The sequence below is a fragment of the Felis catus genome, chromosome E3, assembly GCF_018350175.1.
Source record: "Felis catus isolate Fca126 chromosome E3, F.catus_Fca126_mat1.0, whole genome shotgun sequence".
NCBI classification, from domain to species: Eukaryota; Metazoa; Chordata; class Mammalia; order Carnivora; family Felidae; genus Felis; species Felis catus.
Genome location: NC_058383.1, coordinates 4996282 through 5555007, shown reverse-complemented (window position 1 = coordinate 5555007; position 558726 = coordinate 4996282). Strand labels below are relative to the sequence as shown.

General features: G+C 46.4%; 11 protein-coding genes and 4 long non-coding RNA genes across 37 annotated transcripts; 8 read left to right on the top strand and 7 right to left on the bottom strand.

The window, feature by feature from the left end:
• The first annotated feature begins 9807 nt into the window (after positions 1-9807).
• Positions 9808-18365, top strand: LOC109495109. The gene is made up of 2 exons (XR_002150315.2): positions 9808-10353; positions 18068-18365. It is a non-coding gene; the product is annotated as an uncharacterized LOC109495109 (long non-coding RNA).
• A 78416-nt stretch (positions 18366-96781) lies between these two features.
• On the top strand, positions 96782-101746 carry OCM (oncomodulin). Of its 2 annotated transcripts, none has more exons than XM_045047969.1 (5): positions 96782-97241; positions 98126-98193; positions 98886-99018; positions 99461-99570; positions 101466-101746. In XM_045047969.1, the coding sequence occupies exons 2-5, from the start codon at positions 98133-98135 to the stop codon at positions 101489-101491; spliced, it is 330 nt and encodes a 109-aa protein (XP_044903904.1). In that variant the 5' UTR covers positions 96782-97241; positions 98126-98132; the 3' UTR covers positions 101492-101746. The 2 variants fall into 2 exon arrangements, with proteins under 2 accessions (XP_044903904.1, XP_044903903.1); XM_045047968.1 differs by lacking the exon at positions 96782-97241 and adding an exon at positions 97286-97502.
• A 10947-nt stretch (positions 101747-112693) lies between these two features.
• CCZ1 (CCZ1 homolog, vacuolar protein trafficking and biogenesis associated) lies at positions 112694-146789 on the top strand. Its single transcript, XM_023246327.2, has 15 exons — positions 112694-112886; positions 113853-113950; positions 114053-114146; positions 114685-114762; positions 115140-115187; positions 115759-115842; positions 117561-117736; positions 126471-126552; positions 128500-128561; positions 128820-128931; positions 135159-135192; positions 135828-135945; positions 144376-144534; positions 145251-145378; positions 146439-146789. Exons 1-15 carry the CDS (start codon positions 112767-112769, stop codon positions 146492-146494), a joined length of 1449 nt encoding a protein of 482 aa, XP_023102095.1. The 5' UTR covers positions 112694-112766; the 3' UTR covers positions 146495-146789.
• Positions 146790-149613: 2824 nt separating this feature from the next.
• RSPH10B (radial spoke head 10 homolog B) lies at positions 149614-212312 on the bottom strand. Of its 5 annotated transcripts, none has more exons than XM_023246600.2 (20): positions 212137-212311; positions 210201-210547; positions 204371-204446; positions 199403-199471; positions 197493-197666; positions 195628-195713; positions 194129-194249; positions 185747-185923; positions 184273-184432; positions 183201-183322; positions 181125-181314; positions 179331-179445; positions 178265-178344; positions 178013-178161; positions 175509-175616; positions 170922-171053; positions 169303-169428; positions 167323-167416; positions 150720-150918; positions 149614-149877 (listed from the first exon to the last, which is right to left on the bottom strand). In XM_023246600.2, exons 2-20 carry the CDS (start codon positions 210449-210451, stop codon positions 149712-149714), a joined length of 2595 nt encoding a protein of 864 aa, XP_023102368.2. In that variant the 5' UTR covers positions 210452-210547; positions 212137-212311; the 3' UTR covers positions 149614-149711. The 5 variants fall into 5 exon arrangements, with proteins under 5 accessions (XP_023102368.2, XP_023102367.2, XP_023102366.2 ...); XM_023246599.2 differs by having other exon boundaries at positions 149614-149886; positions 178265-178338; XM_023246598.2 differs by having other exon boundaries at positions 149614-149886; positions 212137-212310.
• Positions 212313-213437: 1125 nt separating this feature from the next.
• Positions 213438-239893, bottom strand: PMS2 (PMS1 homolog 2, mismatch repair system component). Of its 4 annotated transcripts, XM_006941910.5 has the most exons (15): positions 239754-239893; positions 237756-237895; positions 237049-237135; positions 236539-236641; positions 235618-235801; positions 232690-232857; positions 231806-231903; positions 229997-230096; positions 228564-228648; positions 227288-227443; positions 224398-225283; positions 219846-220013; positions 217252-217352; positions 216875-217044; positions 213438-214131 (listed from the first exon to the last, which is right to left on the bottom strand). In XM_006941910.5, exons 1-15 carry the CDS (start codon positions 239774-239776, stop codon positions 213988-213990), a joined length of 2613 nt encoding a protein of 870 aa, XP_006941972.2. In that variant the 5' UTR covers positions 239777-239893; the 3' UTR covers positions 213438-213987. The 4 variants fall into 4 exon arrangements, with proteins under 4 accessions (XP_006941972.2, XP_044904248.1, XP_006941974.2 ...); XM_045048313.1 differs by lacking the exon at positions 239754-239893 and having other exon boundaries at positions 237756-239093; XM_006941912.5 differs by lacking the exons at positions 237756-237895; positions 239754-239893 and adding an exon at positions 237241-237694.
• Positions 239894-239970: 77 nt separating this feature from the next.
• AIMP2 (aminoacyl tRNA synthetase complex interacting multifunctional protein 2) lies at positions 239971-248048 on the top strand. 3 transcript variants are annotated; one of them, XM_006941913.3, is made up of 4 exons: positions 239971-240136; positions 243997-244203; positions 246477-246708; positions 247530-248048. In XM_006941913.3, the coding sequence occupies exons 1-4, from the start codon at positions 240122-240124 to the stop codon at positions 247916-247918; spliced, it is 843 nt and encodes a 280-aa protein (XP_006941975.1). In that variant the 5' UTR covers positions 239971-240121; the 3' UTR covers positions 247919-248048. The 3 variants fall into 3 exon arrangements, with proteins under 3 accessions (XP_006941975.1, XP_003998477.1, XP_019675975.1); XM_003998428.4 differs by having other exon boundaries at positions 239971-240256; XM_019820416.3 differs by lacking the exon at positions 239971-240136 and adding an exon at positions 240398-241169.
• Positions 248049-248711: 663 nt separating this feature from the next.
• Positions 248712-280657, bottom strand: EIF2AK1 (eukaryotic translation initiation factor 2 alpha kinase 1). 4 transcript variants are annotated; one of them, XM_023246864.2, is made up of 15 exons: positions 280448-280657; positions 274050-274208; positions 271101-271234; positions 269695-269732; positions 268872-268971; positions 268268-268348; positions 267041-267140; positions 266182-266239; positions 265582-265903; positions 264269-264380; positions 261000-261100; positions 254726-254840; positions 254182-254264; positions 252882-253115; positions 248712-249076 (listed from the first exon to the last, which is right to left on the bottom strand). In XM_023246864.2, exons 1-15 carry the CDS (start codon positions 280563-280565, stop codon positions 248906-248908), a joined length of 1926 nt encoding a protein of 641 aa, XP_023102632.2. In that variant the 5' UTR covers positions 280566-280657; the 3' UTR covers positions 248712-248905. The 4 variants fall into 4 exon arrangements, with proteins under 4 accessions (XP_023102632.2, XP_044904250.1, XP_023102633.2 ...); XM_045048315.1 differs by lacking the exon at positions 271101-271234 and having other exon boundaries at positions 280448-280605; XM_023246865.2 differs by lacking the exon at positions 280448-280657 and having other exon boundaries at positions 274060-274199.
• ANKRD61 (ankyrin repeat domain 61) lies at positions 256316-260469 on the top strand. Of its 2 annotated transcripts, none has more exons than XM_045048316.1 (3): positions 256316-256726; positions 257653-257747; positions 259360-260469. In XM_045048316.1, the coding sequence occupies exons 1-3, from the start codon at positions 256511-256513 to the stop codon at positions 260303-260305; spliced, it is 1257 nt and encodes a 418-aa protein (XP_044904251.1). In that variant the 5' UTR covers positions 256316-256510; the 3' UTR covers positions 260306-260469. The 2 variants fall into 2 exon arrangements, with proteins under 2 accessions (XP_044904251.1, XP_006941976.2); XM_006941914.5 differs by having other exon boundaries at positions 256319-256726; positions 257650-257747.
• A 4515-nt stretch (positions 280658-285172) lies between the features above and the next one.
• LOC123382648 lies at positions 285173-288360 on the bottom strand. The gene is made up of 2 exons (XR_006591320.1): positions 288217-288360; positions 285173-285739 (listed from the first exon to the last, which is right to left on the bottom strand). It is a non-coding gene; the product is annotated as an uncharacterized LOC123382648 (long non-coding RNA).
• A 116-nt stretch (positions 288361-288476) lies between these two features.
• On the top strand, positions 288477-361990 carry USP42 (ubiquitin specific peptidase 42). 4 transcript variants are annotated; one of them, XM_019820405.3, is made up of 20 exons: positions 288477-288597; positions 288805-289207; positions 292561-292716; positions 316557-316806; positions 319329-319529; positions 342129-342239; positions 343850-343952; positions 345095-345162; positions 346103-346173; positions 347016-347098; positions 348166-348277; positions 349060-349200; positions 349374-349474; positions 350825-350978; positions 352637-353350; positions 353490-353584; positions 355118-356605; positions 357654-357955; positions 359865-359908; positions 360981-361990. In XM_019820405.3, exons 4-19 carry the CDS (start codon positions 316566-316568, stop codon positions 359870-359872), a joined length of 3993 nt encoding a protein of 1330 aa, XP_019675964.2. In that variant the 5' UTR covers positions 288477-288597; positions 288805-289207; positions 292561-292716; positions 316557-316565; the 3' UTR covers positions 359873-359908; positions 360981-361990. The 4 variants fall into 4 exon arrangements, with proteins under 4 accessions (XP_019675964.2, XP_023102412.2, XP_044904080.1 ...); XM_023246644.2 differs by lacking the exons at positions 288477-288597; positions 288805-289207; positions 292561-292716 and adding an exon at positions 312052-312187; XM_019820404.3 differs by lacking the exons at positions 288477-288597; positions 288805-289207; positions 292561-292716 and adding an exon at positions 313617-315256.
• On the bottom strand, positions 308921-313689 carry LOC111558247 (collagen alpha-1(I) chain-like). Its single transcript, XM_045048274.1, has 4 exons — positions 313654-313689; positions 311431-312451; positions 309383-309498; positions 308921-308982 (listed from the first exon to the last, which is right to left on the bottom strand). Exons 1-3 carry the CDS (start codon positions 313687-313689, stop codon positions 309398-309400), a joined length of 1158 nt encoding a protein of 385 aa, XP_044904209.1. The 3' UTR covers positions 308921-308982; positions 309383-309397.
• Positions 361991-362164: 174 nt separating the features above from the next.
• On the bottom strand, positions 362165-461719 carry CYTH3 (cytohesin 3). 3 transcript variants are annotated; one of them, XM_045048148.1, is made up of 14 exons: positions 461200-461320; positions 454087-454240; positions 388954-389036; positions 386986-387050; positions 386325-386391; positions 377307-377425; positions 371400-371480; positions 370445-370557; positions 370196-370344; positions 369946-370057; positions 365634-365710; positions 365472-365543; positions 365235-365389; positions 362165-364954 (listed from the first exon to the last, which is right to left on the bottom strand). In XM_045048148.1, the coding sequence occupies exons 2-14, from the start codon at positions 454226-454228 to the stop codon at positions 364882-364884; spliced, it is 1308 nt and encodes a 435-aa protein (XP_044904083.1). In that variant the 5' UTR covers positions 454229-454240; positions 461200-461320; the 3' UTR covers positions 362165-364881. The 3 variants fall into 3 exon arrangements, with proteins under 3 accessions (XP_044904083.1, XP_044904082.1, XP_023102413.2); XM_045048147.1 differs by lacking the exons at positions 454087-454240; positions 461200-461320 and adding exons at positions 392696-392750; positions 393792-393893; XM_023246645.2 differs by lacking the exon at positions 454087-454240 and having other exon boundaries at positions 461200-461719.
• On the top strand, positions 461702-476506 carry LOC111558248. Its single transcript, XR_002738899.2, has 6 exons — positions 461702-461834; positions 462607-462717; positions 466759-466861; positions 473644-473827; positions 473944-475462; positions 476046-476506. It is a non-coding gene; the product is annotated as an uncharacterized LOC111558248 (long non-coding RNA).
• On the bottom strand, positions 471720-538058 carry LOC111558207 (small integral membrane protein 10-like protein 2A). Of its 4 annotated transcripts, none has more exons than XM_045048150.1 (3): positions 537741-538058; positions 480736-480779; positions 471720-471762 (listed from the first exon to the last, which is right to left on the bottom strand). In XM_045048150.1, coding segments are annotated over exons 1-3 (231 nt in total). In that variant the 5' UTR covers positions 537927-538058; the 3' UTR covers positions 471720-471761. The 4 variants fall into 4 exon arrangements, 3 of the variants coding, with proteins under 3 accessions (XP_044904085.1, XP_044904086.1, XP_023102839.2); XM_045048151.1 differs by lacking the exon at positions 471720-471762 and adding an exon at positions 480512-480527; XM_023247071.2 differs by lacking the exons at positions 471720-471762; positions 480736-480779 and adding an exon at positions 517774-519545 and having other exon boundaries at positions 537741-538029.
• A 59-nt stretch (positions 538059-538117) lies between these two features.
• LOC123382647 lies at positions 538118-551126 on the top strand. Its single transcript, XR_006591319.1, has 5 exons — positions 538118-538350; positions 540543-540558; positions 540736-541599; positions 547663-547736; positions 550505-551126. It is a non-coding gene; the product is annotated as an uncharacterized LOC123382647 (long non-coding RNA).
• The last annotated feature ends 7600 nt before the right edge of the window (positions 551127-558726 follow it).

Genomic DNA, 558726 nt, shown 5'->3' with positions numbered 1-558726 from the left:
GGAATGTGAAATACTGAGTTAAGCGTCCCTGCCTGTCTGCTGATCTCTGTTTGGGAAAGAGGAGGCAGACAGATCTCTGTCTGGGAAAGGGATGCAATCACTCTGTGGTCTTTCTACTTCCCTCGGGAAGCTCCAGACTTTGAGTTTGAGGAAGCCAGGGAATGCTCATGCTCTGTATGGAGGGGAGTCACCATGCTTATCTGCAGCAGGGCTGGCCCAAGCGAGGCCCTGCCTCATAAACCTTGTGGTTGTCAATCTTTAATTAAAGTGCACCCCAACAGCAACATGTCAGACCACAATCCCAAAGCAGGTTTCATTATTATTTGAGCAAGCCCCCCAAATCTTAAAAAAAAAAATTTTAATGTTTATTTATTCTTTGAAAGAGAGCGAGCGAGAGCACGAGCAGTGGAGGGGCAGAGAGAGAGGGAGACACAGAATCCAAAGCAGGCGCCCGGCTCTGTGCTGACAGCTCAGACGTGGGGCTCGAATTCACGAACTGCGCGATCGTGACCTGAGCCGAAGTCCGATGCTTAACCGACTGAGCCACCCAGGCGCCCCAAGCCCCGAAATTTTTTAAAAACCTCTTTTTCTCACTTCACAGAGCAGGAGTTAAGGTACACATTCCTCAGAGGGTGTCTAATGGAAACCTTTACCACCCACCTCACCACTCATACCTTTGCCCAGTGCTTCTCTTGAAGATTCGGTCGAGAATTTATAAAACAATTGAACACCAACAGGTTTGCTTTGTTTCGTTTCACCTGGCAATCAGAAAATAGCCTTAGGCGCAATTTGGGATTAGATCCCTAAAGCTTAGAAGCAATATCTTGGGATGTGTTCCTATAGGTGTTCTCACCTGTGCTCAGCCTTTTCCAGTTTTTCTTCCATGCCAAGACATCAATTGGACAACCCTACTGGCATTGTTGTCCTGCCAGCAGTGACTGAGGGGTAGGTGCTGAGAGATACGGAGTTAGTTTAGTACTAAATGAGCATGCATCCCTGAGGGTCTGGCATCCAGCAGATACCCTAAGTGTTTGCAGGGCTGAGCTGGATCACATGGGTGCATCCATGAGGGTTCTGCCAGTGGTATTGTGAACTCTTCAGGAATTTTGCATGCCAGTTGTGAGACACAGCCATCGTTACAAATTAAATTATAGTGGCGCCTGGATGGCTCGGTCGGTTAAGCATCCGACTCTCAATTTTGGCTCAGGTCATGATCTCACGGTTCAGGGGATCGAGCCCTGCATTGGGCTCCGTGCTGACAGCACAGAGCCCGCTTGGGATTCTCTCTCTCTCTCTCTCTCTCTCTCTCTCTCTGCCCCTCACTCAGGTGCATGCACGCACTTATCTCTCTCACAAAATAAATAAATAAAACAAAGGTGATGAGGAGAAGCATTCCAGAATGAAAAGCAATGAGAACACTGACAAAAATGGTCAAAATTGACTTCTGCAGAACTCTAGAAATCAGCCAAAGGCTTGCAACGACACAAGGAGTAGTTATTAAAGAAAAACAGCCGAATCTCAGTAAAAACTTTGAGCTTTGTGGCATTTCCACTTGCTGTATTCCCATTCTTCTCTACCCGCCCCCCAACCTCCATGGGAGCCTTAAAAACCAGTGGCCTCACGACCAGAGTAGCTGTGAAAATGAGCAGCCTAAAAGCTGCAGGAGGGAACAGGTGTGAAGGTCCCCCAAAAACTGCATCTCCGGAGAACTGACAATGTTGGACCCATCAGACAGCTCCCTAGAAAGGCACCATTCTCAAGAATGGTCTTTATTTGCTATGACTCAGGACTCCCTTAGTGCAAACCCCCCTTTCCCCAGTTTGTTGAAAATAATCAATAGTAACTGTTGAGCATCGAGCTTCCTGAGCCGATGATACCTGTTGGCTGATCAAAAACTTGAAAATTTAGAGAACGAGGTATCACTGGGGGCTTCTAAAAGCTCTGATATATTCCTGGAAATCTAGAAAGCTATGTGCATATGCAAAGGCTGTGCACACGCCCAGGAAAGACATGAGAAGGCCTGAATCTCTCCCTGGCTGATCTTGAGGCTCTGTGCAAGCAGGAAGTGGAGGCTGGGGTGGAATTTCAAGCTGGAGGGAGAGCATTGAAGTCATGGCTTAATACACACACAGAGACTCTTAGCATAATTGAGGAGACATATTCGTTCAAGGCATCTAAGGAAACCTTCGGGTAATCATTAGCTGACCATGAAGCTAGCTGAACAGAGACTTCAGTGGCCACACACAAAAAATACAGACGACAGAATTAGTCCAGGAAAGTCACGAAACAAACAGATGGTGGCAGCAGCAGTTGTTGAAACAAAAACAAACAGCGACAACAAAACAAATTCTGGGGAAGGGAGGTATTAGGAAAAACGGGTTTCCAGAGTCGCCATATTACGTGATTTTAAAGGTCCACTTAAAAAGAAAGAAAGAGAGAAAGGAACAATGGCAAGACACAGAAGGGGACAGGAAAGTATGCTCCATACCCAAGATGAAAAAGCAATAAGTAAAAACTTCCCATGAGGAAGCTGAAAAGGTGGACTTGACAGACAAAACATATAAAACAAGAAAAAGCTATTAAAATTAATTTTGAAATAAATCAGCTGTCACAAATATGTTCAAGGAACTAAAGGAAACTAAGTAATTAAAAGTTGATTGAAAGACGTTAAAGAAGACCTGACTAAATAGAAGATAGTCCATGTTCATGGATCAGAAAATTTAATTTTTTTTAATGTTTATTTATTTATTTTGAGAGAGACAGAGCGTGAACAGGGAAGGGGCAGAGAGAGAGGGAGACAGAATCCCAAGCAGGCTCCACACTCAGCATGGAGCCCAATGTGGGCTCAAACCCACCAACCGTGAGATCATGACCTGATTCGAAATCAAAAGTCACACACTTAGGGACGCCTGGGCAGGCTCAGCCGGTTAAATGGCCGACCTCAGCTCAGGTCATGATCTCACAGCTCGTGAGTTCGAGCCCCGCATCCGGCTCTGTGCTGACAGCTCAGAGCCTGGAGCCTGCTTTGGATTCTGTCTCCCTCTCTCTGCCCCTCCTCCGCTTGTGCTCTGTCTCTCTCTGTCTCTCAAAAAGTGAATAAAAATGTTAAAAAGCATTAAAAACAATTAAAGAGTTGCACGCTTAAATGACTGTACCACCCAGGTGCCCCAGATTTAATATTGTTAAGAAGGCAGGACACCTGGGTGGTACAGCCTGTTGGGTGTTCGACTCTTGATTTCAGCTCAGGCCATGATCCCAGGGTTGTGGGATCGAGCCCTGCATCAGGCTCCATGCTGAGTATGGAGCCTGCTTGGGATTCTTTCTCTCCCTCTGCCCCTCTCCTCCACTCATGCTCTCTTCCTCTCTCTCTCTCAAAATAAAAAATAAAATCTTTAAAAAAATATTTGTTAAGAAGGCAACACTCCCCAGTTGACCTACAGATTCAGTGCAATCCCCATCCAATTCCAGCTGGCTTCTTTGCAGAATTGAAAAGCTTATCCTAATATTCATATTGAAATTCAAGGGACCCAGAATAGTTAAAACAATCTTGAAAAAAACAGCAAAGTTGGAGGACTCATCCTTCCTGATTACAAAGGTCGAGTAATCAAAGTAATGTGATGTTGGCATAAGAACAGACATACAGAGCAAATAATAGAACTGAGAGTCCGTAAGTAAACCTAAATATTTGTAGTCGATTGCTACTCAGGAAGGGCGCCAATACAACTCAGTGGGGAATACTGGTTTCTCACCAGGCAGTGCTGAAACATTCCACGTGGAAAGCATAAGTATGAGCCCCTTCCTCGTGCCATATACAGAAATTAGCTCGAAGCAAATAGAAGACCTGCTTCTAAGAGGTAAAATTATAAAACTCTCAGAAGAAAATAGAGGCATATATCTTCATGATCTTGGCGATGGGTTTGTACCCACGGACACCAAAAGCACAAGGAACAGTAACACCAAAATGATAAGCTGGGCTTCATCAAAATTAAAAACTTTTGTGCTTCAAAGAACGCCACTGAGAAAGTGAAAAGACAACTCATAGAATAGGAGAAAATATTTGTGAAGCGTGTATCTGATAAAGTACTTGTCTTTGGAATATATAAAGAACCCTTACAATTCAATGATAAGAAGAGAAATAAATCCAGTTAGAAGTGGGTAAAGGCAGGGTGCCTGGGTGGCTCAGTCGGTTGAGCAACCGACTTCAGCTCAGGTCATGATCCCGCTGCTTGTGGGTTCAAACCCTGCGCTGGGCTCTGTACTGACAGCTCAGAGCCTGGAACCTGCTTCGCATTCTGTGTCTCCCTCTCTGTCTGCCCCTCGCCTGCTCACGCTCTGTCTCTCTCTCTCAAAAATAAATAAACATTAAAAAAAAAAAAAAAGCAGGCAAAGGATATGAATAGACATTGCTCCCAAGATATACAGGATGTACAATAAACAAATGGGAAGATGCTCAAAATCATTTGGCATCAGGGAAATGCAAATTAACACCACTTCATTCATTAGATGGCTCTAATCAAAAAGACGGATAATCCTAAGTGTTGGTGAGAATGTATAGAAATTGGAAAGCCCTGCATCGCTGATGGGAATATAAAATGGTGCAGCTGCTCTGGAAAATACTCTGACAGTTCCTCAAAATGTTAAACATGGAGTTACCATATGATCCAGTAATTACACTCCTGGATAGAGATCTAATATAATTGTGTCCACAAACATCCTCATTAATCAATGTTCACAGCAGCACTATTCACAACAGCTGAACGGTGGAAACAACCCAAATGCCCATCAACTGACGGGTGGATTAACAGAATAGGGTATATCCTTGTAATGGAATATTATTCAGCAATAAAGGAGTGAGGTACTGATATAGCTACGACGTGGATGAACCTTGAAAACCTAGTGCTAAGTGAAAGAAGCCAGTCATAAAAGATCATCTATTGTATATTCCCATTTTTATCAAATATCCAGAATAAGCAAATCCATAGAAACAGAAAGTAGGGGGGCGCCTGGGTGGCTCAGTCGGTTAAGCATCCGACTTCAGCTCAGGTCACGGTCTCGCGGTCCGTGGGTTCGAGCCCCGAGTCGGGCTCTGGGCTGATGGCTCAGAGCCTGGAGCCTGCTTCCGATTCTGTGTCTCCCTCTCTCTCTGCCCCTCCCCCGTTCATGCTCTGTCTCTCTCTGTCTCAAAAATAAAAACGTTAAAAAAAAAAATTAAAAAAAAAAAAAGAAACTAGGTTCGTGATTGCCTAGGGCCAGGGAGTGGCAGGAAGAAATGGGGAATGGCCACAGTCAATTCTCGTGATTTTACTACTTTTTACTGTTGTCTATGCTTTGAGCTTGGTTCCATATGTTGTAGCTGTAGAATGGAAACACTATATGGCAGTGCAGTGTTGAACCCTTCTTCCCAACTCCAATTTCAAGGGTATCACGTCTGTAGCTTGAAATAAACCATGGCGTAAGTATTTACACCACGGAAATGGGCAAATGATACTAATCAGGGCTGTTTTCCTCCTGGAGGGCCACTTGTCACGCATGCTAATGGTCTTGCCATAGGGTCCTCTCTACAGAGTCTTTATGATTACCCCCTTGCTGGCTTGAATCCTTTATGTGATTGACCTCCTTTCATCCAGCCTTAGGCAAATAAGGAGACCATGCAGATTATAGGTGGGGCTCTCCCTAGTTCTCTGCCTTCAACACAGCCCGCATACCTCATCCCTGACTGTGTGAAGTCCTCACCTTGCATTGCCTTCTAGATCCTCTGTCCAAAGTTGGATGAGTCAAAGACAGCTCACACCTGTGTTTGCCTTTCAGCGTCCCAAGCCACCTCCCATTTTAGGAGCTGCACCCAATATTGTAAAAATGAATGGATCAATCAATCGATCGATCGAAATAAGAAATGCTGAGGAAGAGCTCAAATATATGCTATAGTTTAAGTCTAACAAATTAACCCTTTTCATATACAAAATTTGTAATACGAGATAACAATGCCATCCACTAGATCGTGACGACATTTATAAAAAGCACACAACTGACAGGGAGATTCAGGAACATGATACCACTTTAAAATCCTATTACAAACATTTTTCCAAGCTTATCAGTATTTATGCCTTTGTTTGGAAGTGAGTTTTCTTTAACGGTGAGTTAAATTTAAAAAAAAAATCATTCTCTATGTGTCAGGCACTGCTCTAAACACTTTATAAGCAATAACTCTTTAAACTTTATCAAATTTTAGAATATTTTACCATCCCTGAACTCTGTACCCATTAGCAGTCACTTCCCATTTCTCCCCTCCTCCAGCCCCTGGTAACCACTAATCTCCTTTTTGTCTCTATGGATGACCTAATCTGGATCTTTCCTTTGAATGGAATCATCCAGGGGCGCCTGGGTGGCTCTGTCGGTTAAGCGTCCAACTCTTGGTTTCTGCTCGGGTCGTGATCGCACGGCTCATGGGATCAAGCTCCACATCAGGCTCTGCACTGGCAGCACGGAGCCTGCTTGGGATTTTCTCTCTTCTTCTGTCTCTCTCTGCCCCTCTGCCGTGTGTGCTCACTCTCTCTCAAAATAAATCAACTTTTTCAAATGGAATCATACAATATGTGGCTTTCTGTGACTGACATAAACTATTGTTCCCCTTTTACCAATGAGGAACCTGAAATACACAGAGGTCAGGTACTTCGGCCAAGGTCATGTGGCTGAGGTAGGATCCAAACCCAGGCAGCCTGGCTCCGGAGTCCTCGCTAAGTCTCAAAATCAAAATGAATAATGCCAAAAGCATACATTGAAGGCCTTCTGTGAACACCAGGTGTGGGTATTCTATACTCCCCGAAAGCAGGAAGTTGCTTAATAAAATAAATTTGTCCAAAGGAAAAGACAGAACCTCCTCCTGGGATGAACACGTTAGGCTGCCCAGCAGCGAATGCCTTACCATGTGGAGAAATGAGAAAGTCCCACGATGTGAATCTTGCTGGCAGGACGGCCTAGGGGCCAGACATGGCCCTGGCATCCTTCCGGGTCCTGGGTGGTGCCAGCAACGTCATCCCCCCCGGCCCACATTTCCCAAGGTGGGGCCTGGTGACTTAGCATTGCACGGCCCCCTTTGGTGGCTGCTTATGTCCTGAGCCCAAGTCCGGAGCCCAGACCCAGCTCTTCTGTGGCTGTTCACTGCCCTCCAGTCACTTCTCGGCCCCATGCAGGCTCCACGAGGATCAGAAGATCCTTGAAGCCACTTCCAGCTCCTGCAAAGGCCCTGGGCCTCTCCTCCTTATGGGTGCAGCCAGCTCTTTGAGCGCTGCTCCTGAGCCAGACCCTCAGGTACCCACGGAGCATCAACTGAGTATCAGTCACTGTTTGGGGCCCTGGAGATACCGTCGTGGACCAGACAAACGCAGTCCTTGTGCCCTTGGCGCTCGTACTCTGTCGGGGACAAAAATCACGTAGCTGATCAGACGATTAATTGTCAGCGCACTGTGGTCAGAGTGAGAGGTGGTGAAGACTAGGTATGCAAAGCAGCCCGATCCAGTCCTGGGACTCAAGGAGGGCTTCTGCGAGGAGGTGATACTTGGGCGGCAATCCCAAGGATGAACAGAAGGTAGTTTATTAAGGGAAGAGGGAGATAGAGCTCCAGATGGAGGGAGGAGCATGGGTTTTAATGTTTGATCTCCGGTGTGTCAGAGGGGAAGTTGTCACTATCTGGTGGATGGGGAGATAGATTTTGATGAGGGAAGGGAAGAGTCTGGTGTAGACCATGAGGGGTATGGGAATGCCGTGGGAAAATGGCAGGGTCAGGCCCTGATTCCTCCCATTTCTTCCTGATTCGTCCCATTTCTTCCCCCATTTCTGACCACAGGGCACACACACACACACACACGCACACACACACAGTCATGCTTTCTTGGGACACTCAGTTCACTCCTTCTGTGTGTGTGTCTTTTACCTGATTTAGGCTCTGGACATTCCTGAAACACAGGGCGGCTCCCTCCTCAGCGCCCCCTGCTTTGGGCTGTGGCTTCTGCCTGGAATGCACCCCCCATCCCTGCTTTCTGGCTCCCAAATATCCTCAGAGGTGCCTCCCTGGCCACCCAACCCTGTCACTGTGTGACCCCTACTCAAGGTCATTATTCCATGGAGCACTTTTCACTCTCTCTTTCACGTATATATGTTCATCAGTGTATCGCCCGTCACCCTCCACCAGAACGGAAGTCCCCGTATCCCTGCCGCTAGGAGGAACTGGTGGGATCTCCATAAGCCACTGTTGAGTGGCTGTGGGTCCGTGGCGTGCCAGAACCCAAGCGTGTCCCCCGAGGCCCCTCTCAGTCTGCCGGGTGGGCCAGCCAGAGGCAGGGCCCAGGTGGCAACATTCACTCCTGCTGGCGGCTTTTTCAAGAAAATCTGACGCAGGATTAGCTTTCCTCCCCTCCCCCAGCCAGACACAGAGCCTATGGTTGACTCCTTCTGTCTCTCCCATGTGCACTCTGTCCCCGTCTGACCACCACTGCCCAGCTGGGTCCCTGGGCTGCTCTCCAGAGACGTAACGCGGGGCTTCCCCAGCTTCCCTTGGGGTCACTGCCACTCTCCCTCCCCCCGGTCCCCGACCGCCGTCCACCTTGCACAGTGCCATCTTCCTGGATAAAGGTCTAAGGGTCACTCCTCTCCTTAAAGGCATCCCGCGGGCTTTTGTCCTTCAGGCCTCCCGATGGCCTGGGCCAGGAGCCATCCCTCAACCTCCCTAGGCCTCCCCTCCCTCACACCAAACCTGTCACCTCGGAGCCTTTACACCTGCTGTTCCCTTTATCCAGAAGGCCTTTCCTTCTTGCTGCTTTCTGCAACCCCCTCCATCCATCCTCTCCTGATTCCTCCCCGGCCCCCTCCCGTCGCCTCCAGTAGCCCCTCACTAAGGCAGAGCACCCCGCCCAGTGTAGTAATGGGTGGTGTGTGTGCACCCTGGGGCCTCTTCGGGGCAGGGCGCGTGTTCTGTTCACATCCGCTCCTCACTGATCGCTCCACGGGGATTTCCACAAATCCAAGCGGTGACTGTGATGTGTCCGGTCGTCTTCCAGGCACGGGAATAAACAAGGTGAGCTTCGGGCTCTTGGGGAGGCGATGCTCTAGGACAAGGAGAGCCAAGACTGCCGTGGAAAGCCCCGCCTGGCTCAGCTTCCCCGCCCGTCATGGGGCCCTTGCCCCAAGCCTACGAACCGCGGCTTCCTGCGCCAGCTCCCCCCAGGCCAGCCCGTGTGGTGGGGAGTTTCACCAAGGCAGTGCTGGCAGGGGGACCCAGGCGGGCTTGCCTGCACCCATCAGCCCGTGCAACGCCACCCTCTGACTGTACATAGGCGCTGGGCCACGAAGGGAGTTCAGGAAGCAGGGCCTGGGAACTTTGAGTCAGAGGGAATCCTAGGGGAGGCTCCTGAGGCCACGTCTCCCCCTCTTGCAATGCCACCCTATCCCATTTGAGGTTCCCCGGGGTGTGTCCCAGCAAGGGACAGCCAGAAGGAGGAATTTCCCTTTTTTTTTTTTCCTGTCTGCCTCCAAGTAAACACTTCATGTGACCCCAGAGATGACCAGTCAGGGAGTGACTCCTCCAGCAGCCGCCCAGAACCTGAGATCAAAGTCACCTGGGTAACCCTTAGGCTGCCGTTTGTGGTTGGTGTCTGATCCTTCCCGCGGCTCCTGCATGGGCTCGGTGCCCAGCAGGAAGCTGTACTCCCCCTCACCCTCCACCCCAGGTGCTGGGCCCAAGTCGGGGAGGCCCAGGTGACTTCCTGCCCCTCCCTTCACCTCACCTGTTTGTGCTCGAAGCCGGTCAGGGTGGGTCCTGCCAACAAGATCCGCCGGAACGCGTGGTTCTTTCTCTAATGCTCGATGGATTTATTATTTAATAGCAGAGGGACGTACGGCTGTTGTTTTAATCGCAGGGTTTTATTAGAAACAAGCCTTTCCATTGCTCCTTGTAGAGCCGGTTGCAATCATGAACCACGGCTCTTTTAGGATGGCATGCGTGTGTCCCTCTTTTGGATTTTCGGGGACAAGCCACACCCAATTCCAGGCTCTGCTCAGGATGCTGTGTCCCGAGTGATATGCAGGCTCTTCCGGTGTGTGGGGTTTTTGTTTCTCAGTATTCACTAGAGTAACCCTCTGGGACGGGCGCTGTGCCCACTTTACAGATGTGTTCTCCCCGAGGATGCTAACGTGTGGGACAGTATTTGATCAGCAGCAGGGCTCCCAGGGAAGTTAACCTCCCTGCCAGGGACTTGGGCCTACAGCCATAGTCTCCCTCCTCGTTCCTGTTTCCTGTTGGGGGACACTGGCCCTGTCCCATCTGCTCACCTCTCCGCCTGAAACGCTGCCTGAGCACAGGTAAGGTTCATCCCAGCTCAGGCGGGCTGGTGGAGACCCCAAGGAAGGAAGGAGAGCCAAGGGGGCCTAAGCGGTGGGGACCCACACCAGGTCTGTCCTCGGTCTTGAGCAGGTGAAAGACCACAACTAGCTCTTTAGCTGGAGAATGGGGGTTTGCTTGCCCCTGGGAGGTACGAGGCACAGGTGTGTGGGACATCCCTGGCCACCCCTAAAACCATCCTCTGTCCTCCTCTGCTTGTGCTGAGATTTCTTGGGTCTTACCCGGCCACACCCGATTCCTTTGAGAACGAACCATCTGGGACTTTCTTCTTTTTGAAATGGCTGAGGAATATAAACCATGTAAGCTCATGACTGCTATGGGGAAATCCCATGGTAAACTTCTTTATACTTCAAAGAAGCATTGCAGGGAAACGACATGGGGCCTCCTGAGCTGTTTACATGGAGGCTCGGTGAGAGAGTGGCGAGTGGCTGTGTCTGTAGAGGCTGTCCTGGCTGGCAAGAGGCCTGGCCAGGGACCCGGGGGTCCAGCGGGGCTGGCTGCTGGGCGGCCAGAAGGCCCTGATGGCGCTGGACAGGCCCGGAGCACAGACACTCCAATAGAGAGGGCTGACTATGGAAAATTACATCGCAGGAAGGCCGGATGAGAAAGGGAAGCATAGGGCAGGAGAGATCTCCAGCCAGAAGACAGAGACCAAAAGGCCTTAAAAGGCAGGAAAGGGGACGAGACAAACGTGACCAGACCTGGGAGTGACCATGTTGACAAGGGAAAATGCCATGTTGCCATGTTAAGGAAAAGGAGGCAGCATGATCTCATATTCATATGCATATTCAAATTTGTATTCATACATATTCATAAGAACTAGAAGGAAATCACCAAAACATTGGAATACTAAGGCGGTTATCTCTAAACGGTAGGACTGTGGATGTTTCTTTTCTTTTTCTTTCTTTTTTTTTTTTTTTTTTTTTTTGGTGGGGCGTGGAGAGGGTATTTTCTCACTATTCTATAATGAGCCTGAATTATCTTGTTGGGAAAGGGAAAAGGTTTTGTTTTTTTGTTCGTTTTGTTTTGTTTTACCTTTGTGTGTTTATTTGTGTTTTTAAGCTGGTGGATGGCACAGACTCAACTCAGAGCAATATCATGTCAAGGACAGACACTAAGTCACCAGCATAGCACCCGCATTGTCACCACAATTAGAGAATCATGAGGATTTTTTTTTTTAATATGCTTTACATCGTGGAAAATATTCCAGATGGCACGAAAACGGTAATATCCATTTCTAAACATTTATATTCACGGTGCTAGGGCGCCGCTGCTCCTGGCCAAGCCAGTCCGTGTTTTATTTTACACCTTGGACTCTGGGTGCTTGATTATGCACTGTTATCCCCACCAACTCCGAATCTGCTGCCTGCTGGGAGGTGTTAAAAAAAGCCCTTTTTTAGCAAGATAATTGAATCGGCTGAGGGAAGTGGAGTGTTTTATTTTTGGTGGGGATGTTTGGCTACATTCCACGTATTTCTTTAAATTTTACTTGAAAGATTGTTGCTGTTGGGATGGTGGATAGCTTTTCGATTTGCCACTCTGCATTGTTTCTGAGCAAGGTACAGACGCATGGAGAGGATATTCTATTCGTCGCGTCTTTATTCAAATCTGGGTGGATGTGTCTGTGTTCAGAAGGGAGCTGGAGCCAGCAGCTGGCTTGTTTGGGGACAAGACGATTTGGGAATGCGATTTGGGAATATCTAAGTGGAATCTGCACCTTTCCACAAGTCAGAGGGTCCACGTCTCCAGACGACAGCACATCTTATATAAATAGGTGCTGGCTCCTTTACATAAGAATGGGGAAGGGCCGGCTGGTCGCTGCTTTTCTCTGTATTAATTACAATTATCAGTGAACCGAGTGAGTTCATGGGATGTTTTGGCAATGGGTAACTTCGCTTTAGTCCTGCTAATAAGATCCAGCCAAGGGAATCTTTGAAGACCCTGGGCTCTGAGCAAGCAGGCGTTTTCAAATTATTATTATTATGGCCAAATATACATAACATAAAATGTATCACTTTAACTATTCGTAAGTTACAGCTCGGAGGCATTAAGTACCTTCACACTGCTGTGCAACCATCACCACCCAACGTCTCTGGAAACTTTTCGCCTCCCCAAACTGAATCTCCCCCCAGCCCCCCGCAGCCACCATTTCACTTTCTGTCTGAATTCGACTATTCTAGGTGCCATAACATAAGTGGAATCATATAATATTTGTCATTTCGTGAGTGGCTTCTTTCATCTAGCATGATGTCCTCGAGGCTGGTTCATATCAGAGCAGGTGTCGGAATTTCTTTCCTTTTTAAGGCTGGATAGTATTCCAAGGTACGATAGATTACATCTTGTTTCTCCATTCATTCGTTGATGGACCCCTGGGTTGTTTCTACCCTCTGGCTGTTGAGAATAACGCTGCTAGGAGCATAGGCTTACATTACTTGCCCACACCCCTGCTCTCAGTCCTCGTGGGTGTATATCCAGAGGTGGAATTGCTGAGCGAGCCTGCTTTTTAATAGAAATAGAAATAAGGCCAATTAAAAAAGTCCTCTGGCTCCTGATTCTAGGTGTCAGCAACACCTGCCTCCTGGAGGGGCCCCAGGAAGTTTGGAAAAGGCAGCAGCACTAAACCCGAGAATATAGGTTTGAGCTGGACGGGTCTTGAGAAGCATGGAGCCCAAAGCTTCTCTTTGTGGATGAAGAATCGGCACTGAGTCCAAACCAGTTTTTTTAGACTTTAAAAAAATTTTTCTTTAACGTTTATTTATTTTTGAGAGAGAGAGAGACAGAGAAAGAGACACAGTGTGCGTGGGGGAGGGGCAGAGAGAGAGGGAGACACAGAATCGGAAGCAGGCTCCAGGCTCTGAGCCGTCAGCACAGAGCCCGATGCGGGGCTCATACTCACGGACCGAGAGATCATGACCTGAGCTGAAGCCGGACGCTTAACTGGCTGAGCCACCCAGGCGCCCCTAGAATTTTTTTTATAAGTTTATTTATTTATTTTGAGAGAGAGAGAGAGAGAGAGAGAGGGAGCATGAGAGGAGAAGGAAAGAGAGAAACCCAAGCAGGCTCCTCACTCTCTGCATAGAGCCTGATGCGGGGCTCAAACTCATGAACTTCAAGAGCCTGACCTGAGCCAAAACCAAGAGTTGGACGCTTAACCGCCTGAGCCACCCAGGCGCCCCTGGATCGAATCCAGTCTTGCAGTGACACAGTCCCTCCGTCCTGGTCATGAAGCTTGGGCCCTTGTCCTCTCGGGGATAAAGAGAAAGGAGGAAACCCATGACTCTGGAGTAGGAGTTGCAGGCGGAATTTTCTGCTGGGTCAGGAACTGCCTGCTCCTCATGACAAGCTCACTGCGGATGCATATGCTTCTTTTCAGGACAAACAGGGAATCTCAAGAGGCGACACACAGACTCATCACACCCAAAGCAACAGGCAATATAAAGCATTAAAAGACGTGGTTGAGTGAGTCCTGGAGATAAGCCATTGCCCATCAGAGATCTCCTTCCCACGGACGTAAGCCCGAGGCTCTGTTCATTAAACAGCCACCTGAGATGCTGCTTTGGCAACAGCTGTGGGGGATGCCAGAGGTGGTTGTAGTGGCCATTTATCATTCCTTCTGGCCGGCCGGCCTGGCTGATCATCATTCTCCCAGCCTCCTTTGAAGCTAGGGCCCTGCCGTGTGACTGTGTTCCACCAATCAGTTGCAAGGGTGCCTAGCCAGAGGCTAGAAATGGAAGCGAATACCAGGCATATCCACCCTGAGGGAGGGTGGCCAAAACTGCATATAACGCCTAGACAGAGGGAATCAGAGGGATTGCGATTTGTTTCTAGCGGTGGTGTCTCCATTAAACCTGTCCTGCGGTGTGCTTGGGCCTTGTTCCTGCCCGGGTAGGCTCCAATCTGGGTTCTCCAGCCTTCCCGGGGAGGCTGTGAGTTAGCCATTATCTTTAATGCGTCCCTTTTCTGCCCAAACCAATTAGAGTTAGCTCCTGGGGTTGTGACTAAGAACCCAGATTGATTCATCAGATTACTGGTTATCAGAATTAGGTTCAGCTGTGAGTATTGGTGACCGCCCCCCCCCTCCCCAAATAAGAGAGCCCTTAAACAAGTCACAAGTTTATTCCTTTCTCATTTAAAAGTCTGGGTGAACAGTCTTGGCAACACAAAGGTCTCAGGTGTCCTGGCTCCTTCCAGCTTCCCACGCTGTCATCCCTAGCGTGTGGCCCCATCCTCATGGTCCAAGATAGCAGCTGGAACGCCAGCCAGCACATCCGCACTCCAGGTTGCAAAATGGAAGACAGGGCGAAGAAGAAGGGGCAAAGAGTTTACAAGAGCTATCTTTTAAGGAAAGTTCCTGGAAGCTTAAAACTCATGTGCCCTTCTGGAATTCTACGGTGGCGATGGTTGCACGACTTGGTGAATTATATTGAAAAATCGCTGAATTCCCTTTAAAAGGGTGAATTTTATGCTATGTGAATTATACCTCAATTAGGAAGAAAAACTCATTGCTCTGAATGTAGACACATTGCCATGCCTGGGCGCATGGGAGCCTGGGAAATGTAGGCTTTTTTTCTAGCTGGCCATGTAGCCAGCTAAGAATTGGAGGTTTCGTTTAGTGGGGAAGCCAGTCCCTGCCGTAGTGAGGGAACACAGAAGGGGGTGCTCAGTTTAGATTTTATCCCTCAACACTCCTATGCTACCCAGAGTCCTGGAATCAGTGCCTTTGTTTTCAAAAAGGGACATCTCCTGGGGGTGCCTGAGTGGCTCAGTTGGTTGAGCGACTGTCTGGATCTTGGCTCAGGTCTCGATCTCACTGTTTGGGGGATCAAGCCCCACATTGGGTTCTGCACTGATGATGCAGAGCCTGCTTTGGATTCTCTCTCTCCTCTGCCCCTCTCCCCGGCTCTCTGTCTCCCCCTCAAAATAGATAAACTTCAAAAAAAGGTGAGGGGGGGGTATATCTCCTGGATTCTTATAACTAAGAGTGGGGATTTTTAGCATCCAGAACCCTGGCTAGAGAACACGGCCCCAGATGGGATACAAAAGTGAAGGAGGAGATTCATCACTGACAGAGGGCTTACAGGATATGCTCATTTCAAGAGGGCTTCTGTGGACCACTCTTGGGGTTTAGGCATCACAAGTCAGTGGGATCCCCAGACCAGAAGAAGCAATAGTACCACCTGGGAATGTGTTAGAAATGCACATTTTTAGGGGTGCCTGGGCGGCTCAGTCGGTTAAGCATCCGACTTCGGCTCAGGTCATGATCTCGTGGTCAGCGGGTTCAAGCCCTGCGTTGGGCTCCGTGTTGACAGCTCAGAGCCTGGAGCCTGCTTCAATGGTGTGTGTCTCTCTCTCTGCCCCTCCCCCACTCGTGCTCTGACTCTGTCTCTGTCTCTCAAAACTAAATAAACATTAAAAAAAAAAAAAAAAGAAAAGACATGCACATGTTTAGGCCCCAGCCTGGACTTCCTGAAACAGAAACTGGGGGTGGAGCCCGGTATCTGTGTCTAAAGCAGCCTCCCCGGGGGGGATCAGATGCTGAAGTTTGAGAACCACCGTTCGAAAGTGCACATACTGGGACACGGCAGCTCAGCCTCTCAGGGAGCTGTCCTCCCCGGGTTACATTTTGTTCGCTAGCGTGATTCCCAGCACCTGGAACGGCCCTGGGCACATAGTAGGAGTTGAATAATCATTTGCTGCATGAATGAATGAGATGTTCTTGGCTCTCGTAGAGGAAGCAATTCGTTGACACTCTTTTCCGCGTTTGCCTTTGCTGTGGGAATGTTGTTCACCACCCCTTAGTCCCTATCCCTATAATGCACTCCACATGAGACATTCATTTTCAAATTTAGGGCGGCAAGAGCTTGCTTCTCATGAGAAATGGATATTGGTTTCAGTGGGGGTCCCATCAGGATCCAGATGGCACACTCAAAATATCACCATTTTAGGAGGGCTTATTTACAACGGAGCTATTTCCAAAGGTGTGGCTAACCACAGCCATGTTGTTATCACCCCCGGCTGGAAAGAGTGGGGAAGGAGTGGGTTACCAGAACCCAGAAGAGGAGAAAGCGAGGTACAGAAGGATGATCTTCAGTTGAGGGAATAGCCAGCCCAAGGCAATGTGACCTTGAAGGGATTAGGCCCTGGGGGCGGCGGGGGAGATGAATAACCCAACCTTACTCTCCAGGCTTCCTCTTACCTCGTGCCAGAGCTTTGCCTGGGTTAAACCCAGCAAGAAGCTGGAGGCCACCGGAACCTGTTAGTATAGTCCCTGCAGCTCTTCCTGGGACAAAGAACGGTGTGGAGAAGGGTTCAGGGTGGATCTGAAGTGACAAAGGGGAGATGTCTGCCACAGACGTGTTTCCTTCCCTGACAGTAAAAGGGACACAACTGATCTTATCTTCCTTTTCACTTTGCCCACTAGGAAGCTCTGAAGCAAATAGGAGGTTAAAGCAACTCTGTCAGCCTTTGACTTGCCTTTTGACTTCTTCTGTCCCTGGTTGTCCCTCCTTTTTTCATTTAACTGGCCCTGGTTCCTTCTTCCTATCTAGGCTGTGATTACTTTGTTGAATATTTTCCTTTTGTCAGCCATCTCAACTCTTGTGGGAGGAACCCTGGCACAGAGACAATTTTTTTTAAATTAAAAATAAAACTTATCAAACGGCTACCCCGTGCCAGGCATTGTAATAAGTGCTAACAGCATGTAGAAAAATAGATGAGATGCAGCCCTCTGTCCTCAAGGAACCCCAGTACACGTAATGAGAAAGACTCCAAAACGAGGGGGAATAGCGTTGGAGTCATACAGAGGGGGATGTACTTGCTTCAGCCTCTCTAAAGGTGGATGGAATCACAGGTCTCTTTTGTCTGTTAAGAGGTGAGCACAGACAGGGCTTTGGGCTCTGCATCTGTGATCGAGTCCAGCTCACTCTCAAATCATCCAGGAGGAGCATAGGAAAACCCAGAATGCACCACTCCCTCGGCACTAGGCCCCATGGGAAGGCTTCCCACTCACCCCTTTTGGCTTCATGCCTCGTCCCCGGTGATGATATCAGCGAGGAGGAACCACTGAGGTCCATGGCACCCAGCTCCTCCTCAACTACATCCTGGCGTCACACTGGCCAACAGGATGTTCTGAGATGATGGAAATGTTCTATATCTTCGTGATCCAATATGGTAGCCATTGGCAACATGTTGGGCCTTTGAAACGTGGCTAGTGTGGCTGAGGAAGTAATTTCTCTGCAATTGTGGTAAAATACACATAACATAAAGGCCGCCATTTTCTGGCACCTGAGTGGCTCAGTCAGTCAAGTGGCGACTCATGATTTCAGTTCAGGTCATGATCTCACGGTTCATGGGTTTGAGCCCTGTGTCGGGCTCTGCACTGGAGGAGTGGAGTCTACTCAGGATTCCGTGTCTCCTCTCTCTCTGCCCCTCCCCCACTTGCGCATGCTCTCTCTCTCAAAAGTACATATTTTTTTAAGTCGCCATTTTAATAATTTTGAAGTACATCAAGTACATTCATACTGTTGTGCAGCCATCACCACCATCTATCACCAGGTCTTTTTCATCTTCCCAAACTGAAAGTCTGTGCCCACGAGATACTACCTCCCAATTCCCCCCTCCCACAATGCCCAGCAACCACTATCCTATTCTCTATTTCTATAATTTTGATTACAGGTGTCTCTCATAAGTGGAATCATACAATTGTTGCCCTTCTGTGGCGGCCTTATTTCGCTCAGCACGGTGACCTCCAGTTTCGTCCATGCTGTAGCAGGTGTCGGAATTTCCTTCCTCTTTAAGCTTGAGTAATATTCCATCGTGCGGATACACTACATCTCATTATCCATTCATCGGCCAACGGGCACCTGGCGAAAGGGAACCCCTGCGCACTTTCAGGAGGACGTAAGCTGGTGTAGCCACGGTGGAAAACGATACGGAGGCTCCTCGGAAAATAAAAAACGGGATTTCCAGATGATCTAGCAATTCTGCTTCTGGGTATTTACCCGAAGGAAATGAAATCACTATCTGGGAAAGCTATCTGGATGGAGAGAGCGTTGTGGACACTCAGGCACAAAGTGATGGACTGAGGCCTCACCACCTCAGGTGGGGATGAGGAGAAATGATAGCATACATTTCAACCAAGTACAACCCACAGAACATGGTTGGATGTGGGACAGAGGACACACACAGGTGACCTCTGAGATTCTGGCTTGTGCTGTACAGATGCTTTAACCATGGCCCTGGCCTCTGGTCTACATATATTAACTCCTTTTTTTTTTTTTAAGTTTATTTACTTATTTTGAGAGAGAGAGAGAGAGAGAGAGAGAGAGAGAGAGAAGCAGAGAGAAAAGGGAGACAGAGAATTCCAAGCAGGCTCCACGCTGCCAGCACAGAGCCTGACATGGGGCTCGATCCCACAAACCGTGAGATCATGACCCGAGCCGAAATCAAGAGTTGGACGCTTAACTGACTGAGCCATCCAGGAGGCCCATGTATTAACTCATTCAATTTTTCACATCAACCCAACAAGGTAGGTACTATTCCAACCTTGATTTTTCAGACAAGGAAACAGAAACACAGAGAAAGTAAGTAATTCGCCCAGCAAGGACACATCCCAGCAGTCTGGTTCTGGAAGACTGTGGAGTCTTTAAGTTAATCCATGACATTGATTGCAATAAAAATCTGGCTAAGAAAAAGTAAAAACGAAAACAAAACAAAACAAAACAAAACAAAAAAACAACCCAACACCTGTACCTTCTGGGTCAAACAGGCACAATGCCAGCCACGTTCCTGGTGGCTGGATTAAATGCCTACTGTAAATGGCCAACAAATGTTGATTGACTGATTGGATGAATGAACGAATGAATAGGAGAGATAAGGAGGCAGGTGTTCGAAATACAATACAATTTAGGTTATTTACAAGGTACCAAGCTAGCCTAGGGGTAGCAGGCAAAAAAAGACGAGTTTAGGGGCTCCTGGGTGGCTCACCTGGCTAAGCGTCTGACTTTGGCTCTGGTCATGATCTCACGCGGTTCAGTAGTTCGAGCCCCGCACCAGGCTCTCTGCTGTCAGCGCAAAGCCCACTTCAATCCTGTCTCCCTCTCGCTCTCTGCCCCTCCCTCAGCCACACACTATCTCTCTGTCTCTCTCAAAAATAAATAAACATTTTAAAAAAGATGAGTTTAATTTGGGGTGTGTTTTGAGGACAGAGCAAGCACAGGAGGCAAGTGTTAGGGGCTGGTGTGGGGTGAGCTCAGGGCACTCGTTAGTACCTAGAGAGGGCAACTGGGGAGCAGAGAGGAGAGCTGGGGCCAGGTCGTGAGGTTAGGAAAGCCAGGTCGAGGGTTTGGACTCTGTCTAGTCCCTGTTGGGGACCCATGAAGAGACTTTTTCACTGAACTTTGCACTCGGGACATTTGTTTTGAAACATGGACGGCAGAGCATAAGGACAGTCCCCATACCCGTCACCAGCTTTAGCAAACCTTCAACTCAAGGCCAGGCTGGTCTCACCTCCACCTGTTCCTTTCTCCTCCTATATTATTACGGAGCAAATTCCAGACATCCTACTTTTTCATTTGCAAATATTTCATTCTGCACCTCCAGAAGATAAAGGAACCCTTTTAATTTTTTATTTATGTTTAAGTTTATTTATTTTAAGAGAGAGAGAGAAAGAGGGCATGCACGCGTGGGGTGGGAGGAGAGCAGAGGGGGAGAAAGGGAGAGGGAGAGGGAAAGATAGAATCCCAAGTAGGCTTCACACGGTCAGGGCAGAGCCCAATGTGGGGCTCAATCCCACAAACCATGAGATCATGACCTGAGCCAAAATCAAGAGTCAGATCCTCGGGGCGCCTGGGTGGCTGAGTCAGTTGAGTGTTTGACTTCAGCTCGGGTCGTGAGCTCACAGTCTGGGAGTTTGAGCCCCGTGTCGGGCTCTGTGCTGACAGCTCAGAGCCTGGAGCCTGCTTCGGATTCTGGGTCTCCCTCTCTCTCTGCCCCTCCCCTGCTTGCGCTCTCTTTCTTGCTCTCTCTCAAAAATAAATAAAAAATTAAAAAAAAAAAAAAGTCAGACCCTCAACCAACTGAGCCACCCAGGCGCCCCATTTTATTTTTTTTAATCAGCAATACCACCATTACCAAAAACAGTCAACAATTCCTTAACATCTTCAAATATTCAGTTCCAACAGAGGTTCTGAACGTAGAAATAATATGGTCCGATTGACGTCTCATGAAGATGGCAGGAAGGAGGATAAGAGGAGGGGCAGGGAGATGGGCTAGGAGGCTGTTGTCCACCCCCCCCCCACCACCACCAAGGAAGAGCTGACGTGGCCTGGGCTTGGCTGAGCAGGAGAGGTGATGGGAAGGCGCAGGTGTGAGAAGCACCGTGGGTATGGTACCCCCTCTGTGATGTGGAAACTGATAGGATGTAGAAGGGTTGGCATGAGAAAGAAGAGGTGGAGCCCGGGACCATGTGACCTTCCAGACCTTTCCAGAGCACCATGGCACACGCATCCACACCTTCCTGCCCCCTTACCTTTGCTCATGCCCGTTCCTCTGCTTAAAAGTCCTTTCCTGCTCTCCTCAGCCTCGTGAAATCCTGCTCATCTCTCTTGGTCCAGAGTTTCCTTGTGATCAAAGCTCTTGCACAGTGTATCATCCACGTCTTTTATTTTCTGTTCTGGTGCTTTCCTGTCTGGGTCCTGTTGACCCTAGAGAGACTGCCCCTCCCAGGATTAGCCAAATCCTAGAAGTAGTAAACCACTGGAATGTACCTTTCATATGCAGACCTACCCTCTAGAGCCCACACTCCACTCCCCTTCTCCCACTCTGGGCCATTACCCCCCTGCCCTGATCCCCCAGGGCCAGGGACCAGCCAGCTAGGGCCAGCCTGTCTGCCCCAGCGCCCACTGGGATTAGTCCCAACCCTACGTGGCCTGTTCACCCTGCTTCTCCTGCCTTGGCCATTCCTTCCCACCCAAAAACACAATAAAAGCTCTTACGGGTGTTTTCTCCCTGTTGCCTCCGCCTCCTGACCTACCCTGGTGCTTCCTCACGTGGCCCCGTATGGCACGCACGTGAGTGACACGCTAATTTTGCGATGGCGCTCGTCTCCGGATCTGCTGGCCTCACCACACCTCGTATTTTCTATCGGGACTTAAAACACACAGTTTTGAGCCAGAGCGTGTGGCGCATGGATGGCTCACAGGTTTTCGGGAAAATCCTTTGCCCGGCCTGCAGAACCCTCCTGTCGCCTGGGCGCCCGCGTTTCTACCTCCAAGTTTCGGTGAGGACATCACTGTGCATCTACAACTTCAAAGACATGTTGGTGATGAAAACCTGGGATCTGGGGAGTTTCGACTGCCCCTAACTTCGTTCAGTGCAAACCCAGTTCTGCCACTATCTGGCTTCGCGATGTTGGGTCTGTCACTTAACTTCTGAGAGCCTCAGCTTCCTCATCTATAAACAGATGGGCCCTCAGTCTTTGGATCATCGTAAGGATTAATGCGATATTGTGTGAGCTGTGTTCACACAGCTGGGTGCTCAAGAAATGCTGAGAGCCATACTTGCTGGGATTCCCGGTGCCCGTGTTTAAACACCCGGCGTGGTCAGAGCCTCGGATATGCCCACTGAGCCCCTGACACACGAGGAGACGGTGGCTGCCATCCAAGGAGAAGCTGGCAGGGACAAGGACTCGCGTCCCCGGGGCTGGCCGCTCAACCCTGCCTCTTGGTGTGAACACAGCAATTACTGACGTGATTGCAATAGAATTTTCACCTAATTACAGCAAAACATGAACATCCACCCCTTGGAGACAAAACCCACAATTAACCGGGGGGGGGGGGGGGGGGGGAGGGGGAGGGGCGCCAGTCAGTCCCGCACTCGCCGTTCTGTAAGGCGCTTGGACCTGGAGGGGAGAGCCCCCTTCCCCCCACAGTTCTTAATTGACCACTAAACATTCATCTCCGGGAAGGTCCCCTAATCAAGAGGCCCAGAAAGTCACTGATGGCCTAGCTCAAGGAAGGGTGATAAGAGGACCATGAATGTGGCCCCTGCCACTCCCCCAGACGTCCTGGGGGACTCAATTTGGGCTTTTGGGACCTGCCTTCTCTTGCCCCTTCTCGGCTGAAAGGCAGTAGTGATTTCAGAGCCTTCAAAGACAGCTCTTGGCTAAATTATCTGTGCTTAGCAAAGAACAGACGTGACCCAAAGGAAGATCTGGCCTTTGCCTTCAGCTCCTGGGAGGTTATCTCTAAGTCCCGGTATGTCCTGGCCGGTAAGAGCCTCTGTTTACCTGGGGACCTTGTGCAATGCCAGACAGCGAACTATGTGATTTATGGTGGAGGCCTGGAGCCACACGGTTTGACCTCTGGGGAGGCTGGTAGCTGAGGTCAGCCATATGGGGAGTCAACCATGTCTATGTGACGGAGCCCCAGTAAAAACTCTGGACGGCAAGACTGGGGCAAGGGCTTCCCTGGTCGGAGATACTCCACTCACATCATCACATGTTTCTTGCTGGGAGATGTTAGCATCTCCCGCACTTCCCCTTGGGGGGGGAGGGGAACAGCAGGAAGACCCACATGTGGAGCCCTCTGCCCCCAGAATCTCTTGCAATCTGTATGCTTCACTGTAATGAAATAAAGTGTAAAATAAAATAAGAATAATCTTGAGTTCGACAGGCTCTCAGTGAGTTCTGTGAGTCCTGGGAAACTACCAAGCCTGAGGGTGGTCTTGGGGACCTCCGAACTTTGCAGTTGGTGCCGGAAGTGAAAATGGTCTTGGGACACCCCCCCCATGCCCGGTTTTGCATCCCACATTCCCAGTGACTCTCCTTTCCAAAGGGAAGGCAGGCCAGTGAGGAAGTTGGGTGAGGCTGTCGCCTGTGATAAATGGGAAGAGACCAGGCCCGCGTGGGGAGCAGCCCAAGGAAGGCTGGGGTGCAGTACCTTCTTTTCATTGAGGATCTGAAATAAAATGCCCGGGGGGGATACTGCCCAGGTGTGACAGTCCTCAACGTCCTTCCCCACCCTCCTCCTCCTTCCTGGCAGATCCTACTTTTTTTTTTTTTTTTTTTTGGTTTATTTATTTTAGAAAGAGAGCAAGCAGGAGAGGGGCAGAGAGAGAGAGGGAGGGAGAGAGAGAGAGGGGGAGAGAGAGAATCCCAAACAGGTTCCCCACAGCCAGCATAGAGCCTGATGCAGGGCTCGAATTCATGAATCGTGAAATCGTGACCTGTGCTGAAATCAAGAGTTGGACGCTTAACCAACTGAGCTAACCAGGCGCCCCAGATCTCACTTTTTATTCAGATATTTATCTGATTCCGGAAGGCCAGGGGAAGGGGCGAGGGGAGCCTCACACCGGTCACAACTCCATGGGCGGATCCTGATCGGCACCTGCCAGTCATAATAATTTCGGTGTCTCAGCCTTCGTGGGGCTCAAGTGTGGCCGTGTGGTATAATCCTGTTCAACGAGGTGTCTGCTCCCAAGGGACCTTCAGAAGGAAAAATAGACTCTCTGTGGAAGTTCACGTGTCTGGATGTGACACGGAATAGCACAGATATCTTGAAACCACTCAGGGAGGCCTCCTGAGGCCCAGGCGACAACTCTGGACAGGCCGTCCCTCCAGAGGTCTGGCGACGCGAGATAACAAATATCCTCACGGTTGAACCCAGCCTGAGTCCTGGTTTTCATCTCCTTCTAGCAGAAATCATCTTAGGGGCGCCTGGGTGGTTCAGTCGGTTAAGCATCCGGCTCCGGATTTCAGCTCAGGGTCGCGATCTCATGGCTCGCGAGTGCGAGCCACGCATCTGGCTCTGTGCTGGGCCTGCTCAGGCTTCTCTCTCTCTGCCCCTCCCCCGCTCGTGCTCCTGCTCCCTCTCCCTCAAAAATAAAGAAATAAACTTAATAAATAAAAAAAGAAATCATCTGGTATGCCAGGCACCGGCAGGTGGAGTGGACATAATCATCCCTCCTTTGTCGCGGGGGAGGCTGAGGGGAGTGCCTTCGGTGAGGACGTTAAGTAACATAAAACACACTGGGGGCCGCTCCAGCAGCTAACGGGGCGCCTGCGACCACTCGAGGACCGCGTGAGTGACCATGAACGGAGGCTCTTCATTCCCAGCTTACCATCCCGAGGGAGTCAGGGGGCATCCTGTGCGATGGGTGGGGGAGCATTCCTGGCTTCTCCCATTGGTCCTGAGTTGGAAAGGGCGGGGAAGGGGCAGGCTGGGAAGGCTGCCCATGCCGTGGGTCGGGGTTCTATTTTAACGTATGGTCTGGCCATTGTTGGTCTGCATTTATATTCAGGGGTGATTCACACCTGCTTCAGTGTTGGTTTGATTCAGGGGCTTGGCATTTCTTTCTTCCCTCCCCCCCCTTTTCTTTAATGTTTATTTATTTAATTTTAATGCTTTTTGGTGTTTTTTCCTTAATTTTTTCAAGTTTATTTATTTTGAGAGAGAGGGTGAGCCGTGGAGGGGCAGAGAGAGAGAGAGAGAGAGGGAGACAGGATTTGAAGTGGGCTCTGTGACAGCAGAGAGCCGGATGTGGGGCTCGAGCCCACGAACCGCGATATCACGACCTGAGCCGAAGTCGGGCGCTTAACCTACGGAGCCACCCAGGTGCCCCTTGGCATTTCCTTCTATCTCTTTCGTCTCCCTTGCAGAGTGTAGGCTCCCCTTGATATACGTAAAGACCACCAACAAACACCCGGGCTGTGGCTTCCTCCCCATGTCCGGTGAGGGGCTGGGGAGGCTGCCTCCGGAGTCTTTCCCCCCAAAGCCCCCAGCCAGTGACACACCAAGGGCAGGGCAGGGGGAGCAGACCACCCCAAGCACAGGCAACAAGGAGGTGCGTTTTCCGCTGAGCATTTAAAATCGTAAACTCAGCCCGAAATTTGCATGCCTTTTATTATCATTTAGTGTCAGCAATTCTAAACACTAGTGGTAAAATACTCCTCTGGAAAAGAAATTACTGTGGTTTAAGTTTTAGACACTAGCTGCAGTCAGTGTTGGGTTTTAATAATATATATGTAAATTTAAATTCAAACGTGCACCTTTTTATTCCTCAAGCTTTAAGAAGCATCGCATTCAGCATGACAGTTAATTTAGAGACCTTGCAGTTAGGCGCCCAGGCCCCGTCATGCGTGGACCCACTTCGTTCCCGGGTCGGTGTTACTGGAACTGACTTTGGGTGCGATTTATGTCTCTCACTCCTGTGAGACAACCACATCTTCCAGAGATAGTGACTGCGAAGGCAAGGCTCTGAAAGTGAATTTCTTGGGCTCTGTCCTTTCGCACGACCCCTCGGGGAATTTTCATCTGGGTTTAAGATTTAAAAGCGAGAAACAAAGCAAAAACAAGTGTGATGTTTTGATTCAGTGTAACTTAAAAAAAATTTTTGTTAACGTTTATTTTTATTTTTGAGAGACACAGAGCACGAGACGGGGAGGGGCAGAGAGAAAGACACACAGAATCAGAAGTAGGCTCCAGGCTCTGAGCTATCAGCATAAAACCTGATGTGGGGCTTGAACTCACGACTGAGATCATGACCTGAACCGAAGTCAACCAACTCAACTGAGTGAGCTACCTAGGCACCTGGATTAAATGTAACTTCTAATTCCTATGTGAAATATTCTAGTGAATTTGAACAATATCTTTACCAATAAAAATGTATTCTTCTTTCCTAAAATTTTGATTGTTTTAAAACTGAAGAACAAATCTAGGCAATAATCATTTTTGCAGTTACTCCCGAAAACAATGTGGTCTTATGGAGGAGTATTAAAAGTAATCTAACCGGTGTCCTGTATGTTGGGCCCACCGTGGCCCAGGATTAATGGCCAGAGGGCTGAGATCTTCCTCTCTTCCTTTCTTTCTAAGTTTATTTATTTAGTGTGTGTGTGTGTGTGTGTGTGTGTGAGAGAGAGAGAGAGAGAGACAGAGAGACAGAGAGACAGAGAGACAGACAGAGAGAGAGCAAGTGACCATGAGCCAGGAAAGGGCAGAGAGAGGGAAAGAGAGAATCCCAAGCAGGCTCTGTACTGTCCTCACAGAGCCCAACTTGGGGCTTGAACTCACGAACCCTGAGATCATGACCTGAGCTGAAACCAAAAGTCAGACGCTCAACCTACTGAGCCACCCAGGCGCCCCATTTCTTTCTTTCTTTTTTCTTTCTTTCTTTCTTTCTTTCTTTCTTTCTTTCTTTCTTTCTTTCTTTCTTTCTTTCTTTCTTTCTTCTTTCTTTCCTTTTTAGAAAGCTCCACTCCCAACATGGGGCTCAAACCCATGACCCTGAGATCATGTCTCACTCTCCACGGACTGAGTCATCCAGGCACTCATGGGATTATTCTTTCTCACTTTTTTAGTTTTCATGTCGAGCCAGAGAGAGACGGAAGAGGAAGGCACATCCCTCAAAACACAGGGGCCGTCGGGTGCTTGCCAGGGGCTGGTGGAAGGCGACAGGGGTGAGGGCGGGGGTTGGGTGGCGCAATTGCTTAAAGGGTATGGGGTCTTCCTCAGGGTGATGGCAATGTTTTGAAAGTAAACGGAGGTGACACAACACCACTGAATGTGCTTTGATTTTCCCCAAACGCGTCCATTCCAGGGTGCCCTCCTCCTGTCCCTGCCCACGCCTTTCTCCACCCCTACCCTGACAGCTTGGGATCATTTCCACATCTTCACCCCTGCCTGCCCGCGTGGCCCCCACCCACCAAGAGCCCTAATTACCACCCTTGAGAGGGTGGGAGCTAGGCTTCCTGCTGGCGGAACCTTCCTGGAGCCTCAGGCCCCACTCCCGGGGTGTGGGGGAAGGGGCACACCCAGACCACGGTGGGGGGGGGCGGGGCTTAGGGGCCAGCGATGTCCCATATCCTCCAATAGGACCGGGAGAGAACAAAAATCTCCATTGACTGAAACCTGATAAACACGCCCAGCCCTGCGTGGACGATGAGGGCCGTGTGCCTAGGAAACCCAGGGACATTCTTCTGTTTTGCCCTTGGCCCAGAGATAAAGGCTCCTAATCTCTGTTCTTGAAGAAAAATGTTCACGTGAGAGCTTTAGGAGGAAGGCAGGAGCCCGGGGCTAAATTGTGCTTTCTCGGAAGCTTCTGAGCGCAGGAGGCCCCGGCGCCCTGGAGGAGTGGAGGGGAGCCCCAAACCCAGCGCCAGAGGCCAGAAAGGGGGGAAGGGTGGCAGTGGTTCCAGGGAAGCCTCGATGCTGGCTGTCAGGGCCGACTCCTCCCTGCAGTGAGGAGATGTGGGGAGGCGGGGGCAAGCCCTGGGACCCCTGTGCCAAACACGGGCCCAGCAGGTCAAGGTGGGGATGCCTGCTGTGTGAGCCACCCGACACTCCATCTCGTTGGAGCCCCATGGCCCAGGCCCCACCAGTCCTTGCCTGGAGCCACCCTGCCTCCTGCTTGCTTGCTGGGGTGGGCTCAATAGTGTCCCCCGAAATTCACATCCGCCCAGAACCTCAGACTGGGACCTTCTTTGGAAATAGGGTCTTTGCAAATGTCCTTGGTTAAGGATCTCCTGCTGAAATCATCCTGGGTCGAGGGGGGCCCTACTTCCAATAACTGGTGACCTCATAAGAAGAGGAGCGGGCACAGAGAGACACAGGGAAGAGGCATTCGAAGACAGAAAGGAACGCCAAGGAACGTCTGGGGCCGTCAGAAGCTGGAAGGTGCAAGGGAGGGTCTTCACCTAGAGCCTTCAAACCCACGGCCCTGCCGACACCTTGAGTTTGGACTCCTGGCCCCCAGAATAGGAGAATTTATTCCTGCTGTTTGTCAGAGCAGCCCCAGGAAACTACACGCTTACCATCTCGCCCCCATGTGTGCCCCCCACAGCTGGAGAGAAGTTTCAGGTCAGATTGAGTTCCTCCCCCTTCCCACAGCGTCAGGCCATCAGGCGCCCAGTCGCCTGGCCTCTACCTACCTCCCCACTCTCCTCCCTCACTGGGCTCCACCCACGAACCGTCACTTCCTTGAAAACTTTCATTTCTGGAAACTTCTGTTCCCAGAAAACCTGCCCGAGCTTGTTCTCACCTCAGCAGCCTCATGTTTACTGTGCCTTCTTCCCGGAACACCCTTCCCCGGGACCAGGGGTGACTTCGCCCTGGGGGGGAGCATTTGGGGCTGTCCGGAGCCATTTTTAGTTTTCACGCTGGGGGCGGGTGGCTGAGGAGACCTCACTGGCGTCCGGGGAGTAGAAGCCAAGGAGGCTGCTTGCCACCTCGCCCCCCCCTCGTGCCCCCCCCCCCCCGCCCAGGGCACAAGACGGCCCCCTGCAGCAGTGAATTATCCTGGCCAAAATGTCCACAGTCCTGAGGACCAGAAACCCGGTTCTAGATCTTTCCATGACCCTCGTCTTTCAGGCTGCAGCTCGAATGCCACTTCCTCAAAGAGGCCGTGCCCCCAACCATCCTCTTTGTACAAGGGGTCACCTCCTGCCCCCCTTGTCACATCACACGGCTTCACTTTCTTCACGGCCGCTGCCATCATGCGAAACCATCTTGCTTGTTAATTTGTACTTCTTGTCTGTCTCCTCTGCGAAGCCATCCCGGCAGATTTTCACAGCCACTACAGATGGAAATTTTTTACTGTCTAGCCGCCTCCCCACCTCCTCTCACCCCACAACCCCCAGGGAGTCGTTAATTGAAGGTTTGTTCCTCTCCACTTAGGCAACAGATATTTTGTTCCCCTCTCCCGGGTCTTTGTGAGGAGGTGAGCCCTGCCGGCCTGGACCTGTCTGAACAATCATCGCTCCATGCGGTTTTACTTTCTAGTCTTGCCAAGGCCTGGAGGGCAGCGGCGGAGTCTGACAGCCTGGCCTCACGTGGAACAGGCTGTTCTCCCTGAACGTACCTCACCGATTGGGTGTTTCCTTCTGGTCCGGACACGCAGCCCTAGACCCGGGACAGGCCGAGACCAAGGTCCCAGCACAGACCTTCACCTCCACATGTTTCAGGAACAACAGGAAGGGGGCCGCGATGGGCTGAACCAGGTGCCCCCCCCCCGAAATTCACATGCAGAAGTCCCAAACCTCACTCCCTGAGAATGGAGCTGTTTTGTAGTTAGGGTCTTTAAACAGGTGACTAAGTTAAAGAAGGTCGTACGTGTGGGTCCCAATCCATTATGATTCGCGTCCTTCTAGGAAGAGGGGATTAGGGAACAGACACGCACAGAGGGATGACCACGTGAGGACACAGGGACAAGACCGCATCTACAGGCTGAGGAGAAAGGCCTAGAAGGAACCCAACTTGCTGTCACCTTGGTCTCTGACTTCTAACCCCCGGAACTGTGAGAAAATTAATTTCTGTGGGGGTTGTGGCAGCCAGAGCAAGCCGATGCATGCCAGGCTCTACCCCCTGGCCACTCGTGTTAGCAGGTGGCCCACGCTTCCAAAGTTTCCTTCCCCATCAGTAAAACAGACATAAGTCTGCACTCGCATTGCAGAGCTGATATGAAGGGCAAATGAGATACAGCTAACATTTCTCGAGCACTGAATGTGCACCTCACGTTTGCTCGTGATCTATGTGCATTTACGCTGCTTAATCCTCACACATCTCTCCGAAAGTGGTTCTGCGAAACCCATGTTGCGGTTCAGGAAACGGAGGTCCCACATGATCAAGTAACTTGCCCCAGACCACACGGCTGGTAAGTATGGTGGTATGATTTGAACCCGGGTTTGCCCGACTCCAGAACCCGGGGACTTAACCGTAATGGAGATGATGTTCCTGGCGCAGGGGTGCCCAGTAATCGTTAGTTCAGACCTTCTTGACAGCAGGTTGAGTTTTGTAAGGTCTCTGATTGATGCTGTAACTTTAAGCACTGTGAAAGGATCGAAGATCGCATCTGTAACTTAGAACATTCAAGTCTACAAACGTTTTCTGAGCACCTACTGTGTCCTTAGCAGTGTTTTAGTTGCTGTGGGGAGAGACTTTGCCCTGAAAGCTTACCATTTATTCCTGAAAAGGCGCGTATTCTTTTTCTGCAAGGTAGGAGATCATGTCTGTATTAGTTAGCTATTGCTGCATAACAAAAATTACCTCAAAACTTAGTTTTGGGGTTGATTTCTGTGGCTCAGGAATTTCAAGAGGGAAACTGAGGATGACTCATCTTTGTTTTCTGGGTTTTTTTCCCCTTTAATATATATTTTTTTATTGTGGTAAAATACACAGAATGTAAAATTTATCATTTTAAGTGTACCATTCGAACACATGCATGATGTTGTATGGTCATCACCACTCTCAAAGTCCAGAACTTTTTCATCATCCCAAACAGAAACTTTGCCCTCATCAACAACAATTTCCTGTCCTCCCCGTACCCCGTTATCTTTGCTTCTTAATGTCTGCGTCCTCAGCTGGAATTCTGGAAGGCTAGAAGGCTGAGGCCAAAATCATGTCATTCATTCACATGTCTGACAGTTGATACTGGCCAGAGCACCTACACGTGGCCTCTCCTTGTGACTTAGGCTTTCTCAAAAGATGGTGGCTGGATTCCAAAGGTAAGGACTGAGAGAGAGAAAGAGAGAGAGAGAGTCAGGAAGAAGCCATATCCTTTTTATGACCTCATCCCAGGGATCACTTGGCATCACTCTGGTTGTGGTCCATTGGATGGGGCAACTAGAAGGTCCAGACTCACGGGAAGGCACACAGACTCCACTTCTCAGGGAGAGGCAAGTCAGTCGATTTTTTTTTAACAAGAGTACGTAGGATGGATAAATGTACTGGTGAGGCCATCATTGGAAAACACAACCTGCCGCCCATGAGGAGGCTGAGTACAAATACATAAGTGCTGAGAGATTTCCAAGTATAGATACGACCATGGAGGGAAATGGCGGGCCATACAGGAGGCAAGTTTTGGGCTTGACGCTAAACAGCAATAGAAGATTGTCCGTGGTGCAGGAAAGATAGCAAAGACAGTCAACACAGGCTGGGGAAGAGCTGGAGCCTTGGCTCCTCCTGTCTGAAAGTCGTGCCCTGTGCCAAAAGGTTGAGCTCCCCTGGGACTCAACAAAACGATGCCCGTGGCCAATAGCCACACCTGCAGTAGGAGGCAGAACAATGGGCCCAGCAGCCAGCCAGCATGGAGATGAGTTTAGACTCTAATAAGGGTGGTTCGACGAACCAGTGAAGAGTGATTGGATGGAGGAGTGGTCGATGATGCCGGGACAGTGCGTGAGGTTATTGTGAAGGAGAATAAAACGAGACTTCTTAGCTCTCACTTCACGGCATCGAAATACATTCCAGATGGATTAAAGAACTCAATTAAAAATCTGGAGCCGTAATGGAACTGAACACACTTAGGAAAATGTTTATTTGATCCTGGAGAGGGGAAGGCCTCAATGAATCATCAATGGGGGAAGCAGCTAATGAGGAATCTTCTCTAGAGCACTGCTTATAAAAAGAAAAAAAGAAAAAAAAAAGGAACGTTTTGAATCCAAAGGTGGAGAGTTGGTTAAATAATTTATTGGAAACAAAAACAAGTTATTGGATATATTTGCATGTTGAAACATCATGTGATCATTTAGGACCCCATTCTTAGATAATATTTAAGGAGATACACGCGCACACACACACACACACACACACACACAGTGAGAGAATAAAAAGTCTATACTGGTCTCAGCCCCCCAGTTTCTGGCACTGAACCTCTACTTTATTGAGAACCCCGGGAGCATCTCTGGTCTAATAATTGTCTTTGACCATGTCCCCGACCCAGGGCTCCTAACCCCCTTGTAAATTCCTAACTGATGAGAGCACTGGAGTACTTTTCTGCTCTAACGAGGTGACTCTGGGTGGGCTCCTGGATGGGGGCTGGTCACCAGAAAAACCAAGTCATGATGAGAAGCTTGGACTTTTCAGCCCTTCCCCCTCCGCTTCTCCGGAGAGAGGAGAGGAACCAGAAATGGAGTTAATAATCGATCACGCTTGCATGAGGAAGCCTCCACGAAATCCCAACGGTATGGGCTCGGGGAGCTTCGAGGCCCCGGGGAGAATGACATACCCAACTCCACAGGGACAGAAGCTCCCAGACCTCGCCTTTAATAATATAATAATATCCATATCCTTTAACAAACTGGTAAATGTAAGTAAGTGTTCCCCCGAGTTCTGTGAGCCACTCTCGCAAATTAATTGAACTCAAGGAGGGGGGCACTGGGATCTCCAATCTGGAGCCGTTGGTCAGAAGCACAGACCACAGGCAATCTGGATTTGACACAGGCATCTGAAGTGGGGACGGGGGCCGTCTTGCAGACTTAAGGGTGGAGCCCTTCACCTTGCAGGATCTGACACCATCTCCAGGTAGGTAGTGTTAGGATTGAGTTAAATTGCAGGACACCCACCTGGTGTCACGGGGAGTTGCTTGGCACGGGGATAAACTTCTACACATCTGGTGACCAGAAGTGTCAGCAGCGCAGTGTTTTCTGCGAGCAGCAGAGGAGACCCACCGGTAAAAGACATAACATAGTAGAGAAGCAAGGACGCTTCTCCACACAGCAAGGAAAAAACTAGGTTTTTCCTCCACGTGAGGAAAATGCGTATGCTGTGTGTAAGTGGGGAAAGTGGGCTGCAGAATATTGTAATTATATCACGCTGAGTGCTGCTATAATTTTAGCGATGGCCAAGGTGCGAATCCTTACTATGTATTCGGCACGGTGCTAGATGTTTCATTCGCATTACATCATCGAAAATTTCCAAGTGGCCCTATGAGATGCAGTTAATATTCCCATCTTGCAGGTCGGAAGACTGAGACATAGAGAAGTTCATCCGTTTGCCTGAGGGGACAGTTAAGCAGGGGAGCTGGGCTTATAACCCAGGTCTACCTTTCCTGGCAGAAAATCCCTCTGAGCCTGTGAATTTCCAATTTTGTAAGAAACCAACCCCTCAAAAATGAATGGAGCAGAGGGATACTAGAAGGATAAAGCCCGAATGTTAGTTCTGGTTATGTGTGGGTGGTGAGATGATTTTCCAAGCTCTCTACAAATGTATGTTACTTTTAGAGTAAAGCAAATTTAAAAAAATAGAGAAGAATGGGTTTATGCTCTCTGGAAGTCCACATGCCCAAGAGACTTTTTAACCGCGAGGTCTGGGGGGGTCCCCATGAAGACACACACCTGCAAATGGCGGGAGCGTTGAAGGACTCCTGGAGACACCCCCAAAACCCCGCGTGGCCAACGGCTGCAGCCGAACTTTAATGAAAGCATTTTCTGGGATGAATCGCCACTGCCCTAAGGGCAGCTACGAGGGACCCGGTGCGACAGGACAACGCTGGTCTTTATTTTTAAGGAGCGCCTCTCAAGGCGGTCCCCTGACCCACTCTTGGGTCACCAGAAAGACCACCAGGTGGCGCCCGGAGCCTGGCTTGACACCTGGTCCGAGCGAGCTTTGACCCTGGTTGCCGTGGATACCGCTGGGCGGAGGCGGAGCCAAAGTGGATCTGCGAAGGAGGCGGTGAGCCTCACCTCCCTGCCCCCCACCGGGCCAGTTTTCATTCCTCACCCCATAGCCCCCAGTCCTGTCACCCCACGCCACCCCAGGCCTCGGTTTAAAAGGTGGAGACGGCGGAAGGGTGAAAAACAAAAAGAGAAACTTTCAACACTGCTCTTTTTTTTTTTTTTTTAATTATGGAGTGGCTCAAATTTCCGGAAGACTGACTATAGGGACGAAACTAAAGGCTCGTGCGTGTCCCCCCCCCCCTCCCCCGCTACACACACCCAGAATTGATATATGTTAACATTGTTGCTCTGCAAGTTTCCAATTCTTATTTTAAGAAATCCCCTTCGCATCCTGGTGGATTTCATTCTCTCTCTTGAAGCAACCTCTCAGCCCTGAGGTTGGCCTGTGTCCTTCCCGGCCGTGCTTTCATACTTCTACTGTCTCGGTTAAGCAGCCGTGAACAATAAAGAGTATTGCATGTTGTGTCTTCAAATGTACACTTTCACACTGTCCACAGCTTACAAATTGCTTTTTTTTAACCTGACATCCTGTTGAGATTTATTCTGGATAGGTGTGCGTTTTAAAGTCCTTTATTTTAACACTCCGTTTTGGTTGTTAAAAAGTATAGTCATTTCACAATGAGATACCACCTCGAACCTGTCCGAATGGCTAACAGGAACTCAGGCAACACCACGTTGGTGAGGATGCGGAGAAGAGGGAACCCTTTTGCGCTGCTGGTGGGAATGCAGACTGGTGCAGCTGCTCTGGAAAACAGGATGGAGGTTCCTCAAAGGATTAAAAATGGAACTACCCTCCGACCGGTAATTGCACTACTAGGTATTTATCCAAAGGATACAAAAATGCTGATTCAAAGGGGCACATGCACCCCGATGCTTACGCATTATTATCTACGAGGGAGCAGTACTCCTTACAAAGTATTGAAAGAGCCCAAACGTCCACCGCTTGATGAATGGATAAAGATGTGGTATATACACACAATGGAGTATTACTCCAATCAAAAAGAATGAAATCTTGCCATTTGCAACAACGTGGATGGACCTAGAGGGTATTTTGCCAAGTGAAATAAGTCAGAGGAAGAGACATATTATATGATTTCACTCATATGCAGAATTTAAGAAACGAAACAGATGAACACAGGGAAAGGGAGGGGGAAATAAGATAAAAACAGAGAGGGAGGCAAACCATATGAGACCCTTAAACAAAGAGAAAAAACTGAGGGTCGATGGGGGGGGCGGTGCATGGGGGATGGGCTAAATGGGTGATGGGCGTTAAGGAGGGCACTTGTTGGGATGAGCACTGGGTGTTATATGTAAGTGACAGATCACTGGGTTCTGCTCCTGAAACCAAGACTACAATACATGTTAACTAGCTTAGATTTTAAAAAAAGAACTATGGTCATTTATACTGCTACTAATTTTTTGCTATTACGCTCAGTGCTGCAATGAACACCTTTGCACCTTGCTTCTGGTTCCCCACGTGAGAGATTCTCTCTGGAATGTGTCTAGAAACACCAAGTTCTGGGGTATGTGGTGTGGGCAACCTCCAGTCCCCAGGGATTGCCAATGTTTCAAGCAAATGAGGCAGTTTCTACAGCCCCCAGTAGGGGGCGAGTCCCTGTTTCCCCACATCTTCGCCAGCACTGAGCGATGTCATCCTTTCACTTTTTCAGCCCGATGTCTTCTTGCCTGCCCTTCTGGGCAGCGAGAGGTGGTTCTTTGCTGTAATGGTGGCTGATCTCTGAACCGATCCCCAATGGGCATTTTTTTTATGTTTTGCAATTTCTCCTTGTGTGCACACCAGTGGGGGAGCAGGATCGGATCCCACCCCAGGGGCTATCGGTTTTCTGTAAGTGTTCATAGTGCCATCAGAATAAATGCCCTTGACCACAGCCCTTGTCACCTGTGTGTCCTCTCCCTCCCAAACCGTCTCCTTCCTCGCTGCATTCTGAAGCTGCCTACTCCAGGCCAAGTCTACAGACCAGGGGTGGCTTTGTGGGTGAGTGACTGTCGAGGAATGTCATTGAAAAAACAATGTGCCTGCTGAGTGACCCATGGGCTGGACCAGGGTACTCAGAGGCCCCTCACCCCCTGCCCTGTCCTTGGAATGTGGGTTCCACTTGCCTTTCCTGTTCTCAGAAGCTGCTCTGAGGTCATAGTCTTGAGACAGTGATGCGGGGTTGAGAACACCTGCACGGTATACACGACTGAACACAGTTAAGGCTTCTTTATAAACCTCTAAGACTTGTCAGGCAGCCCGGGGACACGTGCTACCCAAGACAACCTCGTATGTGGGTTCCCTTTGGTTATTAAAACCGTCACCTAGGGGCGCCTGGGTGGCGCAGTCGGTTAAGCGTCCGACTTCAGCCAGGTCACGATCTCGCGGTCCGTGAGTTCAAGCCCCGCATCAGGCTCTGGGCTGATGGCTCGGAGCCTGGAGCCTGTTTCTGATTCTGTGTCTCCCTCTCTCTCTGCCCCTCCCCCGTTCATGCTCTGTCTCTCTCTGTCCCAAAATAAATAAAAAAACGTTGGGAAAAAAAAAAAACGTCACCTAGGGGCGCCTGGGTGGCTCAGTCGGTTAAGCCTCCGACTTTGGCTCAGGTCGTGATCTCACAGTTCGTGGGTTTGAGCCTCGCATCGGGTTCTATGCTGACAGCTCCGAGCCTGGAGCCTGCTTCAGATTCTGTGTCTCCCTCTCTCTGTTCCTCCCTTGCTTATGCTCTGTCTCTGTCTCTCAAAAATAAATAAAACTTAATAAAAGAAAGTAAAACAAAAAGCAACTGCCCCCTACCTCCTCGGAGTACCCTGCCTCTTCCTTTGGTCTCTCTCTGCTTCCAATATAGGGGCTGACTTCACATCACACCAGGGGAGCTCCCAGGAGGGTTGCGAACCAACAACAGCCTGTGCAGTTGGCCCCACACTCAGAGGAGTCCCATGTTTGGTTTAATACTCCGTTCTCACCATTTTGAAACTCGTGGTTTTTTTTTTTTAATGTTTTATTTATTTTTGAGAGAGAGCCCGTGTGCATGCGAGTGGGGGAGGGGCAGAGAGGCGGGAGAGGGGTGGAACAGAGGATCTGAATGGGCTCTGTGCTGACAGCTTTGAGCCTGATGTGGGGCTCAAACTCCCGAACCACAAGATCACGACCTGAGCCGAAGTTGGATGCTCAACCAACTGAGCCACCCAGGTACCCCCATTTTGAAACTCTTTATAATTTTATCTTTGAACTTGTGTTTGTTGAGTGAGGTTTCATGGGGCTTTGAAGCCTGCCCGTGAACAAAAGAGGTTCCAGAAACAAGTGCGCCTGTGGTTGTTTGACACCAGTTTGCTTAAGAGCTGGTGCTCCAACAGACCCACAGTGCAGGGCAGTTCCTTGGGATCCAAAGCTAGGGCATGATAAGCATGTGACACAAAATACTTAATAAGTGGGGATCCTGACAGTCCAGAGAGGCCACGCTTTCTATTCACATCGGAGCTTGCTTCACATGCAGAAGGTGGGCAATGGTGGCTTAAGAATCATGAACCACCAAGGAACCCTATCACCTGTTCCTTCCTGTGTGACTTCCCATGTTAGCCACCCACCTGTCTTGCAAATGATGGCATCAAAGGAAAGAGAAAGATCAGGCAACCTCAAATCCTTTTCCTTTCAATCCTTACTCATCCGTGAGCTGGAGGTAGATTTTTGAGTTTTATTTAGAAAGATGTTAAGTAGCAAATGAAAAACACCATGGTCTCTATGGTCAAGAGACAGACCATGGAAGGAAGAAAAAAGCTTTGTATTTTAGTATTTTTTTAATGTTTATTTTTGAGAGAGACAGAGACAGGGTGCGAGCAGGGGAAGGAGCAGAGAGAGACACACACAGAATCCGAAGCAGGTTCCAGGCTCTGAGCTGTCAGCACAGAGCCCGATGTGGGGCGCAAACTTGTGAACTGCAATATCATGACCTGAGCCAAAGCCGGATGCTCAACGGACGGAGCCACCCAGGCGCCCCTGTATTTTAGTATTTTTTAGCAACATTTCCCAAACGTCCACCCTGCCTTTCTTGTTCTCATTTCTGTTCGTTCTTATCACCTTCTCACATTCTGTGTATTTTACTTATGCTCGTCTGTCTATTGTCTGTCTCTCCTCTTTAGAATGTACATTCCGTGAGGGCAGGTTTTTGGTTTTGTTCACTGATCTGTATCTCCAGGGCTTAAAAGTACTATCGGGCACGTGGTCGTTGCTCACAGACCTCTATTGTGTAACCCAATCAACGCATTAAGTGAATACCTAACTATGTATATAAAAAACCAAACCCACTGGTCTTGGCGATTCCACTCTGGGTAGGTACCCAAAAGAATCGAAAGCAGGGACTGAAACAGATATTTGTATACCCATGTTCCCAGCAGCATTATTTACAAGAGCCAAAAGGTGGAAACACCTCAAATGTCCATCACAAATGATCGCATACCCAAAATGCAGCATACCCACACAGTGGAATGTTATTTTGCCTTAAAAAGGAGGAAAATTCTGACACGTTACAGCACGGATGTACCTTGAGGACGGTGTGCCGAGTGCCATAAGTCAGTTACAAAAGGGCAATTAGGGGCGCCTGGGTGGCTCAGACGGTTAAGCGTCCAACTTCGGCTCAGGCCATGATCTCACAGTTCACAGGTTCGAGCCCCGCGTCGGGCTCTGTGCTGACAGCTTGTTATGCCCAGAATTCGTGATCCCCAAAGACCACTAGGGAGCCAAGTCCGATGCAAAAGCAAAAGAGCCTTTATTCGAGCTAGCTCGAGCTCAATCCCCTACCTGCACCGACGCAGCGGTGAGATACCGGGGAGAGAGAGCGCGTTTCAAAAGGACAAAGGTTTTATTGGGGCCTGGGGGCAGTTGGTGAGGTAATGGCTGTGGCCTCAGCCGATTGGCTGGGGAAGGGTCCGAGTCCTGTTAGGCAGGTGAGGGAGGGGGGTTACTCAAGGGGAGGAGGCGTGGTCAAGGTGAAGGACACAGAACAAGATGGAGTTGGCCGGGCGTAGGCCCGCCCTTTCAAGCTCAGAGCCCTGAGCCTGCTTGGATTCTGGGTCTCCCGCTCTCTCTGCTCCTCCCCTCCCCCTCGAAAATAAACAGTAAAAAATTTTTCGAAAAGGGCAAATATTGTATGATTCCCCTTAGATGAGGTTCCCAGAGGAGTCAGATCCACAGAGACAGAAAGTAGGATGGCGAGTGCCAGGGCCTGGAGGAAAGGGGTTGGAGGGTTGTTTGGTGGGGACAGAGTTTGGGAAGATGGAAAGGTTCTGCTGGATGGACAGCGGTGATGGTTGCCTGACAATGTGAACATACTTAATGCCACTGAACTGTACTCTTCATAAATGGCGAAAATGGGAAATTTTATGCTGGGTGTATTTTACCATGGTAGAAAATCACCATCTCACACACACACACACACACACACACACACACACACCACTTGTATTGAAATAGGTGGGACATGTATCACGCTGAGGGAAACACAGGTCCAGATGGCAGCCGTGAACTTGGGTGGACCAGGAAGCACATCGGCATAACCTGCTCCCTGCAAGGTGCCCGGCCCTCCCCACCCGCCCCCCTGCCGAGTGCAGAGCTTTCCAGAAGCCACAAAGCCCCCTCCCTGGCAGCCCTTCAGGGCAGAGGCGTGAGGTCCACAGCCTCTCCCTCCTTGGGAGGCTCTGAACTCATTCTCTCTCTCCATCCGATCAATTGCACCACCACCACCAAAGGACAAAACAAGGGGGAAATCATCCCCACCGTCCTCTGCTCTGTTCTACGTTCCCTCCGGTTTCTGTTCACCTGCAGGTGCATGTTTATAGGTTCCGGTCGGCACAGATAGAGCTTTGGATTCTGCTTGTTTTACTTTCAGTGTTGTGGGCATTTTTTTAAAATATATTGCTGCGGTCCTCGTGGTTGTTATTTTTAAGAGCTGCGTAACATCCCATCTGGTAGATGTACCATAATTTATTTTGCCTTTCTCCTCCTTTCTCCTCCTTTTGGACGTGTGGCCCGTTTTCAGTCATCCACAGCTTTAAGGAGTGGCCTGGCCAGCTGAGCACTTCAGTGCATCGAGATTTTAAGTCTCAAACCAGCTTGGGAAGGTGCTCCCTGGCCACACCCCAGAGGGTCTCCAAGAACCCCATGAGACAGAGCAGGAGCTCAAATTGCTATGGTTGACACAGGCCTGGAACCAGTAGAAGGCCCCAAAAGGCAGGCAGAGGGGAACAGACACAGGTGCCTATATGGGCCACCAAACTTTTGCAAGGATAAGTTCAAGTTTGGGGCACCTTGAGACTAACCTCAAGTTCAATGATTTGCCAGAATGACTCAGAGAACTCAGCAAAGCCGTGACACTCATGATTATGGTTTATGACAGCAAAAGGATACATATTAAGGTCAGCCAAGGGCAGAGGCTCCTGGGGCAAGGTCCAAGAGAATTAATTCCAGTGGTCCCCTCCCAGTGGAGTCAAGGAGAGTGCTAACATCTCCCAGCAACGACATGTGACAACATACACGGAGTACTGCCCACCAAAGAAGCCCCTCCAGGCTTTGGTGTCCAGGGACTTTATTGGAACTCCAACACACGGACATGACAGACTCCCCAGGTGGTTGACCGGCAGTCTCCAGCCCCTCCAGAGGCTGAACTGACACCATGTGGCCAAGTCTAAATCACATTGTTACACTTTCTGGCGTGGTCTGAGGCCCCCAGGTAAAGAAACACACTCTTCTAAGACAGGACATTCCAAGGGCTTAGACATCAGTTCCTGGAAGCAAGAGCAAAGCGACTCAGAGTGATCAACCTCACTCAGAGTGAGAAATACAGGTTAAAACTAGAAGGAAAAAAAAATACTTCCCACCTCTCAGGTTAGCGAAGATAAAAGATGGCACATCATTGCTTAGGCCGTAGGAAAGTCTACAGTGGTTGGTGGTGATGGAGGGTGGCCAGTGGGGGTCCTGCGGGACCAGCCAAGAGGGTGTTGTTGGCTTCGTGCAGGATAGAACTCAAACATAAGCAGAGAGAGAGTGAGAGCAGAGTTTACGGAAGGCGTAGAGAGAGCGCAGAAATAGACAGAGCATCTGGAAGACTCAGAAAGGAAAAGAGACAGAGTCTTGCCTTTGCTTGGGGTCTGGGGTTTTTATTGAGGACTGTGGCCCAGTGTGTGTGTCTTCTCAGGCATCCAGGAACTGGTCAAAACAAAAATGAGTGTTGAGGTGTCCTCTATAAGCCACTTATGCCCTGGAGTCAGGAGTCTTGGTGAGTCAGTGCTCTGGGAAAAGGTACATGAGGACCTTGCCCAGTCACTCCTCAGACGTTATACGTTGTGCTGGAAAACTCCAAAGAAATCATTAACTCCTTGACCTTTACAAGGAAGACACATTGTCTGTACCACACATACACGTGTGGGTGCCCATCATGGCAAGAATCCGAAGCAGGGAAAGGAGGAAAAAAGGCAGTCCTCCGTGAAATCCCTCCAGTTTCTCTGTCTCAGCGGGGTGGTCAGCCATGGGATGGTTGATGCCCCCTTCGGAAGGCAATCTGGGAATATCTAGGAAGCCAAAACATGCACATGCCTTTGAGGCATCAGTTCCGCTGGTGAGAAATTTGTCCCACGGGAGAACTCTACCGAGTACCCAAGACCTGGCTACAAGGGTATTTGTCGCAACATTGTTGATAATAGCAAAAGACTAGCTAAAGCCATTATGTAGCACCCACAAGCTGAAATGCTTTGCAGCTCTTTATTGTCTCAACAAATCTTACTTAAGCACCTATGGCGACCAGGCATTCTTTGAGGGGCTGGGAGCTAAAACAAACTCCCTCCTCTCACAGCATTAAGCTCCCAGTTGGAGGAGACAGAGGATTTGGGTGGTTTTTTTTTTTTTTAAACGTTTTTAATATTCAGATGGTGAAATGTGCTGAGAAGAAAATAAAGCAAGATAAAAAGCAGATAGTGACGGGGTTGTGTGTCTGCTATTTTATCGGTTAAGGAAGGTGCCTTAAATGACATTTGGAGAGAGAGATGAAGGAAGTAGGAGTGGACAGTGCAGATACTTGAGGGAAGAGTTCCATGCAGGGGGTAGAGCACGTGCAAAGGCCCTGGGGTAGAGGTGTCCTTGGTACCCTAGAGGAACAGCTAAGTGGCCCAAGTGATTTGAGGAGCAAGTGAAGAATGGGGAGACATTGAGAAGGGCACTGGGGGCAGCAGATCACCAAGGGCCTGGTCAAGTCTAGGATTTCATCCCAGGAGGGCACTGATCCCAGATAAGGTAATCCATTTATGCAAAAAAAAAAAAAAAAACAAAACAGCTTTACTGAGATATAATTCATGACCATGCAATTCACTTATTTAAAATGTATAATTCAGGGGCGCCTGGGTGGCGCAGTCGGTTAAGCGTCTGACTTCAGCCAGGTCACGATCTCGCGGTCCATGAGTTCGAGCCCCGCGTCGGGCTCTGGGCTGATGACTTGGAGCCTGGAGCCTGTTTCCGATTCTGTGTCTCCCTCCCTCTCTGCCCCTCCCCCGTTCATGCTCTGTCTCTCTCTGTCCCAAAAATAAATAAAAAACATTGAAAAAAATTAAAAAAAAAAAGATAAAATGTATAATTCAAAAGGTGTTGGTATGCTATTTATTTGGTACATTATTAATTTAAAAAATTTTTTTTAACGTTTATTCATTTTTGAGAAACGGAGCGCGAGTTGGGGAGGGGCAGAGAGAGAGGGAGACACAGAATCCGAAGCAGGCTCTGGGCTCCGAGCTGTCAGCGCAGAGCCCGACGCGGGGCTCAAACTCAAGACGCGAGATCAGGACCTGAGCCGAAGTCAGACGCTTAACTGACTGAGCCACCCAGGCGCCCTTAGTACATTATTAATTTTCACAAGTGTGGCAAAACAGACACGACATAAAATCTGCCCCGTTAATCATATTCATGTGCACACAGATCAGGGACATTTGTTGCATTCTCGATATCGTACACCCGTCACCACTATCCGTGTCCCAAAGCTTGTCATCCCCCCGAACAGAAACCCTGCACCCATTCAGCAACAACTCCCCTATTGCTGTGCCCAACACGGCCCCTGGGAGCCCCTATTCTACCGCCGTCTGCCAATTCATCTATTCTCGAGATTGCACAGGGAAGGGGAATCATACACTGTTTCTCCTTCTGTGTCTGCCTTCTTTCACTTGGCAGAATGTTTCCGAGGCTCTCCCACAGTGTGGCATGAATCAGAACGTTATTCCAAGACTTCCATTTTTAAAAGGACATCTGGCTGCCATGTGAGCTGCTGTGTGACAGAGCCTGGGGAAGACAGAGGCAGGGGAGGGGTGGAAGCAGGGAGACCGGTAAGGACGTGACTGCTGCCTGTTGGCTCAGTCGGGTGAGCGGTTAAGCGTGCGCCTCTGGGTTTCCCCTCAGGTCATGATCTCACAGTTCACGAGTTCGAGCCCTGTGTCGGGCTCTGTGCTGTCAGTGCAGAGCCTGTGTGGGATTCTCTCTCTCTCTCTCTCTCTCTCTCTCTCTCTCTCTCCCTCTCTCAAAATAAATAAACTTTAAAAATGAAAAAAGTTGGGGCGCCTGGGTGGCGCAGTCGGTTAAGCGTCCTACTTCAGCCAGGTCACGATCTCGCGGTCCGTGAGTTCGAGCCCCGCGTCGGGCTCTGGGCTGATGGCTCGGAGCCTGGAGCCTGTTTCCGATTCTGTGTCTCCCTCTCTCTCTGCCCCTCCCCCGTTCATACTCTGTCTCTCTCTGTCCCAAAAATAAATAAAAACGTTGAAAAAAAAAATTTAAAAATGAAAAAAGTGATTGCTGTCCTCCAGGAGGGAGGGGACAGAGACCCACAATGGGGTGCAGGGATGGGGGAGAGTGAGAAGGGTCAGGTGCAGGATGAGTTGTGAAGGTGGGGCTTGTGCCCGGCTGGCTTAGTTGGTAGAGCACACGACTCTTGGTCTCTGGGTTGTGAGTTCGAGCCCCACCTTGGGCATGGAGCCTACTTTAAAAAAAAAAAAAAGAATTTTCCTTGAAGGCGGAGCCAGCAGGATGAGCAGGTCGATTAGACCTGGGCTGAGAGAGAAGGGGTAGAGAAGATGATGAAGCCTCAGTCACCTCATAAGGTGGGGACAAAGAGTGCCAACTGTGGAGCCCAACTGGCTGGGTTCCAATCCAGCTCCATCGCTCCCTCGCTGTGTGTCTATGGGCCAGTTCCTTGACTTCTCTGTGCCCCACTTTCCCCATCTGAAAAAGCTAGATAACAGCAGTTCCCACTTCATGAGGCTGAAGGATTCAATGAGCTGACATCTCTTTTTGAAATGTCATTTATTTTTTATCGAGATAAAAATAGACATGTAACGAATTAACATTTTTAAAACTCTCAGACTAGCATTTGAGTCACACAAAACACTATGCATGTGTATTTGTTAAGTAAAAAATAAATTAAATAAATCCCTTGTCAAAGGTGGCTTGGCACTTTGATTAGCTGAGCCTAATCAGTCCTCAGAATCAGAGAGGGCGTCTTGAGGGTGGCTGGAAACAGCCAGGGGGTCTCTGGGAAGAGCGAAAGAGTGGGGTCTTTCAGCCAGGTGATCCAGCTCCGAGTCCACTGGGGATGGTCAAACGGATGCAGAAGCCACACAGCACACCCCCAAACTAGGCTGCTGTCCTTGAACAGACTAAGGATGGACAGATACCACACTCTGCTTTATTCAGGGCGTGGCTCACAAACAGCGCCCAAGACAAGGGGCGCAGAGTAAAACGTGAACCTCTCTCTGAAAACTTTTTTTATAAGTTTATTTATTTATTTTGAGAGAGAGAGAGAGAGAGAGAGAAACCACAAGCACAGAGGAACCGACAGAGGGAGAGAGAGGGAATCCCAAGCAGGCTCCGCACTGTCAGCACAGAGCTCGATGTGGGGCTTGAACTCATGAACCGTGAGATCACGACCTGAGCAGAAATCAAGAGTCGGATGCTCAACCGACTGAGCCCCCCAGGCGCCCCAATGGGGAACCTCTTAATGGAGATGGATGCTTTTTATTGGGTTGGGGGTTGAACCGTATCCCCCCAAAAGATATGCTAATGTCCTAGCGCCCACCCTCCGTACCTGTTCGTGTGACATTTGGAAGTAGGGTCTTTGCAGATGTAATTAACATGTAAGTTTAAGATGAGATCATATTGGAGCAGGGTGGGCTCTAATCCAGTGCTGGTGTCCTTAGAAGAGAAGACAGCACACACACACACACACACACACACGCACACACACACACACACACACACATATATTATAGATACATGTAAAGTAAAAATAGGTGTGTTTGTGTGAAACTACAAACTTTCATGGGGCACCTGGGAGGCTCAGTTGATTGGGCGGCCAACTATAGCTCAGGTCATGATCTTGTGGGCTGTGAGTTTGAGCCCCGAGTTGGACTCTGTCCTGAGCACTCAGAGCCTGGAGCCTGCTTCAGATTCTGTGTCTCCCTCATTCTCTGCCCCTCCCCTGCTTGCTGGCTCACTCTCACTCTCTCTCTCTCAAAAAAAAATAAACAATAAAAAAAATTTAGAAAAAAGAAACTATAAACTTCCATATGAAAAAAATAAGAGGTTTTAAAAAATATTTTATTTATCTATTTTTAAGTTTATTTATTTATTTTGAGAGAGAGAAAGAGATCACACACACACAAGAGAGCAGGGGAGGGGCAGAGAGAGAGAGAGGGAGAGAGAGAGAATCCCAAGCAGGCTCCACACCGTCAGCACAGAGCCTGACGTGGGACTCAGTCTCATGAACTGTGAGATCATGACCTGAGCTGAAACCAAGAGTCAGACACTTAACCAGGTCGGTTAATCCACACTTGAACCAGGTCAGTTCACCTGGCTGGGCAGTGGTGGTGGAGAGGAGGGATATAAACTCACCAAGGCCTAGGATGGATGGACTCCGAGGTGTTGGGGGGGAGGGGGAGGCGTCGGCCATGACTCTTGGTGACAGGCTGGATGGTGGCTCCATTCCTAAGGAGGGGACAGAACTGGAACCAGACCCAGTTTAAGGGGGACAAGCTCAAGGGGACAATTTGGACAGTTAAATGTGTAATTCCATCGAGATGTGCCGCACCAGCCGTGCAGGGCACAGCCAGGTCCGAGAAGGAAGATGCTCAGCCCGTGACTATCAGCTTCTGGGTGTCTAGTCCGTCCTTGTGATTCAGGGATTCCCTACTTGTGAGTTTGCCTGCTTGCTACTTTGATCTGTCACCCCCCACCCCGCCCCCAACCCTCGCAGCATCTTGCAGTCATTCACAGACGTCCCAAGAGGGTGAAAAATTGAAGTCTCCCGATGTCCTCATTCAGACAGATGGAACAAGGGGGCTCTGTCTTTTCGCTGCAGCTGGCGCTGTTCATAAGGTCCCTCTCAAGGTCTGTGTCATGCCACCGTTTTTTGCATTTCTGTGCTTTTTTGTTGGTGACTAGGCTCTTTCAGATGGCCCCACGCATACAGTGCCAAGGTGTTCCCAAGTGCAAGAAACCTGTGGGGCACGGTATGGAGAAAATACGTGTGTTGGTTAGATAATCTTCATTCAGGCAGGAGATACAGTGCGGTCGGTCCCAAGTTCACTGTTAATGAGCCAACAACAGACACGAAACACGGTGTCTTTAAACAGAAACCCGCACACAATGAGGTTATGTATTGATCGGTTGGTGAAAATGTGATCCGAGGCTGGAAGGAAGCTAACCTTGTATTTTCCCTGAGAGCAGGGGTTCGGTATCTGCTAATTCAGTGTGCAGCTTCTGTATTGAACATAAGGACCACGGGTCATGGGAATTGACCGTAACCGGTGTCATGGGGCAGGGGTGGGGTGTGTGAGGATATCGAAGACGGTGCCCAGCCCGGTGCAGGAAGAGAGCCTCCAAAGGAGATGCAGAAGAGTAGCTCTAATGAGGCGGGGGCGACTTTGCCACCTGGGCAAAGAGAACCTTCTGGCATCTCTCTGGCCAAGAGGACAGGTGAGAAGGGACTGAGATGCCCCCGACTCTAGTGATGCTGAGAAAGTGGGACTCATCAGAGAGTGGGAGATAGGAGGGAGTAAGTTTAATGTTTGTTTATTTATTTTGAGAAAGAGAGAGAGAGACATGGCATGAGTGGAAGAGGGGCAGAGAGACCCAGAATCCAAAACAGGCTCCAGGCTCCTAGCTGGCAGCACAGAGCCCGACGCGGGGCTCGAACTCACGAACCGTGAGATCGTGACCTGAGCCGAAGTCGGAGGCTTAACCGACTGAGCCACCCAGGCGCCCCTGGGAGGAGGTAAGTTTAGATCTTTTGGGGAGTTTGGCTACAAAAGGAAGACAGAAAGCTGGCGTTAGCTAGAAGGGGTGAGGGGCCCAGGGAGGGCTTTATGGATTTTGTTTTGGGGAGGATCTTGTGGACACAGGGAAAGTGGTGGGGAGAAGGCTGGGTGGGGAGCAGTCCTGGGTGGGGTGCAGACTCAGCAGAGCAGATATAGCGGAGGGCGGGGCAGGTGAAGGCAGTCTGTGTGTTTGGGGGAGGGGCACTGGGAGTTTCTGGTTGAAGGTTCTACCACCTCTGTGAAGTGGGAGGCGAGGTCCCTGGCTGAGTGGGAGGGAACAGGAATCAGAGGCCGAGTTTAAAATAGTTATTGCAGAGTGTAGGGGAGTGACAAGACCCCAGGGTCCCCTGAAGTGCAGCGGGCCCTCGTGGATGGCCATACAGCAAATACCCTTGAGTCTGGATGACAGTCCAGCTTCCCAGATCCTGCCCCCTGCCCTCCCGCACAGCAGTTCAGGACCCGACCCAGAGAGACACACGGCTTTTGCTCCGGAAGCCCCTACTCCCACCCCCACCCCCAAATCAGCGGGCCACAGACCAGCATCACTAAGTGGTAGTGTATAAGAATCCGAATTTGAAGAGACGCCAGTCTACAAGCCACCAAAATCCCAGCCCAGGGAACAGAAAACAACTGTGGGATGTGTTTTCAAGGTCCAGGGCTGCAGGCAAGTGGCTTTGAAAGGAACTTTGTGGTCAGCTCTTTCTGATTTGGAAGGCGGGCTGGGAAGCTGGCCTTGGTCCCACGGTGCAGGTGGAAGGGAACCAGAGTGCTGTCGTCTCCACTGCGGGTGCCATCTGTGCCTGAGAGCAGTTCTCCCCACGTGGCTGGCTGTGTTTCTGAGAACGAGCCAGGGGATGAAGCATCTCTGCCATGGAGCCCACAGGAGACCCACATATATGAAGCAAGCAGACAAAAAAAGGCAGTTCAAAATAGATTCTGTCTATGGCAGTAAATGATTAAGTGTCAAAATGGAAAAGAATGGCCAGAAAGAGTGGTTTTCAAGGCCCCCTGAGGGAATGTGCATGTGGAGAACCGTGAGCCCAGAAGGCAGAAGCGAGAGCCAGCAGAGAAGGATCAAGAGGCCTTTTCTGGAGCTTTCTCTGCCTCTGGTTGGGGCGATATTGGGGGAGCTGAACGTCTGTCCGGGGTTGGTCTTAGTGCTGAGATCATGCCCAGCATTCATGGGAAGCCCACCTCCCAGGACTTCGTGCCTGACGGGGGTCCGAGAGCCGTGGTCCTAGGAACAGTCTGCCTTTCCCCAAGGGGGGGTCCTAACTCAGAACAGCGATTAACTGGGAGATTTCAGGATCCCTGTGGGCCACTGTGTGTGTGGGGGGTTGCAGGCGAACCGGCACCTTAGTGGGGAAGCTTGTGTATATGGACCGGTCCCTTTGGTGCAGGCCACCGACTCTGTCTCCCAGGATGGACAGAAGGCAGACCCGTGGGAATCACTCGGAAGAAAGACCTTCCTAGGAAAACACAGTGACACAGGTGGCAGAACTTCGCAAAGCACTGCGGGAGAATAACCACGGTGGTTTCCGAGAAAACAGTTTTTGTACAAATCAAGCACGACCACAGACAACGAAGGGAAAAACAGATACATCGGACCACCGCAAAACTAAAACAAACTTCTGTGCGTCAGAGTGAAAAGGCGACCCACGGAATGGAGGGAAATATTTGCAAACCGTTCATCTGATAAGGGGTTAGTATCCAGAATACATAAAGAACTCCTATACCTCAGTAACCACAAGGGCCAAACCCCCAAACGATCCGATTAAAAATGGACAAGGGACATGAACAGACACTACTCCAAAGAAGACACACAAATGACCGATGCTCAATGTCACTAATCATAGGGAAATGCAAATCAAAACCACAATGAGGGGGTGCCTGGGTGGCTCAGTCGGTTAAGCGTCCAACTTCGGCTCAGGTCATGATCTCATAGTTTGTGAGTTCGAGCCCCGCATCGGGCTCTGTGCTGACAGCTCAGAGCCTGGAGCCTGCTTTAGATTCTGTGTCTCCCTTTCTCTCTGCCCTCCCCCCTCACTTGTGCTCTGTCTCTCTCAAAAATAATAAACAAAAAACCCACAATGAGATGCTATGTCCAACCCACTAGGAAGGCTACTAAATCACACACACACACACACACATACACACACACACACACCAGAAAATGACAACTGTTGGCGAGGATGGGGAAAAATTAGAATTCTAGTACACTGTTCATGGGAATGTGGAATGGTGCAGCCGTTATGGAAAACAGTATGATGGTTCCTCAAAAAATTGAAAATAGAATGGCCACATACGATCCAGGAACTCTACTTGTAGGAATATACTGAAAAAAATTGAAAGCAGGGGCCCCGGGCGCATATTTGTGCACCTGTGTTCATAGCAACACTATTCACAAGGGCTATAGCCTGGAAGCAAGGCAAGCATCCATCCACCAATTAACCCGTAAGCAGAGTGTGGCCTATCCATACAACGGGCTATTATTCAGCCTGAAAGGGGAAGGGCATCCTGGCACCTGCTCCAGCAGGAGGGACCTTGGGGGCATTATGCTAAGTGAAAAGGGCAGTCACAAAAAAACAAATGTTGTATTATTTCACCTATATGAGGTACCTGGAGCAGTCAGAATCCTAAAGACGGACAGAAGAATGGATGGTGGTTGGTATGGGCTCAGGGGAGGGAAGACTGGGGAGTTATATATTTTAACAGGTGCTTTTCAGGTTTCCAAGAGTTATGGGGATGGACAGTGGTGATGGCCACACAGCCGTGTGAGTGTGGTTAATACCCCTGAACTGTGCTCTTTTATTTTTGTTTATTTATTCATTGGTGGCATGGGGGATGGGGTGGGGGAGCGGGGAGAGTGAGAGAGAGAATCCCAAGCAGGCTCCGCACTGTCAGCACAGAGCCCCATGTGGGGCTCGATCTCATAAACTGCAAGATCATGACCTGAGCTGAAATCAAGAGTCAGATGCTTAACTGACTGAGCCACCCAGGCGCCCCTTAATTTTATTTTACAGAGAGAGCACGTGCATGAGCTGGGGAGAGGGGCAGAGGGAAAGGGAAAGAGAGAGAGAGCCCCTGAACTGTGCTCTTAAAAATGATTAAGGGGCACCTGGGTGGCTCCTCGGTTAAGTGGTGACTTTTGAGTTTGGCTCAGGTCGTGATGTCAAGGTTTGTGAGAACAAGGCCTGAGTCGGGCTCTGTGCTAACAGCACGGAGTCTGCTTGAGATTCTCTCTCTCTCTCTCTCTCTCTCTCTCTCCCTCCCCCTCTCACACTTTCTCTCTCTCTCTCAAAATACATAAACAAATGTAAAAAAAAATGGTTAAGATGGTACATTTTATAGTCTGTGTGTTTTAAGGCAATATAAAAATAAAAAAAAATTTTTAATTGAAAACAAAGCCAAAGGGACGCCTGGGTGGCTCAGTCGGTTAAGCGGCCGACTTCGGCTCAGGTCATGATCTCGCGGTCCGTGAGTTCAAGCCCCGCGTCGGGCTCTGTGCTGACAGCTCAGAGCCTGGAGCCTGTTTCGGATTCTGTGTCTCCCTTTCTCTGACCCTCCCCCGCTCATGCTCTGTCTCTCTCTGTCTCAAAAATAAATAAACGTTAAAAAAAAATTAAAAAAAAAAAAGAAAACAAAGCCAAAAAGCTATCAAACTAAAAAAAAAAAAAAAAAAAAATTAAGCACAAGGTTCCCTTCATAAATGTGGAGGAAATCTGGAAATCTCCCAACCCAAAAGTCAGGGAGTGGCTCCAGGGGCAGACCGGGGCAGCGACCCCGATTTCTCAGGAGACAGGAACCCTTTCTCTGAGAAGGAGGGAAAAAACAGAGGAGTCCCATCCTCTTTTCCTGGGTCAAACATCAGAGTCAACAGTGTTCCGGTCCCTTTGCTCCAAACAAAACGAGCTCCGCGGGGCAGGATTGCTTTCTGCCCCAGACGCTGGCCAGGTGGGCCTTGTCAGCGGCACTGTCTGCACCCAGCAGGGACAGGTTAGCACATTTCACTAGCTCTTCCCTCCCTTCTGCCTCCCCGCTCGTCAGCTTGGCTCGCCCTGCGTCCTAGGGCACAGCCCAGCACTTGTCTTTGTCCTTGGCCCTGGGCTTGAGAAGCTGAAAGAAACGTTCTGCTTAAATCGCAGGAAATTCGATCCGGCCAAGCACCTTCCCCAGATTCAGCCATTTATCTTGTTTCGTGTGCAAATGTCACATGCATTGTCTCAAGACAAAAACAGCAAGAGGTGGCCATTGGGAGGGTCCATCTGACACTGGCCCACGTGGATGCCAGGGCTGGGGTCCGTGCTATATGGACTCAGTTTAGGGTGGATAAAAGTGGGAAATCCAGGGGCGCCTGGGTGGCTCAGGCGGTTAAGCGTCCACTTCGGCTCAGGTCATGATCTCGCTGCTCGTGAGCTCGAGCCCCACATCGGGCGGTGTGCTGTCGGCACAGATCTTCTGTCCCCCTCTTCTCTGCCTATCCCCTGCTTACATGCTCGCTCTCTCTCTCACAAATAAACAGACGTTAAAAAAGTCATTTAAAAAAGTGAGAAATCCACAGGAGGCAACACCCTGCTTCCTGCACCCCCCGGGGGCCAGGAGTACCCAGGAGCCCCTGGGAGCAGCCCTTTCCTGGAGGGCTCACGAACCTCTTTTGGACAGACCCTAGGGACAAGCAGATAGCAGAGCACCTGGACGCACCCCGCACACAGGTCAAACTGCCTCTCTTCTCTCCTCAGCACCACGTGCTCCCCGGGCCGTCATCAAGTCCACCCTGAAAGATCGCTAAGTTCCGAGATGTGTCTTTAAGCCCAGCAAGCCGGTTTCCATGACATCATGGCTGGTGGTGAAGAGCCAGACTCTAGAGTCTGTGACTGAGTTTAACCCCTGGCCCCGTGACATCGGGCAGATCATCTCACCTGTGTGGGGCAGAGTGTCCTCATCTGTAAGATGGGGATATATTTCTTTTAATATGTATTTATTTCCGAGAGAGAGAGAGAGAGAGAGAGAGAGAGAGAGAGAGAGAGAGAGAGAATCCAAAGCAGGCTCCAGGCTCTGAGCTGTCAGCACAAAGCCGGACGTGGGGCTCGAGCCCATGGACCACAAGATCATGACCTGAGCCAGAGTTGGAGGCTTAACTGACAGAGCCACCCACGCCCCCCTTTTAAGATGGGGGATGTTAATGGAATATTCCTTCCTGGCGGGGGGAGGGTCTGTTGTGATATTTACATGGTTTAATTTACATACAAAGCACTTAAAATGATGCCTGGTGCAGAGTAATGTCTACAGGATGCTATTATGGTTGCATTCTGATAAGTGGAGAGACAGACCTCCCCCAAAAGTAAACCAACACCTAAGAGAATTTCAAAGGCATAATGTTCATGGAGAAAACCAAACAGGGGAGGAAGACCTGAATTTGAGAACAGAATAACACAAAGATCAGGGTGTTTCCAAGCACTGCAGGAGAAAAACCGTGGTGGTTTCCAACAGAGTGGCTTTTTAAAAATTAAAATTTAATTACCCAAATAATACACATAATACTTTCTCCACAGGAAAATTTGAGACATTGCACGTAAGACTTGTCTGAAGTAGTTCCAGAGAGGGGGTGGGGCACCCCTGTCACCTATTTTAAATTTTTTTTAATGTTTTAGTATTTGTTTTTGAGAGAGAGACAGAGACAGAGACAGAGAGACAGAGTATGCATGGGGGAGGGGCAGAGAGAGAGGAAGACACAGAATCAAACTCACAAGTGGTGAGATCATGACCTGAGCCAAAGTCAGATGCTTAACCCACTGAGCCACCCAGGCACCCCCCACCCCCCGGACAAGTCACCTATTTTTATTGGTTTCTGCCGACATCACTCTGCCTCTCTGGAGTATGTGCTTGTTCACGGTAAAGAGAAAGCTTACCCCAGCCAAGTACAGAGGGATTGGTAAGTTCTCTGACGTGCTAATTAGATAGGTCCTTTTGAGTCCCTCAAAAAGACCACACTGAGACCTTCCTCCTGGGGGGGGGGACCCTGCCATTCCCGGACAGAACCCCTTCCCAGCATGGCTATTTCTGGCTTTCTTTGAAAAGAGTCCCAATGACAAGGCAAAAAGGCTTTTCTTTGCCATCCTCCGTGACTGCAAACCTAACACCTAAACCAAAGCATGAGCTCAGCGAGGAGGCAGTAAGGTCCAGGGATCCACTTTTCCTGATTAGACAGAGCGTGCAGTTGCCAGCCAGAAGTTACGGATTCCAGGCTTGGGGCCGGGCTGGCTTCAGAGTCTGCAGGGCCCCCAGTGCAATCAGCCCCTGGGATGGTGACCAAGAGTGCATTTCCGGTCCCCAGACCATGTGTGTGGATGAGCCAGCACAGAGACAGGCCCAGAACAGGGGACCTCCTTCTCCCCCGTTCCTGTGCCTGTTTCTGAGGACAGATCCCAACCTCTCAGGCTTGGTTTTGGTTTCAAGTGTTAGTAGAGGGAGAGTGGGCACTCCAGGAAAGAGACTTACTCTGGTGTGTTACTTCTTAGCCCAGCCATGGTGACGACCGACTCTGTCTCCCCAAAAGACATCAACCTTCTTCTTTCCAGCTGCAGAGGTGATGGGCTCTGATCTCTTCCCCAGATGGGGAGAGTCCTGGGACATCAGAGAGGACCACTCAGTCCCATCCTCTTGCTTTCACATAAGGAAACTGAGGCCAGCATGGATACCACGGCTCTCCCTGTAGCATCGGGATGTAAGGGAACAGAATGCCTCAAGAGACAGCACAGGGTCACGGGTTAAGTGCACAGTCCCTGGGCTCAGACTTCCCAGATTCAGCTTCTGCTTGGCCACTTACCAACTTCAGGATACCAAATGGCCATTTAATGCCCATTTAATAGCCATTTACCTTGAGGCAGTTCATTTATAAAAGGAAGATAAAAAATGGAAGCCGTTTCATACGATAGATGCCCAGTATCTGACGTGTGGTCAAGCGCTCAATAAATTCTAGACATTATTGTTATTAATGTTGACATCTTTAACTGAGGCCTCTTTGTGAATTAGAAATAATTTATAATCGGTGGGAGGAACATTCCTTTGCTATCTGTGGCCAGGTCTGTAAATCCGAAGTATTGCTTCCTTCAAGTTGCCACTAACATCCCATCGTGCCTGGAGGTGGCATATAAATTTAAAAAGTCTATTTGAGGGGCGCCTGGGCGGTGCAGTCAATTAAGCATCCAACTTAAGCTCGGGTCATGATCTTGCGGTTCATGGGTTTGAGCCCCGCGTCAGGCTCTGTGCCGACAGCTTGGAGCCTGGATCCTGCTTTGGATTCTGTGTCTCCCTCTCTCTCTGCCCCTCCCCCACTTGTGCCTGTCTCTCTCTCTCTCTCAAAAATAAACATTAAAAAAATAGTTCTAAGTCTCTTCGTGATAACCACCTCTAACCACAGATGCTTTGAATTCTCTAGAAGAGGCTAGTTGATTTCCTTAATTAAAATATGCCGTATATATCCCATAAAAACCTCAAACCCCGGGGTGTTTGGCTGGGTCAGTCAGTAGAGACTCCTGATCTCAGGGTTGTGAGTTCGAGCCCTACATTGGGCATAGAGTTTACTTAAAGCTAAAAAATAAATAAATAAATAAAACCCCAAATCCCTTCAGACACCACTAGGATGGCCATAACTTAACAAACAAACAAACAAACAAACAAACAAACAAACAAAGAAGCAGGTGTTGGCAAGGATATGGAAATAGGAACCCTCATGCGTTGCTGGTGGAAACGAAACATGGCCCTACCACTGTGGAAAACAGTATGGCAGCTCCTCAAAAAGTTAAACATAGAATTACCCTATGACTCAGCAACTCCACTTCTAGGTATACAACCAAAAGAATTGACAACAGATACTCAAACCCCTGTGTGTTTTTTAAATTTAAAAAAAAATTTTTTTTTAACGTTTATTTATTTTTGAGACAGGGAGAGACAGAGCATGAACAGGGGAGGGGCAGAGAGAGGGAGACACAGAATATGAAGCAGGCTCCAGGCTCTGAGCTGTCAGCACAGAGCCCGATGCGGGGCTAGAACTCACGGACCGCGAGATCATGACCTGAGCCGAAGTCGGACGCTTAACTGACTGAGCCACCCAGGCGCCCCATTTTTTTAAATTTTTTAATGTTTGTTTTTGAGAGAGAGAGAGAGAGAGGCAGAGCACAAACGGGGGGAGGCAGAGAGAGAGAGAGAGAGATGGAGACACAGAATCTGAAGCAGGCTCCAGGCTCTGAGCTGTGAGACCCGACGGTTGACAGGACAAACAGGGGGAGGTTATCGGGAGCAATGTCTTGGGGAGCAACGGTTTGGGGTTCATTCTGGGGTGACGAACACGTTTTGGAACTAGATAGAGGCAGTGGGTGGTGGTTGTACAACATTGCGAGCGCCTGATGCCGCAGAATTGTTCACTTTAAAATGGTTAATGTCGGGGCGCCTGGGTGGCTCGGTCGGTTAAGCGTCCGACTTCGGCTCAGGTCATGATCTCGTGGTCCGTGAGTTTGGGCCCCGCGTTGGGCTCTGGGCTGACAGCTCAGAGCCTGGAGCCTGTTTCAGATTCTGTGTCTCCCTCTCTCTCTCTGCCCCTCCCCTCTTCATGCTCTGTCTCACTCTGTCTCAAAAATAAATAAACGTTAAAAAAAATAAAAAAAAATAAAATGGTTAATGTCAAGTAAATTGCACCTGATAAACACAAGCCTCGGGCACACACACCTGTAACTCATCTATAAGGAACTTTCAGGCAGAAGGCGGATCAGGGCCTCAGGCACTGATTTAGGTGGGGCTACATCGCCAGTGAAAAACAAGAGAAAAAAAAAAAAAACCCTTTAGGGGGGTCTCTGTGTCTCTCAGAACCTGGCAGTTTCAACCACAAAGCTTTCTCCTCCCAGGTGGGTTTATCCAGAAAAATGTTACCAGGAAAGCGTTTGCAAGCCCAGACCAGGACAGGAATGGCCTCGTTGAAGAAGAGGGTAAGTAAGAATTCTCCAATATTTTAGTTGTGGGGGGAGGCGGGGAGGAGAAAGGATAAACCCAGGGTTAAAGGTCCCTGGAGCTGTGGCTCGTGCAGAGATTTGAGGACGGTGCCCAGGATCAGGTGACCTGGTTTTCCAAGCCTCCCTCAGCACCTCTGGGCCTCTCTCCTGGCTCCCAAAAGGCGCCTTGTGCCTATAGGCTGTTCCTGGAGGGCTTTTTTGCACTCTGCCTGGGGCCCGACTGACAAGGAGACAGAGGGCTTCCTCGAGGGTGGGAGCTTTCAGTGAGCAGGCTGGGACCCTCTCCTCCTGGGACCCTCTCCTCCGCCTGCCCCACCAAACCCAGCCTCCTCCTCCCTTATTATTATTATTGTTGTTGTTGTTATTTATCATTATGGAACCCTCAGTCTGATTACAAGATCTTTAGTTTCTCCAGAGCTAAGCCTGTCTAAGCAGGACCGTGCTTCTCAACCAGGGGTGATGTCCTGTCTAGAGACATTTGTTCTTGTCACAACTTGGGGGATGGGGTGCTATGGGCGTCTAGCGGGCGGAGGCAGAGTTAAACATCCTACAAGGCACAGGACGGCCTCCACAATAAAGAATGATCTTTCCCGAAATGTCAGCGGTGCCGAGGTGCAGAAACCCTGCGGTGGGCTAGTGGCTGTGTATGTTGGCAGAGAGGATCCAGGTCTCCCGGTTCTCCAACCGTGGTACACTTTGAACCATTTTAAAGGGAGAGTCTTCTCCTGCTTCTTGGTTTTTTTTAATGTTTCTTTTTGAGAGACAGAGCATGAGCAGGGGAAGTGCAGAGAAGGGGGGGGTGGGGTGGGGTGGACAGGGATCCGAAGCAGGCTCCGTGCTGACAGCAGCCAGCCGGATGCAGGGTTTGAACTCATGAACCCTGAGCTCATGCCCTGAGCCTAAGGAAGTCAGACGCTCCGCCGACTGAGCCACCCAGGCTCCCCTCAAAAGAAGAGTCTTGGTCGGGACCCCTGAGAATGTACTCACAGAATCTTATGGCTCCGCAAATACTCTGTTTGAAAAGCCATGACTTCAGAATCTAAACTTTTAGTCAATGAAAATCTATCAATTGTAAAGTACCATTAGAATAGAGGCTGGGTGTCGCAACTGCTAAAAATAATTGTGTAAAAGACCGAAAAGGGGCCCCAGGGGAGTTTCTGTGGCGAGGGAAGTGTTCCACATCTTGATCTGGGGAGTATATGCTGGAAAAAAAATAATTCATCAAATTTATGCCTCTCCATTAAAAACCAGCGAAGGAAATGATAGTTGCAGAATAGGATGGGAACTGAATAAGCGTGATCCAGTAGAAATGGTGAGAATTCTTGAGATCTCCAGGACGCTCTGAAATTCCAAGGATTGCCTCCCGTTGGAAGAAGTGGCTCTGGGTTCCACCCACTCCCTGCTCCTCCCCCAGCCCTGCAGGACTCAGTGGGCTCATCCATAGATGGGGTGAATGACATCTACCTCGCTGAATCGCTCGCTGTGAGGACTAGCCCATGAGAGGGGATGTGGGAGGCGGGAGATCGTGGTTTAGGGGAGGAACAGGGACTGGGATCTGGCTGCTGCGTCCCTGACCCCAGCTCCCCGACTTGACAGCTGTGTGACCAGTGCACCTAACACTCAGAGCTTTGGTTTCCTTGTGGGTAAAACGGAGTTAGCAGTACCCCCTCCCTCATGGGAATGAATAACTTGGCAATCAATATAACCAATTAACAATGTCAAGTGCTTTTCCAAGTGCTTTCTGAGAGTGAGGGCGGCTATCAAGGCCATGAGCCACCCCCCCTCCCGCTGGCATTCACGTGCTCCTCCTGACCCTGGAGAGACCTGCCCTTCCTTCCAGCAGCTTCTGCCTTTTGTGTGGGGCACAGAGGCAGACGGGCAGAGGACGGACAGAGACAACACGAACAGGATGGGGGCAGGGAATTGACAACAGAGAAATGCCATAGGCGCAGATATGTGGAGACATAGCAACGTGTCACCAACGTACGAGCCAAGCTGTCGAAGAACTGAGCTTGGAACTTGAGCTCTGAAACCCGGGGTTCCCGTCCTCATTCTGCCTTTTACAACCGGGTCTCCAAGCTGGACTCGAGGTACCCGTCTGTAGGATGGGCGTCATGGTCGTGCCTCTCTCAGAAGCCTGTCTTGAGGATTCCACCATGCAACCCACATCACGTTTTTATCAGAAAGATTCTGCGTGTGCAGCTCGGGCTGAGATACAGAGCTGTGAGCCTGACACTCTGAAAGATGAAATTTGTGATGCTTTTCTCCCTCCATCAACCAGAATATCCATTTATCACCCCAGATTGGAGCTGACCATGCACCTGTGGGGGGGGGGGGAGACACGGCTGCATCCCGGCTGGGAGGAACCTGGAGAATATTACACTTGTGTTACTGCTCTAGACAAACACTGTGTTCTCATGTAATAGAACTTGGGACTTTGGGCACAGGTGGAGAAATGACACACTGAGCGGGTAGGCATCGCGCGCAGGCTCCCGCACACCCCCCTTCCCTGCCTGCCCTTCGTGTCCTGGAGGCTGACAAATGTTTGTCTTAGTGGGATTTTCAGGGACAGACTTCCCGGGAGAGAACGCTCAAGTGGCAATTCTAAGCCTGTAATCCAGGGACTCAAATAGGACATCAAATTCTATAAATCACCAACAGCCCCTGCTCCCCCCCCCAGCCCCTGCCGCCTGGTCCCGGCACCCGGAGCTCTGGCCCCCCGTCACGCTGCAGGTGGCTCAGGGCCCAGAGACAAGCAGCCCGGATCTGCTCCCATGGCCTCACTCACAAGGGAGCGCCTTCTGAACTAAAGAACCCCATCCCACCCTGTTCTGAGCTCTGTGATTTTAACGCCACGCAAAGACACTCCAGCTGCTGGAGTCTTTGCCTGGGAATCCCCCAGAAGTGCTCTGCTGGGAGGAAACCCTCTCACGGAGGCGGGTCTAGGGAGCTGCCAGCTGGGGCTCTGGGTCCCCATCTGAGCTCAGGCGCGCAAGCCCGGTTGCTCCTTTCTCCTGGGCACATTAGTCACCAGATCTAATCTCGGGTCTTGCCTGGCTTCACACTGATGACTTCCTCCCTGAGGCATCTTTGATGTACCTGCTTCTCTTGCCAGAACTCTAAGATCCCTGAGAGGCTTAGCTGGCTTCCAACCCAAGGACAACCTCCGCATTATCCCTGCGTCTCCTCGTGCGCCTGGGCACAGCTGTCCACTCCGTTCTGTTGTTACTGTGCATGAATCAAACGACCGGATGCTGTGAGCTGAGCCATTGGGACCGGTTACTAAGTTGGCATTTGCGGTGACACTGCCACGGGTCCCGACAGGGACAGAGCTGGGGAGAGTGTGGCAGGTCACAAGTGACATCTCCACTAGGAGGTTAAAAAAATAAAGCAAAAAGCAGCCTACAAATGCATGGGGGTTTTTTTGTTTGTTTTTGTTTTTTTCTGCATGGACTCTCACAGCTGCCCGGCTGCCTGTGACTGGATGGGTGTCTTTGTCCGTGGGGTCCAGTGGAGGGTTTGATCTGCCTGGATTGCAATGCTGGGACAAGAAGGCAGAAAAAAAAAGAAAAAGAAAAAGAAAAAAGCATCAGGGAGTTGGCATTAATGCTAGGAAAGGAGAATTTCACTGCAAAACAAGACAGTTAAAAAGTGAGATTACCCTGGATGAACCTTGAAGACATTATGCTGAGGGAAATAAGCCAGACACGGAAGTATGTATACCGTGTGACTCTACTTGTGTGAGGTCCCTGGAGCAGTGCAATGCCTAGGGACAAAGTAGAAAAGAGGTTCCCGGGGGCCTGGGGGAGGGAGTGGGGGAGGGGGCCCGTGTTTAATGGGTTGCGGAGGAGAGATGAGAAAGTTCGGGAGATGGGCGGTGGGGACTAGCTGCCCAAGGTGAATGTATCGCTGTGAAGGCCACAGAACCGGAGCCTTAGAACCGGTTAAAATGGTAAACTTCATGTGATCTATATTTTACCTCAATAGAAAAATGATTAAGGCAAAAATAAAACTGGACATGAGCAGGGTATGCAGTAGAGCCAGGATCCTGACCCCGCTTAGCATCCAATAAAGGGAAATTTCGCGTCATGAGTTTGGGGGAGTGGGGGGCCACTTGATGGGTCCCGAGGCAAGAAGAGATGTCAGAGGGCACCTGCCACTCTGTTCCAGCCACCTCTGTTCCAGGAGGGCAGAGGCCGGCTCGGAGTCGTTGAGTGCCTAATTTTCAACAACTGGAAATCCTGATTTTTAGGTGAAGTGAGGTGGGAATGAGTTCAAAAGGTTTAAAAAATAGTTTGTAATCTAACACCATGTAGGCCATTAACTAAAACCCATTTGCTGGTTAAAAAAAGAATGTCCGGGGGCGCCTGGGTGGCTCAGTCAGTTAAGCGTCCGACTTTGGCTCAGGTCACGATCTCACGGTCTGTGAGTTCGAGCCCCGCGTCAGGCTCTGTGCTGACAGCTCAGAGCCTGGAGCCTGTTTCAGATTCTGTGTTTCCTTCTCTCTCTGACCCTCCCCCGTTCATGCTCTGTCTCTCTCTGTCTCAAAAATAAATAAATGTTAAAAAAAATTTTTTTAAAAAAAGAATGTCCGTTGAGGCTTGACCCCTAGATAGGAGCTTGAACTGAAGTTAGGAAGTTATGAATTCTTTTTACTTCTCACAGTGTATTTTGTCTACTCTGTTTGAAAATGACACCAAGTTGTCCGCTGTCACAGTTGTTCTTGCAGTGTGTCTGGGGAGGTCTGGTGCTTTCTGCCTGTGTTTTGGGACCTCACCTGCTGTCTCTCTGTCTCTGCAGGGACTCGCCTGTCCTGTGCATGCAGGTGTGAGAATGATCCATTTAGACCTGGTTCAGCCTGAGCTCTGGGCCCATCCCAGTGTACCAGGTGTGGCCTTTGCCCCATCACTGAAAGCAGGAATGCATGCATTCATGGATGCATGGATGGATGGATGCATGGATGGATGGATGCATGGATGCATGGATGCATGGGTGGACGCATGCATGGTTAGATGCATATATGGTTGCATGGAGATGCATGGTGCATGGCTGCATGCATGGGTGGATGCATGGATGGATGGATGCATGGATGGATGGATGCATGCATGGATGCATGGATGGATGCATGGGTGGATGCATGGATGGACAGATGGATGGATGGACGGATGGATGCGTGGATGCATGGGTGGACGCATGCATGGTTGGATGCATAGATGGGTGCATGGAGATGCACGATGCATGGTTGGGTGCATGGGTGGATGCATGCATGCATGCCTGCATGAATGAAGAGGATAAAAGCCCTTTCCCTGCCCATGTGGTGGCAGTCACCTGGGCTCCCAAATAGGCTCCAAATAGCCTCATTCTACTCCTGGACCTCTCTCCTCCCTCTGTCTGTACCCACAACCAGATCTTCCCTGCAATTCCCTTCCCCCTCTACTCCCTTGCCCCACGTTCTCTCCTCCCCCCTCTGGCTCCTTAGTCCCCCTGCACAGAATTCCTTCACCCTCCTTAGGCTTTACCCCAAATCAAATGGCTTCATGCATCTTGGGTTCTGCAAACTGAGGCTGGGAAATAGAGGTGTGCCCGATTTGTCCTGCAGAAGCATCAGACATACAGGACGGCCAGCTCATCTATGGAAGAGGAAAGATTTTGAGCTTGAAACCAATGGAATTAGCCATGATAGAAAATAGCAGTTGATAATGAAGCACTAGTAAAAAAAAAAAATGATAAAAAATGAAAAGGTAAACGAGTTGGGGAAGCACTTGCCACAAGCATGACCCACAAAAACTACATAACCTTTGCGGAGCTGGGGGGCTCAGTCAGTTAAGTGTCTGGCTCTTAATTTCAGCCCCACGTCAGGCTCCATGCTGAGTGTGGCGACTGCTTAAGATTCTCTCTTTGCTTCTGTCCCTCCCCACAACTTGTGCACACGTTCTCTCTCTAAAGAGAAAAAAAAGAAAAGAAAAAATTTAATTTTTAAAAATTTTTTGTTTTATTTTGAGAGAGACAGAGACAGCACAAGTGGGGGAGGGGCAACGAGAGAGGGAGAGAGAACCCCAAGCAGGCTCTGTGCTGCCAGTGCAGAGCCCAACGTGGGGCTTGAACTCATGAAACCGTGAGGTCGTGACCTGAGCCCAAACCAAGAGTCCTAAACTTAACCAACTGAGCCACCCAGATACCCCCCAAAATAGTTTTTCTTAAAAAAAAAACGATATAACCTTAATATAACAGGATATCACACAAATCAAGATGAAAAATACTAAGACATAAAGTTATAAAAATGTATACATAGATAATGAATACACACACACACAGAATGATGCATACAAACAATAAGATGCCATGCTTTGTCTATTCATTTAACAAAAGAAACAATGATAATATCTAATGAAGGTCTAAGGGAGGAAAACAGTCTCACACACTGCTGCTGGGGTATAAATTTGTATACACTTTCCAAAACCTACTTGGCAAAGGGGGTAAGACTCTTAAATTAAAAAAAAAAAGTGTGTGTGTGTGTGTGTGTGTGTGTGTGTGTGTGTTGTGTGTGTGTGTGTATACTGGGGCACTTGGGTGGCTCAGTTGGTCAAGCGTCGACTTCAGCTTGGGTCATGATTTTGCAGTTCATGAGTTTGAGCCCCCCCATCGATCTCTGTGCTGACAGACCAGGGCCTGGAGCCTGCTCCAGATTCTGTGTCTCCCTCTCTCTCTCTGCCCCTCCCCCGTGCATACTCTGTCTCTCTGTCTCTCTCTCTCTCAAAAATAAACATTAAAAAAATTAAAAATCTATATATACATATTCATATATTTTTTGGTCCGTCAGCATGCATGTGTATACAGAAAAACACAGAACGAATAGGTGAACATTTATGGTGGGTTTTCTTTGTTGTTAGTGTTGTTTGCAATGAGAACTTTTAAGACCTGCTCCCTTGGAAACTTCCCAATACGCCATACAGTATTGTTAACTGTAATTGCCACGCTATGCATTATACCCCCATGACTTACTTGTTTTATAACTAGAAGTTTGTTATAAGCTTTATAGACTACAAAAGTCATTTTATAACCGAAAGCTTGTTATAAAATTTTATAACTGGAAGGTTGTTGCTCCTGTCACTGTCCTTCCTGCCCCTGCCCTTTGGCAATCAGCAGTCTGTTCTCTGTACCTCTGAGCTAGGTTTTTGTCTTTCTTAGATTCCACGTATAACTGAGATCATACAGTATGTATCTCTGTCTGACCTATTTCCCTAGGGATGATGACCTCGGGCTCCATCCATGTTGCCACAAATGGCACGATTTCATTCTTTTTGAAAGGCTGAATGATACCCTATTGTGTATATACACCACCTCTTCTGTATCCATCCGTTGATGGACACTTAGCTTGTTTCCATGTCTTGGCTGTTGCGAATGATGCAACAGTGAACATGGGGGTACAGATCTCTTTTCGAGTTAGTGTTTTCAGTTGCTTTGGATAAATCCCTAGAGCTGGAATCGCAGGATCATAGGGTAGTCCTAATTTTTTTTATTTTTTTTGAGAAAACTTCACACAGTTTTCCAGAGTGGCTGCACCAATTGACGTTACCAGCAGTGCACGAGGGTTCACTTTTCTCCACATCCTCACCAACACTTGTTATTTCTTGTCTTTTTGATGACAGCCATCCTAACAGGTGTGAGGTGATATCTCACTGTGGTTTTGATTTGCATTTCCAGTGGTGAGTGATGTTGAGTGAGAGTGATCTTTTCATGTACCTGTTGGCTATCTGGATATCTTCTTTGGAAAAATGTCTATTCAGATCCTCTGCTCATTTTTAAAAATTAAAAAAAAAAACGTATCTCTTTATTTTGAAAGAGATAGAGCACAAACAGGGAAGGGGCAGAGAGAGAGAGGGAGAGGGAGAGAGAATTCCAAGCAGGCTCTGCATTGTCAGTGCAGAGCCCGACTCGGGGCTTGAACTCACGAACTGTGAGATCATGACCTGAGCCGAAATCAAGAGTCAGAAGCTCAGCTGACTGAGCCCCCCAGGCGCCCCCATTTTTGCTTTTGTTGCCATTGCTTTGGGTGTCATGGGTCCAAAAAATCATCGCCAAGACTGATGTCCAGGGGCTTGCATCTATGTTTTCTTCCAGGAGTTTATCACTTCAGGTGTTTGTTTGCATTCGAGTCTTTAATTATTCTGAGTTAATTTTTGTGTGTGGCATAAGATAGGGGTCCAGTTTTGTTCTTTTGCTCGTAACTGTTCAGCTTTCCCAACACCATTTATTGAAGAGACTGTCCTTTTCCCAGTGCATATTCTTGGGTTCTTTGTCATAAATTAATTGACCATATGTGTGTGTCTTTATTTCTGGGCTCTCTATTCTGTTCCGTTGATCCATGTATCTGTTTTTATGCCAGTGCCATACTGTTTTGATTATATAGCTTTGTGGTATAGTTTGAAATCAGGGAGTGTGATGCCTTCTTTCTCAAGATTGCTTTGGCTATTTAGGGTCTTTTGTGATTCCATAGCCATTTTAGGATTGTTTGTTGTATTTCTGGGAAAAACGCCGTGGGAATTTTGATCGGGATTGCGCCGAATCTATGTTTATGAGTATGTTTTTAAACATATATTAGCAAAATGAATTAAACATATATTAGCAGAATGAATTAAACATATTAGCAAAATTAATTAAACATATTAGCAAAATTAATGAAACATATATTAGCAATACTAATTAACCATATACCAGCAATATTAATTAAACATATATTAGCAAAATTAATGAAACATATATTAGAAATATTAATTAACCATATAGTAGCAATATTAATGAAACATATATTAGCAAAATGAATTAAACATATTTAGCAATATTAATTAAACATATTAGCAAAATTAATGAAACATATTAGCAATATTAATGAAACATACATTCACAAAATAATGAAACATTAGCAAAATGAATTAAACGTATATTAGCAATATTAATTAAACATATTAGCAAAATGAATTAAACATATATTAGCAAATTAATTAATTCTTCCACTCCACGAGCACCGTCTCACCGTCTCAGTCATTTGTGTCTTCGTTAATTTCTTCCATCAGCGTCTTACAGTTTTCACTCTGTAGGTCCTTCATCTCTTTGGCTGAATTTACTCCTAGGTGTTTTACTCTTTGTGATGCAATTGTCTATAGTGGTGTTATCTAGTTGAAGGAATTATAATTATTTTTCTTTTTATGTTTTCCCAGAATTCCCCCCACCAGTCTCCTCAGTAATTAGAAACATATTTTTTAAAGGAAGGGGAGAGAGGGGCACCTGGGTGGCTCAGTTAAGCACCCGACTTCGGCTCAGGTCATGATCTCACAGTGCGTGCGTTCGAGCCCCGCATCCGGGCTCTGTGCTGACAGCTCAGAGCCTGGAGCCTGCTTGGGATTCTGTGTCTCCCTGTCTCTCTGCCCCTCCCCTTCTCACACACACTCTCTCTCTCTCAAAAATAAACATTAAAAAATGTTTAAAGAAAGGAAGGGGAGAGAAAAGAAGAACTATACAAATGTAGGCATGCATAGACACACCTTCATTTGCACACCCAGACCAGGACCACGGGGGGGAAGGGGAGAGCTGAGGATAAAGCGTCCCAAATAATATTGCCCCAAACGCGAAGGTTTACAACTGTGGATACAGCTAGTTCTGTGATTCCGGACAAGTTACTTAATCCCTCAGAGACTTGGTTTCTTTATCTGTAAAATGGGTGAATAACACCAGCACTTCTAAGCTTGTGGCGAAGATCTGAAGCTGTGCCCTCCAGTAGGATAGCCACTAGCCCCATATTGCTATTTAAAGGTAGAGATACTAAAAGTAAATTTCAGTTGCACTGGACACATTTCAAGAGCTTAGTAGCCACGTGTGGCTGGTGGCTACTGTGCTGGGCCCCACGGATACAGAACGCGCCCATCAGGGCAGAGGGTCTATCGCATGGTGCCCACCTAAGGCACGTACTGGGTCCAGCCCATGTACGACCCAAGAAGTCCAGCTGTGATTGTGATTCTTTGGGAACTCTCACAGCTAGGGCCACTGCAGGGGGGAGGGAAGCGAGAAGAGAGCCTCTTGCTAACTTGGAAAAAAGAAGAGGAGAAACGAGACCGGAGTTTTGGCTGATGAGGAGAAGAGAGTGAAGGTCACGACTTCAGCTCCCCTCCGGAACTGCTCCGCTCAGATCCGAGCCTCGCTTCAGCAGAAAGAGACCTCAGTGAAAACTCGGCGTGTTTCTCCCTTCCCCGGAGACACAGGCCACTTCCCACGAGGAGGCTATGCCTCGAACTCTGTGCTTAGCTTCCCCTCTCAGCGGGGGCAAGGGGAAGAGCTTTCTCTTGATTGTGTATCAAATTTCTGAACATGGAAAATGTTGCTGTGATAAACCAAGCAACTGTGTGTGTGTGTGTGTGTGTGTGTGTGTGTGTGGCCAGTTCTTTGGGAAGCTACGGAGAGAGAGAACCAGAATTATTTTGGCTTCAGCTGTATCATCTTTGTTAAAATCGGACTTTGTTGCAATCCGTGAAGGGTAAGCCTGGGGCAAGGCATTTGGAAGTGCTACATTCAGCATCTCACCCTTTAATGCTTCTCAAATGAGCGGTCACCTCCTATGGAGCTCCATCCAGTTGCCTGATGAGGGTCAAAAACAAGAACAATCTGGAACCTCCACAAGAAGTCTGGTCCCCCGGATACACGAGGCGGGGATGGGGGGTGCAGGGAGCAGAGTTTCTGGTTTCTTGTTGCATACAGATATCAGCCCGGCATGTGAAATTCCGTTTCAGCACCTTAAGAGGCCCTCTGCCAAGCACATCTATTTCCATCTCTCAGCCGCGATCACACTGGCTGAGTGGGTGTGAAGAGCTGAGCATCAGGACTTTCCAAGCGAACCCCCAGGGCTACTCTCTCCTCCCAGCCCTTGCCTCTGGCTCCCATCATTGGGGCTGCAAAGACAATCCATCCCTCCACTCAGAAGGACCTCTCGCACTGTCCATGGGCATCATGGGGTTGACCTTTCCCGGAAGGGTTGGACCATTCATGTGCAATTAGCAGTAGATATTTCTTGGGGACCTTGGGGAGCTCCCTCTTTGTGTGTACCCAGAAATGCCATCGAGGTGACAGAGAGAGGAGTATAATGCTCTTTGTCTGTAAGAGCCCAGTGCAGATGCTCTAAGTGGGTTATCAAGGGTCTCTCAGGAGGAGTGAAGCTGGACAGCTCAGGGGAACGGGACCGAACGGGGCTTCTCACATCTCTAGGTCACTGGTTAGCCGTGGGTCCTGGGGCAGACAGCCAAAGGGCACCCCTTTCCACCTCTGCATAGGAGAAGCCAGGAGTCCTGGTTCATCCCTGACCAGTGAGCACCAAAGAGCACCTAGACAGCTTAAAATCCGGTCCCCCCGGGTGGACGTCACATGGCATTTACTGACCACGATCTTCAACAAGACTCCATCAGAGACTGCAAAATGGCTCCCACAGACCAAGATCGTCTTGCAGAGTGTTTTGATTGGCTGACGCTGACTTTGGGGGAAAAAAAAAAAAAAGATTGTTACTAACTGCCAATACTGAGAATTTTGGAGATTTCGTGTGAAAAAAAGATCTGCATTTTCCGATGCTCTTGAAAAATCAGAATATCTGCCTACACTGAGCCCATGTTAAGGACCAACAAGAGACCTTGAGCTGAGCTTCAGGAGCGGCTGTCCTCGTACGGTTAGCCACGGTGCCCACTGGCCTCTCCCCCAGGCCACATCTGCTGAGGCCCATGAACACGGAAATGTTCCGTTCCTGCTCAGAAACTGCAATTATTCCAGAAAGGTGTTCTGACAGGGAGGACTCCTCGGGGCCCCAGGCCCCGAAGCCCACTACAGCTGTCCCCAATGTTTATGCGGTGCTTTCCCACACAGGACTTAAGCTGACCCCTCCTCAAGCAGGACATGGTAATTACCTGTTGGAGGCCAGCATGGTCCAGCCAGGGACTCGGTACCGCGGGCAGTGGCGACCCCTGGTGGACGTGTCAAAGAATGCGCCCCCTGTCTCTGAAATCTACAAACATAGCAAAAATGATGGAAAGCTGGGTAGGTACCAGGTCCCAGCCAACGTGCAAAACGTGTGATTCTAGATATCTCTCACGACAACCCCACGATCACTGCCATTATTATCATTATCCCTTTTCTTTAAAACAATTTTTTAATGTTTATTTATTTTTGACAGAGAGAGAGAGAGAGAGAGAGAGTGCAAGTAGGGGAGGGGCAGAGAGGGAGTCACAGAATCTGAAGCAGGCTCCAGGCTCTGAGCTGTCAGCACAGAGCCCGACGTGGGGCTCGAACTCACAGACTGTGAGATCATGACCTGAGCTGAAGTTGGACACTTAGCCAACCGAGTAACCCATGCACCCCTATCATCATCCCTTTTCAAAGTTGAGGAAACCTTTGTACTAAGAGGTAAAGTAAAATTTTTTTTAAGTTTATTTATTTTGAGAGAGAGGGCAAGAGCACACAAATGGGGGAGGAGAGGCAGAGAGAGAATCCCGAGCAGGCTCCACGCTGTCAGCGCAGAGCCCAATGAGGGGTTCCATCCCACGAACCATGAGACCATGACCTGAGCTGAAATCAAGAGTCGGACGCTTAGACTGAGCCACCCAGGCGCCCCAAGTAAAGTAACTTCTCAGCCAGGATTAAAGCTGAGGCAGCCTGGTCCCGGGTGCACCACTGACCTACTTGAAAAACCAAAGCAGATCCAACCATTCCACCTCTGGCTACACACCCAAAAGAATTAAAAGCAAAACTCAAACATACTTGTACATCCGTGTTTATAGACCATTATTCACCGTAGCCGAAAGGTGGAAACAGTCATCAATGGATGAGTGGATAAACAAAACACGGTCCATCCATACGATGCAATATGATCCAGCCTTAAAAAAGAAGGAATCTGGGAGGGCCTGGGTGGCTCTGTCAGTTAAGCGCCCAACTAGGGCTCAGGTCATGATCTTACGATTCGTGAGTTTAAGCACCACATCGGGCGCTCTGCTGTTGGCCCAGAGCTTGCTTCGGATCCTCTGTCCTCCTCTCTCTCTGCTCTCTCTCCCTCTCCCTCTCTCTCTCTCAAAATAAATGAATAAACTTAAAAAAAATTCTGAATACCTGCTACCACGTGGGTGAGCCTTGAGGACATTCTGCTGGATGAAATAAGCCAGGTACAAAAAGAAATTCTGTATGATTGCGTTTATATGAGGTACCTAGAGTTGCTAAATTCATAGAGACAGAGAGTAGAAGGTGGTTGCAGGGCTGGTGGAGGGCAATGGGGGTCAGTGTTTAACGGGGACACGGTCTCAGTTTGGGAAGATGGAAAGTTCTGGAGCCGGACGGTGGTGATGGCTGCACCACTGTGAGATATGTGTTCCACGTCCCTGAGCCGTTCGCTTAAAAATCATGAAGGTGGTCAATTTCATATTATATGCATTTGTCACAAAATTTAAAAAGGAAAAAAAAATTAGGATCTCCTCTCTCTCCTGGGCCTCTGTCCCTGCCCTCGGCCCCACAGGGGAGGAAGAGGGCGTCTCCTTCAGGAGAGAACCGGCCCTCCCTCTACCCACTTACCTCTCTCAAACCTCCATCACCGTGCCTCAGTCTCACTTGCTGGGTCAGTGGACACACGCTGACCAGGACTTTCACAGTGTCACGCTTCCTTTCTTGACCCTGGCCTCTGGACCTTCTGTGTCACCCTACCTCCCTCTCTTCTGAGTGACTGGCTTTTCAGCCAAAATTGTTTGTTTTCTCTTACTTTACTGAGCAGGTATCACATGCCCAGCCTCTGTCTTCTTTCTCCCTCCCTCAACCTTCCTTGTCCCACGACCTACATAAAGGGCAAGGCTTTTGTTGCCAGGCTGTCTTTTAAAAGGTAAGTTTTAGGGGCCCCTGGGTGGCTCAGTCGGTTAAGCGTCCAACTTCGGCTTGGGTCACGATCTCAGGGTTTGTGGGTTCGAGCCCCACGTCGGGCTCTGTGCTGACGGCTTGCAGCCTGGAGCCTGCTTCGGGTTGTGTCTCCCTGTCTCTCTGCCCCTCCGCCACTTGTCTTCTCTCTCAGAAATAAACAAGCAAACATTTAAAAATAAAGAAAATGTAGGTTTTATCATTCGGGTGTGGGGAGGCCAACCGACTGGGAGAGGATTGCCGTTGTGGAGAGAGTTCATCCCTCACGGTTCCCAGGAGGAGGGGGTGTCCCCCACCAGGCCACAGCCTGCCAAGCCCAGTCACAGGGGGAGGCCCCGAGGTCGGGAGGCAGAAGGAGAGGGGAAGATATGGACAAGAGCCTTTCCTGTGGTTTTTGAGAAGGAACAGGTACGGCAGAGGGAGCCGGGATCAGCCGGTTTGAATAATTCCAGCGGGCTCTGGGCCATAGGGGCTGTCTCTAGTTGGTGGGCACCTGGCCCTGGGGGATTAGGGCAGGGGGCTCGTGGCCCAGAGCCCCATAGAGTAGGCGTGGGGGCGGGGGCTCTGGATCGCTGGTTTGCCCGTGAAAAATGTTACCGCAGACCCGTTGTTTCCCATCCCTGGGGATCATCGTCTCTGGAAAGGCAGCGCTTGCCGTATTAGCAAGGCCCGCAGGACGTCAAAGCATCAGGAAAAAACGTAAAATAAGAACGTAGTGAATACAGGTCCCAGTCAAAGGTCATGTTCTAGGCAAGCCCGGGTGGCCGGCCGCCGGCTTCGGGCAGCCCTCTCCCCGGAGCAGAGATCCTACTCTCCTGTGATCCCAGGCTCGGGCTCAGGGAAGCTCAGGCTCAGAAGCCTCCGCCCTGGCTTGGCCGTCAGCCCGTGACCAGAGTCCCACCAATGAAACAGCTTCTCCCTGCTACCACCTTCTCGTCCTCCCCCTCCCCTGAGAGCGGAGGGCCCTTCCGGCCACGTGCGCCTGGGGTTCCACGGCTCCTCTGAGCAGGGAGACGGGGGGACGATCACTGAGCAGTTCCCCAGGCAGCAGGGACCCGGCCCTGGTCCCCGATGCATTCATGACTGAAGAGAATCCACTCTTCACAACTCCTCTCAACTCCAGCCCCCGAACTTACAGCTTCATGCGAGAACTCTCTGCGGAGTCTATGAAAACACCTCCTCCGTCTTGCCTGCTTCCACTCCAGTCTTGCCTATCCTGGCCTTCACGTGCTCCTTCTCAAACTGATTTGCGAAGGCCCCCCACGCCGGTGGATTGAGAACCACGTGCAAAGGGCAGCTAGCTACCTTTATTTTGCAGAACAGTAAGGACTAATCGAAATGCCAATTTCTGTCTTGTCCCCGCTGCTGGAGCCAAAAACGGGAGTCAGTCACGTGTTTTCCCCATCCTTCACACCCACCCGGAGGCCCGCCGGCCTCTGGGTTCTGACCTTTGCTGGCCTTCCTCCCTCTGTCACTCCCTCGCTGGGATTCCTGGGGGCAGCTCCCGGCTAAACCACTTGCACCCCGTCCTTGTCTCAGGGTCCGCCTTGGGGGGTACCCAAATAAAGACGACAGGAGAAAGGTAGAGACCACAGAGGGACATTGAGTGAAAAGATCTCTGGCAGGTGGGACCGTGCGGTTCCCTCCGTCTGTTCCGTTGACGTTCGTTGCCCCCTACTCTGTGCTGTCGCTCGAAAGGCTTGAGTTGGCACGTTGAAGCCACACTGTTTAGACTCCAATCCCAGCTCTGCTCCCTCCTGCTGAGTGACCTACCTTGGTTTCCTCATTGCAAAGAGAGGGACAATACCAGCACCTCCTTTTTTAAAATTGCCTTTCTAATTTTTTTGTAAGTTTATTTATTTATTTTGAGGGCTAGAAAGAGAGAGCGCCTGCAGGGGAGGGGCAGGGAGAGAGGGAGAGAGAAAAAGAATCCCAAGCGGGCTCCACACTATCCGTGCACAGCCCGACGTGGGGCTCCAAGTCATGAACCGTGAGGTCGTGACCTGAGCTAAAGTCAGACACCCAACTGACCGAGCCACCCGGGCGCCCCAACGGCACCTCCTTTTCTGGAGGGTTGCAAAAGTTCATGCAGCTGAAGCGCTCAGAACAGTGCCGGTTAGCAAGAGAAGCAGCCGATTCAAGGTAGCGGTTATTACCGTAGCTGGAGGATAGTGACTGCTTCTCTGGGCCTCAGTGGGCTCATCTATAAAATGGGTATATTCAGTGGCCTGGGAATGGACAGAGAGTCGGTGTAGTACCAGCTCTGCCTCCGAGCAGTTGTTAAGGAGTCGCTTCATTGCTTACATGGTAATGGCTCAACCGTATTCAGCAATGGATCCGCGATGCCTTGCATAGTAGAGGAAGATAACATAAACCGGAAGTGGAAAAGGAAACCGGAAAACAGAGGCCTAAAACGGACCTAAGGAGGAGGATAACAGAGAACTGGATGTAACGTAATCTCTATTCCCCCCGAGTTCAGCTCCAGGTAGAATTTCCCTCGGATTTACTCGCTCTGCCCTTCAGAATCACTGCGCCCAGCGTGTGAACAAGAGGGCAGCGAACCTCTCATTTACATAGAGCATCTGTCTTTTCAAGCGAATCCTAGAGGGAAGACGCTCTCCTATTCCTGTTTTCCCAGCCATGTCCTTGTCACCTTTCCGGGCGTTCAAGACTCACCAATGTCCTAATACAATCTGCTTTTTCATGGAGCCCCAACCAGCCAGTGTGGGCGGCTTTTGGCAAGTCAACGCCCGCTACTCTGGGGTTCTGTTGCTTGGGGGCACTAACTTCCACGCTCTCCATGGGGGATTTTTCCAGCCACTACTGTGGTGACCAGATTCACCACTGCTCTGCTCTCAACAGGGTGGCCACAGGGCCCACCTACAGGGTGAGGGGAAAATATTCTCTGGGTTGAAGTTACAGACGTGAGAACAATAATTATTAATCAAAGGGGACTGTAGTGGCCCTTGGGCAGCGATGTCAACCCTCATCCTCCCCAGAAATAACATCTTATTGTACTTTTTTAAATTATTTTTTTATTTGATTTATTTTTTAAATTTACATCCAAGTTAGTTAGCATATGTTGCAACAAGGATCTCAGGAGTAGATTCCTTAGCACCCCTTCCCCATTTAGCCCATCCCCCCTCCCACAACCCCTCCAGAAACCCTCAGTTTGTTCTCCATGTTTATGAGTCTCTTCTGTTTTGTCCCCCTCCCTGTTTTTATATTATTTTTATTTCCCTTTCCTTATGTTCATCTGTTTTGTCTCTTAAAGTCCTCATATGAGTGAAGTTATATGATTTTTGTCTTTCTCTGACTCATTTCACTTAGCATAATACCCTCCAGTTCCATCCACGTAGTTGCAGATGGCAAGATTTCATTCTTTTTGATGGCCGAGTAATACTCCATTGTATATATAGACCACATCTTCTTTATCCGTTCATCCATCGATGGGCATTTGGGCTCTTTCCATCCTTTGGCTATTGTCGATAGTGCTGCTATAAACATTGGGGTGCATGTGCCCTTTTGAAACAGCACACCTGTATCCCTTAGATAGATACCTAGTAGTGCAATTGCTGGCTCGTAGGGTAGTTCTATATTTTTAATTTTTTGAGGAGCCTCCATACTGTTTCCTGGAGCAGCTGCACCAGTTTGCATTCCCACCAGCAGTGCCAAAGAAATCCTCTTTTTCCGCATCCTCACCAACATCTGTTGTTGCCTGAGTTGTTAATGTTAGCCATTCTGACAGGTATGAGGTGATATCTCACTATGGTTTTGAGTTGTATTTCCCTGATGATGAGTGATGTTCAACATTTTTTCATGTGTCAGTCGGCCACCGGGATGTCTTCTTTGGACAAGTGTCTATTCATGTCTTTTGCCCATTTCTTCACTGGATTATTTGTTTTTTGGGTGTTGAGTTTGATAAATTCTTTATAGATTTTGGATACTAACCCTTTATCTGATATGTTGTTTGCAAATGTTTTCTCCCATTCCATTGGTTGCCTTTTAGTTTTGCTGATTGTTTCCTTTGCTATTCAGAAGTTTGCATTTTGATGAGGTCCCAATAGTTCATTTTTTGGTTTTGTTTCCTTTGCCTGCAGAGACATATTGAGTAAGAAGTTGCTGCAGCCAAGGTCAAAGAGGTTTTTGCCTGCTGTCTCCTCGAGAATTTTGATGGCTTCCTGTCTTATGTTTAGGTCTTTCATCTATTTTGAGTTTATTTTTGTGTCTGGTGTAAGAAAGTGGTCCAGGTTCATTTTTCTGCATGTCACTGTCCAGTTTTCCCAGCACCATTTGCTGAAGAGACTGTCTTTATTCCATTGGATATTCTTTCCTGCTTTGTCAAAGATTAGTTGGCCATACGTTTGTGGGTCCATTTCTGGGTTCTCTATTCTGTGTCTGTTTTTGTGCCAGTACCATACTGTCTTGATGATTACGGCTTTGTAATACAGCGTGAAGTCCGAGATTGTGATGTTTCCTGCTTTGGTTTTCTTTTTCAAGATTGCTTTGTCTATTCAGAGTCTTTTCTGGTTCCATACAAATTTTAGGATTGTTTGTTCTAGTTCTGTGAAGAATGTTGGTGTTATTTTGATAGGTATTGCATTGAATATGTAGATTTCTTTGGGCAGTGTTGACATTTTAACAATATTTGTTCTTTCTATCCAGGATTATGGAATATTTTTCCATTTTTTTGTGTGTCTTCTTCAATTTTTTTCATAAGCTTTCTATAGTTTTCTGCATATAGCTTTTTCACCTGTTTGATTGGATTTATTCTTAGGTATTTTATGGTTTTTGGTGCAATTGTAAATGGGATTGATTCCTTGATTTCTCTTTCTGTTGCTTCATTGTTGGTGTATAGGAATGCAACCAATTTCTGTGCATTGATTTTATACCCTGCAACTTTGCTGAATTCACGGATCAGTTCTAGCAGTTTTTTGGTGGAATCTTTTGGGTTTTCCATATAGAGTATCATGTCATCTGCAAAGAGTAAAAGCTTGACTGCCTCCTGGCCAATTTGGATGCTTTTTATTTCTTTGTGTTGTCTGATTGCTGAGTCTAAGACTTCCAATAGTATGTTGAATAACAGTGGCAAGAGTGGACATCTCTGTCTTGTTCCTGACTTTAGGCGAAAGCTCTCAGTTTTTCCCCATTGAAGATGATATTAGTGGTGGGTCTTTCCCCAAAAGATATGGCTTTTATGATCTCGAGGTATGATCCTTCTATCCCTACTTTCTTGATGCTGTGTATCAAGAAAGGATGCTGTATTTTGTCAAATGTTTTCTCTGCATCTATTGAGAGGATCATGTGGTTCTTGTCTCTTCTTTTATTGATGTGATGAATCACACTGATAGTTTTGCAGATATTGAACCAGCCCTGCATCCCAGGTATAAATCCCACTTGGTTGTGGTGAATAATTTTTTTAAATGGATTTTTGGATCTGGTTGGGTAATATCTTGTTGAGGATTTTTGCATCCATGTTCATCAGGGAAATTGGTCTATAGTTCTCCTTTTTAGTGGGGTCTTTGTCTGGTTTGGGAATGAAGGTAATGCTGGCTTCATAGAAAAAAATTGGAAGTTTTCCTTCCATTTCTATTTTTTGGAACATCTTCAAGAGAATAGATGTTAACTCTTCCTTAAATGTTTGGTAGAATTCCCCTAGAAAGCCATCTGGCCCTGGAGTCTTGTTTTTTGGGAGATTTTTGATTACTAATTTGATTTCCTTACTGGTAATGGGTCTGTTCAAATTTTCTATTTCTTCCTGTTTCAGTTTTGGTAGTTTATATGTTTCTAGAAATTTGTCCATTTCTTCCAGATTGCCCATTTTATTGGCATATAATTGCTCATAATATTCTCTTATTATTGTTTTTATTTCTGCTGTGTTGGTTGTGATCTCTCCTCCTTCATTCTTGATTTTATTTATTTGGGTCCTTTCCTTTTTCTTTTTGATCAAACTGGCTAGTGGTTTATCAATTTTGTTTATCAATTTTGAAACCAGCTTCTGGTTTCATTGATCTGTTCTACTGGGTTTTTTTTTGTTTTTTTTTGGGGGGGGGGTTGGTTTTGTTTGTTTGTTTTTTGTTTTTGTTTTGATAGCATTGATTTCTGCTCTAATCTTTATTATTTCCTGTCTTCTGCTGGTTTGGGGTTTTATTTGCTGTTCTTTTTCCAGCTCTTTAAGGTGTAAGGTTAGGTGGTGTATCTGAGACCTTTCTTCCTTCCTTAGGAAGGCCTGGCTTGCTCTATACTTTCCTCTTATGACTGCCTTTGCTGCGTCCCAGAGGTTTTAGACTGTGATGTTATCATTTTCATTGGCTTCCATGTACTTTTTAATTTCCTCTTTAACTTCTTGTTTAACCAATTCATTCTTTAGTAGGATGTTCTTTGGTCTCCAGGCATTTTTTACCTTTCCTAATTTTTTTTTTTCTTGTGGTTGATTTCAAGTTTCATAGCGTTGTGGTCTGAGAATATGCACAGTGTGATCTTGATCTTTTTGTACTTGTCGAGGGCTGATTTGTGTCCCAGTATGTGATCTATTCTGGAGAAAATTCCATGTGCACCGGAGAAGAATGTATATTCTGCTGCTTTAGGATGAAATGTTCTGAATATACCTGTTAAGTCCATCCAGTCCAGTGTGTCATTCAAAGCCATTGTTTCCTTGTTGATTTTCTGTTTAGATGTCCATTGCTGTAAGTGAGGTGTTGAAGTCCCCTACTATTATGGTACTATTATCAGTGAGTTTCTTTATACTTGTGATGAATTGATTTATATATTTGGGTGCTTTCACATTTGGAGCATGAATGTTTACAATTTTTAGGTCTTCTTGGTGGATAGACCCCTTAATTATGATATAATGCTCTTCTTTATCTCTTGTTACAGCCTGTATTTTAAAGCCTAAATTGTCTGATGTAAGTATGGCAACTCTGGCTTTCTTTTGTCGACCATTAGCATGATGGATGGTTCTCCATCCCCTTACTCTCAATCTGAAGGTGTATTTAGGTTTAAAGTGGGTCTCTTGTAAACAGCATATAGATGGATCTTGTTTTCTTATCCATCTGTTACCCTACGTCTTTTGATTGGAGCATTTAGTCCATTGATGTTTAGAGTGAATACTGAAAGATATGAATTTATTGCCATTATGTTTCTTGTAGAGTTGGAGTTTCTGGTGGCGTTCTCTGGTCCTTTCTAGTCTTTGTTGCTTTTGGTCTTTTTTTTTTTTTTTTCCTCATCTTTTCTCTCCTCAGAGAGTCCCCCTTAAAATTTCTTGCAGGCTGGTTTAGTGGTCACGAACTCCTTTAATTTTGGTTTGTCTGGGAAACTTTTAATCTCTCCTTTTATTTTAAATGACAGCCTTGCTTGCTAAAGAATTCTTGGCTGCATATTTTTCTGATTCAGCACATCGAATATATCCTACCACTCCTTTCTGGCCTACCAAGTTTCTGTGGATAAGTCTGCTGCAAACCTGATCTGTCTTCCCTTGTAGGTTAAGGACCTTTTTTCCCTTGCTGCTTTCATGATTCTTTCCTTGCCTGAGTATTTTGTGAATTTGACTCTGATATGCCTTGTTGATGGTCGGTTTTTGTTGAATCTAATGGGAGTCCTCTGTGCTTCCTGGATTTTGATGTCTGTGACTTTCCCCAGGTTAGGAGTTTTCCACTATGATTTACTCATATAACCCTTCTACCCTTTTTTCTTTCTCTTCATCTTCTGGGACCCCATGATTCTGATGTTCCTTTTTAATGAGTCACTGATTTCTCTAATTCTTAAAACATCTTTTGCCTTAGTCTCCCTCTTTTTTCCTGCTTCATTATTTTCCATAAGTTTGTTCTCTGTATCACTGATTCACCGATCTGTCTCATCCATCCTTGCTGCCATGGCATGCATTTGAGATTGCAGCTCAGCTATAGCATTTTTTATTTCATCCTGACTAGCTTTTACTTCTTTTATCTCCGCAGAAAGGGATTCTAATCTATCTTTGACCCCAGCTAGTATTCTTATTATTGTGATTCTAAATTCTGGTTCAGACATCTTGCTTGTATCTGTGTTGATTAAGTCTCTGGCTGTCGTTTCTTCCTGCTCTTTCTTTTGGGGTCAGTTCCTTCGTTTTGTCATTTTGAAGGAAGAAAAGGAATTAATAAGGTCAAAAGAATTAAAATTAAAAAATTAAAAACACCACACACACACACACACACACACACACACACACACACACACACATATCAAATAAACGATGCTAGATCCTAGGTGTGTTTTGGTCTGGATGTTGAAAGGAGCTCGATAGATTAGAGAAAAAGGGGGGAGGGAAGGAAAACATTTGAAAATTTGAAAAAATTAATACAATGAAATAGAATAAAATGAGATGATGGAAGTAAAATATACTTTTAAAAATTCACAAAAATGTGGGGCACCTGGGTGGCTCAGTTGGTTAAGCGTCCGACTTCAGCTCAGGTCATGATCCCATGGTTCATGGGTTTGAGCCCCACATAGGGCTCTGTGCTGACAGCTCAGAGCATGGACCCTGCTTTGGATTCTGTGTCTTCCTTTCTCTCTGCTCCTTCCCCACTCACGCTCTGTCTCTCTCTCTCAAAAATAAATAAACATTAAACAATTTTTTTAATTTATAAAAACATAACAAGTATATTAGAAAAAAATTAAATAAAAATATTTTTAGTAAAAATTGAAAATAAATTTTTTTTCCCTTTCTGTATTCAAAAAAAAGAAAAGAAATGAAAAAGAAAAAAAAGAAAATTGAATAGATGGACCAATGAACAGACTGAAATACGATTGAAATTATATCGTTTTCTCCTAGAAGTCAAACTCTGAAGCACTTTATAGTCTGTAAACTAAGCAGGTGGAGAGACTTGTGTTCCTGAAGAGTGAGGTTGGCCCAGTTGGGCGGGGCTTAGTGTAACAGCTCCATTCTCCACTAGATGGAGCTGCTTGGCTTGCTGGGGTGGATTGTTGTGGTGCTTGTGGGTGCGTATGCGCATGCGTGGGAGTGGTGAAAATGGCGTCACCCAGCTACCCAGTCTCTCATATCAGAACTCTGTTCTCCCCCATCAGCAATCATGCAGCCGTCCTTTCTCTCTGGCTTCCATCCACTCCCCGCTTTTACACTGTCCGTGACCAAGCCATCAGGTTGCCAGGTGGCACCTCCTTCCTTAGTTTTATCTCAGATGTGGCTGTGTTTCCTGACCCCTCACTTCTGAGGGACTGCAGCTTTGACCCACTCCGCCCCTCTGAAAGAGGGTCTCACGAGCAATGGCCAGTGCTGGCCACACCCAGGAACATCTGTAGGACCGAAACCCAAAGACTGCGGCCAGGTGCCAGCCCGCCCCAGAGAAAGTTCACGTGATCGTGTAGCGGCAGTGTTTCAGGGACTATGGAAAATCACAACACGCATCTGGCACCAGGCTTCAACCCCGATGACCTTGTTCCAGCACCAGAGAATGTGGTTGATCTCCAGGGTCTGCTGTGAGGTTTGCCTGTGGGGTGGCTGCACAGCCTTTACCCAATTGCCTCCCAGCAGGGGAACCACCTCTCCACATGTGGCCTAAAGACCCCTGGTCCCCACTGTGCTCCTGAGGATTCACCCTTCTCACCAGAGCACCGCTGGGTATTGAGCTGTGGAGTTTCAGACTCTGCACTCCCCCTGTTTATAGAGTCTTAATGGAATTTAAACCCTCTCCTTTCTCCTTTCTCTCTTTTTTGTTCAGTCCCTGCAGTTGTTTCCACTTTTCCACCTTCTCTCCAGCTGCTTTTGTGTGTGTGTGTGTGGGGGGGTTGCTTTTCCCGTATTCTATCTAACCCCCGTCCCTGTCCTCTCTCCACAAGCAAAAACAGCTCCCTCCCCTCCGTGCCTTCTCTCTCCCCCAGTTCACCTCTCTGCACCGCATACTTGCTGAGTTCTGTGGTTCAAGTTGTGCAGATTGTTGTGTTAATCCTCAGATCAGTTTTCTAGTGTGCAGGATGGTTTAATGTTGATCTGTAATTATTTTTTTAATGTCTATTTATTTTTGAGAGAGAGAACGGCAGAGAGGCAGAGAGAGAGGGAGACACAGAAGCTGAAGCCGACTCCAGGCGGTCAGCACAGAGCCTGATGTGGGGCTCGAACTCACGAACCGCAAGATCATGACCCGAGCCGATGTCAGATGTTTAACTGACTGAGCCACCCAGGCCCCGCCCCCCACCATGAAGGAGGTTCTTAACAGCCTTGGTCCAAACCAAGTCCTTAAGGAACCCTTCACGGCACCCTCTCTCTTCCAGCCCTTTCTGCACTCCCGTGTGCATTATGGAGGCTTCTTTGAGACCCAGGGGGAGATTTGCAAAGCTTCAGTTTTTAGAAACACATGTGTGTATACTACCCACGTGGTTAATTGCCACCATCGGCCTCAAGGGGTTATTAATACTTAGAACCAGATGTAACATTTCATAAATAAATCTTTTACAACTCACAGGTGGCAGATACATGCATATAACCGATCACTGTTTGCACTGAGGCTCGGTGAGATACACAGCACACGTGTGCATCCTGTCTCCCCTCAGATCCGAAATGACTGCTTTCTGTGCACACGTGCTGAATCTCAGTTATTCACACTTGCGTGGGTTTTTTTTCCTTTTCTCAATGATTCTGAGACATTTGAACATTTGTTCGGCGGATATTACAATGAATAAGGAGAGAAAATACCTTACTCTTTTTGTGGAATTAAGTTTCAAACGAGGTGGGAGGGGGGTAGAAAGAACATGCAGAACGTCCATAGACCTGGAAATACGGATTTCCATATATTTTTTTTAACAGATTGATGTTCTTGATGACATTATGTTGACTTGTCTATGTTGTCAGAGGTTATGGACAAAAGGGCATCGTATGGAGGAAAGAGTAATGTGGTATTTTTTACAAAATCACGTGAATTTGGTATTTGCAATCCTATATCCTATCCTTAGGAGACTCTTTTTAGCATGGACTTGGCTCCCAAAACTATGACATTTAGCCCCAGATTGGGGTTTCAGTCCAGATCTATCCACTGGAAATAGAGTGTGGTGAGAGAAGTCAGTAAAAAGAAGAGACCACAGGGAGGGGAGTGGGGGGATGCTGAGCCAGCGGAACTGTCTGGAAGCTGAGCAGCCCCATGTGAAGAGCGAGGCTTCTTCCCCCACAGAGCGGCCCAGGCTTGGAACATCCGGAGTTTTCTCTATGGGCACCACTGAATCCGTGTCCTTGGAAGAGGCCAGTGTGGGTGAGATGGAGAACAGCAGGATGGGGACCCTCCGAATTCCATCCGCAAGACGCACGGACAGCAGCAGCAGGTACCAATCACTGCTTGTGGTCAGCAGAGCGTGTGTCCAGAGCGGCCAGGTGGTCACCAGGCCCCGGCCTAAGGACCTCGCGGCAGTGACAATGCTCCCAGCCCCACACCCTGCCGGGCGACACCCGCGACGCATGACCCAGCGTGGAGGGAACATAAGGCAAGCTGAGGACCAAGCACAAGCTAGCACGACCCCCTCCCCCCAGGTGGGACATATGTGATGCCCCTCAGGCACTTCTGGCTGCCCCAGAGCAAAGGAAAGAATGGAAAACAAATGGTTAAACTGACAGTCTCCATCAGTTTACAAAGCAGAAACTCCCTACTGTCTTAATGCTAATGTTTGCTGGAGGGAAAAACAACCTTAGCTGGACAGTACTAGCCCTCCGGTGATCTGTAAATCCTCCCTAGCATATGGAAACCCCTTTAAGAAACTTCCTCCTGGGGCGCCTGGGTGGCGCAGTCGGTTAAGCGTCCGACTTCAGCCAGGTCACGATCTCGCGGTCCGTGAGTTCGAGCCCCGCGTCGGGCTCTGGGCTGATGGCTCAGAGCCTGGAGCCTGTTTCCGATTCTGTGTCTCCCTCTCTCTCTTCCCCTCCCCCGTTCATGCTCTGTCTCTCTCTGTCCCAAAAATAAATAAACGTTGAAAAAAAAAATTTTTTTTTAAATTAAAAAAAAAAAAAAAAAAGAAACTTCCTCTTGACTGTATCTCCTCCACCCCCACAGGATATAACCAGTCACTCTGCGCAACCCAGACGCAGCTCTTTCTGCCCACGGGTCCTGTTCCCGTGCTTTTATAAAATCCCTTTTTTGCACCAAAGATGTCTTCAAGAATTCTTTCTTGGCTGTCGGCTCCAGACCCCACGAACCCCACCATCACCCCCAAACCCCATCAACAGCACCCACAAAGATGGGGCGCCAGGAGCTTGGCCCACTACAAAGTCACAGGGAAAGGTCCCCGGGGACCACCCTCACTTCGGACACCAATTACGAGTCTGAGTGGCTCCCCCAAACCACCCTCAGCTTCTAGATCATTCTCTAGAAGGGTTCACAGGACTCACCGAGAGCTGTCGTACTCACGGTTAGGGTTTATTCCGGCCAAGGAGACAGACTGAAGTCCCCCAAGGGAAATTTCCAAATCTGAGCTTCCACTGTCCCCACTAGGCAGGTTCTCTGAGCCCCGCTCTGGACCAGGCCTCAGCCTTGACCTGTGAGAGCTGCAAACTTCCCGCACCATCCGTACCGTCAGCCCCCTACCCTCCTCACCCATTCCCCCTCCCCCCTCCCCTGCCCTGAAAGACTTGGTTTCTAACACTCCCGGGCATGTCCCTAGGATACCAGTGCCCCCCACCCCTTCAAGCTCCCGCCTGGCAAAGCTCCAGACTGACAAGGAATTTGCTGCTTGGGGTACACCCTGGGCCAACACCCATCTTGCCCCACGGCCATAAAACAGCCCCCACCCACCTTTTGTCATCTTGCGCTTCCAACTTCAGTGACCAGGGTGTCTGACAGGTATGTGATGAGCTAGACAGGTAGGTGGTCCAGGAGACAGAGTCTGAAGAAGGGGCTGGTGAGGCTGCTGGCCCTGGAGAATCAGTGTGCCCTGTGTTGACACGTGTCAGCAAGATGAAACCATCCATCCAATATATCCCACTCACATGAAGTCCGAAAACTCAGCTATGATGTTAGACAGCAGGACAGCGATTATCTTTGGGAGGAGAAAAGAGAGAAGTGGCCAGGAGAGGGGCTGGCCGGTCACAGAGATGTGATCACTTTGCGATTCTTTCAGTAAGCTGTACACGGGACCTGCACACTTCACGTACGCATGGATGTTATAGTTGACTCTTTGTAAAATTTTGTGTAAAAATGAAATAAAGAGTACTGGGTGTAAAAATAGTGTTAAAGGTTAAAACATCTGTAAAGCCTTCTTTTTTGAAGGCTTTTGCTTCTATTTTTTTTTTAAACATTTATTCATTTTTGAGAGAGAGAGAGACAGAGTGCAAGCAGAGGAGAGTCAGAGAGAGAGGGAGACACAGAATCTGAAGCAAGCTCCGGGCTCTGAGCTGTCAGCACAGAGCCCATGTGGGGCTCGAACTCATGAACTGTGACCCGAGCCGAAGTCAGATGCCTAACCGACTGGTCCACCCAGGCGCCCCCCTCCCCGCCTTTTCTAATTTATTTAACTAATCTCTACACCCCACAGGGGGCTCGAACTCACAACCCTACGATCAAGTGTCGCATGCTGGAATCTGGAAACGACCACACCACAAAGAATACCAGTTCATCCTCTTTAAGAACGACAGGCCATTTTGGGCGAGAGGCCCCGTCATCGACCTGCCCCAGGAGTCCTGGCTGAGGCCCCAGAGGTGAGTACGCCCAGCTCACACCACACAGGATCGATGGGCCATCCCAGCTGAGGCCCGACCGGATTGCTGACCCACAGAACTGTTAGCAAGGAAAGTGGTTGGAGTTTGAAGCTACTAAGCTTTGGAGTGACTTTTAAAACACTTCCAGCCGGGGCGCCTGGGTGGCTCAGTGGGTTAGGCGTCTGACTATGGCTCAGGTTATGATCTCACAGTTTGTGAGTTCAAGCCCCGTGTCAGGCTCTGTGTTGCCAGCCCGGAGCCTGCCTTGGATTCTGTGTCTCCCTCCCCCCTCACCCTCTGTGTCTCTCTTTCTCTCTCGATAATAAATAAACGTTTACAACTTTTCTATAGAGCCACAGCAAACTCAGAACCCCCAGTGATTTTAGGATAAGGTGCATTTTGTGGTCTTCACACACATGTCCCTTCTGTGTGGACCACTCCTCCCCCCCGCCCCCCACAAAGTCTGCCACACTCCAACAACCTTGCCTGGCTAGCCCCCTACACGTTTTTCAGATCTCAGGTTCAATGCCATATGCTCCACGAACCCCCACCGTTCTTTCCATCAGAAGGCATCTCTCTAGTTTGCTGTCACTTGTCATGTTTATGCACCTATTTGGTGGTTGAAAGTCTGTCTCCCCAACCAGCCACTGAGCTCTGGGAAGGGAGGCTCCTCGTCTGTGTTGTCTGCCCCTGCATCCCCACCGCTGAGGAAAAAAAAAAAAGCGTGTTGTATGCAGTTGGCGCTCCGCAGATAAATTTAAAAGAATGAATGCCAAATAGTTTGAAGACTCATTCTGCCCATCGAGTAGGGGGGTTTGATTTGGTCTTCATCGTGGGTTTTTCTTCTTTTTGATTGTGTTAGAATACACAAAGCCACAAAATTTACCTTCGTAACCATTGCTGAGTGTGCAATAAGTACATTCCCACGGAGTGCAGCTGCCACGGCCATCCGGCCCCGTAAGTCATTCGTCTCATAAATCTGATACTCTGTCCCCGTTCAACACTAGCTCCCAGTCTGGCAACGACCGTTCTGTTCCACCGTCTGTCTTTCTGATTTTGACTATTCTAAGTACCTCTTATCGGTAGAATCGTACAACGTTGGTCTTCCGGTGCCTGGCTTATTTCACTTTGCATGATGTCCTCAAACTTCGTCAAAGCTGTAGCATACTGCAGATTTTATTTCTTTCTTTCTTTTTTTAACGTTTACTTATTTTTTTTGAAGGAGAGAGAGACAGAGCGTGAGCGGGGGAGGGGCCGAGAGAGAGGGAGACACAGAATCCGAAGCAGGCTCCAGGCTCCGAGCTGTCGGCACAGAGCCCGACGCGGGGCTCGGACTCACAAGCTGTGAGATCGTGACCTGAGCCGAAGTCGGATGCCCAGTCGACTGAGCCCCCCAGGCGCCCTGAATTTCCTTTCTTTTTAAGGCTGAATATATTCCATTGTATAAATAGACCACGTTTTGCTTATCCGTTCATTGGTTGATGGACGCTTGGGTTGCCTCCGTGTTTAACTTTTGTCCACATGGTGTGCAAACATCTGCTATGAACATAGGTGTATAAACATCTCTTCGAGACCTTCATCTTGGTTTTGGTCTGTCAGGAACTACCGGAACATGAAGTCACAGAAATGGGAAATGCATGGACGTTTAATTTCAGTTCGGAAAGTGTAACCTGCTTATTCCTAACGTCGGTTTAGAAGAGGGTCTTACGGCATGTTTTTAAACTTTATTCTGTAAATGGCCAAACATGCACGAAAGTAGAGAGAATAATCTAACTGCTGTGCACCCGTCACCCATAATTATTTTTCTAGTAGTGTCCTATTCCCACTGCCCCTCCCCCCTTTTTTTTGCTGGGCAGTAAAGCAAATCCAAGACAGAATATGTCATTTCACCCGTCAGCATGCATATAATGTCCTTCTAATAATACCCAGTATCTTTAGAAGTCCCTGAATACAAATCGCGAAACCTCAGTGTTATCTGTATGGAAAATTGCAGCCCTGAAATTTTGCACAAATCCATATAATATTCAGGAACAGCCCTTAAACCGCCCTGTAGTTATGGGATTGCTTTAAAATCTTTATCTAAATGGAGGGCAAAAAACCAGACAGCTCGACCATTATTAAAAGATTAGCGTACTTGCCTCGCATCTACATGTGTGTATTAATTTCATTTTCCCAAACTGAGTAAAAGAACTAAAGATTTCAGTATTGCCATTACCTATTTATTTCCACTTATAACTGAACTCACTTTCTCTAAATGCGTAGGGTATGTGTTGTCCAAGTGTTCAGTTGTTCTCGTTGGACTTCCACGGCACTGCTGAGTATGTTTGGTTCCCTGAATTTAATTTTCTTCTGTCGGCATCACCGTCTTTATTTGGGGAGCAACCGCGAATGGTTAGTAAAGTCTCAACTCCCTTAAGAAGCAAAACCAGCAAGAAAATTCACTGTGTCCCAGTTTTCTAGACAGCATACTGCAAGATCGCACCCGGGTGCTTAATAATTTAGCCTTTTGGACAAAGTTCTCGTTAGAATAGGTCAAAAACATGAATAATTCAGACGTTTGCCCATCATACTGCTCAGTTGTGCTGATGCTGGCCAAAAAACACCTTCAGCACTTACAAAGAGGCTCTAGGTGACTAGATCAGGTGACTGGGTCACGATGACACCACATTTGGTTAATGGGAATCCCGGGTCAGATCCAGTTGGTATTAAACTACAGACAGAGCCTGTCACATTCTGCAGGTCCTTGAAATCTTCAGTGTTTCCTGCAAGTGAGAGTTCCTGCTGGGACACGATGCTCTTTGTCTCTCGTTCTCCCTGTCTCTCCCTCTCTCCCTGTCTCTCTCTCCCGCCCTCTCTCTCCAACACATACCCAGGTCAGTCTTTCCTTCCTCAAACCTCAACACATCTTCATTCTCAGCAGATGGCTTGCTCTCTCCCTACCTGAGAAAATAGAAGCCATCAGAAGAGAGCTTTACTGCCCTCCCCCGGCCCCTGCCCCCCCCCCCCAGACACACCTGCCTTCCTGCCTCACCTTTAAGATGCACCAGGCGGCTCTCCAGGTGCATACCGGACCCCGTCCCCTCCCACCCAGTCATGGACATCTCTTCACTCACCGCCCCCTCCCTCTCCTCCATCACCGAATTTTCACCCAAACATGCTGTTAGTGATCTTATCTTGAATTTTTTTTTTTAATGTCTATTTCTTTTTGAGAGGGAGGGAGGGAGGGGCAGAGAGAGAGGGAGACACAGAATCCGAAGCAGGCGTCAGGCTCCGAGCTGTCAGCACAGAGCCCGACTCGGAGCTCGAACCCATGAACCGTGAGATCATGACCTGAGCCCAAGTTGGCCGCTTAACCACCCAGGCGCCCCTTGATCTTATCTTTAAAAGTAATTCTCCATATGGACAGCAGATAAGCTGTCTTATTCGGGTTGCTATAACAGAATGCCACAGACCGGGGGGCTTAAACAACAGAAACTCCTTTCTCCCGGTTGTGGAGGCCAGAAGTCCCAGATCAAGACGGCAGGCCTCGTGCCTGTGGAGAGCCCTCTTCCTGGACCGCAGCCAGTGCCTGCTCTCTGCGCCCCTGCAAGGCAGAAGGGGGCAGGGGAGCGCTCTGGGGGTCTCTTTTATAGGGTGTAACCCCAGTCATGGGGGCCCCACCCTCACGATCTCATCAATGGCCTCTTGAAGGCCCCACCTCCAAATACCGTCACATTTGGGGATTCAGTTTCAACATTTGAATTTGAGGAGAGAGACAAACATTCAGTCCACAGCGTAAGCACATGAAAAGATGGGTAAGGTCACTAGTTACTAGAGAGATGCAGATTCAAACCACAACAAGATGCCACTACGTGCCAAGGAGTGTGTCCCAAAGTGAAAAGACCAGCCATGGGGCGCCTGGGTGGCTCGGTCAGTTGAGCATCTGACTCTCGATCTTGGCTCAGGCCATGATCTCGGGGTTTGTGAGTTTGAGCCCTGCTCAAGCTGCCCATGAGAGCAGGTGGGACCAGCCCCATGGCTCCCACACCTGAGGACTTCTCACCAAGAACTTCCTGGGCGCATTTCACCAAAAACCTGTCCTCGATGTTTTTGCCATCTGGCCAACTCTGTGGTTTATTTGGTCAATTTTTATTTTATCTTATCGATTGTTGACCAAGGGCAAAACAATATTAGGAGAGCCCCAAACGTCTCGGGCACGTATGAAATGTTAGAGGAGAAAAGAAACAAAATGCTTTAGAAGGCTGATTTTTTCATGAACAAGAAATGTGAGCATCTCCGTGTCAACTTACTGTTGGGCTGGAGGTAATGTTTAATGGAGACCAAGTGAGTTAATTAAAAAGAAATCGCAACTAAACCCAACATAATGAGAGAGGGGCCGCGACTCTTCCTCCAGGGAACACACTCTTCTTATCAGTCTCTCTTTCCCTGGGATGCTCTGGGGAGCTTCCTTGGATTGGCCGGACATCGTCCCGGGGAATCAGGTCTCCAGGAAAACGAGCCAATAAGACACTTCAAGGAGGGGGCATTGTCATCCAAAGGTGGTAGAGACCTCGGAGGTCAGAGTCAGGTTCAAATTGAGGAGACCGTTCTAAGCCTCAAGAGTCCCTTACATGTTCTTATCTAGACGTGGCCTTGAATAGACAGACAATCAGAAGGCTCGGGAGCCCACCCTCCCCCTGACTTTCCCAGCTGTCTGACCTTGGGGTAGTCACCCAAGCTCTTAGACCGTCAGCTTGTTCCTTTACTTGATACATTTTTAGGGAGTTCCTATTATGTGCCTGCTACTAAGAACGTTATCAGTTAACTGATTGGCTAACTAACTAAATAGCTATTAGTGGGGGCGCCTAGGTGGCTCAGTCGGGTGAGTGGCTGACTTCGGCCCAGGTCTGATCTGACGATTTGTAGGTTCAAGCCCCGCCTTGGGTTCTGTGCTGACAGCTCAGAGCCTGGAGCCTGCTTCGGATTCTGTTTCCCTTTCTCTGCCCTTCCCCTGCTCGCACTCTGTCTCTGTCTCTGTTTCTGTCTCTCTCTCAAAAATAAATAAACATTAAAAAAAAAAAAAAAGAAGGACTCAAAAATGTTCACTTTCTGCCTATACCTCTCCTCTGAGCTCCAGGGGCACACATCGAACTAGATGCCTCCACATGGATGTTTCCCTTCAACCTGGCCAAACTCCCACAGACCAAGCTGCCTCCCTGGGCGCCCTGCCTCTGTGTAGGGTAACACCAGCACGCCTGGAGCCATCGCTGACGCCTGTGCCCCTCCCTGCCCTCGGCCACGACCAAACTCAGTCTGCTTAACCCCCTAATACCTCTCAAATCTACTCATTCCTTTTCAGTTCCACGACCGCCCCTGCTCCAAGCTTTCCTCTCTCCCCTGGACGACAACGGTCATCTTCTCACTGGTCCCCAGTATCGCTCTGGCCCCTGCCAATCCTTCTCCACGCAGCAGCCAGAGGCACTGTTTGAAAATACAAATCTAATTCAGTCGCTCCCTCCATAGGAGCTTTCAGTGGATCCTTTTTGCTCTGAATGCCAACTTCTTAACATGGCCAACTAAGTCTTGCAAATAATTCCTCATTTTGTAAGTATTCATTCATTAGTGATCAGCGTGATTATATTTTGCAGGTCCAGGCACTGGGGTATGGACTTTTGAGGGACGTCCGTAGAAATTCTGCCAACCGCACCAACCACTGCACGGATGTTAGGTGAAATTAACTGGGCAATTACTCAATTTCTCATTGTTTAAAAGCCAGCATGTGGCACAATGTCTGGCGTGTAGAAGGCATCCAACAGATACTGGCTAAACAAATGAGTATTACAAGATACTTCGGGGAATGCACCCTAAAGAAAAAAAAAAGGATGGACTCACAGATTTTGCTATGGGGATGTTCATCCGTGCACTTCTTTTTTTTTTAATGGTTACTTTGTTTTTTGAGAGAGAAAGAGAGAGAGTGCACAGGTAGAGACAGAGAGAGAGGGAGAGAGAGAATCCCAAGCAGGCTCTGCGCTGTGAGGGCAGAGCCCGATGTGGGACTCAAACTCGCAAACCGTGAGATCACAACTTGAGCTGAAGTCGGATGCTTCACCAACCGAGCCAACCAGGTGCCCCGTGCACTTCTTATAATAGTAAAAATATGAAAAAACCTAGAGGTCCAATAATTGGGGTTGATGACATCAGAGCCCCCCGTGCAGGAGAGTTATACACAGCCACTACAAATCACGGTATATAGATTTATACTCATTGACAGGGGGAAATGTTTACAGTGCATTAAGTGAAAAAGCAAGTTGTTGAGGTCATGGCTCCATTTTAATATTTAAAATATTTTTAAAAATCAATACATCTTAAAGGATCCCTGAAATATTTACATTGTCATCGTTAGTGATGAATTACATTCATTTTTCTTCTGCCTTTCTCCTTCTCTTTCCCCTCTGCTTCCTTCTCTTTCTTCCTTCTTCTTTCTTTCTTTCATTCTTTTCTTTTTTTTTTTTAATTTTTTTAACGTTTATTTATTTTTGAGACAGAGAGAGACAGAGCATGAACGGGGGAGGGTCAGAGAAAGGGAGACACAGAATCTGAAACAGGCTCCAGGCTCTGAGCCATCAGCCCAGAGCCCGACGCAGGGCTCGAACTCACGGACTGCGAGATCGTGACCTGAGCTGAAGTCGGACGCTCAACCGACTGAGCCACCCAGGCACCCCTCTTTCTTTCTTTTCTATGTTTTCTACCAAGAGCATGTTTTTATTTATTTTTTTTTAATTTTTTTTTTCAACGTTTATTTATTTTTGGGACAGAGAGAGACAGAGCATGAACGGGGAAGGGGCAGAGAGAGAGGGAGACACAGAATCGGAAACAGGCTCCAGGCTCTGAGCCATCAGCCAAGAGCCTGACGCGAGGCTCGAACTCACGGACCGCGAGATCGTAACCTGGCTGAAGTCGGACGCCCAACCGACTGCGCCACCCAGGCGCCCCGAGCATGTTTTTAATAATACTTTCAAAATTATTTAACCTTCACACACACACCCACACATGCACACACGCACACGGGGTGGGGTGGGGGCAAGTGGCAAAGAGACAGAGAGATATATAAGCCAGGCTAGGGGCTTGTTCACTCATTTGCTGAATGTGTCCTAGCCTAGCCACTTACTGTGTTAGTGTTCCCAATTTTAAGTGTATGTCTAGACACACATTACGCTTAAGTGAAGCTACCGTCTTGTTAAAGTGTGGTATCCTGTGCTGCCCTTACAAACTCTCCCTAAGGAAACACGCATGACTCCCTGGATCTGAAGTGAACCATCAAGGGCAATCAATAGGTGGGTATATATATATATATATATGCTCAACTTCCCAAACAGCTGCCAGCTCCCCAACTTGAAATGATGCTTCAGGACCACCTATCGTGACCCTCTCCCAGGGCAGGGGGAGGTAAGGGAATGGATGGGGGTGATGATTCACCTGCGCCAGAGAACCTGTCATTCTTTGTCTAGTGGGCTTGAAAGCAAACCTAAATAAACCCTTTTCTTTCTAGGGGGAAGAAGCGGTTGTGGAAACCCAGAAGCCTGGCTGTCTTGGGAATTTTTCAGCTGACACCAAGGAAAATTCTAAGGATGAGTTCAGGCCCTGCCACTTAAGTAGCTAATTGACCTGGAGTGTCTCTTAACCTCCCCTTCTCCTCGTGGGGATAGTAATATTTCACAGAGTTGTTGGGACGACTAATGACGTGACATGATATTGGCAAACCAGGCAATGTTGAACAAACGTAAGTCATGAGCAGGGTCAGCTCTGTGGGTGCGATCTGCACTTGGAAGGACCTTATGCTCGCTTTCTTTTTATTTTTTTTAAGTTTATTTATTTTGAGAGGTAGAGAGAAAGCGCAAGTGGGGGAGGGGCCGAGAGAGAGAAGAGAGCGAAAAGCAGGCTCCATACCAGCAGCCCCGACGCGGGGCTGGAACCCACGAACTGTGAGATCATGACCTGAGCGGAAGTCAGACGCTTAACCGATTGAGCCCCCCAGGCTCCCCAGGAAGGGCCCCACGCTTGATTTAATGCTCTGCTGCTGCCATATTGAAATTCTTAATTTGTGAACAAGGAGCCTTGCATTTAATTTTTCTACCGGGTCCCACAGATTATGGAGCTGGTGTTGGTTACAAACCTCGTTTCGTGGCCACACCCACAGGAGGTCACAGGGACGCATCCTACCCAAGGTTTCATAAAAACTCTAAACCCAGTGGAGGTCAATGCTTACAGGCCCAGACTGTGTCCTCTGAGAAACTACCATACCTTGTTACTCATTTTGTTGTGAAACCTGCAAGCTGTCCTTTCCATTCACCCCTAAGACGCTGTGCGGTTTTTTTGTGAGCAAATAGCAGTATCTTCTCACTAAGGAGCTTATTCTAAGCTCCTGGGTGAAAACCCATTTAATAAATGTTTTCCAAGCCTCTTTGGGTGGGTAAAGGAAAGCCTTCACCAGAGAAACATCTCACTTGTAAATAAACTCCAGCAACTAGATGTCTCCCCATATCACTGTACAGATGTATCAGCGAGGTATTGAAATTCAGATTTGGGGGGTTCTTATCTTGCCAGTCAGAAGTTGCTTTCCCGCGATCCTAGCTTTTTCATCCCTGACATTTAAGAATCTCAGCCCTTCGTGTTTTCAAATAATTTGCTGCAGTCTTATAAGACATTTGAGACTCTTTTGGAATAGGTGGGGAACAACAAAGCATGATGGATGGTTTTAACCGTACTGGCCATTATTTAAGTAAGACTTGAGACTCCCACCAGGTCCACCTCATGACTGTCATTGTCCCTCAGGGGAACCCAGGCCCTCTAGTCTCCACTGCTGGAGTCTTTGATGCTAGTCAATGACAAGCCCTGGGGATTGAGGGGAAACAGGACACACCCAGTCCCTACCTTCCAGGAGCTTCTGTTTTGGGGGAGGAGATGGACACTGAGCAAGCAAAAGAAACTAGATCACGGTAAGTGCTCTGGAGAAAAAACACAAGGTGATGAGACTGATGGGTAGACAGGGAGGCCTCTCTGTGATGGGGCTGTAGGGGAGGAAGAAACTTTCCCTCTAATCTCTTAGGTTCTGGTACTGGGACATGCTAATTAAACCAACGAAAGACAGATTAACAGGAAAAAAAAAAGGCACAGTATGATTTTACTTACATGGTGTTCGCAGCAAAGAAGCGAAATTCAAAAGGACAACTAGACCTAGGAGCTTATATATTTTGGGGCGATAAATTTTGGAGAAGTGGCTAAACCAAGGAAAGGGGATTCGGGCTCCTGGGAGTGATAAACCATGGGGAAGTGACTAGGAAATACATGGGGGACTAATGGAAGAGAAGGGGTATTTTAGAAAGGTCTGTTTATGCAGACTTCTCCCGGCATCAACTCTCCATCCCGGAGATGGGTTGCTCTCCATTCCTGGTACAGAGAAGGAACTTTCCTCTCGGGAAATTTATGCCCTACTTTTAGACAGATAAGCAGAGATCAGAGACCTCCTCTTGTGTTCATTGTTCCTCAGCTGCCTTCGGCTCAAAATAGTTCAAGCGGCATATTTTGGGGTGGCAGAGTCTGATCCCCTTGGGGCCAGAATGGCTTCTCTTTCTGAGTTGTGAGGTCATTTCCCTCAGTCACAGGGCACAGTCACCTAATGGTTCCTGTTAAGTTTCTCTTTCTCAGCCCTGCTATGGACACAGGAGTCACCACAGCTGAGTGTCTGGGCCTCACTCACTGATGTCCCGAAAGCCCTGTGATCGATCAGCCCAAAGGACAGAGAGAGGTCACAGCTGGCCAATGCCTGGTCCCACAGCCTTCACCCGCCACACTTAAGGGCCATGGTCACAGAGCAGAACCCTCCACTCTTCCATGCTCGACCATTTATTAAAAGTCAACTTTTGGGGCGCCTGGTGACTCAATCAATTAAGCGTCCAACTTTGGCTCAAGTCATGATCTCACGGTTCATGACTTTGAGCCCCACGTCGGAGTCCGTGCTGACAGCTCAGAGCCTGGAACCTGCTTCAGATCTGTGCCTGCCTCTCTCTCTCTGCCCCTCCCTCCCTCCCTCCCTCTGTCTCTCTGTCTCTCTCTCTCAAAAAATATAAACTAAACATTAAAAAAATTTGTTTTAAGTCAACTTTCTGTGGAAGCAAAACACCCACACAGAAAATACTAAATTTTCATAAAAATGTAACCAGCACCAGGGCACCTGGGGGGCTCGGTCGGATAAGCATCAGACTTTGGCTCAGGTCGTGATCTAATGGTTCGTGAGTTCGGTCCCTGCGTTGGGCTCTGCACTGGCAGCGTAGAGCCTGCTTGGGATTCTCTCTCTCTCTCTCTCTCTCTCTCTCTCTGCCCTCCCCCCCCACTCTCTCTCTCAAAATAAATCAAATCAATAAACTTAACAATAAATAAATAAAACAATATCAACACAGCAGAACCTCCTCACCCCCAGTCCCTGCCCTCCCCTCAAGGGTAACTACTGTCCCTCTGGCACCTTAGATGAGCTTTACCCAGAATATCTTTGTTTTGAAAAGGCTGCAAAGCAAATAACAGCAACAATGGCCACCATTTATTGTTTGCTAACTCTGTGCCTGGCCCAATGTCAAGTGCTTCACCTGTATTCCCTGTCATTAATCCTAGAGAGTAGGTTGTATTATTTTTATTTATTTTTTTAAAATTTATTTTGGGGGGGGGGAGAGGCAGAGACAGACAGGGAGCCAGACTCCCAAGCAGGCTCCACACTGTCAATGCAGAGCCCAACACAGGACTTGAACTCATGAACCAACTCATGAACCATGGGATTGTGACCTGGGCTGAAACCAAGAGTCAGACACTTAACCGACTGAGCTACCCGGGCGCCCCCAGCTTCCTTCGTTTTAATTTTTGCTTCCAACTGAGGACCGACCAGAGGAAGCCAAGTATGTCCCCTCACACCGTCACATAGGATGGTCAGCTTTCCCAGGCCAACAGCCTCCTCTCAGGACATATGTGAACCCTGTCTTTTTTCCGCCATAAAGCTTTCCCGCTCCTCTGCCTGCCTTGGAGTCTCTGCTGAATTCAAGGGCTCACTCCCTTGCTCGGGGAGGCTCTGGATTAATAGCCTTTGCCTGTTCTCATTTGATTGGTCTTCACTTGCATCCACACTGGGGATACAGAGTTGAGCAAACACAGACCTTCACCCTGACGAACCGCATGATCATGACCTGAGCTAAAACCAGGAGTCAGACGCTCAACCAACTGAGCCACCCAGGTGCCCCAAAACTCTGCCCCCATTAAACATCTACCCCCTCTCCCCTCTCCCTCACTCTCTGGTACCCACCATTCTTTCTGTCCCTGTGTATTTAATGACTCGAGGGCTTCATAAAAAGGGAGCCATACAATATTTGTTCTTTTGCATGAACCAACGTTTTGACCCCCAGATGGCACACACTGGAATTCACATATAATCATGGCTGCCTCGTTGATTCAGAGGATATGTTTACTGGGTCTTTCTTATCTTTACTCCCTATCAGAAAAGTAGCAAGAAAATCTAAAGTGTCTTGGTTTAACCTATATGCTATTTTCATTTAAGTGGGAAGATTTTTTAAAATGTTTTTTTATCTCTATGGACAATTGTAAGCCCTTCCACGGAAAGAAACGACTCAGCGAGTTTCTATGGCAACTTAGTGTCAGCAACCTACATTCTTGAGACTGATTTTCAGAAACTGCTTTCTTAGGGCTGGGCAAGTTGATGCTGGCTGGTAATCCTGGTTTCAAGCTCTTTTTTGCCGATTTCATTTATCCATTCATCAAATAATTACTGAGCACCTAACTAGGTCAGGGACTGTACCAGGCATTGGGGCATATCATGTGGGCAAGACAGAAATAGTGCCGACTTGATGTTTGGTAATTTAAGAAATGCTGTGGGTGTTCCTGAGAGAAAGTTCTCATTGACGACACCAGCAATGCTGGGAGTACGTAGGGGGGTATATTTTGGGACAAACTAAAGGTGACTATCCTGACGGTATTTCCCAGGGAAGAGTCTAACGATCCTGAATTGTCTTCTTCGAAGCCACTGACTATTTCTGATTGCAACATGGGATTGGTTTTTGACTTTAAAAAAACTTGAATTCAGGGGCGCCTGGGTGGCTCAGTCGGTTGAGTGCCCAACTTAGGCTCAGATCACGATCTCACAGTTTGTGGGTTCGAGCCCCACCTCGGGCTCTGTGCTGACAGCTCGGAGCCTGGAGCCTGCTTCGGATTCTGTGTCTCCCTCTCTCTCGGCCCCTCCCCCGCTCGCACTCTGTCTCTCTCTGTTCTCCAAAATGAATACATGTTAAAAAAAATTTTTTTTTAATTTGAATTCAGCCTTAAAACATAAGGAAATCCTGTCATATGTCACTACAGGGATGAACCCATGGATGAAACTTGAGGATATTATGCTAAGGAAATAAGCCAGTCACAAAAAGACAAATGAGGCAAGATCCCACTTACAAGAGGTGTCTAAAGTAGTCTAACTCCCAGAGACAGGAAGGAGAACGGTGGTTGCCAGGGTGTTGGGAGGGGGAAGGGGGACTTCTTGTTCAATGGGCATAGAGGTCAGTTTTACAGGAGGAAAAAGTTCTAGAGATCTCTTGTACAACCATGAGCATATAGTTAACACTACCGTACGTATCCTTAAAAACAGCTCAAAGGGCAAATATTATATTACGTATTTTTTACCACGATTAAAGAAAAGAGTCTAACACAGTGCTGGCTACGTAGGGATTCAACAAATATTTGCCAAATGCTAAAAACAAAAAAAACAAACAAAAAACAAAAAGCAGGGGCGCCTGGGTGGCTCAGTCGGCCGAGTGTCCGACTTTGGCTCAGGCCACGATCTCACGGTTCATGAGTTCGAGCCCCACGTCAGGCTCTGTGCTGACAGCTCGGAGCCTGGAGCCAGCTTAGGATTCTGTGTCTCCCTCTCTCTCTCTGCCCCTCCCCTGCTCATGCTCTGTCCCTCTCTCTCAAAAATAAAATAAACATTAAAAAAAAAACAAACCCAAAAGCAAAAAAACCTTGAGGGAGGTCTCAAATGCCCCGTTTTTCCTGCAATTTTAGGTCTGGGGTTTGGGAATGGTTGGGTGCTTTCCTCCATGTTGCCTTTTTCGTGTGTGTGATGTAGGAGAGAGCTGGGAAATATCAGAGTCAAGACTTCTTTGGAAAGTCGTCCATCCAGTGCCATTTGCTGTGATGGACGAGTCTACTGTGTCCGTCTGACCCTGACTTGGGGTCAACCCTGGACCGAAGTCAGCCTCGCACGTCCACAGCCTCAGAGGTTAAGAGCAGACCTGCCTCAAACGGCAGCCACTGTCACCTGGGGAGCCCTTTCCAGTTTACAGAGCGCCTCCGTTTGCGTTCACCTCGTTTCAGCCACTCTGTCTTCTTTGCCAGGCTTCTGGTGTCTTCTCCACACCGCCCGTGGGGTTCGTTTGCAGAACTGAAACCCTAGTTAAGGTTTGTTGAGGTTTGTTCTTCAGTATTGGCTGTTCCCACCCACATTCCCTTGTGATATAAATAGAAAAAAAAAAGAGGTTTAATTAGTAAGGCAAGACATTTGAGCTACGTCTACTTGATCCTTGAAAAGGAAATCTAAGAGGTTCTTACTATCACTTTTTCAATCCTATATAAGATAGGTCAGTAAGGCAGCAAAAGCACATCTGTTTTTTGCTCCTTCGACTCTTTTCCCTGATTCTTCTTGGGGGAAAGTCTAAAACGGTAAGTAGCTGGTGGACCCTCGAGACCCCACACTTTTCTTTCCTAATGCGTTCCTATCAGGCTGGTGCGGGCTGTGCTCAGACGTCTCTTTCCCCGTGGGCTTGACTCCTGGAAGGATTTTGACCTCTGGCAGTTGGCTTTTTCGTGACTCTGATTCGCATCCTTCGGGATAGATAGCATCTTTTCCACCAAAGGTCTCCAAGGAGGCCAAGCTGTGAGAGGAATTGGTAGCACTGTGTTTTCAGGCTGGTCTAGGAAACTGCCACTGCCTTTGTAACGTGATTTACTTCTGAACGTTTTGTAGACGGCTACATGAATGGTTGATTGTGCAAATACAGTTTTTACAAGAAAACGGGATCGAGTCACGCTTTAAGTTGTGTTTTTTAAAATTTTGTCTTTGAAGAACATTCAGGAGAAGGCACGGAGACACAGGGGGCTGGGATCCTTCCCGCTTATGGTTTTTATGGGGGTGTTCTGTCCCATCACTTAATACAACAGCACGCTTATCACATTTTAAACCTTCCCCACAAAGACAGTTTCAGGGGCCTGGGAAGGGGTCGTGCTCCTGGACGTGCGTGTTCCCGCTTGCCATTTACCACATCTCGTGTGTTCTGTGTGAACAGGTGGAAAATGAGCATCACAGACGTCCTTAGCGCTGACGACATTGCCGCAGCCCTGCAGGAGTGCCAAGGTAAAAGGAGAGTGAGGCAGGGGTGCGTATTTCCCACGTAGTCACGCCTCCAGCAAAACCACGGAAATTGAAAATGTGAACATTTGAAAATTCGTGGGATCAGAGAATAAAACGGTGCTCAACCAAAGAACTAAAATTATAGAGATACGAGAGCTGAGCATATGGTTCCATTTCCGTAAGGCCAAAGGAATGTACTAAAAGTGAAAAAAAAAAAAAAAGAAGAAGAAGAAGAAGAAGCCCGCGGATGCCTGTTGGAACCCAGTGACTGCGTTTCGCCCCACCAGTTAGACCAGTGCCTCTTGGCCACACAGCCTGTAGAAAGGGAGGGGGGGCGGCCCAGAGGAGAGGGACAAGAGATGGGTAAAAGCAAGTGGACAGGTAAGGTGGGGAGGGACACAGGAGATGCCATCACCAAGCTGCCCAGTCTTGGCTGCCTCGAAATCTTGCACCAGTCATAGCCCCCTCTTTGTCTTTGTTTTTTTTTATCTATTTGTTTGTTTGTTCCAAGTCTTTATTTAAATTCTAGTCAGTTAACATAGGCTTTGTCTTTTGGTAAAAGTGGAGAGCAGAGCGTCCTTGTAGCTCAGTGATGGCCCGAGGAGGGTTTTGGATGACCTATGTTTTCAGCACCTTGGCCCCGATACAGAAGGTGATCCGGTGAGCCTGAGAATAACCCTCTCTCTGTTCTTCAGACCCAGATACTTTTGAACCCCAAAAATTCTTCCAGACGTCGGGCCTCTCCAAGATGTCGGCCAGTCAGGTGAAGGATGTTTTTCGGTTCATAGACAATGACCAGAGTGGGTATCTGGATGAAGAAGAGCTTAAGTAAGTTTTGTCCTAAAGAGAGAGAGAGAGAGAGAGAGTGGTGTGTGTGTGTGTGTGTGTGTGTGTGTGTGCAGGGGAGGGGCAGAGAAAGAGGGAGGGAGAGAGAACCCCAAGCGAGCTCCATACAGTCAACACACAACCCAACGAGGGGCTCGAACTCATGAACCCATGAGACTGTGACCTGAGCCGAAATCAAGAGTCAGATGCTTAACCGACTGAGCCCCCCAGGCGCCCCTGGAAAGAAGAAGAAGAAGAAGAAAGAAAAACTTTTAAAAACAAAATGCCCACTGTTCGTTTCTACAAGGAAGGCGAGTTTGGTTTGCAAAGACCTTTGAATATCGCAGTTGCTGGGAACGGATGATTGGCTTCAAGAGGAAAAGAGAGGGTCAGCACAGACGTGTGTGGCCTTTCAGAAAGTTCCATAATCTTTATTGCCCTGCAGGTTTTTCCTCCAGAAGTTTGAGAGCAGTGCTAGAGAGCTGACAGAGTCAGAAACCAAGTCCTTGATGGCGGCTGCGGATAATGACGGTGACGGGAAAATCGGGGCTGACGGTACGTTCACACCTGTACACGGCACAAAAGAACTTAGCTCCTGAAGCAACCCGGGGGATTGGGCCATGAGATTGGGCAGATGTGGTTAGTTAAAATCTCTCTTTCTTAACCTTGCTGCGCTTCAGTCTTGCCATCTGTAAAATGGGCCTAATGCGAGGATACAAATGATATATGTAGAGACTAGCATGATGCCTGGGGATGCATCATAGAAGCTGGTCCTGTGAGTCACTCACTGTCTGTGACCCAAAAAATAGCCTTCACTTGACCAGGGGACTAGCTATTGCCTGGCTAATGATTTGCAAGATGCCCAATGCAAATTGGAAATAATATAAGGAATTGCCACTGGTGGGATTTGAGCCCCTCTGAATAAGGGAAGGATTGACATTCTCAAGTGTGTCTCATGTCAAAATGTCTATTTTTTTTTAATGTTTATTTAGTTTTAATGTTTAGTCATTACTAAGAGACAGAGAAAGAGCATGAGCATGGGAGGGGCAGAGGGGGAGACACAGAATCCGAAACAGGCTCCAGGCTCCGAGCCGTCAGCACAGAGCCTGACGCGGGGCTCGGACTCACAAACCGCGAGATCGTGACCTGAGCTGACGTCGGACGCTTAACCGACTGAGCCACCCAGGCGCCCCCAAAATGTCTATTGACTTGCACAGGAAAGCCTCTTAGCTTTCAAGGGGTTAAACAAACACATTTTCTTGGACAGTAGCCCAAGTGGACAATATTAGAGAATAGATCAAACGTCATGTACGGGGTCTTCTGTGTGCAGAGCCCTATATTCAGAGTTTAGTATAACTACATGGCTGGAGGATTATTTTAATCCGATTCAGTCATGTTGCTTACACGCTTCTTAGCTACACTGCGCATGCCAACTCGGGAGAATTTATGCCTGGTCTTTATGGCGGTACTAATTGGAAATTAAAAACTGCTACTTCGGATTCTCATTTTAAAAACCTGTCCAAGTGATACCACTATAACTTACTATGCGGGAGTTAAGGTAGCTTCTATAGATAGTTCACAACAAGAGTTTAGGTAAAAGAAGATGGGTTTATTTAAATCTAACCACGGAAAAATTGCAAATAGGCGAAGCGTACCAAGAACTATAAAGCAAATCTCCGGTTTTCGACTCCAACCGGTAGCAGCGACTCATCATTATTGTTACCATCATCATTGTCGTCTTTCTTTTAGTAACCTAAGCTCTTGAGGGTAAGGTTAGGGTTCAACAGAGAAAAGGGAGTTCAAAGGCCCACTCTATGAATTGTTTCCTACGTCTGCAGAAAGGAGGAAGAAAAGGAAGAAAACCCTCCTTCTCTATCTTAAAGTAGCCAGACAGAAAGTTGAGCGGCCCCAGATTGCGACAGGCCATTATACCAAATCCATGCATCGTCAGAGAGAAATGGCTGGGCTGACAAATTCTTTTTTTTTTTTTTTTCAAGTTCACTTATTTATTTTGAGAGAGACAAAGCCAGCACAAGCAGGGGAGGGGCAGAGAGAGAGGGAGAATCTCAAGCAGGCTCCACACTGTCAGCTCAGAGCAGGGTGTGGGACTCGAACCCGTGAAACCGTGAGATCATGACCTGAGCCAAAATCAAGAGTCGGATGTTTAATCGGCTGAGCCACCCAGGTGCCCCTGGGCTGACAAGTTCTCATACAAGGGGCTCTGCTGCAGAGCTAAAGATGTTTGTTAGATTACGCAGGAAGATGGGACGCTCTAGACCTCCCGCACCTGCAGTCAGTGACACGTTTTTCCCCCTCCTTTTGTGCCCTTGAGAGGGGTGCCAAGCCCACCATCTGACAACCTCCTCTTCTGAGCTCTCACTGGCCACACGGCCTGTCTGTAAAATACCAAGCCATCTCCACTGACGTTTTCTCACCCTCTTCTGTTCTAGAATTCCAGGAAATGGTGCATTCTTAAAAGCCGCAGGCTGTGGAGATAGAGACAATCAGCCAGAAGGCCTCCAAAGCCCCTGGAAATGGGAAACCCACTACCTGCCCCTAATTTATGTATTCATTCCCCCGGATGTGCTTCTCCAATTTGCCCCCTGTTTTAGCGAGGTAACAAGGCAGTCACTCGTGAATTTTCGGTGGTCAGTACGCCCTGATGACTCCTGTAAGGCCCTTGGCAGACGATGCCTTTAAAATTCACCCAATAAAGATACGTTTCTCATCATCTGCTGATGTGTGGGTGTGTGTGTGTGTGTGGTGGGTTTTTTTGTTTGTTTGTTTTTGTTTTGTTTTATTTTTTTGTTTTTTCTCAGCAAGGTAGGGGGATGAAAACAATCTGGGGACCGAGGCTTTTAGAAAGATTTCTGGTCCCATCAAGCCCTCAGCAAGTCACAATGGAGTGTACCAGCCATCAGAGAAAACAGGTTGGGTGGCGGGGTGGGGGGGGTGGGGGGTGGAGTCACAAATGGCACTGTCAGGGCAGGATTTGGGTCAGGGAGTTATCAGAGTCTGAAATTAATATGAAGAGATTTGTAAAGAGCGTAAAATCACTCTTGCTTATGTGTTTTCTGCTGCCGGGTGTTAGATCACCATAAGACAGCCTTAAAAGCAAATGGGACAGGACAGAAAACCGTTGTGCGACTGCAGTGGCCCCAAAGCCAAGGAGACTTGCTGAGCCGGTGGGCACAAGCAGACCCGTTTTCCAGCCTGCCTTCGTCTGGTTGTTTGTTCTTAGAAAAGCAAGGTATCTGAGACCCGCCCGCTCTGACCCAGCCCCCTGCCACCTGCTCCTTGTCTTTGGCAGTCACTACTTTCCTGGCTGACCCTGGGAGCTGAGGACTTCAAGACGGGGGGAGCTGAGGCGTTTTCCTGGGAGTCTGCTGAAAGGCTCCCACTTTTCACTGCACCCCCCAAGCTCATGAGGCCCTGGGCTCTCCTGGATTGCTTCCATCACACCTCGCAGCTTAGCGAGTTCTGAATCCGTTTTTTCAAGGGCCGCGTTAGGGCAGCTTTTCAAAGTGTGAGGTGTCTATGAGGGGGCCTCTAGGTGACTTGAGGGGGCCAGGGATCAACATTCGTATTTTCATAACTACGTATTTATTTTCATATGCATTCGGAAAAAAATTCAACCGGCACAAGCACGTGATTTCTATAGGGCTGCGTTAGACTGAGGCTAAAGGGAACATCAGAGATTTCAAAGTGCATCAATTGGAAAAACAATCAAGGAATATTAGAGGTGGTATCTTGAGGGCCAAAGCCCTTAAATGGCACTCCTGTTCCCTCTTCACGCCCCAGCCTTCCTGGCAGGAATCTGACGGGTGAGGCTCTCCCCACCTCAGCTTCCCCTCCGTGTGTGCAAATGTCTCCCAGGTGCATCGGGGAATCGCTCAAAAGAGAGACATCAAGAGGGCCTTTTCGACCAATACTGATAAACCTCGGAGCTTTGATTCTTCAAACGATCCACATGGTGCCTTCTTCTCCATGCGGCACCTTCTTTTATTTCACTTGGCTCCATTAACCGTTCCCAGCTAATGGTTCTCTATCCCAGCTACAACTCTAAATGCCTCAGAGTGAGCCTGCGACACTCTTCCAGGAGGCTCTGGCCACCATACGCCTCCGAGAAGCCAGGTACATGACGATGCTTTAAAATAAAGGTTATGAGCTATTAGCTGACTAAGCAATCCATCACCCACTGGAGCTGCGAAGGCAACATCGCCCTAATCTAGGTGAAGATCCTGGGTTTCTCTTATTTCTTTTCTCTCCCTCAGGAGGGCGTCTGTCTAGGGATAATGACTGGAGGGGTTATATGGAGCACCCAGGGGCCACTGTGCACTGGGTCATGATGATATCCTGCCTTGGGGAAGATCCTCAGAAGACGGATGTCTACGGAAGGAAAATTGCCACATTGCCACACATTTTCCACGGATAGAATTATGGTTGGTTATTCATGAATTTTATTCATTCAACTGTTTCAAAGTGACAAGTCCAATTATGCTTGCCCAATGCAGATACAGTGCTCTTCCCTTGTTCCAACTCAGTTTTAGGAGCTTAATTTCAGAGTCACCATCAAATAGATAGTAAGTAGCAATCATAAGGAGCCATCTCGCTGTATTTAACAACCAAAAAGTGTTGGGTGGTATGCTTAAATAAAACAATCTTGTCTTTACTCATATCAATTTTTAATTATGTTGTTTGGATTTTGATTAATTACATTGTTGGGAGGAGGAACTCCATCTCTGAATTCAGGTAACAAGTCTGGGCATTTGAATGTATTTGTTAATTAGTGATTTTTATTTTCTGAGTTAAAATTTTTTTTTAATTTTTATTTATTTTTGAGAGAGAGAGAGAGAGAGAGCGAGAGGCAGAGAGAGAGGGAAACAGAGAGACACAGAATCGGAAGCAGGCTCCAGGCTCTAAGCTGTCAGCACGGAGCCTGATGCGGGGCTCGAACCCACAAACTGTGAGATCATGACCCGAGCCGAAGTCAGATGCCCAACTGACTGAGCCACCAGGCACCCCCAAAGCAATTCATTTTAAAATGAGTCATATTTAATATGCACCTCACCAAAGAAGAGAGAAACGGTACATAGCAAAATGTTAACACTGGTTATCTCCAGCTGGAAGGATTATACAACAATGCGATAAGACTGAAGCCTTTTAAGAAACGGAGCATAGTAACTAGAGAAATGAAAAACAGATGTAGAATTCACCCAATTTTTGTCACTGAGCCAAAGTAACAAATTTTGATTTTAAAAAACTTTCACGCCAAAGATGTACCCCACACGCGAATGAATGAAAGCCCTGCATACTATTCTGTTCCTGAAATTTCTACTCATTCCTTTGGACTCGTTTGTATTTTTACATACTGAGGAAAGATTTTAAATATAGCATACCCGGAGTCAAATCAAAAGTGGAAAAAAAATCCTAAAATTGTAACAATCCAGAAAAGAAATTGACAAGTACGTAAAAAACTTTTTTTTTGTGCTTGCTTTCTCGATTTTTAACTCATTTGCAGAGGACCACCAACCTACCTCAAGAGAGTAGTAGGATGATGTATTTCGACTTTGAAATGAGTGCATGATAGGTTACAGAAGACTGTTTTTCCTAATTGCTTCTAAAACAGGGCTGCGAAAGTGGTTTTAATTTGGACTATTTTTTTTTTAATGTTTACTCATTTTTGAGAGACAGAGACAGAGCATGAGTGGGGGAGGGGCAGAGAGAGAGGGAGACAGAATCCGAAGCAGGCTCCAGGCTCCGAGCTGTCAGCACAGAGCCTGATGGCGGGGCTTGAACTCACGAACCTCCAGATGGCCAAAGGCAGTCACCCAACTGACTGAGCCGCCCAGGTGCCCCTAATTTGGACTACTTTTTTTTTTTTAATTTTTTTTTCAACGTTTATTTATTTTTGGGACAGAGAGAGACAGAGCATGAACGGGGAAGGGGCAGACAGAGAGGGAGACACAGAATCGGAAACAGGCTCCAGGCTCCAAGCCATCAGCCCAGAGCCTGACGTGGGGCTCGAACTCACGGACCGCGAGATCGTGACCTGGCTGAAGTCGGACGCTTAACCGACTGCGCCACCCAGGCGCCCCTGGACTACTTTTAACTGTAATTTTGACTTACAGTTTGGTGGCGTAGTTTATCATTTAATGGAACATGATCTGAAAGCCAGTCCCCTGAATGTGCTTAATTGTTGAGGCTAACAATAAGAATTGCCAAAACACTTCAAAGATGATTGGGTGTTTTGCTGCAGCGTCTGGACATTACAAAATATATTAATTTTTAAGTATACAGGTTTTCACCAAAGTTATCCCCAGCTCAGAAACAAAGCATAGGAAAACAGCAAGGATGTGAAGGCATCGTCTGTTCATTCAGGTTTGCAAAGCACAGAGTTCATTCTGTGTGATGATGCAGTTTGCTTTTGTGTAATGAGTACTCGGGAATCCATTTTCAAGCAAAAACCTATCTTATATCTCTCCTGCTAATGTGAAGGCATAGTATTACTTTGCAAACACTTAAGACAACCGATGAAATTGGAATCGCCAGGCTCGTGTCCACCTGGCCTGTTAACTTAGTCACCGGGAGGATTACTCTTCTTACATGAGGTTTAAACTGGCTTCAAAAAGAGCCCGCTTTTCCCGGTAAGGAGCAGATGCTTAATCCCTAGGAGTGCTACAATGAAGGTAAATAAATGGATTCACATCCTTAAATTATTTTTAAATTGTGAAATATTTCAAACATGAAGATGGGAATACGCGACAACATGATCCGCCTGTGCGCCTCCCCCCTCCCTCGCTTTTTCAAGCGAAGAGGCAGCCATGGTCTTTAGGCTCCAGAAGTCAGCACGGGTGGTCATTTATCCGCTGGCTCCTCTCCGTGGTGTGGGGTCTTCCTTTAGCTCCCAGCTCCGGGTGTGTCTTTCCTGCTGTGACAAACTTTACCAGCTTTTCCTGGAGGAGCCCCTGCGGGCATCAGAGCCGGAGGCAGGGAGAGACTGATGCAAGTTCCAGTCTGTTCTCTCGGGGGCCAGCTTGTCCTCGCTCTCCCCCATTCTCCCTACCCAGCTTCCTGGCTGCAGACTCCAAACTTCAGCATCCACGGAGGCAGTCGCCTTACAGAGACTGTTTAACCGGCTCTCGCTAGCACCTGGAGAAGAGACAGGCCTATACAGGTAGTTCCTGCTCCTCAAAAGTTCAAGTTACACCGCCTCCCTTTTACAATAAGACCTGCATTAGTACGTGGTTTCACTAAGTGAAAGAAAGCCAAAGTCGCTTTCGCTTTGACAAAGAAAGGGGAAACCCAAAAAGAGCGTTCTGCGTTGGTTTTGCCGAGAGAGCTATTACAGAGGCAGGACGGATCTTCTGTACACTTCAGCTCAAAGTCTGGACCCTTTTAGCAGCCTCTCCCCGTGTCCCTCGCTCCCTAATCCCCGGCTACCACCGTTCTACTCCCTTTCTATGAGGTTTTGTTTGTTTTCTAAGATTCCATATGTCAACGATGGCATGCAGTGTTTGGTTTATTTCACTTAGCATCATGCCCTCTGGTTCATCCATGTTGTCTTAAACCACAGGATTTCCTTTCTTTCTCACGGTGGAATAATGTTCTATCGTATACACCTGTGCCACATTTTGTCTATTCATTCTTCCGTTGGGTTGTCTCTCTACCTTGGCTATTGAGAATAATGTCACAATGAAGACGGAGTGTAGCGATCTCTAGATAAGGATTTCATTTCCCCTGGATACGTTCCCAGAAGTGGGATCGCTGGTTCATATGGTAGTTCTATTTTTAATTTTTCCCAGTACCCTCCAAACTGTTTTCCATAGTGGCTGCACCAATTTACATTCCCATCATCAGTGTACAAGGGTTCCCTTTTCTCCGTGTTCTGGACAGCTTTTTAAAAATTTTTTGTCCTTTAGAAAAACCGACCTTGGGGTGCCTGGGTGGCTCAGTCGGTTGAGCGTCTGACTTCAGCTCAGGTCATGATCTCACTGTCCGTGAGTCTGAGCCCCGTGTGGGGCTCTGTGCTGACAGCTCAGAGCCTGGAGCCTGTTTCAGATTCTGTGTCTCCCTCTCTCTCTGCCCCTCCCCTGCTCATGGTCTCTCTCTCTCTCTCTCTCTCTCTCTCTCTGTCAAAAATAAATAAACATTAAAAAAAATAATAAAAAAAGAAAAGAAAAGAAAAGAAAAACTGACCTAACAGGTGTGAGGTGACATCTCTTTGCGGTTTGGATTTGCATTTGCCTGATTGATTACTGATGTCGTGCATGTTTTCACGTACCTTTGACCTTTTTCTTTGGACAAATGTCTATTTGGACAAATGTCTATTTGGACACGTCTTGGCCCATTTTTCAATTGGGTTGTTTGAGTCTTTTTGTATTGAGTTGCATGAGTTCCTTGATATTTTTCAGATTCACCCTTATCAGATATGCGGTTTGCAGGTATTTTCTCCACTTGTTTGTTTTTGCTCTGGTTGCTTTTGCTTTCGGTGTCAAATCTAAAAAATCATTGCTGAGACCAATGTCAAGGCGCTTAACCTCTTTTTCTTCTAGTTTTACTGTTCCAGTCTTTACATCCAAGTTAAGTCTTTAATTTTGCATTCAAGTTTTATTTTTTTTTAATTTTTTTTAACGTTTATTTATTTTTGAGACAGAGAGAGACAGAGCATGAATGGGGGAGGGTCAGAGAGAGAGGGAGACACAGAATCTGAAACAGGCTCCGGGCTCTGAGCAGTCAGCACAGAGCCCAACGCGGGGCTCGAACTCACATACCGCGAGATCGTGACCTGAGCCGAAGTCGGACGCTCAACCGACTGAGCCACCTAGGCGCCCCTGCATTCAAGTTTTAACCCATTTTGAGTTGATTTTTGTGTCTGATATAAAACAGATCTAGTTTAATTCTTTTGTGTGGGGCTGTCCTGCTTCCCCATCACTGTTAACTGGAGAGACTGTACTATCCCCATGGTATATTCCTGGCTCCTTTGCTGCAAATTAATTGACCATATATGGGTTTATGTCTGGGCTCTCTGTTCTGTTCCATTTGATCCATGTGTCTGTTTTATGCCAATACTAGACTGTTTTGATTACTACAGCTTTTTAAAATCATTTGAAACAAATTTTGGAATACAGTTTAAATTCTCTAATTGGTCTGTTCAGATTTGCTATTTCTTCATCATTTAGTCTTAGGTTATACGTTTCTAGCAACTTTTCCATTTCTTTTTTTTTTTTTTTTTCATTTATTTATTTTTGAGAGACAGAGCATGAGTGGGGAGGGGCAGAGAGAGAAGGAGACAGAATCCAAAGCAGGCTCCGGGCTCTGAGCTGCCAGCACAGAGCCCGACACGGGGCTCAAACCCATGAACTGTGAGATCATGACCTGAGCCGAAGTTGGATGCTTAACTGACTGAGCCACCCAGGCGTCCCTTTATTTCCATTTTTATTTCTCCTTTGACCCAGTGGTTCCTCAGGAGCATGTTGTTTAATCACCTATTTGGGAATTTTCCAGTCTTCTTGTAGCTGATTTCTCCTTTCAATGTCCTTTGTGGTCAGAGAAGATGCTTGATAGGATTTCAACCTTTTTAATTTTGTTAAGATTTGTTTTGTGCTCTGGGGCGCCTGGGTGGCTCAGTTGGTTAAGCATCTGAGTCTTGATTTTGGGTCAGGTCATGATCCCGAGTTTTGTGAAGTTGAGCCCCAACTTGGGCTCTGTGCTGACAGCATGTGGCCTGCTTAGGACTCTCTCTCTCCCTCTCTCTTTGTCTCTCCTCTGTGTGTGCCTCTCTGTCTCTCTCTCTCGCTCAAAATAAACATTAAAAAGAAAACTTGTTTTGTGCTCTAACGTGATCTATCATGTTAGAAAATGTGTGGGCTTGCGAAGAATGAGAATTCTGCTCTTGGGTGACATGTTCTATAAATGTTTGTTGGAGACATTTGCTTTAACTTGTGCTTTATGTCCGATCTTTCCTTCTTGATCCTCTGGAGGGGGGATGAGTGAACTCAAAGACGGGCAGTGGAATTCATCCAGAGGAACCAGCTCTCTCTCTGAGCCGAGCCCAGGAGTATAGCCACTGGAGGGCGCCCTTGGCCTATGTTTGCTATGGTGCTGTGGGGCTCATGTGTCTGTTGGCTATCAGAACCAGGTAATTTGGGGGCCTATCTCTTGGGGAGTGCCTGTAAATGTTGGGGCACCATATGTGTGGATAAGCTCCTTCCAGAGAGATACCGGGAGACGTGGTTTTATTCTCGAAGTGAACCAGAGGGAGAAATCCGGTGTGTTACCAACCAGCTATTTTGGGCTCCAGGAAGGATTGCAGCCAGCCCCTAAATGTGTGCTAAATTAGAAGCCAGACCCTCAGGCAGCAGCTTGCAAAGTAACAGTCAAATCCCTTCCAGGGAAAGACTGATAGGCATTTTGCCTGCTCCCCCTGCACTGAGCTTTGGGGGGATAGTCTTGGTGAGTGCTCCGGGGCTCATTAAGATCTGCTTCTTTGTTTCTTATAGTCCTGTGGGTCTAGTAACAGCATGGGCTTTCAAAGTTAGATGTTTTGGGGGTAGGGCTGCAGATGGGAGTCTTAAAAGTTGGGGTGCTAAATGTGTAGTCCAAACCCAGGAAGAGGCTAGGAGTTGAGGGTTCCGTCCGAACTGTGCCGGGGTGGGGGTTGTAGCTGGCGAGAGTGTGTCTCAGCCTTTCCTACCCATTCTGACTTGGATATTTCCTCCTTCGACTGGTGTGTGGGAGTCACTCAGCTGGTTACTGGGTTTCTTCTCTCAGAAGGAATTGCTCTGTGTAGCTGTATATTCAGTGTTGTGGGAGGAGAGACGTTCAGGGGCCTCTGTGTGGGTTCCTCTCTGAGTTCCCCAATTATTTGTGCAAAAGGTCTAATCTTTTTAATGTTTATTTGAGAGAGAGAGAGAGAGAGAGAGAGAGAGAGAGAATATGAATGAGCTGGGGAGGGGCAGAGAGAGGGAGACACAGAATCCGGAGCAGGCTCCAGGCTCAAAGCTGTCAGCACAGAGCCCGATGTGGGGCTTGAACTCACGAACTGTGAGATCATGACCTGAGCCGATGTCGGATGCTTAACTGACTGAGCCACTGAGGTGCCCCCAAAAGATGTAATCTTCTATTTCTGTAACTGAACTTAGTTTGGACTCCCCATCGTGCAGGTGATAGAATAATCCAGAATTAAGTCAGGCAGTTTGGCCTCCTTCTCTCCCTTCGACCACTAAGTCCTCCTCGTTCCTCGCTAGTCTTGTGGCCTTGACCTACCCCTCTAGGTCCACTTGACCTACCCCTCAAGGCCACAGCTACTTCCACTTGGTCCTGACCTTAAGGCCTCTCGGGTCTGGCTTTCTCTGGATTCTGTATATTAGTATTTGGGTACGTCCTGCGCCAAGTACAGCCTACTGCCTGGACGCTCATGAGGATATGGTACAGCCTCAGCACCATGCTTGACGCAGAGGGAAACTACAAGGCTTGCTGCCTCCCAGCTTCACAAGGAAGCAAGGACACACCCTCTCCACTCCGCGGTCTCCAAACATACCTAGGTGTCCATCCTCCCCATTCCAGCCCCCTGGCACCCAGGTCTGCCCTCCGACAGTGAGAGAGGGGGCTGCCAAGGTCTACGCGGTTTTGCTCCCTTGCCTTTTGAAACTGAGAAAGCACTTTGATTTCTGGAGTTTTGTTGGTTTCCTTTTGGTTTTGATTCCTTTCTTTCCCGTGGCAATTATTTCAATTAGTTGAACGCGTGCAGAGGAGGCAAAGCATACAAGGAAGTAGAAGTGTGCTGGGAAGAAAGCTCGACGAACACTGTTAAGTGCCCTCGTGCCACGTTTATATAGTACTTTGTACTTTACAAGGTGTTCTCATGTGTATCATCCAGTGTAATTCTGCAGTAACCCTGTGAGGCAGGTACCGACCTTATTTTGCCAAGGAGGAAACGGAGATTAAAGAAGTTAAGTGATGAGTCAAAGGTCATTCAACTGGGAAATGGCGAAACCCAGAACTAAAATTCAGGGCTTCCAACTTAAGCCCTGGGCTCTTTCTACTACTTTTCCCAGAAGTACGTACTCAGAGACATAGGAGGGACTTCTTTCACCTGGAGTATTCAAAGTATTCCTCAAGTCGCAGGGACCTAGGCAGGTGCTTTAGGGTCTCTAAGGGAGATGGGAATGATGGGAAGCAAGTAGAAAAAAAGGTGCTTTTAGGCCTCAGTCATACCCCTGGGGCTCCCATTCAACCATGGAAGCCCTGCATCTATTTTATGTATTAGAAGTCCCCAGAGACTTGGGGGGACAAAAGGAGGGAGGAAGGGGGTTCTACTATCAAATACTCATAAATTATTGCTTTAGTACCAAAACACTATTATCTAATGGAGAATTTCATCCACTGGAGTAAGCTAGTTGGGAAAGTCTTTCAAGAGCAAGTAATGATAACCATTTTGTTGAATAATGATGAAGTGCTGAGTACTATCGGCAAATCCATAGTCGCACTGACTTCTCAAAGCAAAATTCCTATCAGTTAAGCATTTACTATCAGTCATTTTATTTTGTAATTATTTTTTAAAAAGCGTGAGCGAGCAAGGGAGGGGCAGAGAGAGTGAGAGAGGGAGCATCTTAAGCAGTCTGCACACTCAGCAGCGAGCCCCACACGGGGCTCCATCCCCGGACCCTGTGATCATGATCTGAGCGAAATCAGGAGTCCCGATGCTCAACGGACTGTGCCACCCAGGCGCCCCGTTAGGCATTTTACAAATACGAACTAGAGTCTGGAGAAAGGCTAGGTGATCGGTCCAAGGTTTCACACCCTGCCAGCGACGGGGCTAGGATTAAGTACCCAGATCTATCTCATGTCCAAATTCCGATACATCTCGCTCCTAAACATGAAGATCTATTCTTCCAGACTGAATAAGAGGTCCCGTTTCTAAACTTCATCTGTGACAAATGAAACGACCTTAAAGCAAGGTCGTCTTGAACTTGCAAAGCGGTCCGCTGCGCGGGTTTGAACTCCAAATGCCAGAAGCTAGAAGTAACGAGCTGTTCCAATCATGTCCCAGTGCAGAGCCCAAAAGCAGGGGAGTCCTCAAAGCTAAGGCAGGGCGATGCCCTGTTGGCCAAGGTCCGGGATCAGGCACTCCGCGGAGAAGGCCGCGTTCTGGTCCTGCTTGGACCGCACACACTACGCCTCGCGGAGCCCGGCGCCTTCACATCCGCGCGCAATCTTCCAAGCCTGAGCCTGGGGAATTGGGGTGAGGCGCGAACCCCGTCGGGTTGGTTTGATCCAGCGGTCACCTGCGGTCTCTCAAACGGGGATTAAGAAAACCCAGAAATGCCGGGACGGACCCTGTAGATGATGGAAGTGGGCCAGTCGCCCCAGCTGAATGCCCGTCCGCCCCTGCACGTGTTTCTTTCACCGCAGAAGCTTCCTTTGCGCCTTCACCTACTTCTAGAAAACTATGCCGGTTCTATTTTTTCTTCAACTACGCGGCCCTCGCCTTCCGCCAGGGCGGACATCTGGGCGCAGTTTCGCCTTCATCTTAACTCAAAAAAAGAGAAACACCTGCCCAGCAAACAAGAGGGAACCAACCCTCACGGGCGCTCGCCAGAAGGGGCCGTTGGGCGGCGGGTTCTTTTTCCGGGCCGGCGGCGACCACTTCCGGGGCGGCCGCGAGCGAGGCGGAAGTGCGGTCTCCTCGGGGCGGCTGTCGCTGGGCGGGCAGAGGGAGGCTCCCGAGGCTGGGGGGCCGGGCCGGGATGGCGGCAGCGGCGGCCGGGGCCGGGGCCGGGGCCGGGGCGGCCCAGGAGAAGCAGTTCCCGCCGGCGCTGCTGAGCTTCTTCATCTACAACCCGCGCTTCGGGCCGCGTGAGGGCGAGGTACGCGGAGCCGGACCGCGCGCCGGTGTCAGCCGGCGGCCGGAGGAGGGCCCGAGGGCGGGGGCGGCAGGCCGGCGGCGGCCCCGGGCGCCGAGGGGCGCGCCCGGGAGGCGACCCCGGCCGGCACCTGTCACCGCGCTCCTGGAGCGGCTTTTATTGAGGCTGCTTTTGTGCCAAGTGTACGCCCGAGCCGGGGAGTAAACGGGGGCCGGACCACGCCGGCAGGGTCTCCTCCGAGTCCTGGATCTAAGCCCGTGTGTCGAATGAAGCTTCAGCAAGCTCGTCACTCCACACGGGTTGAGGCTCTGTTTCTTGCATCATTCCTGGGTGACGAAAACTGAGCTAATGTTTTTGTTACCCCCTCCCCCCCGAAGCGTGGATCGAGAGTGGTGGACTTGTAAACCCGAAAATAACGCAGGCTTGGAGGGCCCTTGGAAAGTTCTTTCCCCTTGGAAAGTTCTTTTCCGAATTGATGTATAAATTCCAGGGGTGGGTTTTGTTTATTTTATAGGTGGGGACGGTGACTTCCTCCAAGGATGTCCGGTTCCGCTGGCAGCAAAATCACGGTAGCTTCAAAGGCTGTCGGTCTCAGTGCCCGTGAACCCGCTGAGTTTGACTCGCCTGGAGGCGTACGTCTGCGCACGTGCGCACACGCTCATTTCTTACAATCGTTGGCTTACAAATGAGCAGGAGGCAAGAAACCGTAAGATCGAGTTTTCAGAACGATTGCCTGAGTGCTCCTTAAGATGACGTGTGACTTACTGATTGTCACAATTGCCTTCCAGGCTCATGAGCGTTATTTACATCGTGAGGAAAAGATAATTCTGGATTCACTGAAAAGGGTTTTGGTTTTGGTTTTTTGTTAGCACGTGTGACGTCAGACGTTGACTTTGAACAGCTTTTTCAACAGCTGAGATGGGAAACATGCTGATACTAATGTGGCGATTCTGTCTCTTCATACTTTAGGAGGAAAATAAAATTTTGTTTTATTACCCAAACGAAGTAGAAAAGAATGAAAAAATTAGAAACGTCGGATTATGTGAAGCTATTGTACAGTTTACCAGGTAATACCTTTTAAAGTGCTCTTGCAGAGCTTAGCGGGTTCTTACAACTTCTACGACTTGGAGAACTGTCCCCAATTATCCTTTTTTTATTACTCTTTTTAGGACCTTTAGTCCATCAAAACCTGCAAAATCTTTACATACGCAGAAGAACAGACAGTTCTTCAATGAGCCAGAAGAAAATTTCTGGATGGTCATGGTATTTACATACACAGTATATCTCTTTGATCTCTTTGAATTTGTGCGTGAAGTTATGGGTGATCTTTGCTTTACTCTTAGGACTTGAGGAAAGTCCTCTAGCTGCTGCAAAGTAGGATTACGGTAGGGTGGGTTGCCGTTTTAAAGTCAGACTTCTAGGGGCGCCTGGGTGGCGCAGTCGGTTAAGCGTCCGACTTCAGCCAGGTCACGATCTCGCGGTCCGGGAGTTCGAGCCCCGTGTCAGGCTCTGGGCTGATGGCTCAGAGCCTGGAGCCTGTTTCCGATTCTGTATCTCCCTCTCTCTCTGCTCCTCCCCCCTTCATGCTCTGTCTCTGTCCCAAAAATAAATAAAAAACGTTGAAAAAAAAATTAAAAAAAAAAATAAAGTCAGACTTCTATTCAGCGTATTTGTTCTTGGGGCTGTTTTCGGAAGGCGTGTTTCTGGTATTGTGACCTGCTCAAATTTTTTAACTTAAGGGAAGATTAAAAATGTATATGATTGGTTCATTGTGTAACTTCGTTTTATCGAAATTGCATAGGTTGTTCGGAATCCTATAATTGAAAAGCAAAGTAAAGATGGGAAACCAATTGTTGAATATCAAGAGGAGGAGTTGCTGGTAACGTGTCCCTTTTTATTTCTTATTTTTTGAAAGTTTATTACTGAATATATTGAGTGACTTGGTCAGATTTAAGCCGGGTCGCTTTTACGGAAGCTTCTCAGGATACGCATAGTGAAGCTTTATGTTTATCGCTTACATTAGCACAATTTTATAAAAATGTACATCCCGTCTCACCAGTGCCTCCTAGTCATATGTTCAAGGCCCTCCTAAAATTACTGCTTCATAACTGAATTTAAATACCTTTTATTTTCAGCACACAACTGTTGTGGGACTGAGTCTGTAAGCATTATATTGCTTCGCCAAGAGTCTTTGTACATTTGTTATACGGCGGACTTTTTTTCCCCTAAAATTGACATCTATGTCTTTGTTTGCAGGACAAGGTTTATAGTTCAGTGCTACAACAGTGCTACAGCATGTACAAGGTAAGCATGATGCTCTTTCTGAATGGAGTCTAGCCAGTTACCTGTTTCCAGGGATTGTTTAAAAATCTTAATTCTTTAGATGACTGCCTGGTGACTATGTGTCTGTTTTAGGGGAGGAAACAATGGGGCCTTTGAAACAGGGTTGAGGTTTATGCATATACTTATTCATCGAGTAGTCAGTCTTTCTTTATTCCCAGCCTTGTACTAGGAATGTGTCCTCATTGGTAAACAAGAAACTCCATGTTCTTGAGGAAGAGACATTCTGGTGATAGTATTTATGTAAAGTGAAACTTAAGTATGAGTTGAGGTTAAAAAAAAAAAAAATGTCCTAAATGATTAGGTGATGACATGGAAATGATATCACTTAATAGTGTGTTTATTTTTTGTGATTTATTTTATAACTCAGGCTTTCTCCTGTACATGTTTTCCCCTTTTAAAAAGAACGGGATTGGGGGGGGGGGGGATTAAATAAGCCGAATTAGTCAATGTAAAAGGAAAAGAAGAATTTGTTACCTTGGGAAATTGAAGGGCATAAGAAATTGACTTTTTAAAAAATCTTTTACATTATTAGCTTTTTAATGGTACTTTTCTGAGAGCCATGGAAGATGGAGGTGTCAAGCTCCTAAAAGAAAGATTAGAGAAATTCTTCCATCGGGTGAGTACTTGGAATTTTATCTATAATCTTAGTAGTCTTCAAACAGACCCTTAGAAGTACACATACATAAGTTCATTACTCATCGACAAAAAAAACTTAGGACTTGAAGGTGGCAGAGAGCCTAAGATCGTTAGTGGCAAAACCAGACCAGTGAGGAAACTTTTTAGATGTGCACTCTTGAATCTCTCTGTCACCTCTGTGCGGGATCAGAGCATCCTGCCATTTGTGTGCACCCCCACAGCATCCTGGAGACACCCTGTGACTTCATCCTTGTTCTGCCTGGGTTGGCCAGTGTGGGCTTACTGCATGGTGATTGGTTAATTAGCAGAATTTAAACTCTTTGCCCGAGTTGTACATTCTTGTGGATTGATGCAACAATACTCTGTTTAGTGAGTAGTAATCTGTGTTGACTCAAGGTAAAATTTTTGGCTATGACACAGACTTTATCCCATTAGTGGTTATTATTTTTTTTTTAAGTTTATTTTCAGAGAGAGCGTGAGGCAGGGAGGGACAGAGAGGGAGAAAGCGAAACCCAAGCAGGCTCTGCACTGTCAGCACAGGGCGCCATGTGGGGCTTGAACGCATGAACCGTGAGATCGTGACCTGAGCCAAAAACAAGAGCCAGATGCTTAACCGACTGAGCCACCCAGGCGCCCCCCCCCCCATAGTGGTTTTTAATGTGATTTTTCCCTCCCAAATGATGAATGAGTGTCCCTAAATAGTTGCCACTTTGTTTTACAGTAAGTTACATTTTATATACTCTACCTCTGGTAAAAATCAGTTTTAGTGGAATAATTCTCAGTTTTTTTCCCTAAATTATCTTTGATCTGTTTTTTTTTGTTTGTTTTTTTACATTTGTTTATTTTATTTATTTATTTTATTTATTTTTGGGACAGAGAGAGAGAGAGAGAGCATGAACGGGGGAGGGGCAGAGAGAGAGGGAGACACAGAATCGGAAGCAGGCTCCAGGCTCTGAGCCATCAGCCCAGAGTCCGACGCAGAGCTCGAACTCACAGACTGTGAGATCGTGACCTGGCTGAAGTCGGACACTTAACCGACTGCGCCACCCAGGCGCCCCACATTTGTTTATTTTAGAGAGAGAGAGCGCACGCGTGTGAGCAGGGGAGGGGCAGAGAGAGGGAGACACAGAGTCTGAAGCAGGCTCCAGGCTCTGAGCTGCCAGGACAGAGCCCGACGCCGGGCTTGAACTCCCGGACCATGAGATCATGACCTAAGCCGGAAGTCAGCCGCTTAATCGACTGAGCCACCCAGGCGCCCCTGTTTCTTCACTTTACTGACCATAATTATTTACCCTCCTGCTGCCTCCTGATTCCTGTTCTTGCCTTCTTTACCCTCCTGTCCATCAACAACTGACTACCTGTCCTTTCAACGTTATTTTGGTAGGAGGTGGCAGTGTCTGTCCGTGACGTCACTGTTGACATCCCTAATAAGGTTGATATAACTTGAGGAGCGCTAGCATAAGGAGTTAGCGCTTCAAAGAGACAAGACACAATCCTGAACAAACATTAACTAGTTATGTTTGAGCTTAATGTCGTGAAATTGGTACTGACTGCACATCTAGTTAGCTGTGGCCCACCCCCTTACTGGTCTTCTTGGCACAGTAGTATGCAATCGTATCATAAATTGACTAATTACCCTGAACTGTCAGTGCTCTATTCCGTGTACTCTAAGTTTGACGCCTTTTTTTTTTCCTACAGTACTTGCAAACGTTGCATCTGCAGTCATGTGATCTGCTCGACATTTTTGGTGGAATCAGCTTCTTCCCCTTGGATAAAATGACTTATTTGAAAATCCAATCCTTTATTAATAGAATGGAGGAAAGCCTGAGTATAGTCAAATACACCGCCTTCCTCTATAACGATCAGCTGATCTGGTATGTATGCTCCCGAGGCTTGGCCTGTAAAAGAAGAAAATCTTTGAGGATCATAAAAACCGCAGTGACTGGGTTGATAGCAGGCTGTTGGACTGGAACAGATAGCAAGGGGGCAAGGGCAAGGTGGGAAGCGTCTTTATAGATCCTGTCAAAATGAAGCAGTGATGACTTAAACCAAAAGTAGGGTGGTTTGGGTTAAAACGACCAAGCAGGGGAGCTTAAAACTGGCGCCATGCAAGGTGGAGAAAACGTTTCTGCCGAGCTGAGTTTAAGAAGCCCGTTTTTATTTTGGCGTTCTTCCAAAAACGTCTTTAAAGAAACCGTATAGTAAATGTGGAAAGCATACTTTTCAGACTTTGTTTTAAAGAAGCTAGATGAAAAAAAAAAAAAAAATACCCGAGAAGTTAAATGTGTTATAAAACCAGGAAGTTACCCGCTCGCAACAAACTGTGCAACCTGTAGTGAGAACAAAAACATAATTTCTTTGGGAATGTTAATCCTGGAGAAGAAAAGATAAACTGTAACTAATGCTTTCAACTGCGGCAAGGCAGCTCCAGCAAAGCCCCGCGAACGTGCGTGCGACTGCATAGACCTGCAGGGGGTGTGGAGCCGGCTGTTCATCTGTGTCTGAGATGGGCTGCTGGGGTTCGGGAGCTCTTCGGGTGCCCGCACGCATTCAGTTTTCATGTTTGCTTGTACTAATACCCCGCTTTCTTCAGTTAGGGCTGCGGCCACGTTTGAGCGCTAAACCCGAGTTCAGCTAACAGGGCAGTAACCGTTCCCCGAAACTTTCCACGGTTCCCCGAAACCCGTCCTCTCCCTGCCAAGGTCTTGTAGCCTCATTTTAGGAAGAGAAATTGACTGGAAGAAGTTAAACACATTGTTTATTAAACACATTGATGAGTTTTGATGTAGAGTTTGTTTTCTCCTATGAGAACAACAAATTCCAGATGAAAAGGCCTCTTCTTTTTTGTTTAACAAATTATTTAGCAGGGAACCTGATGCTGTATTAGCCGGCCCTGTTCTAGGTGCTTTTTATGATATGCATGCTGTAGTAGTGAAATGAAATTCTTAATGCTGCCGCGAGAAGGTGAAGGGGAGTTACTTACACGGGGTTGGAGGGCGTCAGGTCTGGGGAGGGAGTAGCTTTCCAAAGGCAGAAATTAACAGGGAGATGCTGGGAAGGGTGCACGCGGCCACGGTGACGAGATTGAGGGACGAGCTGGAATTGAACAGCAGTCCGTAGCCTTGGTGCCCTTGGCAGAGGAAGGGCAGCTCAGATTCCAGTCGCCAGGTACAGCAGAAGGCCTGACGTGGGTATGAGCTGGGGAGGTGAGAAAGGGTTCGGGCCTAGAGCAAGAGGGTCCCCTCAAGGTCAGTAGCTCCTGCTGAGAGGCTGTGGGGCCAGCCTGACGAGCAAGCCTGGCTACGTTCCAGAAGCCTAAGCTCACAGGGCTAAATGTTACCCAGCTCCTGGGATCCTCTTGGTATCTTTGTCTTTGCGAAGGATGTCCCGACACCCCCTGGGGTTAAGCAGTGCCCAGCTCTGGTGGTCATACAGAGCTGCTTTGTGGTCCCACCCTAATATGCTGGCAGGGCAGACAGAGCTGGTCCCAGACAGTCACCACAAGAAGGAGCTTCAAGAAAAACAGCATTTTGAGAAGCGGCTGTTAATCACAAAGCTAGTGTATGAAAATACCTATGAAGTATTTCGTATTTCGTGGGCAGAATATGTATTTGCTCTTAATGCTTACCGTAGATATACATATGTTTTTTAGTTTTGAATGGTTTGTTTTGTCAAGTGGAGCCCAGTGGTGGTGTTGCTGTGTTTAATGTTTTGTTTTTTTCATCATAAGTATACTATTTAATCCCTACACCCCTATTCCTGCCTACCCCCACCTGCCTCCCCTTTGGGAACCATCAGTTTGTTCTCTATAGTTGAGAGTCTGTTTTTTGGTTTGTTTCTCTCTCTCTCTCTCTTTTTTATCTTTTGTTCATTAGTTTCTTAAACTCCACATATGAGTGAAGTCCTATGGTATTTGTCTTTCTCTGACTTATTTCGCTTAGCATTACACTCTTGATATTGTTGCAGACGGGAGTATCTCATTTTTTCATGGCTGAATAATGTTTCATTGTATATATACACCATATCTTTTTTTTAATGTAACTTATTGTCAAATTGGCTAACATACAGCATGTACGGTGTGCTCTCAGTTTTGAGGGTAGATTTCCATGATTCATCACTTACGTATAACACCCTGTGTTCATCTTAACAAGGGTACACCACATCTTCTTGATCCATTTATCTATTTATGGGCACTTGGGTTGCGTCTGTAGTTTGACTGTTGAAAATAATGCTGCCATAAACATAGGGGTGCATGTATCCCTTTGAATTAGTGTTTTTGTATATTTTGGGCAAATACCCAGTAGTGTAGTTGCTGGAACATAGGGCGGTTCTATTTTCAATATTTTGAGGAACCTCCATACTGGTTTCCACTCGGAGGAATCTTGATAATATTTTCCACAGTGGCTGTACCAGTTTGCATTCCAGCCAACAGTGGAAGAAAGTTCCCCTTTCTCCACATCCTCACCAATAGCTGTTGTGTCTTGGGTTGTCGAACGTCGAATTTAGCCATTCTGACAGGAATGAGGTGATCTCCCATTGTAGTTTTGGTGCACATTTCCCTCATGATGAGTGATGATGAGCATCTTTTCAGGTGTCTGTTGACCATCTGGGTGTCTTTGGTGAAATGTCTATCCGTGTCTTCTGCCCATTTTTTGATTGGGTTATTTGTTCTTTGGGTGTTGAGTTGTATCAGTTCTTTATTTATTTTGGATATTAACCCTTTATTGGATTTGCAAGTATCTTCTACCATTCCAGTTTGCCTTTCAGTTTTGTTGATTGTTTCCTTTGCTGTGCAGAAACTTTATTTTGATGAGTCCCAGATGGTTTATTTTTTTATTTCTCTTGCCTCGGGAGAGAAAATGTTGGTACAGCCGATGTCAGAGATGTTACTGCCTGTGCTCCCCTCAAGGGTTTTTATGGTTTCAGGTCTCACATTTAGGTCTTTAATCCATTTTGAGTTTATTTTTGTGTATGGTGTGAGAATGTGGTCCGGTTTCATTCTTCTGCATGTCGCCCTCCAGTTTTTCCAAAACCCATTTGTTGAAGAGACTTTTCTCCGTTGGATATTCATTCCTCCTTTGTCAAAGATTAATTGACTGTATAATTGTGGGTTTATTTTGGAGTTTTCTGTTCTATTCCATTGATCTGTATGTCTGTTTTTTTTAATATGAAATTTATTGTCAAATTGGTTTCCATACAACACCCAGTGCTCATCCCAACAGGTGCCCTCCTCAATGCCCATCACCCACCCTCCCCGCCCTCCCACCCCCGATCAACCCTCAGTTTGTTCTCAGTTTTTAAGAGTGTCATATGGTTTGGTTCTCTCCCTCTCTAACTTTTGTTTTCCTTCCCCTCCCCTATGGTCTTCTGCTAAGTTTCTCAGGATCCACATAAGAGTGAAACCATATGGTATCTGTCTTTCTCTGTATGGCTTATTTCACTTAGCATAACACTCTCCAGTTCCATCCACGTTGCTACAAAAGGCCACATTTCATTCTTTCTCACTGCCACGTAGTAGTCCATTGCATATATAAACCACAATTTCTTTATCCATTCCTTAGTTGATGGACATTTAGGCTCTTTCCATAATTTGGCTATTGTTGAAAGTGCTGCTATAAACATTGGAGTACCAGTGCCCCTGTGCATCAGCACTCCTGTATCCCTTGGGTAAATTCCTAGCAGTGCTATTGCTGGGTCATAGGGTAGATCTATTTTTAATTTTTTGAGGAACCTCCACACTGTCTTCCAGAGCAGCTGAACCAGTTTACATTCCCACCAGCAGTGCAAGAGGGTTCCCGTTTCTCCACTTCCTCGCCAGCATCTATAGTCTCCTGATTTGTTCATTTTGGCCACTCTGACTGCTGTGAGGTGGTATCTCAGTGTGGTTTTGATTTGTATTTCCCTGATGAGCGATGTTGAGCATCTTTTCATGTGCCTGTTGGCCATCCGGATGTCTTCTTTAGAGAAGTGTTTATTCATGTTTTCTGCCCATTTCTTCACTGGATTATTTGTTTTTCGGGTGAGAAGTTTGGTGAGTTCTTTACAGATTTTGGATACTAGTCCTTTGTCCGATATGTCATTTGCAAATATATTTTCCCATTCCATTGGTTCCCTTTTAGTTTTGTTGATTGTTTCCTTTGCTGTGCAGAAGCTTTTTATCTTGATGAGGTCCCAATATTTCGTTTTTGCTTTTAATTCCCTTGCCTTTGGAGATGTGTCAAGTAAGAAATTGCTGTGGCTGAGGTCAGAGAGGTTTTTTCCTGCTTTCTCCTCTAGGGTTTTGATGGTTTCCTGTCTCACATTCAGGTCCTTTATCTATTTTAAGTTCATTTTTGTGAATGGTGTAAGAAAGTGGTCTAGTTTCATTCTTCTGCATGTTGCTGTCCACTTCTCCCAGCACCATTTGTCTGTTTTTATGCCAGTACTATACTGTCTTAATTACTGCTTTATAATGTAATTGGAAATCTGGAATTACTTTTTTCAAGATTGCTTTGGCTATTCAAGGTTTTCTGTGATTCCATACAGATTTTAGGATTGTTACAGTTCTGTGAAAAATACTGTTGGTATTTTCACAGAGGTTGCATTCAGTGTGTAAATTGCTTTAAGGTAGTGTCGACCTTTTAACGATATTCTTCAAAATGTCTATTTGTGTTGTCTTGAATTTCTTTCATCAGTGTTTTATAGTTTTCATAGTACAGGTCTTTCACCTCTTTGGTTAAGTTTATTCCTAAATATTTTATTATTTTTAGTGCAGTGTAAATAGGATTGTTTTCTTAATTTCACCTTCTGCTTCGTTACTAGTGTATGGAAATGCGACAGATTTGTGTGCATTGATTTTGTATGCAACTGTATTGAATTTATTTGTCGGTTTTAGCAGTTTTTTGGTGGAGTCTTTAGAGGTTTTTATACAGAGTATCGTGTCATTTGCAAATTGTGACAGGTTTACTTCCTCCTTACCTGTTTGGATGCCTTTTTATTTTTTCTGTTGTCTGATTACTGTGGCTAGGACTTCTAGTTCGATGTTGAGTAAAAGTGGTGAGGATAGGCATCCTTGTCTTGGTCCTGATCTTCGGGGAAAAGCCCTCAATGTTTCCCCTTTTAACTGTGGTGTTTGCTGTGAGTTTTTCATACATGGCCTTTATTATGTTGAGGTATATTCCTTCTAGGCCTACTTTGCAGAGGGTTTTTGTCATGAATGGATATTGTACTTTGTCGAATTTTTTTTTTTCGCATCTATTGAAATGATTATATGGGTTTTATCCTTTCTCTTAATGATGTGCTGCATCACATTGATTGTTTCGTGAACATCGAACCACCCTTGCATTCTGAGAATAAATCCCATTTGATCATGGCATATGTTTTTTTAATGTATTGATGGTTTTGGTTTGCTACTTACTGTATTGTTTTGAAATTAACTGATTGAGGATAGAAATATCTGTCTGTTCCAGGACATGGCCAGAACCTGGTACACTGTATGTGCTCAGTAAATGTTGGTTGTGAGCTCAAAGCAAATGGTTAGTAGAAAATCTCTTCTGTTTGAACTGTGTTGCATTTCATGGATGGATTTGGTTTTACAGGGGCCATGATAGCATTCGACATTACTGCTCTTTGGTAGGAGGTCATTCGGCTTTCTTGTCCAGAGTTCTTGGCCTGTTTTGTTTTATTTTGCTTTTTTTTGGCCTGTTTTTGTTTTTTATTAAAAAATATTTTTTTAACGTGTATTTATTATTGAGAGACAGAGAGACCCAGAGTGTGAGCAGGGGAGGGGTAGAGACAGGAGGAGACACAGAATCTGAATTAGGCTCCAGGCTCTGAGCTGTCAGCACAGAGCCTGACATGGGGCTCTAATTCAAAAACTGCAAGATCATGACCCTAGCTGAAGTCGGTCGTCTGACCAACTGAGCCACCCAGGCACCCCCCTTGCCCTATTTTTTGAGAGTATTTTCTTTTTAGTGAATGGATTTAGTTTCCAGAGGTTAATGCTTTTATGAATAACTGCTTTAGATACTTAAGTTAATCAAAGTTGAGCATAATCTGGACTAGATTATTTTACATTTAATACGCGACAGTAATGTAGTCCTTATCGTAGACTGAACTGATCCTGATGGAAAGGATTTTGCATTGCACACAAGTGGATCAGTTGACATTTAAGCTGAAGAAAAGTTTGTGTTTTTTTGTTTGTTTTTGTTTTTTTTTTTAAGAAAAAAATTATAATGGGATGCCTGAGTGGCTCAGTCGGTTAAGCGTCCACCTCTTGATTTTGGCTCAGGTCATGATCTCACGGCTCGTGAGATCAAGCCCTGTGTTGGGCTCATTGCTGACAGCATTGAGCCTGCTTGGGATTCTCTCTCTCCCTCTCTCTCTTTGATCCTCTCCCACTCATGTTCTCTTTGTCTCTCTCTCAAAATAAACAGACTTTAATTTTTTTTAATTATTCATATTAAATAACTATATTTGAGAGACTTTGAAGGAACACCTTTACGTCTGAACATGAGCGGTCTGTTTCCTGTTTGATGTGAGCCATTGATAGAATCCTGAATCATTTGGACCTGCCAGTGCAGGAATTTTTTGCTTTATGTATTATCTGTTTGCTTATTTGTGTTAAGGAAGGAACTTTTTGATTTTTTTTTAACTCTTATTTTTTTTCCTAAAAACTGTTCCCCAGTAGTAACATCCTCTATAATTATAATGCATTATTACTTCATTTATTTTTGTATCTGTATTTGTATGTTGCGTTTTATTTCTTAGGGGAGCAGAAGAAGGGCTGGGTGGCAAACACTGGAGAGAGGGTTGCTAACGGAGATCCTACCACTGGGGCAGGCCTTAGTGCAGGCAAAGCAGGAATTGTCTGCTTCGGGTTTTGTGCTTGGGACAGCTGGCTGCAGCTTAGTATTTTTCTTTTTAAGTTTTCAATCCAGAAAACCACCACCAAAGTATTTAGTGCCTAGCATTGAGTCTTAAGTGATAAAAACCAAGCCCTAACGTGGCACACATAGGAAGCAGTTAAGTAGTGTTTTCTTCCATTTCTTCTTACAGGGTTTTTTCTACTTTGCGCCCTGTGGTCTAGAATAGCACCATCCAGAATGAATAGGGGTCAAGCCACGTGTATTATTTTAAGTTTCCCAGTAGCTATGTTGAAAAAAAAAAAACACTGGTGAAATTAATATTTTAGCCCAGTATTTCTAAGGTTATTTATTTCAACTTGTAAAAACATAAATTATTAATGACTTTTTTTTTTTTTGGTGCTAAATCTTAAAACTCTAGCGTGTGTTTTAGCACTTAACGCAACCAGCCACATTTCAAGTGTTCAGTGGCCAGATGGGCCCAGTAGCTGCTGTTACTGGCAGTGCTAGAAATGGCCCAGAACGTAGTACTTCACGTGATGATCTCTTCTACTTGACCGTCGACGACCCTGCCCCACCAGCACTTCTGACTCCTGTCTTGAAAGGATAGTAACATCCAGAATCTGTTTTGTTTTCCTTTTTCTCTTTCTCTCTCCTTACCTGAGTTTTTTTTTTTTTTTCTGCAAAACGAAAGAGTAGGTGACTTCACACGTTTGATTTGGAAATTTGGTCTGCCTCGTTTGGCTGCGTGAGAGTTGGAGAGTTAGGGTTGTCCTAGGACAAACCTTAAAGGTTCTGCTTGGTGGAAAACAGAACAAACCTGCTTAAGGGGCCAGAGCCCCCTTACACTTTCAGCTGTGGACCAGACCTTGTGAAAATTGAACCTGGAAAGAAGAGGGTGGCATAGGAAGAGGAAAAGGTGAGACAGCCTCGGAACAGTCTCAGTAAGGGAACAGCATGTATTTGCCAGGACAAGCCAGATTTTTCTAACAGATGGTCTTTCTGGGAAAAGCAGAGCAAGCCTCTGGAATGTGCTGTAGAGGCTTGATTTATATAGAGTTGGATCTTAGCGCAGGATTTTTTTTTTTTTTTTTTTTTCTGTTCTCTTGAAGAGAAAAAACCCCAGACCGACTCCTCATCGTCTGTTTATACCCCTACCTAGACACATGATTTCAGACAGGGTCTGATGCCTGCTAGTGTCTCCGCACCCATTTCCCCATGCTTATTCTCGCCTCATGTCAGATGAGATCTGCCTGGAAGTTTCTCTCTTTCTCTTGCTCCTTTCTGCCTACACGGAAATCATAGAATTAAAATCCTCGTATGTTTCTGAGACCCGGCGGGAGCACATCCCCCGTCTACAGCATGCCAGTATTTGCCGGGAGGCCGGGCGATGGCATATGCGTTTCCGCATGGCCTAGAAAGCGGAGGGAAATCGGCGGCCCGAAGTGGAGCGTTGTGGTCGTTCATGCTCCCTGAGGAATCCTCCATGGGATTCAAGGAGCGAATCAAGTCCCATCAAATCAGACTGGTGGCTTTTTGTTAAAATGGCACGTAGAGTACAAGATGGCGCAATAGTAGCCTTCGCCAGGTCAGGATCACTGCCGGGGCCAGACTAGTTGAATCCAGTCCCTTCTGGAACTTGACAAAGAGACGGCATCTTGATAAAATGGAAACGAGGAAGAGAGGAGCTCTGTTACAATCAGAGCTGTGGGAAGACGGAAGACCAGTTCCAGGCTTTTAACACCGTGCTTTTCTGATGTTTCAGGAGTGGGTTAGAGCAAGATGACATGAGAATTTTATACAAATACCTCACCACATCTCTATTTCCAAGGCATATTGAACCTGAGGTATGGCCGGGTACTAGTCTCTCTCCCCCGCCCCCCCAACCCACCCCCGTCTCTATGTGTGTGTATCCCGTATGTATACACACGCACACACCCCGCACACCTGTGCGCCCGGGCTGGGGGGCTGGGGAGGAGGGCGGAGTAACGCGGTGGTGGGTGGGGCAGTTCTGATCTGTATTTTACGTTGCTGGTATGATAAGTATTTGGTTGTGTTTTCGTTACCCCAGAAAACCACATATGCCACCTCTTGGTTTTGTTAGGTTCAAATGCAGTAGAAAGGTCTGTTCGCAAGAAGAGCAATTCATCGAGCAGAGGAAAAGCTGGGATTTTAGGTAGGGTTCTGGGAACTTGAAAACGCCCAGGATCTTTGACAGAACAAAGGTTAATCCTGTAGTCTTGTCATTACAAACGTGAGGTGTCATTGAGTGGATGTTCTGTTGCCTGCCTGGCTTCTCCACTGTGGTGCCGTATTTCCCAGTTTTATGCAGAGACCAGTAAGTAATGCTGCAGCCTTCTCCCCACAGTGCCCTTCTGCAGCTCTCCTCGGGTTGAAGATGAAAAATACTTGAAGCCCAGAAACCATTTTGGCTCAGGTGCATATATGTGCTTGCCCTCTCCTTGCCCTCCCTCTGTGAGTTAAACAACAGGAAGAAAATGACTTTGGTAGGAAATTGATAGGCCCCCGGGGGGCTCAGTCGGTTCAGCGTCCCACTCAATATCCGCTCAGGTCTCGATCTCAGAGTCGTGAGTTCAAGCCCCGTGTTGTGAAGCTTACTTAAGAAAAAAAAGGAAAAGAAAAAGAAATTGAAAGGAAGGTTCCGAGAAGGACCTAGTCCTGTACTTAGTCCCTTTCCAGGCGGTTTGAGTGCAGTGACTCGTGTTTCTTGAGAACGTACCACATACCAGACACCGAACCGAACGACCAGCAAACGTGAACGATCTCCTGGCGTCCTGAGGCCCATCTTACACGTCGGATACTCCGGCTGAGGGGGCTTCGGTGATGTGCCCGGGGTCACTAGCTAGGAAGTGGCAGGGCCAGGACTTGATCTCAGGGTCTGCCTGATGCTAAATTACCTGCTTACATGCACACCGTCGGGAGGCTTTTCCACGTGTGACCGTGCCACTGCTGCAACAGGGAACTCTGTTTGGTGCTTGATGATAAGTCCAAGGAGCCAGGCTTACAAAATAGCAAGCCACAGTACACAACGTGGCAACGTGAGTGTGGATGCATGAGGTCTTGTCTCATGACCACCGCACGTGGGAGAGTTGGAGCTATGTTTTTACTGTTGCATTTAGAATGTTTTTCAGTCTTTGGGGAGGGGACTTCTATGCTAAAACTTTGTATAGACTGAAAGAATGTCAAAACTTTTTAGAGTAACAGGTTTTAGCTAACACGCTTGGATTTTTTTTCCTTTTCCTATGTGTGTTGAAAGCAGTACATCTTCAGAGAAAGAATGTCAGGAGTGTGCTCCATGCTCCACATCCAGATCCACGAGGGGGTGTGACGTCCTGGCTCAGGCAGGGGCTTTGATGTCACAGAGGCTTGCGGTCAATGCCTGGCTCTGCCATGTAGGACCTGTGTGCGTTGGTGAACTTGTACTAACTTGAGTGTCCACGACCAGGAGATAGGAAGAGTGTGTTCTCTCTAGGGGTCGTATGAGGTGGTCATCGCCTAGCATCTGTTAACCCCGTGGGAGATTCTGGTTATTGGCATAAAAGGAACTAAGTCAGTGTATGGAGTTGAGGTTATGATCAAGTTATGATGGTTCTGCTTCATATCAGTGCCTTCTTTTCCTCTGTAATCCTTCCTCTCTCTTTTTGGTGGGATAAGAGGAGAGAATGATACAGAAAAATGGTCTGGAGCCAACTAGTAGATATGAGTGCTGTTTTTAAAGCTTTAAAAGTAGGAATATCTAAGAAGTCATTTCTAAACATTGTATTTGTTTACAGTTGGCGGGAAGAGATTCTCCAATAAGGGCAGAGATGCCAGGAAATCTTCAACATTATGGAAGGTAAAACTTGTGTTCTCTGAAAAACAGTATTAGATTTTATGATCTCTTTTGGTAAAGATAAAATCATCAACACTGAATTACCTTTGTGCTGTTTATTGGCAATAATCAGCAAAGGAAATTGATGTCTCCAGTGAGTTAAAACTTTATCGTATTCTGATTTGGTGTCTTCCCCCCAAAATGAATATATATTAAGTAGGAATATATTCCTGTTTGTACTTTGCCTAATTGAATGGAGTCATTTCCGTGCTTACTTTGCAGATTTCTTACTGGACCCTTGAACCTAAATGATCCAGAAGCAAAATGCAGATTCCCCAAGATTTTTGTAAATACGGACGACACGTATGAAGCCCTGCATTTAATTGTTTATAAGGTAACAACTGTTTTTCCCTCCAGTGTCGCAGATTAACGCGAAAAGTAAACCCTTCTTGCGTGTGTACACAAGTGTGTGCACGTACATACCTCTTCGTTGTTTCTCGGAATGAAAGTTGAGAGTTCTAAGCACCGTATGACTCACAGTGAGTGCTCCTCTGGAACAGTGGGCTGATTCTCAGCTCCTTTTCAGTACTTTTGTTATTAGCGAAAGAATCAGAGTGACAGATAGTGTATCTGTATTCAAATACTGTTCTGACTCACCAGGGTTTGAAGTCCCGGGCGCTCACAAACCAGAGGCCACCGAAGGTTGTGTTACCTCGTAGTCCGGTGCCTTCTGGTGTGGGCCTGGCTACGCCTCAGTGAATTCTGCTTTTGCGGATTTGAAAGCCGAGGACTTGCTGATTCTATAACCTTAGTGTCCGTTTGTTTCAGGGTATCATCTTGTTAGGTTGTTGTTTTGTTTTTTTCAAGTTCATTTCTTTGTTATGAGAGAGAGCGAGAGAAAGAGAGTGAGCGCACGCGAGACAGCGGGGGAGGGCTAAGGAGAGAGGGGGAGAAAGAGAATTCCCCAGCAGGCTCGCTCTGTCCTGTCAGCGCAGAGCACGATGCAGGGCTCGAACCGACGAATCGCAAGATCATGACCTGAGCTGAAATCAAGTGTCGGAAGCTTAACCAGCTGAGCCACCCAGGTGCCCCATTGTTAGAAGCTGGATTTTTTTAAAGTTTATTTTATTTATTTTTGAGACAGAGAGAGACAGAGCGTGAACAGGGGAGGGTCGCAGAGAGAGGGAGACACAGAATCCGAAACAGGCTCCAGGCTCTGAGCTGTCAGCACAGAGCCCGACGCGGGGCTCGAACTCACGGACCGCGAGATTTTGACCTGAGCCGAAGTCGGATGCTTAACTGACTGAGCCACCCGGGTGCCCCAGAAGCTGGATTTTTTTAAAGGTGGTTTTGGTTCAAGAAAGAAAGCTAAGCATGTATGTTTATCTTCTTCTCCACCTGAGAGTACAATTATGTTTCAACTTGTAAAGGCCTAGAAATGATGTTGTAAGAGCGCAGGGAGGAGTGCACATCAGAGCACGAGGGGGCTGTCTCTCCTTGGAAGGCAGAAAGGGGGTATAAGTGTGATGCTGGTGGAGGAAGTCTGGCCGAGGACATGAGTGGAGGGAGTGTGCTCGGGCAAGAGCCCACCCGCCCCCCAGAAGCCCAGAGAAGCTCCCGGCTTGGGGGGACACCTGAGGAGTCGGGAGGGGGACGTGAGCTTGGAAAGAAGGGGAGTAGGTGAAATGTATATAAATCCGCCGGCCACCCCTTTTCCTGTGCTTGCACACAGGCAGCTGACACCTATCCCCGGGTGAAAGTCGAGGGTCCTTTTAAAGAAGAACGATCCAGGGAGCCCTAGAGTGGCCGGTGTGGGTGTGAGCACCTGGGCCACACACTCCCTCATCCTTCAGCATGTTTGGAAAAACAAAACTGTAGGTCCTGAGAGAAACAAAAATGACTCTGGGAACAGAGAGAACTTGAAAAAGTTTGCGTCCAGAGATTAGAGAAGTGTATCTATAAAATAGAACCAGGAAGACACAAAAGAGTCCGGGTGAGCGTGAACGAGCATGAACTAGGCTTAACTGAAAATACAGTTCCTAAGCGTATTGACTGGAGCAAGATGGACGTGGCATGAAATTTGCCATTTTAACCCTCTTCCTTTTAATGTCTATTTTGAGAGAGAAAGTGTGAGCCGGGGAGGGGCAGAGAGAGGGAGAGAGAGAATGCCAGGCAGTCTCCATGCTTAGCACGGAGCCTGATGTGGGGCTTGGTCTCAAACTTGTGAGATCATGACCTCAGCCGAAATCAGTAGTCGGACACTTAACTGACTCGGCTACCCAGGTACCCCACCGTTTTAACCATCTTTAAGTGTACAGCTCAGTGACATCACTACATTCACGCTGTTGTACAGCCATCATCACGGTTTCCGGAACTTTCCTTCAACACAAATTCTGTACCCATTAAACAACAACCTTTTCAGCCCCTGTCCCCCAAAATTATAATTTTTGACAGAACGTCATTGTAAGGGTTAAAGATGAATTGTCTTGCCTGGAGCATGAGATGAAAGGATATGAGATGAACATACGGAAGAACAATGGGAGAGGAGGATTTCAACATGTGATTCACAATGTGGAGGAGAGGAGAGCAGCAAAGTGATTATGGGGACACCTCTTGCTTAAGAGGTACACATTTGCTGGACCGAAAAGGCCCACTGAAAGTCTTGCACGGTGAACCAAAAAGACATATTTCTACCCATACAATGGGCAGTTTCAGAAGTATAAAGATCCTAGAAGCTTCCAGAAGGAAAATCAGGTCATTTGAGAAGTTCTGAGAGAAAATGGTTTTCAGTGTAGAATTCTTTGCTGAGCCAAACTATCCATCACAAGTAACATCGAAGAAGGATGTTCTTAAACATGCAAAGTTTCAGGAAGGTTACCCCATGTGTCCTTCCTTCAGTCAGAGGAAAGGGGGCTCTGTCCTGGGTACAGGGGCTCCAGAACAAAAGGTGTTGAGTTCATGACCTAGCAGGACTAAGAGATTTGATTAAGTGTTGGGTGTCATAAGGAGGGGCCCAGAAGGAGAGAATTCCAGGGAAGACAAACAGATGTGTCTGAAAATGAACCGAAGTGAAGTGTGGCATACGGGGGTAGGGAAGGGCCCGCCTCTCTGTCACACTTAAAATCGTTCTTCTCTGAGTGACTCGGGGTAATGACTTTGAACACTAATGGAAGAAATACCCTGGTACAGTCTCTTATTGGATTTCCATTTTTAGAGTCAAATCAATAGATAGAATTTTAAATGTGGTGAGAGGACATCACAGTTACTTCACGGTGTTCTCTTTTCCTCAAAACAGCTTTATCGAGTTGTTCACATACCATATAGTTTGCCTCTTTAATGTATTCAGTTCAGTTGTTTCTAACCGCACAGTGCAGGGGTCCCCAGGACCACCCTCACTTGGGACACACACTGCTGGCTCAGGAGCCCCCAGGACCACCGTCAGGCCAGGAATTCGCTAGAGGCACTCATAGTACCCGGAGTGGCCGGTGCACTCCCAGTTAAAGTTAATGACAGCAAAGGAGTATGGGTGAAGGACAGCCCGGGGAAGAGGCACACGGGGCAGGATCCAGGAGGCACTGGGCGCAAGCTTCCAGTTGTCCTCTCGCGGTGGAACTGTGCAGACAGCGCAGGGCCTATTACTGCCAGCGGTGACATGTGATGTGTGTGCGGAATTGTCATCCAGGGAAGCTTGATGGGCCTCGATGTCCAGAGTGTTTGATGGGCGTTGGCCACGCATATTCAGCTGACCGCCAGAGTCACTGGCCTCCAGAGGTCCACTGATGCCGGGTGGGCTCAGGGCCCGAAGGGATGTTGGCCTGTGGTTTTTCTTTCCTTTTGAATCATCGTCTGGCTTTGCTTGCTATCAGGGTAGAATTGGCCTCCGGGTAAGTTGTAAAGTGTTTCCTCCTCTCCTGTTTTTTGGAAGATGTTCTGAAAGACTACTGTTGGTTCCTTGAGTATTTGGTCACGGTAGACCATCTATATCTGGGCTTTTCTTTATTGGAAGTTTTAAAATTATTAGCCTCTGTACTTGTTACAGGTTTTATTGTCTTTCTTCTTGAGTCTGTTTCAGTTGCTTATGTCCCACTAGGAATCTGTTCATGTTGCTTGTTTTTCAGTTGGTTCACATAGAATGTTTCATAGTTTTAAAGCCTTAAAAATCTTATTTTCCCCTATAAGTCGGTAGTGATGTCCCCTCTTCAATTGCTCGTTCAGTGGTTTACACCTTTTCACTTGGTCTAGCTGATCTAGCTGAAGGTTTTTCAGTTTTGCTCATCTTTTCAGAGAACCAACTTTTGGTATTTTTCCTATTATTTTTCTATCTCTATTTCATTTGTTTCTGCTCTAATCTTCATTCTCTTCTTCTGCTTGCTTTAGGTTTACTTTGCTCTTCTTTTTTCCAAAATCTGAGGATGGAGGTTGAAGTTCTTGATTTGAGGTCTTTCTTCTTTTTAGTATATGTGTTGACGGTTCTGAAGTTAATACTCAGACTCAGATTTTCTTGAAGAAACAGACCTCCATTTGCCGTTTGCCCTTAGAACAGTTTCCCTCTGGAAATTTAAATTACTGTTTTTTATAATTTGCTCCAATTACGGTGTTTGAAGAGAGAGTGTGGACCTCCTCATGCTGCCATTTTGGATGTGCTCCCGAGTCCTGGTCCTCTGTAGATACCTACTGGTCTGTGTCTGGAGTAACTGAGGTGGTGTCTGAGATGAACATGTGGCAGGTGGGGAGGGTGGGCAGGACAGTCCGTCAGCTGACAGTTGTTGGGAAAGTGATGGTCTGTTGGGTTCATCGTGCCATTCTCTGTGCTTTTCTGTGTAGTCAAAGTTCAGGTTTTTAAACGGAGTCTTGAAAGGCACTTTTAAAAAGTCAGCCCATGAAGGGTCACACATGCTCATCCCCGCAGGGACCCTGCAGATGGGTCCCATTAGCCCTGAAGCGAACGGGGCTTCAGGGTGGAGGGCTCTGTGAAACAGAGTCGTACGTGTCGCAAGGAGGCCAGCGGCCACTCACATCCGCTAGGTAGCACCTTGGAAATGCACAGCTAGTGGTCCAGGTTGGCTGATATTTCAGGAGAGGCTGGATGGTGGAATTTTGGTAGAAAACTAGTTGGCATCGAAGTCAGAATTACCCAGAAAGAAACACCTGTTGGATGGAACTCGCCTGTGAGCCCCCAGTTTTGCAGCCTGTTTATAGGCAGGTGATAATTGTGATTCAGTTACAAAGTAGTGCAGACGTTCTCAAGTGTGAGTGTGTGAAAATAAAGTCACAGCTGCTGGAGGTGGGGAAGTGGATGTGGAGAGGGGTGCAGAGATGGGGGAAGGTTAAGTGTCCTCGTTTAAAAAGCAGCAACCCAGGCGCCTGGGTGGCTCAGTCGGTTAAGCATCAGACTTCAGCTCAGGTCATGATCTAATGGTTCATGAGATTGAGTCCCGTGTCAGGCTCTGTGCTGGCAACATGAATCCTGCTTGGGATTCTCCCTCTCTGTCTGCCCCTTCTCGGCTCATGCTCACCCTCTGTCCCAAATGAACTTTTAAAATGATAAATGGCAATCTAGGAGCTCATGCCTGGGTATGTGGTGTGAGAAATGGGCCATTTGGGACCATAAGGTGGCCAGTGGACAAACTGGAGTGCTCCGAACGACAGGGAAGAAGAGGAAGGCTGATGAAGGATCACTTGTGTCATGGTACGAGTAGGGAATCAGTGTGGCATCTGAAGGTCACAGTGGTAGAGCCTTGGTATTTTTTTTTTCAACGTTTATTTTTTATTTATTTTTTGGGACAGAGAGAGACAGAGCATGAACAGGGGAGGGGCAGAGAGAGAGGGAGACACAGAATCGGAAGCAGGCTCCAGGCTCCGAGCCATCAGCCCAGAGCCCGACGCGGGGCTCGAACTCCCGGACCGCGAGATCGTGACCTGGCTGAAGTCGGACGCTTAACCGACTGCGCCACCCAGGTGCCCCGAGCCTTGGTATTTAAAACGGTCAGAAGTGGCTGCCTAGAGGAGCGGGCCTCCGGAGGATCTCTGTGGCTTTTTCCCATGAAGCCGTAGGTTCTGTGTACCGTGTATACACCGTATACTGATAAATGGAAACATTTTGGGTTGATTCCTGGTCTGGCTCCTGTAGCCAACGTCGTAACTGTAACGTTTGCTGTGATCAGAAGGGAGACAAGGAGACATTCATTTGCTAGGGGTTTTTTAACTGCTCGTGAAAATTTTCAAACATACGCAAAAATAGACACTGGAATAATGAATCCCCAGGCGCCCATCACACAGCTTAATTGAATGAACAGCATGCTAATCTCTCATCTGTTTCCTCTGTGTGTTTTTTGCTAGAGCATGTTAGATCATGTCATTTCACTCATAAAGGCTTCAGTTGGCTCTAATAAAGGTGTCTGTTTTCACATAACGACACCTAACCACCAGCACAGCTGACAGAATCAACAACACTTCCTTAGCGTCCCCGATAGGCACTCCGTGTCCACATTTCTCCAGTTGACCAAAAAAAAAAAAGAAAAAAGGTGATTTAATTGCAAATTCAGGCAGGGCCACTGCGTTTGGTTATCAGAGTCCTTTTTGGTGCCATTTTGTAATCTTTGGCTTGTTTTCTCTTCCCAGGCCATGAGTGCAGCCGTGTGCTTTATGATTGATGGTAGGTACCCACCTGTATCTGACTTGAGCCTGTGTAGATAAGCCTTTTCTCTTTACAATTTGCCGTGTCCTCTTCCTAAACAATAACCATGCCGTCACAGAGGCCCTTGTGAGCATGGCTCACCTCTGTGATCTCTGCCGTGGTGATGAGCTCTCATTCATATATTTAACATCCTAGCCTCCCTGCTTCCTAACAGCTGGCCCTGGGCACCTTTCTGTGCCTCCCTGCCTGTGAAATGTCACAAGAGGACCTTTTGCAAAGGGGGCTTTGGGGATTCAATGAGGTAATGTTGGTAAAGCACCAGACGGCACCTGGCCTGTGAGAGCCACGTCGTGTTTATTTGACCTTCTTAGGCCTACTTGGGGTAGGCCACCTATTTACAGCCAGCCCCACAGGGTGTGCTTAAATCGATACTCACAGTGAGGCAAGTCTTTGACTCTTTCTCTCCTTAAATATAACTGATTTTGACTGTTCTTTTTCTCTTGTTTGGGGGGGGGGGGGAATCCAGTCATTTAATTGTTTGATTTTCCAGATCAGAAACGTATTCATTGGAATACTATAATTAAGACAGTTAGATGAATATTGACCTTTTCAACGCAAAGAATTATAACACTATTTTTTAAATTACTCGTTAGCCTCTGTACAGCCCACGTTGGATTTTTGCCGAAGACTGGACAGCATTGTTGGGCCCCAGCTCACAGTGCTGGCATCTGACATTTGTGAGCAGTTTAACATCAACAAAAGAATGTCTGGGTTTGTACTTTGCTTCTCGTGTTTACTTTCTAGCACTTAACTGGTTTGGGAAGAATAAGGGTAGTTTTTATATAAGAATATGGATGATACGTATTATCAACGGTGTTTTTTCTGAATCCAGAGAAAAAATGTGTGGTTCACTCCTGTCTGAAAAGCTCCCTGGAGAACTGTTACTGAGTTTTCCTCCTCCACGATGGGGGGTGGGGCTGAGTCTTCTGTGGACACGTTCCCTCAACTCTCCCCTGACTGTGGCGTAAACTACGGGGTTCGGTGTGTTGGCTGTGCCTGTGGGCTGGACCTCGTGAGGACCCCTCACATCCCCCTTGACCAGCCCAGTTGTGAAATTCACACTGGCAGTGGTAACCAGAAGGGTTCTGCCTCTTGGGGACAGAAAGCACTTTGCCTCTTGTGCAGAAATGTGTGGGGTGAAGGTAGGTGTGATGTGGGCCCTTAGGGCGCCGGGCCTGAGTCTCGTGCCTTGCAGGGCCCTCGCTCGAGTATCGGGAGACTCACGTTAAACTCCCGTTGGTTCTGAGAACACTGGAGAGTCCTTGAACCTCCTCCTCCTCTCTTAGTGTAAGGTCAGATTGCTGGAAAGATGAAGTGAGCACAGGGGAAGTACTTTGAGAAATAAAAGCCCTCTTCATATGGGCGCCCGTATTTTGAGAAGTTACTAACGTGAATTTACGTATAACCTGTGTTTAGGGTGATCTCCTGCTGGGTGTGGTCTTACGTAAGCACCAGCCTGTGGAGAGGTCCCAGGCAGGGTGCAGGTGGAGGTGTGCGTGGGCTGCGTGTCTGTGTGGGGATTGTTCCCGGCCGCAGCTTACTGGGCGTGAGAAAAGATAAAGCCGAGAAGTGAGCGCACCTGCCCGCTCCGTCTTTCAGTGCTGCTTCGTCGTCTAAGGTTTTCACCACGAAACTGCCAGATGGTCTTTTCTGAAGGAAGCAGGAGTCAGATCTGTTTGGTACCGTGCGAGCACGAACTGTTGAGTGGAGCGAGGGAGAGTGAAGCTCCCTGCTTCCCCAAGACCCGGGGACACTGCTGGGCACGTCTGCCTGTGCTTCCCACGTGCCGTATGTGCAGTAACTCGGCGACAGACGTGGGAGGTGGTCCTGCCGTCAGGCACCTTCTGCCCCACTGCCCTCGGGGTTGTACGGAAATCACACCCATTTTTCCCTTTTTTAACTTTGGTTTTGCCGGGTTTTATAATATACAATTGGAGATTTACATGTAGTCCATTTTACTAGTCATTTCCATTAGATTTCTGTCTTGAGTGTCATATCTGAGGCTTTCCACCCCAGTATCGTAAAAATATACCATTTATGGGGGGCACCTGGGTGGCTCAGTCGGTTAAGAGTCCAACTTTTGATTTCGGCTCAAGTCACGATCTCATGGTTGATGAATTTGAGCCCCACGTGGGGGCTGTGTGCTGACAGTGTGGAGCCTTGGGATTCATTCATTCATTCTCTGTCTCTCTCCCTCTCCCTCTCTCCCTCTCTCCCTCTCTCCCTCTCTCCCTCTCTCCCTCTCTCCCTCTCTCCCTCTCTCCCTCTCTCCCTCTCTCCCCCCTCCCTTCCTCCCTCCCTCCCTCCCTCCCCCTCTCCCTCTCTCTCTGCCCTCTGTTGCTCTCTCTTAAAACATAAACTAAAAAACCCCAAAAAACTGCCACTTTTATCTCCAAAACTTTCATGGTTTTATCTTCTGTGTTTCGATCTTTAATTCACCTGGAATTTTTAAGGGCTAAAGGAAGGAAGATTTTTTTCCCCAAATTGGTACAGTTTCAAGAAAGGACAGGGCCTTGGATATTATCTACTTATCTATTTTCATTAGAAACAGTTTTCTCTCTGATATTTTATTAGGAAAATTTCCAGATATAGGAAGGTGGAAAAATGACTCCGTGAACACACAGCCCCCACGTAGATTCCATGGTTAACACTTTGCCGTGTATGGTTTGGCACAGCTCCGTCTGTCACGGAGGACGGTTTCTGACAGTTACCAGAACCACTGTGTAGCCTCAGCAGTCCCTGAAAGGTGGGGCGCCTGGAAGACTTGATGGTAAAGCATACAATTTAAGGGTGTGCCGAAGCACAGGGACTCAGAGGCGTATTGTTCTTGACTTCGAAAGTTGATTTTGGGGCACCTGGGTGGCTCAGTCGGCTAAGCGTCCGACTTTAGCTCAGGTTGTGATCTCTCGACTCCCGGGTTCCTAAGTTTGAGCCCCGCATTGGGCTCTCTGCTGTCAGCGCAGAACCCGCTTCAGATCCTCTGTCTCCCTCTCTCTTCGCCTCCCCTGCTTGTGCTCTCCCTCTCTCTCTCTCTCAAAAATAAGCGTAAAAAAAAAAATTTTTTTTTTTAAGTTGACCTTAAGGATGCATCTGAGATTTTATATGTAAGCGGCTCTCACTTGCCAAACCATAAGTATCAGCTGACTAGAGGGAAATGCTTTTGAGTACAGAAGATACTGTGCTTTTCTCCTGGAAATCCTCCTGACCCAGATCAGACCGTTTTACATGCCAGTCCCAGGACCTGGGAGACACGTCGCAGAGAAATGGGAGGGCGGCCTGAGGGAGGCAAGAGACCCCCACGTCGGCCCCTCCAGACAGTTGCTGAGAGGTGGGGGGATGCTGCACGCAGCAGGACGGGTCAGCGCCAGGGCCTCCGTGCCCGCCTGTTGTCTCAGCCCCACCCCCACTGGACAGCACCCATAGGGCCAGCTCTGGGCGTAATATTTAATGTCGAATCCCTACACATAAGCTACAGCTTTTAATGTTCCTTGTGAAATTGAGGTCACCCCTTTACAGAATGGCATGAAGTGGGTTTGTTTGGTCTTTGGTTTCTGTTGTATGATGCCTCAACTTTTTTCTACTCAAGGACTTAGAGTTCAATTATTTTAAACCTTTACTTTTTTTGAGAGTAATTTATGTCCTTATTTTTATTTATTTTTTAACATTTATTTATTATTGAGAGACAGAGTGCGTGAGGAGGGGAGGGGCAGAGGGAGAGGGAGACGCAGAATCTGAAGCAGGCTCCAGGCTCCGAGCTGTCAGCACAGAGCCCGACGCGGGTCTCGAACTCACGGACTGTGAGATCATGACCTGAGCTGAAGTCGGACGCTCAACCGACTGAGCCACCCAGGCGCCCTGTGGTCTTATTTTTAAATTCAAAAGTGTAAATATTGTATCTTTTTAGACTTGTACATACACATACATAAACAGTGGTATATATAGTGTTCTTCACTGATAGGTTTTTTAAAAATGTTTATTTATTTTGAGAGAGAGAATCCTAAGCAGGCTCCATGCTGTCAGCACAGAGCCCAAAGTGGGGCTCGATCCCACAAACCATGAGATCATGACCTGAGCCGAAACCAAGAGTTGGATGCTCAACTGAGCCACCCAGATGCCCCTTTACTGATGGGTTTTTAAAAATAGATCATGCTGTAGATCTCTAGCTTGTAAAAACGATGTGGCATGAACATCATTTTCAACCAACAAATACGGATCTGCCTATTCTGCTCCGTGGCTTCACGGTACTTACTTGGATAGTTTGTTTGCGTTCTGTCTGTGTAGTCGCTGTTCCAGTCGACGGGCAGTCTGCCTCTGGCTGTTAGCATTAACATGGTTCTGCATTAAACAGTCTGGTGCAGACATCTACCCATCCTCTTAGGACCTGTCCCTGGAGTGGAGGTCTGGGGCACAGGGAATGCATAGTGACAGTGTGAGTCCTCTCCCACAGGGGCTACAGCCCTAGCTCTCCGTGTCATGCCTTGATGCCTGATAGGTGACGCCGAGGTTGGTGGTTCTGTCTCTTCCACAAATTGCCAGTCTGGGTCCATTGGCTCTTCCCACTGAAGTGCTTCGTATCCTTTCTTCTACGTCAGTGCTATTAACGTAATACCCTTCGGTCATATCATACGTGTTTTTCTAACTTTGGTTTTACTGTTATAATATGTTTGGGGCTTATACGTAGTCATTTTTATTAGTCGTTCCCTCTAGGTTTCTGTTTTCACGGTCATGCTTGTGATTTTCCACCCCAGTAGCCTAAGAATGTGTCATTTTTATCTCAGGGGCTTTTATGGTTTTATCTTCTGTGTCTCCATTTAATTCACCTGGAATTTTTTTTAAATATAGTTTATTATGAAATTGGCTAACATACAGCGTGTACAGTGTGCTCTTGGTTTTGGGAGTAGATTCCCGTGGTTCATCGCTTCCCATACAGCACGCAGTGCTCATCCCAGCAAGTGCCCTCCTCAGTGCCCATCACCCATTCCCCCCTCCCTGCTGTCTACCCTCAGTTTGTTTTCTGTATTTAAGAGTCTTTGATGGTTTGCCTTCTTCCCTCTCTGTTAATAACTATTTTTCCCCATTCCCATCCCCCATGGTCTTCTGTTAAGTTTCTCAGGATCCACGTGTGAGTGAAAACATACAGTATCTGTCTTTCTCTGATGGACTTAATTTCACTCAGCATAATACCTTCCAGTTCCATCCACATTGCTACAAATGGCAGGATTTCATGCTTTCCCATTGCCAAGTAGTATTCCACTGTATATATAAACATGCATAATATATATAAACCACATCTTATTCATCTATTCATCAGTCAAGGGACATTTACATTTAGGCTCTTTCCATAATTTGGCTATTGTTGAAAGTGCTGCTGTAAACATTGGGGTACATGTGCCCCTGTGCATCAGCACTCCTGTGTCCCTTGGATAAATTCCCAGTAGCACTATTGCTGGGTCATAGGGTAGATCTATTTTTATTTTTTTGAGGAACCTCCACACTATTCTCCAGAGTGGCTGCACCAGTTTGCATTCCCACCAGCAGTGCAAGAGGGTTCCCGTTTCTCCACTTCCTCGCCAGCATCTATAGTCTCCTGATTTGTTCATTTTAGCCACTCTGACTGGCGTGAGGTGGTATCTCAGTGTGGTTTTGATTTGTAGTTCCCTGATGAGGAGTGACGTTGAGCATCTTTTCATGTGCCTGTTGGCCATCTGGATGTCTTCTTTAGAGAAGTGTCTATTCATATTTTCTGCCCATTTCTTCACTGGATTATTTATTTTTCGGGTGTGGAGTTTGGTGGGCTCTTGATAGATTTGGATACTAGCCCTTTGTTCCATATGTCATTTGCAAATATCTTTTCCCATTCCATCGGTTGCCTTTTAGTTTTGTTGATTGTTCCCTTTGTATTGCAGAAGCTTTTTATCTTGATAAAGTCCCAGTAGTTCATTTTTGCTTTTAATTCCCTTGCCTTTGGAGACGTGTCAAGCAAAAAATTGCTGCGGCTGAGGTCAGAGAGGTTGTTGCCTGTTTTCTCCTCTAGGGTTTTGATGGTTTTGTCTCACATTTAGGTCTTTCATCCATTTCACCTGGAATTTTTAAGGACTAGAGGCAGCGCTCTAACTTAAGAAGTTTTCCCCCAAATTGAGACTTTGCTGAGTCTGAGACGTTCGTTTCTATTTTGCATATGTCTCTTCACTGGCTAGTTGTGATACTGAATTTGAAAAGGTGTGAGGAGGGCGAAGTACAGAGGTATTAGCAAAGGAGACCCTTGGGGCACCTGGATGGTGAAATCAGGTAAGCTTCCAACTCTTGATCTCAGGGTCGTGATTTCAAGCCTCACGATGGGCTCTGCACTGAGCGCAAAGCCTACTTTAAAAAGGCTGCCCCTCATAGCTGTGGGCAATTTTTATAATCCTTTTCATCAGTCTTTTTGAATGAATTGGGGGGGGGGGGAGCTCAACCCAGTTGCTCCAGAGGTTGAGGACGTTAGGCTTTCTACAAGAAGTGAGGAGTGCAACCGTGGACTGAGTGTTGGTAACGATGGGATCCAGGACGGGATGCCAGGCAGGAAGAAGGCGAGGGCGGTGGGTTGGCCTGGCGGGCGTGCAGAGGTGGTGCTGGGGGAGCGCGGGCAGGGAAGCCTTCCTTCCAGGGCGCGGTTCACGGGCATAGTCCAAGGCTCAGCTGTGCCTCCCTTCCTAATCCCCCTGGACACGCAGAGGAGCAATAGCTGTAACATGTAACTCCCACATGAAGACCAGTTTTCCTTCTTACAATATCCATATTGGTCAATTCGGAATCTTCCCTTTTTGTTTGGTTTGTTAAGTGTGGAATGACCATCCTCACTTAGAAACCGTGCGTCTGGCAAACCTTAGCCGCCTGGAACGAGGCCCAGAACAGGTCAAGCCACCAGATGGTCTCGGGGCCCCAGCCAGCCGTTGACGTCCCCAGGGAAATGCTGCAAGTGGTCAAACACCTGCTGGACATCTGCTGACCTCCTCCCTTGGTTCAGAGCCTGCAGTGACCTTCCCTGGCCCGCCTCTGAGGTTTGGCTAGGTGTTCACGTACCTGGTCCTTAAATGTCTCCTAAAACTGATGCCGTTTACTCATGGGAAACGTCCCTGTGACCCTGCCAATCACAGCTACTTGGGTTTTCTACCAGTAGTAAAAGAAAGGGGCAGAGGGCAGACAGAAAACAGAAAATCTTTTTAAAAAAATTAGCGGACACTCAGCGTAGAATGCAACCACTTAAGACAGGCCCCACCTTCCCGTGTTCTTCGAGGCTGTCATTACTGTGCTCCTGTCTTGTCAGCCTAACCTCCTAACAAACCGTCAGCAAGAATTCTGTACTATTTCCCCGGGTTCAGTGTGTTTTACATTGATGTCATTAACCATATGCAGCGTGTTCTTTTTTAAGGCGGCAAGAAATTTGCGTTTCTGTGTTTAGGGGGAAACATGCTTTGGGTGTTTAAGAGGCGTCCGTGTTAGCTCTTGGGAAAAGATACCAGGTGACCGTGGCTGCTCCTTCCAGACCAGCTCACCGTTGGTCACATGGTGCTTTGGATGTAGCTAAGAAGCCTGTAGGGTGGACATTGTCCTGTTTTCACTGTGAGTGGGCCTCTCCTTCTTCAGCGGTGCAAGTTAACAGTGAAAGGGCAAGTAGCAGTTTTTCTGTTTCTCTGTGTTCTCCTCGTGGAAGGCGGTGGAAAGAGGCCACATTGGCCCCTGTCTTAACCACTGAACAACATTTGCTAATGTACATCTCCATGAGGGGTACCAAAGAAATAATTTAGATCTTCTGAGAAGGCATTTTACACATTCTGAATGAGGGTAAGAGGGAGGCCACAGAGAGGGTTTTGGGGTTAGAAGACCGGAACTGCAGGCCCGATCGGGGTTGGGTGGAAGTTTGTCTACTCAGACGACTAAATTCACAGCTCTGGCCAAGCATCTTAAATGTTTCATCTTTCCAGTTTTTCTTGGGGTTATACTTGCTGTTCTTAGTTTTAGGAGCCTACTGAAAACATACTCTGGTTTTGTAAGAATTTTCTTTTCATTTTCCTGGAAACTAAGCCATCCACATTCTTTCTTTGCCTAGATGTAAAGTATTACAGTAGTAACCCACTTTTCCGGAGGTCGGATTTCCGGCACCCTCAGCCCACCAGAACATGGCTGCTAACCCTGAAGTAAGCAGAGAAGGCTTCTGAGCCCCCTCCAGTGGCAGGGCTGCTCAGGCTGTCCCCAGACCCCCGAGTGTCACTTAAGTAAGGGTGCAGTGAGAGGGAGGGTGGGAGGCCCCGGGAGCTGTGGCCCGGCCATCGGAGTGGTTCCCCGAGGGGTCCGGCCTCTGACCCGGGAGGCGGCAGAGTAGCATTGTCCAGCCATTCCAAATAATAAGATGTATTCCAATGAAAATATTCATCACGGTTCAGCAGAAGCGCCTCAAACGCCTCAGAATGGTCTCCATTTAGGGTGATGAGAGCTTTGTGACTCAGACTAGCCAACTTCAGTTCTGTGGCAGATTAAACACAGGGGGCATGGCACGTTCATCCCCCAGGACGGAGATAAATGAGCTGTCACTCTCCTAAAACAGGTCAGCAAACAACTTCTGCACAGGGCCTAATAATACATATTTCAGATTCTTTCGGCTGTATATGTTGCAGAAAGTGGCCATAGACAATACCCGAACATACGGGGATGGCCACGTTGCAATAAAACTTGATTTAAAAAAAAAAAGGCCACATTTGGTCCCAGGGCCACTAATCTGTTTGCTGACCCCTCTGCTGGAAGACAGATGGCCTGTATTGAGTTTGCATTTATTTCCAAAAATTCAAAATGCAGCAAATAATCAAGTGATTGCCATTTCCAAAGCACTGTTATTGCAAAGTGGTTATAGTACTGGTTTTTCAAAAGCTAAGCTTCAGCTTTCTGGAAAATTCCATCCTATTGAATACCTCATGGATCTCAAATAAGTTACTAGGGAACGAAGAGCCTGTTACGTCTTCACTGAGATTCTTGATTTGAAGGCCCAGACGTCGAAAATACAAGGCCTTACGTAGCTACATGGATTTAAGGTTTTAACAATGTGGTTGTATTGTTTGGAGAATTATTCTTTGAGAACGTTACCATTTTGATGACATGTTTTCACAGGTCTGAGAAAGAGCCCCAGTTTAAGTTTATCTACTTCAACCATATGAATTTAGCAGAGAAAAGTACAATTCACATGAGGAAAACCCCTAGTGTGTCACTCACATCCGTGCATCCAGATTTGATGAAGATTCTGGGTGACATCAACAGTGACTTTACCAGGTAATTTGAACAACTTCTTGAATTCGGACTTCTCAGATTAGGTGTCCCCCCCCCCCTTTTTTTTTTTAATTTTTTTTTTTTTAACGTTTATTTATTTTTGAGACAGAGACAGAGCATGAACGGGGGAGGGTCAGAGAGAGAGGGAGACACAGAATCTGAAGCAGGCTCCAGGCTCTGAGCTGTCAGCACAGAGCCCGGCGTGGAGCTCGAACTCACGGACCGTGAGATCATGACCTGAGCCGAAGTTGGCCGCTTAACCGACTGAGCCACCCAGGTGCCCCGAGGTGTCCTCTTTCTAATGGGAGAAGAGGCGCTGAAGGAATCCTCACCGAAGCCGAGCAGCCCAGAGCCGCTGCAGAGGGCCCCACTTGCGAACAGAGTAGAGGAGGCCCCCGGGTCACTGGCCACTTGCACGGGACTCCCCAGACTTTTCAGATGGCTAGTTTCTGGTTTCTTTTGTTTTTCTTCAAAGGTTTTTGCTTTAGTTTTTTAATGTTTGAGAGAGAGAATCAGCCGAGAGCACAGAGCCTGATGCGGGGCTCGGTCTCACAAACCATACCGTGAGATCATGACCTGATCCAAAATCAAGAGTCGACACTCCGTGAACTAAGCCACCCAGGCGCCCCTAGTTTCCGGTTTCTCTTGAGAGTGTGTGTCGCTCACGCTGCAGCTAAACAGTTAACACACTGTTGCCTGTTGGAACCCTTGTCTTGCAGAGTGGATGAAGACGAGGAGATCATCGTAAAAGCAATGAGCGACTACTGGGTGGTCGGGAAGAAGTCTGACCAGCGGGAGCTGTATGTTATCCTGAATCAAAAAAATGCAAACCTGATTGAAGTAAATGGTAAATAGAAGCTGGGCGTGGTGCAGAACTTGGCCGCTGTCTGTCCTTTCACTGTGGTCGGAAACCCGCTAGAGAGGAGACACGGCTGTTGATGTCAAAGGAAACCGTCCTTTGGTCCATCCTGTGTTCTCCAGAAGCACAGTTCCTTGAAAGAGTTCCTTGAAAAAGTTTTCACGTTTCCTGTGGAAAATGTCCCTGTGTTTCGGAAACTTGGCACCGGCCAAAGGAAATGATTTTCTGTAATGCTAAAAGAAAAAAAAAATCCTGTGGCTTCATACAGTGTGTATACAGATGTCCACTCTGATCCCCAGTGATGAAGACCCAGCCCGTGGCAGGGCGGGCCGGTTCACTGGCAGCTTCCAGGCCCCCGTGCGTGCATTGTTCCAGCACCGGCCTTGGCTGATCCTCACAGCTCTTTGCGCTGGCGGAGGGGGGAGCGTGTCCCCTTCACGGCCTCCGCTCCCTTGCTGCACCGTATACGGCCTGGAGCAAGGAGTGGGACGTTTGGGAGAGCGCCGCATGGACAACAGTGAGGTTTGAGGTTTCATTCTCCGCACGTGTCTGCTGGGACACGGTTCGTCTCTCCCATCGGTGCCTCTAGTGAGACTCGTGCGCGTTAGAAACCGCAGGAAACGCGGCCCCAGGTGCAGTGGGAATTGAGTGGCGTCACGATGGCGCCGCCTCCGCGGAGCACTTGAACTACGGCCCGGGTGGCAGCTAGGGTTTCTGGGGCGTGGCACCCAACATTTTAGACTTGGGCTGCAGCCCCCAGCCTGTGGGTGTCTCAGGCGCTTGCGGGGCTGGGCGTGCACTTCCCGGGCCCGGAGGAGTGGCCTGTGGCTGTGACACGGCACTGAGGTCCCAGGGACAGTAGGCTTTTTTTCCCCATTGTCTTGACTCATGAACGTTTCTTGCCCAGGCCTGAGACTGAAGGTCGGCAAATGGCGGCCATTTGCTGGCAGCTAGCTGTATTCCAGAAGAGTTTAAGGGACCAGTCTGTGTCATAGAACCTTTCCAGTGAAAACCTCTGTTTCTCACTCCCTGTTTCTGTCTTTTGCAGAAGAGGTGAAGAAACTTTGTGCGACGCAGTTCAATAACATATTCTTCCTGGATTGACGGATAACGGCTCCCCGGGACATCTTTTAAAAAAACAACTCAGCAGGCATTCTGTTTACCACTGCAGGTTCTCGGTCATATTATTGACTGAATTAATGACAATAGTAAAGCAATACTTGCTTTGAAGAATCAAATTTCTACTCAGTCTGATGATCCCCTGGGGTTTTTAGATTTTACATATTTATGTGGAAATAATTAAAGGTAGTCGGCTACATCTCCCATCATTCCATTCTTTTGACATTATGTGAATATTTTACTGGGAAATAAGACTAATAAATTGTTAAGGTTTTTAAAATTCTGGTTTTGCTTGGAGTCTCGCGCCTGTTTGTTTGTAGACCACTCCGCCCAGTGGGCGCTGGCTGTGGCTCATCCTTGGGGATTTTCTTTTTTTTTTTTTTTAATTTTTTTTTTCAACGTTTTTTTTTATTTATTTTTGGGACAGAGACAGAGCATGAACGGGGGAGGGGCAGAGAGAGAGGGAGACACAGAATCGGAAACAGGCTCCAGGCTCCGAGCCATCAGCCCAGAGCCTGACGCGGGGCTTGAACTCATGGGCCGCGAGATCGTGACCTGGCTGAAGTCAGACGCTTAACCGACTGCGCCACCCAGGCGCCCCAAATCCTTGGGGATTTTCTAGAGCTGCGAGAGCTCCCAGAATTCGCCCCTCTCCCCCCCACCCCCCCGCACGGTCACTAGACCTGCAGGGGCAAACTCTGAGGCATTTGCCCAAAGTAATTGCTAGACCTTGGTTTTTCTCTTGAGTACTGATGTGATTTTTAGACCACGTATAATAGAACTTTACGAAAGTGCCCCAGCCATGGTCTAAACATAAAGCGTTCTGCACGTGTCCTGTAGAACCCTGAGGGGTCACAACTGCCTGTGTCTTCACAGCTGAGATGTATTCTGGCTGGATTTAATTTAAAAAAAATTTTTTTTAATGTTTGTTTATCTTAGCGACAGAGCACCAGCCGGGGAGGGGCAGAGAGAGAGGAAAGACACAGAATCCGAAGCAGGCTCCAGGCTCCAAGCTGTCAGCACAGAGCCCGACGCGGGGCTAGAACTCATGAACTGTGAGATCATGACTGAGCTGAAGTCGGAAGCTTAACCAACTGAGCCAGCCAGGCGCCCCCAGAGATCCTATTTCTTGCCCTGCACTATGCCAAGCTCTGAGCCAAGGGTGTTTTAATTAATTTTTAAAATACTCGCTCCAGGCTCTGAGCTGTCAGGCAGAGAGCCTGATGCAGGGCTTGAACTCATGAACCGTGAGGTCATGACCTGAACCAAAGTCGGACACTTAACTGACTAAACCACCAGGCACCCCTGGATTTTACCTAAGTTAACTTACTGTTGGTAGTCTCGACATCCCAGTTTGGGCGGAAGCTAGCCAGGCACGGTCTGGGAAAACTGGTACCACCCCAGCTCCAGGTGGGGCTCCTCACTGTTGGCCCTCAGGCAGCCGGCATGAGCCTGCTGTCAGGGCGGAGGACGGATGACTTCTCGTCCACCTGGAGTACTCTTGTCGCTCTCGTGTCTTACGTAATGTATGGTTTCGGTCATGAAATCACAAGTCACTCTTATCCCATGAGCTACTTGAGGTTGTGTTTTATTAGTTTCCAGCGACAGGCTTCCTGTGTTGAGTGTTCGTTGCTGACTTAGTAATTGCACAATAATTACATCATCATCTGGAAATACATCCTTCGAAGTTGTACTTTTGACCATAAAACATAGTCCGTGTTTATCCTCTGTTGCATTCTTGTATGTTCAAACTTTTTAGTTTGCTTGCTAAAAATATCTACATCCCCCCTAAATAACTGTCTTTTTGATCTGTTTCTTCTCTGTAATCCTTTAGCTTTTGCAAGGCTAGTATGTAAGATGCTGAGGAATCATGCATCTTTTTGTTGTTGGTCCTTTTATCGTTATTTCTAGTTTTATCCCTATTCAGATGTTTCCTTTAAATTCTGTTCTTAATATTGCTCACGATTCCAGTCATTTTGATTAGATTTTCCTGGTCCATCTTTTTCCATCTGTATTTTTATCCTTTGTTGTTTATTTGTTCATTTTGAGAGAGAACAGGGGAGGGGCAGAGAGGGAGAGACAGAATCCCAAGCAGGCTCCGCACCGTCAACATGGAGCCCGATGCACAGCTCGAACCCATGAACCGTGAGCCAAGATGGAGTTGGGATGCTTAACCAAGGACCCAGGTGCTCCAAGAGGGTTTTCTTATAAAGAATAACATTGAAATGAGTTTCTATTTTGTTTTTTTTTTGTTTAAATGTTTATTTATAAGAGAGCGTGAGCAGGGGAGGGGCAGAGAGAGACAGAATCCGAAGCAGGCCTGATGTGGGGCTTGAACTCATGAGCTGTGGGATCATGACCTGAGCCGAAGTCGAATGCTTAATCAACTGAGCCACCCAAGTGCCCCGAAATGAGTTTCTATTTTGAACCCAGCTAATGATATGGGGGCTTGGGGATTGGGAAGGGAACCTGCTCACACTGGGGAGGTATATTGGCACTGTCCCACCATCTCTGGCGATTTCGGTTCCCAGCCTCTTTGTTGTTTTCCCATTTCCCCAGCTTCATGTTGAACGATTGTTTCCTTCCCTCTGCTAGTTTGGAAGCCGTAGAGTGTATTTTTATGCTTCGGGTGGTCACTCTTATATTTAACACAGATCATTAGTATAATAGTGTCTGAGACGTAAAGTTTCACTTAGTGCTGAGCACACCTGTTCGTCAGCTTTTCTGCCTTGGTGTTTCGTCCCTGCGGTGTCTGCAGTGCTGGGGAAGGCACGGGGCCGGAGAAGAGGCCGCACATGAGGACAGGTAGGACTTGCACGTGGGTCACTTACAGGGGCAAAGGGGGGGGGGTCTGGGCTTGGCAGGGGGCCTGAAGAAATGTTTAAATTTGTACACTACCACCTGTCTTCCGATAAGTTTTATCAGATTCTAAATTTCATCACCGATACCGTACTTGGCTTAAAAAAAAATACATTGAACGCATGCTCATTTAATACCCATGTGTGTATTTTCATTCAGCTCTGTTTTCAGGCATGTCCGTGATTTAACTGTGTAAGAAACCTGAATTGCAGTGGGCCCAGGCAGTTATTTCAAAAACACTAAAACAAGGTACAATACAATTTTATTAGGAAACGTGTTACAGAGCTTTGGTTCTAAGCTTTTACATCTCGTTCTTGGGGTTCGTTTACAAACCCAGTAACTGTTACTTTCTCTTCTTCTTGCTTGTGACGGGCTTGCTGGATTGGGACACCACGGTGTCCTCTTTAGGGGGGCTCGATGTGAAACTGGAGGACGGGGCGTCGACCGGCTCCTTGATCACAGTGATGTCCACCTCAGAGTCTTGTTTTTTGGTCTCTTCCTCTCTCAAGCTATTCAGCCTAGGGCAAGAAGCAAACCCAGGAAGGTAGCCTTATTTACTTTTTATTTTGCAATCTCAAAACCTGTTTTATGCTATATTTGGTGTATAGTAGGCCACACCTAGATTTCAACAGTTTTTGCAAGCAAAACTGTAAACGCTCATCACTTTGCCTGAAATACAAAGTGATGCCATACCCAGATAGTCCGGAATGACATTTTCACATAGCCGAACAGACTTCTGAACCCCTTTCCTCTGTAGCAACTTAGCCGCTAGTAAGTGGCCTTTAAAAATCTCGGGGTCTTTGCCCTGAAGTATAGTTTAATGCTTTCTTTACCAACAGGCTCAAGGCATGCTTTGCAAAGAGCAGGCTTCAGCACCCTGGACAGACATGACTGTACGGTTCTCGACCGTGGTTCTAGAAAGGTAGCCAAACAACAGGTAGGGGTTGCTCACCACGTGCCAGGCACTGTTCTTGACACCTTACAGCATCGGCTCACTAAATCCTCACCACAGCCCTATGGGGGTTCGTGTCCACTTACAGATGGGGAAACTGAGGCATGGTGACGGGCCCTGCCCGGGGCCACCTACGTGTCAAGGGGTAGGGTTGGGATCTGAACCCGGCAGCCTAGCCCCGTGGGCCTCTGGGCTCCGTGGGAGCCTTGGGGCCCAGGCATCCTCACCCCCCAAGTGAGCCAATGGCCGCAAGCAGGACCCTTCCCTGCCGTCCCATGTTCTCGGTGCCAGGGGAAGAGCTGCCTCCCTCAGGAAGCCACACACGTGTAAAGACGGGAAGGGAAGGCAAGGCAAGGGAGGCTCCTGCAGGAGGGGGGCTGAAGGGCTCTGGCAGGTCACCTGGCTTCCAGCTCTTCGTTTTCCAGCCTCCGCCGATGGGCCGTGGCCGCGTCCTGTAGCCGCTCTTTGCTGACTTTCTCCTTGAGGGCTTCTACACGTTTGTGTGCTTGGAAAAGCATGTTCACAAAAAAGATATACATACTCGTGATCCAGACGGTGAGTTTTTCCTTTTGTTCGTCCTTAGATTTCTCTCTTCTCTCTGGAAGAAAGTTTAACTGAAATCAGCACGAAGGGCACCTGGGTGGCTCAGGCGGTTAAGCGGCCCACTCTTGGTTTGCGCTCAGGTTATGGTCTCACGGTTGTGGGATCGAGCTCCGAGTCAGGCTCTGCACTGAGCGGAGTCCGCTTGGGACTCTCTCTCTCCCTCTGCCCTTCCCAACTCGTGCTCACTTTCTCAAAAAAACAAAAAACAAAAACAAAAAAACTCAAAAAACAAAAATAGAAAAAATCAGCACGAATACAATTCCAGGTCTTCCACTTCCTACAAGGGCTAAGTGTCCTCATGGCCCGGACGATGGGGTGATGCTGTGCTCCCCACAACCTTGGGAGGGAACCATAAAATTTTTACTGACAACCTGAAACAAGGCAAGGGGCAGTAGACCAGAGCTTTGATCATCGACATTTTGAGTCTCCTGGTATTTTTCTGTAAATGGTGTATTTTGGTTTTCTAAAATTAAAACTATGGAAAAAAAATTTTTTTTTAATTAAAACTATGGAAAATTTGCATTTTCCATGTTTCACAGGGGAAAAAAAAAAACCCTCTGTTTTTGCATCCATTGTCTTTAAAGGCACTTTTCACTGAGAAAATAAAGGATTTTTAACTCCGAATTGAATAAGAACGTGGGTAAAATGACTGACTTCATAGGAGTTGCTTCCCATCCAGTGGGGCCAACAGATGTCTACTTTGGAATGTGTTTCACAGTTGATTCTGGAAAGATCAGGCTTTGGGTAGTTTTCCAATATCAGGAAACTCCGGGATCTCTCAAGACAGCAAGTATTTTTAGACTGTGTCTATAGCTTGGGTTTCTGTGCTGTGTGAGGGCGGGCAGGGGTGAGGCAGGTGGGGACAGGTATGGCGGAAAGGTAGGGCCTGTCAGCAATTCACCCTCCCGTCCCAAGAGCCACGTGGAGGGTGCAGAGTGGGACGCTGACAGGAAGAGACTTTATACCACAGCCAGGTCTTACAAAGACCAAGGGAAGCCTTCATCTGTGCTTCCCAAGTGAGTTCCTAGGTTCTCGAACATCCGCGTAACCCGCGGCATGCCAAGGCGTGGGGGAGTGCTGGGCATGGAGGTAACTGATGAAGAGCAACTCACTGTGATTGTTGAGCCGGGTCCAGACTCTGGGCACCACGTCAAGGGGCTTGCACGGCCTCTGGCTTCAGCAGCAGAGCACAGCAGTTCAGAGCGCGGACGAGACCAGACCAGTCAGAGTCAGGCTCGGCTCTGCCCCTTACTAGTTGTGCCCAAGCTCCCTCATCTGCAATAACGGAACCGTGGGGTACCCTCCTCACAGATGCGTTGGGACAAGTAAGCGCTCAGTGATAGGCTGTGGCTTTTCCACAGGCAAATAATTACGGAATAAGAGGCCACCCACTGGGAGAAAATACCTGCAAAACCTACCAGATGATTGCTTCTCGGCCTTTTGGCTAAGATCAAGTGCAAAACCTACCAGATGAAACAGTGACTTGTATCCAGGTGACAAAAATAGCTCCTATCTTTGGCCTCAGTGACACAATTCAATGAAAAAATTTAAAGACACCACTAAGTGTTGGAGGGGACATAGAGAAAGGTCCTCCTAGATCACTGGTGGCATAGAGAATGGCACAGCCAATTTAGGAAAACAGCCTGGCTATTTATTTTAAATGTGTATTTATTTTAAGAGACAGCAAGCAGGGGAGGGATAGAGCAAGAGGGAGTCCCAAGCCGCCAGCACAGAGCCTGAGGCAGGGCTCTATCCCACAACAGTGACATTATGACCTGAGCAGAAATCAAGAGTTGGACGTGCAACCGACAGAGCCACCCAGGCGTCCCAATTTATTTTAAACGTTAAGTATATACTTAGCATATGACACAATTCCACTGCTAGCTAGCTATCCAAGAAAAGTGAAAATATGTCCTCCGAGCCTGTCCTTTTCACTCTTCACGTTAGCCCAACTGTCCGTCAACTGATGAACAGATAAAATGTGGTTTATTCAGACAATGAGACGCTACTCAGCTATACAAAGGAACAAAATAAACGTTACAACGTGAATGAATCCCAAAATAACTGTACGTGAAAGAAGCCAGATGCTGCCGTTCGTGTGGAACATCCAAGAACAAATGCGCGAAGAAAGCAAGGTCATTGGCGCCACCTCCCACACTCCACACACGCCACCCACATACCAGTAGTGACAGTGAGCTGGGGAGCACTCACAGAACGTGGGCCAGGGAAAGACCCCAAACCTGCGTGTTAGCACCGGCTTTGGAAAAGCAAAAGGGAGGCTGCCAGCACTCGGCCTGGTACATTGCAGGATCACGAGAACACAGGAGGCCTTACGAATTCTGCCACAAGAGCGACCTAGGAAGGTGGAGCAGGTGTGTCCTTAGGTGGTCTGACAAAGCCTCAACCCCCAGCAAGGCTGATGGAAAATACTCTTAGTAGACACTAGGGGATGACTGATTCCTGAGATGCAAAGACAGAAACACAAGGCTTCAAGGAACACGAACTATCTAGGAAACGTGACACCATCACGGGATCACGGTCTTCCAGTAACCAGCCCCAGACTGACCTGAACGTTTACAATAGCCATTGGAAGGACGCTCCGGGAGCTACAAGCTCACACGGAAAGACGGTGCAGTGAAATCGGGAAAACAGCATACGAACAAAAGCAGTTTATGAAAAGGACGTGGAAAATCACCACCAAACAAATCGTGGGGCTGCATGAAATGGAAGCACAGTAGAGCATCACCCACAGAGCGGATCACGCAGAAGAAAGAGCCTGTGGATTAAAAGGAACTTTTGAATTAGTAATGTCTAGGTTTCATCAACATGGCACCATTTAGGCTCTGGGAATTCAGAGATTATAACCAAGTCCCTGACCTTCCCGCTCCGCTGGTTTTCATGCGCACCTCCCCCAACTCTTTCCCAAGGGATAAACAGGAATCTCTTACTTTCATTTGTTTAACTAGATTTTCAGGTCTTGGGTTATACAGATTTTGTTAAATGAATTGAAAGGGTTTTTTATGCTTTGGAGTTTTAAAAATAAGAATATAAGAATAATTCTTATATTGGTACTTTCTTAAATTTTTTGATCATAAAATTCAATTTAGGAGAGTAATTTTTGGACAGTTTTTTTCCCCATGATCATTCAGGTTTTCTGTATTATCCTGAGTCTATTTTTGTTATTAATAACCTAGAAAATAATTCAAAATTTTCAAATTAAAAAAATTTTAATATTTTTATTTATTTTTGAAGGAAAGAGACAGAGCATGAGTGGGGGAGGAGCAGAGAGAGGAGACACAGAATCCAAAACAGGCTCCAGGCTCTGAGCCATCAGCACGCAGCCCAATATGGGGCTCGAACCCAAGAAATTCGAGATGGTGACCTGAGCGGAAGTTGGACACTCAATCAACTGAGCCACCCAGGCGCCCCCTGATGCTCTCCTGTATCTTATTACTCCTCCCTTCTACCCTTTTGGGCTGAATGTTTAGGTTTTCTTAATAGAGAAAACATATTAATACTATACATTTTCTTGGGTTATAGTTTGACCATGTCTCTTAGGGAATGTTTACATTATTTCAATTTTCTAATTATTTTCAGAAATGTAATTTCATTTTTCTCTGAGAATTATTTTGAATAGGGGACCTCACATTTAGTTGGGCTTTTTGTTGTCATTGTGGTTTTGCTTCTTTTTCATGTTAGAAAGAGAATCGTAAGCAGGCTCCATGCTCAGCACAGAACCCAACATTGGGCTCAATCCACAACCCTGGGTTCATGACCTGAGCCAAAATCCAGATGCTCAACCAACTGAGGCGCCCCACTTTGATTTTGCTTTTAATGTTGAAGGGGTTGTATGATACTTTACTTTTTTTTTTTTTTTAACTACACACACTTGGCCCTTCTTTAATAGGAAGAGTACAGTAGCATTGGACTACCCCAGCAAAAGGAGAGGGGTTAAGTTGGAAGCCACTGTGAACAGGGCCGAGTAATCACTTGGGAGTTGGAGAAGAGGAGGCAGCAGATAGAATGCTAGAAGTATTTTACCAGGAAAAGAGAGAACATTAGGAGGAATGGCCAACTAATCTTTGACAAAGCAGGGAAGAATATCCAGTGGAAAAAAGACCACTCTCTTCAAGCAAATGGTTGGGAAAATTGGACAGCACCATACCTAAAAATCAAAAGGACAAAAGACCTAAACATAAGACAGGAAGCCATCAAAATAAAAATGGGCAACAACCTCTTTAACCTCAAATGCAGCAACTTCTTACTTGATGGGTCTCCAGAGGCAAGGGAAACAAAAGCAAAAATGATCCGTTGGGACCTCATCAAGATAAAAACCTTCTGCACAGCAGAGGAAACACTCAGCAAAAGTAAAAGGCAACCAACAAAATGGAAGAAGATATTTGCAAATGACATATCAGATAAAGGGTTAGTATCCAAAATCTATAGAGTATATCAAACTCAACACCCCCACCCCCCAAAAAAAATCCAGTGAAGAAATGGGCAAAAGACATGAACAGACACTTTTCCAAAGAGGACATCCAGATGGCAAACAGACACATGAAAAGATGCTCAACATCACTCATCATCAGGGAAATACAAATCAAAACCACAATGAGAGGGATGCCTGGGTGTCTCAGTCGGTTAAGCATCCATCTTCAGCTCAGGTTATGATATCAGGGTCCGTGAGTTCAAGCCTGGCATCCAGCTCTGTGCTGACAGCTCAGAGCCTGGAGCCTGTTTCTGATTCTGTCTCTCTGCCTCTCCCCTGCTCACACTCTGTCTCTCTCTCTCTCTCAAAATAAATAAACATTAAAAAAAAAACAAAACAAAATACCACCCCACACCTGTCAGAATGACTAAAATTAACGATTCAGGCAACAACAGATGTTGGTGAGGATGTGGAGAAAGAGGATCTCTTTTGCACTGCTGGTGGGAATGCAAACTGGTGCAGCCACTCTGGAAAACAGTATGGATGTTCCTCAAAAAACTAAAAATAGAACTACCCTGTGACCCAGCAATTGCACTACCAGGTATTTGCCCAAAAGGATACGAAAATGCTGATTCAAAGAGGCACATATACCCCAATGTTTATAGCAGCGCTATTGACAATAGCCAAAGTATGGAAAGAACCCAAATGTCCATCGACTAATGAACGGATAAAGAAGATTTGGTATCTATGTACGATGGAATGTTACTCAGCGATCATAAAGAATGACATCTTGCCATCTACAACCACATGGATGGAACTAGAGGGTATTGTGCTAAGCAAAATTAGAGAAAGACAAGTATCATACGACTTCACTCGTGTGGAATTTAAGATAAAAAACAGATGAACATAAGGGAAGGGAAGCAAAATTAATATAAAAACAGGGAGACAAACCATAAAAGACTCTTATTAAATACAGAAAACAAACTGAGCGTTGCTGGTGAGGTGTTGGGTGGGGGAAAGGGCTAAAGGGGTGAGGGGCATTAAGGAGGACACTTGTTGGGCTGAGCACTGGGTGGTATATGTAATTGATGAATCACTAAATTCTATTCCTGAAATTATTATTACACTATGTTAACTTGGATTTAATTCTTTTAATGTAAAAAATATATAAGGAATATGAGGCACCAACTCAGAGTTTCATTGTTTTTAACTTGAGCATCTTTAAAAACCATCTCACACTATACCCAAAAATAAAATGGATTAAAGACTTAACCAGAAAACTCCTAGAAGAAAACATGTGCAGTATTTTCTCTGACATCAGCTCTAGCAGCATTTTTCTAGATGTGTCTCCTCAGGCAAGAGAAACAGAAGCAAAAATAGGCTATTGAGACTATGCCAAAATAAAAAGCCTTTGCACTGTGAAGGAAACCACCACCAAGACAAAAAAGCAATCTACAAAATGGGAGATGTTTGGAAATGATATATCTGATAAGGGACTAATATCCAAAATATATAAACAACACCAGAAACAAATAATCCTATTGAGAAACAGGCAGAGGACCTGCATACACATTTTTCCAAAGACATTATACAGATGGCCAACAGACAAATGAAAAGATGAGGGGAGCCTAGGTGGGTCAGTCGGTTAAGTGTCCGACTTCGGCCCAGGTCACGATCTCAGTTAGTGGGTTCGAGCCCCGCGTCGGGCTCTGTGCCGACAGCTCAGAGCCTGGACCCTGCTTTGGATTCTGTCTCTCTCTTGCTCTCCTCCCCAACTCATGCTCTGTCTCTCTCTCTCAAAAATAAACATTAAACAATTTTTAAATAAAAAAAAAGAAAGAAAAGGTGAACATCACTGATCATCCGAAATGGAAATCAAACCACAGGGAGATATCACCTACACTTGTCAGAATGGCTAAAGTCAAAAACACAAACAAGTGTTGGCAGGGATGTGGAGGAAAAGGAGCCCTTGTACCCTGGTGGTGGGAATGCCAACTGGTGCAGCCACTCTGGAGAATAGGATGGAGGTCTCTCAAAACATTGAAATTACCATATGATCCAGGAGTTCCGCTACTGGGTATGTATCCAAAGAAAATGAAAACACTACTTTGAAAAAACATACGCACTATGTTTATCGCAGCAGTATTTACAATAGCCAACGTAGAAAAGCAACCCAAATGTCCATCCGTAGGTGAATGCATAAAGCTGTGTTCGTATAAATGTTTATACACAAGTATGTATGTATATACACATATTTATACATATCTGTACATGCAGTGGAATATTACTTGGCTGTAAAAAAAATGAGATCTTGCCATTTACAACAACATGGGTGACTGAGGGTAGACTGTTAAGCAAAGTCAGACAAATACAATTTGATTTTACTCACATGTGGAATTTAAGAAACAAAACAAATGAGTAAGGAAAAAAGAGACAAACTCGAATACAAAGGATTGGTCGTTGCCGGAAAGGCAAGTGGGCAGATGGGTGAAAGTTTAAAAAGTGGGTTCAAGGGTACACTCATCCTCATGAGCACAGAGTAATGTATACAATTATTGAATCATATTGTACACCTGAAGCTAATACTGTGGTAATTATACTTCAGTTTAAGAAAAAGTGCATTAGACTCGCGCGAGAGAACTCAACCGTAGAAGGATGTAGTCAGCAGCATCAGGCTCGAGATGTGGACGTGCAGGGCCCACGTGGAGGAACCACCGTCCTGGCAGACTGATGCAACTTGGTAAGATCCTGCTTTTAAAAGGCCACTCCAGGGCTGCCTGGGCGGCTCAGGTCATGATCTCACTGTTCTCGAGTTCGAGCCCCCATCGGGCTCTGTGCTGACAGCTCAGAGCCTGGAACGCTTCGGATTCTGTGTCTCCCTCTCTCTCCACCCCTCCTCCGCTCACTCGCTCTCAAATAAATAAACATTTAAAAATAAATAAAAGTCAACTCCAAGAGAAGTGACGTCACCCAGATGGTGACATAGGTCATTCCCCGACTTCACTCCCCTTCCAAAAGAAGAACCACCAACTATTCATGGACAAGACTCTGCCGAGAGAACCCTCAAATACAGGGGTGAAGCTGAAGCACCCCTGCACCACAAAGAGCAAAACAGCCCTGGAAGGGTAAGAGGGATGGCTACATGCCGACCACACTCCACCCCCAGCCCCCGCCCTGGAGGCTGGCACAGCGTCAAACTGAGAGGCCTCCCCTGAGTCTGCGCTTCCTCCAGTGGGAAAAGAGAGTCCAGGGTAGGCATCCAACTCCCCCAACACTGTGGGTCATTTCTTGGGGACCCCTGCTCCAGTCTCACCCCATGGAATTGCTAGGGAATCAGGGCGGCAGGGGGGCACGGCGGGAGGATTTGATTGTGATAGAAGGATGAGGGGCTTGAAACAGCACTGAGATCTTGGCAGACAGTCCCTACCCACAACACCCGAGTGGTCGTCCCCAGACAGCGTCTTTGCCCCCCTACAGAACCAAGTCGACGGTGAGGTCTGACGGGGAAACTCCGTGGGGTACAGGTCAGCCTGATTCATGTTCTCAAATGAAGAGCTGCGCCAGCCCTGGAGCCTGGTCGGCCCCCGACCCAGGCAGGGGAGCGGAGTCAGAGCCTCCCTTACAGCAACCGCCCCCATCTGACCAGGAAGACAAGGACACCTGCCTTCCCGCTGGCACAGGCCAGCAACACTCAAGCAGAAAGTACGGCAGGCAGAGCCACGTACGGAGGGTTCCACCGCTCTGCCCGAGCAGAGGAGCTGATCACAGCCCCACCCAGGGCCTGAGTAAAGCTCCCAGCCCTGCGCAGCCAGAAAGCCTGGCCAGAACACCTGGAAAGCCACATAGCCCAGCCACACTTGAGCAGACTCTGAGCAGGGCAGGGAGTCTGCAGAGCTAATCCAGGGAACATGGGAGCACGGGTTGGCTTGAGTCAAGATCACGAGAGAATAGCCTTGCCTGCCTTGGGGCAGTTTACCCTCTCCACTCAACGGAGGAAACTAATTGATAACACTGTGTCCAGCAGTGAGGTGGAGTGGGGGTGGGAGGAAGCAGTCTTTAGCCCACCCAGCAGATCTGCAATTGAACAGAGAGCACAGCCTAGGACTTTCCGTGTCTACAGAGAAAAACGAGTAACCTGCCTGGCCAGGGAATTCACTGTACATGCTTGCCTGATTCAGGTACCCAAACAACAAGCCATGCAGACCCTGGGCCCCGTCCTGCTTCCCCGCCAGGGTACGGAAGCTAATTCATAGTTCCGCCTACAGCTGAGTATACTCCCCAATCCCAACCAGCTGGTAAGCCTGACCAGAACACCCAGACAACCGGAAAGCCTATCCTATAGCCTCACTTGGCCAGGGAACCATGCCACCAGTCCTGCCCAAAACTGTTCTCAGTCAGTTCTCACTCACCCTCCCCCCAGCCTACCTCAGAGCTCAGGCACTGGCCTCACCACAAAACAGACCTGATAACAAGCCCACCTGCCCGGAAAGTACCAGCAGACACATCCCGACGCCCAAACCGAGCTGATGGGGGAGCCACTGTCTGCTAACGCGAACCTGTAGGGTCTGAAAGAGGAAACCACTTGCTCAAATGCACAGGTACCAAAGTAAGGAATCAAGGATAGTGAAAAATCGGGTAAATAAGACACCACCAAAGGGCGGTAGAGCTAATTAGATCTAATAAAGCTCTGATAGCTGACCCTGAAGAAATGGAGATCCATGAACTGTTGAAGCATTCAGAACGATCCTCTTGAAGAAGTTCAGTGAACTACAAAGAATGCACAACTACACAAAATTGAGAAAACAGTGAAAGAACAAAACAAGTCCAACAAAGAAGCCATCAAAAAATGCAAAACCAGAAATCCTAGAGCTGAAAACTACAACTGAAGAATTCATTAGTGAGCTTTATTTTTTATTACTATTTCTTAATGTTTATTTTTGAGAGAGTGTGTGAGCAGAGGAGGGGCAGAGAGAGAGGGAGACAGAGGATCTGAAGCGGGCTCCACGCTGACAGCAGCAAGTCTCATGTGAGACTCGAACCCATGAACTGTGAAATCATGACCTGAGTCGAAGTTGGACACTCAACCGACCGAGCCACTAAAGTGTCCCTATTACTATTTTTTTAATAGTAGGCTTTGAAAGCAGACTTGATCATGCAGAAAAATCAGTGACCCAGAAGACAGGGCATTTGAAGTTAGAAGAACAAACAGAAAAAAAGGTGAAGAAAGATGTTGGAACTTATGGGTCACAAAAGAAACAGTATTCCCATTATGGGGATTCCAGGAAGAGAAGAGAAAGGGGTAGAAAGTGGATTTAAAGCAATAAATAATGGCTGGCAACTTCCCAAACCTAAGGAGAGAAAAGGACCAAAGACCCCAAATAGGTTTAGCCCCCATGGGGCTACACTGATGTACACTATAATCATCAAAAGTCAAAGAATTTTGAGAGCAAGTGTGAAGTTACAGATAAGGGATCCCCTGTATGACAAGTGGCTGATTTTTCAACAGAAACTTTTCAGGTCACGAGGAAATGGAATGAACTATTCAAATAGGGAAACAAAAAATGGTCAGCCAAGAATTCTACCCAGCAGAGTTGTCCTTCAGAAATAAAGGAGAGGGACAGACTTTTCTGGGCAAACAAAAGCTGAGGGAGTTCATCACCACTAAGCCTGCCTTATAGGAAACGCTAAGGATGGGAACGCAAGCTGATGCGGCCACTCTGGAAAACAGCATGGAGGTTCCTCAAAAAACTAAAAATAGAACTACCCTATGACCCAGCAAGTGCACTACCAGGTATTTGCCCAAAGGATATGAAAATGCTGATTCAAAGGGCACATAAACCCCAATGTTTATAGCAGCACTATTGACAATAACCAAAGTATGGAAAGAGCCCAAATGTCCATCGATGGTTGAATGGATAAAGAAGATTTGGTATACATGTACAATGGAGTATTATTCGGCAGTCAAAAAGGATGAATCTTGCCATTTGCCACTATGTGGATGAAAACTGGAGGGTATCATGCTAAGTGAAATTAGTCAGAGAAAGACAAAAATCATATGACTTCACTCATATGAGGACTCTAGGAGACAAAACAGATGAACCTAAGGGAAGGGCAACAAAAATAATATAAAAACAGGGAGGGGGACAAAACAGAAGAGACTCATAAATATGGAGAACAAGCTGAGGGTTACTGGAGGGGAGATGGGCTAAATGGGGAAGGGGCACTAAGGAATCTACTCCTGAAATCATTGTTGCACTAGATGCTAATTTGGATGTAAACTTTTTTAAAAAATGCTAAGGAGAGTGCTTTGAGTGGAAATTCAATGACACTAATTTACATCATAAAAACAAGAAGGTGGTGTTAAACCCACTGCTAATGGTGAACACTTCGATTCTGTAATATGGTAATGATGGTGCATAATGCACTGAAACTCTAGTTCAAAAGTTTAAAAACATAATAAAAATTGGGGCGCCTGGGTGGCACAGTTGGTTAAGCGTCCGACTTCAGCCAGGTCACGATCTCGCGGTCCGTGAGTTCGAGCCCCGCGTCAGGCTCTGGGCTGATGGCTCAGAGCCTGGAGCTTGTTTCTGATTCTGTGTCTCCCTCTCTCTCTGCCCCTCCCCCGTTCATGCTCTGTCTCTGTCCCAAAAATAAATAAAAAACGTTGAAAAAAAAAAAAAGACACAATCCAACGATAAATTGCCTGTAAGAACTCACTTTACCCTTAAAGACACACACACAGACTGAGAGTGAAGGTGTAGAAAAGATAGTTCAAGCAAATGGTAACACCACCACCAAAAAGACAGGTAACAGACTCAAATATAAAAATGGCAGGGCGCCTGGGTGGCGCAGTCGGTTAAGCGTCCAACTTCGGCCAGGTCACGATCTCGCGGTCCGTGGGTTCGAGCCCCGCGTCGGGCTCTGGGCTGATGGCTCGGAGCCTGGAGCCTGCTTCCGATTCTGTGTCTCCCTCTCTCTCTGCCCCTCCCCCGTTCATGCTCTGTCTCTCTCTGTCCCAAAAATAAATAAATGTTGAAAAAAAAAATTTAAAAATGGCAGGGCGCCTGGGTGGCTCAGTCAGTTAAGTGTCCGACTTCGGCTCAGGTCACGATCTCACGGTCCGTGAGTTCGAGCCCTGCGTCAGGCTCTGGGCTGATGGCTCAGAGCCTGGAGCCTGCTTCCAATTCTGTGTCTCCCTCTCTCTCTGCCCCTCCCCCGTTCATGCTCTGTCTCCCTCTGCCCCAAAATAAATAAAAACGTTAAAAAAAATTTTTTTAAATGGTAACAAGATGAGTGCCTGGATAGTTCAGTTGGTTAAGTGTCCAACTCCTGATTTCAGCTCAGGTCATGATCTCATGGTTGGTGAGTTTGAGCTCCAAGTCAGGCTCTGCACGGACAGTGTGGAGCCTGCTTGAGATTGACTGTCTCCCTTTCTTTGCCCTTCCCCTGCTTGCACTGTCTCCCTCTCTCTCTCAAAATAAAAAAATAAACTTTAAAAAATTAAAATAAAAATGGTAAAAAGGGTCAGGGAAGGTCATTATATAATGATAAAGCTGTCAATCCATCAAGAAGACATAATAATTGTATTTACACTCCCAACTTCAGAGCACCTAAATAAAACAAAAACAGAGCAAAAAGAAGAAATACGCAATACAAAAATAGTTGGAGACTTTAATACCCCACTCTCAACAGGATAGATGATCCAGACAGATAATAAGTAGACAGCAAATTTGATCAATACTGTAGACCATATTGGACCTAACAGATATTTATAGAACATTCTGACAGCAGCAGAATGAACATTCTTCTTAAGCACACATGGAACATTTTCTAGCATAGACCATATGTTAGGCCACAAAACAAGTCCTAGCAAATTCAAGAAGATTAAAATCATACCAAGTATCTTCTCTGATCACAGTGATATGAAACTAGGAATCAGTAACAGGAGGAATACTAGAAACTCACAAACACATGGAAATTAACACTCTCCTGAACAACAGATGGATCAAAAAATCAAAGGGGAAATTTTAAAGTATCTTGAGATAGATGAAAATAGAAACACAATATACCAAAACTTATAGGATGCGGCAAAAGGAGTTCTAAGAAAGAAGTTCATAGCAATAAACACCTACATTAAAAAACAAGAAAATTCAAATAAACTAACTGAACTAAGAGTTGGTTCTTTGAAAAAATAAAATTGACAAATCTTTAGCTAGACTAACCAAGGAAAAAAGAGGAACCAAATCAACAAAATTATAAATGAAAACAAACATTACAACTAATACCACAGAAATAAGGATCATAAGAGGCTATTATTAATAATTATACACCAACAAATTGGACAAACTAGAAGAAATTGAGAAATTCTTAGGCACATGCAACCTACCAACACCAAATTCAAGAAGAAATAGAAAATCTGAACAGACCAATTACCAGTAAGGTTGATTAGTAACCAAAAATCTCCCAGCAAGGAAAAGCCCAGGACCAGATAGCTTCACTGTTGAACTTTGCCAAATATTTGAAAAACAATTAATGCCAATCCTTCTCAAACTCTTCCCAAAAACTGAAGAGGAGGGAACATCCCCAAGCTCATTTTATAGTCAGCCTTAAACTGATGCTGAAGCCAGAAAACGACACTACCAGAAAATTACAGGTCCGTATCCCTGATGAATATAAGCACAAAAATATTCAATAAAATACTAGCACACTGAATTCAGCGCATTAAAAGCATCATTCACCATGGCCAGCTAGGATTTATCCCTGGGATGCAAGGATGGTTCAACATATGAAAAACATATGAAAAAAAACATGAAAATGTGATACATCACATTGATAGAATGAAAGAAAAAAAATTATCTGACCATCTCAGTAAACACAGAAAGAGCATTTGACAAAATTCTACATCCATTCATGATAAAAACTCTTAATGTTTATTTACTTTTGAGAGAGAGGCAGAGAGACAGAGTACAAGTGGGGAGGGACAGAGAGAGGGGGAGACACGGAATCCGAAGCAGGCTCCAGGCTCTGAGCTGTGAACACAGAGCCCAACGCAGGTTTTGAACTCATGAACCATGAGATCGTGACCTGGGCTGAAGTCAGACGCTTAACTGAGCCACCCATGCACCCCCATGATAAAAACTCTGAACAATTAGATACAGAAGGAATGAACCTCAACATATATTACAAGCCATCAGTTAACGTCATAATCAAGGGTCAAAGATTGAAAACTTTTCCTCTAAGATCAGGAACAAGAGAAGGATGCCCACTCTCACCATTTTTATTCAACATAATACTGAAAGGTACTAGCCAGAGCAATTAGGCAAGAAAAAGAATTTTGAAGTTTCATGATACAAAAGGAAGAGGTAAAATTGTCTCTATTTACAGATGATATGATTTTATACATAGAAAATCCTAAATACTCTACCAAAAAACTGATAGGTCTCATCAATGAATCCAGTAAAGTAGCAGGATATAAAATTAACATACAAAAATCAATAGGGTTGCTATACACTAACAATGAATTGTCAGGAAAAGAAAGAAAATGATCCCATTTACAATACCATCAAAAACAATAAAATACTTAGGAATAAATTTAGCCAAGAGGTCAAAGATCTCTGAGTACTTTGAGACTGGTGAAGGAAACTGAAGACAAAGATAAATGGAAATGTATCCCACATTCATGGATTGGAAAAATTAATACTGTTAAGATGTCAATACTACCAAAAGTCATCTATAGATTCAATGCAATCCCTATCAAGATTCCAATGGCATTTTTAACAGCAGTAGAAAAAAATAGCTCTAAAATTTAAATTTTTTAATGTTTATTATTTTGAGAGACAGAGCATGAGCAGGGGAGAGCAGAGAGAGACAGGGAGATGGAATCCGAAGCAGGCTTCAGGCTCCAAGCTGTCAGCAGAGAGCCCGACATGGGGCTCAAACCCACGGACCATGATTAGCTCTAAAATGTATTTGGAAACACAAGAGATGCCAAAGCAATCCCAAGAAAGGGAAACTAAGCAGGAGGCATCATACTTCCTGATCTGAAGCTATGCTATACAGTATAGTAATTGTAATAGTATGGTACTGGCATATAAACAGACACATAGACCAATGGAAGAGAATCAAGAGCCCAGAAATAAACCAGTATGTAGAGTCAGTACTTGACAAGGAAGCCAAGAATGTTCAATGAAGAGAAGATAGTCTCTTCAATAAGTGGTGCTGGGAAAATTGGACATTTACATACAAAGAATGAAACGAAATTTTTAATTTTTTTTTAACGTTTATTTATTTTTGAGACAGAGAGAGATAGAGCATGAGCAGGGGAGGGTCAGAGAGAGAGGGAGACACAGAATCCGAAACAGGCTCCAGGCTCTGAGCTATCAGCCCAGAGCCCGATGCGGGGCTCAAACTCACAGACCGCGAGATCATGACCTGAGCCGAAGTCGGACACCCAACCAACTGAGCCACCCAGGCGCCCCATAAACTAAATTTTTAAAAATTATTTAAAAATTTAAATATAAGATTAGAAACCATAAAACTGCCAGAAGAAAACACAGGGAAAAAAGTTCCTTGACATGGGTCTTGGCAAGGACTTCTTGGATATGATGCCTAAAGTACAGGCAACATAATGAGAAATAGACCACTAGGATGACATCAAACTCAGCTAATGCACAAAATGAATCCTATGCAACAGGAAAAAAAATACTTGCAAACCATATATCTGATAGGGGCTTTGAATCCAAAATATATAAAGAACTCCTACAACTCAACAGAAAAAAAAAAAAATAGATGAAGCATCTGAATAGACATTTTTCCAAAGAAGATGTAGGAGTGGCCAACAGGTACATGAAAAAATGCCCAACGTTACTCATCATCAGGGAAATGCAAGTCAAAACCACAGTGAGAAGTCACCTCACACCTGTTAGAATGGCTAGCATCGAAGAGACCAGAGGTAACACATGCTGGTGAGGACGGGGAGAGAGCGGAACCCTCGTACACTGTTGGAGGGAATGTAAATTGGTACAATCACGGGGGAAAACCGTACGGAGGTTCCTCATAAAATTCAAAACAGAAGTACCACATAACCCCACAATTCCGCTCCTGGGAATATAGCCAAAGGAAGACACTATGTGGAAGAGATGTCTGCGCCCCCACGCTCAATGTGGCCTCATTCGCAATAGCCAAGACATGGGAACAACCGAAGTGTCCAGTGGAAAAACGGATACAGAAGCTGTGGTAATAGACACAATGGAATTTTATTCATTCGTTAAAAAGGAGGAAACCCCGCCATTTGTAACAACCTGGATGGGCCTCGAGGGCATTATGCTCAGTGAAATAAGCCAGCCAGAGAGAAAGACAAATGCTGTATGCTCCTACTTACCCGTAGAATTAAAAACAAGAAACTCATCGAAAAAGAGACCAGACTTGTGGCTACCAGAGGCTGGGGATGGGGGTAAGGAGGATTGGATGAAGGTGGTCAAAAGGCAGTCAACTTCCGGTTGAAAGGTAAGTACTAAGACGTGATATACATCATGACAACTATAGTCAGCCCTGCCATATAATACAGAAGAAAACTGTTAAGAGAGTAGATCCCAAGAATTCTCATCACAAGGAAAAAAAATTTTTTTTCTTTTTATCAGTTATCCACACGAGGTGACGGATGTTAACAAAATGTACTTTGGCAATCATTTCCCAATATATGTGTGTCAAATCGTTACACCGTATACCTGAAATTTCGGCAGCATCGTAAATCACATCTCAGTCACACAGGAAAAAAAATATAAAGCCAAACAGAAAAAACTCAGCAAGATCAGGCCTTGAAAGTAAACTTTGTTAAGCGGGTGTCAGGATTGGAAGTGGCCCTGGCAGCCTAATTACATTCTAAAAAGACGCTTGTGTGTTTTTATCAACTTTATATCATTTACAAGTGACAGTTTGCAAACATTAGAGTTCAATAACGAAACTACTCACCATTTTGAGGTAAAAAAAAGGTTAGGCCTTTTCCTGGAGATTTAAAATTCAATTTGGAAATTCTTTCATCACTCAGAGACTTCCTGATCTTGGGCTTTTACATAAAAACAAAAAATCATAAAGCAAAATATGATTTCTGCATCATTGTGGGCCCAAACTAATTTTCTGCATTATAAGTAATTAGAAAGTTATTAACAAAGCCATTCTTTTTAAACTAACAAAACTATTTCTGGGGCACTCGGGTGGCTCAGTCGGTTAAGCGTCCAACTCTCAGTTGCGGCTCAGGTCACGATCTCACGGTTTCATGAGTTTGAGCCCCATATTGGGCTGTGCACTGATGGTGCGGAACCTGCTTGGGATTCTCTCTCTCCTCTCTCTGCCCCTCCCCTACTCACACTGTCTCTGTCTCTCTCAAAATAAACAAACTTAAAAAAAATAGGCTATTTCTAATTTTAACCTGCATAAAACATTGCTACTTATACAATTAAGGAAATGAATAATAGATTTATTGTATCCATTAAAAAGTTCTTCCTAAGAAACCAGACTTCAAAGTCTTCCCTGGGTCTGTTGGGAAGGGGTTTACTATGTACCGTTAACTGTACCTATGTTCAGATATTGACGATGTTAGTTACCATATATATATATATATATATATATATATATATATATGCTGTTCACACCCACATGTCTGCCTCCACATAGATCTGGCCCTTGAACTCCGGACTTGTGTCTCCATCTGTACCACTTGGACGTCTGCTCCGGTACCTTAAGCCAACGTGTCCAAAACCAGTGCCCTAATTTTGCCCCCAAACTCCTGTCCCCTGCCCCAGCCTTGTCCTTCATGGCAAATGGCAACCACATCTTCCAGTCCTTTGGGCCAAAAAGCTTTGAATCATTCCGTCTTTCGTCATCTCTCCCTCTCAGACTTCACAGCCTCCCACAGGCCTGCACATAATTCCAAGAGCTTCCTTACTGGTTCCTCAACAGTGAAGCCCCGGCAGGCCTACTGATCCTGTGCCCCGGGGCCCTCCCGTCCCGCTCAGAATGAAAGCCGGGTCCTCACGACAGCCAGTGCCCTCCTGGTCCAGCCTGCTGCCTCGCTGAGCTCACGTGCCCGGACCACTCCCGTGCAGCTGCACTGACTGCTACGCTTTCCTTTCAAAAACCCAAATATGCTTCCACCTTGGGGCCTCCACCCAGACCAGTCTTCCTCCTGATGATCACATGCTTTGCTTCCTCACTGCCTCGTTGCGTGCTCAAATGTCGCTTCATCAGAAGACCCGTCACCGCCTCTCCGTGTCACTCAATCTCCACCACATCGCTCACGCCTCATGTGAGGAAGTGTAGCACTGTGGTCCTGGGTGCACATTCTGGAGGCGGACTGCCTGCATAAAGACTCCCAGCTGCACTCCCTACTGGTTCCGTGGCTGTGGGCAGGTTACCTAACCTTCCAGCACTGGGGCTCCCTCCCAGAGATAGTAAGAGTACCCGATGGGGGTTGGGAGTATTAATTGAGCTCAGACTGGGAAGTGAGCACACCTGGTAAATACCCCAGGAGCCTTGGCCATAACTACCGCTCACTTGTCTCCCTCCACTTGCTGGAATGGCAAGTCTACGAGAGTTCAGGCTCTCGCTTCCCGGCAGATCACCAGTGCACAGAGAGTGCTCGTCACACAGGAGGCACACGAAGCTTACTGATACTGCAAGCAGGTAACCGTTGTTATGAGGTTGGTTGTAAATATGAACCTCTGGGGGCGCCTGGGTGGCTCAGTCGGTTAAGCATCCGACTTTGGCTCAGGTCATGATCCCACAGTTCATGGGTTCCAGCCCCACATTGGGCTCTGCGCTGACAGCTCAGAGTTTGGAGCCTGCTTCGGATTCTGTGTCACCCTGTCTCTCTGCTCCTCCCCTTTTCGCTCTCTCTCTCTCTCTCTGTCAAAAATAAACACTTAAAAGAAAACTAAGACAACAACAACAAACCTCTGATCTCCTCATTTTGCTGAGGTCAAGCATGGGTCCTAGCTTGCTTGAAGAGGACTTGGTGCTGCTGTCCTGCAGATCAGATTCCTGGCTTGTTCCTACACTTGAACTCCTGTGCTGGATGTTCTGAGCAAGGACAAACAAGTAAGAGGATTTTTGGTTGCCGTGGAGACATGCACGCGATTTTAACAAAGTATAGTTTACAGGTCAGTGACACCCACAGTGTACTACTTGATGATTTTTGACATGTCTACCACCTGTGAAACGCTCCCCTCAGCCAACACAGTGAACATATCCCATCACCCGCAAGTGTCCTGTGTCCCTTAGGAATCCAACCCCCCTTCCCTCATCGTCACTGATCTGCTGTCCCTACGGATTACTTTGCACTTTCTAGAATTTTATGTAATTGGAATCACAACAGGATGTACCTTTTTTTTGGTTTGGCTTCTTTCACCCAGCATAATTTTGATTCATCCTTGTTGTATCCTCTATCATGAGTTATTTCATCGCTGAGTTATACTCCATCGTGCGGACATAATAGGATTTAGCTTGTTGGACATTTGGAATGACTTATTGAAGACCAGAAGTGAACGTGATCAGATGGTTTCTGAGGACGATCCCTAGACCAGTGTTCGCACTCGTTTACTGGAGTGCGAGTGATGCCATCCATGAAATCATGGACGAAACTAAGGTGGATGTTTGTTTCCCTCAGAGCAGAGCCCCAGACTCAGACTGTGGCCCATGACAAGGCTCCCAGATGATCTGGAGATGCCATCAGTCATATCCTCAAGCCGGAGGAGGAATATCTACTTGGTGGGATGGACTGTGAGGTGGAGTGGAACATGAAGCAAGCTCTTAGCACACGAGGAGTCCGAGACACATCAGGGGATTTCTGAGAAGTCACCCTTTACACGACAAACAATGATCTTGTACGTGTGGCTCTGAAGAGTTACCCAGCCGTGAGGTTCCACTGGCCCCCAAGATTCTCCCTGGGGGTCCAAATGAACGGCTGGAAAATCAGAAACCCTCTAAGCCTACTTGGCCTGATACCCCCGCCCAAAACCAGTCTGTGTCAATCTGCCCCAGCCACTGGACCCTTCGGTAGGTTGCTGGAGCTGCCCTGATCCGCTGAGGTCTTGCGGTCGAGTCTCCTGTCCAGCAGGCCTGACGTGTGAGCTGGCCCCATCCTCAGGGACCCACCTGGTATCTCGTGCACGCTCAGGAGATATTTCTTAGCGACTTCACTCTGGGACAGGCTCTCCACTCTCGTAAATGCCAGGCTGCATAACAACACACTTCGTAACAAAACACCTCAGGCGTTCTAAGCCTCCTGGTCTGCCCAGTGTTTTATTGGCCACGCTGACCTTCTTGTAGGACATCTCCACTAATGTGGCTAGGAGCCTACGCCCCTGGATCACGACCAGGGAACACGTTTTTCCCTAACTTAAAGAAAAAGGCAATACACATTCTTTCAAAATGTGAAAGGGGGTCTTAAGTCTTCTCTTCAGTCTTAACATTATTTCCTGAAAGGTTACAAAAGCCCAAGATAGTTTTGATGGCACTTTAGCCATTCCAGAATGAAACCATTCCTCGCACTGTAGATTCTAAACTACTATTACCTGACGGGGGCTTTCATGTTTGTTTCCAGGCAAGTCGTCATTCAGAAAATTCAAGTAGGATTTAATCATTTGGTCAGTAACAGAGATGAGTGCAAAGCTTAAGAGAGCTTCAAAGAACTCCAGGAAGACCAGCTGAAATATAAGAACATACAAAGGGTCTCACTCATTCTGACCCACCCTGAGGTGGACCAGTGATCCATCTGGCTGTTGGCTTCTGTCTCCAGAGAAAGCCACTTCATTCAGCGCTCAAGTGTCATGGGTGCACACCGAATGGAAATAAAAACTATGATATTTAAAAGGCTATGCATGGGACGCCTGGGTGGCTCAGTCAGTTAAGCATCCAACTTTGGCTCAGGTCATGATCTCACGGTTCCTGAGTTTGAGCCCCACATCGGGCTCTGTGCTGACAGCTCAGAGCCTGGAGCCTGCTTCGGATTCTGTGTCTCCCTCTCACTCTGTCCCTCCCCTGCTGGTGCTCTGTCTCATTCAAAAATAAATTAAATTTAAATTTAAAAGTAAAAGACTGTGTGTTCTATCGGTAGATTTGTTAAGTCACTTTTCTATTAGAAACATTTTATTTTATATTCACTAATCGAGGACATTTTCTTTATTTTTTAACATTTATTCATTTTTGAGAGACAGAGCATGAGTGAGGGAGAGACAAGGAGAGAGAGAGACACTGAATACCAAGCAGGCTCCAGGCTCCGAGCTGTCAGCACAGAGCCTGACGTGGGGCTTGAACCCATCAACTGTGAGGTCATCACCTGAGCCACAGTTGGATGCTCAACTGACTAAGCCACCCTGGTGCCCCAAGGACAGTCATTTTCAAAAGGGTTCCTTTTTTCTTCTTTTAATTTTTTTTTTCAAGGGTTCCTTTTTTCTTGAACAAAAATTGACGGAAGTGGCATCTGGGAACCGAAGTGACAAGGGCAGGTGTAACCCACTTGGCAGCCACACCCACCCCTGCTGTGGTGTGCACCTGACACCCGGGCCTGCCCCCACCTGGGCAGCACCTGCCTGCGGGGACGGCTTGCTTGGACTCTGATCGTCCACCGGTCATGTCTGCTGGTCCTGAACCCAGGGCCCTTTGAGTCTGACCCGGAACAGGTCCGCTCATTTGAACAGAGGCGCCAGGCTCAGCAGCAGTGCCCCCTAGGCCAAGAGCGTGCTGACACCCCGCCCAAGGATGGGTCAAGCTGGTAAATGAGACATCTGCTTCGTTCAAGGGCTGGACACTTTTAGTCTCTTGTGCCCTAATTTGACTCTTCCTGTGACCCTCCCTACCTTGCCCCTGCTCACCACCTGCCAAATTCACCAAGTGTCCTACCAACATGTCAACCCCCTATTTGCAGAGGCTCTACCATTTTGCTGAGTTGCTGAACCTCACTCAGCTTCAGTCTCTTCACCTAGAAGACGGGGTCGATACCATATGCTTTATCGCAAGGATCGGAGGAGATAATCGGCGTGAAGGGCCTGTCTCAAGTGCTGAATCATTAGTGGCTGGGATTTGTAGCTGTGATCTTTTTTTTTTTAATGTTTACTTATTTTTCAGAGAGTGGTCACAAGTAGGGGAGGGGCAGAGAGAGACACACACACAGAATCCAAAGCAGGCTCCAGGCTCCGAGCTGTCAGCACAGAGCCTGACGTGGGGCTCGAACTCACGAACTGCAAGTTCACGACTTGAGCCGAAGTCGGACACTTAACTTACTGAGCCACCCAGGCGCCCCTGTAACTGTTAAACAAAAGCACAGGCCAGCAGGTCCTTGCCCTACCCAGGCACCTACTGTCACCGGTCTTGAGGTGACACCAAACATCCACCTTGGAAACAGGACCTACAAGAAGGGGTTTGCGTTCTTATTAGCTGTTCTGCTCATGCTACTCCCACATCTTTCCCAGCAGAGAGCAAACTCTGAAGACAACACCATGCCACCTGGCTGTTCCGTAAAACATCAGACGGATAAAATCTTGCCTTAGATTTGCAATCCTAGCCAACTCTGTAGGTCCCGGCTTATGTGTTTGCTTGTCAGTTTGTAGAAAACAGCCTAAAGATTTTGTTCAAGATGAAGTTATTCTCACAGGTTGGATAAGATCCGAAGGCAACTCACAAGCATCACAAGGTAGAAGTAACACAGAGGCAGGTGAGAGGTTCACACAGCATTGATGCTGGAATGACAAAGCCCTCTGGAGATGCTGGGATGTGGTGAGTGTATTTTATACATAAGAGGACATGAATTTCAAGGAATGGGGCAGGGGAGGCGAGAGGGAAGACTCTTTTGGGCTGAACTGTGTCTCCCAAAAAAAGAGTGGGGAGTCCTAACCCCCAAAACCTCAGAATGTGACCTTACTTCGTAATAATGCCTTTTTAAAATTTTCATTTTTATAAAAAAAAATTTATGTTTATTTTTGAGAGAGACAGAGTGCGAGCAGGGGAGGGGCAGAGAGAGAGGGAGACACAGAATCCGAAGCAGGCTCCAGGCTCAGAGCCGTCAGCACAGAGCCTGACATGGGGCTCAAACCCACAAGCCGTGAGATCAAGACCTGAGCCGAAGTTAGGACGCTCAACCGACTAAGCTACCTAGGCATCCCTGGTGATGATGTCTTTCCAGATCAAGTTAAAATGAGATCATGAGGGTGGGGGACCCAATCCAGCATGGCCACTGTCCTTATAAGAGGGAGATTTGGACACCGACACAGACCCATAGCGGGAAGACAACGTGAAGAGACACGGGGAGAAGATGGCCGTCTACGAGCCAAGGGGAGAGGCCTTTCCCACAGCCCCAGACGGAACCAGCTCTACCTTATTTCTGACGACTCGCTTTCAGAACTGCAGGCAGGTACTTTTCTGTGATTCAAGCCCCCCCGAAACGGTGGGGTTGGGGGTAGCAAGTTCAAACGTTCTGAGGTAGGAGCCTGACAGGTGTGTTCAGGGGACAGCACAGAGGCAGCTGGGACTCAGCGGTCAGACAAGGACTCGGAAAGATGGCGCCATCAGCGTCTTGAGGGCCTTTACTCCGCGTAAGGTGGGAAGCCTGGGGGTGCGAGCAGAGGAGGGACGTGACCTGATTGCTGCCCCGGGAGGTAGGAAGGTAAGAGACAAACGCAAAAGACGAGTTAGGAGCCACTGCAGCTTTCCAGGGGACCGTTGGTGGCTCAGCCAGCGCGGAAGGTGCCATATTCTGGATCCGTTCTTCAGGTGGATCTCCTGAAGATGTGAATGTGGGGTAGGAGAGGAAGGAGTTGTTGTGACAATGCCCTGACAACGGAAGGGCTGAGGCCATCAGCGCCCCACTCACGGGAGGCTGAGGTACGCTGGCGGAAGACGGAGGTCACACGTTTGGGGCGTGGGACATTCTGGGCTGTGGGGAGCGTGAGGGGCCACTCCAACTCAGGCCGTCTGGGGCTAGGTAGCGTGGTTTGGGTTGGAGACACCAGCGGTGGCCTTGTCTTCAGAAAGGTGGCACTTAAAATCATGAGATGAGAGGACCCTGGACTGAGTCCAGGGCGCTCGGTCTTGAGTGTGGCAGAAGAGGAGGAACCTGCGAAGAAGCTGGAAAGGAGCCGGCGGTGAGGGAAGGGGAAGACCTGGGACATGGAGGGAAGAACGTGCTGGAGGTGGGAGAGACCGCGTTTCGGGGGCCATGGCAGGGCCATGGCAGGGCCATGAACTGGTGTACTGGGCAGGACCCCTAGGTGGGCCACCGTGGGGACCCTGGTGACCTGAACACAAATGGTTACAGCCGAGTGGAGGGAGCCAGATGGACCCCACCTTTAGGACGTGTCCACGAGACACAAATGCACGGAGTAGACACTCCTGGCGAGAGATACGGCGTATACCGAAAACACATCAACTAGTTGCCCCACTTCCGTTTGCAGAAGCAAAGACCGAGCCTGGGGAGGGAGACTTGCCCCTCGGCAAGGAGCGCTGAAAACCAAAGATACACCTAATTCACTGGAGGAGACACATGGCCTGCCAGAGAAACATACACGTATATTAAATCGCTAAATTCTCCAAGAAATAGCATCGTACAGCTGACCCTTGAACAACACAGGTTTGAACCCCGTGGGACCGCTTACATATACATCTTTTCCGACATATACAGGACAGCGGTGTAAAATGTATTCTCTCTTCCTTGATGATTTTCTTAGCGTTTTCTTTTCTCTGGCTTACTTTATTGTAAGAATACAGTGTATAATACAAAATATGTATTAATCGCCTGTGTATGTGATCAGTAAGGCTTCCAGTCCACGGCAGGCAGGTTAAGTTCTGGGGAAGTCTGAAGTTATCCCTGAATTTCTGACTGCGTGGGGGTGTCAGCATCCCCAACTCTGGTGCTGTTCAAGGATCAACTATAGTTTTATATTCTTTTGATTTCACTTCCTGATATCTGAAATATTCTTTTTTATATTAACTCTAGTTTTCTAATATAATCAAGGAGATACATAGATACACATGGATATACATACATGTATATATATATACACATGTGTAGAGCCCTACACATATTTACATATTGGGGTCAGAATGCCTTTCAGTCTAATCTTGTTCTTGGATTGTATCTGTTCTATTTGTGACACCTCTTGACAAACCTCAAGTTCAAAGTTGCTGTCAATGCCATCATGCATGAAAGGATTATCCTCTGCGATGACCTCCACAAATTTGGCTGGTGTCAATTCTTTATTTATCATTTTAAAGTCCTGTAAAAGAAACAACCAATTCAACTATAATTGCCTATAATTACAGATAGTTACATATTTAAAAAAAAATTTTTTTAACGTTTATTTATTATTGAGAGACAGAGAGAGAGAGAGACAGAGCATGAACGGGGAAGGGACAGAGAGAGGGAGACACAGAATCTGAAGCAGGCTCCAGGCTCTGAGCTGTCGGCACAGAGCCTGATGCGGGGCTCGAACACATAGACCGTGAGATCATGACCTGAGCCGAAGTCAGACCCTTAACTGACTGAGCCACCCAGGCACCCTGATAGTTACATATTTTTAATGTCAATTTATATCCATATAACATTTTAAGGAGGTGTTCTAGAAATGAGTATCTTTGAAACTGACCCTTTTGAAAAGCATTCTAGATTAACACTGATATTTACCTCTCTAGACCTACCCTAATCCCTCTGCAAGGAAAGTGTTTTTAGAAGCATAAACACGGGGGTGCCCAGGTAGCACAGTTGGTTAAGTGTTCGACTCTTGATCTTGGCTGAGGTCATGACCTCACCGTTTGAGGGATCAAACCCAGCGCTGACAGTGCAGAGTCTGCTCGGGATTCTCTCTCTCCCTTTCTCTCTGCCCCTCCCCGACTTGCACTGTCTCTGTCTCTCTCAAAATAAATAAATAAACTTAAAAAAAAAAAGCATAAACACAAGATGGAGGGTATGATGATCCGGACATGAGATATCAACCCAGCTACACAGGTGGGGAAATGCTGGACGGGGGACCGAGGAACCCAGGATGCCGTGGGCACTCAGGACGGAGACCCCTCTGGAAGTAACACTCCAGGTAGGGCTGAACACACGAAGTCTCGCTGAAAGTCTAGGTGAAGACCCTATCCGCGTCAAAGCTGAAAACAGGTTTGCTTTCTGAGATACTGAACCAGAGAGCATTCGGCCCAGAAAACACCATTTTCACTAAGGTCAGTGCTGCTTTTCAGGATTAGGAGAACGTGCACCTCATAAGGCCTGGCTCCATGCTGGCCCTCCCTCCACTCCGTCCTAAGCACCATGCAAACCAGGTTCCACATTCTTTTTTTTTTTTTTTTTAATGTTTATTTATCTTTGAGAGAGAGAAACAGAGTGTGAGGGAGACACATACTCAAAAGCAGGCTCCAGGTTCTGAGCTGTCAGCACAGGGCCCCACGCGGGGCTTGAACTCATGAACCATGAGATCATGACCTAGGCTGAAGTCGGACGCTTAACAGACTGAGCCACCCAGGCGCCCCAAGGCTCCTAGGTTTTAATGGAAGGATCGTGCTGACACCACTGGTCCATCTGAACATCGCTAAAAGGGAACATTCCTGAGGCAAGGTGACAGGAAGTACACAGAACCACCTGTGGCTTTTGTCCGGGCAAGAAAAAACCTGAATCCATACAAGCCTCTAACTGTCCTGCTTTAGTGGAAATACGGGGAAAAGTAGAACAGGGTAATCAACTCTGATAGGAGGCAGCCAGCCCGAAGCAGATGTGTGACCAATCCAGAGGGACAGCTGACCTCGTGTCTTCAGTAAGGGGCCACGAAGAAAGGGGGGAGTGAACGAACAGCTGGTACGATACCCCCCAAAGCTCACCTATTCCCAAAAGCTGTTTTCCTGTATTAGACACCAGGCTGCTGTCAGTTTTTCGTATACATACGACACCGTTAAACTTTTCCCTATTCCCTGTTAGTATTCGACCCTTCCCGTTTTATCATTTAACTTCCCACAGGCGTGAATTCAAACAAAAACTACCAAAAGCTGGCATAGAATACTGTTAAACTAGGTATTCTCGCTAACTTTTAAACTAATAACTTCTTTAAGTTACTTTCTGATGAATAATAATTTTTGTCAATGACACTGGCGTCCCTCCCCACCCCGTCTTCTCTTACACGGCAAGGTCTGCGTTAGCAAAGACACTGTGGCCCCGTCGCCTGGGCCCTTCCCTCACTGGGAAGGAAGCACGTGGGGCCAGTGTTCCCAGACCCCGGAATTACTCGCTTCTGCCCAAAGAGGCCCAGTAAACATTCGTTGGCTATGGAAACCCATCCTGGATCTCACGATGTGTGTGTCGTTGTTAGAACACGTTGCCTTTCTTTAATGAAAACCCAAATGCCTGTTAATATGAAACCAGTCTTGGGGCGCCTGCGTGACTCAGTCAGTGGAGCGGCCAACTTCGGCTCAGGTCATGATCTCACGGTCCATGAGTTCGAGCCCTGCGTCGGGCTCTGTGCTGACAGCTCAGAGCCTGGAGCCTGTTTCAGATTCTGTGTCTCCCTCTCTCTCTGAGCCTCGCCCATTCATGCTCTCTCTCTGTCTCAAAAATAAATAAAAACGTTAAAAAAAAATTTAAAAAAATATATATGTGAAACCAGTCTCGGTCACGAGCGCTTACTTTCAACATCCAGAGGAAGTGTCGCACCTTCATGGACGGCTCGTGGGGAGGAGCCGCGTGCGGTCTGCAGTAAACCGTGTAAATCTCCCAGCTCTTGTTAATGTGGCTGATGGAATAGAGTGTCCGCTGTTGCCCACTGAATAAATTGCCTAAAAACATAAATGCAACGATAAACCGTCAAAAAAGGATTACAAAGCTACATTTTGGAAAAAGAAGCGACAGTCAATATAATGCTGCTGGTTTTGTATTTACCTTTTACGCGGCCGGCATTTGGGTGAATGTTCTCAGTCATCAGTTTGGTAAAACACAGAAAGAGTGATGGGCTTCTGTTTCTGACGAGAAAGATCTAGTCACCTCTCTGTCCAGCAGGTAGAACCTAATTCCTCTCTCCCTGAGTGTGGGGTGGATTTAGTCATTTGCTTCGAACCACGAAGGTACAGAAGGGGAGACACAGGTTTATGGTAGAGCGTCGTGCCTCCCGCCACCGTCACTGAGTGATCGGGACTAACATCACCAGTACCAAGACAGATCAACACCACGTCCCCCTGATGTGATGGGCTGCCAAGGGCATTTCACCTCCATGCTGTTCTTGCCCCAAACCCAAGCCTCGGTGCAATGATGAAAAATATATCAGCAGACCAAAATCAAGGGACATTTTACAAGATAACTGACCAAGAGTTTTCCAAAGTGTCAAGGCCATAAAAGACAAAGTCTGAGAAATTATCACAGGTTGTAGGGACTAAGGAGATAGGAGACAACTAAACGCAAAGAACGTGGATCAGAAAAGGGACATTATTGGGAAAACCCGGGAAACCCTAATAGTGTCCATGACTTAGTTAATGGTATTATACCAACGTTAATTTCTTAACTTCCACAGGTGCATCAAGGTCGTGTACAATGTCATTGTTAAGGGGAGCTGAGTGAAGGGTGTGTAGGAACTCAAGTACTAACATGGCAACACTCATGGAAAACTTATTTCCAAATAAAAAAAGACAGGGGATCAATCAATTTATTATTCCCCATCTGAGAAAGATGGGAAAATTCGGGCTTGAGGAAGGACTAGTGTTGACTATTTCCGATCAAAACCCTGAGAGCAAGTTTCAACATTGAAACACGACTCACCTCGGAAGGGGCTTCAGAAGTGTAATCTGGCATCCGATGGTTTTGTGGTTAATATTTGTGAAACGCTTTTGTTTCTGGCCCTTCCCTTCGGGAGATGTAAAAGTAGTCACGCACGTCAAAGAAAAGTGGGCACCACTGTAGCTCAGGACTGATTAGGTCTCCCCTGCCCTCTCCGAGCTTCAGAAGTGGTACTTACCGGAATTCTTTGTGATGGATGTGGTAAGCCAATTGCAGGAGGTAATTCAGAAATGTTCTCAAAAGTATTGTTGTAAATGGAGAATGAATTTCTTCAACTGGAATGTCATTATTGGCTACAATAAAGGAAATTGGAAAGGATGCCTAGTACTTTGTTTTTAATCGAGGTAGAACTGACGTATAACGTTGCATTAGTTTCCCGTGTACGACGCCATTCACTAGGTGCTGCAACATGACCACCACAGTAAGACTGGTTGACACCCTTCGCCTACGTAGTTACAAAAATTTCTCCTTTATTCTGGCGGTGAGGACTTTTAAGATTGACCTTCTTAGCAACTTTTAAATAACCGTTATTTTTAACTATAGTCACCATGCTGCACGTTACATCCCCATGACTTACTTATTTTGTAGCTGGAAGTTTATACCTTTTGACCCCCTTCACCCATCTCTTTGATACCTCCCCTCTGGCAACTACTACTCTGTTCTCTGTATCTGTGAGCTTGTTTCTTTGTTCTTTAATTTTTATTTAATTATTTTTAATATTTCATTATTTACTTTGAGAGAGCTTCAAGTGGAAGAGGAGCAGAGAGAGAGAGAGAGAGGGAGAGGGAGAATCCCAAGCCAGATCTGAGCTGTCCGCACAGAGCCCCACGAGGAACTCGGTCCCACGAACCATGAGGTCATGACCTGACCCGGAATCAAGACGTAGATGCTTAAACCACTGGGCCACCCAGGTGCCCCTTCTTTGTTGTTTTAGATTTGACATACAAGCGAGATCCTATGCTATTTGTCTCTGTCTTATTTCACTTAGCATAACACCCTCAAGGTCCATCCACATTGGTTGCAAATGTCAAGGTTGCATTCTTGACGCCTCGTATTTTCTAAAACCTTCTATTTTATTTGCTCCTGGTATACAAGTCAAAGAAGTTAGTGTGACAGAATACCTTTTCTCGTAGTGAATACTATGAACACCGTATACACACCCACCTAAAACTTAAGTACCGCACGAAAGACCTAGTCACTTATCAGGAAAGTTGCAAGAGACCTTGTCCCAGTGTCTTTCGGAGTTTGGCGTGGTCTGAGCCACGTTTGATTCTAATGGCGACTCTGATTCTAAATGGACTCAAAATCTGTGTCCAACACTTACATGTCAAGTAAATAAGTATCAGTCCTGATATTTTGTTTTCCCAGTAGATAATTTGAGGTTGTCAAGGCCTGCTTCCCAGTATCCGGCTGAAAGGAATAGAAACTTCAAAGTTGTTAAATCTATTGCCATGAACTTTCTAATTTAAAATCAAGCCCAAGCCCACCTCAAGTGTTTTCTCGGCTACTGGCCCTCTCTGATCCTCTCTGCTTCGGCCCTCACAATTTACTGGGTTGTTTTAAACTATAGATCAGAGGCAGGCAAACTTTTCTGCCAAGAGCCACACAGTAAATATCTTTAGGCTTTGTGGGCCACGACCCCTCAGTTCTGACATGACAGGGCAAAAACAGCCATAGACAATGCATGAGGAAATGGACATGGCTGTGTTCCAATAAAACTTTATTTTTAAGAACAGGCAGAGGGCTGGCCTTGGCTCACAGGCCCTGCTGTAGATGGTCTTTTACTGTTGCCATTATTTCACGAGAGTGTCTCAGGTACATTTTAAGCACCTTGAGAAGACAGTGTGTTGATTTCTGGAACGTCTCTCCCGGGATTTGCCTTCGTCACTCCCTCCACATTTCCTGACTGGTTTCATGGAGACATGTCACACCAATCTTTAACCAAAAAGACCTGAAGGACTGGGACACTCACCGCTTAATACCCTGTCCATATCAGCAAGAGTTATATTATGGTGATGAAATTTGCAATCTTTCAGAAACCTCCAGAAGTGAAGCTTTGTCATCAGAAAGGTGTTATCCAGAGAGCGATCACATCCTAGGCTGCTGTAGAAGCTATAGATTCTTCTTAATTCTGTAATATTTCTTAAGACAGCATATTCCACCTACAAAGAGAAAGCCATGCACGTCTTAATCTTACCTAATAAGAACAAAAGAGAGACAACACCTGCTTTATAAATTAAATGAGATAATACAAGTGAAGTAATAGCATTTACCGTTGACCACTAAAAGGGCTCAGCAAATGTTGTATTTTCCCTGCTCATCCCCAGGTCAATAAAATGCAATTTCTGAATAACATTAAAAAATGTGCTGTTATCAGGAGAGACCGGGTGGCTCAGTCAGTTAAGCATCCAAGTCTTGGTTTTGGCTCAGGTCATGATCTTGTGGCTTTGGGTTCAAGCCCCATTGGCAATCTATGCTGGGCGGGGAGCCTAAGATTCTCTCCCTCCCTCTCCCTCCAACCCCTCTCCCCCGCTCACACTCTCTAAAATTAAAAAAAAAAAACAAACAAAAAAAAAACTATAAGAAAACACTTTTGGAGGCATTTCTAAGAACTGAGTTACAGAATTTTTTCACTTTCTAGATCTGATACTTCTTTTGTAATTATGAGGTAAGATAGACTTTAAATCCATATTTTTTTCAATTAATGTTTACTTATTTTTGAGAGAGAGAGAGAGACAGAGACAGAGTATGAGCAAGGGAGGGGCAGAGAGAGAGAGAGGGAGATACAGAATCCAAAGCAGGCTCCAGGCTCTGAGCTGTCAGCACAGAGCCCGATGTGGGGCTTGAACTCACAGATTATGAGATCATGACCTGAGTCGAAGTCGGGAGCTTAAGTGACTAAGCCACCCAGGCAACCCCAAATCTGTACTTTTTAAAAGACCTACCTGTGTTGACATGGAAAGAACTCCAAAGTGGAAAGCGAATGATATGTACATAAAACAAACAAAAAATAATATAAGAAAATCTCTCCTTTTTGGGTGTATCAATGGATGTTTATTCATCTAAAAATGATATTGTAGGAGAACATTGAATGGCTATTATTAAATACACATGAGCAGACATTATAGGAGCAGAATTCTCCCAATTCTAGTTATGTTTGCTCAGAACAAAACTGGAAAGGTGGTCACCACATTTGTCTGGGTGAAGATTCTGTTTTACTTTTTCTTACCTGCATTTTCTAAATTTTCTACAGGTGTTGTGTACCATTTTTGTAACTCGAGAAAGTCACAGAAGTTCTTGTTTTTAATGACAGTCTGACAGCAGATGAAGCGAGTAATACCAGGAGACCAAATTACGACGCTGGCCGGGAGAAGAAAGGAGGATGGGAGTGGACAGTCACCACTTTGAGACCCACAGAACAGGGACCAGAGGAGGCCAGAACGAGGCAGGGCAAAGGGAAAAGGATGCCTTGCAATTTTGAGGCACCAGTGGTGCACGTGTTGCAAACATCTTCATCCATGGTTTCACGGAAGACTCATACCAAGCCCCAGCCAAAGCAGGAATCACGATGCTAACGTGTCATTTGGTGGATGTGATTTTCCAGATGTTAATCAAATGAGGTCTGGGCACACAGAATTTTCTCTGGCTCTGTGGATTTCTAGATTTGTAATGATTTCTAAGGGGTTCGAGTTCTTTTGAATCCCAGCAGCCCATAATGACGCACAGCAGAATTCATGTCCTGCGGAGTGCGGTGGCCACAGCCTTGGCCTTCAGACCAAGCTGGGGGTGAGGGTTAACTTTAGCCTTGTGGGCTCTGAGGCAGTAGTTAACTCGCTGAGTCCCTCTATCTGGCCTTCTGTTTTCTCACAAAGCCTGTTCACTAAGTTTGCCGTGCAAATTAAATGGGACGGTACACGAAGCATCTATCAGGCCTGTAAAAGACACTCGACACAGGAGATCCACCGTCAGCTGTATGTTTCCAAGACTCTGGAGACTATTAATATTTAAGCCTAAAACGTAAATGCATAACAATACAAAAGGCTTTTACCTGCTTCTTTTCCTCTGCTTGGTGTTCCTTGGGGTACATATTCAGCAAAAAACTTAGGTTCAGCTCAATGCTCGACCCTAACACAGAATTACTTTCACTGCCATCAAGCTTTCTGATAATTTCTAGCAAATAAAGGCAGACAGAGGGGATAACTGTGAAAAGCAAGGTTAAAAGTTTTCAATGTTATTTCAACTAGTAAATTAAAATGCTTTTGGAAAAAAATAAAATGATTTTGGAAGTTAAAAAAATTTTTTTTCAATGTTATGTCAAAATGATTTTCCACCGGGGCACCTGGGTGCGTCAGTCAATTAATTGAGCATCTGACTCTTGACTTTGGCTCGGGTCATGATCTCAGGGTCATGGGATCGAGGCCTGTGTCAGGGTTCACACTGAGCGTGGAGCCTGCTTAATATTCTGTCTCCTTCTGCCCCTCTCCCCTACTCACACATCTGCTCTCTCGAAAATTAAAAAAAATTAAAAAAAAAAAGATTTTCCATCAAAGTAGGATACAAGAGTATTCAAAAAACCTATTAAGAAAACAGTTTTGGGGTGTCTGGGTGGCTCAGTCGGTTGAGCATCTGACTTCAGTTCAGGTCATGATCTCATGGTTCATGGGCCTGAGCCCCGTGTTAGGCTCTGTGCTGACAACTCAGAGCCTGGTGCCTGCTTGGGATTCTGTGTCTCCTCTCTCTGTCTCTCCCCTGCTCACACTCTGTCTCTCTCTGTCTCTCAAAAATAAATAAATGTAAAAAAAATACTTAAAAATTTTTTTTTAACATTTATTTATTTTTGAGACAGGGAGAGACAGCATGAAAGGGGGAGGGTCAGAGAGAGAGGGAGACACAGAATCCGAAGCAGGCTCCAGGCTCTGAGCTGTTGGCACAGAGCCCGACACGGGGCTCAAACTCACAGACCGTGAGATCATGGCCTGAGCTGAAGTCAGACGCTCAACCGACTGAGCCACCCAGGCGCCCCGAAACTTGTTTTCTAAAGTAGTGGGTGTATTTCGATGAGTGGATTCCGTAGATAATACAGGTTAATTTGTGTGCAGCTGACAGGAGAACACCCCTACCAGCACCGATGGAGGATCCCTGGCACCAGCTCCTGAAGGAAGATTCTGAAGACCCATCCAGGTGACTTAAGAACTCAACTTCAAGATTTGGAAACTCCACTATGTGGTCGTTGGAAAATGGGCCATCATACACACGCCCATTCTTGAATGTTAATCGGCCCTGCAGACAGAGAGATTGACAGTTCAGGAAAACCACTGGTAATGTGCATCTGTATCTTTTTCAAAGGTTTGGAGTTTTTTTGTTTGTTTTTAAGATATGCCCTTAGCCCAGGGTGCCTGGGTGGCCCAGTCAGCTTCTGACTTCGGCTCAGGTCATGATCTCGTGGTTTGTGGGTTCGAGCCCCGCGTCAGGCTCTGTGTTGACAGCTCAGAGCCTGGAGCCTGCTTCGGATTCTGTGTCTCCCTTTCTCTCTGCCCCTCCCCCTCTCACACTCTCTCTCTTTCAAAAATAAATAAATATTAAAAAAACTTTTTTTTTATATGGACTTAGCCCACATAGAATCAGGCTCCTAGAGTCTCACATCACTGTAAGTCCTCTCTCTTCCTTCTCTTCCTTTCCCATCTGTCCCACGAACTCTCTCCAATTACCCCTAGGTCACAGAAGGTATCTTATCAAACCATGCTAGTGACCAGCAGAGTGCCTATCACCAAAGAGGGGCTCTCTTGGGATCTGTCCAACCCAGGCCAATAGTCAGCCTGATTGAGAGGTAAGCACATGACCCAAGTCAGCTCAGCCAAACTAAAGACACCTGTGGAAAGCTTCCTGGGAAAGGGTTTCTTCTCTCCTTCTACTTAGTGTGTATGTGGACATGGAGCCTGGAGCCACAGCAAATTATGGTCATGAGGGAGGGGCAGCATAAGAGTGAAGCTGACAGCATGGCAGGAGACGTCTCCTGGGGAGAGGAAGGACACCCTCAACATCGCTGAGTTGCTGGATCAAAGCAACCTTGCAACCCACTCCTTTTTTTAAAAAATATATTTATTTTGAAAGAGAGAGAGAGCGTGCATGAGCATGGGGGACGGGGAGAGGGAGAGAGAGAATCCCAAGCAGGCTCCACACCATCAGCGCAGAGCCCGAGGTAGGGCTCAATGCCATGAACCGTGAGATCATGACCTGAGCAGAAACCAAGAGTCGGACGCTTAACCGACTGAGCCCCCCAGGTGCCCCCAAATCCACTCATTCCTTAACACTTACAGATTATTAAGCTAGGTATTCCATTACTTGTGACCAAAACCACCCTCACACACACACATGTACATAACATAAACTAACTAAATAACTTCTAAATACACTTTTAGATATTGATGATATGTTGGGAATTATTCTAAAATTTGTATAGTTATCTTAATAAGACAGTAGGTTATCCTATGCAAAAATGGATGATGCACTTTACCAGAGAATGACACTCCTTGTACTGTATTTTAGTTGCTTTACAAACTCTTTAAAATGTACTCTTCACACATCTGCACTCACCATGCCGTGTTTTTTATTGGAGACCCATTGTCCCTCATACATGGCTCCGCTGGCATAGTAAAATTTTCCATGGCCATGGCGATATCCATTTACAAACTCTCCTATGTATTCATTTCTCAAAGGGTACTGGGAGTTGGGGATTCTCTTTAGAAACCATGAATGTGTTCCAAAGCCATTCTGAAAAGAAAGCAAATTTCCATAAGGAATGCTCAAAATATTTTCTCTTTTTACCTGAATCCATTTAAAATTCAGATAATAGATCATAACAATAACTCATTTGAAGGGACAAAGAACCCCCTGCCTCTGTCACCCACCATCTATTTTTGGTCCCTTTGAATCTGACTCCTTTAGGTACCTCATATAAGTGGAATTATATAGTATTTGTCCTTTTGCAACTGGCTTATTTCACTTAGCATAATGTCTTCAAGTTTCATCCGTCTTATAGTATGTGTCAGAGTGTCCTTCTTTTAAAAAAAATTTTTAATTTACATTTATTTCTTTTTGAGAGACAGAGTGCGAGCAGGGGAGGGGCAGAGAGAGAAGGAGACACATAATCCGAAGAAAGCTCCAGGCTCCGAGCTGTCAGCACAGAGCCCGATGTAGGGCTCGAACCCGCGAACAGCAAGATCATGACCTGAGCCGAAGTCGGACACTTAACCGACTGAGCCACCCAGGCACCTCATAGAATGTCCTGCCTTTTAAAGACTAAATTATATTCCATTGTATGTTTATATCATCATCCATTTGTTTATTCATTCATCCCATTGTGTCTGTTGAAGACATTATGCTAAGTGATATAAGCCAGTGGCGGGGGTGGGGGAAGGGGTTACGGGGAGTGAGTGTTTAATGGGGACAGTCTCAGTTTGGGAAGATGAAGAGTTCTGGAGATGGATGGAGGTGATTCACAACAGTGTGAATGTGCTTAATGCCCCTGAATTGGACACTTAAGAATGGTTAAGATGGTAAATTTTGTGTTATGTGTGTTTTACCACAATTAAAAACTAAAAAGAAACCTGGGGTAGCTTTATTCCTATCAGAAAAGACTTCAGAGGAATAGAAATTATCAGGGCTAAAGAGGGACATTACAACATGATAAAAAGGGTCAACTCACCAAGAAGACATAACAATCCTACACATAACAACAGAGACTTAAAATATGTAAAACAGAAATTGATAGATTTGGAAGAAATAGACAAATCTACAATTATTTTTGGACACTTCAACACTCTCCTCTGAGAAATGGGTAGAAAAAGTAGACAGAAGAGAGTAATGTGCTATAGAAGAAATGTGATAAAGAACAACACTACTAACCAACTTGATCTAATTGGTATCCACAGAATACTCCATTCAACAAAAGCAGAAATGCACATAACGTTCACTGAAAAAGACCATATTCTGGGCCATAAAATAAACCACAACATATTTAAAAGAAATGCAATAAGTGTGTAAAGAACACAAAGTATGTTCTCTGATCACAATAGAATTAAACAAAAAATCAACAACAGAAAGAAATCTGGAAAAAGTCTCCAAACATTTGGAAATTAAGCAATATACATCAAAATAATTTATATTCAAAAGAGGAAGTCATAGGGAAATTAGAAAATATTTGAACTGAACAAAAGTTAAAAGCATATCAGAATTAATGGAATACAGATAAAGCAGTGTTAGGAGAAAAAATTTTAGTATTAAATGTTTGTATCAGAAAAGAAGAAATGCCTCAAATCAATAAAACTTCCATAGTACAACTCAAGGAGAAGAGCATAGTAAACCTGAAGCACGTAGAAGGAAAATAATAACAAAGAGCAGGTATCAAATTAAAAACTCAAAACCATCAAGAGAAAATAAATAGCACGAAAACTGGCTCTTACAGAATTTTCATGACATGGCTACATCTCTAGCCAGGACTGAAGAAAAAAGAGAAAACACAACGTACTGATACCAGAAGAAACAGGGAACATCACTATAGATCTCCTATAATATGGATTAAAAGAAACACAAGAGAATATTATGCACAGCCATATGCTAATAAATTTCTATGAAATGGACAAATTCCTTCAATAACACAAACTTTCAAAATTTACTCAAGAAGAAACAGATAACCTGAATAGTGCATTATCTATTTCTAAGTGTTATTTTATAGTTAATATACAGTTAACTTATTGTTAATCTTGTCACAAAGATAGCTCCAGTCCCAGAAATCTTCACTGGCATCTTCAGGTAAATGGCTCCAGAAGAGAGAATACCAATTCTACAAACTCAGGAAATTAAAGAGAACACTTTCCAACTCATTTTATGTGGCAACATTACCCTGGTTACTAAAATCTGGCAAAGATATTAAATGGAAAGAATACTAAAGATCAAAATCTCTCATGATCATAGACACAAAAGTTTTCAACAAAGTATTAGGACATTGAATCTAGCAACATATAAAAAGGATAATATAATCATGGTCACGTCAGGTTGATATCACTGGAATACAAGGTTCATTCAACATCTGAAAATCAATCAATGTATTGAAAGTGAGGGGATGGAGAAACATCTATCACGCAAATTGATGGCAAAAGAAAGCCAGAGTAACAATATTTACATCAGATAAAATAGACTTTAAAAAAAAGGCTGTGGGAGCACCTGGGTGGCTTAGTCGGTTAAGCATCTGACTTCTGCTCAGGTCATGATCTCACAGCTTGTGAGTCTGAGCCCCACATCAGGCTCTGTGCTGACAGCTTAGGACCTGGAGCTTTCTTTGGATTCTGTGTCTCCCTCTCTCTCTGCCCCTTCCCTGCTCTCTCTCTCTCAAAAATACAAACACTTAAAAAAATAAAAATAAAACAAAGACTGTAGCAAAAGACAAAGGAGGATACTGTATCATCATAAAGAGGACAATCCAACAAGATCTAACAATTGTAAATATTTATGCACCCAACATGAAAGCACCCAAATACATAAAACAGTTAATAACAAACATAAAGGAACTAATTGATAATAATACAATAATAGCAGGGGACTTTAACACCCCACTGACATCAATGGACAGATCATCGAAACAGAATCAACAAGCAAATAATGGCTTTGAATGACATGCTGAACCAGATGGACTTAACAGATACATTCAGAACATTCCATTGTAAAACAGTAGAATACTCATTTGAGTGCACAAGGAACATTCTCCAGAATGGATCATGTATTAGCCCACAAAACAAACCTCAACAAATTCAAGAAGATTGAAATCATACCATGCATATGACCACAATGTTATGAAACTAGAAGTCAACCCCAAGAAAAAAATTTGGAAAGACCACAAATACATGGAAGTTAAAGAACATCCTACTGAAGCATGAATGGGTTAACCAGTAACTCAAAGAAGAAATTAAAAAGTACATGGAAATAAATGAAAATGAAAACACGATGGCTCAAAACCTTTGGGATGCAGCAAAAGCAGACCTAAGAAGAGAGTATACAGCAATATAGGCCTACCTCAAGAAGCCAGAAAAATCTCAAATAAACAACCTAAATTTGCACCTAAAGGAGCTAGAAAAAGAACAACAGACAAAACTTAAAATCAGCAGAAGGAAGGAAATAATAAAGGTTAGAGCAAAAATAAATGATATAGAAACTAAAAATACTAATAGAACAGATCAATGAAACCAGGAGCTAGTTCTTTGAAAAACAATCAACAAAATTGATAAACTTCCAGCCAGAATTATCAAGAAAAAAAGAGAAAAGCCTCAAACAAATAAAATCACAAATGAGAGAGGAGAAATAACAACCAACACCTCAAAAATATGAACAATCCTAAGAGAATGTTATGAAAAACTATAGGCTAACGAAGTGGAACAACCTGGAAGAAATGGATACATTCCTAGAAACATATAAACTATCAAAACCAAAATAGGAGGAAATAGAACATTTGAATAGACCAATAACCAGCAAAGAAATTGACTCAGTAATAATAATAAAAAAACAAAACAAAACAACCTCCCAACAAACAGAAGTCCGGGACCAGATTCTACCAAACATTTAAAGAAGAGTTAATGCATATTCTTCTTAAACTATTCCAAAACATAGAAAAGGAAAACTTCCAAATTAATTCTCTGAGGCCAGTATTACCCTAATACCAAAACCAGATAAAACATCCACTAACAAAGAGAACCAGAGGGGTGCCTGGGTGGCTCAGTCAGTTGCATCTGGCTCCTGATTTCGGCTCAGGTCACAATCCCAGGGTAGTGGGATTGAGCTCCGTACTGGGCTCCATTCTTAGCATGGAACCTGCTTAAGATTCATTCATTCATATTCATATTCTCTCTCTGTCTCTCTTTCTCTCTCTCTCCCCCTCTGCCCATCCCCTCCCCCTCTAAATTAAAAAATAAATGTTAAAAAAAAGAGAGAACCACAGGCCAGTATCCCTGAGGAACATGGATGCAAAAATTCTTAATAAAATACTAGCAAACCAAATCCAACAATACATTAAAAAAAATCATTCATCACAATCAAGCGGTATTTATTCCTGGGTTATGAGGGTGGTTCAATATTCACTAATCAATCAATGTGACACATCACATCGATAGGAGAAAGGACAAGAACCACATGATCATTTCAATAGAGGCAGAAAAGGCATTTGACAAAGTACAACATCCATTCAATGATAAACACCCTCAACAAAGGAGATTTAGAACATACCCCAATGTAATAAAGGCCACATATGAAAAACCCACAGCTAATACCATCCTCAATGGGGAAAAACTGAGAGCTTTTCCAATATGATCAGGAGCAAGACAAAAAATATCCATTCTCACCATTGTTATTCAACATAGTACTAGAAGTCCTACTCACAGCAATCAGACAACAAAAAGGAATAAAAGGCACCCGAATCAGCAAAGAAGCAGCCAAACTTTCACTATTTGCAGATGACATGATATTCAGTATAGAAAACCTGTAAGACTCCACCAAAATACTACTAGAACTGAACAACGAATCCGGTAAGGTTACAGGATTACAAAAGCAACATACAGAAATCTGTTGGATTTCTATAGATCAATAAGGAAACAGCAGAAACAGAAACTAAGAAAACCCATTTACAATTGCACCCAAAAATAATAAGATACCTAGGAATGAAACTAATCCAAAAGGTGAAAGACCTATACTCTGAAAACTATAAAACACTGATGAAAGAAACTGAAGAAGACACAAAGAAATGAAAAGACACTCCATACTCATGGATTAGAAGAACAAATACTGTTAAAATGTCTATACTACCCACAGCAATCCACAGATTTATCACAAACTCTATCAAAGTATCATCATCAGCTTTTCTCACAGAATTAGAAAAAAACAATCCTAAAATCTGTATGGAACCACAAAAGACCCCAAATAGCCAAAGCAATCTTGAAAAAGAAAAGCAAAACTGGAGGCATCATGACTCTGGACTTCAAGTTCTATTACAAAGCTGTAGTAATTAAAACAGTATGGTATCGGCACAAAAATAGACACATAAATCAATAGAACAGAATAGAAAATCCAGAAATAAAACCACAATTATATGGGCAATTAATCTTCGACAAAGCAGGAAAGAGTATCCAATGGGAAAAAGACAGTCTCGGGGCACCTGGGTGGCTCAGTCAGTTGAGTGTCCAACTCTTGATTTCGGCTCAGGTATGATCTCACAGTTTCGTGAGTTCGAGCTCTGCATCAGGCTCTGTGCCAACCGTGCACAGAGCCTGCTTGGATGTCTCCATTTTTCTGCCCCTCTCCTGCTCACATTCTGTCTCTCTCAAAAGAAATAAAAAAACTAAACAACAACAACAACAACAACAACACAGGGGCACCTGGGTGGCTCAGTTGGTTAAACACCCGACTCGGTTTCAGCTCAGGTCATGATCTCACAGTTTCCTGAGTCTGAGTCCCATATTGGGCTCTGCCCTGGCAGCATGGAGCCTGCTTGACATACTCTCATTCTCTCTCTCATTCTCTCTCTCTCTCTCTCTCTCTCTCTCTCTCTCTCTCTCTCTCTCTCTCCCCCTTCCCCACTTGTGCTGTCTCAAAAAATAAACTTAAAAAAATAACTATTTTTAAAGAAAAGACTGTCTTTTCAACATATGCTAATGGGAAAACTGGAGAGGCACATACGAAAGAATGAAACTGGACCGCTTTCTTACACTATATAGAGAAAAAATTCAAAATGGACTAAGGACCTACATGTGAGACCTGAAACCATAAAAATCCTAGAAAAGAGCATATGCAGCAATTTCTGTGACATCGGCTGTAGCAGTTTTTTTCTAGATCTGTCTCCTGAAGCAAGAGAAACAAAAGCAAAAATAAACTATTGGGACCTCATCAAGACAAAAAGCTTCTGCACAGTGAAGGAAACAATCAACAAAACCAAAACGCAACCAACGGAATGGGAGAAGATGTCTGCAAATAACATATCCAATAAAGGGCTAGAATCCAAAATATATACAGAACTCAGAAATCTCAACACCCAAAAAACAATCCAATTAAAAAATGGGCAAAAGACACGAACAGACATTTCTCCAAAGAAGATATACAGATGGCCAAGAGACACGTGAAAAGATACTCGTGACCACTCATCGTCAGGGAAATGCAAATCAAAACTATGATGAGGTATCACCTCACACCTGTCAGAATGGCTAAAATCGACACCACAAGAAACAACAGGTGTTGGTGAGGATGTGGAGAAAAGGGAACCCTCTTGCACTGTTGGTGGGAATGCAAACTGGTGCAGGCACTGTGGAGAACAGTATGGAGGTTCCTCAAAACACTGAAAATAGAACTATCTTAGAATCCAGCAATCACACTACTATTTACCCAAAGAATAGAAAAACACTAATTGAGAGATACATGCACCCCCATGTTTATAGCAGCATTATTTTCAACAGCCCAGATATGGAAGGAGCTGTGTCCACTGACTGATGAATGGGTAAAGAAGATGTGGTACATGCACACATGCGAGCGCGCACACACACACACACACACACACACACACACACACACACACTCACAATGGAATATTACTCAGCCATCGAAAAGATTATGTGGCCATTTGCAACGACATGGATGGAGCTAGAGACGCTAATGCTAAACAAAATGAGTCAGAGAAAAACAAATACAAGCAAAGTTAAGCAGCAAAACAAGAAAAGGGAAAAAAAAAAACGGAGAGAGAGCCAGAGAGAGTCGAGGCAGGAAACAGATTCTTAACTACAGAGAACAAAGTGATGGTTGCCAGAGGGGAGGTGGGCAGGAGGGTGGAAGAAACAGGTGCTGGGATGAAGGCACTTGTCATGATGAGCACAGGGTGATGTATACAAGTGTTGAATCACTAAATTGCACACCTGAAACTAATACAATACTGTACATTAACTGGAATTAAAATTAAAAACTTAATTTTAGTTTAATAGTAAAATAATTTTTTTAAGAAAATAAATCAATGTAATTCAACACGATCAACAGACTAGAGAAGAAAAACCACACAGATCCTCCCGATGGAGGCCGAAAAGCACTGGACAAACTTCACACCCATTCATGATAAAAACTGTAAGCAAATGAAGAATTAGAGCGCTTCCTCCTAACAAATGATGGCTCTTCCTGGTAAAGAGCATCCCTGAAAAACCCACAGCAAACATCGCCCATGATGAAAGACTGAATGCTTTCCCACTAGGCTCAGGCCCAATGCGAGGCTGTCTGCCCCTGCACCCATGCTCGGGATTGTCCGTATTAAAAAATCCCAAAGAACCTACAAAATACTGACCAGAACTATTATGTGAGTTCAGCAAGGCCCCTAATTACCAGATTAATATGCAGATATTATCAGAAAACCCAAGCTTGTATAAACCATATAAAACTAACCGTATGAAGCCTTTCTTTTCTGTGCGGGAAATACACAGCTCCTAAGGCATAGATAATAGTCTTGGTCTACACACGAGCCATGGGAATTGAGATCTGCTTGCTTGGGGGCTCCTAGGTGGATCAGTAGGTTCAGGGTCCGACTCTTGGTTTTGGCTCAGGTCACGATCTCATGGCTTGTGGGGCCGAGCCCACAAATTGCACTGACCATGTGGAGGCTGCTTGGGGTTCTCTCTCCCTCTCTTCCTCTGCTCCCCCCGCGACTCACACACTCTTTCTCTCTCAAAATAAATATTTAAAAAAAAACCATTTTGTTGCTCACCCGTGTGTAAGACCTTTAGAGAAACCTAAATAATAAAATGGCACTAAAAAAAGATGGTCTGGACCAGCAAATCATACTTTGGGTTTCTAAATTTAGCAGTGCTGAAGTTTCAGGTGACCGGTGATATACCAAGTGACGCGTGTGCAGGGCATCAGCAGCGTCCCCGTCTGGGTGCATTTGGGTCACACCCACGGGCGCCGTACCTGGACGCCCTTCTCCCACTGTCCCGTGTACTCTTCGTTGGTCGTCAGCCACCTCATCCTGCCTTCCCCGTGACGCACGTTGTCCTCCCACTGACCTTCGTATATGTTTCCAGACTTGTAACTGGGACCGAGAAAAATGAAAAACAATCGGTTATTTTATATACAACACTTATCTTTAGGAAGACTTTCTTTTACATTTTTTAAAATGTTTACCTATTTTTCTGAAACAGAAAGAGACAGAGCTCAAGCAGGGGAGGGGCAGAGAGAGAGGGAGACACAGAATCCGAGGCAGGCTCCAGGCTCCGAGCTGTCAGCACAGAGCCCGACATCGGGCTCAAATTCATGAACCTCGAGATCATGACCTGAGCCGAAGTCTGATGCTAAACCAACTGAGCCACCCAGGCGTCCCTAAGAAGACTGCCCTTTAAGCTTTTTCTCTAAACACCTTTGAAGAAATCCAACCCTTGTGCCCATACAGTCTCCTCAAATGGACAGGCGGTAAAAATCATCATCTTAGGGATAAGACAACCCACTTTATTAAATACTCTGATCATTTAATTAAGGTGATAAGGAGGATAAGAGCAGGGATTTTAAATCTTTTAAAAACAACTCCGTATAGTAGTATGGTTAGTTAACATTTTGCTCTCTTTTTTTAAAAAAAAAAATGTTTTTTAACATTATTTTTGAGAGACAGAGAAACAGAGTGCAAATAGGAGAGGGGCAGAGAGAGAGAGAGAGAGAGACAGAGAGAGAGAGAGAGAGAGAGAGAGAGAGAGAGAGAGAATCCGAAGCAGGCTCCTGGCTCTGAGCTGTCAGCACAGAGCCCAATGTGGGGCTTGAACCCATGAACCATGAGATCATGACCTGAGATGAAGTCAGATGCTTAACTGACTGAGCCACCCATGCACCCCTCACCCCCAAATATTTCAATCCTTAAAATATATGACTCCATCAGCTCGATCTAAAATCAAGCAAACATGTCAAGAGTCTTCTGAAAACATACGAGATATCCATGAACGAGAGAACAAAGTTTCTACATGTGATAAAGTACGGTTGTATCATTAGATCTCACTTAATATAATGTTCCTTTAAATTTTCTGTAGAATATTTTCATCACTATGGAGATTCCATTGGGGTGAATTGAAATATTCCGCCCTGCTTATATAGAAAATGTGTTCTCCGAAATTTCTGCACCTTATCTTTTTTTTTCAAAGTTTATTTATTTTGAGAAAGAGAAGAGAGAGAACAAGCAGGGAGGGGAAGAGAAAGGGAGAGAGAATCCCAAGCAGGCTCTGTGCTGTCAGCATGGAGTCCAATACGAGGCTCGAACCCACGAACCTTGAGATCATGACCTGAGCCCAAATCAAGAGTCGGACGCTTAATCAACTGAGCCACCCAGGTGCCCCTCTGCACCTTATCTTTAAGCACCTAAGTGAAAATCATTTGGGCCCCCACACCCTTTCCCCCCACCCCCCCAGAGCGGCCGTGGTAATACTTACCACCTTATCCCCCAGCCGTTTTTGATGTTGTATACCCAGTCCCCCTCGTACCAAGAGGTACCTTCTTGGTTGTAATAAATAGAGCCCTAAAACAAATAATATCATTTTAACAAAGCAAGTCATACAGCAAATGTTTATTAAAGGCAAAGATAAATTAAAGGAGTCCGAACTATGTGGAAGTCAATGTCCTATGAAGGCAAGACATTTAATCCATGATATGTTTCTGTCTTGTAATCAAGAAGATGGTGAAGTATCCACTAAGTAAGAAAGAGATGCCACCAATCAATGACTCCTTAATAGTGAGGCGTCACATTAGGGCTAATCATTATATTATATATATTATATTCGATAACCGTGAGTCAAGTAAGTACCTGAACAATCCCGTTGTGTTGTTACCTAAACTGAGTAGTAGCACCTTCTGTGTAACTGACGGCCAATCCCTTTTATGTACCTAAACCACTTTCGTTTTACCCATTTGTCACCTTATTTGACTTCCTCCGAGTTTAACATTTATTTATTTTTGAGAGACAGAGAGAGAGCAGGAGCAGGGGAGGGGCAGAGAGAGAGGGAGACACAGAATCCAAAACAGGCTCCAGGCTCTGAGCTGTCAGCAGAGAGCCCAACGCGGGGCTCAAACTCACGAACCATGAGATCGTGACCTGAGCCAAAGTCAGATGCTTAACCGGCTGAGCCACCCAGGCACCCCAAGACTGCCTCCAAGTTTAAGTGAACATGGTGTAACCTTTCTTCAGTGACTCCTCTGAGGAATAGTACTAGTCACCATGCACGTATGAGGACCTTCACTGAATGGCCTCAGGTTGCTTCTTTATTCAGTGGTTTATCTCATTGTGTGTGTGAGTGTGTGATTTTTCTATCTTCTTCTCCACTACCAAGCTGGCTTGTTCCTTCGTGCAGCCATCCAGGGGCCGTTGTCTAGAAGCTGCCACCACCCCCAGCCTGAATTGATCCACTATGAGCTGAACAAGGGAAGGGAAAAGAAGGGAAGCCAATGGACAGAATTGTCTATATTCGAGTCGAATGATGATTATAATGGTAGACTGTTTCTTTTCTTATAACATTTTATGAAAACACTGCTGCGGTATTTTATCATCCGATACAAAGGCAAATAGTGCCAGAAACAGCAACCTTGCTTAAAAGTATCACCTGTGGTAGTGGTGAGAATGTAAATTGGGCCAGATGCTGTGGAAAACAGTCGGGAAGTTCCTCAAAGCGTTAAACATTGAGTTACCATATTCCACTCCTAGGTTTGTACGCCAGAGAACTGAACACAAGGACCCAAATAATCCTTACACACGCGTTCATAGTGGTGCTATTCACAGAAGCCAAAAGATGGAGAGAGCCCAAGTGCCCATCACTGGATGAACAGATAAACAAAATGTGGTCCATCCATATGGTGGACTATTAGCCACAAAAAAGAATTAAGTACCTACAACATGGATGGATCTCAAAAACATGATGCTGAATAAAAAAAGCCAGATCCAAAAGGCCACATAACATAGGGTTCCATTCACATGCAACATCCAGAGTAGGTAAACCCTACCCAGGAAGCAGAATGGTGGCCACCGGGGGGGTCCGGGTGGGAAATAACTGCCTGGTGGGTGCAGGGCTGTACTTTGGAGGGTGGATGAAAATGTTCTGGGACTAGACAGAGGTGGTAGTCTCACAGCACTGAGCATGCACTGAATGCCGCTGAATTGCAGACTCTGAAATGGTGAGTTTCGTGTGATGTGGATTTCACGTCAATAAACAAGAAGGGACCATAGTTGGAGGACAGCCCCCTACCTCCCACACCTCTATTTGTTCATCCTATCTATGGACGGGAGTCAAGTGGCCGCCTCACCCACCTTCCCGTGTCTCTTGCCGTGACACCATTGGCCGATGTAGGACACGGGGTGCGTGCCACATACGAACATACCAAATCCGTGCCTCACGCCATGTAGCACTTCTCCTTCATAGGTGCTGCCATCCGGCCACGTGTACACGCCATGCTTCATGGGCATGTTCTTCACAAACTCCCCCTAGGGCAAAACGACCCTGAGAGTGAGAGAAAGAAGGCAGTAGAGAGACCCCTCTCCTATGGGCAGACTGAGATGCCTCCTTGACTACTGGATACTATTCCTGTCTCTCCTCCACGGAAACAGTGGAGTATCCGCCCCCCTCCCCCCAGCCTCCACCCTCCTCCCTCCTTCTCTACACACTCCATCCTCTCTCACCTCCCCTCTCCTGGGCAGAAGCACCAGCAGGATAAAATAGCTGAGTGCAGAGAAGGCTCCAAGAAGCAAACAGGTGACGTGGAACAGTGGTGGTTTGAGATCCCGGCCTCGGGAACTTTAGAGTCTTGGAACCCACCTCGAAGGAGGCCCAATGCCCTGGGATCCTGTGTTCTCTCCAGGGGACTCTGGTGATTAGCCCAGCTTAGTGATCAACTCACGGCAACCCTTCTTTCTGCCTGTGGTTCATCAAAATATTCTGTAGACACACCAGCCAACCGCCCGCCCTGTGGGTGACTTCCAGAGAATCCGCTTTGCTTGGGGCCAGGACATCAGCTGAGTGGGCAGCACGCAGTTCCATGCACCACAGCCTTGAGCCACTGGATTCTCTCTCAGGAAGGAGGCCTGGCTGGAGGCGGCCAGCCAATGGAGAAAAGAGGACAGGGTAGCCTGGCCGGATCGCCGGCCAGATCCCATGAGGCCAGGTGACCTCCCTGAAGATACTTCTGTGACAGCCCAAATCCCACCCATAAACCCTCCTGTCTAGGCTGGCGTGGGAGGGTCTGTGCCTCCTAGGAGTCCCGCCTTCGAACTTCCAGAGACCATAAACCAAGGGCCACAGGCTAGAAGCCAGGGTGTCGCAGGGGAAGAATGTCCCTGGAAAGGCCGGCCCCAAACCACCAGATCTTCAGGGGCCCCTCCACCTCTGTGGCTTGTCTCCCGCTCTCAGGCCCAGTGAACTGCCCACCTGGCCGGCACTTGTCTCTGCTTCCCTCACCTGGCTGCTATTTGAATATGAGCATATGTGCATAGGTTTTAAAGGTCATCACTACCACTTATAAACCCCATCACTAGCAACCCTGCAATTGCGAGTTTGAGAACAGCCTTCTAGCAATCTATTTAAAAAATACATATTCCCTTTAAACCGGCAAGATGGGTTAAGTGAAACCCACATCATAGAATAAAAGCAGCCAGTAAAACTAGGTGGATCTGGACGAACGGCTATGGTGTGATCTCCAAAAACTAAAGGGACAGACGAGAGTGTACAATAAACTCTACTTGTGTTTGTGAAGAGTAAGACAGGCCAAATAAATGCACGGGTGCTGTGCCCGCCCAGGAGACATCTAGAGTGTAAGGATGAACGCAGTACTGATTGCCGGAGGGTCCCGTGCAGTTAACAAGTTACTTTTCACCTGTATTCTTTGGTTCTGGGGTCTTTTTTTTTAAGTTTATTTTTTTATTTTGAGAGAGAGAGTAGGGGAGGGGCAGAGAGAGAGGGAGAGACAGAATCTCAAGGAGGCTCTGAGCTGTCAGCGCAGAGCCCAACTCAGGGCTCAATCTCACGAACCGCGAGATCGTGACCTGAGCTGAAATCAAGAGTCAGATGCTTAAGCTACTGAGTCGCCCAGGCGCCTGGGTTCTGTGGACTTTTTTAGACCCGTGAGCTGAATTACTCTTGTGACAGTAGTATGTTTGATTGTGGGAAGCTGACCGTTACATTGTGTTAATTACAGTGGAAAACTATAACACAGGACATACTTTACCTCATATTTCAGTCCATCGGCCCAAACATAAGTCCCTTGTCCGTGCATAAGTCCTTCTGAAAACATACCCTTTAAAACAGAACAACAACAAACCATTAGGACCACTGATTCTACGTAACAGCTGGTTTTAGTTCTCAGAATGGAGCCTTATCCCACTTTCTTTTTTTTTTTAATTTTTTAAACTGTTTATTCATTTTTGAGGGGGGAGGATCACAAAGAGAGGGAGACACAGAATCCGAATCAGGCTCCAGGCTCCGAGCTGTCAGCACAGAGCCTGATGTGGGGCTCAAACTCATAAACCATGAGATCACAGCCTGAGCCGAAGTCGGATGTTTAACCGACTGAGCCACCCAGGCGCCCCATCCCACTTCCATCTGCATGAATACGCTTATCCAAATTCCCCAAAACCTACACCAAGCAGTCCTGTGTGACACTTAAACGTGAGTTTTAAGTTCAGTCTGTGTCTTCCTCTCCTAATTAAGCTAGGTAAAAATTCCACAGTCTAAAATAATTCATATGCTTTTGGTTTTGCATTTCAAAGTTTAAGGATTTTTTTTTAAATTTTTTTTTTCAACGTTTATTTATTTTTGGGACAGAGAGAGACAGAGCATGAACAGGGGAGGGGCAGAGAGAGAGGGAGACACAGAATCGGAAACAGGCTCCAGGCTCCGAGCCATCAGCCCAGAGCCCGATGCGGGGCTCGAACTCCCAGACTGTGAGATCGTGACCTGGCTGAAGTCGGACGCCTAACCGACTGCGCCACCCAGGCGCCCCTAAGGATTTTTTTAAAATTATTTAAACGGGGCGCCTGGGTGGCTCAGTCGGTTGGGTGGCCGACTTCGGCTCAGGTCGTGGTCTTGCGGTTTGTGAGTTCGAGCCCCGCGTCGGGCTCTGTGCTGACAGCTCAGAGCCCGAGGCCTGTTTCAGATTCTGTGTCTCCCTCTCTCTCTCTGACCCTCCCCTGTTCATGCTCTGTCTCTCTCTGTCTCAAAAATAAATAAACGTTAAAAAATTAAAAAAAAATTATTTAAACTAGGTAGACCTGGTTAAAACCGTTATCTGGATGTTAGAAAGTACCCCATTTGTAAATTTCACGCTCGTCTGTTTTCCACTTACTGGGACTTATCCGTATGGGTGCGCCCGTGCCCCCTGAATATTCCTCTATGTAGACAATATACAGTTGTCAGGAGGGTCCACTTATATTTAGTGTCTGTTGTTAACACATAGGAACTAGTCACCGAAAACTTCGCACGCCTGAATGCCTAAATGTAATCAGGGAAAACGAGGCTGAAAAGTACTCTCAGTTTGGGCCGCCTGGGGGGCTCAGTCATTAAGCGTCTGACTCTAGATCTCAGCTCAGATCATGATCTCACGGATAGTGGGATCGAGTCCCACGTCTGGCTCTGTGCTGATAGCACGGAACCTGCTTGGGATTCTCTCTCTCTGCCCCTCCCCAGCTTGTGCATACTCTCTCTCTCTCTGTGTCTCTCAAAGTAAGTATATAATAAACTCAGAAAAAAAAGAGTACTCCTAGTTGTTCCTTAGAATCACCTTGTTAGAGTCAGTGGGCGAAGGGGGAATATGTAACAGTGCCCTAATTCAGTGGTTCTCAGACTCTTGCATGCTTCAGAAATCACCTGGGGATTGCTGGGCCCACCCTGGAGATTCTAATTCATCAGCAGGTCTGGGCTGTTGCCCAAGAATGAGCATTTTGAAAAAAAAAAAATACCCAGGTAATGCTGCTGGTCCCCAGGACCGCACTCGGGAACCACGGCCCTAACTCACTGGCAAGAAGACACATTTTGTTAGGCGTCCAGGTTAGCCTGGGCTCACAGGAGACAGGCTGGCATTGAGGAAAACCACGGGGCAACCAGGGGCTTTCCAGCCGCAGGCCGGCTGTTGTTTGTATTATGGAATCAATTACGGTCGCAACAACTGGCGCTTTAATTAACAAACTACACTAGAAAAGATCATGCTGTGTCTACGTGGTAAGGGCAAATGTTCCATGAAATGTTTGGCTTTATTGTCTATCTTTAGGGGATTGTGATCTAAACATGTGACATACCCACGGTCTGACTCGGGGCCTGGGGCCACAGTAGAGTCATTCTGCTGGGTCTGCCGCTCTCGCAATTTAAAGGAGAGCCGAATGATGATTATTTAAAACAAATTTTTTTTTAACATTTATTCACTTTTGAGAGAGAGAGACAGACAGAGACAGAGACAGAGCACAAGTGGGAGAGGGGCAGAGAGAGAGGGAGACACAGAATCCGAAGCAGCCTCCAGGCTCCAAGCTGTCAGCACAGAGCCTGACTCAGGGCTTGAACTCATGAACCGGGAGATCATGACCTGAGCCAAAGTCAGATGCTTAACTGACTGAGCCACCCAGGAGCCCCAACAGATGATTATTTTTAATCAAAATAATTTGAGTCTGAGGAAAATACGGAAAGTTTACCCAGAAAGCAGCAGACAGTGGTGGGGAGGAGATCTCAGAAATGGAGGGGTATTTGCCCCCACATCAACAGTTAAGGCAAGACCACTGGGCCAGGCTGGAGCTACCGGGTCACTGTGGACCGAAGGCCACCGGAGACAAGACCCTCTGGGGTAGTGGGAGCCGATACTGTGTCCTCAGCAGCCTGGGAGGGGTCGATCTTGTGTAATCGAGAACTGGGTGTCGCTGGTTGATTTTTTAATTTTTTTTTATTTTAGAGTGAGCACCGGGCAGGGGAGAGAGGCAGGCAGGGGGTGGGGGAAGAGAGAGGCTCTCAAGCAGCCTCCACACTCAGTCCTATTCACACAGCAGTGCACTTAGCGCCCCGATTGGTGAAAGGAGACTGATCAGCATGAACGCAACAGCCGATTCCAAAACTGGCCGAGGCCAGACGGGACGGCCACACTCATGACTATTATTCAGCCACGCTAATGGCATTTTTAAGAGTTTACATGATGCAGGAATAAGAACATGTTGTATGTTTAGTGGGGGGAAAAATCAGGGGACTGAAACCCATGCTTTCTGACCCCAACCACAAAAATTTGTTCTTATTGAAAACACACGTTTCTACCCCAATGTTTATAGCAGCGCTTTCAACAATAGCCAAATTACGGAAAGAGCCTAAAAGTCCATCGACTGATGAATGGATAAAGAAGATGTGGTTTATAGATACAATGGAATACTACTTGGCAACGAGAAAGAACGAAATCCTGCCATTTGCAGCAACCTGGATGGAACTGGAAGGTATCATGCTGAGCGAAATAGGTCAGAGAAGGACAGATACCTTATGTGTTCACTCATATGCGGAACTTGAGAAACTTAACGGAAGAACATGGGACGGGGGAGGGGAAAAATAGTTACAGAGAGGGAGAGAGGCAAACCCTAAGAGACTCTTAAATACAGAGAACTGAGGGCTGATGGGGGAGTGGGGGGGAGAGGGGAAAGTGAGTGATGGGCATGGAGGAGGGCACCTGTTGGGATGAGCACTGGGTGTTGTATGGAAGCCAATTTGACAATAAATTATATATTTTTTTAAATTTTTTTTTCAACGTTTATTTATTTTTGGGACAGAGAGAGACAGAGCATGAACGGGGGAGGGGCAGAGAGAGAGGGAGACACAGAATCGGAAACAGGCTCCAGGCTCTGAGCCATCAGCCCAGAGCCCGACGCGGGGCTCGAACTCACGGACCGCGAGATCGTGACCTGGCTGAAGTCGGACGCTTAACCAACTGCGCCACCCAGGCGCCCCAATAAATTATATTTTTTATTTTTATTTATTTTTTTAATTAAATTTTTATTTATTTTTGAGACAGAGAAAGAGCATGAACAGGGGAGGGTCAGAGAGAGGGAGACACAGAACCCGAAGCAGGCTCCAGGCTCCGAGCTGTCAGCACAGAACCCGATGCGGGGCTTGAACTCACGGACGGCGAGATCATGACCTGAGCTGAAGTCGGATGCTTAACTGACTGAGCCACCCAGGTGCCCTGGTAAATTATATTTTTTTAAAAAAGCACACGTTTCTTTGATAATCTGAATGATCTACTGTGCCATTGCTAATGATGGGGAAAAAAATGAAAACACTTCAAAAGTGATCTAATAATTATGGTGTAGTCATGAACAGTAAATCAGAGAGCTGTGCAGTATTTTAAATATTACGGAGGAAGACACGGGGGTGGCTGGTGTTTAACTGGGGCCAGAGTCTCGGTTTGGGAGGATGAAGGTTTCTGGAGGTGGAGGCTGGGGAGGGTCCTGTGCTTAATGCCCCCGACTGTTCACTCAAAAATGGTTACAATGGTAGGTTTTATGTATATTTTGCCACAAAATATTTAAGTTACGAAAAGCATGCAGCAAGGCAGCAAATTATTCATAAGTGAAAAAAGTTTCAAGATGTTATCTGCGAAATCAGTAGGCCCTATAAATGCTGACACATCCATTTGAGGAATTAAAGGGACGCGGCGTGTCCAAAACATTTAATGGCAAAGGGGTGACAACACTGGGATTTTACTCTTTGATATTTGCTCCAGTCGCCTTCAAGTTGTTTGGACAATAAATGAAAATCAGGAAAAGGGGGGCGCCGTCGGTTAAGCATCCGACTTCGGCTGAGGTCATGATCTCGTGGTTCACGAGTTCGAGCCCCACATTGGGCTCTGTGCTGACAGCTCAGAGCCTGGACCCTGCTTCGGATTCTGTGTCTCCCTCTCTCTCTGCCCCTCCCCTGCTCATGCTCTGTCTCTCTCTCTCTAACATAAACATTTATTAAAAATCAGGAAAAGAAAACAATCTAAAATGATGACTTCTGAGGTGTGGATCCATGGTTTTACCTTAAAATAGGTAACTGGGTTCAAAGTCAAATCAGCAGTAAGTACTTCCAATTTCTTTTGAAGACTCAACAGACTTTTCTGGAGATACAAATCTCAGACTCTCCCAGAATATTCTCACCGTCCTCCCCTCCCTGCCCATCCCCGAGACGTGTAACTCACGTGGTAGGTACAGCCTCCTTGAAAGACCGCAAAGCCTTCTCCCTCATACAGTCCATGGACTTTTTCCCCTTCATAGCTGCAAAGAAATAAAGCTCAAGGTAATGAGTGGTGTGAGCAACCACAAGCGATGGTGGGTTAAAGTCATAATTAACATCAATGAAGAAGTACAAACAATATTTCACATTCGTTCATTCAACATATGTTCCCCGAAGGCCACTGTGAACAAGACTGGAAAGTTCCTGCCCTCGGGTGACCCTACTTGACTGCGGAGAGACAGGCAGCAAAGAGGAAACAAACAAACAAGAGGATTCCAGATCATGTACAATTTTTATGACAGACATGATGGGGGAATGAGGCTGAGAATAAGGAGGCAGCTGCTGTGTACAGGCGGTCATGGCTTCTTGAAGGACACAGAAGTTGTAGTGAGATGTGCAGGTCATAAAACAAACAGCCTTAAGAAGAACTCTGGGGGGCGCCTGGGTGGCGCAGTCGGTTAAGCGTCCGACTTCAGCCAGGTCACGATCTCGCGGTCCGTGAGCTCGAGCCCCGCGTCAGGCTCTGGGCTGATGGCTCAGAGCCTGGAGCCTGCTTCCGATTCTGTATCTCCCTCTCTCTCTGCCCCTCCCCTGTTCATGCTCTGTCTCTCTCTGTCCCAAAAATAAATAAACGTTGAAAAAAAAATTAAAAAAAAAAAAAAGAAGAACTCTGGGAAGAGGATGTTGGGAAGAGGGTACAGCAAGTGCAAAGGCCCTGTGGCACGAAGGAGCCAACAGCTCAAGTTCAGCCAACAGAAAGGAGGGCAGCCCAGCTGGAGAACAGGAAGGAGAGAGAAAGAGAAGAGGAGAGGAGACAGACGCTGGGGTGGAGGGTGGGGTTCCTCTAGGAGGAATCAGGAGAAGGTTCTAAGAGGGGAGCTGGCCACGGTCAGATTTATGTCATAAAAAGAGCATCTGGATGGCCACTGTGTGGAGAAGAGCTTGTAGGGAGAGCCAACAGCCAGGAGGAAATAGTGAGAAGGGGCAGAGATGGAAGGTGAGGGTTTATTCTGGGCAGTTTCGGTCTGGGATGATGAAAAAGTTCTGGAAATTGATAGTGGTGATGGTTGTACAACAGGATGAGGGTACTTAGTGCCCCTGAATTGTACGCTTAAAATGGTTAAAATAGGAAGTTCTACGTTATGTGTCTTTTATGATGATAATTTTTAAAAATCTTTTTAAGTTTGTTTATTTTGAGAGAGAGAGAGAGACAGAGAGAGAGAGAGACAGAGAGAGAGAATGCGAGCAGGGGAGGGGCAGAGAGAGAGGGAGAGAGAATCCGAAGCAGGCTCCATGCTCAGTGCAGAGAGCTCAATCCTATGACCCTGGGATCACGACCTGAGCCAAAACCAAAAATCAGACACTTAACCAACTGAACCATCCAGGCGCCCCTCGGTTGCACTTCTATACATTAATAGAATACAGAAATACATGGAATACAGAATACATGGAATACAGAAATACACTAATAAAATAAGAGAGAAATTAAGAAAACAATTCCACTTACGATTGCATCAAAAACAATAAAATACCTAGGAACAAATTTAACCCAGGTGGTGAAAGACCTGACCTACACTCTGAACACTATAAAACACAGACGAAACTGAAGGCAACACGAATGAAACGCTATTCCATGCTCGTGGATTAAGAATTAATATTGTTAAGATGTCCATCCTACCCAAAGCAATCTACAGATTCAACGAAATCCCTATCAGAATGCCAACAGCATTTTTCACAGGACTAGAACAAATAACACTAAGATTTGTATGGAACCACAAAAGCCCCTGAATAGCCATCTTGAAGCACAGAAATAAAGCTGGAGGCATCACAATCCCGGATTTCAAGATCTACTACAAAGCTGTAGTTATCGAAAGAGTATGGTGCTGGGAGAAGAATAGACATATAGGTCTATGGAACAGAACAGACAGTCCATTAAAGCCACACTTCCATGGTCAGTTAATCTACAACAAAGGAGGCAAGAATACACAAAGGGGGAAAGACAGCCTCTCAGTAGATGGTGGTGGGAAAACTGGACAGATACATGCCAAAGAGTGAATTGAGACCACTTTCTCATACCATGTACAAAACAAGACTCAAAATGGATTACAAATCTGGGGCACCCGGGTGGCTCAGTCATTTAAGCATCCGACTTCAGCTCAGGTCATCATCTTGAGGATGGTGAGTTCAAGCCCCACGTCAGGCTCTGTGCTGACAGCTCAGAGCCTGGAGCCTGCTTGGGTTTCTGTGTCTCCCTTTCTCTCTACCCCTCCCCCGCTCACACTCTGTGTCTCTCTCTCTCAAAAGTAAACAAACATTAAAAAAAATTTTTTTAATGGATTAAAGATCTAACTGTGAGACCAGAAAGCATAAAACTCCTAGAGTAAAACACAGGCAGTAATTTCTCTGACATCAGCTGTAACAACATTTTTCTAGATATGATTCCTCAGCAAGGAAAACAGAAACAGAAATAAATTATTGGGACTACATCCACGTGAAAGGTTTTGCATAGCAAAGGAAACCACCAACAAAACAAGGCAACCTCTTGAATAGAAGATATTTGCAAAGGATATGTCCAATAAGGGGTTAATGCATAAAATATATAAAAGACTTATACAACTCAACACCAAGATACAAATGATCCAATTAAAAAATGGGCAGGGGACACGAATACACATTTTTTCCAAAGAAGATACACAGGAAGCCAAGAGACACATCAATAGATGCTCAACATCACTCGCCATGAGGGAAATGCGAATCAAAACCATAATGAGATATGACCTCACACCTGTTAGAAGGGCTAGACTTAAAAAGGCAAGAAGTAAGTGTTGGCGAGGACGTGGAGAGAAAGGAACGCTCACGCACTGTTGGTGGGAATGTAAATTGGTATAGCCACTCTGGAAAACCATATGAAGGTACCTCAAAAAATTGAAAATAAAAAAACCATATGATCCAGTAATCCCCCCCCCACCGGGTATTTGCCCAAAGAAAATGAAAACACGAATTCAAAAACATAAATGCACCCCTGTGTATGGCGGCATCGTGTATAAGAGCCAAGATTTGGAAGCAGCCCAAGTGTACGTCCATGGATGAATGGAGAAAGAAGATGTGGTGTATATATAGGCACTGGAATATTACTCGGCTACAAAAGAGAATGAGATCTTGCTTTTTGCAACAATATGGATGGAGCTAGAGAGGATTATACATGAAATAAGTCAGAGAAAGACAAATATACAATTGCACTTATATGTGGAATCTAAAAAACAAACAAAATGCAAAAACAGACCCATAAATACAGAGAGCTGATGGATGCCAGAGCAGAAGAGGGTGGGGGGATCGGCCAAATGGGCGAGGGGGAGAGGGAGAGGTAGGCTTCCAGTTGTGGAGTAAGTCCTGGGGAATAAAGGGTACGGCATAGGGAATACCGTCAGTGGTATTGCAATAGTGTTGTGTGATGACAGATGGTTTCAATTAAGAAATGAAAAGATGGGGTGCCTGGGTGGCTCAGTCGGTTAGGTGTCCGATTTTGGCTCAGGTCACGATCTCATGGTTCGTGAGTTCGAGCCCCACATCGGGCTCTCTGCTGTCTGCCTGTCGGCGCGGAGCCCGCTTTGGATCCTCTGTCCCCCTCTCTCTGCCCGTTCCCCGTTTGCGCTCTCCCCCAAAACAATCAATATTTAGAAAAAAATAAAAAGAAATGAAAAGAAAAATGGCCACTGATAATCATTCAAACCGTAAATCTTGACTGAGCATCCCCTATGCCTAAGGTCTGGTGTTTGATACTCTGGGCGTGTCTGTGTTAGGACAGAATTTTCCACCTGGTAGAGAAGTTGAAACTTGGAAACAAATTGTGGTAATTCATCCATACTACATATGTATGTGATAGAAAGTAGTACATACTATATATATAGTAAAACATGATAGAAAGTGATAAGCATGGTAAAAAAAAGTTTTGGGCAAAATGACTTCCTATTGGGAAGAATCAATTGGAAAGATTTGGACCAGAAGAGTAGGTTGGAATTTGACCATTCAGAAACGAAGCAAAGCCATCTTTGCAAGCAAAGATAAAAACGAGATTGTGGGGGAAAGTCTAACTGGGCTCTTGAGTTTGAGAGAGAGGCAGGCTGCGGTCAGAGTATCAGGCTCAGGGGTTTTATTCTGTAGACAATGTTAAGAAATCAAAAGTTTTTAAGAATGTGGCAGCCAGCCTCAAAATGGCCCCAGAGCAATTCTCACCTCCTAGGAGTCACAGCCTTGTGGAATCCTCTCTCACACTGAAGAGGGCTGACCTGTGAGACCACTAGGGTATTGCAGAAATGACAGAGGTATGGGCGCCTGGGTGGCTCAGTTGGTTAAACTTCAGCTCAGGTCATGGTCTCGAGGTCTGTGAGTTCGAGCCCCATGTCAGTCTCTATGCTGATGGCTCAGAACCTGGAGCCTGCTTCTGATTCTGTGTCTCCCTCTCTCTCTGCCCCTCCCTGGCTTGCGCTCTGTCTCTCTTCAAAAATAAACAAACATTAAAAAGTTTAAAGAAAGACAGAAAGAAAGGGCAGAGGGTGATGACAGAGCAGGTCCTAAAAGACACACGGCTTCTGCCCTAGCTCTCTCTTGGATTACTCTCTGAGGAAGCCAGCTGCTAGGTGGTGGGGACACCAAAGGACATACTGCTGTGTGATGAGGAACTGAGGCCTCCTGCCAGGGAGCCCCTTTGAAAGCCGACTGTGCAGCCGGCCAAGCCTTCAGATGATGGCAGTCTAGACTCACATCTTGGCTGGACCTCCAGAGATCCTAACCCAATACCAACCAGCTAAGCTGCTCCCAGATTTTTGACCCCCATAAACTATGTGAGATATTTGTTTTAATTACCATGCCCTGGGGTGACTTGTTACACAGACAAGTAACTAATCCCGGGAGTGATGTATGTAAACAATTAGGAGGGCAAATCCATACAGGAGGCCTGGAAGAGCCTAGAAGCAGGGAAATATTTAGGAAGTGAGTCCAATAGCCCAGTCAAGAGGGAATGAAGAAGCTAAGCAGAGAGAAAGGGGTTAATGAGAGAAGCACAGAGGAAAAAGAAATACAAAAGGGCAGGGCAGGAGGAGGGCAGCCCCAATAGGGAGGGAAATGGTGGTGCCCGTACAGAAATAGGGACCAACGGATGGGGCGCCTGGGTGGGTCAGTCGGTCGAGCGACCGACTTCAGCTCAGGTCATGATCTCACAGTTTGTGAGTTCGAGCCCCACGTCGGGCTCTGTGCTGACAACTCGGAGCCTGGAGCTTGCTTCGGATTCTGTGTCTCCCTCTCTCTGCCCTTCCCCCACTCATGCTCTGTCTCTGTCTCAGAAATAAACAAACATAAAAAATTTAAAAAAAAAGAAAAAGAAAAAGAAATAGGCACCAATGGAGAAGCCCAGGGCTGGGGGGGGGGGGGCATGGCAGCACACAGAGGAACCATCTATGGGGTGTGTTTTTCCCAGTGAAGAATCTGGGGCTCAGAAAGGTTCAAGGATGGGGTTGATGTCATAGAGCCAGGACTCCGGTCCAGATCTTATTTCAAGTCCTGCAGTCTTTGCTTTTGGACACAGGGGGCTTGAAGTTGGGTTGGATGATGTTCAGGAGGGAGTTATAAATTTGAATATAAAACTCCAGGAGAGAGACCAGGGCTGAAGACACAGACTTTTACAGTCACCTAGGGGAATGACAGGGAAAGCCACAATAAGAGATTGCAGAGAGAGAGAGAGCACAGAGCATGAAAGCACTAGAAAGGGGAACACAGAAGACGCAACCCATCAAATTCACCTTTCAACTATGAGTTTGGTGAGAATGGGCTCTTCGTACTGAGCGGCGTCTTCATTCAGCTGGGCATCGTCATTGGACTCTTTTCTGAGCCCTGATTCACTGAGATGCGTTTCCAATGGTGGGGCAGCCCTGGGGGACAGTTCCTGTCTAGCAGCATTGCTGTCTGGTGTGGAAAAGTCTGGATTATCAGTGGAGGGAGAGCGGGAAAACTTATCCGCCCGTTTGTCCGCTCTTTTCCTTTCTTTCACCATTGTCTTTAGAAGTCCTCAAGTTTACTTTATATATGTAAGTATCAAATGATTCCTTCGGTTGGGAGCTGTTTGTTTCAAAGTGCTGCTCGGTTTTATCTGAAAAAGAAAAATCGTAGCTCTACACACTTGCGGGTTTCATCCGTAGCTAAAATTTTAGCTTTACAACCCAATGTCATTATCATTCTCCTCTTTAAAGCTTGAAAAATTATGATTATCAAGTATCACCAGTTTATAAAAATATCGCATTGGTTGTTCCTAAAATTTTTTTTGTTTTATTTTTAATGTTTATGTATTTGAGAGAGGGAGAGAGAGAGAAACAGAGCCTGAGCAGGGGAGAGGCAGAGAGACAGGGAGACACAGAATCCGAAGCAGGCTCCAGGTTCTGAGCTGTCAGCACAGAGCCCGACTCAGGGCTGGAACCCATGAACTGCGAGATCATGATCAGAGCCGAAGTCGGTCGTTTGACTGAGCCACCCAGGCACCCCATTCCTAAAATTTTTAAAAAGTGGAAACACTGCCTACCATTTCTTTTCAAATAGTGTTCCGGCAAGAAGGGAACCCGATACATTAAAAAATGGCTACTTAACCCTTAATGTCTTACATGCTGGCAATTCCTACTTTGAAAGCCCATCTCTTAATACGTCTGCATGGAGGGGCGATTGGGTGGCTCAATCAGTGAAGCATCTGACTCTTGATTTCTGCTTGGGTCATGACCTTGTGGTTCATGGGTTCGAGCCCCACGTCTGGCTCTGTGCTGATAGTTGGGGAGCCTGCTTGGGATGCTCTCCCTCTCTCAAAAAATAGGTAAACTAATATCTATCTATCTATCTATCTATCTATCTGCATGGTAAAGTGCTCAAGAGCTGTGTTCAGGTTCCTGCACTGCCCCTCACCAGCTGTGTGTCCTTAAGCAGGTTAAACTCCATCTGCTTCAGATAACAGAAAAAACAGGGCCTTGTCTCATTTGTAAGAATTATACGAAATGATGCACAGAAAACCTCTGAAGTGTGGGCTACAGCACACTATCAATGATGTTGTGCTATTGTGTCACTTTCCTGTGTTTGAACTTGAAATCTTGGGCTGCCCACTCCATATGCCAAACTGAGTGCCTCCCGTGCCAGAAAAGGAGCCGTGTGACGTTTGCCCAAGGTCACGGAGCTGACGGGCAGGTCCCCAAAGCCACAGTTTTCATGGCCTCCCAAACTGGCCTCATTGAAAACATCCCAGTGCAACAAGCAATATACACAGATGAGTCGTGGGGTGCAGGGCAAGGTCTGGTCCCTCCTCACACCCTGAGGGGTCCAAGGGGACACCCCCACACCCTCTGCTTGGATGGCATCCTCTGGACACCCCACCTGCCAGTCAACGACCCCCTAGGCTTTGCTCTCACCAACATGATCCCGCTTTTCTTGTCCTTCAAACCCCATTACTCCCTCCAGCCCTTAGCCCAGGGAAGCCCAGGTGAGCCTTTGCTACAGATAGGTTTGCGGTCTCTGGGTGAAATCTTCACTGCAACTAAGGCCCATCTCCTTCCTCGAGGCCTGTTTCCCAGTAACTTTTGTTTATATTCTGGTCCCCCTGGCTTGAGGCCCTTTTACCCTGGCGATTTATTCCTTCCTTAGGCAGCACAAAAGGGGCGCGCGTTCTCTGAGCTTGGGGTTCCCGGCAACTCCTGCCCACCGCACCTGCTCAGGTCCTGGGGGCCGCGTCCGCCCGGCGGAGGAAGAGCCGGACCTGACCGGGAAGTCGGCCGCGGCGCACGCAGGACCACCGGCGGGGCGCCCACCCGGCTCCGGTCTCCGGAGGGGCGCAGCCAGGAGGAGGGAGATGGTGCGGCGACTGCGGAGCGTCCCGACCGAGGCTGGTCTCCAGGCAACCACAGGCCCCGCCCCGTCCTTAAAGGGACCGCCGGCCGAGAAGCCGCTGAGCCACAAGGCTCGGCCCCTCTGGTCCAGAAGTCCAGGTGGCAACCTGGAGCTGGACGCACCTGACGCAGGTTTTCCCAGCTCTGTTAATTGCCGCGTGGCCTCGCAGCGCTTATCTTCACCATAACACAGGAATCCAGGCGGCTTCCACTGCCGTAAACAAATTACTCCAAACTTAGTGGCTTAAAACAACACGAGTTTATCATCTTACGATTTTAAGTTAGGAGTCCAGCAGGACTGGTTCCTTCGGTGGCTCCAGAGGAGAATCTCTTTGTTTTTCCAGTTTCTCGAGGCGGCCTTCCTACATCCTCGGTATCAGCTGAGAAAGGTTCTCCAATTTTGTTTTTTTTAACTTTTTTTTTTTTTTTTTTTTAATTTTTGGGACAGAGAGAGACAGAGCATGAACAGGGGAGGGGCAGAGAGAGAGGGAGACACAGAATCGGAAACAGGCTCCAGGCTCTGAGCCATCAGCCCAGAGCCTGACACGGGGCTCGAACTCACGGACCGCGAGATCGTGACCTGGCTGAAGTCGAACGCTTAACCGACTGCGCCACCCAGGTGCCCCAGGTTCTCCAATTTTTAAGTCACGGGGTAGATTGGGCCCACCCGGCCAATCCAGGATCGTGCCCCGCTTCGTGACCCTCCCCTCAACCACATCTTCAGAGCTCCTCTGGCCACTTGGGTCACGTATTTGAGGGCTCTCGGATTAGGACACAGCGGTCGGGGAAGGGGGGTTGCCTAAGACCCCCATTTGTAGAGTTCCTGCAACTATTAAATGAGATCCTGTAGGAGGGCACCACAGCATAGGCACTTAGGACAATAATTACTCGATTATTTCAATACGTCTAAGGAATTCTAAGTTTGCAAATAGAAGCTGAGTAGGGGGGGAGGCCACACTGGTCACTGTACAGCCCACAGCCGTCTGGGTCCACAGGGGCTTGCTTTCGTCTCCGGCAGGACGAGATTCCACGAAAAACTGACAACAGGGCTTCTGCCCTCAGGACCAGTAACGGGAACATCTTGCGATTCCCACCCCAAAAAACCACATCACGGCATTAAAGTTACAGAAAAGTCAATCTTTTATTTCCCCTTGCCTACGAACGTTTGCCGGGGAACATTTAAAAATAGTGACCCCAGGCCCCGCTTGGCCATTTTCCTCCAGCTGGGCAGAGAATCTCTCTTGGTTTTTTTTTTTTTTTTTTTTAATTTAATGTGCATTCGGGTGGACAACCCCGAACCCAAAAGGACCGTAATTTTATGAAATTAAACCATTATGAATTTAATCATACTACGGGCTGAAAGTTGCTGACTAAGATACCTCAGGCCACAGCAGCAGAGGCCCAGGTGGCTTTCGAAGCGTTCTTCCTGTTTCTGTAAGACATGCTCTTCTTGCCTGTACGTGCGCACACACGTTCTGGTGCGGGACAAAAGCCGGTGCAAGCACTGCTCCGCGTGGTTTGACAAGGTTTTCAAGATCATTTCTAGTGGATCTGGTCATTTCCTTTTTTTTCAAACAGGTTTATTTGGCAACAAGCTGACTCGTTAAAACCCTGCTTTTGAAAAGGAAAAATCTGCAATAAAACGTACAATTCTAGAAAGCGAGAGATGTTGTCACTTTTGAGAAATGAAATCCAGGTTGGCAATGTGTCTCATGGTCGGCCTTCCGTGGGGACAGTTCCAGGGGTGGTCCATCTCACCCATGTGGGTGATCAGTTTCTTCATCTCACTTGTGTTTAGGGCGGTTCCAATCATCACCTGAGTAGGAGACACAACGGTTCCAAGTTTTACAAAGGCTTTGGGTACAAGAGCACCTCTCCAGCAACATTCTTCTCTGGAACGAGGATGGACACGATGACTATTCAAAACAGCGGTCCCTGAAAAATCTTCCTCCGAGGAACCCTACCCGCTGATATCTCACCGCCCCCCCTCCGCTTTGTGAAATCCAGCCCTTCCGTGGCTCCTTTACGGCAACACACCTCTGTTACAGATGCTGACCACACCTGTCCAGGATGCAACCAGTCTCAGCGGCCCTCCCGCCGCCCAGACCTGTCACCTTGGCAATCACAGGGCCTCTGAAGACCTCCCCGCTTTCCCCCGCCACCTGTTCTCCACTCAGCGGCCAGTGATTCCTTTCAAGAGCTGTCAGATCACATTGCCAGCGCTCACTGCTCACCTGGGTAAAAGCCCACGTGCATTGGCGGATTTGGCCCCTCATTGGCCTTGTGCCCGCATCTGCTAGAGCGCATCCCTCCCTGCCCCTCTCCAGCACACCGGCACCCCCTTTCCTTTTTTAATTTTTTTAATGTTTCTATTTTATTTTTGAGAGGAAAGAGAGAGAGAGAGAGAGAGAGAGAGAGAGACAGTGTGAGCAGGGGAGGGGCAGAGAGAGAGGGAGACACAGAATCTGAAGCAGGATCCAGGCTCTGAGCTGTCAGCACAGAGCCTGACGCGGGGCTCGAACCCACAAACTGTGAGATCATGACCTCAGCCGAAGGGGGACGCTTAACCGACTGACTGAGCCACAGGCAGCCAAGGCACCTGCCCCTTTCCTCTCGCACAGGTGCACTACACAAGCACCTACCTTGGGACCTTGGTGCTGGCCATGCCTTCTGCCCGGGTCCTCCCTCCCCAGATACTGCCCGTCTCACTCGCCCTCCCTTCCGGCTCCTGTCCCTGCCTCCTCTTGATGAAACAGCACTCAGCTCATCTCTAGCTGAACTCTCCGTGGAGGTGAGCGGGCCCCCCAGCAAGCACTGGAAATCAGCGCCCCTGAGAAACCAGGAGAGGTGGTGTGAGACGACAAACCTGAGACGTGTGTCACCTTCCTTCTTCCTTGTGCCACGCATAGCCCCAGAGGCGGCATGCGTGGGGTGCTCCACCTCACTGGGGCGGACAGACCCCAGACAAGTCAACAGAGAAACAGGTGTCACCCAGGGAGGGTGGGGGGATGGCGCCCGGGAAAGCCCACTTCCGTGGGGGACCTGGGAGAGCCCAGGGCTGGAGGGAGTTGGGCGGGTGTGTGAAGGCGGCATGCGAGGCGGGCAAGCGCAAAGGGCTTCGGGTGGGAGGAAGGCTGGTGTGGCTGGGGACGTGGCCGTGGCCGTGTGGCAGGAGCCAAGCGAGCAGACGGGGCTGAGGGGCTGGCAGGGCATAGGCCCGTGGGGTGCGGCAGAGGATCACCCACAACGGTCGGCAGCTGTGCTGACGGGAGGAGGAAGAGCCACAGTGTGGCGGCCCCGCCAGAGTGGGGAGGGCAGGGCGGCCTGTGGCTCCCCAGGTCTGTGTGGCACCTTAAGGCGGGACACTCTAAACCGCCTGGCCACCGGCCCAGGCCAGTCTGCCCTGCCTCTTGCTCACCGACCCCGGGGTGGGGGCACCAACACTGTCTTCATCAAAGAAATACCTGTGGCCGGAAGTCAGATCCTCCCCTCACCCCTCCCCGAACTTCATCCAGTCCCCAGGCTGCACGGTGCCCCTGAACTTTGCTCCCCGACTGACATTTCCCCGAGCTCGGATTCATTAACCTGACCGTTTTCCAGACGCCTGCACTTACAAGCCTCATGGGGCCTCAAATACCACACGTCCAAATCAGCTTTTATGCCTCCCACCCCCCCAACTGCGAGCAAGCTGCTGCTTCCCCGCCGCCTTGTTCTGGAAGTTCGGGCGCCCCCACGGCAGCCTGCGCCTCAGCCCTTCCAGCCCTCCGCACGAGCTCCCCGGTTCCCACCGGGATCGCAAGACCCCATGTGGGTCCCGACGCTGCTCGGCTCACATCCGGGACCCCCTCCAGGACGGGCCGTCTCTGGCTTGGCTCACACGCTCCCCCCCGCCCCATCTGTGCACCTGCTGTTTCTTCTACTAGGAGAGCTCTTCCCCGAGGGGCTCCATGCCCCTTCCAGGCGTCAGCCCAGATGCGTCCTCCTCACATGGCCCTTCCCTGCCTCCCAATCTCAGCTGCTCGACCGGGAGCCGAGGCCACTCCCTGTCCCCATACTGTTTTAACTTCTTTTCTGGGCCTACTGGTATCAGAAGTTACTACTTGGACTTAAGTCTCTTCCTCCCCACGAAACCTTAAACTCCACAAAGAGGGGGGGACCTCATCTGCCTTGTCCCCTCTGTGTCCTGGGCGGCACCTGGGTGGAGCCTCTGATGAAGGAAGGGCATCCCGGCTGCTCCCAGGGGTCAGGTGATCCAGACGCACCTGCTTCGCTCTGACATCAGGCTGATGACCCACCACCGCCACCACCTCCAGGACAGGCTGAGCGGCGGCGGTGAAACGTCACAGCGATTACGGGTTAGAGGCCAGAGATGAGGCAGACTCGCCCAGCTCGCACATCACACTGGCAGAGAAGGATGTGGCCGTATTACACACGATGACCCGTGGCAGTCTCGGCCACAGTCGACGGCGCTGCCTGGTCAGCAGCTGGCCTGAGAACTCGTGCCACCACCGGCCCGAACAGACCCTCCGGGCCCTGGAAGAAGAGCGTTGTTTACTTACAGATTTTCGACAGGCTCTGGAGGCAAACATCTGTCTGACACGGGAAGGCCGACACATGACCCCAGGGCTGTCACTGAGCATGAAGATCAGTTCATCGATGTCCTGAGGTCCGAAGGTCCAGTTTTTACTGGTTGGCAAGGAAATCAACTTCGCCCTTTCAGTGACTGGAGCTGGAAGAATAAAATTCGGAGAAGAGTCCACGATTCGAAAAGTACGTTTCATTTGACGCCTGTGTGTAACAAACACTGAAACGCAGGGCAGAGGCAAAATCCTTTCTGGGGGAACCGTTTCCATCTCTGATAAAATATACTTATCTAGGGCAACTCAAAGACTGTTCCCGGCTCTGACAGGACAATCCCGTCACCGTCGTCACTCACCCCCTTCGTCGATAACAAAATCGAAGCCATTTTTTCTGAATATTTCCAGATTTTCTATTAGGATAGCTTCATTGACAGCAGTTAAGTTGAGAGTCTGGGGTCTGAAAAAACAGGGAAGAGATTCAAACCCAGTCTCGAAGTCAAACATTTAGCCGTAAAGCAGAAATGAAACAAAGCCAATACGTGCTTCTTTGAATTCCTTTCAAAAAGCCAGGTAAGTGACAACGCTTTGTTCAGCCGTGTGCCTTTCCTGTCACGTAACTGCCTGAGAATTTCCCGTTGATTTTCTTCTTCTTTTTTTTTTTAAGTTCAAATGACCACCAAAGCAGCTGGCTTTTCCTCAGCCTGCCACCCCATCCCAGTGACCCCACGTTTCTCTCAATCCGCTCCTTAAAGATAACAATACAACATAAAAACGCTATTTTTCCTTCCTGCGACTCAGACCATGTGAAAAGCTCGGCTGGGTCATCACAGGCATCGGAAAGCAGAACACAGAGCGTCTGTTTTGCTATCCCGCCCCTTCCGAGCCTGCATCATTGACCGCGCCATCTGTCCACGTAGCAATCTGTCCACCGGTCCTCCTGGTTCAGCGAGTGCTTAATCAGTCGGAACTGATAAGGGCAGGAGAAAGGATGGGCACGGAGTAAGAGACCAGTGGGGAAGAGGGACACTGAACAGGCAGTCACACAAACTGTAATTACAAAGTACGTTGCCAATCAGGAGGCAGAGGCGCCCAGCGCCATAAGAGCCAGGGCAAGTGAGATGGGCCTGGAGATAGGAGTCAAGGACGGTGTCCCTGAGGAAGGGACCTCTGAGCTGAGAGCTGGGGTGAGCGCCCATTATCAGCCAACGGATGGATGGGTGAGCACAGGGACAAGCATTCTAGGCAGGGACAAGTCTGTGCAAAGGCCCGAGGATGGCCCACTGATGTTCCCAGAGCCACATACAAAAGATCTACTTCATTCTCCTTAATGACCAGGGAGGAATTCATCAGGTCTGTCAACGGCCTGAGAAGGAGATGGCCAGGTGGCTCAAGCATGGAGAACCAAGAGGAAGGACCTAGGGAGGGCCAGACCACGCAGGGCCTGGTAGGAAAGGAAGGACCTGTGGTCTTTATCCTTGGAGCATGGGCCACCTGGGACCCCAAGTGATCTGTGACTACCTGGGGCAACCTGAAATGTCACAAGCGAGGCCCTATTTATGCAAAGTGGCTAAAAAATAAAAGACCTCTGTGAAAGAGGCAGGAAGAATCCAGTATGAGAAAGTAGCTTATTAAATGTCTTTACACTGGGCACCTGCGTGGCTCAGTCGGTCAAGTGTCCGACTTCGGCTCAGGTCATGAATTCACAGTTCATGAGGTCGAGCCCCACCTCGGGCTCTGTGCCGGCAGCTCGGAGCCTGGAGCCTGCTTCGGATTCTGTGTCTCCCTCTCTCTCTGCCCTTCCCCACTCACGTTCTGTCTCTCTCTCTCTCTCTCTCTCTCAAAAATAAACAAACGTTAAAAAAAACTAAAAAATAAATATCTTTTCCATTACCATTAATACCTACTGAAAGTAAGTGAATTCAACCATTCCACAGGAAAGAGACTACTCCGTAAACTCGGTGCTTTCTCCCAGCTGAGTGTTTGTTCGTGCCAGGATTTACTCCTACTGGGATCTCAGTGTATTTCTCTATGTCGCTGAACTTCCCAAATGAAAATCCATGACCTCTTCCTATCACTTGGCTTAAGAAAAGACTTCTGGTCTACATGATACACCATCCCACCACCTTGTAAAGCGGTCAGCCTAAAACAGGCGTTGGCAAAGGAGAGACAAATACCAAGCTCTGTGGTGACCAATCACTGAACTTGATCTATGCTAGCTGAGGACAGACAGACAGGCAGCGCCACCCTTCTGCACACCTAAGTTCTTTTTTTTTTTTTTAATTTTTTTTTTTCAACGTTTATTTATTTTTGGGACAGAGAGAGACAGAGCATGAACGGGGGAGGGGCAGAGAGAGAGGGAGACACAGAATCAGAAGCAGGCTCCAGGCTCCGAGCCATCAGCCCAGAGCCCGACGCGGGGCTCGAACTCACGGACCGCGAGATCGTGACCTGGCTGAAGTCGGACGCTTAACCGACTGCGCCACCCAGGCGCCCCTGGCACACCTAAGTTCTATGTGCTATAAACAGACACGTTACGTACTATAAACTGGCCTTCGTCAGACAGATTTTTCTGGCCAACCGGAAGAGGTAAAGGGCTTGATAAATAAAGAACATTAGCTGTGTGAACTTGGGAAAGTCACCTAACCTCTGCGTCCGGGAGCCTCCATTTTATCACCTGTGAAGTGCTGATGGTAACAGCAGCCACTTTGTAGGTTGGGGAAGACTAAATGAATTAACGCGTGCCAATGGTTTCAACAGTGCCTGGCACAGAGTAAGGACTCAAGAGATGGCAGTGACGACTGCTGTGTGACAAGCATAAAAATCGGCCACAGGGACGCTTGTGGCTAAAAAAGAGACACACACACACACACACACGTACGTATACGCTCTCGGGTCTTAAGCCTTAGGGGTGCAAGAACACTGAAGATTCTGAACACCAGAAAGAACTTACGCGATAAGCCTTTGACCCTGGAGGGCCGTGTGCTGCTGGAGCATCTCAAAGTTGTACTTCTCATCCGTGGCATGCTGGTCCACTATGAAGATATCTGCATTGAGTTTGGTGATTATAAATCCCAAGTTAAACTGACCAATGATCTCCATGTCTGCAAACATCGTTTTACTGCATGTGGAAAATGTTCGTTATGAGACATCGTGATTTTTAAAAGATTACTTTTCTGATTATAAAAGAGACTGTAACAGGAAAATGAACAATACAGAAACATAAACTAGAGAAAGTCCCTAATAATCCCGCTTTTAAAGGTAACATTAGTTATTCATTCGTTCATCCAGCTCCCCAGAGATGGCATCAGTAACTACTACCAAATGAACTACTGTTCATTTGGTATCTATGTTCCCCGACCTTTGTTTACATATTAAAAACAAAACAAAAAAAACCGGGCGTGCCTGGGTGGCTGGGTCACTTAAGCGTCCAACTCTTGATTTCGGCTCAGGTCATGATCTCAGGGTTCGTGAGTTCAAGACCCGCATCGGGCTCTGCGCTGACATTGTGGGGCCCGCTTTGGCATTCTGGGTCTCCCTCCCTCTGCCCCTCTCCCGCTTGCTCTCTCTCTCTCATAATAAATATTTAAAAAACCCAAAAAAACCCAAAAATGGAATCATAATTCTTCAGGCCGTTCTACGCCCCTCCCTTAACAAGGCATCTTCAGTGCTTTTTCAGACCCATTCATGTAGATCTCCTTCATTCTTTCTAGTGGCCGTACGGGAGCTCACTGCGAGCACGTACCATAACCTGTCCGACAAATCCTCTACTGAACGACTTTCAGGTGTTTTCATTTTGAGTAACGCAAACGACGCTGCAGCAAACGTTCATGGACAGAAATCCACTCTATTCTGGGGGTATTTCTGTACGATAAATCCCTAGATTTGTTAAGTGTGTAAAAGTGCCTTTTCACTAATCCTGGGTATCAATCCTTCTAACATCTGCCAAGCTCACGGACGGGTCCTTTGGTGGGTGGCTTCAAAATCCAATTCCATTCATGACTACATGCGTCAGTGCAGACAAGACAGATACCGCCACAGATCTTCACGTGAGAAAACGACATTGCCATTCTGTACCCCACACAACCAAATTTTGTGAAAATGGGTTTTCATGAGGATCAGCCCTGTGGTGCTCAGACGGGACTCGAGCTGAGACCTGAGACGGTCCTTTCTTTCTGCGAGTGCTCCAGAGCAGCGAGGAAGATCCCTTCCACACCAAAGCACCCACCTAGGCTCCCGTGGGACTTGCTTTGCTTGGAGCTCTGCCACAGTCAACCGCGGGTGATGGTCTGACAGCGACACCTCCGTGTGCCATGGATTACTAAGCTCCCATTCCCTATTGGCAAGGAGCTCACGCTGAGCTCAAGTCCAAGGTCAGGACCAAACGAATCCCCAAACCCTGTCTGTGAGGATGCGTCTCCTGGGACCATTCCCTGGTAGTAATTTCGTGTCAAGAGTCCAATCAAGACACAAAAACCACACCAGCGATTTGAACAGAGGAAATTCATAACCAGGTATGGTAAACTAGTAGAAGGTAATTAACTAGTTAGCTAAGAAACACAGGGGTAGCAAACAGAGTGAGCAACGCTGGGCCTCCTGCTGGCAGCTGCCTTGTAGGAGGAAAAGACCAGGGCAGCCAGAAGGAAGGAGAGGCCGGGCTCCGGTGCTTTCTCGCGGCGTCCCTCTACCGCCCCCTACTGACAAAGTCTAGAAGTGCACCAGCAGAGATGCTCACATGGTCCAGCCTCAGAGATTGCAAAGTAAGGAGCCTACAGTGGATTCCAACTGAGACGCAACACACCTGTAAGCAGCACCAACACCAAGTCCCTGGCTCTGGTTCCCCAGATAGAGTCCCCGTGGGAAGAACTTGTACCGGCCTGAAGACACAGGCATTCTGTCTCTGCAGGTGTATCTCCCACCGTAAACTTAAAAAGTAGCATCAGGCTCAAACAATGAAGAAGAAACAAAAGTGTACGACTTGCTCTCTTTGGTTATAACTCAAAATAGAAACACAAAAGCTGGTATATGCTACCACAGTATTTCAATTACTGCCTCATCTTCCGCTCCGGACATGTCTTGGGAAAATCATCGGCAGGACAGCTCAGAGCAAAAGGCGTTTCAGCAGCCGTGCACCGAAGGCCAGATGCCAATGCCAGGCCCACTGTAGATCAGCGTTTCTCAAAGGGAGCATTTGGGGTACCAAAAATGCAGATTCCTGGGCTCCACACCCACGATCTACCGCATCTACTGAAATAGAATCTCCAGAGGCTGACCACGGGTTCCGCTTTCTGAACAAGCATCCTAAGCGGTTCTTTTGTGTTCCCCAAATTCAAGAACTACCATAACATGGGATCGATGAATATTTGTTGAATTAAAATCACAGCTTTTAAAAATTACAGTTGATTTCACTTACTGAGAAGGCTAAAAGCATCCAGGGTCAGATGCCTGGGGGGGCTCAGTAGGTTGAGCGTCCGACTACTGATATCAGCTCAGGTCATGATCTGACGGTCTGTGAGATCGAGCCCCGAGTCAGACTCTGTGCTGAGCCTGGAGCCTGCTTGGAATTCTATCTCTTTCTCTCTTTCTGCCCCCTCCCCACCCTCCGTTCATGTGTGTGCGCTCTCTCTCTCTCTCTCTCTCTCTCTCAAAAAAAAAAAAAAAAAAAAAAAAAAGAACCCAAAGAGAAAGCATAATTACTTTGCCTTTTGGGCACCTTACAGGTCTTTCTCCATCAAGCACGTGTTCCATGATCGTGCATGTAAGCCAGGAGCCCAGCTCTTCACTGTGGCCCTGAGCGTTCACAGGCCCCAGACCCCACCCAAAGATGTTCACCCCCCCTTAATCACACACAATTTAAAGGAACTATTTCCTATGGTGCCTTAGTGGCTCAGTCAGGTAAGCATCCAACTAGTGATTTTCGATTCAGGCCATGATCTTCAGGCCCCGCAACAGGCTCCACACTATCAGTGCTTGGGACTCTCTCTCTCTCTCTCTCTCTGCTCCTCCCCTACTTGTGCTCTCTTTCTCTGTCTCTCAAAATAAGTAAACTTTTGGAAAAAATAAATAAATGAACTATTTCCTAAAAACCTTTCCCAGTGTTAGGCACCATGAATATCAAGGGAATTATCTAACGTAACGCTTGCTGTTGAAGAACTGATTATCAAAATCAGGCAAAGCCTGTGCAGTCCAAACCAAAAGTGCCATAAAATTTCAACGTAATTACTGGTGCTCTGTATATAGGACACAGCACATTTCAGTATCTACTGAGACAAAACCTATACAATGCTTTAAAAAGATCAAAGTTAAGGGGCGCCTGGGTGGCTCAGTCGGTTGAGCCTCCGACTTCGGCTCAGGTCAGGATCTCACAAACTGTGAGTTCGAGCCCTGTGTCAGGCTCTGTGCTGACAGCTCAGAGCCTGGAGCCTGTTTCAGATTCTGTGTCTCCCTCTCTCTGCCCCTTCCCCGCTCATGCTCTGTCTCTGTCTCTCAAAAATGAATAAACATTAAAAAAATTTAAAAGAAAATCAAAGTTAAATATTTCAAGAGAAGTCATCGTTTTTAGAAGTTACAATGTTGTACGTGATTACTGTCAAGAAAGTGGTGGTGACCAGTGTTTTCTGTTATCAGTATTAACAGTGTTCTTGAAATTGACTCTCTTTTTTCCTTAACCTTACCCTACACAATCTTCTAGAAATCGCAAGTTTGATAATAAATTATAATTTTTCCTAATATGCATTAAAATGAATCATGGGACGGGTCCCTAGGTGGCTCAGTCAGTTAAGCGTCCAACTTCAGCTCAGGTCACGATCTCACGGTTCGTGGGTTTGAGCCCCATGTCGGGCTCTGTGCTGACAGCTCAGAGCCTGGAGCCTGCTTCAGATTCTGGGTCCCCCTCTCTGGCCCTCCCCTGCTCGTACTCTGTGTCTCTCTCTCTCAAAAATAAATAAACATTAAAAAAATTTTTTTTTAATGAATCATGGGAAATAGTAATGTCCACTAAAACCTTCATGGATTCAGGGCAGGGAGGAGTCACTGTGAAACCTTGGGGAAGAGGAATGAGATCGGGGTTGAGGAGGCCCTGATTAATTTGAACTAAATGGACAGGATGTGCTAAGAAAATCTAAGGAAACAATTCTTGAAAGGTTTCACGGAGAAAGAGCTCTTTAAAGAAAGTTAATTTGATGCATAGAAGGGGCAATGAAAACGTAGCGAGTGGAAACAGCATCACCAAGGATGCACCACCGGTAGGGCTAATGAGCAATCCGGTGAGTGGAAACAGACTCCCAAATTAGAATCTTCGAGGAGCACAGAGAAGGCAGAGAGAAAGGGGGACCGGGAGAGGGGGAGACAGAAGCTTGGGCAAGTGTGACATCAGGAGATGTCACGTCTGTGGTGCAGAGAAGGCCCCCAGGGAGGACCGTCCTGACAGCCAGAGGAGCAAAACCAGGGCCTGGAAGGACCAGCCTCGTCCCCTCCCGGCAGCTCACCCTATGAAAGAACGTTACCTTATCTCCTTTCTCAGTTCATCTTCGGCGGCTTGGTTTTCTCCGGGGCAGATCTTTGCCCTGAACTTCCTGTAATTCTGTTCGCCTTCTTGTGGCCTTTCTTGGTGACGTAACTGCTTTATTCGTGCCGCTAAAGACTGCATGGAAAAGGCCAGGGGCACTACTTTCTTACTGATTTTAACAGCCACGTCGACCTGAGACGCTGATGTGTTCTTCGCAATCACCAACCCTTGGGGAACGTCAGGATTCAAAGGAATGCCATCTTTTTTGAAACGCCGTGTGCTTGGGGAGGATGCATCTACGGGCGGAGGCGAGACCCTACGCTGACGTCCACCGTCCTCGTGACTGGAACCGCGCTCCGTGTCTGCAGGGCGACGGTCAAGTTCAGGCAACTTCTCAGAAGCTTCCACGTTTCCCTGTGAAAACCTGTCCTCAGGGGAGTTTGCTGCACAGACACCACCGGACCGACCGCCCGTTGCTGGGGCGCCGGGCCCTTCCCGCGGGCCGGCCGAAGTGCGGCTGTGCCCCGAGTCCTGCTCCGTCTCCGCTCCGTCCCTGCGGTCACAGGGGCCCCCGCGCGAACGCATTGCCTCCCCGCCAGGGCCGGACGAGCCTGTGCCCGAGGCGCACTTCTGGAAACACGGGGAGTCTGGAGCTCCAGAACACTGGACGTGTCTCTTCTGTCTCGGAGAAATCCGTCTCGGTTCGGTGGTGTTCGGGCCCTGAGACTTGGTCTCTGTCGTGTGCCGAAGAGAAAAGGTCTCTCTCAGTCTGGAAATGGTCACTGCCCTCTTCGCTTCTCCTCCAGTCCTTAACGAAGCGGGATCATCCTGTTTTTCTGGTACGGGCTTCTCCATTTCTGCCGAATGCTTTTTTATTAAGTTACCTGAGTAGATAGGAGCAGAGGAGAGTATCAGGGGCTGCACTGAAGTGGAGAAAGAGCTGGGGACACCTGGGGGACTCAGTCAGTGAAGCGTCCGACTTCGGCCCAGGTCATTATCTCGCAGTCCGTGAGTTCAAGCCCCGCGTCGGGCTCTGTGCTGACAGCTCAGAGCCTAGAGCCTGTTCCGGATTCTGTGTCTCCCTCTTTCTCTGACCCTCCCCTGTTCACGCTCGCTCGCTCTCTGTCTCAAAAATAAAAATTAAAAAATTAAAAAAAAAAAAGAACTACAACGGAATGCCACACAGCAACGAGAACAAATGAATGAGTTGCCATGTGACATGGACAGATCCCACAAGGTAATGAAAGAAAGAAGACGCAAAAAAGCAGAAATCAAAAGCAGATAAAATGAATCTGTGGTGTCAGAAGTGAGGAAGGTGGTTACCACGGGGGGGGGTCGGCGCAAGCAGAAGGGGTAGCAGGGTGGTTCTACGGCTGCCATCTCTTGACCTCAGGGCTGATACACTCGTGTTTGTTTGTTTTCAATACAATGGCCGAAAGGGGCATCGGTTCAACTGGGCTTCGAGAGGCACCGGTATTTTGAGCAGTTTCTCCTTAGAGGGTAGCGTCTGGCGAAGCGTGTCTGTGAGTGGCCCCCTCCACAGAGATGTATATACCGCGGAGCAGCCTCCACTCCATCCCCGTGCACATCCACATCCACGCCACCCCACGCCGAGGACGGCCAGGGCTCACGGGCGCCCACCGCGTCCAAAGCGAAGCTCTGCCACTCTACTGCCCGGATTTCTGCGCTCCTGTTCCACTCCACCCCTCGGGAGCTTCGCCTCCACCTTATGCCCTGATTATCAAAACCAGAGCCTGCTTGCCCTCTTCCAAATCAACCTCTCCCCACCCCTGGGGTGTAAGGAACGTTAGGACAGAGCGGCTCAGGATCCCTGCCAACACCGCCCCCCCCCCACTGCCAATCCCCTTCCAGCTCCTCCTCGCACCCTCAGCTCACAAAGTCATCCCACAACCTCTCCTCTCACTGGGAGCCACACCCGTCTGTCACCTTAGCCTTCTGCCACACTCTAGTTTCAGCTTCCTCAGCAGCTCTGGTCTTCCCCCCTCGGAAGACGCACTGATGGGCGCCCACCATCTCTGCACATACAGACATGGAGATCAGGGCAGGCTGGCCGACAGAAGACAGTGTAGACCCCGAGGAGATGTGGTCATGGGGGGCGGGGGTAATGGCCAACTCTTCCCTCTGCCAAAGAAGGCGGCTGGAGCTCAACGCTGGGCCCCCTCCCAGAAGTCCCAGCTGCTCTTGGTTTGGATAAAAAAGAAGAAAACCGCTTAAATATCTGATCACATAGGGCCAGGCGATAAAATAATGACTGTACCTATCACTACTACACATCCTGAATCAGCTTTGTGGTGACGCTCATTCCCATACGCCACTCAGCGAAGAAGGCACAGGGGTGACGGGTGGGAAAAGGGCAGCGCGAGGGCCCCCAGAAATTCCCCACTCTGTAAAGAAATGAGAAAAATGGGCAAAAATGGTCAGAATCGACTTTTTCAGAACTCTGGAAATTAACAAAAGGTTTGCAGCCATCAGGAGTGTTTATTAAAGGAAAACGGTTGAGTCCCGGTAAGAACACATCCCTGGATGTGCCAAATGTGCCTTCCATTTCTCTTGCTACCCGATTTCCTTACATCTGCAGCTCTACACTGCCTAGTGTGACACATCCTCTCAGAGATTTTGGGGGCGCCTGGGCGGCTCAGTCGTTTGAGTGTCCAAATCTTGAATTCAGCTCGGGTCATGATCTCACGGTTCATGAGATGGAGCCCCACACTGGGCTTCATGCTATCAGTGCAGACCCTGCCTGAGATTCTCTCTTCTAAATAAAAATTAAATAAAAAATTTTTAAAAATTTTTTAAAATTTAAAAAAATTAAAAAAAAAAGGATACTGAGTTTCAGAAGCTGTCCATATACCTGTGTATTTTCTTACCTTCAATACCCAACAACGGCTGCTGACTGACATTAAGTTTGTTGAGATCACCATCAAACATTCCTATCAAAGATGTTTTTAAAACTGCCAACAAAAGCTTCTCCTCTTGCAGTAAAATTTGCCTCTTGTCGGGAGTAACATTGACGTCAACACATTCTAAGGCCAAAAAAAAAAAAAAAAAAAGACACTTATGTTTAAAATCACCTTTAACAGAAATTTCCCCATCTATTTTATTCTCTTGCGCTTACCAAAAGTACTGTTAAAAACACAGCGGTGTCCGGACTAATATTCATAAACTGTAAAATCAGCACTTTCAGAGAAACAAGGAAAAGATGAACCGTTTATTAAACGGATAGAATATGCAAGTATCTGAACAGTTAATTTGCAAAAATAAAGAAAGAGCAAATAGAGAAAGAGAAACATAGAAGATCGCACACCAAAATAAGGTCCTTCTAGTATCGCCCACTGAGTTTGGTTAAAAATGACACTACCCAATACACGGCTCTAGATGTGTAAATGAGTACAGCCCGATCCTAGTCATGGACACACTAATTCTAGTACTAGGAATGTATCTTAAAGAAATTACCAATGATATAGGTAACAATTTAATATAAGGATAGTATTTAAATTTCTAAAAACTGAAGACAGCTAAATTAAGGCTAAGAATTTAAAAAGTTTAAGATACATCTGTACCTTGGAATATAATGAGTACAGATGTTAAAATCATGTTTCTGAATAATTTTTAGGACATGGAAAAAAAAAAAACCATTTATGTCAAAGGATAAAGAGCTTGATACAAACTTACCCAAACTTATTTTCTCCCTTTTATAAAGGATATGAGTAGGGATATATATATAGCATTACGTATTTTAAGGCGTGCACATATTTCTAAGCACCTAGGAAAAAATCCTAGATAACAATAAACCAGAATTTTCCCAATCAGAAGAAAAATAGCATTATTTTTAAAATCAGGGGGAACATTTGGTTTGCTTTCTCCCTTATGTGCCATGAAAAAGTCCTATTTTTCTAATAATACCGTTAACCTGGTCTCAAGCAGAAAGCAAGAAAGCCTGTATAAAAAATAAAAGTCTATACAATATAATTAAAAGTCTGTAAACAAAAAATACACTGCCATTAATCGTTGCCACAAAAATCCTTTCTGGTCATATCATGGCTTTCATTTTTTCTTATGATTTCATATGAAATCATATCATGATTTCATTTTTTTCTTTTAGGGGTAAGTCACCAACGTGACGGAAAGCTCAGTGGAACTTACCTGAATCAACAGAAATGTTAAGAACAACAAATGGGTACTGATGGCGATTATACATATGATAGACCTCGTTCACAAGTCTGGAAACCTACGTACAAAACAAAGGTTAAAAAAGAACAAACATTCCTGTGTGTCCCCCAACACGCTGCTCTAATCAGCCACTACGCGGCTATATCTTAACAGATTGACTGAGGTAGAGCGGGGCCTGCAATAAACTACATGTATTTAAAGTATACAGTTTGAGGGGTGCCTGGGTGGCTCAGTCGGTTAAGCATCCGACTTCCGCCCAGGTCACGATCTCAGGGTTGGTGAGTTCAAGCCCCGCATCAGGCTCACTGCTATCAGCATGAAGCTGGCTTCAGATCCTCTCTCTCCCTCTTTCTCTGCCCCTCCCTGACTTGCATGCACACGCTGTCTCCCTCTCTCTCTCAAAAATAAACACTTAAAAAAATGTTTAAAAAATAAACTATACAGTTTGACAAGTTTACAATCAAGATCAGTAAGATTATAATCAAGATAATCAATATATCTATCCATTGCCCAAAAAAGTTTCCTCATGCCCCTCAAAGGGATATTTTTAGTCATCAATCCCTAAACCTGAATCTTTTTCCAATCCAAAGCTGCTTTTGAAGACATGTCAAAAGATGTAGGTGCGGCCTATTTATTTATCTGTTTATTATGTTATTTTAACTTCAGTGCCAACATGCTGCAGGTGCAATTTTTTTTTTTTAATTTTTTTTTTCAACGTTTATTTTTTGGGGACAGAGAGAGACAGAGCATGAACGGGGGAGGGGCAGAGAGAGAGGGAGACACAGAATCGGAAACAGGCTCCAGGCTCTGAGCCATCAGCCCAGAGCCCGACGCGGGGCTCGAACTCACGGACCGCGAGATCGTGACCTGGCTGAAGTCGGACGCTTAACCGACTGCGCCACCCAGGCGCCCCTGCAGGTGCAATTTAAATGCTCACTAAACACACTCCAACGTACAGAGAAATGTATTTATGTGATTCTGTAATATCATTGTTAAAAGTGTTGGAGATAAACTATAAAACTGCACCATGCACAATACTGAACCATATCCAACAGACAGAAGTCACTTTCAAGTAACACAAGAAAACAGAATCCATGACCGAGGTACAATATTGCTGAAAATGCAAAATCAAAACCGAAACACTAAAACCCTATCAAGATGACCAGTCTAGGGGCGCCTGGGTGGCTTAGTCAGTTGGGCGTCTGTCTGACTCTTGATTTTGGCTCAGGTCATGATCCCAGAGACGTGGGATTGAGCCTCGTATCAGGCTCTGTGCTGACAAGGGCTGAGCCTGCTGGGATTCTCTCTCTCTCCACCCCCTCCGTCGCTCCCCTGTTTGTGTTCTCTCAGTTTCTCTCAAAAAAACCAAAAAACAAAAAACAACCATAAAAAAAAAAAAAAAATACCTTTGCCGGGTCACAAGGCCGCCGATTGATAAAGAAAAACTGTCTGTCTGTGGAGCTTCTTCCAACACCATGAGCACAGTGAGAAATGAAACCAGAGATGCTGTACAATGTTCACACGGTAAGGACAGGATTCCAGAATGGAAACAGTAACATGTCAGAGGGCACATTCATAAAGTAAAAACGAAATAAAATATAACCCCTGGTCACACACTGATAAGTATTAATATTTCAGTTGATGCGTGTCCGTGTTCCACTCTGATAAATCATAAAAAGGACACAGACCTTCTGGCATGTTCTACAGCTCCTACGGTCAATGAATCCACCACAGGAAATGCAGTGGGTTCAAAACAGATTTGCTTCAGCTCTTCTCTCACTTGCCCTATTAAATTCTTGGCCTCTATGCAAGGAAGGAGTCTCACCCAAAACTCACATTCTAGAATCTTCAAGCTGTCCCCACCAGCTGCCCAGGGAGCTCAACTACTTGTATTCAGGATTTCTGCGCGCACTCCCTGCCCTTTTAGAATGTGTTCTCCTTGGGGCGCCTGGGTGGCTCGGTGGGTTAAGCGTCTCTTGATTTCAGCTCAGGTCAAGAGCTCGTGGTTAGTGGGTTCAAGCCCTGCATCGGGCTCTGCACTGAGTGCGGAGCCTGCTTGGGATTCAATGTCTCCCTCTCTCTCTCTCTCTGCCCCTTCCCCATTCACTTTCTTGGTCTCTCTAAATAAACTTCAAAAAAATTTTTAAAGTAAAAAAAGAAAAGAAAAAAAAAGACAAGACAATCTGTTCTCCATCAGCAAACTCCTATCTCCTAAGGTATTGTTAAAGAGCTTCCTCAGGGCACCCGATGGCTCAGTCAGTTGAGCACCTAACTCTTGATTTAGGCTCCAGTCATGATCCCAGGGTTGCAGGATGGAGCCCCGACTCAGGCTCTGCGCTGGGGCGCTGTGCTCTCTCCCTCAGCCCCTCACCCCAACTCACTCACTCTCTCTCTCTAAAATAAAAAAAAATTACAGTGCTCCCTCTGCCTGTGATCTACCCGGGGTATGTGCACTCTGCACTCTGTAAGAATGGTGTGCACACAAAAGAAATGAATCTCTGCATGTGAGCCAGAGGCCAGTAGACAGTGAGCAGGCGTGGGCCATCACAAGGCCAATCCCAAGTAGGGGCAACGCCAATTTTTCTTACCCTGAGAGTAGTGACAGTGGACAAGATATTGGGTAAGGCATGAATGAAAGGAAACGCTATTCCGCTCTGTCAAATCCCCGTAAGGCAAAACATATATGTAAATTAAAAATTATTTTAATTTGTCACTAAGCAGTTTCCTTACTACAAAGGTTTCAATAGGAAATCAATAGGAAACCAAAGAATTCAATAGGAAATCCCCTCAAGTGCACCAGGGACCCAGGATATTGAACGAATTAAGTAACGGACCCCTTTATAAAAATTCTCTTTCTCGGCAATAATAATGCCTATAACTTTACAACGAATATAAAAACTATAAACCTTAAAATCACGATCTTTAAAAACAAAAGCCTCCAGGGGCACCTGGGTGCCTCAGTTGGTTGGTTGAGTGTCTGACTCTTGATTTCGGCTCAGGTCGTGATCCTCATGGGTTCATGAGTTCGAGCCCTGCTTCAGACTTCGCGCTGACAGCACAGAGCCTGCTGGGGATTCCCTCTCTCTCTCTCTCTCTCTTTCTGCCCCTCCCCTGCTTGTGCTATCTCTCTCTCAAAACAAATACATACATACATACATACAAAAAAACCCAGACAAAATGTCTGATTGTAATTTTCCCGGCAGCAATCTACTCACCGAAACAGAGTCTGCAAAGCATCACCGTGGCTCAGCCCGTACTCTTCACACACAGAGTCACTAGGGGGCAGTTGAACAAAAGGAATGAGGCTTTGCAGCTAAAAGAGACAAGACTCACAGTTAATTCCTAACAAAATTAGGAGGAACCTAATTTCAGAAAGGAAGGGTTTTGTGTGTTTGCTTTTCCTGGTCAGGCCACTCAGAGTAAGAGCACAAGGAATCTCGGTGGCTGAGTCTGGCAGCTATCATAACTGAAATTTTGATTTTTTTATCAGAAGGATGGACCACTTGAGCGCATACTTATCCATAATCAATACATTGCCCACAACACCCTTTTTCAGATGCAGAGTAAAAGGAGGGTTTTATTCTTTGGAAGAATAAAATAAAAAAATCTTTCAGCTCTCAGCATTAACTCGTGTGGTAAGTACCTAATTAAGAAATCAATTACTGGGGGCTCCTGGCTGGCTCAGTCGACAGAGCAGTCGACTCTTGATCTCAGGGTTTTAAGTTCGAGTCCCACGTTGGGGATAAAGCTTACTTAAAAATAAAAATCTTTAGGGGTGCCTGGGTGGTTCAGTCAGTTAAGCGCCCCTCTTGATTTCAGCTCAGGTCATGATCTCATGGTCGTGGGATCGAGCCCCATGTCAGGCTCAGTGCTGAGTGTAGAGCCTGCTTAAGAGTCTCTTTCTCTCTACCTCTGCTCTCCGCCCCCCATCTGTCTCTCTCTCTCTTTAAAAAAATAAAAAATAAAATAAAATAAAAATCCTAAAAATAAAAAAAAATCAATTATTGGATTTCCTTCTCCCGTCTTTGGAAAGGACAAGAGAAACCTGCCATAATTACTAGAGGAATAAAATGTTTTTTAAATAACTGGCCACCACTACCTGTTTCTGCCCAAACACAGATCCAATATTTTCCTTTATGCTGGAGCTTCCGCTTGTGCAAACCACAGGCTGGCGTTTTCCTTGTCCAACCTGATTGCTGCAACTTACACGGATGCCTGCTGCAATGATACAGTATGCTTGTAAGACCTGGACCATTCTGCCATACTCCTGTTTAAAAAACACAAATACGAGACTCGACGTTACTTTAATCCTACAAAAACTACATGGTTCAAGTTAAAACATCCAACTCAAGGTTCTCGTATCGGCGCACAAAGAAGAAAAACTGTTCCCGACAGAAGGAGCTGTGAATACCTTTATGCATGTAAACCTTTGTATTCAACGTATACCCTCACACGTAGTATAAGAGAGAGCTCAAGAGGCTTAGGTTCCTAACCACACTTCTCTTGTGTCCACGATGTCCACGCCCACTGCTATAAAAATCAAAAAGTGCATTCCACTGGACCTGGTAATCCTTCCTTTATAAATTTATCCTTGTAGAATGACTGGCACAAATAATCAAAGATATATTACAAAAATGTTCACTGAAACAATCTGTAATTGTGAAAAATAGTTTATTTAAAAGTTATTTCATCAGACAATTCATCAATTCGGTCAAACTTTTTTTTTTCTCATTAAAAAATGTTTTTAGGTTTATTTTTTGAGAGAGAGAGAGAGAAAGAGAGGGAGAGAAAGAAAGAGAGAGAGAGAGAGAGAGAGAGAGAGAAAATCCCAATCAGGCTCCACACCATCAGTGCAGAGCCCAATGCAGGGCTTGAACTCACAAACTGTGAGATCATGACCTGAGCTGAAACCAAGAGTCAGATGTTTAACTGACTAAGCCACCCAGGTGCCCCTGTAATCGTGAAAAATTAAAAAGAACCTAAGCTACCATCAACAAGGAGTTAATAAATTATGGTATATCCATATAATGGCAGAATTATAGAGAATAAAGTAACAAGTCAGCCAAAAAAGATACACGATCAAAGAAGATACCTACGACATACTATAGAAATGGTCAAGTTATAGAACCGTAACGTATAATGTGATCCTAATTGTTAAGAAAAAAAATAAAACGTATGCATTAAAAAAATAAATAAATAAAAACCTTTACAAAAGAAAATCAAAGATCGGATTTTATTCTCCATTCTATGGAATAAAGGTTCCACCTGTATATCAGTCTAAAGGATATACACCAAACTCTGGGAGGCAGACCGACACAATCTCAACTTTCTACTACATATAATCCTGTATTACTTACATCTTTATATTCTGTATTGTTTCCTTTCATTATATTAATTTATCTTGAATTTTTTTTCTCAAGATTTGTAAATACATGAAATTAAAAGGAGCCTGGAAACACATATATCACACTATTAACAAGGGTCTTTTCCAGCAAGTAGAAGTTCTTTATTCCTATAGTTTTTGAGGCACTGATTTTTTTTACCATGAGATATAAAAAATGAATAATAATTTTTTTCTATACAAAAAAATTTTAATTTTTTTTGTTTTTAAAATTTTCTTAATGTTTATTTATTTTTGAGAGAGAAAGAGAGGACGAGTGGGGTAGGGGCAGAGAGAGAGGGAGACACAGAATCCGAAGCAGGCTCCAGGCTCTGAGCTGTCAGCACAGAAACTGATGTGGGGCTCAAACTCATGAACTGAGAGATCATGACCCGAGCCAAAGTCAGATGCTTAAACAACTGAACCGCCCAGGCACCCCAAAATTTTTAATTTTTAAATAAAAATGAAAAAACGGTTTTATCCACAGTAAATATACATTCTTGTAAAATTTGCACTATAACTTGTGCAAATTGCTGTACAAGAAAGTGTTTAGCTGCATCCGTTTAAATAACTTTTTGATTATAAAAAGATAGATACACAAAAGAGAAAAGTGCAAGGAAGACAGCAAAAAGCACCTGTGATCGCACATGCATCAATAACCACTGGTAACAATCACATGTCTTCCCTTCCAGCCTTCTTCCTATGCATATTTCGGCTAACTGCTTTGCTTTTACAAAACTAGATGATCACATGTATATACGCAGACACACATAAATACACATATGCACAGTTTAGAACTGCTTTCTTTTTGATGTTTATTTATTTTTGAAAGAGAGAGCAGAGCGAGAGAGCAAGCAAGTGGGGGAGCGGCAAAGAGAGGCAGACACACAGAATCCGCAGTAGGCTCCAGGCTCTGAGCTGTCGGCACAGAGCCCGACGCGGGGCTCAAACTTATGGGCCTTGAATTTATGGGCTGTGAGATCATGACCTGAGCCGAAGTCGGACGCCTAACCCATTGAACCACCCAGGTGCCCCTAGAACGGCTTTTTAAGCACAACTGATATATTTATTTCATTTCCATTCAAATTCATAAAAGTTGTAACACTTCATTTTTCAGGAAACCAAGAAAAACATCCTTTTAAAAACTACAGACAGAATGAAAAAGGTTACTTCTTAAAGAATTCATTCCCATGTTAGAACACCTAATAAATATGATTTAATGACTTTTTTTTTTTTCCCAAGAAAAAAAGAGAGGATACCTCAACCTCAAGCTCAGTCTTCGTTCAGGAAAAGACAAACTAAGCACGCCCCAAAAAATTCAGGGAAGAGAATCATCTGAAGAGTTAATTTCAGTGCACATTAGTGCGGTAGATCTCTCACTACATGTGTATCAATGCTCTCAGAGGCTGGCGTTCTGAATTTACGGTACATTTTTCTTTTTTTAATGTTCATCTATCTTTGAGAGAAAGAGAAAGAGAGCGCGAACAAGGGAGGGGCAGAGAGACAGGGAGACACAAAGCAGGCTCCAGGCTCCAAGCTGTCAGCACAGAGCTTGACTTGGGGCTCGAACTCATGAACCGCGCGAGTGTGACCTGAGCCCAAGTCAGACACTTAACCGACTGAGCCACCCAGATGCCCCTAACGTACCTTTTTAATATTCCTTTGAAACTCTTTATGGCGCACAGGGAGTGTATAAAATAGCTGCTGCACACTGACCGTTGTCCCTCTGGGTCGTGGGTGGGGGGTTTTCTGGACGATTTTCCCATTGTGATCAAACACAAGCCGAGTCCCGACCTTCGCGGATGCGTGGCAGGTAGAAATAGTCACATCGCTGTGAGAGAGAGCAGGTGCGACACGGTCAGACACTGACAGGTGCTGGACATCACATGCTCATTCTCCCACTTCTGTTCTCTAAAACCTCTCCTGAAAAAATGCTGATCCCTCTGAGATAGTCGAGAAAGTTTATATGGGTGAGGGGTCATCATAGAATCTAAATCTTGGAGCCTACTAGTAAGACAGAGAGTTCTATAAATGCTTTGTTTTGATGAAAGCTTTGATACTTGTTTTTATGGTTAAACGGCAAAATAAAAGGTCTCACAGCTTACATATTAACAAATAAAGATTTATTTCTCAGTTTTATTCCTACTGGTTTAACAAAACTTTTAACAAGGATCCAAAAAATATTATAGTTCCAATGCGTAAGTAATTATTCATAAAAACCTAGACTCTGTTATATACGATAAGCATTTCGGTTAAAGTTTTTCCTAAACACTGAAATAAATCAAAACCAACACATCTGTAACTTATTATCTACGTGCCATTTTAAAATTGAGAAGTTACTGCTTTAACAAGGGTAATAATTCTTTTACAATACTATTTCATTACATTGCTTACATTTCGGAAGTATTACTACTTAGACTGGCAGTAAGATAAAACAGAATGTGGAAGTTTGAAGTTGAGACACTCAGCATGGAGAAGTATAAACAACAATGATTCTAACCCCACGTTTTCAGGTTCAGAGAGATTTTCGTAAGGGGTCAAGTTAGTGGATAAAAATATTGTTATCACCTCAGTGCACAAAGTGAACTCAGAGCTTCCCCCCGAAAGCCAAAAGTTTCCACCTGAGTTAGGTCACCAAAGTCTTGAATCTTAGAAGTGTGATGTTTCAGAGCTGAAAGAGAGGTACACAGTAAGATCAAAAATATTTCAAGGGGATATACCCCTGAATAAATACCACACCTACCAAAGCAACTGGTTTTAAAAAGCTGTTTTTGTGTTTCCTAAGACAGTGTTACTCAAAGTTTGGAAACATTTTGCTCAAATATTTAAAATAGGACTAGAGGCACCTGGGTGCTTGTCCGTTAAGCATCAAACTCCAGCTCAGGTCATGATCTCACATCTCGTGAGTTCGAGCCCTGCGTCGGGCTCTGTGTTGACAGCTCGGAGCCAGGAGCCTGCTTTGATTCTGTGTCTCCCTCTCTCTCTCTGCCCCTCCCCACTCGTACTCTGTCTCTCTCTCAAAACATAAGTAAAACACTAAAAAAAAAAAAAAAAAAAGATTAGAAAAACTCCACTTACTTAAGCCTTCAAAGTTTTCTTCTTCTACCCCACATCCATTGTCTGAAACTTCAATGAGATCCACCCCATAGTCTTTGAGCCTTAGATCTAAAAAGTTTAACAAATTAATTTATTTGATCCATGTAAAAAAGCCTTTATACTCACATTACTTATAACTTATGTAATACAAATTAGAATCATAATTACACTTACTTAAATGTACTACTGTCATTTTGTGTATTTCATTTTCTTTAAAAGGACTTCTTGGCAATTTACTAATCCAGATAAAATAGTTTTCTCTTTTCTCTCTTTCCTTCCTTTGTACCTTTCTTTCAAAAGGATAATTTCAAGAGTCATTACGGAAAAAAGGCTCTGCAGTCAGACTTCCTGGAATCACATTTTCCTAAGCTCTATGACCTCAAAGTAAATTCCCGTGCCTTCATTTTCTGTTCTATAAAATGAATATAGTAGTGATAATAATTCCTATCTCATACGGTTATTCGGCAGATTAGAAACAGCTGTGTGGCACTAGTAAGAGCACAATAAAAGTTAACTGCTTTTGTTATTACTACCTACCTAGGCACATAAAAGATGCTAAATTTAAGTTTAAAACATAGTAATTTCTCAGCATATCAACATCTGGTTGTCTTATTACAATCACAAATGTTTCTTGAATAATACAGTATAAACTGATTATTTCCTGTGGCTTAAAACTCTTCTAAACTTACCAATATTAGTGGCACCGGCATCCACACTATTTTCTACCAACTCCTTCACAGCAGTACTGAGACTCAGTACTACTTGTCCAGAACAAATCTGATGGACTGACCTCCGATCGATAGGCTTGATGGCCTTAGCAAGTTCTGTACTAAAGACACCAGTTACAAGAAACAAAGCAAGTATGCATTTATGTATTTTCATCCTGGCTTTAACTGCGGGAAATGATTCATCTCTGTTAATAGTCAATGTATCTAACATGTTCATTTATTATATTAACATATCCCTTGAGCATATTCTTAAATATAAATGTTGTTCTACGATCCTTACACATTTGTCAAAAAATCTGGATACTTCAAATGTAATGGGTATTTAGAAATTTATTACACTAGGATCTACACGGAGGAGACACATGTACCCTTAAACCTACAGGTCAATAATCTTTGGCAACAATGGGATCTTCTTCCAAAAAGTGAAAACAACATTTCTCACACGATTTGAAAAACCACAAGTATGGTGGGAAATACACAGCGTTTATGTTAAAATCAAAACCATCTTAGAAACTGGGTACTGGTTCTATTACTACTCCCAAAGAAGCCTTTGAATCTCCCAATCCAGGCTGCTGGCTGCTGCCTTAGCAAAGACTCTCCCAAAGCTCTTGCTATACCTGCTTTAAGAGTTTCCCAACCAATCTGTTTCCACTTTCTCCCATCTCCAATCCACCTTCCATGAAACCATCAGTTTAAAAATCATTAATCTGGCCAAATAATTTCTCTGCTGAAAAATCTACTACTGTTGGGGCACCTGGCTGGCTCAGTCGGAGGTGCATGGGACTTCTGATCTTGTGGTCCTGGGTTCAAGTCCCACCTTGGGCATACAGATTGCTAAAAAAAAATACATAAACTTTAGGAAAAAAATTTTTTGAAAAATCTACTAGCGTCCCACTGTCTCCTATATTAAGTTTAAAATCTCGTCCTAACTGGACCCCAGTCTACTTTTCTCTCATTCTCTCCAATCCTCTCCCTTCACCAACTCCCTTACATTCTAGTAATAGCAAACTGTTTCCTGAATATCACAAGCTGTTTTAGACACACATACAAATCTTTTGGTCTAGACTGCTCCCCTCTTCCTCCTCTGCCTGGCAAACTCCTGTCATCCCAAGAACGTATTCCTTATGTTCGTTGATTTAGCAATTTCTTGTAAGCAGTTTAATTGATAATGTGCATGTAACAGAACCCAGAAGCCTCCATGGGAGAGAAATCTTTGGGTCTTCTCCCACAGCATCTAACACACAGCAGACCTTCGATAAACTCTTATAAGATAAAGGGAACAAACATCTTTACTCTTCATTCTACCTTGAAAAAAATTTCGCTCAGGTTTCTCTTAAATGTGGAAACTGCAGATGACAATATAAAATGGAAAGAAGTATCTCTTAAACTTATTTATTTGGCAACACACCATAGGCTAACAAGTCCACTTCTGATATTTATTTTGAGGACTGGGGATGAAACATTTAAACACAGACCGCGAATCTGGGTTCAGGAAGCTGACCCTGAATTCAACAGTGCTAGCTGAAGATTCGCCGCTCTGAACTGCATGCAGTTTACTAACCAACAATGACATACTCGAAGAGATACAAAAGTTCTGCATTTTCAAAAACGGTGCGGCTATGCAAATTAGCATTTGCCTTGAAGCCTCCCCAAAATAACCTCAATTTTCAAAAAAAAGAGAAGAAAGAAACCAGGCAGAGAAAAAATGAATTCAGTCTCCAGGCACTTCGTGCTCCGGCTTCCAGTCCATGGACGTGTGGCGGCGTCCGAGCAGAGTCTGCAGGGAGCCGACCGGATGCTCCCGCCGAGCCCGAAAGGCAGCAGGTAGGGGGGCTCGCTCCGAGGCCTCCGCGCCGGCTCGCCCAACGCTGCGTCCTCCTTCCATTCCATTCCAGGAATCTGGAACGCCGTGGACCTCAGGGAGAGCGACCGCGAGGGGACACTGCAAGCACCTCTCACCTTGGCCCTTCGGCTAGCTCCATGGATCCAGAAAGTGACCCACCTCCGGGACTCGGGACAGTTCCCGCCGCCGCCGCTCCCACGGAGGCTCGGCCTCCCGGCTGCCCATTGGCCGCTTCCGACACTGTGTCCCGCCCCTTCCGGATGGGGCCGCCGACGATTCCCACACCTCCTTCTTGCTGATTGGTTGTGTAAAAGGTCGAGGCCGTGACGTAAGAGGGCGCGGGCCAATTAGACCATACGGACTGCGCTTTCCCGAAAGGCCGCAGCCGGATCGGAAAGGACGTGGCCGCAGTCTGTCGTCGTCTCGGACGGTTTCTCAGCGTTCGTGTCCCTCATCTGCCACTTTCCGTCCTTTGGTTCCCACGATGCCGATGTACCAGGTAAAGCCCTATCACGAGGGCAGCGCATCTCTCCATGTAGAGCTTCCCACCTGCATGTACCGGCTCCCCAACGTGCACGGCAGAACCGGCAGTCCAGCGCCGGACTCAGGCCACGTGCAGGTAGGAGCGCGCGTCCCTCCCCGCCCCCACCCGCCCTGTGCGTACGTTTTCCACCCTGTTGCAGTGCGCAAGCGCGAAGTCACATCCCCGGGTCTTCCGCCCAGTGCGCAGGCGCCTTGGCCGGGTCAGTCGGGGGTGAGGGGCTAAGGGTCGGGTCTCCTCCGGCTGGAGCCCTGGATTCGACAAGTTGGAGTGGTGGAGGCCCGGCTTCGCGCTCCCGCCAGTTCTCTGTACCTGCTTTTGTCTATTAAAAGCTCTAATCCTCTTGTATCTCTTTTTCCCGCTTATGGTTACTTAAGGTTTTTTGTTACCAAATTTTGGCCACAGCAAAGTGAGGAGCACGTAAATGTTAATTTTGAGGAATCCTTAGGCGAACCCTGGTGTCCCCGCCACCCTGGTTAACGTTGTCAGCTCCCCCAGGGCCCGACTTCCGCGGTCCCTGCGCCCTAAGCCTGCGTCCCCAAGCCGCCGCGTCGCTGGCGTGCCGCCTCCCGCGGGCTTGCCTCGGGATCGCGGGCAGCGGGTCCGCAGCGGCCGCTGTCGCTCGCGAGCAGGCCTGGGGTGTGTGTGCTCGCCCTGGGACTGGACTGCCTGCACCTGCACCGGGTGCACCGCCTCCCTAAGCGGCGTGTGCGCCCCGGCGGTGGGCCCGGAGCTCCTGGCGCTGGCACCCTCCCCAGCGCGGGCTGGTGGACCGCGGGAGCCTGGTGTCCTTTCAGTTCGGGTTTTCCAGATTTCTGGATCAGTGGAGCGCCTTTTCCTGAGGGCTGGCCATTCTAGTGGTCTCTTTTCCAAAGCCTCTGCCCAAGCCTTTCGTGTTTTTTGTTTTGTTTTTTTATGGGCCGCAGATACACTTCTTAGGTTTCCAACAGGAGACACCTTCCCTCCATTCTGGCTGAAGATGAGTGAACAGGTAACTTGTTCTCCCGGGGAGAGTTATCCTTCAATTTGTTTTAATAGCCTTCTGCCTAGATTGGAAGGCGGGTGGTTAGGTCAGCTGGAAAATGGTGACACAGTTGTCTCACTAGGGAGCTAGGACAGAAATAGCACCATGATCCAATGCCCGTCACTGGACACAGGACAGTTGCAGGGAATTAAAAACAAAACCCAGACCCAGAGTTGGGAGTGCCACTGTCTCATTTGAGACCAAGTCTTTTTTTTTTTTCTTCTTCTTCTTGGTGTGCTGCTTAACTTCCTTGGACTTTTAACTGTGAACCTCTAACTTAGAAGCCAGCCAGCCCCACTTCTTAAGCTCAGGACAACAGTGTAGACAGAGAATTAGAAATCAAGCATCTCCGGGGCGCCTGGGTGGCGCAGTCGGTTAAGCGTCCGACTTCAGCCAGGTCACGATCTCGCGGTCCATGAGTTCGAGCCCCGCGTCAGGCTCTGGGCTGATGGCTCAGAGCCTGGAGCCTGTTTCCGATTCTGTGTCTCCCTCTTTCTCTGCCCCTCCCTCGTTCATGCTCTGTCTCTCTCTGTCCCAAAAATAAAAACGTTGGAAAAAAAAAAAAAAGAAATTAAGCATCTCCAAGGTAAACGGGAGCAACACAAAGAATAAACCGCTTCTAAAATACATCTAAAATAAAATGGATAAACACGACATGCCGAGTCACAGGCTAATCCAAGCGGGAAAACAAGCCACAGGCCAGCAAAATGGCACAGGTAAAGCAGATTGTGAGCACTTCCTCATTCCTCACCCCAGGAGGCGTGAAATCAAGCTGAGTGGGGCTCCCAGTCACAGGCCGCAGTACGCGTGCAGTCTTCGGACCGTCTTCAGTGTGTTGACTGGCGCGGCGAACACAATAGGTGCTTCTCTGCCCTGGCTCGTCAGGGACACCCTGCTGCCATGTGTAGAAAGGAGCACGATTGTGCACACACAGTGCACCAATAAGGCTGGTTAAAAGAAACTGGGAGAGCACTCGAGGACTATCATTGAAGAACACAAGGACGTTACACAGGAGTTGCCGTGCCTGTCACACATCTTGAATTCAGACTTCTTTCCAGTCAGCCCCTAATTATTTAATTGGTACACCGAAGTCTTTGTTCTTCTTTGCTCCACCCGCAAGCCAATTATCTTACGTTTCTTTGCTGTTGGAGCTTAAACCAGAGTGGCAGGCTAGGGGAGGCGAGAAAGTGCAGATTAAGGTCTAGGAGAAGAGAGGGGAGTGTTGCAGATAGAGGGAACAGAATAAATAAGAGCCCTGTGGTAGGTGGGGACATGGTGTGTTTTAGGGACCCGAAGGGCAGCATAGGTAGAGCACAGCTCCAGGGGGAGTGATATGTGAGAAGTACCCAGAGGACAAGTCAGACAGGCTGGCTGGCTTGCTTGCTTTCTCGGTCTCTTTCTTTGTTAATGTTTATTTTTGAGAGAGAGGGACAGAGGTTCCAAAGTGGGCTCTTCACTGATGGCAGTAAGCCTGATGCAGGTCTCGAACTCATGAAGCCTGAGACCATGACCTGAGCTGGAGTCGGACGCTCAACCGACTGACCCACCCAGGTGCTCCAATGCAGACTATTTCTTAAGGGCTTTGTTTTTTAGGCAAAGAACCTAAGAGGTTAACATGGAGGTGGGGTGACCGGATCAACATTTGTTTTAATCTCTCTGCCATCTTAGGGACGGATTGGAAGGGTGACCCCAATGGGAGCAAGGTGACCAGTGGAAGCAGGCTAGGTAAAAAGTGGTGTCTTCAATTTGGGCAGTGACAGCTGAGGAAAGCTTAGAAGCCGATGAACTCCAGGAAATGGACCTCACCTGGTGATGAACTCGATCTGTGCGAGGGCAGTGTTATGAGTGGCTTTGCGAGGAAGAAAAGTTCCTGAGAACATCAGGCTTACCAGCACACAAAACACAGTACATTGTGAGTGCACGTTTACAGTCACATCAAGGTCACTGCCGTATTGACTATTCTTTCTAGTTACGAGCATTTTCTTCTTGCTTAACATACTCTTCTCTCAGCTCAAAATGGATTATCCGTTTTGAGAGATCGTGAATCTGGAAATAGGTTGTACGATGTGACTCTATTGAGAGGATTGTTAGTGCTTTTTAAAGTAAGCCTGTAGAGGTTTGAGATTTATTCCTCAGTGAATGTTACTGGTTACTCACTGTGTAGCAGTGACTATACCAGGCAAGAAGAATGCAAAGATTCAGTGAGTAAAGGATGTTAGTGTGAAAAAGTTCTGGATGACTCTAAGTGAGTGCCAGCATTGCCTTAAGAACGATGTGGGGAATAGATCATCTGACTCCATGGACATACCTTTCCAAGCCAGTGACACTTTGTGTTGAGCCTGCTTCTCCATTTTCTCTCCTATTTGTATAAATTTCTCAGTTACATTCTCATTGCCCCCCCCCATCTTTTTCTGTTTGTTGAAGCAAAGTATTTTGAACTAATTTGATACTGAGAATAAAGAAATAAGATTTATGTTCATCCATCATTCTCCTCTGTTCTTAAATTACCTGAAATAGTCCTACAATTTCAGAATGGCTTTCAGTCACATTCTTTATTTGTTTTGAAACATTTGTGGATTGATTTGCAGGACCTATTGGAAAATGAGATGATTCTGCTACTTCATTTTAATTCTTTTCAGAGGTGGGGGGGTATTGATGAATTCATGGAACTAATTCTTTTCAGAGGTGGGGGGGTATTGATGAATTCATGGAACTCAGCAGAAGACAAAGGATCAAATGTAAATGATCGTTGCTGTGACATTAGAGATGAACGTGTTGATGTTGGTTTGTTTAGGAAGAGTCCGACCCATCTCTTCAAGCCCTTGAGTCCCGCCAAGATGATATTTTAAAACGTCTCTATGAATTGAAAGCTGCGGTTGACGGCCTCTCGAAGATGATTCAGACACCAGACGCAGACGTGGACGTAACCAACATAATCCAAGCTGACGAGCCCGCTGCTTTCTCAACCAGCACGTTGGACTTAAACTCAGTGCTTGGAAAGGTAAGTTCACCTGGAGAGCTAAAGAACATCAGCATGCTCGGCTGCTGTGAGTGCCAGAAAGTCGTGCTCGTGTGATTCAAGCTTTGGTTTTCTAGTTCTCAGAGGTGGGTACAAGGAGCATGTTTTTTTTTTTTTTTTTCCTCCCCTCAATAATTGTGCCTGTGCACAAAACAAGATTCGTGAGCTATGAGCAAAGCCAGAGCAAGCACTAAAGCTGCTTGACTTCTCAGACCCGGTGGAGAAGAGCTGGGAACATCCTTAGGCAAGGAAAGGAGTCCGGTCACAGCTCCCGCCATTCCATGCCACGTGTGACGCAGGCCGGAGGTGGGTGTCATTCACAGCCTCCGAGCCTGGAGAAACAGACCTTAGGTCACCTGAGCATTTCTCCGGTTCACGTAAGTCCATCCTGACCCTGACAGCAGCCTGGACTTCAGAGTGTCGGCTGCCCAGCCACAGTCTCACAAGTCAAGTGTCTTTTGTTACATTCAGTTTGCGGTCTTAGAATTAAGTTGCGCACACCGCCTTTAGTGATCAGTCTGCAGGATTTAGCTAGCTTAGGTGACAGTCTGATATGCAGAGAAAGAATCTCATTCCAAAGTGGTGTTTATTGAGGGCACAGAAAGGGTGTCCCAAGAACCTCTGCTAATCCCGTCCTCTGTAATCGGTGATAGACGTGGAGCTCTCGGGGAAGCGTGAACACGTGGAGGTGTGGTCGCAGCGCGTCCCGGTAACTCAGGACCTCTGCGCTCGGGTTCTTTCCTCATCCGGTATGTCTGCCTGCACTGAGCACCCAGAGACCCAGCCAGGCTCCTCAGGGAGCCAGTCGGGTTGGTGAGTGGGCAATCACACACAGCTGTGCCAGTGCATCAGGGTGCTAGGAAGGCTTCCCAGGGCACATGGTGCATAAGATGAATTTTGTTACCTCAGAAGGCACAGCGTCAAGTGATGCTGTTCAGAGAATTGCAGCGCATTCATCGTAGGTTGACGTGACAGGCTTCGGTCAGGAGGGGCAAGACTCTTGGCCAGATTGTGGCAGGCTGTGTACAGAAAGCCGAGGAACTTGGCCTCCAGAGTGTTGTAAGAGTTCATTCATTATAACATGGGCCTCCTAGGTGGTTCAGTCTGTTGAGTGTGCAGCTTTTGAGTTTGGCTCAGGTTATGATCCCAGGGTCATGGGATCGAGCCCTGCATTTGGTTGGCTCTGTGCTGTGTGGAGCCTGCTTAAGAATCTCTCTCTCTCTCCCTCTGCCCTGCTTGTGCCCACTCTCTCTAAAATAAAAAAGGAGGGAGGGGCGTCTGGGTGGCTCAGTTGCTTAAACTTCTGACCCTTGATTTCAGCTCAGCTCATGATCTCACGATCATGAAATCGAGCCCCATTTAGGGCTCCAAAGCACTGGGTGTGGAGCCTGCTTGGGATTCCCTCTCCCTCTCTCTGCCCCTCCTGCACACATGTGCCCATTCTCTCTCAAAAAGAAAATTAAAATGAATGCATAAAGTCTGCATCTAAAAGAGCAGTACATTTTAGCACTTCATAGCACTTCAGTTAACACCTAGATTTTTAGACTTTGCCCACTTGCCATCACCAAGGACATTTGGAACCATGCCCTTTTTCAGGGGACTTGCTATTGACACGTAACACACACAAATTGACGTAGAAACTGTCCTGTCAGGTGGTCTGGTGTTGGAAAGATTCAGTAAATGGAGTAATTGTGTGTGTGGGGTTTTTTTTTTTCTTCAATAACTTAGGAACAAATAGTAGTGCCACTATTTTTTTTACCTGTATTTATTTTGAGAGCACGCCCACAGGCAGGGCAGGGGCAGAGAGAGGGAGAGAGGGAATCCCAAGCAGGCTCTGCACAGTCAGCGCAGAGCCTTATGTGGGACTCAGTCCCACCGACTGCAAGATCACAACCTGAGCCAAAATCATGAGCCACGTGCTCAACCAACGGAGCCACCCTGCTGCCCCAGTGGTGTCATTCTTCATGTGTTGTTTTCCTGATTTCACAGTGTCGAGGGCCAGCAGCACAGAGGTGAAGGGGCTGCAGTCGGCTCCCGTCCCTGCTCCACTTCTTACCAAGCTGTGGGCCTGGCGGGTCATCTACCCCCCCAGAACTAGCTTCCTCAGCTGTGAGATGGGGTGAGAGCAGGACCTTCTTCGTGGGCGTCGAGGACCCAGTTAAATAACCCTGGTCAGGCCCTAAGAACGGCACCTGGTACAATTACATACAATCAAGTTGCTGTTAACATTCCTCATGTTTGGGTTTCTCCCGCAGGATTACGGGGCGCTGAAAGACATCGTGATCAACGCGAACCCTGCCTCCCCTCCCCTGTCCCTGCTCGTGCTGCACAGGCTCCTGTGTGACCACTACAGGGTCCTGTCCACCGTTCACACGCACTCTGCAGTTAAGAGTGTGCCAGAAAACCTCCTCAAGTGCTTTGGCGACCAGACCAAAAAACAGCCCCGTCACGAGTATCAGCTGGGTTTTACTCTAATTTGGAAGAATGGTAAGCAGAGGGCCCTGGGCTGGGCTCACGCGCCCTGGACTGAGCCGTGCACCGTGCCTTTCCTAAGGGGCCAGGACCATGACTTGCTATCAGGTCAAATTCTCTCAAAGTCTAGGAAGCATGTCAGGTAGTTCTAGAAAAGGAGCACAGATGAACCTTGAGGCAAAGATGTCCTCCTTCCTCTAGGAAGGTTAGCGTCTCTGACAGCGGTTTTAGGGAGGATCCTGTCTGACCAGCTAGAGCAGGAGAGAAAGGGCAGTCTTGGCCACCTTGACCTCCCATTTCCAGATGTATCACAGGGACATCAGTGTTATCTTTTCAAATAGCCTGGAAAGGGTGGCAGGCTGTCCTTTCTTCGCCGTCCCTCTGATGTCTGCCTCTCCTGGTTACGTTTATATGGTAGTGGAGTGAGCACCGTTCATCCAGAACCCCCTCGCCGCCTCAGCCACCCGTAAGGAGCCCTCGTGAAGGTAGACGGAGCTCCCAGCATGGCGCGTGGGACTCCTGGTGACCAGTCCTCATCCTGCAAATTGTTAGGCACAGGGGCTGGAGTAGATGGTCTGAGGGCCTTTCTAGCTTGAAAACCATCATAATCAAATACCAGAAACGCTTACTCTTTCGAGAGAGTTTACGTTCTCTACCCATCCGGTTTAAACTCTCTTGAAAAGTGCACTTTTTGGAGACAGGCTAAAATCGTGATCTTGAAGCCCCTTTCCCTTGCCACCAGTTCGCAACTGGCAAATCCCCTTCCCCATCGTTCAGGCACTTCCTTCTGAGGGCTCCTCTCATGGCCATTACATGGTGTGCTTTTCTCCCTTCAGTGCCGAAGACGCAGATGAAGTTCAGCGTCCAAACGATGTGTCCCATCGAAGGAGAAGGGAACATCGCCCGGTTTCTGTTCTCTCTGTTTGGCCAGAAGCAGAATGCTGTGAATTTAACCCTCATAGATAGCTGGGTAGATATAGCGGTTTTTCAGCTAAAAGAGGGAAGCAGTAAAGAAAAAGCCGCTGTGTTCCGCTCCATGAACTCCGCTCTTGGCAAGAGCCCCTGGCTGGTTGGGAATGAACTCACTGTGGCAGATGTGGTGCTGTGGTCCGTGCTCCAGCAGACGGGAGGCGGCAGCATGACAGTGCCGGCCAACGTGCAGAAGTGGATGAGGGCGTGTGAGAACCTGGCCCCCTTCAACACTGCGCTCAAGCTCCTTCAGTGAATTTCGGTACCTGTCAAAGGCTGACTTCATGAATGGTGCTGTTTCCTGCCTGTTGGGGGTAAAGGACTTGTACTAAAATCAAAGTCTGCTTAGCTCAGTTGTCTAGAATGAATAAAGGTATCATAATTTATGGTTTTCCTTTTATTTAAAACTCAGCAACATTGTGTGCAATATACCAGGATGGCTGCAGGCTACGTGGCAGACATTTCTGAGATGCAGTGAACATATCCCATGGCTGCCTTTGGGGAACATAGGTTGGCTGGGAGCCGGCCCTGTGGGAGCAAAGGAGCGCCCCGTGGGAACAGGGCGGGGAGGAGAACAGGAACACACATCCCAGAGCTACCGTGAGATCACTCAGATCATTTGGGGAAAGAGGCACAAAGCTCAAGAAGGGCGTGGTTTTGGAAGGATGCCGAGCTGAAGGTGAAGGGAACAGAAAGGCTGGATGATGCACACTGTGCTGCTAAGAAGCTGAAGTTGTGTCTCAGATGCAGCAGACAGCCAGCAGGAGCTTCTGAGCCAGGGAGTGATCTGCGCAGACGTCTTCCTGGTAATTAACTGGTGGCAATGGCACGGAAGACCGGCAGCGATCAAGTCCAGCGAGCATGCAGGCCTGAGCATGGGCGGTGATGGGATAGGCACAAACCCAGATCTGTGCAGAATGTTCCAGAGGAGGGCTTGGTGGTCGACAGGCAGAGCTCAAAGGAGAACAAATTGAGCCCGGTGTCTAAATCTCTGCTTTCAGAGACTGGAGAGACCGTGATATTAAAAATCAGGAACTCATAGACAAGGACAAGGGTAAGAAAATAGGTTTAGTTTAGAGAAGGCTTCAGTCCACAATGCTGGCTTGTGGAAGGATGCCTTAAGGAAAAGCAGTTTGGGGGAACTTCTACAACTTTAATAAGTCTTGTACAGGTTCACTAAATACAAGTATACCATCCATACCCTAATAAAGACTAAAAATTTACATTCCAGTTGACTGAAGGATTAGAAGTCCAAGTTCACATTTACAGAGCCTGATGAAGGCGAGACGGGCACACTCCCACCCTTTGTGTCGTCCTTAGCCCTTCTGTCCTGAGAAAGGAGACTCAGCTGCTTCTTCAGTTCTTCAATTTCTTTTTCTTGCTCTACTATTTTCATCTGTAGAGTGAGGTTAACCTGTAAGAAGAACATTTTAAGCTCCATTAAAACGGCTTCCTCCATTTTAAACATCCAGGCATTCCTCCCTCTGCATGCTTCCGGTGGGCCTGAATTCCAGTTACGGCGGCTAGGGAAGCAGCGCCAGGCACCCAGCAACGTGTTCGAGGGGGAGGTTCCCTCTGTTGCGTAACCGCAACTGTCAGCACCTCAGTCCACGATGTACGACCAGGGGCCAAGCATCACTCTGACTGTCAGTGCTTGGTCACTGCGTCAGTGCTGCCAATGTGTGTGGTTGTGTTGCCTACTCGTCCCCAGTGACAAACCCATGAGACAGTTTTTAAAAATGAGTAACTGGGTCCCCTGGTGGCTCAGCTGGTTAAGCGTCCGACTTCAGCTTGTGTCATGATCTCACAGTTCATGGGTTCCGGTCCCGCATCAGGCTCTGTGCTGACAGCTCCGAGCCTGGAACCTGCTTTAGATTCTGTGTCTCCCCCACTCTCTGCCCTTCCCTCACTTGGAGTCTGTCTCTCTCTCTCAAAAATAGGTAAACATTAAAAAAAATTAAGATCTCTTTTTTAAATAAATTAAATAAATAAATAACTGAAATAAAATGAATAACTGAAAACGGAACCAGCCAACCAAGACAGAAGTGCCCCAAGCTAATGAGAAGCGATGATGCTGGAGGGGAAACCGTATCACACCTAAATGATGTTTGAGAAGAAACAGCTGACTGTGGGGCTGCTGCTCCTGCCGCCACCAGATGGGATGCGCAGCTCCAGGGCCCAGGAAGATGACTTAACATAAGTGAGGAAAAGGACAAAGATGTCCCAGAGAAAGTAACAGCAAAATTCATGTTGAAAAACCCTTGGGAGATATTTCACAACACTGGAAGTGCAAAGGATAAAATGTTGGGAGCCGATCCAAACTTAGAAAGGAGTGTACAGTTAGGGGTACCTGGGTGGCTCAGTCGGTTAAGCGTCGACTTCGGTCTGGGTAGGATTCTCACGGTTCATGAGTTCAAGCCCAGCATCAGGCTCTCTGCTGTCAGCACAGAGCCCACTTCAGAAACTCTGTCCCCAACTCCCCCTGCTCCTTCCCCACTTGTGTGTGTGCACTCTTTCAAAAATACATAAACACTGGCACACCTGGATGGCTCAGTCGGTTAAGCGTCCGACTTCAGCTCAGGTCATGATCTCACGGTCTGTGAGTTCAAGCCCTGCATCGGGCTCTATGCTCACAGCTCAGAGCCTGCTTCGGAATCTGTGTCTCCCTCTCTCTCTGCCCCTGCCCCCCCTCGTGCTCTGTCTCTCTCAAAAATAAATATTAAAAAAAATTTTTTTAAATACATACATGTTAAAGAAAAAAAAGAAAAGGAATATACAAGGCACCAAGGCATAGAAAAGACGTTCATTCTGTATCCTAAATTCTACTTAGAAGATGGAAGCAGGCGCTGTTCACGCCACTCCTGAACACTTTCTTAATCACAGTGCACTAAATACTAGTTTTACAACTGGCTTCGTTTCCATGTACATCTGAAACTGACAAGTTTTAATGTTTGGAGAAACATTTTTATTTAAAAACAATTTTTTACTATTTTTGAGAAAGAGTGAGTGAGAGAACATGAGCAGGGGAGGGACAGAGAGAGAGGGAGACACAGAATCTGAAGCAGGCTCCAGGCTCCGAGCTATCAGCACAGAGCCGGATGCAGGGCTCAAACTTACCACAAGATCATGACCTGAGCCAAAGTCCGATGCTTAACAGACTGGGCCATGTGGGCGCCTCTCTGAGAAACATTTTTTTTTTAAAGATTTTTTTTTTCAACGTTTATTTATTTTTGGGACAGAGAGAGACAGAGCATGAACGGGGGAGGGGCAGAGAGAGAGGGAGACACAGAATCGGAAACAGGCTCCAGGCTCTGAGCCATCAGCCCAGAGCCTGACGCGGGGCTCGAACTCATGGACCGCGAGATCGTGACCTGGCTGAAGTCAGAGGCTTAACCGACTGCGCCACCCAGGCGCCCCACTGAGAAACATTTTTAAAGGTCACGGGACAACTGTAACTTCCCATTGACTACTAACATCCATTTGCATGGTTTGAGCTCAGCATGGTCATTTTTAGTCTGTATGACCACGCAAAGCAATGACTGCCTGTATGTACAAATTTTATCTCTATAGGCATGTGTAGGCTATATTATAAAGAATTCCAGGCTCTGAGCTGTCAGCACAGAGCCCGATGCGGGGCTCAAACCCAAGAACTGTGAGATCATGACTCGAGCTGAAGGTAGACGCTTAACTGACTGCGCCACCCAGGCGCCCCATCTAATATCTGACTTAAATGGGAGGAGGAGATAAATTTAATAACCACATCTGCTATTTTCAAAGACTCGGCAAAGTACTACACCCATCTGTTTATCATTCAAGCCAGTGAAATTCACGGTTTTACTTGAAAATTAGTAAGCCTTAAATAGGAAACAGATCCACTAAAGGGATCGCACAGATAGTTCTCAGACTAGCGTGCATCAGAGCCACTTCAGGTGTGTGTTAAGCACAGACCGCTGCTCCCTCGCCCTCCCCGGGACTTCTCTCGGACTAGGTCAGGGCACCAGAGAGGGCCTGAGAATTCTAGCAGGTTCCTGAGGATTTTATGCTGCTTGCCTGGAGACTGCACCGTGAGGACCAGGGCAGTGAATGCAATACTGCTCCAGCACAGGGTGTGCAACTCACTCGGGGTGTCTTGTTAAATGCAGATTCTGACTCGGCACGTCTGGGGTAGAGCCCAAGACCCTGTGCATTCTCACCAGCCCTCCCCCACACTTGGAGGAGCAAAGTGCTAGAGGATCTGCGAATGTATCTTTGAATCAAGCTTTCGTTAAACCTCAGAAAGTTTCTAGAGAAACAGAACGGATGTTTCTCCGGTACATGCAGACCAGAGACAGTGCTTGGCTCTGTAACATGTCTGGAAGGAGGAAAGGAAAGCGGGTGTCCTGGGGTGATCACAGGACTGAGAACCAGACACACACCTGCACGCGGAAGGGTCATAGATGGGCTAAGGCGGTCTCTGCCACCGTCCCTCCACCTCCCCCCACGAATTCCTGCTTTCACCCTTTGCCAGGTGCTCCTTTTTACTAGTAGGTGTGTTATAATCATTTAGAAAAGGTTATACATCACGGTTGGAAAGAAAAAGAAAGCCTTCTGACTTAGCAAGATGGGGCTAAAAAGCACAGCCTACAATTACATGTTTACGGTAGATGGTCGGCAGTGGTCACCTCGCTTCTTGGACTATGAAAAGTGTGTTACTGGGAACTCTGGGAAGGAGTTTAAATGTCTGGCTCCCACAAACTTTATTCTAAGCTCAACTGTTCCTCGTGAAATCAGATTCACAATTCAAATTCTATTTTAAGCTTCATATTTTCCCCAGTATTAAAAATCCATATACAGGGGGCACCTGGCTGGCTCAGTCAGTGGAGCGCGTGACTCTTCATCTTGGGGTTGTGAGTTTGAGTCCCACGTTGGGCAGAGTTTACTTTAAAAAAAAAGAATGGGGGCGCCTGGGTGGCTCGGTCGGTTAAGCGTCCGACTTCGGCTCAGGTCATGATCTCACGGTCCGTGGGTTTGAGCCCCGCATCGGGCTCTGTGCTGACAGCTCAGAGCCTGGAGCCTGTTTCCGATTCTGTGTCTCCCTCTCTCTCTGCCCCTCCCCTGTTCATGCTCTGTCTCTCTCTGTCTCAAGAATAAATAAACGTTAAAAAAAAAATAATAATAAAAATTTAAAAAAATTAAAAAAAAATTAAAAAACAGAATGAAGAAAATACATATATACATACGTTTGCAGAATTTTGGAAAAGTTCGCTTTGCAGCAGCTCAACAGCAGACGGTCTCTGAGATGCGTTCTTTCTAGTTAAGAGTTGGATATACTTGGCTTGTACAGGACACCTCTTACTGAGGGATTCAGGTATCTGACCAGTTCTTAAACCTGTTAAAACTTGCACTCGCTCCATTTCTGTTCCAAACGGCTGAAAGAGCTCCAGCAGGATCACACCCAAGCTATACATATCTGACTGGAGAAAGCGGAGGAAAGGGAATTTAGTGGTGAAACACACAGGGAGAGAGTACCCTTTCCTTTGTAAGGAAGGATGGTTCACAGACCTCACGAGGAAGGAAACCTAGTGGGCGGACTCACCCCTCACAGCAGCATGTGTCTGCCACCTGCAGCAATGGCCCTGAGGGAGAGGTGACTGGTACTGTCACAATCCCTGTCTCTCAACAGCAAAAAGGGGCATCCACGGGCACAAAGGATGGACAGCCGGGCGAGGGGCAGGGTAACCCCCAGCACCCACAGTCACTACCACACTATCACTTCCCTGCAAATCCAGGCTTGGAGCAGCCAGAGCGAGAGGTGTGAGCCCACAAGGGCTGGTCCCAACTAAGGGGGTCACAGTGTCCCTGCGGCCTGCTCCGGTGGTGCCCCCTCTGCCTCCAGACACAGTTAAGCATTCTGAGGAAGTTCAACAAGCTGCAGAAAATGTGTTACTTTGCCTGAAAGAGTTTTTCTAGAGAAAAGTCTTTGCCAGATAGGATTTTAGGAACAGCCATGGTTTTTTCTGACAGTTTATTCCTAGTCACTAAAAAGCTGAATGATTCATCAAAAGAAAGAAAATCTATTAGGCTGTTATTCTGAGAAATGGATTTACTTTCAAGGAACAAAACGGACTAAAACTCTTCAGTATCTTCATTCTACTTCAAAGGGAATCAAGAACCACAGTTCCCTGTAGCGTTATTTAGCATTTTTTTGAGAAAACAGAAGAAAGGCAGGCTAAAACAGGCTTCTATGAATTCTAGCATCCTGAGGTTAACAGTGACCTTCTAAAGGGAAGGCTCATTTCAAAAATAATTTATGACACCCACGGATTTATAAGCGGTAAAGTAGCCTAAAAGTCAGTGCCGTCAGACTCTGCTGAAAAGCTAGGTTTCCTGTTCTGGCAGTTTGATGTAACAGACAAGGTACCCTGCTCAGTTATCTCCCCAGTTCCTCTGCACGAGAGCGGCCATCGAATTTATCTGCGCTTCTGCTACTCATGACCGCAGACTCCGTCTAACAAAAGGGAGAAAGGCAGCGAATACTACCTTGGCATCATACTCGGATCCTTCCAACTGCTCAGGGGAGGCGTACAGACAGGTACCCACTCTGGAAGTGTGCGTGGGCATTCCTACGATTGGAAAAGCCAGACATTTAAACACTGCGGAGTTCACACTGTCTACAATAAAGAACACGGACTCTGAGCAGGGCACTGTAGCCCCCGAAGCAACGATGGTTGCTTTTTGTTCTTATCTTACTTTTGCTATTATATTAAGTCTTTGTGATTCTCTTTAAGCGCAGGGGCACCTGGGTGGCTCAGGCGGTGAAGTGTCTGACTTCGGCTCAGGTCATGATCTCGTGGTTCGTGGGCTCGAGCCCTGCGTCGGGCTCTGTGCTGACAGCTCGGAGCCTTGGAGCCTGCTTTGGATTCTGTGTCTCCTCCTCTCTCTGCCCCTCCCCCACCTGCACTGTATGTCTCTAACATTTGTAAAAATATATCCACAAGTTCAATCATGCCTCTTTTTTCCTTAATGCCAAAAAAAAAAAAAAAAAAAAGATAGAAAGAAAAGATCACAACCAAAATAAACTTACTCTTCCCATCTCTATCGATCCAGTCTCTGTTCTTCTGTATGATGTCTGTGCAGGCCAGACCAAAGTCGCCTATTTTTACTTGCTGATCAGGGCCATGAAGAAAAATATTTCTAGGCTGTAAACAAACAGAACAATTCCTTGGTGTTCTTAAACAAATTGTAAAAATGCATAGACATTAAGAGTTTTCAACTCAGGAGCAGGGAGCCCCTCAAAAATGAAAAATTAGAGCAGTGGTTCTAAAACTCAAGTGCACATTAGAATCACCAAGGAGCTTTAAAAAAAAAATCCCAATATCCAAGCCATTCCACAGACCAATAAAATCAGAATTCTTGGGGGTGCACGCAGGCAGCAGTATTATTTAAAGTTCTCCATGTTGGGGTGCCTTGGTGGCTCAGCTGGTTAAGTGTCCAGCTCTTGATTTCAGCTCAGGTCATGATCTCACGGTTCATGAGTTCGAGCCCTGCATCAGGCTCCAGGCTGGCAGCACACAGCCTGCTTGGGATTCGCTCTCTCTGCCCCTCCCCCCACCCCCCACTCTCTCAAAATAAATAAACAAAAAAATAGTAATAGAAGTCCCCGTGTTACTCCAAGTTTGAGAACCACTAACACAGAGCACACTTTGTTCACAACTGGTCAGCCGAGCGTCAGAATTCCCTGAGAAGCTTTTAAAAACTATCATCTTCTCCAACAAGCCAAAGACTGATTTTCTTTTTAAGTTTATTTTTTTATTTTGAGAGATAGAGAGAGAGCAAGAGCAAGCAGGGGAGGGGCAGAGAGAGAAAGAGAGAGAACGAATCCCAAGCAGACTCCGTACTGTCAGCACAGAGCCCCATGCAGGGCTCGAACTCACAGACCGCAAGACCATGACCTGAGCCAAAGTCGGACGCTCAACCAATTGAGCCACCCAGGCGCCCCAGATTTCTTTTTTTAATGAGAACATTTTGATATTTGTGAAAAGCTCCTGGATGATTCTTTTCTGTTAGCCAGGGCTGCGACTGTGAAGGGACGCATTCAGCTCTATTTAAGCAACCGGTGCGGACCCAAAACTTCTCCCAATGGAACTAGTCCTGTGGCAGCACAGACCTGCGCCCACACTGAGGGGAAGAGGCCTTCTACTCAAAACAAAAAACGTATTTAGGTTAAAAGTTGGCTTTTCTCTTGAAAAAAAAATTAAAAAAAAAAAAAAGGGGCGCCTCGGTGGCGCAGTCGGTTAAGCGCCCGACTTTAACCAGGTCACGATCTCGCAGTCCGTGAGTTCGAGCCCCGCATCAGGCTCTGGGCTGATGGCTCGGAGCCTGGAGCCTGTTTCCGATTCTGTGTCTCCCTCTCTCTCTGCCCCTCCCCCGTTCGTGCTCTGTCTCTCTCTGTCCCAAAAATAAATAAACGTTGAAAAAAAATTAAAAAAAAAAAAAGTTGGCTTTTCTTACTTTAAATGTAATAATTTTAATTTTTTATTTGCACCTATAAATTCCTGTTTTAGCTTTTTTTTTTTTAACTATCGCCAAATGGAGAATAACACAGAAATGATCTCATGCACACGATGATAATTTGGCTATGTTTTTGTGACTGAAAAAAGTCCCCAAACCATGTTTCTATCTGCCACTGTATGACCTAACAACAAAGCTTTAAAAAGTTGAGCCTGATAGAAAAGTGAACCTTGTTCACAGATACAATCCTTCACAGTTCTAGAATGGAACTGAAGGGGTCATAATGAGACTAAAACTGACCAATTCTGTCACAAGTGTCCCCTGAACTTCCAAGTCCCTACTCTTTGAAGTTTTGCTCATGGGAAACATAACCAAGAGAGGCAGCAGGGAGCTGGTGGCCGACGGGGCCAAGCCCCTGGAAGAAGGCCCAGCCGCGGCCCTCCACATCAGACTCTACGAGGCCATCATGAGGGAGGACTGTGCGGCCATCCGGGTGCTCCTGAGAAGCCACCCCGTCAACCAGCCCATGACCATTCTGGCCAACTCCACCAGCTACCGACTCCTCCTGAACCAGGTACCCCCCCACACACTTTCTGCTCAGCCACCTGTAGGGAAAAGACACGCTGCTCCGAAGGCCCACCACCTAATTTGTGTGGGCTCCTCAAGGCCCCACCACACCCGCAGCCCCACGGGTCACCCCCAGCGCACCGCATGGCCAGAGCAGGCCCTCCTAAGTCGACGTGCCCCCCCCCCCCAGTTACCACACACACACGGACACGCGAAAGGACTAGAACGTGTTTAGTTGGCACAATGCTGATGCCATCCTCTCAGATATGGTGATGACAGCTGTGTGAGGGATTACTTTTCCCCTTTTTACATATGCTTTATCATTTTCTACATTTTTATACAATTACCTTTATAGTTATTTTTTCAAAAAGTCACCCTCTCCCTTACCCCACCTTCTTCCCTCATCCTTCTGTCACACTGTGAAGCCACTGATTACATACATATGCATTTTAAGAACCGGCATAAACAGCTTGGCGAGTCACAGGACACATTCTATGTTCTCTCTGAGACCCCGGAAATGTGGGTGTTACTCCTGAGACTGTAACTCCGGCAAAGTAGGAAAAAACACAAAACCGCACTTGTCAATCACCCTGCAGGTTAATTTAAGGACAAAGTGACTTAGTAGCAATTACCGTTATCTTTCCCCTGTGGGCTCCCCACAAGAATCAACTTCCAAAGCTTTCAGTAAGTGATTTCTGTTGCCTTGGTAAATCTGCATTTATGTAAAACACAGGTTTTATAATAAGAAACTCACTGGTTTGGGGTCCTTTAAAACAGTCAAAAGGAAGGAAAATTTCCATGCACATACCAGAAAAAACACCGAACTGAGATACTAAATACACGTATTTCCTCCAAAACAGCAGGCTGACACAATGGCCACTTCTCCCTGCACAGGGCTCCTTGTAACGTATTTCGGTTTCTCCCCCGAAGCAGACGCAGTCCGTCATCCCCATTCATCTGGCTGCCAAACACCGCAAGGCGCAAAGTTTGCTCTGTTTGCTAGAACATGGCGCTGACCCCGAAGTAAGGTAACTCGACGGGGATCACTTCTAAGTGAGGAGACGCATGACTTAGGTTACCCTTCCCGGTCACGTCCGGACTCACCCATCCTTCGGTGTCATGGACTACAAAATCCTAGGTCTCGAATGAGCCCGTTTCCTTACTGACTAGATGAGAGCCTCTGAAAAACTGGCCGAAACGCAGGAATACACACCAGGCAGCCCACTGAAAGCATCCTGAGAATTAAGCACTCAGCAATGATGCTGTGGAAAATGCGTTAAGTCCTGGTCGCAGCCCTCAAGGAGTTTAACACCCTAAGCTAGGGTGAAAAATAAGTAAACAGAAACAGACAACGGATTTTCTTTTTATCACCCACCCCTAGAAAGTATGCTTCACAAAAGAGAAGCTTGTGTGGCTCCTCAACCCGTCTTCACCACCTAGACCAATGCCAGGCACTAAGTGCCCGATAAATACTACCTAGTGAAGCAACACCTTCTTGGCCCCATAACAACAAAGTAAAGCCCCAAATCCTCACTATGCTCCAGAAGAGCCCCCCAACCTGTGTGGCTCCCCCCTCACCCCTGCGCACCCCTGCCCAGCTCTGCAGACCCTCGCGCTGTCCTTCCACGACTGGACGTCACCAACGCGCCCCTTCCTCCACAGCGGCCCCTCGGTGCACCCTTTCCGACCCTTCCACCACAGGCCGCCCCCGTGGGCCCTCATAACTCTTAGAACTCTCCCCACAGGTAATTCTGGCCTAGCTACTGAAACGCCTTTCATGCCAGACTGTCAGGCCTGCAAGGGCAGAGACTGTTTTACCCTATCCCTCCCTAGCCTGGGGCCTTACGCTACATAAATACACGCGAACTGAAAGTCATTTCCAAATCTCAGCAGATCCGGTCAGCTATTCATAATAAGCCTTCCCTTTTCTCTGCCAAATAAAGCAAGTTCGGAGGCCACCCAGAGAGACCTCAGCAGAGGGGCGCACGGGGGCCGCTGTAAAACCCTGGCTGCACCTGAGTTGGTGCAGGGAGTGAAGACCAACTGGTTTCACTAACTGGGGGCTGTGGGTCTCCAGATTCGACTCTGTCTTCTGTTCCACCTCCCCACACGCGGGGAGCAGATACAGGGCCACGAAGAGCCACGTCGGCGGGGGTTCTGGCCCGGTTCGGCTCAGCTCTGTGTTAAGACCAGGTCACACCCAGGCCCACGGAACTCTCCCGCGTGGCTGCTAAACCACAGCACCGTGTGAGGTGCTGGGGCACAGGATTAACTAACATACAGCCTCGGAGAGGCCAGTCCCAGCAGGGGTAACAAAACTGAAACTGCTGTAGGAAGCTAGGCCCCTCCAATGCTGTGACGCGCAGCACCCTGTCCCCCCAAAACGCCATGATACCCCGAGGACTAAACGGCCATGCGGATTTCCAAACGCTTCTTCCAAGTAGTTGAGGAGAATTACTTCAAATAGACATTCCCTTCTTGAGCGCTAATTCTTCGTGTAGATACAATGTAGGTATTCATGGATATAGCGTAGACATTCGTTGATACAGCATAGATATTCGTGGATACAGTGTAGATACTTGTGGATATAGCGCAGACATTCGTGGGTACAGTATAATCTGTGATGAATAACTATTTTAGGGACACAAGAGGCCTTACCACACTTCACCTGATGCTGCTGCACTGGCCGATCGTTTCTACCACGTGGACAAAACCGGGGAACAGAATACGAAGGATCCTGACAGACGTTCAGAACAATGCCGTAACATGTCTCCGCATTTTGTGCGAACACGGGGCCCAAGTCAACGCTCGGGTAGACAACAGCAACAAACACTCTCCCCTCCACCTGGCCATAACCTACGGGACCTATCCAGTGCTCTCCATTTTAGCCCAAAATGGTGCCCACATCAATGCTGTTAATGAATCCAGCATGACGCCCCTTCACACGGCTGCGGACATGCTCAACAAGGAGATGATGGAAACACTAATTGCCTGCGGAGCAGATGTTAACTGCGTCATCTCCTCCACTGGGAACACGGCCCTTAAGCTGGCGGTGTGCACGGCGTCGAGCAAAGCAGGCCGAATGCTGGCCGCGGGCGTGAACTGCATCCGTTTACTGCTAATTCACGGAGCCCAAGTGAATGCCCAGGACCACGAAGGTCAAACGGCTATCCATGAGGCGTGTTTTGGAGGCAGAGAGGCAATTATCAATCTCTTGCTCGAATTTGAAGCAAATGTCAACCTATTAACAAGAAACGGGGAGTCTCCCGTCTACATGTATCTTCAGCGCAGTTCCAACGTAAGGGACACGGAGCTTCTGGCCAGGCTACTTCATCGCTCTTATCCTTTGAGACTGACCAATAACCACGGAATTCTACCTGCGGGAATCATGCTGCCAGAATTCCACCTCTTAAGGGAAACCCTCATAAAGCTATCTCAAAGACCCTTATCCCTACAGGACATCTGCAAAAGGAACCTCAGGAATATTTATGGTGAGAAGTACAAAGGGCACCTGAAGCGACTTCTCCCCGCGAACATGTGGCATTCCGTATATGGCTTTCATGACTTAGCTTACCTCCTGAAATAGCACCCCCAAGTGGCACAGGCCACGGAACTTCAGTAACTCACCGCGCAGTTTCTGGCTAAGACACATACCCGGGCAACACTGAACCCATCAGCTTGCACATCCCGGACGTACAAACCATTTGGTTCCTAAACTTTTTTCAAAAAATAAAATGATCTGCACGTTAACTTTTTTGTTCCCAAATACTCTTTTAAATACATTTTCCACAATTCAACTTTTTGTTCAAAAATAAGCCACTTAAAAACTCTTCTGCCAAAGAAGTAAACGTGTTCTTTCTTGATAGCCTGTTCTGATTAAAAATCAGGATAAGCATAGATTTTTTAAACAGCAGAAAAAAATTGGCCATATTAAATTCCCTTGAAGATACAAAATTATAGAAACAGATTTTATCTCTAAGGCTGCAATAATCTATGAGGATTTTTGTCCGCATTAAATACATTTAACGTCCTCAATTATATTAGTACTCCGCACACTTACTACCTGGAAAACCAGTACTAATCCTCCAGGGAGAATTTTCGAATGCCCAAATATCACTGCCTAAAGTTCGGGACCTATAGGATGATGATTTACATAAAAATGATAATCCTCTAGATAAATGAAAGAGGATACATAATTCCATCTAATTCAAAGAACCAATGCCACGTCCTCCCTGATACGAAATTACTGCTGCTTTCAATGACTCAGCCTCTCCACTTACCTTCAGATCTCTGTGTACAATTCCCATGTTGTGTATGTAAAACACACCTTCCACCACTTCTTGAAAAATTTTTGTTGCAACACTGGCCATAACATAGGGACCTTCAAGTAAAAGAGGAAGTTTTATTTCTCTAATTGTCTTTTTACTCATTACGTTAACATCTCAATGTTACATAGTTCTAAATACATTAAACACATTAACATCGTTCAGATTTTCAACAAAATCAACATTCCAAAATGGTTAGAAATCAGACAAGAAGGGCTCCTCAGGTGGCTCAGAAACCACCACAAACCAGCACCCTAGTGAATAGAATTGGTGTCACTAATTTCACTCAAGAGCCCCTGTATTAATTACCTTGCAAACCATTCTTCAGGCATCAGGCGGCTAGATTAAATTAGGTTTAAATCTTCTTCGACCCCTGACATCCCTCACAGCTAATAAACTTGGTGTCCTAAACCCACTGCGGATTAGAGACACTGTTACAAATAATGGAATAAAAAAATAGATACATTAGGCTAGCTTGAGGAGTGAGCTTCCATTACGTGGACGTTTGGAATGCTGCAGTTTCCAAAATTGACTAACAAATGAAAAATGAAGTATAGGGAAAAGTAAAAAATTTAATTCATCTATTGCCATGATGATATAACACCTAACTTTAGAGGGCGGGAAAGTTCTGTAGGATTAAAACAGAAATTGATAAAGACAAAAATCCTGGAGTTTTCCAGCTAAGCTATTTCGGTGAATATCGTAACGAGAACTTAATAGCTATTCTCTTGTCAGCCACTGTAAACCTTGAACAGACTGCTTACTTTCAAGCACAACACGAGACAGTCTCCCTTCTCCTGGATGAGCCTACGTCGTTACGCAGCTCACCTACCCCATGCTCCCCTTTTGCACCAGCTGGCATGTACCTCAGGAAGCTCAAGTCCTTAGCCCAGTGCTTGAGAAGACAGAACACTGTGTGCGTGGGTGTGTGCGTGGGTGTGTACACAAGGGTACCACTCACAAGCACCTCTACTACCAGCGCCCCTCACACCGAGGCCATGACCCCCTGTTCGCAGGGATGAAGGAGGGCTTTGGGGCTTTCACAGCCTTGGAACAACTACCTTCCTTGGGTCTGTCGGTAAGAGGTGCGCATCTCGGGCCCCAGCTAGAGGCTTCGGTGCCGCACACGGGCCCGATCCAGGGAGAACACTTTCCGTTCCCTCAGCACCGCACCCTTCACACCGACTGCTTCACTCCTCAAACCCGATCACATGGGCCGATCCACATTTCACAGGGGAGGAAACAGGCAGAGAACAGCCCCCTGACTTGACCCAAGCCTTATGGCCAGTGAGTGCTAGAGGCAGGATACAAACCGGGGTCTATCGCTTCTGGACTGTTGGGAATGGCTCCTGTAAAACTACACGCGACAGGAAGGAACGCACACGGTGCCGGAGTACTACAAAGTAAAACCTTTGGATTTTAAAGTATTTTTAGAAAAAAAATATGTATCGTGCTAGCTAGCTACATCATACACGGTCTTGTCCTGTTTTCATTGTCCTGGATGGTGGCTTACTGTCCTAGATGGTGTAAATCGGAGACATCCCATACATCATGAGGGACTCGTTACTTATTTTCCAAACGGAAGTTGAAAGATCAACAACTCCATACAGACTTTAATAAGCCACTCTTCTTGTAGAAACATCTGCGTATAGCACTACGATGCCTGTGCAGCAACGGATACAACCCAACAGGGCACTGAAAACACCCTGCCTACTCCTTGCCACGACCGAACTGACGAAAGCGTGCCTGGTTCTGATTACATGGTAAACCAAAGAAGCGGCGAACGTCGAGTTCGCCGTCGAGTTCGAATGTTTGAGGGAGGCATTATGTTTCTGCCTTCACTGGAAGCTAATCTAAGATTCTGAGTGGGTTAAATGACCTGTATTTTAGACCAAATAAAGGGTGACAGTGTCATCAGGAGTGAACAGCAAATGATTAACACTCAGTATTTAGCTGAGGCTTTACTTAAAACCCAGTCTCTTGTGTCCCCAGTTTTGGTAACGGAATATACATTAGAATCGACAAGAGAATTTTCAAATAAATACCAAAGGCCAAACCCTATCCCAATACCAATTATGTAAAAATTACTGTGTGGTCTCAGACAACAGCCTTTTTAAAAAAACAGACTTTACTTGTTAAAACAACGTTAGATCTACAGAGAAATGGAGATGATAGTATGGCTCCCACTTACCCCACACCCAGTTTCCCTTTAATAACACCTACATTAGTATGGTACATTTGTCACAATAATGCACAAATACTGATACAAGCCCACAAACTATTCAGACTTCCTTAGTTCTTACTGAATGTCCCTTCTCTGTTCTAGGACTCCGTCCAGGACACCATATTACATTTAGTTGTCATGTCTCACGAGGCTCCTCGGGTCTGTGACAGTTCCTTAGACTTTTCCTATTTATGACGACCATGACAGTTTTGAGAAGTACTGGTCAGACGCTTCATAGAACATGCTCAGACGGAGATTTGTCTGATGTTTTCTTACAACTAGATGGCATTATGGGTTTTGGGGAGGAAGACTCCAGACACACAATGGCCCTCTCATCACCCCTTCTCAAGGGCACACACTATGAATAGGAGTTTTCACTGCAGATGCTGACCTTGAACACCAGCCAAAGTCATGTTGGTCGGCTTACTGCACCTTAACGTTATTCTTTCTCATCAACGACACCTTTTTGAAAGCTCCCTAGGTGATTCTAATGTGCGACACAAGTTGAGAACCAGTGTGATGGTAATTTTAGAAATTACTAACCTGACGGAGTATTTCTAGAGGATATCTAACTACAGAGGAAGGAAGGGGATCTGGATCTTCAGAGAGACAAACTTTTCACCCCCTACCCTTCTGTAACGATTTCTTTAAGGGTGTAATTTTGCAAGAGTATCACAGTGTCATGTTCCAAAAAATAACACAAATATTTAAATTTCCTTGCAAAAATTCTAAAAGACCTTTTTTGCCCAAAAGCATTAACCTGAATTCTAGCGTATTACTGCTTAGGTATCAACAAACCACGTCTCTCTTTTTATAGACCTCCATTCTTAAAAAATGTTGAAATAAGCACCATTGTTTCTTTATGTTAAAAAGGTGATGTTTTTCCCCTAAAGCACCTGGAGGTAGTTCCCCTAAAGCACAGGGAGGTAGTTCCTACAGTGGAAGACCGCCCATGTCTTGATTTCCCAGCCCAATGTTTCCAGATACATACGGTACTCACATGCAGATTCGTCCACGTACTCCTGGCCCCGCTGGTTTCTCTCGACTATCCAGTCCCACAGCGAGAGCTGGCACAGCTGCATCTGGATGTGCAGCATCAGGTGGTACTGCACCTGGGGGGCGACACAGCTGGCTCCCACCTGTGCACGATTTGCTCCTATCACTCAGTCAACAGATACTCACCTGCCTACTCTAGGCCAAGCACGGGGGCTAAGTGCTCAGGAAAGAGACAAGCACGTGTCTACCCAAGAAGCCCCAGGGTCTAGTGAAGGAGACAGAGAAATAAAGGAATACCGAAAACGGTGTGTCATAACCCAAGGGGGCAGGGGTAGGCCCGGTAGAGAATGGGAGCAGCTCCTGAATGGGACACGGAGGCACGGGGGCTGAGGCTATGTGGTCTGCTCACAACACAGTTTCCAAAGCTAAGACACCATGTCAAAGAATGGCTGTGTGGTATTCTACTCTCTGTATACCTCAAGGTATATGCACTGTGGTGGCTTCACCGGGTCCATAAATAACTTGTTCAAGGAAAAGGTAAGCAAAAATTAAGCTTGCTAGAGCCCATTTAGGTGCCGAGGAAAATCCCCCAAATGTAATACAGGGAAATGAAATGGTTTTGATGAACAGTCCTTCACACGCAACTCCTTTGGATTTGGAGGACTCTGCTCAAAGTTTTGTGTTTCGTGAAAAGCACATGCACAGAGCCACATGGTCCTGGACAACGAGAATTAATTCTGCATACATACAGATGGCATACAGCTCTGTAATCCCAGCAGGCGGACTGTATATAGATTCTGTTAATGTTTAAGATTTATTTTGTTTTTTTTAAACACGAATTCTCAACACCAGGGAGGGTATGCAGGAGTCTCACTGACATGTAAGTGTGACCCTAATGAGTGTCCTGAAAATGGACTTGGGGATCTCTCCTCTCCTCTCTCCTAAAGTCACGTTCCAAAATACAGAAAACCTTTATGCATAAACATATGTGTACAGCATGATGCTAACACACAACACAAAAAGTGTGAATGATGCTTCCAGCTCCAGGGGGCACAAATGAGAAGATCTAGAGAAGGCCAGAAAAGGAGTGGTAGGAGCTAACTAAGCAAAGGAGGGAAGACCCAACACAAGGGCCACAGGCGGGGGAACGTGGAGGGGAGAGGCTGACCAAAGCAGATGAAGGGCGAGAGGGGAGACGGGGGAGGGCAAGGTGAGCAGTCAGCGGGGGCAGGGAGAGGCCACAGCTCGTCACGGTCCTTGACACAATTGCTATGGGTGAGCATCAAATCATCGGTAGGTTCTGGGAAAGTTACCTACCTCCGTCTGCCCCAACACACTTAAGTTTTCCGAAGATTCCTCAGTGGATGCGAAATTCTCTTCTAAGTCGGAATGATGCCTAAGTGGCAGCTGATGTTCGACGATCGATCTGGAAGGCAAATCGGCCAAACCATTTCCCTGGAGTAAACTGGACGCTTCAAATTCACTGGCGTCTCTTGTAACTGCATTGGTGGTGTAATTCACCAATCTGTTATTCTGATTTTCAATGCCAGATTCTTCTAAGGACTTTTCTTTCTCCGAGGTGAGTTCGGCGAAGATAATGGATGAGCTGTTACTTTCATCAGTTTTAACATATTGATTTCTGGAAGGAAAAAAAAACAGTAAAGCTAAAAACCAACGTAAAAAAAAAGATAAAGACTAACTCAGCTGTCCCCTCGAGCCCTCAGAATCTTGACTGGTAAACTCCTGAAGCAAATGGCATCAAATCTCTCTAGGAGCAACATTTACTGAAAACACTGACAAGAAATGGCTGAGAGGAGGAAACAATTTAACATTTTGTAATGAAAATGAGGAAAAAGACAAAGACAACCCAGGGCAGGTTATACCTTAACCGGCCAAACTAAACACCAGTGCACACACCTGTCGTCGTCCTCGTCGGAGATCACTTCCAGAGATGGCAACTGAATAGAAATTCTATCTGTCAGACAAAAACAAAAACTTATCTTCAAGCAGCCTAGCTTTCTAAGTCATAGTCAAAGGCAGAGCTAAAATAACACCAAATGAGGGGCACCTGGGTGGCTCAGTCGGTTGAGTGTCCGACTTCGGCTCAGATCATGATCTCACAGCTCGTGGGTTCGAGCCCCATGTAGAGCTCCGTGTTGACAGCTCAGACCCTGGAGCCTGCTTGAGATACTGTGTCTCCCTCTCTCTCTCTCTGCCCCTCCCCTGCTTGCTCTCTCTCTCTCTCTCTCTCTCTCAAAAACAAACAAACATTAAAAAAAAAAGTTTTTTAATAAATAAAATAACAGCAAATGGGACCACAAGTCTAAAAATGTCAATACCTTCTGGCAAAATATAATAAGCATATTGAAATGCCTGGCTCATTTTAGGGATTGTAGAAACAGAGCTATTCAACTATGCCCAAAAAGGGTGGCGGGGAGCAAACTTCCTGCAGAAGACCCGAGAGTTACTGCTGTAGGTTCCGTGGGTCTTCCAGGACTCGGCCCCAACTACTGGGCTCTGCTGTTGTGGTGCAAAAGCAGCCACAGACAATACACAAATGAATGAGCCGGTGGCCTAGCAAACTTTGCTCATTGATGTGAAATCTGAATTTCAGGTAACTTTCACAAAATAGTCGTCTTTTGATCGCTTTTAAACTATTTAAAAATGTAAGAAAACACCCTCCGCTCAGGGGATGCACAAAAATGGGGGTGGGCCGGGTCTGGCCCACGGGCCGAAGTTTGCCAACCCTTCAGCTACATCGTGTGTACCTGCTTACCTTGTGTCTGGGCCACGTGAACATGTTCTATCCAAGCAGTGTGGTAGCCCACTATACTAGGATGCTGAAGGCCGGCCAGGACCTTCACTTCCCGCAGTACCTACAGAGGAAAGACACTTAGATCTGGCTTTCACGGACAGCTGACTAACTGTCCATCGTACCAAAATACCACTTGTTTCAGAGCAAAACCACCGAAATCCATCTGAACAGGAAATCTAAACTACGTTAAAATAATCGTAGTATTATTGAGACAAATGGAATTGTCACAGCGACAAAATAACGTACATGTACCGAGTGCTTCACACTTTACCGAGCCCATTTATATTCGTTCTCTCATTTTACTACTACCAGTAAGTCCAGTGCTTGCTTCGGCAGCACATATGCTATGAGTAAATCCAGTCCCTGAAGGTAAATAAAACCACTGCAGTCACTACATCAAGGACAGGAGACAGAAGTGGCTTAGAGGACTATGTCATTTGCCCAGGACCATACAACATGTCGGGGGGAAGACCAGAACCTGAACTGAACTCATATTTTCATAACAAGCTATACTGTATATGAATGATTTACTTTAAAAATTAATTTCCCCAGCAACGCTCCTGAAATGTGGTCAATCAGGAGCGTCTATAAAAAATTATGTCAGGGACGCCTGGGTGGCTCAGTCGGTTGAGAGTCTGACTCTTAGTTTGGGCTCAGGTCATGGTCTCACAGTTGGTAAGATCGAGCCCTGCACTGGGCTCTGCACTGACAGTGCAGAGCCTGCTTGGGATTCATTCATTCATATTCTCTCTCTCTCTCTCTCTCTCTCTCTCTCTCTCTCTCTCTCTCTCTCCCCACTCTCTCTGCCCTTCCCTCACTCGCACTCTCTCTCTCTCTCTCTCTCAAAATAAACTTAAAAGAAAATTAAGTCAAATAAAAATTTAGTTTTGATGTTTGTTTTACTGTAACCCACTCAGTAAATTCGGCAATCCACAACACCTAGTATTAATTAAAAAAAAAATTTTTTAATAAACAATAAATAACTATCAGAGCCTAATGAGCACCAGGTGATGTATGGGACTGTGGAACCACTATATGGTACTAATATAACACTGTATGTTAACCGGAATTTAAATAACTTAAACCCCCCCTCCAAAAGCCCCCATATCAATACACACACACACATAACTCTTTCAAAAGGACTTAAACACTCAACTATTCAAAACAAATACGCTTAAAAAACCATACCTTCATACAATCTGTTTTAGTTGCACCATTAATCAGGATTTTTTTAATTGCATAATACTGACCATCTAATTTATTCCTGACCTAAAAAGTAGAGGGAAAGAGAAAGTACATTGTGCCATTAAATTCCAACAGAGAAAGTTATTGTAACCTGAGCTCAGGATCCAAACTAGCTAAAGAGATAAAATTAAGCGAAAGACAAGCCTCCTCTTTAATAGTAAAGAGTTCAGGGAAGTCGGCCATAGCCAGCCAGATTAGAAGCTTCCAAACTGCAGTGAGACTCCAACTCCTAGAGACTCTAGGTCTGAAAAATGGGCATGTTAGCAAAAACAACTATGTAAGGCCCAAAATACAATACCACAACTTTCTTCAGTGATACGTTTTCAAGAAAATTAATATAGTTTCCGGAATCTGCCTAAACCACCAGTGTGGTTAGGAAAAGGTTAAAACCTGCTGGCTTCCCCGTAAATGACAGATCTCAACGAAGAGTAAGCCTACATGATTTCTAGGAATTTCCTTTGAGCGCTTTAAATAATAATCACGAGAACAACTTCTCAAAATGCACTTATTCAGAGTAGGAGGTCAAAACAAGGATGTGGGAAGCAACCTTGTACACTCTTCCGTATCCACCTTTTCCTAAGACAGCAAGCTCTTCAAATTCATTTAGGTAACGTGAAGTCTGTGCTTCGAAGGCTACTTCCCTTGATCTAAAAGCAAAATACAAACAACCAATCAATATCAAAACACGAGAGATTCAAGCATCTCGGATAGTTCATGTTCATTGTATTATTAACCTACCAAACCTTACTTATCACTAAATTATGATGATTTGAAAAGATGAGCCAAAATGACACTTTTCATTCTCTAGGAAGAAAATATTTGCTAAGCAAATCAACAGGCAATACAGACAGCGAGTGGGGAAAAAATAAAGACAGGAAAGGGATCATTAATCAAGTAATCAAGTATGTTACCAGTAATTAGCATTCCAATTAGAAATTATCAATGTTTTAAAGCAGGAATTCTAAGGGTAACTAACAAGCAGCAGTTGATTAGCTGAGCTCAGTAACAAACCTATTTAAATTTCTTAATGAGACCAATTACAGATTTTAAACTAGCATTTCCTACATACAACCAAAATTCAATGTTGTTCTGCTGACAGAGACGGGGTGTCAGTGCCCTCAATAAAGGGTGGGGCTTATGGAATCCACACAGAAAAAGGAGTGGAGGGGGGACAAAAGAGGGAGTGGGAATGAGAATACAAATCTTGGAGCAGTAACTATTTTCTCAGAACAAAGATTTTAATTTTCATAAATTACCCGAACTACATTATTTTTAATCCCCAAACTAATTTCTGATTAATTCAGGGTAAGTTCTTAATTTCTTTTGGAGAGCTTACTCTTTGCACAATCACAGAAGTATTTAACACATACCTGATCTTCTGGATATGAGAATTATCCTCACGAGGATCCTAAAATTAGAAAATTGCTTTTAAAAGCATTTTGAAAAGTTCATGGAATGAGGAATCTCACAAAATTCATGTGAGATTCATGTCACATTAACAGTCTCAAATGCGGGGCGCCTGGGTGGCGCAGTCGGTTAAGCGTCCGACTTCAGCCAGGTCACGATCTCGCGGTCCGTGAGTTTGAGCCCCGCGTCGGGCTCTGGGCTGATGGCTCGGAGCCTGGAGCCTGTTTCCGATTCTGTGTCTCCCTCTCTCTGTGCCCCTCCCCCGTTCATGCTCTGTCTCTCTCTGTCCCAAAAATAAATAAAAACGTTGAAGAAAAAAAAAAAATTAAAAAAAAACAGTCTCAAATGCTCAAACGACATTCCAAGAAAGAAAAACACTCTGGTGTTTTCAATATCACCTAGGGGTTTACGGTTGAAAACACTTCTCTCTTAACCAAAAGATCACTACTTAAAAAGCTATAGTCTTGCCATCCACTGCCAAAGTTGAGAACTGACCAAGGAGTTCTATCAGCAAATAACTCTAGCTTTGCCTTCAAAATACATGCAGAAACAGACCACTTCTCACATCTCCACTGCTACCACCCATTCCAAGCCACCATCACTTCCTGTCCCTGTATGACCACCTGTCTCCCTGCTTCTACCCTTGCCTCCCTCCATTTATTCTCAACATGGCAGCTGGGGGCAGCGGGGCGTCCATTAAAACGAAAGTCAGATCATGTCACTCCTTGGCTCAAAATCCTGTAATGCTTCCCATTTTACTCGGAGTAAAAACCAAAGATGTTAAAACGGTCTCCAGATCCTACCCCATCTGTCCATCTTGCTGCCGTCCTTCCCTACCTCTTCCATACTCTCCCCTTGCCTATACTCCAGCCACATGGCTGCCAGTGAGCCAAGCACACTGCCACCTCGGGAATCACTGTTTCTCTGCCTGGACACTCTTCCCCCAGACAGGTGCACGGCTCATGCTCAACTTGGGCTCCTCACCTAAATAACTGGCCACTCTGTATATAACGCACATTTTCTAAGCCCTTTCACTGCTTTGTTTCTCCTTAACACTTACCACCATGTAACACCCTATTTATTTTTATACATTTTTATGTTGCTGTTGCTGACTGCCCCTCATCAGAACATAATCTCAAAAGAAAAAAAAGAACATAAGCTCCATGAGGGCAGGTGTTTTTGTCTATTCGGTTTGCTGCCTGAATCCCAGCCTAACACATAATAGTCACTCAATAAATATTTGTTGGATAAATTAAGGTTAACGTTTTCATAAACCCGTATTATAATCAGGACTTCATAATGCTTTACAATACAGTTCTCTTGAAATTAAAATGTTTTTGTCATATATGAAGTGTATTTCAGCACTTACCTGACGAACTCTCTCTTTGGCGGACCTCATCAAATGGGTAATAGCTCTGTTGTGATGTAGTCTCAGTGAGCTAAACTCATCACTACAGGTAAAAGAAGACAGCAGTCCCATTTTGATAAAGGTCTGACAAAGCACTACAAAGAACATGGAAAACTATTATTAGAAAGGCCATCAATAAGATGACAATTTTAAGGAGACTAAAGAGTATTAATAGCCTCTATTAAAAAAAAAAAACAAAACAAAACCTCTGTAAGAAAAAAGTTATCTTTATACACATTACAATTTGGATATTGAGCCTCTAGTAGAGAAGGAACAACCGTCACTCATCGATCAGGAACACATCTACATTTGCTTATTAGATACTGAGCACTTGCTTGTTTATCATGCCTGGATGGTTGGTAAAGTACTAAGCTGTTTTTAAAAAGGCAAGAAAAAAATGTAAATTTACTAGTCTTCTGACATTCAAACACATCACATCTCCTTTTGCTGACAGGCAATGAGGTCCGAACAGAGGCAAAGTGAAAACGTTATTAGAACAAAAGTTGTTCTCAATTATGGACCCTCTCTAACCCACAAAGAGCACATGTGCATCAAAACCAAATACCAGGGGGAAAGTCAAGTCTGAAGTCACAATACCAGGCTCCTCAGAAAAAGAAGTTTCTACAGAAGTGCTTGGCTTTTATTTTTTCATAAACATACACACACACACACACACACACACACACACACACACACACACCCCATAGAGAATATTCTTTCTATATGGGTAATTTCATTAGATTATTAACTAATTGAATAACATCAAAAACATTTTAAATATATTTTATTTAAAAGTTCAGTCACCTGGGGAAGTGAGGGTGCCTGGGTGGCTCAGTCGGTTAAGCGTCCGACTTCGGCTCAGGTCATGATCTCACGGTTTGTGAGTTCAAGCCCCACATCAGGCTCTGTGCTGACGGCTCAGAGCCTGGAGCCTGCTTCGGATCCTGTGTCTGTCTGTCTGTCTGTCTGTCTGTCTCTCTCTCTCTCTCCCCCTCCCCCACTCATGTTCTGTCTCTGTCTCAAAAATAAACATTAAAAAAATATATAAATAAATAATAAACAAATAAAAATAAAAGTTCAGTCACCTAAAAAGGAATTCAAAAATATCTTAAAATCAGCAAGATTCAGATTTGCTTTAATTAGGAACAATATTATTACTTAAAGGTGGTTATAACATGCTTTTCTATTCAATGAGCTCAATACAATAATCCCCAGCTACCAATGTTCCAGAGTCTATGGAACACGTGCTTTTGTACAACCCACCTCCCCACCACTCATTCAAAAAAATAAATGTACACGCATACATTTTTCATGTCCCACCGAGCTCATCAAAATAATAATCTGCCTTTAACTAAGAACATTCCGTTCTAAGACGGCATAAAGGTATCTGTAAGTCTGAGGATTCCTAACACTAAACAAGACTTAGACTTTTTCGGTAGAAAAGATCTTCAGAATTTGTGGCTGGTTGGAGCTATTAAAGAGGCCACAATGCTCTCAATGAGCTGGACCAGAAACATCATAACCCATAATTCTGCTCACTTCTGGGCTCAAGTTTCTTTTTTTATTTTTTTTTTATTTTTGGGGGGACTCAAGTTTCTCCTACACATAACCTATGGCAGCAATAAAAATAAACATTCCAACCACTGTGGTATAATAAGAAACATGCTTGGTCTTATCTCCTAAAATTCAACACAGCTCCTAAAATTCCTGTGATTTCCCAAGTGCTGAGGGGGCGAGGAGCATCTTTTGTTCTAATATTTGGTCTTTGACCTCAGTTCCTGACACAAGAGCTTCTAACACCCTTGGAATCTCCAGAGTGATGCATGTCTTTGTTACGCTGATGAGACGACTGAGGGTCCCCCAGAGAGCTTCAAATGGGGAATGGGCACCACAAACACCAAGCCATGATTAGAAGCTTGGAACTTTCAGCTCCACCCCTCCATTCTTCAGGGAGAGAAGAGCAGGAGATTGAGTTCACTGATCATGCCACCATGATGAAGCCTCCATAAAAATCCCTCAGGTACAGGATCCAGGGAGCTTCTGGGTGAACACATCCACCTACCAGCAGAGTGATGCACCCCATCTCCATGGAGAAAGAAGCTCCCATACGCTGGATCCTACTGGTCCTCATCCTATGTGTCTCTTCATCTGGCTGTTCACCTGTATTGTTATCATACCCTCTACTGTATAATCAACCAGTAAGCAGAAGTGTCTCCCCGACTACTGTGAGCCATTATAGCAAATTATCAAACCTGAGAGGACGACCCTTTATAGCGAACAATTTATAGCCAAGTTGGACACAAGTACGGGTAACCTGAGGACACTGGGGACCCACTACTTGCCAACTGGCATCCAAAATGAAGGCAGTCTGGGACTGAGCCCTTAACCTGTGGGAACTGACAATAACTCCAAGCAGTATCAGAACTGAATTGAATGGTAGGACACCCAGCTGGTTTCAGAGAACTGGTCAGCACAGGAAAATATGCACACACTGGGTGTCAGAAGTATCCAGCACGTAGAGGAAAACAGTTTCCTGTTCAACAACACAGCATACAGCTCTTCCAGGGCTCTGGTTAAGAACTACTTCAGAATGAGTAGCTGTGCTTTTCATTTACCTGCTCACCAACCAAACCATGACAGATCTTCAAAAATTATATGAAGGAACATGTTACAGAAACAAAAAAACTATCTTTCATTTGTTTAAATACACACGATCATATGGTTATTAATCTTTTGGGCTCCTCAATGACAATATTCATTAGCAATTACCCAAAGAAGAATATAAAATACATTCAAGAAATAGAAACTATTAATACCTATTTCAAATGTTTATATACCAGCTGCTTCTCAGACCCACAACATCAAACAACACAGTATTTCTGCAAGGCTTATTTAGCAAGATTTACTAACATTTAAACACCTGTCTTGAACGAAGAGGGTTTGGTTCATGCACATGGCTCAAGTGTTCCAGCAAAGAAACAAGCAACAGTTGGTTTGCAACCGCAAAAGGGAAAGTCGGCTGTTGTAGGGGTCCTTTTAACACTTGGAGTTCTGCTGGGACATCAGATTCTAAAAATTAAAAGAGGAAAAAATGTTAACAGTACACAGATCTCATAATGACAAAACAGCAGAATCCAATTAATGCAACACAAACTATTTACATTTAAGGAAATAAAACACAAAACAACAGTTATGCCCAGTGGGGTTCATCAAGACAGACTTACCGGAACTGAGTTTTGAGTTGAATTCTGGAAGTTGGAAGACTAGCAGAAGGATGCCATTGGGGGGTTGGGGGGTGGGGGCGGGGGGCAGGGGGTGGGGAGTTTGGTAGTAATGAGGTGTGCAAAGGCAGAAATAGGTAGGTGAATAACTCAACACTCAAGCAAACGAGAGGGAACGAGATGGCTTCTTTCCTTTGAGAGGACAGCCGAGGCCTAGGCATCAAGAAGGGAGTTTGGCAGCAGAAAGAGGGCAAGGGAGAAAGGACGGAAACCACCTGGGGCATGCACTTCGTCTACACCAGGTGTTTCATGTGCACAAGCTCATTCAATCCTCACAAAACAGTGGGAGGGAAGTGTTACCGCTCTCACTTTACAGATCTCAGAGGTTAAGGAACTTATAAGCAGACAGGTCAGAATAACTCCCAAGCCCATCCTCTTTCCCTCTTCTTTTTTTTTAAAGTTCATTTATTTTGAGAGATAGCGAGTGAGAAGGTGAGGGGCAGAGAGAGAGAGAGAGAGAGAGAGAGAGAGAGAGAGAGAGAGAGAGAGAGAGAATCCCAAGCAGGCTCCATGGTCTCAGCACAGAGCCCAACACGGAGCTCGAATTCACCAACTGTGAGATCATGACCTTGAGCTGAAACCAAGAGTCGGACGCTCAACCGACTGAGCCACCCAGGGGCCCAAAGCCCATCCTCTTTCCACTACACAAGACCAAGCAGATGAACGAGTTGGCACTTGAAGTTGAGGGTTGTAAGTTCTCACTTACTCTTTATTTAATATGTTACTGAACAGGCCAAAAGCAGTCAGAAGGAAAAATGTTTGAGGAAACTGCTCTGGAAACACGCAATATGTAGACGGGAAGGGGCGTGCAACAGTCAAGAGCCCAGTAAAGGAGTAAATGAAAGAAAAAACATGGAGGAAAGAACAGGTCCCAGAAATGTCAAGAAACAAATGGACTGACCAACTATACAACACCAGGAAAAGGAGGATGGAGGCGTTAATGGGAGTGAAAACTCTAAGAGGGGCCGTTAGAGAAAAGATGAGACCTCTCAAACCCTCAAGAGCTGTGGACCCATTCAATTGGAAATGCCCTGCAGAAAGAGACCATGCATCCTACACCTGCTAAAAATCCTCCCCATTTCAAATATTCTATTCTGCCCTCCTCTATAATCTATTAAGGTCCTCGAGAAGTCAGTTTCCAAGTCCAGACTTCATCACCAATCTCCTCTGACTTGTAAGGAGACCAAAAGAACACCTGTGGCATACACAGACATGCTATTCGTTTTAAAAGAAAACTTAACCAAGTATGGGGGCGGGGAAAGAATGAAAAATGTGCCCATGTAAAAACTTCTCTATGTAAAGACATCTTAAAGTTAAAACTTGAATCACACATTCAGATACAATACACAGATCTGTACTATAGATGACAAGAAAAAGAAAAGATAATAACTTTATATAAAGCTCTTATAAGCTAGTAAGAAAATAAAGCACGGATAAAATTCAAATAGGTTTAAGCTAACTAGTAACTAATGACATACATATTAAAATAACTATGGTACCAGAATTTGCCATCAGATTGGTAACTATTTTTAAAGTCTGAAGAGGCGCCTGGGCGGCTCAGTCAGTTAAGCGTCCAACTTCGGCTCAGGTCATGATCTCGCAGTTTGTGAGTTCGAGCCCTGCGTCAGGCTCTGTGCTGACAGCTCAGACCCGGAAGCCTGCTTCAGATTCTGTGTCTCACTCTCTCTCTGACCCTCCCCCACTTGTGCTTGCTCGCGCTCTCGCGCTCTCTCTCTCTCTCTCTCTCTCAAAAATAAACAAACATTAAAAAAAACTTAAAGCATGGTATTGTTATGGATACAGAAAAGCAAACACTCTCAATCACAAGGGGGTAAAAGTGCTTGCAACTTCTAGCAATAAATACAGAATTTACAGAATTCAAAATGTGCAAACATTTGGCCTCACGCTTCTAGTTTTTGGAAATATCTACCAAGAAAATAAGTAAACAAGGCACAACAAATATGTAAGATGTTTAGCATACCACTGTTTAGAATACTGAAAACCTGCTAGGTAAGTTAAATATATATAACAATATTATGCAGCTGTTGGAAACGATGGTGTATAAAAAGATAATCATGATTAGTCCATTATCCAGTCAAAGGAGCAAGCTATAAAACACTAATACTAATGAAGGTGAGACAAGACAGCTCCATAGGAACTAACACAACCTGTCTGGTCATCATTTTATCAAAATGTATCAAAACTTTTTTTTTTTTAACCTATTTTTTTAACCCAACAAATCCTACTTCTGTACAAGTAGTCTAAGGAAATAATCAGGTATCAATAAAGACTTTTGTTGGGCGCCTGGGTGGCTCAGTCGGTTCAGTGTCTGACTCTTGATTTCGGCTCAGGTCATCATCTCATGGTTGGTGAGATCGCACCCAGAGTCGGGCTCCGTGCTGACAGCAAGGAGCCTGGTTGGGATTCTCTCCCTCCCACTCTCTGCCCTTTCCCTGCTCTAAGAAATAAGCATTAAAAAAAAAAAAAAAAAAAAAAAAAAGATAAAAAGCAGAATGTAAAAGGTTTACCATACTATGATCATAATTTAAAAATGCATTTATTTCGGGGCGCCTGGGTGGCTCAGTCGGTTGAGCGACCGACTTCGGCTCAGGTCATGATCTCACAGTTTGTGAGTTCGAGCCTCACATCGGGCTCTGTGCTGACAGCTCAGAGCCTGGAGCCCGCTTTGGATTCTGTATCCCTCTCTCTCTGCCCCTCCCCACTCATGCTCTGTCTCTGTCTCAGAAATAAACATTAAAAATTAAAAAAAATAAAAATGCATTTATTTCATAGCTATATAAATATATATATACAACAGAAAGAACAAAACAGACAAAATCTCTGCCCCTTCTGTTTTCAACCATACATCAATAGAATTTGTACAAGAAATGAAATTACAGTGAACACGCTGTTTTACAGTCTGCCTGTTTGATCCTTAGTATCTAGGATCTTAGTATCTAGGAATCCACCTGGCTTACAGCAGCCCTCATTAATATTTGCAAACGAACACACTAAATTGTTAGCAGTGAGTTCTCTGGGATGAGAGTACAGATGACTTTCTCCTTTTTCCTTGATTTCCTTAAATTTTTCTGAATTATTTCTCTAAATGTTTATCTATTTGGACAAACTCAGAAATCTTTAACCCGTTCATGAGATCTTTGACAATACTTTTTGAGAGAGAGAGAGACAGCGCATGCACACAAGAGAGGGGCAGAGGGAGAGAAATCTTAGGTAGGCTCCGTGCCCAGCGCAGAGCCTGACACAGGGCTCAATCCCACAAACCTTGAGATCATGACCTGAGCCAAAATCAGGAGTCGGACAATAAATCAACTGAGCCACCCAGGTGCCGACCAACAATAGTTTTAAATGTAAGTCATCGAATAAATTGTCTCTAGCTTTGCCAAAATGTAAACAGTAATCTCTGGGTGATCAGATTGTGGTTTTTAAATTTTCTTCTTTAGGTTTTTCTATAATTTTAAAACACACTGTAATGTGAAAAAAAAATTTTTTTTTAATATACCAAATTGTCAACAATGGTGAAATGATGGTTAGGAGAGTTTTCTGCTTCTCTATACTCATACTTTCCTATTTTCTACAATAATTAAATTCTACTTTTTTTTTTAACATTTATTCATTTTTGAGAGACAGAGAGAGAAAGTCAGCGGGGGAGGGGCAGAGAGGGAGGTAGACACAGAATCCAAAGCAGGATCCAGGCTCTGAGCTGTCAGCACAGAGCCCTACGCGGGGCTCAAACTCATGAACCACGAGATCACGACCCTAGCTGAAGTCAGACGCTCAACCAACTGAGCCACCCAGGTGCCCCAAGTTCTAGTTTTTAATAAGAAAAAAGCAAAACAAAAAAAAATGACTGATCAGTGGAGTCAAATGAACTAACTAAATCAAGAAAATAGCAACTATAAAAAAGACCAGTGGACAAATACTCAGACGCAGGAAGGAGTAAAACTGAAAGGCAATGAAGGCTGACACTGAATGCTTCCTGCTTCAATCCTGGTTAAGTAGAAGAGGAAGATCTAAGTGGGTAATAGGAAAGATGAGGTCGGGTCCTCTTATAAAAAAGAATAAGAAATAGTATGAGCTCCTAGGTGAATTAGAGTTCTAGAATTCTGCCAAGTAGGACGTGAGTAGACAGAAAAAAGGATCACCTACTTCAGGCTCCTCAGACAAGTATGATCTTAATAAATGGTCCATTATTAAATGAAGGAGGAACCTGGAGGATTAATCTGAGCCAAAAATTCTGGAAAACTTGTGTCAGATGAAAGAAAACCAGTGAGTCTGACAATGGGCTTACTGTTGCTCTCCTTCTAGGGCATGCTGGAGCGGGGGAGTTGGGGGGGGGGGCATGGAGTAACTGATCAAAGTTGGTCCCCACATAACAGACGGCTGAAGAACACAGGTTATAGAGTTACATCTAGGTTCTGAATTTTCTGACTCTACCATCAACTGGCAGAGTGACCACCTCACATCATATAGATGACCTTCAAGAAATTCTGTAACAGTTCTGTTTCTAAATCTACTAAAAAATGAAACTATTTTCCATAGACCTTACTTTTCACGTAAAATGATAAATTACGTCTGGATATTCTGGGCCTCTTTGGAAGAAAAGGCAATATGTAAACACAACAGTACTGTTAGTAACCTAGTAGAAGTTTTCCAAAGCTTATCTAAGATGACTCCCTTCAAAAATAATCTCTCCTTTGCAGAAAACCTTATCACAATGTTACAGATAACACAGACTTGCATGTTTACAGCTGGGACTTTTCCTCTGACATAACACTTCACCTAATATTGTGCTGCCTTAGTAGACCAGGTTTCATGTGAAACAATCAGTTCATTAAAAAATAGTTCTCTTAGGGGCGCCTGGGTGGCTCAGTCGGTTAGGTGGCCAACTTGGGCTCAGGTCATGATCTTGCAGTCTGTGAGTTCGAGCCCCGCGTCGGGCTCTGGGCTGACAGCTCGGAGCCTGTGTCTCCCTCTCTCTGACCCTCCCCCGTTCATGCTCTTGTCTCTCTCTGTCTCAAAAATAAATAAACGTTGAAAAAAAAAATTTTTTTTAAATAGTTCTCTTAAAACTATTCTGTCAAGGACCTACTAAAATTACCACCGCAGTCTGCTTTTGTCTCCCATTAGGGTCAAGAATTATAGACAGTATTTGGGTGAAGTTCGAAGGACTTTAGAAACAAATGAATCTTTTCAACTTGACTTGCACCTTCAAATCCACTGCAACATGTTAATACTTGCTTCATGCTTAAACTGAGCATGTATTCCCTGTAATCTTCCTTACTACCGTAAACTAAAAACCTCCCTGAATCAATGTATTCATTCCTGATAGCACAATTTAATTTTAAAAACCGCCAAAACAACTGGTAGTAATTAAAGACCCTAAGAACTTTCAATAAAATAGTGGATACTTTGAAGTGGTTAGAGTCAATGTTTTAAGTACCTCTCACTATAAAATAACTTGCCTGGCTTAACCCTGTATCTCCTAGTAACCAAAGGTCCTTCACCCCCCCCCCCAAAAACCTGGAGGCATTGTTTTTCTTTAAACCGAATAGGGTGATTTCCATACGGCCCCACTATAAGTCTTCAGCTCCCCTATCAGTGAGAAAGTACAAATTAAAACGCTTAACCCAAACTGTTAAGCGTATAAGGTCCGCAAAATCTCCGTCTAGTAGTTTACAAAGCTCACTCTCAACGTCTGACCAAACCACAAGGCTCGAGAGCTGGAAAGCAGCCTGAGCGAAGCCTTACCAAGGACTTCGAGTCCGCAAAGAGGAAACCACGGAACAGAAACGTAAACAAACCAGTGGGTCGGGGACGCTCGTTTCAATAAATGTTTACCTTACCCATGCCGCCCGCCCGCCGCCCCCCGTCGCTGGGCCGGGGTCCAGCCGAATTCGCCCCAGGACTGCGGCGAAGCTCGGGGCTGCTCGCAGCAGCCCTGCCCGCTCGGGAGTGAAGGTGGATGGGTGCAAGAAGAGGGCCGCCGCAGCATTCCGGGTCGCTCACCATCATACTTGGGGTCCGAACCGTCGGCCGGGAACTCAATGGCAGGCGGCGCAGGAACAGCCTCCGCCCCGTCGCCCTCCGCCTCGCGCTCCCGGGCCCCGGAGCCGCCTCCCAGCATCGCCCGCAGCGCGCGGGCAGCTGCCCAGCCCGCCCGCCAGCCAGCTAGCACCACACCGCCTCACTCCGCACCAGCCTCCGCCACCGGATCCGGAAGTAGCCCGTCGCAAGACGGAAGACCCGCCCCGGCCTCCCGCGCGCCGCCAGCGCGGGCGGGTCCTACCTCAGGCTCCGCCCTTCCCCTTTTCCTCGGGGAAAGGATGGGCTGGTCTGGCGCAGGCGCCCTAGTGGGCTGGTCCTCGCGCGGAGGTCCATAGGTTGTGGGTGCTGGGTTCTCGCTACGCCGGGGGTACTCCACCTGTGTTCCCGGCCGCCCTGGAGACCTTAGTACCCGCACACAAGTCAGGGTGTTGACATCTCACCCCAAGACTCGGATGCTAGTGTAAGAATCCTGTGTCTGCAGATTCTAATCCAAATACATACTTAATGCGGATGCAATACTATTTGCCATGTGTTTAAAAAAAAAAAATCAAAAGCATCTACAAGACCTATCTCAACAAGAACTGAACCTATTTTGGTCAACCGTTAGACCAACAACAAAAAAGGGAAATGCCAAACTGAATCCAACCTAGCAAAAATTTCGCTGCTTTTGAGACTGAACTTTCAACGGAAATACTTTCAAACCTGAGGCTGCCTTTTCCAAGTGATCCCACGGCCACACTGCATTGACTGTGATTTGAAGCTTTTAACTTCAAAAATCCTCTGCCCTCTGGAGATGTCTCTGATGACTTGGTTGCCAACACAATGCTGCTGGAAATAATTTTTGTTTTTGGCTCTCAGATCAGATTATGCAGTTGGAATAAAACGCCTTTCAGATTTTGAGTCTCAACCCCAGTGCAATGTGTAAAAGTGGTATTGCTTAAGAATTTTGAGCACAGTTTTCTTACAAAGTCATACAGGATGCATTCAACCTGATAGAAGCAATTTGGATATGGTTCTTCAAATAACTCCCACCAAAGATTAGGGATGCCTCTTTCCATGCCCTGTTGATTTATCTACATGTATCCACAAATTTAAAAATACAAATACTTTAGACTCATCAATTCTGCTTTCAGAAATTTATTCTAAGGAACAGATTAAAAATGAGCAAAATGATCCAGCTAAACTTTAATAATCGCAACACTAGTTATAGACTAGAAGACAGTGTAATTGACTGAGTCACTTACAATGGCACACTTTACAACCAATCAAAAAGTTGGTATGCAATATTGAGTTCTTGCCACTTTCCACCACCACCAGAATGGAGAAAACAGCAAACCCATTCAGGTAGCAATATAAATGAAAGCAACATTTCTAGAAGACCATGTTCAACTTACAGTGAAAAGTTTTAAATAGGCATACTCTTAAACCTACATGCAGGAGTATATACAAAGGAAATAATCAGAGTGGTGAAAAAAGATAAATCTATAAGAGTGTTCATCAAAGTGTAGTTTATAATAGAAAAGCACTGGCATAAATCCAAATTCCAAGAAGAAGAGCAGTTATGGTACACCCTTGCAATGAAACCTGATGCAGCCATTACAAAAATGGGGGGTTAGGCAGGAGCACATTCCTCTCTTATCTTCCATGATATCTAGTTTTTCTAGAAAAATTCGAGTTTTTCTCTATCTTACTAGCCCTCGATCTCAGTATCAGTTTCTGGACTCTCCCCTCCAAAAGCATAATTCTGCTCTTGTCATGTCACCCCACATTCTCTCAGGAGATAACCACATGCATGGCTATCACTTTGCATACTATCTGTGGGCTGACAACTCCCAAATGTATCTCTGCAGCACAGACTTTGTCTCTTGGACGACTCGAAAGCATCTCAAATTTCTGAAAGCAAACTCTTGATATTTCTCCTAAAATTTGTTTCCCACTACCTCTCTTCATTCATTTAGGTAGCACACAATCCATCCATTTGTCCATCATCTAAAACATGAGGGTCAACCTTCATTCCGTGTCCAGAATATATCTGGGCTGCCTATAAATTAAAAAATAGAAACATGATATAGCATATGAACATGCAATATTAAATATGCAATTAACTGGACAGGAGCCCAAATTGCCAATAAACATAGAAAAAGACACACAACTTTCACCAGGGGCAGGTAAAGGCAAATTAAACAAAATCATTTCAAAGTGTCATTTTTGCAAAATTAGTCTTTCATACCAAGTGTGGTTGGGGATGTGGAGGAAAAGGAGCTATCATACATCACTAAAGAGCTATTCAGTGATATTGAGTAAAGTCAAATGACGCATACCCAAGATCCAGTAATTTAATCTCCATTGAGGTTTTCTTTAGACACTTCCAGATGTGCCCAAGGATACGTATATATGTGTATGTCTACATGTCTTCTCATGAACATTGAAAACAACACAGCATAGGTCGCAGAGGTTTTTTGATGCTAGTAACAAAATAATAATTGCAAGGGCGCTTAGGTGGTTCAGTCGGTTAAGCATTCAACTTCGGCTCAGGTCATGATCTTATGGTTCATGAGTTCGAGCCCCGCGTAGGGCTCTGTGCTGACAGCTCAGACCCTGGAGCCTGCTTCATATTCTGTGTCTCCCTCTCTCTCTACTCCTTGCCCACTCATCCTCTGTCTCTCTCCCTCTCAAAAATAAATGAACATTAAAATAATAATAATAATAATAATTGCAATGTTTACTGAGCACTGTGTCAATTCCACTCCTTCATCCTGTTCTGTGCTTTCACAAATATTAACTCACTCAATCCTCATTACAAATTTACAAGCTAAGTGCTGTAATTATCCTATTTTATAGTTGCAAACATAGATGCAAAGAGAGCTTTTCAAATAAATACCTCACCTAAGGCCACACAACCTGCTGTATCTGGGGCCAGGATTTTTTCCCACGTCATCTTTCATTGCAATCTATGTTTTTATGACAGCTGTATTGAGATAATTTATACACCATAAAACTCATTCTAAAATTATTTTCAAATGTACAAATTACTGGTTTTTAGATACACAGAGTTGGGCCACCATCACCACTATCTGATATTTTTTTTTAATGTTTATTTATTTATTTATTTTGAGAGAGAGAGAGAGAGAGAGCACCAGCAGGGGAGGGGCAGAGGGAGAGAGGGAGAGGGAGAATCCCAAGAATGCTCTGTGCTGTCAGCACACAGCCAGACACGGGGCTCAATCTCACAAACCGTGAAATCATGGCCTGAGCCAAAATCCAGAGTAAGACTCTCAATGGACTGAGCCACCCACGTGCCCCAACGCTATCTGATTTTAGAACACTTTTTGTCACCCCAAAAAGAGATTCCTCTGGGGCTGGATTCCTTTTGGACTCCCTTATTTATTACATCAATAGGGAAATAAACATATTACATATGCAAATGAATATTATAAAACTGTTACTATGATTCAACTAGATTCAAGGTGCTGCAGCTGTCCACTTTTCCTATTGTGCAGAACCATCTATAAACAAAGGCCAAGTCTTCCCTCTCTCTGTATAAGCTCTGGTCATAGAGAACTCCCCCCATGAAGCCATACATGCAGGCTTGCAGAGAGAAGGTATTATAGCAAAAGTGGAAGCCATGGGCATTCGAGCCATTTCTTCATGGAATCTGTACATTCAGGGCCTACTTGGGCATGATCTTCCATTTGATGATGGAGTACTTCTGCACACACCCAACTTTGTGGCTTAGTGGGTCAGGTAACACCCATTTCATGAAAAGCAGCTTAGGTTACATGGTAATGTGATGGCCCATACCTAAGCATTCAGTCTCTACTAAGGCCCAGGACCGGCCAAAAGATATTTCTCAAAATGAAAGTAGTTAACTGAAGATGAAAGCAGGAGGGCCAGTTGGGTCTTATGATGGGTCAGCCCTTCCAATGCATTTAGAACAAAATTCAGACTCCTCTGCATGGCTTACAAGGCCTTGCAAGAGGTACTCCAGGCTTCCTTGCCAGTCTCTGCTTGGACCACTCTCACAGTAGACTATGGGATGACACTGGTGAATGAACAGAAATGTAAGACCCATGACTTAAGCATTCATGAGAGTGCCAGAGCATAGGTGGAAATTGTTCTTGAGGTTACAGCCTCTAGAGCAGTGATGGAGTCACACGAGAAGGAGGACAGAAATCTCAGTGACTTAACAATTGTTGGCCATTGGCTGCATAGTTGGCCCCTTCATCCACCTTCTCCACCTATACTGCAGGTGCATTATGGCTTTTCCCTCACAATGAAGCAAAGACAAACTCTCTAAAGAGATGGAAACTTCTTCATGGCAAGGATGGGTTTTCTCAAAGTTGATTACAAGAATGCAAGGCAATATTGTGTGGATCTCTGTTGCCACGTCATGCCACGGACTATCAGTGCTTTTTGCTACTAGAGTCACGTGCATCTTTCAATTTAATCCAAACTAGAAAAACAATTCCAGAAACCATGGAACGAAACAGTTCACATTCCAGAGTAGAACTTCCTCTTTCGGGTAGTGTAGGTGTGTGTCTGTCTGTATTTGTCCACTTGTGTATGTAGGTGTGTGCACAAATTGCCAACCCAGTCTCTCCTCTACCAATCCCAGTATCAAGCTCCCTAATGTGAATGAAGCTTTCCCATCAATATCCACATGAACTTCAAAGTCAGTTCTCTCAATTGGAGGAGGATCAGGATCATCAGAGGAAGCCTCCACTACTACCTTTATTAATCATCATGTTACATATTATGGTTACCCAACACAGGTACTATAAACCTCAATGGTAAAAATTTAATGGCATTTCCATACATGTTTGGGAGTAATAAGATGGAAAACGTAGAAATATCTCATTTATATAGTGGGTAATTAAAACCAGCTGGATGGATCAACAAAGAGAGATTTCAGAATATTATACAAGGTAACTAATACTGAGTTTAGTATGCTGTGTAAAACTGTGGTCGTATACGTTTTACCTTCTTCCCTGAGGACTCATTCACCCGATGGTAAGGAAATTGTACCAGTGTTGTATTCTCCCAATTTCTACATTGTTTCTAATTCCTTTATTTCTACTCTAGCTTTAGGCACCCTGTAGGTATCTGGTAATTATCAATGGGAGTGAGAGTTTGGAAAATGGCCCCACACCATAGAAGTTGCCCTTCAAGATGGTGTCCAATGATGTCTGCTGCCTGGTCTTCATACTCTTCAAGTTCCCTCTCACATTGTCCTAACGTCGGTCTGTAGGATCACTAGCACACAGAGAATAGATGATATGAAACTTCATTAGTTTAAAAGACACTGTGGCTTCCATCTTGCTCTCTCTCCTTCATCTCTCACTCGGGGGAAACAAGCTGGCATGTTGTGACCAGCCATAATACTGAGGCCCAACTGATGAGGAACTGAGGCCTTCCAGCAACACAGAAGTGCACTTGGAGCAGATTCTTCATCCCCAGTAGATGGGATACTGCCATCGTTGTTGTTGTTTTTTTAAAATTTTTTAACGTTTATTCATTTTTTGAGAGACAGAGACAGAGTGTGAGTGGGGGAGGGACAGAGAGAGAGGGAGACACAGAATCCGAAGCAGGCTCCAGGCTCTGAACTGACAGCACAGGGCTCGATGCAGGGCTCGAACCCACAAACTTGAGATCATGACCTGAGCCAAAGTTGGACGCCTAACTGACTGAGCCACCCAGGCGCCCCTGCCATCTTTTTAAAAAAGTTTGCTTATTTATTTTGAGAGGGGGGAGGGGCAAAAGAGGAGGGGCCTCACAGAGAGAGGGAGAGGATCCCAAGCAGGCTCCACAGGAGCCTGATGCAAGGCTCGAACCCACGAACCGTGAGATCATGACCTAAGCTGAAATCAAGAGTCAGATGCTTAACTGACTGAGCCACCCAGGCGGCCCTTAAAGACTTTATTTTTAAGTAATCTCCATACCCAACATGGAATTCGAACTCACAACCCCGAGATCAAGAGTTGCACGCTCCACCACCTGAGCAAGCCAGATGTCTTGGGATGCTGCCATCTTGAGATGGCAGGTGACTACTGCCCAGGACAACTGCTTGTCTGCAACCCAAAAAAAGGACTGAGCCAGAACTACCAAACTACACTGCTCTCAGATTCCTGACCCTCAGAAATGGTGGGGAAAAATGTATGTTTTCATGGGGATAATTTGTTACACAGCAACAACGAATACATATGCTAAACTAGACTTCTAGCATCTTATCAGGGTGAGGAATGCCCTAAACTAACACCTCTTGAAAATTCTGTTTATCTGGGGTGCCTGATTGGCTCAGTCATAGAACATGTGACTCTTGATCTTAGGGTTGTGAGTTTGAGTCCCATATTGGGTATAGAGATTACTTAAAAATAAAATCTTAAAAAAATTGTTGAGCTGGTTTGCTACCAAGCAACGGTTGTGACGTCATCAGGATTAGAACTCTAACTTACTGGGATCTTTCCAACCACTTGACAGAAGTCCCAAAGAAAAGGGGACTTTTCAGGTGACTACATCTATTTCTACTTTCTTCTTTACTTTCCCAAATAAAGTGAGTAACCTAGGGATCTTCAAATCAAAATTGGTTCTTACATTCCTCACGTCAACTGATATATTTTCAATGGCAACTTCAAGTGGTTATTGCCAATTAGAGTGGATCCCACTTCCCATTGAAAATCCCATTTCAATCCTGGGACTTATGTCTTTTGGTTTGGGGGCCTCAGCCCCAGGGCAATGTGCAAGAGATGGGTTTTTTCTTTTTAACAATTTTTAAAAAAGGTTTCTGAAACTGTTATGTATAAGATTTTAGCACATCATTCATAATATTAAAATGAATAACTTTGTAAGTAAAAAATCCCCATTTTATAAAGTTCTGCTATAAAATATTTCAACTGAAGGGTGCCTAGGTGGCTTAGCTTGTTAAGCAATGACTTAGCTCAGGTCATGATCTTGCAGTTCATGAGTTCGAGCCCCACATTGGGCTCCAGGATGACAGTGCAGAGCCTCATGGCACCCTCTCTCTCTCTCAAAACAAATAAACTTTTAAAATATATTTCAACTAAAAATATCAGGATGCATATTTGAAAAAGCAGATATTAACAGCTTTTGGTTTCCATCCAATAAGCTACATAATGTCGACCTAGAATAGGTGTAAAGTTTTGTAAGCTCCTTGAGACTAAACAATGAAATACTGCACTGTTTCAAATGTCTTTTAGTGTCCTTTTTGGGGATTCCCCAAGAATATTTTTATATTCATATTCTCATAACCCCCAATTCTTCACCCTTTAATGGTGCATTTTATCTCCCAAATTATTCAAATGCCATGTATAATGGACTGGGCGCTCAAAGGATAAAAAACGTAATTTTTAGTGGTGGTTGAGCGCCCAACTCTTGATATCAGCTCAGGTCATGGTCCTAGGGTCATGGGGTCGAGCCCCATGTCTGGCTCTGCACTGAGCGTGGGGCCTGCTTGGGATTCTCTTTCTCCCTCTGCCCCGCTCCCCCCCACTCTCTCTTTCTAAATAAATTTAAAAAACAGTAATTTTTAGTCACTTTAAAATTATTATATAAGGAACATATACATGTTTTTCTGACTACATCCCTGTCCAAAAACCAGGAGAGAGAATAAACTTCTATTTTACCATAACTACCATAAATCCCTGCCCCCTTCCCTCCCCTGGTCACTGTATCAGTTTAGTATAGCTTATTCAGTTTTTCTTCTATTCGCTTACCATTGATGTCTACCACACTAAAGCAGCACTGTTTTGAGGGGCTGGTTTTGCCTAAAACAATGACAAAATACATATTGTTCTGCAACGTGCATTTTGTTCTCCATTCCAAAATATGTCCTGGGGGAACTTCCCACGTTAGGACAACAGTATTCCATAACTGGATGGTCCGTGGTTAATTGAGCCATCCCCCAAGCTGCAGGGGAATTAGGCCTCTCCAATATGTCCATAATACAGACAACTTGAAAAACAACATCTGTATCCATTTCAACGTTTACAGGGACTTCTGCCGCTACCAGCTGTGATTTTAAACACAGTATTTAACCTGTGCCCCAGTTCCTTTGTCAAGAAGATTCTGCTACCACCTAACTTTCTGGGATCGCGGTGAGAACTAAACCCACTGACATATTTTCGGCCAACTCTTTATCACCCAGCAGCGTTATTTTCTTTGATTAGGTCTGCTCCTTTAGTCTTGGCTCCTGGGAGACTAGATTCTAGCTGCCGTGCGCTAAGTATCATCTTCCAAATCAGAGTAACTCTGAGCCTGTTGGGAGTGTCTGCCTCTGACATCCTTTACTCTCCTGCTTTAAGGTGAGAAGATTTTCTGACGGTTACAGCTTCTTTCAACGGTTAACTGAGGTGTGCTGCACACACATCTTCCAACACCCCACACATCTTCCAACACCCTGCTCTTGGTCCACAAGCCGTTCCCTCTACAAGAAGAGCCAACTTGACCCCTAGCCAACACGCCTGGGGTCCCAGCCCTTCCCCCCGGGGCCGGGAGCTACTTCCTACCACCGCCCGCCCAGAGCCAGCCCGCCAGCCCGCCAGCCCGCCAGCCCGCCAGCCCAGCGCCGCCGCACTCGGACCTCGCGCCTTTCGCCACCGGATCCGGAAGTAGCCCCACGCAAGGCGGAAGACCCGCCCGGCCTCCCGCGCGCCGCTGGCGGGGGCGGGCCCTTCCGCAGGCTCCGCCCTTCGCCTCTCCTGGGAGGTAAGGATGGGCTCGTTCTGCAGAGGCGCAACCCACGCGCAGGCGCTCTGGTGGGCTGGTCTCGCGTTGAGGCCCAAGGGGCATGGACTCTGGGTTCCTGCCACGGCCGGGGGTCCCCAACCTGAGGTCCCGGCCGCCCCTCTCGGCGGTCCTCGAGAAGGTCTAGAGTTCCGGCTGGCCATTACACCCAGTCTCGGTTTTTCTCCCCTCCCCTGAAGTAAGCAATTTATAAATTGAGCGTCCTGATTTTTATTTCATTAGCAAACGCACATATATAAACAAGTTGGGGATCAGTACGTAAAATGCCATATTGTAAGACAGTAAAACATAAACGCCAGGTAATAATGTAAGGATATATGCGTGGGTGTGTGTGTGTACACATATATACATATGCATGTATGTAAATGCATAAAATATAGATAATTTTATACATATAAAACGTGTATATGATTGTATTTACATACACACAAATCCCAATAAATATATTTGCTTACATACTGTCTATGTAACTCCAGTATGTAGATATTCCAAGATTTTTTTATGTTTAAGTAATCTCTACACCCAACACGGGGCACTAACTCACAACCCCTAACCCAGGGCCGCATACTCCACAGTTGAGCAAGCCAGGTGCCCCAGGCTGTACAAATATATTTATATGTATGTATACACATATATTTTTTAAGTTTATTTATTTATTTTGAGAGAGAGTGCACGCCAGCAGGGGAGGGGCAGAGGGAGAGGGAGAGAGAATCCCAAGTAAGCTCTGTCCAGTTAACACAGAGCCCAACTCGAGGGTCAATCCAAGGAACTGTGAGATCACAACCTGAACAGAAACCAAGAATCCAAGGCTTAACCCACTGAGCCACCCAGATGCCTCTATATTTTTATGCTTATTTGTACATACACATAACCCCACAGAAAATACATATTATTTAGGGTTTGTGTTTTTATTGCCTCACAAGGTGCAACTTTACATATTGTTCTGCGACTCACTCTTTTCTCTGGTTCTTTGAGAACCCTCTGCCTTGAAGTAGGTCTATTCTTCATTGTTTTCACTTTGTTTCATGGTGTCTCTCAGTCAGCTTATTCAGAGCTGTTGGGGGAGTCATTAGGCTACAGTAGGAAATATTTGGGGATCTCTGGCAAGGCTAGATTTGTACTGATGTGTTAACCTAGTTACTTAACCTCCTACCTCATTTTCCTGAGTGTAAAACAGGGTTATTAACAGTACCAAACTCCCCACCAGGGAAACTCTGAGTCCAAGGAGTAGTCTCTCCTTTGGTCTTCTTTTTTTATCCGGGTTCACTCTGGGATATTTTTCTGAGCTGAGTTAGCCACTGGGCCTCCAAACCCTCAGCCGGACCTGTGCTGTTCCACCTGTGTCACACTGCCTGCCCAGCCCCCATGTCACCTGGTTCTTTCCTACTCACCTTTCTCAGGTCCTCTTAACATCCCTCTCCTCTCCTCACCTAATAGTGCAAGAATTCTGCTAACTGACCCATCATTTTTTCTCACTTGTGTGCAAACTCATAAAGAGGACCCTGCAATTAAACACGTAAATGAACGATTTTATTGCTCAGATGAACACTTAAAACATTTTAATGTCTGGAATGACTCCTTCCAATAAGTTCTTAACATGAAAGTGTAAGGACATATTTATAAAAAGGAACTTCAGATTACTCAGTACCTACTCATAACTGCTAGCTGTATAAAGTAGCTCCTCCCGGAGCAAACATATGAAACTTGCTGGCCAGAAATCCTAGAACCAACCTCTCAAATTTTACAGTGCAGAAATAAATTTTTTATTGTACATCACCTTTTTTTTTTTAATGTTTATTCTGAGAGAGTGTGCACGCAAGTGCCCGAGTGGGGGAGGAGCAGAGAGAGGGGGAGACAGAAGCAGGCTCTGTGCTGTTAGCACAGAGCTCGACTTGGGACTCGGGGCTGGACCCCACAAACCATGAGATCATGACCTGAGCCAAACTCAAGAGTTGGACGCCCAGCCCACTCAGCCACCAAGGCGCCCCTTTTGTTTATCATCTTTTATAACTACCTCAAAGCATTTTCTCTGTTATGCTCACTAATGCCTTAAGGGTGCACTTTTCTAGAGTCAAACACATGCCTTCTCAAAACAAAATGTTTATTAATATCATTACGCGAGGAATAGGTAAACCCTTCTGGGAAAATATATATGAAACATTCCGTGTGAGTCACGTTCCATTTGACTAGACTCTGTCCCATCTTCCCCCTTTGGAGAATTAAGTGCTTTTCACTTTCTGTTTGCCCAAATCTTTTTCTATTCATTTACATGCACAGACATGTTCCCATAGAAAGCATATAATAGTTTGGACTTTAGTTTTGGGATTCTTACCACATGTTGTATGTATTGTTCTAAAACTTGCTTTTTTCAGTAAATGATTTGACTTCAAGAACCTGTCTATTCTTGCATTTTAAATACTAACATACAGAGCTTCTATAACAGAGTTAGGACACAGATGAAGAATATTTTCAGATCTCCCAGCAGTGATGGGAGATGTATTGCCCATGATACTCCCTTTTTGACTACTCTCCACCCCGTTTATTTGCCTGGTGGAGCTTTCATGGTTTTATTTGTTTTTAAGCCATTTCCTTTTCGTTTTTTGGTACCTATAAAAGGGACATCTAATTCTCCCTTCCTCAAAGTGTTTTTGAATATAATTAATGAGTTAGCATGTGTAGTTCATATAGATTATATAGAAGATATACCTGGTATACAATAATATCACAATAGTGATACTATTAATATATTCTTTTATTAGCTCTAATGTATTTATTACCTTATTACCCCATAAGCAGTTATGTCCAGGAGACTTCATCTCACCACAGACACTGATGGCCAACGTTGAGATCAGAGAAACCACTCTGGTAACAGCAAAACCTCTGTAGTCCTCCTTATTTGTACTAAGCTGAGATATTTTCCAGAGAGAGATGTGGATTTGCTGCAACAACTCTTTAAGATCATCTACACTCTGAGCTCTCTCTTCCCTCACTGTCTTTCATTTCAGCCTTTGCATATGCTGTCCTGCCCACCTAAGAAAATCCCCATCGCAAGCCCCCGTTTTCAGTCTTACAGTAAATCTGTGCACACACAGTTCAACGCTGAGGAATATATGTCTTGACACTAATTGTGAGATCATGAGCAAAGTAATTAACTTCTAATCTGTAAAATGGAAATGCTAATTATACCTACTTCATAGTCGTGTTGTAAATGAGTTAACAAATCATATAGAAGAGGTGCCTGGGGCACAGGAAACTCTCAACTGTTTGCTGGTATTAATAACTGTTCCTAACAATGTCTTTGTCTTTGCTCCTAGGAGGCTGATCCTTCTTGCCACCACTGGCTGATGTCCCTCAAGCCAGATATTCTGATCCTGATGGTAGCATATCCTCATTGGCCTTTCGCCATTAGAATCTAGGCAGAAAGATTTCTTCTCCAAGTGTTTAATTTTGTATCTTCCTCATTCATCAAGGTGAGTTAGACCTTATGTTTTCCTTCTCCCCGGTTCTCTCCCCACCCCTGCACCTGTCCTTGAAACCAAAGAACACGAATGTTGGGTGTAAGTCATGCAGCCACAGGAGGAAACAAAACCTGAGACTTGGAAGGAAGAAATCTCTTCTACTCACAGGTTCCAGAGAGGGGGTCACCACATACCATGCAGGGCCACAGGGGAAGCACCAGGTTGTGGTCAGGTGGCAGAAGACAGGGGTGAGGGGGAGAGCCTGAGTCAGAACTTTTACTGGGGTTTCCACTCTATTTAGAGTAAGTGGTTTAGGATTGGCTAGTTGGAATCATTCCAGCAGGCTTTGGGCTATAGGGTTGGCTTGGCACCTGGCCCTGGGATGATTTTAGGGGCAAGAAAATATTGGCTTGTATGTGTTCATTCGATATGGAGGTGGCTGGGTCTGTATACTTGGTTTATACTGATTGATGGAGCCCTTTGCTATCTCTAAGTACTGGCTAGCCAAAGCCTGGGAGGGACAGTCTCTGCTGGCCAGCAAGCTTGTTAAAATGTCAAGACATCATAAGATACAGAAAATTTAAAAACAGATTAATAAGTGCAAATCTGGTTCCTTCTGCCCAGAACACTCCCCTGCCCCAGCCCCTGCCTCATCTGATTTTCTTTTTCTTTTTCTTTTTAATATTTATTTATATTTGAGACAGAGGCACACACAGAATGTGAGCAGGGGAGGGGCAGAGAGACAGAGACAGAATCTGAAGCAGGCTCCAGGCTCCGAGCTGTGAGCTGTCAGCACAGACCCCGACGCAGGGCTCAAACTCACGAGCAGTGAGGTCATGACCTGAGCCAAAGTCAGATGCTCAGCCGACTGAGCCACCCAGATGCTTCCTGATTTTCTATTACTTATTCTTTAGGTCTGTAATGAAATGTGACCTGTTGCATTTGTACATAACATACTACCTCCTTCCCTTTATTAGTTTGCTAGGGCTGCCATAACATATCACCACAGCCTGGGACACTTAAACAGCAGAAATGAATCTTCTCCCAGTTCTGGATGCTGGAAGTCCAAGATTAGAGTGTGAACAGGGTTGGTTCCTCCGTGACTGTGAGGGAGGGTCTGAGTCCATGCCCCTCTCCTGGCTTCTGGTGGCCTGCTGGCCATCACTGGCATTCCTTTGGCCTGTAAAAACATCACCCCAATCCCTGCCTTCACTTTCACATGGTGTTCTCCCTGCATGTGTGCGTCTGGGTCCAAATTTCCCTTTCTAATAAGGACACTGTCATTGGATTAAGGCCCTCTTTAAGGACCCCATTTTTTTTTTTTTTAGATTTTTTTTTTTTGAGAGAGAGATAAAGAGGAGGGGAAGGGCACAGGGATAGGGATAGAGAGAGAATCTCAAGCAGGCTCTATGCCCAGCATGGAGTCGGGCCTTCAACTGACTGAGCCACCCAGGCACCCCAAGGACATCATTTTTTTTTTTTTAACTCGATTACTTCTATAAAGACCCTGTCTCCAAACAAGATCCCATTCTTAGGCAGTGGGAGTTAGGGCACCAACATTTTGGGAGGACACAATCAGCCCAGAGCACCACCCTCACAGCTCTCCTGTCTTCTCCCTATGTTAGTGCCCCCACTCTGTACTTCCCTAGTGCTTGTACCCACCCCCGAGAGCCCTTAGTACACTTTATTGTAGATATTACTTTTTTGAAGCAAATTCCACTTCTTTCCTCCCCAAATACATCTCTGGGCTCCTCATTTTTCTCTGTATCGTACACACTCTTGCATGCTCAAGGGACACGCCCAAATGGAAAATTGATGAATGAATGGAAGAATGAGCTGTTGAGGGAAAGGGAAGAGAAGGCCAGAGCACATAGCTGTACTCATAATTTAATGTGTTACTTGCCTAGACAACATTTACAACAGTCTCACTAACTTCCAGAAGGAATCCTCTTGTAATTCATTACACTACACCTGTAACCCAATTAAAAGGTATTATATATTGGGGCACATCAGTGGCTCGGTCAGTTAAGTATCTGACTTGGTTTCAGCTCAGGTCACGATCTCACAGTTCGTGAGTGCAAGCCCCACATCAGACTCTGCACTGACAGTGTGGAGCCTGCTTGGGATTCTCTCTCTCCCCTTCTCTCTGTCCCTCTCCTGCTCTTGCTGTATCTCAAAATAAATAAACATTTTCTTAAACAGGTCTTATATATTTAGTTTATAAGCAATGTATTATGTTCCAGGAAGAATCCGTTTGCAATCAGTCTCATCACAGTTATAATCCAACCACATGGTACCAGTTCAATATTGAGTTAGAACCCCATCATTTAGCAAGTCTCCCTTGGTTATGTTTGGTCATGTTCTTCATTTACATCCTGTAAGTTATTTCAATTTGTTATTTATTATTTGCTATTTTGTTTTCAGCTACTGTGATGAGAGTCACTGCTCATAACATGCTCTAAGTTGTTCTTATTAATTCATGTAGAACAGTTGGCTTACATATGTATCTTTTTTAATCAGCCAATCTTTTATACTCTGACCAGGCTTCTATTGATTATATTGATTCTCTCTCTCTCTCTCTCTCTCTCTCTCTCTCTCTCTCTCTCTAATCTTATTTTATTCTTGTGTTTCTTCATTGGTCCAAAACACAAGAACCACATTTAATCATTATGGCAATAACACACATTATGGCTTTGTTCCTGGTAGATATAAATTATTTTAAATTTAAGATGTTATATGGTTCTTTGTGTTTTGCCTCCTTCATTTGAAAGCTCATTCCATTATACATCACTGCTCTTTTGTCTGCTTTTGTCTTCTGACTCCCTTGTCATCTCCTTATGTTCATGGGAAGGACACAGTCTCCGACTGTGTTTTGTCCATCCTCCTCCTCAATTGATTGCTCTCAATTCCAGCATCTGTGTGGATGACAGAACAATGCAAAGTCACCTTGATATATAGTTTTCACCATTTTCCCAAGAAAGTGGGGGGAAATGGAGTATTAGAATAACCAAGAGACTGGGGATTAGTGCTTCTCAAACTCTCTGAAGACCCCCCAGTGACCACGTTTCTCATATTTTCCATATGTAACACCACTTATATATTATGCCCAAACAAAAAATTGACATTAAAAAAACCTCTTAAGAGTGATGTCAGCAAAAATGGTAGAGTAGGGACCTCCAGGGGCTGTCTCTCCCTATAACACTGAAAATCCTGGCAAAAACTGTCAGAATCAACTTTATAAAAACTCTGGAAGATAGTCACTGGTTTACAGTCACCAAGCAAATGCTTAACCATGAGAAAGACCACTGAAGCAGTCTCGGATTCAGTTCTGGCCTTCTAACTTAGCCTTACCCCATCTGAGACCACAGCAACAGTCTTGAAGGCAGCCAGCCTTCCCAATGTGCGCATCTAGTCCAGGATTTCAGGAGACCTTGATCTGGAGGAATTCTGTAGGTCTTTTTTGACTTGCCTGAAGGACTGACACAAGGGACATGCCTTTGTTCTTCCCAATCTAAAACTAAAACTCTCTCAGGGTGGAAAGATGGCCATGGCTACATGGAGGACGTTACTGGAAAAGAATGAAAACCAAATGGACAAGCCACCAACGGGGCAAAAAATAACTGTTGAGATAAACAATAGACAACGCTGGGGAGAAAAAGCTGTAAAGTGAGAAACTTTGGGGAAAAGGGCTTTGAAAAACTCTGTCACATACTGGGCAACCTAGAAATCCATGTGCATGGCCAGGGCAGGATGCATGCTCAGCAAAGACCTGGGAAGATCATAAGCTTTCACTGCTGGCTGGTCATTAGACTCTGCGTAATCAGGATGTGAAGGCTGAGGCAGAGTTGTAAACAGCCTGGCTAATTGTTGAAGGAATGCCCCAACACAGAGCCAAACTGTAAGGAACTAGGGAGCCTTTTGTTCTTTCTTTTCTTTCTTTTTTTTTAAAACAATACTCAACATATCCAATGTTTAAAAAAAAAATTTAATGTTTATTTATTTTTGAGACAATGCGAGAGACAGAGTGCAAGCAGCGGAGGGGCAGACAGAGGGAGACACAGAATCTGAAGCGGGCTCCAGGCTCTGAGCTGTCAGCCCAGAGCCTGACATGGGGCTTGAACTCACAAACCATGAGATCATGACCTGAGCCAAAGTCAGACGCTTAACCGACTGAGCCACTCAGGCACCCAACATATCCAATTTTTAATGAAAAAGGAGAAGCATGCAAACATACAAGAAAGTATGGGCCATTCCCAGGACCAAAAAAATGAACAGTGAATAGGGGAAATCCATATCACTCCTTTACTGTGTTTCTCCTTTACTCTCATACAATGGCCACACTGACAACACTTCTGACACCAGATGTACTGAGTTTATTCTCACACCAACCAATTCCATGACACTACCTGGGTGTTCCACAATTTAACTCCATTCTGACACTGTCTATCTGGAGATAGCAGGTCCCCAGGTTATTCACAACTTCTGTCCAACTTGGCTACAAATCAGATGTTCTTGTGACCCCCCCCACCACCTTGGATTCAATTATTTTTAGAGCAGATCATAGAACTCAGGGAAACACTTGTACTTACCAGTTTATTGAATGATATAATAAGGGACACAGATGAACAGCCAGATGAAGAAATGCATAGAGTGAACTCTAGAGGATCTTCTGTCCCCATGGAGTTAGGGTGCATCTCCATCCTGGCACTTACATGTGTTCACCAGCCTGGAAGCTCTCCGAGCCCCATACTATTGGGATTTTAGGGAGGCTTCCTCATATGGGCATGATCTATCATTAACTCCACTTTCAGCCCTGTCCCGAGGTTCTAATCATGGCCTGGTTTTTCAGGTGACCAGCTCCCTTTCAGGAGCTATCCAGGAGCCTATCCAGAATCACCTCATTAGAACAAAAGATGCTCCTACTGCTCTTATCAATTAGAAAATTACAAGAGTTTTAGGAACCCTGTGCCATGAATGGGGATGGAAACTAATTTTTTTAAAATTATACAATCAAAATACCACAAACAGAAACTGTCCCTGAGAAAACACAGACTTTAAAGCAGCTGTCTTAAATATGCTCCAAGAGCTAAAGGAAACTACCACACACACACACACACACACACACACACACACACACACACACACAGCTGAAGAAAACCAAGAGGGTGATGTCTTAATAAATATGGAATATCAATAAAGAGACAGACATTATAAAGTGGAAGAAAATAGGGATTTTAGAGATTAAAAGTACAATAGCTGAAATGAAAAATTTGCAGAAGGGGTCAGCAGATTTGAGCAGATGGAAGAATCAGCAAATGTGAAAATTGGTCTGGCAAAGTGCTCCTATCTGAGAAACAGAAAGAGACAACAATGAACAAAAAAGGAACAGAGAAACACCCTGTGGAACACTGTGAAGCAGACTAACATATACATCATGGGAGTCCCAGAAGGAGAGAAGAGAGAGGAAAGGTGCAGGAAGAATATTTGAAGAAAAAATTATTGAAAACTTAGCAAATCTGAAAAAAAGACAGTAATCTACATATTTAAGAAACTCAGTGAACTCAAGTAGAATAAACACAGATTGGTATACACCAAGACACAGGATAATCAAACAAGGATGAAAAGAATTTTGAAAACAGGGAGAGAAGCAACTTGTAACATACAAAGGATCTTTAGCAATATTAACAATAGATTTTTCATCAGAAGCCGTGGAGGCCAGCAGGCAGTGGAGTGACATATTTAAAGTACTGAAAAAAGAAAACTGTCAACGAAGAATTCTATACCTAGGAAAACTATCCTTCAAGAATGAAGGAGAAATTAAGACATTCCCAAAGAAACAAAAGCTGAAGGAGTTTGTTACTAGTAGACCTTCTTTACAAGAAATACTAAAGGAGGGGAGCCTGGCTAACTCAGTTGGTGAAGCATGTGACTCTTGATCTCAGTGTTGTAAGTTTGAGTCCCATGTTGGGTATAGAGGTTACTTAAAAATAATTTTAAAATCTTTAAAAAAAAGAAATGCTGAGTCACCTGGGTGGCTCAGTTGGTTAAGCAATCCAACTTCAACTCAGGTCAAGATCTCATGGTTCATGAGTTCGAGTCTCACACTGGGCCTTGTGCTGACAGCTCAGAGCATGGAGCCTGCTTCAGATTCTGTGTCTCCCTCTCACTCTGCTCCTCCTCTGCTCACACTTTGTCTCTCTGTCTCTCAAAAATAAATAAACATTAAAAAAAAAATAAATGCTAAAGGGAGTGCTACAGACCAAAATGAAAGGATACTAGATAGTAACCTGAAGCCTATACAAAGAAATAAACAACACTAGTAAAGATGACTACATAGGTAAATATAGAAGCCACTATTATTGTTATTTTGGTTTGTGACTCCTCCATTTTCCTGTTTATTTAAAAGACAGATGCATAAAACAATATTTATAAATCTATGTTAATATGAAAACTATGTATAAAGAGGAATCAGTGACAGTAGGCCTGTAAAGGGTCAGGGATGGCAATATATAAGAACAAATGTGTACTTTAAAACTAAGCTGGTATTAATTCAAACTAAGGTGTTATAAGTTTAAGATTTTCATTGTAGTCCTCCAAGTAACCACTAAGAGCACAAGTAAACAAATATATAGATAGAAAAAGAAATGAGAAAGGAATCAAAGCAGAACATTACAATCAGTTAAACACAAAAGAAGGCAGGAATGGAGAAATTGAAGAACAACAAAGATACGGGATTCAGAAAACACATAAAAAATGGCAGAAATAAGTTCTTCCTTACTCTAAATGTAATGGGTTTGGGGTGCATGAGTGACTCAGTCAGTTGAAGATCCGACTTTTGATTTCAGCTTAAATCATAATTCCAGGTCAATGCCCTCAGTGTGGAGCTTGCTTGAGATTCTCTCCTTAGCTCCATCTATACCTCCCTTGCTCTCTCTCTCTTTCAAATAAATAAATAAATAAATAAATAAATAAATAAATAAATGCAATGGGTTAAGCTCTCCGATTAAAAGGCAGAGATTGGCAGAAGGTATTTAAAAAACAACAACAGGGGAGCCTGGGTTGGTCAGTCAATTAAGCGTCCAACTTTGGCTCAGGCCATGATCCTACAGTTTGGGGTTCAAGCCCTGTGTCAGGCTTGGTGCTGACAGGTCAGAGCCTGGAGCCTCCTTCAGATCCTGTGTCTCCCTCTCCCTATCTGCCCCTCCCCTGCTCATGCTCTGTCTCTCTCTCTCAAAAATAAATAATAAAACATTAAATTTTTTTTTTTATTTTTTATTTTTTTTTTAATTTTTTTTAACTTTTTTTTTTATTTTGGAGACAGGGAGAGACAGAGCATGAACAGGGGAGGGTCAGAGAGAGGGAAATACAGAATCTGAAACAGGCTCCAGGCTCTGAGCTGTCAGCACAGAGCCTGACGCGGGGCTCGAACTCACGGACCGCAAGATCATGACCCGAGCCGAAGTCTGTCACTTAACCGACTGAGCCACCCAGGCGCCCCTAAAAAATTTTTTTAAACAAAACAACAAACAACAAAACTCCACCCTCTACCTTTTAAATTTTCAAAAAATGAAAAAGATATTCTATGCTAATAATAGCCAAGGAGCTGGAGTGGTTATATTAATATCGCGTAAAGTAGACTTTAAGTCAAAATTGTTACAAGAGACAAAGAGGGGTATTATATATTGATAAAAGGATGAATTCATTGAGAAGCTATAAGAATTATATACATACCTCATAGAGCCCCCAAATATATGAAGAAAAAGTTGACAGAATTGAATGGAGAAATAGTTCAACAATAATAGTTTGGAGACTTAAATACCTCACTTTTAATAATGAATAAAGTAACTAAACAAGATCAGCAGAAAAATAAAGGAAGTGAACAAAACTATAAGTCAGCATTCTCCAGGACAGACTGTATGTTTTTTGTTTTTTGTTTTTGTTTTTGTTTTTTTTCAGAAAGCATGAGCAAGTGAGGGGCAGAGGGAAAGGGAGAGAGAATCTCAAGCAGGCTCCACACTGAGCGGAACCCTACACGAGGGGCTCAGTCTCACAACTGTGAGGCTACAACCTGAACTAAAATTAAAAGTTGGACACTCAACCAACTGAGCCACCCAGGCACCCCAGGGCAGACTATATGTTAAGTCACAATAAATTTAACAGAACTGGAATCACACAAAATATCTTCTCTGACCACAATAGAATGAAACAAGAAATCTGGAAGGAAAACTAGAGCATTCACCAAATATATAAGTTAAACAATACATTTCTTTTAAATATATTTTTAAGTTCATTTATTATCATTTTTTAAAACTAATCTCTACACCCAACATGGGGCTCGAACTTACGACTGCAAGATAAAGAGTTGCATGCTCTTCCTACTGAGCCAGCCAGGTGCCCTTTTTAAAAAATATATTTTTGGGGCGCCTGGGTGGCGCAGTCGGTTAAGCGTCCGACTTCAGCCAGGTCACGATCTCGCGGTCCGTGAGTTCGAGCCCCGCGTCGGGCTCTGGGCTGATGGCTCGGAGCCTGGAGCCTGTTTCCGATTCTGTGTCTCCCTCTCTCTCTGCCCCTCCCCCGTTCATGCTCTGTCTCTCTCTGTCCCAAAAATAAATAAACGTTGAAAAAAAAATTTAAAAAACACAAATAACCCAATTTAAAAATTGACAAATGGCTTGAATTGACATTTCTTCAAAGGTGATATGCAATGGCTCATGAGCCTGTGAAAAGATGCTCGACATCATTAGGGAAATACAAAACCACAACGAGATGCCACTTCACGCCCACTAGGAAAAGCATAAAGAAAATAACACGTGTTGGCAAGGATGCAAAGAAATCAGAGCCCTCAAACGCTGCAGGTGGGAATATAAACTGGTGCAGTCACTGTGGAAAATGGCGTAATGGTTCCTCAATAAGTTAAACACAGATCTGGCCACATGACCCAGAGATTCCACTCCTAGGTACACACACACCCAAAAGAATTGAAAAAAGGTGTTCAAACTAAAACTTGTACACAAGGGTCCTAGCTGCTCTGTTCATGACGCCCAAAAGGCAGGAAGAGCCCAAATGTCTATCAACAGAAGAACGGATGAATAAAATGTGTTGTGTCCGTATAATGGAATATGATGCAGTCATAAAAGGGAATGAAATACTGATATATTCCACAGTGTGCACAGACCTGGAAAACATGCTACGTGAAAGAAGCCAGATGTAAGAGATGAAGATATAACAGAAGCCAGATACAATGGTTGCCAGGGGCTGGTGTATGGAGAAAACAGGGAGTGACTGCTTAATGTGCAGGAGGTTTCCACTTTAGGGTAGTGAAAAAAAAAATCCTGGAACTAGTAAGTGTTGATGGTTGCATAACATTGTGAATGTACCTAATGTCACTAAATTGCACACTTTAAAATGGTCAAAATGAGGGGCGCGTGGCTGGCTCGATCGGTGGAGTGTGCCACTCTTGACCTTGGGGTTGTGAGTTTGAGGTCCATGTTGGGTAGAGAGAGATTGCTTCAAAATAAAAAATCTTTAAAATGGTCCAAATAAGAGGTTTTACGTTGTATTTTACCACACTTTAAAAAAAAGCAATGAAGTAAAAATTCCTGGGTACGCTCTATAAATATGATGATAGTCTCCAATGGAGCCATCTCTAAGGAGTTTCTGTTAAGTTATTGAATATCATGGAAACTCGAGATATAGTGCTTAAAGAGTTTTGGGGTTTCTTATATATGGAGAGTTCCGCGGCTTGCTTTTATCGCTGGATAATGTGCCTTATGGAACTTCTGCCCACTAGGTGATGTAGAATAGTTTCTTTTTTAAACTGATGATTAGTATTCCACAGACCTTTACTATCCACTAGGCCAGTCACTGCCAACCTGAAATGTGGCTCATACCACATGTTAAGATGATAATATTTGGAGTGTTTTGGATTAAATCAAATATATTTTTAAAATTAATCTCACTTAAAAAAACACCCTTTTTAAATGTGACTACTAGAAAATTTAGAAATACATATGTGGCTCACTTTATATTTTATTGGATAGCATTAGTCCCGACTGCTAATTCAGAGCCCACAAGAGTAGGCTGAAGACCAGAAAAAAAATCCATGATCCCAGGCAGAGTCGGTCTGTGTTGTATTTCATGTATTTGCCAGGCCTCTCCTCCCTGATGTCCACATTTTGTAATTGTTACCAGATTTCTCCCTTCCCTTCATCTGAGCTGTATGTATTTCATGGTCTTAGACGTTCTCTCACTTAAGTTGTTTCTTGCAGTATGTTTTTTTTTTAATGTTTATTTATTGATTTTGAGAGAGAGAGAGAGAGAGAGCGAGCACGTGCACATGAGTCAGGGAGGGGCAGAGACAGAGGGAGAGAATCCCAAGCTGATGCGGGGCTCAATCTCACAAACCGTGAGATCATGACCTGAGCCAAGTTCAAGAGTTGAATGCTTAGAGGTACCTGGGTGGCTCAGTCCGTTGAGCCTCTGACTCCAGATCAGGTTCGAGCCCCATGTCAGGCTCTGTGCTGACGGCTCGGAGCCTGGAGCCTGCTTGGGATTCTGTGTCTCCCCCTCTCTCTGCCCCTCCCCCGCTCGCACTCTGTCTTTCTCTGTCTCTCAAAAATGAATACATGTTAAAGATTTTAAATTAGTTAAAATTAAATAAAATTTGAATCTAGTTCCTCCTCAGGCATACCATGCCACGTTTCAAGTAGTCCACGACTGCAGGTGACCAGTGGCCACTCTGTTAGCACAGGATTTTATCATCATTACAGAGAGTTCTCCAGGACAGAGTCGGCTTGGAGCTTTAAGAATGTGGATTCTGGGGCGCCTGGGTGGCTCAGTCGGTTAAGCGGCCGACTTGGGCTCAGGTCATGATCTCGCGGTCTGTGAGTTCTAGCCCCGCGTTGGGCTCTGTGCTGACAGCCCAGAGCCCACAGCCTGCTTCATATTCTGTGTCTCCCTCTCTCTGACCCTCCCCTGTTCGTGCTCTGTCTCTCCCTGTCTCAAAAATAAATAAACGTTAAAAAAATAATAAAAAAAAAAGAATGTGGATTCTTCCATTTATTAGCTTGTATGACCTTGAACCAGTTAACCTGTCTTTGCCTCACTTAACTCACCCATAAAATGGAAATGCTTATAATACCTACCTCATGGGGTAGTTGCAAGGATTGAATAAATCAGCATGTGTAAATCTTTAGAAGTAATGTCTGGCACATAATAACCTCTGGTTAATGGTTAACAACTAGTAGTATTGTCTTTTGTAAACTCTGTGGAGACTTGAGTCTGTCGTCAGACATTGATTGTCATTCTTCCGAACAGAGAAACTTTTGGCCTTCTTCCTGGGGCATCTTTTGCCAAGTTCAGCCGTATGGTGAGAAATTTTTCTGAGAGTTCTGACAAAGTTTCCTTCAAATACTCACCAGGGTGAGTTAGAATTAGGATTAGAAAAATAAGAAACACGGGGCACCTGGGTGACTCAGTAGGTTAAGCGTCCGACTCTTGATTTCGACTCAGGTCATGATCTCACTGTCATGAGATTGAGCCCTGCGTCGGGCTCCACGCCCTTTCCTTGCCTTTCGTCTCTCGACTCGCTCTTCCCATCTCTGTCTCTGAGTCTCTCTGCTCTGAATTGCCCCCACTAATTTCACCTTGCACGTTGCCACTCAATCTGCAGGGCTCAGTCTCGGTGGGCTGCAGGAAAGCCCACTCTGAACTTCCTTTCCTACTGATCTGCCCCCCCAATCCTATTATTCCCCCCCCCCATTTCCTTCCTGCAGTTTTGGGACTTGTTGCTGACAGCTGCTTTATATAAACACCCTAAAGTTCACTGAGGGCAGGGACTAACACATCATTTCTCTCCCTGACTTCCAGAGTAGATGCTAGGTGGGTATTTGCTGCATGAGTGCAAGTGTGAACTGTTTCAAGAGATAGGAGCTATATAAGTTAAGTTTGGGGTTTATTAATGAATGGCTTGATTGCACAGATGCATATTGAAACATCTTAGTAAGTGCCATGGGAGTCCTTTTAGGACTAACTGCATTGCATTTGTAAATTGATCTTAATCTTGGGGCGCCTGGGTGGCTCAGTCGGTTAAGCATCCGACTTCAGCTCAGGTCATGATCTCACGGTTTGTGGGTTTGAGCCCCTTTTTGGGCTCTGTGCTGACAGCTTGAAGCCTGCTTCAGATTCTGTGTCTCCCTCTCACTACGCCCATCCCCCAGTCACACTCTCTCTCAAAAATAAATAAACATTAAAAAATTAAAAAAATAAATTTATTTTGATCTTCATACTATAGGTATCTTATTGAGTTCTGGAAAGAATTCTTTGGGATCAGTCATGTTGTACTTATAGTCTTTAAAAACTGAAGTACACTCAGAAAATCTTTTCATTCGGCAAATCTTTCTTTAGGACCCTTGATCATAAGTTTTAGGCCCTGCACATTTTTCAAGTTTATTATTTATTCCTTAGCATTTTAAAGCCTTAGCCTAACCCTAACCCCATGATTATGTTTGTTATTTTTCTAATTAGATATTGCTAGTATATAGATTCCGGCTGGCTTTTTTACTGTGGTAAAACGGTACACAAAATTTATCAGGGTGCCTGGGTGGCTCAGTCGGTTAAGCACCCGACTCTGGATTTCAGCCAGGCTTGTGGAAATGAGTCACACTAAGCCCGCGGAGCCGCGTGTGGAGCCTGCCTGGGATTCTCATTCTCACTCTCTCTCTGCCCCTCCTTCCCCCCCCCCCCAAATAAATAATAAATAAACAAAAAATGTTCATCATTGTAACCATTTTCAAGTGTACAATTCCATGGCATTAAGTAAATTCACATTCAATTGATTTTTTTTATATTCATGTTTTAATCAGCCACTTTTCTGAAAACTCTTCAGGGGGCTCACATATTTTCTTTTTTTCAAGTTGCGGTATACAAATGAAGATACGTCTTCTCCATTCTGATTGAAATATCTTGTGGGTTTTTTTTGGGTGGGGCGCAAACTTCCAGGACTGTGTTTAATCATTGTTTAGGATAACATGCATTCATGTTCATGAATTGGACAGGTGTTTATTTCCATTGTGAATCTAGGAAGTGAGATTTTTCCTTATAGCCTCAACCAGCCAGTTAGACCTGATTAGACCACTCAGTTTCTCCTTTGAAACCCCTGGTCTGCTGAATCAAGTTACACATTGAACCTTCTCCTTGCTATCAACTGTATTATCAGTGTTCATTTGTGCACATTTCCAAGGTCAACAGAGTTCTTAAATTTTTTTTTTTACATTTATTTAGAGATAGAGAGAGAGAGTTGGGGAGAGGGAGAGGCGGGGGGGGGGGGGTGACACAGAATCCAAAGCAGGCTCCAGGCTCTGAGCTGTCAGCACAGAGCCCGATGCAGGGCTCAAACCCATGAACTGTGAGATCATGACCTGATCCGAAGTGGGATGCTCAACTGACTGAGCCACCCAGGCGCCCCTAAGGGCAACAGATCTAAGGGGGGACAGACTTTGCTCCCAAATAGTATTTGCTCCTCAAATCCTGGCATCCTTTTCCTATCCCTTTTTTGCCTGTAAAAAGTTCTATTCAACCCTCAAGGACCCATTTTCAGTGTCACCACCTTCATAAAATTTTTCCTGAATGTCATCTACTGGGAGGGTTATTCCCAATGCCTCTAAACTTTACCTTCTTAACTTAGAGCATTGTCACAATGTGGAGTAACTAATTATGTATAACTCTGTATTCTAAACAGAATGGCCTCCGGAAAGTAGATACAGTATCTCCAGTGCATGGTTTATTCTGGGTTCTAAATTAATATTTTGGCAATACATAAAGGAGTGACTTGGGATCTATTAACCTCAAAATAAACCTGGTCTAAGATTTGTTGAGTCATAGTCTCAGATTTCCTTCATAGGAGACTGTGGTCCTCAGAAAGTCAAATGTATCTTTTCTTGAAAACTTTTGGGCTTTAATGTCTTATGTTGGGTTGGGGGGAGGGGGTGTTAATTATCCATTAGGATAAAGTCGGCTTTGATAAGTTAAACAAGCCTTTCATTTCACGAGAGTCCAAAGCAAGACCAAAGAACTCAACTAATAAATAAAAGCTGGAGCCGGAATTTATATCTAGTCTGTCTGTCCCCAAACGGCACTCTGTGATGACTGTATCTCAGCCCAGGCTGCAGGGACAAGTCTATTGATGGTGTCATCTGAGCACTCTTTCTTTTCTTCTTTTTGTGTCAAAATACTGTAGGTACTTCTTTTGAATGTGCTTTATGACTACTCCATTTTTTTCATGTTTATCTTATTTCCTCTTTGTTCATAGTGATGGTGAGTAAAAGCCGTAAGAGGTAAAGGGCCTGGTTTTGTTTGTTCCGAGGGGTGTAGGGCAAAGATTGAGAGATTCTAAGTTCTCCATTCTATTGTGGGTGTGGAGTTCCCAGGGACAGGGCGGCCTGGGTGGTGGAATTAAGTTGGTGCTAGATGAGTCCTTGATAGTTACACTCGCAGTGGTCGATTGTCATCCTCCCTGACTCATCCAGTTTTTTTCAGGGGCCAGACTGGTGAGTTAAATGGGCATGTGACAAAGACCAATAGCCCTGCAGCCTTTATATCCATAAGGTACAGCACTAATATTCTCGGCCATTCCCTGAAGAGTTATTCTTTTGGCCAGAGAGGGCAAAGAGAGGGTGAAGGCTTCCACCTTGCTTTTTCTGCTAGACTGGCTCATACTCTACAGGTCAAAGAACCAATGTGAGGGTTCTGTCAACCTGGAAGTATGACCACTCGGATGTTAAGTTTGGAAACTTGGGAAATGACCTCTGGGGCCCACAGATCCAATGTGTGTCTTGTCCCCACATGTTACTACTCTCTTAGCAAAAAAGGAGCTTTGGGGGTGCTTTGGGTTCCCATCTGTCCTCATTGTCTCTCTAAACCAACAGCTTAGAAATATCCAGGTATTCCTCTCTCCTAGTGTATGGTTACCCAGTTAAATGGCCAATTAATCCTTTAAACCCAATTAAATCCTTCTTTGGTGAAGGATTTGGAGAATCACTATTGCATACACTTCTATGGATCTGGCTTCTCTTTTATCAAATGGTGATTTTGACTTTCCACTGGGAAAGTCAGGTGACCTCAGCCTTCTGCACATCCAGATTTTACATATATGTATCCTTTGATTGTAGGTAGTATGTCTTTGTTGACTGCCCATCTACCTTGCCCCATGATCTGTTAGCCTCCTCCGTGGATCCCTGCGAGTCAGATGCTCGTATCTGCCACTCTGATCCTGCTGCCCACTCATGCCCACCTCGATTCTGAGGGGTAAGTGCTGCCATTCAGCCTCTGTCATTCTAGGATCCTATCCCTCCTCTGGCCTACAGATGATAGCCACCACTGAGTTTCTTCAAGCTGACGGTGCCCCCACCCCCTTGGCCTTGTTAAGCCAAGTGCCCCCCCAGGCCTTTTCAGCTCGTAGGATAGTCAGTTGGTAGTATCCACTCTCCGATGTGCATTGATAGGCCACTCCCTCGGCCTATTGAGCCCTTCTTCCACTATCTTCCACGGAACTCTTGGTGTGTCATGACTTAGTGTGGCTCACTTCTTTTTGCCAAGTACTATGCATACAGTGTATCAGTACTGGCCACTGGAGGCCCTTGACAAAGTGTTAGATCAGTATTGTGGGAGGGTGCCTCTATATCCCTTATTACCACTCCCCTCCTCTTGATCGAGCCCCTTGAGATCCATTTACAGGATTACTTACGGTCCTGCTGGTATATATCAGCCAGGCCCTGGCTACTTCAATGTATCATTCCTCTCCTCCCTAGGTAGGCCTAACATTTATCCAATCGGGCCATACTGAGACCTAACCTTAGTGACGGTCTGGTGGCCATGGGGCCTGTGGGCAGATCCTAAAGAAAGCACTGTATTGTAGAGTACTTGTCTCATTTGAGGCTTCTGCCTCGTCTTTAGTTTGGGGGGCTGGGCTGGGCCGCTTCTGAAAGCCCAAAGGGTTCAGAGCAATCTGAAGTTCATTGTGGTTAACTTACCGTCCCTAGTCTTGGTGTTCTACCTCTTCTTTATCTGAGCCCTGACTTTGGTGTTGGAGACCGACCATGGCTGAGAAGTCAATCACTTCTTTCTTTTTTTTAATTTTAAAGTTTCAATTATTTATTTTGAGAGAGACAGAGACTGTGTGAGTGGGGAAGGGGCAGAGAGAGAGAGAACCCAAGCAGGCTCCATGATGCTTGTGCAGAACCGGAAGCAGGGCTCAAACTTACGAAACCGAGAAATCACGACCTGAACCAAAATCAAGATTCGGACGCTTAACCAACTGAGCCACCCAGGCGCCCCTTCGAGTCCATCACTTTAAAGTTCTGCTTCTTCTAAGTGGACCCCTGGGCCCGGTCCTCAGGACTGCCTGTCCTCTGACTGCAGATGATGGCTGCGACAAGGCATTAAACCATCTCTCTGGCTTTTATGCTTTGCTTTATACTGATGACTAACTGCCCAGGACCTGCCATGCTCCTTCTTTAAAGGACCAGTCATCGAATTTCACGGTTCTTTCAATGACTATTTTCCCCACGTTCCCAAACACCAGGGAGATTGAATAGGCCAGCCTATGCCCTTCTATCCACCTCCCATCCCATCTTCCCCTGGGTGGGATTTTTATACAGCTTCATGGCGACCAGTGTCTCACCTGTCGCCTGGAATCTTATCCTTGGACTCTGCTTCCTGGGACCTTTCCTGGTACCTGCCGTCTTAAGCCAGGCTTGAAGCAGAATTCAGATGCACGTACCATATGAAGGGTGTGCCCTGGAGGGAAAGGGAAGGAAGACGGCAGGGAAGGAGTCAAGCAGGGATGTAGTGGAAGACGAACTTCTTTCTGATCCGACTGGACCTCCGGAGCCTGCGCTGCACCGCTAGTTGGGTCACAACTTGAGGCAAGGCCTTTCAGGACCTGTTTGTCAGTAGGCCACCGGTGTCGGCTGCAAGGTGGGGGGGGGGGGGTGGTGGTGGGAGGCAGAGTCAGCTTCCCCATGAGGCAGCTCCCCCTTCAGCCAGGAACAGCTGGTGAGAGGAGGGGCAGCTGTGACTTATTAGCAGCTGACACTCAGCAGCTGGGAGGGTAAGGGGTGCATCAGCGGATCTGATAAAGGGGATCTGGTGGGGCATTTACAGCACCCGCTATAGGCTCCCTAAGTGTCTGGAGGTTCTCGCAAAATCTAATGTATCACTGGGACACTTTCTGTTCTTTATCTGAATTGGGAGGTGGGGCATTTGGGGTGAGTTTGCCTCCAGCATAAAGGCAGATTTGATAAAGGCAACAGGCTAAGTAATCTCTGTAGGTCACACAGTTTGTCAGCACTGAGGCAAAGTGAAATCTCCAGATAGCGCTCACTTTGTGGAAGAAAACAAGTTTCTGGGGCAGTTTGGCTTATTATCTCAGTTAAAGACCAGCTCATGGACTTCCTAATATCCCTTGCAACCTCTCCACTTACGTTGTCAGTCTGTTATAATAATCGGGACTCAAACTCTTTGGAGGAAAAAGCCCTCTGCTTTCAAGGCACAGAGGAGGGTGGAGAGGGGTCAGTAACCCCGCCCACAAGAGCCTGTCTGGTAGAGAACGCTAAGCGGTGGTGTTGTAAAAAGCCCCCTTTCCTATCTAAGTTGCTCAGGTACTGTATTAAGAGGAGGGCTGTGGGGCAGCTCGTCAACGGAATGCAAAACGGAAAATGAAATTAGAAGGCAAACGTCTCCCGTGACTTCCAAGGGTAGCAGTTTGAACTACCGCAAGACTTAGGTGAATATTAAGGATCTGGCTCTTTAATTCCTTCTCCTTCTGTATTTAATCATCTGAAAGTCATTTGGGGAAGGCAAGTAAATTACTGCGTCCATGCCTATGGCCCTCCTGCTCTTGCAGACCTCTTATTAGTGTTGAAAGGGCCACGAAGGTGAAATTCCATAACCATCCTCCATCAGGAAGTTGCGGTGTTAATCCCAAAAGTGGGCACTGAATTTTGGAGGTTTGGAATTCACCTTTCCCCTTTTTGTGTCCTCAAACGACTTCAGTGTGCTGTTCCAAGCACACAGGTGATACTGTAATCACACAAGTGATTTCTTTCCGTAACAATAGTGAATTAAGCGCCCCCATAAAAATATGTGTGGTCTGTAGGGGGAGCAGTAAGATTCTGATGGGGGTTCAAGCAGGGCTTCTAGAAGCAGATGTAGGAATAGGGTGTTTGTAGGAAGATGTCTCTTCGGGCTGGGACACACACAAGAGGAAAGGCCACCGGGGCTTCAGTGTCAGGTGAAGGAGTTTAGACTGTTCTGTGGGTCGAGAAGAGGCAGAAGCAACGTCTGACCTGGGTTTTTGCAAGACCAAGGATGATCACGGAGGTCACAGAAAAATAACGGTTGAAAAGAGAGTAAAGACTAGGAGGGGAGCAGAAAGGAGACTGAGGGAATGGGCGTGGCGAGGAGGTAGCCTCCGGGAGGGTCCGGGTCACAGTCCCAGGGTAGGTGGGGCGGGTGGGGCCTGGTGTTAGGGGTTAGTTAGGCCTTGGGAAGGACTCAGGTTAGTGTAGGAGTGCCTGGTCCTTAAAGCAGAGAAGGTCCTCCCAGGACCATCAGGGAGGAGCGGGGACGCGAAGGAGAGGCGCGCTGCAGCGCTGAATTAATTAGTTCTCGCCGTGGAGACATCCAGTAAGTGGTGGGGAGTATGGATCCGGCACTGGGGAGCAAGACCTGGTCTAGTTGCCCCAAGGAGTGTGCAGTGCTTGGATGAGGCGCAGTCCAGACGGGCTGGGCAGGGGCCTGGCCTTTTCCGGAGCCAGGTTTCAAACTCTCCCCTCCCGGTCACGCAGTTTATGAAGTCTGCGAGCTGGCGCCCGGCTGGCTCCGGCGTCCTTAAATGCTGGGTCGCTAGGCCGAGGGACGGGTGCCGCAGGGGTAGCGGCGCGGCGCGCGCGAGAGGCTCTCCCCGAGCCACGTCCGTTTGGGGGGCGCCCAGGTCCGCCGCGTCCCCGCTTAGGCCGGACGGGCCCAGGCGCAGCCAGAGCCTGGCTCGGGCCCGCGGCCGCCGCGCGCCGCTCGATCCGCTCCCGCCGATGGCTCGGGGGGAAGGACCGCCCTGGCCCGCGCCGCGCGGCTTGGCTCGGCCAATCAGCGCGCCCCTTCCGCGGCGCCCCGGCGCTCCAGTGACGCGCGCGCCAGCCTGCGCCCGCGGCGCTTTGACGACGGCCCCTCCCGCGCTTGCCCGGCCCGTTAGCTGCGCGCCGCGCCTCTTGTGCGACGGCCCCTGGGCGGCGGCGCGTGCGGGCGCGGCCCTGGCGCGCCCCCTGGCGGCCCGGCGGGGCGCTGCGGGCGCGGCGCTGACCCGGAGGCGGCGGCGGCGGTGCCCGGATGGAGGCACGTCATTGTCCCCCGCCGGGCGGCTGGGCTGTGTGCGGCGGCGGCGGCGGCGGCGGCCGAGGGGGATGGAGCGAGAGCCGAGCCGGGTCAGGTAAGCTCCCGCCTCCTTCCCGCCCGCCGCTGGCCGGCGTGGGGCCCGCCGAGCGCCCCGCTCGCCTCGGCCGCAGCTGGCCCGGCCGCCCCTGAGCCGGCGCGGCCCGCCGGGGACTGGCGCGGCCCCTCGCCCGCCGCCCCCTCCGCAGCCGCGGGCCGCCCGGGACCCCGCGGCGCCGGTGGCAGCGCCGCTTGTGCCGGCCGGGCCAGGCCGCTGGGGAGGGGGCGGCGGCCGGGGCGGTCGGGCGCCGGGAGAGCCGGGCTGCGCGGGGAGGCCAGACCCCCCTGGTTGCTATGGACACTGCCCTCCCGCCCCCACCCGGCCCCAGCCCGCCCCCTCGGCCCGTGGGCCGGGCCGGGCGGGCGGCTCCGGGGCGGCCTGGCCCGCACGGGTCCGCCCGCGGTGGGCGTGTGCCGGCCGCCGGCCGCGGAGCCCGGCGTCCCCGGCCCGCCCGCCGCCCCCCGCGTGGCTGCCACCTCCCGCCCCCGAGCGGCCCTCGGAGCCCCGGGCTCGCCTCCCCACCCCCACTCCACCCCCCAGAGACAGACAAACTTTCCCACCCCGGCGCCCCTTCGCGGCACGCCGGTCGCCCCTCGCGGGGCCGTCCACCTGGCTCCGCCACCGAGTGTCCGAGTTCCCCACGCCGGCCGCCGGGGCGGAGCGGGCACCCTCGGGGGAGGCGGAGGGGGGGGGCGGAGAGGAGGGGCCGGCCGGCCCCGGCGGCGCGTCCCCAAAAGCGTGTGCGCCTCGGTCCTGTTCTTTATTTTCGGGGCAAGAAGAGCCAGGTTACCTGGAGGGGGTCGCGGGAGAGGGTGATCAGTTTCAGATGTTTGAGATGAAAATTTGACGGGACCGAAGTTTTACAATCTAGGACTTTCACCTTGTTATAATGAATGCAGTAGACATCACTTTTGTTGAATAGCTCTTTTCTGTTCAGGGAGGCCTCAGGGTTTACTTGTTTAATGGGGAAACATGTTGGTTATTTAAAGTGGATACACTCAGGTAACAGTAAAGCTGGTCGAGAAACTGTTTCGTTAACACCTCTTTTTCAAGGTAACAGCAGTATTACAGGTTCTCGTGCATTTTCGTGGAGTCTCCGGGTTTTTTAGTTGTAAATTTTGAACCTATAATTTTACTCTTTTGACTATCACTCATTCAAAGTGCATAGGAGATAGGAATAATCAGTTTTACTGATTTGTTTTTTATTTAAGGTCAGTTTCGCTTTCTTTTCTTATCACTGAATCAAGTCCACAGTGGTTTGTAAGGGTTTAAGGCTAGTCGTTTCATTTACTGAAAAGTAATTGAAATCAAGGCTGTTATCTTTTTAAAGCTTGTGTGTTTTCCTCTTAAGTAGAAATGTTACAAGAACGTGGATTACATTGTTTATGAAGAAGCAGAGTGTATCAGTTTCTTTCTTTCTTGTTTTTTTTTTTTTTTTTTTTTACGTATATTGATATTGTTACCTTTATGTGGAGTGCTACAAGGTTTAAGACAGCCATATGCTTATTTTTAAAAGGAGAAAGAATAATGCATTCTGGTATTTGATAGAAATATCATTTAAGGGACTGAGCATTTAAAAACTTCTGAATAAAAGATTGTAGTTAAAGCAAAGGAAACATTTGTAAAGCCGATTTGTTGTCTCATTCCTCCGGGCACATCCAACCTTGATTCGTGTAGTTGTTTATTTCACACATGGTTTTGTAACTTTTTTGTATATCATCACAAGATGCTGAGAGAAATTTTAACTTTTCTTTGAAGTAGTTGCTTAAAAGTCCTGATAGAACAGTGACTCTTAGAAGCTGTACTGAGAGTAAAGAACACATAACCGTATGAATCTTATGAGTCTTAGGTTGTATACAGTATTGCTTGGCTTCTAGAAGGGTTATCTCTGTAGCAGACATAATTGAGTTTGATACTTGATGGTTTTAGAATAAGTAATCATTGGCTGAATATACAAATGAAGACAAATGGATAGTTTGGGTTTGTTTTCCCCAAATTATAATGGTAAATGGTTATTGATGATTGAGTAGTAGGCTTTCCTTAATTATTTTCATTTAAGACACCCCCCTCCCCCATGGCAATCAGAGCAAGTAAAATGGCTTTATTTGGTCATTTGTTAATGATTGTCCTGAAGGGATGTTTATCCTGGGAAAACCGAGGTTTTTGCTATTAAATGTTATTGTAAATAAGGCTGAATTAACCTTTCCTCAGTACTCTTTTGGCTTTCTTCTTTTTGCTCCTCCTCTTCCTCTTCTTTTGTTTTCTTACTCTTGCCTTCACTGTGTTCCATGGAGGAGACTTTATTTGGATAACACAGCTCAAGCTTTCCTCCTGAATGAAGATCCTGTATCTTAGATTGACTTACAATTCATTTCTGATTTTATTAAGATCTAATCGAACGTCTACTTTTTTATTTCTACATAAGATCCCCAAAATTTCTCAAGGTTGTGCTTTCGGGGCTGGGGGGCTATAATTATGCCGTAATTTTAAATTACAATAGAATTGAGGCTTTTCTTTAAACCTTCTTGGGAGCAGACTGTGCACCACAGCATTTGTTGAGGTGGCACACGTGTGGATGTTTATCATCCTTCAACTTTATTGAATATTTTTAAAAACACGTTTTAAAGGCTATTCCTGCTTCAGAGTAGAAACGAGATATAGTATGTGAATGAGATAGTGTATGCAAGTCACTGAGCACAAACCGGTGCTAAATGCAAACGCTGGTTCCTTCCTATCCTTGGAATTCATTCGTTTGTTGGGCACATGTGTGGAAAGCGTTCTGGGTGCCAGGTCGGGGGTAGAAATGCAAGCATGATGGGGAGCAACGGGTGGAGCCGCCGTGGAGTAAGTCGGGGCGGAAGCGCTACCGCAGAATCCGCACCAGGCTGCCGTGGGGGCCTGCGGGAGGGCTGCTGACCCGGCCTTGGGGGACGGGTGTCGTCAAGGAAGGCGTCCCAGAGGAGATGGATTCTAAGCTGAAAAGTGGAAGTGTTAACCGGCCGGAGGTGGAAGGATGGAGGGGAGTTAGGCGAGGAAGAACTGCGAGGGAGAGCCCAGAGAGAGCAGGTGAGAATGGAAGGTGGGGAGCGTGTGGAGAGGTTCCCGGGTCAGGCAGCGACAAGTCTGGGTGTTAAGATGCTGGGTGGGGGGTGTCGGGCCAGGCCAGGGAGAAAGGGTACTTACGGAGGAGTGGCACACGAGATTGGGTTTCCCTGGGCAGTTTACATTCCTGTAGTCCGTTGACTAGGTCCGTAGAGCTGGAGAGAGCCCTAGCCGGGGATGTTGGGCCGGGTGCCTTGTCCCAGGGACTGACTAGTTTGGGTCAGAGTCGGTCCGTTTTATAGACCCCGTGGAGTCTGTGCAGTCTCTCACAGGTCAGGTCCATTATGAAGTTTAAGTTATGTGTGTTCATGATTAACACAGTGTCCAGCACATAGAAAATGCTTAATTAGTAGTAGCCCCAGGACTGAGAAATAAGATCCAGAAAGAAAACATAATTACTTTTATAATAAGTATTTGTGTTCAAGTTTGATGTCAGTAATGTTTTATGCTATGGGCTTCACTTAAAAAAAGTCGTGTACATACACCAAATAAATGAGCCTACTCAGAAAAAATTTTCAAATGTGAGACTTCTTTTTTTCTTTTAAGTTTATTTATTTTGAGAGAGAGAATGAGTGAGCAAGGGAGGGGCAGAGAGAGAGGAAGACCGAATCCCAAGCACGCTCTGCGCGGTCAGCACAGAACCCCATGCGGGGCTCAGTCTCAGGAACCGAGAGATCATGAGCTGAGCCAAAATCTAGAGTCAGATGCTTAACTCACTGAGCCACCCAGATGCCGTGAGACTTGCTTTTTTTTTTTTTTTTTAAATGTGTTTCAAACAAGTCATTTTGGACTTAAGTTCAAAATTAAAGCTAGATTTTTCTCTTCATGGAGTTGAGATTTTTCCCTGATGAATTCTGTATGAAATTAAAATTGAGTCAAATGGATTGGCACATTTCACATGCTAGTTTTAAGCAATAAGGGAAAAATATGTAGGTTCTCGGTAAATATACAGAATTGGAAATTGAGGTACCTGATTATAAACAGAAACGTGAGACTTTCAGAGGTCTTGGAATAGAATGACAAGATCTAATCAAATATTTCGTTGAAGGGCTTACAATTAAAAAATGCTGACATGTTTAGATGAGCACAGTGCTAACTGTCCCAAGGAAGTGATTTCAGACCTAAAAAATACCGCTGCCTTTATATTACGGTGACTTGTTTGACAGTAATTAAGTGTGGCTAGGATAATTTTCTAAGATCTCATAATAAAGTAGATCCCTTTTCTCACTTTATGAAACAACTGTATGCGTTTCGTCTTTTGCAGAGTTGAACAATGACCATAGTTGACAAAGCTTCTGAATCCTCAGACCCACCAGCCTATCAGAATCAGCCTGGCAGCTCGGAGGCGGCCTCACCGGGAGACATGGATGCAGGTTCTGCCAGCTGGGGGGCCGTGTCTTCGTTAAATGATGTCTCAAACCACACGCTTTCTCTAGGACCAGTACCTGGTGCTGTAGTTTATTCCAGTTCATCTGTACCTGATAAATCAAAGCCGTCACCACAGAAGGATCAAGGTACTACTTTTTGGAGACAGGAACACTCCAAGAAGCTCTTGGATAAATGCTGTCCGTTGGTCGGTAGTTTCAGAGAGGGGTTCCTTTTGCCAAGATAGACTGCCACCCGAGTGCCGGCAGTTACGTTATTTGACAGGCGTCCTTTTCCTGATTCGCTAGGTATCGTGACAGCGCAGATTATATTTAATTATTAAAATATTTGTAGTTTCTTTTGTCATTTTTTGAAGGATAAACTTTATCTTGGTGAGATTTGGGGTGGGCAAGCCTTTGGTTAAGTTGTCAATTAACCATAGTTCCCTAAGTAGATGTCTGTGTTTTAAAATTTAAAGATATTTTTTAAAATGGTTGCATTTTGTCAAATGGCTCTACCCAACCATGGGGTGTTTGTTTGTTTGGTTTTGGTTTTTTGGTTTGTGGGGGTTTTCTGCCAGTTAAAATCATCTGTGGTGATAAAGCTCTTTGAAAGAGAGGAGATAATGTAAATGTTACATTTGTTAAAACTCACCGGGTTAAATGAGACATTGACGCTTTAGTGGGTCCTTCTGAGACTTGTGAATTTGGAGCTTTGAAAGGCAGAGAAAGCAGATTCGGTCCTGCTCAGATAGTCGTTTGGCTTAGAATAATGTGCCTCTTGATGCCGTTTTGCACCCTCATCGTAAATGTGATATTGTGAGGTGATTTGCTGAAGGTGTTTGGGTGGGAGGAAAATGTATGTCACAAAATAAACAGTGTAATTGAATGTTACACATAGAGTTTAGAGACCTTCACCAGCAAGGCTTTCCCACAGAACTTCTTTTCGCGGACTCCAGCTTCCCGTTACTTGCTGGGGCTCCTTTCTCCTCCTCAGGCCTTACCTCCCATCACCCTGCCATGCCCTTTTGGGAGCTCTTCCCCCACTCTCTGGGGACTCCTTTCTTTTTTCCTCGTTTTGCTTTCCATTCCCACTGAGCTGAAGCCTACCTGTGCACCCTCACACTCAATAATTTCTCTTTTAAAATGGAGAATCCTCCACGAAGGCATTTCAGCATCTGGCGGCACCAAGAACATGGCCAACTTCAGAAAAAGTAGTCTTCACGTGGATGATGGGGAACTTTCCTAAATAAGTTGTTTTTTGAGCTTCACCTAAGTTCTTTTGACGTGGTTATCACTAGTAATCTGTTTATTATAAGCCTTGAAAATAGAAAAACAAAAACCTTTTAGACCACGTACAGCGTACTTGTGAATGTCAGTAGTGATGCCCAGCAGCCTAAGTTCAGACCCTGTTTCCTTCCTGGTCAGATGGGGATGACGTCACTACCAGGTCTTAGAATCGAGACTGTTTGACAGCTACTAAGGACTCTGTAAGCGCATTGCTGGTGAAGAGGGCTAGTGGTGGTACTGAGTAGAAGCATCCGCAGCAAATGTTACAGAGGGTGGACTTTGCATTTTGTATGTATAGTGGTGGCAAACTTTTAAGTAGATGTAAAAGTAATTATAGTGGGCTCTCATGTAGTGATCAGTCAGTTTTGACATTTATCAATTCATAGCCAGTTATACCCTCCCCCATTTATTCCCCTCGCCAGCATTATAAAGCAAGCCCAAGACTTCATATTTTATCTATTCATATTTTAGTGTTATACATAAATAATCATTTCCTGAGAATTAAAACATCAGGGCGCCTGGGTGGCTCAGTGGGTTAAGTGTCTGACTTTGGCTCAGGTCACGATCTCATGGTTCGTGTGGTTCGAGCCCCGCCTGGGGCTCTGTGCTGACAGCTCAGAGCCTGGAGCTCCTTCGGATTCTGTGTGTGTGTGTGTGTGTCTCTCTCTCTCTCTCTCTCTCTCTCTCTCTCTCTCTGTTTCTACCCCTCTGCACTCTCTCTCTCAAAAATAAACATTAAATTAAAAAAAAAACCATCTTTATATTAAAAATCCCGTCAACATTAAAATTTCTCTGATTGCCATATACTTTTTTTGTAACAGCTGGCTTGTTGAAATCAACGGACAAGGTCTATACTTTGCATTTGGCAAGTGTCGTTAAGTTTTTTTTAACATCCCATTTTGTCCTTGCAGTTTACTTATTGAAGAAAGCAAATTATTTAGATTTCCCACATTCAAGGATCTTTCACTTATTTATTTTTTAAATGTTTATTTCTTAAAGAGAAAGCACACGTGTGTGTGCAGGAGGGGCGGAGGGAGGGAGGGAGGGAGGGAGAGAGAGAGAGAGAGAGAGAGAGAGAGAGAGAGAGAGTGAGTGAGTCCCAGGCAGGCTCTGTGCTGTCAGCACAAGCACCACACGGGGCTCGATCTCACGAACCAAGAGATCATGACCTGAGTCAACATCAAGAGTCGAATGCTTACCGGATTGAGCCACCCAGGCACCCCTCTAAGATCTGTCTTTTAAAACGTCCCTTTCTTCCCTGTATTTCTGGTTAGCTCGTAGTGACCTAATCCTGATCAGATTCCGTTTGATGTGTTGCTGTTTATTTAGCTTGAGAAGCATGTAAAGCTTTGTTTTTAAATATTTCTTGTTTGTTTTTCTAGCCCTAGGTGATGGCATTGCTCCTCCACAAAAAGTTCTTTTCCCGTCTGAGAAAATTTGTCTTAAGTGGCAACAAACTCACAGAGTTGGAGCCGGGCTCCAGAATTTGGGCAACACCTGTTTTGCCAATGCAGCATTGCAGTGTTTGACTTACACGCCGCCTCTTGCCAATTACATGCTATCACATGAGCACTCCAAGACATGTAAGTGTTCTGGGTCATGTTACTTGTGTGGTGTTGTGGCGTGCTAGCCTACTTCCATTTTTCCTGTGCAGGGAAAGTGAAGACTTAAGCCAAGAGTTCTACGATCACTAGGAAATTGGTTCTCTTAGAAACCATTGAGGAGGACTCTTAAGAACTGTACTCAGGTTGCTTCAAAAGCGTTTTGCACCTAATTTGACCTGTGAAGTTGTTTAAAAAGAAACATATTTTATCAGCATTTGGCATTTCTGAACCCCCTGCTGGCTTTCTACACTTGCTAAAAAATGTGACATAAATGTCTGCCACCGACAGCTCGGGACAAGCAGAGTTCAGAAATGCTGCCTCTCCCGGTTTCCATCCTGTATTGTAAGGCTTGATTCAGTTACAGGCTTATAAGCCTTCGTGGAGAGGAACCTCCTGTTACGGCCCCCAGCCTCCTGGAAATCCAACAGGACTTTCCCTTTGGTATGTGAGCTCAGCTTTCAACCTGAAGGGCAGGAAATCAGTTAAAATCTGTCTTGAATAGGTGACAACCAGCTCAGTGGTTGACTAGTGGAATTCAGAAGTTAGGACATAGCCAGTTTTTGAGGTTTGACCTTGTAAATATATCGTAAACATCCTTCATCCCTTTTAAGGGAAACCTCCCTGTTCTTTGATCTACATTAATACTGAGATTTGTGTGTGTTCAGGTGCCGTTCAGTAATTATCAGGGTGAGAACGCCTTTGGTTTCTTTTCGAATGGTTCTTTAATTAATAGAGAATTTAAACTGGTTCTTTTAAAACTGTTTTCCCCCCAAAGAGCAAAATAACGCCTGTAAAGAATTTGGAAAGTACAGAAAATTTTAAATAAACCAAAGGAAAATCACCTAGAATCTCACTGCCCAGAGGTATTTGGTATGCCAAGGGGTTTTAAGTTACAGAACGAACGTTTTGTTTGCCCTTATTTTCTCCCTTCTGAGTTCATAATTCGTTCCCCACAGACAGCTTTCCCATCACTTTTGCGCTTAATGAAAGTAGGGTGTGGATGAAAACCCAGCACTGGCACCTGGACAGTGAGAGACAGGACCAACACAAAAATTCAGAAGCTCCGGGTGTCCAGAATTGGGTGCCTGTCTTTTATGCTATTGGTAGTTTTCTCTTTCTTTCTGTTTTTCCTTTGTTTAGGTATATCAAGGCATAATTACGTATGTAATTCAGGTACATTTGTTTATTATACGTAATTATATATGTATTTAGGTACATTTACCTTTATTTAGCTTTATTGAGGTGTCATTGATATAAATTGCACATATTTAAAATATATGTTTGATGCATTCTGACGTTTGCATACTCCCATGAAACTATCACCACAATTAACATAATGAATGTATTCATCACCCCCTAAAGTTTCCCAGCCCTCCTTTGAAATCACTCCCTTCCACCCCTTCCTGCCCCGCATCCCCTCCAGCCCAGGCAGCCACTGATATGCTCTCTGTCTACTATAGATTGGTTTGTATTTTTTAGAGTGTCATGTAGTGGAATTATGGAGGCATGTATTCGCCTGGCTCCCTTCAGTTAGTACAGTCATTTCAACATTATTCCATGTTGTCACATGTATCAACAGTATTTACTGTTGAGTAGTATTTCATCGTATGGATGTGCCACATTTTGTCTCTCCACCTGTTGACGGGCGTTGGGGTTGTTTCTTATTTGGGACTGTCACAAATCAAGCTGTGGTGAACGTGTGTAAACAGGTCTTTGGAAAGAGACGTTTTCATTTCTCTTGGGTAAATACGTAGGAGTGGAATGGCTTGGTCCTATGGTATGTATGTACTTAACCTGGACATAAACTTCCAGTCTGTTTCACACAGGGATCATGGCATCTTACATTTCCACTAGCAGTGAATGAAAGTTTGTCCCGTGTGTCGCCTAATATTTGGCACGGTCATTCTTTCCAACATCAGCCGCGCTAATAGGCATAGCAAGTACTACCTTACCGTGATCTTAATTTGCACTTCCCTTATGACTAATGACGTTGAACATCTTTCCATACAGCTAATTGCCATCTGTATACTTTTCTGGCTGAAGCTTTTGCTTGATTTAAAATTGGGTGGTTTTCTTGTTGTTGGGTTTTGAGAGCTTTTTATATGGTCTGTGTACAAGTCCTTTATGAGATATGTAGTTTGCAGACTGTCTTGCAGTGGGGGGGAGAATGTTCTCTTCACACTGTCCTTTGAAGAATTCCACATCTCTACTTTTTCTTTTCATCAGTCGTGTTTTAAGTGTTCTATTAAGTCTTTGCCTCACCAGTGGTCACAAAGGTTTTCTCTGTATTCTTTTACAAATTTGATAGTTTGAGCTTTTATACTGGTCAGTGATCCATTTTGAGTTAATTTCTGTTTGTGGTGTGGAGAATGGATTGAAGGTCCTGGTTTTCAGTATGGATATCCTGTTGTCCCTGTACTCTTTGTTCAAGAGATAGTTCTGTCTTCACTGAATTGTCTTTGCTTCTTTGTGAAAAATCAATTGACCATATTCATACGGATCTATTTCTGGACTCTGTTCTGTTACACTGATCCACTGTTCTATCTCAACACCACCACAGTGTCTGGATTGCTAGATGTTTAATAGTTTTAAAATCAGGTAAGTCTTCCAACTTTGTTCTCCTTTTTCAAAGTTGTTTTAGCCATTTTTTGGTCTCTGGCATTTCCAAATGTATTTTGGACTCAGTTGGTCAATTTCTACAAAAGAGCTTCCTGGGATTTTGATTGGTATTGTGTTGAATCTGTGAATTAACTTGGGGTGAACTGACATCTATACAGCGTTGTTTTCTGCCCCCGAACAAGGTATATGCCTCCGTTTACTTAGCTTTTCTTTAATGTTTTTAGCAGTGGCACTTAGTTCTCAGTGTACAAGTACAATGTGCACATCCCTTGTCAGATTTGTCCCTAAGTATTGTGTATTTTTGGAAGCTGTTATAAATGGTAATATTTTTTGAATTTCGATTTCTGATTGTTTGTTCCTAGAATATAAAAATGCCAGTGACTTTTGGATATTGATCTTAGGTCTTGCGACTGTGGTAAATTTATTAATTCTAGTAAGTGTGTGTGTGTGTGTGTGTGTGTGTGTGTGTGTGTGTGTTTTAAAGGTTTCTTGAGATTCTATGTAGAGACGATCGTGTGATCTACGAATAAGGACAATTTTATTTCTGCATGTCCAGTCTGCTTGCTGTTTCTTGCTGTGGTGCCCTGGCCAGCACCTCCTTTACAGTGTTGAATGGATGTGGTGGACGTAGATGTCTCCTGCTTCACTTTAGGGGGAAGGCGTTTTATTTTAGTCTCTGGCTTTTACGTATGCTGTTAGCTGTAGAGTCTTATCATGCTGAGGCTGAGTGTTGTACTTGAATGTTAAGCCAAATTTGCATTCCCGAGATGAGCCCAACTTGGTCATGATGTCTTATGATTTCCATGTATCATTGGATTTGCTACACATTTTTTAACTTTTGTGTTCATGATGAATATTAATCTATAGTTTCTTATGCTTTTGTCTGACTTTGGCATCAGGGTAATGGTGGCATTACGAAATATGTTGGGATTATTTTCTTCTGTTTCCTAGAAGAATTTGTGTAGAATCGGGGTTATTTGTTACATGTTTGGGCCTTGGAGTTTTCTCACGGGTAGGTTTTTAACTGCATATTTAAGGTCTTTAATAGATAGAGGCCTCTTCAGGTTATCTTTTTTTTTCATCAGGGAGCTTTGATTAGTTTGTGTCTCTCAAGGAATTTGTCTTGTTGAATGTGTCGGCATAAACTTGTTCATAATGTTCTGTTATCCTTTCTTAATTTTTTTAGGATCTATAGTGATTTTCTTTCTCTTATTCCTGATGTGCATGACTCCCCTCCTTTTTTCCTGATCAATCTGACTAGAGTTTTAGTCATCTTATTATTGATCTTCTCAGAAAACCAGCTCTTGGTTTCATTGTTATTTTGTTTTCTGTATCATTGATGTTCATTACTATTTTTATTATTCCTTTTCTCTTGCCCACTCTGGATTTAATGCGCTCAATTCTAGTTTCTTAAAGGGGAAGCTTAGGTCATTTAATTTGAGATCTTTTCCAGTCTTTTGAGTGCTATAAATTTCCCTTTAAGTACTGCTTTAGTTGTATCCCAGACATTTCAGTATTTCACGTATTCACATTTATTCCAGTCAACATACTTTCTAATTGCCCTTGTGGTTATTTAGAGGTGTGTTGTTGAGTTGCCAAATGTTTGAGGATTTTCCAGAAATTGTCCTGTTACTGATAGCTAATTTAATTCTGTTGTGGTCAGAGTATACTTTTTATTGTTTGAATCCTTTTAAACTTGAGGTTTGTTTTATGTGCCAGAGCGTGGTCTAGCTTGGTGACTGCCCCACATCACTTAATAATTATTATTTACTTAATAAGGATGTGTAGTGTCTGTGTTGTCTTGTTTCTATAAATGCTGATTATGGTCAGTTATTTGATAATGTTGTTGAAGCTGTCTTCTATGTCCTTACTGCTTTTCTACTCATGCTATCACATTTTGAGAGAGGTCTATTGAAATGAAATACATTTGTGAATTTGGTTTTTTCCCCTGTTTTATTAATTTTGCCTTATGGAGCTCTTTGGAGCTCTGTCACTCACCTAAGATTATTATGACCTCTTGGTGAAGTGACTTATTTATAATTTATGAAATTACCCTCTTTATCCCAAATAATATGCTTTGTTCTGAAATCTACTTTGATGTAAATAGAGCCTCTCCAGTTTTTTTATGATTGATGTTTGCATGGTATATCTTTTTCCATGTTTTTACATTTAACCTACTTGCGTTTATACTTAAAGTGGATTTCTTGTATAAATAACCTATCAGGTAATTTTTTTCTTACAGTCTCCATGTTTTATTTTGGGGTATAAGCCATTGGTATTTAATGAGATTATTAATACGGGTGGGTTTATTTTACCATCTTGTCATTTGTTTTCTATTAGTTCCATTTATTCCTTGTCCTCTTTTTCATCTTTTTCTGCCTTCTTTTGGAATGAGTAATTTTATGATTTTTAAAAAATTCTTTTTAATGTTTTACTTATTTTTGAGAGAGAGAGAGGGAACAGAGGAGGGGCCGAGGGAGAGGGCAACACAGAATCTGAAGCAGGCTCCAGGCTCTGAGCTGTCAGCACAGAGCCTGATGCGGGGCTTGAACTCATGAGCCACGAGATCATGCCCTGAGCCGAAGTCCGACGCTTAACTGACTAAGCCACCCAGGTGCCCCGGAATAAGTAATTTTATGATACTTATTTATGATATGATATTTAATCTCTTTTATTGGCATGTTTTCTGTAACGTTGATTTCTACTTTTAGTGGTTGCTTTAGGGTTTGGCGTGCATCTTTAAACGATCACAGTTTACCTTCAACTGATGTTTCGCTTGTGTGTGGTAAGGGCTTTGTGACGATGCACTTTTCATCTTCCCACTCCTGGCATTTGTGCTCTTGTTGTCGTTCATTTTAGTTCTACCTGCCTTGTAATCAGACAACATATTGTGTTATTTTTGCCTTAAATAAATTATAAAGGCTTTGCTTTAAATAGTTAAGGTTTGTTTAGAGATCTTCTATACTTACCTGTTCAGTTACCATATCTACTGCTTTTGTTCCTTTACGTAGATGTAGATTCCCATCTGGTATTTTTCCTTAGGACCAAAGGACTTCCCTAACTTTGCTTGCTAGTGATGAACTATGCTTTTTGCTGTAATTGGTTTCATTCTCAGTCTGAAATGTCATTATTTTGCCTTTTTAAAGCTAACCTTATTGTAGATTCGCATGCAGTTGTGAGAAATAACACAAAGACATCTCATGTACCTTTCCCAGTTTACCCAGTAGTAACACTGTTATTTCAGGATCTCAACCAGGGTATTGACGTCGATACAGTCAGGATACAGAACATTTCCATCATTACAGAATCTGTCATATTCCCCTTTTGTAGCCAAGCCCACTTTCCTTGTGCCCCGACCTCCTCCTTTAACCCCTGGAAGCCACTAAACTATTTTTCATTTCTATAATTTTGTCATTTCAAGAATGTCATATATATACATATTGAGTTATGCAGTATATAACATTTTGGGATTGGCTTTTCAGTCAGCATAATTCTCTGAAGATTCATTTAGGTTGTATTAATAATTTGTGTGTGGGTTTTTAAAATTGTATTTATTTTATTGTTGAGTAGTAGTCTATGGTGTGGACATAGCATGGCTTGTTTTAACCACTCATCCATAAAAGGACATCTGGCTTATGTCCGGTTTGGGGATATTGTGAATAGAGCTGCTGTAAGCATTAGAGCATACAACATGCGTGTGAACATGTCTGTTTCTCTGGAGTAAATGCCCAGGACTGCACTCACTCGCTCATATGGTAGGCGCGTGTTTGATTTTATAAGAAACTGCCAGTTTTTCAGAGTGGCTGACCATTTTTACAGTCCTACCAGCAATGGGTGAGACTTCCAGTTTCTCTGCATTTAAAAGAAAAAACAAGTCTGTTTATTTAAATTTACTTATTTATTTATTTATTAAAAAAATTTTTTTTTTCACGTTTATTTATTTTTGAGACAGAGAGAGACAGAGCATGAACGGGGGAGGGTCAGAGAGAGAGGGAGACAGAATCTGAAACAGGCTCCAGGCTCTGAGAAGTCAGCACAGAGCCCGACGCGGGGCTCGAACTCCCGGACCGTGAGATCGTGACCTGAGCCGAAGTCGGACGCTTAACCGACTGAGCCACCCAGGTGCCCCTAAATTTATTTATTTTGAGAGAGAACGGGAGAGAGAGAATCCCAAGCAGTTTTCGTGCTGTCAGCACAGAGCCTGGCACAAAGCTTGATCTCCTGAACCGTGAGATCAGGACCTGAGCCAAAATCAAGACTCTGACCCTTAAAGCGACTGGGCCGCCCAGACGCTCCAGTGGTTTCTCTGCGTTTTTGCCAGCATTTGGTGTTGTCACTGTTTTTCATTTTAGCCGTACTGATAAGTATATAATGGTATCTTGTGGTTTTAATTTGTATTTCCCTAATGCCTAAAGGTCTTGAACTTGTTTCCATGCGTTTATATGCCATCTGTATGTCCTCTTTGGTGAAATATCTCTTTGCTATCATTTGCTTATTCTCTATTGCAGTCTTTGTTTTTATTCTGTTGAGTTTTGAGAGTTCTTTCTATAGTTTAGGTAACCAGGCCTTTGTTGGATATACAGGTTCCAAATAGTTTCTTCTAGTCTGAGGCCTGTCTTTTCATCCCCTTAACAAGGTTTCTCACAGAACAAAAGTGTTTAATTTTAGTGAAGTCTGATCTTTCCTTTCATGGATTTTGCTTTTGGTTTAGTTTATGGTTTTTTGTTTGTTTTTTAGTTTATTTTTGAGAGAGCGCACACAGGAGGGGCAGAGAGAGAGAGAGAGACTGAGTGAGCACAGGAGGGGCAGAGAGAGCCTGATGCAGGGCTCAAACCCCTGAATGGTGAGATTGTGACCTGAGCCAAAATCAAGAGTCGGATGCTTAACCAACCTAGCCCTCCAGGCGCCCCTAGTTTAAGTTTAGTTAAAAGTATCTTTGCCTAGTTCTTGATCCTAAAGATTGTCTCCTGTTTGTTTGGTTTTTTTTTTCTAAAAATTTTATACTTTTACACTTTAGGTGTGTAATCCATTTAAGTTAATTTTTGTATAATGTGAGGTTTGGGTGAAGTTAGTTGTTTGTCTATAAATGTCTGTTAGTCCAGCACCATTTGTTGAAAAGGCTGTCTTCTCTCTGTTGAATTGCTTTCACATCTTTGTAAAAAATCACTTGGGCGTATTTGTGTGGGTCTGTTTCTGGGTTTCCTATTCTGTTCTCTTGAAGTATATGTCTGTCCCTCCATACAGTAGCTATGTCATAAGTCTTGATATCAGATAGGATGATTCCACTCACTTATTCTCTTTCAAAACTGTTTTAGGTATTCTTGGTGTTTTGTCTTTCCATGTAAATTATAGAATAATAGTGTCTATACCTACAAAAAAAAATCTTGCTGAGATTTTGATAGGAGCTGTGTTAAAGCTGAATCTCAATTTGGAGAGAGTTGACATCTTTACTTAGGTTGACATTTTCCATCTGTGAATATGGTATGTTTCTCCATTTATTTAAATCTTCTTTACTTTCATCCCTGTTGTGTAGTTTCAGCATGTTTTGTCTTATTTTGTTAGATCTACACCTGAATATTTTTTGAGGGATTGTAAGTGGCATTATATTTTTAGTTTTGGTGTCCACATGTTAATTGCTGGTATATAAAGATACATTTTATTTTTGTATGTTAATCTTATATTCTGTGATCTTGCCAAACTCACTTATTAGTTCTAGGCATTTTTTTTTAGACTCCTTGGATTTTTCTATTAGTCCTGTTATAGGCAAGTGTGGACAGTTTTACTCATTCCTTACTGATTGGTATGTGCTTTATTTCCTTTTCTTGTCTTATTTCACTGGCTACAATTCCAGCACTATGTTGAGTAAGAATGAGAGTGGACATCCTTGCCTTGTTTGTTATTAGAAAGAAGAGCAGTTAGTTTGATATTAGCGGTAGGTTTTATGGTATATGTTCTTTATTAAGTTAAAGAAGTTCTATTTCTGTTTTTCTGCTTTCTGCTTTCTATCATGAATAAGTGTTGATTTTTGTCAAATGCTTTTTCTATATTAGATTGATGTGATCATGTGATATTTCTTCTTTAGCCTGTTAATATGGTAGATTATACTGGTAGATGTTCCAATTCCAGTATTCAGTTGTCTTTATATCCCTGGAATAAACTCCATTTGGTCATTGGAGTTAGTATTATCATTTTTAAAAGTTTTTATTTAATCTCCCAGTCCTCATCATAACTATTTCACCCATCCCCCTACTCACCTCCCCTCTGGTAACCATCAGTTTGTTCTCTGTAGTTAAGAGTGTTTCTTGGTTTATCTCTCTCCCTTCTTTTTTTCCCTTTGCTTGTTTGGTTTCTGAAATTACACGTGAGTGAAATCATGTATTTGTTTTTCTCTGACTTTTAGTGTTTATCTTGAGAGAGTGAGATTGCACATGTGCACAAGCAGGGGAGGGGCAGAGAGAGACTCTCACTCAGGCTCTGTGCTCTAAGAAGGGCCTGATGCGGGGATTGATCCCACAAACCACAAGATTGTGACCTGAGTTGAAATCAGGAGTCCGGACGCTTAACCAACTGAGCCACCCAGGCACCCCTGACTGACTTTTTATGCTTAGCATTACGCTCTCTAAGTACGTTCATGTCATTGCAAATGACAAAAATTCATTCTTTTTCTGACTTAATATTCCATTGTGGGTATATATTCCATCTTCTTTATCTGCTCATCAATCAGTGGACACTTGGGCTGCTTCCATATCTTGGTTATTGTAAGTAATGCTGTTGTTAACATAGGGATGCATTATGCATGAATTAGTGCTTCTGTATTCTTTGGGTAAATACCCAGTAGTGCAATTGCTGGATTGTAGGGCAGTTCTATTTTTAACTTTTTGAGGATGCTCCATGCTCTTTCCTAGAGTGGTTGCACCAGTTTGCATTCCATCGACAGTACACAAGGGTTCCGTTTTCTCTGCATCCTTGCCAACACTGTTGTTTCTTGTGTTGTTGATTTTAGCCATTCTGACAGGTGTGAGGTGGTAACTCATTATGGTTTTGATTTGCATTTCCCTGACAATGAGTGGTCACGAGCATCTTTTCACGTGTCTGTTGGCCATCTGGATGTTGTATTGGAGAAATGTCTGTTCATACCTTCTGCCCATCTTTTAATTAGATTAGTTGTTTTTTGGGTGTTGAGTTTTACAAGATCTTTATATATTTTGGATTCTATCCCTTAATCGGATATGTCATTTGCAAATATCTTCTCTTCCATGGGCTGCCTTTTAATTTTGTTGATTGTTTCCTTCGCTGGGCAGAAGCTTTTTATTTTGATGAAGTCCCAATAGTTTCTTTTTGCTTTTGTTTCCCTTGCCTCAGGAGACATGTCTAGAAAGATGTTGCTATGACTGATGTCAAAGAGGTTACTTACTGTGCTCTCTTCTAGCATTTTTATGGTTTCAGGTCTCATATTTAGGTCTTTAGTCCATTTTGAATTTGGTTTTGTGTTGGTATAAGAAAGTGGCCCCGTTTCATTCTTTTGCATGTTACTGACAGTTTTCCCAGTACCACTTGTTGAAGACACTTTTTCCAATTGGATATTCTTTGCTGCTTTGTCTAAGATTAATTGACAGTGTAATTGTGGGTTCATTTCTGGATTTTCTTTTTTTTTAATTTTTTTAAATTTTTTATTTTTATTAAAAAAATTTTTTTTAATGTTTTATTTATTTTTGAGACAGAGAGAGACAGAGCATGAATGGGGGGAGGGGCAGAGAGAGAGAGGGAGACACAGAATCTGAAACAGGCTCCAGGCTCTGAGCTGTCAGCACAGAGCCCGACGCGGGGCTCGAACTCACGGACCACGAGATCATGACCTGAGCCAAAGTCGGAGGCTTAACCCACCGAGCCACCCAGGCGCCCCCATTTCTGGATTTTCTATTGTGTTCTGTTGATCCATATATCTGTTTTTGTGCTGGTACCGTACTGTTTTGACCACTACAGCTTTGTAATATAACTTGAAGTCTGGAATCGTAATGCCTCCAGCTTTCTTTTTCAAGATTGCTTTGGCTATTTGGGGTCTTTTGTGGTTCCATACAAATTTTAAGATTGTTTGTCCTAATTCTTGGAAAATTGCTGTTGGTATTGTGATAGGGATTGCATTAAATGTGTAGATTGCTATGGGTAGCATAGACATTTTAACAATATTTTTCCAGTCCATGTGCATGGAGTGTCTTTCCATGTCTTTGTGTCCTCTTCTGTTTCTTTCATCAGTGTTTTATAGTTTTCAAAGTGCAGCTCTTTCTGTTCTTTGGTTAGGTTCATTCCTAGGTATCATTGTTTTTGGTGCAATTGTAAATGGGATAGACTTCTTAATTTTTCTTTCTGCCGGTTCATTATTGGTGTATAGAAATGCAACAGATTTCTGTACATTGATTTTGTATCTATGACTTCACTGAATTCATTGGTCGGTTCTAGTAGTTTTTTGGTGGAGTCTTTTCAGGTTTTCTATATCGAGTATCGTGTCATCTGCAAGTACTGAAGGTTTTATTTCTTACCAGTTTGGATGCCTTTTATTTTGTTTCATGTCTGATTGCTATGGCTAGGACTTCCAGTACTGTGTTGGATAACAGTGGTGAGACTGACATCCCTGTCTTGTTGCTGAACATAGAGGGAAAGCTCTCAGTTTTTTCCCATTGAGGATGATACTAGCTGTGAGTTTTTCATACATGGCCTTTATTATGTTGAGGTATGTTCTCTTTAAACTTACTTTGTTGACAGTTTTATCATGAATTGGATGTTGTACTTTAACCTGCATCTGTTGAAATGATCGTATGGTTTTGTTTTTTTAAATTGATGTGATGCATTACATTAATTTGCAAATACTGAACCTCCTTTGCAACCCAGAAATAAATCCCACTTGATCATGGTGAATGATTTTTTTAATGTATTGTTGGATTCAGTTTGTTAGTATTTTATTGAGGATTTTTGCACCCATGTTCATGAGGGCTTTTGGCTTGTGGTTCTCTTTTTAGTGGAGTCTTTATCTGGTTTTGGTATCAGGGTAATGTTGGCCTCATGGAATAAGTTTGGAAGTTTTCCTTCCTTTTTTGTTTTTTAGCATAGCGTGAGAAGAATAGGTATTCTTCTTTAAATGTTTGGTAGAATTTGCCTGTGAAGCCATTTGGCCCTGAACTTTGGTTTGTTGGGAGCTTCTTGATTACTGATTCAATTTCTTTGCTGGTTATTGGTCTAAGTTTTCTGTTTCTTCCTCTTTCAGTTTTGATAGTTTGTATGTTTCTAGGAATTTATCCATTTCTTCCAGGTTGTCCAATTTGTTGGCATAGTTTTTCATAATATTCTCTTAACTGTGTTTCTGTGGTGCTGGTTGTTTCTCCACTCTCATTTGTGATTTTATTTGTTTGAGTCCTTTCTCTTTTTTTCTTGGTAAAGTCTGGCTAGAGGTTTATCAATTTTATTGATTTTTTTTTTTCAACGTTTATTTATTTTTGGGACAGAGAGAGACAGAGCATGAACGGGGGAGGGGCAGAGAGAGAGGGAGACACAGAATCGGAAACAGGCTCCAGGCTCCGAGCCATCAGCCCAGAGCCCGATGCGGGGCTCGAACTCACGGACCGCGAGATCGTGACCTGGCTGAAGTCGGACGCCTAACCGACTGCACCACCCAGGCGCCCCTATTGATTTCTTTTTTTTAAAAGAACCAGCTCTTGGCTTCACTGACCCATTCTATTATTTTTTTAGTTTGTGTGTCATTTATTTCTGTTCTAATCTATATTATTTCCTTCCTTTTGCTGGTTTTTTGTTTTGTTTGTTGTTCTTTTTCTAGCTCCTTTAGGTGCAAGGTTAGGTTGTTTATTTGAGATTTTTTTTTTGCTTCTTGAGGTAAGCCTGTATTGTTGTAATCTTCCCTCTTAGAAGTGCTTTTGCTACATCTGAAAGGTTTTGGACCACTATGTTTTCATTTTCATTTGTTTCCATTACTTTTTAATTTATTAAAAGAAAAAACTTTTTTGAATGTTTATTTATTTTGAGAGAGCATGTGTGTACATGCACAAGTAGGAGGGGAACAGAGAGAGAGAGGTGGAAAGGGAATCCCAAACAGGCTCCATGCTGTCATCCCAGAGCCTGACACAAGGCTCGATTTCACAAAACATGGGATCATGACCTGAACCAAAATCAAGAGTCAGACGCTTAACTGAGCCACCCATGTGCCTCTGCTTTTTAAATTTCGTCTTTGATTTCCTGGTTGACCCATTCATTGTTTAGTATGATGTTTTTTAATCCATGTGTTTGTGGTCTTTCCAGATTTTTTCTTGTGGTTGACTTGTAATTTCATAGTGTTTGGTCAGAAAAGATTCATAGTATGATTACAATCTTCTTGAATTTGTTGAGGGTTGTTTTGTGGGCTAATGTGTGATCTATTCTGGAGAATGATCCATGTGCACATGAATGTGTATTCTGCTGTTTTGGGATGGAATGTTCTGAATATGCCTGTTAAGTCCATGTGGTCCAGTGTCATTCGAAGCCTTTGCTTCCTTGTGGATGTTCTGTTTAGATGATCTGTCCATTGATGTCAGTGGGGTGTTAAAGTCCCCTACTGTTACTGTATTATTATCAATTAGTTCCTTCATGTTTATTATTTACTGTTTTATATATTTGGGTGCTTTCATGTTGGGTGCATAAATATTTATAATTGTAGTATCTTCTTGTTGGGTTGTCCCCTTTATTATTATTGTTTATTTTCTATTTATTGTAATGTTTATTTTTGAGAGAGAGCTAGCATGAGCAGGTGTGCGCACAAGTGTGGGAAGGGCAGAGAGACACACACACACACACACACACACACACACACACACACACACACAGAATCCGAAGCAGGCTCCTGGCTCGGAGCTATCAGCACAGAGCCTGATGCAGAGCTCAAACCATGAACTGTGAGATCATGACCTGAGCTGAAGTTGGACACTTAACTGACTGAGCCACCCAGGCACCCTGTCATCCTGTGTCTTTTGATTGGAGTGTTTAGTTCACTTATATTCAAAGTAATTATTGGTAACTATGTATTTATTGTCATTTTACTACTTGTTTTGTGGTTGTTTCTGAAGATTTTCTCTGATTCATTCTTGTCTTTCTCTCTTTCATGGTTTGCTGGTTTTCTTTGGTGATATATTTGGATTTCTTTTTCTTCTTTGTGTATTTATTACTGGTTTTTGATTCGTGGTTACCATTAGGTTTGTGTATAACATCTTTTGTATATAGCAGTCTATATTAACTTGATGGTTGTTTAAGTTGGAACCTATTCTTTACTCCTTTCTTCCTCACATTTTAGGTATATGGTGTCATATTTTACATCCTGTTGTTAGTTTCTTGACTGATATTTTACAGAAATATTCATTTTTACTGTTTCTGTGCTTCCTACCTTCATATTGTCATTTTTGGTCTTTCCTTTCCACTCAAAGAGTCACCTTTAATACTTCGTGCAGGGCTGTTTTAGTGGCCATTAACTCCTTTAGTTTTTGTTTGTCTGGGAAACTCTTTCTCTCTCCTATGCTGAATGGTAGCCTTGCTAGATAGAGTATTTTTGGCTGCAGGTTTTTCCCATTCAGCACTTTAAATATATTATGCCACTGCTTTCCGGCTTGGAAAGTTTCTACTGAAAAATCCGCTGGTAGCCTTACAGGGTTTCCTTTGTATGTAACAGCCTTCATTTGTCTTGCTGCTTTTAATATTTTTTTTTATCACTATATTTTGCCATCACAATACGTCTTGGTGTGGATCTACTTTTGTTGATTTTTGTCGGGGGTTCTCTGTGCCTCCTGGATCAAGATATCTATTTCCTTCCCCAGATTAAGGAAGTTGTCAGCTATTATTTCTTCAAATAAATTCTCAGCCTCTTTTTTTCTCTTCTTCTGGGATCCCAATATGAATGTTATGTTTGATGGAGTCACTGAATTCCCTAAGCCTATTCTTGTTTTGCCTAATTCTTTTTTCTCTCTTTTGTTCAGCTTGATAACTTTCCATTACTCTTTTAGGCCATTAATTTGTTCTTCTGCTTCTTCCAACCTGCTGTTTATTCCATCAAGCATGTTTCTCATTTCATTTATTGAGCCCTTTATCTCTGCTATGTTATTCCTTATCTCTGTTAATGGTCTCACTGATGTCCTCCACTCTTTTCTCAAGTCCAGCTAGTATCCTTATGATCATTGCTTTAAATTCTCCGTCAGCTGTTTTACTTAAAACTGTTCCACTCAGATCTCTGGCCATGGCCTTCCTGTTCTTTCATTTGGGGCAAATTCCTCTGTCTTCTCATTTTGTCTAAGTCCCTGTGCTTGTTTCTGTGTGTTAGGAAAGTGACCTATGGTTACTGGTTTTTGAGGGTAATGACTTTATGGAGAGGTCACATAGTGCCCCACAGTGTAGTATCTCCTGTTCCCCAAGGCCTGGCGCTGCCAGGAATGTCTCCACCGTGAGCTGCGTGTGCTCTGCTGTTGTATTCTGGCCACTTTACCTTTCAGGCTGATTGTCTGCAGAGGCTCTCTTTGCCTGTTGTGGGCAGTGTTTGGTCCCTGGCCTGAATGTGACGAGTTTTAACTGGTGTGCCCTGATCTGCTTGTAAAATGAGCCCTGTTGCTGCTGCCACCCAGAACTGAGGCCTTGAAAAACTCCTGGCTGGGGGGATGGAGGTTAGCAGGGGTTTAGTTTGGTCTTCTGGGGGAGGGACCTGCTGCACTGGGACTGTGGCAAGTGTGACTGGGAAGGGAGGTTCTTCCAGAGCATGGGGGGGGGGGGGGGGCGGGGAGGGCTTAGCGTCAGCATGTTAGGTAGTGAGTGTTGGTGCTGTCCTGGTTCCCACAGGTGGCTCCTTGTTTACACTGCAGGGCAGAGGGAAGGAAATGCTGGTGGCCAGTGTGTTTGTTCCCAAGGGGGTCTCTCTGTGAACACTCTCTTTCTTGGACATGCTCTGTGATGAGCAGCTAACCTCCCTACTGTGTGCCTCAGGCACTCGTCAGATCTTGTTTCCAAGGTCTGTTTTCTCCAAGAGCAGCAGCAGTGTCTTCTGATCTCTACCAGAGCCACTTACTCTGACCTTTAAAACTCCAGGCTTTAAACCCTTCGGGTGGTAAGAACTCAGGAAATTTGGAACCTTTTGCTTTGCGAGCCAGTTGCTCTGGGGATTCTTCTCCCCTTGCACTGCCCTGTGTGCCAGTATGTCTCTTGCCCTGCCCTCTTCAGTGACTGCCGCTCCCTCCCTACTGCAGGAGCCACATTTTCTCTCCCAGTCTGTGGCTCTGCTCTTCCTCCTCCTTCATGTGGCCTCTCCTCTTCCTCTAGCTGTGGAGTTTGTTCTGCCAGTTCTCAGATCAATTTCTAGGGTATTTGGGATGACTTGATAGTTATTTTGTATTCGTGGGACGAGTCGAGCCTCGGGTCCTCCTAGTCCGTGGCATCTTCCCCTCTCTCCTCTGATGCGTAATCGTTTTTGAGTTTTGCTGAATTTTACTTGTAATATTTTATTAGGAATTTTACATATCTATTCATGAGAGATGGTGGTCTCTTTTCTAACTTTGTACCATATTTGTTTGGTTCATTATCAGGGTAATACTAGTTTTATAAAAAATGAATTTGGGATACATTAACTCCTCTGGATTTTTGAAGAGATTGTGTGGACTTGATGTAGGTTCGTATTTAAACATTTGGTGGCCTTTATCAGTGAAGCTATCTTGGTCTGGAGCTGTACTTTTTGAGAGTTTTTAAAATTTTTTTTTTTTTTTAGCGTTTATTTATTTTTGAGACAGAGAGAGAGCATGAATGGGGGAGGGGCAGAGAGAGAGGGAGACACAGAATTGGAAGCAGGCTCCAGGCTCTGAGCCATCAGCCCAGAGCCCGACGCGGGGCTCGAACTCACGGACCGCGAGATCATGACCTGAGCTGAAGTCGGACGCTCAACCGACTGAGCCACCCAGGCGCCCCGAGAGTTTTTAAATTACAAATTCAATTTTTTGTATCTGCAGGGTTTTGTTTCTGATATTGGCAATACCCATATGTTGCCCTTTCAGCAATGCTTTAGCTGTGTCTCTGCATTTTTTTTTTTTAATTTTTTTTTCCAACGTTTATTTATTTTTGGGACAGAGAGAGACAGAGCATGAACAGGGGAGGGGCAGAGAGAGAGGGAGACACAGAATCGGAAACAGGCTCCAGGCTCTGAGCCATCAGCCCAGAGCCTGACGCGGGGCTCGAACTCCCGGACCGCGAGATCGTGACCTGGCTGAAGTCGGACGCTTAACCGACTGCGCCACCCAGGCGCCCCGTGTCTCTGCATTTTTGATATGTTGTTTTTTCATTAGTTCAGTGCATTTTTAAGTTTCCCTTGATATTTATTTTTTGATCCATGGATTATATAGAAGCATGTTCCCTAGTTTCCAGGTATTTATTGATTTTCCTGTTATCTTTCTCTAATTTCTATTATGATTCCAGTGTGGTAGAAAACATATCCTTTATTATTTCAATTCCCTTAAAATGTTTAAATGTGTTATTTATTTTATTTTATTTTATTTTATTTTATTTTATTTTATTTTATTTTATTTTATTTTATTTTTTGAGAGCGAGGGAGAGCTCAAGCGATCACGTGTGCACAAGCAGGGGAGGGACAGAGAAAGGGGGACAGAGCATCCAAAGCAGGCTCTGCACTGAGAGCAGTGATCCCAGTGGGGGGCTCAAACTCACAAACCGTGAGATCATGACCTGAACCTAAGTTCAGCACTCAACTGACTGGGCCACCCAGGTTCCACTCTCTTCAATTTTTTGAGGTTTGTTTTGTGGCCCAGGATATGGTCTATCTTGGTATATGTTCCATGAACCCTTGAAATGAATTTGTATAGTGCTGTTGTCTGGAGTGTTCTATAAGTTGTCCATATCCCATTGGCTGATGATATTGCTGAGTTCTGTATCCTTGCTGATTTTCTCATTGTTCATTTATTGACAGAAGGATGTTGAGGTTTGCAGCTCTAGTTGTGGATTTCTCTATGTCTGTTTTCAGTTCTATCAGAGTTTGCTTCATGTGTATTGCAGCTTTGTTGTTTGGTACAAACACATTGAGGATTGCTGTAAGTTTTGGTGCGTATGTATATATATATATATGTGTATATATATATACATACGTATTTACACATATGTATATGTGTGTATATACGTATGTATATATACACATATATGTATATATGTGTGTGTATATGTATGTATATATATACACGTATATACGTATGTATATACACACACACAATATATAAAATATATACACACACATATATATGTATGTACGTATATACATATGTATGTATGTCTATGTATGTATGTATATATGTGTGTATATATGTATGTATAAATGTGTGTATATATGTATGTATATATATACACATATATGTGTGTATATATATACACACACATATATAAAATATATACACATATATGTGTGTATATATATGTGTGTATATATATACACCCACATATATATAAAATGTATACACATATATATGTATGTATTTATATATATACACATATATGTGTGCATATATATATATATATACACATACACACACATATATATATATACAAAATGGAGGTATCATATGATTGAGTCACGTTATCCCATCTACTTTGTTAATCTGGGTTTTTTTAATTGGTATATTTAGAACATTTACATTTTTAAGCTTATTGACAAATCAGGACTTAAGTCTGTCATTTTGTTTTCTCTCTGTTTTTTGTTTTTGTTTCCTTCTCCCTGCCTTCCTGTGGGTTACATGAATATTTTTTTATAATTTTGTTTTGATTTATTTTTAACATTTTTGAGTATATGTAGTCTTTTTAGTGGTTACTCTATGTTTGCATTATATATACATAACTTATCAGAGTCTACTGGTGTCATTTTACCAAATAAAGGTAAGTGTAGAAACCTTAACTTCTACCTCTCTTTAGTCTCCCCTAATTGTCAGGTAATTAAATATTTCGTCCACTTACATTTAGAACCATATCAGTGACAGTGTTATAATTTTTTTGATCGTCACATAAGTTAGAAACTTGAGAAAAAGAAAGCCTATTATATTTGCCTTTATTTTTTGTTACTATTTCTTTCCTCCTTTTTGATGTTCCAGGGTTTCTCTTTTTAAAAAATCATTCCCTTTTTGTTGAGAGAATTCTTTTAGTCATTCTTTTAAGGTATGTGTACTGGTGACAGATTCTCTTAGTTTGTTTTTTTAATTTTTTTTTAACATTATTTTTGAGAGACAGAGCATGAGCAGGGGAGGGGCAGAGAGAGAGAGGCAGGCACAGAATCTGAAGCAGGCTCCAGGCTCTTAGTGGTCAGCACAGAGCCCGACGCGGGGCTTGAACTCATGGACTGCGAGATCATGACCCCAGCCGAAGTCGGATGCTCAACCGACTGAGCCACCCAGGCGCCCCCAGATTTTCTTAGTTTTTGCTTCATCTGAGAACGTCTTGATTTTGCCTCATTCCTGAAGGGTATTTCCACTGTGTGTAGGGTTCTGGGCGGATACTCCTTTTCATTCGGACCTTGAAAATTGTGCCACTTCCTCTGGCTTCCACCATTTTTGATCTGAAGTCTGTCATTTTTCTTGTTTATTTCATACACACACACACATACACACTTTCATAGGTAGTGTACTGTTTTCTTTCACTGCTTTCAAGATTCTGTCTTTAGTTTTCAGAAGTTTAGTTATGATATGTTTTGGGATAGGGTTTTTTTTCCCGTTTGGGGTTTGCTCAGCTTCTTGAATCTATAGACTTCTATTTTTTACCACATTTGGGAAATTTTCAGCCTTCCTTCTGTGTAATACTTTTTCAGCCCTCTGGGGCTCCTCTGGGAGTCTGATGACATGTGTGCTACATGTTTTGTTAGAGTCCCACAGGTCCCTGAGGCTCTGTTCATTGCCCCACCCCACCCCCCTGCCCCCACCAGTCTCTTTTCTCTCCATTCTTTGGAGTGGGTAATTTCTGCTGTTCTGTCTTCATGTTGACTGATGTTTTTCTTCTGCAATCTCTATTCTTCTAACTTATTCACTGAGTTTATTTTGATTATTGTATTTTTTGTTTCTAAAGTTTCCACTTGGTTCTGTATATCTCCTATTTCTTTGTTGAGTCTTTCTGTATTTTTCAGTTGTTCCTAGTGTGTTTGTAATTATCAGCTGAGCCATTTTTATCTTGGTTTCTTTAAAACCTTTGCTAGATAATTCTGACACCTGTATCATCTCAGTGCGGGCATCATCTCTTTATTGTCTTTTTTCACTCATTTGAGAAATGATGAGTGATTTTCAGTTGAAACCTGGACGCTTTTGTGTTACAAGTTTTATGTGGATCTTATCTAATGATTGCTTCAGCGGGCTTTCTGTGATAGCACTCTGGCAAAGGAAGTAGTATTAGGTTGAGGTAGAAGTCCAGGCTTTGGCCCGTGAAGCATGGGGGCAGGGGGAGGTTGGGGCTCCTCGTTCCTGCTCTCCACCTGGTCTCCACTGACACCACAGCAGCTTTGTACCGCTGGGTGATGTTGAAAGTCCTGATTCTGATACTATCCCAATGGCGAATTGGAGGGAGTCGTCTTCACTACCAGGGGCTGGCATACAAGTCCAGGTTCCTCACCTGATCTTTGCTGTGGGATGAGGTGTGATTGTTATCACCCCACATGGATGAAAGTTCTAGCTCCTAATCCACCTTCTCTAACAGTACTCCGAGTGGGTGGGGTGGGTGCCCCATTGCAGCCTGGCAAGTGGAAGTTTAGGCTGCCTACTTGGCCTTTGCTGGCCTAGGGGTCTGGGAGTCATTGTTTTTCTGTGGTGTGTGGCTAGAGTAGAGAATTACTGTCCAAAAGTTTTCTGTCTTGCCACGCTGGTCTTTTGGCTGCAGAAAGCAGGCTTTCATTGGGGCTTTATTCTATTTGTTGGTGTTTCCAGGTTGCTAGCTTCTTTAGCTCTGGACTATCTGAGGCACAAAGAAAACCCAGGGAACTTGCCACAATGTCATTCTTTGGGTTCCGCAGTTGCTAGCTTGTCTTTTCCTCTGTCTTTCACTGCCTTCTTATATTTGTTTTACAGACAACGTCCAGGGCTTTTCTATTTTGCAGAGGAATGGGAGGAAGAACCTCTCCTCTGTCTTCCCAGAAGTGAAAGTCTCATCTTTGTGTTAGAAAGATGTTTTCATGGGGCCTAGAATTCTGTGCTCTATACAGTGTGAGAAGAACATTATTCTTCTAATACCTGAAAGATGTTACTGTGCTGTTTTCTGTTCCGTGTTGTTTCTGACAAGAAGTCTGTTGTCAGTTTTAGCTTTGTATCTGTATACATGTTTTGTTTTGTTTGTTTGTTTTACTCACTGTTTTATGATGCTGTCTTTATCACTGTCCTAAGCAGTCTGAGTAGTTTTTGTGTAGTTTTCTCGTGTCTTTTTCTGTTTGGGACTTACTGAGACTCTTAGATCTGTAGACGTACTGTTTGAAATTTGCATGACTTCTAGTCATTTAAAAAATTTTTATTTTTGTCATTGGAGTAATGTTAAACTTTTTGGTGCACAGTTCAATGAATTTTAACACAGGTATAGATTCATGCAAACCACCACCTTTTCAGGAAACAAAACTGTAGCATCATTCTAAAAATCTCCTTTGTGCTCTCTATAGACAGTCATTATTTCCTGAAATACTCTGTTCCTTCATACTCCAATTATATGTATTTTTAGGGACTAACTTGGAGTCCCACTGCTCACTGATATGCTAATGTTTTTGTTGTTCTGAGTTTGTGTATGTGTTTCGTTATGGATTATTTCTGTTGCTAAGTCTTCAAGTTCACTAATGTTTTCTTCTCTTCTGTCTAATCTGTTATTAATCTCATCTGTGTTTTTCATCTCAGAGATTCTACCTTTCACCTGTAAAGTACATTTGGATCTGTTTCCATGGCTCCCCCTAACATGCTTTTGCTTTTTTCTACCTCCTTGAACACATGAATGTGTATATAATTTATTTTTTAATGTCTTTGTCTCTTGATTTTATTATCTGTGCCATTTCTGGGTCTGTTTCTGTTTATTTTCTCCATGTTATTGGTCATTCCTGCATTTTTCATGCCTTGTAGTCTTTAATTAGAATGTTATGTTTTTGGGTGTGGAAGGTTTTTTTTTTTTTTTTTTTTCTTTTTGATTCCTATAAATATTTTTGAGCTTTATTCTGGGACACAGTTGTATCAGTTGGAAAGACTTTGAACCTTTCAAGGCTCTTTGTGAGGCAGGTACTGAGCAGGATTTAGTTTAAGGTGAGTTTCTCAATCTCAGCACTACTGATGTTTGGAACCAGATAATGCTTTGTTGTGGGGGGTGGCCTGGGCTTTTTGTAGGATGGTTAGCAGCATTTGTGGCCTCTACTCACGGGATACCAGTAGAACCAGTTAGTCATGAGCTAAGAATGGTTTTCACGTTTTTTAGAAGTTGTAAAAAGGAAGAAATGTGTAACAGAGACCCCTGTACATGTCCAACAAGACCAGAATATTTACAGAAAGGCTTTGAACTTCTTGTATGGACACTTTTTTTTTTTTTTTTTAACTGTTTGAGACAAATGGTAGTATAAGAGAAAACCTATTTTTCCCAGTATAAAGAGAAGTTAAGGGCACAAGCTTTGAAAATGAAGAAAATATTTGATTTCAGCATGTGTCATCCATTTAATTTGACATTGGGCAAAGTTTTAACTCTCTGAGTCTCAGTTTTTCTCTTATGAAATTGAGCCAGTATATATGGATCACTTAGGCTTGTTGGAGAATTAAGTGAGAATGAATGAAGCTAGCTCAAGGTGTGACACACAGTAACCATTGTCATTAATTCATTTCAGGAGTGTGCCCCTTATTTAAAGTAGTCCGTGGTGTCTGTATAGCCATATTTTGCTAATTTGGAGGATTATCATCTGTTATCTTTCAGGTCACGCAGAAGGATTTTGTATGATGTGTACCATGCAAGCACATATCACCCAGGCACTCAGTAATCCTGGGGATGTTATTAAGCCGATGTTTGTCATTAATGAGATGCGGCGTAAGTATCATCGCTAGTAATTTATTTCAGTATTTATTAGGTAATTGGTCTTAATGGCCCAACTGGTAAAAGATGAGCCCCTGGTGTATTGCAGAAAACAAACGTCTTATCATACGTGGATATATCTTTAATTCATAACAAATTTTCAGTAAAATGTTTAGTATAGAAACACATTTTGAAACCCTAAAAGATGACAGTGTAATAAAGTATTCAGTTTAGTATAAGCAAATTTAAACTTTTAAAACTCACTTTTTTAATAAAATCATTGGTAAGTTTTACAGTGATTTTTTTTCCCCATATTTGGATTTCTATGCTGAGTTATACTATAATATTGTCCCATAGGTTTCTTTAAATATTTTTGGATTCGTTTCAATTCAGTGAATATTAACCTATAGTGTCAGGAATTATCAAACTTGAGTTAACTCTGCTCTTAAAGCAACATTTAAACTCATAACTGAGCAAATTTGTAAATAAATTTTGCTTTTTCTATTTAATTTTTAAATGACTTTAAAATTTTCTTTTGCATTATAATGATCCTGATAGGGTGCGTGAAATTTTTTAACACACTTTCTGTGTGTTTTTGCAGTAAACTTTTACATCATCTTAATTAACTGAGTTAGGAGAAAAAAATGCATGCAAATAAAAAGGAAACCCTAACTGTTAATCTGGAATCTAGCTGCGTAATTACAGGGGTGGATAATTATACAGTGACAATCTATAATCCTTTTGCCTAAAAAGCTGCTCAAGATTAAGAGGTGTTCTATTGGCCCTTGGCTTTATTAACAGGCCAGAGGAGACAGTGCAAACATTTTTTAAACAGTGTCGGATCCCGGCAGAATTTTAGCCAGGGGTAATTTTGTTTGTTTAATTTTGTGTATATAAAGAACGATTAATATTTTTAAACCTAGACTTTAAGAAAAGGTCATTGCTGTTTGCACCCATATTCATGAGCTCACATAACCCCCTGACATGTGGTTGGATCATGAGATTGCCATTTTTGTAGCCAGAACTGGCGGAACACTGGCAGTTTCCTGTGACTCCAGCGAATTTGTATTTCTATATATTCATCTATAGAACTTGCTCGGTTAATGCTTTATTGTGACATTGTTTATATTCTTGCGTTTCATTATGTCATTCTGTCTTGCAGCTGCTCAGTTAGAAATAGGGCTGCAGGGCTGCCGTGGAACTGAGATGTGGGGTGTTCTGTGGGTTATTGGGACAGAAGTGTAGACATTTATGTTTGCCGTGAATTCTCTTAAGGAGCCCTAGCACCAAATTTAGTAGGATTGTGGGCACTAATGTAACACTGTGAACAAATTTTTGAGACCATACAGCCAAAGTTGAATTTAGTCAGCTATAATTTTATTAACTTGCTGATGACCTAGAGTCTCTGGGCTCTCAGGAGCTCTAGCCCACATGCACTCGTAATGGTCTTCAGGGGCCTGGTTCTAGCCATTCTCAGGCAGTTTGTGTTAGTCAACTCATAAAGTAATTACAGGCGTTTTCTAACCAACAGATGGTCACGGGATGGAACGTCTGGGGGGGATGGGGGCACAGCCGAGGTGGATTGTATGTGATGATAAAGCTCTGTCTTCACTTAAACTTCACAGGTATAGCTAGGCACTTCCGCTTTGGAAACCAAGAAGATGCCCATGAATTCCTTCAGTACACTGTTGATGCTATGCAAAAAGCATGCTTGAATGGCAGCAATAAGTGAGTACAACAAAGCATCGCTCACGTCTTCCCTCGACATCGCTGGCTTACCGAGTTCAGTCTCGCCTTTTATGATGAATGCGCAGAGCTCTGTGTTTGCTTCACTTTTGACCTTGCGCTGCCTCTTCCTCACATGATTGCCATTATTTTTAAGTGGTTAGGGGCGCTTGGGTGGCTCAGTCAGTGAAGCGTCGGACTCTTGATTTTCAGCTCAGGTCATGCTCTCACGGTTCGTGAGTTCAAGCCCCACGTCGGGCTCTGTGCTGACAGTGCGGAGCCTGCTTGGAATTCTCTCTCTTCCACTCTGCTCCTCCCCCTGCCCCTCCTCCCACGCATGTGCACACATGCTCTCAAAGTAGATAAAATAAACTTGAAAAAAAAAATAAAGTACCATGTAAAAAAATAAAATGGTGAAAATATTTTAAAGGTTTGCTTACTGTAACAATTTGGATTTAATAACCGGTGTCAGGGATTGGATATTGGTTTTGCCGTTACTTAATTTCTGAGCACCAGCATCCCTTTGCAGATCTAAAACTAACCACTTCTCCTTTCTAGTTGTGCCCAGCATTTTTTCTGCTCATCTCCAGCCTATGAAATTTGTGTGTGTTCCCTGCATCTTAGTCTGGTCCGTTACCAATTTCTGCAGTTTCTTCCTTAAAATCTAAGTGCAGACTCAAGAGGAAGATTGCAAATACAACTAGATACCAAATCCCAACCCTCTTGCTGTTGCCTGAGCACACCTGGTAGATCTCCTGTTCTGCTGGCCCTGCCTCGGCTGGGCTCCGCTTGCCCGGATGACTGACCCCAGAGCAGAGGAGAACGCTCCGTGTCCCCTGCCTTCACCAGCGGGGCCACACGCCCAGCGGCACAGTCTTGCCGCTTGCTTCCAGCACAGGTGCCTGCCTCAGCGTCAGGTCCCTTCTCAGTACTGTCCTACCTCTTTCGGGTTGCCTCCCCAAACCCTCCCTGCGTTCTGGTCCAGACAAGACTATTCTCTGGCGGCCTCGCATTCTGGTGTCTTTTTTATTTTGTGGCTTCTTATTTGAAGTCTCGTTCTTTTATACAAGTCCATGCTTTTAAAGCTTTGTCATAACATCTGTAATTTTTGTTGAACTCTTGTCTCCTATCACTTTGTTTTTCAGATTAGACAGACACACCCAGGCTACCACACTCGTTTGTCAGATATTTGGAGGATACCTAAGATCTAGAGGTAAAGTCTTGTTTAAAAGTTGGTAAAGTGGGGGCGCCTGGGTGGCTCAATTGGTTAAGCGTCTGACTTCGGCTCAAGTCATGGTCTCATGGGGTCTTGAGTTCGAGCCCCGTGTCGGGCTCTGTGCTGACAGCTCAGAGCCTGGAGCCTGTTTCAGATCCCTTGTCTCCCTCTCTCTCTACCCCTCCCCTGCTCACACTCTGTCTCTGTCTCAAAAATAAATAAACATTAAAAAAAAAAAAAAGTTGGTAAAGTGATACATGCATGTGGTTAAAAAAGTGCAGGCAGACAGGGTTAGCAATGGAAAGTGTGCCTCCCAATCCAGCCCAGACTCCCAAACCCCTTCCTCAAAGGCAACCCATGTCTCAGTTTGTAGTCCATCCTTCCAGCACTCTCCTGTGCATGAGCACACTGGGAGTATATTAGATAGACCTCTCTCATTTTTCTCTTAACGTTAGAAATCTTGGTCCATTTCAGTACATGTGGGTAACAGTCTTTCACAGCCGAAGTAGAATTCCACTTGAGCCCCCTTGTAACAATGGCTATTGAGGTGGTTTCAAACTTTTTGTTACTGTTCTTCCTGTCAGTGAGTATCCCTGTGCAGTGCCTTTATGTTCATGTGAAAGTGTATAAGTAGGATGAATTCTTAGGATTGGAATTTCTGCATGAAAGGGTATGTGTTCTACATCGCGGTACTGCCATGTCGTCCTTCTGGGAGGTTCTACCCGTTCCCTTTCCAACCAGCAGTGTGTGTGGGCTGCATTCTCGACACTGACTCACACTGTGTGTGGTATTACAGTTGTTTGCCCAATCTGAAAAAAAAACAACGTACTTTAATTTTTTATTTTGAAGTGGTATTTTTGTGTTCTGTCGTTTGAGTAGTTGGTCGTGCCATAATGATGACGCTTTGCTTATTCTTTGCATTTTATTTTCGTTTCAGTTAAGTGTTTAAATTGCAAAGGTGTCTCAGATACGTTCGATCCGTATCTCGATATAACGTTGGAGATAAAGGTAAGTTTGCTAATTGTGGTGGTGAGATGAGGAGAAGGCAGTCAGACTTGATGTAACTTTGTCTGTAGTTCATTTATAACTCAGACTACACGTGCTAGGAAATACAAATTGAAAATCTTACTACTCTGAGACTTGATTCAGAGGGGATTATGTCAGATTTGGAGTCGGTATCTTACAGGCGTAGAACACTTAATCTTTTTCTCGCCTTTGACTTTTCACTTGGCATCATGACAAAACCAGAATCCGATGCCTGGTTTAGCCCAATTTAGATGATGGTAACTTTTTAGAAACTCTTTGGCTCCTCGCATTGTCTCAGCTCCTATTTTTTGTTAAGCTTTTTATTTTTCTGATTACAAATGTACTCCGTGCTTAACGATAGAAGCGAGAAACATTGCGGGCTCGTAGGCGGTCCCGTCCCTCAGAATGAGCCCTTTAACGGTGTGATAGAAACTGTTGCAAGCATGTTACTCATGCTTCCAGACCGGCGTGACATCTCAGTTGGGCGCGTGACCGCCTCACTGCGTGTGCGCGGGGACGGCCGTGCCGTGAGCGGCCGCCTGGCTCCCGGCCGGTGCGTGTTTGGTGCGTCCGGTTCCATGCTAACTTAAACGATGCTGCAGCGAGCAACTCCTCACGGCCGGTTCGCTCTAATCTGCTTGTTTCTTAGCCAGCGGAGATCGCTGGTTGTGTACGTGTATGAAAGCGACCATCGTGATGACAGGAAATGTTCTTTTTCCCAACACACCCCATCTGCTTTCATACCTTTGAGCCCTCTTTTTCCTTTTTGCTATCAAGTGTCAGTGAGAGGTGCTGTGGCACTGACGCTTCTCCTCTCTCCCCAGGCTGCTCAGAGTGTGAACAAGGCGCTGGAGCAGTTCGTGAAGCCCGAGCAGCTCGACGGGGAAAACTCGTACAAGTGCAGCAAGTACGTGGTCTGCGCGGCGGGGCCGGACTCTCGTTAGCTTTTCTGTCGCCCGGAAGGCGCCTTCCTCGAGGGCCACAACGCCTGGTGTCTCAGTGCTCACTCTCTCGAGAGGGTTGCCCTTGGGAGACACAGCGGGCGCCGCCTTCCTGGGCAGGTTTGCCCGGAGCGGGAAGCACACGGCAGCCGCCGCGTGGGAAGGCACGGCCTGGGCAACCGTCCGTGGCGGGCGGGGGAGGCGGTGATGGAGTGGGAGTCCCCCTCACCCGGGGTAGTTAAGGCTCTTTCTGGTTCTTACCCAGGATTTGGGGTAGTCGCTGCTAGAAACCTCTAGTTTTGATTACTCATTAATATGTTTGCCCGTGAAGTCAAGAGAGCCTGTATTTTAAGAAAGTCCTATTTCATAGGTTTTAATAGATTTTCACTTTAGCGTCAGGTGGTGTAGGTAACCACTATGAGGTACTCATTTTGCGAGGAAAGAAGTTGCCTACTACCGTAGGCATTTCTCCTTTGTTTAAACTCCGTGGACACTCTAATCTTCACTTTTATTCCTTTTGTCTGTGGGTAGGGCTTTGTCTGCAAAGAATTGTATCAGCCTGAAAATTTCAGTTTGTTGTGAACCGAGAGAAGTTTGTATTAACCTAATTTTAAAATTACCAGTTTCTGTGTGGCTTCTCGGAAATTGTTCTAGCTTCCTTTTTTCTTTCATGCTAATTGAGCAATCTCCCCTGTATTGTAAGTTTTAGTATTTTCTTCGCTGTTGGTTGAGAAGGCTGCTGTTTCTTAGCTAGTATCTTTCTCTTGGGTTTGGTGGGAAATGTTTGAAAGACATAACCAGGGAAAGACTAAAATACCAAAAATGTGTGTGTGTGTGTGTGTGTGTGTGTGTGTGTGTGTGTGTGTGTACACAACACATATATACACACACACACACACATACACGTGTGTATATATACGTGTGTGTGTGTACATATATATGCACGTGTATATATATGTGTGTGTGTGTGTATATATATGTGTATATATGTATATACATGCCTTCCTGATCCTTTGTTTCTGTTCATTTCAAGGTGTAAAAAGATGGTTCCAGCTTCTAAGAGGTTTACTATACACAGATCCTCTAATGTTCTTACACTTTCTCTGAAACGGTTTGCAAATTTTACTGGTGGAAAAATCGCTAAGGTATGTTGATAATATTATTAATAACTTCTTATGTTGAGTCTTTCAAGACTTAAGTGTCAGTGACTAGTAAGGGTTATAAATGACCTAGCTGAACAGTTCTGTGACCGGATCTTCTAAGTTCTTCTAGTATTCGGTCGTGGGCGAAAAACCGTCAAAGCGTTGTGCTAGTGATGGTCTGTGTGTTTATGAGCGTATGTACTTTCTGTCTGCTTTAGCTGGCTAGACTCTGTGATGATAAAACTGGTGCCTGTGGTGTGCGTTTGGGCTTCAGCGTCAGTGAAGGTGGGGACAGACAGGGAGAGCTGGTGTCATTTGAAATCCAAAGAGGACGTCCCTGCTGGATCTCGCACTCTTTTCGCCAAAGTGTGTTTTCCTCTTTGTTCGTGGTTTTTGATGGCAGCACGCTGAATTTGCCTGTTTTCTTTTTACTTTCCGAAGAGTGAAAGTATCAGAAATGAGTAGCATGCAAGAGACACCACAGTCTCTTCCTGAAATAGTAGAAGTAAGTGAGACGAAAGTCCAGAGGTAGCGTACCACTGCTCGCTGTCTCTCAGACGGGTTCAGACGATTCACTTAAGATGAGATCCTCGTGTGTTTAGAGGAAATCAAGAATACAGTGGGAGCACGGTGAATAGGTGCGGGCGCAGGCGGGCTCCGGGCCAGTCATGTCTTCTGACACGCAGCTCAGCGTGTTAGGTCTCCGCGGGTCTCCACGTGCTTGTGCAGAGTGATCTGTGCCCTCGGAAATGATGTTCCTTTTTCCCTTCTCCGTTTCTGTTTAGGATGTGAAATACCCTGAGTACCTTGACATCCGACCGTACATGTCTCAACCAAACGGGGAACCGATTATTTATGTCCTGTATGCAGTACTGGTCCACACTGGCTTTAACTGCCATGCTGGCCACTACTTCTGCTACATCAAAGTAAGCTGTGCAGATTTGGCTAATAACTGTTTCTCAAGGCAGCACTGGCATTCTTAGGGGGCAAGGTGGGACTTTCCCAGTTAGAGCATGAGAGCCCATTCTTCTTACATTTCTCTTGGTTGGTGTTTCCTCTGTCATGCTGTCTAATCTCTCTTTTATTGGCTCTTTTGCAGGCTAGCAATGGCCTCTGGTATCAAATGAACGACTCCATCGTATCCACCAGTGATATTAGATCGGTACTCAGTCAACAAGCTTACGTACTCTTTTATATCAGGTATCCTCAGGAAAACACATTTTTGCATTTTCTGTTACGCCATTTCTCTTCATCTCATCAGCATATTTAAATTCAGAATTTGGTTGTTTTTAAAACAGCAGCTCAGAGGTGCCAACAGAGTAAGGAAGGCCGTGTTTTGAGTACAGATTAGGAGTTTGATGTAGCTCCCAGCTCCTTGGCAGGTGGATGGTGAAACACGCAGAGGAAGGGCAGGTGATGGCGGAGGGGGGGCTGCTGCTGCTGGCGGCGAACGGCTCGGGCCTGGGCACGGAGGCCTCCAGAAGGGGGACTCTGAGGACCTGGGTGTGGGCGCCTCTCTACCACCGAGCACAGGCAGCCGGTGACCCTCCTGGGCCGGGCTTGGGTGGGCGCCACTCACTCTTCTCCTGTGGCTGCTGCGTACTCTGACTCACTAATTCCGTGTCTGGTAATGCACGGCCTTGGAAAACGACTGACGTTTGCTCTGTGGCGTTCATTCATAGTAGCCGAAAACTGGGAACATCCTAAAATCTCAGACGTCAGCAGGATGAGCTCATAAATTATAGCGTATCCATGTGTCGGACTGCTATGCAGCTGTTAAAAATGATTTTTATGATGCCTTTTTAAAAAATTTTGACGTTTGTTTATTTTTGAGAGAGCACGGGCAGGGGAGGAGCAGAGAGAGAGGGAGACACAGAAACCCAAGCAGGCTCCAGGCTCTGAGCTGTCAAGCTCAGAGCCCGATGCGGGGATCGAACTCCCGAGCCACGAGATGATGACCTGAGCCGAAGCCGGAGGCTTAATCTGGGCCACCCAGATGCCCCAGTGCCTTTTTTTTTTTTCTTTTTTTTTTTTTTAAATGATACAAGAAAGCTCAATATATACGGAGAAAAAAGCAATTTGAAATTTTTCACACTGGTATTGAAAACATGATGATAGGCTAAAGCTTGGAGAATATTCCAGTAAATCTGAATAGTAGACGTCTCTGATGGGTGAGCCGAGGCACAGTATTTTTTTTTTCCTAACTTCTGGATGCAGATTTTCTGTAATGGCATGTATTTATAATTAGAAAAAATGCAAACAGAAAAGGAAAATATCCTTCAGGCAGCGTCATCTTCGGAATACACAATTTAAAATACCGTCTGATGGGAGTTCGAGTCCCACGTTGGGTGTGGAGATTGCTTAAAACTGAAATTAAAAGAACAAAACCTTTGCACACTTACCTTTGTTGTGAGCACCTGCCGCCCACCTTGACCCAGAGGGGACCCTGCGCAAAGCTCTGCATCGTAGCTACCCATGAGGGGCTAGAGATGAACCTTTCCTGGGAAGATGCGCTGCGAAACCCTAAGCGCTGTCACTGTCTGTCCCCAGGTCCCACGATGTGAAAAATGGAGGTGAACTCACGCATTCCACTCACAGCCCCGGCCAGTCCTCGCCCCGACCCGTAATCAGCCAGCGGGTTGTCGGCAACAAACAGGCCGCATCAGGGTTTATGGGACCACAGCTTCCCTCTCATGTGATAAAGGTAAGGTTGCACAGGTAGCATCATCTCTGTGTTGTGTTTGCTTTCGCGTCGTTCAGAGCCTCTTGCTAACGTTGCAGCAGTTGCCGCGTCCTGGTACGACTGGATTTCTTGTCCGAAAAGATTCTTCCAGCCGTGTTTTATAAAATACTTCAAACATACAGATTCCAGTGTGTGGAAGTAATGATGAGGAAAAAAGTCCGGGTATAAGTAGGTTTAAATGCTAGAGCTTTTAGCTCTCACTTTGGACTTGCGTTCACTTCGGGGACTAAATCTTTGGCGGGTGAGTGCCAGACTCCAGGAGAGTGACCCTTTCACAAAAAGAATACTTTCCGTATGTCCGTCTAGCCCCTGAGTAGTGTGGCTCTGTCCGCCATCCAGCTGGGTCGGGCACACTCCCCAGTGGCCTCTTGGAGAATCCGTGATCTGCTTGGGTGACAAGCCGCCCGAGTCTACAGGAGGGAAGGCCGGACTTGTGCTCACCTTCTGTGGTGACTGCGGACAGCCGGCCCGCGTGTGGAACCGCCCCCGCCACCCAGACTGCGGCTTTACCGGCCTTTCAGTTCGAGTGTAGTTTGTTTTGAATCGACAGACTGTCGAGCTGTACGCTGTGTTTTATGGACGTCGGACGGGGTTTGGGATGGAGCCAGAGTCACAAATCAGATGCCTCTGGGAGCTGGGAAGATCACGGGCTCCCGCACCGGGCTCTGCTTAACAGTGACATCAGGACACTGGCCAGCTGGAGAGCACGTGCCCCGTGTGGCAGGTGGCTAATACTGATGGTTCGAGGTGTTTGGTTTTCCTTCCCGTGAAGCCTTCCGGTGTTTCTTTAAGAAAACTTCGCGAAAGGGGCGCCTGGGTGGCTCAGTCGGTTAAGCGTCCGACTTCAGCTCAGGTCACGATCTCGCGGTCCGTGAGTTCGAGCCCCGCGTCGGGCTCTGGGCTGATGGCTCGGAGCCTGGAGCCTGCTTCCGATTCTGTGTCTCCCTCTCTCTCTGCCCCTCCCCCGTTCATGCTCTGTCTCTCTCTGTCCCAAAAATAAATAAACGTTAAAAAAAAAATTAAAAAAAAAAAAAAAAAAAAAAACTTCGCGAAGACCAAACAGAACTGCTCTGTGAACGAGGTCTCACCCGTGACTGCCAGTTTGCCCCTCGAGGTTAGAGCAGCGCGGGTGGGGTCTGGAGCAAAACACCTGTGAGTAGGATTCAGAGGTGACAGGGCAGGCGGGGGGCATGGTGCCTGAAGCGGCTCTGGCGTGTCTGCCCGTGTGACCCGTCTCCCCGGCTCCCTTGGCCAGTGGTAACCCTCCACGGGCTGGCACTCTGTCTGTACGGCATTGGGCTCCCGAGAAACACAACCGAGGTGAACGTACGCGTCTCCGTGCTTCAGGGGGCCTGTTCGTTTCTGTCAGATTGGAGCAGAAAGGATCCGGTCTGGGGTTGCTCTCTGGCAGCAATAGTTGTCCCAGTGTGTTGATTAACCCATGGAAAGTTCATGGTGGTCGGGAGTGGACAAGAGGAGGGGGTGTTTCTCGGTGTGGGGAACTTGGTATTCCAAAAAAGAAAAAGATGAGCAAGATGGGAAGGGCCCCCCACCAGAGTGGGTGCTGTGTCTGTGACCATCCCTGAGGCTCTCAGCAGCTGAGGTCTTCTTTCTTCCAGAACCCACCTCACTTAAATGGGACCGGACCATTGAAAGAAGCACCGAGCAGCTCCATGTCAAGTCCTAGTGGAAATTCCAGTGTCAGCCGGGCCGGGTCTGTTAATGCTTCGACTTCTGTTCAGAACTGGTCCGTTAACAGGCCCTCTGTGATTCCAGAGCATCCCAAGAAACAAAAAATCACGATCAGTATTCACAACAAGTTACCTGTTCGCCAAGGCCAGTCTCAGCCCAGCCTTCACGGCCCTTCTCTGGACACCCCGAGCAAGCCGGTTCCCTCCTCCACCGTCACCAGTTCTGCAATGCAGTCTACCTCGAGCGCATCTATGACAGCAGTTTCTAGCAAAGTCACGAAGCAGATGACCCCGAGTGAGTCCTGTTCTAAGCCTGTGATGAACGGCAAGTCCAAGCTGCGCTCCAGTGTCCTGGTGCCCTACGGTGCCGAGTCGTCCGAGGAGTCTGACGAGGAGGCAAAGGGCCTGGGCAAGGAGAACGGTCTCGGTACGATCGAGAGCTCGAACTCTTCCGTGCAGGATGCTGAAGACGACGAGGCCTCTCCGCTCGAGCTTCGAGAGCCTGTCGCTCTAAATGGTGCTGACAGTCCAGACAGCGACCTGAAAGAGAACGGTCTGCCCTGCGATGGTGCCCGCTGCCCAGTCCAGCCTGCCCTACACTCAGAAAATCCCTTTTCTAAGGCGAACGGTCTTCCCGGAAAGGTGAGCATTTTGGGGGTCAGGCAGGGGGCGGTGGGGGGGGAGCTTTGCCTCGACTCTCACGTACAGCCGTTCGCTTGGCTGGATTTCAGGAGGCGCCCGGCGGCTGCTAGAGCTGAGAGAGCTTTGTTTTTTGTTGTAGTCGATGCCCGCTCCCCTGCCCCCTCTCCCGGAAGACAACATCTTAGAGACCTTCAAACTCGGCAGCAAAGTGAAAGGCGCCACCGAAGAGACAAGGTAAGACGATCAACAGCGAGGCAACGAAACCCCGCGGCGGGTGCGCTCTGTGAACTCTGCGTGAGCCTTCCCGTGAGCCTTGGGGAACCTGCGCGGACCTTACCGTGAACGATGTGAATGACCTGTAGAATGTGTTAAGTGCCTCTTAGGAAAGAAAAAATCTATCGGGCTGATAATTTTTCCATGAAAACGATGTCCTCGAGGTAACATTTCCTCCTGCTCAGCCTCGTGTCTCTGGCTTGGGGATGTCACAGCCCGCTTCTGAATCGGACAGCTAGCACTGACTGTCTCACTTAATCCTTCTAATGACAAACACACTGAAGACTCGTTGAGGGTATAGGGCAGGGCTTCTCGACTCTACCAAGTTGCAAATATTTTGTTATGCTCCTTGTACAATTCTGAAATTGCATTCATAGATGAGGGTGTATCTCCCCATTTAATGTTTTGTTTTTTTAATTGGTATGTATATTTTTTTAATTTTTAATTTTATTTTCTTAATGTTTATTTTTGAGAGAGAGAGAGATGGAGCACAGCAGGGGAGGGGCAGAGAGAGAGGGAGACACAGAATCCCAAGCAGGCTTCGGGCTCTGAGCTGCCAGCACAGAGCCCGACGCGGGGCCCAGACCCACAGACCGCGAGATCAAGACATGAGCCGAACACGAGTCGGATGCCCAGCCGACTGAGCCACCCAGGCGTCCCTCCAGTTTACCTTAAAGAGGAGACAGCCTGAACCCTCAGTGACTTTGTAATGACTCTCCTGTTGTTTCTCTCCTAGTCTAGCTTAGTTTGCCCCCAAATGTAATGTGTGTGAGGATGGCCGTAGATGGTTGTAGAAACACAGCCACGCGTGTATCGTAACGCAGTGGGTGTGTACACGCGGGCTCAAGAATCTCACTGACGTGCTGGAGGTAACTTGTCCTGTACTGATCTCATCTGTGTTCTCTCTCCCAGGTATCTTCCCACAAAAAAGTGGGGCCACTGTAGGGTTTTTATCGTTTGCTGCCAACTTGCATTAACCTTGACGATGCCTCGGGAGCTCTGTAGCAGTCGAGGGCAGAGTTCGTTCACCACAGGAAGGTTTTCTGAAGCCTCCCTGATGGCTCCCAGTTCATAAGTAGTTCAAGGAGCCGTTGGCTCTGTTGGGAGGCAGCAACTCTAGCTCTGAGGCTCAGGAGAGATGCAGGAGGAAAGTCCGAGCCTCCAGCCATCGTCCTGCTTTCCCGATGCCTCATAGGTACTAGGGATTAGAAGTGTATCTGAAGACAGAAGGAGCCTAGAACTGCAGAGTTACCGTAGCTGAGAAGCGGGATAGTAGATGAGCCTCATAGGAAGATTTTTATTTTTATTTAACGAGGGAAAGGGAAAATGCCGAAATTTCCAAAATGGAGAAGCCCCATATCGAGTAGAGCCAGGTATGTTAAAGGCATAGATCATTTAGTCAACGAAGGTCTTGGAAGTTTTTGTCCCCGTGGGCTCTAGAACAATGGAGCCAATGACTGATGTGTCGATTTCTCTGTTTTGCCGGGGCTGCAGTTCACCTGGAACCGAGGAAGGTCCTGCAGAGGGTCCCGGCGCAGAGCTCGAGCCTGGCAGCCCCTCTCCTGATTCCCGGGAGAAACCGGAGACGCTCACGAGTCTTAGCAGCAAATTAAAGAAGGCCTTGCCACCCTCGGACCCCAGCATCCAATCTACCAAAGAAGAAGTCTCTGAAAACATTGCAGCAAAACCCGAGGAGTTTTCGCCCGGTGCCGACGATCTCTGCGGCAGCACCAGGAACGGCGCGGGGGACGATCCGCTCCCTAAGCCGTGCGGCCCCGGGGATTTAACAGACGACCAGAGCAGACCAGCCCAGGCTGCATCAGGGACGCGCACAGACAGCCCGCGGGCCTCGGCCGCCGCCGTGGAGGCGGCGCAGGGTTCGAGCCCAAGTCCCCCGGCTCGTTCCGAGGGCGCCTGCGAGCACGAGCCCTTCTGCGTCAGCGGAGACAAGCGCGCAGACACGGACACGGAGGGCCCTTGGAAGGGCGCGGGCGCGGCCGCCGCCGCCGCCGACCTCCCCTCTCCCCAAGTAGACACGGGTACAGAGCGTCGCTCGGAAGGGGGCCCCGAGCAGAGTCACGGTGAAAAACGTGAAGAAAATAAGGTGGGACAGAAAGTTCCAGATCGCTCTCCGGTTAAGGAAAAAATCGGTATCCTCAGAAGAGTCGACCGAGGACATTATCGCAACCGAAGAGATCGTTCCTCCAGCGGAGAACGCGCGAGGGAGAGCCGGAGCAAGACCGAGGACCGCTACCACCGAAAGCGGCGCTCGTACACGAGGGAGCGGCCCAGGCAGGACCGCTACAGGACGGAGCACTGCGGCGGGAGCCAGCACCACCCCTGCCACGGCGAGCGGGCCAGCCCCGGCGAGCCGCGCTCCCTGGCCAGGTACGGCCACCACCACCCTCGGAGCCGGGGCGGCTCGGAGCAGGAGTGGGGCCGGTACCGCCACTCGGAGGGCGAGCACCCCTGGGCCCGGGAGAAGTACTACCCCGAGAAGCTGCGCTGGGACAAGTGCCGGTATTACCACGACAGGTACGCCCTGTACGCGGCGCGGGAGTGGAGGCCCTTCCACGAGCGCCCGTACGACAAGGCGGCCGCGCCCGGCCGGCCCTACCGGGACTGCTACAGGAGCAGGAAGGGCTGCGAGGCGGCCGCTAAGGGGAAGGGTCGGCACCGCTTCAGCCCCCGCGCCGGCCCGCCCCCCGCGCCCCTCCCCTACCCCGAGAAGCACCCCCACGAGAAGCTCGCGCCTGGAGCCGAAGACGACCCCTGTGACCTCGCCGGCCGGTTTCACGACCACGAGAACGTCAAGTCGCGGAAACGGAGGTACGACAGCCTGGAAAACGGCGACGGTCGCGGAGAAAAGAGAGCCTGGAGAGGCGCACAGAAGGAGCCTTTAGAAGAGCCGAAAGCGAAGAAGCACAAAAAATCAAAGAAGAAAAAGAAATCCAAAGACAAACACCGAGACCGAGATTCCAGGTGAGGGAGAGGCCGCCGGCGCCCCGTGTCCGCTTCCTGCGCCGCGTCCCCACCTCCGCGGGCCCCGGAGTCCCCTGCCGTAGATCTCTGCGGGCTGCAGCCCCGCCTGTAAGCCGTATCTTACTTCACGGGATCGGAAAGTGCCTACAAACCTCTTTTTCCAAAACGATGCCGGTTTAGGTCCGCGCTCGATAATCCGCGGGAGTACGTGTGCGGTGGTCTGTGCGTGAGAACTTGGGAGCCTCTGACCTCGTAACCGGTGTTCGTAATCTTACTCGGCAGACGTAGTTCCCGTTTTCCTACCCGTTAACGTTTCCTGCCAACTCAGGGACCGCCAGGCGGGGCGGGCAGAGGAGGCCACCGTCCCTCGGCGTTTGCCGGCCCGCCGACGGCGCGGGTCCGGGACGAGCACCTGTCGCCTCGGCCTGGTCCGTTCCTCTGGCTCCGTGTCTCAGTTTGCAGTCTAGTCGGGAAGCTTGTTTTTGTATTTTTAAAAAGCTAAACGGGTCAGAGATTGTCTGGAAAATGACTTCTCCGTGACGAGATGACTGAGCACGATGCGGCGTTGCTACGCGTCTTAACTAGAGATGTGACGCCTCTCGAGACGGAGACCCCGGGGCAGGATCACCGGGAGCCGTAGGTAGACAGCCGCCCTTACCCGAGGGGGACCTCCCTCCCTCCTCGGTGCCTGAGGCTCCCGGCAAAAGCATTTTTTCCCCTCAGCCACTGGTTTCAGAGAAGTTAGCGAAACCCTTCCTCTGGACCTGTGGCCGACCACCTCAGCCCCGGGGCAGAGCGGAAGGCAGGGCAGGTGGGGTCCGGGTTGGTGACTTTACACCCGGACACCCGGGACTTGAAAATCCCCTGCGGGCAGCGCAGCACAGCGTCGGGTAGGATTCACCGGCGTGTGTGTGTGTGTGTGTGTGTGTGTGTGTGTGTGTGTGTGTGTGGCGAGGGTCTGCGGTGGCGGGTGCAAGGCCAAGGACCGGGCCTGTCTGAGGCGGTTTTGGTTTTGTGGTGGTTTGAGTTGTGGCTTATTCCTCTGCAGGCATCAGCAGGATTCCGATCTTTCGGTCGCGTGCTCTGATGCCGACCTCCACAGACACAAAAAAAAGAAGAAGAAAAAGAAGAGGCACTCAAGGAAATCCGAGGACTTTGTCAAAGACTCAGAGCCACACCTCCCCAAGGCCGCCAGCCATGAGACTGTTGACCGTTTCCGGAGAACGGACGGCGCTTTCCCCCTCACTGATGGGCCGCCTCTGGAAGGCGTTGGGCCTTTCTGTGAGAAGAGAAAACATTTAAGGATGGGAAGCAGGGATGACAGGTGTCCTCTGTCTGAGTGTGGCCAGGGTAAGAGGCGATACTTGGAATTAAGAATATAGAAACGATTTCTCGCTGACACGCGGGAAGAGACCCTCACGTGGCACGAGAGGGTGGACCCTTCGGTAGGAGCCCCGCCGCCCCGGTCCAGCCCCGGCTCCCAGGCAGAGCGCGGGCTTCGGTGGCGCGGTGTGGGGACCCGGAACCGGTCCCTTAGTGCTGATGGAGAACCTCGGTGACGTGGAGCCGGGCTCAGCAGAGCCTCTGTGACGAGGCCGCTGGAGGTTGTGGCTCTGGGGGTGTGTGTGTGGCTCCCGAAGGACCAGAACTTCTGTTTCTAAGCCATTTCTGATAGAAACGTTTTCACGGTATTTTCTTTCTTAAACCTCTAGACCTCGGAGTGCGAGCTTAAACTCAGTTCGAGGGCTCGGGTCATTAGGAACATCCGCTGTCGCTGTCGGCCGGCCTGGCCTCTCGGGGCACCTGGACTGCGGGGCGCTGGCTCCTGCTGCGCGCTCCCCCCAGGCCGGGGCGCCGCGGGGGCTGGATTCTTACCGCCTTGCGCCGCTGTCTCCGCCCTCTGTCCTCACACCGCACTTAAAGCCGCCCCCGTCCCTCGATCCGGTTTGTGCGGGTGACCCACGGGCCGGGCGAGGTGTCCCCGCTGGTCCCCGTGTGGCCTGCCAGCTAAGAAAGGCTTTCCGGGTTTTAAATGGCTGGAGGCACCCGAAGGGGAAGATGGTTGTCCTCTGGCCTTTTGTACAAACGGCCCCAGACGCCTGAGGTGTGCTCTTGGGACTTTGATGCGTCTTCTTGGTGACCCAGAGGCCCTTTGGTTGTGTGTTTTGAGGGCAGACCGGTCCCTCCAGTGGCATCCGGTCGGTGTGGTTGTTGACCAAGGAGGGACAGATGGGCCCCGAGCGTGAGGGAGGCAGTGTCCCAGCGGGAGGGACATGGGAGGCTCGGGGCAGAGAAGCGTGGCCGTGGCCGGCCAGACGGTGACGCGGGGCCGTTGTCTGTCCTGGGCTTTTTTTAAGGTGTTGATGATACGGAGTTTCAGATCGGTGTCCCGTGACCCTTTTGGTGATTTGGGAAAGGGGCTTGGCCTGGTGAGGGTCAAGTCCCTTCTGACCACAGCCTAGTACTTGGGAGGAAGTGGTGGGCGGTGTCCCAGCCGTTCTGCCTGTTGCCAACCCCCCCCCCCCCCCCCCGCCGGGCTGCAGGTGCCTGGTGAGGACCACGGTCGGTGGCCGCCAGCACACATTGGTGGCTCCGGAGGGAAAACGGGTTGAGTGTGAGCCTGAGCCGTTGGCATTTGGGGGCCACACGTGTGTCCCTAGGGGCTGCGATACACCTCTGTGTTGAGCGGTGGCCCTTTGTGTCCTGGGCGATGGCACTCGAAGGCTGGTGTGCGGTCAGCGCTTCCGGGGAGAGCAGACGGAGGAATCCGCGTGCCTGTCCCATCCTGTCCTCTTCAGGGACAGGGACCACCTGCTTGGCCTTCCATGCCAAACATCCCTGTCTTCTGGCTGAGGATGACAGACCCTGTGGCCCACCTGCCACGTGTCCCCTGTTCCTGGTAACTTGACCTGTCAGACTCCCGTCTTCCGGCCCCACGACACGCTGCCTGGTTTCTTTGGCCTGAGATCCGCTCTCTCCTGCGGGGACAGTGCTGATGGGTGTGGGCGGAGAGGGCCCCGTCCCCACGGGCACGGCGCATCTCAGCCATCACGGAAGGTCTTGTTTCCAGTAGAAGGCTTGGCGACAGCGCGCGCCGGCTCGTCTCGTCCTCGTCCCGTGCGGGGACGGATTTCGGGCAGCGAGCACCCAGCCGCCGAGAAGGGGTTCTGATTGTAATCGCTTGCGCCCACCCAGCAGCAGGCACGAAACATTCTGCAAAACCGTCATTAAAATCTCTTTCCTGATCTTTGCTTTCTAGGTGATTGAAAACTTGGCCTCAAAACAAAAAACTCACTAGTTATGGTAAGCGGTTTTCTATCTGTACGTTTCATAATTGCTTGTGGAGGCGCCGCGGGGACGCAGATGAGGAGTTGGGGGCCTCGGGGACCAGGCGGTGCCGCGGGGAGCAGGTGCGGGAGGCTCCCCCAGGCCGGCGCCGCGCTCAGACCTCGGCCCGCCTCCGCGGGTCCGGCCCCCGTTTCGCCGGGCGGCGCCACCCGGTTCCCTCCTCCTCCCCTCGTCATAAGAAAACGAGGGAGAGCGGAAAGCGCCAGAATCCACACAGACGGAGAAGCCCCTTTCCGCCGCCCGGCCTGCCCCGCCGGCCTAGGAGAGCAGCCCCCCGGAATCGCCATCCTACCCGCGGCCACCGGTCCCCGTGCCTCGGGAGCGAGGGCTTGGCGGACCCCACGCCGGACACGCTCGCCTGCTGGCGCCCGGCCGGGAGCGCCGAGTCCGCGCGCACCCAGAAATCACACTGATTTCGGAAGGACTCGGCGTTATTTGAACGAGGTCGGGGCGCCTCGTGACCGATCGGGACTCGGACGGCGTCCGGCGGGTCGCTCCCGGACCGTGAGGCGGCGGCCCGGGGAGAGAGTAGTGCAGGTCGGCGGCCCGCGTCAGCCGAGGGAGGCGGGAGAGCGTGCCCTTCTCTCCGGAGAGGGGACGTCGTCCCGTGTGGCTCCCAGGCCGCAGGGGGGATTTGAAACGGATCTCACTGAAGTGTCTGCGGAGGATTAACGTGCGGTTAACTAACCTGCTTAGTCCGTGTGTCTTAAGGAAAAGACCGAAGCCTGATTAAGGAATCAGGCTCTTGTCTAGCGAGAGGGGATTTAAGGCCGGAGAGGATTAGCGGCAGCCGGGCTCGGGCCCAGCAGGTGGCTCCCTCCGCACGTCCGTCCGGAACAGCCCGCTTCCTTCTCCGCCCTTCCGGAAGGCAGAGGGCCCGTGGTCGGGAAGAAGCGCTCCCCCGGGGAGCCCGGACCGTGCGGGAAGGCAGGCCCCGACTGGGGTGGTGGCGGGGGAGCCGCCCCGCCGCCCGCCGCCCGCCCCGGGAGGTACTAACGCCCGCTGCTTGCCGCCTCTTGTCTTTCAGATTCAGCGCGTTCAACAGAAGCCATCCCCAACCCAGCTTAAATTATAAATGTAGAAATAACTCTGTTCAAATCTGCGTGGTGCTTCTTTAGTAAATACTGTACAGATTTTACCATGGAGGACTTTTTTTTAGTTTTTACCTTTTCTTAATTCCCCTTATTCCAAACGGACGAACCCTTTCTACAACTGCTGACCGTTGTAAACAGCGTGTACATAAATCCCACGGACAGTGACGCCCTGGACTGGAACATCTCAATGCTGCTTAATCAGACTCAGGTGGACTGCTCGCATTCCATGGAAAAGCTCCTTCAAGCCAGACCTCCGGTGCGAGAGCAGCCGGGAAACCATGGAATTAGTAAAAGTACAAACCAACTGACAGTGTGTATATTTAATTTAAAGACTTATTTAAAGATTCACGAGCTCTCGACTAGACTTGGGAGCAGTCTGTTTTCTGTAATGTCTGATACTAGAAACTAATTCGCTTCATATTTTAGTTGTATTCAAGATTTGAAAATGTATTTTATAGACAAGTTCTGTTTTTGAACTTTGTGGAACTATTCCAATCGATTTACCAGTTATGATGAGTATTTACATTATGAATGTATAATCCAAACATTATTTGTAAAGCCTACAGTATGTTTTTATTACTTAACACTTTTTTATACAGTGTCTCTTGTCTTGACTATGATATTGGAGTCTGAGTTGTCAGCTTGGTCCCTTAAAGTTTCTAGTTACAGACAAAATCATACTGTGATTTTATTTTTAATATGGATATGCTATCAAACTGTGATACACTTATAATTCACTGGTCCTGCATCAGGAGACGGAGTGGGGAAAACTGTATTTAATACAGTTTGTATCTGAATAATCTGTATGGTTTATACAGTTTGTGTTGTTCAGAGATGTCTAAAGTTTGATCTTTGTTTTTTTAAAGATTAAAAAAAGCACTCGCCCCACTGTAAATACACAGCATGTAAAGTTTATATAGTATATAAATGGCAGCAAATTCAACATCTTGTGTCTTCTTCTTTACCGCTGTTTTCCCCGTTTGCGCAGCAGACCCTTCTCACCTGTTCCAGCCCAAGCTGCCCCCTCCCCTCCCCGCCTTCCTGGGCCTGGAGGAGGGGCAGGGAGCAGGCCGCGGGACCCCACAATCTATTTTCAAGAACCAAGTCCCAGACGGTCTTGTCTGAACAACGCCTTTTTTTATTTTGTGAACACGGTATTTGCAATTTGACGGCCATACACCCTCCAATGATACAACAAAACATCGATGACGGGGTATTTCTTCATGCAGGTTGTGGGGGTATATACACTGAATAACAAACACTCCGGAAATCTCTATGTACATTATTTACATATTAACTATATTTACCGTAAATAGAAATGCCTAAGAAAAAAATAAGAAAATGCGAAATCACAACATGTGGTTTCCGGTCTACAACAGACCTAACTTCTCAGCAAAGCACATCTCTATAGATCTATGCATTTTAACTTTTAAAAATATGCATTGCTTTATATGAAGCATTGAATGCTGCTTCATCTATAAATAGCTATTTTGACTCCGTTTGGTACCACGTTAGACTGTTCCAGGATGTGCCGCGATCCCGAAGACACTGACGCTCGCCTGGGTGAGGGTAAACGGAGGCCGGCGGGGCCGTGGCAGCCGCGGTCTTCGGCCCAGAGCACCCCCTTCTCCGCCTCCTGCCCCTGGTCTCCGGAGGGAAGCTTGTCTTTGGCCAGAGTTGGGACTAAAATGCTAGCACTGGGAGGACGTGGGGGCAGGGAGGAGAGACGCGGCCACCGGCCCGCCTGACGGCGTAGCGGGGTGACCGCCGGCTTGCCCCGCGTTAATACTGCCACGCAAAACCCGGAGTCAGAGATCTCACGGAACACTGACCGCAAGTGACAGATTCTAAGCACCACGGCCTCTGCACGGTTCCCGGGAAAAGAGCCATCACGCGAGGCTCCTTCACCGGCGACCAGAGAATTCCTACAGGGGTTTCCCAAAGCTCGCTTCTCCCAACCCTACAGAGGCCAAACCCCGAAGACAGAAAGCCTGTATCCCCAGGGGCCTACCCGGGGCCGAGAGAGGGAGCGCGCCCCCGCGCCAACCACTGATCCCTCGGCGCCCTGGGCGGCCCGGGAGAGGGGCGGGCGGCCCCACTGGTCGGCGACGGTGGGGGCGGCGGGCGCGTGCTCCAGGCGCCATCGGCTTTCGTGGAAGACTGGAGGCCAGAGTTGCATATATACCAGCCAGGCATTTCAAGAATGAGGACTCGCCTTTCTCCAAAACTAAAGTTTCGAATTTGAGGTATCAGGACGGTAACAAAGCCTAAAAGCTTGGGAAGGAAACAAAAAATCAGTTTGAGGCATGTCAGAGAGGCCCGGGCCCAGACCCCTTTGCATCCAGCGTGACTTAAAGCTACGTCAAGGTCAGTGGTGCCGAGGCCAGGGGCCCACGGCCAGTCAGTGTCAGCACCAAGGCAACTCGCAGGGCAGTCACTTCTACTTAAAATCTTCACATAGGTGCCGACGGTCCGGTCCGAGGTCTGCTTTCTGGGACTTTCATTTTGCACACGACAGCTCGTGACCTCTAAAGGGCACAGACACGGGGACCCACCGCCGGAATGTGGCCAAGAGGGTCCCGGCAGCATCCGTCACCGGCCCCGTCCAGAAGAGGCAGAGGCACCGCCCCAGCGCCCAGCAGCCCCCAGCGGCGCCCCCGGCCGGCTCTGAGCCCCGTCCTCCCTCGGGCAGACGTCCTGAGCACCTGTTAGATCATCGGCAGCCTGACAACCGTCTGACGGTGGATCTTCTTAAGTGCCACCACCAGCGTGCATCTGGGCTTTCACGCTATTTACAGGAGACCCTAAGTGCCACGCACCCTCATCCCACAGCGCGCCCCTTCCGTCCTCATGGCAAGAGATTACAGTCTCTAAAAACGAGGAGTAAGATCTGCTCTGGTTGCTCGTCTATTCATTATGCTAAGAGATCTGGTCAAACTAGTAGGTCAGTAAAAGAAGTATCTGTTTTGCCGAAAGGTTTTAAATAGCGAAGACCGGTCCGTCAGTCTGAACCACTCACGGTTGCACTGAACCACACGCAACTGCTGGTTGGCGGCGGTCTCACGGGGCTCAACACACCCCCTGTGACCGCAGCCACAGGATTCACACCCAGAACCAGCACTTACATTGTAACAATTGGCCTTTTTAGAAAGTATCTGTGGGGCCACAGAGTCTGAGCTGATGACGAGACCCCCGGGATCTGGCCCCCTGGAGCCCAGCCCCTGCCCAGAAACGTCCCTCCACCCCAAGGACCACCACGAAAGCACCCCACAAAGCCGCCCACGCCCCCCCCACGCAGGGCGGCAGGTGCACGTATAGACGACTTCTTCAGTGCACAGTATATACTTGCGTCCACGAGTTACATTTATAGCTGCCATTCTAAAAATACTAGTGTTAGAAAGTATCCTTCGTTATAATTTCAGAGTATAAAAAGGCATATAAAAGCTATAATCCTATATATCTGAGAAAAAACTCTGAATAAAAAAGTGGTAGCGTTTCCTTTCTTGTTCAGATATAAAACAGCGGCTTCTGGAACGGCGAACGCTGCCACGGGTGAGCCAAGGGCGGCACGACTGGCACGAGGTTCCCTCGAAGGAGCCGGCAGGTGCCACCGCGGGCTGGGACCGGGAGGAGGGCATCTGGACATCGGCCGCCACGCACAGAACGCTCCTCGGGGGCTCGGGGCGGCGCTCCCACTGCGCACGCGCCGTCTCCAGAGAGGAGGCGGGAGACCGAGGCGGGGCCGGCGGCGCTGGGGGGGTCGGGGGAGGCTCCCAGTCACTTTCCGTCGTGGAGTCTTGGCTTCTGTTTTCACCGGTTCGGGCCAGGAAAGATCTATTTCTTATTGGCAATCCTCCTCTTCCTCGTGGCCAACATGTCATAGAAAGGATCCCTGCTGATGCTCGCTCTGGGGGGGAAGGGGGGGCGGGGGAGGAAACCCTCAGGTGGGAAGAAGGCACCCGCAGCCCTCCAGGCAGAGCAGGCTCGAGCCTCCGCGTCTCTGCGGCCACAGGGCGGGCCCTGCCCTCGGAAGCGCGCGTGCACGCGTACACACGTGCGTGCCCTCCCACAGATGCGTGCGCGCACGTGCACGCCCGCCCACACACGCACGCGCAGGCGTACGGACGTGCGCGCTCGCGCACCGCGAGGACGCGGAGCCTTCGGGCTCGAGCGGGGCCGGCGCGCACCTGATGGACTTCATCCACTCCTCCTTCTCCTCGGGGCTCGGGGCGGAGATCCGGTACACCACGTGGTTGCCCTCCACCACTCGGCCGTCCGCCTCCGTTTTGCAGGCCTTGATGACCTGGCCTTTGTGGCTCGGGTTGTAAAGCTCGAAACAGTTCTGGCGAGACAGACAGAGGGCCGTCAGCGCGCGAGGGGGGCCGCCGCCGCCGGGCCGAGGCGCCAAGGGCAGGGCCGCTTACCGGTTTGCGCGGGTCTTCCACCTCCCTGATGCTGAGGTTTTCCAGGGGGATGATTCCCCTGGGCTCCTTGTCCTACGAGAGAAGAGCGCACAGCCAGCCTCGCTTGGGGCGGCGGCGCAGGGGCCGGGGGCACGGAGGGCGGGCGGCCCGCCCGGTACTCACCGTCGTGTACTCGAAGTAGTAGAGGCAGTTGTCGGTCAGGATGAACCAGCGCCGCTTCCAGGTCTTCACCCGCCCTCCTAAAAGCGGAAGGAGCTCGTGAGCCAGGGCCCGGGGCGGGCACACGACCCGAGGCCTACAAATACCCATTTTCACAAATGCCATCGGGAGCCAGGCCTGGCCTTTAGTTTCCTTCCTGGTGAACCTGTTCGACACTCCGCCCAACGCTCGGCCACGTCCTGGCCAAGCCGTGTGGCCGGGTGCCCTGCAGGCCCCTCTCGGCCCGCTGGCGACAGGAGGGCGCGGCGTGCTGCTGGGGGCCCCGCATGCACCCCCACCGTGGCCCCCTGGGCCGCCTAGGTAACTCAAGTGCATTCCAAACCTGCTTTCGGGAAAAGTTAGTCATGATGAATGGGCTTAATTTCCCCACATGGAAATGACAAGATGAAGTCAGTGCGGCTCCCCGGGGCCTGTCCAGGACGTAATCCCATTACCTCAGGGCTCTGGGTGGCCCTGGGATCCATCAACATCAATTACTCCTCAGTCCAGGGAATTATTAGATTGAATTAATCTCTTAACAAGATACGGGATGCATGTGAAGCGCCCGCGCGCACGCGCGCACACACACACACACACACACACACACACACACACACACATCATCTATCTGCACCTACTCTCCTTTCACTATGGAAAAGGAAGTCCTTTTTTACCCTTAAATATTTGGCACGAACTGGCTTCAATTTCTAGCCCTTACTTTTGACATGAAGTTAAAAAAACAAAACCTGAGAGAAGACGACGCACGTGGTAACAGACTCAAGCAATCCAGGGGCACAAGAAGGGACCCTCCCTGCCCGGTCACTCCCCAAGGTGACAGCCAAGGTCTAGCTCACCACCTCTATCTGGGTGAGTGCCAAGAGGGCTGAGGGACACAGGCATGGAGACAGGACAAGGGGATCATGGGGTGGGGGGGCGTGGGGCGTGGAAGGACAAGAAAGGACACTTGCCAGCTCCCAGGTCCTCCTGGGGCTGAGGCAAGAGAGCGTCCCGGCCCTGGTGTGGGCAGAAACCCCGGCAGGCAAGACACCACCCGCTGTGCGGGGAGAGTCAGGGCCACTGGCCAGGCCCTCGGGAGACCCCTCTGGGGTCCCTCACCCCCTGCCTCACCAGTCAGACACCTGACCTCCTCCCGACGGCCTCAGGCAGGCTGGCTGCATGGGGCACGCCGGGCACAGTGGAGGAAGCCGCAGCCGAGCGGGGAAGGAAGGGCCAGCTGCTGCTCCCCCCAAACCCCCGGCAGACACCCCCCCGGCTCCACGCCCCCCCCCCTTGGGTCCCTGTCATGAGGATCTGACCGTGTGCCGCACCCAGGCCCTTCCTTCAGGTCACACCGTGCTGGCCTGAGCCCCGATGCTCTCGCCAGCACCTGCCGTCCACTGAGCCTCAACGAGCACATTCGTGGGAGAATCCTCCCAGGGGCTCCCCGTGCTGTCCATCTGTCCAGTGCCCCCTCTTCCCTGCGCTCCCGCCACTGGGTCGCTAGGTGGCGGCCTATGTGTTCTGCTCACCCTGAGGCCCTATCGGCGACCCCGTGACCCACCCCCCCTCCCCAGGAGAAGCGGCTTTGCCAGGAAGGCTTCTCAGCATTTTGCCCCTGGGCTCCTACCCTGCTGCTCCTGGGGTTCAGTGGCACGTCTTGGGGAGCCCGATCCCTAGTCCAGTTCTCCTGGCCAAGGGGCCTCCCAGCCCCATCCCAGGTACCCGTGCAGCACAGAGAGCAGGCTGGCGTCACACCCCTGGGCTCAGAGATTTGGCTGCAGGGAACAGACAGGCTCTGCTTCTGTGTTTCTGGCTGAGCTTCGGGAGACAGGGACACATGCCACACCACGCACCCCTGCAGAAAGGAGCCTGGCTTCCCCACCCCGTGAACCTCCTCCTAGTTCCATGGCCGTTCCCAGGCACACGCACACGCACACCCCGCAACACACACTCCACGTGACAGTTCAGCTCTGATCCGCGTTCCTGTGTTTTCAACACAACCGACTCGTTCTCAAAACTTGGTGACTATGAGGCACTTCGCTGATCCGTAAGCAACACTACAATGTTCCTACGCTCCCGCAAAACATCCAGGCCTTTCGAAAGTGCCACCTGCCCTAAGACTAAGCTTATGACGGGAAACAATGAAGTAAGGTCAGGCGGTGACCTCCGTCCCGATTTGCGTGGGTGCACGGAGCACACATTTCCTACGCCCGTGCTGTAGGCCTGTGGCCAAGCGCCTCCGGGTCGGGGCCTAGATCTGCCCTGTGCTGGGTGGGGGCCCAGAGCCGAGCGCAGCAAGAGCACCCTGGCCAAACCAACTCATCTTCAGCATCGGCTTCCAGATTGACTGCTTTCTTGGTCCTCAGAGCCCAACACCAGCCACTGTCCCTGCTGGCCAGGCCAGCGTCAGAACTGCTGGGAGGCAGCCCACGGGCGGGACTGTGTGTAGGCCCCAGCAGCTCCGGGGACACCAGTCCCCTGCGAAGTCCACTCTCTGGCTGCAGCTCTGCCAACAGAGGGGCCGTCCGGGACGGGGAGGCAGCAGCGGGCTTGCTGTGCGTCTGGGGAGGGGGCTCCCGGGCAGTCTCTCGGCTGGCCGGCGGGTGACCAATCACCACTAGCTTAGTGACTGCGGGACCACCACCTCTCACGCATGCGCACACGGCGGTGGAGCGCGGAAGGAGCCCGCTGCCCGGGGCTCCTCGGCGCCCACTCACCACCCAGCTGGCTCTGTCCCCTAAGGGTGCTCTGGACGCGGGTTCTGTGGCCCGATTAGATGAGTAGCCAGGACACAGGCTGGGGTGCAAGCCCTGGTGTGCCTTTACGCCCATCGTTTTGTTCTGTCTAGAAGCAGGTCCGTCTCCCACGGGTGCTGAGGCCACACCAGCTGCCGGGCGGGCTTGTGCCGTCACTGCCCTTCGAGGGGCGTTCCCTGGCAACGCAGGGCCGGGAGGGGCCCGGGTGCTGCTGCGGGGGTTTTGGACACGTCCCTGCTCTGGCCTCCCCTGGGGGCCCCAGAACTGATACGACCAGAGAGTCAGATGCATCTCAAAGGGGACTCAGGCCTTCAGGTCCACGGCTACGGCTCTGGGTTTCTAGGCCAAGGTCCAGAACTCTCCCAAACCTCAGCGCAGCCAGAGAAAAGTCAGAGCAAGACCCCAAACCCGAACGGCGGAGCCATGGCCTTCACAGGCCTTCACGCCTCTTTACCCTCCCCTTGATGAAAACCACAAAATCGCCGGACTTCTCTCAAGCCTGGTCTCCTACAACGTGCTCTCAGAGTGCCCGGATGACGTACAGTTGTGACGTGTCACAGAAAGGCCGAGATCCCACCCCACCCCACCCAGTGTAAAAATAAAACAAAAAAACCCTCCTACCAATTTCTAAAATTGCCCAGAAAATATCACCGCTATTCTATTTCTGTGTCAATGGTTACGAATCCTTTTGACCATCCCCAGGCCCTGTCCAGGGGTGGTGCAGACATGCGCTGTTTGGTTAGTATGAGAGGCACCCGGTGAGGCACGAAATTGGAGATGACCAGCAGGCTCGTGGCCGCTCGGGCCCTAAAGACACAGAGGGGCAAGCTCGTTCCCACGTGGCATTCCCCATGCGCTCCCGGGCGCAGAAAGGCTGGCATTCCGGCCACCCCAGGGCTGTGGGTGTCACATTCACTGCACCCTGCATGACGCTAACCCCAGCAAGTCCAAAGCCACATGGGTCAGATGAATGGCAGCCACAAATCAAAGCTTCACACAGACCAACGGGGGAGAGAGAACGAGAGAGGAGTGAGCAGCTAGGGGAGGGCAGGAAGCCACTGGGTACGTACCTCCTAACGCAGAACAAGCAGGGACAGCCCGTCACAGAACAGAAAGGTGGGAGCCACAGGCAGAAGGAAAACAAGAAGGCACATTTAAACCACGCATCAAAAATCAGCCACACCAAACCAAGAGAGAGGCACGCAGGTTCTCGCAGGAAATGCACCTGCATCTGGTGCAGAAAACTGCCTTGGGTGTATCTGGATGCTAACTGAGCAGTTTTCTGGGACGCTCGTGCAGCCCGGGCGTTATTCTCCGCCGTGGACACGGACAGGATGGCCTCGTGCGGACAGGGCGGGGCTCAAAGCGGCAGCCATCGAGTCTGGGGCGAGCGGCCGGCCGCCGCGGGCGGACTCGGCCCATCGGCCTTCGCCTTTAACGTTTCTGCCTTTGGTCGGGGGCCTTGGCTGCCGAGGGCTGGGGGCTCCGAGCGCGGGTCCCGCCCGCCGGCCGCCACTCACCCAGCTTCAGGAGCCAGCCCTCGCGGTCGGGGTTGAAGAACGTGTGCGTCAGGTCGTTGCCGTCGTCCTCCGGGATCTTAAACGGCTCGTTCTTGATGCTCTCGTACAGGTTCTGTGAGGAACACAGGCCACGGGGAGCTCAGGGATGCGGGCGGGGGAGAAAGGGCCCATCTGCACCACGTCCCCAAGGGTGGCAGGCACCGGGCTCGGTGGAGTGAGGGCCGGTGCAGGGCCCGGGAGCGGGGCTCACCCGCAGCAGCTCCTCTGGGAGGTCTCCTCCCTCGTTGATGCCGCGGTTCATGGTGACGAAGCGCTCGGCTGTGGGCTTGTCCCGCACGTTGTGGTTGTGGAGGCTGGTGTTGAGCATGATGATGGCGAAGGACAGCACGTAGCAGGTGTCTGAAAGGGCAGAGGGCGCAGGGGCGCTCAGCCGTCCGCCAGGCCAGCGGGGCCTGGGCAGAGGGCTCTGGTGGGGCGCCGGGACCCGGCCCTCACCGACCTGTGGACTGGAAGACGCCCGGGTTGCACAGGCAGTAGCGGGACGCGAACGCCTCCATCATGCGGTCGATTTTCTGAGCCTCACCCGGAAGTCGGAAGCTCCACAGGAACTGCCTGCGGAGAAATGGACAGGAGGGGACGATGGCGTTTCCACGGTAAAGGCTGCTGGGTGCGGGGACACAGGACAGCAGGGCGGCCGGCAGAGGGACCTGGGGTGCTGGGGGCAGCCCGGCACCACTCACTACAGGGCCGGCTGGCATCCCCACCCGGAAGCCCCGGCTCTAGGCCCCGCGACTGACCAGCTGGAGCCAGACCCGACGGAGCCTGTGTGGCCCTGGCTCAGCGCACAGCCATCGGAGCCCCAGCGGGGGGCACCGGAGAAGGAAACGGATGCTGTCAGCGCTGCAGAAGAGCGGAGTGTACGGGATGGTGCCTCAAGGGCACAACCAGAGGGATGACCGGGCACTTCCACGGCAGCGGCCAGCGTGGCTCAGGGCCACGCAGGAGTGTCTGAGGGCCATCCTCCCCCACTCAGCCTGATACGCAGTGACACCTGGCTTTACCGGGACAAGACAGGGACCAGGGGGCCGCCTCTGATGGCTGAGCATCCACAGGTTTGCTGTCACACCTGGGGGGTGGGGGGCACGCGCAGGGAAGGTACCCACGAGGCTGCTGATTTAGACCAAATGCAGCAAGAAGCGGGCCTGTACCCAGGTGGCACAGAGACTGAGCCGCAGAGCTTTCTGGGAAGAAAGTGCGCACCTGACTGTCAAATACCAGGGGAGAGCACAGAAGAGCAAAGGGGCTGGGGCCAGAGTGCACACCGGCGGTCCCACCAGGGCAGGCACCAGCTGGGTCCGAGAGTGCCTGTCGCGGGCCTCTGTGCTGTGAGCACCCGGCCTCTGGCTGCAGCTGCCCCCCACCTTCTCGAGAACAGCCGAGGCTCCAACACTTACCTTAAGGCTTGGACGAGGTTCAGATCAGCAAACTCATGGAGCTCGACAAACGCTTGAAGAACTTTAATGTTGAAATCGTCCCTGGGAAAGAAAGCAAATGCGGTCCGAGGCCAATGCACAGGATTTCAATCCTTTCAAAAGGAAGACATTTCCTACAGCAAACGTTTGTGGTTTTTCATGCCGCGTAACTCAAAGTTAGGATCGGCGTGACGGCACGTCTGGTCTCAGGCTTCGGGCAGAAGGGACTCGACAGGACATTAGTTTACATCACAGTCAGTGCGGCCAGGGTAGGGAGGCCGTCGGGACACCCCAGGCGGCTGCCAGAGCCATGCCCAGACCCTGCGGCAGCACAGGGCCCAAAGGGCAAGATGCACGTGGTCTCCTGAGTTTCCTGAGCAGCGGCCTCCGACAGCGTCCATGCTTCACAGGTGGGCTGAGGGGGCCCAGTAGCTGGGTCAGTTTGGAAGAGCTTTTAAAACCAAACTAAGCGTGAGAATAAAGGGCCTGAACTTTTACATAAACGTGAAAGAGGCCAACAATGTGCTTCGCTGGGACTGGGATTTCACTCCACACTGCTTCCCCAGGTTATGGTCACAAGGGACAGTAAGGACACCTCAGGCAGAGAAACGCTGTAGCTGCCACAGGGCGGTGTGGCCTCGGCAAGGCCGCAGCCACAAGTCAGGGGTCCGCCTTCCCCTCGGAGATGCCAGGCCAGTGCGCCATCAGTCAACCACAAGGAACGGCTGTGGCTCAGCGCCACCAGCAAAGGGAACCCCGGCAGCCACCCGCAGGGCTGTGCGGGGCACCGGCTCAGAGCACTTTACCCTCCTTTCCCTGAGCTCAGCGGCCGGCCGGGGGGAAGCTGCTGAGGCCGTGGGGTCCTGCGCACACGGGGCACTAATGGAGCGCCCCAGGAAGCAGCGGGCTCACGGCCCATGAGCACCAGTGACAAAGCCCGGGGAGCAGGCCCAACACCACAGGGGTTGGCCAATGGCCTGAGGAGATGGCACCAGGGCGCCAGTAAGGGCGCGGTCCGGTGGGAGCACCCCAGGAATGGCAGCAGGCAGCCAGGTTAGAGCCACAAGGGTCTGCGTTAAAGGCCAACCCCCACCCACTGTCCCAACGCCTGCCTCTTGGCAAGAGGACAGCCGGGTTATCACACGCCCCCAGGGAAGGAGCTAGGGGCCTCCAGACCCGAGGGCGGGACCAGAGAGGAAAATCAAGCCCTACTCCAGCTGCCTATTTGTCCTCCGTTGAGGGGCGCTCCTGAGGCTCAGTCCTGGGTCTACTCTTCAGCTCCAGCCACACTCCCCACGGATTTAAACACCACCTCTGAGCCAGCCACGCTGGGGCTTCTGTCTCCTGCGGGCCCCTTCTCTGAACCTTCCACCTGGATGCCCCCCACCCCGGCCCCCAAGGGGTCAACCGGCCCCAATGACCACGCCCACAGCTGCTGCTGGTCCCTGTTGACGGTGGCTCCACCGCCAGAACTTCCCGCCAGCTCGACCTCAAACCCAGCTCGACCTCAAACCCGGAACCTGAGCACTTCTCACCCCGACCCCACCGCCGACCCCGCTCCCCCCAGCCTGATGGGAGCCACTCCCTGCTGGCCCCACTGCTTCTGCTGTTGCTCACCCACCACTCAACAGTCTATTCCAGAGTGGTCGGCTCGAGTTGTGACTCAGACCATGTCCTTCCCTGTCCCCCCAGGAATGGACAGAGGGCGCCATCGTCACCCTGAGAACCTCTGTCACCCTCCCCCTCCCTCTGTTCCAGCCACACGGCCCCAAACACACTAGGCAAGGCACGCTCCCACCCATGACCCTCTGCCTGTCCTGCTGGCCTCCAACACAACACTTGCCTGCAGAACACCCTCGTCCCCTCTCTGCCCTTGCACAAACATCATGTTGTCAATGACAGGACCCTGACCAGCCCATCACAACCGGCTCCTAACACCCCTACCTCAGCTCACCCAAAGCCCTTATGCGCCTCTACTCCGCCCCATCACCTTCCAACAAAGGACAGAACCGGTTTTCGTATTTATCATGCTTATCACGTAATGCCTGTATCGTTCTGGCAGATTACAGCTCCCCGAGTGGGCGAATGCTTTTTTTTTTTTTTTTTTTTAAACACAACCCATGGGCCTAAAACAGAGCCTGGCACGGACTCAGAACTTCGCGTTTTTTGGAACTCAAATCCTGCAGGCACTCAGTATTTGTAGCCTACAGGAAATTGCCAGACTGCACTTCGCACAAGTTCTGCAGTTAATCTCACATGCCTGCCAGAGAGCGGCGGAGAGCTCAGACTCAGGCCCTCATGGAAGCTGAGGTTCAAGGAGGTGCCACAATCCCCGGGTCACTCATCAGGTTTTGTGGTTTGGTTTTGTTTTTGTCCTTTTTAGCAGCTCCATTCAAACCTAATTCCCACTCCATACAACTGTCCAATTTCAAGGGTACCATTCGATGGTTCCAAGCGTATCTGTGCAACCATCACCACAATCCATTCCTGAATACTTTTAACACCCCAAAAAGAAACCCCAGCCCCTTCTCCTCGCCCTCTGCCAGCCCCAGGCAACCACTGGTCTGCTCTTTGTCTGTGTGAATTCACCTCTTCTGAGCGCTCCATATAAACGGAGGAACACAATACGTGGTCTTCGTGACTGGCTTCTTGTACGATCTTAGTGTGTTCGTCCAGATTGCGGCTCGTATCAGGCCTCTGCTTCTCCTCGCTGCCACGTAATACCCCACCGTATGGACATAGCACATCGTGTTCGTCCGTCAGCTGAGGGATATCTGAGTTGACGGATCTGAACGGTTTCCACTCTTTGGCTATCAAGAATTAGGTGGCTATGAACATTTGTGCACAAGCATTTGTGCACACATAGGTTTTTACTTCTCTTGGGTATAAACCCGGGTCACACGGTGACTTTAGTATTTTCAGGAAGTGCCACAGCCACTTTTTATCCAACTGGCAGCGTATGACTGATTTCTCCACATCCTTGGCAACATTTTTTTTTTAACGTATGTTCATTTTTGAGAGAGGGGCACAGCGCAAACAGGGGAGTGGCAGAGAGAAAGAGGGAGACACAGAATCTTAACGGTCTTTTAAAATTATTATTATAGACACCCCAGTAGATGTCAAGTAGTATCCCACTGTGGTTTTGATCAGCTCCCTGACAGCTAATGATGTTGACCATCCCATCATGTGCTTATTAGCCATTCTCCTTATGACCTTATCATAAACTGATTTATGGATCCTCTTGGGAGAAACATCTATTCAGAGACTTTGCTCATTTTATAATTGTCTTTTTTATTATTGAGTGGTTAAGACTTCTTCATATATTCTGGATAGAAGTCTGTATCGGATTTATATATGATTTATAAAAAAATTTCTCCCATTCTGTGGGCTGCCTCTTCACATTCTTGATGAGGTCCTATGAAGCACAAGAGTTTTCAAGTTTGATGATATCCATTTTATCTATATTTTTCTTTTGCTGTTTATGTTTTTGGAGTCACATCTAAGAAACTCTTGCCTAATCCAAAGTCACAAAAATTTACCCCTATGTTTTCCTCTAAGCGTTCTATAGTTTTCCTTCTTATGTGTAGGTCTTTGATCCATTTTAATTTTTGCGTACAGTGAGTGGTCCAGTAATATTCTTCCGCACGTGGACATCCAGCTGTATCAGACCATTGGTTGAAAAGACTATTGTTAGGATGCCTAGGTGGCTCAGTCATTTAAGCACCCAACTTCGGCTCAGGTCATGATCTCGCAGTTTGTGGGTTCGAGCCCCACGTAGGGCTCTGTGCTGACAGCTCAGAGCCTGGAAACTGCTTTGGATTCTGTGTCTCCCCCTCTCTCCATCCCTCCCACCCTCCCTCCCTCCCTCTCTAAAAACAAACATTTAAAAAAAAAGCCATTCTTTCCCCCGCTGAACCATCTTGACATCTTTATTGAAAATCCTTTGGACAGTAAATGTGAGGGTTTATTTCTAGGTTCTCAATTCCATTCCATGACCTATAAGTCTATCTTTATGCCAGTACCACCCCATCTTGATTACTGTAGCTTCAGTCTGTCAAAAAATGTGAGTTCTGCAACTTTGTTCTTCTTTTTCATGATTGTGGCTACTTTCGTTCCCATAAATGTCTACGTTAATTTTGGGATGAGTTTGTCAACTTCTACAAAGAAATTAGCTGGGTTTTCATAGGGAATGAGTTAAATCTATAGATCAATGTAGGTGGTATTGTCCTCTTTGCAATACTAAGTCTTCCTATCCTTGAACATGGGATATCTTTCTTTCCGTCTATGCAGGCCTTTTCATTTTTTTTTCAATGTTTCGTAGTTCACAGTAAAAATTTTGTACTATGTTAAATTTACTCCTAAGGGTTTTATTCTTTTTAATATTATTACAAAATGGAGCTGTTTTCTTAATGTCTCTTCCAAATTTGTTCATTGCTACCATTTACAACTACAATTGAATTTGACATACTGGTCTTGTAACCTGCAGCCGTACTGAACTTGTTAGTTCTAATGTTTTTAGTGATTCCTCAGGATTTTCTACACAGTGATTATGTCCTCTGCAAGCCAAGTTTTATTTCTTACTTTCCAAACTAGATGCTTTTTAATTTCTTTTTCCTGCCTAACTAGAACTGACAGTACCATGTTGAAGAGAAGTGGTGAGAGCAGTCAACCTTATCTTGTTCTTGCTCTAAGGAGAAAGCATGACGTGAACTTGGGGGTGTCACAGGTACCCAACATCATGTCGAGGAAGTTCCTTTCTTCTCCTGGTTTGTTGAATGCTTTTGTCACGAGTCAGTAAATGCTGTCATATGCCTCTCCAGCATCTATTGAGATGATCATGTGGGTTTTGCGCTTTATTGTACTGATACAGTATATTACTTTGACTTTTGTATGCTACACTAACCTTGCATTCATGGGGATGAAAGTACAGGTATATGGTCATTTTTATATATTGCTGGATTTGATTAACTAATATTTACTTGAGGGTTTTTGCCCTAACAGTCATAGGGGACACTGCTATCTAGGTTGTAGATACTCCTCTGTAGGAGAGACAGAGAGAAACAGAGCACAAGTGAGGTAGGGGCAGAGAGAGAGGGAGACACAGAATCCAAAGCAGGCTCCAGGCTCTGAGCTGTCAGCACGGAGCCTGACACAGGGCTCGAACCCACAAACCGTGAGATCATGACCTGAGCCAAAGTCGGATGCTTAACCAATGGAGCCAGCCAGATGCCCCCGTAGGTTTTTTAAAACTGTGGCCTCATAGAATGAGTTGGGAAGTGTTCTGCTTTCCGCCTTTGATCGTTTCAAAAAGCTAGAAACAGAAACCACCCTGGTTGAGCAACCAGTGGGCTTTTGTTTAAAAATGCTCATTTGGTCCTTGACCAGAACCTGCTTTTGCGTATTTGGGGGCTGTGCTGCCTTACTTAGACTTCTGCCCTCGGCTCTGCTAAGCAGGTCAAAGAGACCTTTAAGTGGAGAAGGCTGGGAACGTAGATCTGACCAGCTGCTCACCATTTAAAAAATTAACTAACTTCCTACCTTCATTCATACCCGCAAGTAACAGGGGTAGGAAAACCACCAGGAAATCTGGTGCATTTCTGGACCAAACATGAAAAGAAGACGAAGATGCCTTCTGAGGTTCGGAGAAGAGGCAGCGCCGTCTTCAGTTCTGCTGTGGCTCCCTGAGCGAAGTTCCAGAGAGCACAGACCCGCACCTGGCTCCCAAAGAGGCACCCCTCTCCCCTCTCAGGGCAGAGGAGAGGACGGGATGGGACTGAGCAAACCATTCCTGGGGAGCAGCACGTGTGCCCCCAGGCCCACAGGCAACTGAGACAGACCCTGATGTGGAGGGTGGACCCAGGTCAGGCTGCTCCTTCTCCTTCCACTTACCTCTCACCCAGATAGTCCCCGATCACGGTCTTATTTAGGCCTTCTCCTTTATACAGGAACTGGGCCACGTCCTCTGGGGAGCTCTGCAGCAGGTCATTCTCTATTAGAAACTGAATTCCCTGAAGAACATAAGGAAGGAAGCTCTCGTTAGGAGGGTCGCCCAGACTCCTTTGCAAAGACAGAAAGACATCTAGAGTGATGATCTCACCGGCTGGGCCAGGCAAAAATAACAGCACGCTCGGATTCTCACTCACACCCCATAGGACATTGTGTCCACCAGAGAAAAGCAAGTTCATTCCTCCTGGAAACTTAACAGGCTAAAAGGCAAATAAACAGGTTGCTGGACAAACCATTACAAGGAAGTTCTTAGAGATTTTAAAGGCAGAGGTAATAACAGCACTGAATTTCCCAAGCTCAGAAGAACAAATCTGCCGTGTGTGCACAAGAGGAACGCGTTGTACGTGGTCAGCCAAGCCAGGCCCTCCAAAGCTCCCCTTTTTCCTTGCCTTTCCTCACTAAATAATCACTTTCCCAGCCTCCCTTGTAACTAGAAGTGACCTTGTGACCTTGTAGCTAGAACTGACAGATCTGGTCAGAAAGCAGTCTGCAGGGAGGACCTGGGAAGGTGGTGCCTTCTTGATAAAAAGGGGCTCACAAGCAGACACCGCTCCTTCTTCCTCCTTCCTGCCGCGAATGCAGATGTGATGGCGGGAACCGTCACGGCCACCGGACGAAGGGAAAGGCCCAGACCAACACAGGGCCTGGGTCCTGACACTTGGGAGCCACTTGTCACACTGCAGCCACCTCTGCTGTGTGAGCAAACAGTGCGCTGTGCAAGCTGTGTTTACAAGACTTTCTGTCCGCTGTGGCTGAATGTGTTCACTGATCCCTGGGCCACCGAGTCTAAGCCACTGAAAATTCATGCCCGCTTGAAGGCCTTAAAGGGCACAGGTGACGACGTCTAAGTGAAGACTGCAGAGGGGCTGCTCTGCCCAAATTAGCCTTGCTCATCCCGGAGTAGTCCTGATAAGACTGAATTAGTTGTGCTCATCCTGGAAAAGTTCTAATAATACTGAAATTTTACCTCGGACACAGCTTCTGAGCTGATTTCGAGATCCATGCCGGCAAAGCTCTTAAGGGAATTCTCTCATCTCTTTGCTACAGATTCGGAGGTGATTTTCCAGATGAAACTCTCAGTGCCCGGGACCTGGGCTCCCTCACACCACATGGTCCATGCTGAGCGGTCAGCACGGAGTCAGACACGGGGCTCGAAACCACAAATGCCAAGATCATGACCTGAGTCGAAGTCTGGTGCTTAACCAACTGGGCCACCTAGACGCCCCACCACATGGTCCATCTGAAGTCTCAGTTTTTCAAACACGTGAATGTCCACAGCGGCCTTATTTAGAATTCCCCAAAACTGGCAACAACCCAACATCCAATCAGTGAGGAGAGAGAAACCTATTCTGGTAGATTCCATATGATGGAACACTACACAGCAGTGAGACAGAACAAACGCACTACATGGAACAATCTGACAGGCGTGATATGGAGTAAAAGGACGACACAGAGAGGACCTTAATTCCATTTACATCAAGTTCAAGACAAACAACACTGCTCTGTGGGGACAGAGTGGAATTCGCTCACCAAGAGGAGACACAGACAGACACTCCTAATGCCCCCCAACCACATCTTGCTCTGGGTCACACGAGAATTTTAATTTGTAAGAATTCGTCAAGCTGTGCACTCAAACTTTGCGCACCATATGCTGTTCTTCAAAAAATAAAAAAGTTTACCAAAAACTCAGTGTGTCTGACTATCCCAAATTAACTCTCGTCTATTTCTGGTGGGAGCTGAAGCGAGCACAGACCCCCTGGGTACCGTCTCCTGAGCAAGAAGACATGCACATACCGTAACAAAGCATTCCAGTCCCAAGTGTGCACCTGTCCTACCAGGTCCCCAGAAAATAAGCTATGGGACGAAAGTGATGACGCTGGTATCTCATTGCCCCAAGTGCCATCTGAACCCAGCACCCAGGGTGAGGCAGGTGCGGGAGCGTGGTGGATGGGAGGGGAGCTCTGGGCGGCAGGGTAGAGGTTTACTGTCTGACCTAACGTCCTTGGCAAAGAGGTCAGAGGCCACAGCTGCCCTGGTCTGCCTCTCTGGACTCCATGTCCCAAGGACTCACAGACTGGCTGTGGGTGCAACTGGTAGATCCCACAGCCCCCCAAACTGCAAGAACAGGGGCAGAGAGCATCCAAAGGAGCCCAAAGGGACCGGCACAAACAGATGCTCCCTGGGGTATGCCTGGCTGGCATCTGGAGCGACATCCCTGGCCTAGTGTTTCATGACCACTGTGGCTGTGACGGTGGCCAGGGTGGTGGCCCGCGGTTCTGAAACCGCCAGCTGCAGGCTGTTTTGCAGCCAGTTCCCCGTGGCCACCTCCCTTCTGCCCGTGCTACTGTGCCTCACAACCTTGGTGGGGCCATGGCTCTGAGAGGGTCCTGTATCCGTCCAGCCCTGCACTCTCTTCAGCCTCCCAGCAGCCCCCAGAGTCCGTAGGCCCAACAATTTCTGCAGTCGCAAGGTCCCGGGCACTCCATCAGTCTATGCTGCTGGGCCTGGTGATAAGCTCTCCAGAGCTGCTCACGACCTGCCCTACAATTCCAGCACGAGGAAGGTCCTCAGGGAGGAGCCTCAAAAACTGGGATCTGAGAAGAGCGAGTAGGTTCAGAACAAGGTAATCCTGTCTGCACTTCAAGGGTACAGAAGGCACCAGAGGAGCCCCAAGGCAAGCTCCAGCTACCTCTGCAAGAGGCACCGGAAAACACGGAGCCAATGGGGGCAAGCCCAGGCCAGCGACTAGTAAGAGAAAATGGAGCAAAAGCTCAAGTCAAAGAGAGCATTTATTCAGGAGAAACCAGACCCAGAGGCAGAGGAGGAAGACACAGAAGCTGTCCTCATACAAGGCAGGGGAGGCATCACCGTCCATGTGACGTGGACGCTGAGACTACAATGATGGGTCCACAAACCGGGGGACCACCAAGGACCACTGGCAGCCGCCACAGGCTGGGAGGGAGGCACAGAGCAGACCCTCCATCAGAGCTTCTGAAAGGAACCGACCTGCCCACACCCGGACCTCACACTTCTGGCCTCTGGGACTGTGAGACACCGCATTTCTATTGTTTTAAGCCACCAAGTCTGTGGCCATTTATTCTAGCAGCCCAGGACCCGAATACAGTAGGCCAATACTAATAAATGTCCTAGTATTATTAGATAATATGAATGTTTTGTTTTTTTTTTTTTCAACGTTTATTTATTTTGGGGACAGAGAGAGATAGAGCATGAACGGGGGAGAGGCAGAGAGAGAGGGAGACACAGAATCGGAAACAGGCTCCAGGCTCCGAGCCATCAGCCCAGAGCCTGACGCGGGGCTCGAACTCACGGACCGCGAGATCTTGACCTGGCTGAAGTCGGACGCTTAACCGACTGCGCCACCCAGGCGCCCAATATGAATGTTTCAAAATACTATTTAGAAAATCAAACGGTAGAATCTACTGAAGGGGGGAGGGGGGGACCATTCAACCCATTACACCTTACCCCATCTCTCCCTATTTCCTTATTTTCAACCTGGGCACTTTCTGCTCTCAATGTGTGTCTCAATCAGAACATGCCTGGACTTTATCGTTGTTTTCCTTTTAACCTAATGTGAAGGTGCCTGTAAGAGGTCACGGGGCCAAATCAAACTTCTGGGGCTTATGGATTTGATACACTCGTTCCTGAGCCTTCACTTATGCTGTGTATTTGTGATGTCTTTTCAGCCTTCTGTTGAATTCAAGTTTTCTGTATTCAATTTTTCCGAGTAATTCAGAAATCCTACCTTATCCCTGCTTTTGGCGGTTCCTCTTAAAATTTTACTTTAAGCTCACATTCAGCTGTGAACATCTAGAACACCTTGGCCAGCGTTTACTCCCCTACTTCCCTTCTCCCTTGCTACGTATATACAGTTGACCCTCGAACAATGCAGGGGGTAGGGGCTCCAACACTCCACAGAGTCAAAAGTCTGCATAAATCTTTTTTAAAAAAGATTTTTAGGGGGGCGCCTGGGTGGCGCAGTCGGTTGAGTGTCCGACTTCAGCCAGGTCACGATCTCACGGTCCGTGAGTTCGAGCCCCATGTCGGGCTCTGGGCTGATGGCTCGGAGCCTGGAGCCTGGAGCCTGTTTCCGATTCTGTGTCTCCCTCTCTCTCTGCCCCTCCCCCGTTCATGCTCTGTCTCTCTCTGTCCCAAAAATAAATAAAAAACGTTGAAAAAAAAATTAAAAAAACAAAAAAAAGATTTTTAGGGGCACCTGGGTGGCTCAGTCGGTTAAGCTGCTGACTTCGGCTCAGGTCATGATCTTACAGTTCATGGGTTCGAGCCCTGTGTCGGAATCTGCTGACAGCTCGGAGCCTGGAGCCTGCTTCCGATTCTGTGTGTGTGTGTGTCTCTCTCTCTCTGCCCTTCCCCTGCTCATGATCTGTTTCTCTCCCTCTCTCTCAAAAAATTAAATAAACATTTAAAAAAAATTAAAAAGATTTTTTTAAACATTTATTTTTGAGAGAGAGAGACAGAGTGTGAGCTGGGGAAGGGCAGAGAGAGAGAGGAAGACACAGAATCTGAAGCAGGCTCCAGGCTCTGAGCTGTCAGCACAGAGCCCGACGCACAGCTCAAACTCATGAGCCGTGAGATCATGACCTGAACCGAAGGTGGATGCTTAACTGAGCCGCCCAGGCGCCCCTGCAAGTAACTTTTAAATAAAAAAAAAATTGTACTGCTTATTTTTTGAGAGAGAGAAAAAATGTGCATGGGGAGGGGCAAAGAGAGAGGGAGACAGAGAACCCGAAGTAGGCTCCACACTGTCTGTGCAAAGCCCAACACGGGGCTCAAACCCATGAACCGTGAGATCATGACCTGAGCTGAAGTTGGATACTCAACTGACTGAACGAACCAGGAGGCCCGTAACTTTGGACTCCCAGAAAACCCACTACTAAAAGCCTACTGTTGACCAGAAACCTTACCGATAACATAAGCAGTCAATTACCCCATTTTATACCTTATATACATTATGTACTATATTCCTACAATAGTATCACAAGGTTACGATATCATAATAACAGTCTTAGCATAGTTAGCTGGAGAAAAGAAAACGTCACTGAGAAATTCATGGGGAGAAAATACATTCACAGGGCTGAACTGTACGTACCGAAAACAAAAATCCAGGTGTTCACTGGACTCTTGCACTCAAACCCGTGCTGTTCAAGGGTGAACCGTATGGAGATAATCTAGGCCTTTGGTTTGAAAATACTCCTTCACCAATCTCTCACTTAGACTTAACTGAACGTTTGCTGGCTTCTCTGCGTCTGTCCCGCTTGGTCCTGCAGCTGCTCTTGGATTCGTGGTTTTTTCCAGGTGCACTGCTCCCAGAAGGTCCTTGCGGTTACTTTCATGAGTCCTTGCGTATCTGAAGTGTCCTCACTGGTTTCCTCATGGGCAACAGTCTTGATACACGGAATTCTAGGTTTTAAGTCCCGCCTCCTCCCTGCTGTCTTTTATCCAGTGTTGCTGTTGTGATTCCTTTCTTCTTAATCTGGTCTTTCGTCCCTGGAAAGCCAGTGATTTTCTCTTTATCCACAAGTTTCCTGGCATTTTACTTGACATTTCTATGTACAAGTTTTTTAAACCTTTATCCTGCTTGGCCTACAGTGAGCCCTTTAAATTTGAGGGTTTTATCTTAATCTAGTTCAGAAATATTCCAGTATTTCTTTGAAATACATCCTCCACTCTGGCTTCTGTTCTCTCCTCCTGGGACTTCTGCTCAATGAAAGCGGGGCTGCCCGACATGCTCCCCAATTTTGCGGACCTGCCCAGAGCTCCGGAGAGAACCACGTAGCGCCACGGCCCAGCCTGCCCGTGGCCCCATCCCTGCTCCGTGCCACAGGTTTCTAAGGGTGTCATTCTTCACTCAACAGTCAGCTGAGTGTCCGACTTTGGCTCAGGTCATGATCTCATGGTTCGGGGGTTCGAGCCCCATGTCAGGCTTTGCGGAGATGGCGGAGATCTTTTCCACAACTCCGTTTTTGCACTGAGGACAAGCAACACGCTATCATCTCTGATGCGATGTATAATAATACACAAAACTGCCCTACTTTTAACATTTCCATGTTGGTTCTGTTCCTGGAGTTTCACGTCTCTCCCACGAGGTCAAGCAGCTTGTACATTTGGTGATTCCTGGTTGCGCGTTCACCTTTGTACCGAAGGTTCTCCGGTGGCCAAACCGAACGCCATTGGTTTCCGGAGTGGGTGACGGGCCCAGGGGGGTGCTCAGAAACTGGTCTCTGGGAGTGGGGGTTTCTCCTCCTCGGTGAGGCCAGACGAGAAGAGACGCCTGCTCTCCCACCTGGGGGCACATGCCACCGCCTGGCGCAAACGCAGCCAGGGCAAACAGTCTGGACGTCCCCTCTACGGTCCCAGGACCCACCCCTGCCGCCCAAGGGAGCCGAACCCGACACGGCTCTCCTTTCCCAGAGCAATTTTTCCTGAGTATACCTTGGACTACTGTTCATCTTTTGTCTTTCTGGGTTCCCTCAACTTCTAGTCCACTGGGTGAACTCGTGCTTGTTACAGATTTATACGTTGTATTTTTAAAGGCATCTCTAGGAAACTGCGAATAAGAGAGGCTGGCGAATGTCTCCAGCTTCCTCGACTGAATCAACTTCTCCTCTTACCGAATGTGTGTGTGTCCCAAAAATTCCAATCTTGAAGCTTTAACCCCCCCCCCCCCCCCCCAGTGATGGTGTCAGGAAGTGGGCCTCTGGGAGGCAATTAGAGTTAGATGACGTCATCTGAGCAGGGCTCCTACCTGATGGAACTGGTGCCCTTGTAAGAAGAGACACCAGGGAGCTCTCTCCTGCTTTTTCTCCACCATGTGAGGACACAGTGAGGAGGCGGCCGTCTGAAGTCAGGAGAAGAGCTCTCACCAGAACCTGGCCGCGCTGGCATCGTGATCCGATTTCCAACATCCAGACTGTGAAAATGTCTATCGCGTAAGCCACCAGTCTACGGTATTTGGTTATGGCGGCCCAAGCCGACTCAGTGGACTCAGGGAAGTGCTATAATCATCTACCAGACCAGGGAACTTTGATAATTTTTCCCCGCAAAAGACCACATATAGACTAAATTTGCCATCTGCCTTTACTGAGCAACATAATAAGTTGCTGGACAGAACCCATGATGAATATTTTAAAAATCCTTCAGGTGGAGAGGTATGTACACAAAATGAAGCCTGTAGAGCAACTCGCCACAGCCAAAGCAAAGCAGGTGAGCACCCCTCCGTGGACGTGGACAGATCCACACGGCTGACCAGGGCTCTGGGACCTCCCAGCTGGGCTCAGGGCTACCTACAAACCAACCCCAGAGTCCTGCAGGAGCTAAGTGCAGTGGTTATGGGCCTGAGTCTCAAGTGGATTCCTTGCTCAAGACACTAGGCAAGTCTCAGTGGCTCTGTGCCTCACTTTCCCCAACTGTGAAACAGGAATTAAAAATGGAACCTACCCCATAAGGTTAAGTATACTAATTCAGTGCTGTGCTAGACAGTTCCTGACACGTGGCAAGTTCAATCTACGTCTGCCCTTATTACTGTAACTCTGATTCCCGGTACACGTAGAACAAGGACACAGGCAAGAACCTGACAGAACTCCTGCAGAGTGGCAGCAGCACTAAAAAAATAAGCATATTTGGGGCGCCTGGGTGGCTCAGTCGGTTAAGCGTCGGACTTCAGCTCAGGTCATGGTCTCACAGTCCGTGAGTTCGAGCCCCGTGTCAGGCTCTGTGCTGACAGCTCGGAGCCTGGAGGCTCCTTCGGATTCTGTGTCTACCCACCCCCCCTTCTCTACCCTCCCCCACTCGTGCTCTGTCTCTGTCTCAAAAATAAATAAACATTAAATTAATTAATTAATTAAATAAACAAGCGTATTTGCGGGCGCCTGGGTGGCCTGTCAGTTAAGGGTCCAACTCTTGATTTCAGCTCAGGTCATGATCTCACGGTTCCTGAGTTCGAGCGCCTCATCAGGCTCCACGCTGACAGTGCAGAGGCTGCTTGGGATTCTTGCTTTCTCAAAATAAACAAACTTAAAAAAAATAAATAATAATAAGTGTATTTGTGTGTCCTTTGTGCGGAGGACCTGAATTCATCCATGAACGTATTGGCATGCTATCATGTGCTATAACTTAGAACAAGTGATATATCTCTCAAGATGTTTCCACTGCTTACCAAATCTGATTAAGTCAACTCTGTAAACCCAACTAACTCCTAAGGGAAAAAACAAAACTGCTTCTAACTCCAAACCTCAAGTCGTTATCAAATTCACAAAATCATTCCCACTGACAATTTCATTTCACCCTCAGAGACAAGCAGCTTTGTGTTGAAGGTTTCACCTTCTTCAGGCGTTTTCCTAGAAAATCCAACTTGAGGAAAGACCAGGTAGTGGCTTAAACCAGGAGAGTTCCTCAGTCTCAGGCAGACATCTTCTCTCTCGAAGGTGAACGGAAGGAATCAAGTCCTCTGAGGTGAACGATTGAACACCCACCCCCCTCTCCAGACCCAACACACCAGCTGCAGCCCTGCCCGCTGGCTGACCAAGCACCCCCCCCCCCCACCCTGGGCTTCAGGCTGTACATCAGCAGGAAGACCTCCACCTCTCAGCCTGGCCCCAGTGAGGCCCACACACGCTGGCCACTCCCAGGAGGCCCATCCTTACCCTGAGCCTCACGCGCAAAGAAAGGTCTTTGGGCCCAGACACCAGGTCAATGGGCACTTTTGCTTCCCCCCAACTCACCAGCAGCCCCTTCGTGATAAAAATTTAACATCACTCAGTATTTTTATGAGGGTATGACCACCTTTGTCCAGAAGGAGAGAACCATTAAAATGGATGAATCGCTCAATCTCTTGCAGGCCAGAAAACTAGAATGTCTGCTTACCTTTTTGGGATCCATGTTGAATTTCTTCCTCCCCATAGCTATCTGCTTGTTCCTCTGGGTAGTTTTGCTACACATTTGAGACAGTTGAGAAATCATCAGCTGACGTTTGCACCAAGTGCAAAAGGGAACACAATCTCCTCTGGTACTTCCGCTGCAGAAAACCACCCAGACGCCCCCAGCCCTCCATCTGCCCACTCCGCCCACCCCCCACCTCCCTATCCCCCCCCTCCCGCCCATCGCAGAAGCGGCACACAAGGCTGCCGGGCTCTTTTCTACATTTGATTACTTCTTCAGAAAAAGCTAATAATGACTAAGAAACAGTGACTTAAGGAAAGCATAGTTCCCTTCTGTACAGAAAGGCTGCTTCTTTGGAGGTTAATGTGGAAGGGCCTGTGCTTCCCCGGGAAGGGAGAGGAGAGAAGGACCCCAACTCCTCCGAGGAAAGGAGGAAGGGGTGAGGGGAAGAGAGCAGAGCAATCAACCACCTCACAAGGGCTGCCCCACTTCAGGATCCCAACTTTACAGCCCCTGCTGCGGCCCCGCCCTGGAGGCTGTAATCTCTGCCCCTGCTGTATCTGTGGCCCTGCCCCTGCGGCGGTCACCACAGCTGGAAACCAAGAAAAGAGGTTGGCTACTGGGCAGTGTGACACCAACTGTTTACCTTTCTTCCACTGAAGTTAGATTGTCAATCTCCGTCATAACTTCAGCAATTTCGTATTTCAGCCTCTGCGAAAACAGAAGAAAGAAATTGGAGGGCAGGGGTCTTTACCTTCCCCTCCTAGACTCAGAGAAATCTTAGCCTTCGGACACAAGCTGCCCCGAGGCCCCATCCAGACATCCCAGGTCTGGAAACATCAGTACTTTCTATCCATGCAGAGAGAGAGCCTCTGGGCGGGTGCAGCCCCAGCTCTGGAGAAAACACACTATCGTCCATCCGCTCATCAAGGACAAGCAGGGAGGGGTCACCCAGGCAGATTCTAGAGTATCTGTGTGCAAAATCCAGAAGCGACACTGGGGAGGACGTCACAGGTGTGGCAAGACACAAGAGCAAAGGGAAGTGGTGAGTCCTCAGCTCACTCCCTGCAGCTCTTCAACTCCTCCCCCGGCCCCGGGGCCGCCTCAGCTCTTGCGAAGAGGAGGGAGAAGGTGCAGCTTAAACGTGCAGAGACCAGTATCAGGTCCCTAACCGCCAGTCGCAGAGTGAGGTCCACCACTCTGCCCGACACAGAGCACCATGGACAGAGCCCAGGAGGTGACAGCAGAAATCACCTGTGGCACTTGGATACGTCAAGAACAGCAGAGGGGACAGGCTCCCCTGTCCCTCCATGTGGCTCTGCCACTTACTGGCTGAGAGGCCGTTGGCAGCCCTCTTAACCTCTCTGGGCCTCAATGTTCTCAACTCAAAAATGAGGTCATTAGGGGTGCCCAGGTGGTTCAGCCGGTTAAGTGTCCGACTCTTGATTTTGGCTCAGGTCACAATCTCGTGATCTCACAGTTTGTGAGTGTGAGCCCCACATCAGGATTCACACTAACAGCACGGAGCCTGCTTGGCATTCCCTTTCTCCCTCTCTCTCTCTCTCTCTCTGCCCCTCCCCCACTTGCTCTGTCTCTTAAACTTAAAAACACTTTTTTAATTAGGTCATTAGAGCTACATAAGGTTCCACAGGCACTACCATTATTCATGTCCAAATAGGACCATGAACCTTAAGATACATTCTTATTCCTCAACCAAAGCACCCATTCTAGGATACGGTGATTTTTACAAGAAGGAAGGGTAACCTTGCAAGATACAGTTCCACAGATTATCTTCCAAATACAGAGAAATTTTTATTTGGAATACCACTCTTTTCTTCACCAAGGAAGTTCAGACTTCAGACACGGGCTCCTAGGAAGGAGCTGCTATGTGGACCCGGCTTGCTCTTGCAGCAAGTGGCCTGCGAGGCCACATTTATCTTGGCGTCACTAAGATTAAGAAGCTTCTCCGAGAAGGGCCCTGTGTCTGAGTACCTTCCTCGAGGAAGCCCCAAGTGGAAGCAGCCCTGGCCTCCCGGATCATTTCTGCCGCGGCCCCGGACGCTCTGAGGCTGAGGCTACGGTCTGGCCCCTCTGCTCCTCCTGCAGGGCCCGCTCTCCCCGTGCTCCGCGCACACACACGTGGCAAGTATGGCGTCCGCCGCGTCTTGTCGCCCTGCTGCCACCAGCTCAGTGGCGGCACACTGACTCATTCAGTCAAAGGACATCTGCATGCCAAAAATGTGACAGAATGTTCTAGATGCCGGGGATGTTGGCAAACGAAACAGGGGCTTCTTCAATTTGAAAGAGCGGTGAATCTGTCGACTGCTGCCACTGTTCAGAAGTGCCCTTTTAGGACTCTGGAGTCACGTGTCGCTTGCTGCTGACTCCGGTTCCGTGGTGTCTGCATTTGCACCCCCGAGTCTACGCTGCCCAGAAATCACCACCTCTGCCTGACTGACTTGGGTAACTCTTTCCCTGTCTCTTCACATATTAGGATACAGACACACAACATACCCAGGTTTTACACTTTCACGAAGCTACGTGATCATTTTACCTAAAAGCAAAAACTAAGGGGAATTTTTGGTTGTGGCCTTTTTTTTTCTTTTTTTTTTACCTCAATGTCATCAATAAGTTCCTTTTTTCTTCGACGAATGTCTAAAAGTTCTTCTCTCTCTTCCAGTGAGAGGTCTTCAGGCACTGGAAGACAAAAAAATCAAATTCAACAATTAAACTACCACCACTCTGGAGCACAAGTTGACAATACCTCGTCCGGTTGAAGACGGGCATGTGAACAAGCCAGCAGGGCCTGTAAGCAGGTAGGTGGGCATCTATCCCCAAGAGAACCCCACCATATACACCCCATGTAAGATACTCATAGCAGCATTGCTTGTAATAGAAAACCCACCCAAATATCCACTAATGATGAATAAATGGTGGTATATTTAGAAAGAAGAATCCTACGCAACAATAAAAAATGGCTGAACTCAGTCTACCAACACAGGTGCGCCTCAGAAGACGGTGCTGAGAAAGCCAGCTGCAGAGCGTACACGGGCCTGTTTGTAGAGGCTGAAAATCGAGCACGTGCTTCATAAACGTCCTGCAGACATGCCGTGTATGTCCAGCAGAACAGGCACACACAGGAACGATAGACACCAAGTTCCTGATAACGGTTCCTTCTGAGAAGGCTGGGTGGCAGGAAATACATTCCAGAACGGCAGAGAGAAGTGGGTGGAGGGCGGCCAGTACATGGGTAATTGAAGTTTTTAAATTATTATTATTGGCAGAGAGTTGTTCATAATATCTTCTTCTTAATGATTAACCTCCCCCATTCCTGCTACGTCTCTTTTCTTTAATTGTGTGGCAACTGGTGTCTCATCAAGCTTTTCAAAGAGCTTTTGATTTTTAATACTCCTCTATTGTACATTTAATTCCTATTTCATTAATTTGTTTAAAGAAACAAAAGGTTAAGAATCTGATTAAATAGCAAGAGAGCACGTAGAGCTTCTACAAACAGATTAAGAGAATACAGTCATGGTGCAGAGGTAGACATGCTGACCAACGCACCCGAAGACTGTAGCCAGAAAAGTACCCCCAGACAGGGGCACCTGGTGGCTCAGTTCGTTAAGCGTCCACTCTTGACTTGCGCTCAGGTCATGATCTCACAGTTTGTGAGTTCAAGCCCAGAGTCAGGGCTCTGGGCTGACTTCAAGGAGCCTGCCTGAGATATTCATTCATTCATTCATTCATTCATTCATTCATTCATTCATATTCTCTCTCTCTCTCTCTCTCTCTCTCTCTCTCTCTCTCTCTCTCCCCCTCCCTCCCTCCTCCGCTCTCTTGCGCACGCTCTCTCTCAAAATAAATAAATAAACTTAAAAAAAAAAAAGTGCCCCCAGACAGACAGAAACCTAACACTGCGGCTTCAAAAGACAGGGCGGACACAATGATAAGTGACAGGTGCTATATGCGATCCATCAGTTACCCCGTATACAAAATGAAGCTGAATCCCTACTTATCATCATACAGATCCTCAACCAGCTGCAAGGAGAAAAAAGGCTTAACTGTGAAAGGCAACACCACAGTTTTTACAACAGAGGAGGGCATATTTACAGTTTCAGAGTAGGAAAGGATTTTTTTTTTTAATTTTGTTTTTAACGTTTATTTATTTTTTTGAGAGACAGAGAGAGTGAGCGGGGGAAGAGCAGAGAGAGAGAGACAGACACACAGAATCTGAAGCAAGCTCCAGGACCTGAGCTGTCAGCAGAGAGCCTGATGCGGGGCTCGAACCCACAAACTGTGAGATCATGACCTGAGCTGAAGTCGACCGCTTAACCGAATGAGTCACCCAGATGCCCCAGAAGATTTTTTTTGTAATTTTTTTTTTTAATGTTTATTTTTCAGAGAGAGAGAGAGAGAGACAGAGACAGAGCACCAGTGGGAGGGGCAAAGAGGGACGGAGACACAGAATCCAAAGCAGGCTCCAGGCTCTGAGCTGTGAGTACAGAGCCTGACGCGGGGCTCAAACCCTCAAACCCTGAGCAGAAGTCAGACGCTTAGCCACTGAGCCACCCAGGCACCCTAAGGGTACGAAAGGATTTCTTAAGCAAGACAGGGAAAAACATAAATTATGCAAACACAGATATTAATAAATTCACCATTAAAATTAAGGAGCTTTGTTCCCCCAAATTCCATACCATAAAGAGCTAGGCCACAGACCGTCAAAGAGTTGGTATCCAGAATACAGTACTTGTACCAAGAAGGGGATAAATTTTAAACCAATGCTGAGAAAATGGGCAAAAGACTTAAACAGGCACAAAACTGAAAAGGAACAGATCAATGGCTGTGTGAAAAGATGTCAATTCTTTTAACCTTTGGGGAAATGCAAATTCAAATCTCAGGGCGGGACCTCTACTAACAGGGTAGTAAACCTCACTGAAACTAAAGTGAGGCAATTTCTTAAAACTCAACAACCCGGGAGGACAAAGATAATGGGGAAAAGACCACGTTTTCAAAGCCAGGAGACAGACCAGACCAGCAGCGACTGGCTTTGCAAACGTGAGGAAGAAGAATCTTCAGCCAACAGGGAGGGAGAGCAAGGCGTCACCTGACTGACGCCAGGTCCCCAAGGGCTTGGGAACTGGCTGCAGCAAGTAAGTCTGGGGGCGGGCTGAGAAGAGTGAGCTCATCAGGAACTCTGGATGCGGCTGTGTGAAAGCCATGGGATCCCTTGATGTCCTCCAGCTCCACGGAGCTGTCATCTCTAGACAGAGGTGGACGAGGGACCCGGGGCACCACACCCACGAGGGCACCACACCGGAGACAAGGGATGCCAGTGGCGCTGACACCCCCTCCCCCACCAAGTCTTCTCCCCGTGGGGCTCCCGGTCTACTGGCAGCCACCCTTTACCCACCTGCACCAGCCCACACTAGAGGGAAGAGTCTTCTCTACGGCATCGACCGGCTTTAGATGTAAAGATACTGATGTCGGGGGACTCCTGGGTATGGGTCCACCCAGCAACCAGCACACCTACGGCACCCCACAGAGAGGTCAGTCAACAAGGCCTCCTGACACACTTGGGTACTTCGATAACCTTCAGCCCTGTGCTCTCCAACTGGAGGTAAGCCTCTAACACGCAAAACAGATACCAAGAAAGACAGAAAGAGCGGTCATCCCTTTGCGGGGCAAGAGGTGCTGTGGGGAGGCAGGGTGATGCTCTCCTCCCCCCGCTGCCTGCCTGCAGAACTGCGTAACTGATAAACACAAAACCCGGAAAACATGCGTGCATGTCAGACCCACCCAACAGGGCAGCGTGGCGGAGGAGGGAAGAGGGAGAGAGGGAAAGAAAAGGAGAGAAGCAAAGAAAGCAAAAGAAGCCTGCATGGGCACTTTGGAAAACCACCTAGCGCTGTGGGTTCGTATCAGAGATGTGCCCCAGCGATGGGCCGCAACTGCGCTCCAAGGTATGCGTCCTAGATAAATTCTCAGACGCTGCAACCACAGGTACGTATCGTGAGGCCAAAGAAACACCCTTTGTACAAGAAAAAGAGAAGGAAAACCGGCCTAAATGCCCATCCAGGGTCGGGCTGGGTACATACACTGTGCGTGCAGGTCAGAGCATCCCAACCACAGTAAAAAATTAATAATAATAAATTAAAAACAGGCACAAACAGATCATCTCGGGAAAATAATATGAACATGAATGCTTTCTGCAAATTTCAAAAACAAAAACAAAAAAATTACGCCCGTGGCTTACGTGTACGAGTAGATACGCAGCGAAATGATGGAGACAATCATTGGAATAATAAACATGGAATTTAGATTCTTCTTAGGAGGAAAGACAGGGACACATGGGATACCTTGAAAGCAGGTGTCATGCTCCACAGTAATCTTCTTTTGCCAAAAGATATTCTTCTAGGTATCAAATAAAAATCTAATTATTAAACCTTTAATGAAAACATTTTTTTAAAAGCTAGGCAGAACTCTTGGCCCTTGAGTGTCCCCGTGATTTCCATAAATTAGTTATGACGACTCTGGGAATTTAGATGAGGCAGAGAAAGGCCTTTTTTATATAGGACTACACCAAGCGTACTTCAGCTCAGAAAATTCAAGGCTGCTTAATAATTAAAACAGTCAAAGGCAAAGAAGGAAAAACACTGGCCAGATCCCCTAAGTAACACAAACAGATTTCTTATTTTCAGTTTTCTTCTGCTGAGTTTTCCACTGGACAGAGAGGAAAACAAGAATGTGAGGGCGTGTGGGTGGCTCAGGTGGTTGAGCGTATGACTCCCGATTTTGGCTCGGGTCATAGCCCAGGGTTGTGGGATCAAGCCCCATGTCAGGCACCACGCAGAGTGTGGAGATTCTCTCTGACTCACACTCTGTCTCTCCCCCTGACCTCCATCGCACTCTGGTGCTCTCTCTCTCCAAAAAAAAAAAAAAAAAAAAAGTAAAATGTTTTTTAAAAAAACAAGACTCTGAAAGGGTCACAGCGCTCATTTAATCATCAACAGACATTTTCGTTTTTTTTTTTTTTTTTTTTTTTATGTTTGAGAGAGAAAGTGAGGGAAGGAGAGGGGCAGAGGGAGAGAAAGAGAGAGAGAATCCCAAGCAGGCTCCACACTGTCAGCACTGAGCTGGATGCGGGGATCAAACCCACAAACCGTGAGATCATGACCTGAGCTGAAATCAAGAGTCAGGCACTTAACCGACTGAGCCGCCCAGGCGCCCTAACAGTTTCCTTTGAGAAAAGTCCACCTCCAGCCCCTCCCTCCGACCCAGAGGACGAACAGGGCAGGCTGACAGCCGAGTGACAGCTTGGTAACAAATACAAACAGAATGACCTGACGCTGGACCCAGAGCTTCTCCTCACATCTTTAACAATCCTTCCCTGGAGCCCATCTTTTCATGTCCCTTTAAGTCTTCAAGGAGTTAAATAAAGTACCGACCGCTTACTTTACCAGTAGTTCCGACCAGAATTTGCCGGTCTGAGAGAAAGAAACAATTGATAAGATGGGATAAAGTGGAGAATAATGTTCTCATTCTTTAGAGCTTCACACGGTCCCATTTAGGGGCTGTAATGCTATGATGTCTGTGCTTGCCTTTGAAATACTTCTGGCAAAAAAAAAAAAAAAAAAAAAAAGAATTGAGCAATATGATCACAATTGTTAAGCCTATTTCATATGGGTATCCGTTATCCATTTCATATTCTAAGGTATGAAATCTGTGATAATAGAGAGTAAAAAAGAAAAGTCTCAGGAATTCGACAGCCAGGACCATCTCTTATGGAAGTATCTATTGGGGTATCCGGCTGGAGTATGAACAGGAAACAAGGAGATGCTCCCCGGTGCATTAAAAAGGATAAATAAAAGGAACAGAAATAGGTGATGAAATACCCTAGACCGATCTCTGCCCAGGTTCTGTCATTCATATATCTCACTGCCCCTATATTTCCCTCGACATCCGGAAGGTACAGAGAAAACCAACATTTAGCTGTGGCGCCAGCTGTTTAGGGGAAGTTTTCTCAGCATCTCTCTGCGTCCGGAACACCTCTGCGGTCCCATAATCTGACATGCAGCTGCCCTCACACGTGCAGACACCATACTAAGAATGGGAGAAGCGCATTCAGAGAAGGCAAGCCCTCTTCCCGCAGCCAACACAGCCAGGGAAGGCACTCCACAGTTTGGATCCACTGCCTGACATCCCCTACACTCTGTCACGTTGACACTATCAGGTAAGATGACAGAGAAAAGTCCCGCAGTTGGTTTTTCTTTTTTTTTTCTCTAAGAAAGCTGGTACTTAATTTAATTGGAAAAGTAATACATGGTTACACACATTCCCTGCACACATAAAAGGACATATGGCAAAAATTGTTCTTTCCAGACTCAATAAAACCTGTCTTTAAAAAAAGCAAATTTAGGGGCGCCCGGGTGGCTCAGTCTGTTGAGCGTCCAACTTTGGCTCAGGTCATGATCTCATGGCTTGTGAGTTCGAGCCCCGCATCGGGCTCTGTGCTGACAGCTCGGAGCCTGGAGCCTGCTTCGGATTCTGTGTCTCCCTCTCTCTCTGCCCCTCCCCTCCCCACACTCTGCCTCTCTCAAAAATAAACATTAAAAAAAGCAAATTTGGGGGGCACCCGGTGGCTCAGTAGGTTAAGCATCTGACTCTTGGTTTCGCTCGGGTCATCACCTCATGGTTCATGAGTTCGAGCCCTGCATTGGGCTCTCTGCTGACCGTGCAGAGCCCACTTGGGATTCTCTCTCCCCCCCTTTCAAAATAAACTTTAAAAAAAAAAAGCCTTTTTTAAAAAAATACAAAAGCAAACTCACTGGAAATTACTGGTAAAAGTCAGCGAGATCACTTCGACTGAATGCTCCTATCACGAGCTTCCAAATGGAATCCCGATTTTCCGGAGACAGGCTTGAGTAAAGCCCTTCGTCAGCCGGGACTCAGTTCTTCACCTGCAGAATGACGGCGGAGGCTGGAGGCACTCACTATTTTATGATCACCCCAAGCTCCACAGGAGAACGAGTCTACGTCAGCCACAAAGCAGGTGCGGTTTCAGCAAATGGAAGTGTTTTCATGAGGGAAAAGCACTGTGGAAAGAAGGCAAGGAGTTCCCCGTTTCGGTGGCCAAGTGCTGCCGGTGACATTTTCCAGGGAGCACGAAGAGCAGATTCGGGGGACGCAGCCTCGGTTCGGTCCTTTCTCAGGCTCGAACCTACACGGATGGAGATCGGCAGAAGCACGGCAGCTCACGGGTGGTGAGGTCTGTGTGCTGCGGCCAGGACTGTATGGATCCAATTCCAGAGTGTAAGCGAGGTCTCTGCCTCCAGCCACGGTGGATAAGAGGGGCTACACTTGCCTCCTGCCCAAAATGGCTACTAAAAACGCCAGACACAACTCGATACCCTTCGTACAAAGTGTCTTTCAAAAAAGGAGAGACGGACATTTCCAAACATAGAAACTTGAAAGAATTCATCACGATGCGGTCTGTGCTGTAAGAAATGTCAAAGTCCTTCAGGCAGGGGGAAAAAAAACGATCCCAGATGAAAATCTGTATCTCCACAAAAGAATACAGAGTACCGTAAAACAGTGACTATGTGTATAAACACTGTTCCCTTGAGATGGGAGTCTCTTTAAGTGATTTACTGGGACTGCTTAAAGCGAAAATAACAAAATGGGTCAGGTTAATAACATACAAAAACATAAAACAGCACAAAGCCTGGGAGAGGAGAAATCAGTGTACAGAGATTGAAGGCTCTCATCTTAGATGTAAAGTGGTTTAATATCATTTGATGGCAGAGGGATGAAGGCACAGAATATCTTAAAACCACAACCATTTAAAAACTACTGGGGGGCTCAGTGAGTTGAGCATCCAACTTCGGCTCAGGTCATGATCTTGCGGTTTGTGAGTTCAAGCCCCACATCAGGACTCTGTGCTGACAGCACAGAGCCTGGAGCCTGCTTCAGATATTCTCTCTCTCTCTCTCTCTCTCTCTCTCTCCCCCCCTCCCCCCGCCTCTGCCTGTCCTCCAACTCTTTCTCTCAAAAGTAAATAAACATTTCAAAAAAAATTTTTTTTAAACTATTGGGGCACTTGGGTGGCTCAGTTGGTTAAGCATCTGATTCTTGATTCTGGCTCAGTTCACAATCTCACAGTCGTGGGATCAAGCCCCAGGTCAGGCCTGGAGCTGGGTGTGAACCCTGCTTGAGATGGTTTCCCCCACTCTCTCTGCCCTACCCCCCACTCAAGTGCACCCCACACACACACTCAATCAATCAATCAATACTACTAAAATAACCCACCAAAATAGAGTACACAGTACTGTATCAAGAACTTTAGAATCGGAGTGCCTGCGTGGCTCAGTCAGTTAAGCGTCTGACTTCAGCTCAGGTCATGATCTCACGGTTCCTGAGTTCGAGCCCCACATCAGGCTCTGTGCTAACAGCTCGGAGCCTGTACCTGCTTTGGATTCTGTGTCTCCTTCTCTCTCTGCCCCTCCCCCACTCACGCTGTCTCTTTCTCTCAAAAATAAACATCCAGGGGCGCCTGGGTGGCGCAGTCAGTTAAGCATCCGACTTCAGCCAGGTCACGGATCTCGCAGGTCCGTGAGTTCGAGCCCCACGTCAGGCTCTGGGCTGATGGCTCAGAACCTGGAGCCTGTTTCCGATTCTGTGTCTCCCTCTCTCTCTGCCCCTCCCCCGTTCATGCTCTGTCTCTCTCTGTCCCCCAAAAAATAAATAACCGTTGAAAAAAAAAAATAAAAAAATAAACATCCAAAAAAAAGGTTAAAAAATAAAATATAAGCAAATGGTATCTCAGAATTAAGTATTTTCTAATTTTCAAATGATATTAACAATCTGGTTATCGAACAGATCCCAATCTACGTAGATGCAACTTATAAATTACGTCTAATGACTCCCTTACCAACTTTATACACACACACACACACACACACACACACACACACACACACACACACACACACACACACACACACACATCTTCAATTAAGTTAATCAGTGGCTCTCTAACTTCTTCCAGGGGAAAATAATGTTCCCCAAATACAAATTGTGCCCAGAAACTGTCACTACATTTTAGTCACAATATGTCAAATGTGAGATAGCTAACAAATTATCCAGTGCACAAAACTGTGATAACAGGGAGTTCAAATAGTCACATGCAGCTAACTCACAAATGCACATTTTTGGCTACCTAGTCCTAATCAAAAGTAATGTCACTTACCCTTACATTTTACCTTGATTACTAATCCACACCAACATTTTTGTTAGGATTGGGTTTCTTTGTTGTTTTTTTAGCATTTTGGTCAGCTCAGAGGTAGACCAATTCCACAGGGCACGTACAACACGGCCAAAGCATGGGCTTGGCATCTGGTCCTGCTGATTCATTAAATGGGAAATCTGTACAGGTTGTGGTTTAGCCCACATAGACAAATACCTGCCCTGTAACACTAAAGGAACAGGTTAAATTAGCACAAGTTCCTCGCTACTACCGATGTGAGGAGATTACACGAAGAACATAAACGAAGGCTGTGAGCTCTTAGGTAAGCTCCAGTGTCTCATCACCGCGAAGAACTGCTCTCAGTGAGCTGATACAGCAGGGTTCACATGGCTAACAGGGTGGGGCACGCGTTAGCCATGCTGGGTGCTGGTCAGGTCGGGGGCAGCGGTGGCCCTCCTGTCAGGGCCGTAGAGAACCCACCTTGTGGGAAGAAAGTGAGAAGCTCGACGCAGCCCAAGCTTCTGCACAGGGAGTGCTCTGGGTCCACCGCTCAAACCTGTGCAGACCCTCCTGTCCCGGTCACCTCCCTTCGCCCTCCATCATGCTCACCTCTGTTTGCCCCACGACACCCATTCCCTGCCCAGCCATCTTTGGATTTGGTGAAATACCACTTTTAGACAGACAAAAACTCAAGGAGTTTGCACCAGTGCACCATCAAGAAGGGAAGCTGTCAAAGAACGAGCCTCAATCAAAAGACCCAAGACAGGGGCGCCTGGGTGGCTCACAGTCGGTTGAGCGTCTGACTTTGGCTCAGGTCATGAACTCGCGGTTCGTGGGTTCGAGCCCCACATCAAGCTCTGTCTCTGTACTGACCGCTTGCTCAGAGCCTGGAGCCTGCTTCGGATTCCGTGTCTCCTTCTCTCTCTGCCTCTCCCCCACTCACGCTCCGTCTCATTCTGTTTCTCAAAAATAAATAAATGTAAAAAAAAAAAAAAAAAAAAGACTCAAGACAGGAGAAGGGCAATGCCAGAGGGAAACCTACAGAGAAAACCTAAAGAAAAATGGACTCAATAATGTCTCAGCAAATACAAGACAGAAGCAAAACACTTCACAACAATAGCACGTAAAAGGAAAAGGAATTTGCTCTAAAGTTCTCAGCATTCTAAGAATGAGGGTACACATGATCGACTTTAGATGTGGCAAGTTAAAAATGCACTTTAACATTTCTAGGCCAAGCAAGAAAGGGATCGGAATAGAGTTAATACGCCCAAACTGGGACAGAGGAAGAAAAACTCCAACAGGAGAAAAAGAGAAAAACCCAAAAAAGAACAGAGGAGCACATAAAATCCATTAGAAATACAAAACACTTGAATTACTATATTGTATACGAGAATTTAATATAACATTGTATGTTAACTATACTGGAATCAAAATAAAATAAACAGAAAGAAATACAAAACATAAAACATGGGGGTAGAAAAGAAATCCAAATAGATTCGGGGTTACTGTGGTAGAATGAAGAACAAATCAATGATACGTGGCAGTTCCCCCTGGACAAATCTGGCCTGACCGGGGGACTTCCTCTGACCAAGAGGTAACGCTGTGTAGGGCCCGGAGCCCAGGTCCCAGGAGGTCAGGTACCTCTGCTATCTTGGAACCCTGAGACCACTGTGCTGGAGAAGCCGAGGTTGGCACCCTCGAGAATGCAACCTGTGGAAAGTGGCACCCGGGGAGAGTCCCAGGCGTCCCAGCAGGTGCACCCAGCTCTACTGAGCCCTCAACGAGGCCCCTGCCATGGAGTGAGGCCATCTGAGAGGACCTGCTGACCTGCCAGCTGAAATGCCGCCATGTGTGTGGGCCCAGACTAGAGACGTGTCGGCCAACTTACAGAATGGTGGCACAAAATAAACCATTGTCACTTAAAGATATTTACTTAGGGATATTTTGTTACGTTATGCAGCAACAAATAACTGATAGGTTTACAATGAACATAAATGGAAAAAGGGCCAAGTTTAAAAACCTGGACTTAAAAAAAAAAAAAAATCCAACTAGGGGCACCTAGGTAGCACAGTCGGTTGGGCACCCAACTCTTAATTTCAGCTCAGGTCATGATCTCACAGTCATGGGATCAAGCCCAGCATTGGGTTCTGCACTGAGCATGCAACATGTTTAAGACTTTCTCTCTCCCTCCCTCTGCCCTTCTCCCCTGCTCATGCTCTCAATAAAATAAAATAATCCTACTAAATGTTCTCTACAAGAGGCACCCACAAAATAGAAGAATGCCTAATGACTTAAGGTGAAAGGGGACAATGCCGTGCCAGAGAAACCAAAGGTAAGTTGCTACTACTGAAGTAACACAGGAGATCAAAGATAAAGTCACTACACAATGACATATTGTTCAATTAATTACACAACTAACAAGACTGAATTTGTATGCCACTAACAACACAGGCTCAGAATATACAAAGCAAAAATTGACATATATATAAAAATGGCACTTTTCCCAAAAGTAAAAAAAGCAAAGATACAGATTCGACTAACGTAATTCACAAGCTTGCGCTAATGGACATAATGTACTTCAACAATTTTAAGACGCACATTTTTTCCCCACATTTTAACATCTTTGAAATTAACTGTGACATATACAGGTCACCGCCTTATCTGTGAATATGCTTATTATTGCTAGAGGCATGACTGAACTTGATGTTTCTGTCACAGACACACAATTTAAGAACCATCTGATGAAGGGTTATTGCTTGGTTATTGCTTCAAACTTTTCACTGATACCTTGTGGTAGAATCACCAATGCACAGCATAAAAACTTAGCTTTTGAAAACTTCCAAAGGTGATAAAGCAGTACCCTTTGGAGAAATGCTGTGTGACCCATGCCTTTGGTGGCACAGAGGACAGGCTGTGTAGAAAAACACAAATACTCTCTCCCTAGAGTGATTCTGAAGAGTGGGACCCTGTGAAGAAGTTTTGGGAATACCCTGACCAATGTATTTTGCTCATATTTTACTTTTTACATGTATGCACAACAGAAAAAAAGTTATAAAAATCAATGTTTAAGTAAGTTTAGGGGCGTCTGGTGGCTCAGTCAGTTAAGCATCTGACTCTTGATTTCGGCTCAGGTCACGATCTCAAGGTTTGTGGGATCGAGCCCCAGGTCGGGCTCCGTGCTAACAGTATGGAGCCTGCTGGGGATCCTTCTCTCTCCCTCTGTCTCTGCCCCTCCCCTGCTCACTCATACTCTCTTGCTCTCAAAATAAATAAACAAACAAACAAAGTTTAAAAACTCAATCGGTATAAATGAAAAATTCTAAGTGAGAAGAAATCATGAAGTCTGGTTTGACGAGCAGCTCTTTTCTTTTTAGTGGCACACAAAATCATGCCGCATCTTACAACTGATGGAAACTGAGATTCACTCAGATCCCCACACCCGACAGCTGTATGATACACATTCACGCAAAGTGACTGCAAACTGGTCCACTTAAAGAAAGTCAATCAATCTCAGAGGACTGGCGTGATAAACACAACAAATTGGCTTGCTCGGCCTCTGCGGGGGCCTCGCTATGAAGCAGAGGTGAGCAAGCCCAAAATGCCATCCCCGGACCCTTACACGTGGGTTGCCAAGGATGAATTAGGCTGTAGTGATCTCCCAAGAGCTCCTCCTCTCGCCTCACCTGGCTGGCCAGCAAGGCCAGGAACGCGGAGGGTTCTCGCCCCGAGGGTTCTGGGCTCCCGCTCAGGCTCCAGCTTCCTGGGGACGGGGGATGCTGCGGGAGCAGCGGCCTCCTGAATCAGTCCCCGGGACGTACCGGGGACCCAGCGGTTCCAGGGCTCACCAGGAAGGCGTTCCTTTGGTGACTGCATTCTAAAGCCCCAGGCTGTAGCCGGGGGCCAGGGCTATGGCAAGCGCCCAGTTGTCTGGCTTACACACTACCCCTTCATGCTCCAAATCCTCGGCATGCTTTAGGGCTTCCCGCACGGACCTCTTACCAAAAAGAAAATCGGTCCCATGAAGAGCACATTCTCTGACCACAAAATAGTTAAATTAGAAACAAAACAAAACAAACATGTGTTTGGAAACTGAGAAGCACCATTCTGAAGAGCGCACTGGGGGGCGCCCGGGAGGCTCAGTCGGTTGAGCGTCCGACGTCAGCTCAGGTCATGATCTCACAGTTTGTGGGTTTGAGCCCTGCATCCGGTTCTGTGCCGACAGCTCGGAGGCTGGAGCCTGCTTCCGATTGTGTGTGTCGGTCCCTCCCCCACTTGCGCACGCTCTGTCAGAAATAAATAGATGTTAAAAAAAGAAAACAAACACACTGGTCCAAGAAGATTTAAAGTAAATGAGAAAATTCTGAGGTGAAAATAATGAAAATACCGATGCCTGCGTGCTAGTAAACAAGCAGTTGTAACTGAAAACACGTATTTCAGAAAAAAGTTAAGTTGAAAATACACTAAGCATTCACCTCCAGAGATTAGGAAAACAACAACAGTTTAAACCCAAAGGGGAAAATAACGCAGAGAAGAAAGTCATTTAAGAAGGGCAACGAGGCCGCTTCGGCAGCTCGTCCGAAGTCCGCACCCAGCCCTACGGTCCCTCCCCGGGGACTTCCCGAGAGAGCCGGGACACGGGTCCACACTGACGGAAGGCCCACGTTCACAGCAGCATCAGTCACAGCGGCCAAAGCCCAGGAACAACACAGGTGCCCCTCGCGAGATGAACGGATAACCACAGCGTGGCCCATCCACACAACAGAATGTTATTAGGCCTCAGGAAGTAATGCAGCGCCCGACGCAAGCTTCAGTTGAAGACGCCGGACACAGGTACGGCCGGAACAGGCCAAGAACGGGCACGAGTCTGTGGGACGGAAGTCAGGAGAGCGGTTCATCTGGGAAGCAGGGGACGGTGCCGAAGGAGAAGGGTGCCTCGTGCGGATTTTGATCGGGGTGGTAGTTACACGAGTGAGTGTATGCGCAGATACGCGCAACAGCTTGACTTCTATGCACACCTAACATGTGAGCGCTGTATTTACCTGCCCTGAAAGTCTACTTATGGATAAGTGATCTCCTGTCATCCTCAAGAAAGAGAAGGAAGAACGTCTTGCAAAAGGCACTAAAATGGCCTTCTAAGAACCTGCCACACCCTCACAGAGCCAATGCTGGTCCACCCAGGGCGACCTGAGGACAATCTGGCCTGAGGTACACACACTGCTCCTTCCTCCTTACGGGCTGTGGCTTACTCTGCCCCCAAGTCCCCTCCCACCTTAGGCACACACATCTTTCACCCGATGAGAAAGGGAAGAATTTTTGCAAAATACAAAGATAACAGATAAAATCAGCAACAGAGTCAGCATTAGAGCAGTCATGGGAAGTTTTTAAGCTAACTGCTTTGTTTTTACACTCGCATGGTACTGTCCTCCTCCCCAGATCCGCCTCTGCCTTCATATATAAACCCTCTCTGATGACCAACGTGTCAACCCACGATTGTCACTGTTTGGTGACCACCAAGGAACCACGGGAGAGCTTCTGCAGCAGCATGCAGCTTACAGACAGTGGTAAAGGACTATTCCCTGACTCCATCCAGCAAAACTACACAGAAGAGCCGCTCGGCCAGCTCTCTGGAATTCTTATCTGAGGGGTTATGGTTGAGTCATGGACTCCAGCCCATTTCCTAGAGCAATGTCTTGCACACGTGGTCTGCCACCCTCTCCATCAACATCACTTGGAGGTACTTGTCTGAAACAGGGTTCCTATCACGTGCCTATCAAATCAGAACCTCCGGGTATGAAGCCTAGGGCTCTGAATTTTTTTTCACGTTTATTTTTGAGAGTGTGTGTGTGCACACACGTGCACGCAAGTTGGGGAGGGGCAGGGTGGAGGGGAGGAAAGGATCTGAAGCAGGCCCTGTGCTATCAGCACAGAGTCCGATGAGGTGCTAAAACTCCAGAACTACGAAATCATGACCTGAGCCAAAGTCAGACACTTAACTGACTGAGCCACCCAGGCACCCCTAGGGCTTTGAATTTTAACAAGCATCCCAAATGATTCTGTTTAACACTGGAATTTGAGAACCACTGCTAAAAGGTGGCTATAGACATGTTAAGTCCTCAACTCAGATCCTGAATGCAATACATTAAGTACAGAGGCAACATGATTGAGTAATTAGGAGCCTGAATTTTGCAGCCAGACAACCTGTGTCTCAAAGCTTGTCTCTGCCTCTTACTAGCTGTGTCACCATGGGCAACTTACCTAACCTCTCTGTGCCTCAGTTTCCTTGCCTATGAATAGGGTAATATATATTACTATGTCAAAAAGCTAATCAAAATTGAATTCTCTTCCTGAATATTACTTGACATTTCTAAATAAAATACTGAACTTTAAATCAAACCACCAACCATTTAAAGATCTTAAAAGATACACCTTTTTTACGGATAGAAGATCATACCTTGAGATCATAAAAGCCATATATGAAAGACCCAACACTAACATCATCCTCAATGGGGGAATACTGAGAGCTTTCACCCTAAGGTCAGGAACAAGACAGGGAAGTCCACTCTCACCACCGCCATCCAACATTAGTACTTAGCCTCAGCAATCAGACAACTCAAAGAAATAAAAGGCGTCCAAATCAGCCAGAAGGAGGTCAAACTTTCACTCTTCGCAGATGACATGATACTCTATATGGAAAACCCAAAAGATTCCACCAAAAACCTGCTAGAACTGATCCATGAATTCAGCAAAGTTGCAGGATATAAAATCAATGCACAGAAATCAGTTGTATTCCTGTTCACCAACAATGAAGCAACAGAAAGAGAAATCAAGGAATCGATCCCATTTACAATTGCACCAAAAGCCGTAAAATATCTAGGAATAAATCTAACCAAAAAGGTGAAAAATCTATATGCTGAAAATTATAGGAAGCTAATGAAAGAAACTGAAGACCAAAAAAAAAAAAAAAAAAAAAAAAAAAAAAAAAAAAAAGGAGAAATATTCCATGCTCCTGGATAGGAAGAACAAATATTGTTAAAATGTCAATACTGCCCAAAGCAATCTACATTTCAATGCAATCCCTATCAAAGTAACACCAGCATTCTTCACAGAGCTAGAACAAACAATCCTAAAATTTGTATGGAACCAGAAAAGACCCCAAATAGCCAAAGCAATCCTGAAAAAGAAAACCAAAGCAGGAGGCATCACAATCCCAGACTTCAAGCTATTCTACAAAAGCTGTAATCATCAAGACAGTATGGTACTGGCACAAGAACAGACACTCAGATCAATGGAATTGATTTCTCAGAATAGAGAACCCAGAAATGGACCCACAAATGTACGGCCAACTAATCTTTGACAAAGCAGGAAAGAATATCCAATGGAAGAAAGACAGTCTCTTCAGCAAGTGGTGCTGGGGAAACTGGACAGTGACATGCAGAAGAATGAACCTGGGCCACTTTCTTACACCACACACAAAAATAAACTCAAAATGGATGAAAGACCTAAATGTAAGACAGGGAGCCATCAGAATCCTCAAGGAGAAAGCAGGCAAAAACCTCTCTGATCTTGACTGCAGCAATTTCTTACTCAACACCGTGTCCAGAGGCAAGGGAAACAAAAGCAAAAATGAACTACTGGGACCTCATCAAGATAAAAAGCTTCTGCACAGCAAAGGAAACAATCAGCAAAACTAAAAGGCAACTGATGGAATGAGAGAAGATAGTTGCAAACGACATATCAGATAAAGGGTTAGTATCCAAAATCTATAAAGAACTTCTCAAACTCAACACCCAAAAAACAAAGAATCCAATGAAGAAATGGGCAAAAGACATGAATAGACACTTCTCCAAAGAAGACATCCAGATGGCCAACTGACACGTGAAAAAATGCTCAACATCACTCATTAGGGAAATACAAATCAAAACCACAATGAGATACCACCTCACATGTGTCAGAATGGCTAACATTAACAACTCAGGCAACAACAGATGTTGACGAGGATGCGGGGAAAGGGGATCTCTTTTGCACTGTTGGTAGGAATGCAAGCTGGTGCAGCCACTCTGGAGAAGAGTATGGAGGTTCCTCAAAAAATTAAAAATAGAACTACCTTACTATGCAGCAATTGCACTACTAGATATGTATCCAAGGGACACAGGTACGCTGTTTCAAAAGGGCACATACACCCCAATGGTTATAGCAGCACTATCGACAATAGCCAAAGTCTGCAAAGAGCCCAAATGTCCCCAATGGAGTATTACTGGGCAATCAAAAAGAATGAAATCTTGCCATCTGCAACTATGTGGATGGAACCAGAGGGTATTATGCTACGTGAAATTAGTCAGAGAAAGACAAATACCATATGACTTCACTTATATGAGGACTTTAAGAGACAAAACAGAAGAACATAAGGGAAGGGAAACAAAAATAATATAAAAACAGGGAGGGGGACAAAACAGAAGAGACTCATAAATATGGAGGACAAACTGAGGGTTACTGGGAGGGGTTGTGGGAGGAGGGATGGGCTAAATGGGTAAGGGTCACTAAGGAATCTAGTCCTGAAATCATTGTTGCACTATATGCTAACTAACTTGGATGGAAATTTAAAAAATAAAATAAAAAATTTAAAGAAACACACATTTTTTTTTTTTTTTTACCTCAATCATGAAAAAATAATGACCAATGAGACTTTCTATCCTGGATAATTAAATGAGAGAGCAAAATAAACATTCTGGCATCACACCCCTGTATAATCAATGTTTTTTAACAGCCAAAAGTTGCAGTGAAGGGGGAAGAGCTTCCCAAATACACATAAATAAAAATCGTGCAAAGACATTTGGCAGTTCTGCACAGAGCTAATCATACGCTTATAATACAATCCAACAATCATACTCTCAGGTATTGACCCAAATGGGTTGAAAACCTACACCCACATGAAAACCTGCACATGAATGCTTGCAGCAGCTTTATTCATAATTGCCAAAACCCGGAAGCAAACAAGATGTCCTTCAGCAGGTGAAGAGATCAATTGTGGTAAATAAAACAGACAACAGAATATTATTCAGCACTAACAGGAACCATCAAGCCATGAAAAGACATACAGGAAACTGGATGCGTATTACTGAGTGAAAGAAGCCAGTCTGAAATGGCTACAGGCTGTATGATTCCAACCATACGAGGTTCTGGAAAAGGCAAAACTATGGAGGCAGTAAAAAGATTGGTGAGTGGTTGCTAGGGGTCCAGGGAGACAAGGGGAGGGATGAATAGGTGAGCACAGGGGATTTTCAGAGCAGTGAATCTATTGTGTACGATAATGTACTGGTGGATACAGGTCACATTATGCATTTGGCAAAACCCATAGAACCATACAGCACAAAGAGCCCTATTGTAAACCATGGCCTTTAGGTAATAACAATGTATCAATATTAGTCCATCAATTGTAACAAATGTATCACACTGACGTAAGATGTTGAAGATAGGGAAACCTTATATGGAGGGGAGCTTATGGGAACTGGCAACACCTGATGTATTGTTTCCTTATTATGTAACCCCAAGTGTGCATAAGGTTGACAAGATTTCCCACAGTCATATCAGATTACCACTTACAATAAAAACTGTAGGCTGCTGCTAACCTTTGCTCTGTGAAGCTCTGTGCTTCCTCACCCTTACAGGCAAGAGCTGCCCACTCATACAATTACTATAGAGAAAACCGTATTTTATCTTGATTTAATTTTTTTTTTTTTTAAGTAATCTCTACTGTCAACCTGGGGCTCAAACTCACAACCCTGAGATCAAGAGTTGCATGCTCTTCCGAGTGAGCCAGCCAGGTGCCCCTTTATTTTGATTAAAAAAATTTTTTTAACTGTTTATTCATTTATTTTTGAGAGAGAGAAAGGGGAGGGGCAGAGAGAGAAGGGAGACACAGGATCCGAAGCAGGGTCCAGGCTCTGAGCTGTCAGCACAGAGCCCAACGCAGGACTCAAACTCACAAACCGTGAGATCATGACCTGAGACCTGAGCCGAACTTGGACGCTTAACCGACTGAGCCACCCGGGCACCCCATCTCGATTTTGATCAGCTTTGGACAAAACAGTGAATTTCTTTTAGTTAAATAGAAAACAGACAAAAATTTTGTAACAAAAACCCACCCCACACAGAACTAGAGTCATTTTGCGTGTGAATAAAGTGGGATAGGACACCTTCTCTTCCTCCGAGGAGAATTACATCTGTTACTTCTCGAGATTTCAAAGAGTCATGACAGGATTTCAGAACCCCACTTCCAATATGGGGCACCTGAGTCAACAAAGAAAATCCCAGAGAGGTGTGCATGACCAGAAAGTTCTTGGCGAACTCTTACGAGCCAAGACCAGATGCTGCACACTTGAAAGGGGCTTCCGACAGTCGAGAAGAGAACAAAGTACTTCCCCGAAACAAAGGAGGACAAAGAGGCTGAAAAAGTCTTTCTCAAAATGACTGAAAACCTCCCAAATTTGCCCAAGAAACACACCAAAAACAAAAAAGCCCCAAACCTACAAATTCAAGAAGGTGAGCAAACTCCAAATAGCATGGCCCAGAGATCTACGCCAAGTCACATTACACAAATGCTTCTGAAAGAGGAAAGAAGTCTGAAATCGGCCGGAGACAAGGACACCTCCCCACAGGAGCAGGTGAAGGGCCGGATTGCTCATCAAAAGCCCACACGGCCGGTGGAAGTCCCGCAACAGGTTTTCAAGTAAAGAAAGAAAGGAACCGTCAGCTCTCGATTCCATACATGCTGAAGGCCTCCTTCAGGAATGAAGGAGAACTTAAAACGATCGAAGGTGAACCAACGCTGAGAGAATCTGTCACCAGCAGTCCTGCCCTCAAAGAATGGCTCCCGGTCCCTAGACAGAAAGGAGACGGCAAAAGAAGGCACAGCTACAGAAAGAGTAAAAACGTGGGTAAGTACAATAAACTTTCCTTCTCAAATTCTCTAAAGTATGGTTGGGACAAAACTTACAACACTGTCGGATGGAGTACGTACAAGAAACAGGTAAGAGATATAAAGAGAGGTCCAGTTTCCCTATTTCAGAGAGCCGGGGGGCACAGTCTGTTGAGCTTCCCACTTTTGGTTTCCTGTCGGTTTGTAAGTTCAAGCCCCACATCGGGCTCTGGGCTGATGGTGCAGAGCCTGCTTGGGATTCCATCTCTCCTTCTCTCTGTTCCTCCCTTGCTTGTGTGCCCACTCTCTCTCGAAAATAAACTTTAAAAAAAAAGTTTCCGTTTCATTTGAACTGATGAAATGATGACCCCAGCAAACTCTAATTATATAAAGAGACTTAAATATTTACGTATTTTATATACGTAGCATATATACATGCAAACACCCTTGAGCAACCACACACACAAGGACTACACAAACAGATACCCTCAAAGACAATATGCCTATGTCAAACTGGAATTCTTAAAAAAATGTTCAAGTAACTAACAGGAAGAAATTCAGAGAAATAAGAAAGAGAGGAGGACCAGGAAAAAAAAAAAGGGAAATGACAACTTATGTCCTGATACATTAATAATCACCTTCAACATAAAAGACCAATTAAAAGACATAGATTGGCAGCTTTTTTTTTTAATGACCAAACTACATGGGGGCTACAAGACATTTCAAACACGATGATAAATGTAGGTTAAAAGTCAAAGAATTGGGGGGGGGAGGGCGCCTGGGTGGCTCAGTCGGTTTAACGTCTGAATTCGGCTCAGGTCATGATCTCACTGGGAGTGCAAGTCCCAGGTCGAGCTCTGTACTGACACCTTGGAGCCTGGAGCCTGCTTCAAATTTTGTCTCCGTCTCTCCGCCCTTCCCCTGCTCACGTTCATACGCGCTCTCTCTAATATAAAGTAAAACATAAAAAATAAAATAAAAAAAAGAATGGAAAAAGACAAATCATGCTTATTAAGCAAAAGAAAACAGGAGTGGCTATACAGATCTCCCTTGACTTGGGATGATTTTTGGTCCCAATAAACCCATGGTAAGTTGAAAAAATCGTATGTCGAAAATACATTTAATGCACCCAACCTACCATGCCTTCTGATCATCACTGAGCCCAGCCCACCTTAAATGTGCCCAGAACACTTACATTGGCCTGCAGATGGGTCAAGTCATCTAACACCAAGCCTGTTTTCTAACAAAGTGCTGAATGTCTCACGTTAACATAATTGAACACTGTACCGAGAGAGGAAAACAGGATGGTTATATGGCTACAGAATGGCCGTCAGTGTTTCGGTCCTCTACCTACGGTATCGCATGGCCGCCATTGTCCAGCACCACGAAAGAACGTCGTGCTATAAAACACTAGCCTGGGAAAGATCAAAATTCAGAATTCTGAAGTATGCTTTCTCCTGAATGCATATCACTTTCACGCCATGGCAAGGTAACAAACAAGCACATCCAACCATAGAAAGTTAGGGATTGTCTGTATCGCTCTCAGACATCGGAGACTTCACAACAAAGAAAATCACCAGAGACAGGGACATTCTATCATGATGGAAGGGTCAATCCATCAGGACAAAGCCATCCCAAATGCGTAGGCAACAAACAGCACAGTTGCACGATGTGTGGCTCCAACAACATCAGAACTAGAGAGGGGCACCTGGGTGGCTCAGTCGGTTAAGCGACTGACACTTGATTTCGGCTCAGATCATCATCTCAGAGTTCTTGAGTTCAAGCCCTGCATCAGGCTCTGCGCTGGCAGTGCGGAGCCTGCTTGGGATTCTCTCTCTCCCTCTACCCATGTCCCACTCCCTCTCTCTCAAAACTAAACAACAGGAGACATAGACCAATCAACAATTTTAGTGGCAGATGTCAATCCCCTTCCCTCAACAACCAGACAGAAAATGGGCAAGGATACAGAAACATTCAACATCATCAACCAACAAGGCCTGACTCTGCACGACGCTCTACCAGGCGACAGTACAAAACTCATTCTTTCAAGAACCCACAGAACATTCTAGTAGGCTGAATAATGCCCTCCACTCCCCAAATCCAGGTCCTAATCCCTAAACCTTGGGAATATTACCTCATATGACACAAGGGACTTTGTATATACAATTTAAGATCCTGAGGTAGAAGGCTGGCTTGGATCAGTGCAGAAGGGGCACTCAACTGCCATCACAAGTGCCCTTCCTTAAGGCAGGCAGGGGACATTTGATGCAGGGAAGGCATTGGGATCATGGAAGCAAGATTCAAGGACGTTGACTTGGAAGATAGGAAAAGAGCATGAGCCGCGTTGGGAAAAAGAAAGAAAGAAAAGAAAACTGATTCTCCCTTAGAGCTTCCGAAGGGGGCCCAGCCCAGCTGCCACCTATATCTGGCCCGGTAAAGTGACTGCAGACTTTTTTTTTTTTTTTTTTTTTTTAACGTTCATTCATTTTTGAGAGAGAGAAAGAGAGACAGAGCATGAGCAGGGGAGGGGCAGAGAGAGAGGGAGACACAGAATCCGAAGCAGGCTCCAGGCTCCGAGCTGCCAGCACAGAGCCCGTTGCGGGGCTTGAACCCACGAACTGCAAGATCATGACCTGAGCCGCAGTCGGACGCTCAACCAACTGAGCCACCCAGGCGCCCCTGACTGTAGACTTCTGACCTCCAGGAGTGCACCACGGCAAAGATTTGTTGTGTTCAGCCAGCAAGTCCATTATAAGTGCAGATTCCAGTACCTGGAAGTTGGGCAGTGCTGTGACAAATACCCCAAAATGTGGAAGGGACTCTCGAGCTGAAGGACAGCAAAGGCCTGGACTGCCTTAAACAAGGGCGAGTAGAAATGTGGGTGCTGCAGACCTCGCCACTGAGGACTCAGGAAGCGAGGAGCACAGCAGACAAGGGCTGTGTGGTCAGGGAGCACCTCAACCATCAAAGGCCACTGGTAGAGAGAGGGCGTGACCGCACCGGCAGGGCAGCGAGGGCTCAGGGACAAAGGAGGCACCAAGCTGAACAACACCCTGTGAGTCGGTGGAAAGCAGAACTCGTCACAATGAACTTGGATATTTAACTGAGGTGATTTCCCAGCAAATGGCTGAAGGTGCAGCCTGGTTCTTCCTGCTGCTTGTGGAGAAACGCAAGGGGGAAGACACACGTTGAGGACAACACTGTGAGGCAAAAAGGAACCAGGGCCTGGTGATGTGGGGAACGCGCTCTGAAGACAAAGCCAAGGGTGTGGCCAGCTAACATCTCTCAGGGGCTCTCAAAGGACGGAATACTCTACTCGTTCACACAGAAGGCTCTGTGGCGAGAGTGAGCCTGTCCCTCGTAGATCCTTTCAACTACCTTGGCAGAAGCCGGGAACACAGACGAGATGACACAGGAAAGACCCACCGAGGACCCTTGCGTCTGCTGGAGTAAAGCCGTGTGAAATACCCAGGAGACCCACAGGTCTTCGAGAAAGTTAACACCCCCAGAAAAACTGCCAGCTTGGAACAAAAAAGAGAGAGAATGAGAGAAAGCGGTCAGATTTGCCCAGTTCTACAGACGGCAAACAGGCTGATTCAACTACTCGGTGCTCACGTGCACTACCCTCGAGAGAAAGAACACGACACGGAGGGAAGCCGCGGGCCCACAGGTTACTTCTGGGCCTTGAGATCTAGTGAGTTTGCCGAGGTGAATCTTGAAATCGCTTGGAACCAGTGACTTTCCTTCTTCCTTTCTTCTCTCTCTTATCTCTTTCTCCTCTCCTTCTGTTCTTTGCTCCCTCTTTCTCTCATCTTTCTCCTTTTTGGAATGGGAATATCTATACCTGCGATCCTGTGCCTGCCCGCCATTGTATTTGGGGAACAGATAATCTGGTTTTAACTTTACAGATCCACAGATGGAGAGGAATTTTGCCTCAAACGGATCACACCCAGACTCTTACCCATGTCTGGTTGAGCTGATGACATTTAGGTGAGATTTTCGACTCTGACTTGATGCTGTGATGGGTGGAGACTTCAGGGCATGTCAGCGTAGGACAAATGTATTTTGCATGTGGGATAGATGTGAATCTTTGGTAGGATGTATACCGTCCCCTCCTCCATACCCAGGACCTAATCCAATATAAATTAAACACAAGGGCTAAGACAGATCATATGCTGGTGCACAAAACAAACCTCAATAAATTTAAAAGAATGGAAATCAGAGCGGGTTCTCTAATGACAACGGAATCAAATTGGAAATCAGTAACAGATAACGGGAAAGTCTCCCAATCCCAGGAAGCTAAACACACTTTTAGTTAATCCATGGAATACATGGGAAATCCCAGGGGAAATTAAAAAATAAATACACTGAATGCGGCACCTGGGTGGCTCAGTTGGTTGAGTGTCTAACTTCGGCTCACGTCTGTGAGTTCGAGCCCCACGTCGGGCTCACTGCCGTCAGCCTATCAATGCAGAGCCCGCTTCAGATCCTCTGTCCCCATCTTTCTGCCCCTTCCCTGCTTGCGCTCCCCCCCAAAATAGTATTTAAAAAAAATACACTGAACTGAGTGAAAATGAAAATACAACACATGAACATTTGTGGGGCATCAATGAAGCACTCACATCAATGAGTGCTGAGAGGAAAATGTATAGCACTAAAATACTGACATTAGGAAAGAGGAAAAGTACCAAATGAATAATCTAAGTTCCCATCTCAAGAACAACTAAAAGAGAACAAAATAAACTGAAGGCAAGCAGAAGGAAGGAGGTAATAAGGAACAGGAGTCAATGAAACTGAAATGAGAAAACAACGGAGAAATATCAAGGAAACACAAAATTGGTTCCATGAGTAAATACATAAAGCTGACAACCCTAAAGAAAAGATATAAACTAACACCGTGAGGAGTGAGACAGGGCCATCACGACTGTGCCTCCAGACATCAACAGGATAAAGAAACGCTATAAACTACACTAAGATGAAATGCATCAATTTCTCAAAGACCAGAAACTATTACCACTCATCGCAAATTAAGTAGATAATTTGAAGCGCCAGTAACAATCAAGGAAATTCAACCTGTAATTTAAAACAAAACAAAACAAAAAAACAGATCTCTAAGTTCACGTGGTTTCACTGGAGAGTTCTTCCAAAGGTTTAAAGAATTAACACCAATTCTATATAATCTCTTCAAAAACAGAGAACAGGAAGGAACACTTACTTCCCAGTTCATTTTATGAAGCTAGTATTAACCCTAATACCAAAACGAAACTAAGATAATACAAAAAAGTAAATTATCAGCAAACTGTTTCTCATGAATACGGTTGTAAAAATCACTATACAGAAATCTCAAGGAAGAAATAAAAGTATCCCTATTTGCAGGTTATATAATAGTCCAAGGAACCTAACAAAAAATCTTCCAAAACTTAGGGCGCCTGGGCAGCTAAGTCAGTTACATATCTGACTTAAGCTCAGATCATGATCTCACGGATTCATTGGGTTCGAGTCCTACATCCGGCTCTGCCCTGACAATGCTGAGGCTGCTTGGGATTCTCTCTCTCCCCCACTCTCTCTCTACTCCTCCTCAACTTGTGCTTTTGCTCTCTCTCTCTCTCAAAATAAATTTTAAAAAATCTTCTAAAACTTGAAAGTTCAACAGAAATGCAAGATATAAGATCAACATTGTGCTTCTCTGTACTAGCAATGAACATGTGATAGACAAAATTTTAACGTTACCCCATCGCTCAAAAACCAAAGTTGGGTGTAAATCTAATAAAACATGTACAGGACTCATATGCTGAAAGCCACAAAACACTGATGAATGAAATTAAAAATCTAAGTAAATGGAGAGACATACTGTGTTCAGGTAATGGAAGATTCACCACAGTAAAGAGGTCAATTTCTCCCCAATTGACACATATGTTTAGTGTAGTTCCTATCGCAATCCTAGCAAGATTTTTTTATTGAGATTATATATATATATATAGTAAATATATATGTATATAGTGAAGGCTATCCTACAACTTATATGACAAGTCAAATCAGAATAGCTAAGAACAATTTTGGAAAAGACTAAATGGGACAAACACTCAGACCTCCAAAGAGCCTCTCACACAGCCCTCTCCTTTTTGACAAAGGTACAAGAGCAGTTCTGCAGAGGATGACAGGCTTTGCAACAAATGAGGCTCAAATAACTACATATGGATATTCATGGGCAAAATAATGAGCCTTGACCTAACCTTCACGCTTTATATAAAAATTAACTTAGGGGCACCTGGGTGCCTCGGTCTGTCAAGCATCTGACTTCGGCTGAGGTCATGATCTCATGGTTCATGGGTTTGAGCCTCACGTCAGGGTCTATACTGACAGTTCAGAGCCTGGAGCCTGTTTCAGATTCTGTGTCTTCTCTCTCTCTCTGCCCCTCCCCTGCTCATGCTCTCTCTGCCTCCTTCACTTCCTCCCTCTCTCTCTCTCTCTCTCTCTCATAAAAGGAATAAACAATTTAAAAAAAATGTTTTTTAATTAACTTAGGTGCACCTAGGTGGCTCAACCAGTTAACTGTCTGACTCTTGATTTCAGCTCAGGTCATGATCTCACAGGTTCACGGGATCAAGCCCCGAGTCAGGCTCCACACTCACAGAGCAGAGCGTGCCTGGGATTTTCTCTCCCCCTTCTCCTGATCACATTCATTCATTCATTCATTCATTCTCTCTCTCTCTCTCAAAATAAACAAACAAAAATAAATTAACTCAAAATGGATCATAGATTTAAATGTCAAACGTAAAACTATACAACTTTTCAAAGACAAAGAGAAAACCTTTGAGGAGCTAGATCTTAGTAAAGAGTTCTTAAACATGACACCAGAAGCATCAACCGTAGAAGAATGAAACTAAAAAACCTTTCCTCTGCAGAAGACCCTGCTAAGAGAATGACAAAGCAGGCTACCAACTGGGAGAAATATTTATAAGCCACACATCTGATAAAGGGCTCCCATCTAGAATGTATTAAGGACTCTGAAAATTCAACGGTAAAGAGCAAACAGGCCAATTACAAAACAGACAGCGCCTATGAAGAAACAGCTCATCGAAGAGGGTCTACAGATGGCAAATGAGTACAGGACAAGGCGTTCCGCAGCATGAGTCATTCGAAAATGCAGGTGAAGACCACAGCCAACATAAAAAAGAGCAACACAGGGGCAGATGTGTGGCTCAGTTAAGCATCCGGCTCTTGGTATCGGGCTCTCATGATGTGAGCGTGGAGACTGCTTCGGATCCCTGCCCCTCTTAAATAAACAAACATTAAAAAAAAAAAAAAGCGGGGCGCCTGGGTGGCGCAGTCGGTTAAGCGTCCGACTTCAGCCAGGTCACGATCTCGCGGTCCGTGAGTTCGAGCCCCGCGTCGGGCTCTGGGCTGATGGCTCGGAGCCTGGAGCCTGTTTCTGATTCTGTGTCTCCCTCTCTCTCTGCCCCTCCCCCGTTCATGCTCTGTCTCTCTCTGTCCCAAAAATAAATAAAAACGTTGAAAAAAAAATTAAAAAAAAAAAAAAGCAACAGAGAATCTGAGGGGAACCTGGATCTCTCAAACATTGTTAAAGACGATGTAAAATGGTAAAGCTCTGCGGGAGACAGTTTGGTGGTTTCTTACAAAACTACACATACACTTACTAAAGGACCCAGGAATATCACTCCTGGACATTTATCCCAGAGAAGTTTAAAAATGATGTCCATGCAAAAACCTATACGCAAATGTTTGCAACAGTTTTACTTCTATCCCCAAACCAGAAACAACCCAAGCATCAGACAGGTAAGTGAATCAACTGTCGCACATCCAGACCTTGAAATATTACTTTGCAATAAAAATGAATGAACTACTGATACATGCAACAACTGGATGGGTCTCAAGGGCATTCTACTGAGGTGGGGGGGGGGTGCGGGGGCAGGGAACTGTATGACTTCACTTACGTAAGACTCTTGAAATGACAAAATTATGGAGATGGGACACAGATTAGTCATTGCCCCGCCTTAAGGATGGTTTGGGAGCAGGGACAGCAGGTGTGACTGTAAATGGGGTAGCAGGAGACAGATGGAGATCTTTGTGGTGACAGAGGAGTTTTGTATCTTGATCGCAGTACTGGTCACGTGAATCTACAGGAGTGATAAGCTGATACACAACTATGCACCCACATTGCCCCAATGTCAATGTCCTGATTTCGATACCAGATTACAGTTACGTGAGACATAACCAACGAAAAGAAGTGGGTGAGAGCAAGTGAGACCTTTCTGTACTATCTTTGCAAACTTCAGTGCATCTGTAATTCAAATTTAAAGTTTTTCAACGCATTTATACCACCTAAGGAAAAATACTAGGTGTCCTCTCCACCTTGGTGACCAGAAAGAACTGGTACACTCTGTCTCCAGTCACACAGGCCCTGTGAGCCATCCAGAGAAAAGCAACAAGGGGAGGGAGAAGAGCCGCTGGCTCAAGAACAGAGAACGTGGTCCTTTCTGCCAGGGGGCTCATCAGAGCCTCTGATGGGATCGGTCAGGGTGCTAATGAAACACCAGCCAGACTTTCGAAGACAGAAATATCAAGGTCCATCTACACTGAGTATCAGGACTTCCTCATCCTAAAAACGGAACATCAGATGGAACAAGGCGAGAGCGCCCAACCACGGTCTCCGTGCTGCACACGGCAAGCGCCCTGCTTTCTTCAGCTACACCCGTCACGATGACATCCACTGACCCAGAGGATTCACTGACCATTTCATTTCAGCCTGTCGACGAGCAGCAGCCCAGGCAAGTAGTTCTATGACGCGCTGCTGACTCTTAACCTCAACCAGTTCATCAGATATATTTCACCATGATAAAGAAAGGTTCCAGGGCCACCTGGATGGCTCAGTCAGTTAAGCGTCCGACTTCGGCTCAGGTCACGATCTCACGGTCTGGGAGTTCGAGCCCTGCATCGGGCTCTGTGCTGACCGCTCAGAGCCTGGAGCCTGTTTCAGATTCTGTGTCTCCCTCTCTCTGACCCTCCCCCGTTCATGCTCTATCTCTCTCTGTCTCAAAAATAAATAAACGTTAAAAAAAAAAAAAAAAAGAAAGGTTCCACATGTCCAGTAATGGTTAATTTTTTTAACCATCAGGCACAGAGCCCGATGTAGGGCTCGAACTCAAGAACCATGAGATCACGACCTGAGCAGAAACCAAGAGTCAGACGCGTAACTGACTGAGCCACCCAGGCGCCCCTCCAGTAATGGTTTTTATTTGACAACACAACGGATATGACAAAAGAACATTCTAAAAAGTAGTTCCACAGAACAGTCTGGCTGGCTTGCTCTTAGCAGTCAATGAATCAGTAAATAATAAATTTAACACAAACTAAACACCTGCTGGCAGCCTTTACTGATAGGCAAGTCATTTTCTCCTTCACTATTGGAAGTAAGCCAAAGTAAGGATATTCCACTTCCTCGCTGGTATGGAGGTTAGCTATAGACACTTAGACACAAGTTATTCTCCAAAACTGCAACAGCAGCTAATGTGTGTGATCACAGCAGTCACATCATCAAAACCTGCGAGTTTTGATGCAAATATAGTCTTTTCAGTTTCCACACATGTTTCTCACTGATTCACAACTCTACCCTGTTTATTTTTTAAAGAATTTTTCTAGGGGCGCCTGGGTGGCTCAGTCTGTTGAGCGTCCGACTTCAGCCCAGGTCACGATCTCACGGTCCGTTGAGTTCGAGCCCCGCATCGGGCTCTGTGTTGATGGCTCAGAGCCTGGAGCCTGCTTCCGATTCTGTGTCTCCCTCTCTCTCTGCCCCTTCCCTGCTCATGTTCTGTCTCTATCTCAAAAATAAATAAAGAAAATTAAAAAAAAAAAAAAAGAATTTTTCTATCGCACAAAAAGCAAAAATACATGCCCCTCCGGAAGCAGCAAAAGAAAAAGCAGCTACAACCCCAGCACATGGAGATGACCACAGTTAACTCTTCAGACTCATCCTTCTGCAGTCCAGACACGTGCAAACTCAGACAAGCGGAAGAAGGTGAACAAAAACACTTGGTGAGTGGGATGAGCCTAGTGATAGTCTTCGATGGTTGGGGGGAGGGGGGAACCCAGGTGGCTGGGAGGGGAGGGGGACTCGGGTGGTTGGGGGGAGGGGGAGCCAGGTGGTTGGGGGAAGAGGGGGACCCAGGTGGTTGGGAGGGGAGGGGGACTCAGGTGGTTGGGGGGGGACCCAGGTGGTTGGGGGGAGAGGGGGACCCAGGTGGTTGGAGGGGAAGTGGGGGACCCAGGTGGTTGGAGGGAGGGGGGGACCCAGGCGGTTGGGGAGAGGGGGGACTCAAATGGTTGGAGGGAGGGGGGTCCAGTTCAGTGCCACTTCTTTTCGTGTAATTAGCAGCTCACTCTATCACTTCTCCTCTTGACCACACAAACCAGCACTTTATAAAACACCATTCTACCCCCCACCAAAAAACAAAGAAAAAACTCTGTAGAGATAAGGTCATCAGTAAAACGCTCAACTATCACAGAACCAAGACATGGCTTTTATTTCAAAACTAAGTTTGGTAGGTCAAAATTTAATCTCAATCCTTCTTAATTTACTTTAAATCAAAACTCACACTCCCAAAGGGAAAAGACAGTGCTAATTAATGCAAGCATTAATCTATTTAGCAAGATCAAACAAAGAATGACTAGCTTCCACACATTCACTTAATTTCAAATGCCTAAATTTTAACCTGATTTCCAAGCCCTCCATACTTAGTTTACAAAAACCAAAGCGTTTTAACGTAGTTTTACTACGCTGCAGCCCTAGTTCCCAGGGAGTCAGGTAAAGGTGGGCAACTTTCACCACTTACAAGCCTGTGCTCTTGCCTTTCATTCCTTTCTTCCTCCAAATCCCTGACCCCAAGCCACACCCCCTTCTCTCTTTGATCTTCAACTTTTCCTATTCCATCAATCTATAAACACATTCAAATCTCTCCCACCCCATCCGCACTGGGTGACACCTCTGAAGGAACCCATTCAATCTCTTTTTTCTTCATATAAACTATTAGAAAGAGTAGTCTAATCAGCAAAATTAAAAGGCAACCGACGGAATGGGAGAAGATATTGGCAAACAACATAACCAATAAAGGGTTAGTATCCAAAATCTATAAAGAACTTATCAAACTCAACACCCAAAAAACAAATAATCCAGTGAAGAAATGGGCAAAAGACATGAATAGACACTTCTCCAAAGAAGACATCCAGATGGCCAACTGACACACGAAAAAATGCTCATCATCACTCATGATCAGGGAAATACAAATCAAAACCACAATGAGATACCACCTCACATCTGTCAGAATGGCTCACATGAACAACTCAGGCAACAACAGACGTTGGCGAGGATGCGGACAGAAAGGATCTCTTTTGCATTGCTGGTGGGAATGCAAACTGGTGCAGCCACTCTGGAGAACAGTATGGAGGTTCCTCAAAAAATTAAAAATAGAACTACCTTACTATTTAGCAATTGCACTACTAGGTATTTATTCAAGGGACACATATATGCTGTTTCGAAGAGACACATGCACCCCAATGGTTATAGCAGCACTATCAACAACAGCCAAAGTATGGAAAGAGCCCCAATGTCCATCGATGGATGAATGGATAAAGAAGATGTGGCATATATATATATACAATGGAGTATTACTCGGCCATCGAAAAGAATGAGATCCTGCCATATGCAACTACGTGGATGGAACCGGAGGGTATTATGTTAAGTGAAATCAGTCAGAGAAAGAAAATATCCTACGACTTCACTCATATGAGGACTTTAAAATACAAAACAGATGAACATAAGGGAAGGGAAGCAAAAATAATATAAAAACAGTGAGGGAGACAAAAAGAGAAGAGACTCTTAAATATGGAGAAAAAACAAAGGGTTGCTGGAGGGGGTGTGGGCTAAATGGGAAAGGGGCGCTAAGGAATCTACTCCTGAAATCATTGTTGCACTATATGCTAATTGGGATGTAAATTTTAAAAATAAAACATTAATTACATAAAAATAAAATTTCTTTGAAACTTGAAAAAAAGAGTAGTCTGCACTTGCACTCTGCTTCTTAAATATAGAGATGATGTGAATACAAGAACAGGCTTGAGTCGGGAGGCATAGACTAAAATGTATTGAAGCAGTGATAACAACAAGAGTGTGGTACTGGTACAAAAATAGATTAAAAGGTCAGGGGAACAGAAGACAGAGCCTAAAAACAGAACCATGTATAAAAAATATTTAAAAGAATAGCCTCTTCAACCAAGGGTGCTGGGACAATTGGGCATCTACATACAAGAGAATGAAGTTGAACCCCTACCTCTACCATAAAAATTAACTCCAAGTGGATTAATGAGCTAAATGTAAGTGCTAAAACCATAAAACTCTTAGAAAAAAACATAAGGGTACATCTCCATGACCCTGAATTTGGCAATGCACTCCTAGATATCACGCCCAAAGCACAAGCAACAAAAGAAATAAATATGTAAATTGGACTTCATCAAAATTAAAAGCTTTTTTTTAAGTTTATTTCTTATTTTTTTGAGAGTGAGCGAGGGAGAGGCAGAGAAAGGAGAGAGAATCCCAAGCAGGCTCTGTGCTGTCAGCATGGAGTCCAACGTGGGGCTCAAACTCACGCACCATGTAATCATGAGCTGAACCGAAATCAAGAGTCAGATGCTTAACTGACTAAGCCACCCAGGTGTCCCCAGAATTAAAAACTTGTGCAATTAACATTACCAAGAAAGTGAAAAGACAATCTACAGAAGGAGAGAAAATGCAAATCATGCATCTGATAAGGGTCTAGTATCCGAAACACATAAAGAACTCTTACAACTCAACAGCCAACAACCCAATTTAAAAATTCAAAGCACCTAAACATTTTTCCAAAGAAGATATGCAAATACCCAATAAGCACATGAAAAGATGCTCAGCATCATTAGTCATTAGGAAATGTAAATCAAAACCACAATGAGACCATGCTTCATACCAACCAGGATTTGGCTGTAATAATTGGGGGTGGGGTGGGGGGCTATACTATTTTTTTAATTAAAGATACTAATAAGTGTTGGCAAAGATGTGGAGAAACTGGAACCTTCATACACTGCCAGGAGGAATATAAAGTGGTTCAGCTACCCTGGAAAATGGTTTACCAATTTCTCAAAAAGTCAAACAAAAAATTACCAAAGGACCCAGGAGTTCTACTAGGTATGTACCCAAAAGAGCTGAAAACAGGAATTCAATACGTTCACAGGAGCACTATTTGCAATAGACAAAAGGTGGAGACAACCCAAATACCCATCGATGGATGAATGGATTCGCAGGTTGTGGTATACACACACAGTGGAAATTATTTGGGGGGGGGGGGGGGGGGGAGAACTACTAATACCTACTACCACATATACGAACCTTGAAAACATGATGATAAGTAAAGTCAGATGCAAAAGACCACATACTGTAGGATTCCACACAAGCTAAATGTCCAGAAAAGGCAAATCTCTAGGGGCAGAAAGCAGAGTAGTGTTGGTTGGGGCTCAGTGCAAAGACTGACTGCCACCAGTTATAAGGGATCTTCTCAGGGTGATGGAAAGGTCCCAAAATTGACTAGGTGAGGACTGTACAACTCAGTAAATTTATTAGAAGTCACTGAACTGTACACCTTAAATGGGTGAATTTTAGGGACGCGTGGGTGGCTCAGTCGGTTAAGTGACCGACTTCAGCTCAGGTCATAATTTCACAGTTTATGGGTTTGAGCCCCATGTCAGGCTCTGTGCTGACAGCTCAGAGCCTGGAGCCTGCTTTGGATTCTGTGTCTCCCCCTCTCTCTGCCCCTCTCCCTGACTCACATTCTCTCTCTCTCTTTCTCAAAAATAAACATTAAAAAATTTTTTAAATAGAAATAAAAAGTGGGGCGCCTGGGTGGCTCAGTCGGTTTAGCGTCCAACTTCGGCTCAGGTCATGATCTCGCAGTTTGTGAGTTCAAGCCCCGCATCAGGCTCTGTGCTGATGGCTCAGAGCCTGGAGCCTGTTTCAGATTCTGTGTCTTCCTCTCTCCCTGACCCTCCCCCGTTCATGCTCTGTCTCCATCTGTCTCAAAAATAAACGTTAAAAAAAATTTTTTTAATAGAAATAAAAAGTAAGTGGGTAAATCTAATGGGATATGAATTGTGTCTCGATAGAGCTGTTAGAGAAAAATAAGGTTTTCAGTTAGTCTTTCTGTTTTGGAACCCTAGCATCTGGGATCCTTGCTTCCCCACTCTGCCATCAGATGCCTGTTTTTCATTGGCACTTTCTGTGCAGTCCAACAGAAGTAGAAAACCTAGCATATGCAGCACACAATGAGGGCCCCAAACCAAATTCTAAACCAATGGTCAGCCTATCGTATATTGAATTAAAGGTCTAATGTTAATAAAGTCTCAATTACAAGATTATTTATGTGATATCGTCCGATGAGATGTGTACATATGTACTATCACATACCCAACGAAGCGTTCACAGGAATTGCTCTGGGTACAAAGCTCAAGCTATGGGATAAATATTGTCCATATAAGGCTACCCTGAAGCTTGCCAAAAAATTAAAGGTGGAGACAGTTTATGCTGAAATTATTAATTCTTCAAAAGGGAGGAGGGGCACCTTGGGGGCTCAATCAGTTAAGCGTCAGACCCTTGATCTTGACTCCGGCTGAGTGGGGCTCTGTCTGCCCTCCTCAGCTCACACGTGTTCTCTCAAAATAAATAAGCATTTTTTGAAAAAAGGGAGGAAACGGTAATTTTGTCTCTAAACCAAGAAAACCGGATTTGAAATGTTCGTCCCTGGTGGCCCAGAACATCAAGCTGTGTCACTAGCCTGGAAAACCTCAGGCAAAGAGGCTACATCTAAAAAAGGCGATGTAAAAAAAAATAATAATAAATAAATAAATAAATAAATAAATAAATAATAATAATAATAAAAAATAAAAAAATAAAAAAGGCGATGTACCTGTGCCTGGCTTCTGCTTAAGCTGGAAGAATGGGACAGGTCTCCCGCTCAAGACCCAGAGCTCCTCCCGCACCTGCCTTCCGCCCACACCCGCAAGCAACACTCCCCAAGAACCTCGCCTAGAGGGCGCCGTGGGCCTGTCCTCATTCCTGCCTCCAAGTGTGAACCAGGTCCCGTCTGAAGCAGACTGACTGGATACAGCTGTACAACATCTGGCGTTCTCCTTCCCGTTCACAAACATCTGAGAGGTGGATGCTCGAGGAATGTGCGTTCACTGGGGGTGGGGAAGCAGGGGAGCGCTATTTTGGGGCAAAGCAGGGTGGAATCCATGTGGTTTTTATCTCGCAGTCCAGGAAGGACGGTGGGGTCAGCAGTCTGGCCTGGAAAGCCCACCGGAGATTCCTTCAGCTCCTCCATGGCTGAGGTTCTAGGAACCTTCTAGTTTCTCTTGACATTTCAGGCTGAGTTGTCAGGCTTTATAACGCAATTCCAAACTCTGATTCGCAGTCGGGATCTCCAAGTAAAGGCAATGGGTCGTCTCGAAGGTCACGAGAACATGTCAGTTCCCACGCAGCACGAGCTGCCCACGCACGGCAGGCGGACATTGGAGGGTCCCTGAGCCTGGTTAGCACATGGGTGTGCCCTCACTCTCCCCTAAACCCAGGGAATGACAGGACAGGCTTTAAAACAAACAAACCAATCACTAACTGCCTGGAAAAGTAGAAATTGTTACAAAACACAAAGCAGATAGGAACAGAGCAAAGGAGAAACACGTAAGGAAACACTGCTGTAAAGTTAGCGTCTTAAAGGAGTCCTAAACCTGGAGTCAGTGGATATACTATGTGCAAATGGTTTAAAAATAAAAAGTCAAACAGGACAGAAAGGCTCCTAATGAAAAACACATGACCATCTGAGTAGATGGGAAAATAGCATTTGATAAAATTCAGCAGCCTCTTATTAAAAAAAAAAAAAAAATCCAGTAAACTAAGCAAAGAAGCTTTCTGAACCTCACTGAAGGATCTCTGGCAGAAAGGGCCGACAACCATCAGACCTGGAAGCACTCCCACTCAAGACGGGACCAGTGAGGAAGCCCCCCATCACGGGTCCCGTTCGATGCAAGAAGCTTGGCACGTTTTCCAAGCCCGGGGAGAACCTCGGTTGGGGCTCTGGTTTAGGAAACCGAAGGGAAGAAGCATTTACATCAGCCAGGCTTGTAATAATTAGCGGACCTGTATTCCTCCACCCAAATGGGCCGTCAAATTCTTCGCAGGTCTTCTAAGTCAACAAGAGCCTGTGAACTTCGCTGAAAATACCCCGCGGAATTTCAATACAATTTCTCAAGCAGAAAATCCCAGAGTGAATGCAAACTAGTAACCTTGCCGGACCTCAGGTGACGCCAAGCACACAAGTTCTACCTAACTTTCTAGAGAATGCTTCAAGAGCACCGCTCTGTGCTCTGGGCACGTTTCTCTAATCACGAACGCGTGGAAGGCAGGGGAGATTCCTGCAACCAACAGATACCTGCTCGGGTCCATCCTGACTGAGGTTCTCCTGTGTACAAACTTTGTTAGTAATGAATGTGAAAATGTGAATGTGAAATAATGAAGCTCTCCCTCACATGGGGTCCCTCCTCAAACGTTCAACTCCGCTGACACGAGGCCCCCGAAAGCGCGGTCCAAGAAACCGTCTTCGGGATCCCCCACGTCTGCCTGTGATCTCAACCACGGCCGACCACCTTCTGTCCAGTTGCAAAGAGGCACGTGGAGGACCGCAGGCCACACAGCACATTCACGAGGGAAAAGAGTGTGTCCCTGGCTTGGGGGGACACTTCCCTTTTTATTATACATTTGCTTTAAAGCTTCTATTTTTCCATATCCATGGGCCAGAAGAACATACTCAACGTGCCCTCTAGCCAGGCTCTGTTCAAAACACTTGGCTCCCAATATGGGGTATTTTGGAGGGAGGGAAGGGGTTGGAAAGAAGTCTTTGTAAGAAAAGAATCAAGTTCTCAAGTTCATGTGGGAGGGTAAGACTCAGGGGTCAGGCCACACTCAAAGAGCTAGGCTGGTAGCAAAGAGGTCCCCCCACCCCCACCCCCACCCGATGACCTTAAAAATAAAAAATGAACGGTTTTAAGCAAGTGGAGGAGGCGGGAGAACTTCTTGTCTGCAACCAAACCATGCTCAACTTTAACATTTAGCTTTTGGAAATCCGGGCTGTTTCCCTCTGAGAAGTGCCCTCCCACCACCATCCAGATCCACAAAAGGATTCCCTCACCCCCGAGAACACTCTATTTTTGAAAATGTAAAATGCACCCTTTTCCTTTACAGGAGACTTCCTCCTTCCACTCTGTCGTATCTTCTTCTTGCCCTTCATTCCTTCGATGGGAGAAGTACCTAATTTTGTGAGACATCTTCACTGGTAACTGGTGAGGCCCTGAGGACACAGTGACAGGAAAACGGTGCCGAGCGAGCCCCTGCACTCTGAAGGCTCCTGGAGCGCGCACACACAGGACACAGAGGGCCACTGTCTACGCACACATTGACCACACGTTGTCAGAGCAGGGTAACAGATGTTTAACAGCTGTCCAGCAACAGAGTAAAACAGAGGAACAGAAGGTAAAACCTGAATTAGCCAAGGAAAGTGTAGGGAAACCCAAGAAGGAAATACAGTCATTAAAGTCAGGAAGAGCACCCAACTACCCTGCCTTGCTTCTCCCGTGCGCCAGGATCCACAGCCAAATACATAAAAGCAGTTACATCTGAATTTTCTATGTGATCCAAACAATGATACAACATTTCTACTTTTAAAATGCAGTGTTGCCGTGGGGGTGGAGGGTGCTGAGTGGCTCAGTCGGCTAACGGCTCAGGTTACACTCTCACTGTTGGTGAGTTCAAGCTCCTCATGGGGCTCCTTCCTGACAGCGCAGACCCTGCTTGGGATTCTCCCTCTTTCTCTGTGCGCACGCGCTCTCTCTAAATAAACAAACTTAAAAAAAAAAAACAAAATAAAGATAAAACACAGTGTCGCCAAGGAAGACCCCCAGAACAGCCAACTGTGGGTCCACGGCCCAACTCCACCCTTGTAAGCCTTGTACAAACTATTTAGTCTAGTTAAGCCTCAGTTTCTCACCTGAACCACAGGGGCTCATGGTGTGTACCTCAAGGATTCTTTTAAGAGTTACAAATGAGCTAATGTTCCAAATGCAAAGCGCCTAGTGCAACATTTGGCACACAGGAGAGGATTAGCAACTGGGAACTAGGAGCGCTGTTGCCGCTGTTACTGTTATTACAATTACTATTAACATCCTTCACCTAGAAACTCGCAAGGAGCAGTTTTTCCTTCTTAAAGGGGAGCCTCAGGCACCGAAAGCTAAAAATACCCATTGTACCCAGGGGGTTAGGAATGACCTTTTGGGGGGTCTCCTTGGATCCATGGAGAGAATCCAATGACTTAGGCAAACAGACCCCCCCCCCACACACACACACAGAGATAGAACTAGTCAAAAATAAGAACTTGGAACCCCAATTCCCCCTCTACTCCATTAGCCACCTGAGTGAAGGAAAGCTGCGTGTCTGGGAGGACAGAAGTCACGACAGAAAGACGGCTCCTCACACCCAGTGCAATTTCCACGCAGAAGTGTGGTGGCCACAAGGCGTGCACACTCGTGCCACGCGGCACCACACGGCCACTCAGCACCCACGTGTGGAAACGGAAAGGGCGCGAACATACAGAATCCTGTTTGTGTTTTGAAAAATGTACATATTCACTCACAGAAAAGCCAAGTTTCACAAACCAAAATGGGACACCGGTGGAATTATAGGTGATTTTAACTCTCCTCTTTGTCATTTTCTAAAAAATGTTATAGCCTTTATTTTTTCAATCAGGTAAAAAAAAAAGAAAAAAAACAAAAACAAAAACAACCCACACGTCTACTCCCATCTAGAACTAAACGATGACTCTGGCTACAAGTTATCGCCCACCATGTCACGGCTCCATCACCTGCTTCCCTCACAGCCTTCCTGGCAGGGTCTCCACGCTCCCCTGCAGGGGCCCCGCGCCTCCTTGGGGTCCTGTACGCCTGCCCCCCTGCCAACTGTACCAACCACACCCTGGACGTGTTTTCATTTACCAAATACGCTGAAGACCTGCTCGGTCGCAGGCTCGGTGCCCCGCAGCAGGGGCGATGCGTGGTGAACGAATAAACCAGAAAGCTCTGCCCAGCTTAAGCCTTCCGTCCAGCAAAATGGAAAGACTGCATTTCCATATACACACGGTTGTTAGTATAAAACACCCCAGAAGTTCTACGAGGGGAAAGAGAGAGTAACAGAGAACTCAGACTGAGGGTTTGGGAAGGCTAATAAGGAGGCAACACTCACGTGGACACCCTGAGGCTGAGGAGGAGGGGTCAGGGAGATGGGGCATCCAGGCGCGGGGAACAGGATGAACCCCAAGACCCAAAGCTCTGCAGGAAGTCAGACACCTGCTCACAGCTCACGCGACGTCCCGACAGCGTCTGTCAGGGAGAGGAGCCCAGCGTGGTCTCCCAAGGAGCTTCACGCAGACGGCCTCTGCAAGCCCCAAAGCAAGGCTTGCTCAGATACCTGGAGCAGACCCATCCCTCGGGTAGTCACTCATTCACGTTAACCATGCTCTCGACACCCGTGTTTCGAATCGGCACGCCCCTTTATCAATTTCAGTAAGAAATACAGCCGCCAAACACAGGTGGTCCTCAAGTGCACACTACTGCACTCTCAAAGAACTGGTCACAGGTACAAGAACACCAGAAATTAACAGGACCGTCTCACTTTCTTCCAAGCGTGGAGCCCACTTCTAACTGGAAAACTGCCACGTGATCAAACCAAGAGGGAGGAGCTCACAGGACAGTTTAAGGGCATAGGGATCCTGGCCTGAGGCCTCCATCTCGCCATATGGATGGCGGCTGAGGGACAACCTAAACCACGCTGAGCACATGGCCTGGCCGGGCCTGTGGCTCCAACTGCCCAGCTTCCTTCAGCTGCGGTCAGTTCTCTGGCTCTCCAGAGGTCCAGACGTCTGTGACTTCCCCTGTATCTTTCCAATGATGTCCTTATGCGCTTAAACGAGCTACTCACTTGCAGTGATTTGCAACCAAAACCCCCAAGCGGTGGGTCTGCTTCAGGATGTCCACCGTCAGCTGCGGGGTCTGGCCCTCCCGACCCCCTGCCTACCTCCCTGCCACACTACATCTCCGGCCACTCGAGGCCCATGTCCCAGGGTCTTTCCCTTCCCTAGTCCATTCTGTCTCAGTCTCCTGGTACCTCACCCAGGAATCCTCCTCCTTCCCAACTCCCTTAAATATTACTGCTCCCTGAAATCCACTTTCCTCACCCTCCACTGCTCTTGGTTATCCCCACGCTGTGACTATCTCGTTCGTCTCCTAGCTGTCGACTCCTCTGGTATATCCAACTGCCCACCGGACGCCTTCACCAGATGATGCATGGATACATCAACAGGTCCAAAAATTAACCCATCATCTTATCCCCTACACATTGTTCAACTGCATGCCTCGATTCAAGCCTTGCTAATAAACCGCATTAGACACGCTGCAGATTTGCTTTGACTTATCCCCAAGAGGTCACCAAATCCTACCAATTCTGCCTCAGTAAGGAGTTTGTTCTAATACAGTGTGCCCATCTCTACATCTGTAGCCCGGGCTTCTACCCTAGGTCAAAACCTTATCAGTAATCCAGCCTTTATACTACAGAGTTATCTTTCTCCATCACAGGGCCGACAAAGTCACCTCCCTGAGCACAGAGCCCCAGGCAGCAACCTTTGTCAGGTGTAGCGAGAACCTCTTCTCGTGAGGCAGCACGTACGTGTTCTAGAGGCCACCGAGATCTGGTAACAGGGAGGGTTCTGGGAGCCAGCCCTCTGGTAGCTAGGCAACTATCAGGCCTGTAGGAACCCAGGGCCCTGGGGAAGAAGAAAAAAAAAAAAAAACTCAAGTATGTTCCAGGTTCTGGCTGAGGGTTGCCTTCCTAATAACTCAAAACCCACTTGTCAAACGTGCATCTGGGCCGAGAAGTCTCTAGGAAGGAGGGGGAGACAGACCCTCATTCTTTCCTGGTGGAAGTTCAAGGGAACCTTGGTCCCCAACCGAGGTCTGCTGGCAAGCAAGGATGCCAAAGCCCCCAAGAGGATGTCACCACAGGTGACTCAGGCTCCACATGGAGGCCCGGATGCTCGAGGCAAGGGCTGGTTTTCCGCACAGCTTGTACGGAAGACTGGAAGCCCCTGGGGACCCAGGTAGCCTGCCAGGCAGGTGTGCTTAGGGAAGAACAACGGAGAGCAAGAGTGCTGACCGACGGAGCTGTAACTCTCTGTTCTCACAGCACGGGGCCGAATCCCACTAACCCTTGGGATTTCAGGAATCCTTGGAGTTCTCCGGGGCAATTCCTAGCTCACAAAGAGTCATCCTGAAACAGTCAGCGGACTTCTTAATAATCAGGAATGAGAGGGCTGGCAGGATTTGTTGAAAAATGAGGGACGTGGTCCACGCCGGTGAGGAAGGTCGCCCCATTATCCATGGTTCTTCACCACTTACTCAGAAAAAACTGAGAGCCTCGGACGCATCATTCAAGCATCTCTCATCACATCCTTGGTGAGCTTTCCAACTGGCTCTCCCACCAAACCAGCAGCCACGCCGAATGTCCGCTCCCTGAGTACATCACGCTTCTCCGCCACGTATGTGTCCCCTCCCCACCTGCGGACAACCTCTCACGCTTTACGGCTCCATCACCGCTTGTCCCACGACGTGTGCCCTGATACGGGTCAGAACGGTGTCTTCTTATGGACTTCAGCGTCACCTGCTCTCTGCTTGACAACGGCCTTGCACTTGCCCCCGTGCCCCTCGTCTCACGAGCTATTTCCATCTTCCCCACTACGCTGCTGGAGAGCCACCGTGGGTCATTCCCTAGGTCTCAGAAACCCACCACGGGCTCTTTCTTACACGTGGTAGTCACTTCACAGGCACTACGTTGAAACAAAAAATAAAACGCCACGTGTCAGGGACACAGTAACACAAGAGCTGGTGGCTAATTTACATAGCGTCTTCATCTCCGGAAATCCAGTACGGCCATCAGGCAGACCAGCCCCAATGGGGCGTGAAGCTTCCTGCTTTTTTCCCTCCACCCCTCTGTACCACCAAAAATAAAGCCTCGCATTAAGGAAAACGAGTAAAGGTCGGGATGTACAAATCTACCACTGTTTAAAGCAATTTTGAGATGTCTGTATAGACAGGATTTGCTGTCGCGTAAAAACCAGACCTGCCCAGCCAGCTGAGGATATCCCTCCACAGGGGAAAATGCCTCCAAGACTAAGAGCCTCAGCAAACCTGACTTCCTGGTACTTTTTGGTGGGGGGAGTGGGGAGGACGGTTTCAGGCCAGGGGGCCAGTTTAACTTTCTTTTTTCAACTAAATACTCTAGGATTACCTCCCAAGCATGAATCCTAAGCTTTGGAATCTTAAACTATGCCACGCCGACACAGACAGGGGTTGAGAAATTCTGGAGATTACATTAATGGCACATAACCATTTCTTCGGATTAACTTGCAGCCTCCGTTCTTCTGACAGTAGTGGTGGTACGACCACCAGCTACTGGGCGTGGCACCAAAGAGGACACTGAAACTGAACTCCCCCACTACTGTTCAAAAAAGATGACTCTCTAGGGGCGCCTGGGTGGCTCGGTCGGTTAAGCATCCGACTCCTGATGTCGGCTCAGGTCATGATCTCACGGTTCATGAGTTCAAGCCCCACGTCAGGCTCTGTGCTAGCTTAGGATTCTCTCTCTCCCTCTCTCCGCCCTTCCCCCACTGGCTGCCCCCTCTCCCTCTAACATTTAAAAGAAACTTTTTAATAAAAAATTTTGAATAAATAAATAAGAAGGTTCTCTTTAACACAAACAAAGCTTCATATAAAAGACAGGTTAATCAAAACAGCTGCCTCAAGGGCAGTAGTCGAAAAACCAGGACCAGCTTTTGGCTACTCTGAGGAGGGGGGAGGAGACACACGACGACACGTTTCTTTGCTCAACAGCGCAGAGCAGGCTTGTGTGCAAGCGGAGGAACACTGGGTGAGAAGCGGCTCAGAAAACTGATCCGAGGAGCCACGGGTGGCACAGGAGCTCCAGGGCCAGCACCCTCCGGTTCCCTTCAGGGAGTGCGGCCTCCACACCCCCCCCCCGCCCAAGGGCAGAGGCTGGAGCTGGGTGGCCTGCCTGGGGGCTGGAGGCACACACAGGTGGGGCCAGATCCCGCAAGCAGGGCTGCAGGCGCAGTGTGAACTCCAAACGGGCTTCTTCCAAGGACAGCCCACGCCACGTCCCCACGAATGAGGCTCCGGAAGCAGCCTTGGTCGAGGCCGGTAGCCAGAAGCAGCACCCACCTGTCGGCGACCTTGTTCTCTGGTTTCCACTGGAAACACGGTTTTTATTCCCACAGGAGTTCCTGCCACTTAGGAAGTTCCACTCCTGTGTTCTACGCAGGAGCCTGACCACTTACAAACGTAACTCACTTTCTTCCTATACAAAGTCTCCAGACTCAGCCAACCTCCAGGGACAGCAAGAGTGGCCAACCTGAGAGAGAAGGGAGGATTTAGCTCCCCTCCTGATGTTGGTCCTCTGTTGCTAGAACACGGGCCTGCCCGTCGGTCTGGCTGAGATGTTAGCAGTGAGGACCGAGTCGGCTGGGGGCCGACACACCAGGGTTCTCATGCTAACATAAGAAAATACATCTGAAACATCCGATACAGACTTTATACTTTGTCAAATCCCCTCATTCAAACCTAGGAACACGTCTGCTGAACCTGTTCCCACCAGAATAACAAGAGGCCGCTCATCCATGAAGACTCAGTTGCTTCCTTTTTAAATGAATTGCTTTTTACGTTCATTTCCATGAAAACCGCGCTGTGAATCTTCAAATCTACTTAATTGCTTCATCTGTAACCCAAAGAACAACCCTCAGGCTCCCGTTCAAACCTCATTCCACCTTTCAGGTGGCTGTTCAAACAATTTCCACTGAAGAAATTCTTCTCTTTCAAAAAGAAGAAAAGGACTGAGGGGGGAAAATTGAAGGGCTGAAGAGAAATGACTACTAACAACGCGACAAAGTTCCGTAAAGACTAATGAAAATAGCATGCTCAGCAAGGAAATTCGAACTAAAGCATGGGGAAGAGCACACTGAGTAAGCAAAAGATCAGTTAAGAAGAAAGTGCTTTAGTGACACGATTCTGTGGGACACGTGTCATCATCCATCTGGTCAAACCCACTGAACGTACGACACCAAGACCGAACCCTGGATGTAGACGATGGGCTTTGGGTGATACTGACACGTCACTGCAGGCTCACGGTTTGTAGCAAGGGGACCACTGCCGTGAGGGGTGTCCACACTAGGGGACAGGTGGGGACAGGAAGTAGACAGGAAACCTCTGCACTTTGGGCCCACTCTTGCCATGAACTTAAAAGTGCTCTAAAAAGTAAGGTCTACTTAAAAGTGAGGGCAGGGGAACCAGCCCTTCCTCCCTACTCTCCTCTGTGGTCTCTGTCATCAACCACCATCAACCATGGCAACATGTGAAGCTCGCTCCCCTCTCCCCACTGCCCTTTCTTCTTTCATAAACACATATGCTCCCAGTTTAACCACCATCTTTACTCAATGGCTTCCAAATCCCGATTTTTCCCTGTTATCTCTCTCCTAAGCTCCAAGCCTACATCTCCATATGGAGGGCTCACTAGAATTTCAAAATGATCACTTCCAAAACAGAACTCATGGCTCTCTCCCTTCTCTCTCTCTGCTCCTCTCGGCCCCTCAAAATAAATAAACTTAAAAAAACAAAAAACAAAAAACAGAAGTCACAGGCTAATGCCATTGAGAGACTAAAATCATGAGAATACAGCCTGGAAAGGAGATAAAATTATCACTTGCCAAGGAAATGACCATATCAGTGGAAAACTCAAGAGAACCAGTTGAAATATCTAGGTTTCTGGGGCGCCTGGATGGCTCAGTCAGTTAAGTGTCCAACTTCAGCTCAGGTCATGATCTCCGGGTCTGTGAGTTCAAGCCCTGCATCGGGCTCTGTGCTGACAGCTCAGAGCCTGGAGCCTGCTGTGGATTCTGTCTCCCTCTCTCTCTACCCCTCTCCCACAAGTGCGCACAACTTGGGCGCTCTCTCTCTCTCTCTCAAAAATAAATAAACATTAAAAAAGAGAAAAGAAGAAAAATCTGTTCCTAAAAACAATAAATCAGGGCACCTAGGTGGCTCAGTCGGTTAAGCGTCCGACTCTTGATAGTGGCTCAGGTAGTGATCCTGCTGTCCTGAGATCATGAGTTCGAGCCCCACATGGGGCTCTGCACTGAGCAGAGCCTGTTTGAGATTCTCTCTCCCCCCTCTCTCTGCACCCCCCCAAATAATGAAGTTTAAAAAAATAAATTAGGGGCGCCTGGGTGGCTCAGTCAGTTTGGTGTCAGACTTCGGCTCAGGTCATGATCTCACAGTTTATGAGTTCAAGCCCCGTGTCGGGCTCTGTGCTGACAGCTGGGAGCCTGCTTCAGATTCTATGTCTCTCTCTCTCCCTCTCTCTCTCTCTCTCTCTCTCTCTCTCTCTCTCTGCCCCTCCCCTGCTCACACTCTCCCCCTCAAAAATAAATAAACATTTAAAAAAATTTTAAATAAAAACAATAAAACAATTTTATAAGCTAGTCCAGGCGCCCCAAATAATTAGTTACATAATAAACGGAAAAGAGTACTTCAATGGCAACAGCAGAAAGACATTAGATATACATAAATAAATTTAATAGTAAGTGCACAAAAACTTAAGGAAGTGGAAGGAAAACTTGAACATGCCCTTGAACATTAACAGGTTTGATCCAAAGGCATACCATGTTCTTGGATAAAAAGATGCAACATGACAGAGGTCATTCTCCCCAAGGTAATCTATAAATTTAATGCAATCTCAACACACCAGCTGTTTTATTTTCTGTTGGTAGACTAGCAGATTCTAAAGATCCTAAGTTAAAACGAGCAAATAACAGCGGTACCTGGCTGGCTCAGTCAGAGTGTGGGGATCTTGATCTCAGGGTTGTGAGTTTGAGCCCCCACGACACTGGGGGTAGAGATTCCTTAAAAATAAAATCTTAAAAAAAAAAAAAAAAAAAAAAAAGGACAGCCAGGAAAATTCTGAAAAGGAAGAAAAATGTGGGGGATAAGACTAATCCTGATACTAAAATATCATCTGCTGCATAAGGAACCGGGAGAGGTACTGGCCTAAAAAGAGACAGACCAAGGGAACAGGAAAGTAAGACCAGTAAAGGCTCAAATCAGATGGAAATTCAGTATATGATAAAGGCAGCAAGATAAAGATCACCTTTTTAATAAATGGTGTTGAGACGATAACAGCCTTTAGGGGAAAAAGATACAACTGCATTTATACCTTAACCATACATGAGGATCAACTCCAAATCTCCGGAGATTAACTCTAACACAAAACAGATAACATGGGCAAACTCCTTTATCATCTTGGAATGGGGACGTCCTTCTTAAGCAGGACTCCAAGTTCAGACGCCACCAAAGAACAGAAATGAACACCTTTGCATAAAAACCTCTTCCTCACAGCAAGACGAAATAAAAACATCAAGCAAACCAAAAAGTCAGAAGCAAAGTCACAAGAGAAACGGCAAATCGGGAGATAACATTTGCAATCCGTGGGAACTAGTTCCTCGAACTGACCTTCTAGAAGCTGAAAAGACCAAGGGCCCACTAGATAAACCACCAGATGATGAGAAAAGCTAATGAGAACCTGAGAAGCTCCTTCTGACCCATCGGGCTGAAGAAGGCCAGCATCTGCTCTCAACGAGGCGTGGGGTCCAGCAGTCTCCAGCGTGGCTGGTGGGAGGCAAAAATAAACATCTACCAACATTTCAAATTCATTTTCAACATTCAAATTCATTTGGCCCAGGAATACCTCTTCTGAAAACCCCTCTCTCAGATACATTTGCAAATAAGTGGCATATTCCCAAGGCTACTCACTGCAACATAGTATCAGAGGATCAGAACAACACAAGCGCCCACCAGCAAGGTGTCTGCGGAACAAAGTGGCGCATCCACACAACAGAGTATCAGGCAGCTGCTTAAAGACCACACCGGTCAGAGCGGCTAAAAGGAACAAGTCGGGAAACAACAGATACTAGCGTGGCTGTGGAGAAACGGGAACCCTCTTGCACCGTTGGTGGGAATGCAAACTGGTGCAGCCTCTCTGGAAAACAGTGTGGAGGTTCCTCAAAAAATTAAAAACAGAATTACCCCACGACCCAGCAATAGCACTACTAGGAATTTACCCAAAGGATACAGGAGTGCTGATACACAGGGACACACGTACCCTAGTGTTTATGGCAGCACTTTCAACAATAGCCAAATTATGGGAAGAGCCTAAATGTCCATCAACTGATGAATGGGTAAAGAAGATGTGATTTATAGACACAATGGAATACTACTTGGCAACGAGAAAGAACGAAATCCTGCCATTTGCAGCAACCTGGATGGAACTGGAAGGTATCATGCTGAGCGAAATAAGTCAGAGAAGGACAGATACCTTATGTGTTCACTCATATGCAGAACTTGAGAAACTTAATGGAAGAACATGGGGGAGGGGGAGGGGAAAATAGTTACAGAGAGAGAGGAAGGCAAACTATAAGAGACTCTTAAATACAGAGAACTGAGGGTTGATGGGGGAGTGTGGGAGAGGGGAAAGTGGGTGATGGGCATTGAGGAGCGGACTTGTTGGGATGAGCACTGAGTGTTGTATGTAAGCAAAGAACCACAGGAATCTACCCCGAAACCCAAGAGCACACTTTACACACTGTATGTTAGCCAATTTGACAATAAATTATACTAAACACAAAGAAAGAAAGAAAGAAAGAAAGAAAGAAAGAAAGAAAGAAAGAAAGAAAGAAAGAAAGAAAGGGAAAGAAAGACAAAGGAAAAAAATCGCAACTGAGGCCATGATTAGCAGGGACAGGTTGGGGGGGGGGCGGGGATTAAAAAAAAAAAAAAAAAAAAAAAAGGAAGAGCTTTAGGTACCAATAGGTAAGGATTACCAGGAAATTAAATGAAAAAGACAAAGTGTAAGAGAAAGCATCAGTAAGAATTTACATACATACTTTTTTTTCTAGTAACCTCTACCTCCAATGTGGGACTCAAACTCAACCCCAAGACAGTCTCACGCACACTACCGACTGAGGCAGCCAGGCGCCCCTGCGTTTCTTATTATAATTGCATAAACAAACATTGTAGGGACAGACAAGAAGCTCACTTCCAAGAAGCAGGATGGGCAAGAGAATAGGCTCCTGTCTGTTCACACGAGTGCAATAAACAACCTTTCTGCAAAGGAAGGGAGGGAATGCAGCAGGGACACTTCCCTACACGAACAAAAGCACCCACAGCCCAGGCGTGTTCCCGTTTCCAATAAAGGAGGCCCAAAGGGGGTGAGCTCAAGAACTGAGCAAGAAGCTTCCATCGACAGTAATTCTCAGTCGTGCTACATCACCACCATGCCCGCTTCCTCCCAAACTCCTTCCCGACCCTACAACTCCCGGAGGCTGCTGCCTCCCGCCCTGGGATTCCAGACAGAACCGTGGGCACCAGTCCAGCCTCCAACCAGACGACTGGGTTCCTGTGAGTGAGACCAGAGTCCATGCAGGCTCCACTCTTCCCATCCCTGTGCCTGCGGGCAGGTCCCATCCCGGGGTAGCTGGCCTAAAAAGATACAAGCCTAGCCCACTGCTGACTCCAGGTGCTCCAAAAATGCTCCTCCTCCCCCCAAAAGAGCCACAAGCCGGGCCTGAGGAATTAACTAGAGAGGAGAGTTTCCAGCTACCGACAGGAGAAAGCAAGCTAGCGGCTGCTGAGGTGAAGGGGAGCCGGGGGGGGGGGGGGGGGGGGGGGGCATTACTGTTGGATTACTGTTGGTGAGGAGCCGGCTTCCAGAGGGCAGCACCTGGCCTAACCGGGTCTGGCTCTGAGGTCTGACCACTACTAGCCATCAGTGACAGCCAAGCTAAGGAAGCACAGGCTTCAGTCCAGCACTTGAGGGCCGTCTGGCCAGCAGCGTGCCTGCTTGTCACCACTCGGTGCACTTGAACCTCCAGCACGCTGGACTGCGTGAAGACCACTTTTTTGACTCCACCTGCTCCTCTCCCCCTGGCAGGGGTGGGCATTTTGTAGATCCAGGAGGACGCTGCTGTGCAGATACATTCAGCCTGGGTTCCCGTGGGATAGAGACGCACAAGGCCTTCAGCTGCCTCTGGGTTAGCCGGCCGGCCCAGATGGACCAATGACTTCCGGGAAGACTCCCCCCTCTGCCCCCCTGTACCTACTTATGCGGCAAAAAGATGAACCAACGCATGGTTAGGGCTGGTGGTTTCATACGAGTATGTCTCCCAGGGCCCAGCACCAGAAACGAGGGTGATGGACGACAGAGTCAGAAGGTTGTCTGTGGAAAATTTTTCCATTCGTCGGACGGGTAAATTTTCAAAGAGAAGATCTGATTCTCCCCAGTCTTATCGAAATGGAAACTCTCTGTTAGGAAACTACTTGGTGATACAACACGTAATAAATAGACTGTCTCTGTTCCCCTTCCGTGTTAATTGTGAGACATTTAGGAGAATTCCCACACTTACAGGTTTTAAACCTACAGTCCTAAACTAGCAAGCCTGTGCTTAACCTGCATACTCGGTCAGTCCAATAAATCAGACGCATCTCATCCGGATGAGGTCTGGCCGTTCCAGACTTTACAGATGAAATGACACACAAAACTGCCAGCTAAGCAACAAAACAGCCCCAGGAAACACATTTTCAGGTGAACATACTCATCTACAAGTCATGATTAACCGATGGAGCACAAACACAACCTCAAGGCAATTTTTAAATGCATTCCAATCACTATTGTGTATAATTTCGGAATAATTCTCTGTTTTATCATTCAAAAAAATCAAACATGATGGCCACTCTGATGACTAAAATAGACTTCTCAGATACACTTCATCCATGGTTCCTGAAAACGCTTCAGAGCCCTAAGGGGAAATGAGTGTCTTGTTGTTAACGAAGGTGACTCTTAGACCTCACCCGAGGGCACAGGCTGGTTGCCAGCAGGACCGACTGCATGACCAGAGGGCTGGGACTTTAGGGTCCCCATTCTTCGTCACCTGCAGGGAGACGGGTGAAGGTTGAATCAGCCAATGGCCAATGATTCATCAATCACGACCATGTAATGGAGCTTCCATAAAAACCCCAGAGGACAGTTTCTGGATCCTTTTCAGGGAGCTTCCACACTCGGGGCATCAGGGCCGCGGAGCCACACCCCAGGTTCCATACCCCAGGCTCCCCCTTCGCTGGGACCTCGCCCTACACACCTCTTCATCTGGCTGTTGATGCCTATCCTTTATCATGTCCCTTAATAAGCTAGTGAACCTAGGGAACTGTTCCCCTGAGCTCTGTGAGCCGCTCTAGCAAATTAACCGAGAACCTACAACGTACAAAGGGGACGTTTGGAACCCCCAGGCTGTAATGGGGGGATGAGAAGCTCAGGTGACAGCCTAGGGCTTTCCAATGGCCTCTGATGTGGAAGGAGCAGTCTTGTGGGACCAAGCCCTTAACCTGTGAGATGAGATGCTGTCTCCTGGTGGACAATGTCAGAACTGAGCTGAATTCCCAGACACCCCTGCTGGTGTCCGAAAATTGCCTGGTATGTGGGACCAGGAACCTGAAAAACTGGTAAAATCCAAAACCAGAAAAACAAGACTGGGGAAAGCTTCAAAATTTAAAAAACAAAAAACAAAAAAAACTTGTATTACAATGGAAACTTAAAACTGATGACTGAATTTTTGTTTTTTTTTTTAAAGTAGGCTTCATGCCCAGTGTGGAGCCCCGAGCAGGGCTTGAACTCATGACCCTGAGATCAAGACCTGACCTGAGATCGAGAGTTGGACACTTAACTGAATGAGCCACCCAGGCACCCTTGATGACTGACATCTTAAACTTCCCGAAATTACCAATCATGAAACAAATGTTTTCAACCATCCTAGAAGAAAGACTGAACTATCTTTCCATGCTATTACAGTAAAGCATGTTCCAAGATTACTGTCCTGTCATGTGAAGAGATCTTCAATCAGCTAGAGGAGGCAACCCAAAACATGGGGGGGGGGGGGGGGGGATACTATATAGTCTTTGCAAGAATAGAAAGGATTGTATGACTTTTCTGTGTTTTGACTTGTTTGTGGGTTTTTTTTAACTTACAAGCTGTTGTGACGTCTTTTTCATTCTAAGTAAATTTTCATTTTGACACCCAATTTTGCATCTTTTCCTTAAAGAGGGCATTCTAAATTGTAAGGGTTTCAGGCCCCAAGGACACCAGCCTCTCCAGCTCACCAAGATGCCCCCACCAGGGAAGTCCAGGGCTTTCTCCTCTTCCCGTCTTCAGTCTTCCTGGGCCTTGGAAGGTTTGCCTTTGAGAAAAGGGAGGGAGGGGGTGGCCTCCACTCCAGACCACCCCCCCTTACCTTATCTCCTGCCACACCACCACCCTTCCCAAGCCTTTCCACTTTACAGACCTTCCTGAATCTGTGTACAAATACTCCAAAAAACAGTACAGGGATGAGTCAAGAGGACCCAAATTTCTCAACAGATAAACTCTGCAAAATGGACCATCTCCCACCAACCCCTCCCAAAAAGGGCATTTGCTTCTTAAAGATTTTCCAAAATGTGGGCCTAAGGTTAAGGAGGTAACTGTCCTCTAAATAAATTTTAAAAGCCAATGAAGACAGCATAACCAGACCATGGTACTTTTACCTGACATAACCTTATCCCATGATCAAAATTTACATGTTTTTCTCCCTCTTGTGATGTGCAATGTCAACACCCTACTCTAAATTTTTAAAACCACACTGCTACCTGTATTTCTCTTATTGTCAATGTCAGAAATAAAAAGATACCCCCCCTTTGTGAGAAGAAAAGGTAGAATCTTTACTACCCCCCCCCCCACTTCTCAGATTCTGTCCAGATTTATGATTGATAGTATTGTTACTGAATAACTGGGGTTTTTTTCCCACTACGTATTTTCCCTTGCAAGAATTACTTACATTTGAATTTTTATCTGTGACCGAATTTATCATTTAGACTTACATTTACATTTAAATGACTTCAATTCAACATCAGTTATTTTGTATCACAACTTTTCCCTTCCAGAGTTATTCCCATTAATCTTTTAGCGGATTGCAATACACCTCTGAACAAGTTTTATTCACAAAAAAATCCACCGATGTTCTATCGGTGACACGTCACGGCTCACTGAAGTCCAAAGGCAGGGCAAACTCCCACCGAAGGCAAACTGCTGGATCCGGCCTCTCTGCCTTCAGAGAACCTCTTTCTGTTGCCCTCACAAATTAACAACACTCAGCGTGATTATTTCATTCTTCGTTACAGCCCTGCTCACAACCTCCAAAGTCTACACCTTGTATCCGCGGTCTTCTGGCAATGTCGCGGCAGAGCCTGAAACCATCCTGCGTTTTCCTTCTTTGTAAGGGTCCTTCCCTCCGCCCCTTCTGTTTGTAGGTTACTCTAGTCTTGATATTTAAAAATTCCACCAGCAAACCACTTGCCCTTTTCCCCCTTTTATCTAATGCAGAATGATGAGCCTTTTCGACACAAATGCAGCTGGTATTCTTTTCCGGCTCAAAGGGACTTTTTCCCATGGTCTGACTACTGTTTCCATGATCTGTTTTCAGCAGCTTCTTCAGGAACACTTACCTACATCACAGCACCAATTAACTTTCTACGTTGTAAATGCTGCTCTCGGTGGATCCTAATGGGAGTTTTAAAGTTCTGCGAATGCATTTGGTACCATTACAAGTTTCTTCTCTTAGCTTGTGCATTTGGCTTTACCTGCCTCCCAACCAGCTAGCTCTCAGTTCCGGTGGCTGCCTTATCTCACCTGTCAGTCACTTAGGTCAGTCTTTCCCGAGTTTTATTAGAAACAGCACAAAGCAGATTCAACTTGAAATTTACTCCTAGTTTATACAATTAACCTTCCTCAAAATCATACTTTCCTCTGCCTCAAAAAGTATATTCCTCGCCCCCACCCCCACCCCATTTTATTCTGGCAACAGATTGTTGTATGGGGTTTGCTCTGTGTGTGTTTTTTTAATTTATTATTAAACAATGATATCTAGGCCCAATTTTCCCCCAGAACAGAATGACTGGCTCTCCGTAGGACGCTGTTGAGTTTGGTGTGTTTGTTCAGCTCTAAGTAAGCTTGTCGGGGGAGGGCTGACCATTCACACTGGGAACTTCAAGCCTGCGAGTCTGCTTCTCTGTGAAGCAACCGGGTTTGGTTCTGGGATCTCATTTCTGTGTAAGATTCTCCGTCTGGCGTGGCTTCTGCTCCAGACAGATGGAGTGCTGCCCACTGCACCAGGGAGGATGGCTGCAGAGCCAGGGAGGAGCCCAGGAGGAGCGCTGCGGGATCTGGGCACATGGAGGCCGCACGTGTCCTCGGCCGCCCCGGGTCCCTGGTCCCAGACACTGGGGCTGCGGAGGGGCAAACCCAGCCCCCCACTTCCTCTGCCCGCTGCACGTCACCAGGCCTCCCTGCCGCCCCCCTCCCCACCCCCGCCGCTCCCCCAAGTCGGCAGAGCCCACAGCACGGCCTCGCACACTGATCGAGACCCTGCCCTCGACCCTGCCCTCAGGAGTCAGTGATGAGTCAGCCCCAGTCCCATTCACCCTGTTCAGTGTTCCCAGATTCCTTCTGCTCAGTCCCCTGCAGTTGGGACTGTGACTGGAGGGGGGAGGGCTGGGGCGGCCGCAGCGCCCCTACAGGTCTCCCGGGATCACGTTTCAGGTTCTATTTCAGAATTCTGGTTCTTCTGTGGTCAGCCATTCTTCCTATAAAAATGTGGCACTAAGTCTCCTCCCTCATGCTGTGGAGTTTGGGTTTTTTTTTTTTTTTCCATTCGCCTGGAGGTTCTTGTGGTCTGCGCATATTTAAAGAGGAGCTGTGGCTGGTTGTGTGGCTTCCTCTAGTGTTGCAGAAGGTTCCTTTTCTCACTAGATCCCTTCCTGAATGGGAAGGGCCCTTTTGTGCTGGTTCCCACGAGCAAGCCTGTCCACTGACAGGCTTCACTCCAGGAGGAAAGGCTGAGGCAATCACCTCCGTAAGACAGAGGACATAAGAAAGCTTTCCTTGGGGTGCAGACACACACCCAGGGAGCCCCAATCCTCCCCAGGCAGAGAACACAATCTCCGTAAAGAAATATTCGCCTAAAATGCTATCAACTGCCTGCCTGAAAACAAGGGATGGGGCGTCTGGGTGGCTCAGTCAGTTGAGCATCCAACTCTTGATTTCGGCTCAGGTCACGATCCCAGGGTCGTGACATCGAGCCCCGCATCAGGTCCCATGCTGGCCATGGAGCCTGCTTGAGATTTTCTTCCCCCCCCCCCCCCCGCCCCTCCCCACTCACTCATGTGCGCTCTCTCTAAAAACAAACAAACAAACAAGAAGGGAAAGGAGGACTGGGGGAGAGAACACTCAGGCCTGCAGCAATGACTTGGAACTCTCCAAGTCTATATAGCACGCGTCCACACTCGCCCACCCTCTGAGCCGCACCCCCAAGCAGAGCCCACCCCGCTGACTGTACACCCCGATTCTGCTTTATTTGCTGACAGGCTTCCAATTTCTCGTTTCTTCCCTAAGTCCATCTAACTCTCTTCTATTGACGGTGGCTTCCCAGAGTCCGCTGGCATTTCTCACGGCTTCCTGTCCTGTCGTGTGCTGGGAGGGGAACTAGGGGACTCAGGAGACCTTGTTCTCCCACATCCACTACTGGGCTCCTCCTGGCAAAGCCTCACCAAACCCAAGAAATAGATCCTTCAGGCTTCTCTTAACAGATTTCAGGATGGCTGCCTGGGAAATCTGATTTCTTGAACCCGTAGACCAGTCATTAGAGAGTAAAAATTGTCTGCAGACAACATGGTTCTGCTTTCGATGCAACCGTGCAGGACTATAAAGTCGGGGCTTGCGACACAAGGATTCAATTCAGACCTTCTACAAATAATAAGGCTAAAAATCAACTTCAACTTTCCCAGCGGGAAGAAAACACATGCACATTAAAAACCTTGAACACAACACTCGAGCCTCAGATTCAACCACGTGACAGGTGAGCACTCTCTCCAGCCACTCCCAACATGAAAACGGATCCCAGTGTCAGTGCCACGAGAAAAGTATAGGCTCTTTATCCTGAATCATGCTACAACATGGATGAACCAACCACGTGAAAGAAGCCAGACACACAAAGACACATACCACACGACTCCATTTACCTGGGTTGTTCAGAACAGGCACATCCATAGACACATGGATTCCTGGTGGCCAGTGCAGGGAGAACACCTGCCAATGGGGACAGGGTTTCCTTCCGAGGTGATAAAAATGTTCTAAGGGCGCCTGGCTGGTTCTGTCGGTAGGGCTTGCAACTCTTGATCATTGAGTTGGGAGTTTGAGCCCTGTGCTGGGTGCAGAGATGACTTAAAAATAAAATCTTTAAAGGGGCACCATGTGGGGTGGCTCAGTTGGTTGAGTGTCCCCCTCGATTTCGGCTCAGGTCATGAGCCCAGGGTCATGAAGCTTGCTTAAGATTCTCTCTCTCAAAAAAAAAAAAAAAAAAAGATTCTCCTTCCTCTGCTCCTCTGCCCCACTCCCTCCCTCCCCCAAATAAGTAAATAAATAAGATCTTTTTTAAAAAATGTTCTAAAATCAGGGGGTGGTGGCTGCACAACCTTGTGAATATACGAAATCCCACTGAAATGCATGCTTTAAAAGGGCTGACTACTACGTTATGTGAACTACAGCTCAATTTTTAACAAAAGAATAAGTACTTTATCACCAAATAGGTCCCAAGGTTCGCAATCCCTGACTCCCATAATACCTTGGTTAGATCAAACATTACTTCAATGGGGCGCCTGGGTGGCGCAGTTGGTTAAGCATCCGACTTCAGCCAGGTCACGATCTCGCGGTCCGTGAGAGTTCGAGCCCCGCATCAGGCTCTGGGCTGATGGCTCGGAGCCTGGAGCCTGTTTCCGATTCTGTGTCTCCCTCTCTCTGCCCCTCCCCCGTTCATGCTCTGTCTCTCTCTGTCCCAAAAATAAAATAAAAAACGTTGAAAAAAAAATTAAAACAAAAAAAAAAAACATTACTTCAAGAATATAAGGGCCTCTGATACCATACACAGCAGCAAGCCAAATCATTTATAAATCTAAGAAGCTACCAGACTATTCTTAAAAAAAAAAAAAAAGGAAAAGACGGTTTGAGTAAAAATGAGGCAGGACAGAGGTACAGGAGCAGTGTGGGAAGTTTGTTGAATGGTTACAAAAATGTTCCTTTCAGTGGGAGGCAGAAAGGAGTAATTTGTGAGAACCCAGAAGACTGAGCCCACCTAGTGTAAAGGATTCTTCAAAATATCGTTCACGCCGGCCCAGATACAGCAGTGATCTGAGAAAGAGAACAAGGTTTTTTTTAAATGTGTTCAGTGGTCCTCATTTATTACATCCACTAACTTGTCACTGGTTTGCTTTTTCCTATAAAGTTTCAACAGCCTTAGGGCACTGAACAGCATTTTTGTGCTGAATAATAAATCTGTTTATTGCGGATGCCCAGAACCACAGAGATGTAAAGAGACCATCTAAAAATAGAGTATGGCATTTCAAGGAAACCTGTTCACAAAATCAAATCTAAAAAGAGCAACTCAGAAAACTACCACAGGACTGCATAATTTCTTCACAGGCAGCCCTGGTCTCAAATAGCCCCCAAACAGGATGTCTGGCTACAATTAGAAGAAATCGGAGAAATCTGACCTCCTTAACATAAAAAAAAAAAAAAAAGGAAAAAGAAAAAGGAAAAAGAAAAAAAGAAAAACAAAATGCTTGAGACACACAAGTATGTGAAAATCACTGGTCTTATGATAATTACACTTATCACAAAAGCTATTTTGAAACATATAATCCACCTTCAGCGACAGGGTGATGATATGTACTTGGTCCTCATAAGACAGAGCTGATCAAAGACACAAAACTTCTAGAGTAATTACATCGAGGCAGACCTGCCAATTTGAGATTTAATTTGGCTGAACTGCTGATTCCACACTTACTTGCTCTCTGGTCAAGGTGCTGCCCAACAGACCTAAGGAGAGCGAGCTCCGCTCCCTTCTGCAGACCGCTGCCACCCCTGCGCCAGCTGGAACCGTGTCCTGCCCGCCGAGCCCCTGCCCTGTGTCACAGCAGGGGGGTCGGGTGTCTGGGTTCACGAGGCTACTCTTTCTGCCTCCCCCTGAAAACAAGACTCAGCCTCGCAGATACTCTCTGGTTACACGGCTGTACATGTAATATGATTAAGAAGGAAAACCTAAAACACCTACTCAACTAGCCACAAACAAAGTGAGTGCTTCAGGGTGGAATCTGAATCAGCCGTCTGAAAGGGAGACTCCTAGATCCTGTCGCTGTTTCTTGAATACTTTTATGGAGTGTCACTTTTTTTCCCACCCTGCCCTTTTCCTTTACTGAATTTTCATACAATGAGTTCGCTATGACCATCACCGGATATACTAACAACAACAAAAAAGTTACAGCTGGATCCTGTATTAGTCTCAGCTGCGGCCAAAGTTAAAAATGTTTAAAGCCTAAAAAAAAAAAAAAAAAAAAGTTTAAAGCCTATAGGAAAGGGGGAGAAGGGGGAAGAGAAAAAGGGGGCAGGAGAAGGGGGGGGAGAAGAAGGGTGGGGAGGAGGGGGGACTCATTCCTAAGAGATTTCAGGTTTGTTCTTCATCCGAGAACCTGGCAGCAAAAGCTTCTCTTTTGTAATATGTAAATAAAGTTTGTCTTACTAAATTTTCCAATTCTGAAGCTCGTTTCTTTATAAAGCCATGGCCACATATTAAAATAAAATTCTTAATCACCTCCATATGAGGGCAGGTCTAACAAACCACTGTGTATGTTTGTCCAAGTTCACCCACGCACATATTCCATTGACATCTGAGCCGCTTAGTAACTCCTTTCGGTTACCAATCTAATCCACATTTACCAAAGAACAAGAAAAATGAATGTGACTTTGACCTTGAATCAAATAGATGACTTTAACGTATTGAGAAAAATGACATTAAAGAAACCAAAACACTCCTCTCTCCTTTTTATACATGTAACCTGGATTATAGGATGCAAATGATACTAGGAAACCGTTACAGGCACTCCAGAAGTCACCATCACCCCCCAAAAAAATTGTTTTAAAGACTGAGAAAACGTGAGGCGCCTGGATGGTTCAGTCTGTTGAGCATCAGACCCTTGATTTCGGCTCACGTCTTGATCTCAGGACTGTGGGATCGAGCCCCACAATGGGCACCATGCTGAGCCTGGAGCCTGCTTGGCATTCATTCTCTCTCTTGCCTTTCCTCTGCCCCTCTCCCCTGTTGACACTCACTCACTCTCTTTCTCTCTCCAAAAAAAACATTGAGGAGACATAAGTAAATGCAAGGTATGAACCCTGATCAGAGCCTAGATAGGTAAGAAAAATAGATATGAAACACTTTGGGAAAGCAGAATTTGGACTGTATGTGTAAGGATATCACAGAATTACTGTTGATTCTCTGCCGTGTGGCAGGGGCGTGGAGAGTGTCCTTAGGAGATCAATGCCGAAGTATTTAGGGATTAAGCGTTATGATGTATGTAACTTACTTTCAAGCGATCCACCCCTCCCTGGTCCCCCTCCCCAAAAAACCCTGTAATTTGTATTAGAGATAAAGCAAATGCAGCAAAATTTTAGCAACTGGCGAATTAAGGTGACAGCTATATGGGTATTCATTCAACTTTTCTGTAGACTTGAAATTTTTCAAAATGCAAAGCTGGGGGAGGGAAGATACAATCATCGCATTGCCGGTTATCTGCTATTCCTAAACCCGAATACAGCAGCTCTTTCACTCTGCTGAGTACATAATTGCGGGCAGGGGGCCTCCTATGTCGATGACCACGTTTCAAATGCCTGACTGTTTGGGACTTTTGACAGATTCTTCACTAAAGAATTTCACTTGGGTTTTTTTCATGTCCGTTTCACATACAAGAAGGAAGGCTGAAGCTTAAGGAGATTATACACACAGACTCGAGGCTAGAAGTTTTGGAGCTGCATGTATTTACTTAAAAAATATGTCAACAACAATCAGTTCTACTGGTTAAACAAACTTCTGTACGTGTACACAAAGCAGAGACACAAATTCTCAGAACCAACCATTAACATCACACACAGCTGGCTATTTTCTGCCCTGAAATATCCTTCAGCGGCTGAGCTGACATAGCAAACGGGCAGAAATTCTGCAATGTTAATTCCCTTAATTAATTAGACCACAAGGGGGAGGGGGCCCTCCAGTCCCACAGGACGGAGATTATCTGGGGAGCAATGACTGCATGATTCACCCCACAAAGTCAGCCGCAAAGAAGCGAGGCTGAGAACAAGGGAGGCTGCCCAGCACAGAAAGGTCCCAGGCTTCCAGATTCCACTAAGTGGAGAATAACGTACTCTGGGTGGAGGGAGGGAGGGATGGACATTAGCAGAAAAAGCTTCAGTGAAACATGCAGCAACAGCCTTCTAAAATTAAACGTTTATAGTAAAAGCCAGACTCCCTTCTCCAGCATTGGGGGAAGATGTTCAGGTTAGTATTACCACCCAGTCTTGGCCATTCATCTCTTGAACCAGTGAAAGTTGACACAGCCTTGACTGTCATTAACAACTTTTTAAGGCAATGACTCCCCTGTCAAATCTGTTCCTCAAATTCCCAGATAAAACCGTGGAAGCCAAGCTCATGTGATTAGAGAACTCCGATGATGGTCTCCCCAAGAGGACATGCCAGCCACGGGCTCGGCCACGGGCAGGCCTGCACCATGCCTGCAGGTGGCTGGAGGGACCGGGGCGGTCGGCTTTGGCTTCTCCCTCAAGAGTGAGACTGGGTCTCACCCGGCCCCAAACCTTCACAGATAAAATGCAAGAGGGAGATCAAGTTGCTAACGCGAAAGCAGCCTTGAACACCCCTGAAAGAGACAGTCGCTATCATCTTGACATGCAGGACAATCTGCTCTTGGCCAGGATCTTAATACCTGATGGGAAGACAAAGCGAGAAGGCCCCAGGCTCCTCCTCAGTAGAGGAAAAAGGGTGGAGGCAGCACGGGAGGCAGAGGAGACTTCAATCCTGAAGCCAAATGTCTAAGCAGCAGAACCCAGGGGAAATAGCTCAGCCTATGTTCTTTCCAGATTACTAAAAAAAAAAAAAAAAAAAAAATTAGTCATATTCTTCATGTCCAGCCAAATGACTGGGCATCTGTGAGGCAGAAGAAGCGCGGGGGTGCCGCACGAGCGTGGGACACGCACTGGACCGCGCTCCTCGCCACGAGAAGGCCCACAGAGAGGAAGCGCTAAAGCCCTCGGAGACCACAGGAAGGAGGGAAGAAGGCATCTGACTCTCTTCCGTAAAAATAAAAAATGCCACAGTAACCATCTGACTCGCATACAGCTTAGCCACTGTTTCAAATGAAAAAGCGAATTTGGAGACATGTTACTTTGGGGACCCACGAGACGCTCTGCGACCCCCAAGAGCAGGCCACACTGGAGAAGAACGCTTATCCAGTATGAAGATCCCTTCCGCACCGGCCGTGAAAGGCACCGTTTTCTTCTCAGGATGCGCCGTGCTCTCAGAAGCGCGGTCACAGGCTGAGAAACGTCTACAACCGCTCGTCCTGCCCACACTTGGGAAGTGCAGCCTCACCGTGTGAACGGGCCAAATGCTTCCAAGTCACTGAAATCCTCCAATTTTCCCATACTCTAACACAAACAAAAATGAATTCGTTTGTCTGTCTCAATTCAAAAAAATTTTAATTCAATTACTGAAACTTGGAAAAGGACATTCCTGATCATTTTATTTCCTCTCTGCTAAGAACTAAAAGGAAGTCCTGTCTTCTAACGGAATATTAAATGGCCAACGTCTGCCACTTTGGATTGCTGCACGGTTAAAAATGTTTGCGTTAAAATAAATGTTACAAGGAAGTGCCACATGCACGTGAAAATACATTTTGTTTCATTAAAAGTAGGAGAACGTATCAATCTCGAAAAGAAAACGTAACCCAGCTCGGTTCTTCAAGTGGTAAGTACATATGCTTGATGAATACCTATGGAAGAGAAGAGGTTTCCTCTCGCACTCCATGGGGATGAGGTCCTTGCTGTGTGGATAAGACAACTGACCTGCCTGCCGCCACAGCCAGTGTCTGGCAAGATGCCTGTACTCCTTACAGAACGCTTCTCAGCCATGTAAACAAGAAGGGCATTTATCGTCCCGCGTGACAGGAAGTGTGGACACAGGGAGGCTCCGGGTGGGGGACATTCGGCAGCTCAACCACATCCTCAAGGAGCCAGCTGGTCACCCTCAGCGTGTGGATGGACATCAGGAACATCATGAATGGAAGCTGACTACCCAACAGGCCAACAAAGTCCATTCAAAGACAAGGAACCGTCTTCCGTATTTTTCCAAGAAAGAAGAAACCTTTCCAAGAAGTCCCCCCGCAAACTGCCCTTCACAGCTTACTGGCCAGACCTGCTTACGCTCCCTTCCTCCAGTCGATGAGAAGGAAAAAGGGATTTCCTTCCCTGGTTTATGGCTTTTAAGTTCCACTCTCTAGTGGCCATAAGGTCCCCTTCCCTAGGAGTTGATATCGTAACAGATCAGACACCCACGGCCACCAACTGAGCAGCAAAGGGCCACAGAGAAATGAGCCAGGTGATCATTCCTTCCCCTGCCCCTCAAAGTACCTACACCCTATTTTATGGTTTAAAATCAAAGGTTGTTACTTGCAAGTTACATTTTATAGAAAGGAAAGAAATATCCAATTTTTGTTTCTTTTCTAAATACATCATCCACCCTAACACTTAAATCAATTACAGAAATAGCTAAATAGTCACGGCTTTAATGAACCCTCCTATTATCAAATTGTGGTTTTAAAGAACCTCGAGAATGTAAAATAATAAATGCAACCCAGATGTTCACTGAAAAAATGAAAACAAGATTGTTTTTACTTCATAGCAACCAGTAGGTCAACCCATTTCCTCCTTCAGAGAATTCTCAGAGGACCACAAACTCCACTCAAAGACCATGTGTTTCATATGTATCTGTCCACAGAAAAAGGAAACTCTGCTGTCCAAAATAAACGGAGAATATTATATGTTCCCATGAAAGTGAATTAGAAAACTGCAGTAAGGCTGGGTCTACACACAGCCAAACATCTGGATGAAACTGGGGAAAAAAAATCACTAATTACCTAGATATTGGGAAATATTTTTCAATCATCATTAAAATGTCCAGTTTTATAGCAAACTGCTTTTATTTATTAATTAGAGGAATCAGTTTTTCAAAAAGAAGAGTACAGTAATTAAAAATAACCCTGCTGAGAGTTTAGGACCGGAACTTATTTTCCACGATTTGAACAGAGCTCCTCGTGACCGGCGAAAACGAAGTCAGCCGGAAGAGTGAATTTGCTCTGTGAAAGCAAATCACCCAATCTTCGTGGACAACTAACGTGACCCAGGTGGGTCTAGTATTTACCAAACACTGAAAGATAGATTTATCCCAAATAAACACGTGCTGAATTGTCTGCAACCAAGCTGTAACACCCTACAGAACCTGATGTCTGTCTACCAAGTCAAATGGGGAGCTGACTACACAGTGCTGAGAAGCTTGATTAACTTCAAAAATCAGGAAGGAGTCACGTATCTTCTACTCTCATCAAAGGGACTTATTCTTCTCCCACAACTGCAGAGTAGTTCTATCGTGCGCAGTGTTTGATAAAACCTATCTTCCCAAGTTTCAATAGTCCCATCTCACAGGTTGATCAACCTGCTTCCTAAAGGATGTGCCAATAATCCCTTTCAGAGCTAATACGTCTCTCCCAAAGTTACTCTAAGAGTGTGACCATGCCACCTGCTATGTTAACTCACCTGGTATGAGTTGCTGTGGGTCCTCCATTAAAATGATTTACTCAAGAGAAGTTTCATGGCAAAACACACGGGCACCCCACTCCCTCGCCAAGCCCTAGCCCTCCGGCCACTCTCATCCTCGGGGCAAACCTCCACTCGCAGGCGTGGCACCGGCTCTTCCTAAAGCAAGCAAACATCTTTCCCGGTCCCTCCTCTGCCTGCCCCCTGCCTGTCCCCCAGTCCAGGGGACACTTCTCCATCCTCATTTAAGTGTACCTCTCAGGGGCATTCAATGTGGCTCACCACTCTCACTTCCGACAACACCACTCCCCCCTCTACTTCTGCAACACCGCACAACCCCCAAGGATCCCAAGGACCCGCCCCCCCCCAACGCCACTGGCTACCCTTTCCAGGTCTCCTTTCCTGGGCTGTCCCCAGCCCTGGGACTTTCTCCTTTCTCTCAGCTCTCTCCCATGAGTGATCTCGTTCATCCGGTCCCACTAACTAAAGGGCACTGAAGTCTTCCCAAGGTTCATCTCCCACCCAGTCAGGTCCTCCAAGCAGCGGACTCTCACAGCCACCTCCACTGGGACTTCTCACTACCGAGTCCAATTCTAAACACCAAAACTGAACTCCTGAGACGCCGCTTCCAGTAAAGGCTGACTAGTTTGTAATTGACAAACCCATCTGCCAAGAACAACCGAAAGAGCTGAACAAATTATAAGAAACAACTGTGTGAAGGTATCGGACAGCTACCAAATGCAGTGAGGACTCAGGAGGCCAGGATCCCAGAGGTAAGTGCAGAGAGGGGAGCCCAAAATCCGGGCCACTTTTCTCCTGGAGAGGCTTGCCAATTCACTGTAGAAGCACAGAGGCCAAAACGCTAAGCAGAAACAAGTGGTGGAGAATGTGAGTGGGCCGGCATGGCCTCCGGCAGTCTTAGGGGTGGGGGGAGAGCTCAGCCCAGTAAACAGCCCAGGCCTTCGGGCGGGTGGGGACCGCCAAAGAGCTACCCCAGGAGGGGGGCAAACCAGAAGCAGAGCAATCCTCACAATTCTAAAGTGGTATTTCCCTTGAGGAAAATTGCCAGAGTCTACAAGTTTTCACACACGGTCTACAATTACCAGGTATGTCTAGAGTCACGACCACATGACTGAAAACCAAGGGTAGAACAGACAACAGAATACACTCACAAGCTATCCAAATACTGACATTATCAGACGGGGACCTTATAATAACCGTGATTAATACAACAAAGAAATTAGTTTACAAGATGAGAATTTTCAGCAGAAAATTGGAATCTGAAAAAAAGAATCAAGAAAACTGAAGAAGGCAGGCACTGAAAGAAATTGAGAACTCAAGACATGGTTTCAGTGCAGGTTGGAGATGAGGGAAGGATTATTCGTATTTTGGGATACAGGTCAGAAGAATATACACGGAGTGAACCACAGACCCATAATGCGGACAAGAACACAGAAAAGAGAGAGTCAGTCACACAGGTCATGATGAAAAGGTGGAGTCCCAGAAGGAGAGATGGGGAATGCAGCCAAAGGAATGAATGGAGAGATAATGAGCACCAATTCTCCAAATCTAAGGTAAAATTAAGTCTGGTCACGGCACCACCAAAAAGCAGAACCGCCACCAGCCCTGACAAGGATAGTTTTAAGGAAAACCACATCTGGACACATCACAGTAACAGCTGAAAATGAAAGGCAAAGAGAAGAATCTGAAAAGCAGCCAAAGTGGGGATGGGGGAGGGATTACCTTCAAAAGAACAAGACAGATACAGCTGATTTCTCAGCAGAATCCATGGAAGCCAGAGGCAATGAAGTGGCACGTCGAAACACTGCAAGAAATTAACTTGATAAACTACAACTGTACACCCGGTGAAAATATCCTCCTGAAGCCAGGGCAAAGTGATGTCATTTTTGACAAAAAAAGCAAAAAAAAACCCCAAAAACCCTCCAAATGGCTTTCTCCTAGCCCCGCCTCCCCGGACCTCCCCTTCTCCGGTGGCAGCAGCACCACCTTGTCACACAGGCCAGAATCTGGAAGTCCTCTCTGCCTCCTGCACCTCTGACCTCCCAACTGTCGGCACAGCCATCCGATTCTCCAAAGAACATCTCATCACTGGTAACGCGATGCACTGTTTCTTCCTCAGGAGGCAGGCCAACGTTTAAAAGTCTGATAAATGCCCAGAGTGGAAGAGAATGCCCCCTGTGAGAAAGCAATCTGTCAGCAGGCAAGGAAACCAAAAGGAAGCCTATGCCCTGTGTGCACAATCTGGAGCTACGCTCTAGAAAAACTCCCCCGAGTCTGGAAAAGGAGACAAGCCCAGGAGTTCACCTGTGTGTGGTTCACAACGACAATGTAAAATCCTATCCGGACGATAGGATACCATTTTTGTAATTTTCTTAAACAAACCAAGAAGAGACCTTTACCTTGTTTACGGACATACACCTATATGCTAAAGTGGGAAAACCCCACCACAGGAACCACAGCTAATCCACACCTGTCCTGAGGAAATCCACAAGGCAGGAGGGGTGGAGGACCAAGAATAACTTAAGAGGTGATATTCCCTGAAGGTCGGTGTGCTGTGTTCCAGGTCTTGGAGTATGGTCGCAGGTGAAGGCAGACAATAGTCCTGCTCTCATGGAACTTAGAGCCTACGAGAGAAGAGGCAAACAGTGTACAAATACAGAATAGGTACAGGGTGGTAAGTGTTAAGAAGCCGGGAAAGGGTAACAACAGGGGGTTATTTCAGACAGGCTGGTGAACGAAGGCCTCTGTGGCAGGGAGACATGTGGACAGAAACCTGGATGAAGGGGCCCTGGGTGGATCAGTCAGTGGAGCGTCTGACTCCTGATTTTGGCTCAGGTCATGATCTCACGGTTCTTGAGTTCGAGCCCTGCGTCTGGCTCTGTGCTGATGGCATGGAACTTGCTTGGGATTCTCTCTCTCAAAATAAATAAACTTACAAAGAAAGAAAAAGAAACCTGGATGAAGCCAGTAAGCAGGAAGCAGATACCTCAGTGAAAACCACTATGGAAACAGCAAGTGCAAAGGCACCGAGGCAGGGTGTGCCTGGTACGTTCCTGGAAGATCAAGGAGACCAGCGTGGTAACAAGCGTGGTGGGAAATGTCAAAGACACAGCAAGGGATGAGAGCAGGGGCCAAGGACAGCCCTCAAGAAAACAATGTTTTTTTATGTTTTTAAAGGGTTATTTAAAGAAAGAAAAGAAAGAAAGAAAAGAAGGAAAGGAAAGGAAAGGAAAGGAAAGGAAAGGAAAGAAGGAAGGAAGGAAGGAAGGAAGGAAGGAAGGAAGGAAGGAAGGAAGGAAGGAAGGAAGGAAAGAAAGGAAAGAAAGAAAGAAAGAAAAGGAAAGAAAGAAAGAAAAGAAAGGAAGAAAAGGAAGAGAAGAAAGAAAGAAACAAAGACAGACAGACAGACAGACGAGCACCTGGGTGGCTCAGTGGGTTGAACATCCAACTTCGGCTCAGGTCATGACCTCACGGTTAGTGGGTTTGAGCCCTGTGCTAACAGCTCGGAGCCTGGATCCTGCTTCGGGTTCTGTGTCTCCTCTCTCTCTGCCCCTCCCCTGCTCGCACTGTCTCTCTCTCTCAAAAATAAACTAACATTAAAAACAAAAAAGCAAAAAATTTGTGACTGTATGCGGCATACAAAGCCAAAAATATTTACTACCTGGCCCTCTTACAGAAAAAGCTCGCAGCCCCCTGGACCGATAGGCCCTGTGGGCCACAGGAAGGCCTTTCAAGACAGGGTTCTAGCCTGACGACAGTACAGACTCAGAGAGGGGGTGACATGACCTGTCTTAAGGGATCGCTGTTGGACATGGATGACAAGAGGGAGAACATCTGAGGCTAAGGCAAGAGAAGCCAAGGAGGGCACCAACCAACAAGCAAAAAGAACAGTGTTGCCACATGCAGGGATGGAGATTTACCCGTAATGCTGGAATTACTATTACTTTCTTACAAAAGACCTAGAACGATGTCACAGAACATTAACAGCTACTCTGTTAACGCTGAGTAACGGGAACATGAGTGTTTCACTGTTTCCCCTACTTTTCTGTGTCTTTATAGACATCCATCTTATCTCTTTCCCTTCACCTCTGCCTCGGCTGCCCAATCCCCACGCCTCTGCGACTCTCCCCGGAGCACCTGCTCAGCTCCTACTCCCGGACACCCTCCCCTCCTCCAACCCATTCTCCACTTGGTGGCCAGGAAAACTCTCCTTAAAAGGGCAGGGGGTGCAATGGTGAGGCATGTGGCTTCTGGGGCCGGAACACGTGGACTCGAATCTCTGCTCCACCCTTACTATAGCTGTGGCATCCAATGCAAGTCGGTTAGCTTCCCCACACCGCTGGTTTCCATTTCCATCTGTAAACGGCGGGTAATGTTAAGCGTCTAACAGGGTTACCGCGAACATTAAGATACAATAAAGCACACAGGACGGAGCCCCAACAGCCGAGAGCATTATGTAAACCTCGGCTAAAATTATTGAAACAGAAGTCAAATATCACTGCCCTGTTTAAAATCTTGCATTGGCTTCGTGAATCCCTTACCCCCTGAAGCCACTCCTTCCAGCCCCGCCCCCTGGCACTCTTCCTCCCAAAGGCTTCCCCTGCCTCTCCCCCCAAGTCCCTCCACCCCTGATGATTTCCTTCAACACACTCAGCATAACTTGTGATTATTTTATGTGTCTGTTTACCTTTCCTGTCTGTCTCCCATCTAAACAAAAGCTCTGGGAACGCAGGAAATTCATCTGCCTTATTCACCGCTACTCAACCTTGTGCCAGGAGCAGTGCCTGGCATTTTAGTAGAGGCGCTATCACTATCCGTCGAATAAGCGTTCAAGAACACGCTCTAAGCATACTCTGAAAACACCCATCATGTCACCTCTTAAACACTAAAAGACCAGTAATTTCCTGTGCCTTGACTGGAAATATAGATAGCATATTCTATAACTTGCTACATTTAAATCTTTTTTTTTTTTTTTTTTTTAGTATATAAAAATACCTCAGGACACCTCAGCGACTCAGTTGGTGAAGCAGCCAACTTTTGATTTCAGCTCAGGTCATGACCTCACGGTCATGGTTTGATCCCTCCATCAAGCTCTGCTTAAGAGTCTCTCCCTCTTCCTCTCCCCTGCCTTCACTCTAGCTCTCTCAAAAAACAAAACAAAACAAAACAAAACAAAAAAACCCTCTCAAAAAGGATGTTTTCTTACCAGCATACTATTTTTCTGTGTGAAATGGCTTTCCAATTTTGGAAGAAGCAGAAATAAACTTTTTTGAATTTCAAAAAAATAAAAAGGCACAGAGCGACGGCTCCACTGCACCTTCATTCTCCACCTGCTCAGTTCCCATTGCCCTCCCCCAACAGGGAAACCTAATTCTTGGTTCCTTATTTAACCTTTCCGAGAATTTTCGCACATACACAAACACTTCAGAAAAAAAGAAAAGAAAAGAGAAAAGAAAACAAAAGAAAAGAAAAGAAAAGAAAAGAAAAGGAGAAAAGATTGTAGCCTACAAAGCACACTTTCCTGCACTTTGTTTTTGTAACTTAGCATTTTGGAGATCTTTCCAGATCAATTCATAAAGTGGTTCCTCGTTCCTTCCTACAACTTCATTCACCATCTGGGTATGAGATTTACCCGATGAGTCTCCTGTGGATAACCTGGGTTATTTCTCATCTTTTACTACCACAAACAATGCAGCAAATAATCGTGTACCTACAGCATCTCCAACATGCACAAATACACCTGCAGATTAAATTCCTCGAACTGTTACTGCTTGTTCAAAGGATTTGCACACTTGCAATTGTTTAAAAAGCTGCTGCTGCCCAACACTGCTGCATCTATTGAGATCCATCCAGAGAAACAGAAGAAGGCCCTCCAGGGATCTCAAGTGGAGAACGTTTCATACAAGGAGTTGGTTACATGCGTGATGCAAAAGGTGAGAAGTCACACGGAAAATGGTTAGACAACCAGAGACCGCAAGAGCAAGAAGCTGATGCCACCTCTAAGTTGGAGGACCAAACGGAGGAGGGATTTCCAAAGTTCAGGGAAACAGGCAGGCGCTGGAGGCAAAAGGAGACCGTGCAACGGCCACAGAGACGGTCTGAGGCCAAACGTAAGGAGGAGAGAACCTGGTTTCCCCCTTCCTGTAGCCATCCATCTCTCCCACCACCCACCAGAGGCTCCCACCACCCAAACCTAGCTGCAAGCCAGCTGACCCAAAGGTCTGGGAAATGTTGCCTGCAGGGGTGACTCTCTCCGCAGGGGAAGGGCAAGCAATGGACCTGAGCCAACAGGACCCAAGCTGTCTCTGTAACTAATTTACCCTCCCACCGCCAACAGATGGTTTCAAAGGTGGGGGGTCCTTGCTTGGCTGACAGGTGAAAGGTGGGTTCTCAGCCTGGTCTTAATCTGTATTTATTTCATTATGAGTGAGGCGGAGCACCTTCTCACGTGAAACCCACGCTTATAATCCTCATCTACACTGACTGGGGGTGGGGAGGGGAAAACCAGCAAAGTCCTTCACGTCATCTGCCACAGATGGTCCATTCGGGAACATCAATCAGGCACATTCCCAAACTGAGTTAAGATGGTGGCAAGGAGCCAAACTAGCCAGTCACCTGCCAAATAAAGGCAAATCTCAAGAGCTGTTCTAGAAAAACCGAAAGGCAATAAAGCCCCGAAGGAATTAAAAATACCTTAACTGCACTCTGGGCACACTGTAAGTAACAATGTGTTCTTGTAATCTTGTAACCAACCCCCCAACGTGTTCCTCCTTAGAACTGCCCTCCAACCATTCAGATCACCACCCTCTCCCCTTATCTTCCACGGAAAGAACAAATACTACTACCCTGGACAAAAATTCAACTTATAAAAATAGCAAGTAAGAATCATTTTTAAAGTCTCTTAGCCCTACAAACACATTAGCAAAAAAAAAAAAAAAAAAAAAAAAGCTCTTAAATGATCTCTCCTGCCTGTGTAACTGCCATTTGCACAGATTATTTACCCTATCTTGTAAACAAGTTGTAGCTGACTTCCCCATGTAGGGTTCAAAGTTCTCTACTCTAAAAATATGTACACAAAAGTTATGTTTTACGACTGGCTGGCAAACGACTGGCAACTGAAATTATTCTCTTTCGAAGGGCTGAACTTTATTTTTAAAAACATGAATTTTAGGGGCACCTGGCTGGCTCAGTACGAAGAGCATGCGACTCTTGATCTCGGAGTGGTGAGTTCGAGCCCCACGTTGGGTGTAGCGATTAAACATCTTTTTTTTTTTTAACATGAGCTTTAAAGCAAAGAATTTTTTTTTTATCTAAATGGCAGTAATAACTGTAAAGAACTTTAAAGAGGTATATTAACTTCAAAACCTCCCCAAATAGTCAAATACAAGCACATCAAATGTGTATCATAATTGCTATACAACGATTCTTATTTCAAAACTCTAAGGCTTTCATCTACCCAAAAACATATTTATTCTAAGACTGCCAAATTTATTTTTAAGTGTCTCCTATAATTCAAAGAAGATAATAAACCTTATCAGTAAAGGTTAAAAGTTATTTTCCGGCACCTACCATGCTGCTGGGCATTTTAGTAGACAAATAAACAACTGGTCATTGACAATTGTTCTAGTGGATTAAACGGTACGTTAAAAGCAATCACACCCTTTTCCCAATGCACAGGGTTTTTTTAATACGGTTTTTCTTTAATTCGAATTTGAAAGTAATGCATATCATTCCAGAAACTTGGAAAACAGAAAAACGTTACATTCACATTACATTACGTTGCTTCCACCAGGACATATAAAGCAACTGCTTGTTTCTAATGGTTCTAACATTTCATCAATAAACTTCCCATAATTGACCTCACCTTCCTCCTATCGGGCATTGCCATTCCCGATTTTCTACTTACTACAAACAGTATCAGGCACATCTTTGAGCATGACATTTTTGAAAACCTCTCTCCTGGGAATACAATCTGGAAATCAGTAGCCCAGAGAAAGTTTTAAGACTTTTGATACTTAATAACATCCTTTGCTACAGTACTCAAGATCTGTAAACTGCTGGGCCACGCTGACTTCCTTTTCTAATCTTTGTATCTGCTTTTACCTTGAAACCGTCTCCATGTCTTTATTCACAGGAGTCGGAAACGCCTTCCAAACAAAAATTGCCAAGCCGGCTGCCTACCTTGACTCTGATGTCAAATGCTTAAACGTGATGCCTGTTTACTCTGTAAAAGGGAAAAACTGCTGTATGCCTGTTGTGTTACCCAAGTTGTGACAGGCAGGAGGCAGGGGATCTGGGGAGAATCCATCGCTTAGACTCTTCAGGCAGACAGCCTGGCTTGTAGGAGGCTCTGCAACTCGGCTCCTTCTTTCCACAGCACTTTCTTTCGAAAAACAACACACCCACTCGATGCCACAGTGCTATCCCTAGCTTTAACTATGAGAACTGAATTCGACAAATGCCACCAAGCCTGCCAGCTTCCCACGATCACAGCCGCATCGCTTCTTGGGGCACAAACCTCTCGGGCAGCCCTTACAGTCTTAGAACGCACCTTGATTAACCAACCACTTCAACCTGAAAGCGCTCGAGACTGCTGATTCTCACAGGCGGCTGCAGCCTGTAATTAAGATTTTTTTTTTTTTCTCAAAACCCTCCCTTATTACAAGGGGTTCTGAAGATCCCGTCTGTCGGCATCAAGGAGATCTTCAGCCAAAGTATTGAGAACCTCAACTTCGGGTGTGCCTGCAAGACAGGGGTGGTAACCCCTCCGCTTTCCAAACCAACGACCCCACTCCACACACGCGCGTAAATGCAGCTTCACGGGCGTGATTCGCAGCATGACACGACAGTAATTTGCACGCCACTAAGTCATCCACAACAATTGCAAATTAACTGGGCGTCAGGCACACAACCCGGCTCTTGCTGCTCTCACCTGAGCGCGGGATGCCCCGGGCTTATTTGGGGGGCTTAACCCGGAACGTCCCCCAGTTCATAAAATGCCTGTGCCCCGGCTGCCCACTCCTCGTTGAAGCCTCCCCACGCACCACTTGTGACCTAAAGCCCGGCACACGGGCACACGGCTTTCAACCTTGTCCCTCCACCCGCCCCTCTTGGACCCCGAGGATCCCCAATTCGGAACTTTCCCCTCCCCATTTCTCGGGGATACCCCGCTTCCTACCACCTGGGAAGAGACACCGAAGGGTGGGGAGGGGGGGGGGTCAGCCTCCTGCGGTCAGGCTCCGGAGGGCGTGAACGCCCTTGGCGACGAGAGGCGGGGAAGGTCGCCCCCAAGGTCCCCCGCCCCGGGAGGGCGACCCCCGCGCCCTGCCGAGCCCCCGGGCCACCCCGGCCGCCAGCGACCCCGGCCTCGCCCCGGGCCCCCGCTCGGGCTCGGAGGCGACCCCGCCGGCCCCCCTCCGCTGGGCCCCGGGCCGACGCGCCGCGGGCCTCGCCTGTCGCCAGCCGGCACGGGCGCTGCCCGGACCCCCGACCCCGGACCCGCCACCCCGCTCCCGTCCGGCGCGCCCGCGACCCCCGCCCCAGGCCGCCAGCCCGGGCCGGCCACACCTCCGACGACACTCACCGCCGCCGCCCTCACCGCCGCCGCCGTCTTCGTCCATGTTGAGGCCGCTCCCGCTGCCGGCGAGCCCGGAGCCGCGGGCGAGGGGCCGCGGGCGGTGGGCGCCGCGGGTGCGGAGCGCGCGTGCGGCCGGGCGGCTCCAGCAGCGCGCGCGCCGGGTCGCGGCCCGGGCCTCCTCCGGCCGGGCGGGGCGCTCTCCGCTCGGCGCGCCGTCACGTGACGCGCAGGCCCCGCCCCCGGGCGCGGTGGGCGGGGCCCGGGACCGCGCGGCTCCGCCCGCGGGAACGCGCCCGGCCCCTCCCGGACTGCGCGGCGCGGGCCCGGCTGGGCTGAGACGCGACTCTGGGCGGCGGGGGAGGGGGCCCGGGAAGCGGCGACCCCTGCTGCGCCCTCCCCCGCCTTCGCGCGGCCTGGGGACGCGCGTGGGGTCCCGGGCGCGGGATGCCACTTCTACAGACCCCGGCGCCGAGGGTCCTCCTCGCACGTGCGCTCCGGAAAAAAAAAGCTCAAGAAACGCACACATTCAAAAGTCTGGCCTCGCCCCTTGGGCCCCGCGGCATTTCCGAGTAACCGGCTTTCTGATGCATAATGAAGACGTTTCTTTGCTGGCGACGAGCGCACTTTAAAATTAGCAGAGTGTAAGGCTGGACCCCAAATCCGCACACCTGGGTCCCCCCCTCAGCTGGGGGCTGGCCCGGCTGGCTGGCCTCAGATGCTCTCGCACTGTCTCTCCAGTCTCCCTTGGAGAGCTGCCAGCTGCCCTGGATTTATGATGCAGAAGGAGCTCTGAATTCAATTTCCCGTGGGCACAGCCAGGGTCCTAGGCGCAGGCCTCCTGGGCAGAAGGCTTCAGCTCGCTCGGCCTGCCCCAGATCTGTGGCTCTCTTTTCTCCGTCCACGTCTTGCTTCCAGTAACTCCCCTGAAGCATTGAACGTGCGCCCTCCCTAGCCTTTCTGTTCATTTCGCTTGAACCAAATTGCATTAAAGAAAAGGAAACACTGTAATGGAGGAGATAATTCATCTCTAATCAACGATTTTATATTTACAAATGGCCTGTTTCCTTCCGCTGTCATTTATCAAAGTGGAAAGTTTTCACCTTTTTGTTCAAGGTTGTGGTATGATTCCAGAGTGCAATCTCCCAATAACCTCGGGAATGAGACACCCAGCGTTCCTGTGCTTCTGCAGTGACCGCGCACACTTCTGGGTGTCCCGAGATGGACGTTTAAGTCCCAGCCTACAGACGCGGCTTCCTGATCATGTCCCTGTCAGCTCGGTTATCTTGAAGATAACAGTATGGTTACTGAGAAAAATGACAGCACACTTTGAACTTGATAATGTAATATGTGGAGCTTACTCAAAGATACTATCAATTATAACAGCTTTTAAATGTCAAATTCCTCATTCTTTAGGTTTCTTAACATGTGATCCAAGGTGCTTCTCTCAAAGTTTGAATCTGAAAATTGCTCTCTGATGTCCATCTAAGACAACTTCCATCAGAATAAAGCGTGGCCCAGTTATCTGTAAGTAGAATGTTAGATTATCCCCACAGTTCAGCCAGCGCCTCCATTTTGACAAAGCCTGCAAAAATGTTGGGGTAATAAAGGCTTAGGATGTCATTTCCGTTGTTGTTTGTTTTTAGTTTATTTATTGTTGAGAGAGAGAGAGACAACAGGGGAGGGGCAGAGAGAATGAATCCAAGCAGGCTCCGCACGATCAGCAAAGAGCCTGACTCGGGGCTCGAACTCACAGACCGTGAGATCACGATCTGAGCTGAAACCAACAGCTGGATGCTTAAATGACTGAGCCACCCAGGAGCCCCTCATTCCTGTTCTTGAAGGGAGAAATTAGAAGACTTCAAATTACTAACTAAAAAAAGCTCTTTTTCAGTATCTCTTAAATCCCACCAAGATAGCATTTATCTAATCTGCACACATTCAGGTTGCCCCACATAGAGGAACATTAAGTATCCCAGTTACCCACTAAGATAGGCATTTGCTTTATGTCCAGCATGTGTGTGGTTTCATCAGAAGTTGAAAGCTTTATAAATGAATTTGTAAGAAAAACAATTTGTGCGGCAGACGGGGCTCCAAGATAACAAGTGTTAAACCTGAAACCCCGTTGCAATCCCTCAGTTAGACAATAAGTATTTAGGAACCTGCTGTAGTCCAAGCACTGTCCCAGGTGCTGGGAAGATGATGATGAAAAAGATCAATTTGGTCCCTGTCCTCAGGGGACTTAAGACCTGGAAGGATTACAGCCATTAGGCAAATAATTACACAAATAACTCTGAAATTGAATTTTGATGTCCTAGCCTATTTCCAGACTTTCTCACAGTGTTTGCTGTTTCCTGTGTATCAGCTTCGCAGCCTTGAAACTCCTTCAGACGGAGACTATAGTCTGTATTTATTCTGCCTCCACGATCCACCGCAGGGCCTGGCCATGTCAGAGAAAGGGAGAAAGCAACAGCTTTTGTTACTGCTGCTGAATGAACAGGGCCATCCAAAGGAGGACACCTCTTGAAAACATGTTGAAACCCATTTATCAGCCCTCTGACCATTGCAGAAATAGTTTAAGAAATCAAGAATGTGCACATTCCGGAAAGGTCAGAGAACTTCTCCTTTGTACATCAATCTCCATCCTCCAAGTGGAAGTCTGTGAAACTGGACAGAAAGTGTCCTCTCCTAGCACTCAAGTCACAAGAGCCAAAACCCTGCCAAGGCCTGTGTCTTCCTGCTCAGCCAGAAAGAGGCTGCCTAGGCCGCCTGCATTACCCATGCATTCAGACCCTGCACAGAAAAGCAGAGACGGCAGTGACTGTCAGCAGATGGGAACCTCAGCTAATCCGTTACATCTGCTCAGGGGTCTGGTCCAGTCCAGGGAAGGCGCCGCGCACACAGCAGCCAGCTCACTGTCAGCTCACGGTCACGGAAGGAAAATAATGCTTTCCGAAATCTAATTTCATCTCGGAAAGAAAACATCTCGTTGGAATAGAGATGACCTTGTGCACATTAGCATTCCCCACTCTGCCTAGGCAACCAACGGGGTCTAAGTGTCAAGACACATCCTCATTAAATTTTCAAAAGCCCAGACATCATGTCCTTGATGGCTTCCGCCTCTCTTTCCAATTTTCAAAACAGTCCACCTTGGTCTTGTCCTCTCCCCTAGAATCCACACAACTGACAAAGGTTCCCTGGCCTCAACTTCCCAAGGGCAGCTCAATTCCTTTTAGACTGATTAGTAACTTGCATCTCTGCTGGAAAAGGCACTCGAACGTTGTGTTAACGGTAAACTCTGAAAAAAATATTTTGGCTACCGCTTCAAGCTATTTGTCTTTGGGTAGAAAGGCTTTATACCCACTCAAGGTGACATCTGTATGAAGAATTATTACATGCAAGGTGTCTTTTATAGTAATAAAGAACTGGGTTGTTTTTATCTAGCTCTTCATTTTTATAGTACGTCCCTGACCTACCAAAAAACAAAAATAACTTTTTTTTTTTAATTTAAAAAGGTCCCCTTTGGAAGTTGGTCAGAGTCTGCAGTGTGCAGCTTGAAGTCACCAGGAAACTCCACCCTGGGGTTCAGAGTGTACTAACGGACAAGAAAAAGGGTGAAAATGACAAACATAAGTACATAGAACATCTGTCTGTGATCACGGTCCTCCAAATAGAAAGTGAGCTCCTAGCCAGCAGCTAAGTGACAGAACACACATCACTGAGTGCCATGTGACCCCCAGGGCCTACCTGTGTGCACGCAAATGGAATTCTGCACTTTGACGTATAAGGCCTTGAGTTCTGGTCATTTGTTGCCTTTGTGAAAAAGCCCCACAAAAACCCAGTAAGGTCGTTAGGTCTTGGTCGTGATGCATCACAGCACATCATGTCTTCTAATGGGATAATGTAGGCTCTAAAGTCAGATGGCCCAGGGGCTTCCATGTCTTGTCTGTGTGGCCTTGAACAGGTTGCTTCACATCTCTGTGCTCTACCTTCTGCATCTGAGATGGGACCACCACAAACTCTGCCCTGTACGTTCTGGGAGCTAGAACTACCTGCTACCGTATACAGGGCATGGTGCACAACAGGTGTCAGTCAATCCCCATCATCACCAAGAACGGAAGTATAGTGGGCGCCTGGGTGGCTCAGTCAGTTAAGCGTCCGACTCTTGATTTCAGCTCGGGTCGTGATCTTGCAGTGGTGAGATCGAGCCCCGCTTCGGGCTCTGTGCTGGCAGCGCGGAGCCTGCTTGGGATTCTCTCTCTCCCTCTATCTCTGCCCCTCCCCCACTCATGCTTGCGTGCACTCTCTCTCATTCAGCAATAAATAAATCGACATTAAAAAAGAAGAAGTATAAAGTTTCCTCGCTCACTCATTCACAAGACCGGCAGAATCTGCGTAACGAGATGGGGAGGCAAAGCTGAATCTCAGTAAGGGCTCCCACTGTCACTGCCACCTTCTAGCTGCTGTCTTGTCCTTCACATCTGCCTTCTGGAATGTTCCTTGCCATACACTCCATGCCCTCCGCTTGTGAATTGTCCCACACCTCATAGCTGAACGGACCTCTAAAGAACTGGGTTCTCACAGCCACAGTCCCATATGTGCAGTGGTGTAAAGGAATCTGGGGACTCCGTGCTCTTCCTGTGATGTCACTTCATTCGTTCAACAACCCGTTTCTTAGCACCCCCACCAAGCAGGCCCCAGGGTTTCGACAGGAGCCAGAAGCCAATGACTTTTGATGATGGACATGTCAGATCTCAGCACCCAGGGTGGCTGTAACAGCCTTGAAAATCTTTACTCCACCCCCTGGCAGGGGGCAAAGGCTCTTTTTCTCGGGGGGGGGGGGGAAGGGAGGGTTAGGATCTTGTGTGCACACACACCACTCAAATACATCTCCCTCGATAACAGATTAGTCATATAAATTTAATCGTTACAGATCTGCTGCTTGATCAATACAGTTTTAGCATTTAATACATGCTGTTAAAGTTTATCACTGTGGTGCCCTTGGGTGAACTGCTAGTGTTTTGTCTCTCTCTCTCTCTCTCTCTCTCTCTCTCTCTCTCTAAAAATAAATAAATACATTAAAAAAATTCTTTTTTAAAATAATGTAGTTTAGGGGCGCCTGGGTGGCTCAGTTAAGCAACTGACTTCGGCTCAGGTCATGATCTCATGGTTCACGGGTTCAAGCCTCACATAGGGCTCTGTGCTGACAGCTCAAAAATAAATAAATAATAAAAACATTAAAAATTACAAAATAATCTTCTTCAGGGGCACCTGGGTGGCTCAATCGGTCCAACTCAAGCGTCCAACTCTTGATTTCCACTCAGGTCATGATCTCATGGTTCATGAGTTCGAGCCCTGGGTCAGGCGTCATGCTGACTGCTGACAGTATGAAGCCTTTTTGGGAGTCTTTCTCTCTCCCTCTGTCTCTCTGCCCCTCCCCTGCTCACACTGTCTCTATCTCAAAAATAAATGAACTTTAAAAAATTTATAAAAAATAAAATAATGTAATTTAGACAGACTTCTGATTCCAGAAAGATAGAAGTGTTTTTCTCTATTCCTCCCACTCAGTACAAGTCCGTGGACATTGTATATGAACCAAACACAAGAAGACCCTGAAAGGAAACAAGGAGAGAGGGACTAGGCACCTTGTGACCCAAGGAGTGACATGATGGTGAGTTCCTTGGGTTTTCTTTCTTTCTTTCCCCCCCCCCCCAATGTTTATTCATTTTTGAGAGACAGAGCATGAACAGGGGAGGGTCAGAGAGAGGGAGACACAGAATCTGAAGCAGGCTCCAGCCTCTGAGCTCTCAGCACAGAGCCCAATGCAGGGCTCGAACTCACAAACTTCAAGTTCATGACCTGAGTCCAAGTCAGATGCTTAACCAACTGAGCCACCAAGGCACTTTGGGTTTTCTTTTTGCCTCAGAGATCCCAGACTTGAACTGGAGAAGCCAGAAACCCAGAAACACCAACCGGTACAAACAAAAAAGACAAAAAAAAAAAAAAAAAGGAAAGAAAAGCCCCAACAAAAGCCTGCCCTCTCTAGCCAAAGGATCAGGAAAAGTGCAGCCTAGCAAAGCGGAAAACTTTTAGACAATAAGGTTGTACTCCAGCCAGCCGCACCCCGACCAATGTCAGCAAAAGGCTGAGTGGGGAGCCCAGACCTCCACCCTCCTCAGCTGAAAGGAGGTGTCCCAAGCCAATGCCTGCTCCCAGAATGGGATCAGAGAAGGCCAAGCAGGAAACCTGGACTTCATCCCAGCCAGGCAGTAATGAGGGCCCTGTTTCCCCCCACTGGGGTGATGTCGGAGAAAGCCTCGGAGAGAGTCAGGACTTTGACCAGTGGCAGTGACAAGGCCACCTGGTCCCTGAGTATCAGTGGAGGCCATGTGGGGAGCGGTCATGAGGTGCCCAGACCTTCCCAGCCAGAGTGGTGTCAGCAGAGGCCTGGGGGAGCCAGAAACTCCATCTCCACTCCTCCGTAACCAGCTATTCTTTCCCCCAACCCAGGATGTCCACAGACACCAAGGGGGGAACCTGCATTCCCGCCCCCACCCGCTAGTAAAGAGGAGGAATCCCACGCTTCCTTTGCTGGAGGTGTCAGAGGAAGAAGGTGTAAACAGAATATTTATCTAAGACTGCATAAAGTACCGAAAAGTCCAGGATACAATTGGAAATCCCACATCACACCAAATGGGATGAAAAAAGACAATTGGTATATGACACCAATCCCAAGATGACAGAGATGTTAGAGTCACTTGAGTAAGATTTTTGAAGCAGTCAGTAGAAAAATATTCAATGAGCAATTATGAACACGCTTGAAACAGATGCAAAAAATGAACAAAACATACAAAGGAAGAGAAGGTACAAAGAAGAACCAAACGGAAATTTTAGAATGGAAAAAAAAAAACAAAGTTTTTGAATCAATGGATGGGGTGGCAATAGAATGGAAGTGACAGAGCTAACAATCAGTGAACTTGAAGACAGAGCAACAGAAATTATCCAGTCTGAACAACAGAGAGAAATTGGGCTATAAAAAAATGAACAGAGCCTCAAGGATCTGAGCTGACATTCGTGTCATCAGAGCTCTGGAAAAAGAGGAGAAAGAGGGCACAGTAGGAAAAGTATTCGAGATTAAAAGAAAAAAGAAAAAAAATAGGGGTGCCTGGGTGGCTCAGTTGGTTGCGTGGCCGACTTCGGCTCAGGTCATGATCTCGCGGTCTGTGAGTTCGAGCCCTGCATCAGGCTCTGTGCTGGTAGCTCAGAGCCCGGAGCCTGCTTTGGATTCTGTGTCTCCCTCTCTCTCTGCTCCTCCCCTGCTTGTGCTGTCTCTCTCTGTCTCTCAAAAATAAATAAATGTTAAAAAAAAAAAAAAAAGAAAAGTATTTGAAAAATAATGGCTGAAAACTTCCCAAGTGTGGCGAATGAAGTGAACCTACAGAGTCAAGAAGCTGAGCAAATCTCAAACAGGATGAATCTAAAAAAAAGTGTTTTTTTATGGGCACCTGGGTGGCTCATCGGTTAAGCATCTTACTTGGGCTCAGGTCATAATCTCACAGTTCGTGAGTCTGAGCCCCACGTCAGGCTCTCTGCTGTCAGCACAGAGCCCACTTCTGGCTCCTCTGTCTCTTTCTCTCTCTGCCCATCCCCCACCCCAAAATATTTTTTTAATGTTAAAAAAGTTAAAAATTAAAAACAAATAAAAAAATTTAAACATAATAATTTTTAATGCTTTATTTATTTTTGAGAGACAGAGAGAGAGAGAGAGAGAGGATGAGCGGGGGACAGACAGAGAGAGAGGAGAACAGAGCATCCAAAGGAGGCTCTGCCCTGACAGCAGGGAGCCCAGTGCAGGGCTCAAACTCACGAACCTCGAGATCATGACCTGGGCCGAAGTCAACGCCAAGACACATCATAGGAGAACTTTGAATGTAAAGAAAATGGAAGAAAGCTTGAAAGCAGTGAGAGAAAACAACACCTTATGGTCTACATTTCTAACCCAATAAAATTAATTAATTAATTAAGTTTAAAGCTGGTTCTTTGAAAAGATACATAAAATTGACACCTTTCTAGCAAGACTGACCAAAGAAGGGGTAATTAATGGGGTAATAAAAGCACACTATGGACATTACCCACTCATATTTGAAAACTTAGGTGAAATGGATCCATTCCTCAAAAAGTGAAATATGTCACCACTCATCCAAAATGAAATGGATAATTTAAAGAGCCTATCACAGGGGTGCCTGGGTGGCTCAGTTGGTTGAGCATCGGGCTCTTGATTTCGGCTCAGTTCATGATCCCGGGTGGTGAGACTGGGACCCAAGATAGGTTCAGTGCTGAGCATGGAGACTGCTTGAGATTCTCTCTCTTTCTCTCTCTCTCCCTTTCTCTCTCTCTCTCTCCCTCCCTCCCTCCCTCCTTCCCTCCCTCCTCTCCTCTCCCCTACTCATGTTCATTCTCTCTCTCCAAAATAAAATAAAACTAGAAAAGCATTTAAAAAATTTTTTTTAATGTTTATTTATTATGGAAGGAGAGAGAGACACAGGGCACGAACAGGGAAGAGGCAGAGAGAGAGGGAGACACAGAATCCGAAGCAAACTCCAGGCTCTAAGCTTCAGCACAGAGCACGATGTGAGGCTCGAACCCACGAACCGGGAGATTGTGACCTGAGCTGAAGTCAGAGGCTTACCCAACTTAACCACTGAGGCGCCCCACTAAAATAAAATTATAAAGAGGCTATAACAATTAAGGAAACTGAATATATAATTTTAAAACTCCTAAAAAAAGAAATCCCCAGGCCCAGATAGTATCAGTGGAGAAGTCTACCAAATGTTTAAAGGATAAATATCAGGGGCGCCTGGCTGGCTCAGTCAGTAGAGCATGCAACTCTTGATCTCGGGGTTGTGAGTTCTACAGTCTGTGTTGGGTGTAGAGATTACTTAAAAATAGAATATTTAAAAAATAAGAAATAAATAAAGGATGAGCATCAATCCTTTTCTTCCAGAAAAGACAAGAAGAACACTTCCCAATTTAATGTATAATGCCAGTATCACCCTGTTCCCAAAACTAGGCAGAGACAGTATAAAAAAGGGACAATTACAGACACTATCCTTCCCAAACATAGATAGGAAAATTCTTACCAAAACACTGAAAATATAATTCGGTAATATAGAAAAAGAACTGTAATAAAAATGAAAATAAAGGGGCGCCTGGGTGGCTCAGTGGGTTAAGTGTCTGACTCTTAGTTTTGGCTCAGGTCATGATCTCACAGTTTGTGGGCTTGAGCTCTGCATTGGGCTCTGTGCTGACAATGCAGAGCCTGCTCAGGATTCTCTCTCCTTCTCTCTCTGCCCATACCCCCTGATCAAACACACTCTCTCCCTCTTTCTCTCTCTCTCTCAAAATAAATAAATAAACTTTAAAAATAAAAATAAAACGAATTGTACACCAGGATCGAGTGGGGTCTATTCCCGGGATGCAAGGCTAGTTCAAACAGTCACAAATCAATCAATGTAATCTACAGGATAAGAAGAAAAATCACATGATCACTTCGATGGATGCAGAAAAAGCATTTGATAAAATTAAATACCCACTCATGATTCATGATTTGAAATATTCAGGCACTAGGCATAAACAGGGACTTCTTCAACATGATTTTTTTTTTAATCTACAAAAACCTATAGCTCCCAGCACACTTAATTTTGAAAGACTGATGCTTTTCCCCTAAGACTGGGAACAAAGCCAGGATTTCATTCTCACTGCTGCCACTCAACATAGCACTGGAAATTCTAGCCCACACAATAAAGCAAGAAAAGAAATAAAAGGCCTACAGATGAAAAAAGGAACAAAATTAAAGTGTTTCTGTTTACAGATGACAGGATCGTCTACATAGAAAATTCCAAAAATCAACAACTTATAAGTAAATCCAGCAAAGTTGCAGAATTGACATAAAAATCAACTGTGTTTATATCAGCAAAACTAAAAGGCAACCAAAAGAATGGGAGAAGATATTAGCAAATGACATATCAGATAAAGGGTTAGTATCCAAAATCTATAAAGAATTTCTCAGTCGGTTGAGCGTCCAACTTCGCTCAGGTCATGATCTCACGGTCCGTGAGTTCAAGCCCCGCATCAGGCTCTGTGCTGACAGCTCAGAGCCTGGAGCCTGCTTCAGATTCTGTGTCTCCCTCTCTCTCTGGCCCTCCCCCCGTTCATGCTCTGTCTCTCTCTGTCTCAAAAATAAATAAATGTTAAAAAAAAAATTTTAATAAAAAAAAAAAAAGAATTTCTCAAACTCAACACCCAAAAAAATAACCCAGTGAAGAAATGGGCAAACAACATGAATAGACACTTCTCCAAAGAAGACACCCAGATGGCCAACCGACACATGAAAAAATGCTCCACATCACTCATCATCAGGGAAATACAAATCAAGACCACAATGAGATACCACCTCATACCTGTCAGAATGGGTAACATGAACAACTCAGGCAACAACAGATGTTGGCGAAGATGTGGAGAAAGAGAATCTCTTTTGCATTGTTGGTGGGAATGCAAGCTGGTGCAGCCAATCTGGAAAACAGTATAGAGGTTCCTCAAAAAACTAAAAATAGAAGTACCCTACGACCCAGCAATTGCACTACTAGGCATTTATCCACGGGATACAGGTGTGCTGTTTCGAAGGCATATGCACCCTGATGTTTATGGCAGCACTATCGACAATAGCCAAAGTATGGAAAGAGCCCAAATGTGCACTGACTGAGGAATGGATAAAGAAGATGTCTATATATACAATGGAGTATTGCTCGGCGATCGAAAAGAATGAAATCTTGCCATTTACAACTACGTGGATGGAACCAGAGGGTGTTATGCTAAGCAAAATTAGTCAAAGACAAATATCATATGACTTCACTCACATGAGGACTTTAAGACAAAGAACAGATGAACATAAGGGAAGGGAAACAAAAATAATATAAAACCAGGGAGGAGACAAGCAAGAAGAGACTCATAAATATGGTGAACAAACAGAGGGTTACTGGAGGGGTTGTGGGAGGGGGGATGGGCTAAATGGGTAAGGGGCACTAAGGAATCTACCCCTGAAATCATTGTTGCACTAGATGTTAACTAATTTGGATGTAAATTAAAAAAAAAAAAATCAACTGTGCTTCTATCAACTAGCAAGGAGAGCATAGACAGTCCCTCGCTACATTGCCACCAATGAACCCCTGCACCTTACAATGCTCCCTGGAGGACCCCAACTGCACAATGGTTACCTGAGGGCAGGGTAGTGTTGCCTGGGAAGGGGCACAAGGGAACTACGGAAGTTTTCAACTTAAAAATCCCTACACAAGGCAGTGGTGCTTAAAAGAAAGGGAGGGGAACACAGTCGGTCTGACTTAGAATCTGTGTTTTGATGTATCAGGTTTGTGTGTTTGGGATTTTGGATCCCTGCTGCCATTTGGAGTTTTGGTTTGTGTGCTGAGATGAATAGTGCCCCACCCCCACCCCCAAATTCACGTCCATCTAGAATCTCAGAATGTGACCAAATTTGGAAGTAGAGTCTTTGCAGGTGTAATTCGTTAAGATGAGGTCATACTGGAGTAGGTGGGCCCTAAATCCAGGGACTGGCGTCCTTATAAGACAGAGAGGGCGCGCGCGCGCGCGCACACACACACACACACACACACACACACACACACACACACGGAAGATGACCATGGGCCACAGAGGCAGAGATTGGGATGAGGCAGCCACCAGCTAGGGAAAGGAAAGACCTCTGAGAGCCACCAAAAGCTAGGAGAGAGGCACCGTTTGGCCCGCTGACACCTTGGTCTCAGACTTCTGGTTCCAGAACTGCAAGAGAATAAATTTCTGTTGTTGTTGTTGTTTTTTTTAATTTTTTTTCAACGTTTATTTATTTTTGGGACAGAGAGAGACAGAGCATGAACGGGGGAGGGGCAGAGAGAGAGGGAGACACAGAATCGGAAACAGGCTCCAGGCTCCGAGCCATCAGCCCAGAGCCTGACGCGGGGCTCGAACTCAACTCACGGACCGCGAGATCGTGACCTGGCTGAAGTCGGACGTTTAACCGACTGCGCCACCCAGGCGCCCCTAAATCTCTGTTGTTTTGAAGCCACCCGGTTCAAGGCAATTTGCAGCCCCAGGAAACTCGTACCCTCTGATTCTCTTTTCTGTGGTCTTGAGGAGGTGGAGTATTGTCTCCATGCCTGGAGAAGGGCTGTCTCCTCCCCCCACCCCCCACCCCCCCATCCTCGGGCAGTGCCCGTGGCTTCCTCCCAAGGAGAATGGATTCCAGATTCTGTTTGGGAATTGAAGAATTGTCTTCTCCCCCAAGGAAAGAAGGACACGCCCTTATGCACGCAGCATTTTTCTGTGTGTGAAAGAGGGGCTGGAAAGGCGGCGCACAAAAATCACATTCTTGTCCCGCTGCAGAATGCACTGCCCGGGGCGCTCTCTCCTCGGCGCCGGCTGGCTCAGCAGAAAGCTGCGGGGAAGCTGGCGGAGAGCTTAGTCACGGCCTTTCGAACCCTCCTCCACTGCTTCCAAGTTCAAAGGAGAGAAGAAACGAGAAACGAGGCCTCCCAGACCTTCACAGGGAGACACCCTGCCGGAGCAGGTGAGTCAGGGCAAGGGCGTCCTCATTTCTTAAAAGGCTTTCAAATTCCCTTGGCTTCTCCCTGATGGGGGCAAACTCCTCCGCTTTACCTTTCTGCATCCTTTTCTCTCTGGCAGCACCAACCATCTCCCAAGCAGCCCCACCATTACCCTCTTCATCATTGCAGAAGTACAACGATAGGATGGAGACTACTTTGAAGCACCTGCTGTGTGCAACCTCAGTGCCAAGTGCCCTCGTACCTGCCCTGGAGCCCTCCCGGCCGCCTGACCACGTGGATACTGTTAGCCCTCCTTAGAGACGAGAGAGCTGAGTCTCAGAGACACAGATTAACTTGCCAGAGAGCACACGAGGAGAGGATGGAGGAGCTGGAAGGGGCCCCACCCCTGCTGCCCCCGTTCTTTCAAGACACCATCCAGCCTCAGGAATACAAAAGAAAAGGGAACGTATTCCAGTTACTCCTGGAAGCGCACACACGCAGGGAGTCCCCAGCCTGTTCCCCACACACGACCCGATGTCCTCACCTGTCTCCCCGACCTCTTCTTTTTCCACCTTCTGTCGCATCTTTCTTCACCCCTACCACGTGGCACCAGTGTTGACTGAGGCACCTGACTGCACACTAAGGACTGAATTTTCCAGTTGACGCTGGTCCAAGGGTCTGGGTGGGGAGTGGCTGCTTAAATGGGTACAGAATTCCTTTTGGGGGGAATGCATTCGCTCTGGAGCTAGAGACAGACGGTGGGGGCACAACATTGGGAATGTGCGAAATGCCACTGGATTGTTCACTTTAAAATGATTAATTTTAGGTGATGGGATTTTCACCTGAGTAAATTAAAAAGGCTTGGGAAATGTCCAACAAAGGAACTCCATGGCTGATTGTTTAAAAATATTTTAATGTTTATTTATTTTTGAGAGACAGAGTGCGAGTGGGGGAGGCACAGACAGAGGGAGACACAGAATCCGAAGCAGGCTCCAGGCTCGAGCTGTCACCACAGGGCCTGATGCGGGGCTCAAACTCATGAACCATGAGATCATGACCTGAGCCAAAGTCGGACCCTCAACCGACTGAGCCACCCAGGCGCCCCGTGGCTGATTGTTTTTAATACTGTCCCAGCCTAACAGCGCATCATGCCTCCTTCTTTGCTGGAAGCACGCTCTCATCAGATGTGTCCAGGCAGCAGGGAACAGTTCCCTGAGACCCCTGTGGTGTGGGCAGGTTGTTAGGTGAGTCACAATGGGACAGAGTTTCGGATGCCCTGCCCTCTCTCCCATCTCAACATCTCCCATGCCTACACATCCTGTTCACACTAAAGTTGAGGCAAGACAGGATATCCAGAGACTTGGAGGTCAGGCTTACCAAAAAGTGACTCAGTGAAATGGATTCTCAGTGCACCTGTCCCTCAGAGACTAAGACTTCTCCTTGTGACACTTCTAGAAAACCAATGACAGACAGAACTGCCCGCCTACGTCCTGGAACACCCTCCCCAGGGAGCATGATGAGGCAGCTTCCTAATTGCTGGGTGGCCTCTGAATGCTGTGACCCTCTGAGACATGTCACCTGGCAGGTTCTCCAAGAGGTGCTGCCTGTCCCACAGGCTGCAAGAGGCCACGGAAGGAGCAGGACCAGCCTGGCCACAGGTGAGGACAGGCAGTTGCAAGGCCTTCAAAGAACCAGTCCCGGATTTCATCGATCTGTTCTATTTTTTTTTTTAATCTATTTCATTTATTTCTGCTGTAATCTTTATCGGTTCCTTTCTTCTACTGGCTTTGGGCTTTGTTTGTTCTTCTTTTTCTAACTCCTTTTGATATAAGGTTAGGTTGTTTATTTGAGACTTTTCTTGCTTCTTGAGATAAGCCTGCATTGCTCTAATTTTCTCTCTTAGAACAGCTTTTGCTGCATCCCAAAGATTTTGGACCATTGTCTTTTGATTTTCATTTGCCTCTATGTATTTTCTTCAAAAACTTTTTTAACATTTATCTATTTTTGAGAGACAGGGAGACAGAGCATGAGTGGGAGAGGGGCAAAGAGAGATGAAGACACAGAATCTGAAGCAGGCTCCAGACTCCGAGCTGTTAGCACAGAGCCTGAGATGGGACTCGAACCCACGAACCATGATATCATGACCTGAGCCAAAGTCGGATGCTTAACCGGCTGAGCCACCCAGGCGCCCCTGCCTCTATGTATTTTCTGATTTCGTCTTTAATTTCTTGGTTGACCCAGCTGTGAGCCTTCTTGACGAGAGAAAGATACCAAGAGCAAAACGCAGCTGAACTTTCCCAACAGAGGTGTCCAGACAAATCCCTGAACACACACGTTCACAGCAGCATGACAATAACCAGAGGCGGAAGCATCTCCAGTGGCCATCAGTGGATGAGTGGATAAACAAATTGTGGCAGATCCCTACCATGGAATATTACTCAGGCGTAAAAAGGACTAAAGCACTGACACCTGTATGATGTTAACAACAACCCCCCCCCCTTAAACATTATACTCTGTGAAAGAAGCCAGACACACAAAGGACCCAATATTGCATGATTCCAATTAGATGAACTATCTAGAAGAGTAAATTCATAGAGACAGGAAGCACATTGGTGGTTTCGAGCATTACGGAGAGGGGTGTAGGGGAACAGGGCTTGATTGCTTAGTGGGTATGAGGTTCCCATGATGAAAATGTTATGGAACTAGTTAGAAGTGATGGTTGTACAACATTGCAAATTGACTAAATGCCACTATACACTTTAAAATGGTCAATTAAAAGTTATTTATATATATATATATATGTATGTATATGTGTGTGTAAAATATACATAACATGATAATGACTATCTTAAACATTCACACTGCTGCACAGTCATCACTATGCTCCGTCTTCAGATCCCTTTCATCTTCCCAAATGGAAACTCTGTCCCCATCGAACACTCACTCTCCATCCCTTCCCCCACCCCCCACCCCTGGCTCCCACCATCCTACTTTCTGTCTTTTGTGAATCTGATGACTCTAGGCGCCTCATATAAGAAGAAGCACATAGTATTTGCCCTTTTGTGACGAAGTGGTTAATTTTATGTTATGTGAATTTCACATCCATTGAAAGAAAGGGAGGGAGGGAGGGAGGGAGGATCCATGAAGGAGAGGAAGGAAGGAAGGAAGGAAGGAAGGAAGGAAGGAAGGAAGGAAGGAAGGAAAGAAGGAGGGAGGGAGGGAAGGAAGGAAGGGAAAAAGGAGGGAGGGAAGGAAGGAAAGAAGGAAGGGAAGAAGGAGGGAGGGAGGGAGGGAGGGAAGGAAGGAAGAAAGGAAAGAAGGAAGGAAGGAAAAAAGGAGGGAGGGAGGGAGGGAAGGAAGGAAGGAAGGAAGGAAGGAAGGAAGGAAGGAAGGAAGGGAAGAAGGAGGGAGGGAGGGAGGGAGGGAAGGAAGGAAGGAAGGAAGGAAGGAAGGGAGGAAGGAAGGAAGGAAGGAAGGGAAGAAGGAGGGAGGGAGGGAGGGAGGGAAGGAAGGAAGGAAGGAAGGAAGGAAGGGAGGAAGGAAGGGAAAAAGGAGGGAGGGAGGGAAGGAAGGAAGGAAGGGAAGAAGGAGGGAGGGAAGGAAGGAAGGGAAGAAGGAGGGAGGGAAGGAAGGAAGGGAAGAAGGAGGGAGGGAAGGAAGGAAGGGAAGAAAGAGGGAGGGAGGGAGGGAAGGAAGGAAAGAAGGAAGGAAGGAAGGAAGGAAGGAAGGAAGGAAGGAAGGGAAGAAGAAGGAAAGGAGGGAGGAAAGGAAGGCAGGAAGGATCCATGAAAGAAAGAGAGAAAGAAAGAAAGAAAGAAAGAAAGAAAGAAAGAAAGAAAGAAAGAAAGAAAGAAAGAAAGAAAGGAAAGGAAGAACCCATCCCAGCCACCTCTTCACCCTGACCATTTTAGCCAAGGACTGAATCTGAGTGGAGATGACCATGGCCCCTTCTGAATCCACCCTGCACCCTCCACTGTCATCCCCAGGAATGAAACTGAGTTGACCGGAGATCAAATCAAACGAGTGCGGGGGCGGCTGCAGCCTTTGGGGCCGTGAGATGCTGGTGGGAGAAAATGCTGTCCTGAGTCTCAGACACCGGATTCATGAACAAATCTCAAGTTTAAGTGCCTGAGAAAAATGGCTCGATGTGGTTTCCTCCCTAAGTGTTGGAAATCGGACAGCTCATCCCTGCTAATGGAAAGGCCTGTATCCGCTTCCTGGATTTTGTGAGTGGGGTAAAACCCCAGGAGAGAAAGCTCCCACACAACATCGCCAACTGAACCCCATCCATTTGTTTTCTGAGTGTAACGTCAGGTTAATTATTTATGACGGGGCTCCAAACAAAGTGTTAGTAAGAGACCGGCTTCCTCTTCTAATTGCTAGGTTTCTGAGAAGGGAGCCTCAGCCTGGAGGGATTTTGTGATTGGAATAAAAGGAAGTAGAAGAAAGTGAAGTGTGCATCGGCCTGGCCCAAAAGAACAGCCAGAGTACTGAGAATTAAAAGGAAAAGTGAATTATTAATAAGCAGAATATGGAAGGGGAAGGAAGACAGAGGAAAGATGATTTCCCCGAAAGTCCTTCTGACGCCCGGCCCTTCCTTGAATCTCCCACAAGGAGAAGCCAAGGGGAACTGCCAGCTGAGCCATCCGCCAGATGCTGACGGTTGCTTGTTGGTTCTGAAGGCGAAACAGCATGAACTTGCCTACTGGTGGGCAATCCTAGGGCCAGGGAAGCGTTGTAAGGCAGAGGAGCCTTGGTGAGGAAATCAAATCAAACTCTGGCTTTCCTGAGTTCTAGCTTTCTATTTACCTTCTGGCCACTCCTCTCCTATGAGCACATCTTCTGATGTTTTCACAGTTGGTTCTTACTTGGACAACAAATACCCAGCCCTTGGGTCACTCGCACCCCACAAGATAAAGATGGAGGAAAAAATAAATAGGAAGGAAAAAAAGGACCCAGCTTTCAAAGAGTCCTGTTTTGAGGCACGCCTGGGTGGCTCAGTCGGTTGAGCATCCAACTTTGGCTCAGGTCATGATCTCACGGGGCTCCGGTCATGATCTCATGGTTTGTGAGTTCGAGCCTCACGTCGGACTTGCTGCTGTCCTCACAAAGCCTGCTTCGGATCCTCTGCCCCCCTCTCTCTGCCTCTCCCTCACGTGCGATCTGTCTCTCTCTCAAAACTAAATAAACATTTTGGGGCTCCTGGGTGGCAGAGTTGGTTAAGCCTCTGACTTCGGCTCAGGCCATGATCTCCCGGTTCGTGGGTTCAAGCCCCGCGACGTGCGCTGTGCCGACAGCTGGAGCCTGTGTCTCCCTCTCTCTCTGCCCCTCCCCTGCTCGTGCTCTCTCTCTGTCTCTCAAAAATGAATCCACGTTAAAAAACTTTTTCAATTAAAAAAAGTAAAACTAAATAAATAAACATTAAAAAAAAGAGTCCTGTTTTGCTACTTACTGAAGACTTCATAGGGGAAGAAATTACAATGCTATTCGCTAAAACGCAATTTAAATTTTACCCATTTTATTTACATATCACCCTCGTCCCCAGCCATCCACGACAACTACAAGCTGACTTATTCATCAGTTTAAGTCCCAGGTGCTCTTCCTTGGAAGCAACAAGTGGCTTACTGGGACACAATGAGGAGCTCCTTGGTGAGGACTCATGTTGTAGCTCAGTCACTGAAAGATTTGCTCGTTTCCACCCCACCTGGCAGCTTGGAGCTTCTGTGAATGCTGGGGCATTTTACTTCCTCACTGGTACTCCAGGCACCTCAGCAAGAATTCGTCAGTAAGATGTGGAATTTAATAATAGACACATCTAATTATAGATGTTGCATTTGCCTGTCCCGCAGGATTAAAAACAAAGTGTCTCCTAGAAAACCCAAGACAAAGAATAATGAAGGGGCTCAGACTGGCGAGCCAAGGAACGCCACCAGATGTTTAAGAGATGGACAGATGTCGGGGCGCCTGGGTGGCTCAGTCAGTTAAGCAGCCGACTCTTGATTGCAGTTCAGGTCATGATCTCACGGTTTGTGGGATGGAGCCCCATGTTAGGCTCTGCACTGACAGCACAGAGCATACTTGGGATTCTCTCTCTCTCTCTCTCTCTCTCTCTCTCTCTCTCTCTGCCCTTCCTCTGCTCATGTTCTCTCTCAAAATAAATAAATAAACTTAAACAAAATATTTTTTTTAAAAAGCCTGTTTGAAATAAATACTTTGGCACATTCCAATCTAAAAGACAAGAGACAGAAACAGGTGGAGAGGTGTTGAAGCAGGGAAGGGCTGTGTGGGGCAACTGAAACTCTCTCAGGGTTATTCATCAAAGGACCACCCAACTGGGTGGCTCAGTCGGTTGAGAGTCAGACTCTGGCTCAGGTCATGATCTCACGGTTCCTGAGTGTGGGCTCCGTGCTGACAGCTCAGAGCCCGGAGCCTGCTTCAGATTCTGTGTCTCCCTTTCTCTCTCTGCCCCTCCCCTGTTTGTGCTCTTTCTCTCTCAAAAGTAAATAAATAAGCTTCAAAAAAAAAAAAAAAAAAAAGACCTGTCCAACAAGGCCCCTGGTGAGGCTACCATTGTGGTATACACAATCAGTTTGGAAAACATTGCTTTCACTTTTCTTCTGCCAGGGACATACCTCCTGCATTTCCTTCCCTGGTCAACTCAACACCCCCAAAGCGCAGTTCTGACGTCCTCTCCTCCAGGGAGCCTTCTCTGAACCTCCACCTCTAAAGAAATGGATTTTCAGGAAAAGGAGACAATTGTCCAACAGTGGGATTGTCCACCCCCTGGTGCTGTGAGCACCCATCATAGGAGCACCCATCATAGGAAGCATTCAAGCAGAGACCAGAGAAGATACGTCTGAACTATATTTCTCCCAAAGCCCCTTCCAGCTCTTGTGTGAATTTCCAAGTTAACAGAATTGAAGCTCCTTACCAGATTACAATGGCTGCTCTTCGGCCAACATTCCATTCTGGGAACTGTGAAGGGAAATAGTGCTAGAGGTTATCAAAACCAATCATGGACAAACCACCGTGACCAAAGATCAGACGGCCCCTGCCCCCCAACTTTAAGATATGGTCTCCGTGTAAAGATGTGAGGGAAATGGCACCCTCACGTCCTGCTGGTGGGAATGTAAAAGGGTGCAACCATCATGGAAGACAGTTTGACGGTTCCCCAAAAAGCTAAACACAGAGGGGTGCCTGGGTGGCTCAGGCGGTTAGGCACCCAACTCTTAATTTTGGCTCAGGTCATGATCTCATGGGTTTGTGGGTTCAAACCCCACATCGGGCTCCTTGAACTGACAGTACAGACCTGCTTGGGATTCTCTCTCTCTCTCTCTCTCTCTTTCTCTCTCTCTCTGCTCTTCCTGTGCACATTCTCTCTCAAATAAATTTTTTTTTAAAAGGTAAATCGAATTACCATATGATCCAGCAGTTCTGTGCCTAGGTATATGGTGTGCTCAAAATAATTGAAAACAGGTATTGAAACAAATGCTTGTATACACATGTTCGTAACAGTGTTAGTCATAACTGCAAAAAGATGGAAACCGCCCAAACGCCTACCAATGGATTAATGAATACACAAACTGTGGTACGTATATAATATATATGTTAACATATTTAATATATAATGTTATTATATATTATATGTATTGATATATGATAATATATATAATGGAACATTTCTCAGCCATACAGAGGAATAGAGTACTGATGAATGCCACATGGATAAGCCTTGAAGATATGACACTGAGTGAAAGAAGCCAGACACAAAAGGTCACATGTTGTAGGATTCCATTTGTATGAAATCCACACACATAGGCACAAATTGGTGGTTTACAGATGCTGAAGGGCCAGAGGGATAGGGAGTGACCGCTAATGGGTACAGGGTTTCCTTCTGGGGGCATAAAACTGTTTGGGAACTAGACCTTTACATTTTGAGATAAGAAAAGGAAAGAAAGAAAGAAAGGAAGGAAGGAAGGAAGGAAGGAAGGAAGGAAGGAAGGAAGCAAGCAAGCAAGCAAGCAGAGGCACCTGGGTGGCTCAGTCGGTTAAGCGTCCGACTCTTGATTTAGGCTCAGGTCATCAACTCGAGGTTCGTGAGTTCAAGGGCCATGTTGGACTCAGTGTTGATGGTGCAGAGCCTGCTTGGGATTCTCTCTCTCTCCATCTCTCTCTGCCCCTCCCTTGTGCTTTCTCTCTCTCTCTCAAAAATAAATAAACTTAAAAAAAAATTTTTTGGGGGGGGTGCCTGGGTGGCTCAGTCGGTTAAGCATCCGACTTTGGCTCAGTTCTGACCTCATTGTTCATGAGTTCAAGCCCCACATGGGGCTCTGTGCTAATAGCTCAGAGCCTGGAGCCTGCTTCAGCTTCTACATCTCCCTCTCTCTCTCTCTCTCTCTCTGACCCTCTCCCACTCACATTCTGTCTCTCTCTCAAAAATAAATAAATAGTAAAAAAATTTCAAAACAAATTTTTTAATCTTTAAAACAAATTTTTTTTTTTAAAAAGCCATAACAAATGTTGGCGAGGACATGGAGAAGAGGAAACCCTCATGCACTATTGGTGGGAACATAAATTGGTACAGCCGCTATGGAAAGCAGTACATAGTTTCCTCAAAATATTAAAAATAGAATCACCATATGATCCAACAATCCTGCTTCTGAGTAACTTATCCAAAGAAAACAAAAACACTAATTTTTAAATTTTATTTTAGAGACAGCAAGAGAGGGAGGGAGGGAGGGAGGGAGGGAGGGAGGGAGAGAGAGAGAGAGAGAGAGAGAGAGAGAGAGAGAGAGAGAGAGAGAATTTCAAGCAGGCTCCACAGTCAGCACAGAGCCTGATGTGGGGCTTGATCCCATGACCCTAGGATCATGACCTGAGCCAAAATCAAGAGTTGGATGCTCAATCCACTGAGTCACCCAGGACCCCCCACCAAAACACTAATTTGGAAAGATATCTGCACCCCCCTGTTCAATGAATAAATGGATAAAGAAAATAATATATGTATAATACATACACACACACAATGGAGTACTATTACTCAGCCGTAAAAAAAGAATGAACTCTTTCCATTTGCCACAAAATGGATGGAGCTTGAGGGCATTATGCTAAGTGAAATAAGTCAGACAAAGACAAATACAGTATGATCTCACATGTGGAATCCAAAAACAAACAAAACAAAACAAAATGAGCTCACAGACACAGAGAGAGGACTGGTGGTTGGTAGAGGTGACATGGGGGGGTGGCAAAGGGAGGCAGGGGTCAAAAGGTACAGACTTTCAGCTAAGAATGAAGGAAGTCATAGGGATATAAAGTATGGCATGGCAACTATAGATAACATACTTACTGTATTGCATATTTAAAACTTACTAAGAGAGGGGTGCCTGGGTGGCTCAGTCGGTTAAGCGTCCGACTTGTGGTTTCAGCCCGGGTCACGATCTCATGGTTCATGAGATCGAACCCCACATCTGGCTGTGCTGACGGTGTGGAGTCTGCTTGGGATTCTCTCTCTCTCAAAATAAATACATAAACTTTCAAAGTTACTAAGAGAGCGAGTCTTAGAAGTTCTTGCCACCAGAAAAAATAATTTTGTAACTACGTAGGGTGAGGGATATTAACCAGATTTGTGACAATCACTTCACAATGTATACTTGAAACTGATATAATGTTATACATCAATTATACTTCCCAAAATAATGAAAAGCAGGAAAACAAATTCATAGAGACAGGAAGTAGAAGGGTGGTTGCCAGGGACCAGGGAGTGGTTATTCATTGGGGACAGGGTTTCAGTTTGGGAAGATGAGGAAGTTCTGGAGATGGATGGTGGTGATATTCACAACAATGTGAATATATTTAATGCCACTAAAGTGTACACTTAAAAATGTTTAGGGGCGGGGCGCCTGGGTGGCGCAGTCAGTTAAGCGTCCGACTTCAGCCAGGTCACGATCTCGCGGTCCGTGAGTTCGAGCCCCACAGGCTCTCTGGGCTGATGGCTCTGGGCTGATGGCTCAGAGCCTGGAGCCTGTTTCCGATTCTGTGTCTCCCTCTCTCTCTGCCCCTCCCCTGTTCACGCTCTGTCTCTCTCTGTCCCAAAAATAAATAAATGTTGAAAAAAAAAATGTTTAGGGGCACCTGGGTGGCTCAGTCAGTTGAGTGTTCAACTGTGAGATCTCACAGTTTGTGAGTTCGAGCCCCACATCGGGCTCTCTGTTGCCAGCACAGAGCCTGCTTTGGATCCTCTGTTCCCCTCTCTCTCTGCCCCTTCCGTGCTGGTTCTCTCTCTCCTATCTCAAAATAAATAAATAAACTTAATAAAAAAATATGATACAATCCTAACCATGTAAGAAGAAAAAAGTCGTATATAAAATATTACCAACAAAACACAACAAAATACTCATATTGGTTGCCCTTTGGTAAGAGGTCTGTAGATAACTTTAATTTTCCTGTCTCTATTTTTCTGTATTTTCTATATTTTCTATTATATGGGCATATGTTATAATATCTAGGAAAAAAATAAACTTTAATTTTTAAATGCAGCCTGATTGAATTAAGACAGAATTGAAGTCTCCCGTATAGCTTTTTCCTCCATAGTTAGACAGGAGCACATGAACGAATAAAACATCCCCAGTGCTGATGATAGCAGCCAACCCTCTGTATTCTTTTCAGCGATGAGGAATCGTTCCATAAAACAATTTTTAAAACCCAGCATTTACTAAAAAATTATTGAAAATAAAGTCCATGTGTGTTCATAGTGTCTTGACTTGTCATTATGTTTTGGCTCAGCTCACTCCTCTTCTCTTTAATTCCCATGAACTGAGAAGACACGGGCACAGTGCAGCTAAAATTTTGCCTTTGCTAATAACTTAGTTTATGAATGTTATAAATATAACTGATTTTTTTAAGGGAGAAAGCACATTCTTGGCAAAAACCAAATGTCTCTTAAGATGGGCTTAATTAAAACAAAATACTCTCTAAATAGAATACCTCACCAGAACTCATGAAAATTTTGGAAGTTGAACATGACAAAGTAGGTTTCAAAACACGAGAGTATTTAAAGCAAAACATTCTTCTTTGTAAGTGTCCCAAAATATGTCTCAGAGTGCATGAAAAGTCAAGCCTACAAAACAAAGGCCCTGTGTTTGAAATTTGAATACGCACATTAAAAAGACCAAGAAATACGACTGTAATCTGAGTGAGATTAGACAAAACCAGGAAGGTGATAAAACAACAGAAGGAAGGGCCTTTCAACGTAAGAATTTTAGGCTTTCAGCAAGAGAAAAAAACGACAGTGGCAAAGAGCCATACTCAAAGCAAAACCTCATGGTTCAAAGACAAAAGACATTTTTAAACGTTATTTCCATTTTCCCACTTTGAAAAGGCCTTTTCACTGCAGCTTCCTGTGAAACGTACTACGTTTTCCAAAGTAATCCTGGCCACATACTGTGTAAGGAACAAAGAACAAGGTCCTCCCGATCTGAAGGTCTAAAAACAGCTACAACCGAGGGACTAACTAGTGGAGACTCATCTTCCCAAGGATCAATTAAAACAGTCAAAAGGCAACAGCCTTTAAAACAGATTCACCAAGGGACACTTGGCTGGCTCAGGCGGTAGAGCGTGCAACTCTCGATCTCAGGGTTGTGAGTTCGAGCCCCAGGTTGGGTGTGTGGCACCTACTTTAAATAAATAAGTAAGTGGGGCACCTGGGTGGCTCAGCTGGTTTAGCATCCGACTTCAGCTCAGGTCATGATCTCACAGTTCATGGGTTCGAGCCCCACGTCGGGCTCTGTGCTGACAGCTCAGAGCCTGGAGCCTGCTTCAGATTCTGTGTCTCCCTCTCTTTCTGCCCGTCTCCCACTCACCTCTCTCTCTCAAAAATAAATAAACATTAAATAAATAACTAAATAAAATAAAAAATAAGACAGGGATGCCTGGCTGACTCAGTAGAAAGAACATGTAACTCCTGATTTCAGGGTCGTGAGTTCGAGCCCCATGCTGGGTGCAGAGATCACTACAAAAAAAAAAAGAAAAGAAAAGAAAAAAAAAGATGTATTTACCAAAAAGCAAGCACCCCGTTGCCGACAATTAAAGGGTGAATTTTGAAGAAAGGCTGGGTTGGCAAGTCCCATGGGGGGGGAAGTTGATCAATAAGGACCCTGAATTCCTGGGTCTGCTCCCCCGGGCTTTACTCACCCAGCATCCCAGGCCAAGGCATTGTCCTGGGGTGTCGACCCACCCAAGAACAGTTGCATGATTGAAAAGCATGTAGGACTAAATTATATTCAATTTTCCTGTAGGCAACTAAATTACTAGCTCAAGAATCTATCATTTTTTACCTTTATACCTGGAATTCTCAGGGCCTGAAAGAGTTTTGAGGTAATTTTTCATGGTTGGGTAGACTCAGAGTCCTTACATGTTTCCTAAGTTAAAAAAAAAAAAAAAAAACCTACTTTCTGTTTCCAAAAATATCAAATGCTCTGAGCATTATCACGTTCTTTATCTTTTTTTTTTTTTTTTCCAGGCAGGGTTGGAGCAGGCTGGAATAAAGTAAGGTAAAATACCTCCTTCTTAGAGACTTACGTTTCCCTAAATTATGGGTCTCTGAATGTTGTGACTAATCTCTGGAGACCTTCATCATACATGACTGGGAGCCATGACTTGGGGAAGGACTGGGGGAGGTGATTGGGCCATGGTTGTGTTTGAGACAGATTAGTGTGGGGGAAGGAAGGTTTGGAGGGTACAGATAGGAGGTAGAAATACACGTTTGGAATCTGATGCAGGTAGAAGATACGAGCCCAAGCTAAGACAGTAGAGGTGGAGATACACAGGGAGAAGCGGCCAGATTCGGATAGACCAAAGAAACGGAACTGGCAAGACATTATCACCATTGCTCCAGTTACTAGGCTGTGTAACATACCAGCCCCAAACCATTTGATTACGTGGGTGGATCCTGGGGGTGAAGAATTAACACGGGGCACAGCAAGGATCGCTCGTCCCTGTGCCAGGAGGTCTGGGGTCAAAGACCGGAAAGGGCCAGGGAACTTGATGGTTGGGGCTAGGATCACGTGGAGGTACCTTTGCTCACATACTGGAACTGACGCTGGGGCCATAGCCGGACAGTGATCCAGAGCACCTGCGTGCAGCCTCCCCGTGTGGTCTGGGCTTCCCCACAGCGTGTCGGCCTCATGTAAGGTCTGGCATGACCACACAGGGCTCCAAGCGCTGGTGTTCCAGCAAACAAGGCAAGGGCTGCCTAGCCTTTTATGACCCAGCCTTGGAAGTCATGGAGTGTCCTCTTGGCCCACATCCAAGGTCAAGGGGATGGGTTTACAGTCCGTGTCTCTCTTTTTTTCTTTTAATGTCTATTTATTGTTGAGAGAGTGTGAGTGGGGGAGGAGCAGAGAGAGGGGGACGGAGGACCCGAAGCGGGCTCTGGGCTGACAGCAGGGAGCCTAACACGGGGCTTGAACTCATGAACCGCGTCTGACACTCAAACGACTAAGCCCCCCAGGCGCCCTTACACTCCATCTCTTGGTGGGCTGACAAAGGTCTAGAAGAGCATGTGGGACAGGAGATACCCTTGTGGCCATCTGTGCCAAATACAATCTGCCGCAATCATCAGCCATTTCCCTCTGTGCCCAGTGCCTGGAATTGGGCTAAGCACCTCCCCCTCCCTCATTTCCTCCTCACGATGACCTTGGGATAGGTGTTATCATCTCCACCGCACAGAGGAGGAAACCAGGCCTTGGCGAGGTTGAGGTTCTCGCCCAGGTGCCTTGGGCCGGTGAATGAAAGACCCGACCCGGGGGGTCTCTGAAACCCATTTTTCTCCACCATTCTCTGCTTGTAAGTGATTGCTGGGGGGTGATTAGAGAAAGGAGACACGGAGGGCAGCGCATTGGAGGATAAGGAGGGGATGGGGAGAAGCAGGCTTTGGTGGTGGCGGGAGGCCTGAGGTGAAGTTAGTGTCGGAACCCTGGGGAGCTGCCAGGACGGAGCCACATGTCTGGACCAGACGTGCCCTGGGAGCCAGAATGGGAGCTGGCGGCTTGGAAGAGGGTGTGCGGGGAGGGGTGGGGGGAGGAGGAAGCAGCCTGAACTCTGAGGGGCAGACAACACGAGGCTGCTGCCTGACGACCCAACAGGAATGCAGACCTTCACTGCAGAGCCACGAGGCTGACCAAAACGTCTGTCATCTGAAAACCTCATGCTAGGCGAAAGAAGCCAGACACAAAAGGCCACATAGTGTATGATTCCACTTATCTTTGACATGTCCAGAGTTGGCAAATCCATGGAGATAAAAAGCAGGGTCCGGGGGGAGGAGGCAATGGGTACAGGGATTCCTTCCCAGGTGATAAAAATGTTCTGGAACTAGGCATAGTGATGGGCGCACAGCACTGTGAATGTACGAAATGCCACGAATGGTAAATTTTTTTTTAAAAATTTTAATGTTTGTCTATTTTTGAGAGAGAGACAGAGAGACAGAGGGCAAGCAGGGGGACGGGTAGGGGGGGGGGGGGAGACACAGAATCCGAAGCAGGCTTGAGGCTCTGAGCTGTCAGCACAGAGCCTGACATGGGGCTTGAACTCACAACCTGGGCCAAGATCAAGAGTTGGATGCTTAACCGACTGAGCCACCTAGGCGCCCCAATGCTAAGTTTTATATTATGTGTATTTTACTACTGAAAAACCCCTATCGTCGCATATCCATAAAAGGAAAAATTGAAAAATTGGACCTAATTAAAAATATTTGCTCTGCAAAAGACCTTAATGACAGGCTGAAAAGACAAATCACAGACACAGAAATCATGTGCAAATCACCCAGCCAACAAAGGACTTGTATCTAGAACATACAAACAACTTTAAAAACACAACAGTGAAACATAAATGGGCCACTTCTTTCTGGTGGCAGAGTGGAGGAGAAACGCCTGTCCGTGGATCTCCTTAGTGAGAAGTCTGCGTGATCGTCTGATGTTTCTGTGTGTCCCAGAGTAGAGCCCAGAAAAGCAGAGACTGGGCCTAATTTTGCTCACCACTGTGACCGGTGTCTAGCCCAGGGCCTAGCACATAGTAGGAACAGAGGCAGTATTTATTCAATCAGTGAATAAATGACTTTGTGTGAACAGGGCTGGCCCAATGCCAGCAGAGGGCAGGCACCCGGGAGTGCTGGCCAAACTTAGCCCAGATCCCCTACAGCACGAAGGCTGGAGACCCTGTTGAACACAGGCCCCCAGTGGCTTTGCCTCTGACAACAGCAACAGGCAAAGAGGACCCCATTCATTCATTCAGTGAATATTTATTGAGCACTTACTATGCACCAGGCTCTGTCCTAAGCCTATGAAGTACACCAATGAGCAAAACAGACAACCATCCCTGCCTTCATGGAACACAATCTTACACGATATGGAAAGACAGTAAGGCATTATTCACAAGAGCCAAACAGCAGAAGTGATACCCACGGCCATCACAAGGCAATGAATAAACAAAAGGTGGTCCGTCCACACAACAGAATATCACTCATCCTTAAAAGCTAAGGAAATTCCGGCACCTGCTACAAACATGGATGAACCTTGAGGACACTATGCTGAGAGAAATAAGCCAATCATAGAAAGACAAATACTGTGTGATTCCACTTCTACACGGTCCCTGAAGTCGTCAAACTCGCAGAGCCAGTAAGTAGGTGGTGGGTGACGGAGCTGGAAGAGTGGGGTGGGGAGTGAGCGTTTAATGGGGACAGAGTCTCAGGGTTGTTCACAGGATGAAAAGTTCTGGAGATGGATGGTGGGGATGGTTGCACAACTATGTAGATATGTAGATATGCATAACACTACTGAACCGTGCACTTAAAAATGGCTAAAATGGGGGCACCTGGGTGGCTCAGTCGGTTAAGCATCCTACTTCAGCTCAGGTCATGATCTCACGGTTTGTGGGTTCGAGCCCCACATCGGGCTCTGTGCTGACAGCTCAGAGCCTGGAGCCTGCTTCAGATTCTGTGTCTCCCTCTCTCTCTCTCTCTCTCTCTCTCTGCCCTTCCCCTGCTTGTGCTCGCTCTCTCTCTCTCTCTCTCTCTCTCAAAATAAATAAATGTTAATAATAAAAGTTTTTTAATGGCTAAAATGGAGGGGGTGCTGGGTGGCTCAGTCGATTAAGCATCTGACTTCGGCTCAGGTCATGATCTCACAGTTCATGAGTTCGAGCCCCACATCACTCTCTGTGCCGACAGCTCAGAGCCTGGAGGCTGCTTCAGATTCTGTGTCTCCCCCTCTCTCTGCCCCTCCCTGCTCATGCTCTGTTTCTCTCTCTCTCTCTCTCTCTCTCTCTCTCTCTCTCTCTCTCTCTCTCAAAAATAAATAAACATTGAAAAATTTTTTAAATGGCAAATTTTATGTGAGGAATATTTTACCACAGTTTAGAAAAAGCAAAAACAAAAACAAGGGCTAGGGAAAAAGGAATCTTATGGGCAAGATGACTATTTAATGAGAGCAGCCAGGGGCCCTGTCCATACTTCTCTCACTCTCCATTGAAAAGAGGATTTTCAACAGCTTGTGTTTCAACTGGGAGAAGGGACAACATCTGTGCAAAGAAAAATATTTGCAGGTGATTTTTTTTTATTAAGTTATTTTAAGTTTTTAAGTGTAGATCCTTCTGTTACCCAGAACATAGGAAGATGAGTATTCTGGATATTCAGGACCTATGTCTCACACTGCTGAAACACTTCTCCAAATTTTTCTATTAGAAACGTGTGGGGGCTCAGTCTGACTCTTGGTTTCGGCTCAGGTCATGATCTCATGGTTCGTGGGATGGGGCTCGGTGCTGACAGCACAGAGCCTGCTTGTGACTCTCTCTCTCCTCTCTCTCTACTCCTCCTCTGCCTCTCAAAATAAATAAATAAACTTTAAAAAAAAAGAAAGAAAAGAAAAGATGGGGCGCCTGGGTGGCTTAATCAGTTAAGCGTCCGACTTCAGCTCAGGTCACGATCTCACGGTCCGTGAGTTCGAGCCCTGCGTCGGGCTCTGGGCTGACAGCTCGGAGCCTGGAGCCTGTTTCCGATTCTGTGTCTCCCTCTCTTTCTGACCCTCCCCCATTCATGCTCTGTCTCTCTCTGTCTCAAAAATAAATAAACGTTTAAAAAAAAAGAAAAGAGGGGCGCCTGGGTGGCGCAGTCGGTTAAGCGTCCGACTTCAGCCAGGTCACGATCTCGCGGTCCATGAGTTCGAGCCCCGCGTCAGGCTCTGGGCTGATGGCTCGGAGCCTGGAGCCTGTTTCCGATTCTGTGTCTCCCTCTCTCTCGGCCCCTCCCCCGTTCATGCTCTGTCTCTCTCTGTCCCAAAAATAAATAAACGTTGAAAAAAAATTTAAAAAAGAAAAGAAAAGAAAAGAAAAGAAACCTGTGTAAACCGGGAAATCATACCACTGTATGACTTACCTTGATAAATATGCTATAAATAAATAAAGTACCTAATTTTTTTTTTTAAGAGGGTGACTAGGAGCAAAGAGGAAGGAATGGGTGGTGGGCTGGACTGGGGTGTGGGAGAGGAGCTCTGAGAAGGAGCCCAGGGCAACAGTTCCTGCCTACAGTTCTGCTGCCAGAAGGGTCTAGAGGCCAGTGGGACTGCAGTCAGTGAGCGGGGGGCAGGAAAGGAGGTCCGCAAAGAACAGGGCACAATTGACCTAAGGGTCTGGGAGACACTGTTGAGACTTTGACTTTTATTATTTTTAAATTTTTAAAAAAATTTTTAAATGTTTTATTTATTCTTGAGAGAGAGAGAGAGAGAGAGAGAGAGAGCGTGAGCAGGGGAGGGGTAGAGCGAGAAAGGGAGACACAGAATCCGAAGCAGGCTCCAGGCTCTGAGCCGTCAGCACAGAGCCCGACGCAGGGTTCAAACTCACAAGCTGTGAGATCATGACCTGAGCTGAAGTCGGAGGCTCAACCGACTGAGCCACCCAGGCGCCCCATAGAGACTTCGACTTTTAATTTGGTCGCAAGGAGAGGCAGGAACTTTTGCGCAAAACATCAGATGCATTTCCACAAAACAGCAAAGCAAAGGTCCCAAAAGCTCTGTTCCCAGGGCTGGTTGTAGCGAGACACCTGGACCTGTCTTTTTTTCCCCTGCAGCTTAATTTACACCAGGGTAGGAGGCTCCTAAGGAAAAATCTGGGGGAGAGGCTAAGAAAACTTTATACGTAAAGACTTACTGGGCCTTTGGTCCACATTGCTAATCTCTCAGTCAGAAGCATGAGCTCCATTAAAATTCCAGCTGCCTTGGTTTCTAGATTCTGAAAGCCCATATGCTTCAGGATGATAAATGCCAAACATAAATGAAACATAAAATACAATGGGAACTTTCCTGCCTCTCAAAGGCACACTTTCATGGCAGTTCTGGAGCCTTGCGCGTAAAACCAGACGATTCCGCAGATGCTTGAAAGCGTGAAGTAGGTCTCAACCAATTGATGTGCAAAGGTGTCCACCCTCCATCGTGAAATGAAGCACAAGCAAGTTTTAAGCAGTTCGCATGTCCTCCCGTTTGGTTAAAATAGAAAATATTTACGCAAGTATTTTATAGCATATGCATAAGAAAAAAACGCTCTGATGATCAGTTAATACAGTGAGATCTATGCTCGGGTGACAGAGAACTTTCATATTCTGTATTCTGTATGTCTGAGGTGCCAGAATTTTTAAATAATGAACATGTATTACCTCTCTAATCAGAAAAAAAGGTAAAGATTTAAAAAAAAAATTTTTTTTAATGTTTATTTTATTTTTGACAGATGGAGACAGAGTGTGAGCGAGGGAGAGGCAGAGAGACAGGGAGACACAGAATCTGAAACAGGCTCCAGGCTCTGAGCTGTCAGCACAGAGCCTGACCTGGGGCTTGAACTCACAAACTGCAAAATCATGACATGAGCCAAAGTGGGACTTAACCGACTGAGCCACCCAGGCATCCCTGGATTTTTTTTTTTTAAATTTTTAATGTTTATTTATTTTTGAGAGTGAGAGAGAGACAGAGAGAGAGCTGGGGGAGGGGCAGAGAGAGAGGGAGACACAGAATCCGAAGCAGGCTCCAGGCTCTGAGCTGTCAGCACAGAGCCCAACCTGGGGTTTGAACTCAAGAATCGCGAGATCATAACCTGAGCCGAAGTCGGACGCTTAACCTGAGCCACTCAGACACCCCCACGATATTTTTAATGGAATATCTAGAATACATAAATATCTCTCCAAATTCAACAGTAAAAGAACAATCAACACAATAAAAACAAATCAAAAAGTATCTAATTTAAAAATGGATAAAAGCCATGCACGGATATTTCACCCAAAAGGATATACAGATGGCAAATGAGCACATGAAAAGGTGTTTTACTATCATTAACCAATAAGGAAATGTAAATGAAAACCATAATGAGAAATATGTCACTGGCTAAAAATAAAAAGAGTGACAATACCACATACTGTCAATGATGAGGAAAAACTGGACCAATCACGCATTGCTGGTGGGAATCTAAAATGGCACGGCCATTCTGGAAAAGCAGTCTGGTAGTTTCTTAAAAAACTAAATACGCATGGGGCGCCTGGGTGGCTCAGTCAGTTAAGCGGCCGACTTCGGCTCAGGTCATGATCTCGCGGACAGCGAGTTCGAGCCCCGCGTCGGGCTCTGTGCTGACAGCTCAGAGCCTGGAGCCTGTTTCAGATTCTGTGTCTCCCTCTCTCTGACCCTCCCCCGTTCATGCTCTGTCTCTCTCTGTCTCAAAAAATAAATAAACGTTAAAAAAAAAAATTAAAAATAAATAAATAAATAAATAAAAAACTAAATACGCACTTACCATGTGACCCAACAATTGCACTTCGAGGCATTTATCCCGGAGAAATGGAAATGTGTGTCCCTATAACAACCCGTACATGGCTGGGGCACCTGGGGGGTTCAGTCAGTTGAGCGTCTGACTCTTGATTTCGGCTCAGGTCATGATCCCAGGGTCGTGGAATCAAGCCCCATATTGGGCTCCGAGCTGAGTGTGGAGCCTGCTTAAGATTCTCTGTCTCTCTCCCTCTGCCCGTTTCCCCAGCTCGTGCACTCTCTCTCTAAAAAAAAGAAAAAAAAATTTTTTTTAATTTAAAAACCTGTGCATGGGTGTTCATAGCAGCTCTATCTGTAATAGCTCAAACTGGAAACCACACAATGTCTTTGAACAGGTGTATGGTTAAACAATCTTTGGTTTATCTATACCATGGAACCGTATACATCAATAAAAAGAATCAACTATTAATACAATGCAACAACTCAGATAAATCTCCAGGAAATTATGCCAAATGAAAAAAGTCACTCTCAAAAAGTTACATGCTATATTAGGAAAACAGATTAGGGCTAGTGGTTGCCAGGGACTGTGGGCAGACAGAAAGGTAGGTGTGCCTAGAAAAATAATAACACAAGAGACCCTTGCAGTGATGAAGCAATTCTGTGCTAATTGTTACAGGGTATACATGAGTCTACATATGCGATAAAGTTGCACTGAGCTACACACACACACACACACACACACACACACACACAAATGAGTAAAACTGGTGAAATATGAATTGACTCTATACATTATATCAATGCCAATTTCTTGATAACATATTAGTACACGTATATATGTAACACATGTGACATATATATTACATATAAATACGAAAATATTTAATGTAATACTTAATATGTAAATGTGTAATATATATGTTACATACAATACTATATGTGGTACTATAGTTATATGAGATGTTTCCATTGGGCCCAACAGGATGAAAGGTATAGGGGACCTCCCTATACAATTTTTTATAACTCCCTGTGAATCTATAATTATTTTTTTAATAATTATTTATTTATTAATTAATAATTATATATTTTATATATAAAATAATTATATATTTTATATATAAAATATATATTTTATATATAAAATAATTATATATTTTAATAATTATTTATTTTGAGAGAGCCCACCACGGGCTCGATCCCATGTACCGTGAGATCATGACCTGAGCTGAATCAAGAGCTGGACGTTCAACCAACTAAGTCACCTAGGCATCCCTCTATAATGATTCCATTATATTAACAAATCCTACTTTCACCAAAACTTTTAAAATATTTCTTTCATTTTCATTTAACACATATATATGTATTTTTTTTATTTTAGAGAGAGAGGGGGAGCGCATGAGCCAGGGAGAGGGGCAGGGGGAGAAAAAGAATCGCCAGCAGGTTCCGTGCTGAGCGTGGGGCTCAATCCCACGACCCTGGAATCATGACCTGAGCCGAAATCGAGAGTCAGAGGCTCAACCAACTGAGCCACTCAGGCGCCCCTTAACATATATTTTATGGTGATGGCTTCTTTGGGACTTTAATGAATTATTTCAAACATATTTTTCAACGTGATATGTCAAAGAAGTTCCATCATCCAATCTGCTATATTTTTATTGGCTAACTCAGGACAGTTGTACATATCACTGTTTCACAAAGTCTTGTCCATAAACCACCTTGGGGCATGAAAAGATGCAGATTCCACCCAGCCGTTCTAAATTGGGCTATCTGGGGATAGGACCTGGCCATCTGCATGGCTATTAAATATTTCCAGTGACTCTTATGGTCATTCTAGCTTGAGAAGCACTGATACATACAGTGTATGCAACTGAAGTCGGAGAAAGTTGCCAACAAAACAAACATTTTGCATGGCTTGGAATAAAATACTAGGGAGTCGACCAAAGAAACAATGACCTTATTTTCTGATCTTGAAGAAGAGAACAACGTTTTCCAAATGTCAAGTATAAAAATGAATCCTAGGAGAATAAAAGTCCCCAAAGGATATTCATCTACAAACTCCAGATCTAGGAACTTCAGTGAAATTCACGTGCATTCATTGAATTTCATGTCCGGAAAGAGCCCAAATGTACATCACCTGAATGGACAAACAGATCGCGGTATGTCCATACAAAGGAATACCATTCAGTAATAAAGAGAAAAGTAGTGATACATGCTACAGTGTGGATGAACCTCGAAAACACGCTAGATGAAAGAGGCCAGTCACAAAAGGTCACATATACATGAAATAGGTCCATTTACACGAAATATCCAGGATAAGTAAATCCATAAAAAAGAATGCAGAGTGGCAGCTGCCAGCAGGGAGGAAGGAACGGGGAACAACTGCTTAGTGCGTACGAGTTTCCTTTTGGGTGATGAAAACGTTTTAGAACTAGAGAGAGGTGGTGTTTGCACGACATCATGGATGTGCTAAATTACCATTACCATTGAATTGTTTACTGTACAATGGTTCATTTTTTAGGGGCGCCAGGGTGGCTCAGTTGGTTAAGCCTCCGACTTCGGCTCAGGTCATGATCTCATGGTTTGTGGGTTCGAGCCCCACATTGGGCTCTGTGCTGACAGCTCAGAGCCTGGAGCCTGCTTCAGATTCTGTGTCTCCCTCTCTCTCTGCCCTCCCCCACTCGCACTCTGTCTCTCCCTCTCTCAAAAATAAAGCGTTAAAAAAATTTTTTTTTAAAGAACACAAGTGCCATTTTAGATAGTTCTCAGGTCTCCCAGCATGCCTCAAACTTACTGTCCAAATAAACTCAGTAGACCTTCTTTCAGCCCATTTGAGAGTTGTCCGCGATCTTCAATACCACCGGTGGCCATAGCTTCGAAGGGACGGGGCTGGGCCTCCCGCCCAGGCAGCCTCATGTGAGAACCCACACACTTACACCGGTAAGCACTCAGATGTCATTGGTTGACCAACTACATAAGCTTACTATTTTCATCTTTTAAATCTTTGTGTACAGAATGTACTCACTGCACATCTTCTGATTCTCATCCTTGACTATTTGCCATGGATCTTCCCCTCATGATGTTTTCTCTTTAACCACCAAAGCTGGTGATCATGCCAATAACCAGATCTGAACTTTACCGCTAAAGAATGATCCTTCCCAGCACCCCAAGTGGTCACATATGAGGCTGAAAATTAGTTGTTGTGGGGTTTTTCTGTTTTTGTTGTTTTGAGAGAGAGAAAGAGAGAGACAGAGAGAGAGAGAATCCCAGGCAGGCTCCGGGCTCAGTGCAAGAGCCCGACGCGGGGCTCAGTCTCACAACCCTGGGATCATGACCTGAGCTGAAATCAAGAGTCGGAGGCTCAACTTGCTGAGCCACCCAGGCGCCCCACCTACAACCCTTTGAAGACAAAGTCTGCTTCTGGGCCTGTGGCTGCTGGGGTTGAGGGAGGCTAAGACCTGGACCCCTAAAACTATAAGGAGGACCTGCAGATCAATTGATTCCCAAAGAGGCAGAAACCAATGAAACCCACTGAGATAAACCAGGGATGTACGGGATTGACCCGAAAGAGTTTAGCAGACTCCCTCCTTCCTTCCTTCCTTCCTTCCTTCCTCCCTCCCTCCCTTTTTTTTTTTTTTTTTTTTTTTTTTTTTTTTTTTTGCTTAGGTTAAGCAGGATTTATTTTCATTTGTAAGAGAACCCTCTTGTAACAGGTTTATTCAATTCTCCTAAAAATGGTGGCATTTTCTCAGAAGCAGCCATTACATACACAGAATATAGGATTCGGCCTAAAACTGTGGGCCCTACCTAGGTGGCTTTATTATTCTGCACATGATTGCGACGAAAGATGGGGATATTCTTCACATGTCCAAGCAAAATCCAGTGTAACATGCTTGTTCTTACCACGCCCCTAAAAACAGCCATCTGAGAGTAAACGGGCAGACAGTTACATCACCGCAGGGAAGCTGTAGGTCTCAATGCACGCACCAACAAATCTGCATGGATGGCTTCTGCACCCCACTTTTACAGAATTTATTTTACACCTGTTGTGCCAAACAGCATTTTGAGAGAGAGAGAGATGGCGTTAGCTGGGGAGTGGTAAAGACAGAGGGAGACAGAGGATCCGAAGCGGGCTCTGTACTGACAGCAGAGAGCCCCACACAGGGCTCAAACTCACAAACCATGAGATCATGACCTGAGCCGAAGTTGGACGCTTAACCGACTGAGCCACCTGGGCGCCCCAGCAGACAACTCATTTTAACAGACAAATTAAAGAACAGTTTTCAGCAGACATGACTATCCAAAGTTGTTTATTAGGTGAGAATTTTACAAACAGTACTTACATTATGGGTAACGGTAATTATATGTCCCTGGCGAGAAGCACCAAGGTGTGTTGGGACTTGTGACCGTGTTCCGCCCTGTGGATGTCAGCCCTCGGTCTCCCTGTGCTTGTGCACTGGTTTGGTGATCCACTGGGCGTCAGGGTTTCTTCCGGTAGCTTTATGGAATGGATCAATGGGAATAACCTCAGGAGAATTTGTACGTGGAATCTTAGCCAACCCAGCAGGAATTCAAGACTGCCAGAGCCCCCACAGTGGCGTCCAGCTCTCTCCTCTGCGACTCTAGCTGGTTGACACCACGGTGGACATGATGGGCGGGCTTGCCGTAGGCGACACCCTTCGGCACTGGGAGTTTGTGGCCACCACGTTGCACACAAATCCAACACGTGACATAAGCTTGGTTGGCCTTGTACCCCAGTCTGCATGCTGGGTTGGGCGGAGGGGGCGTCCTGTGGAGCGCAGAGAGCTGCCAACATTGTATCACGGGGTGCTGGGGTGGCTCAGTTGGGTGAGCATCCGACTTCAGCTCAGGTCCTGATCTTGAAGTTCATGAGTTCGAGCCCCACATCGGGCATGCTGCTCTCAGGGCAGAGCCCGCTTCAGACCTTCTGCGCCTTCTCTCTCTGTCCCTCCCCCGCTTGTGCTTTCTCTCTCAAAAATAAATAAAACGTTAAAAATTAAAAAAAAAAAAAAGCGCGCATTACATCAGACTGCTGCTTCCTCCATAGTCCTGGATGTACCTGTAGGCACCCATCCTGGCTTACCTTTGAGCTCATGACTAGCACCAGATGGAAAGGAAAGAGCTTTTCTCCCCAGCAGACTACTTACTGCTTTAACTTAAATTTTTGGTGATGTATTTTGGGATCAGGTATATGCTGTTTATCGTTGATAAAGGTAAGCTTTCTGTTTGTTTGTTTATTTGTTTAAAGAAATCTTGGTTACAGTAAAGACCACTATCCATGGATGTCCAGAGCAATCCTTGATTTTTCTTCTTTCCTTCTCTTACCCCAGAAAGGTTCATTGAACAGAAGCGCCTGCATTTCCCAGATTCAAGCTATTTAACAAGCGGCTATTTTTGCTAATCTTTTGGATTAGTCTTTATGACTGCCAGAGAAACAGCGCCTTAAAAAGGAAATGTTTCTGCCTTAGAACTTATACTCAGTTTAAAATAGTCATGATCAGTTTTAAAAAAATAATGCCAGGCAAGTACCCAAAAGATTTACCTCAAAACTGGTCCAGCCAGCTAAAAATAACCTCTAAACAAATACTAATGAAACCTGGACAACACCCCACGGAAGAAACCAGAGCCAATAGGTCTTAGAGAAGCAAGAACCTCTGTGCCGAAGGACAGACCAGCTCTTGGCTTAGTTTGACCTGGTGCAAGAATCAAAAGCGGATGTAAGATACCAAAAGCAAAGGCGAGGAAAGCAAAAATAGACTACATCACACTAAAAGTGTTCTGCAAAGTAAAGGAAACCATCAACAACATGAAAAGTCAACCTATGGAATGGGAAAGGGTCTTTGCAAACCATCCATGTGATAATATGTCAGTATCCAAAAGCTACAAAGAATTCACGCAACTCAATGGGAAAACAAATAAATCCAACTTAAAACTGGGCAGAAGAAACTGAACAGCCATTTTTTGCCAAGAAGACATACCAGTGGCCAACAGGTACGTGAAAAGGCACTCAACATCACTCATCATCAGGGGAATGCAAACCAGGACCACAGTGAGACATCACTTCACACCTACCACATTGGCTGTCATCGAAAGGACAAGAGACGGGGTGGCTGGGTGGCTCAGTCAGTTATGCGTCTGACTTCGGCTCAGGTCATGATCTCACAGTTTGTGGGTTTAAGACCCGCGTCCAGCTCTGTGCTGACAGCCTGGAGCCTGCTTCAGATTCTGTCTCTCCCTCTCTCTCTCTGCCTCTCCCCCACCCATGCTCTGTCTCTGTCTCTCAAAAATAAATGTTAAAAAATTTTTAATAAAAAATGTTTTTAAAAAAACAAGAGACAACAAGAATAAGCATTAGCAAGAATGAGGATAAAAGGGAACCTTCCTGCACTGTTTGCGGGAATGTAAATTGGTGCAGCTACTAAGAAAAACAGTATGGAGATTCCTCAAAAGACTAAAATAGAACCACCATATGATCCGGCACTCCCACTGCTGGGTATACATCCAAAGGAAATATAAACAGGATATTGAAGAGATACCTACACTCCTGTGCTCAAAGCAGCATTATTTACAATAGCCAAGATCTGAAAGCAACCTAAGCGTCCATCAATGGATGAATGGATAAAGAAGATGTGGTGTGTATATCTATGATAAGATTATTCATCCATGAGAAAGAAGGAAAGTCTGTCTTTTGTAATAACATGCATGGTGCTTGAGGGCATTATGCTGAGTGAAATAAGCCAGATAGAGGAAGACAAATACTGCATGGTATCATTTTTATGTGGAATCTACCAAAAAAAAAAAGGTTGAGGAGCTTGGTGGCGCAGTCGGTTAAGTGTCCTACTCTTGATTTCGGCTCAGGTCATGATCTCACAGTTCTTGAGTTCAAGCCCTGCGTCGGGCTCTGCACTGACAGCACAGAGCCTGCTTGGGATTCTCTCTCTCTCTCTCTCTCTCTCTCTCTCTCTCTCTCTCTCCCTCTCTCAAAATAAATAAATAAACATTAAAAAGAAAAAGTCAAACTCATATAAACAGAAAGTAGAAAACTTGTTGCCAGGGGTTACAGAGCGGGGAAAACAGCGAAGGCTAGTAAAAGGGTACAAACTCTTGGCTACAAGATAAATAAGGTCTGAGAATCTAATGTAACCATGGTGACTATATTTGATAACACTGTATTGTATAACTGAAATTTGCTGGGGCACCTGGGTGGCTCAGTCGGTTAAACATCCAACTTCTGCTCAGGTCATGATCTCACAGCTGGTGAGTTTGAGCCCTGCATCGGGCTCTGTGCTGACAGCTCAGAGTCTGGAGCCTGTTGGATTCTGTGTCTCCCTCTCTGCCCCTCTCCTGCTCATGCTCTGTCTCTGTCTCTTAAAAAATAAACAAACACTGGGAAAAAAAAAATTTAAAAAAAAGAAAGAAAGAAAAGAAATCTCCCCTGAGCAGAGATTTTTGGTTAGAGGGAGAGGTTAGGAAATGGGGTGCTAGGAGGTGAGACCATTTTTAGTGTGCATGACTAATGTAGACATTGCAGAATGCTTAGCTTCTCTGGCTCTCACCCCCTCAATGCCAACTGCACTTCCCAAGTCGAGGAGTCAAGCAACCAACATCCGCATTTCCAAATGCCCCCTAGGGCTCAGTACAGCTACTCTCCACCCCTCACCAAGAACCACTGCGTACAGCATGTCTGTAACTCAGGCTTCCCTCGATCCCATCCTATTACCCCCTTCATCTCTCCCCTTTAACTGACTCTAGCATAGGGGAGCCTGGATGGCTCAGTCGGTAAAGTGGCTGACGTTAGCTCAGGTCGTGGTCTCACAGTTTGTGAGTTCGAGCCCCGTGTTGGGCTCTGTGCTGACAGCTCAGAGCCTAGAGCCTGCTTCGGATTCTGCGTCTCCCTCTCACTCTCAAAAACAAATTAACATTAAAAAAAAGTTTAATTGACTCTAGCATAGAATTACTGGTTACATTTACACAGATTTATTGAGATACAACTTACACAACATACAACACAATCTGTCCATTTACAGTTCATCCATTACAGGGTACAATTCTTTAGGGCACCTGACTGGCTCAGTCAGTGGAGCACAGAACTCTTGATCTCAGAGTTGAGTTCGAGCCTCACATTGGTATAGAGATTACTAAATAGAATAAATAAAACTTAAAAAAAATATATATATATATAAATTGTTATATAATCAATTTATATATTAATATATGTTATATAATAATATATAATATATATTACATGTATTTATATATCTTATACATTTATATGTGTTTATATATTATATGATATTATTTATATATAATTAAGGTTGTAGAACCATCACCACAGTCAAATGTAGAACATTTTCATTACCCCAAAAAGAGTGACATCCACATATGGATGCCAGGCCACGTTAGCTTCCTTCTCTTCTCTAAGCTTGAGGGCCAAGGCAACATTGGAAAGTTCCTATGAGAAGAAAGGCACTCATGTCTGTGTGTGTGTCTGTGTTTTATCTGTGATTCCCCCATGGGCCTCCATAGCAGTAAGATAGGAGGTGACTATCGGGGCACCTGGATGGCTCAGTCAGTTAAGCATCCGACTTCGGCTGAGGCCATCATCTCGTTTTGTGGGTTCGAGCCCCATGTCGGGCTCTGTGCTGACAGCCTGGAGCCTGCCTTGGATCCTGTGTCTCCCTCTCTCTCTGCCCCTCCCCCACTCATGCTCTTTCTGTCTCTCAAAAATGAATAAACCTTAAAAAAAATAATTTAAAAGATTTTTAATTAAAAAAAGGAGGTGATTTTCTTGGCACTTTGGGGGGCATACTCTCTAAGAAGTACCAGCCAGCCTTTCAGGCACCCTTCCCTCTGAGAAGCAGGGGGTTCAGAAATGGGGGCCCCAGGTCTGCAGACATCCATCCCTGCAGGTAAAGCGCATTGGCTCTGAGGGTGCCTTCATCATCCTTGGCCATTATCACAAACACCACAGACCAGGCAGCTTAAACAATTGACATTTATTTCCCACAGCTCTGGAGGCTCCAAGTCCAAGATCGAGGTACCAGGAGGTTCCATTCTGGGTGAGGGCCATCTTCCTGGCTTGTACATGGCCACCTCCTTGCTGTGTCCTCACATGGTGAAGAAACAGTGTGCTCGGGTCTCCTCCTCTTATGAAGATGCTATTCCCATCATGGGGGTGCCACCCTCATGACTTCATCTAAAAATAACCTCCTCCCAAAGGCCCTATTTCCAAATATCATCACCTTGGAGGTTAGGGCTTCAACATATGAAGGGAGGGGCACAGAATTCAGTCCATATAGAGGGTTAAAGTCTGTAGCCAGGGCAACAGAGCAGGCACTCCATGCTCAGGAATAAGGGAGACAGAGACAGAGATAGAGACAGAGACAGAGGCAGAGACAGAGAGGGCTCAAAGGTCTGCCCACAACCAAGTAAGAAAGGAAGCCTGGGGCCACAGGGCACGCATCCAGCTGGGTCTCACCAGACTCCACGGCCTTGATCATTCCTCCTTAAAATTTTTTTAAAAAGTTTTTATTGGGGTAAAATATACCTCACATAAAATTAACCATGTGTGGGCATCCGGTTCAGGGACACTGAGTACATCACATCACAGTGCGACCATCACATATCCACCCACAGGACATGTTCATCACCCCAAACTGAAACTCTGTACCCCTTAAACACCCACTCGCCCCTCCCCCCCCCATTTCTTCTTTCTGGCTGCCTCATATTCTTTCTCTTCCTGGGAATTACAGGGAAATCTTGAATAGGATGAACACTCATATTTGGGGGGGGGGGGGTTATAAGGAACCAGAGAAACTGTGCCTGACCTAAAGACAGGGAAACTCAGGAAATCAGTCAGTGCTGGCAGTTTGGAAGGGAAAGGAAAGCAGGCTGGTGACAAAAGGCAAAGAGGGAGGGAGGGAAGGAAAGAAGGAAGGAAGGAAGGAAGGAAGGAAGGAAGGAAGGAAGGAAGGAAGGAAGGAAGGAAGGAAGAGGGAGGAAAGAAAGGAGAAGAGGGGAGGGAAGGAGGAAGGAAGGAAGGGGAGGGGAGAATGGGGAAGGGAGAAAGGAAAGAAGGGAGGATGGGAGTGAAGGAGGGGGGAAGGAGGGAGGAAGGGAGGGAGGGAGGGAGGAAAGGGGAGAGAGGGAGGAAGGAAGGGAGAACAGGAGAGAGGGAGGTGAGGGGAGGATAGGTGGGAGGGGAGGAGGAAGAAAGGGAGGGAGGGAGAGTAAGAGGAAGGGAGGGAGGGAGGGAGGAAGAAAGGGAAGAAAGGGAGGATGGGAAGGAGGGAGGGGAGGGGAGGGGAGGGCTGGAGGGAGGGAGGAAAAAGGCCAGGCTGAGAGGAGCAGAGGTCTGGAGGCCAGAGGGCTACAAAGACTGGAGCCTTCAGGGAAAGCATCAGGGCTGCAGCTCCCAGGGTGACAAGAGGTACAGGGTGGGCCATCCGTCACCACCACGGACTGGGACACTCTCATTGTCACCGCCAGCATTCCCAGTAACTTGCTGTCTGTTTTGCTAGCGATACGCTCCCTTAATAGTAAGTCCAATTCATGTGGCTTTTCCCCATTTGTCATCTTAAGGAACTGGGGTTTGGCTTACATTCGAACTTATTAGGGAAATTCTTCCAAGCAGCAAAGCGAAACTCAACTCTAATTTTTTGTCCTCAGTTTTTCACATTTTGAATTTTTGTTAACATTTATTTATTTTTGAGAGACAGAGTGCAAGTGGGGGAGGGGCAGAGAGAGTGAGAGACATAGAATCTGAAGCAGGCTCCAGGCGTGGGGCTCGAACTCACAAACTGTGAGGCCATGACCTCAGCTGAAGTGGGCCACTTAACTGACTGAGCCACTCAGGCACCCGTTTTTCACAAGTTGTTTGTTTTCAACAACTGAGTCATAGTGATAAAAGTCTTTCTTGGGCAAAGAACCGGGAGGAAAAGACGGGCCGCTACTGCTCGGGACTGCAGTGGGAGCTGCCATCGTTGGCCCCAAAGGGGAGGACTTGGTCTTCGACGATACAGCGAGGGCTGCGGGGGTCACCGGGAGAGGAGGGCGGGTGCTGGTCAGGGCTCACGGCAGGACCAGACTCCCAGACCGTCTGCTTTGATGGAGCAGAGACTCTGAATAGTTGGATTCATCTGAGACGGGGCGGGGTGGGGGGCTTGGACTGGGTGAGTTGGGAGGACAAAGTCTAAGGAGTCTTCAGGTCTCTGCCCAGGGCGGGCAGGCGAAACTATGCTCCTCCAGCCCAGCACCTGCACCTCAAACATTTATCTTGCAAATCGCAGGTCTCCAGGCCCCCCCCCCCCAACCGAGCTGGCAGGCACACCGAAGGGGCTCCTCGGCAAATCTTTGGGAACCAGTTCCCTGGGGCCAAGACAGGGACTCTGCAATAGAAGCGTCCAGGCAGGGACCTGGAAGTGTGGTTCACGAGAATCTGAGAGCCTATGCCAACACCTACTGGGATGTGTCCCAGCCCCGGGAGAGATCCCAACATGTAAGGCAGATACTCGATTCTTACCGCAAATCCTGGAAACCCAAAGTTACTATTGCCAAACATTGCAAGCCATGGCCTGCCGGCTTGGGTCTGATGTATGATTCTCAACCACACATTGGGCCGACCAGCCAAATTCTGTTGTCTGCTCTAACCATTGAAAGGATGTGAGTATCTCCCTAATGAGGCGACCTCACTGCTTTTATGAGCCCCACAGAGCCCAGAACGGAGGTGGAGGGGAGGGAGAACACGATTACTAACAGTTGACCATACTTTGTTTATGAAGCGTCAACACCCAGGATCATCACCCTAGCCAATCGAACCTCCTTGGCTGCGGTTTTGAAGAGCGTGCCATGTTTTCAGACTGAAGAAAGTGGTCTTACACCAAGCCCGCTGACATTCTCTTGTGAAATGGGGCAGAGAAGGCATTCCTTCCCAGACTCCCGGGGAGGTACAGGCCTGGCAGGAAAGCATTCACTTCCTGCCCACGAGTGGGACATGCATTAGGTCACATGGGGGATAAGTTCCAAATCCTATTTTTAGAGGCATGGGGCGGGGGGGGGGGGGGGGGGGGTGGGGGGGGGAAGCAGCTCAAGGATTCCTGGGTAAAACCCACAGGTCTAGGGGGACAATAGCTTCTAAGTCCTGCCTCGATTTCTCAGGCCATCCTCTCTCACAGACCGAGTCCCCAAGTGACTCTAGAGGGGGGCCGTACAGGATGTTCTCATGAATCATCTCCAGTCCCATTACCAGAGCCAAGGTCATGCTTTCAACCTGTGCCTGTATTTCCTCTGGAGTTGCTAAACCACGGTGCACCCCCCCTCTCTTAAAATCACCACCCGGGGTGATAGCCTCATGCAAGTGACATTTTTCAAAAGGTGTAAGGTTGAAAGAGACTTTAATTTTTTTAATGTTTATTCATTTTTGAGAGACGGAGAGAGACAGAGTACGAGCAGGGGAGGGGCAGAGAGAGAGGGAGACGCAGAATCCTAAGCTGGCTCCAGGCTCTGAGCTGTCAGCACATAGCCTGACATGGGGCTGGAACCCACAAACCGCAAGATCATGACCTGAGCCAAAGTCGGATGCTTAACCGGCTGAGCCACCCAGGCACCCCTAAAATACATTTTTAAATATACAGAATCATACAAAAAAAAAGACAAAGAGAGGATGCCATTCTCTCTGATAGACCTTCCACCCTGGCACTGTGCTAAATTTTCACATCTTCCTTTCAAAGAGAGGGGCACCTGGCCAGCTCAGTCAGCAGAGCATGTGACTCTTATTTTTACTTAAAAAAAATTTTTTTAAGTTTATTTATATATTCTGAGAGAGAGTGTGTGTTAGTGAGGGAGGGCCAGAGACAAAGGGAGAGAGAGAGAATCCCAAGCAGGCTCCACACTGACAGCACAGAGCCCTGTGTGAGGCTCAAACACACAAACTGTGAGATCATAACCTGACTGAAACCAAGAGTTGGACGCTTAACTGACTGAGCCACCCAGGTGCCCGGAGCACGTAACTCGATCTCAAGGTCATGAAGTGGTTCACTGTGATGATTAACTCTACGTGTCAACTTGACTGGGCTAAGGATGCCCAGAGAGCTGGTAAGGTGTTATTTCTGGTGTGTCTGGTGCGGGTGTTTCCATAAGAGATTAGCGTTTGAATCAGTAGACTGAGTAATAAAGATCTGCCCAAACCAACGTGGGCAGGCTTCGTGGGCCTGAGTGGAACAAAAAGGCAGAGAGAAAGGGCAAATCCTCTCTCTTCTGGATCTGGGACATGCATCTTCTCTTGTCCTCAGACCCTGGAGCTCCTGCTTCTGGTCCCGGAGTGTTCTATCACTGGCTCTCCGGGTTCTCCAGCTGGCAGAGAGCATATCCTGGCATGTCTCAGCCTCCATGATTGCATAGGCCAGTTCCCATCCCTAGTCTCTTTCACGCCTATGTATATCCATCCTGTTGATTCTGTTTCTCTACAGAACCCAAAGACACTCATGAATACAATCAAAAGCGAGAGATTAAGACAATCCCCTCTTGTAGAGCAAAAGCCTCTGGAAAATCATGTGCAAACTTATGATCCCTTTTCCCCCCCACTTCAAGAGAATGGTGTTTTTGTCTTGTTTAGGTGGGGGGTTAAAAGTGAAATCACACACTCTAATATATATTAAAGATCTTCACATCCTGAAAAGGCAAATTCATCACAAGTACGTCTGTGACGTATCTTCTGTCCGGTAGAACTTTCCATGATAGAAATGTTCTTTGTCTGCACTGCCAGTGTCATAGCTACTAACTGCACGTAGATGCTTTCGAGAGAAAAGTGACTACTGTGAGGAACAGGATTTTTCGTGTCATTTAATTAAAATGGTCACACGTGGGGGTGCCTGGGTGGCTCAGTCAGTTGAGCATCCGACTTTGGCTCAGGTCATGATCTCATGGTTTGTGGGCTTGAGCCCCGCGTCGGGTTCTGTGCTGACAGCTCGGAGCTGGGAGCCTGCTTCGGATTCTGTGTCTCCCTCTCTCTCTGCCCCTCCCCTGCTCATGCTCTGTCTCTCTCTGTCTCAAAAATAAATAAAATATTAAAAATTTTAAAAAATAAAAATAAAATAAAATAAAATAGTCCCATGTGGTAGTAGCTACTGTATTGGGTAGTACAGGTATACCTCTCCTAACTTTAGATTCATTCAAGTTGTTGTCATCGTTGTTATTTATTTATTTTGAGAGAGAGAGAGAGAGAGAGAGAGGGTGCAAACAGAGGAAGAGCAGAGAGAGAGGGAGAGAGAATCCCAAGCAGGCTCCGCACTGTCGGTACAGAGCCCAACACGGGGCTCAATCTCATGAACTTTGAGATCATGACCTGAGCCGAAGTCAAGAGTTGGACGCTTAACTGACTGAGCCACCCAGGCACCCTGGTTTTTTGGTTTTGTTTTTTTTTTTTTAATTTTTTTTTTAACGTTTATTTATTTTTGAGACAGAGGGAGACAGAGCATGAACAGGGGAGGGGCAGAGAGAGAGGGAGACACAGAATCGGAAGCAGGCCCCCGGCTCTGAGCCATCAGCCCAGAGCCCGACGCGGGGCTCGAACTCACGGACTGAGAGATCGTGACCTGAGTTGAAGTCAGACGCTTAACCGACTGAGCCACCCAGGTGCCCCTGGTTTTTTTTTTAATCTTGGACAATCCGTAGAAAAGCCTGAGGCTGACGGCCAATACAGCCTGAGGTTACGGAAGATTCAATATAAAGCAGTGGGGGAAATACAGCTTTCATCCCTGGAGACCTTATCAATACCAAACAATTCAATGTTACCCTCTCTAGACAGAACTTTCTCACTTCCACAATCAGAAAGTCAAAGAGCAAATACCAGCACTTTTATAACAGTAAGGACCTTTCAAATTCCCAACTCACACATGTTCATAACTTGCTTCTTTCACTCATCACTTAATGAGGAACCGATCTGCACTGCTGGGCTTTGAGAGGGCAGGGAGTTCCATTTTATTTTATTTTTGAGTAATCTCTATGCCCAACGTGGGCCTCAAACTCACAGCTCTGAGATCAAGAGTCACATGGGGGTGCCCAGGTGGCTCAGTCGGTTGAGCGTCCGACTTTGGCTCAGGTCATGATCTTGCAGTCTGTGAGTTCAAGCCTCATGTCAGGCTCTGTGCTGACAGCTTGCTCAGAGCCTGGAGCCTGCTTCGGATTCTGTTGACCTCTCTCTCTCTGCCTCTCCCCCACTCACGCTCTTTCTCGCTCTCAAAAATAAATAAACATTAAAGAAAAGAAAAAAGAGTCATACACTCTACTGACTGAGCTGGCCAGGCACCCCCAGGCTTGGTTTTATTTACTGCTCTGTCTCCAGCACCTATGAGGATGCCTGGTACACAGGAGGTGCCCAGTGAATGCTTCCTAGATGTTGAACAACTATCTTGAAAGGAAGTGAACAAGAAAAAACCATGAAAAACAAACTATGTCCAACAAATTGTTTAAATCATAATTCTGTCAGGGGCGCCTGACAGTCGGTTGAGCATCCGACTTTGGCTCAGGTCATGATCTCACGGTTCGTGAGTTCAAGCCCCACGTCGGGCTCTGTACTGACTGCTCAGAGCCTGGCCTGCTTTGGATTCTGTATCTCCTTCTCTCTCTGCCCCTCCCCCACTTGTGCTCTGTCTCTCTTTGTCTCTCAAAATAAATAAATAAATGTAAAAAAATCATAATTCTGTCAGTTACTAGCTATGCTATCTCTCCTCCACGGCCTTAGCACTGCAGTGAGAACTAATGTGTTGCAGAATCATTCTGAAGATTAAGAGAGTTCTGCAGGCAGTCACTGCCTTTTCACTGGGCAGGGGTAGGGGGCTCCATGGCCGACTCCCTGATGGCAATTTTGAAAAGTTCTTTGGAATAAGGTATTACTATTAATTTCTTTTTTTTTTTTTTTTAAGTTTATTTACTTTGAAAAACAGAGAGAGAACGAGAAGGGGAGAGGCAGAGACAGAGGGGGACAGAGGATCTGAAGCAGACTCTGTGCTGACAGCAAATAGCCCAGTGTGAGGCTCAAACCCACGAACCATGAAATCATGACCTGAGCCAACGTCGGGACGCTTAACCGACTGAGCCAGCCAGGTGCCCCTATTAATTTCTCTTTTAACAAAACATCCTCAGGGGCGCCTGGGTGGCTTAGTCGGTTAAGCGTCCCAACTCTTGATTTCGGCTCAGGTCATGATCTCTTGGTTTGTGAGATTAAGCCCCGTGTTGGGCTCTGTGCTGACAGCATGGAGCCTGCTTGGGGTTCTTTCCCTCCCTCTCTCTCTCTATCCCTCCCCTGTTCGTGCTCTCTTTCTCTCTAAATAAATAAACATTAAAAAAAATTAAAATTCTTCTATTAAAAATCTCTCATTCTAAAGCATCGTAAAAGAAAGTAAATATGGGAGACAAAGAACAGTAAATATGGGCGAGAACCATGTGCATAAAGACGTGAAGCTTTGTAACATGAAGAGAAGTTTTATAAGAAACTCATGCCAGGTCTTGTGACCTTGCAAAATCCATGAGAGTAGCTTTGAATAACCACATATCTGAATCAAGCAGGAGAGAGGGAGCGACATCCTAGCAATTTTGCCCCCAGAGAATAAAACGGAAACAGCTAACAAAGAGGAAGCCTAGAGTTTATTCAAACAAACTGCTTTATTTTAATAAGTCCTAAGTGGTACTCAGAACATTTCCAAGAAATTAAATAGCTTATAAGCTATTTATATGTACTCTATTATCACAATTTATGATTTAAGAAAATTCCCTGACAGATCTTTTTCAAAAAGGCAGTAGCAATAATTCACTGATGTTACAGAACAATAGCACTTCCCGATATTTTAACAGATTCCAACGTTTTAAAAGCCATTTCACTATGAACCACAAAAGAAATCTAGAGTCGTGATTTCTGTAGCAGAAAACCGACGCGTTCATGTGGCAACATTTCCCCGTCAGGGATTCCAAGAGGCTCTCACGCATGGGTTGGGCTCAGGACGAGTCCACCGTGGCCCAAGTTGAGTCAGGACCGACCCACGACCACTGTGAAGGGACCCGCTGGGGCTCGGCTGCTCTGGGGGGCTGTATGCATCGCGTGGGACAGGTGACAAGCCCACTCACAACAAAACCACTGTTTTTGTTGCTGTGGTACAAAAATGTGGTTTCATACTGAAAGTCACTCTCCGAAATAAAAAATAAACCCACCAAGTGTCACTTGGGTGGCTCAGTCGATTAAAAGTCCAACTCTTGGCTTCAGCTCAGCTCATGATCTCATGGTTCATGAGTTCGAGCCCCACGTCACGCTCTGAGCTGACAGCACAGAGCCTGCTTGGGATTCTCTCTCCTTCTCTCTTTGCCCCTCCCCCGCTTGCATTCATTCTCTCTCTCTCTCTCAAAATAAATTTTAAAAAATAATAAAAAAATAAACTCACTAAATCAATTTTTCCAACACATCGATCTTAGTTTTGAAGCACCATCTGTGGCTACTGGGTTAAAGAGTTAAATCTTGTTGTAAGGTTTGATAAGTCACACTCACTGAGCTTCACAAACCATACCGAGCTGAATTAAGCCCAGCATTTTTAGAGTTCAACTTTGGATAAACAAAATAAACAGAAAATAACCAAGGCCTGCCCTGAGGCGACACTAAGTGAACATGTGGCTCCCCCTTGTGGCAAAAGTGAGCCTCACATGACCGACAGGCGGGGGGCTTGATTCACACCAGTCATTTGCCCCCAGTTAGGCAGCTACTGAAAACACTCCTGGGGTCCAATGAATACACACCGTCAGGGCAGAAGCACCCCATCCCCTGGGGCTGCTTCACTCGCTCACCTTCAGAGGGAGGGGAGAATGTTCCACTGAAATGTGCACCCATTCATTTAAAATGTGCCCAGGGGCGCCTGGGTGGCTCAGTCGGTTAAGCGGCCGACTCCAGGTCAGGTCATGACCTCATGGTTTGTGGGTTTGAAGCCCGCATTGAGCTCTGTGCTGACAGCTCGGAGCCCAGAGCCTACTTCTGACTGTGTCTCTCTCCTTTCTGCCCCTCCCCCACTCACGTTCTGTCTCTCAAAATTGAATAAACGTTAAAAAACATTAAAAAAAATTTAAAAAGCTTCTGTCAGTTACAAATGCATAGGAAAATGGAGAAAATAGTGAAGCTATTATGTATATAGTACCCCATAATTTAAAACATCAGGAACATGGGGCACCTGGGTGGATCAGTCAGTTGAGCGTCCAACTTCGGCTCAGGTCATGATCTCACGGTTTGTGGGTTCAAGCCCCACGTCGGGCTCTGTGCTGACAGCTCGGAGCCTGGAGCCTGCTTCCGATTCTGTGTCTCCCTCTCTCTCTGCCTCCCCTACCCCTTGTACTCTCAATAATAAATATTTAAAATTTTTTTAAATAAAACAATTGAATGTGTCCAGATTAATGAAGACCATTTTGTAATGGATGACCTCTTCACACTATATTTGACCTCATCCGCAATCTGATGTGCAATGGGCAATGCCCCCCCCCATAGCTACAAAAATAAGAACTACCTTCAAAAAAGCCCTATACTAGGGGGCCTGGGTGGCTCGGTCGGCTAAGTGTCTGACTTGAGCTCAGGTCATGATCTCACGGTCCGTGAGTTCGAGCCCCACGTCGGGCTCTGTGCTGACAGCTCAGAGCCTGGAGCCTGCTTCAGATTCTGTGTCTCCCTCTCTCTCTGCCCCTCCCCTGCTAGTGCGCGCTCTTACTTTCTCTCTCTCAAAAATAAACAAACATTAAAAAAACAAAACAAAAAAAAAACAGCCCTGTAGAAGTCAATAAGCAGGTTTAAAAAAAAAACACAAAAACAGGTTTCTTCGTTAATGCTAATAGCCATATCAAAATACTTAAATTATGAAAAAGCTATCACATTTTTCCGAGAAAAGAGGCCTCCCCCTCCACAGGATTTAAGCCCTGCGGTGTCTTCCTGACTGGGCCAGGTCCCTCGGCCTGAAAGATTCTCATCTAGAACGAACTGGGCATTTTTGTCCCTTTTTCTGGATCGCCCTGCCTCCTCCCAACACACTAAAGCCCGAGGCACCATCTGTTACGAATCTGAGTAGTGAAGTAATCAAGGTCAAGTCTGAGAGTGAAGTCCTGGCATTTTATTGCTTTTGTGGGCAAAAGACAAACTTATGGCTAACCTACAGGAAGCTGACAAGAGAAACAAAGTCTTTTTTTTTTCTTTTTGGTGTGATATTCACCATATTAAAATTTTTTTCAACGTTTTTTATTTATTTTGGGGACAGAGAGAGACAGAGCATGAACGGGGGAGGGGCAGAGAGAGAGGGAGACACAGAATCGGAAACAGGCTCCAGGCTCCGAGCCATCAGCCCAGAGCCCGACACGGGGCTCGAACTCACGGACCGCGAGATCGTGACCTGGCTGAAGTCGGACGCTTAACTGACTGCGCCACCCAGGCGCCCCAATATTCACCATATTAAATGATGTAAATGTTAAAATGGCTGGTTCCAATCTTCCAGGGCCCTTTTTAAGAGACCGTGTGACAAATACAGGGAATAAGGAATCCCAGACTGTATGTTATGTTCAACCCAATACTTAGTACTTACATGCAACCAAAGTGTGGTGTTTGATTAAGATATTCTTGTTAGAGAATCCCTAACACAGAGGGGAAAAAAGGAGACTGATTTCAACAGAAATTCCAAATGTTGCAGTGTTTTCATTTATTTTTGGGAGAGCACAAGCAGGGAAGGGGCAGAGAGAGAGAGGAGGACAGAGGATCCAAAGCAGGCTCTGTGACGACAGGCTGACAGCCGTGAGCTCGAACTCACGGACCGTGAGATCATGGCCTGAGCCGAAGTCAGATGCTTAACCAACTGAGCCACCCAGGCGCCCCAAAATGTTGAAATGTTTTTTTTATTAAAAAAAACTTTTAATGTTAATTTATTTTTGAGAGAGAGAAAGACAGACAGAGTGCAAGCAGGGGTGGGGCAGAGAGAGGGACACATAGAATCAGAAGTAGGCTCCAGGCTCCCAGCAGTCAGCACAGAGCCCGAGGCAGGGCTCGAACTCACGAACTGCGAGATCACGACCTGAGCCGAAGTCGGACGCTTAACCAACTGAGCCACCCAGGCGCCCCCCCCCCCCTTCCATGTCATCTAAACAAGCAGCGGTGCAGAGTGCTGGCAGACTTCCGTGTAATAGGAGAGAAGTTTCCAGAGTTAGAACATGGAGCCTATTTCCAAATTCTCAAACAAATTACTCATTTTCCAAGAGCAGAAACAGAAGCCTCAGTAGGCAGGAGACCAGCAAACAGGATAAAACACTGAAAGCATTAAACAGTTAACTGCAGAATTCCCCTCTGCCAACACTGTGGTGAGGCAGCGACACCCTAGAACAACTCCTTACATTGTTACTGTTACGTACCTAAACAATTTGAAAACCGTAAAGAGCTACTCAAGATACCACCAGAGTAAAACCGCAGCAAAGCCTGCTCTTGCTCCAGGAAATAACTCATCTGTTTACCGGAAGGAAACAGCACTGACGGACTCCTCAGACCCAATGGGGACATCCCACAAAGATGACTGGGGCGCCTGGGTGGCTCAGTCGGTTGAGCGTCCGACTTCAGGTCAGGTCATGATGTCACAGTCTGTGAGTTCGAGCCCAGCGTCAGGCTCTGTGCTGACAGCTCAGAGCCTGGAGCCTGCTTCGGATTCTGTGTCCCTCCCTCTCTCTGCCCCTCCCCGGCTCGTGCTCTGTCTCTGTCTCAAAAATAAATAAAGATATTTTTGAAAAAATGACAATGCGCAGGTCAGATCCAGTGGGGCTGCCACATGCCGTCCCAATTCCCCCTAAACACTTCCGTTCCACCATATGCCACCGCAAAGCAAGATCACCTGTCCCAGGAAAAAAAAACGTATCCTGTGAAGATGGCCTATCCTAAGCAGCAAGCCCCTCTGCACAGTCTTTTCTAGTCAAATTTCAGTCACGCCAACATACGGCTCAACAAAGCCTGCAGGGCTTGAAGCACAAATGGAAGTACACAAATGCCTTTTAAACTGATCTGATTGATCACGTTTTGGTAAAAATAAAATTGGAAAAGAAGAGGTTAACATTTTAGAAGGAGAGGGAGCCAAGTAGAAGCAAACCATCCTATTAAATCCAAGGTCTCAGGGGGCACCTGGGTGGTTCAGTCAGTGAAGCAACCGACTTCAGCTCAGGTCATGATCTTGCGGTTCATGGGTTCGAGCCCTGTGTCGGGCTCTGTGCTGACAGCTCAGAGCCTGGAGCCTGCCTGGGAGTCTGTCTCCCTCTCTCTCTCTGCCCTTCCTCCACTCACGCTCTCTCACTCTCAAAAATGAATAAATGTTAAATTTTTTTTTTTTTATTTCAAGGTCTCTGGGCGCCTGAGTGGCTCAGTCAGGTAAGCATCCAACTCTTGATTTTGGCTCAGTTTATGATCTCATGGTTGGGAGATCGAGCCCTGCACCCTGCTTAAGAGTCTCTCTCTCCCTTAGGGGTGCCTGGGTGGGTCAGTCGGCTAAGCATCTGACTTCGGATTGGGTCACGACCTTGTGGTTCGTGAGTTCGGGCTCGACGTCGGGGTCTGAGCTGGCCTGGAGCCTGCTCGGGGTTCTGTGTCTCCCTCTCTCTCCACCCCTCTCCCACTCAGGCTCTCTCTCTCTCAAAAATAAACATTAAAAAATATCTCTCTCCCACTCCCTCTGCTCCTTCCCCACTCATGTGCATGCCACATGCTCTCTCAAATAAATAAACAAATAAATAAAATCCTAGGTCTCTAACTTCAAATGTCTACACTGAATATGGTATCACTCGGGGTGTGTTTCAAAACTTCCACCACTAGCCAGTGCTGAAGAGCACAGTTTCTATCTCTGAGATCTTCTAGTTTAGAAGACCCTTAATTCTATCTCCTTGGAAGGTTTAAAAAGGAGAATTTTAAGTTATTTGAAAGGTTTAAAAAGGCGAATTTTTTAATTATCTGTGGGAGAATATAGGGAGAATTCTACAGTACATTTCTTTTCTATGTGAAACTGTGTACAGTAAATGGTCTGTGTGAAGTTTTGAATACAGTGATTTACAGCAAGCTCCAAATAACACATGCTTTGTTATTTACAAAACCAGTCATCATACAAGGATCTATTTCAATGCAAGTTTAATTTCCTATTCTTTATAGGCTTGCAACTAACTCCATAATCACCTCAAGACCAATGTTAAATTGGTTCTTTCATTCCAACGTTAAAAATTATGATTTCCAGGGGCACCTGAGTGGCTCAGTCAGTTAAGCATCCAACGTCGGCTCAGGTCATGATCTCACAGTTCGTGGGTTCAAGCCCGGCATCGGGCTCTCTGCTGTCAGCTTGGGAGCCTGGAGCCTGCTTTGGATTCTGTGTCACCCTCTCTCTCTGCCCCTCCCCTGCTAATGCTGTCTCTCTCAAAAATAAACATAAAAAAAATAAAATATAAAGAAAAAAATTATGATTTCCAAAAGTGAATAACCAAATCCAAGATTTTGTCATGGAGAGTGTTTCTAAATTTAAAATGTTTGGGGTGACTGGGTAGCTCAGTCCGTTCAGTGTCTGATTCTTGATATCAGCTCAGGTCATGATCTCACAGTTAGTGAGAATGAGCCCCAGGTCCGGCTCCATGCTGTCAGTGAGGAGCCCGCTTGGGATTCATTCTCTCTCTCTCTCTGCCCCCCAGCCCCACTCACTCTCTCGTCTCTCAAAATAAACATTTAAAAAATATTAAAGAAAAAAGTTATTGTGGGGGCGTCTGTGTGGCTCAGTTGGTTAAGCGGCCGACTTCGGCTCAGGTCATGATCTCGTGGTCCGTGAGTTCGAGCCCACGTCGGGCTCTGTGCTGACAGCTCAGAGCCTGGAGCCTGCTTCAGATTCTGTGTCTCCCTCTCTCTGACCCTCCCCTGTTCATGCTCTGTCTCTCCATGTCTCAAAAATAAATAAAACGTTTAAAAAAAAAATTTTTTTTTTTTAAGAAAAAAAGTTATTGTGAAGTTTCCTCAAACCAGAATTCAGAAAAAAAACATACCTAGGGCACCTGGATGGCTCAGTCAGTTAAGGATCCAACTTCAGCTCAGGTCATGACCTCACAGTTTGTGGGTTTGAGTCCCACATCAGGCTCTGTGTTGACAGCTCAAAGCGTGGAGCCTGCTTCAGTTTCTGTCTCCCTAGATCTGCCCCTGCCCCGCTCAGGCTCTCTCAAAAATAAACAAACATTAAAAAAAATTTTTTTAAACCACATACCTTAGTATATAACCACATGAAGACATCCCAGTTTTTTTTTTTTTTTTTCCCCAGTTGATTTGAGAGAGGGCACAAGCAGAGGAGTGGCAGAGAGGGAAAGAGAATCCCAAGCAGGCTCAACGCTGACAGCACTGACAGAGCCCCAACACAGGGGCTCGATCTCACAACCAACCTCAATATCTTGAGGCCTTTTTTTTTTTTTTTTTTTACATTTATTTTTGAGAGCGAGCGACTGAGTGAGCACAGAGTGGAGGAGGGGCAAACAAAGAAAAAGTGGGCCAGAGGATCCGAAGCGGATTCCACGCTGATTAGCAGGGAGTCCGATGCAGGGTTCGAACTCACAAACCACAAGATCATAACCTGAGCCAGGCAGATGCTCAACTGACTGAACCACCCAGCTGCCCCAGATATTCCAAATTTATTAACCTTAGCATCTGGTACTAAATAGAGAATTCCAGATTTGTTCTTTGCAACTGGTTGAAAATGTATACACTTGTAACTTATAAAACAAAGGAAATAAAACAGTCGATGGGTCATGGAAAGTTCTGTCCCAAAGGAGGAGACTTAGTTTAAAACAAAGGTAGGGTGCAGGGGAGGGCTTTCCCTGTGTCCTCACCTCACCGCCCATCACTGACCCCAAACAGGGGGTCCTCTAACCAGGGTTTTCACTGCCCCAACCATCCTTCACCCTGGCCGTGATCGTGGTGAGCACCGCCCCAGAGAATCACGGCACCTCTCGCTATATCCTGGGAGGAAAGTGAGAGCTGAGTTCCGACCTGGCTTCTCGGTTTTTCAGGCTTTGCTTCTGGTCTTCTAAACCAGCAGCATACCTGGACTGGCGCCGAGAGACTTCTCAGTGCGAGGAAGGCAGCGTTGATAAAAGACAAGGGGAGCCAAGGCTACACACACTTAAAATAAGACATTTATTATGCTAAGTAACAAGTTTTCATTTTTCACTTTCCCAAAACACTGAAACAGCACACAAACGGATACAGGCAATTGATAGCCCCGAAAACGGTGAAGTCTCACTTTGGGACTCCTTGAAAACTCCACGCTCTGAAGTGACCTTTATCGAAGTTATCAACCACCAGAGGCGTTACCTCAGAAAAAATGTTAGTATAAGAGATACCTCCACTCCTAGGAACTGGAACCTTCTTGTAAGGGAAACACTAGGTCCGTCTCTCCCCAGCTGAGCTGCAGCAGACAAGTCCCAAGCTTGCTTTTATTTTAGGCGACACTGGTAGGGCTCCCAGTTTGAGAAAGGACTATACTAAAAGTACATTTAATATTGCAACGTTCACTGTAGGGCCTCCATTTAAATGGCGTTTCCAGTGGAAGGAGAGGAGACGTGAGGATAGAAGTCAAATTGTGCCGCAGCCCAAAATTATTCTACAGAATGTGGAAACGGGGACGGCTGTCAACTACGGAGGGGCTGGCTCGTACAAACAGCAGCCGAGCAGACGGCCTGGGGACACAGTACCTGGGGCATTAGCCCTTGGCAATGAGTGCTGAAGATCCATAAAGAATTCTGTTAAGTCTTCACGTTCTAACCTGATATTGATACGGGATGTATTAATGTTCTCCTTGAAGTGGCAGCCCAATACTCAATGTGTTTTGAGCACAATTTAAAGCAGGCTCAAAAATCTCCTCCCGCATCAACAACTTCCCAGGACTTTCAATTCCACTTCCTTTGCTCACACCAACTGAGGCAGGAACCTCACTGGCCCGTAACAGGCAGCCAGACCAGTGTCGAAGAAATCATCCTAAGCTTTTAAAATTAATCTCACTACTTTTATTGTTGTGCTCGCACCTTAACTACGGCCAAACGGATTCGCGACCTCCAAAGCTGGTAGAGCCAGCAACCCTGCTGTTGTCTGCAGATCGGCTGAGGGACTTCGTACACGTGAGAGCGTTTTCTTGTATTCTGTTTGCTCTGAAAACGCGGGCTTTGAACAGCCAAGGAAAACACATTCTGTCTCATCAGTCAGGAGTACTTCGGGGCGTGCGCTCAGCAGCGTCGACCGGACGAGATGCAGGCAAGACAGTTCCGACTCGGAGCCTCGCCCCTCTAGAAGAGCACTTGGCGGGTCCTCCTCACAAATCCCCACTTCTGACCGTTTCTGAAGGCACGGTAGTCCTGGCCCCCAAGGCTCTCCTTTGTGGCACCATCCTCTGTGGCTGTCGCTGGCCCTGGGCCCTCCTCCCGGCCAGCCCCTCGCCAGAGCTCCCCCACCCCAACACGACACCCCAGCACAATGCTCTCCCGCAGGAGCACAGGACAGATCCACAGTCTTGCTCTGGGCCGCCGCGGGAGCTGAACTTCTTCTTAATGATTCTTTCAAACACGGAAGAGCTTTGTTGCCACTGTGAAGCGAGAGGCTGACCTCACTCAGAGCATTTTTCACTTCCGTTGACAACTCCTCATTTTGGGAAGTTCCATCTACGTCATCCACAGGCATGTGCGTCCGGGAGGACGGGCAAGGGCTCTCCCCCTGTGCTCCTTCAAGTCCACACGGCAACTTGTCTGAGTCCCCTCCTGCCCCCTTCACCTTCCCGGGGCGGGTGCCCAGAGCCCCCACTCTGTCCCTCATGCTGCGTGTTTTCTGGTGTGGTAGCCTGATGACCTGCCTTTGTCAGTCAGCAGAAGGCCTTCAATGGATCTCAATATGAACCTGGAAAAGATAACCAAATTAACGTATTATTAGGAAGACAGAGTCTTAAAAGAGCCTACACACATCAGGTGGTTTCCTGACAAATATGAAGATCTCTTGAGCTGTCTCTGGTACCAAGGATTCCTACGTTTTGATAGAAAACGGGATGGGGGCACCTGGGCAGCTCAGTCAGTTGAGCGTCTGACTTCAGCTCAGGTCATGATCCCACGGTTGGTGGATTCGAGACCCACGTCAGGCTCTGTGCTCACAGCTCAGAGCCTGGAGCCTGCATCGAATTCTGTCTCCCTTTCTCTCTCTGTCCCTCTGCTGCTCACACTGTCTGTCTGTCTCTCTCTCTCTCTCAAAAATAAGTAAAACATTAAAAAGAAAAAAAAACAGGATGACAACCTACCAATTAGAGATCATAACAAAAAGAACAATATTAAAAAACAAACCAAAAAAACCAGTACTTTATTAATGCAGTGTTTCCTAAAAATACTTACTTAAAAATAAGAAAAAGATACACTCTTAGGCTTTGTACTTTTCAGAGCTATTTAGTTATTTCTGTAGGTTCAATAAAAATTTGTCCTCTCTCTAATCAGAATATAATTAAGTCATTCAATTACGCAAACCAAGGCCTTACCTGATGTGTGTCCTATTTGAGAATGATTCTCAGTGACTCAGGCATGACAAGCCAGTTTTAAGGAATCAAGGTCAACTTTATTTATGGATCTCATGTCTACAAAGCCCTCTCAGGAAAAGCCAGCGTGGAGGGGTCCTGGCATACAACATCACGGCCTCAAGGTGGTAAGGAACAGCTGGCAGGTCAGGAACTGCAGCAAATTTTGGAGCTTTGGTAAGAGAATAATTTACCCGACTTTATAAGGTACTACAAGTAAAAATGAGGAGAAAGTTTCTTGGGCTTAGGCATCTGACTGCGGCTCAAGTGATGATCTCATGGTTTGTAAGTTCAAGTCCCCCATAGGGTGAACTCAAGTCCTGCTTCAGGTAAAAACAAAACAAAACAAAACACAAAAACAAGAAAACAAACCACGAGCCCCACACTAGGTGAGCTTGAGCCCTGCTTCAGGTGAACACTAGCCCCATTGGGGTAAAAACGCGAGTCCCACTTCAAGTGAGCCCTGCTTCTATCTCTCTCTCTCTGCCCCTTGTGGAATTCTCTCTCTCTCTGTCCCTCGCTCACTTGAACCCTTTCAAATAAGAAACAAACAAACACCCAAGCTTAGATTCTGCATGAAAACTTCAGGACAGAAGTTGATCTGATTTGTGACCTCAGTGCTGTTCAAGAGCAAACTCAAGGTGGCCCGTATGGCTAACACTCTTGCTGCACCTGCAACCCTAATGGGAGCAGCCTTTTTCTGTTACCAAGAGCAATATTTCTTTGACATCATTATGCTCCAAACGGGAAAGAGGTCAGGAAAGACTGTGAAAGGCCATGAAATAGACCCGATGACACGGTGCCCTGTCCAGTGCATCCTTAGGGTTATCTAAGTTTACGGGGCCCTACTCCTTTCTCTGAGCTGCTTCACAAACTCTGTAAGTTATAGAAAATATGAGAAGGCAATTTTTTTTTTTTTTTTAATTTTAGAGAGAGACAGCATGCAAGCGGCAGAGGGGGCAGGGGGGGGGGAGAGAGAGAGAATCCTAAGCAGGCCCCATGCTCAGTGCAGAGCCTGACATGGGGCTCAATCCCACAACCCTACGATCATGACCTGAACTGAGACCAAAAGTTGGACCTTCAATCGACTGGGCCACCCAGGCGCCCTGGCAAATTATTTCTTATCCAAAGAAATAAACGTTTTGTCCAGAGGAATGCAAATGATTATTCCCCTGTCGATACAAATTTTACATCCACTTGTAACTTCACTGTGGCATTCCTGATAACGTATGTTTTGTCTAAATTCTCCTTTAAAATTTTTTTTAACGTTTATCTATTTTGGGGGCAAGACTGCATACACAAGTGGGGGAGGGACAAAGAGAAAGGGGGACAGAGGATCTGAAGCAGACTCTGTGCTGACAGCAGAGAGCCCGATGAGGGGTTCGAACCCACAAACCATGAGATCATGACCCGAGCCGATATCAAGAGTCAGATGTTCAACCAACTGAGCCACCCAGGCACCCCTAAATTCTTCTTTAAACTGATCATAATATCTCAATAGTTCCCTCATTAACGAGTTAAAAAAAATGCTGACCTGGGCTCCTTTAAAAAACAACCATGGGGCGCCTGGGTGGCTCAGTCGGTTGAGCGACCGACTTCGGCTCAGGTCATGATCTCACAGTTTGTGAGTTCGAGCCCCGCGTCGGGCTCTGTGCTGATAGCTCTCAGAGCCTGGAGCCTGCTTCGGATTCTGTGTCTTCCTCTCTCTCTGACCCTCCCCCGTTCATGCTCTGTCTCTGTCTCAAAAATAAATAAGCATTAAAAAAAAAGCATTAAAAAAAAAAAAACAACCATAACCCCAGAGCATCAATACATGTAAAATAAAGAAATACATAAATTGTATTTAATCATTTTTCTAAGAGACTAGCCTAAGGAGCATCGATCTAACAAAAACGCACAACTCTGTTGGGAAAAGGAGGGATGCAAAAGTGAGGCGTGAGGCAGAAGCCGGTGAAAGAGCTGACACTCATCTCCCCCAGTAAGACAAAGACAAAGCCTAAGAGTGAAGAGTCCAGAAGCAAAAACACAATGTAATTCCAAGACAGAGAAACACGCACCAGGAGAACCAGCTGTAGCTGAAAGGCTTGGCACCGGGGACAGAGAAATGGGAGGCAGGAAGCTGCAGTTTCTTGAACTAGGGGAACTAGGAGACTCCTCTAAGCTAGAGGAGTGTGTATGTGTGTTACATTTTTTGAAAAGTTAAAGAGGGTACACTGGGAAGGAAATAAACAGGTATTACTGGAGGCTGAAGCAGGAGCAGAGAGCTAAGGGATGGGGCCGTGGAGCCAACAGGGGCTCACGAGAAGCAGTGGCCACAGTTCAGGGAGCGTGGCCTCCATCAGCAGGTGATGGAAAGTCACTGAGGGATCTTCTTGGGCTGGATGTGCATTTCAGATTACTTGGCTGCAGTGTGGTGGCTTGACTGGACAAGAATCACGTTAGACCAATTAGGAGGTTATTCCAATAGTGCAGGCAAAGAAGTGAAGCTGTGAGGGAAGGGGAGAGATGGAGCATTTTCCCAGTTGGTGGCTGACAGATGGCAGAAAGAGAGACAACCACAGGTTTCTCTGACTTTCGATTCTGGGTAACGAAGGTGTCATTAACAGAGAATGTAAAGGAGCAGCAGGTCGGGAGGAGCATCAAACAGCTCAGATGGGGACACAAAGAGGCTGACTATGGGAACTGGGCAAGCAACTGGATTATTAATCAAGTCATGAGCTCAAGAGTGATGTCAGAACTGAGGACCTAATTCTGAAGTCTCCAGCTCTGGGGAGGTAGATAAAATGATGGCCCTGGTAAAACACATCCAAAGAGAAGACAGAAAGATGGTACGATACAGAAGGCCGGGTCCGACCAAGATCTAGTGCGGGGCCCACCAGAGCCACCAAGGAGGAAGGCACAAAGCACCTTGAGAAACTCATGGTCATAGACACCAACGGCACTGAGCGCTTCAAAAAGAGGGTGGTTAGTCGTGTTTCTTACACAAACAACTTAGCTCCAAGTAAACGCTAAATTTCATACAGTCTTCTAGTCTAGAAGTGGAGTGATCCCACCTCAACGAACAGAGGAGAAAATACCAGATGATCTGTGTCTAGTTCACTTTATCTCATTGCCCTTTTAACTTTTTCCATGTTTTACAATATATACCATATTTTGGTAGAGCAAAATGTATAGTTCATAAATAAATACATACATCTCTATTTGTAGGGCATGCTCAAAACTTTTTACCAATAGGGGCGCCTGGGTGGCTCAGTCGGTTAAGCGTCCGACTTCAGCCCAAGTCATAATCTCACAGTTTGTGAGTTTGAGCCCCGCGTCAGGCTCCATACTGACAGCTTGGAGCCTGGAGCCTCCTTCGGATTTTATGTCTTCCTCTCTCTCTGCCCCTCCCCAGCTCATGCTCTCACTCTGTCTCTGTCAAAAATAGATAAACTAGGGGCGCCTGGGTGGCTCAGTCGGTTAAGTGTCCGACTTCGGCTCAGGTCATGATCTCGCGGTCCGTGAGTTCGAGCCCCGCGTCAGGCTCTGGGCTGATGGCTCGGAGCCTGGAGCCTGTTTCCGATTCTGTGTCTCCCTCTCACTCTGCCCCTCCCCCGTTCATGCTCTGTCTCTCTCTGTCCCCAAAATAAATAAACGTTAAAAAAAAAAAATAATTAAAAATAAATAAATAAATAAATAAATAAACAAACTAAAAAAAAAAAACAAAAACAAAAAAACCCAACTTTTTACCAAGAGAAATGTGACCATTTCTGTACAGACCTGATAAAAATGTATTTGAACAGTATAAAGTAATACACAAATGTAAAATACACTTTTTTTTAAAATTTTTTTTCAACGTTTTTTATTTATTTTTGGGACAGAGAGAGACAGAGCATGAACGGGGGAGGGGCAGAGAGAGAGGGAGACACAGAATCGGAAACAGGCTCCAGGCTCTGAGCCATCAGCCCAGAGCCTGACGCGGGGCTCGAACCCACGGACCGCGAGATCGTGACCTGGCTGAAGTCGGACGCTTAACTGACTGCGCCACCCAGGCGCCCCTAAAATACACTTTTTTTAACTGACCTAACATTATATTAGTTTCAGGTGTATGACATGATTCAATATTTGCAAATATTACAAAATGATCACCACAAGTCAACATCCACCACCACACATAATCACAATTCTTTTCCTGTGATGAGAACTTTTAAGAGGTGCAATCTTGTAAGTATGGATTCTGGGGACAATTCAAAACCAATACAGCTGACCCTTGAACAACACCGGTTTGAAATGCACAGGTCTTTTTCAATAAATATAGTGCAGTTCTATAAAATGTATTTTCTCTTCCTGAAGATAACATTTTCTTTCCTCTAGCTTATTTTTTGTAAGAATACAGTATATGATACAAAATACATGTTAATCAACTATGTTATTGGAAGGTTAGGTTTGGGGGGGGAGGGGAGTCAAATGTATATGTGGATCTTCACCTGCAGAGCAGTCAGCATTCCTAACCCCCCACATTGTTCAAGGATGAAATGTACTTTCAAAGTTCACCACCTCAAAATCTCATCAGCTTCCCTGGCCAGTTCTTTCAAAGTAACTTTGCAAAGCACATTCTTTCAAACCTTCCATTTACTTTACTGATTTGAAATGTACTAAACGAACATTTTTTCTGAAATTGAAGCATTCTCAAATATATTTTTAATACATATTAAAATAGGTTTTAAAAGAATTCTTAAGAAAAAAAACACGTCATTTAACAGGGGCCAACTCTCAGGAAAATTAGTTCTAACCATTTTCAGTATGTCCTTGTACTAGAACTTAGTGCCGTTCAGAAAGATGGAGGTTTTCCAGAATTGTGTTAAAATACTTAGCTGAGGTACCACTAAAATAATCACATATTTATTAATGCTACAACAGGTTTTTTTTTGTTTTTTTTTAATTTTTTTTCAATGTTTATTTATTTTTGGGACAGAGAGAGACAAAGCATGAACCGGGGAGGGTCAGAGAGAGAGGGAGACACAGAATTGGAAACAGGCTCCAGGCTCTGAGCCATCAGCCCAGAGCCCGACGCGGGGCTCGAACTCATGGACCGCGAGATCGTGACCTGGCTGAAGTCGGACGCTTAACCGACTGCGCCACCCAGGCGCCCCACAACAGGTTTTTTTAGTTTATTTACTTTGAGAGAGCATGCACGCGAGAGGGGTGGGGAGAGCAGAGAACAAAGGATAGAGAATCCCAAGCAGGCTCTGCACTGTCAGCACAAGCCTGATCCCATGAACCTTGAGATCATGACCTCAGCCAAAATCAAGAGTCAAACACTCAACCAACTGAGCCACTCAGGCACCCCTAGAATTCTTGTTTTGTTTTTTTTTTAAGTTTCTTTATTTTTTTTAGTAATCTCTACACCCAGCATGTGGCTCGAACTCCCAACCCCAAGGATCAAGAGTCGCATGCTCTTCTGACTGAGCCAGCCAGATGCCCCGATAGAATAAACTGTTCACTGAAGATCTACTTCTTTAGTAAATTCAGTAATTACGTATTTAATCTCTTGACAAAAGTACTTCAGGTCCAGGAAAACATTTTGGCTCTGATTCCTCAACTAGCTAACTCTTCTGATATTAGACACACACATTACTTATATTTTGAGAGCCAGAAATAACTTTCAAATAACTTCTAAGCATGTAGTCATTTATGAAATATTGTTTTATTGAAGTAGTTAGATGACTTTCAAGTGTCCAACAAAGTGACCTGACAATTCTATGCATCATGCTCTGCCATGCAAGGGTGGCCACCATCTGTCACCAAACAACACTATCACAGCACCACTGACTATATCCTCTATGCTGTACCTTCCGTGCCGTGACTTAATCATTCCGTAACTAGAGGCCTGTACTTCCGTCCCCCTTCACCCATTTTTCCCATCTCTCCGACCCCCTCCCCTCTGGCAACCATCAGTTTGTTCTCTGTATTTATGGGTCTGTTTCTGCTTTCGTGTATTCATTTGTTTTGTTTTTTAGATTCCACATATAAGTGAAATCACATGGTATTTGTCTTTGTGAAATATTTTTTGTAACTTATTCTCACTCCGTTACATATATATATATATATGTACATTATGTTGTACCCAATAAAGTACACAATTATACAGTTATACAGTTATACACAATTATACAGTTAACTGTCCTTGTCCCTAGAAATCTCATTTCCACTCCCCAATAATAAGCAACATAAACTGTGGCAAACAAACTTATCCCCCAAAATGTTGACCATCAGAATGAAGGAAAGAGTCTATTTTGAAGTTCAAGACAGTATGATTCAGGAAAAATCAAGCCCAATACTGGAAGTAAATTCTTGAATGTACTCCCTCACCCCACATCCCCCCACAAAAAGATGACAAAGGTTGAAAATGGAACCACAAGACCAGAGGGGTGATGTGCACAGGGCAACAGGATTATCAGGGTATGCCCATGATCTCCAGTCCAGACACGAGAAATCATCTTCCACCAAAATCCTTGCCTGCTGGACGCAGCTGACCCGCTGCATGACAATAGGCCTGACCCAATTAGGCAGCTGCTGCCCTCTCAGACTGCTGTCACCTTACCTTCTCTAACCTGAGCTATTAATGGCCTCAGGGACCTGACAGTCTGGATACACTGCTCCGTAAACTAAAAATATCCTGGCCTCTATGCTGCTGAAAGCCAGCTGGCAAGGCTATTCCCAAAGGGGGCTGGCGAGAAGACAGCTCAACAGCAGGGTTGGGACAATGGGCTTGGATTGGCGTCCTGCCTTACAATGGCTCACAAACACGCTCCAGGCCCATCCTGGCCTCGCCCGGCTTCCAGACGTGAACATTCGCAGACCTTAACATCGCTGCGCTCGTGACTAAAACCATCAGACTGAGCAAGTGGCCAACACACATTCCTCAAATTGCTACCCAGCTTACGGGCACCAGGCTGGCTCAGTCGGAAGCGCGTGCAGCTCCTGATCTTGGGGTCGTGACTTCAAGCCCCATGGTGGACATGCTGATTACTTAAGGAAATAAAAACTAAAATCTAGGGGCACCTGGGTGGCTCAGTTGGTTAAGCGTCCGACTCTTGATTTCAGCTCAAGTCATGATCTCAGGGTTCGTGAGTTCGAGCCCCACACGGGGCTCTGCGCTGACAGGGCAAATCCTGCTTGGGATTCTCTCCCTTCCTCTCTCTCTGCCCCTCCCCTTTTCGCACACGCTCTCTCTCACACACAATAAATAAACTTTTAAGTTTAAAAAAGTAAAACTTAAAAATTGTTACCCTGCTTAGAGGATGAGAAACAACAACTCAGTCATGTCCACACTAAGCTGAATCATAACCACAGGAAGCACTGCGAGTGCAGAGTTCCTGTCACTAATCACTCAGCACATCCCGACCATACCTGCCCTTAAGAGCCAACTGTGCAGCTCTCACTAGCCACCGCCCTGTGTCGTCCTCCTCTCACCCGGACCAAAGGCACACTCACACGTCTGAGTGCCAGGCTGTGTCCCGGCTCGGGGGCCTCAGACAGTCCTCTGTCCTCACGGTGCTGTGAGGACTCAATGTGTGAAAGCGCCTGGCGTCCCCTCTGACCGGCCTCACATACACAGCTGCTGTCAGCACCATCGTCGACACTGTTTTAGGGGATGAACAATAACAACGCGGCTGAGGGGTTCTGTAAAGCAGGACACACAGCACTGCCCGCTGATGGCACCGTGTTAAGTGGCCTCAACACACACCAGTGCGTTTCCGTGGAGGGGTAGAAGCCCAGACCCAGCTGCGGTGGCCGACCAGCGAACAGGGAGCACCCGGAGGTACCCCCTGCATCGCCGGAGGAAGCAGAGTACGAGAAACCCCAGGGGAGGGCAAGTTGGGTGTTTAACTTGAAAAATTATTCACAAGGGCATATAACCTTTCCTCCGGGATTCTACTCCTACGATTTTCTGCTACAGATTCAACGTGTAAGTGTTCACTGAGCCCCGACACTGAGCAGGACTGTTCTAGGTGCTGGTGTTAGGACAAACAGGGCTCTTCTCGAAGCTTACACACACACAAGTTAACATACACGCAAGGACAAAAATGTCATTCACACCAAGTTTTGATGGCAGTGCAGTTTGGATCCGTATCACAATATATATACATATTTACCAGAATAAAATAGGGCTGAATTCCTCATAACCTAAGAGTCAGGAAGGCCTTCTGACTAGGACAAACCCAAAGGTCAGAAAAGATTATTAAATTTAACTACATAAAAATAAATTTCGGGGGTGCATGGCTGGCTCAGTTGTTGAGAACATGTAACTCTTGATCTAAGGGTTGTGAGTTCAAGCTCCACACTGGACTTAGGTAGGGAGGAAGGTAGGAAGGGAGGGAGGAAGGGAGGAAGGAAGGAAGAAACAAGATTAAAAAATAAATTTCAGTATGTCAAACACACACCATAAAGTCAAATAGCTAAAACAAAAACAAACAAAAAAACCTTTTCAACAAGGCTCTAAGAAATTGAGACCACCACCAAAACCCAACGGAAAAATGGGCCAAGAACATGGGTAGTTCACAAGAAACATGATTGAGTCTCTCTCACACACCATGTCTTTTAAGGAAGGTGTGTTGGCTCAAACGCCAAAATACACCACACGGCAAGGGCCTCCCAGTATGTCCCCTGCTGATGAGGTGCCTTGGCCCGTTTCCCTCCAGCATTCCCAAGAGTCTCCCTGCTTCCGCCCTCAACTGTGGTGTGCAGGAGTGACCCTTTTGAAATGGTTCAAAACAGGATTATTGTTATACAATAACTCCTAGCTAATATCCAAGAGAAATGAAAACATGTCCACACAAACCCTGTACGTGAATGTTCCCAAGGAGCATGGCTCGTAACAGCCCAAAAGTGAAAACAGCCTGGATGTCCAACTGATGGACAGAAAAGACCAGACGAGGCTAAGGAAGTGTCACTGATTGGAGGAGACGCAGCAACTAAATGCAGCGTGGGGTTCTGGAAAGGAAAAAGGACGTAGCAGGAAAAACTGGTGATATCCAAATAGTATTGGACTGATGTTCATTTCTCAGTTTTGAGAACTGTGCCACGGTACAGTCATCCCAACATTAGAAGGTGGGCAAAGGGTCTATGGGAGCCCTTGGCACTCTTTTCACAACTTTTCTCCAAGTCCAAGCATTTCAGAGTAAAAGTTAAAAAGCAAAACAGTGATCCAGTCTGAGATTTTTTAAAAAACGCCCCAGGGTGGGGTGAGGAGACGAAGATGGTGTAGGCCTGAGGAAAAACGTAAAACAAGATGAGCAAAGAGCGGAGCTTTACTGAAGATGGGTGATGGAGACATGCATATATAGCCACTCTATTTCTGTGTATATCTGAATGTTCCAATAAAGCTTTAAAAAAAATGGTCCTTTAAAAAAGTAAATCACATTAAGTCACATCTCAGTGAACCATCTCCCATTTCACGCAGAGGACAAGCCAAAGTTCTTGTAAAGGCAGGAGCCACCGCCCTATAATCCCCTCTCCCCAGTTTGTTACCATGATCACAGAACAACAGAATTAAGAGACACTCAGAGGGGCGTCTGGCTGGTTCAGTCAGAAGAGCATGTTACTCTTGATCTCTGGGTCATGAGTTCAAGCCCCATGTGGGGTGCCAAGATCACTTCAATAACAAACTTAAACAGAAAAAACCAAACCTTTATGACAACATTGACACGATATCCAAGGATGTGATCATTTTTCTAGCAATCACTTTAAAAATTGTAAAATATACATTAAATTTATCATTTTAACCACTTCCGAGAATAGTTCAGTGGCATGGAGGACATCCGCACTGTTGTGAAACCATGACAACCATCCGCTTCCTGAACTTTTTCATCTTCCCAAACTGAAAATCCGTCTCCATTAGACAATTCCCCATTCCTCCCTTCCACCAACCCCTGGCAAATGCCATTCTACTTTCTGTCCCTAGGAATTTGACTTCGCTAGGGACCTCATGTAAGTGTCCTTTTGTGTCTGACATTTCATTTAGCATAATGGCTCAAGGTTCATCCGACTTATAGCAGGTATCAGAACTTTATTCCCTTTGAAAGCTGAATAATATTCCATTGTACAGACACAATCTGGTTTATCCACTCATCTGTGATGGACACTTGGGTTACGTCTACCTTTTGGCTCCTGTGAGTAGTGCTGCTGTGAACCATGGAGTACATACAGGTGTCTAAGCCCTTGCTTTCAAATCTTCTGGGTACATCCACAAAAGTGGAATTTGCATCATATAGTGATTCTATGTTGAACTTTTTGAGGAGCCACCAAGCTTTCCCACAGCAACTGCACCACTTTACATTCCTACCAATAGTGCACTAGGGTTCTAATTTCTCCACATCTTAGCCAGTATTTGTTTTTTTCCTTTTCAAAATTTTATTATAGCCATCCTAATGGATGTTAAGTGGTACTCTCATTGTGGTTTTGATGTGCATTCCCCTAAAGACTAATTTTCCCCCCAGCATTGGCTTTCACTGCCTCCCTGGCAGAGAGGAGGCATCCTGAGGGGGTGAGGGGGGCGGGGCGCGGCTGGGACAGGGAAGTATTTCTCAGTCTGTGAGGACTGTGACTCATATGTGTACCTGGGGCTGTGAGTGGAGGCTCTTGGAAGCTTGGCGTGGGGGTTCCCAAGTCTGGGTTGGGAAACTCTGCCAGTAAGAAATGAGCGGTCCCTCACCCATCAGGTCTGTGATGCCTCTGGGGTAGGGATGGTTCAAAGGGGCTGCAGGTGTCTCAGAGAGAGAAGCTGACCCCCCCCACCCCGGCCACCTGCAGGGCCAGGGCAAGGAACAGGGCATGGCCAACAGGGCCATCACTTTTCTTATCAGATAAATATGATTTGCATCTTCTCCCATTCTGTAAGTTGTCCTTTTCACACTTGATAGTGTCCTTTTACAAACAAAATTTTAAGTTTAGTCTTAAAGGAGTCCAATTTATCTACTTTTTCTTTTGTTGCCTGTGCTTTGAGGAAGACTTTCCCCTATGTTTTCTTCTAAGAGCTCTTCAGGGGGTGCCTGGGTGGCTTAGTGGATCAAGCATCCAACTTCGGCTCAGGTCATGATCTCGAAGTTCATGAGTTGGAGCCCTGCATCTGGCTCTGCGCTGACAGTGTGGAGCCTGGAGCCTACTCCGGATTCTGTGTGTCTCTCTCTCTCAAAAATAAACATTAAGAGCTTTTCAGTTTTTGGGGCGCCTGGGTGGCTCAGTCGGTTAAGCGTCCGACTTCAGCTCAGGTCACGATCTCGCGGTCTGTGAGTTCGAGCCCCGCATCAAGCTCTGCGCTGATGGCTCAGAGCCTGGAGCCTGCTTCCGATTCTGTGTCTCCCTCTCTCTCTGCCCGTCCCCCATTCATGCTCTGTCTCTCTCTGTCCCAAAAATAAATAAACGTTAAAAAAAAAAATTTTTTTTTAAAAAAGAGCTTTTCAGTTTTAGCTTGTGTGTTTAGGTCTTTGATCCATTTTCAGTGAATTTTTATATACAAAGGTAAGAGTTCAACTTCATTCTTTTCCATGTGAAAGCAATTCATTTTTATTGGTCTTTACAAAGCTATCAGAAGGTACTATGGTCTGAATGTTTGTATCCCCCCCAAGATTCATATGCTGAAACCCCAACCCCCAAAGATGATGGTATTAGGAGGCGAAGCCTCTGGAAAGTGTGTAGGTCATGAAAGGAGAGCCTTCACGAACGGGATCAGTGTTCTTACAAAGTGGCCCCAGAGAGAACCCCAGGCCTGACCAGGAGAGGACAAGCGAGAAGACACAGGCTTATGAGCCAGGAGGGGTCTCACAAGGGCATGGCCATGCTCGTGCCTTGGTCTCGGACTTCTGGGTGTCCAAAACTGGGAGAAATAAATGGCTGTTGTTTGTAAGCCACGCTGTCTATAGAGGCAAAGAAACACTGGTCCTTCTCCACAGGTCATTTGAGAAGCAATGCTCAGGCTCCCTCCTGACTTGGGGCCACTCCTCCCAGTTTGCCACTGACCAACACATTTATGAAAAAATGGGGTCTTATTTGTTTTTGAGAGAGAGAGAGAGACAGAGAGCGCGCGCGCATGCGCACACACATGAGGGAGAGCCAGAGCCCAAAGAGGGGAGGGGCAGAGAAAGAGAGAGAGGGAAAGAATCTCAAGCAGGCTCCATGCCTGGTGTGGAAACTGACAGGGGGCTCAATCTCACGACCCTGGGATCATAACCTGAGATGAAACCAAGAGTAGAGGCTCAACTGGGTGTTACATGTAAGTGATGAATCACTGAATTCTACTCCTGAAACCCTTATTACACTATATGTTAACCTGAATTTAAATAAAATTAAAAAAACAAAAGAGAGAGAGAGTCTCAACCAACTGGGCCACCAGGCATCCTGAAAACAATGCTTTAACTTTTTTTTTTTAAGTTTATTTATTTATTTTGAGAGAAAGAGAGATAAACCATGTGAGCAGGGGAAGGACAAAGAGAGAGAGTCCCAAGCAGGCTCCACACTGTCAGTCTAGAGCCCGATGTGGGGCTTGAACTCACAAACCATGAGATTATGACCTGAGCCGAAATCAAGAGTCAGATATTCAACTGACAGCCACCTAGGCGTCCCGAAAAAATGGTTTTTACCTTACTTTTCTTCACTTTATATGTGGTTGGTATCTTTTAACATTAGTACATATAGATCTAACACATACACTTTAATATCTGCTTGAACCGTTATAGGACTTTGTGTGAGACTTAAAAATAACTTGATTCAAGGATACAGGTTTTCACTATACTGTTTTTTCAATGTATTCAATGTACAACCTATTTTATATAGGTTTCAAAGTTTTTTAAACCTATTTCAACCTATTTACATAGGTTACAAATTTTTCAAAAGTTTATAAGAAACAAACCATGATTCAAGCATTCATTTGAATTGCATAGTATTTTTGTTTCCCGCATGTTTGGTATTTCTCATCTCAAAGTATATAGTTGTTCCTTATTTCAGGAGCTGGAACAAATTCCTAACTGAGTTGATGATTTTGACTTGGCCTCTTAAGATTTCACAAAGCTTTTAAGTTTATACAACGTTTTCTTAATATTCTATCGTTTCCTACCAATCAAGCAACAAAATAAGGCTCCTTTCAAGCTGCACTTGACCCTGCAAGGAAGATCTGGGATCTTTTTTTAAATTGTTCAGACACAAAATCATCTAGTCAGAATCAAAGCCGAAGTCCTTTCAATGCCCCTAAACCTCTCTGTCCGAGTCTCCTGGCACCTGCTTCACGCACCAGCCTCCTGCTGTTCTAGAACACACGGGGCTTGCACCAGCTGTAGGGCCTTCTCTGCCCTACGAGAGTACATGAGATACTCTTCTAACCTAGACATCTCCCTGTCTCCACAGCTAAAGCCCTCACTGCCTTCAAGGTTTTGCTCAAATGCCACCCAATCAATGAAACCCACCCCTCTATTTAGAACAGGAACCAGCTCCCCCACCCCACCTACACTCCACACTCCAGAATTCTTTTACCTGATTGGAATAAATGAGTACAGATTTTCAAGTGATAGGCAAACAGGAAAACACGGAGCTGTGGATTCAGAAAGTTCATCAGAAGGGAGACTACGACAGAGCAATTAGGAGCAGCCCAGGAGAGGGGCCGCACAGAGAGGAGCCAGAGGAAGCTTCCCTGGGCTTGCTCAGCACAGGGCAACGTGGCTGACGTGAAGGAAGACCAGGACATTGCTCAGTGTGACAGCTGTCATCCACCTTCACCGGGTCTTTTCTCTCACCTTTTTGAGGCCTTTTTAATGGTTCTAAGAATCTGGTGACCAGGGCCTAAGATACTCAATTCTTCCCATGGGCGGCAGAACTGCAAAGTTGGAGGCATAACTTGTTACGAAGGTTCTCAGCACAATCTATCATCTTGCTTTTACTACATTTAGTGTTCCGGATGGATTCTTAATTTTCCACAGCCTTGTGTTTCAGATTCTGTATAAATAAGCAGGATGCTAAGGACTCTAGCAGATTAAGGATTGCTTGCAAACAATATTTTAAAATCATAACCCTTCTCAGTTTACAAAACCCTTTTGCATCTATTTAATCATCTTTCACGTTAAACAGAGGTCAACCTCCTGAGAATGTGTCGCTGCCCCACAAACAAATGATGTGGGGGTCCTAAGTAACCAAGTGGGAATTAGCATCCTTTACTCCAGCACCCCTGTAACGGAGAGGATGGGTACAGGGTGTTCTGAGTAAAAAGGCGTCAATGACCTGCGGCTGTCCTCTTGCTCAGATTCTATTTCCCACGGCACTTCCCTTTACAAGAGGCTGGTATCATTAAACCCTTCAATCAGGTAAGTTAGTAATTGTCCACAAATGAACAGAAACTCTAAACCTACAGGGGCATTTAAAGTAGCAGCTGTGGGGCGCCTGGCTCAGTCGGGGGCCCAACTTCAACTCAGCTCATGGTCTCATGGTTGGGGGTTCGAGACCTACATTGGGCTCTGTGTTGACAGTCAGTGCCTGGAACCTGCTTCGGATAATGTGTCTCCCTCTCTCCCTTCCCCCTCCCCCACTCATGGCCGGTCGGTCTCTCTCTCAAAAATAAATGTTAAAAAATAAATAAGATAAAGCAGCAGATGTGACTATCACAGGAAAGAAAAAGTTCCCCCACCGTCTCCATCTCTCCCTCAGCATGTGCTGGCTGCTGCAGCACTTGATCAAGCCCAGGAGCAAACCTAAAATCCTCACGCAGTTCTCAGTGGACCCGGTGACCACTTTGTGCCTCCCTCGCCCCCACTCACCCCTGAACTGAACAAGCCCGCACTCTACTCCCACAGCTCAGCTCCCAGAATTCTCTACCGCCACGCTGCACCTGGACTATTAACTGGCACCAAATCACCCATTCTGGGCTTTGAGGACTGGTGCATGTTGAGCTCTTGTGAGTGCCCAAACCACTCCAAATAAAGCTCCCTTCCCTCCTCTTATATGCATCTACCCTCAATCCTAACAGTGCAGATTCCTTGTTATGAAATTTGTATTTGAGTAACAGTTCCAGAGATTCTCAAACAACTACCAACCAGTGAGATTTGGAAACCCTAAGCATGATGTTAGAAATGGAATTCTTTAAGAAAAAAAGAAATGCTGGGGCGCCTGGGTGGCTCAAGTCGGTTAAGCGTCCGACTTCGGCTCAGGTCATGATCTCACGGCTCATGAGTTCGAGCCCCGCGTCGGGCTCTGTGCTGACAGCTCAGAGCCTGGAGCCTGTTTCAGATTCTGTGTCTCCCCCTCTCTCTCTGACCCTCCCCCGTTCATGCTCTGTCTCTCTCTGTCTCAAAAGTAATAAACGTTAAAAAAAAATTTTTTTAATTTTTTTTAAAAAAGAAATGCTATTTAGAAATGGAATTCTTTGTTTCTTACTACTTAAACAGGCAAGCCTTCAATACCCTTGCAATGAAGAGATCAAGTGCAAAATCATACAGATAGGGTGATCACACAAGTCCTCTCTGAAATCAGAGCTGAAGTGTGAAACTGTATCAGCATTCAAAGAACCAAAGGAAGAACAGCCTGTGCAAATGGCCAGGAGCAGAAGAGTACAAAGAGTACGGAAGAGTGTGAGAGAGAATAGTAAACAAGGAGAAATTCAAGTGAGAAGAGAGGCAGGCAAAAGCCAGATCTGCAGGATAAAAATGCATGAACTACATTGTGCACCATGAGAAGTTTTGTTCTGTTGTTTTGTGGGAAATGGCATCTATGTTTAAAAAAAAAAAAAAAAAAAGACTCGTCTACTGCCTGGTGAAAAACAGATGGTCCAGGTGAGTGATTATGGTACTTTGGACTAGGGGGTGGTCGTAAATAGATAACCGGACATATGACAAAGGTGATTTTTATTATTTTAGAGAGAATCAGAGTGTGAGTGGGGAAGAAGAGGAGAGAGAGAATCTTAAGCAGGCTCCATGCTTAGTATGGAGCCTGACATGGGGCCCAATCCCACGACCCTGGGATCATGACCTGAGCCAAAATCAAGAGTTGGATGCTCAACCGACTGAGCCACTCAGGCGCCCCTTTTTAATATTTACTATTTTTTTTATTTTTTTAAGTTCTTGTAATTGTATATGTAACTGCAAAGCATTAATGCAGTTCTAGACTAAAGGTTCCAAAGCAGGAACTTGGGGGTCAAATATAGCCTGAAGCCATGTTTTGTTTTGGCCAAAGTTTACTTTTTTCAAACTTGAGCTAATCTGGTATCAAAAAATCACTATTTCCAATTTCTCTTGGAAATCACTAGATCTGGCAAACAACAGTTGGCTGGTGGCAACTGGCTAGAGCACAGGCTTTCTGGTTTACCCCAGTCCCCACACCCAGCACACTTGACTCGTTCATACCACCGGCTGGAAAGATCTTCTGGTCTGGTACCTTAGTTTACGGATACCACAAGCCCTCATTCACATAAAAATATCCCGATTTGGATCTTGAAGTAGATATGCAGGTTCATCTCATCTCACCTTAACACAATTTTGATCAAGAACTGGTTTTAAGTAGCCTACCATCACCAGTGATAGGCACCCAGAACCTAAAGGTCCAGGCACAGAGATAATTCCGTTCTGATAGAACCAAACCAGGGTGAGGAACAACACCCACACGGTCTCAACGTGCCTGGTCCTACCACTCAGGCTTCCTCATTTTGCACACCGGGAAGCAACACAAGTACTGTCAGACTGTAAACTCCAGGAGGGCAGGAACCTGTGCCTCCTCCATCAAAGCCTGAGGCAGGCACCCCAAGCTGTGTAAACGGAATCCAACAGGAGTTTGGTATTTAGCCATCTATGACACACCTGTAAAGGAATACTTCTCAATCTGACAACTTTCCATCCTACTAGCAAAAAACATCGCTAATTCAAGGGACGTAAAACTGTCACTTATAGCAAAAGTGATCTCCAGGGTTCTGAGTGTGTATGTGTCTACCATTTCACATCTGAATAGTTTTGGGACTCTGAAACGTTTTGCGTCTCTCTGCCTCTTCCACTTAATAATGTTCCCTCTTCACCCTCACCCCACCTCCACTCCGACCAGGAGAGAGAAAATACAAGTATTAAACATCAACTAATCCTTTTAAGTTTCACAAATAATCTCCTGAAAAGCTTTGTCAAGTTTGGTAACTAGCAGACTCAACCACAACCCCATCTCGCAAACCTAACCTTTTGTAACCTCCTGGGGCACAATTTCCTCTCCCGGGCCTTTCCACCGGTGCCAGCATCCACCATCCCCGCGGACCCCACGCCCCAGCTGTAGGCCCTCAGCCAGGGCAAGCCGCTCCACCCCGCCCGCAGCCTCCTTTGCAGAGGGAACAACAATAACCTCCGAGGATTTTTCTCCCGTGGGGTGCAGGAGAAATGCACGGTGGTTGGCGTACACTCAGCATCCAGCTTGGCAGTTCCTGTCAGCATCCTCGCCGTCCGGGGAGGGGAGGGGAGGGGAGGGGAGGGGAGGGGAGGGCGGCGCGGGCGGTCCCGCGCTCGGGAGGGTCACGGGAGGGGACCAGGCGAGCGCGGCTCACTCACCTGCAGGCGGACGTTGAGCATCATGGAAGCCACGATGTAGAGGTAGGGGAAGTTGATGCGCAGCCGCCAGGCCAGGTCGAAGAAGATGAGCAGCGTGCGGGTCAGCCCCTTGCAAAAGACCCCATAGGAGCGGGCGGCGGCCGAGCGCGAGAGGCGGACAGCCAGGCCCGACAGAGCCGCCGCCATATAGACCCGCGCCCGCCGCCCGCCCGCCGCGCACCGACCGGCCGCGGACTCGGGCCGCCCGGCGCTCCGAAGCCCGCCCGCCCTCTCGGCGCCGCGTCGCCCCCGGGCCTCCGCCCGGGCCGCTGGGCCGCGCTCGGCGCGCTGAGGGAGCGAGGGAGGCGGCGGCGACGCCAGGGGCGGGCGGGCGGCGGGGAGCGGAGTCCACGCGTCACACTCGGGGAAGCTCCTTCGCGAGCCGCCGCCTGGTCCCAGCCGGGCCGCGCGGCCTGACGTCACAATGCCCGCGCCGCGCCTGCGCACCTCTGCCCCGCCCCCTACCCCGCCCCTTGTCACCTTCCGCAGGTGAGACGCGCATGCGTGGGCCAGGAGCGGCTGGATGCTCCCCCAGAGAGGCTGATGCGTTGTCTCCGTCTGCCCCCTAAAGGTAAGTAGGAAAATTAAAATACACGAGAAGGTGAACAGTGAATTTTAAAGAGTTGTACAGTGTCAGTCTTCTGAGTCCTGCGGAACTGTACACTTAAAAATTGTTAAAATAGTAAGTTTTATGTAATGCATGTCTAACCGCAATTGTAAAAAGGGCCTGAGGGGCAGAACATGCTCCCCGCTTAGATTGTTTCAGGACTCCAGCCATTGTTGTTCAACGTTAACTGATGTAAAATTTAATCTTTTTTTCTTGTTTTAAATGTTTATTTATTTATTTTGAGAGAGTGGGGGGGGAGGGGCAGAGAGAGAGGGAGACCGAGAATCCCAAGCAGACTCCACGCTGCCAGCACAGAGCCCATCGTGGAGCTCCATCTCGCCAACCGTGAGATCATGATCTGAACCAAAATTAAGAGTCGGATGCCCTGAGCCACCCAGGAGCCCTTAAAATTTAATCTTTAGGGGCGCCTCGGTGGCTCGGTCGGATGAGCGTCTCACTTCGGCTCAGGTCATGATCTCAGGGTTTGTGGGTTCGCGCCCTGCATCTGGGTGTGTGCTGATAGCTCGGAGTCAGCTTCGGATTCTGTGTCTTCCTCTCTCTCGGCTCCTCCCTTGCTTGCACTCTGCCTCTCTCTCTCTCTCTCTCTCTCTCTCTCTCTCTCTCTCTCTCTCTCTCTGGAAAATAAATAAACATTATTTTTTTTAATTTTGATTTTTAATAATTATGATATGAATTAAGCCCCTAATATAAAAAAGTAATAATATTGAAACTTACAAAACTTCTAGTATTCTGGTTCAGGGTGTTTTGTTTTCTTGACAGTGAGTTTTTACATTCATACTTCAGCATATAGGCTTCTATCAAAGATTTTCATGGTGTGAAGGTAGATGCTTTATTTCTAGTTTCAGACAAAGTATTTCATGTCATTACTTCTTGCTACCAATGAAAGTCTGGGAATTTGGTACAGGTGAGGAAAAAACGAGTTGCACTGATGAAATTAAAAGCAAGCCTTGGGGTGCCTGGGTGGCTCAGTCGGTTAAGCGTCTGACCTTGGCTCAGGTGATGATCTCGTGGTGAGTTCGAGCTTTGGCGTCGGGCCCAGGCGTCGGGCTCTGTGCTGACAGCTCAGAGCCTGGAGCTGCTTCAGATTGTGTGTTTCCCTCTCCATCTGCCCCCCCCACCACCCATGCTCCGTCTCTCTCTCAAAAATAAATAATAAAACATTGAAAAAAAATTAAAAGCAAGCCTTTAGCCCTCTAAGAAAATTAGAAAGCAACAGTGTGAAATAGATTTTTTTTTTTGAAAATAGATTTAAATGCAAAATTGCTTTGCCCCAAAATGGGTTTGCAATAGTAATCATTTATAGAAGTCACTTAAAAATTTTCTACCCTGAGGGGCACCTGGGTGGCTCAGTTGGTTAAGTGTCCAACTTCAGCTCATGTCATGATCTCACAATTGGTGAGTTGGAGCCCTATGTTGGGCTCTGTGCTGACAGCTCAGAGCCTGAAGCCTGCTTCAGAATCTGTGTTGCCCTCTCTGCCCTTTCCCCTGTTCATGCTCTCTCTCTCTCTCTCTCTCAAAAATAAATAAACATGAAAAATTATTTTTTTAAAAATTCTCTTCCCTGAAATAAATTCACGTTCAAAATCATTTTTAAAAAATTTTTCAGGGGCACCTAGGTGGCGCAGTCGGTTAAGCGTCCGACTTCAGCCAGGTCACGATCTCGCGGTCCGTGAGTTCGAGCCCCGCGTCAGGCTCTGGGCTGATGGCTCAGAGCCTGGAGCCTGTTTCCGATTCTGTGTCTCCCTCTCTCTGTGCCCCTCCCCCGTTCATGCTCTGTCTCTCTCTGTCCCAAAAATAAATAAAAGTTGAAAAAAAAAATTTAAAAAAATTTTTTTTCATTTTACTCATCTGTAATACAAAGAAGGTTAAAAATAGGTTATAAATCATTTCTAGTATTGTCTTTATGACTGTTATTTAGCACTACCATTTTTCTTTAAATGTCTACTGTGTAAAGATAGTACTTTTTGGGGGGCGGTGACTGGTTGGCTCAGTTAGTGGAGCATGCAATTCTTGATCTCAAGGTCATGAATTTGAGCCCCAGGTTGGGTGCAGAGATTATTTAAAAGTAAAAATATTTTTTTTAATTGTACTTTTTGATGCTCGTAATCTTATATTTACTATCCATTGTGTTTCAGGCCAAGACCATTTTAAGTAAGTATTTCAGGGTTTTTGGGTTTGGGCTAGTTTTATTATTATTAAAATAATATTTTTTAAAGTCTTTGCACAAATCTTTAGTTTCCCTTATTTTTGCAACATTATTTTTTGCCACATTTATTGCTGCCATAAAAAGCTCACTTCCCTTTTTTTTTTTTTTTTTTTTTTGGTAAGCTATTTTTTTCTTTCAGCGCTCAGTGGATGCTATCTCTGAGGATGCAGAAAACATGGTGCTGAATTATCATCATCATTCAAGCTACCCTTCCCCAAAAAGCAAAATGAACACTTCTTTGCACAGTATTTAGAAAACAATTTAAAGATTTTAAAGGCTAGAGTCTTCAGTGGAAAATTTGCCGAAATTACAAAATCAATCTGACAATGTGTGAACAGGTTTGGAGATCAGCTGAATTTATTCTTAGGCCTGTAAAGATTTTCACTGGGTGGAGATTTGGCAGTCCTGTTTATTAGAAGTATGTTGAAAGACCAGATGGGCTGCAGGGATGTGAGATATATATATATATGTATATCCTCCTTGGTTATTCGTTTCTTTAAATGCCTTTGAGGCAAGAAGGCATTTTTAACAAGGCATCCAGTTGCCATAAGCAATGGCCAACAGAATTAACACAAAACCACCCTGAGCAAGGTAAAAAGCCTTCAGTGATTAAACAAAATGGGAGGTCAAAGAGAACACGAAGGAACACTAACAAGATTTGAGGTTTAATGTATATCAAGGTTAACTAGTTCTAAGCTATAGAGCAGGCTGGTAAATTAGCCTAGCCTCCTGCTTTAGCATTTAACTCAGCCCCCATTTTCTGGCATCTCTGGGAAGACATTCTGCTAATTATAAGTTGAGAAACAGGCAGAATTAATTATAAGTCAGTGTGAAAAGTATTTCCACAGAGGTTCATAAAGGTTATGAAAGCAGGTAGGAGAAAAGACACTGACACAAATAGGAAAATAATTTTATTCACACTTGATCAACAGGATCCAAGTGATTCGCCTACAACCTTCTCTCCTGCTGTGAGTGCGCAGGCTCAGGTGAGGGAAATAGTAGGCTTTTTTTCTTTCCAGCTTCACCTGATGGGAAAAGCACAGGGAGGCAGAGTTCCACATTCAGCAGCTTCTTGGAGCTCTGTGACCTGGTTCTGTACAATGAGGAGAAGGGCACCCATCCTACAGGGTATTTGTGAGAAATAAATGAGAGCAAGTGTGCATAGCATCCAGCACAGTCCTAGGCAGATAGAGGGCACCCAGAAAGTCGTAGTTATTTCCATGCTTAGGTCCCTGGAGTCCTTACAGTACAAGCCTAGTGGAGCCATTAATAATCATAATTAGTGGCACCTGGCTGGTTCAGTTGGCAGACCATGCCACTCTTGACCTTGGGAGTCCTGAGTTTGAGCCCACGTTGGGGACAGAGGTTATTTGCAAAAAGAGGGACGCCTGGTGGCTCAGTTGGTTAAGTGTCCAACTCTTGATTTCAGCTCAGATCATGATCTCACAGTTCATGAGTTCGAGCCCCATAATCAGAGAAAGGATTCTCTCTCCCTCTTACTCTGCCCTACCCCTGCTTGTGCTCTCTTTTTCTCAAAATAAATGAACAAATTTTAAAAATAAAAAAGTTCCTGGGGCACCTGGGTGGCTCAATCGGTTAAGCGTCCGACTTCGGCTCAGGTCATGATCTCACGGTCTGTGAGTTCGAGCCCCGTGTCGGGCTCTGTGCTGACGGCCCAGAGCCTGGAGCCTGTTTCAGATTCTGTGTCTCCCTCTCTCTCTGCCCCTCCCCTGTTCACGCTCTGTCTCTCTCTGTCTCAAAAATAAATAAACATTAAAAAAAATTAAAAAAAAGTTCCAATTTTGAGGTTTCAATGCAATAAAAAGTAAAGAAATGAAAAAATACAAAATACAAATATATATATATATATATATATATATATATATATATAGTTACCAAAAAAATCATTACAATGATAATGTTTAACTATGGATCCAAGCAACCCAAAAATGAAACACCTAGATTACATTGCTGGAATAGAGGATGGACACGATGATCCAGAATGTTGGTCAGAAATAACTTATATTTCTTTGCTGACTCCCATGGAGACTTGAAAGGGTGGGATGGATTTAAGTAGGAGAGCTCAGTTGCCACTGTGAGAAATGTCAAGTTTCCTCTCTCTTACTGAAGGGCCCTTTCCAGGTACGCAACATTATTTCAACAGATTAAGGTCAATGTGAATCAATGACAAGGTGCTGGTATGGAGTCATTCTATTTATTTCCTTTTTTATTTCTTTTTATTTTTTCTTTTTTTTCATTTTACTTTTTTTTTTTTAAGTGTTTATTCTTTGGGGCGCCTGGGTGGCTCAGTCAGTTAAGCGTCCGACTTCGCTCAGGTCATGATATCATGGTTTGTGAGTTCGAGCCCCGCATTGGGCTCTGTGCTGACAGCTCAGGCTGACAGCCTGCTTCAGATTCTGTGTCTCCCCGTCTCTCTGCCTCTCCCATGCTCATGCTCTGTCTCTCTCTGTATCTCAATAATAAATAAACGTTAAAAAAAATTTTTTTAAGAGTTTATTCATCTAGAGAGAGGGGGAGAGAGAGAATCCCCAGCAGGCTCTGGGCTGTCAGCATGGAACCCTACATGGGGTTCGATCTCACCAACTGTGAGATCATGACCTGAGCCAAAATCAAGAGTTGGACACTTAATCAACTGAGCCACCCAGGTGCCCCATCCCCTACACTCATTCTTAGGTTAAAAAAAAAAAAAAAAAGACAAAAGTGTATATAGATGTGTGTGTGCGTACATGCATGCACACAAACCTATGTGTGTATAAAAATACACATTATATGTGCATTTATACCCATATTCATGTATGTATATATGGATGGATGTATATACATATTTATTTAAGTTTACTTACTTTGAGAGAGAGGGAGAAACAGAATCCCAAGCAGACTCTTTGCCATCAGCACAGAGCCTGACGTGGGTCTCGAACTCACAAACCGGGAGATCGTGACCTGAGCTGAGATCGAAAGTCAGATGCTTAACCAACTGAGCCACCCAGGTGCCCCTATACATATTTACACGTATATACATGTATGTGGGGTTTGGGGGATCTTTTATTTTTTCTTTTGTTTATTCTTTAAATAAAAGGATAAACCATACATTTGTTTTAAAGTGCTTACCTTTACCGAGAGGGAAAGGATAGGGTAAAGGGTGAAGATTAAAGCTGTACTTCCCTGAACATACCTCATTTTGTAGAATTTGAGTTTGGAACCAGGTACATATTTTATACAATTATAAAACAAAGTTAAAATTCTTTAAAAATCCCTAATGCTCGAAAGCAAAATGAAATCAATGAGCCTGTATATCCAGTTGGTGGCACAACACAGAGAGGAACCATTCCAAGAAATGCCATGGCTACAATTTGTACCAAAAAAGTAACAAACTGCTAATAAGCTCCTAAATCACTTTCAGTAATCATACTGTTGATGGTGCCGTTTGTATTGTTATTCTGAAACCGCTGTGTGTTTGTTCTGTAATGAGTAATTATACTGGTGTTATTGAGAACAAGGAATTTTTGTATGGGAGAAATGAATTGTCCTCATAAGCTTGATGAGTTTCAGTAAAAACACTGTAGTCCTGATTTTGAATCAGAGGTGTGGCACGAACTCAGGTGTCTTTATTGTAAAAATGTGAGTGTGTGTGTGTTTCCTAGCTTCACTTCCTGAAAAGGCCAAGGAATAGTGAGTGACCAACCTAGTAGCAATGAGTGTCTCTAGTCCCCAGCTTGGAGTCTCTGAATATGTTTTCGCATTAAAAGCTAGATTCCCAGTTTGGGGCAGACAGTGTACAGACGAGATGAGCCTAGAACTTCCTGTCACACCAGACATCAAGGAAGCTTTCACAGACCACTAGGGTTCTGTCAGAAAGAGTTACAAGCCAATTTAAAAAGGTTCAATGGGATAATCTAAGCACCAGTAAAGGTAATAACTACAATAGTATGAAACATACCAAATACAGGCAATCTCTGAGTTCATTATGGTATTTGTATTAATTTCCTTGGGCTGCCCTAATGAATTAACACAAACCAGCTTAAAACAACAGAAGTTTATTTTCTCGCAGTTCTGGAGGCTACAAGCCCAAAATCAAGGTGCTAGGGTCCCTGGGTGGCTCAGCTGGTAGAACATGTGACTCTTGATCTCAGGGTTGTGAGTTTGAGCCCCATGCGTGGCATAGAGTTTACTTAAAAAATAAAGAGGCGCTTGAGTTACTCAGTTGAGTGTCCTACTCTTGATTTCAGCTCAGGTCACAATCCTAGAGTGGTGGGATTGAGTCCTGTGTGGGGCTCCATGCTAAGCATAGAGTCTGCTTGGGATTCTCTCTCTCTCTCTCTCTCTCTCCCTCTCTCCAGCTCACGTGCACACTCTCTCTCAGTCTCTCAAAGAGAAAACTAAAAATAAATAAATAAATAAAAAATAGGGGCACCTGACTGGCTCAGTCAGTGGCGCATGGGACTCTTGATCTCAGAGTTGTGAGTTTGAGCCCCACGTTTGGTTTAAAGATTACTTAAAAACACAGTCTTTTAAAAAATAAAATAATAGAGGCACCTGGGTGGCTCAGTTGGTTGATTGTCCAACTCTTGATTTTGGCTCAGGTCATACTCTCACAGTTTTTGGGACTGAGCCCTATGTGGGGCTCTGCGCTGACAGTGTGGAAGCTGCTTGGGATTCTCTCTTGCTCCCTCTTTTTCTGCCCCTCCCCTGCTTGCATGCTCTCTCTCAAAATAAATAAACTGTAAAAAAAAAAAAAAAAAAAAAACTTTTAATAAAAAATTAAAAAGTAAAATAAATAACATTAAAAATGATAGTAATTAATATTTATTTTGATAAAGTACAAGAGAGCAGGGGAGGGGGCAGAGAAAGAGTGAGAGACAGGATCCTAGGCAGGCAACGTGGGGCTTGAACTCATAGACTGTGAGATCAGGACTGGAGCCAAAACCAAGTCAGACACTTAGCCAACTGAGCCACCCAGGTGCCCCCTAAAAATGGTAATAATTAAAAAACAAAAGCAAACTGTTGTCCTGACCACAACCCCTCTGAAGGTGCCTGGGAAGAATTCTTCCTTGCTTTTCCAGCTTCTAGCGGTTGTAGCAATCCTTGGCGCCCCTCAACTTGAAGCTGCATCACTCCAATCTCTGCCTCTTTCTTCACTGGGCTGCCTTCTCTGTCTATCTGTGTGTCCTCTTGTAAGGACACCAATCATTGGATTTGGGGCCACTGTATACTTGATCTCAACTAATTCTGTGTACAAAGACCCTATTTCCAAACGAGTTCTCATTCTGAGGTTCCAGGTGGACAGGAATCTTTTTGGAACACTACTCAACCCAATTCAGTACCTAACAACAATAACAAAACCAAAACCAATCTCACTGGTTACCTTTGGAAAGTGCTTGGAGACAAATTCATTTTTTGTGAACTAGTAAATGAAGTGAAAGAGTAGAGCATTTATCCTACTTCCTCTGTATAAACTGAACTTCAGGGTAAATACTTAAGGGTATATTTCTCTTTATTGAGGGGCCCCTGCTAATAAGTAAAACAGGAATGTTAGAATCAGAGTATCACCATTTTATAGCCCTTAATAATTAATGAATCTAACAACTAACCATTGATGAGTGTTAACATCACAAAAAGAAACCACCAGACATGTGACTCCTGAGGAAATACATTGGAAAAAAGAATGGAATCTGAATCCATTAAGCCTCTAGACCTAATTACCAGAAGAACATATTATTTTTTTTTTTATTTTTTTTCAACGTTTATTTATTTTTGGGACAGCGAGAGACAGAGCATGAACGGGGGAGGGGCAGAGAGAGAGGGAGACACAGAATCGGAAACAGGCTCCAGGCTCTGAGCCATCAGCCCAGAGCTTGACGCGGGACTCGAACTCACGGACCGCGAGATCGTGACCTGGCTGAAGTCGGACGCTTAACTGACTGCGCCACCCAGGCGCCCCTCCAGAGGAACATATTAAATGTCTGCAATGATGCAGCCAGAAACATCAAGATTGTAACATTTACAAAAAAGATACTTAAAAAAGAATTAAAGGGAAACTTTGAAATCTGAAAACACACTTGAGAGACTTCTATCTACAAATCCAACATACGGATTTTATTTTCAAAAAGTCAACTGTAAAAAAAAAATTAAGAGGGACATTGGGAAAATTTGATAATGTTAAGGAATTATTATTTTTTAAGGTTAATAATGGAGTTATGGTTAAATTTATTAAAAATTTATATTTTTTAAGGTTTGTTTGTTTCGAAAGAAAGAGCAAGTGGGGAGGGGCAAAGACAGGGAGAGGGAGAATCCCAAGCAGGCTCCTCACTGTCAGTGCAGGGCCCAACATGGGGCTCAATCCCACGAACTGTGAGATCATGACCTGAGCTGAAACCAAGAGTCAGTTGCTTAACTGACTGAGACACCCAGGTGCCCCAAAAGTTTGTACTTTAAAAATACATACTAAAATACTCACAAATGTCATATAACTTGATTCCAAATAGTGAGAGTGGGTATGGATGACCCAAAATGACCCATAAAATTGATCATTGCTAAATCAGGTGCTGTATATATGGACATGTACTCTGCTACTCTGTCTGCTTTTGCATACATTTAACATTTTCCATATTTAAAAATTATTTTTGAGATGATCCGAGAAAACTGGCCATGAGTTAGGCATATCTGATATTAAAGAATTATTGTGTTTAGGGTGCTAATATCTTTATAGCTATTTTATTAAGTCTTTCTCTTAGAGATTCAACCTAAAGTAATTATGAATAAAATCTTATGATGAAGGGAATTTGCTTTAAACTACTTCGGTGTAGAGGCACCTGGGTGGCTCAGTCGGTCGAGCGCCCAACTCTTGATTTCTGCTCAGGTCGTGGTCCCAGGGTCATGGGATTTAGCCCCTTGTCCGGCTCCATGCTGGGCAAGGAGTCTGCTTAAGATTGTCTCTCTCTCTCTCTCTCTCTCTCTCTCTCTCTCTCTCTCTGTCTGTCTCTCCCTCTGCCCCTCAACCCACTCACTCTCTCTCTCTAAAAAAAAAAAAGAAGAAGAAGAAGAAGGAGGAGGAGGAGGAAAAAAAAAGAAGAAAAGTATGCCAGTGTGGAGAATGAGGAGAAAGGTGACATAAAACTAGCCTCATATTTATTATGATCGGTGTTGGGCTATAGGTGCCTAAGAGTTTGTCAGGCTCCTCTATTTTTCTGTATGTTTGAAAGTATCTTTACTAAGGAGTTAAAATAAAAATAAAACCCAAAGACAATAAATATAATGTTTCTGTTAAACTACAAAATGTCAAAAGTTTTCAAGTGTCTTTCATTGTTATCAGCATCAGTTAACAAAACTAATGTTCATGAGACATAGCGGACAGACAATAAATATTTTTTAAGTGAATGATCACTCCAAGGATGTGTCAGAATCAAAAGCATGACATTTAAAAATCATGGAACAGGGCGCCCGGGTGGCTCAGTCAGTTAAGCATCTGACTTTTCGTTTTGGCTCAGGTCATGATCTCACAGGTGGGTTCATGGGTTCAAGCCCTGCATTGGGCTCCGTGCTGACAGTATGGAGACTGCTTGGGATTCTCATTGTCTCCCTCTCTCTGTCTCACCCCCATGCACTCTTGGGCTCTCTCTCTCTCTCTCTCAAATAAATAAACTTTCAAAAGTCATGGGTCATCTAGGTAAATCCAGATTATTCTCCTTGATGTTAACTGTCATGAAATAAACTGCAAAATTTATTTAGTGTCTGTGGAATGCTTAAAGTTTTATACAGCTTAACAAAAAGCTAAGCATAACGCAAATTGCAAATTATTTTTTAGGTATCAATATAGTGGTTCTCCATAGTCTCATTTCAAATTTTTAGTTTTGACCAAGGTAAGTGTCCCTGTGATGCCTTTTTTTGAGTACTGCTTGAAGACAAAAGAAGTCAACATTGAATAGGCTATTGATGTTTCTACCTGCATGCTAATTGAATACTCTCCCACTGTACCACTTACAGTGTGTGTCTGTGGGGCGCCCCCAGCTCCACAGGATAATGAATGTAGGAGTGGCCATCATCATTCCACAGGACCCTGCTTGCTGTCTATTGTTTGAAGTATTTTAAGCTTACAAGTGATTTTTTCAAGTTTATTTATTTTGAGAGAGAGAGAGAGAGAAAGAGAGAGAATGCAGGGGAGGGGCAGAGGGAGAGGGAGAGAGAGAATCCCAAGCAGGTTTGGCACCAGCAGTACAGAGCCCAATGTAGGGCTCGAACTCATGAACCATGAGATCATGACCTGAGCCAGAGCCAACAGTTGGACACCCCACCGACTGAGCCACCCAGATGCCCCAAGTTTGGGAGTGATTTGCTACCTAGCAAGAGATAACTCATACATCAAGGACAAAGGTTTAAAAACATGGCAGAATCCCTTCACAGGCTGGATTACCAAGGGCTAAGATTTTTCAGGAACAGAAGCTTTGAACAAAGACTCTAACGGACTGACTGACTTTGATGCTGGCCAAAGGCAAGGGGATGTCAGCAAGGGTAGTGAAAGGGGAAGTGAAAGATGTCAGTTACAGGCTTGTTCCTTGTGGAAATGGAGGCTGTGGATAGTGTCTGGCTGCATTTCCTCGCTTGCTGTATCATTGTTTAGAATCTGTGACATCTCTTTCCTCCTCCTGCTTCTTGTTATTCTATATGAGTTGGTGGTGGTTGTACTTCTGTTTGGCCCACAGACTGCAGAACTTGAGATAGGACTGAAGGCAGAGGGCACATCCCAGAGGTCCTGGAATTGGGGCCTTCGCCATACCTGGACTGGATTCTGTGTTTCCCTCCCCAAGATGGGTGAGGGTGTTCTTGGTTGAGTATGAGATTGTGATGGTTACATTATGGTGGGTGAGAGCATCTAAAAATATTTCATGTGTGGAAAGATATATGTGTGTGAGTGCCGGACAGCCAGATGGCACACGGTGCATGGGGGCAGGACCTGACAATTGTCCTGTAGGACCCACTCTTCTCTTCCTGAGGGGGAATAGATTTTTTTTTTTTAGCAAGGCCTGTATCTCCCAGCCCGCACAGTGGCTTTGTGTGGTCATGTGACTGAGTTCTGGCAGATGGGGTGTAAGAAGTGAGGGAGTTGGGGCGCCTGGGTGGCGCAGTCGGTTAAGCGTCTGACTTCAGCCAGGTCACGATCTCGTGGTCCGTGAGTTCGAGCCCCGTGTCGGGCTCTGGGCTGATGGCTCAGAGCCTGGAGCCTGTTTCCGATTCTGTGTCTCCCTCTCTCTCTGCCCCTCCCCCATTCAAGCTCTGTCTCTCTCTGTCCCAAAAATAAATAAACGTTGAAAAATAAAAAACAAACAAAAAAAAAGAAGCGAGGGAGCTTCCCGGGATCACCCTGAAGAGACCCTTCATTCACACTCCACCCCACCCTTGCCTCCCTGTTTCCCCATCTTCTTGGAACTCATGTGCTGGCTTGAGCTCCACCTTGGTACGTGAGGAAGGAGCTGGACCTTCAGGCTTCATAGATAAGAGGAACATACCGGCCTGAATTACTCACCTCTGGATTTAAAAACAAAATTTTTTTTAATGTTTATTTTTGAGAGAGACCGAGAACGTGAGTGGGGGAGGGTCAGAAAGAGAGGGAGACCCAGAATCCGAGCTGTCAGCACAAAGCCCAGCACAGGGCTCGAACTCGCGGACCTCGAGAGATCATAACCTGAGCCGAAGTTGGACGCTTAGCTGACTAAGCCACCCAGGCACCCCTGGATTTTTACATACCAGTGGCATAAACCTTGATCTTGTCTGAACTGCTGTCACTTCAGGTCTCTGTCATTCTCACTGAAACTAATCCTAATGAATACAATGGTATCTTTTCATTTTCCCTGACCAGCCACAACTTCCCTCTTTCAGGAGGACTTCCTCTAACCCATTCCTTGTGCTTCCGGTGGGCTGTGAGTCACAGGATGGACTCCCTTTTCCCCAACAGGCAGGTAGGTGACCAAACCTTACTGATGAGAATACCAGCCCCCTTGCCAGGAACTGAAGCCTGAGTGGAGCTGATGAGGGACCATAAGGCAACTGACACCCCCAAAAATCACCGCCCCCCAGGTGGGCTGTGTCTGACATTGCTCCCGTACTCCTGGCTGCCCAAGAACAAAGGAAAGGGGAAAGCAAATGGGTAACTGACTAGAGATCAGAGTCCTGCAGGACAGGAGTCTCCATTGGTTAGCAAATCTCTTGGTAAATTACAAGAAAAGGGCAATCTTATCAATAGCCTGATCTCCAGAAACTCCCTACTATTAATGATCTCGATTTGCTAGAGGGAAAGACAAGCTAACCTTGACAATAGCTGGGCCTCCAGCAACTTTCTCCTTCACTCTTTCACATCTGGAAATCCCATTAAGAGACTTCCTCTTCAGTCCCCCAACTCCATAGTACACAACCAGTCACTCTTCACAACCCCAGTGCAGCTCTTTCTGCCCACGGTCCCTGCCCTGTGCTTCAATAAAATCACCATTTTGGGGGGCGCCTGGGTGGCTCAGTTGGTTGAGCGTCCCAGGTCATGATCTCGCGGTTCACCAGTTCCAGTCCCACATCCAGCTCCGTGCTGACAGCTCAGAGCCTGCAGCCTGCTTCTGATTCTGTGTCTCCCTCTCTTTCTGCTCCTCCCTCAGCTTGTACTCTGTCTGTCTCTCTGTCTCAAATAAATAAAAACATTAAATAAATAAATAAAAATAAAATCACCGTTTTGCACCGAAGACATCTTCAAGAATTCTTTCTTGGCCATCGGCTCTGGACCCCCATCCCTCCAAAACCCCATCAGAGCCACACCTGCAGGCAGGTGAGCCTGATATTGTGATGTCAGTGTCCTGGGGAGAAGATCCTTGAGGTCCCCAGAGCAGCCCTGGGTCCCGTCTTTTCTGAGCCCCAGTCACTCAACTTGTCCTTAGATTCCATGAGCTCACCAGTGTTCTTCCCATTCATATCTTTGTTTTTTCTCAGTCCAGAGTAGCTTTCTGCTGCCTGCACCCCAAGAACCACAGCCCATGATGTCCTCTCATCTTTCCTTTGCCTTCCCATTTTTTCGCCTCTGGTTGTGCCAGTATCCCCACCCTGATGCCCCTTAGTCACTTGTTCCATAAAAATATCATCCCATAACTTTGTTGCTTAAAGCAACAACCATCATTTTACTATCCTCTCTCACTGCCGTGGGGGTGGAGTCAGCTGCACTAAACAGGTCTCATTTGGGGGCTCTCACGTTTGCAGTCAAATGGCAGCAAGAACTGCTGTCCTCTTAAAGGCTTCCTGCATTTTCCAACACGACCATTCCTTGACGCTAACTGGGTGTCCAACAATCAACTTAGTTCTGGCACTACCTTCCTGGAGTTAGCATCAGACTCCACAGGTTTTAAGGCCTCAGTCCCATAACACAACCCCTTCTTTGGACACCAATCACAAGTCCTGGGAGCTACTCATGATTCTGACAAGCAGCCTATAAATTCAAGGGTTCCCAGACCCCTGTTCAGGTCTGATACTTCACGAAAATGACTCACAGAACTCAGGAAGCCGCTATGAACTTGCATTTACTGGTTTACTATGAAGGGTACAAATGAACAATCAGATGAAGAGCCCACCAGGATACAATGGAATACCAAGGAAGGGGCGCCTGGGTGGCTCTGTTGGTTGAGCGTCCAACTTCACCTCAGGTCATGAGCTCGCGGTTCATGGGTTCGAGCGCCACGTCAGGCTCTGTGTTGACAGCTCGGAGCCTGAAGCCTGCTTCCAATTCTGTGTCTCCCTCTCTGCCTCTCTCCCATTCACTCTCTCTCTCTCTCTCTCTCTCAAAAATAAACATTAAAAAAAGAAAACAATGAAATCCTGTCATTTGTGACAACGTGGGTGAACCTGGAGGACACTATGCTAAGTGAAATAAGCCAAACACAGAAGGACAAATGCTGTGTGATACTCTATAGATGAGGAATCTAAAATAGCCAAACCGGGGAGCCTGGGGGACTCCGTCAGTTAAGTGTCCAACTCTTGATTTCAGCTCAGGTCACCATCTTGCAGTTCATGGGATGGAGCCCTGCTTCAGGCTCCGTGCTGACAGCGCAGAGCCTGCTTGGGACTCTGTCTCTTCATCTCTGCCCCTCACCCACTTGAGCTCTCTCTCTCTCTCAAATAAATACATTAATTAAAAAAATACAGCCAAACTCCTAAGAGAGCAGAATGGTGGCTGCCAAGAGATGGGGAAAAGGGGAGGTGTTAGAGTACAAAATGTCAGTTGCACAAGTTGAGTAATCCTAGAGATTTATGCACAGCATAGCCTCTATATTAACAATATTGACTGTATAATTAAACATTTGCCAAGAGCGCAAGTCTTATGTTTTCTTATAACAAATAACGATAATAGCAAGTAAAGGAGGCGGGAGGTAAGTTTTGGAGGTGATACATGTTTATGGCATAGATTGTGGTAATTATTAATAGTTAAAAATATATATATAGCTTTTTGTCAATCATGCTTCAATAAACTGGTTTAAAAGAAAGAGTTGTAGGGGTGCCTGGTTGGCTCTGTAGAGCATGCAACTTTTTTTTTTTTTTTTTTTTTTTGAGCATGCAACTCTTGATCTTAGGGTTGTGAGTCTGAGCCCCATGTTGGATGTACAGATTACTTAAAAAAAAAAAAAAAGAGTTGATGAGGACAAAGTCCAAGTTGAGTGAGGCAGGGTTTCCCTGCCTTCTCCTCGTGGAAGCCAGGCACACCACCCAGCACTTTGACCTGTTCACTGACCCGAAGCTCCTTCAGTCTCATTATTTCAGGGTTTTCTTATGGGATCTCATTACGCAGGCACGATTAATTAAGTTACTGGCCACAAGATTGAACTCAATCTCCAGTCCTTTCTCCGGGGGTTGAGGGAAGGGGGAGGGGGGAGGGGGGGTTTGGGGGGAGTGCTGAAGGGGCCAACCTTCTTCTCATCACATGATTGGTGTTTCTGGCCCTCAGTCCCCACCCTGAGGCTATCTAAAGGCCCAGCCATGAGTCACCTCATTAGCATAAACTCAGATGTGGTTGAAAAGGTCTCCTTATGAGTAACAAAGGGCAATGCTATTGCTCAGGGAATTACAATAGTTTTAAGAACTCTACACCAAAAACTGGGGACAGAGACCAAGTATATATATATTTTTTATAATTTCTTAAGTTTATTTATTTATTTCGTGTGTGAGAGAGAGAAAGTGCAGGAGGGACAGAGGGAGAGGGAGAATCCCAAGCAGGCCCCACACTTGTCAGTGCAGAGCCTGACGCGGGGTTTGAACTCACAAACTGTGAGATCGTGACCTGAGTCAAAACCAAGAGTCCAATGCTTAGCCAGCTGAGCCACCTAGGTGCCTCTAAGTATATTTATTATCATATTGCACTTGCTCAAGAATCTGGTGCTGGCCGTGGCTAGGTCCTCAGAAGAGGCTGGCAGTTGGAACACCTGTATGTGGCCTTTTCACGTGGCCTGAGCTTCCCTACACTATGATGATGGGGTTCCAAGAGCAAGCTTGCTGGCCATCCCAAACAGACCCCTGTTTCCACTTCTCCTTAGGCTATGAGGGAAAGGAACATAGATCTCATTTCTCAGCGGGAGGAGTGTCAGTGTCACGGTGTAGGAGGGCATAGAGGATAGGAGATCTTTTGTGGTCAACTTGGAAAATACAACGTGCTACAAGTATGGAAACCCAACCAATACTTGGCCTTTCAGATCCATATCTTCATGCTACAGTCTTGTCTGCATCATCTCCTTGCCGTCACTTCTATCTTCCAAACGAAAAATGGTTTCTTTCTGTGGCAGGGCTTGTGGCCTTATTATATGGGAAGATCCTTGAGGACAGGGACCAGCTCTTCAAAATTTGTAACCAAAGAATAAATACATGAAGTAGCTTAGTGTAGTGACTGAGAGAGCAGATCCTGACATTAGTTCAAAGTGCCATTTGTGGGGCGCGTGGCTGGCTCAGTCAGTAGAGTGTGTGACTTTTGATCTTGGGGTTGTGAGTTTGAGCCCCAGATTGGGAGTAGAGATGATTTAAAAATAGAATCTTAAAAAAAAAAGTTTCAAAATACCATTTCCCAGAAACCTGATCTTGAGCAAGTTAATAAATGTCAATATGCCTTAATTTCCTCATTTGCGAAATGGGTATTTTAGTACTACCTTACCCTTAGAGTTGTGTTGATAATTAAATATAATACAAGAAAAACATAAAAATAATACAAGAAAGGCATATACAGTGCTTGGTAGTTAGTATGTTAGTTGGGTTTTGTTCCTGTTATTAATTATTCATTATTATTGTTAATTATGACTATAACGCATCCCCCTCAATACCCATAATAATAAATGTGATGGTTAATTTTATGTGTGAACTTGACCAGGCCATAGAGTGCCCAGTTAGCTGGTTAAACATTATCCTGGGTGTGTCTGCGAAGGTGTTTCCGGATGAGATTAACATTTGAAGCAGTAGATTGAGTAGGGCAGATGGCCCTCCCCAATGTGGAAGGCTTAAATAGAACAAGAGGTGGGGTTAGGCAGAATTTCCTGTTTTTAAACTGGGAAATTGGTCTTCTGCTTTCAGATTGGAACTTACACCATCAACTCTCTTGGTCCTCAGGCCTTTAGCCTTGGCCTAGAACTACAGGCTCTCCCAGGTCCCCAGCTTATAGCAGATGGTAGGTCATTGTCAGCCTCCACAATCACATAGGCCAATTGCTCATATAAATCTCCCTCCCACCTTTCCTCCCTTTCTGTCTTTCTCTTTCTCTCTCAACAAGAGAAACATACATATTTCTCCTGCTGGTTCTGTTTCTCTGAAAAAATGCCAACTAATACAATAAGTATTACTGCATTTTTATTTGTACCATTTATCAGTGTATCTGAAATTATATATTTAATAACAAACACAGGGGCCCCTGGCTGGCTCAGTCAGTGTGGCATGTGACTTTTTTTTTTTTTTTTTTTTTTAAGTTTATTTATTTTGGGAGACAGAGTGGAGGAGGGGCAGAGAGAGGGAGAGAGAGAATCCCAGGCAGGCTCCGTGTTGTCAGCGAGCGCAGAGCCTAATGCGGGGCTCAAACCCATGAACCGTGAAATCGTGACCTGAGCAGAAACCAAGAGTTGGACGCTTAACTGACTGACCACCCAGGTGCCCCTTAAGAAAAGCTTTCAACTGTACGAAGAACTGAAAGGTGGTCCTCATAAAGGTGATGTAGGGGGAAAGATGATCAATAACATCCTCGTGAAAAAAAGCCAAACAGAAGGACCTTTAGACATTTGTGATAGTTTCTCTCAAGCAGGGGCCTCCGTAGCAGTAGCATCATCATCCATTAAACCTGAGTTGTCCTATGCAGTAGACACGTGACTTTTCAGCTTTTGAAATTTACTTCAATTTAAAGATTTTTTTTTTAAATGTTTATTTTTGAGATACAGACAGTGTGAGCAGGCAAGAGGTAGAGAGAGGAGACACAGAATCAGAAGCATGCTCCAGGCTCCAGGCTCCAGGCTCCGGGCTGTTAGCACAGAGCCTGACGTGGGACTTGAACTCAGGAACTGTGAGATCATGACCCAAAGTCGAACACTTAACCGACTGAGCCACCCAGGCACCCCTGAAATTTACTTTAATTTAAATGGAAAAACTGGGGCACTTGGCTGGCTCAGTCGGTAGAGCATGCTACTCTTGATCTCGGGGTCGTGAGTTCGAGCCCCATATGGTGGGTAGAGGTTCCTTAAAAAAATTAGGGGCGCCTGGGTGGCGCAGTCGGTTAACCGTCTGACTTCAGCCAGGTCACGATCTTGCGGTCCGTGAGTTCGAGCCCCGCGTCAGGCTCTGGGCTGATGGCTCAGAGCCTGGAGCCTGTTTCAGATTCTGTGTCTCCCTCTCTGTCTGCCCCTCCCCAGTTCATGCTCTGTCTCTCTCTGTCCCCAAAAAAATAAACGTTGAAAAAAAAAATTAAAAAAAAATTAAAAACTAGTAAATAAATTTAAAAACTGATTCAGTTATTGGAAAACTTTTAAGTATGTCTACATTAACCTGAGTATCGGGATTCTACCTTTTGAACAGTAAATTTTACAAAATCTAAATACAGATCAAATATTTCTAATGAACACTAAAGCATCTGAATCTAATTATGATACAAGTGTAAAATACACCAGATTTCAAAAACTAGTACCAAAAAAAGACTGTCAAATATCTTCACAATTTTGGGGGCACCTGGTTGGTTCAGTCGGTTAAGCATCCAACTCTTGATTTCAGCTTAAGTCATGATCTCACTGTTTATGAGTTCAAGTCCCACATTGGGCTCTGCACTGACAATGCGGAGGAGCCTGCTTGGAATCTTCTCTCTCCCTCTCTCTCTGCCCCTCCCCACTCACTCTCTCTGTCTCTCTCAAAATTAATAAACTTAAAAATTTTTAAATCGCCACAATTTTAATATTGATTACATATTGAAATAATATTTTAGTCCTGAGTCAAATAAAGCATGTGATTAAAATTAATTGCATTATTCCAAACTCATCAAGTTGTGTACATTAAATATGTACAGCTTTCGTCTGTCAATCGCACCTCCATAAAGTGGCTTAAAAATTAGTTGCAGTGTGGGGCGCCTGGGTGGCTCAGTCAGTTAAGCGTCTGACTTCAGCTGAAGTCATGATCTCACAGTTCCAGAGATCAATCATTGGTTTCTGAGTTCGAGCCTCATGTTGGGCTCTGTGCTGACAGCTCAGAGCCTGGAGCCTGCTGTGGATTCTGTGTCTCCTCTCTGCCCCTCTCCCATTTGCGCGTGTGCTCTTTCTCTCGCTCTCTCAAAAATAAACATTTGGGGCATCTGGGTGGCTCAGTCGGTTGAGCGTCCAACTTCAGCTCAGGCCATGATCTCACAGTCGGTGAATTCGAGCCCCACGTTGGGCTCTGTGCTGACAGCTCAGAGCCTGGAGCCTGCTTCGGATTCTGTCTCCCCCTCTCTCTGCCCCTCCCCTGCTCATGCTCTGTCTCTCTGTCTCAAAAAAAAAAAAAAAAAAAAAAAATTAAAAAATATTTTTTAAAAAAGGAAAAAAAGGGGCGCCTGGGTGGCTCAGTCGGTTGAGCATCCGACTTCGGCTCAGGGCATGATCTCGCGGTCCGTGAGTTCGAGCCCACGTCGGGCTCTGTGCTGACAGCTCAGAGCCTGGTGCCTGTTTCAAATTCTGTGTCTCCCTCTCTCTGACCCTCCCCCGTTCATGCTCTGTCTCTCTCCGTCTCAAAAATAAAATAAAATAATAATAATAATAAAAATAAATAAATAAATAAGGAAAAAAATTAGTTGCAGGGCACGTGGCTGACTCGGTGGAGCGTGCAACTCTTAGTCTCAGGGTTATGAGTTAGAGCCCCATGTTGGTCAGGGAGCCTACTTAAAAAAAATCAAACTAAAAAAATTAGTGCTTTTGCCCTCCCCTCCCCACTAGAGCCTAAGCACCTTCAGTTTTAAGAAGAGCTGCGTGCTCCCTCTGGTTCTGGAAACCCCGCTCATAGCCGGCAAAAATGGCCTTGGACCACAGCCTTCCAGACATAGTTGTCGTTTCAGGAGTCCTGTTCCAGCAGGCCTTCACAGGCTCCAAGGTGGCATAAACAGAAAGGCCTCCTTTTGCTCTTTTTAACATGGCCACTAGAACATTCTTATGTAATTTGTGTTATATTTTTGTCGGCCATCTCTAGGGAGATAACCTGGGGTGACACATCACACCTAGGAATCTTAGCAAACACAGGAGCAAGCAGCGACCAGCTTGGAGTCTGAAGGGGTGTGAGATAGTTTTTAAAAAATGTTTATTTATTGATTTTGAGAAACAGAGAGAGAAAGTGCAGGAGGGGCAGAGAGAGAGGAGAGAGAGAATCCTAAGGCTGACAGCGCAGAGCCTGATGCAGGGCTCAATCTCACATTAATTTTAACATCTTTCCCATGCAAATTCTGGACAGGACTGTGCCCTTCAGGCCTCTACCTGTCCTGACTTCAAGGACAAAATGGATGAATGTACAATAAGTATGAGTAAGTGCCCTTGGGTCAGAGGCACAAGCCTGTTGCCATAGGCTGCGTGGTCACTCTCGAACCGCCCGGGCCTTCCTGGTCCAGG

Excerpts from the sequence above, each read along its gene's own strand:
- OCM (XM_045047969.1), top strand. The coding sequence starts at position 98,133 with ATGAGCATCACAGACGTCCTTAGCGCTGACGACATTGCCGCAGCCCTG. Across the intron at positions 99,019-99,460 it reads CTGGATGAAGAAGAGCTTAA|GTTTTTCCTCCAGAAGTTTG; the intron begins GTAAGTTTTGTC and ends ATTGCCCTGCAG. Across the intron at positions 99,571-101,465 it reads CGGGAAAATCGGGGCTGACG|AATTCCAGGAAATGGTGCAT; the intron begins GTACGTTCACAC and ends CTTCTGTTCTAG.
- CCZ1 (XM_023246327.2), top strand. The coding sequence starts at position 112,767 with ATGGCGGCAGCGGCGGCCGGGGCCGGGGCCGGGGCCGGGGCGGCCCAG. Across the intron at positions 115,188-115,758 it reads AGTGCTACAGCATGTACAAG|CTTTTTAATGGTACTTTTCT; the intron begins GTAAGCATGATG and ends TTACATTATTAG. Across the intron at positions 128,562-128,819 it reads AATCTTCAACATTATGGAAG|ATTTCTTACTGGACCCTTGA; the intron begins GTAAAACTTGTG and ends CTTACTTTGCAG.
- RSPH10B (XM_023246598.2), bottom strand. The coding sequence starts at position 210,451 with ATGGTGAAAGAAAGGAAAAGAGCGGACAAACGGGCGGATAAGTTTTCC. Across the intron at positions 194,250-195,627 it reads AACGGCTGGGGGATAAGGTG|TTACAAGTCTGGAAACATAT; the intron begins GTAAGTATTACC and ends TCTCGGTCCCAG. Across the intron at positions 185,924-194,128 it reads AGTGGGAGAAGGGCGTCCAG|AATGGCTTTGGAACACATTC; the intron begins GTACGGCGCCCG and ends CTTTCTTTTCAG.
- PMS2 (XM_045048313.1), bottom strand. The coding sequence starts at position 238,011 with ATGAACATGTTAGATACATTGACTATTAACAGAGATGAATCATTTCCC. Across the intron at positions 237,136-237,755 it reads TGCCGGTGCCACTAATATTG|ATCTAAGGCTCAAAGACTAT; the intron begins GTAAGTTTAGAA and ends TAAACTTTTTAG. Across the intron at positions 235,802-236,538 it reads AGTTCACTTTGTGCACTGAG|CGATGTGACTATTTCTACCT; the intron begins GTGATAACAATA and ends TCTCTCTCACAG.
- AIMP2 (XM_003998428.4), top strand. The coding sequence starts at position 240,122 with ATGCCGATGTACCAGGTAAAGCCCTATCACGAGGGCAGCGCATCTCTC. Across the intron at positions 240,257-243,996 it reads CGGACTCAGGCCACGTGCAG|GAAGAGTCCGACCCATCTCT; the intron begins GTAGGAGCGCGC and ends TGGTTTGTTTAG. Across the intron at positions 246,709-247,529 it reads TACTCTAATTTGGAAGAATG|TGCCGAAGACGCAGATGAAG; the intron begins GTAAGCAGAGGG and ends TTCTCCCTTCAG.
- ANKRD61 (XM_006941914.5), top strand. The coding sequence starts at position 256,511 with ATGGGAAACATAACCAAGAGAGGCAGCAGGGAGCTGGTGGCCGACGGG. Across the intron at positions 256,727-257,649 it reads ACCGACTCCTCCTGAACCAG|CAGACGCAGTCCGTCATCCC; the intron begins GTACCCCCCCAC and ends TCTCCCCCGAAG. Across the intron at positions 257,748-259,359 it reads GGCGCTGACCCCGAAGTAAG|GGACACAAGAGGCCTTACCA; the intron begins GTAACTCGACGG and ends TAACTATTTTAG.
- EIF2AK1 (XM_023246864.2), bottom strand. The coding sequence starts at position 280,565 with ATGCTGGGAGGCGGCTCCGGGGCCCGGGAGCGCGAGGCGGAGGGCGAC. Across the intron at positions 271,235-274,049 it reads TTCAAGACAGGTGTTTAAAT|TGCTTTGTCAGACCTTTATC; the intron begins GTTAGTAAATCT and ends TGTTCTTTGTAG. Across the intron at positions 268,972-269,694 it reads TCTCATATCCAGAAGATCAG|ATCAAGGGAAGTAGCCTTCG; the intron begins GTATGTGTTAAA and ends TTTTGCTTTTAG.
- LOC111558247 (XM_045048274.1), bottom strand. The coding sequence starts at position 313,689 with ATGGCTGTCTTAAACCTTGTAGCACTCCACATAAAG. Across the intron at positions 312,452-313,653 it reads TTGTAGCACTCCACATAAAG|CCCGGCTCTCCCGGCGCCCG; the intron begins GTAACAATATCA and ends CTCCCCGCGCAG. Across the intron at positions 309,499-311,430 it reads CCTTGGGGCAACTAGACCAG|GGCACACCCTTCATATGGTA; the intron begins GTCTTGCTCCCC and ends CTTTCCCTCCAG.
- USP42 (XM_019820405.3), top strand. The coding sequence starts at position 316,566 with ATGACCATAGTTGACAAAGCTTCTGAATCCTCAGACCCACCAGCCTAT. Across the intron at positions 349,201-349,373 it reads ACTACTTCTGCTACATCAAA|GCTAGCAATGGCCTCTGGTA; the intron begins GTAAGCTGTGCA and ends GCTCTTTTGCAG. Across the intron at positions 356,606-357,653 it reads CACCGAGACCGAGATTCCAG|GCATCAGCAGGATTCCGATC; the intron begins GTGAGGGAGAGG and ends ATTCCTCTGCAG.
- CYTH3 (XM_023246645.2), bottom strand. The coding sequence starts at position 461,719 with ATGTGTGCGTTTCTTGAGCTTTTTTTTTCCGGAGCGCACGTGCGAGGA. Across the intron at positions 386,392-386,985 it reads CTAACTTCAGTGGAAGAAAG|CAAAACTACCCAGAGGAACA; the intron begins GTAAACAGTTGG and ends TCAAATGTGTAG. Across the intron at positions 370,345-370,444 it reads GGGCGTCTTCCAGTCCACAG|ACACCTGCTACGTGCTGTCC; the intron begins GTCGGTGAGGGC and ends CTGCCCTTTCAG.
- LOC111558207 (XM_045048150.1), bottom strand. The coding sequence starts at position 537,926 with ATGGCGGCGGCTCTGTCGGGCCTGGCTGTCCGCCTCTCGCGCTCGGCC. Across the intron at positions 480,780-537,740 it reads TGCTCAACGTCCGCCTGCAG|TTCCCAGAATGGAATGTTGG; the intron begins GTGAGTGAGCCG and ends TTCCCTTCACAG.